Source organism: Cetorhinus maximus, chromosome 18 (assembly GCF_964194155.1).
Source record: "Cetorhinus maximus chromosome 18, sCetMax3.hap1.1, whole genome shotgun sequence".
Lineage (NCBI taxonomy): Eukaryota > Metazoa > Chordata > Chondrichthyes > Lamniformes > Cetorhinidae > Cetorhinus > Cetorhinus maximus.
This window is the reverse complement of record NC_135896.1, coordinates 94,913,424-95,490,139: the sequence shown is the minus strand read 5'-3', so window position 1 is coordinate 95,490,139 and position 576,716 is coordinate 94,913,424. Positions and strand designations below refer to the sequence as shown.

Genomic DNA, 576,716 nt, shown 5'->3' with positions numbered 1-576,716 from the left:
ATCTCATCTGATCTTGGTGCCTTATCAACTTTAAGTACACACAGCCTTTCCAATACCTCCTCCTTATTGATTTTAAATTCTTATAGTTCTTATTACCTCCTCTTTCCCAATCACCTGGATAGCATCTTATTCCTTGGTAAAGACAGGTGCAAAGTATGCATTTAATACCTCAGCCATGTCCCCTGCCTCCAAGAGTAAATCCCCTCTTTGGTCCCTAATCGCCCTACTCCTCCTTTTAGCACTCTTCTACTATTTATATGCCTATAGAAGACTTTGGGATTCCCTTTTATGTTAACTGCCCGTCTCTTTTCATACTCCCTCCTTGCCTCTCTTATTTACTATTCCACCTCTTCCCTGAACCTTCTATCTTCACCCCAGTTCTCAATTGTATTTTCTACCTGACACCTGTCATAAGCACACTTCCTCTTCTTTATCTATGCCTGAGCTCTCTCTTCTTTGAAGGTAGCCTATTGCTCAGCTCCATTTTTCCTGCTAACCTTTGACTCCAATTAATTCGACTCAGATCCATGCTTACCCTATTGAAGTTGGCTTTCCCCCAGTTAATTACTTTTACTCTGGATTGTTCTTTGCCCTTTTCCATAGTCAGCCTAAACCATACGATACAATGATCACAATCCCCTAAATGTTCTCCTACTGACACTTGATCCACTTGGCCCAACTCATTCCTAAGAACCAGGTCTATCAGTGCCTCTGCTGGACTGGAAACAAACAGCTGCAGAAAATTTTCTTGAACCCACTATTGGCCCTCTCTGCTTTACACTACTACTATCCCTGTCCATATTTGGATAATTAAAAGTCCCCCATTATAATTACTCTATAACTTTTGCACATCTCTAATTTCTTGCAAATTTGTTCCTCTACATCCTTACCACTAGTTGGTGACCTATTGGCTACACCAAGCAATGTAATTGTACTTGTTTTGCTCCTCAGCTGAAGCCAAATCAATTCTGTCCTTGACCTTTCTGTGACATCCTCTCTCTCCAGCACTGCAATGCCCTCAGTACTGCTGCCCCTCCTCCTTTTCTTCCTTTCCTATCTTTCCTGAGCACCTTGTATCCAGTCCTGTCCTTCTTTGAGCCAGGTCTCTGTTATAGCCACAACATTGTATTTCCACATGGCATTCTGTGCTTGCAACTCCCAATCTCATTAACCACAATCCATGCATTCACATACATGCACTGTAACACTGACTTAGACTTTATTAGTTTCTATTTCACTCTGGCCCTTGTTATTAGCTTACCATTCCTTATTTTAGTGCTATCTATCTCTCCCAGTATTCTATGCACCTTGGTATTCCTCTCTGATATTATCTCCTGGTCCCCACATGCCTACCAAGTTAGTTTAAACCCTCTCCATTAGCACTAGCAAATCACCTGCAAGGAACTGAGTCCTGGGTGTGTTTGCATACAACCTGCCTGGCCTGTACAGGTCCCATCTCCCCCAGAGCTGGTCCCAGTGTCCCAAGAATGTAAAGCCCTCCCTCCTGGACCATCTCTTCAGCCACGCATTCATCTGCTTTATCCTCCTGTTTCTATATTCACTTGCATGTGGTACTGGGAGTAATCCAGAAATTACTACTTTTGATGTATTTTGTCTGGCTGCTCACCCTCCCCCTTCAGGGCCCTCTGCCACTTTTCAGTGACATCCTTGATCCTGGCATCAAGGAGACAACACACCATCCTGAATTCACATCTGTTGCTAAAGAAATGCCTGTCTATCCCCCTAACTCTCAAATCCACTATCACTATTGCTCTTCCAGTCTTCTTTGTACCATCCCTGGACAACTGAGCCACCCTTGGTACTATGGCCTTCTGGCTGCACTCCCCAGGTGAACCATCACTCTCATCAGTATTCAGAGCTGACTACTGGTTGCAGAGTGGGATCCATTCAGGGGATCCCTACATTACCTGCTTGTTTCTACTTGACTGTCTGGTGGTCATCAATTCCCTCTCTCCCTGTGTACTCTCAGGGCAGGATTTTGCCCTTGGCGGGGGTGCTCGGCGGGGGTGGGTGGGGGCGGTCAGGAAGCCGACCGCCGCCTGTGATCGACTCCCCACCGCAATTTCATGCTGGAGGGCCAATTAAGGCCGGCCCAGTGTGGAACACGAGCCAGCAGCGCTCAGCACTACCTGTGTGGGCGAGAGGAGGAGGACGAGCAGGCCTAGCGCGATCTTCGCACATACACACAGAAGAGCGCTTCAATCTCCCTGAGGCAGCTCCGTGCCTCAGGGAGGTGAAGCGCTGTTTAAAAAAAGTAATGAACAAAATAAAAATGCCATGAAATATGTTCCCTCATGTGACTCTGTCACACGAGCTGGGGCATATTTTTAATTCAAAAATAAAACTTTTATTTGATATTTATTTGCTTTGGGAAACCTCATCCTGCCTATGGATGAGGTTGCCTAAAAAATGTAAAGGCCGCTTGGCCTTCTTGTCTGCCTGCCAGCCATTAGGTTGGGCAGGCAGTATAAATTTGAATTTAAATATCTTCTTAATAAGCCTTTTAATTGTCGGTGGGCGCGCAGCCGACTCCGGTGCATGCCCGCCAAACAAAATATCGCGAAACTGCGTGATGATGTCAGGACTGCTCGCCCGACATCATCGCGCATCATTTTACGTTCGGGCATGTCAGGCGTGCACCCACATGCCGAGTGTAATATTCTGCCCTTAAGCTGTGAGATGACCACATCTATAAACATTCCTTCAACAAGGCTTTCAACCTCGCGGATGCACTGCAGTGACGCTACCTGCTGCTCAAGTTCCAAAACCTGGAGCTCAAGCTGCTGCAACAAACAACGCTTCCTGCACAAATGTTTATCCAGAACACAGGAAGCATCCTGGAGTCTCCATATAGCACAGGATATGCGCTCTAGAGCTTGGAGCAGCCCTGCTATTTCTCTGTTAGCTAATAACCTTGCTACTCCTAAAAAAATCTTACAACTGCGAGTAAACCCTTATCAACACTCGTGAACCTTACTAAACCTCATAAATCACATAAAGCTTACCAGTACTAATAAACCTTACTAATGCTGATAAACTAATACTTAATGTACCTTATGAGTAGTAATAAGCCTTACTTTGAAAAAAAGATGCAACTCGTCAGTTTATTCCCCAGTTTAGATAAAATAAATAGGAAATACTCACCAGCCAATCACTTACCTGTTTCCCTCTGATATTACATGTCAGTTTTTCTTTTGAAATACGGGCTCTGATTGGCTTCTGTCAGCGGCAGAAGCTAGCTATTTATATCCCCGCTCTCTCCTCGGTTTTTGCAGCTGCCCACCGACTCGAATTATAAAAAATTATAAAGTACAAAATGGATGAAAAAAGCTCTAGCAATAACAACAACTTGAATTTGTATAGTGCCCTTAACATCCCAAAGCTCTTAGCAGGGATAGTCCAGAATGGATCGAAGGCAGATAATACCAGGAACCAGCACTGGAAAATATTTCATATGAAGCAAGTAAGTTATAGGCAAATAACACACTGGCCAAGAACAAAAGGAGCGGGTTCCTTCAATCAGAAATGGGACTAGACTAAAAAGAGAGGCTAAGGAGGAAAAAGATAAAACGCTAACTAACAATACACAAGAAAGGAACATGCTAAAGCAGGGGAGAAGCAAACAGAGGGATTAGTCAGGGATAACTGTCCGAAACGGGAATAGTGATCAGCATAAAGAGTAGGAGCAACATAGAGAATGAGAAATTACAGAGATGCTTAATAAATAGTTTGGGTCATTATTTATACTGCAGAGTATCAGAGTACGAAAGCAATATATTTGAATATTAAAAAGGCAAAAAGGTAAAAAGTTAATGGAACCATGAATTGGTCCAGAATTACCTGGCGACTTGTGTCATTGGAATAACACATCTTCAGTGTTAGGTTCATTTTACATCAAATGTTAACAGGAAGTTATGGCATAAGCATGTTTTGCAAGTAGCTATGCCACAATTTTCAGGGAGCTTAGCTCCAACAGCAGCTTGCATTTATAAAGCACTGTTAATGGAATGAAACATTCCAAGGCACTTCACATGTGCACTATAAGGTTAAAATTTGGCATTGTGTCACATAGGGCAATATTAAGGCAGATGACTAAAAGCTTGATCAAAGAGGTTTTATGGCCTGTCTGAAGGGAGGGAAGAGAAGTGCAGAGCCAGAGAGGTTCAGGGAAGGAATTCCAGGGTTCATGACCTAGGCAACTGAAAGCATGGCCACCAATGGTGGAGCAATCAAAGCCGGGGATTTTCAGGAGGCCAGAATTAGATGAGCGCAGATATCTTGACAGATGGTGGGGCTGAAGGAGATCAAAGAGAGAGGGGAGGAGGAAGGGGTGAAGCCAGGAAGGGTCTTAAAAGCAAGGAGGACAATTTTAAAACCAAGGCATCACTTGACTGGGATTTGGTGCAAGTAAGGGCACAGGCAGCAAAGTTTTGGATGACCTCAAGGTTATAGACGGTAGAATGTGGGGAACTGTTTGGGAATGCATTGGAATTGTCAAGTCTAGAGATGTGGTTGAGAGTTTCAGCAGTAGACAGGCTGAGTCAGAGATGGAGTTGGAGATAGGCAGTCTTAGTAATGACATAGTTCTGTTGTCAGAAGCTCATTTTGATGCCAAATAATGATGCCAGGGCTATGAACAGTCTGATTCAGCCTCAGACAGTAGCCAGGGTGGGGTTAAGGAATCGGTAGCTAGGGACCAGAATTTGTAGCAGGCACTAAAGATAATGGCTTTGGTCTGCTCCATTTTAATTGGAGGAAATTTCTTCTCGTCCAGCACCAAATGTGTAACAAAACAGTCTGATAATTTAGCAAGAGTGGAGGAGTTCGCCAACACCTTCACTGAAACAGTGCAAAATTAATCACCAAAGTTCTGCACTCACCCACCCACAGTCACACCAACCACCATAACCCCAGAAACTGCTCCTTTTTGCCATCACTTGGTGCTCAAGAAGTGGGTAAAGCATAGTCCAATTTTGCTCACTAGTTTAATCTGAGACATTTTTGTCAGCCTAAATTGATAATGCCATCCTCTAAATAATTAGAAGAAAAATTGCAATTAGAATGTTTTTGAAAAGTGAGTAAAGCAGCTGAATGTTCTCAACTTACTCAATTTTCTGCAGGTGATCAAGCTGAGAAAAGTGAAAGGAATTGAGTTACAGAATTTCTGTGACTCAGGTGAAGCCAATATTGATCTGCTTAATTGATGCAGTAAGAGGCAGCCATTGGCTGCACCAATTTGCCTTCATGTTCGTTGCAAGATAATCAAATGAGATAGGCAGATTTTTAATCAGTAAGAGAATCAAGAGTTATGGGGAAAAGGCAGGAAAGTGGATTTGAGGATTATCAGATCAGCCATTATCTCATTGAATGTTGGAGCAGACTCGATGGGCTGAATGGCCTACTTCTGCTCTTACGTCTTATGCTCCAATTGACTTTTCCAGGAAATTTTGAAGTAATATCACAACACAGAAAATGAGGCACTGAACTGCATGATTTTACTGATGGTCACTGATCACACTGGATTAAAGAATCACTTGGTAGCACAGAACTTGAATATTGCTGAAGAGCCATGCTGCCGAAACTTTTCATCTTGTACTCATCAGGACAAACACAAGAGTGCCAAATTTCAAACAATCGCATTGAATCACCTGGAAGTTTGGGAAGTCTATAGTTCCCCATTGCTTTCCCAATGCCAACGCCTCAGTCAATCACTCAGAGTCAACTTGCCAACCAATCAGCACTTTTTTGTCCCCTGTAGTATAGATTGTTTTGAGCGTTTGAAATTTGGCATTCTTGTATTTGTCCTGATGAGTGCAAGACAAAAAGCTTTGACAACATGTCTCCCTTTACAGAAAATTTGAAATAAAGATACTAATTCATAAGCCCAGATATCTACACACCACAATACAGAGGGAGGTTAATGATGAAAAGTAAAAATCATGACTATACAGAATTCTTTGGGAACAGAAATTGTATCGAAGGACTAAAGAGCAGTGAATGCTACATCTCCAATTCAAAAGCGGGGGGAAAAGGGATGATTGAGGTAATAATAGACCAGTTAGCCATTTTTTAGTCATTGTAAATGCCATAGTAAGAATTGTTATGAGCAAGCACTTAAAATGGTATTAGCTGGTCAGCCAACCCAGATTTTTCAGGGACAAGCTTTGGTTGACAAATTTAATCAAAATTGTCAGGGAAATTTCTGCAGGAATGAAACAGTTGTGGAAAATGTGGCCTTTGAATAAAATATTTGACAAGGCGCCAGAGAACTGTTGCAAAGATTCAACCCCGTGGTATTAAAGGTCAAATGATGACAAGGAGGAGAGTAAAAGAAAGCAAAAATACTGCAGATTACGGAAATGCAGGAAACACTCAAGTGGTCAGGTGCCTGTGGAAAGAGAAACAGAGTTCAAGTCTGAAACTGGAAGATGTTAGAGATTGACAGGCAGTAAGCAAGTGGACAGTCAGGGAAATGAGGATCATGGGATGGGGGAGGGGTGGGAAGAGGATGGAAGTAACAACTTTCAAACCTCGTGAAAGGTCATTAGCCTGACCATAAAAAATTGTTATAGCCCTGGCATGTAACAATCTCTGCAGTTATCAGGCTTACACTTGTATGTTTACATTTCTATGTGAGCTGATAATAACGCAGACAGAGGAAAACAGGGCGTCGGAGACCTGAGTGAACAGGACAAGCAACTGTGCATCTCCTTAACCAATCAGAGTGGAGGGTTGTGAAGTAAACTGCGCAGGGACTGAGGAGGAAGTGAATGGATGGATTAGATGTCAAATCAGGTACAGAAAGAGAAATAAAGAAAGGAAAAGAAAGACTGAATAGAGAGCAAGAGGAGAGAAGTGGGAGGAGAGAGAGCGGGAAAGAAAAGGGAAAAGGAACAGATTTTAATCAGGGATTTTAAATATCTCCAACAATTAAAACCAGAGTGAGATTCCACACTTGTAATGGTTGATTTTCAGTGTCAGTTAGGTTGAGTGGCAGTAATTAATACCAGGCCATTAAAAGGGTACTTAGACTGAAATGGACAAGATTTAACTTTCAGTGGCGAGTTTAGGTTGGTTGCACCATACAAGTACAGCAACTTGACATCATTCAATGCATTTCAATGACATGTCAAACAGTGAGTTGAAGGTTTTGCAATGCTAACAACAGAGTGCACAACTGGGAGAGCAACTTTTGGATATTAGAGTTTAACTGTCCATCTGCCCCTCAACTGAAGTTATTTTGACAGGACAATCTGGGCCTGTATCTCCACCAATGCTGCCTGGCCTGCTGCTCTTATTTACATAAGAATAAATGCATTGCCAGGATATGCTGAGGGGCATGCCTCAGTGATTAATAATTGGGCCCATCTTGTTCTCCGTATTCATAAATGATGTGCATATTGGCATAGAGGGGAAAATATCAATAATTCACTAATAAACCCAATCTTTCAGGGGCATTGCAAACGATGCCGAAGAAAGTGGGAGACTTCCAGAGACAAATCTGTGACATTTTGATGTAGATAAATGTGATGTTTGAGGAGAGGGAGGACAATGTATCAAAAATAGCCAAATTTTCAATGGAATAGAAGAATAATTGATGGAAGAATGCAGATATAGCACAATTTTACTTTTAATTTTTTAGCAAATACAAAAAGATGAAGAGAGAAAATGGGATTCTGGATTTGTGCATAGACACACTGAGTACAAAAACAAGCTGGTGATGATGAATCTGGGTAAGATGTAGTTGCTTCAGTTGAGCTCAAGTATAATATGCTGTCTGGACAGCCCGTAATAGTAAAGATACTGACATTGCAGAAATGGTGAAATGTCTAGCTAAGAGAATGATAACAGAGATGAGACAATATAGTTGTGAAAAGAGACTTAAAAAAACTAGGGGAGGAATGATTGGATAAGGCCTGAAAATGGGCAGAAGGATCATGATGCATCCTTCACCCACACCCATTCTTTCTGATGCAGGTAGTATGCAAACGTCATGTTGCCAGTTCATTATATTAATTGCTGCATCCAGACAGCACTAGGTACTCTGCTGAATGGCTGCATGACTGGTTAGGGGAATGCAAAGTCATAAAAGGCTAACACAAGCTCAACCTACTTGTGTTAATTAGAATAAGGCTGCAAACCTTAAAAGCAAAGTGCATTCTGGCTGCAGCAAATGATGGAAGTGGTTTGCAAAAGGAGCGTTTGCCTGGGAAAGACACAGGAATGGCACAACATGGCAGAGAACAGGCTCCAGAATTCTCTGATGCAGCACCAGAGGTCTTGGGGCTAGAGGAGGGATCCTCAATTCACAGGGGGCCAGGAAGCCTGCAAACTACTCTGATAAATCAAGGAGAGCAGATAGCCATGCAGCTCAATGTCACCCTGAGGACCCGGGAGCAGTGCTGCAAGAAGTCCAACGGTATCACATGTGTGGTCAAGGTAAGTGAATGCGTCTTCAAATGCCACATTCCACCAACTGCAGCACTAGCCTCACACACTGCCCAATGCACCACACCCCCATCTCTCACCCCCAACAACAATCGCCCGGATTCATAACTCTCCCACACAAAATTGAGTGAAGCCAAAGCAAATCGCCTCAAAAACTTCCTAAGCTTAAAAGAAGTTTCCATTATTTGGCATCGCTTTCAACAATGATCTCGAGGGAAGGGAAAATAGACATCTGCCCGGAGTTGTAGTGAAGGTGGAAAGAGTTAATAATCCGTGTCTTTTTCAGCACTGCAAGTTTTTTTAGGCCACGCTGACAGAGCCTCACACAAGGTCCATGGAGCGATTTTAAACGTAAAGGCATATGTAGTATATTAGGCCAAAAGCCTTTCCTACCTTTTGAGATATGAAAAGGTAGTAAGGGCTGTACATCTGGAAGTGAAATATTTGAGTGTGTGTACCCCTGCACTCTGCAAACAGAAACAGTTAACTATCCCTTTCCAGTGAGCTATTCATGCTGATTTTGTGACTTCAATCAGCAAAGTTAAAATCCTACAGATCTTTCCACCTGTGTAAATGATGGGGGTGGGTGGGGAATAACCATCTCTCTTATGTTTGTTCTGTCAGAAAGAGCTGGGTGAAAATCAAACGGAATGCACCCACTCAGATTGAGCTCCATTACCACTTGCACTGCAAACAGTATTTCTCCTGCTCTTGGCTCTGATGTGGGTAAAAACAGGTGTCCTTCAAGGAGCAAGGAGAACTTGGCACCAGACCCTATATTCACAATGCATCCTTTTTCCTCATTCAGATTTCATAAATATATTTGATCTGCTTTCTGTGCTGTACCTAATCTTAATGTTTAGAGTACGTACTTGAAAAATATAGGTCACCATAAAATCTGCAGAGGAATAGTCTTTTATTTTGAAGTCTTATACATGTGTTATCAATGAAGATAGTGTTCCTACCCTATTACTCAGAACATGGGCCTCAGGTTTGTGATTAGCATCATAAGGCATCATTAAAAGAGGAATGGCTGAAGAAAAGGGACACGCTTTCCATCTTGCACTTGTCAGGACAAATGCAAGTATGTCAAACTTTAGAGTGGACATGGGGAAGATGTTTCCATTAGTAGGAGAGACTAGGACCCGAGGGCACAGCCTCAGAGTATAGGGAAGACCTTTTAGAACAGAGATGAGGAGAAACTTCTTTAGCCAGAGAGTGGTGAATCTATGGAATTCATTGCCACAGAAGGCTGTGGAGGCCAGGTCATTGAGTGTATTTAAGACCATGATAGATAGGTTCTTGATTGGTAAGGGGATCAAGGGTTATGGGGAGAAGGCGGGAGAATGGGGTTGAGAAACTTATCAGCCTTGATTGACTAGCGGAGCAGACTCGATGGGCCGAATGGCCTAATTTCTGATCCTATGTCTTATGGTCTTAAACTTCAAATTGTTGCTCCCTTTGAAACTTGGTGTACTTGGGGGTGTCCTGATGAGTGCAAGATGAAAAACTTCGACAGTATGTTTTTTCCTTCAGCAACACAAAAGAGGCAGGAATGCGAATCAGCAAGGTTTTAAAAATGTAGAAAATGTTTAACTTTCTTGAAAATCAAAATCGTGAGCATCCCTCTTCTTTATCTCAGTAAGTATTGCAACATCGTCCAGGAGACAATTCCACCAACTAAATACCTGTGATGCCCCCAAAATCTTATTTCCTTGCTTTGAAGATCTTCTCCCTCTTCTCTCCACGCGTAAGAGGGTTATTCCCCATTTTCATGCCGGGGATACATTTGCACTGCAACATCTCATTCCTATATCTACTTCAGATCTTTCCACCCACTCCCCTTCCTGCATGTTTCCATTTCTTTATCCCACCTCTGCTGTAGCTGCCCTTCCAATGACTAACTCTTTTTCCATTGTTGCTTCCGCTTTTCGACAAGTTCTGTGGTGCCAGGATCAATGTCGGTAAATCACTCTGTGCATTTGTTGTATTTGCTTTAATAGGCGGTGAAAACTGTCAATATCCTTCAGGAATCACTGATGATTTGAAACACACAAACATATTATTTTGGGAAAAAAGACAATTGTTTGTTAGAAACTCTCTCCAATATCAGCGATCTCACTGGAGAGTTATTTAGAAGTAAACTTTATATTAGCGTAAAAAAAACTTGAAGAAAAAATTTGCAAAATTGCCCCCTTAAGAAAGCGAAGTGTTCACCTTTCATGCTTTGAAATGTGCAAATTACTCATGTTGATAAAACACAATGATTGAAGACTTACGGCAAGATTTTGGATTTGCGGTCAGGACACCACTGGGGGCCATAACTCTGCATTGTGAGGGAAACAGTCACCCCGGTGAGATTTTCCTGGAATTAAGCAATTAGTGGTCAGAAGACAGACTAACCACCCAACTAAGGATGGCGGGAGGGCTTTTATAGTGGGATGGCCAATAGGAGGCCATCCAGCACTTTAGAAACAGAAGCCTTGAGGCAGCCTCTCGCCAACCCTTTAAACTTTAAAATTAATAAATGCCCTCACAGCAGCTAAGCCACCATTGAGGAACCCCTCCATAGTGCGGCCTGTAGCCTGGTAGGGGGGGGAGAGCCTCAAAACCTGTCAGGAGCACTGGCCTGCTACCGGGAGGCTGCCTTCAGGCAGCTGGCCTAGTCCCTGACACATAGGCCGGAATCTTCCAGCTATCCCCACGGCAGATTCCCCTGCAGCCGGGCCAGTGAGTCATTGAAATCACCATTAACATCGACAGAACCGGAAGATCCCACCAGCATGAGGAGCTGGAAAATTCCGGCCTTAAGGAGGCCTGCAAGCCAACTGGAAAATTCCAGGCAGCCTGAGACAATGGGTCTGCATAGGCCATTTCAGCACCTTAATAGGCTACCCTCCGCTTTCAAGTGGGTAGTCCTAACTTTACCTCCGTCTCACCTCAGGGAAAATGATCCAGGGGTGCGATGGTGCTGGGAGCCCACCATGCCAGCCGGTGGTGTGAATTTTCCCACCTCCAGGGAGAACGTTCTGCCCTTGATCTTTGGTTGTGGAACTAGCAAGTGTTCAGCAATACCTGACCCAATTTCCTTCTGTGACGCTCCTCCCATTCATTTAGTTGACTCAGCTGTACTGTAATAGGCTCTTTGCAACTTTCCAGTTACATTTTGCCAAAAATTAAGAATAGGCGAATAAGTTCACTGGAGAACATCGTCAGGCAAACTTTGCCAGATGTCTATACAACAAAAGTAAATATACCTGTTTACTGACAGGATGATTTCAATAACAGGTGGCTGCCCATTAAATGCAATGATGTATCCAAACCAAAGCAAAACTTTTTTAAAATTATCGGATACATTCTAAATGCTAAAGAATGCAGTGAAGTACACAAAACATTGTGTTCCCATATTAACCAGCTGACCAGACTATAAAAATTAAATTTCCAGCTTTGTGCTGTCATTATCAGTTTTAAGCGGAATGGCAGATGTCAAAGCCACCTATTATTAAACCATCACATCGAGATGACAAAATCATTTCGGCTATTTGAGAGCAGGTCCAAAGGTTGCAGATAGTTCGATATTTCTGGTGTGTTAAAGGCCCAAACATCTGTATCCTGGCATCGCATCATGTGCCCATATCGGGTTTAGACTTGGCGCGATGATCTCTGAGTCAGAAGATGATGAGTGTTGAAACGTCACACTCCAGGCGCTTGGGAATATAATCTAGGCAGACCCTTTGGCACAGCACCGAAGGAGCAAATGTCATTTTGCACCCACAACTTGACTGCATTTTAAACTTTTTCGTTTTGATGGGTTTCAGCTCTAGCTTTGCTGGCACTGTCCCAAAAGATTCATTATTCTCAATCTTCACAAAATATTAAAATATTTATGCATCAAAGGACACCAAGGCATCAAATCTGCATTGAGACGGCTTTAAAAATGAATTACGAGAGACGATTATGTCTGGTTGCAGGGCTCGCTCTGATTTTTGAATACTTTGATTTCAAAATTGAGTGCAGATACCATCGCTGGCATTTTAAGAATAAAGAAGATACTAAACACAACAGTTGAAGCAAAGGACATCAGCACATATTGTTGCTGTTTAAGCAACCCATGTAAAGTGGATGTAGATGATCCAAGATGTTGGAAAGAATGGATAACAGATGTAAACAAGCTGTTTTGGTTTGGAGTAGAAAGTTGGATGCTTCAGGTTTAACAATTAACAAGCCTCAAGCAGCAAAACACCCTCTTCCAGGGCATATGGGAAAGGTTTTCAGCTAAAACATTTAAATGCTGAAACTATGCCACCTTCAAAAACCAACTGGATTAACATATAGTTAGGAATGGGACTGACTGGAGGATGGTTTCTGTGCTACTGGGACTCAGGGCAAGGCAATTGAGGTACATACGAACATATGAATTAGGAGCAGGAGTAGACCACTCGGCCCTTCAAGCCTGCTCTGCCATTCAATAAGATCGTGGCTGATCTGAATGTAACCTCAACTACACATTCCTGCCTACCCCTGATAACCTTTCACCCCCTTGTTAATCAAGAATCTATCTAGCTCTGCCTTAAAAATATTCAAAGACTCTGCTTCCACCGTCTTTTGAGGAAGAGAGCTCCAAAGACTCACGAATCTCTGAGAGAAAAAAAAATCTCCTCATCTCTGGCTTAAATGAGCGACCCCTTATTTTTAAACAGTGACTCCTAGTTCTAGTGTCTCCCACTAGAGGAAACATCCTCTCCACATCCACCCTGTCAAACCTAATGGATAGGTGCTTGATGGCTGGCACGTAAGCGATGGGCTGAAGGGTCTGTTTCTCTGCTGTATGACTCTATGACCCCTCAGAATCTTAAAGGTTTCAATCAAGTTGCCTTTTACTCTTCTAAACTCCAGTGGTTACAAGCCTAACCTGTCTAACCTTTCCTCATAAGACAACCTGACCATTCCTGGTATTAGCGTAGAGAACCTTCTCTGAACCGCTTCTAATGCATTTACGTTTTCCCTTAAATAAGGTGACCAAAGCTGTACACAGTACTCCAGCTGTGATCTTACCAGTGCCCTGTAAACTGAAGCACAACCTCCTTACTTTTCCATTCGCAATAAACGATAATATTCTATTGGCTTTCCTAATTACTCGCTGTGCCTGCAAACTAAACCTTTTGTGATTCATGCACTGGGACATCCAGATCCCTTTGAATCTGAGGGCTCTGCAATCTCTCACCATGTAGACGATAAGATTCTTTTTATTCTTCCTGCCAAAATTATGGGGGTGGATGGAGTAGTGGGTGGGTTGAGGCCCATGCTGTCCATTCTAGGGATTTGTTCTAAGATTTTTTCACAAAAAAGCTTAAATAGGTGCAGTTAAAAATTCAAGAGCTGTGGCGCATTGTCATGAAAAGAATGGGCTATGATGATTCAACAATCTTTTCTTTTTCCATGTTGTGGGTTCAGACGCCAAAGCGCAAATGCAAGGAAGCTAAGAGGTTCTCTAATTTCTTTAAACCACTGTTTCCCCTGACGATATTATCACTGACTAAAACAAGTACCCAAAATTGACAGGCATGGGACAAAAAAAAAATACTAAAATCAAAAGATTACACAATGTTTTAAAAATCCAATAGTGAGAGGCTCCTATGCTGTTGGAACGCTTAATGGATTTATATATTGCTTCCATATATTTCCATTTGCGTTCTCATAAATTAAAATAGAGTGACTTAATTTGAATTAAAGTCATTATTTTCTTCCCAATTATACAAGTCTGAGACATGAAACCAAAACTCCGCAGCACTTGTGTGTATTCAGATGCACAGAATCTGCGACTGAAAGGATTGCTTGGCCATGAATGAAATATTCTCATCCACAAAAAGAAACTAAATAAATCCTTTCAAACGAGACCCAAGATGGCAGAGGGAAATAGAGGAATTAAATCTAAGGCACAAGCTTCTCCATTTTAAAATGTACATGAGTAAATTCCATTTTACTCCTTTGCTCGAAGCATTCAGAGTAAGGACATTCTGTAGACACAAATGATTCAGGCTGTTGACATCTGGGTCCAGACATCCAGAAAGTTCCAAATTGTTCATCTGGACAGGGTTAAATGCAAGTTAACAATAAAAGCCCCACTGGCTGGTACGATGAAAGAAATTTACACATATCTGGCCCAAATTTACGACCCATCAGGTATGTGGAATGGCTGACATCACTGATAACAGTTGGAAGGTCATGAATGATTTTGTGTACAGGCTTCCCAGACAAACATTATCATGGCCCATTATTTCATGTGTGATCAAAAGGAAGCAGCTGGTGGCAAACTTGTTAGCACAATGAAATGATTATAATCATATTGCATGAATGCAAAAGCTTTTGTGCCGGAATGGAGGAGATGAGAGAGATAATTGAAACACAAAGCAATAGCCAAGTACTTTCTGTAATCTTCTTTGCAGCAGAGCCTACACATTTGCAGTCAAAAATATCACCTGGATAACTTGGCACATGTTCCTTTTAGGAATGTGATCAGTCCCATTTGCTGACCTGGGAACATCTTAGCTATGTAACAATTATTACGGAAATACAAATGTTAATAGATTGCAGTTCATCATACGATGCCCTGACATCTCTATAACCGAACCTAATCAGATCAACATGGTGATAAAAGCAAAAAAATGCGGATGCTGGAAATCCAAAACAAAAACAAAAATACCTGGAAAAACTCAGCAGGTCTGACAGCATCTGCGGAGAGGAACACAGTTAACGTTTCGAGTCCGTATGACTCTTCAACAGAACTAAGGAAAACTAGAAAAGGGGTGAAATATAAGCTGGTTTAAGGGCGGGGGGGGGGTAGAGCTGGATAGAGGGCCAGTGATAGGTGGAGATAACCAAAAGATGTCACAGACAAAAGGCCAAAGAGGTGTTGAAGGTGGTGATATTATCTAAGGAATGTGATAATAAAGGTACAGATAGCCCTAGTGGGGGTGGGGTGGGAGGGAGGGATCGAAATATGCTAAAAGGCAGAGATAAAACAATGGATGGAAATACATTCAAAAATAATGGAAATAGGTGGGAAAAGAAAAATCTATATAAATATTTGGAAAAAAGGGGGATCGGAAAAGGGGTGGGGATGGAGGAGAAAGTTCATGATCTAAAATTGTTGAACTCAATATTCAGTCCGGAAGGCTGTAAAGTGCCTAGTCGGAAGATGAGGTGCTGTTCCTCCAGTTTGCGTTGAGCTTCACTGGAACAATGCAGCAGGCCAAGGACGGACATGTGGGCATGAGAGCAGGGTGGAGTGTTGAAATGGCAAGCGACAGGGAGGTCTGGGTAATGCTTGCAGACAGACCGAAGGTGTTCTGCAAAGCGGTCACCCAGTCTGCGTTTGGTCTCTCCAATGTAGAGGAAACCGCATTGGGAGCAGCGAATGCAGTAGACTAAATTGAGGGAAGTGCAAGTGAAATGCTGCTTCACTTGAAAGGAGTGTTTGGGCCCTTGGACGGTGAGGAGAGGGGAAGTAAAGGGGCAGGTGTTGCACCTTCTGCGGTTGCATGGGAAGGTGCCGTGGGAGGGGGTTGAGGTGTAGGGGGTGATGGGGGAGTGGGCCAGGGTGTCCTGGAGGGAACGATCCCTGCGGAATGCCGCCGGGGGGGGGTGAAGGGAAGATGTGTTTGGTGGTGGCATCATGCTCAACATGATGCTTTGGTAACACTGCAGTAAATTAGCTCAAGCTTATGTGATGGAAACTGTTCCCAGAATCGTGTTCGAATGCTTCTATTTTCATTGGTTGGGATCCTGACAAAGTGGCCCAAAGTCAGAAATAACAAAAAACATCAGCATCAACTTACATTTGTATAACAACTTTAACACATTAAAACATTCCAAGGCATTTCACAGGAGCATTATCACACAAAATTGGATGCAAAGTCATAAAAGGAGGTATTAGGGCTGGAGACCAAAATCTTGGTCAAAAGGGATAGATTTAAAGGAGCATGTTAAAGGTGGAAAGCGAGGTAGAGAGAGAATGGCTTGGGGAGGGAATTCCAGAGGTTAGGGCCTTGACAGCTGGAGGCAGGGATGCCAATGCTGGAGCAGCTAGAATCAGGGATGGACGGGAGGTCAGAATTGGAGGAGCAAAGGGATTTTGTCCAGTTGTAGGGCTGGAGGAGATTACAGAGATAGGGAGGAGTGAGGCCATGGAGGAATTTGAAAACAAGGATTGGAATTTTAAAAATCAAGGTGCTACTGGACCTGGAGTTAGTGAAGGCCGGCGAACACAATGGGTGGAACAGGTGAGAAGGTTTCCCTTTCAATAGTGGAATTAGAAAATATCATCATGAAATAGTAACAGGCTAGCATCAAACATTTTTATTCAAAAATAACTTTTCTTCCTTCTTAAAATCTTGGCAGCGAAATTGAAACAGAAGCTGCTGTTTGCAGGAGGTGAGTACTTTATAGGATGCGTCTTTGAGTCAGGAGGAGTGGAATTGTCCCCTCCAGCCCCTCATGACAATCTTCTGGCATCCAAACTCCTCGCTGTTGTGTGATAGACTGACACCTAGCCCCCTGCCAATTACAATTCCGTGTCTTCCTCCCCACAATCTGCCAACCCTTCTCCAAACCTGCATTCCTAAGCCTCCCCTGCCTATAACCTGTCGATCCTTCCCCTCTCCATGATCCCATGTTTGGTTGACACCCTGCCCCCACGCCCCTGCACTCCACCAAATCCTTGTCCCTGAGCCTGCTTCACCATAATCTGCAGACACCTCACCTCCAACCTCCCCACATCCCCCCATACCCTGAACCTGCATTCCCAAGGCTCCACCACTGCAATCTCTTGCTCCCCCACGATTGCCGCATGAATTCCACATCCCCCTCCCGCCTCCACCACCCATCACCACCCCCCCGCCCACCCGCCTCCAACACAACCTGTTGCTCCGCCATGTTTCCTGTTTGCCGGGGATAATCACCAATAATCCCAGGTGGCAGCCTGCTGCTGCTGCTAATTTTTGACCTAAGGTCCAAGCATTATGCTGGGTGGGAAATGGAACACGTCAATGACAAAGAGGTCCACATCCCCAGGATTTCAGAGCTCCCCCCCACCCCACAAGAGTGTTCCCTGCTTCCTCCCCACAAGTATCAGGATGGTGGTGGTATGCGATCTCTCAGGTACAATTTGGGAAAGCAGCTAGAGTCCCTGAAATTAGCCCTCATTGCATCTGCTTTATTCTGGTACACAATGACATCAAAATTTATCATCCAACATATCTGCAGCCTCTGCTCAGTTTTTAGCACTGAAAAGAAAAGATTCCTGGGTTTGAACATGCAGCCTGCCCACAGCAACTGTTCAATTTACAAACTTCCATCATCCAATAGTTACCATAACCAAGACTGGTCTTCATGTGTTTACTTATCAGCAGTTGGACCTTAAGACTGTAAAGGGCATCTTAGGAGCACAATAACATATCAGGCATCACATGGTGTTTGTTGTACAAGGTCATGAAGGTTGTATCAACAGACTCACAAAAGCAGATCATAGGAGATCCACTCACTTATAGACTCGTTGTCTGGTGTGGTGTAGGTACACCCACAGTGCTGTTAGGGAGGGAGTTCCAGGATTTTGACCCTGCGACAGTGAAGGAGTGGCGATATATTTCCAAGTCAGGATGATGAGTAAACTTAGAGGGGAACTTCTAGGTAATGGTGTCCCCATGTATCTGCTGTCCTTGTCCTTCTGGATGGTAGTGGTCATGGGTTTGGAAGGTGCTGCTTAAGGAGCCTTGGTGAGTTTCTGCAGTGCATCTTGTAGATGGTACACACTGCTGTTACAGTGCGTCGCTGGTGGAGGGAATGAATGTTTGTGGGAGGGGTGCCAATCAAGCGTGCTGCTTTGGGCCTGGATGGTGTCAAGTTTCTTGAGTGTGCTGTGCTCCCCTATGTTGTATACCAGGAGTTATTGACGCAACTATCCAGACTATGGGCTGAAAGGGGTAGGGTCAGATTAGCAACTACGCATCACTGTCGCACTGAGGGTCAGACTATCTGCATGGTCCTGACATTTCATTGTCAATCTGTCTATGAGGGATCCGTATGTATACAGATCTCATGTAGCATTGCTCAAGTCAAAGGTTATTTCCACACTCTTGCAACAATGCAAAGAGAAATTAACATTTACAGTGAAAGCATCTTGAAAGGAGTTTGCAAGCAACCTCACCACTACTGGTAATGTAAGAACTTTTTAAATGTATTTTCTGCGGACAGGTAATTTCCTTACCCACTGTAAGGAGATAACTAAATACTGTAGTTACCTCAATAAATCCTGGTATGCAACATGGGGGAGCACAATAACACTCAAGAAGTTTGACACCATCCAGGACAAAGCAGCTCATTTGATTGGCATCCCTTCCACAAACATTCACTCCCTCCACCACTGACGCACAGTAGCAGCAGTGTGTACATACCATCCACAAGATGCACTGCAGAAACTCACCGAGGCTCCTTAGGCAGCACCTTCCAAACCCACGACCACTACCATCTAGAAGGACAAGGGCAGCGGGAACACCACCACCTGGAAGATCCCCTCCGGGTCACTCACCATCCCGACTTGGAAACATATCGCTGTTCCTTCACTGTCGCTGGGTCAAAGTCCTGGAACTCCCTCCCTAACAGCACTGTGGGTGTACCTACATCACATGAACTGCAAGAAGGCAGCTCACCACCACCTTCTCAAGGGCAGCTAGGGATGGGCAGTAAATGCTGACCTGGCCAGTGATGCCCACATCCCGTAAATGAATTTTTAAAAATTTTAAAAACACCTTAACTGTCCCATCTATTTCAGAGCGATTTAGAGTGTGGGTTTACATAGCAAACATGGAGCAATGCATCAAATTTCAGTCCAATCCAGTTCATATCCTAACAAAAATGTTGACGATAATGTCTGTGCCAACATAGTAAGCAAATCCAAAATATGCCAAAGGATTTTTTTTTATTTGTTCATGGGATGAGGGTGTCGCTAGCCCATTCCTAATTGCCCTAGTTCGGAGGGCATTTAAGAGTGTACCACATTGCTGTGGGTCTGGAATCACATGTAGGCCAGACCAGGTAAGGGCAGATGATTGGGTAATAATTTGTTAAAAAACTATAAAGCTAAATGTAGCTCTCAAAAGGGATGATTTCAAATTAAAAGCAGATGTGCAAAACGTAGATTTGGATTCAGCCAAGACATCTGAACCAGAGAGTTTTTTGCAATTAAAATAAGTTTATAAATTCCACTGAAGATTCACATCAATTGAGGTTTAGGATAGTTCTTTTCATGTGAGCCCAGTATGTGTGGTTTGGTTGACAGGTATCCTGGTGAATCCCTGAATAGGGAAGGAATTGGGAATCCTGCCATTCAACTTCCAGTGAATACTCAAGCACATAGGATAGAAGAAAAGGACATATGGAAAGTCAGTGAGATTTTAAAACAGAAGGGAGCAAGATATAGGCCTGGGCTGGAGGTCAAAGCTAAAATGCAAGAGGGCCGTTGTCTGGAAAGAAAAGGTAACATCAAAACCAAATAAGTCAAGTCACAAAAAGGACACACAGTTTATTATTTTTTCCCCCAGTTTTCGTTAAGGGAAATTGAGATCCAGCAAAGTGGAATTTGCTTCTTTTTTATTTATTATTTCACAGGAAGTGGGCGTCGCTTGCTAGGCCAGCATTTGTTATCCATCCCTAATTGCCCTTGAGAAGGTGGTGGTGAGCTGCCTTCTTGAACCGCTGCAGTTCATGTATTGCAAGTACACCCACAGTGCTGTTAGGGAGGGAGCTCCAGGATTTTGACCCAGCGGCAGTGTAGGAACGGCGATATATTTCCAAGCCAGGATGGTGAGTGGCTTGGAGGAGGACTTGCAGGCGGCGGTGTTCCCATGCATCTGCTGTCCTTGTCCTTCTAGGTGGTAGAGGTAACGGATTTGGAAGCTGCTGCTAAAGGAGCCTTGGTGAATTGCTTCGATAGAGCAGAGCTGGGGAATGTAGAACAAAATCTAGAACAGGAATGACCCTTCCATACATGTGGAGGGCACATGCATACATATGCAAACATGGTACAAAGCTCTCGTTCTACTGGACGCAATACAAACATACAAAAATGGAGCAGGAGTCAGCCATTTGGCCCTTGAGCTTGCTCCACCATTCAATAAGATCATGGCTGATCTGTTTGAGTTTCAAGTTCCACATTTCCACCCCCCGCCCAATAACCTTCGATTCCCTTGCCTAACAAGAATCTATCTACCTATGCCTTACAAATATTCAGTGACCCCGCCTCCACGACCTTCTGAGGCAGAGAGTTCCCAAGTCGCACAACCCTGTGAGAGAAAAAACTCTCATCTCGGTCCTAAAAGGGCGATCCCTAATTTTAAAGCAGTGCCCCCTAGTCCTGGACTCACCCACAAGAGGAAACATCCTTTCCATATCTACCTTGTCAAGACTATTCAATATCTTACACAAGTCAAGTCACCCCTCATTCTTCTAAACTCCAATGGAAACAAACCTAGTCTGTCCAATCTATCCTCATAAGACAACTCACTCAATCCAGGCATCAATCTAGTAAATCTTCTCTGAACCGCCTCCAGCGCATTTACATCCTTCCTTAAATAAGCAGGTCAAAGGGCAGCACCCCAAAAGGGAGCATCTGTCGTGTTTGAGGTGATACCCGATACCTAGCAGCTAGGTAACAAACAGTGCCTTTGAAAGTTAAGAAAAAAAATTATTATTCTTGTAGACAGGAGGGATCAGCAGTGTCGGCCACAGTTTTCAGCAGGAGGTACAGTTGCCTTGAAAGCAGAGCATTGCAGCTGGTAACCATGTGAGCATCGAGGCTCCTCAAATCAACCCAAGGCATACACGTCACCCTAGCGGGGTCTTATTTTTGTTCCACCAAGTGGCTGATCAGCTTGGTCACGCTGGACATACCAGTACTCACCACACGAGGGAATCTGATCAATAACAGGCAGCGAGGAGCTGCAGCCTCCCTGGAGTCCCCACCTACCCCCACGGTATACCCCTCCTAGTTCTTCAAGGAATCATTTCAAGTGTAAAAAGAAACTGAAATGATTTGATACATTTATCTGCAATGATACGAACGCTATTCATTTTCAGTATGTTGACAAAACCTCAGCGAGAGGGATGGGCCTTTGGGAATGTGAGCTTTTGATTGAAAATGTTCGTACGAATCCATGCAGTTCCACCGAATAAACTTGCAGAATAATTTTGTTTTCCATGGTTAGAAATAAAGCATTTTTCTACCTAATCCTTGTTCCTTAAAACCAATATTTAAACATTTACTAAAATGCGTATGCTCATTACAGAAATTACAGCCTATCTGCACATCAGCCTGTTTTAAGACATGTGCTGACCAGGTACTTTTTCACTTCAACAGAGGCTGTATTGTACACAGACAGGAGGTCAATCACTGATAGCACCACAACGAAACAAAGTATGGTCTGTCAAGACATTGCTGCACCGCTCAAAAATGTGACAAGCTGCTCGACAACATTGCAGGTATTTTTTCCAATCTTATTTTGCACGGGAGGCTGGCCAAATCTCAGAATGACATCCACACATTGGAGCCTCAAGATTGCTTGTATTCCACACACGGTAAGAACTCTGTCTCTCGCCAATTAGATCCTATTAAAGAGGGGCAAAGAAATGTCTTTCAGCCGTAGCCTGACTTCCTCTCTCGCACTCTCTCTCTCTCTCTAGCTGAGGAAAAGGTTAATTAATGTGATGTAACTCTAGTTAGGAGCTTATTAATTGTATTATTGATCATTAAAAGAATCTACAAGTTAATCACTTGCCCTATGCACTGCCTAAAATATAAAGAAAGTCCAAATTGAAAGGTTTCTCATTTGTCCAGTAATTGTGACTGTCAAACTCCCTATGTATGGTCAAACAACTACTTATTTAAGCCCCGATTTTAACTCATGGTATGATTGTGGTGTACAGTAAGTGGGGGAGGGATGGTGGAGGTGGAGGGGGGGGAAAAGAGATAAGCAGGGAGTGGCTACAATGCAACGAGTGAGAACCTCAGCACTATATTCAGCATGAACACAATGGGATGAATGGCCTTCTTCTGTACTGTAAATCTTTCTATGTTTAACTCCGGGGCTTAATTACCTTATCAGAGGAAGGACTTCTGCCCAGAGCTGGTGGGAATGATGAGGTGGCCAACGGGCAGGAGCAGGATTTCATATGGTAGGTAGCCTTCTGCCTGGGAAACAATTGGAAACCATCTCTGGTTAATGGTGAGGGCAGCTGCGGGGGGAGGGATTTGGTTGGGAGGGGGATGGAGAAGCAGAAACACAGACAATCACGGTCAGCAGGGAAGATGGAAGCTCACACAGGGAAGGCCCAAGGTTTCCCTTCGGAGCCTGGAAGAGCACCCCAACACCTCCCATCCACAAGGAAACCTTAAAAATAAATGCGAACTGTCAAATAACCAGGGCCACCCATTGGTCTGCCTTTGATTCTGTCCACTGCCGGCTTTCACTAGAGCATCTGACGGTGAATTGAAGATTGCAACCTGGGCTTAAAATCGCGAAGGTTCAAATTTTGTCCCAGTCTCAGGGTTCCAACGAGGCACCTGCCTATGGCGGCCAGCACCCTCCATCCGCCACACCTCCCCTCCCCCACCCCCCAGCCAAACATTGAACCTGATAAAGATGGGAGCACGAACAATGGTTCCAGAGGTCACCAGAGCAATATTGTGAGCCCTCCCGCAACCCGTACCCATCGGGGAAAAGTTAAAAATCAGGCCTAATCTGTCAACTCCCCAAAAACAATCAACTCTAACATTCACAACAATCTTTGATCGCGCACGACAGAAATAAGTAGCCATTTTACAGCCATCACTGTGTGAAAAACCAGTTTGATTTGGGCGACGAGATCTCTCCTGCCCAAAAGAACTTTGTAAACCATTTTTTTCTTGCATTGTATTACTGGACAAACTTTGTTAGAAGGTACAAGATAATCATGACAAGGTATATTTCGACTGGCTCTTACACCCCTGTGCCTCCAGCCTCTGTCCCTCAGAAATGAGCAGCTTATCTGTTCCTGAGACAATCAACTTGCCCTCCCTCAAAATAAGGATGGACGTTCTAGGCTACGGTATTTAGTGTCGCATCTTAAGACCACTTGAGACAAATTGAAGCCTAATTAAGCGTAAATCAAATGTATTTCTTCCTTTAAAATAAATGTTCTTACGTACATGTTTAAATGTTGACCTTTGTTTCCCTAAGTGGGACGTCTTACCAGCCTGCCTTTGGTTCCCGACACTCAGTTGGTGCTTGGCTGTAAATTATTTGTGTGGTAAATGAATTGTATTTACAGAAATCCTACATATTTCAAACAAGATACTTTTCGTGTTATTTTTATCTTTTAGATTAGAGACTTGCGAATATATTTGTATGCTTATGGATTTGATTGACTTGAATCAAGGGAAGTGTGATTTCTTTAACTTTATTTATTCGTAAGTTACAATGAAAGAATGACTTGTTAAATGTTGAAACTTTTCATCTTGCACTCATCAGGACTCTTCGCAAGAATCCAAGAATCGCAAGAATCCTGATGAGTGCAAGATGAAAATCTTCGACATGTCCCTTTCTTCAGCAATACTCAAATTCTGTACTACCAAGGACTGAGCCAAGTTTCTGCAGCAGTATCAGATGTTATAGGCAGGGAGGTCAAAGTCAGAGCGTGAGTGCCTCTCCTTGACAAGTTCCATTGTAACCATTGCTTACCTAAAGCTCATGTATTAACTGCACTCAAATGGAACCAGCTTCCCCTGGAGAAACTGTGCATTTCGCTTTATCAGAAAAATGTTATTTATTTTCTTGCGATATGTCATCTACGATGCTGAAAGCGTAACTCAAATTTGTAAGGAGAGAATAATCTTGCTTCAACTTCCATTTCAATTGGTCCTACACCAACTGGCTGGGGCATGCCCTGATTCAAACCTTCCTCACTTCCTTAAGGAGGAGGTAGACAGATTTTTTATTAGGAACGGTTTTAAAGGTTTTGGGGAGAGGGCGGGAAATTGGAGTTGAGGCCGAAATGAGATCAGCCATGATCGTATCGAATGGCGGGGCAGGCTCGAGGGGCTGAATTGCCTACTCCTGCTACTAGTTCTTATGTTCTATGTTCTCACCCCCACAACTCTCCCAAAGAGTTGCAAATAAACTCTTGAATAAGGATACAATTCCCGAAATCCTACAGCACAGAAGGCAGTTATTTGGTCTGTTGTTTCTGCTTTGGCTCCTTAAGAACTATACTGCAGCACATCCTAGCTGTATTGTCTTTGTGGGTCATTTTGTGCACACCACACAGGCTCTCGAGCTAAATTCAAAGTTGAAATAATTTTCCCTATGACCTCCATATATCTCACACTGCTAACGTGTGAACAGATCTAATTTAATGTTACGAGAGGTAGCAGTAAGAACAGCACTACCCAAATTGTTGTTCACAATTGAGAGGGATGACGTGGGAATGGAAATCAGGCAGAAGGACTGTGATATAATTAAGAAATTAGCATAGAAAGGGAAGAGGTTCTTAGTGGTCTGGCAGGTTTAAAAGTAGATAAATCTCCAGGCCCGGATGAAATGTATCCCAGGCTGTTGAATGAGGCAAGGGAGGAGATAGCAGGGGTGCTGGCAATAATTTTCAATACCTCTCTGGCCACCGGAAAGGTGCCAGAGGACTGGGGGACAGCCAATGTGGTACCGTTACTCAAGAAGGGAGGAAGGGATAAACCAGGGAACTACAGGCCAGTCAGTCTAACCTCAGTGGTGGGGAAACTATTGGAAGTACTTCTGAGGGACAGAATTGATTACATTTGGAGAGGCAGGGATTAATCAAGGTCAGTCAGCATGGTTTTGTTAAGGGGAGGTCATGTCTGACCAACTTAATTGAATTTTTTGAAGAGGTGACCAGGTGTGTAGATGAGGGCAATGCATTTGACGTAGTCTACTTGGACTTCAGCAAGGCTTTTGATAAGGTCCCGCATGGGAGACTGATAACGAAGGTAAGAGCCCATGGGATCCAAGGCAATTTGGCAAATTGGATCCAGAATTGGCTGAGTGGCAAGAAGCAGAGGGTGGTAGACGAGGGGTGTTTTGTGACTGGGTGCCTGTGTTCAGTGGGGTTCCACAGGGATCAGTGTTGGGTCCCTTGCTGTTTGTGATATATATAAATGATTTAGACTTGAATGTAGGAGGACTGATCAGTAAGTTCGCAGATGACACGAAAATTGGTGGGGTGGTAAATAGTGAGGAGGATAGCCTTAGATTACAGGAGGATATAGACGGGCTGGTCAGATGGGCTGATCAGTGGCAAATGGAATTTAATCCGGATAAGTGTGAGGTGATGCACTTGGGCAGAACAAGCAAGGCACGGGAATACATGATGAATGGTAGGACCCTGGGAAGTACCGAGGATCAGAGGAACCTCAGTGTGCCTGTCCACCTTAAGGTAGCGGGACAGGCAGATAAGGTGGTTAAGAAGACATTTGGGATACTTGCCTTTATTAGCCGAGGCATAGAATATAAGAGCAGGGAGGTTATGCTGGAACTGTATAAAACACTGGTTAGGCAACAGCTAGAGTATTGCGTGCAGTTCTGGAATCCGCATTATAGAAAGGATGTGATTGCACTCGAGAGAGTGCAGAGGAGATTTACCAGGATGTTGCCTGGGCTGGAGAGTTTTAGTTTTGAGAAGAGATTGGATAGACTGGGGTTATTTTCCCTGGAGCAGAGGAGATTGAGGAGGGACATGATTGAAGTGTATAAAATTATGAGGGGCATAGATAGGAAGGAATTTTTCCCCTTGGTGGAGGGATCAATAACCAGGGGGCATAGATTTAAATTAAGGGGCAGGAGGTTTAGAGGGGATGTGAGGAAGAATTTTTTCACCCAGAGGGTGGTGGGAATCTGGAACTCACTGCCTGAAAGGGTGGTAGAGGCAGAAGCCCTCATAACATTTAAGAAGTATTTGGATGTGCACTTGCGATGCCATGGCACACAAGGCTATGGGCCTAGTGCTGGAAAATGGGATTAGAATAGTTAGGTACTTGTTTGACGGAGCAGACTTGATGGGCCGAAGGACCTTTTTCTGTGCTGGAGACCTCTATGACCCTATGACTATGACAAATGAATGGAATTCAAACCATACAAATAAGGAAAAAAGATTTTAAAAATCAATAGGCTCGAATCACTTTATTCCAAAATAGACTTCACCACCACAGAAACAGAAAAAAAGGTCCCTTTAATCTCCAGATGCCATTTCTTCAAAGACCAGCTGACACCTGATCACAGTCAGATAGATAATGTAACACAATCAGATGATGCCTTGAGTTGTGATAATCGTATTTGTTCTTCCTCAAGATGGTCTTTCATATCCAAGCAGCTATAAATGGCAACCTAAATTATGGTGAAAAGAAAATCGAGAACGAGAGGGCACAGATTTAAAGTGATTTACAAAAGAAGCAAATGTGATGTGAGAGAAAACTTTTTCACACAGCGAGTGGTTTGGGTCTGGAATGCACTGCCTGGAAGGGTGGTGGAGGCAGGTTCATTCGAGGCATTCAAGAGGGCATTAGATGATTATTTTAATAGAAACAATGTGCAAGGGTGTGGGGAAAAGGCAGGAGAATGCCACTAAGTCATAATGCTCATTTGGAGAGCCGGTACAGACACGATGGACCGAATGGCCTCCTTTCTGCACTGTAAGCATTTTGTGATTCTGTGAAATTTGATGAAGTTGGATAAGGAACACCAATGACATCTCATTCATCAGTTACCCCAAGTCTTCGATCACCCTTCCAGAAACATTGATCAATTGGTTATGTTTACAATGATACAGAGGGTCTCCATACATCTTCAGTGGTTCTGGTCATATCATAACCCTGTTTTGTGAAATCAATTCATTCCTTTTTGTGTGATATTTTGGATCAAACATTTATTCCAAAAACTTTCTTGGTGAAAGCAAATTTGACATTTTTTTCTGCAATTTTACAACACCCTTTTGAGTATTGCCTTAAAGACGGAATTTCCCTTCCTCAATGAAGTCAGTTCTCAGTGTTGGCTAAAAAAAACCAGTTCCAGCCCATTTGCTTTGTCTTGCTCAACAGATGACGTTTAGTTTGAGCTGAAGGTATATGTGTAACTCAGACTTTGTGTGGACTTTGTATTAACACGTCTGATGCTGTTTAATTGATGGTGCAGTGTTGTTTCTTCATACCAAAAATCTTCATTTCCATGGTCAAGCTTAAAAAAAAATGCCCAATGCCCAAGGTCAACTTCAAAGAGGTCACCAATATAGCACAAGTGTTTGGTTTAACCCCTTGAGTGCCGGGGGGAATTTTCAGATTTCAAATATTTCTTTCTCGTGACATCTGCAAACAGTTTCTCGAAAGATGAATATTTTATCGCAGAATTGAAGCAACACAGGAAGGAAGGACATTGGTCAGTGCAAATAAACTGTTCCTGTTTTGGTCATCATCAAAATAAGACGCTCAAAGCACTAACCAACTCAATGCGTTGACTGTTTGATACTATTAGGCCAAAAACTTCATATGACTAGAGATTTTCACTTTAGTAATCAGTGTTGAATTTGAAATGTTGTACAAAAAAATATAAGGCTTATAATTCTTATTTGGTTCAAAAACATGCAGCTTTATTTTGCTTAAAATTCATGCAGCTACTGTACAGATGATACATTATTACTGCTGCTGCAAGTAGACTTCGCTATTGTCCTCCATTTCCAAATAAAAGCTGAAAATGCTGTAAACATTCAACAGGTCAGGCAGCATTTGTGGAGAGAGATAAGAGTTAACACTTCAGGTCAAGGTGGCTTTTCCTCAGAACTTCGGAGTTCTAACGAAAGGTTAACTCAACCTGAAAAGTTAAGTCCCTTTCTCCCCATAGATGCTGCCAGGTCAGGCTGAGTATTCCCAACATTTTCTGCTTTTATTTCAGATTTCCAGCATCCACAGTATTTCGCTTTCCTACATTTCCCGTGATTGCCAGGAGCCAAAATGAAGAAAATATTGCTAACGAAATATCCAAAAATAAGGCTTGGAAGCATTCCCAAAAAGACATTATGTTCTCGAATTTACCAGAATTTCTGACTTTTCCTGGTTCCAGCACTATGTGGTTCAAATACAGATGAGCGTTTTTGTTTTAAGTGTCAGAATCCAGACAGATTTAACGTAGCTTGGGTTTCTAGATACAATAGTTTAACAAGAATGCTTTCATATTCATTGTAAAGGGAAAAATATTCGTGGCAATTCCTTTGGTGAAAAATAGGAATTTTTGTGGAAAGAATGCATTGTACTGCTTGAAAGGAATGGAAAAAGGAAACATTCCTCCAATTACGAAAGAATGAATATGGGGACTGCTCACGAAAGCGTCATTTCCAACAAACCTAAGAACCCTGTGGAGAATCTATTTTTAGCCGTTTTGAAGGTATTTCTGCGCCTGTCGCAAAAAGCCTTAAACACGATCACAGTGCTATAAATCAGGGAGGAACATATGGTGAAGTTACGTATAGTGCGTCATTTAATAAGCCAGCAATTCTGGCACTTTTAACTGTCGGTTTTCACAATACCAAGAAAAGGTATTATGACAGCTGTTCAATTAATTTAACATATCCATGTGGTTGGTTGCATATAAAATAGCAAAGCTATTTTTTCCAAGGGGCTGTAAGTTTCAATTTTAAACGGACTGGGTACCGTTCCCAAGTGAAGCAGCAGGATGTTCCTCTTCATTCTATTTCTAACAACAGCCATTCTAGCTCGTCAACAATAACAGCGGATTGGCAACCTCCGTGTTACATATGCCATCTTGCAGGTGATTAACCAATTCTTAGCTACACCAAACAGAGAGCTGAGGAGGTGGGGAGAGAGACATGAAGTAAATTCTAGGTCCCCTTAAAGTTAACCAAGGGGAACATTTTCCCCCTGTAGTGGGGGTGGGAGTACGGGAACGGGCGCCAGTGGCCGGCCTTCCGGTCAGCGCCCCCGGTCGGGGGGGAGGGGGGGTGCCATTTTACATAGGCGGGCCAATTTCGCATGCACGTGAAACAGTGCACAGATCTCCCTGAGGCAAAGTGCTGCCTCAGGGAGATCGGCTCCAAATAAAAAGTTGACAGAAGGGTTATAAAAAAATTTCCCTGACATGTCCCCTCATGTGACACTGTCACACGAGTTGGGACATGCCCTTAGCTTTTACTTAAACATTTGATAAACATTTAAAAGCCCTCACGAAACCTCATCCCGCCCATGGACGAGATTTCATGCTTTCTCCGAAGACCGCCTGGGCTCCCGGCCTGCCCGCCAACCCTAACGCTGGACGGGAAGGTCCATTAATCATGTTAATGAACTTTTTAATGGCCTTAATGGGCCGTTGACAGTCCAGCGCACCCACCGACCAAAATATCGCGTGAGCACGGGATGACATCGGGATGCTTGTACCAACATCGTCACGCGTTATTTTATACTGGAGTGGGTCGGGTGCGCACCCACACGCAGAGCTAAAAATTCCGCCCTTTGACTATCTTGACTATAGGGTACAGTAGCATAGTGGTAATGTTACTGAACTAGTAAAGGCTTAGGCTAAAGCCTTGGAGACTTGAAATCATTCCCACCACAGCACTGGGAGAATTTAAATTCAATTAGTGAATGAATCTGGAGTAAAATGCTAGTGCCATTAATAATGATCATGAAACTACTGGTTTATCATAAAAATCCCATCTGGTTCACTAATGCCTTTCAAGGGGGGAAATCTGCCAGCCCGGCTGACATGTCACTCCAGACAGTGTGGTTGACTCTTAACTGCCCTCTGAAAAGGGCCAGCAAGTGATTCAGTGGTAGATGGCTCAGCACTACCTGCTCAAAGGCAATTAGGGGACGGGCAATAAACATTGGCCTTGCCAGCAATGCTCACATCCAAAGAATGATAAGACAACTCCAGCCAACACCGCTTTTTTGAATCAAGTGGCAATTTTAACATGAAGGTTGCTGATCATTGCTGCTTTGCTGAAAGGCCACTTTTCATGAGTAGCACAAGCCATTCATAGGAGCCAACAATACAGTTGTTCAGCTGAATTTTTACTTCAAGGATAGGAAACAGGAGCCATGACTTGTTCCCAGGTCCCAGAGCTGCCCCAGTGGTGGGGTTAGGGTGGAGGAGGTGGAAACAGTCACTCTTTGGGACTTTGACAGAGATGCCTCTTAATTGGCACGGAGATGGGTTCCCTGCCCAATTAAGGATAAAAGTTTCGCTCTTGAATCTGGGGGTCCAATCAAAGGCCTTCCATCTTGAGTGGAGCAGTAGGCTACAGTAAAGGGTAAACTGAGAGGGTGCTTAACATGAAGGTGCTGTCTCACCAACTTTGTCCATTTGACAACCAATCAGCACTCTCTTTTCATGCAGTATATATTGTTGTTCCCTTTTATTGTTGCTAATTTCTTGCAAGCTGTTCTGATGAGTGCAAGACAAAAAGTTTTGATAGCATTTCTCTTATCAGCAATACTAAATGTTAGCTTCTTATAAAGCATTGCTACAAGTTACCAAAGTAAAAGTAATAAAGTTATGAACTAAAATATAGATATTTTATAGATTAAATATAAAATATAGATTAAAATGCAAACAAAGGAATAAAAGATCATTAAAGATGAGGTTTCAAATCAATCCCTGTGAGATATCATAATGGGTTTGTTGCTTGAGTTCCTTCTTTCCAAAGTGAAGGGGTTGAAACTTGAGGTTTTGTTTAGCGGCTGCAATGGCTTCCATGGTTAAACATTCAGAGATTTGCCTTTTCACGTGGGACTGAGCAGGTTTTTGGGAGAAAAAGGTTTCCTGTTCCTCACTAATACTGTGGTTATGGCACCTGCAGATTGCCTGGACTCTCAGCAGAACAGCAGTTGCTTTCTTAATACCTTCCTCTTTTTCCTCCTTTGGCCAAGAACCCCTTCTGATGTGGTCTCTCAGAGTTCTTCCTGGGGGGTTCTGCACCCTGCTACTCAAAGGAGCCTTCTTACAGCCTCCTTTGTACAGTTCAAAAGCACAAAAATGGCTGCTATGTTAACTTTCAATAAGCCATTGTTTCAAAGAAGCAAGGAAAGTTAATCACACTCAGGTCCTTGAAGCCCCTTCCTGTCTCCTGTTCCCTTAGAAGTAAAAGGGTTTTCACGCCTTTCAGAAGATTTAATGGACATCCCTAGAAGAGCTGTACATTTTGATGACTCTGTAGCCAGCTCCTGAGATAAGAATCTCACGAGGTTTGAACAGACACAGAAAGGTGCCAGGTTGTCTGTCCATATTTCCATTTTGAAAAAGGCTTTTAAACTCAATGCAAGGATTTGCAAAACAGAAATGTACCTCTAAAACAATTGTCCTTCAAGTCTATAATACCATAATTACATGTTCGTGACAATGTCTATTTTCAATAATTAACCATACATCTGCAAACCCCAATTACTTTTCTCCTAAATTATTGCCTCCAAGTTTCCCCACCACTGACTTTAGGCTGAAGGCCCTGTGTTTGCTGAGTTTTTTTTTTGAACAGGTGTTATTCTTTGAAATAGTGCCATGGAATCTCTTATGCCAACCTGAGGGGGCGGGTGAGACTTCATTTTTATGTCTGTTGCAAAAGATGTCACCTCTGGAGGTGCAGCACTCCACTGGAGTGCCAGTCTAAATATCACGCTCAGGTGTTTGGAGTGGGGCTTGAGCTCACAACTTTCAGACTCAAATGCAAGAGCACTATCACCGCACCACAGCTGAGTTTTCTTTCTGTGTGTGTTTGTGTTAAATAGACAAAGAGAAGAGCAGGCCAACCCATTCAATGCCTGATGCATTCTCATTCATCATGCCGCTGCACCCACCTTTTACAATCACTCCCTTTCCCCAAGTGTAAAAAAGGAAACAGAATCATATGTTTTATACAGACAAAAAGATGCAAAAGTCACAATTATAAACCAAATTAAAATCAGGACAACGTGTACGCCTAATTAGCTGAACAATTGTGTAAGCTGGTATTTCTGCTTTGTCACACAGCAGCCACTCACTCAGCTGAGAAGTCAGACAGGAGATGGCAGCCCGAATGTCAGAGTCAAAAGCTAGAGAATTTCTTTGGCTGAAAACTCAGGCGTTCACTTTCGAGGGTAAAGTTTATACCCAAAGGTATTGTGATCCAGTAATTTATTGTGATAGCCATGACCCCCCCACCGAGAGTTAACAATTCTGTTAATTTACAGGTTCTGCCAAACTCACTGATCCCAACAGAGTGACTTTCCAAGTTGGCATTCCAAGAATGCAATTTACGAGCTGTTTATGTAAATTAATTATCCAGATATGGCCCTGCCAACTGAAAGGCTTTACAAGTAACTCTAGGATACTATTGCCTATTTAAAATGCCCAGTTATTGTATCTGGAAGTGTTGACAATATAAGCTTATTTGGATCCTCCAAGGTCAAAATGGGCATTCCAAACCTGAAGCCAAAATTATACCTTCGCTGGATTTGCAGGGATTAGATGTGTACTTAACACTACAGTACAAAAGGACTCAATTTAATCCCTCCCGACAGAGCAGCAGAGATGTAATTCTACCTGCATTTTGAATGAAAAACACTGCAAACTATCGAGGATGGTGATGTCGCCATAACTCAGTAGATTACCCATAATAATTTACTTTTTAAAATCCCAATCTCCAGTGGTGCAGTGGTATCAGATGTCAATCCTATTTTGTTCCAGACATGATGGTAAGATGTGCGAATCAAGAATTCTGAATTTAGAAACTCAACTTCATTTTTTGCTGTGCTTATTGCATCATCATAGGTATTTGAATATGGCTAAATAGTAGCACATTAGACTATTTTATATTAATTGCGACTCTTGTCTTAATAGTATATTTTTGAGGTTTACAAGGTAGAGCTCTTATGATAATTGATGAGTCCATAAACTAAGGAAAGTGGCTGTTTTCCTTATAGTCCTTTTCTCTTTAAGAAAAGCTGAATTTTCATACAAACATTTGAATTATGAGCAGGAGTAGGCCATGCATCCCCTCAAGCCTGCTTTGCCATTTGGTCAGATCATGGCTGATCTGACTGTGGCCTCTACTTTCCTGTCTACCCCCTATAACCTTTGACTCATTTGTCAGTCAAGAATCTAGCTAACTCAGCCTTAAAAACATTCAATGACCTAGCCTCCGCTGCTCTATGTCGAAGAGAATTCCACAGACTAATGACTCTCTGGGAGAAAAATCTCTCCTCATTTCCATCGTAAATGGGAGACCCCTTATTTTTAAACTGTGACCCCTAGTTCCAGTCTTTCCCATAAGGGGAAAAGCCCTTTCAGCATCCACCCTGTCAAGTCCCCTCAGGATCTTGTATGTTTCAATAAGATCACCTCTCATTCTCCTAAACTCCAATGGATACAGGCCAAACCTCTCCAACCTTTCCTCATTCACATTCCATAAAATGGGACCCTCAACCCCCTGGGAGCATGAAAGGCCCCACTCCCCTGTTGGCTTCACACTATCCTGAGACTTTTCAAATGTTTCTGAGATGCGACATCAAAATGCAATTAGCTGTTCTGAAACAATAACTGCAGCAGACCTGAGATAATAGAATTCTCTGGAATATATAGCCAGAAAAGGTACTTTTAAGGGCCCCTCACCAAGCGGAAGAGAGAACAAAAGACAATACTATACTGAACACAGGATCTCTGTGCCCTCTCAACCTCTCTCTCCCTCTCTGAAGTGCTGTGCCCAATTTGCAAAGCAAACATTCTGAGGCAGGAAACCTCTATCTTTTGGTCTTGCATCCGGGAAATTCTTCTACCAGCGCACAATCTATTTGCTCACTCTGCAATGTGCCTTGTGACATTTGATTGTGTCAAAAGAAAGCAATTCTTGGTGACGGTATAATCAAAACTTTTCATTGAAGACGGGGTGGGAAGGGCCCAGTGGTATTTTAAGGCATTTAACCGGCCTTCCCCGGAATTCAGGACCCAGGTGTTACATTACGCTTGTCATTTTAACATTTAAAATCAGCCCATGTGCAGGGGCTTGGTACTCATTTTCCAGTTTCGGTAAATGCAGCAGGAATCTGTGAAACTATTTGCTGCTTAACACCAGAATTCATATCAGCAACCCAAATCATAAGCTCGATAGGACCTCAGCAGTCCAGACTTTGGTTTCAATCACAAACACCCAAATTTAGCAAAATTCAGATTACTTTGGGTTTCAGTTTGTCCCATCCTTAAGAAATGTGAGCAGGAGTGGGCCATTCAGCCGATCAAGCCTGCTCCACAATTCAATAAGATCATGGCTGGTCTGCTTGTGGCCTGAATGCCACCTTCCTGCATGTTCACCATAACCCTTGGCACCCTTGTCAATCAAATATCTGTCTTACATCCAATGACCCGACCTCCACTGTTTTCTGTGGAAGAATAATAGCCCTTTGAGAGAAGAAATTCCTCCTCATCTCAGTCTTAAATGGATGGCCCCTTATCATCTATGTTCCCTGGTTCTGGTCAATTTTTTTTCTGATAAAGCACCTTGCCATGCAGGCCAAAGGCACTACAAAAACGCAAGTTGTTAGGGCAGGTAGCAGCAGGTACCTGGCATTTGCAATTCACACCCACAGTAACATGGATATTCCTCCCGGTTAAAAAGACAATATGTTTTGCAGAGCATCCAGTGGTTTTGCTGCAGGCAATATTTAATCCTTGGTGGGCAGTTGGTGGCCATTGAGTCTCCAGCAGGTCAGTGCCTGCACTCACTTCCTTGATTCCAGAAGCTATCAAATCAGAGACCATAAGACCATAAGACATAGGAGCAGAAATTAGGCCATTCGGCCCATCGAGTCTGCTCCGCCATTCAATCATGGCTGATAAGTTTTTCAACCCCATTCTCCCGCCTTCTCCCCGTAACCTTTGATCCCCTTACCAATCAAGAACCTATCTATCTCGGTCTTAAATACACTCAATGACCTGGCCTCCACAGCCTTCTGTGGCAATGAATTCCATTGATGGTTGGACAAGAGGCTGAACCCAATCCCTGGGTTCTCAGTATTCCAGGTAGCACTTCTCATATTTACAACAAATGGATTATAATTGACACCTAACGGACAGATCCATGAAGTTGCCCTCTCGCAAAGTTAAAGTGAGATGATGCCATGTATCTGACCAAAGAGGCTTATCCAGTATCACTACCAGGTGCCGGGAAGTACACCCAGCAGATAGAATTCTATGCCAATCAATGTAAACATCTGTAGAAATGCTGTCCAGCTCCTTACAACAGATTCTAGGAAGTTAAAGTTCAGCAATTACATTACAAAAATTAGAACAGAGGTCTTTTAGTCAGTGATAGACGCTGCAATAACAAGTCAGAAAAGCTCAAATAATCTACAACTGACTCAAATGTAACTGCTTTTCTTTATCTCCAGGTTGAAGTTTGCAAGCTCTTTCCTGTGACTGAAGTTATGACTAAACCTCAAATACCTCTTGCTCAATGGTTAGGAAGGGGCAGCCCGAGTCATGGTCACACAGAATCATACTTTAATCAGTTTCCACTTTGGTTTGATTTTACGGGCATTGGGGGACAAGCAGAAGAAACAAAATTCGTATGGACTTTCTTAAATAAACACAGCTTCTGTTTATCTGGTCCTTATCAGAGTGAAATGCAAGTCAGCGCACTAATTACTAAGAAATTTAGTATCATTATGTGGAAAGCAAAGTAACTGGAAAAACTGGACCAAAGAATTCTTGTAAACTGTAGCCACAGGATAGCGTTTACTTATTAAAAGTTGCTTTTATAATCGGAACAAGAGTAAACCGTTCAACCCTTTGGATTTACTCAACCATTCAATTAGATCACAGCTGATTTTGCACCTCAATTCCATGTGCCTGCCTTTGCACTATATTTGTTGATGCCCTCGCAAAGCTATCTACCTCAGTTTTGAAAGCTGCATTTTTTCTCTCTACAGCTTCTGGGAAGGTGCGTACTGGGATTGGGAGGGGTGGAGGTGGGGTCAGTTGGCATTGGTAGGGAAAAGAAAACTCCAAATTGCTACTACCCTTTGGATGAACCCATGTCAAACTATTAGGCAAGATCTAGTCCAGTAAACTATGATATACATCAACATAGACAAAAGGGAACATGGTGACAATAGGGATTACAAACTGCACGTATCCTCGCTAACAGTCTCACTGTGACTAAGCGCTGACTTGACATGGCCTTCCCTTCCCACCCCAGTTTCCACAAGTAACTTTCAACTGGACCACTTGGTGCTACAAGCAGGTCAATAATGGGGACACCGCTTCTATGTGAAAGGAACCAACACATTCCACATCTCATGCACAAAGTATGTATTAGTCAAAAAGTGAATCACAGCTCTAGAAAGGATTTCTGTAATGAAATCTATTCAATAGGTTTTATACCAAATCATTCCCACAGGACGTACAACACATTGCAGGCATCGTATCAATGATCTCATTCAGCCTATACATGGTCATTTGAGTCAGACAAATCTGGTTGGTTTCCCTGCGTAGAAAAGCAGCTGGTCAGAGTTGTTCCATGATAACATTCTGCTCCAAAATCCCCTCGATCCCCAGTTTTCTGGCCAATACTCAAATAGAGTACTTGCAGCTGGGGAACAAGGTCAGCATTTCTCTCAGCTTACCGCATTGTTTAATCTTTAGTACATTCTTATCTATTGAAGTGGATTCATTTATTGTTAAACGGGTGAAAGAAATATTTACATAAAATGAACAGATTCATCTATCATGCTGAGTTTATGTCTTCCAAGCTTCATCAGTGAATATGTCCAGTATTACAGGGTTGCTAGCTTTCTCAAGGCCTAAAGGTACAGCTAGATGTTGCTGTGCAAACACTGACTGAAGATCCCTTAACCATCTCAAGAAAGGGCTTCCATTGCCTTAACATGCAGGTTGTGTGGCATGTAAAGAAGCCTGCAAGTTAAAGGAAGATATGTTCATTCTTCAAAATTCAGCCCTCACTGACCTCTTCAGGGACAAACATCAGGTCAATGAATTGCTTCCAGAACAAAGTTTATCTCCTGCTCCCATGGCTAATGACTCCACAAACTGTGGACAAAGGCACAACGAAGAAGCATTGCAACAAAACAAACCTCTGCAAGATCGATCATTGGATCATCAAGAGGGTCTTAGGGCACACTTTTCACTGCCCAGACAGGGTCATGTTTCATGCTGTATCCTTTACAATTGGTTGGCTTATGATGATTTTGGACTTTATTGTAATAAAGTCAAAGTGCACTGATGTGCTTTTATTCATTAAAATCTGAGTCATACGGGAAAAGGTGTACATTTCATTTCAGTTAGATGATGATTAATGGGATCAACTGGGGAGATGGTGACACAGTGGTAATGCTACTGTATTCGTGATTCTGATGGGGGTTCTAGGTTCAAACCCCACCATGGCAGCTGGTAGAATTTTAATTAAATATGGAATTAAAAGCTAGTCTCCATAATGCTGATCATGATCCAGGTTAGAGGGTCAATTTCCCAACAGTGCTGTTTAAAAGGAGGAAGACAATTCTGCTGCCCAGAATGGCCAAGGAAGAAAAGGGAGTATATGGTCAGTGTATTACCATCCTACCTGCAATATTGAGGACGACAGTGTTGGTATCCACTGCTGACCTCCCTGCAAGTGGCAAAAGTGAATTTTCTGGCAAGTTCGCTGCTACACCCAGCAACCATCTGATATCAATTTCCTTGATGAGGATTTAGTGGATTTAGTCAGTGGAATTGCAACATCTTCTTTACTCTGCTGCATGGCCAGCTACTGCAGTATAGTCAGCATCCTTAAAAGGCAGCTGAACACAATTCGTGAGACATGCTGTTCAAGCGAGTGTAGCCCATGACTTGCTTGCTTGTCCCACCGTCTGCTGCTGCATCATTCACCCAGAAGTGTTACACTCTAATTTCCATGCTACTTAGCAGATTACACCTGTTTTACATTGGGTTCATGCCAAAGACTAAGATGATATAGGAAAATCACAAACAAGTCCCTCTCCAGACCACCAGTGGGCACAAATCTTTTCACATTGGTATAAAAGCAGTACAACTAACCAGGCAGAAAATACAGAAATTCCAGACCCCAATTCTATTTTGCTTTTAAGTTGACACTTTAAGTTATTACATCTGCATATGCAATTTATAGACAATAATTGCAGCAGTTTTCCTGAAATGCTATTCTGCTTGGGGAGACAGTCCTTGCTGAAGAGAGCACTTGACTAACAATAACCTGTGATCCAACAGTAAAAGTTAGTTTTAGTGAGTTCTAAAGAAAGGGCATAGACCTGACACATTAACTCTATTTCTCTCCCCACAGATGCTGCCAAACCTGCTGAGCATTCTCAGCATTTGGTGTGTTTATTTTAGTTATTGCAAGACCCTCAACCAATGTTGCCTGCCCTACAAACTACACACCTTTGCACACATTTCCCATTACATCTTTAAAAAAAAATCTTTCTAAGGTTTTCATTGAACTGATGGTAAACAATGGGCTGAAAGTTTCCAAATTTATGTCTTTAATTTTTTACAAATAATGGCATTGGGCAGGATTTTATGACCCGCTGGCGGGCGCGCGCCTGACCTGATCGGACATAAAATTATACGCGATGACGTCTGGAGTACAAGAATTTACATCAATTCCTTTTACAGCTTTAATCCTTTGGATCTTGGAAGAGGCTAAAGTTTGCAGATGACGAAAACGAATCAAATCTGTTTAGCCTTTGATATACAGAAGCAAAGATAATGGATAAACATGTAATCTAGGCTGACAAGTTGGTGCATCCCCTTCCATCCTTTCCCCTATATTCATCTGTAAGCACATTTTCCTAGTGCCAGGCATCTCCTTTACTTCCTTACCTGTCCACTGGAATTTTAATCTTGGTTGTAAGAAGAACTGATGCATTGCAGCATACAATGCATAAACGTATATTTGCATATTTATATTCAAGACGAAGTTTCTGATCTCAGCCAACATGTCAAAACAAAGGGCATTAAGAAAAACGTTGACTGCACAGTGGGTGAATGGGGAGTAATGGGAGGTAGCAGAGGAGGTAGCCTCCTGCAAATACAAATAACCAGAGAATGCTCACCTTGTTTGGCAACTGAAAAAAAACTCAGACATTGACTTCAGCCATACGCAAAAGTTCACTGTACAGGCATTCATCTGGCGTTGGGTCCAAACCACATTTGCATATGTAGAGCTGGCAATCTTACAGAACAATGGTCTTGGAAACAAGATCAAAGCCGCAGCCTACTTCCTCAAATAATTTTGCTGCCAATCTGAGCTAATTTTCAGAAATTCATTAGTTTATTGTGTTGGCGCAGTGAGGATTGGACCTCTTCAAGCTCTCATCACCCAAACTTCCAAAAAAAACAGTCAAAACATTACAGGTTTGGTAAATCACTGGTTCAAATCCTGAGTGATGGTGATTGCAAACAAAAGCCACAACTACCTGAATATTTTACTTTTAAGAAAGGAAGAAGATTTAATAATGTTAAACCAAAACTTTACATTTATTTTACTTTTGACCATTTCCTCAGGACGTCCCTGAAGAACACATAAAAGCACAAGAATTCGGAGCAGGAGTAGACCATTCATCCCCTCGATTCTTCAACATCATGGCTGATCTGATGGTGGCCTCAACTCCACTTTCCTGCCTGCCCCCCATAACCCTTGAGTCCCTTGGTCAATCAAAAATCTGTTTAACTCAGCCTTGAATATATTCAATGACCCTGCCTCCGCTGCTCTCTGGGGTCAAGAATTTCACGGACTAATGACCCTCAGAAAAAAAAAAATTCTCCTCATCCCTGTCTTAAGTGGGAGACCCCTAATTTTTAAACTGAAACTTTAGCATCTTATCATAAGCGCTGCTCACTGCAATCATCCTCCCATGCTGCATCAGCTGGGCATGTGGGCATGTTTGCACACCAACGTGTTTCACAACTGTACATAAGCGACATGCACCTGGCGAGATGCACTTCACCCGGGACTTTGAGGTTTGTTTACCTACCTTGCTTTGGGCAGCACTCACAGCCATCAGCGCCAGGCTTCACAGGCAGCACCACATCACTTTTAGTGGGGCTCTCGGGCAGGTCTCTACCTACCGGACCAGCCGTAAGGCGGGGGCAGCTTTTCAATGGCTGCAGGGCTAGGGCTCGCTTGGGGAAGGGGGAGAAGTGGCCTCAGGCAGGGGAAGAGGCTGCAGGGCGAGGGCTGAACTGGGGAAGGGGGGTATCCCAGGGTGCGTGTGGGGCACATACTGATCTGTGCAAGTGGCCTCAAGATGGTGAGGGCTGAGGGGGCAGTCTCCATAGGAGATGAGGCCAGATGGAGATACGAGGGTGTGTGTGATATAGTGGGTGGTGATGTCCCTTGAGCTGGCAGTGAGTGAGATGCCAGTGAATGTGTGATGGGCTTGTCAGTGTGTGAGTTTAGGGTGATGAGGTGGTTGCCTTACCCTAGTGGCATGGATGGGATCATTCATCTATTTTCTACACTGGATGGTTGACCTCTTCTGTGCATCATTGGCACTGACCACCACTGCCACTGCCTCCCAAGCCAGAGTAGTGAGACTGATAGGCCTCCTGCGGCCAGGCCGGGAGTAGAGGACATCATGGCGGGTCTTCACATCATCCAGAAGGCATCCCAGGGATACGTCACTGAATCGGGGGGCTGCACTCTTCTTGGCTTTTGGGACCATATCTTCACCGGAGCAGCCCTGGGCTGCAAGCATTGAGAAGTGTGCCCGCGACTGCAGTTCAAAACATGGCGCCCTACGTGAGGAAGCAGTGAGGTAACGGTATGGCTGGCAAATCGGAGGCTGCCCGCCAGCAAGGCGGCGTGTTTCCTGTGGCTGCATAATTAACGAGACAGGAAGTGGATGATATGGCGTGAAACCCGACGTTGCGGCCGATGGGTAAAGCCACTTTTTTTCTGCCAGCCACTGCACTTGGTGCAACTCTGGCATGATTCCGTCCCAAGAGTACTGCTCCTCAGGCACAACTGCATAAACAGGAGGACGTGGAGAACTCTAAAACAATTCTTGTTGCTTCACATTCAGCTGTCACAGTTCTGACGTGTTCCAAAAATGAGCAGGAGCATACAAACGTCAAGCGTGTGCCAAATTCTTAATTATACATGGCAGCCTTGACATCAACATTTTTTTGATGGAGTGCCTTGTGAAAGCACGTCTGAGAGAGTTTTAAATATCAAAATCGTGGAATTGGGCTTATGCCTATACAACTTTATACATAATAAAAGGAAAAGGGGATTTCAAGTTGGATTACGCTGGCTGACAAATATTGCACCATAGCCTCAAAGTGTCGAGATTTGCTTCTGTGCATGGAGGGCAGTATGGTTTTATCTAGAGAGGATGTCCTTTAAAGGAACATCAAGAAAGGTCTTGCATTTATAACTTCAGAGTGTGCCAAAGTGCCTCCCAGCCAATTAATTACTTCATAACAGGAGAACGAACATACAGTTATATAGTGCCTTTCGTAAACACAGGATGCCCCAGGTTATTATTCTCTTTTAATGTTAAGTCATTGCTGTAATTTAGGAAACACAGCAGCCTATTTGCACACAGCAAGCTCCCAACGATGTGATAAATGTCCAGATAATCTGTTGTTCTTTTCAATAATGTTTGTTGAGGAATAAATAAAGGCCAGGACACCAGGGAGAACCCCCTTGCTCTTCAAATCGTACTCTGGGATCTTTCATGTCCACCTAGGAGAGCAGATGGGGCCTCAGTTCAACATCTCATCTGAAAAAAGGCACCTCCAACACAGGAGAGCTGCCTCAGTACTGCACTGAACTGTCTGGAGTGGAACTTGAAACCACAGCCTTCTGATTCAGAAGCTAGAGGTCTACCACTAAGCCAAGTTTGACACCAATCTAGCTTTGGGTATGATGTGCCTCACAGTTAAGTGGCCTGCCTCAAATCTGAATAATGTCCACTGCACCAGAGCATGGTTTGACCCTGTGGAGATGGATCTTAATCAAGCAGTCAGTGCTTCCCAGAAGGGCAGGGGCAAAGTACTGACAGAAAGAGGAGGAAGAAAGAAAAGCACTTAAAGAATTTGAGTATAAGTTTAAGTGCTAGGGGAATGAATCATAATTTCAGCATGATCCTTGTAAAACAAGAGAAAATAAAAGAATGGGTCAAATAAAAAAGGAAAACTCGCTTTCATCTTTGATATAGCTGAAAGAAACAAATTACAGAGAAATAATGTAATCACTAAGCACAGTGCAAAATGATTTATTTGCAAACTTTATTGTCATGCTTTAAACCTGCAACAAAAAAGGCTTCCTTGACCAATAGAATAAGGAGAAACGTGTTGACAAATGTGTAAACTGGACAGGGCACGGTTTTGCCATGCATTAGGTGTCACACGCGGTCTGAACCCATCTTCCCTTTGATCTTGCTATAGTGAATCTTGTTGCCCATTAGAGCCAGCCCAAAGCAACCGTAGAGAACCGTAGTATATTTCAGTTCAGGAAATGTCCGCCACCCATCCCCCACAGCCCAACTCAGTGCAACTTTCCAAAAAGATATTCCACCTCGTACATATTTACTTGATGCACCCGGAGCCTGGATTTAATGGAAATATGATGATTTTTGTGTTACCCAGTATAGGATAAAAATGCTACAAACTTTAAAATGATACTGCCCAGAAGGAAAGAAAGAGTTTGGACCAGTATTCTTATTCCCCAGTTTTTACTGGTGTTCAATTTTAAAGTATACAAGGCCAGTTTGGACCAGTATTCTTATTCCCCAGTTTTTACTGGTGTTCCATTTTAAGGTATACAAGGCCAGTTCGGACCAGTATTCTTATTCCCCAGTTTTTACTGGTGTTCCATTTTAAAGTATACAAGGCCAGTTCGGACCAGTATTCTTATTTCCCAGTTTTTATTATTTTTTTTTCCCTTCCCAGTTTTACCACTTCTTAAGTGGATGGATTTTGAATAGGTTAAAATTGGTCCCAATGTAGCAAACGTGGTTAGTTTGGGGGGGATATGGGATGTGGCAGGAGGGTAGAATAGTTGTAGAGGAGGAAAATTCATAGTATTAGATCAATGAAACTCACTTCTAAATTATTTAGATAAAACAAATAAACTAAAATTGGCAAATCCCAATGGGGCAGAGCATGGGTTTTACTTTGATCAACTAAAACTGCTCCAAATGAACAAAAGCGGATGCCCCTGTCTGCCAGAAAGTTGTTTTACTATATAAGGAACACTGCAGACTGTTCAGCAGTTCCCACTTTTGGCCTGCTGATGTGCTACTGAGTATATATGCGTGACGCACATTCCTTATGCTCTCTGTCTGACCTCCAGTTCTCAGCAGCGGAAGCAACATATCATTCACAAAACATCAACATTTCTCATCCCAGATTAATCCATTTTACTGCACCTCCAAAATATGTGGAAAGGACTTAATGAATTAGAGGCCCAAATGGATAAGGCCTCACCTTGTTTTGCTCCAGTGTTTTAATACCACAAACTAGGCATTGTCTGCACAGATAAATATGAAGATATCTTTCTCGGTAGAAACAGTTTCTAAGTTATCCATGAACACCAATTGTAACTGTGGTAACTATGGTTTTATCTAATGTGTAGTCTACCTTTAACAAGAATGTTATAAAGGAAGACCACATGATCTTGTGAAGCCAATAGAGGGTTAACACGGGCCAGCTCTGTAGTTAGTTAATAGTTATTTGGAAGTCAATAGCTTGCAAGTGAGCAGCAGAAGTATGCAGATAGAGTTTGGTGTAGAAACACGCTTGTGTAGCTGCCGAGTACCTTGTAAATAAACAGAATATGTCCCACCTCAGAAGCATCTGCTGAACTATTCTATCTAAAGCACCAACTCGGTCACCCTGCAACAAGTGTGCAATGTGACTCACTAGTCAACATAAATTGGCGACGAGGATAAAACGAAGATAAAGCACAGACCCAACAAACTTGCGACGAGGACACAACAAACCGGTGATCAGGAGAAAGAAGGAAAAAGCGAGGAGAGGAAAAAGACACAAACGAACTAGCGTCGAGAGTAAAATCACTGAGGGAATCAAAAGAATCGAAATCGGGCTATACCTCACACACAGTCGGAGTAAGGAGAAGTTTCCGTTCAAATCTTCAAAGCAATACCCTCAAAGTATGCCACAATTCGGGAGAATTGATCCATTCGATCCAGCCACGGATGATTGGTCTCGTTACATTGCGTTCTATTTCCAAACGAACAACAATACAGAGGAAGAGAAAAGGCAGGAGGATCCTCTTATCGACACGTGGGAATAAAACCTACAGCTTAATTCAAAGTTTGACGGCACCCAGCGCCCCAGATTCAAAAAATGTTGATGAATCGGTGGACCTCGTGAAGGGTCATTACCAAAGCCAAAGCCCTGGGTAACGATGCAATGTTTCAGTTCAATTCAAGAAATCGAGCCCCGGGGGAGACAGTTGCTTGTCATGTGGCAAGTTTTAAACAGTTAACAGAACATTGTGAGTTTGGTACATCTTTAAATGACATGCTCGTTTCGTGTGCGGTGTGAATGAGGACATGATTCAGAAGAGATTACTGTCCGAAACAAATTTGGATTTTAAGAAGGCGCTAGAGATAGCACTGGCCATGGAAAGTGCACTAAGGGATTCAGAAGCCATACAGGGAGCGCAAAATATCGCCGTCCTCCACGTTGGGTGGGAAGCCCCAGCCAAAAGTGGCGCGAAAATGCAAGGAAATGGCACGAAAATGCAAGGCCCTGCAGAGAAGCGGGAAACAGCTACCAGTAACAGGAAAATAGAAAGAATTGACTCAGCAGCAAAAATATGGAATAAAGGCAACAGAGGTGGAAATAAGCAGATTAATAACGATCGGCTGTTTAAAAAAATTGAATGTTTTATTATCATCGAAATGGACACATAATGAGACCGTGCAAGAGAAGAATCAGGCAGCCTTTCAAACAAAAGAGGAAACCACGTGAGATTTACAGTGTAGAAGAGCCTGAAGCAACAAATTCAGATATTTATTCATTATTTAAATTTGAAGGTAGGGAAAACAGAACAAATTTATGTAGAAGTAAATGTGAATGGCAAACCTATTCATATGGAAATGAGGTTCCACTACAGTGATTGGTGAGCATACCTTCCGATATTTGAAGAATGGGGAATATGACCTAAATATAGAAGAAACTGATGCCAAATTAAGGACATACATGGGTGAAGATATCCAAGTCAAAGTCCTAAGTAGCATTACTGTCCATTACGGAAGCCAATCAGCAAAGCTACCCTTGATGGTGATAGCAGGTAAAGGGCCAAGTCTCCTGGGGCGAAACTGCCTAAAGGAGATTAAATTAGAATGAGCTGAAATTTTCTAGCTAAGAGCAAGTGGGTTACCAGAACTACTACAAAAATACACCTTAGTGTTTAAGGATGAACTTGGGAAGATCCAGGGGCTGCAAGCAAACATTCATGTGGACCCAGAGGCAACCCCCCAATTCACGAAGACAAGACCAGTACCTTATGCAATGCGGGATAAGGTCGACGCAGAACTAGGCAAATTAGAAAAATTGGGTGTTATACAACCTGTGCATCTGTCAGAATGGGCAGCACCAATAGTTCCCGTACTTAAACCCAACCAAAGATTCCGAATTAGTGGAGACTACAAATTGACAGTTAACAAAGTGATTAAGCTCGACAGACACTCCATACCAAAAATCGAAGACCAGTATGCCAAGCTGGCAGGTGGAACCGCCTACACCAAGTTTGATATAAGTCATGTTTATAAACAATTAGAGTTAAAGAAGGCTTTCCGGGAATTTGTCACAATTAATACCCACATAGGGTTGTACCAATATACTCGATTACCTTTTGGTGCCTCCTCAGCTAGCGCCATCTTCCAGTGAACAATGGAAAGTTTACTGCAGGGATTGCTCCACGTTGTAGTTTATAAGATGATGTTCTGGTGACAGGACTCACTGAAAAGGAACATTTGGCGAACTTAGAAGTCGTCTTAAAATGTTTCTTGCAGGCTGGAGTGAACTTTTTTAAAAAGCGCACGTTCCAAGCGAGGGAGGTAATCTATTTGGGTCACAGGGCAGATTCACAGGGCCTCCACCCGGTTGAGGAAAAAGTGAGAGTCATAAGAGAGATATTTGTGCCAAAGAAAGTCTCCAAGCTCAAATCGTTCTTGGGAATGATCAATTATTATGGGCAGTTCTTACCCAATCTGTCTACAGAACTGGCCCCCCTGTATTCTCTACTCAAGGAGAGCCAATGTTGGTCTTGGGAGGCACTGCAGAAAGAAGCTTTCATTAAGGTGAAACAATTGTTGCACTCATCCAACCTATTAGTACATTTTGACCAGAAGAAAGAATTGGTGTTGAAATGTGATTCATCCCCCTACGGAGTGGGAGCAGTGCTCTCCCACCGGATGGATGATGGCACGGAATGGCCTATAGGATATGTGTCAAGAACGCTCACCTCAGCAGAAAAGGGGTACTCAAAGATGGAAAAATAAGGTGTGTCAATCATCTTTGGTGTCAAGAAATTTCACCAGTACGTACACGGTCGTCATTTTACTATAGTTTCTGACCACAAACCATTGTGAGGATCGTTCAGTGAGGACAAGGCTATACCACCCATAGCCTCAGCAAGAAGACAACAATGGTCTTTAATTCTGTCGGCATACGAGGATACTTTTGTACATAGGCCTGGAAATCAAATTGCAAATGCTGATGCATTAGTCATTTGCCTTTACTAGAAAATGATTAAGGTGTCCCAGTCCCACAAGAACTCATGTTATTGTTAAATTTCTTAGATTCATCACTGGTATGTGCTAGTCAGATCAGAGACTGGACAAGTAGGGACCCAATCCTATCTCAAGTATGAGAACAAGTGCTTTATGGTTGGTCACAAGAACCTGTATCTGACGAAATGAAACCGTACTTTAACAGAAGACATGAAATAACCAGCCAGGATTGTATCTTATTGTGGGGAGCACGAGTGATAGTTCCTCCAAAGGGAAGAAAACCATTGTTGATTGAACAACATAGTGCACATCCAGGAATATCCCGAATGAAAATCATAGCACACAGCTATCTATGGTGGCCTGGGATGGATGGTGAAATAGAGAGTTTAGTGAAGAATTGTGCGCAATGTCAGCAATTGTAAAAGTTACCTTCAACAGCTCTGTTACACCCTTGGGAGTAGCCAGGAAGACCATGGGTGCAGTTACACATTGAATATATGGGACCTTTCAGGGGAACAATGTTTCTGCTCATTGTAGATGCCCACTCAAAATGGATGGACTGAATTTGCAAATTACTTATCAGTGCAAATAATTTGCTATTTTAGAAAGATTGTAATTGTAAATGTAAAAAATATGTTTCTGAGTAAAGGGGGAGAGATATGGTAACTATGGTTTTATCTAATGTGTAGTATACCTTTAAGAAGAATGTTATAAAGGAAGATCACATGATCTTGTGTAACCAATAGAGGAGTAGGGCGGGCTAACTCTGCAGTTAGTTAGCAGTTAGTTCGAAGTCAGTCATCTGCAAGTGAGCAGAAGTATGTAGATGGAGTTTGGTGTAGAAGTACAAAAGTGTAGCTGCTGAATACCTTGTAAATAAACAGAATGTGTTGTACCTAAGAAGGGTCTGCTGAATTACTCTACCTAAAGTACCAACTCGGTCACCCCACAATAAACATGCAAGTGTGACTCACAAGTCACCATAGTAACATTTCCTAAAAGGTTTACAAATCAGGATCAAGAAAAAGTATGCACAGCACTTTGAATCTTAACTGTAAACAATGTACCCAATAGCTATCGGACATGGGACACATATTGAAGATTCCTGTGATATTTGACAAACTATTTGGAGCTCCAGTGTAATCGTCCTTTCCCACCCCCCCATCCCCCCGCCACATTATTCCCCAGGGGTTCTTATCCTTTTGTTGAGTAACCAAATGAGAAGAATGATAGATTTAAAAATAAAAAGTTTTAAAAAGGAGTAAGAGCAAAAGTAAGAATAAATTCTGGGAAGACAAATACTCAGTAGAAATCTAGGAGTTTCTCTTGAAGAGTCAGCAGTGAGGTCAACCAACTGTTTGGTCAGAGGCGTGAAAAGGGCACAAATTCAAGCAGTTCCTGATGCCAGGAATCTTTGGCCTACTTCCAGTAAATTCAGTCATGCATAACTAAGCATAGAATCAGCTTCTTTGCCACCCCCAGCTCAAGTCAGGTTAATAGTTCGTTAGGAATCTCAAGAAGGATGGGTGTCTGCATCATGGCGAGGGAAAACAAATTGCTCAATTGGGCAGATCAGCATGTTAAATGCCACTATCTCTAAGCGTGCAGCAAAGAGAAACAAAAATGCTTTTTGTGAGTAAGAAACTCTGTAATTATTACTCTCCTAAACCTACAGTTCCTTGGTCATATTTACCAGCTCTTCAGTATAGACATTATGGGGTGAAATATTGCCAGTGGGGAAGGCGTGTGGGTGGGTTTGGTGTAGAGTACTGGTAGCTCATCAATTTTCTCTTCCAAGACAAATTTACCCCTATGGCATTAGACACACAGATTATGATAGGCATCAGCCAGAACAAAGACAACAATCTCCTTGAAGCTTCCTTGAGTTGGGACAATGCCTTAATCACTGACATATTATAGATTGGCCAAAAAATATACTGGTCATCAACTGAGAATTATTCCTTCACAATGATGATTCACTGCGAATGCCAACTCCCAGCCATGGCATGAAGAACCTACATAGTCAGCTGAAAGCAGGTACTGGCACACAAATAAACTCAACCTAAGTTAGACAACCCAGAAAAGTAATGCAGTCTAAAATTGTTTATCGACCCACATAAAATGTGTTTGAGAAATTGTCTATAGGGTACAGACAAATCTAAAAGGTGTAAAGTAACCTGGCTATCTCAAATATGAAATTCAGTAAAATTCACCAAGAATATCTAAAACCACCTTCTGCTAAATAAAGAATTCTTCCCAACATATCAATCGCTGAAAACTAGCCAATCAGAAAAAGGTATCGAAAAAAAAACCAACTTAATTCTTAACAATTTGCTCCAGTTTGGTTGGGTGGCCTGTCCTTTCTTAGCCTAGAAGATATCTTCAAAAGGAGTATAGGAAGAACATAGGAGCAGGAGTAGGCCATTCGGCCCATCAAGACTGTTCCACCATTCAAACAGATCATGGCTGATCATCTATCTCTACACCAATTTTCCCCATCATCCCCATATCCTTTGATGTCATTAGTATCCAGAAATCTATCGATTTCTGTCTTGAACATGCTCATTGTTTGAGCTTCCACCGCCCTCTGGGGTAGAGAATTCCAAAGATTCACCACCATCTGAGTGAAGAAATTCCTCATCGTCTCAGTCTTAAATGGCCTACCCCTTATCCTGAGACTGTGTCCCCTGGTCTAGACTCACCAGCCAGGGGAAACATCCTATCCACATCTACCCTGTCGCACCTTTAGGAATTTTGTAAATTTCAATGAGATCACCTCTCATTCTTCGAAACTCCAGAGAATGTAGGCCCAGTTTCCTCAAAGTGCCTCCATAAGATTAGACTGGTGAACCTCTGTTACACTCCCTTTATGGCAAGTATATCCTTCCTTAGGTAAGGAGACCAAAACTGTACACAATATTCCAGGTGCGGTCTCGCTAAGGCTCTGTACAATTGCAGCAAGACATCATTACTTCTGTACTCAAATCCCCTTGCGCTGAAGGTCAACATAGCATTTGCCTTAACTGTTTGCTGCATCTGCATGCGGGTTTGCAAACAAGGCCACCAAGGTCCCTTTGGACATCACTTGCCATCCTCTCGCCATTTAAAAAATACTCTGCCTTTCTGCTTTTTCCTACCAAAGTGGATAACATCACACTTATTCACAATATATTTCACCTGCCATGTTCTTGCCCATTCACTTAGCCTGTCCAAGTCCTCTTGAAGCCTCCTTGCTCCTCCTTGCAGCTTACATTCCCACCGAATTTTGTGTCATCAGCAAATTTTGAAATATTACTTTTGGCCCCCACATCCAAATCATTTATATAGTTTGAGAACAGCAGTGGCCCCAGCACTGGTCCTTGTTGTACCCCACTGGTAACAGCCTGCCATCCTTAGAATGACCCGTCTATCCCGACTCTCGGTTTCCAGTCCATTAACTATTTTGACTGGGATGGGAGCAGAGTGCAGTTTACCTAGCCCCACCACTCCACAGGTCGCACCACTAGTTTGAAAGTTTAATTCACTCACCAAAATGGCCAATTATTTACCTTCGCTACTGCTAGACCCAGAATAAGACACTTTAACCGGGCTCCTTTCATTAAACTCAGAACGATTGATTCATTATAAAACATAAAGTTGCAAGAACTGGTTAACACACAATTGTACTCTGGAAATATAACTAGCTATCCCTTTTAAAAAAACTCCAGCACGCACACACGCACACACAACGGACAAACAGATACAGTCTCTCTGCAGAGATGGGCTTTAAAGGATAGGTATTATGAAATAAAGGGTAAAGTTCACAGAGTCTCAACTCACTCGATCTGGAGTTCCTTCATGCTGGTCCCAGTAGACATCTGGAGGTTCTCACCAACAGAGCTTCAGTGTGGAGGGGAATATAGAGCTGGACCAGTTCCTTCTGTCTCAGCTTTGCAGCTCCAAAATGCAGACAAGTGACACTCAGATGATGATTCTCTGGCTACAGATTTATAACCACATGGAGGCCAGGATTTTATGTCCCACAGGTGGGCACCCGCCCAACCAGAACAGATGTGAAATAGCGCAAAATGACGTCAGGCGAGCGTCCCAACGTCATCGCACACTAGCGCGATTTTTCACTCGGCGGGCAGTTGGGAGCAAGTTTGCTGACAATTAAGCGGGCAATTAAGCCCATTAATGATGCAATTAACAGCGATTTTACCTGGCCCGTCCACATTTACGGTTGGTGAATGGGCCACTCTCCCAGGCGGCCTCCATATTGTGGCTCAAACCTCGATCCAGGGGCCGATGAAATCTCCGTGGGGAAATAAAATAAAAGGAGATATCCGGACACTTTTTTTGTGATGAGATATGCTTTCAGGTGCTCGATGGTGCTGCAAGGACATATTTTGCAGCATTTTTGATGTTTTGTTTATTCTCTGGAGGCCTGCAGCCTCCCTGGGGCAGCTGCCTGCCTTCAGGGAGCTCTCCCAAAGTGCTCACCCAGCACCCTCAGTTAGGTCGGCGCCCTCCCCCACCCCCCTCTTCCCACCCCCACCCTGGCAGCACTGAGCATTTCTCAGCCCACTTTTCATGCAGGATGGCTGTTAAATGGGCAGCCAGCATGAAATCGCGATTGGTGGGGGGGAGCCGATCGTGGCTGGAGGCGCATTTCCCATCCGCTTCCAGGCCCGCCGATCGCGTGCACCAGACGAATGAAAAATCCAGGCCAGAATTTCAGCCAAGGCAGAGAGAGAGCGCGAGTGAGAGAGTCAGTTAGGGTAGCCTTCCACACAGCTCATTCCCCAACAAGACTGAATCCATAAAACAACAGGTTCAAACTTAAAAGCTTGTCTCTGCTTTTCGTGAATCACTTGCCTGTGCACTTACCAGCTTTTTCCAGCCACCAATTAAAGTGATTGCAGTTCAAAACAAATAAACAACTCTTCCTCAAGGACCGTGCTGGTCAGGTGATTTCTTGGAAAAGGCATGCTTCTTGACAGTTCCAAGGTGAACTTATGACCCTTTAAAAAAAAACTCTGGGTCAGCATCCAAACGTTTAGATAATGCAATGTCTTCCCATATTTTAAAATAAAAATCTAGTTCACAAAGACACGTTTTCCCCAACATAACCAATTCTCAATCCATACCAGTATTCCCCCAATCCCATGTGCTCTCATTTTATTTATTAACCTGCTGTGTGGGACCTTATTGAAAGCCTTCTGAAAATCCAAATGCACTACATCTACTGGTTCTCCTTTATCTACGCTGCAAGTAACATCCTCAAAAAAAAATCCAACAGGTTTGTCAAACACTATTCCCCTTTCATAAATCCATGTTGACTGTGCCCAATCATATCGCAGGGATGCCAGGCATCTAAAAAGCACCAACTTTTCAACAGACCCAAGCAAGTGGAAACCTGCACCTTTTCCATGATCATCAATGTAGTGGGCCTTGAATGCAACCGTGAGACTCAGCTTTCTAACTTAGCATCTTAACTGAATGCCAGCTTCCTTGCAACACAGCTTTTAACAACACTCTCTGCCAAGGCGGAGAGAAGATTGTTAAAAATATATTCAAAAATATTAAACCTGTTACCTTTTGAATTGCATCACTGCATGGTGAGTCACTTCAATTGTCCCTTGTGGTCGTGAGTTCCGCATTCTAACCATTACTGGGTAAAGGTGTTTCCCCTGAATTATCTATTGGATTTATTAGTGACTATCTTATTCTTTTGGTCTCTAAGTCCTGGTCTGCCGCGCAAGTGGAAATGTTTTCTCTACACCAATCCTATCAAATTCTTTCATAATGTTCAGAACCTTTTAACACTTTGATCAGTAGAGAAAAGATCTCCTGCCTATTCAAACTATGCTGATAGGCATAACCTCTCATTTCTTGTATTCCAATTTTTTTTTTCCACAATGCCATATCTGTTTTATAATATGAAGACTAGAATTGTTCACAGTATTCCAAGTCTGGTCTAAAACAAGGTATGCAAGTTAACATAGCCATCAGTAAAAGCGCCAAAAAAATAACACATATTCACAAATAATCTGCTCATTTATATCCATCTTGAGATCTGCTAGAATCACTGGACTCCAGACTTGATCCAGCCATAGAGACTTGAACTGGATACAAGAGAAGAGGTCAGAATAGCAGCCTTTGACATCAAGGTCAACATTGGGAATCTCACGGCGCCAAACTGCCCTGGTAAAACCAAGATCAATGGAATCAAAGGGAAAACCTAGAGTCAAGGCAGACAAAGGAAGATGGGTTTGTATGTTGGAGGCCAGTCATCACAGTCACAGGATATTGTCACTGGATTTCCTCAGGATAGCGTCCTTGACTCAGCCATTTTCAACTGCTTCATCAATCACATTCCCTCTGTCATAAGGTCAGGAGTGGGACTGATAGCTGATGATTCCATTTGGTTCAATCATAACTCCTCATGATAACGAAAGAACTTGCATCAGGACTTTGGACAAGGCCCAGGCTTGGGCTACAAGTGGTAGGAACACTTATGCAACAGGAGAGTTATCTATTGTTTTCCAGGCAGGAGGTTTGATAGAGCTATTCAAAATCACAAGGGGTCTGGGCATAGTTGATAGGGAAATGAGAGCAAGAGGGCACAGGCTTAAGGTAATTGGAAAAAGAAGCAATGGCGACATGAGGAGAAACTATTTCATGCAACGAGTGGTTAGGGTCTGGAATGTACTGCCTGAGAGCGTGCTGGAGGCAGGTTCATTTGAGGCATTCAAGAGGGAATTGGATTATTATCTGAAACAGGAAGAATGTGCTGGGCTGCAGGAAGAAGGCAGGGCAGTGGTGCTAGGTGAATTGTTCCTTTGGAGAGCTGGCACAGGCATGATGGGCCAAATGGCCTCCGTCTGTGCTGCAGCCGTTCTGTGACCCCGATTCTGCACAGAATTTTACAATAGCGATGGAGCAATCTTAGTGGCCCTTTACGATTTACATATCCATAAATACCTGTTACTTGGGAACTATGGCCAGTATGTGAAGCATTGGGCTCAGAATGTGTTTCATATCAGTGTGCTGTTAAAAAAAAAACACAATCTGAACTGAAAATCTCAGTTTGTGACTAAAATAGGATATGAATTCTGGGCCAAATATCATTCCCTATCTCAATGACGCTACAGAGCATGTTGCAGTCCCAAATGACTTTTAATGCTGTTGTAGCCAAATTCAAAAGGAAAGAAACACCCTCAAGTTCCTCAAACTGGACATAAGCTGCTCTACAAGGTGACTGGCCAGACAAACATGTCTCAACCACAATACATGCACTTTTAATGACATAGTTGTGGGATTTTATATCATGACATTCAACCCGATGTAAATTAATCTCAGGTTGATGAAAAGTCTAACACTGCACTGCTGAATAGCTGATGTACCGCACCCGAAACATACTAATCCTTAAAACTGTGGGAAAGTTAGTTCTGCCTGAAGGAAAAGGACAACGTGAACAACTTGGAGTAAAGAGGCTGGAGACCTCGTTTGTCTGAGCGTCCAATGAACTGCAAAAAATAAGTTGGACAAGGTAAACTACAACTAAAAAATAGCTTTATGATATCAGGAGGGGCAATGTGATTCTATAGATTCAATTGAACAATTTACGGGTACTTGGAACAGATTTAAATTGTACAATTATGGAATGCCTTTCCCCGTTGTATGATGGAAAATTTCAAAACGTGCCAATTATATATTTTTTTAAAGTCTCAAAAACCCTTCCCATTCATACCAGTTGTCAACTTTGACACCATTCAAATGGCCATTATTCATGTGTGAAGCTTGAGTGTTATATGTTGTTCAACCACAGCTATGTTGGATTCAGTCTTATGGGAATCACTTTTTAATCTTGGGAGAAAGAACCCTGCCTAATTTCTCCCACTGAATCAGGCCTCATAATTCCAGGGTATAAAAACAGAAAATGCTGGAAAAGCTCAGCAGGTCTGGCAGCATCTGGGGAGGGAGAAACAGGGTTAACGTTTTGAGTCCGTATGACTCTTCCTCAGCGCTTTTATTTCAGATTTCCAGCACCTGCAGTATTTTGCTTTTACTTCACTTGTAATTCCATGAGTCCACCATGGTGGAGATCAACTAACACAACAAAGCCCAAGATAATAGCCTAGGGGTACTGTAGATAGTATAACTCTGATACTCATTGGTTCTGTACAGGCGAGGCCATTGTAAGAAATAGAGTTTATAATATGCTGTAGCTTTGTCAGTATTTTTAATATTGTTCCATGGAAAGAGATTATCTGCTTTGTTTTCTACTTGAGCGTCAAATATGATGACCAAAGAGTAATGCAAAATGGTCAGAGTGGATTATCGACCTCAATTTAACCAGTGTTGAATATGCAAAGGTAGGAAACTGTATTTTGAAGAAAGATGACGTTTGGGTCTTGGTGATTATCACTTTAGAAGATGCGAAGGTCAGAAGCTCCAAATTATCAGGCTGCTCACAATCTTTCAGATGATGACAAGGTGTTGTGGGGAGGCAGTAGCATAGTGGTATTGTCACTGTGCTAGTATTCCAGGGATCTAGGGTAATACTCTGGGGACCTGGGTTCGAATCCCACCACAGCAGATGGTGAAATTTGAGTTTAAAAAAAGTCTGGAATTAAAAGTCTGATGATGACTATGAAACCATTGCCAATTGTCATAAAAACCCACCTGGTTCACTAATGTCTTTTAGGGAAAGATGCTGTCCTTACCTAGTCTACATGTGACTCCAGACCCACAGTGATGTGGCTGGCTCTTAAGTGCCCTCTGAATGAGAGCAGTTAGGGACTGTCACTAAATACTGGTCTAGCCAGTGATGTCTGCATCCCATGAATGAATAAAAAAAAACAATTCTAGATCGGAGCTTGAAGCCATGATCTTTGATTCAGAGGCAACAGTGCTACCACTGAACCTAGCCTGATGAACACACCTCATTTGAGGAGGTCTTGCACCATAGTATTTGCATCCCTGTCCACGATTTAATGACCAAGGAAGGTGCATTAATAATGTGGCCAAAGAGTATCAACTTGCAAATCCTTCCAACAAGCACCCATGGAAGAGTGGGAGAGATTCCTGGTCAGCCATGTTCTGGAAAGAAAATTGGAGCCTCTACCATCACTATTCCAGACTACAACATGCATGTAAAAAAGTATATGTTGCCACAGCAACTCAGACTCCTTTAGGGGCTGGTTGGCTCACTTGGCTGGACAACCCATGTGGATCAGATTAGTGCCAACAGAATGAGGTTTGATCACGTGTTCCGGCTGCTGTGGATTTGGGACCTGCCTCCTTGTCCTAAACGTGGTGGAGATCACGGCGCTGTGAGTCGGAGCTGTATTTGGACAGAGAACTTGAGAAGAAATCAATCAAGTAAACAATTCACATTTTTTACAGAATGCATCCCAAGATAATCTGCTGGCACAGTCCACATCACATATGCTGCACATCACTCTGCACGCTATATTCTGAAACCTTGCTCCACTCATAATCAGGTGCCCCGACAGATAATGAGAAAAGGGTGTTGTAACCTGAGAGGGGGACACAGCTGTTTGTAAAAGGCCTTGAAGCCCAGAGATACAAACTTCTGCACACAGGGGTTCTGGGGAAATTATTCTTTAGATTCCCAAGCTTTAGAATCCATGAATATGCACTTTCAAAAAATAATTACGCAAGAAAGACTTACATTAACTGTCCTATGCCACTTACCATTGTTGGGAACACTTGTGGGATTTGTGGTGACTTTGGAGGGTGCACAGGAATCTTACTCTTGAATCAAAACTCCCTTCCATCAGTGACAATCTGTATGTCGAACAGGATTTTGACAGTGAAGGAATGGTGATATAGTACAAGTCAGATGGTGTGTAACTTGGAGGGGAACTTGCAAGTGGTGCTGTTCCCATGCATCTGCTGTCCTTGTTCTTCTAGGTGGTAGAGGTCACGGGTTTGGAAGGCACTGTCAAAGGAACCTTGGTGAATTGCTGTAGTGCGTCTTGTAGACAGTACACGCTGCTGCCACTATGGGCAGAATTTTGCCCTCGTTGGGCGGGCGCTGCAGGCAAGCCCGGGAATAGTTGCAAAGCCGACCACCACCCGCAATCGGGCCCTGAAATGGATTCCACTCTGGCTGGCCAATTAATGGCTAACCGGCATGAAATGTGCGCCACAGTGCTCAGCGTTGCCGGGGTGGGGGCAGGAGGAGTGCGAGCGCAGACGCGTACACATGCGCTGGGGTGCGCGCAGTAAAAGCTCCCTGAGGCACAGAGCTGCCTCAGGGAGCTGAAGATTTTTAACATTAAAAAAAAATTTTAAATAATGAAAACATATCTGCTCATATGACTCTGTCACATGGGCAGGGACACGTTAAATATGAGTGTTAAAAGCTTTTAATTTTTTTTAACGACTGGCTGAAACCTCGTCCTGCCCGTGGATGAGGTTTCGCCAAAAATGCAAAGGCTGCTTGGCCTTTTCGCCTGCCCGCCAATCCGAACGGCTGGACGGGCAGCGAAAAATTTGAGTCAATTAGTTCTTCAAAGGCCTTAACAGGTGGTTTAATTATTGGCGGGCCCGCTGCCAACTCCCACGTGCGCCCACCGGCCGAAATAACAAATGCGTAATGACATCGGGACGTTCGCCCGATGAAGACACGCGCCTGCCCAACAAGAGTAAAATCCTGCCCTTTGTGTCAATGTTGGAGGGAGTGGATGATTAGGCTAGTGGATGAGGCATTGATCAGTCAACTGAATGGTTTTGAGCTTCATGAATGTTGTTGCAGCTTCAGCTATCCAGGCGAATGTGGTATATCCATCACAATACTGACTCGTGCCTTGTAAATGGCATGGGGAGTCAAGAAATGATCCAGCTGCCAGGGGGGGATACCCGACATCTGACCTGCTCTAGTAGCCACAGCATTTATGTCGATGACCCAATTGAGTTTCTAACAAAAGGTGGCTGCTAGGATGTTGATGATGGGGGCCAGGGCAATGACAATGCTGTTGAGTGTCAAGCGAAGGTTGTTATGCTCTCTTATATTGGAGATGGTCATTGCCTGAAAGCTATGTGGCATTAATGTTACTTGCCACTAATCAGCCCAAGCCTTGTGTTGTCCAGGTCTTGCTACATGCGGGCACTGGCTGCTTCCTTACCTGAGAAATTGCAAATGGAGTTAAGCACTATGTAATCATTAGCAAACTCCCCCATTGCTGGCCTTATGATGAAGGGAAGCTCATTGATGTGGCAGCTGCAGATAGTTGAGCCTCTGGTGCTTCCCTGAGGAACTCCTGCAACAATGTCCTGGCATAAGATGATTGGCCTCCAACCATTTTCCATTGTGCAATGTCTGCCTCCATGTACTGGATAGATTTCCCCATGTTCCACACTGGCTTCAGTGTTGGAGCCGCACTTGATCAAATGCCAGATAGCCAGAGCAGTCACACTCACCACGCCTCACCTCTGGAATTCAGCTCATGTCCATGTTTAGACCGGGGATGTAATACAGCTTGGTGCTGAATGCAAATGAAGGAGGTTAATGGTATGCGCCATGATCACAGTGTTTCTTTCTATCACTTCCATGATGATCGGAAGTAGACTGATAGTGTGGTGATTGACTTTGCATTGTCCTGCCCTTTGAGAACAGGGTACACTTAGGAAATTACATTGTTGCTTGATGAAAAGATAAGAGCATAATCAGTAAGTTCAAATGTGAAACTATGTGACTGCCCTTCAATAATTTGTATTTGTCATTCAAATCACATCTTTATAGTCTTCGTATTGTTGGAAAACACACACACGTACATAGCATCGTTTAAATCTTCTTTCATTTAAGTGCATATTTGTGCCAACCATAAGTAAATCTGCAAGGATTATTGAGTGCTGTAATATAATCCCATAAATCATAGTCCAACATGTCATGAACGAGATCATTGCCAAGCAAATAAAAAGTGCAGGTGGCCTCCTGAACTTTGGCTTCTAAGGAATCCTCTAGGACTTTATTCAGTATTTCTAGACACACACAGATGGCTATACGAACTATTGCTGCTAAATCAGTTTTCAAGAAGAGCCAGGGAAAGGAAGATTGCTCATAAATTGTTTTTGGGAGAGGGTGGGAGGGGAAGGGAGCATCGTATCAAGTACTGTATTGTATACATTTCATTCAAAGAGGTAGTTTTCTCACACAGATAGTCATTGTAAAAGAACAAACTAGTGCTCAGACCACAAAATCCTGCAGCATTTCAGAAAATCGTCCATCAATTAGGTGGAGGTGTTGTTTGTTTCGAACTTGCATAACTACTGCAGCAAAGAAAAGGGAAGATGGTGGCGTCATTGAACTAGTAATCCAGAGGCCCAATTAGACTAATGCAAGGGTTCAAATCCCACCAAGGCGGCTAGGGGAATTTAAGTTCAATTAATTAATTAAATCTGGATTTGAAAGCTATTCTCGGTAATGGTGGCAATGAAACTGCTCATCAGTTGTTGTAAAAGCCCATCTAGTTCACAAATGCCCTTTACGGAATGAAATCTGCCGTCCTTACCTGGTCTGGCCTACGTGTGACTCCAGGCCCACAGCAATGTGGTTGACTCTTAACTGTCCTCTGCAGTAGTCCAGCAAGGCAATTAGTTCAAGGGCAATTATGGATGGGCAGCAAATGCTGATACCTGGAATGAGTGGGTTGTCTTATGAGGAAAGGTTGGACAGACTGGGCTTGTTTCCACTGGAGTTTAGAAGAGTGGGGGGTGATTTGATTGAAGTATATAAGATCCTGAACGGCATTGACAAGGTGGACATTGAAAGGATGTTTCCTCTTCTGGGTGAGTCCAGAACTAGGGGGCACTGTTTTAAAATTAGGGGTCACCCTTTTAGGACCAAGATGAGGAGAATTTTTTTTTCTCAGAGGTTTGTGTGACTTTGGGACTCTCTGCCTCAGTAGGCTATGGAAGCGGGATTACTGAACATTTTTAAGGCAGCGGTAGATAGATTCTAGTTAGGCAAGGGAATCAAAGATTATTGGGGATAGATGGGAATGTGGAAATCGAAACACAAACAGATCAGCCATGATCTTATTGAATGATGGAGCAGGCTCGAGGGGCCAAATGGTCAACTCCTGTTCCTATTTCTTATGTTCTTATGATGCCCACATCCCATGAAAGAATAAAGTAAAGGAAACCAATGTGCATCTCACTAACCTAAAAAAAAATCCTACCGAATGAAAATGCATAAATGCATTCCTCAGTTAAAGTTTTGGGAAATATGGATGCATGTAAAAGGAAAAAAAGTAAAAGCTTGTCTTTACACAACACCTTAACACATTTCACAGAAATGTCTCGAGGTACTTTAAGCACAATGGATCACATTTGAAATGCAGTGACCAAAGCAAAAAAACACAACAGCCATATTGAACACAGCATGATTTAAAGCAAAACAAAAACAGAATTACCTGGAAAAACTCAGCAGGTCCGGCAGCATCGGTGGAGAAGAAAAGAGTCGACGTTTCGAGTACACATGACCCTTCAACAGAACTGAGTATAGTCAGGAGAGGGGTGAAATATAAGCTGGTTTAAGGTGGGGGGCGGGGGGAGAGAAGTTGAGGGTGGGGTGGTTGTAGGGACAAGCAAGCAGTGATAGGAGCAGGTAATCAAAAGATGTCACAGACAAAAGGATCAAAGAGGTGTTGAAGGTGGTGATATTATATAAGAGAATGTGCTAATTAAGAATGGATGGCAGGGCACTCAAGGTACAGCTCTAGTGGGGGTGGGGTGGAAAGACTGACAAGGTATTAGTTGTAGATTTAAAAATAATGGAAATAGGTGGGAAAAGAAAAATCTATATAAATTATTGAAAAAAACAAAAGGGAGGGGGAAGAAACGGGGTGGGGATGGGGGGAGGGAGTTTAAGATCTAAAGTTGTTGAATTCAATATTCAGCCCGGAAGGCTGTAAAGTGCCTAGTCGGAAGATGAGGTGCTGTTCCTCCAGTTTGTGTTGGGCTTCACTGGAACAATGCAGCAAGCCAAGGACAGACATGTAGGCATGAGAGCAGGGTGGAGTGTTAAAATGGCAAGCGTCAGGGAGGTTTGGGTCTTTCTTGCGGACAGACCGCAGGTGTTCTGCAAAGCGATCGCCCAGTTTGCGTTTGGTCTCTCCAATGTAGAGGAGACCGCATTGGGAGCAACGAATGCAGTAGACTAAGTTAGGGGAAATGCAAGTGAATATGATTTAAAGCAAGCTGATTGAGAGAGCAATGATGACCAGGACAATGTTCTTCTTCAAACAGTGAAATAGGATCCATAACTGTCACGAGCTCATCTTTGGTGTGAACAGCACCGACAGCAGAACGAGACATGTCCATCCATCTTCACAAGCAGGAATCAAATAGAGGCCCACCACCAAAATCAGACAGCAGAGCTGGACGCCATCAGTAAATGTTAGCAATGGCCATCAGAAACCTTCAACACCAATCCCCTGCCCAAATACACATTTTCAAATGGTTCTGTTGAAGTGACTCCAATGTTAAGTAGCAACTTTATGTTTATTTGCCTCAACAGTGAGAAATGTATGCCACGAGGAATCAGGAAATATTGATGTGCAAGCACAGAGCAACATTTACCCCCATCTTCACCTCCATGCCCATTCTTCTAAAACTAAAAAACAACCATTCAACTCAACTCAAAATAGTCAATGCTATTCATTGGCTGTTGTGGCACCTCATCTGGAAACTAAAGAACTAAGGATCTCTGAGTACAACACTGCCTTTTTTGATATTTCACTGCCCATTTTCCCTTACCAAATTCACTTTTGAAAGTCACTATTATATCTGCTTCGACCACCCTTTTAGGCAGTGCATTTCAGGTCACAACAACTCCATGTAAAAACATGCTCTTCATCTCTGATTATTTGTTACCTATCTTCAGTCCCCCTCACCTGAAACCATTCTCTCTGGTAATATAAATCAGAATTAAATGTTCAGTCCATTAAATAACTTATTTTGCCTTTTTTAGAGAACGTAGGTACTGTATAGGAGCAAGTGGGACAAGGATGGAATGCATATATCCCTCCTTGTGCTACATTTTCAGCTGTAAAGACTTACATTGCAAATGTCCACACAGGAGGAGATTAAATGTAGTCATAACAGGATGCCGACACATAGCTCCACACTTCAGTATTGGCTTTTCTGGGGCTAGAACCTGCAGCTTCTGGTACACGCACACACACATATTTCGTAAAACAGACGATTTTTCCTGCTACTCTCGGAAGCAATAATCAGATAAGTGGGCAACTGCAGCCAACAATAGGAAAATTAAAGCTGAGATGACGCAGGGTATAGCATCCAAATGTTATGTGTCAAAAATCACTGCACACTTAGAAATGAATGTTTCCTTCTTCCATGGCAAACATTCAAATTCTTCAAGTTACCAGTGCATGCTGAAGACCTTAAGAAAAACAAGCTTATTCCAAATGTCACTGATTGTTGTTTTGGAGAAATCAACTAAGCTGCTTATCAAGTTTTCTAAAAAAAATACAATTACTATTTCTGGTGAAGCTTTTGGCCTTGTATTCATCAGGGCATTCACAGAAATACCAATTGTAAAGGGAGCAACAATTTATACTGCATGAGAAGAGATTGGTTGACAAGTGGGCTCTGACTGGTAGAGGCTTTGCCATGGCAAAAGCACGAGTGGACAGTTAACTGCGACTCTTTTGTTTAAATTAGACCAGGCAAGTTGACCCTGATTGGTCAAGGCATTGCCCTGGGGAATGAACCAGGGATCGGCTGTCCCCTAAGCTTTTGTTTAGTTGAATGAATGAACAGACGTACTCCTTCTGTCTGAAAAGCAGGGCCCTCTGTATGAACATATGTAGCTTCTAGCATGTAAGTGAGCCACACTGCAAGCCTGACTAATAATCCTAAATTGGTTGTCAGTGTAATTCATAGGACAATCAGGATTGTTTAGCAAACACTGTCCAATCACAGAATCACATCCAATGTTGGACACTGGTTTGAGTTTTGCAAGTACAGGCTGATTGGGTACGGTCAGTACTTTGTCTATTGCGAAGAGCCAAAGGGATGTGCTGTTTGATACGACCTGCCAGTCATTGGGGCGTACAGCCTATGTACCTGGCATCACACTGGCACTGAAACTCATATTCCACATTACTCATGTGTGATAGGAAGAATGTCTTTTTGGCTTGACAGCAGCATCCTATTAGTGGTGAATACCATTGCATAGTAGCAGCGTGAAACAGCTAGCTTCACCTGTGCTCAAATTTTTGAGACACCTTACCCTTCCAGGGTAATCTGAGGTAGACTGGGCACTTTTGAGGACCAAAATGAGCTCCTTTCCTCGACATGCTAGTTGAGAAATCTGCCAATGGGTTCTCTACTACTGTCTACCACAAGTCTACCTTCACTTGTCAATATACATGCTGGGATTCCAACAGTTCCACATGCTATAAGATTGGCCTTATCGACAACCTCGTAAATAGGGCCTGAGCTCTGAGGGAGGGTTGAAGAAAACCAGAGAAGAAGCAAGATGATGCCAATGGCCCCACTGAGACCATGGTGACAACTAATGAACAGTAGGCTTGGTTTGGTTTATTGTGACTTTCTATTGATGTTTTGGAAGATAATTGTTTACAAATATGTTTATTCTCTTAAGATTCTGAAGCATTTGTCAGCATTTTAGTCTACCGCAAGTTTCAATTTTTTTGTTACAGTTATGGTGTAATTATATTTATTGAAGTAAGCAGAACTTTGTAGATTGTTAACTTTGGTCAACTGTTGCATGTTTAATGCAGCCTTTCTCAGGAAAAGTAAACAGTTTTAACGTTTTAGTCTCTGATGCAATCTTGTCTTTTCTTTGATTTATAGACTAACACACATGTAAACAAGGAAGTCGAAACAAAGGTTAAGATTAAGGGCTGTTGCCTTCATGAAGGATCCATTTTCAAGCCAAACATTAATTACCCTTGTATCAGAAAAGTTAAACCGATTGTGGTTCTTTTTATGCTGGGTAAGCTACATTTTCTTAATGAGTGAAGTATGCGTCTCAGCGTGGACTCTCATAACATGCAAAGAACAACTGTTAGAAACACATCTGGAATTCAATGGAAGTGATTATGAAAACCATGTGTGTGTGAAGAGGAAGGGGTAAAATTCACCCTGGGTGAACATACCAACTACAGTTTATTCTGGAGTTGGGGCAGGATTAACATAAAACCAAGGATTAAATTCACAGTGAGACAAAGCAGATCAATGACATTGTGAATAAAGCTCAACTCAATAAACATCGATTATCTCACTCTAGGCATTTTGTCCCGAAAACACAATTGGACTTGCAAACTGTGCAGGGTCTAAAGCAGATTGTAGCTCATTGAGAGCAAACCTCAGAAATGCGCCAGTTTATGAATAGTGTTTTGAGTGGGTTTCAGTTAACCTTTCACGGATTGCAGGAACACAATCCCTAATGATTCCAACAATAAAGCTGGTGTAGATGTGATAGTGTAACAGCTATCGCTTTGACTGAAAGTACAATATTTGGCTTTGTTTCCATCTGATAGAATTCCTCTGTTATCACAGCTCATTCTTTTTTCTTATTGATGTTGAAAGAAACTTACAATGTCAGCCTTCTTCTCGAGTTATGGCATTTTGAGTACAGCTACTATTGTCCACTCACTCACTGATACGCCTCATCAATGAAAAGTTGGCAAGCATCTGAAGTGCTCAATTTTACCATATAATTAAAGTTCTGAAGGCAAGTACAATGCCGGGAAACCTGCACTAACACTCACCTTTCTGAAGTGATGACACTGCAATCCTAACCCACATCTAATAGACACAGAGAGGAGAGGCCAGCATGATTGAGTTAACAGAAAAACCAAACCCATCCATTTAATATCATTAATTACAGGAGAAGAGGCGAACAAGAAGAAAACCAAAGCGGGGAGAAGGTGAAGGTGCAAGAATTATTTTTTTTCAAAGTCAGTAAACCAGCCTGTGGGCGCTGTCCGTTACAGAACAATTGCCTTTGTATTGTGCCAGTCAATTCCACCTCAATGGAACAGCATCATTCAGAAATCAGAGGTTACAGAGCCAGGGCAATTATTAGTTGCTCTGCGGCAGGGCATTAAACACCAGAAGAAAGCATTCCTTCATAATAGGTTATCTGGGGGATAATGCAGCAATTTTGTCCCTATTCCAATTAATCAAATGCTCATTTCTGAACAAAAAACCTGCTCCACATCGTAATATATGGATAATAAGTGCTCCATTTCACAATATGTGGATAATAAGTGCTCCATGTCACAATATGTGGATAATAAGTGCTCCGTGTCACAATATATAAATAATAACCTACTCCACATCACAAAAATGGATAATGACCTGCTCCGCGTCACAATATAAGCCACTGTTACAGTTTTGGGATTTTCCTATCTTTCTTGTTTTAAATTAGATTAGCTTCTTGCATCTTATCTCACTTTCACAATCAAGTGAGTCCCAACTCTCCATATCTTTCAGATTGTCCACCTTTACCTGGATAAGCTTTTGATAATGATAATTGGAAAGTGAACACCAAACCCTGCATGGTAAATACTTTAGTTACTGGAGCTATTACATAGCTTCATTATAGCTCAATCAGGCTTATGAATGTGACAAAGCAGAATGTCAGACCATCCTTTAAGTAATTTTTTTTTTAATTAACAAGCATAAAAGATAGTTAAATATTTCCAATGGATCCTTCCACCTAGCCTGAATGGACAAAATTATAGGCAGGTTGCTATTCGAAGGAACCCCTTTGTTAATGGCTTCCGAATACTCAGTACAGATTCTATTCTTTAACTTTTTAAAATCACTATAGCAGCATAAATTGGTCGTGTTTCTTGCAAATTCAAACTGATTTCTGTCTCTCACTGTCATTTAAACCAACTGACTCTTCATTAACTGACTCCTCAAACAGTCTTCCTTATTTAGAACAAATTAATTCTATCTCAAAAGCAGGTTAGAGGCTGGCTATTCTGCAGCAAGTGGCTCTCCTCCTGATTCCCCAAATCCTCTCCATTGCCACAGGGAGATGGAGCAGAGGCTGCAGAGAGGGCAAGCTCTCTGCCCACATGGAGCTCCTTGGCACTGACAGGAAGTTGTGTGCCAGAGTATCTGAGTGTGCATACCCACCATCGTTATATTGTATGCTGCCCCATCAAAGTCCTCAGTTGAACCCATTGCAACAAAGCTTATTTGCTGCCTCACCTTCTGGTGAGCTGGCTAATGAACCATTTCATTACTTCTGCCCTGGTTAGGGCCTCTTCATCAATGCTCATTGGGTTGCTGTGGCTGGGCAGGCAGGACTTGTTTTTTTTTCATTCTTTCGTGAGATGTGGGTGCCGCTGGCTAGGCCAACATTTATTACCCATCCCTAATTGCCCTTGAGAAGGTGGTGGTGAGCTGCCTTCTTGAACCGCTGCAGTCCATGTGGTGTAGGTACACCCACAGTGCTGTTAGGGAGGGAGATCCAGGATTTTGACCCAGCGACAGTGAAGGAACGGCGATATATTTCCAAATCAGGATGGGTGAGTGGCTTGGAGGCCAACTTTCAGGTGGTGGTGTTCCCATGTGTCTGCTGCCCTTGTCCTATTAGATGGTAGAGTTCACAGATTTGGAAGGTTCTTTCGAAGGAGGCTTGGTGAGTTGCAGCAGTGCATCTTGTAGATGGTGCACGCCACTGACACATTTGCACCAGTGGTGGAGGCACTACGTGTTTAAGTTGGTGGATGGGATGCCAATAAAGCGGGCTGCTTTGTCCCGGATGGCATTGAGATTCTGGAGTGTTGTTGGAGCTGCACTCATCCAGGCAAGCAGAGAGTATTCCATCACATTCTTGGCTTGTGCCTTGTAGATGGTGGACAGGCTTTGGGGAGTCAGGAGGTGAGTTACTCGCTGCAGAATTCCCAGCCTCTCACCTGCTCTTGCAGCCACAGTATTTATATGGCTAGTCCAATTCAGTTTCTGGTCAATGGTAACCCCCAGGATGCTGATGGTGGGGTAGTCAGTGATGGTAATTAATACCATTGATTGTCAAGAGAAGGTGATTAGATTCTCTCTTTTTGCAGATGGTCATTGCCTGCCTTTGTGTGGCACGAATTTTACTTGCCACTTATCAGCCCAAGTCGGAATGTCATCCAGGTCTTCTGCTTAAGTATCTGAGGAGTGTTGAATGTTATTGAACATTAGCTGCCTGAACATCTGCGAACTGGCAACCCGAGTCGGATTGCTAATCCACTCCTACTTTCTTATGTTATGACCCATCAGTTGGTAAAGTGGAGTTATTTAAAAATCCCAGAGGGAAACTTTAAACAACTGTCATAACCTATATTTTTAAGTGGTGTGTTTGAGATGCAACTCTGGATTCAGGAATCAGACCACTAGTTCTCGAAAGGTTTTTATATTAAACTAAATGAAACATTTTATTAAGTTACAACACATTAAACACATACACATGGCTACAAAATACTACTATCATAACTTTTAACAAATTCCCAGGCTAATCTTCATTAAGGCATCAGCAACCCATAGATTTTTAAGCAGATACCAGACAAAGCATTTTCACCTCACAGATTAAAAATGAGGTTTCTTTTAAATTTGGTTCTTTGCAGATGGAGTGGTAGGCTTAAAGCTGCTTGATCTTACATTGACTCTGCCCTGCACACACAAAATCTGCTATCGGTTATACCCAGCACATCTCATTGAATGTGAATTCTCATTGTATCACCAGCCTCTTTGAACTCCACCTCTTCTAACAATAAAACCCCTTTCATAGTACCAATTTTATTAGTAATATAAACATTGCTTGGTCTCTGCTAGCTAGGTGCAAGATTTCACTCCCCTTCTTGAATGCTCTATTCAACAAAATGCAAATGTACTTTACCTCTCTTACATCTCAAAACTAGTACATATCAAAGCACCCAGACTAGCTGGGCTTTAATTCAATTAAGGCACACTCACAGACTAAGCCTCTACTTTAAAAGAAAAATATTTTCCAATAATATTGCATACATTAATAGCTTCATGACACTTACCTGAAAATTATTTTCGATCTTATCCCGCCCGACTTTCCAACTCAGGCTGAGCGAGATGCGGGCAGTGCAGCACATCCCCAGGATCTAGCGTTGAGTGCAGCTCAGTTGGATGTAAGGAAGCCACGCCCCCTTGCTAAACAGCACTAGCTGTAAACCAGGTAACTTAAATGTCCAGTCAAGTTTAAAGTTCCTTGACAGGTCAGGGAGGAGGTAAGTGTATCAGGTAAGTGGGTAGGGTTTTGGGGGTGGGGACAGTTTTGGTGGGGGAAATCAGTCCGGGTCTTGGGGGGAGGGGTTTGCCCCTCAGGGGGCGTCAGTTCAGGCCTCAGGAGTGGGCAGGGGTCGGGCTTTGGGGGAGGTCAAGACTTGGGGGTGGGGTGGGTTCAGTGAAAGTCAGGAGTCAGGTTTTGGGGGGAGTACCGATGAGGGGGGAGAGTCCCATGGCAGCGGGGGGAGTACCATGGGGGGAGTTCCATGGGGAGGGGGAGGGGGCGGGGGATATCCTGTACGGGTAGGGGCCCTGTGGAGGAAGGAAAATCTCATGGAAGAGGTGGAGTAGGACTGGAACAAGGAATGTTCCACATACCCTATAAAGAGACAGGCATAACTGGGGCCCATGCGGGTACCCATAGCCACACCTTTTATTTGGAGGAAGTGAGACGAGTTTAAGGAGAAATTGTTCAGTGAGAGAACAAGTTCAGCCAGACAGAGGAGAGTAATGGTGGATGGGGGTTGTTTGGGCCTCTGTTTGAGGAAGAAGCGGAGAGCCCTCAGACCATCCCGGTGGGGGATGGAGGTGTAGAGGGATTGGATGTCCATGGTGAAGAGGAGGCGGTTGGGGCCAGGGAACTGGAAATTGTTGATATGATGTAGGGCGTGAGAGGAATCGTGGATGTAGGTGGGAAGAGACTGGACAAGGGGAGGGAGAATGGAGTCACGATAGCAAGAAATGAGTTCCGTGGGGCAGGAACAGGCTAGATTTCCAGCATCCGGAGTATTTAGCTTTTATTTACTTGAAATATGTGGTAGATTGTCTTACTCAATTACTTGAGTATTTCAACATAATAAGCGTTGTGCATGCAGGAACTTTACTTTGAATAAAGCTGAAGACTAACCAGTCCTTTGCTAGATTATTGTTTCTAACTTTAATCCAGCACACTGTTTCAGCTGTGCAAACTCTCACCGGTTTGTCCTTCTTTCATCCAAGGTCTTGTCAAATTAATGATAGTATTATCTCTCTAAATATAAATAATGTTGGATAGATGTGCATTGCATGAGGTGGTTAAAAGCATTTCATTGAGATTGCAGTTACAAAGTTGGACAGGAAAAGGTGATGTTGTAATTGGAAAAATTGATAATTTGCCACTCGTTGTTAGTTAATTCAATAAAAAAATTCCACTGAAAATAAACAAGTCACAATAAATGATGCTGAAAATCGTGTGGCCCCAAAATAGACCCAAATCTTAAGGACTTTTGCAGGAAACTAGGTCAGTGGTGGGAAAGCTGAGATACAAGAATTCCCCTCTTGGTCCAGAGCGTTAATGTTTCCCATTTTATACACATGGAAAAGAATCATCAGAGTACAAGTTTCTCTGCATTTAGCACACCAGATTAGCCTGTCAGGGGGACTCCATGTGTTTCTCAATAAACCAATGCATTCCCTCTGGTACTCATGCCGTTGCATGGATTTGAGATGCAGGCAATGCACTCGAATGCCCAGTCGCATATTGAACATTTGAAAGTCATTGGATCAAAATGTTAGTCTCTCTCTTTAGATGCTCTCTCTTTAGTATGTCGAGCATTTTCTTTTTTTTAATTTCAGGTTTCCAGGGTGCAGAATTTTTTTTGATATTCATTCATGGGATGTGAGCGTCGCTGGCTAGGCCAGTATTTATTGCCAATCCCTACTTTAAGAGTCAACCTCATTGCTGTGGGTTCAGAGTCACATGTAGGCCAAACCAGGTAAGGGCAGCAGATTTCCCTTCCCTAAAGGACATTAGTGAACCAGGTGGGTTTTTACGACAATCGACAATGGTTTCATGGTCATCATCAGACTTTTAATTCCAGATATTTTTATTGGTGAGATGTTGTGTGAAGGTGCAATTCACTGACCTTGGTCGTCCACATGAAGTCATTAGGCTTCTTGATGCACTGCTGCCAGGTCCTCAGCGCAGACGTTAGGAACTGACCTCCGTACTCTGATTCCATTCTGAGGGTCATCATTGAGGACCTCCTGGCCCCTGTGGAATCGTGGCCTCTCTCTTTCTGTCCACCTCCATCACTCAGGCCTAAAGCACCACACCAGTGAGCCTAGGGAGCCTCTCTTTTCCCTGGTACCCCATTCGTGCAGCTCAGTGTCATTATAAGCAGCCAATGGAAGCTCCCTTCTACTAAGCCCAGCTCGTCTCTGAGAGAGACAGACTGCCATTAAGAGAAGCAGGCTGGCTGTGTTATCAGCACCCTACATCCCAACCCTCTCCTGAGTGTACAGACAGCCAGCTAAGGCCCCATTTGGACCAATGCTACAGTCAGCTAAGTAACAAGGCAGCAGCAATTTTACATGCTTCCTACACCACCGACCAAGAGTGCAAGCCAAGTCGCAAATCAAGACCCCCTATGCCCAAAATATGGTGTGGAGCATATTTTAGCCTTCAGTTTCTGCAGATCAACTTTAATTATTATATTTGTGTACGAGTAACAATGAAATATGACACAGGTCTTTCTGCTAAATTTCTGCCCTAAGAAGTTATAATCTTTTCAAACCAATGATAAGTCTCAGAATCAATGCTCATTTTACCAGATATCACAAGCTTAACATCAGGCTATTTATGAATACAGTAAAGCTGATGCCTCCTACAAGCATAAGACATGTACCAACTAGTTGTCTTCATTTCCCCAGTATCAAAGTTCTGGCATGTTATGTGTTAATTTTTTAATAATAATAAAAAAACATTGGGATCTTGCACCAGCTCCAATGCATTGACTTTTAGAGCTACCTATGAAGTCCTGAAGTACAGTTTAGCGAGGGTTGAGTTCACTTGCATTACATTTCTGTGTGTTCCGCAGTAATCAAATGCTTTCATTATGTTCACTGATATTAAAAACATTTTAAAACAGCTGGTTGTTTCCCTTTCCCTTGCTGGAGACTCACTGTTGTAATTCCTCAGTCTTGGGCTCAAATTGACTTACACAACAGGAGGTGCGGTGCCAAGTGCCAAACACGAGAGAGGGCCGGGAAAGTTAAAGAAGTTGAGGCAGGTCACTCCAACACATCTTTATTGGCCAGTTCAGAATGGAGTAAGCAAACTCCGGAGAATAGATCATTTGATTGCCCTATAGTTTGGAGAATAGTACATGAAATTGAAGGAACAGCAATAAATGTCCATGTCAAAATCTTCAGTGACTTGGAGGTGGTGGTGTTCCCATGTGACTAACGCCCTTGTTCTTCTTGGTGGCAGAGCTCAAGGTGCTGCCAAAGAAGCCTTGGTGAATTGCTACAGCGCAGATGGTACACACCTCAGCCGCAGTGCATCCAATGGCTCGGGCCTGACGTTGTGCAGATTTTCACTGAAGTTTTATCTGTGTGAGAAGTTCTGAGTAACTGTGGCGTGTTCTGCTATGAATATCATAATGTGGCAACTGTGATCAGCAAATTACCTGCTGCCTCCACCTTCCAACCCTTCAACTGCAGGCACTAAATTTCAAGAAAGCTTAAAGCCGGGTGGAATGCACAATGGGAAGAGAACAACTTATATCATCTGCTTTTGGATAAAGCAATCTCAGCAAGTGCAATTCAAACAGGAGCTTTTTGTTTTGTTGTTTATTCTAAGTACCTGGAAATGACACTCTGGCTGATGACATGTCTTTGAACACCTTCAGGAAGTGCAGATAACTACCATGAAAAAATATTCTCACAATGAATATGCAACTGCATTATTTCCAGGTTTCACCTTCCAGCCGATCAGTTCTTGGTCTTCTTGCTCTTAAGAAGAGTAATACAGACTCAAAATGTTAACTCTGTCTTTCTCTCCACAGATGCTGTCAGACCTGCTGAGTTTTTCCAGCATTTTTTGTTTTTGTTTCAGATTTCCAGCCGTTATCTTGGTCTTCTTTATCCCGGATCTCTGACATCCCATAACTCTGGTCACTTAGTAGCTCCGATCTCTTGTGCTTTTCTGATGCTGTCACAATGCTGTGAAACATGGCTGAGTTTCATTTTGGAGGCTCATTGGTTTCCTGCCCATGATTAAGTAACCAAGGAGCTGCACTCCCTTTTCAGCTTTGCCATAAAACCACGGCTGTCCCTCAGGGAGTGCAGGCCCCAGGATAAATCACACCGTGTGGGCTCCCATAACATGTTTGTACAAGTTTCCTCAAATGGTTGGGCCCCTGAATGTGTGCATGTGAAACACCAGCAGTGCCCCAGCCACTGAGCACTCAGTTACAAGCACGTACTACACTATTGACTGTGATTAACTATGTCGCACGTTAAACTACACCTTGCTTCCAAGGCTGAACATAATTGTCATCTCTCCTTTTGTCAAGGAGAAATCCATGATCTCTCTATACACTCCATTGTAACGCTTTTACTAACACACCCCACACCCTAACTGGAGGAAACTTTAAGGCTGGAATTTTCCAGCCCATCACGTCAGCAGGATCTGACGGTCCAGCCCATGTGAACGGAGATTTCAATGGCTCGCTGGCCCCGCCACAGGAGAATCCACTGTAGTGGAGGGGGGAGGGGGGGCTAGAAAATACCAGCCTAACCGTCGGAGTCAGGGCAATCACTGTGTTCAACTTTTCTTTAAAATTACAGACACGATGCAATAAATAATTCGACTTTTTTTAAAAATTGACTGCCCCATCTTCCAACATTAAGCAAATGTGAGTTGCAAACGCGTAGTGGAAGAAAAATACAATAAGAAGCGAAGGGTTTAAACTGCCCCGGACCAAAAATAAACACAGCAAGTGAGTGACTTATCCCATTGGCCGGACGCTATGCAATATATACCCGCTTTAAAGACGTTCACTAGTTCAGAATGGTATTGCATCTGACACCTTGATGTCGGACCCCCAAAGCGCGGGGGTCCAGGGCAGCCGACCCAATTTGCCATACCCTAGGACGGCTCTGCATACAGCTCTTTCAACAATACTAAAACTGAAACGGAAATTCAGCTTTGTGACAATGCGGACGGAGTTGCAATTAAGCTCGGGAAAGTAAGATCATTTGGGAATTCAACCCTCTCGGCGCAGAAACTGCCCGATAATCTGCTCTGTTCACTTGGCTTCAGCAATCTTTAGTAAAATCTGTCTGCTTCTCATCTGCTTCGTTCACTGGTTGTCACACTCACAGAAATTTCATCGGGGTGGGGGGAAATCAAGTTACACCGATGGGGTTCCCAAAGATGTCAATCTCATCCCAATCAGGCGAGCCATTTCTGGTAACCAGCACAGTATAGCTGCTACCATTAGCTCAGCTGACTGGAAGTTACAAATGCACGCCAGGTGCAGGTTAAGTTAACCCAACCAATAAGTCCTGGTAAAAACCATGTTGCCTTTAGCTGTGGACTTAAGGCTGCAACCTTTGAAATGAAAACAAATATTACCCACATCTTTTACCTGTTCAAAGAATAAATGCATATAGCAGTTGAGCAACTTGTCCTTTGGACATTGAAGGGGTTTGATTTTCATGAGTGCCTGGTAGTCTTGTGCAAAGTAGAAAAGTTGGTTTGTACCAACAGCAGCTGTTCTCAGGGAAACCCAGTCCCAGAAAGCAAGTGAAACGGTTAATGGTTCCAAGAAAAAGTAGAGATAATTAGAAATATGGGAGGAAAGTATGAATAAATATTCATACTTGAAGGTTAAATTGTTTCCCAGAAATATTTCAAATTGAAAATTATATCCCTCAACAACCTTATAATAAATTCCTCCAATATTTGCACAGGTTTCCATGATAAAGTGAAAATGCAGCCAAGAGGTCTGAACCTCAGCTGTGGATTTCAGCTACAGACCTTTTCAACTGGTTTCAGAAAATTCACGCTCCGTTTTCGCTCAGTACGCCCCAGTAATGTCAGGCACTTGCAGTCGCATTAAGTGGAAGGCAGGCCTGTGTACGTGTGTGCTTTGGAAGTTTGGCCAGAGGTCACAGTGAATCTTGCAAAAAGCATTTCTTCCCCATGGTATCATGAGCTTAATTCTATATTCCAAGCAAAGAACGAAAAACTTTCATCTATGTGGCACCATGATGACATCCCAAAGTACTTTACAGCTAATTAGCTACTTTTGAGGTATAGTCACTGTTGTAATGGAGGAAACACGACAGCCAGTTTACACACAGGAAAGTCCCACAAGCAGCAATGTGATAATGACTAGATGATCTGCTTTTTGTGACGTTGGTTAACAGATAAATATTAGCCAAAAACACTGGGATAACTCCCCTACTCTTCTTCGAAACAGAACCACGGGATCTTGTACATCCACCTGAGATTGCAGAGGGGAGCTCAGTTCAACATCTCACCCGAGAAATGGTGAAGCAAGGCAAGGATTTACAAATCAGCTTCCAAACCAGCTTCAGTCTATGTTTGTCCATCTACAGCTTATCAGCTGGGCTCAAAATGAAATAACCATGCTTACACACCTCTAGAGCATGAGAGAAGTTATAAAGATACATCTCACAGCCATTGTAACCCTATGAGCCCAAATTACATTTAGGCAGGGCCATAAATATGCACATTCTGACAAAAATCCAAACAGCTTATGGGGTCATTTTATTTTTTAAGTGAACACAAAACTGCCAAAGTCTGAAGCAAAATCGGAAAATGCTAGAAACACTGGGCAAGCCAGGCCCTATCTGCAAAGAGAAAAGGATGTTACAGTCACTCTTGAGGCTTACACTTAGAAATTTGTCATTGGAGGAGGTCCATGGACCTACATGGCTTCTTTGGCGAACAGAAACATGGAAGATACAGGAAGTAAACAATTTTTCTTGCTGCTTTATCACCGTTTTATATCTCAGGGATATATTTATATCTACTGTATTTTGCAGTTCACACCCTTGTGGTCAGGAATTCTAACATCATTCCATAGTGCAGAAAACTCCACAATCCAGAAATGACCTGGTGCCAACCATTCCGGACTGGAGAGGTTACAGCGTGTAATATTCAGAAATATATATACCTTTAAATGTAATGATGTTTTTCTGCCCAACATTCTATCAAAACCCCTTTCTTCCTTCGGATTTAAAATAGATGCAAGTAGCAAGTAGATAAATAGAGCATCTGGTGACGCACGGAATAATAGAGCCAGAACATTCCCAAGTTCAATCCTTGCATGGTGCTGAGTTAGTTAGTATCAGCCAAGGTAGCATCAGGGGAGCAATAACAGGTTAGAGTATTCTCCAGATGAGAGACAAGGAAAATTGGCTAAGGTTCCTGTCCAGTTACACCCCAGTGATCATTACTGGAAGTGCGCGTATTTTCTCATTAGTTCAGGCCCAGTTCCCAATCCACCCCTCAACCCTGCCCAAAAGTCACAGTTGAGGCTCCCAGATAAAGCATGGTCACTTGGCTAGCGTACCAGACAGTTGGAGACAGCTAGCGGGAAAACTGAGGGAAAATATCAAGCGGTCCGATAGATTCCCATCAGCAGTTGTTTTTCTACTTTTTCAGTATTAGATGCAACAAATTAGCACTTTTTAGCAACAATTCCCAATTAAAAAAGGAAAACTTGCAATTATATAGCGCTTTACACAACCACCGGATGTCTCAAAGTGTTTTAAAGCCAATGAAGTACTTTTTGAAGTGTAGTCCCTGTAGTGTACTGTAGGAAACACGGCAGCCAATTTACCCTCAGCAAACTCAAACAGCAATGTGATAAATGTCAGATGATCTGCTTTTTTTTTGTGTATGTGATGTTGATTGAGGGATAAATATCGATCGGGGCACTGGGGGGAACTCCCATGCTCTTCTTCAAAAGTGGCCATAGGATCTTTTACATCCACCTGAGCAGGCAGGTGAGGCCTCAGTTTAATGTCTTATCCAAAAGAGAGCACCTCCAACAGTGCAGCACTCCCTCAGTATTGCACTGGAGTAAGACAAGCAGGAACATGAATACAGGATAGCCTACCCCTTGCTATTCCCATCACATTTAAACTCAATAGTGGAGTTGGCTTGATGTCTATAATGGTATCTGCTTTCCATAGAGAGAGCACCGTTCAAAGGAATAAAGATATTTGATTTAATTCTAATTAATATAATTAATTGGTTAATATAAATGACAGTTGACCAAATCATTCAGTAACATTTGAATTATGGCTTTTCATCAGTTGGAGGCGCAATTTTTATTTATTTTTATTCTTTCATGGTATGTGGGAATCACTGGCTAGGCCAGCATTTATTGCCCATTGCTAATTGCCCTTAATTCCCACCCAGCCCCAATTTTTAGGCTGGCGGGAGGATTGAAGTTGCATAGGGGATGGTCAAAAATCAACAGATTAGATCCTGGGCAGCAGGATTGGGGGGGAGGTGTGGGGGGTAGTGGGGAAACACCTCCATCAGAGGCCCCCTTCTGAATTTGGGTGCCTCCCCCTCCACCTTAAAGTGCGATGGCCTTTGGGCCTCCCTCCCCACCTCTGGCCTCTCCCCCGAGACCCTGATCGCCCTCTTCGCACCCCCTACCAAGCCTTTCATACCCTCCCTGCCCTGGGGCCCCTTGAACTTACCCGGACCTCTGACTTAGTCTCGGGCATCCTCCTGCATTTAGTCTTCTGTCCACTGCAGCGCTGTCGCTGCAGGGACTGGAGTGGTGCCAGCCAAGCAGATTGGCTGGCAGCTTTCTAAGGCGGGATTTCCTCCCGAGTGAGGGGCGGAAGTCCTGTCTGCAGCCACTTAATACTCGTTCGAGTGGGAAATGGTTGCGGGGCACTTGGAGGTGGCGGGGATGTGTTCCCCGTCGACTTTTCGGGTGGCAGGAAGCGAGACCCTGCCATCCAAAAAATTCAGGCTCATATCTTCGAGGACTATATTTTATTTTAAAATTTGGAATGGCGTTGCATTATTTGGACATTTGAGAACTGGCCTGGGTTTAAAAGGGTCATAAGCTCACCCTGGATTGTGGCAAGCATGCCTTTTTCAAGAAATCACATGATGTCAGCTAAATGACCATCATGGCAGTTGTGGAGAAGAACTATTTGTTTATGTGAATCACAATCACTTTAATTTATGGGGAAAAATCTGATTTAAAGGCAAAGGCCCTAGTGATTTACTGGAAATCACCTGACAGAGGGGCTTTACGTTTTGAACTTCTTGTTTTGAATTCAGTTGGGAATGAATGAGAAGGGGAAAAGCTGCCCAGCTCAGGCTCTCCTTGCCTTGCTTGAAATACAGTGTGGTTATCAGTATCCAGCTAGGAATTCTCATTGCAGGGAAACTTGTCTGTATTTGGAAACCCAAGAGGCTGAGATGAGAAGGATTGGTCCAGCTCTATATTCCTACATGCTGAAGCTCCATTGGTGAGAACCTCCAGACATCTACTGGGACTAGAGACCCGTCCTTGCATGAGAGAGGACCAGATTGACAACGTCAAAGCCCCACGGACTTTATGCTTTTTATAAAGTTTTTCCATCAACCACCCATGTTTGCAGAGACCCTATTTATTTGTCCCTTGTGTGTGCGCGTGTGTCTGTGTGTGTGTGCGCCTGTGTCTGTGTGTGTGCATGTCTGTGTGTGTCTGTGCATGTGTGTATGTGTGTCTGTGTGTGTGCATGTGTATGCACACGTGTGTGTGTGTGTGTGTGTGTCTGTATGCGTGTGTGTGTGTGTGTGTGTGTACTGGGGAATTTTAAAAGGGTTAGATAGTTACACTTCCAGATTACAAATTGTATGTTAACAAGTTCTTGCAGCCTATTTTAAAAAAAAGTTGTGTTTTATAATAATTATAATAAATCAATCATTCTGAGCTTATTGAAAGAAGCCTGGTTAAAGTCTCTTTTATTCCTAAGCAGGCTGCTTTGTCCTGGATGGTGTGGAGCTTCTTGAGTGTTGTTGGAGCTGCACTCATCCATGCATGTGGAGAGTATTCCATCACACTCCTGACTCGTGCCATGTGGATGGTGGACAGGCTTTGAGAAGTCAGAAGGTGAGTTGCTCACCACAAAATTCCTAGCCTCTGACCAGATCTTGTAGGCACAGTATTTATATGGCTGGACCAGTTCAGTGTCTGGTCAGTGGTTGAATAGTGGGGGATTCAGTGATGCCATTGAATGTCAAGGAGAGATGGTCAGATTCTCTCTTGTTGGAGATGGTCATTGTCTGCAAAGAGGATTAGCGTCTGAGTGTAGATTGCTTAATTTTAAAAAAACATTTTTAATATTAGGAATTTCTAAACTTCCAACAGGTCTTTGTAAACTCAAACTAAACAAATAAATCCTTTTAAGTACAAGAAGCTCTGAAATGAAAAACAGATTGGGTAGGTTGCAAGTGGGTGAAAAACTTGGAAGGGTAATCCAAGTAGAAAATATAAAGAGGTCGATTTTCACCTTCACTTTAGACTGGACCTTTCACCCATGATAGAATGGATTCGCATTTCCACTGAAATTCATGGGGTTAAAATTAGGAAATGTTTGAGAGTAAGTCAACTGTGCTAATTTACCACCCAGTGAAAGTGAAATGACTCGCTAAGGGATGAAATTTTACTAACCTGACTATCTGGTAGTGGAAGGATCCAAAAGTCATGGGAAACCCGGAAGTCAGGATTTCCCCACACACTATGGAATGATTCATAGGCTTGGCTTTCAGTTGGTTAGGGAAGCAATTGATGAAGGCGGGAGGATCAGTAAGACTGTGCCCATGGAGAGTTGGGGAGGGTGGGGGGAGCGGGTGGTGGGTGCTGGGGCACAGAAGGGGCAGCCTCAGAAGTAGGGAAGGAAGCCATTCGGGGAGGAGGGGTCAATTCCAGGGAAGGGAGGAGAATCGATCCCGGGGAGGGGGAGGGGCATGCTTCAGGGGAGGGGGGATGTCGATTCCAGTGGGTAGAGAGGGTTTGATCCCTGGGGGCTGATTGAGTAGTTGCCAATCCTGACGATCCGTAGGAAGTGGCGCAGCAAATTCAGGGGCCTGAGGGGGGCGGGGGGGAGGTCAGAGATAAATGGAGGGGGGAGGCGTCAGATTTGTCATCGGGGTGGGGTCAGAGCCCTGGGAGGGTGGGGGACAGAATTGGAAGTCTTAGGTCGGGGGGGTGGGGGGTGTGGTGGCCATGGTGGGATCGGAACTCTCCTGGGGAAGATTGGGGGTGAGAGGGGGCTGTTGGTACATGATCACAGGGGTTCCTTACGGCAGGCATGCTAGACCCAGGAATAGATGAAAAGGCTCTCACCACCCTGGATCCACCAAGTCCCGATCTGCTTGCAGTTGCCAGCTTCCTAAAGGATCGGGAAATCCAGCCAACCGGAGTGGAAAAGCAGGGTGAGAATGAAGTTCGCAAACTCACTGTCATATTTCAAATATCAATCTGCCTCCTTGGGATGGATTCACTGCCCGTCCAAATCCCAGCTCAGTCAAAGCTCGAATTGGTGGGTTTGAGGCTGCCTTGGTCAGGAATCTCACTTCTAAGAGTTCAATCTCCTCCACCTGACCCAAACCTGCTGTTTTTTTTATGTTAAAATGCCCCTAAGTGTTTGACAAGAAGAAAGTCATGTATCAACTCAAACGTTAAAGATGAATTTCAAAATTACACAGCTAGAAAATGCTTTGAATTTCTGTCATATTTTCTCATTTCTTTGGAAAAGGATTAAATATTTCTAATATAGATTTTAACAGACCTCAGACAAGCCAGCAGGCAAGTACAATCGTGCAACAAGTAACTTAATCAGATTAGATTTTGTGAACTGAAATGACAGAAAACTGCCTGATTACAATGTGCCCAATGATCCTTTAAAACTTGACAAGCAGCTCAATAAGCCCTTTACCTGTATAAACGATGATGCATTCAGTAATCCAACTATTGAGTGCACAGATCTATGTAATCACTCAACAGAACTAATTAGAAAACACTGATAAATCCACAAAGCCCTCGATGGAAGATGAATGACAAAGAGATACTAAAAAGTGGTAACATCTAGGCAGGTTAATTCAATTTGAAACACAGCACCTGCCAAAGGAACATTACATTAGAGTGATTCTGTTGACTCATGTCAGAAGTGTACACTTAAAACTCCATCAATCATCAAAACATTACCACTAAAATTTAAAACCCTGTTTAAACTTTGGTGCCCAGTATATATCATTTCTATGTGGACTTAAATCTACAGTCTTGCATTCAGTGTAAACTGCATTTTAATGTTGTAATAAACTCACTGTCAAGGATGTACTCCTGCAAATCAGCAATATGATCACACAAGAAAGCAAAAATTCCCATTAAGGTTTTTTGTGTTTATAACAGTGTCAACTTGTGTAAAATTATTCTGCCTCGTTAATGTTTATGACTCTAACCTCTTGAAGATTTAATAATCATTATACCAGCAGCTCAGATTTACTGCAAATTAGTCACTTACAAAGGATGACAAAAAGTAAAACTAACTCAACTTTTACTGAAAGAAGTAGACCCAGAAAACAACGAGTGAAGGGAAGACTTCAGAAACAGAAACTCAACAGTCACTTTTGTTTTTTTTAATTCCCCCCCTCTATCTAAAACTATAATTGTCCTGTAACACACAAATTGTGCATTTTGTACTGTTAATTTCATTGAACGTTTTAAATAAGGACATCACTCAGTGTAACCACTCAAAGAGGCACTTTTTAATAGTCTTGCACTTGCCACGCTGAGAACGGGTGAAGAAAAGTCTTCAAGCTTTGTTTCTCTCCCATATCCTCTTGGTTAAAGATGGACAAAGGCTAACTCACCACCCTCCTGGAATGTGACACCCTTTGCATTGTATGAACATTCCAGCCATGCCAACACAAAGTCCTCGTTTTGTTTCACCTTAAAGGGTTTGCTGTGGGGTTATTTTTAACATTGGACACAATGAACTGGGGTTTGGTAAATACACTGCGGCCCATTTCAACAAGGGAAAGGATACTAAGGTAAACAAATTAAGTTACAAATTAAAACTACTGCTGTCACGGGCAGAAGAGGGGAACAGTAATAATAATTCAATTCACCTCGCCCTCGTGCCCATAACACACTTCTGTTAACTCATGCTTCCTTTTCCATAACAATGAAGAATCCAAAGAGGTCTTATGATACAGTGGACAATGTCCCTGCCTCTGAGCCAGATGCTCTGGGTTCAAGACCCACTCCAGGGCTTGCTGGCCATGGAAGGTGCCTTCATAATGTGGCAAAGAGTATCAACTTACTCAACAAAGAGTATCAACTTAATGAGTATCAACTTACAAATCCTTCCAACAGCGTGGGGGATTCTTGGTCAGCCATATGGAAAGGAAGTTGGAGCCTCGACCATCACTCTCACAGCTCCAGGCCACAATATGCATGTAAAAGTGTATGTTGCTGCAGCAACTTGGACTTGCCTGGGGGTCAGATTGGTGCCAACAGCAGGGGGGAGGTTTGATCCCTGTCCTGGCTGGGGTAGATTCAGGACCTGCTTCCTTGCCCTACCCGTTATGGCTCAGGCCAGCCTTTGGGCAGGGGACTGAAGAAGAACAAAAGAGATTGCAAAGGAAAGTCTAGCTCCTCGCTATTTACTGCTGATCAGTGACTTATAAAGGGCAAAATGAAAGTTAAACCAACTGCACCATTACTTTGTCAAACATAACCCAAAGAATGCAGCCATAGAAAGCTCCAGTAACAAAACTGAGAAACATAACCAAAGTTCATAAAATTAATTTACAAGCTGAACACAACATTGCATTAATTAAAAATAAAATAAGTCTTCTGAATTACTCATTATACTTAACCTACGGCTAAAAGTAGAGGCTGGTAATTTGCCATTTTATATTGTTTGTAAATTATTAATGTCCAAAAGCTATGGATCACTATGGACCTTTCAAACAATCATGCAAGCTGGCTGCTAAACTCCCACTTTAAGGTCCAAGGTCCTTGCAGGAAACAACAGCAAAGAAAGACTTGCATTTATATAGGGCCTTTCACGACCTCAGAACGCCCCAAAGCATTTTTCAGCCAATTAAGTGCTTTTGACATGGAGTTACTATTGTAATGCAATTTAACAGAACTGAGCTGCCAACATGGAAATTTCTTACTGTCATTTCCACAGCAGGATTTATTCGAACAAGTTTTCCCTTTGATTCTTCGTGGCCATATCACTTTCTCAAGCCAAGCATTGGATATAATTTACTGTATGTGATCCAGTGTCTGGAATCTCCCCAGAGCCTCTGTCAAAAGGCCGTATTAGTCCAACACTCAACTGGTGTTACCTTGAAGCAATTCATTGGGATTAAATAGATTTTGCTGAATTGCAGCTGGGGATGCTATATCGTGGATAGTGTGCTATCACAGTCACCTTGCTAAACCTGGGCCTCAAATGTATGACAAAAGCGTGGCAATGCTGTACATAAAAGATCCAAGAATATGATCGGCCAGATTTTGCTGGAGTGGGACATCTTGCAGAATAGCCGATTAGGCTCACAGCTGGATGGTAAGTTTCTGAAAGTGCGAGCTGATAATGGCACAATGAGAGCAACAAAGCATCTGGGTCTTTTGGTGAACAGCAGAACAAGTCGTAAATCTCCTTAACCAAAGAGATGGAAGGATTTGGTTATAAACAGAGGAAGCCTGAGAAGGAGGGTGGCTTAGAGTGGGCAAATTCAATGTCATATCTTGTACAGAAAGTGAAATTCAGAGAGGAAAGGAAAGATTGGAATAAAAGAGAAAAAGGAGACAGAAAGGAAAAGTAGGAAAAGAACATTTTAAATGTAAAATTTGCATTTTTAAAACCATTCAAAATTAAACGAAAACACCAAATGCTTACTTCCTGGGAAAGAAAGGTTGATTGAATGTCATTAACAATTATCGCATCATCAACAGTGTACTTATGCTGATAATTACCAGACTTAACTTTCTGTGGCATTTTTAATGAACAATTATTGTGTAAACACAGCAACTGGATGAACCTCATGGAGGGGTTAAGTGTGGGTTGCCATTTTTGCACAGCTAATAGCAGAGTGGTGCAAATTGTCCAGCGACTTGTGGCAATTTGCAATTCACAGGCTATCACTTCCTTGTTACGATTTGCTGACCAGTTTGCGCATTAATAACAGTGTGCATCATTCACACGCCGTTATTCTTGCAACAAAACCTGGTCTGACAGCTCCATAGCATCTAAATCTGCAACGTTAGATCATTCCATTCTCAGCGACTTGCCAAGAATCGCTTCAAAAACAGATGTAGTACACTCACCCCTAAATTGAAATGTCATTTATAAAATGTAAAATATATACTTTTCCAGTTATTTGCCAGAAGTTCAATTTCATTACAAATAAGTTGAAACCCATGACTTAAAACAGATCTCCTGCACAAAACTGCAACATTAAAATGCCCCTGAAGGAACGAAACGGTGAAGAAATATGTTTGGCAATGGGGTTGAAGACATTGGTAAGTCAGGAAGAAAACTCATTAGTCTTGTAATACCAGGAGCAGTGGGAGGCTGGGGTTGGGGTGGGGTGGGGGTTGCAGGAAGGATGCAGGGGAGCCTAGTACCCGGCAAAGAACCAGGCAAAGCGAGCCTAGCACCGAGGAGCCAGGCAAGGCCAGGGAAATAGAAATCCTGCTGATCTTAACAGCAGGGACTCCTTGAAATAAATCACTACGGACTCCCACTTAACTACTGCTCAGTGTGACCTCCTGGCTGGCTGGCAGCAGCCACAGCCAGGGACCTGTGGGGGCAGTCTCCCGCAGTCAGTAACAGGGCAAGAAGCTTTAGGTCGTGTTTGGGTTTGCCCCTTGTCGGGCTGGGTGTACTCCCTCTCCTCCTGACCTACAAGGAGCTTAAGAACAGGCAACATTGCAGAGATGGACGGGAATGTAATTGGAGATGATGGTTTTCCCATTCACCTGCTGTCCTTTTGCTTCTAGGTGGTAGAGGTTGTGGGTTTTGAAGGTGTTGCCAATGGACCAGAAAATCTTCTTCAGTTTGGCATTTTCCATATGCTTATATGTAAAATGCAGTTCATAAACCCGTCCACGGTGTTTAATAATTCCACGTGGTTCCAAACCTTAAAAGCTGTGACGTTTGCTGGAGTGGGAGCCGATGCTCTTTTTTTCCTTCTCATGTTGGCAAACAAATCGGCCAGCCCTTCGCTACAAGAAGAGACATTAGAAGGAATCAGAGGTTGGACCGCCTCCATTCACTGCCACAGGAAAGGACTGGAAAGAAACAGAGGAGGTAAGGTCGCAGAACTAAAAATATAGAAAATTGTTGTTGTACAGCAGCCTGAGCAGGAGGACAATGCTGAGGGTGGGCTCAGCGAGGGCAAGCGGGAGCGGTCGGGAAGCCGACCGTTGCCCACAATCGGCCCGCAGCCGCAATTTCACACTGGTGGGGCGGTGAGGAAAGGAGGGCGGGCGTGGGATTTTGCGCATGCACACAGGTGCATGCAGGAAAAGCCCTGTGTCTCAGGGAGGTGAAGATTTAAAAAGTTAAAAATAAAGAATTTTAAAACGTTTAAAAAAAACATATCACCTCATTTGACTCTATCACATGGGCAGGGGCGCGTTATTAATGAAAAGTCAACATTTTTATTTTATTTTTAATTGCTGACGGAAACCTCATCCCGCCCGTGGATGACGGTTCCTAAAAAATGCAAAGGCCGCTTGGCCTTTTCGCCTGCTCACCAACCATAAGGTTGGATGGGCAGCGAAAAATTACGTTTAATTGGTACTTTAAAATGGCCTTAAGAGGGCTGTTAATTGTTGGCGGGCTCGCTGCCGACTCCCTCCTGCGCACGCCTGCTGACCGAAATATCGCGCGTCATTTTACGCTTGTTTCAGTGGGGCGCGTGCCCACCCAACGAGGTAAAAATCAGAAGAGGAGTTGCTTGGTGCAGATCACTGGAGGTCAAAGTCAGCTGTTTAGCAACTGGAGCTTTCAAGGCCCTCAGGCAAACTACACTCACCCTGAGAACCAGACATTCTCATCACTGCGCATTCTCACGGAACATTTTGCATTCCAAATCTTAATGTGAAAAATGCCTTTTGCAATATGTTCCAAACCTCGAGGCTGAGGCCATAGAATGAATCTAAACATAACTGAAAAGTAAATATGTCAGAAAGAGGGAGATACAGAAAAGAATTGACTGATTTTTCAAGCTTAAATTGTTGCACGACCCCAAATTACTATCCTAAATATGATTGGTGAGTTTAAAAATGCAGTGTTCTGGTTTGATTGAATGGTGCACGTTCACTTGCTCTGAGAAGTGACCATCAGATTAGACCTCACAGGATGACAGTATAAAATTCTTCACAGCATTTGGAGCCCAGCTCTTCAGCTTGTATAAAGAATAAAGACAAGGAGCCAAAGATTTTAAAACTGTGACCAAAAGGACACTGCCGGTATTTGCCCAGGAAAGGTAACTTGAGGACAGCAAGCTAGCTGAAGTATCTTCTCTTCGTCCAGTAGAACAGAGTTATCATTCAGTTTTATCTAGAAAAATACTTTTGCAAGGGTTAAAATAAAACTGAATGGCATTTATTATCAGAGTACACAGAACAACTAGAGAATTTGTTATATTTTGTATCAGTAACAGAAGTGAAGGTAGAGGTCTTGTAGTGCAGTGGTAGCATTCCTGCATCTAAGCTAGAAGCTCTGGGTTCAGGTTCAAGTCCCACCCCAGGACTTGATGGCTAAGGAAGGTGTGTTTGTAATGCAGCTAAAGAGGTTGAGTTTTTAACTTGTAAATCTGTGCAATACACACCAATGGCAGGTGATGAAAGTGGGTGATCTAGACAGCATTGTGGATCAGATTGGTGCCAACAGCTATTGGGACTGTTAAGCCCCCAGCAGCAGGGGATCAACCCCCATTCTGACTGGGTGAATTTGGGACTGCCTCCTTGCCCTGCATGTGGTGAAGGTTGTGGCACTGCGGGTTGGGCAGGCAACTCAAGAAGGGGAATGCTATTGAACTGGCTACATTTTGAATTAGTTATATTTGAGTGACAGCGCTCCACAGCAAATTCAATAAACAGGGAAGAATATGTGATATCACAGCCGATTTAAAACATTGTTACAGATAGTGGGTGAATTTTTGCAGCAGATCTCCAGCTCATCTGTGCAATGTTTGATTAATTTTGTAAGTGAAGAATTGGGAGTTATATTAACATTTGACACTGAAGGAGAAATAAAATTTAATCCGAGTGACCATTCTCCATGTTGAAAGGTGAGCAGCAAGTACTGACAATAAGGTGACCAGGGAAACATCATTGCTGAATCCAACTGGGGAGCTGGTGGGGTAGTGATAATATCACTAGATTAAAAGCAACCCACATTAATGTGCTGCGGGCAGGTTCAAATCCACCAGGACAGCTGGTTGGATTTAAATTCAATTAATGAGATCTGGAATTGGAAGCCATTCTTACTAATGGTGACCATGAAGCTATCATTGATTGTTGTAAAAACCTATCTGGTCCACAAATGTCCTTTAGGGAAGGAAATCTGCCATCCTTGCCTGGCCTGACCTACATATAACTCCAGATCTGTAGCGATGTGGTTGACTTTTAACTGCCCCTGAAATGGCCTAGCAAGCCACTCAGTTCAAGGGCAATTAGGGATGGGCATCAAATGATGGTCTTGCCAGCAAGGTCCACATCCCATGAAAGAATAAGAAAAGTTCATACAACAGAGAAGGGGGCCATTCGGCCTATTGTGCTGTCTCTTGATAAGAGCTATCCAATCAATCTAACTCACCTGTTTTTTCATCCCCACAGTTCTGTAAACTTTTCAACTATATATCCAATTCCCTTTAGAAAGATATTATTGAGGCAGTGAGGTTCAGATCATAACAATCTTGTCCTTCTCCAACATTCATCTCTAAGTGAGTGGATCTTCATCAGGAACCAGTAACCAGATTCAATGTTTGCTCTTAGCCCAGGACAATTGTAGTGCTCCACTCTGTCCAAAAGCAATAATTCACTGTAGACCAGAGAGCAGACACAGGTTTGTTTATCTGCTTAACTCCATATGAGCAGCCCTGAACAATGAAGCATCAGGGAATCTATGAAACTCTTTGAAATATGTTTGGCGTGTGTTATTTTAATTCAGGTTGCCAACTGCGATTAAATGTATTCCTGGAGGTTTCATCACATGACTTGCCCCCATACTTCAGCCATTAGTCAACCAACACATCCATCCTTGTGATGCACTGCCTTCCTATGCCAATTGAAAGGCAAAAAGACTCATTGCTCAATTGTCAGCCAAACAGCCTTTATTTCCCATTTTCAATACTTTTATATTTGGTAAAGAGAGATGTTCAAAGAAAATGGTGAAAAAAAAACAATCTTTCTTAATGTCCCAATGATTTTTCTCCAGGATTTCACAAAGCAGTGCCCTGGGGACTGATATTCAATTCCTGGAGACTCCAGGCCAATCCTGGGGGGGGTTGGCAACCTTAATGCGTCTTTAAAGGGAGAGCTTTGGGTGGCCTGGTATCACAGATGTTGGGGGACTTGCCTCCAAGCTAAGTGCATGTAGGTTCATCCCAGTGCTGATTCCCTTTACTACCTCAGGCTTTATTTTTGAACTTTACAGACGCTATCATGTTACCTCAGCAGCTTTTTTTGAAACTTGCTAACATTTCTATTTTCTACTTTATGTGAAATACATAGTTTACATGATGAAACACAGATTAAAAATGACGATTAGAGCAACCAATCACTTGAGGGTTCATGGGGGCCATTGTTTGAGATGAAAATTCCACTAATCAGTGTTTTCAAATCCCTTTGAAAGCGTTCTTATGTTCTCAATTAAAAAGTGCAATGCTGAGCAGTTTCATGCTTCGTTGAATGTAGCACAAATTGCTGTGGACCCGGGGAGTTGTGGAGGCTAGATCGCTGAGGGTGTTTGGGGAGGAGGTAGATGGATTTTTGAAATATTGGGGAGTTGAGGGCTATGAGGAGCTGACACGAAAGAGGAGTTGAGGCCTGGGGCAGATCAGCCATGATCTTACTGAATGGCAGGGCAGGCTTGGAGGGCCAAATTGCTCCTATTTCTTATGTTCTTTTCTGTTTTTCCTACCAAAGTGGGTAACTTCACACTTATCCAAGTTATACTGCATCTGCCATGTATTTGCCCACTCATTCAACTTGTCTAAATCGCCTTGTAGCCTCTTAACATACTCCTCACCACTCACATTCCCACCTAATTTTGTATTATCAGCAAGCTTGGAAATATTACACTTGGTTCTCTCATCCAAATCATTGATATAGATATTGTGAACAGCATCCTCAGATACTGACCTCATTCAGGTACTGACCATCCTCAGATACTGACCATCCTTTGATACCAATCATCCAACATCACTCAGAAAGCTTGACACCAACCAGGGCAAAGCAGCCTGCTTGATTTGCACCCCATCCACAAAACATTCACTCCCTCCACTACCGACACACAGTGGCAGCAGTGTGTGCCATCTACAAGATGCACTGCAGGAACTCACCAAGGCTCCTTAGTCAGCACCTTCCAAACCCACGACCACTACCATCTAGAAGGACAAAGGCAGCAGACACATGGAAACACCACCACCTGGAAGTTCCCCTCCCAAGCCGCACACCATCCTGACTTAGAAATATATCGCCGTTCCTTCACTGTTGCTGGGGCAAAATCCTGGAACTCCCTCCTTAACAGCACTGTGAGTGTACCTACACCACAGGGACTGCAGCAGTTCAAGAAGGCAGCTCACCACCGCCTTCTCAAAGGTAACTAGGGATGGGAAATAAATGCTGGCCTAGCCAGCAACGCCCACATCCCATGAATGAATATGGGGTGATGTCCCACATTTTTTCCCTAAAAGATATTCAGTGCAACACCCCAAATCCAGCAATTTATTTTTATGCTTTCATGGGATATGGGCATCACTGGCAAGGCCAGTATTTGCAGCCCATCCCCAATTGCCCTTGAACTGAGTGGCTTGCTAAGCCATTTCAGAGGGCAGTTAAGAGTCACCCACATTACTGTGGATCTGGAGTCACATGTAGGCCAGACCAGGTAAGGATGGTAGATTTCCTTTCCTAAAGGATATTAGTGAATCAGATGGGTTTTTACAACAAGCAATGATAGCTTTCATATTCACCATTACTGAGACCAGCTTTCATCAATTGAACTTAAATTCTACTAGCTAGAATTGAACCCTTGACCCCAGGACATTAATTGGATTACCAGCCCAGTGACATTACCACTGCACCACCATCTTTCCCCTATGTAATGAAGTTCACCAATGTTCTAGTGGGTAAAGCACTGCTTGATTTGGGAATGAGCTGTACAGACCAGGATCAATTCTTGGAAGAACTTCCTTCAATCACCATTTGCAAAATCAAAATCAAGTTCTTTGTATTTACCTTGATCAGTTTGCTTGGAGCAGCAAACATAGAAAATCATTCAGCACCTGCTCCTCAGTCTAAGTTGGGTAAGCAGATCTCAGGCAGAAGGTAATTGCCATTCAGTGCTTCTGCTGGAAGGCAAGGGAGGAAATTTAGAGTGCGTGTGTGTGTGTGTGAATGTGTGCAGATTAGGCAAGTGCGGGATGAAACTCACTGCTTCACTCCATGAGCAAATAGTCTGTCAACACTCACTGTCTGGGCATTCCATGAGACAAGGTAAAGGTTGCCAGGACTTGTCTAGTCTAGCAAGAGCCAGTAACTTAGGCAGAGTTGCAAAAAAAATTGGCAGAATACATGAGAATGTGCACTCCCAAGTTTCCAGACACTGCACTGGAGGCCTTGGTGGACGAGGTAGAAAGAAGGAGAGATGTCCTGTATCCACAGAGGACCCACAAGACCTCCAGATGCATGCTCAGAGAGCCATGTGAGCAAGCTGCCATCATGAGATCAATGCTGGGAGCAAGCCCCAGGAACTTGAAGGTAGTCCTGAAAGAAGTTCAATGACCCCATACAAATAGACAAGGTCAGTGAATGTATCTTTAATTCTATCAACTTCAACACTAGCTTCAGGCAATTCTCAATGCACCATACCCCCATCGCTCACCTGCCAACAACTTCAATCAATTAGGATTCCTATCTGACATTCATATGCTTCACCTCATCCTCACACACTTAGCACTGTCACAAGCTTCAAACCCACATGTCACAGTTTGCACACACTGCCACCTATTCAACCATGACAGCCACATCAGCCAAACAGATTACGTGACACTCGCTGACACACTTTCCTATGACGTTAAGGACAAGGTGAGACACAACACGAGGCAGCAGGAGCTAACCGGAGAGGGAGAGATGCACCTGCAATCTTTAATTCCCCACGGAGAAGACAATCATAGCCATTATTAGAATGGCCATTGCTGAGGCCGTGCCCATTGAAGATGACGGTTTCCTCAGATCTAATCCTTCTTCTCACATCTCACTTCTCCCTCATCCCACAATCTCTTCTGATTTGCATGCGACACACGGTGAAAGCGTTTTACTTTCCCCCTCGCTCTCATCATACCACTTTTGCTTCTTTCCATTCAGATACCCGAGAAATGCAAGCTGGCCAGGTAGCAGACAGTGATGGTGAAGACACACCGTCACTCAATTTCACACTCGCAGCCACCCAGCTCAGATACAGACAACAGCACGGCATCGCATAGAGGCGAGATTTTCACATGGTGGGACATTGGGCATGAGTGACCTGCAGCCAGGATAAGGGGCAAGGATAGCACAGGTGCCAACTTGCTCCCACAGGAGAGTAGCCACTCCATCATTGTCCTTGCTGTTACCTGTCAGCCAGCCAACCCATACTGCTGCCCGTGTCATGGTGGTGCAGTCTGCAGCCGAACTTTCTCGACCTAGAGTTACTCAAGATCTTCCTCCAAGGCCATCAGCAGTCCCCTCCTCTGAAAGTCAGGAACCTTCCACATGCTGCAACTTTGAGGCTAATACCTTGTAGGAACATTAGGACAGGCCAAGGACACATAGCTGACTGGATGACCTGGACCATGATTGTTTCCTGTTGCCTTGCAGCATCATCCTCTTTGTCATGTAACCCCTCTTGTCCTCTACTCTATTACAGACCCCTCCTTTTTATTCTTTCCCTATCTACTTTTCCCTTGCTCTGTATTTTCTTAAAAGCCATTCATTTCTAACATCTTGCAGTCCTGATGAAATGTCGTTGATTTCAAACATCAACTCTTTTCTTCTCTCCACTGATGCTGCCTGACTTGCTGAGTGTTTTCCAGCATTTTCTGTTTCTCTGCTACTGCAAAGTAAGTTATGCGTTAAACATCACTAAATAGGATCCAACAACAGGCTTTGCACACCTCACACAGTGCTCTTATCAACATTATTGACCTGCGGAAGATGTACATGACCATCCAGTCCATGTTTCCCAGAACTGAGAGCCCAGGATTAGCCTGCTGAAAAAAGCTAGAAGTCACTTCACACTGAGGCTGCAGACTCTGCTGTTGAAACCAAGGAAATAATCAGTAAATAAAGTATTGAGGACATAACAAAGGAGGTCAACAATCCAATTATAGAAACTCCTGCAAATGACTATTTCTGATATAACCCAAGCTATAGCACAACACGCGCCCACTATTTTCCAAGCTGATAGAGAAAGAATTCAAAATTGTTTGTATACCATGATGCTTGGTATGACACACTTCTCATAAAGACTCCTTTATATAAAGAGGTTATTGTTCTGTATAAGTGCTTGACATTTTAACAATCTGCACTTCCATAACAAAATAAGAATGGTTATATAAATGGACAAAGAATTTCCAAACATACTTCATAAGCTTAAGTTCAATAAATTCACTCATTCCATAGAGTATGGCAATTTTATGAGGTCAACTCAAAACACAGAGTAGTTTTGAAAACCTTTGCTGTTAAATTGTGGAAACTCTGCTGCCCAACGCTAAGTTACGAGATTGTTCAAGGAAAGGAACATAGATCAGCACAAGCACAATCGTTCATCACTCAACCACATTACCATGGCAATGCTGTGAAATGCTAAACTGCACTAAACCAACAAGACCAGGCCATCTATTGTTAGACAGAACTCCGTGGAAAGTGAACTGCACTGCTTAATTTTGGTAGTTCTCCAATATTTAATTGTTGGTCGATGGCTGATAATTAACTCCTCAGATTCTAAATTGTCGTGTGATCTTGGCACCTCTCCTGCTGATACAGAAAATATACAGCCGATACTCAGCTGTAGGTAGATGCAATTAAATTTTCTGATGACAATTAAAGGTGGTGTTTGGAGTTATGGGAAGTAAATTGGTTTATGTCCATTTTCAGACACAGATAGGACCTGCACTTAGAGACCGGATCGTGTCAATCTAACAAAGGCTGCAATTTAAACGGTGTTCTTTTTTCTTTATTCTTTCATGGGATGCGTGGGTGTCACTGGCAAGACCAGTATTTGTTGCCCATCCCCAAATGCCCTTAAATTGATTGGCTTACTAGGCCATTACAGAGGGCAGTTAAGGGTCAATCATATTGCTGTGGATCTGGAGTTACATATAGACCAGACCAAGTAAGGATGGCAGATTTCCTTCCCTAAAGGGACCAGATGGGTTTTTCACAACAACTGATGGTAGTTGTCATGGTCACCATTACTGAGACTAGCTTTACAACTCTAGGGCCAGCTCCCCCCACGCCCACCCGACAGTTACTGAGGAGGAAGCAGGGAGCCTGAAATTGCATGGACGTGATTCCCTCCAGTATCCCAGCCACCCTGGCCTGGTCACAATTTTACAGTGGGGCAGGCAGAGCCTGCTGGGGAAGCCCACCCTTGCCCCAGTTATGGCCCTTAAATGTCCACTTAATAGCCTTTTCCTGCCCAGCCTCAATTTTTAGGCTGGCTGGCGGGCGGATGACAGTTTATGGGGTAAACCCAAAAACAAAGAGTTTAATCTTGGGTGGACAGCCATCTCCATTAGAAGCCCCCTCCCCTTAAGGCCTGGTGATCTCCAGACCTCCCTTCTCCCAGGACCCCAAACACCAACCCCTGCCCAGCTTTCCCTAACTACCCTGAAACCCCTACCACTTACCTCTCCTCCATTTCCCAGCACTTAGTTCTAGGTAGCTCCCTGCAGTGCCTCTTCCAGCTGTTCCTGGACTGGGTGGAATCCTGGTAACAAGTAGAAGTCCCATCTTATGCCAATCAATGCTCATTAAACCTGGAGTTGGCAGGTCATGTTCCCTGCCATCCTGAAAATTCAAGCCCTTTCATTAATGTAATTTATGCAGTGGGATTTGAACCCATATTTCTAGGCTTTGTAATTACTAGTCCAGTGACATTACCACTACACCATTTCTCCCCTGTAATAAGTAAGGGGCCATGCAACTGAACCAGACGTTTAGAGTTACGTAATGTATTTTGTGATCTTGCGTTTGGCTGTTTATTTAATTGGGAGTAGACTTTGACTTTGTGTGATATTTGACATTGTGACCTCTGAGACAGATGCCAAACAGGCTGCTGACTCACAATCACCTATTTTGCACTATCGCACAAGGTCAACATCTACCTCCCTATTGTTTTGAACTCAAACCATTGTATTTAATAAATACAGTGAGCAGCTCTTCTATGAATCATTCAGACTGCCTTCCCCAAATGGCCCTGAGCAATCCATTCTTTGGGACCCAGATATCTGTCAAAAGCACAAATTAAGTACCAGCAGCAGGGTATGGGGACATGTGTTAATGCTCACACTGGCAGGGTAATGCATATAGACGCAGCGCCAACCTCACAGGCAAAGAAACACGCATTCACATTTTACTTAGGAAATAAGGCTTGCAATGAAAAGGCATCCAATCTTAAAGGCCACTTGTACCTCCTGTTTTGGTCAAATTGGCTCTTGTTTATTAATCAGCACTATTTAGTTTCCCATCAATAATGCCTTTGGAATATGGGACAATGAGTAGGTTACAGGTTGAAAGTTGGAGAATCTGGCATGGTTATGTTCGGGGTATTGTAGACAAGTCTTTATGTTGGATGTAGATGTGATGAGGAAATACACCCTTACAAGGATGAGAGTGTTAGAAACATCAAGAACACAGAAGCACTACTAAGGTCAAATGTTTACTCCAACAATCAACCGCATCAGAGATGTTATTAAATTCATCGAATTTTAATTAAAACGCAATGTAAAGTGGAAGGTGATTTGCATCACTCTCTCCAGGTTGACATATTTACAACAGAAAATGCCGGAAACTCTCAGCAAGTTGATCAGCACCTGTGACGAGGGAAGCAGGGTTAAGGGGCTGAATTTTACCAGTCCCTGGGTGGTGGGAACAGAGGTGGGGTGGCCTGTAAAATAGCGGGCAGCTATGTCGGGCCAGCCTCCTGACAGTCCAGCTCCTAGCGAAATTTTCCAGCCATAGGCAGGAGGCAGGCAGGAGCTGGGCAGGGGGGAAACTAGAGGTGGACAAGAGGCTGGCTTGGGGTAGGCGTGAGGTGGGCAGGAGATGGGCAAGGGGCAGACAGGACGCAGGCAAGAAACGGCTATGAGGCGGGCTCGAGGTGGGCAGGGGAAGGGCTGGGGAATGGTTGGAGGCAGGCTGGGGACAGGCTGGGTACAGGCTAGTGGTTGGCTTGGCATGGGAAGGAGGCAAGCTGGGGTGGTCTCAGGGCTCGAAATGGGCAGGAGATGGTCTGGGGAAGGGCTGGAGGCTGACTGGGGACAGGCTGGGGGCAGGCAGGCTGGTGGAGGGTGGTCTGGAATGGGACTGGAGAGCGGATCTACTGCCCACTCCACAAGAGGTAGGCAAGCAATTTAAAGGCCACAGTTGGGGGCTATGAAGTAGGTTGCCAGCAGTGAGGCAGCACTTAGGCCCACCAAGTGGAGAGGCCACGAGCTTCATGGAGGCAGCATCCATGTCATCAGGGTCAGAGACTCCTTGACCCACAGGAAAGGTTGCGGCAGGAAAGCTAGTCCCCACTCAACGACCCCCTCCCCCCAAAGGGCTTTCCCATCTGATCTATAGGGTCTTCCACCCTTGGGCATCCTGAAACTTTTATGTGAACTTACCTGTCCGAGGCCACTTCCGTTTTGATACGTCCCCGAGGTCTCTGACCACCCTCAGCAGTGACCACTGAGGTGTTGCTGAGACTTCAAAGCTGTCGGCCCTCTCATTAGGCCAGCAACACGGAGAGCCTGCCCACCATCCTTAATTGGATAGTGGGGTTGGAGTACGCCAATTAAAGAGGCCACAAAATTGGCAATCCATCCCACTGCCAGGAGGTGTGGGCTCATAACTCCGATTTGGTCCCAGCATGGCACAGCACCATGAGGATAGCTTATATGAGACAATTACTTTGATCTGAGTGCATGCAAGGTGTTATTGGAGGAACAGCCATTGAGAAGGAGTGACATTACTTTGTGTACTCGGCATTATAACAAGATTATCATGTCCGTTGGCTGTGCCGTGCTTTTCATAACATGCAACGTCATTCAATCATAGCCTCTCTTGTGAAACATTGCCAATGCAGGCAGCCCTCCTTATAACACATTGAAAGAAGTGCACCTCACTCTGCAAGTACAATTTCAAGGGGTGTAGGGCACCCTAGATGCAATTCTCACCTGCCCTGTTTACATTTCCTCTTCTTCCTCTGAAAGAAAACACGGAGGGATTTCAATGAAGAAACTCATTGTGCTACTTCATTTCATGCAATAATGGCAGAGGTCCAACAGTTGGCACAAAGGCAGCTCAGGAGCTAAATGAAGAGGAGGAACGCACTAAAAAAGGTGTAAATTATCCTTTTTAAAAGCACTTGTGGCAACAGCTAAAGCGTAGCAGCCCTGAATGTAATTTGTACAGACAGGCCGATGATTCAGTGAGATAACTTGGAAGGAACAGTGGGTAAAGCATGAAAAACGTTTATGTGTCATTCTCATATTGAAATCATTAAACCAGAAGGAAATATTGCCAGAAAACGGAATGTGTTGCACAACAGGCAGCGAACTGGCATGGCAGTTGTCCATCCAAATTTCCAGTTGCTTTTTACCTGTTTTCCAAGTGAAGTAAGTTGGAGAATCAAGGATGAAATATCAAGTCTTAGCCTCAGACTCAGGGCATGAAATTGGGCTTGGCAAGGCCTGTTCCTGGCGTGCCACTCAGGAATCAAATTGGCACCCGACACACGCGTATACACTTGTGCGGTGAAAAGCACCAGATGCCATCTCGGTGAGGACATTAGCACAGCCGCCAGATCAAGATGTCAGTCACTGAATGAACACTGAATTAACACCAGTGGTACCATTTTGGAGCAAAAGATTCTGGATGCTTTGTGTATGGGTTAGGAGGTGGTCCTATTCACAGTCCTTCAAGGTACTTGTCTCTGATGGGGTTTTCTAGACAGGCTGACAGCATTTTAATGACTTTGAAATTTGTGAGGTGCAGTCATGCAAATATCCAGCCATCTTAGAAGCTGTCGTTTCAAGTTATCGGAATGCTGTTTCAGTCTTTTAAATCTCAATCAGTGGTTTTCAGGCAGGAAATAAATATGGTTATCTTTGATAACAATGTATACAATCTACATCAAACACATTATCTGGTCATTATCACATTGCTGTTTGCAGGAGCTTCCTATGCACAAATTGGCTGCCGCAATTTCTACATGACAGTACTTCATTGCTTGTAAAATGCTTTTGGACACTCTGCGGTCTTGAGGCCCCAAAATGTTTTACAGCCAATTAAGTGCTTTTGAAGTTTAGTCACCAATGTAATGTATGAAATATGGCAGCCAATTTATGCACAGCAAACTCCCACAAACAGCAATATGATAATGGCTAAATAATTTGTTATTGTGGTGTTTTCAATGACAGCCTGAAGAAATGAACCGCTTCTATCTCTCAATCTCACAGCGTTGAACACACATTAAACAGCAGCGAAGGAACACAATAAAGTTATTTTATGGGATCATTAGCCACTTACAGGTTGATTGCACATAGGAGACACAATCAACCTGCCTAGAAAACCCCATCAGAAACAATTACCTTGAAGAACTGTGAATGGGACCATCTCCTAACCCATACACAAAGCATCTAGACAATCACCTGGGTACTCAACTGGGTGGGGACTAAGCATTAGATGTAATCAACTCAGACAATAAGCTCTGGCTGAGAAAGAAATTCATCCATCCAAAATCTAATCATGTAAACCATGGACCTGGAATCCACTAGCCATGTCCATATTTGGGTAGCTGATCAGTTGGCAAGAGAAAGAGGGGGAGAATCATGCGACAAGCCAACTAACTCTCTTTTGTGTTTAAGAAACTGCTTTTCTCAAGGCCACAGAACAGGAGCAGAAGAGATTCTAAAGAAGCGGGGCCCCTGTGTGTGCCACTCTCTTTCTCTCTCTCTCTCTCTGCATTCAACCTGCAAGTTTGAGCCCTGCCTGTTGTCCACACGCTGCAGGCAGAGTTTTGAGAACCAACCCAGCAGCTGCTGACTCCGGTAGAACAGATATAAATCGTCTGTCAACATAGTTATACGTCTCAACACCAAATCCAGAGAGACCATTGAGTTCAGCCCGAAACCATCAGTCTACAAATCCTGTATACCTTTACCTTTTATTGGACTCTAAAAGGACTCCCACTCTGTAACTAACTTAAGTGTGTGGGTGTGTGTGTGTATGCGTGTGTGTGTGTATGTGTGTATGTGTATGCGTGTGTATGCGTGAACCTTGAGTGCATGTATGTGTGAAAGTCGGAGTGCTTTTATTATTTCTTTAGACCAACTTAAGTACAGTATTATTCTTTTTCCTCTTAACAAAAACTTACAAGGAAACCTTGTGTGTCTTTTACTGTCACAGCAAGTAAAGAGTTAAACACTCACTGAATTGGCAAGCACATCCTTTAAAAAAACTGTTGCCGTCAGACAAGGAGTGGGTAAAATAGTGGGACTGTTCCACCCCTTCTTACCTGACCATAAAAACATATTTACCAGGACAGCAGAAGGTAACTCCCCTGCTCATCTTCGAAACAGTGCCCTTGCAAGCACTAATTCAACAATGCAATAGTAGAAATAGTTTCCTACTACAGACACATACCTGAACTCAAAAAATAAGTCTCACACCTCTTAATTTGATTTCTGAACCAATTAGTCTTATTCTCCCTTTCTTTCTGACCTGGGTATATCTTTATTATTAACAACCATACATAGCCACATTGAATTTTTTGCCAATAGCATACTTTTCAAGTACAATCAGGAAACTAAGTTGTGAGCCTGTGCTTTCTTTGGAAATCCCTGAGAATCCTTGTCTTTCTTGTTTTCCAGGCAGAACAGAGGTTACTAAGTGATGGTAATTGCTACGCCACCAGCTGTCGCAGTTTAAGAAGGAACTATAAAATGGAGCGTGTTTAGTGTTCTCTAAGGACTGGGAAGATGTCCCAATAACAGCCTCAGTATCTCAGAGCCCCAAGTCTAAGGTATGGTCACTTAAGCTGACAGTCATTTTCTCATTGGTGACCTGATGTTAATTCCCCCGAAATCCCGATTTCTTTCAATGGATCCGACAACTGCAGCTGAACAATGGTTACTGGACAGTAAACACACACACACACCTACACTGATGTTGTATCATCTTCATGGAAAGACTGTGCTGGGCCTCTTCCTACAGAATGGGATACCGCCCCAACCTTTCAAACATCCAAATCTTTATCAGTACAGAGGACTGTAGACATGAAAAGAAGACTGACAAAAAAAAAGGCTTGGCATCATGGACAACATCCATAATCAAAGTGCCACACTATTTGATTTCTTTGCCTTTGACATGACTGCACTGGCTGCACCAACAGCCAATGTGGGAAATCTCTAGCCGCACATGGAGCTGCTCCGTGAGCTGAGCCTAGACGATGCAGGTATATCCATCACACTTGTTTGTCCAGACTTTCACTTTGCTGACAGCTGAAATGGAGAAGGCAAGCCTGTCATCCCGAGCAGTAAACAAGACACGCATCGACTTGAATTATTCATTTTGTTTGGATCGGGCAATATTTTGCCAGAGTTTGTTTCTCAGTAAAAGTTGCCGAACTCAGCATTGGATCCTTGCAACCTGTGACCTTCGTCGTAGACTCAAATCGGAGCTGCACAAAAAGCTATTCAAGCATTGACTTTTCACATTTCCATTTCCTTGCAATTTTTGTCCTTTTTTACCCTCAGCATTCTTTTCACTTTTGTTGACGTCAAACTCCCACTTTAGCTAGAAAGCTCCCTCGTAACCACAGTTTTAGGTTTTGCCCCTTTAACTCACAATGCGCCCAGACACTGCGATTTCCTTCTGTGTCTGTGTACTGAGAAACATCTTTTAAGCATTCAGTCAGTCAATTAGCATGTTCTCCCACAAGGATTCCACAACACCATCCAATGCCCGCAAGCACTTGTTCAGGGTTGTTTGTCGGATAACTCAAGTGCAGTGAATGGCAGAAACTAAAAATGACCATTGATTCCCATTCTTGAGCCATTATATACCCAAAATGAGTTTTAAAAATCAAGAATGAACAGCATCTCTGTGTGAAAAGTGCTAGAACATACTTTCTCATTCCGGCTTGTGGTGTTTCTTGGAACTTATTAAAACGTAACACACACACACAGGGACGCATGCACACACATACATACACAGACACACTCACACACACACACACACACACACACAGGCCCATATAAAGTTCACAGCCAACCTTTGACCTTACCATTGTACATGCCCGATTTCAATATTGTGGCCCACTGAGATGAAGTAGGGCCACTTATGCAGCCCCCTCACTAGCCTAGATTGCCCATCACTGCTCTACACGATCCTACACCTCTCTTCCTCTCCACTTCATTTTCCTCTTTTCGGACGCTCCTTGAAATTCACCTCTTTTACCAAGTGGTAAAGTGTCCTTCTCCAGCACAGTGATTTTTTTTTCTGATTAAAATTCTGTGAAGCACCTCAGAGGCATGTTTTGATGTTAAAGTTGCTGTATAAATGCAAGTTATTGCTTTAATTGATGTAGGACGATTGATTTAAGTTGTGCCTTTCAAGGATGGTATAACTCTCCATATGCATGCTTCCACATACACAGACCTCTGCTCACCAGTATCTGAATACTGGTTAAATTTTAATGCCAGCTGCCTAAATTTGGGTTAATACTGAGCTGTAGCTATACTGTACCAAATACAAAGTCCAATCTTTGTGACTTACTCCTGCAGGTGCCCCACGAGCAGACTAGAATTTAACCTGGAGCTGATTGCGATTGATCTCAGTAAACTATACCTATCAACATTTGTAAATTATTCTTCAGTCACCTATGTAAATTCTGATGTCAGGCATCTATTGTTCTGCATGAATGACATTGGAGGACTGATATTTGATAAATATATGAAAATGAGTCACAGAATGAATTACAGATTCTTGTCAGATTCAGGCTTACTTTGCCTTCACTAATAAGAACATATGATATAGGAGCAGGAGTAGACCATTTGGCCCATTGAGCCTGCTCTGCTATTCAATAAGATCATGGCTGATTTGATTGTAGCCTCAACTTCACGTTTCCCTCTATTCCCCCATAACCCTTGACTCCCCTGCAGATCAAGCTGCTCTCTGGGGTAGTGAATTCCACTGATTAATGACCCTCAGGGAGAAGAAATTCCTCTTCATCTCCATTTTAAATGGGAGAGACCTCATTTTGAAACTGTGCCCCCTAGTTTCAGATTCCCCCATGATGGGAAACATCCTCTCAGCATCTACACTGTCCAGCTCCCACTTGGGCCATGTGCCTAACTTCACCTCCATTCATCCGTTATCTCACAAACAAAATTTACAACACAAGGGATTTCTCAGTTCACTGCAAAACAGGGCTGTATCCTTTACTCAATCACTTTACAACATTGTTGCTAAAACCCCAGTCACTGGATGGCTTTTTTGATGGCTCCTCTTGCCTCCCCTCCTCATAAGCCCCAGTAGATCAAGAATTCTGCTACCTATATCCCCTCTTATAAACCAGCACCCACGTTCTTGCTGAGCTGTACTGGTTTCCTTCCCTTCAATATTTTGATTCCAAGTGTCCTTTCTAATGGCACAATTTTCTCAGACTGGATGTCTCTGTCCACACCCTCCATTCCTCCGACTTCAGGCTGCCCCTTATCCTCCATCTCACCATCAGGAACCAATACCTCAGCCACAACATATTTCATCTGAGGATCAATCAATGAACAAATCCCAGGCATGCAGCATCATTCCAGACCTGCAGTCAACAGTCCTATTTGGCTTCAGTGTATATGTGTTACCAAAGGCGACTCAGAATAATGTAGTGGTGTCAACTTGGCTCAGTGGTGGAACTCTCACATCTGAGTCAGAAGATCATGGGCAGAATTTTCTATCTGCCGGGCGGGTGGGCCCGACCCAATCACCAGCGAAGCGGGCCCCGCTGCCATTTTATGTGATGTCCACCAGGAAGTGCTATGCGTTCCCTGTGCGGGCGGGGGGGGGGATTCCCCAAAAGCGAGAGTACGCTCTTTCGCACATGCGCATATCTCCCTGAGGCTAAGTGCTGCCTCAGGGAGATTGCTTCCACTTTTTAAAATACTAAAAATAGAAAAAAAAATCCTTAACATGTCCCCCTCATGTGACAGTGTCACATGAGATGGGACATGTTCATAAATTACAGTAAAACTTCATTAAACTGTTTAAAACCTACATGAAACCTCATCCCGCCGGTGGATGAGGTTTCATGTTTTCTCTATTTGCTGCCGGGGTTTCTGGCCGACCCACCAACCTTAAGGTCGGACGGGCAGGTCCTTTAATTGTTTTAATGATCCTGTCAATGGCCTCAATTGGCCATTGACAGGTCGGCGGGCCCACAGCTGATTTTGCTGCGCCCCCGCCTTCCAGAAAATTTAAATGGGGCGGGGTGACGTCGGGGGTTCCGCCTGACATCATCCCACGTCATTTTATGCGTCGGCGAGCGGGCCCCGCCCCCTGCTCGCCGACAGCAATATTCTGTCCCATGAGTTTAAATCCCATTCCAGGATATAAATACATAATCTAGGTTTCATTGTCAGAGGTGCCATCTTTTTGAAGGAGGTGTTAAATTAAGATTCCGACCGAGTGTTCAGGCAGACGTAAATGATCTCATGGCCCAATTCAAAGATGCATTGTTTTCCTTAAACAGAGGAGGCGGATGGGTGACTTAATTGAGGTGTAAAAAATTATGAAGGGCCAAGATAGAGTAGACAGGAAAGACCTGTTTCCTCTCGCGGAGAGGTCAGTTACCAGGGAGCACAGATTTAAGGTGATTGGTTGGAGGATTAGAGGGCACATGAGGAAAAACTCCTTCAACCAGAGGGTGGTGGGTGTCTGGAATTCACTGCCTGATTTGGTGGTGGAGGCAGAAACCCCTCAACTCATTCAAAAGGTACCTGGATCAGCATCTGAAGTGCTGTAACCTGCAGGGCTACGGACCAGGTCCTGGAAGGTGGGAATAGAATGGGCTAGTTTTTTTCTCTCACGATGGACTGAATAGCCTCTTTCTGTGCCGTTACTTTTCTATGGTTCTAAGTAGAGGCAGTTTCGATTGACATCTAACCATCAACCACACTGTCAAAATAGACTTTGGCTCATTTGCCATTTAAGGGGCATTCCTGTGAACCAGTGGACATTTGCCATCAAGACAGCTGCAACCACAAAAGTAATTGGTTGCCATTGTAGTATTTAGAATGGCCAAAGATCAATTAGATAGGAAAATAATGAACAAATTTGGTATAGCAAACAAAAATAATCGCTTGGTACATTGAAAACATATTCGGGGGGTGGTAATTTACTTTTTCATTACAAGACAGGAGGCAGTTCCTGGTTTGTGGGAAGCCCAGATTCTAATTACTTCAGTGCGGGGGCAAAGTAAATGCATAAATGGTGGAATGATAGTGAGGATAAATGTCATAGTAACCAGGTGCTGACTCAAATTTAAACAGAAACTCATTGTTGCATGTGACAGGGTAGCTGCACCCATTCTAGAGAAGAGCAAACAAGCCCCCAGCAGAGATTTAACAGGGTGCCCAACCCAAAAGATGGAAACACACTCTTCTGCCTTGCAGAAAACTCTTGAATCATCTCCTGTGGCTTTTTGAAAATGGGTTCCCAGTAATTTATTGCCCGATAAAGGAATTCCTGCATTCTTTCCACTCGTCTCATTTTTGAACCTTGACATTTTTCACCACAACTCTCCCAGGGGACTTCGGTCCACAGGCATTCCTATCGATTGTTAATACTAATAAATGACAATGGAAAGCTTACTTTGACTTTTAAAAGGGGAAACAATTCATTGTTAATCCGAACAATAATTCATTGAATTCTTGAAAAATAACTTCATATTACGTTACTATAACAATGTAGGGATTGAATGATTTCTTTCAGATGATTGAAATCAAACTCCACTTGCCAGCATTTTTTAAGTGTTTGTGCAAATAACTGTAATCTTATATGACAATGTGCCGCACCAGTGTTCATTAATACACGTTATATCATTGTTCATGCTCTCCATGGGCCTCCTCCCACCTTACTTCAACTTACCCCAACAACATATCCCTCTATTCCTTTCTCCCACGTGTACTTATCTAGCTTCCCCTTAAATGCATCTGTGCTATTTAGCTCAACCAGCCAGCTGGAGATGTTATTGGGAAAACTATATCTTCGTGAACTGGATTTTTTTTTTAAAATATGGAAAGACATTGCGTTATCTGGACATTTGGATGCTGACTCAGAGTTTTTTTAAAAGGGTCATAAGTTTACCTTGGAACTGTCTTTTCCAAGAAATCACTTGACCAGCATGGTACTTGAGGAAGCCGTGTTTATTTGTTTTGAAGGCAATTAGTTTACTTGATGGAGGAAAATTACAGGTTAAGGCACAGGCAAGTGATTCACTGGAAATCAGATGGCAGAGACAAGCTTTACATTTTAAACCTGTTGTTTTGCGAATTCAGTCTTATTGGGAAATAACCTGAGCAGGAAGGCTACCCTAATTGACTCTCCCTCTCTGCCTTGGCTGAAATTCTGTGTGTAGTTTTAAATCTGTAGCCACAGAATCCTCATCTGAGTGTAACTTGTCTGTGTTTTGGAACTGCAAAACTGAGACAGGAAGAATTGGTCCAACTCTATATTCTCCTCCACACCGAAGCTCTGTTGGTAAGAACTTCCAGACGTCTACCAGGACCAGCAGCCCATCTTCACACAAGGGAGCTCCAGATTGACTGCGTTGAGATCCTGCGAACTTTATCCTTGATTTTTTAACACCTGTCCTCTTATGCCGATCTCTGCAGAGAAACCCTACCTTTGTTTGTCCTTTGTTTGTTTGTGTGTGTTTGTGTGTAGTCCTTCCAGAGCATAACTGTGTGTTAACCAGTTCTTGCAACTTGTTTAAAAAAAATTGTTTACAATAAATCAATCATTCTGAATTTATTGAAAGAAGCCTGATTAAATTCTCTATTATTCTGGGTCTAACAGTAGTGAAGGTAAATAATTGTCCATTTTGGTGAGTGAATTAAACTTGTCAACTAATGGTGTGACCTGCGGAGTAGTGGGGCTAGGTAAACTGTGCACTCCTCCCATCCCATTCGTAACAATGTTATCTGGACCTTTATGCATTGGAATCCTACAGCAGAATCTATTATTGAGCTCATTTCCCCCTACAATAGGAGGCTTCCAATTGCTGACCCCCGGATGTTTACCAAGTTGATTAATGAAAATTCCGCCATGAAACATTTAAGATCACAGGGGAATGAGAATACAGTGAGAATTTAACCTGCCAAGTTCCCAATCTTGACTGTCCCATTTAGAAAGCATTAAGCAGAAGAATGGTATTTCAACAGGGAGAGAGAGAGAGAGAGGAGGAGGGAAAATCAGTAGCACCCAAGTTACTTCAGGCTTTTGTGGTGCATCTCCAAGAGGCCTTTCTGCAGGTGAGATCACAGTCCTTTCCTCAGTGTGGAATGGAAGAACCAAAACAGAAGCAGGGGTCCATTGTTGGGTGAATGGGGGAAAGAGTGGAGGGATCCAAATCTAATCTTAATGCAAGGAAAGCAACAGTGAAATTTCTCACAACAAAAACAAAAATACCTGGAAAAACCCAGCAGGCCCGATAGCATCTGCAGAGAGGAACACAGCCAATGCCTCGACTCCGAACGACTCCCCATCATCATTCGGACTGGAGGCGTTGGCTGTGCTCCTCTCCACATGTGCTATTGGGCCTGCTGGGTTTTTCCAGGTATTTTTGTTTTTGTATCGGATTTCCAGCATCCGCAGTACTTTGCTTTTATCTTAATGAAATTTGTCTACACCTTTAATGTGACTAAACCGCTTTTTTACAGAGTAGAGAATGGACCACGTAGGAGTGGGAAAAAAAAGACTTGCATTTATATAGCGCCTGTCATGATGTCTCAAAGTGCTTTACGGCCACTGAGGTACTTCTGAAGTGTAACCACCACTGAAATGTAGGATACAATGCAGGCAATTTGAGCACAGCAAACTCCTACAAAAAGCACTGTGATATCAAAACTGTCTTTTTGAGATGAAGATTCAGGAATAAATTTTGACCAGGGAGAACACCCCTGTTACTCTTCAGAAGTCTGCATGGGATATTTTACCCCCACCCAAACAGGCAGTTGGGACCTGAGTTTAACATCTCATCCAACAGATGGCATCACCAACAGTGAGGCACTCCCTCAGTACTGCACCAGAGTATCAGCCTCGATTAAACATTTCAGGTGCTGCAACAAAATCTTAGATCAATACTGCCACCACCTCTAATTTTTCTCCTTCCTTATCTTTTCTAGATAGCCAGGAATATTAATTGCCCAACCTTTTCCATGTTATTGCTGTCACCACATCATAATCCCATGGGTCAATTTGTACCTGCTGCTCACCAAGCTTATTTACCACACTACATTTGACACACATGCATTCCAAAACCCATTCTAGTCAGCCTTGCAATTTCTCCCTTGCTGATGCCTCCTATTTCTGAATTACTTAATTTTAATGTTTTTCTCTCTCAGTTCACTGTGCACCTTGCTTCTCCTTCTAATATTCCATCCTGATAGCCCTCCCTTTGCCAAATCGGTTTAAACCCTGGCCCATGGCAACATTTAACCACCCGATCCGAACATTGGTTATAGGCTTGTTGAGGTGCAACCCATCCCTCCAGTACAGGTCTCAGAACTGGCCCCAGTGCCCAAGAAATCTGAAACCCTCCTCCCTGCACCATTTCTCCTGGAAACCTGTTTCATCTTGCTCCGGATCTACTCATGAGCAGGTAGCACTGAGAGCAATCCAGAGATCACTACCTTTGAGGTCTTGCTCATTAACTTCCTCCCGAGTTTCTGAAGCTCTGACCTTTTCCTTGCTGTGTCCTTGGGCCGTGACTTCTGTTTATTCCCCCTCCTCCAAAGTAAGTTTCGCAAATGCTCCATTAGATTCTTTAGCCTGGCACCTGGGAAGCAGCACAGCATGCGAGACTCCTGTCAGAAATGCCTATCTATCCCCCTGACTATTGAATCTCCCATCACAATTGCATTTCTGCACTTTGTTAGAAAGAGGTGGATATTTTTCTGTATCTGGTGCAGATTTGCCTATTAACAGGTGTAGTGGGCATGAATTTCAATAATAATCATCCACCTGAATTTTAGGTATTATTTAGGGGCTGGCTATGATGTCGCAATTCTCTACATTCTACATTTTACAAGAGAATTATAAAAATAAAAGAAACTGCACAGCTAACAATAAGAGTAGTCAACAATTGCTGCACTCTGAAAGTAATCCTTAGGCCATTGCAGAGAGATATAATGAGCTACTAAACAATGGAAGCATTTATTTTTAAGAAGGCCATGAAAGGTAACAGAATCTGAATCTCTGAGGCACTGACTGATCAGGAAGCAATCAGATCCAAGTTAATGGCCACAGGTTTAAAAAACATTGTTCAGCTGATGGCTGTGCTTTTCCTGAAGTCTTTTTCTCCTTAGGCAGTCCCTCAGGATCGAGGATGGCTTGCCCCCACTCCGGTTCGGTGGGTTCTGAGGTGGCTGATAAGCCCCATACGCGATCTGCAGACTCTGCCACATGTGGGGCAGGTGGTGATTGAAGGGTTGGGTAGATGGGGTTGTTTGGACGTTTGTGCGCTCCCTCAGATACTTCAACTTCGCCTCTGCACATTCCCAACAAAGTCTATCAATGTGTCGTTCAGTGCCTTCCTGAATTAGCCTTCTCCATTTTGGTCGGTCAGACAGGCCAGAGTCTCCCATGAGTCAGCGAGGACACTTGACCTCTTCAGGGATGCTTTGAGGACATCCCTAAAGCGTTTCCCTGATCCTCCCGGGAGACTCCTGCCGCGACCTCAACAAATCTTCAGTCCTAACTATCCCTTCCCACACGGCAGTTCCTACACTGTACCTCCCTGCCCTTCTTACACAATAAACACCTCAGATTCATTCCATCCATGAGGAGTGACAAATGGAATAAAATCAGAAGCTTCATTAACAAGAGGGTGTGCAAAACTGCTATAAATATTTTGCAGATACATAGGAGATAGAGGGGTGATCTATTTGAGATGTTTAAAACTTTAAAACTCTTTGATAGGGTAAACACAAAGCAACTATTTCCTCTAAATTTCTCTTTATGAATAATGGCACAAAATGATTTATATTATTTTATAATAGTTTATTTCATGTGAACATACCTCTTTGACCTCTGGTATGCCACTTCTTAGTCCCCTCCAGCACTTTCTCTTTGTAACAAATGTATTTGATATTTTTATTGTATGTATCAGTCTGGTTTACTCTTCAGTAAATTAAATTGAACCTTTTCATTAATACAATGACCTTGTGTTTGAGTTAAAATACATGTAAAACAGAGAAACAGAGAAAAGGGCATTAATGAACCAGATATTTCAAAGAGGAAGAAAGATGGTAAGAGGGGGGTAAAGGCATCCATGGCTAAGCAAGGAAGTTAAAGATAACATAAAGGCAAAAACTAAGGCATACCAAATTGCAAAGGTCAGTGGCAGGCTGGAAGATTGGGAAACTTTTGAAGTTCAACAAAGGGTTACTAAAAAAATAATAAAAAGAGCAAAGGCAAATTATGAAAGAAAATTAGCGCAAAATGTAAAAACTGATAGCAAAAGCTTCTACAAGTATATAAAAGGAAAGAATAGCTAAAGTGAATGTTGGTCCCTTGGAGGATGAGACTGGGGAGTTAATAGTGTGCAATGCAGAAATGGCAGAGACGCTTAATCAATATTTTGCCTGTTTTCACGGTGGAGGACACTAGTGCCACTCCAATAGTGACAGGTAGTGCAAAGGGTATAGAGAGGGAGGAACTTAGAACAATCATCATCACTAGAGAAAAAGTACTGAGCAAACTATTGAGATTAAAAGGTGACAAGTCCCCAGGACCTGAAGGCCTACATCCCAGGGTCTTAAAGGGAGTGGCAGTGGAGATAGTGGATGCATTGGCTATAATATTCCAAAATTCCCTGGATTCTGGAAAGGTTCCAGTGGATTGGAAAAATGCTAATATAACGCCCTTATTCAAAAAGGCGGAGAGGCAGAAAGTAGGAAACTATAGACCAGTTAGTTTAATGTCTGTCGTTGGGAAATTGTTGGAATCCATTATTAAGGAAGCAGTAATGGGGCATTTGGAAAGTCAAAATGCAATCCATCAGAGTCAGCATGGTTTTATGAAGAGTAAATCGTGTTTGACTAATTTGCTAGAGTTCTTTGAAGATGTGACAAGAAAAGTGGATAATGGGGATCCTGTAGATGTAGTATATCTGGACTTCCAGAAGGCCTTTGATAAGGTGCCGCACAAAAGATTAATACACAAGATAAGATCACACAGAGTTAGGGATAATATATTAGCTTGGATAGAGGATTGGCTAACCAACAGAAAGCAGAGAGCCGGGATAAATGGGTCTTTTTCTGGAAGGCAAGCTGTAACTAGTGGGGTGCCACATGGTTCGGTCCTTGGGCCCCAACTATTTACAATCTATATTAATGACTTGGATTCAGGGATAGAAGGTACTATAGCTAAATTTGCAGATGACACCAAAATAGATGGGAAAGTAAGTTTCAATGAAGAAATAAGAAATTTACAAATGGATATGGACAGGTTAGGTGAATGGGCCAAAATTTGGCAGATGGAGTTTAACGTGGATGAGTGTGAGGTTATCCACGACTTATTATTTAAATGGTGAGAAACTTCAGAATGCTTCAGTGCAGAGGGATCTGGGTGTCCTTGTGCATGAATCGCTAAAAGCAAATATGCAGGTACAGCAGGTAATAAGGAAGGCAAATGGAATTTTGGCATTTATTGCTAAAGGAATAGAGTATAAAAATAGGGAAATGTTGTTGCAACTACCCAAGGCATTGGTGAGACCGCACCTGGAGTACTGTGCACAGTTTTGGTCCCCTTACTTGAGGAAGGATGTAGTTGCACTGGAGGAGGTTCAGAGGAGGTTCACTAGATTGATTTCAGAGATATGGGGCTTGTCTTATGAGGAGGGATTGAGCAGTTTAGGCTTATACTCGTTAGGATGAGAGGAGATCTAATTGAGGTATGTAAGATGCTAAAGGGGATAGACAAAGTAGACTTGGAGCGGATGTTTCCCCTTGTGGGGCATTCTAGAACGAGAGGCCATAGTTTTAGGCTAAGGGGTGGTAGCTTTAAATCAGAGATTAGGAGGAATTACTTTTCTCAAAGGATCGTGAATCTGTGGAATTCACTACCTCAGAGTGCAGTGGGTGCCGGGAAGCTGAATAAATTTAAGGAGGAGATAGACAAATTTTTAATTAGTATTGGGTTGAAAGGTTATGGGGAGAGGGCGGGAAATTGGAGTTGAGGCCGAAATGAGATCAGCCATGATCATATTGAATGGCGGGGCAGGCTCGAGGGGCTAAATTGTCTACTCCTGCTCCTAGTTCTTATGTTCTTATAAGAATTTGGAGCAAAGAATAGGCCATTCGGCCCCTTGAGCCTGTTCACAATTTGATAGGATCAGGCCTGATCTGATTGTGGCCTCAATCTACTTTCCTGTCTACCCCCTAGATGCTTTGACCTTCTTGTCTAGAGAGTACCCTATCACACTCCTGACTTAATTATGCCTTGTAGATGGTGGACAGGTTTTCGGGAGTCAAGAGTTTAGGTTTCTACTCCAAAATAATGACTGTCTTTTCACTTTTAGATGCTCTGCATTCCTAGAAATTTCTGTTTTATTTCAGAATTACAACCTTTACAGTTTCCTGTTTCTTTCCTGAATTTTCCAGCCTCCGCTTCCAAAGACCTTAATTACAGTTGGGATATGATTCTACACATGACTTTTTTAGTCTTCCATGGGGATGTGGGTGTCACTGGCAAGACCAGCATTTGTTGCCCATCCCTAATTGCTCTTGCTAGGTCATTTCAGAGGGCAGTTAAGAGTCAACCACATCGCTGTGGGTCTGGATTCACATATAGGCTAGTCCAGGTAAGGATGGCAGATTTCCTTTCCTAAAGGGGATTAGTGAACCAGATGGATTTTTACTACAGTTTCACAGTCACCATCACTGAGACTAGCTTGATAATTGTAGATTTATTAACTGGATTTAAATTCCACCAGTTCTCATGGTGGATTACTAGCCCAGCGACATTACCACTACACCACCATCTCCCCTGAATGTCAGGCCACTCCTCATATAAGCCTCCACTGGAGAATGTGCAACTGCTGACAGAGAGCCAAATTCTTCACCCAGGATCTAACATCCAAACAAGAGGACTTCCAGAAGAGGTGACTGAAAGAGGTTAGAAGTTGGTTCTTGGAAGATTTTCCTCTCCCTAGCTCAGGAACACTGAGATCCAGTGTAATGCCACCGTCACTGCTGCTACTGAGGTCATCTAACTCAGCACAGAGATCAAACTTGCCATTGTTTTTGACAATATAGTCAACTGCTCACTTTGTCAAACTTGGAGAGACAGTGGCATAGTGGCAATGCCACTGGACTAGTAATCCCAGAGACCCAGGCTAATGCTCTGGGGATACAGATTAAAATTACACCATGGCAGCGGGTGAAATTTAAATTCAATTAATAATTATGTTCACATAATTACTTTCAGTAATGGTGACCACAAAACTATCATCGATTGTCATTAAAAATCCATCTGGTTCATTCACGCCCTTTAGGGAAGGAAATCTAGGCCCAGACTTGGTGCTATGCAAGCCACACACATCCAATCAGAGAGGCCCAAAGGTGGATGGAAATTAATCCTGAGGTCTCATCAACATACTCGGGGTGAGCTCCTTGGTGCTGGTCACAGCTACACTGGCAGCTCACCCGAGGGAGGGATTTAATGTCAGGTCACCTGCCTCACTGGCAGCAGCTCTGAGGTAAATCCCGGGAGAAGGATTAGAGCAGGTTGAAGGGAGGGAGTGATCATGATGCCTCTGGATCAGCAGAGCGCTCCTGTTCCTCTTGATTTTTCAATGAGAATGATTTTTTTTAAATGAAATTTCTCTTTGGTTATTGGGTGTAAGGATCACTGAAGAATCCTAAGCAGTGCAGCCCCCGTACCTGACATTGTTGACATCAGCAAGGGGTCCTTCAAGGGGATTTAGGTCCACAATTAACATTGACAAGGGGCTTAGGCCCTGTTTTAAGTATCCTCCCTAGAACACCTAAAAAATGCGACCGCACGAATTTAACAGTGGGCCCAACGCCTGAGCAGATTAGGAACCGGGCATCCCACTGCTAAATTGGTATGCTTCCCACACATTTTATGCCCAAAAGAAAGACTTCCCAATTTTTAACCTTTCACATTGTATTTAAACTACCTGGATTGGGATAAATGCAACTATTTAAAACAACACAATTTGTTGGGGAACAATTATAGTTAGTGTCATTTCCAAATTTATTTCAGCTTATTATTGAGTGACAAGGTTTAACAAAGGGTCTACCATAAAAATAAACACAGTAAGCTCTTACTCTGTCAGATAAAGCTGCCATCAGATTAGCAAGCAGCAACTTTTACACTTCATTTTTGATAAGCCCAAATTAAATATGTTGGGGACATTGTGTTAGTGTAGCGTGAAGGTAGGTTTTGTTAAATTAAGGCAATTACTAGCTGATATGCAAAATATGCACAATTGACAGCCACTGCCATGTGTGGCACATGAAAAGGAAACTGCAAATTCAGATTATAACCACAGAAATATAAAAGCAGCCTGGCTTAAAATTGTTTTTAACCCTTTTATGGTCTTCTCATATAACAAAAAACTTGTCTGACCACAAAAAGTACACTTTCATTTTAAGGGTGTATTTTTTTAAATTCACCCTCATGGTAAGGACATCACTAGCAACATAAGATAAGAAATAGAAGTAGGGGTACACCATTCAAGGGCAACATTTATTGCCCTTCCCTAATTGCCCTTGAGAAAGCAGTGGTGAGCTGCCTGTGTGGTGAAGGTGCTTCTGTGATGCTGTCAATTAGAGGGTTCGAGGGTTTTGATCCAGCAACAATGAAGGAATGTCGATATATATCCAAGAAAGGATGGTGTATGGGTTGGAGGAGGCGATGTTCCTGTGCACCTGTTGCCCTTGTTCTTCAAGGTGCTGGAGGTCGTGGCTTTGGGAGGTGCTGTCAAATTAAATATTGATTGTTCCTTTGTCTCAGGTTTCTTTGAACACTTGCAGCATCCCAAGGGCTGAAATGACATGCCGTAACACCGTTCTGAAGAGGCCCTGTTCAAAAGAATAAGTAACGTCTAATTTGTAACTAATAGCCACAAACATCAATCTCAAGGAGACGTGGACAGGACAACTCATTACCAGCTTCAAGGCTGGTGACCTGCAATAAGCAAACGTTACAGCCAGAGGCTGTATTTTTTCCCCTTTCCTAATTATAACGAAGAATAGGCATGAGTAAAATGTGTGTACGTTGGGAGAAAGCACTAAAGGATTTTGTCTATGTATAGTCCTCACCTGAAATACACCATCCAAAATGAATTCATGAAATGTAATGAAAATCGCTTGTTTGTTAAGGCATTCTGCACCTGCGCAGTCAGAGGGGTAAAGTTCACTTTGGGCGATGAATGTAAAACAAGCAATATTGGATCAGCATCTGTTATACACCTCTCTCGAGTTTCATTTTATTTGATATCAATGGAGACGAGGCTCTGCTGAGGTGGATGAGATGAGGCGCTGATCCGATATCACCTGTTTTAAACGATTGCTCAAAGATCAACCTTCAAATATCAAACAGAGTGGCCATTAGCCAGTTTAACAAAGGGATAGATTTCCAAGTGTTACCACAGCAATTAAAGAAATGGATAAAGTACAGAGGAGCATTCTGCCTGAGAGGATAGGTACAGTGCTCATTGGCAGGTAAGATGACAATGAGGAGGAGAAAGTCCAAGGTGTAGACAACATTACCAGTGTCCAGCCTGCTCAGTTACTAACTCCAAACCGAGTGAGACACCTAGGGTGTGGCAGATGAGGAGGTGAATGAGGAATCTCCAACACACCAGGAAGGCTGTGACTCAGGTATGACACCTGGTCTGTGTTTCTGCTTGTGGTCCACAAATGATCAATAATGATCAACATCTTTTCTTCCATGCGGAAAAAAAAAAGCTTCAGGAGTCAAACGCGTGCGGCAGGAATTAACACTCAGAAAGGCTGCAATGTGCCACCATCAAATATCTTAAAATGGTGACCCAAACCTGGCTGTTTACTGGAAACACAAGCCAGAAGCTGAGGAAGGTCATGCAGCAAGCTGAATGTGCTGGAAATATTCCTGCAAGATACTAAAGCCAGAAATGAATCAGCGCACACATTAGGAATCTTAAGGGGTAAGGTCACAAGTTCACACTTCCAGCAGCAAGCCTTGCCCACTGAAAGTACATGTTGGGCACTCAGACACCTACTGTCTAGGATTATAGACAGAAAATTGTGGACCACACACTCCCAAATTGCAGGCACGCACCAGCAGCAGGTGGGGCAGGTGTGTAACATCACTCCTCGATATTTCACTAGATGTATCATGGAGAGAATGGGAGAGAGGATAGGTGAGGGCTGGTGTCTCAAATGCTTCAAGTGCATGAAGGGGGTTCACCTGACATCACAAACAAGAGTGAAGCTTGAGCAATTTCTCAATGTCACCTGAGATGAGAATGTATGCAACACGCTGTGATGTACTGGTTACCCTTTATAAAATCTACCTGCCGTTGCAACATTTTAAAACACCCGATAAAGACATCTGAGGTAAAAGCTGAGTAGCATGTGTCAAAATAGCCCAATTCATGTTTATCTTACACCTGTGGGTGTACCATGTGACTCTAACTGCACCGATTACCTTTTTTATGGGCTGAATAGGTGAAATAATCTAAAGAAATAAGGATAAGTACATTGCTCGGGTGGGAAGGTAAACACTAACGTGGACTGGTTGGGCGAACTGTCCAGTTTTCATGTTGTAACCTCTGTGCAAATAGAGAATTATTCTCTCCAGGATATTCATGAGATGATTTATATTGTTTTTTTCCTCTCTCTCTTTCTCTGCGGAAATCTGTAAGTGCATACCATTGAATTATTATTTATAACAGCCGCAGTATAAGACTCCTTGGGTTTCTATTAGTACTTCCACAAAAGCCCTTCAAGTGTCTTTTTGTTGATTCCAAGTAAGCTCCTCGACATTTGCTGTAGTGTGCCAGCTAAAAACTTGCACAGGTTTTGTGAGCTGCCTATTACACAACCTATTCGTAGGTTGCAGAAATAAGCCTCTTTAACATAGTTGACTGTAAATAGTTCCCTTTGCCACAGGCCCCTCCTAGAGCTTAGCACTCTCCCTAAGGCAACAGTTCAAATTTATAATGATTATTTATAGAGGAAAAAATACTTCCTAAAGTAATGCAAGATCGACTAAAACAACTGTTTTCCAAACTGAGACACAAAGTGTCAGAACACATTAAGCTGTGATAAATGAATGCAATTTTACCCTAATCAAGTCTGACCTATTACCAAAATGAATCAGCAGCTCATGACTGTATGGGCACGCCTGGTGAAAAATAACTAAAATACGAAATTATTTGAGGATCTATTCTCCAGGTGAAAGATGAAAACTAAATTGAACTTTACTCACACATTCAATACATCAGAACTGAAAACTTTCTTTAACAACATTAAGTACAGTACACTTCTTATTTCTTTGAATCATTGGAATTCATTAAAAAGCGATTAAAATTTTGTTACTGGTGTTTATTATCATCAGATGAAAAACATTCAGGGGAAAATTATGGCATTCTGCCATTAACTTTTCAATTGCTTTAAGAACTTATAACGATGTTTAACTGCTCTGCATTTTAGTGATTGCTGGCAATTCTGTTTGATATGTAGATGGAAAGCCTTTAGTAAAGCAGGCTAGGGATTATTTTGCATGAACAGAAAAGAATTCCATGTTTACATTCATGCATACTTGCATTTAGGTTAAACAGATAATCACAGAGAAGAATCTAGAAGCCAAAGAAACAATTATACTTGTTTGTTCCCAAGAGGTAAAGGAAAGATCATAAAAATATTTGATGAAACATAGGAGGCAGCTTTCTAAAATTAAAATTATGTGAAGTTAGTGTATCAGATTCTCTTAGGCAGGTGTTTTAATCTATTTCATTTTCTGCCTGAATTAGATTAACTAATATCTGTTAGATTAAGTAATCTTCACAATATGTAAGCAAATTTAAGTCACTCAGGCAATACATTGTTTGGCCAAAATTTAAAGTAAATTTCCAACCTAAAATTACTAACAGAAGAGATATCAATTAAATTCATAAATATTCCACCATTTCAGATCCTGAATGCATCAGATTTATTGCCAAACATGTGTTGCTGTCCCTGTTCTCAATTCTCTAACCCATTGATTGTGTCATGGGTTGAAACACAGACGTATCCTTTATTTCTCTTCCGCCTAATGTTCTGTACACTGGCCAAAATTTATCTCTCATCCAACATCACTGAAACAGACCATCTGGTCATTATCACATTGTTGTTTGTGGGGCCTTGCTGTGCACAAATTGGCTGCCACGTTTCTTCAACAATGACTACACTTCAAGGGCACATAAGTGCTTTGGGATGTCATGAGCTTGTGCTAGGCCCAAATAAATGCAAGTTTTTTTTTCTATTCTTGGCTAGAATGTTGGATAGCAAAACAAAGAAGCAACATCATTTTGGAACGGAACTTTAAAGTATCAAATCAGGACTTAGGGCATTTGGTCTGATGGATCAAAAGATGCTAAAAATGTACAACTACGTATGCTTTAATTTTATAAATCTGCCATCGTGCTCGATCCTGTCATGTACATCAAATATATAAAAAACACAATGCTCTATTCCAATATGCCCAAGAAAGTTTGCAAAATTACAAGACCATATCACAAGCTATGTAATGTTACCTTGGACGTTGATCTGACAATAGTGCTTCAATAAGGAGCAAACAACAGCAGATTAGTCACTGCAGCCAGGAAGTCCCTTTGTTCAGTTCTTCCAGTCGCCTCTGCAATTGTCCACTATTATTTATTACAGGACAGATTTATAATAACAGATCCTATGTTTGTATTTCCTGTTTTGAATTTTTTTTTTGCACTTTGTTCTGTTAGATTTAGTCATGCATAGACAGAGCTGTCCTTAAAGAAGGACAGGCCTGCAAGATATACATATGAACATACATACCAACATGCAGTCAAACTGAACCGCTTTTATATGTTAAAGTGCATGCATTTTGCAGATGGCTTTTATTCTTGCCTGCCCTGAAATTCTGCACGCTGGCTCCTGAAATGCTGTGCTCCCTGGTTGAATGGGTAGCAGTGCTGGCCGTCTGCACAGAAGAGAATCTGTCAGTTACCCACATCTAGAACTAATTCTGATGCATCTGTATCAGTGGCAAGGATCTTTTATGCTGGAGTTGGTGTAGAATCAGCCAGGATGAAACACGCAATACTCCAGTTGAGGCCAAGCCAGTGTTTAAAAAGGTTCACCATAGCTTCATTCCTTTCTACTCTATGCCTCTATTCATAAAGCTAACCTCAATCTCATGATGCTCTAATCATTGTTCCCTAAATGCTCCCCTTCTGACACTGGATCCCCTGGACCCAACTTATTCCCCAGAACCAGCTGATCCAGCAATTCCACTCAAGTGCCTTGCCTCCAATCACTTTTCATAGATATCCACCTTCCCTGCCCTCAGATGTTGGTCTTCCTCCATTCTAAACATTTCTCTTTCAAGGTTATTCTGCTCAAGTTCACTAACAATATATACAGTGTGACTATGACCACAGCATATAATTTCTCCCTGAACTCTCTATGGTCTTTGTCATTGATGACCAGCCAATCCTCCAAAGTCAACCTACCTGGCACCATATTTTGAAGGCTGGATTCCTATATGAACCTTGTTACCAGATGGATTAGTTGAAGTGAATAACATAATGGATTTAAGGCAGCACTTCCCAAACTATTTTCCAATACAACCTCATTTTAACAATTGAAAATTAATGCAACCCCAGACACCAACAAAAACAAAACAGTGATAAAGCAGCACAGTAAAATTCAGTATATAATGATTAAAGTCTGTGTGTTATATAATAACACATCATAAAAATCTAAAAATCTGTGACTTTAGAAGTATTTTGTAAAAATGTTATTATTTTATGTACTCACCAGGCCGAATAAGACACACGGGAATGCATGTTGTGACACAGTTTCTCAAAATTTGGCAATGTGGTTGATACTGTACATCTAATCACTGATTGGACTGCAGACATAACCAGAAAAGAAACTGAAATCCCCAGAAATCAATGCATCAACTGTGTTTTCAGACCTGCTGAGTTTTTCCAGGTATTTTTGTTTTTGTTCTAGATCATCAACTGTATGGGTGTGATCTACCAGTAATAGGCATCACATGGAAATATGATTGGCGGGACTTGATTCCAACTCTAAAAGTAGTATGTATGTTGTCACATCTTGTGCTTCACCTTGCAATTTATTACTGTATTTTGAAGACTATATGAGATTAACATGATTTTGTTTCTCGCGACCCTATTCACTGTTTATGTGACCCCAATTGGGGTCACAACCCACAGTTTGGGAACCGCTGATTTAAGGGGAAGCAAATATTTGTTGAAGAAAGGACCAGAAGGATATTTTACTGGGTTACAGGCGAGGTATGAGGAGGCTTGTGTGGAGCGTAAACACTGACATTGTTAGACAGAATAACCTGTTTTATTGCAGTATATTCCATCTAATGGTTTCTGTTTGAATGTAGCCAGCCCATCTGGTGAAATGGCTTCTACTCCTGGAACGAAACAAGTCAACTCTAGTTCCATCCTTATTCTTTTTCTGCTCCTCATTAATATGCTGCCCGGGTGGCAATATTTGCCATGAGTCCAATTTCTGTTCGTAGGCTGCAAAACTCTAGGCTTACTTCTTCACAACTACCCTCAGCTCCGCAAGTGTTGCTCGAGCTGCCGACTGCCTCTCTCTGAAATAGTTGATATTGCACATCATTATATACTGAATTTTACATGTACAAACTAGAATCTTCTTCTGCAGATTCCACCACATCCCCCCCACCCCCCACCACCCCCATCCCCCCACCACCACTCCACAACGCCCCAACCCCGCCCTGGCTGCTCACCGAGAATGAATCGCAGAGACAGAGGTGCAAATGTTGCTTAAGGCCATCAAGCCAGATTTGACAGCTGAAGTCTTGGCCAATCATGTGCCATGCACATTCAACCAATGTCTCCAAGATAAAAGGCAGATTTGTACAAGGGGAAAGGCAGGGGCGAGGAGTTGGATTAGAACAAACACATTGACTACGGTGAGGGACAGGTCAGTGGAGGCAATGATGCCATGGTGGACGGAGAGCCATAGGAAGGTGGTTGGGAGTGATACTGGGAATGACAGAGGGGTGAACTGTATTGTCCAGGATTATAGAATGGGGGGGAGCGAAGTAGGAGGCAGGATGAGAGATGTGGCTGGAAATGTAACTGGTTTGACCGGAGATGACCTTACCTGTACAGGACCTTGGATCTGGCATGTTGGCTTTATGTGTATGGACGAGGTGAAGTGCAGGGCGAGGTTGAATGGGGGCTGGAGGGCCGGGCAAGAGACACACGGCAATAGCATTGGATTGGGCATCAGAAAAATCCCTATTCAATAAACCCAGGGAAATTCTGTTGTGAACAAATACTTATTTTCATGCCGGGGCGGCATTTTTGAGTTACTTGATCCGATTCCCGCATGAACTGGCCACTCGGGGAAGCATAGCCACTGGGGTTGACCAATATGTCAGTTGGAAGCCCAGAATGGGGAGGACATTACTGGGTGCTGGATTTGCACAGTTGTCTATCGCGTGATTTCTGTTGCTCACAGTTGCACGCCTCAGTACAATAAGTGTGAATGGTGAAGCAGGAGTGAGTGTGTGTGTGTGTGTGTGTGTGCGTGTTCATATCCAGCCCCGCCACTCCAGTGGCAGTAACCAGACGCTGATACTCCTGCTTCAGACACAACCGCCTCCTACAACATGCCCAAGAAATGAGTGTCTGGAGCAGTGAAGGTTTAATCGGCGGGAAGCCCCCAGTTGACATTTAGCTCATTTTTGTCAAACATGCAGTTGAAATTCTGCACTTTAGCAGCAATTAGCCAGAACTAGAACATCCAGAAACGGATTTGACATGATTTTTGTTATTTCCTGTTATGGAGATATTCAGAATACCAACCTGACACGATCTGTTGAGTGTGAAAGTCTCGAGCTGCTGGCCCCATGTTTTATAAGATGCATGTGCGAGACTGCACTCATTTTTTCAGATCTGTACCTGGGCAGCACAAGGTTCGCCTTGTTTTTTTTGAAACAACAGAAACGAGAGTGTATTGTAATCTCTTCCTAAACTGGAGACTCTGGGTTCGTGTCCTATCTGGGTCGCCCGTAGGAAGAGAATAGTAATTTTTTAAATATACATATATATGTTTAACAGCTTGTACAGTTCTAATTCTAAATGTCTCTGGCTGAATGAAAGTTACTGTCCCGGGAACTTCAAGGTTATAGGGGACGGATAGAGGGAGGAGGCAGGTAAGAATGGGGAGAGTAGGGAATGAGGTAGAGGGCAGAGCTGGGGTGGTGGGTGGGTGGGTTTAACAATATATCCTCTAAGCACTGAGCCTTCAGTGTTGATGTAGTTGCATATAAGCTCGGGTGACAGTCTCTCCCGAAGCCCAGACACTCATTCCCAGGAATGCCCGGAATCCTCTCCCCGGCATCACCTCTCTGCCCACCGAGGTGAGTGGGGGCTGCCCTCTGCTCCACTGCCAACCACTCCAGTGGCACTGGCTGGGCCCAGAGAGGCTCCAACATCAACCTCCCTCACCCCTAGGGTGGGCACACATCTAGTCACTGACCATCCCTCACCCGCCTTCCAAGTGTGATCCCCTTGCTGATGGACACAGCTTATTTTAAAGTTAATTCTTAAATTGGTTCCATGGACTGGAACCTGGGGGGTGGGGGGGAGGAAATGGTTAAATAACAAATGGGTGAAGGTGTCATTTTGAAGTGTGCGGTTTTGTTGTTTAAAGAAATTAGAGCCACTCTTGGTGAGTCAGAAATGCAATCTGTTGGGGTGGGATATATAGGGGTTTGTAAACAGGTGTTTAAAGCATTGGGTTTTAGACTCTCCCTTTTCGATTTTCTCCACCCTGTGTTATTTTGCAGAAGAATTTCATGATTTTTCTTTAAGAAAGCAACAGTTTTTATAACAAATATCATAAGATATGCAACAGGTCAGTTAAAATCCCACCCAGCCCTTCAGTTATTTCCTCTGACTGCAGACAATAGCTCGCACTGGTGCCTCTCAAATGAGAACCTTGGCAAAAGGAGTCAGCAAGCTAACTGGCACTTTGATGTATCGCAGTTAAAACTGATCCTACCTTCACCAGACACCTATCTGCACTTTACAGCTTGGGGCTTGGATAGGGAGCAGGATTAATGATGGCCTCAACAACCATCAAAACTGAAACTGGGTAATGCAGCAGAGATTAAAGAACTGAGCTGGGAGCCGTTCGGTCTGGGCGACTCAGCAGGATAATGAACATTGCATTAACTGTAATTTTTATATACTTATTCTCGGGATGTGAGCTTTGTAGCTTTTTAGTCTGCTTCAGAGGACAGTCAACAGTCAACCATATTGATGGGGGAACTGAAGTCACATATGGTGTAGATCAGGTAAGAACAGAAGGTTTTATACTCTAAAGGGCAATAGGGAGCCGGTTGGATTTTTAAAAAAACTTGATAAACTTACATTCATATAACACTTTTCCCAACCTCAGGATGTCCCGATGCACTTTACAGCCAATTAAGTATATTTACTGTTTGATTCTTCACTGTCTCTGAAGTGGCCTAAAAATCCACTTGGTTGTGCCAAACCACTACAAAGTGGACTGCAGTGGTTAGGAAGAAAGCCCATCACCACCTTCTCAGAAGGCTGTGCAATAAATGATGCCCGCATCTCAAGAATGAATATAGAAAAGAACATTTAATGCATCATGTGTTTTGAAGTGTAGTAACTTTGCAATGTAGGAATCATTCCAGCAACTTAATGGTCACTTTTACCGGTGTCCTGCCACGTGTGCTCTGCCCAAAGCAGATCCTCAGCCCATTGTTGGTTGATGCTTCATCCTGAGCCATTTTTCTTCACAGCATTTTTTGTCAGCGATAGGTTGCCATTGCCTTTTCACTCTCAGGGGCAGAGCCCAAGTCTACACCAGGTGGAACAGCAATCAAACCCACACTGTTGGCGTTATTCTGAACCACGCGCTAGTCAGCTGGCCAAAGCAGCCAACTGGCCCCCACTTTTACTGATACCAGCTCTTTATTTCCAGGCTCATTTTCAAATTACCATGGTGGGCGTATTGGAGGTAAGCGTCTCTGTATTTACGTAGGAATTGCAAGAGGAAAGAAGACCAAGATTCATGTATTTTGCCTTCTACCATCCTGGTAGTTACATGATACAACAACAGTGGAATTGTTGCTTAATCATGGCAATCATTCTGTTCAATGAGTCTGCAACAAACCCAGATATACAGTGAGGGAAACTCCAGTGGTGGAGAGGTTTGGGAACCATAAATCCAAAGTTACCTGTTCCTTCAGGCATATTAGACTCACCATATTGTGTCTCAAATTACTCATATCCTGTACAGTATCCCAAAATATTATTTCCTGAAAGAAATCAATGAAATTTGCAGTTGAATTAATCAACACTCTTTGCTTCTATCCATTGATTTGCAAAAAAAACCTTGCATTTATGTAGCACTTTTCATGACCACCAGATATCTCATAATACTTTACAATTAAATACTTTCCTGATGTTATGATCCTTGACCAGACCCCCATGTTGTTGGTAGAATCCAGTTAGAGACTGATAACATTTTGCTTAAAATGGACAAAGTTTGAGATTCCAGACATTTGCTAAGAGATTAAAGCATCATGATTCCACGGGGTTTTGAATAAACAAAAATAAATTTTACTACACAAAATCACAAAGATAAAACAATTTACAATATCTGTCTTATACTCTAACATTCAGGGGAAGGAGGAGGTACATGTGAATGAACAGGAAAACTCAGGTCAGACACACACAGTATCCAACAAATGACAGGTGCAACCAAAACAGATTCCATGGATTTCTCAACAACCCATCCAGGAGTTAGTCACACTGTGAATCAACCAATTTCACTGAAACTCCATCTCTCCCACGAGGGTTTCCAACCTTCACCTTCAAAGATCTCGCCTTGGAATCTCTTCAAAGGTCGCTCCAGCTCAGATGGCTTCGACCACGGCCCATCTCTCTGGGTTTCAATCTCACCTTCTGAGATCCCTTTCCCCTAGGTTCCTGAGTACACTCAAGCACCAAATCACAAGCAAAATTTCAGTTATTTGGCCATGCCAAGCAGAGCACTACTGCTCCAAAGGAGTACCTTTGCCCCAATGGCCCACAGCATGGAGTCACCAATGTTCGGCTGCCTTCTTGGATCTTCGGGGCTACTCCTGAGCCCTCTTCAATTACTAGGCTCAGTCGGCATCAACAGTGGCCCACCTGCAGGGGTTTCAATCTCACTTTCCGAGATTCCATCCCTGGGATTCCCAAGTATACACCCAAGCACCAAATTACAGGCAAAACTTCAGAGTTTTGGTGCACCGTAAGGTAAATTGGGTTTCATAACACTGAAGTGTAGTCACTGTTGTAATGTAGGGAACAGGACAGTTAATTTGCCTTCGGAAACCTTCCCACAACCAACAATATGATAATGATCAGATAATCTGTTTTTTGTGAAGTTGATTGATGAATAAATATTGGCCAGGACAAGGTGGGGGAGGTGGGGGCAGGGCAGGGGGGAATAACTTGCCTGCTCTTGTTCAAGATAATATATTGAGATCTTTTACATCCACCTGGGTGGAGATATGGAGCCTGAACTTAACATCTCATCTGAAAGGCAGCACCTCTGACAGTGCAGCACTCCCTCAGTTATTGTAGTGGAGTGTCAGCTTTGATTTCTGTGCTGAAGACCTGGATTGGCTCTTGAACCTGGAACCTTGTGACTCAAAGGCAAGAGAGCTACTGGCTGAATCATGGCTGGCATAATATTTGGGTTTGCTGAAATCATATTCCCATACATTAGATTAAAATTGACTCCCCACCCTTCCCTACCCACCACCCCCACCCCCTTCCTCCAAGCAAAGGTCATTTCCTCTGGTTCTACTGTTCTAGACAAGGTGAAATTGCTTCTCATGGCATATATCATCCAGTCCCATTAGAATGCTAAAAATAGAAACCTCTCAGCCCTTTCTTTCTTGGTGAGAATATGTCTAATTTACTCCTCATAATCCAACCTCTTCTTCCCCTCAATCTTGTTACTTGTTGTCTTCTGTATTCTTTCAAAACTGCAATATTTCTGCTGTGCAGCTGAAACTAGAATTGTACACACTACTCTTAAGTGCAATCACACCAATGATTTATAAAGTGACAGTTTTACCTCACTGGACCACTTCAATATTGACCTATCAATACATCCCAACATCTAATTTGGTTTAAGATAAAAAGCAAAACACTGCGGATGCTGGAAATCGGAAACAAAAACAGAAAATGCTGGAAAAACTCAGCAGGTCGGGCAGCATCTGTGGAGAGAGAAACAGAGTTAAGGTTTCGAGTCCGTATTGACCCTTCTTCAGAGCTGAAGGGAAACGTGATGAAATTTACACTGTTTAATGGGTGGGGGGCGGGGGAGGTGGAGCTGGTGAAGCTGGATAGAAGGCCAGCGATTGTTGGGGACAAAGGAGAGATTGACAGTGATGTTATGAACTAAAGGACAAAGGGACTGTTAATGGTAGTGGTAAGGGCTTAAAAAGGTGCAAAGGTAAGAAAGCAGAATGTGATAATAGCAGAACAAGGGCCAGCACTCTGAATAAAACAACATGAACAAGTGACTGATGGCCCTTTTGGGGGTGGGGTAGTGAGGGGGCAGTGCTGGGGGGGAAAAAAGGATAGAAAGGGGGATGAAAAAGGGGATAAAACCATGGATAAATGAATAAAAATAAAAGTAAAAATAAGTGGATAAAAAAATAAAAATGAATGTAGAGAAAAGGGGATTAAAAAGGGGTGAGGATGGAGGGCAGAGTTCATGGTCTGAAGTTGTTGAACTCAATGTTAAGTCCGGAAGGCTGTAAAGTGCCTAATCGGAAGATAAGGTCCTGTTCCTCCAGTTTGCGTTGGGCTTCACTGGAACGTTGCAGCAGGCAAAGGACGGACATGTGGGCATGAGAGCAGGGTGGTGTGCTGAAATGGCAAGCGACAGGGAGGTCTGGGTCAATTAGGTTTATTCACTGCAACTGAACAGTATTTCAATAGCTCCAATTTATTGTTAAACAGAAGATACCCACACCCTGCCAAAAATTATTTAATTTTCCATACAAATTATGTTCTTTCCATTTAGGTAATAGTCTCTTATTTCACCTACAATGGCAATTGGTGTGTTCTATCTCACTAATGTGTCTATCTGTCCCACTCGTGCTGCCTGTTACCCTTCACTAGTCAAAGTTATGGCCATACCTCATGACCAATTGTCTGTATCTTTTCCATCATTCCCTATGACCATCTGCTTAAAAAACCTCACAGATCCTTGGCAAGGTTGTTCCTTCCAGGAATAAGTCGATCAAGGCCAAAAATAGAGATGCTGAGAGAGAGAGAGAGAGAGGGAGAGAGAGGGAGAGAGCAACCTGGTTGACTTCAGGGTGGGGATCAATTCAGGGGTGTGTGCATTTAGAGGGGGCAACATTGCTCACCCCACGTTACCAACAGAGCCCTTCACCATCCACACATAGAGATCAGGGGCTATTCACTTCAGGATGCATCAAGCTCAGATGTGCACAGATCCAGAAGCTGTTGACCCCTGGGCAAGCCATGGTGGGGGGGGGGAGACATATGGAAGGGGATAGACTTCATCCTTGGTCAGCGTTAGTATGGAATATGCATCCAACCAGAGAGAAGGGCGTTATTTGAGAAGCGTATTGTTCACCATCAGCCCCACACCGAGTCACTGACCCCGACTCCCACGCAATCTGCCGGACAAACAGTTGGCTCGAAAGTGAAATCTCAGAGTTTCAATTGAGATTTTTAACCTTTCGACAAGGTTAAGTAGGACAAGACATTTGCAGACACTGTGCAGCGTGTGTTTGGATTTGGTAAATATTGTGTGTTGTTTGCTAATCCTTCTTTGAACTTATTTACGGCTGCATTCCGGCATTCAGATATAATTAAACCCTAGATACATTTGGTCATTTGTCAAAGGAAGCATTTACATTGGTAAAATATTTGTCTGTGCGGCAGACCTGGGGCGGGGGTGGGAGTGGGTGGGGGGAGGAGGATGGGGCAAAGATGCTGTTGTGTTCCACGAAATCTTGATGGAGCAGATTTCCTTTACAGTCAGTCAGGGAAAAAAATTCACCGACGTCAGAAAAACTATTTCAAGGATCAGAATTTTCTCCAATGACGTAAAGGACCAGTGGAAAAAAAAAATCAAATAAGCAGAATAACAAAGAAATTGAATTTTTTTTAGAGTTTTCGTTCTGTATAAGGAGATATCAAAGTGTCGCTTTGTTACACACTTGTTGAAATAAAGTATTTCCACCTTTAAAGCAAAGTCGCAGTAATTTAAAAAAAAAGTTAGTTCTGTGATTCGGAAATGCAGTAAATAACATGATTGCATTAAATAGAGGAAAGGATAGAATAGGAAAGAATAGAGGAAAGGATATTTCGATTTGCAGGAATAAATTATATCAAGCCCATGTATTCGGAAGACCCAAGTTCTGGTGGTGTGTGTGAGAGACTGATCAAGTGCAGGTTGGGTTTTGAGTGTGAAGCGTTCTCACCTGGTTCCAAGGTGACAGACATTGAGAGTCGAAACCGCACTTAGACTCGAAATGAAACGACACACTCCCCCCTAGTGGAGAATCCGACGACGTCCCGCAAACTCTGGAGCTCTTCTACATATCTGCTCGCAAACTAGATCCTTGCAAGTATTTAGATCAAGTCTTTCATTTACTAGAGGTAAATAATTTTGATCGAAATGTTTTCTTTAATAATTTTCCTAAGCACATTCCTGTCCCAGACAACTTTAAAAGGTACTTTAGCACGTGTTTCTAACATGTTGCTAAATGAAGTCTGTGTGTCTGCTTGGGTCAGGGCGAAAAACCTGGATCCATTGATTGGAGGTGGCGAGCCTGGTCAGTGCCCCTCGGTAATATTATTGAAGTATTTTGGCTGGAGTCCAGTGGAATCCGCCTAATTGCTTTCCCTCGCTGCCGTCTGACTACTTTGGAACTGTATCTCTCTTGTTGTGAGGTAACTGAATAAACACAATCCCCGCTTCCTCCCAGGCAGCCAGTGATTGGCAGAGACGGGAGGAGAGGAATGTGAGAGGGTATTTAAAGCAGGCACACTCCAGCTGCACGGTAGTATCGAACTCCGGCACCCATAGCTTCAAGAGGGGTTGCTCCTTCAGAGAGTTGGTGGGGGTGGAGAGAGAGGCAAAGAGAAGGAGAAAGAAGGAGAGAGAGAGAGAAACAAGTAACTTTTCGCATCTTTGGGAAGATCTGCAGAAGGACTCGCTTGCCTTTCGGATTTGTAACTTCCTTTCAGCTAAACGCGGAGCTATTACTGTTGCATTGTTCATTTGGAGATTGAAAGGGCTTCTGTGCCGGTCAGTGAAAGTGTATTTTCTGTCGCGACTGTAATAACACAGCAATTTGAATAATTGTATTGTTGGAAACTGTGTGCAGCTAAAACCAAAAGGCTATCTTATCATCATCCCTCTCAATCTCTCTCATCTTTCTTTTTATGTCAGGTTGTAAGTTCCTCTTCCAAAAACAATGAAGCCATTACAGGGACCCTTGCTGCTTCTCCTAATGGTTGTAGCTTGCTCGCCCAAGCAGATTCAAGGTGAGTTGGTGTTTCTTCCTCCCGCAGTTATTTGTCTGTCTGGTTGGGGCTCCCTGGAGCCCTCCTGCTATTGATTTGAAGAGTGATTCTGTGTGTTTCAAACCGGTGCCTTTCTCTCCTCTCCCCTCCTCTCTCCCTCTCCCTGACAGACGCCGGAGTGGATGGGGTCTTTGATTTGTTCGACATCACGGGGCTCACTCGTAAAAACGTCGGGGTGCACATGGTCAGGGGACCCGAGACCAGCAGCCCGGCTTACAGGATCGTGAACCCCGACACCATCGCCCCGGCTTCAGACAACAGCTTCAGTGACCTGATCGACCACATCCAACAGGAGAAAGGGTTCATCTTCCTGGCTACCCTGCGCCAGATAAAGAAAAGCCGGGGCACCTTGGTGGCCATCGATGCCCCCGGGGGGTCGCGGATCTTCGAGATCCTGTCCAACGGCAAAGCGAACACGCTGGACCTGACCATCACCGTGGCGGGCATGCAGAGCATGGTGTCCATCACTGACGCTCACCTGGCCAATGCCCGCTGGAAAAACCTCACCCTGTTCGTGCAGGAGGATGTGGCCACCCTCTATGTGGGATGTGAGAAGATCAACAGGGTGGAACTGGAGGAGGCGATTCACAAAGTGCTGAGGCATGGTGACTACAAAATGAGACTGGCAAAGGGAGGAACGGGTCTCAGGAACAACTTCCAGGTAAGTGTGTGTGTGTATGAGAGAGAGACAGAGAGAGAGAGAGACGCGGACGCACCCAGGACACACACACACACACACACACACTATACAAACCGAGGAGGGAGGAGCAGACAGACAGATAGCGGGACAGGCAGAGAGACTCATCTCTGCTGGGAGAGAGAGAGAAAAACAGCATTTGAATGGGTGTTTGTGTGTTAAAGCAAGTTAATAGAAACATCAGAAGGCTTTCATTGTACTGAAAGTTTGAAAATGTTCACCTGAATCCTTGTGCTTAAATGAATTAAGAGCAGAGAGAGAGAGAGGACTTCATATATCCAGAAGGGTGGCGAGAGTTCTTAGATTCAGCCAGATGAAGATGTTAAGTTGCTGAATTTTACATTGACATGTCAAATAAAGCTGAATACAGTGGAAAAAAAAAACTCGCGGGTAATTTATGGCTTACTTTCAAGTGGCTCCAATTGCGTTTGTCCCTTCTGTCTGACACAGGGAGTTCTGCAGAATGTGCGTTTTGTGTTTGGGACCAACATGGAAACCATCCTGATGAACAAGGGCTGCTACAGCTGTAAGTATTTCACACGGCTCTGTCCAGGGGAATACCCGAGCGCTGCTGACATCTCCGTAACCCACTGGACTATCGTGGCACGGTTTTAACCCCTGCGGTTTAACATGAGCTGGGATTCCGTAAATTTAATATTGACAAAAAGACTAGAGCGGCAAGTCAGCGAACCGCATCAAAGATTGTCCCAACCTGTCAGCTAAGAGCGATTGTGGATTTTACTCATGCACTGCACCCCCACCCCCCCCCGAGAATAGTCAGCTAGCTCTGTGTTTTATTTGGGAAGCTGGGTTTGGGGTTGTATCAGAACTAAACCAGTCTGAAATGCGTGGCTGAGGCACAGGTTTATTTTAGTTGTTGATGTATTTGGAGTGGGAAGGATTGCTGCTTGTTTCCCACTTCAGTCTTTCTGTTAAGAAGTTAAGAAAAACAATTAACCCTGTCCATTGAAGTAAATATAACTCCCATCCAGTTTACTTGCCGACCGGTCTTGCTGAAACGTTTGAGAATGTGTTGCATGGTGGCCTCATGAAGTTGCTCCTTTTTTTTTTGCAGCCTCTCGAGGGATTCTCTCTTTGCCTATTGGGGGCTCTGAAAGCCCAGCCATCAGAACCAATTTTTACGGTCACAAAACCAAAGATCTTCAGATGGTCTGTGGCATCTCCTGTGAGGAACTGTCCAACATGTTCTCCGAACTCCAGGCTCTCAGAACCATGGTCACTCAGTTGGTTGACAATGTCCAAAAAGTGGTAAGGAAATTAAAGGAATCATGTCTTCTGTAAGTTTCCTTCTCGAGTCTGCATGGGTTATAATCAACTGTCATTGCCTCCTCCTCCTAGACTGCAGAAAATGAACTAATTGCACACCGGATTGGAATCAAACCGATAGGAGGATGTATTCACAATGGCATGACCTACAAAGACAAGGACCAATGGAAAGTCGACAACTGCACAGAGTGCACTTGTCAGGTAAAAGCGTGCCCCAAACCGAAATTTAACTTGCTTTTCGAAACTCAGCTTTAGACAGTAACATTTGTAAGGGCTATTACTTGCATTCAGATTGAAATCTCTTTCCTGGTCTTAGCAGCAGACAAACTGCCACTCCAAAGCAGTAGCGAGAGCCACGGCCAATGCCGCAAAAAACAGTTTTTTTAAAAAAAATATCGATAGCTTTGGGTATTAGGACTACTTGTATGCAGCAGGCAGATTATTGTTAGTTTTTGAGTAGTATTTGAGTATCCGTACTGAAACACTGTCTCGGGCAGTGTTCTCAAGGGGAAAGGTCTGTGCCAAATATGAGCTGGACTAAACTTAAAGGAACTGACTGTTTGGAACCACATTAAAAGCTTTTTCCAAAAAAGAATGCGAAAGCCATAATATTTGTAACTCAATCAGGGAGTAAATTTGAGGATAATTGAAGGGTTCCTGTGTGTTGCCCAATAATGATGTAAATCAGCAAAATATGTCGGATGGACACAATAATATTTCATCCAGCGCATGCCTTCTGAGCAATCTATTACTAAATTCTGCACTTCCTGACTCCGAAATGTTTAAAAAGCGTTCCAATGCAGTTCCTAAAGTAATAAAGGGATATTTGGTTCCTCACCATCACATGACATTATTCAGCCTCCATCACTTTATAGCTGGGGGCCAAAGTGAACCAACAAACACGGCTTTGGAAAAATAAAAACTGATTTTAACCAGCTGCTGTTACTTTGCTTTTGCCAGAATGCTTTGCAAATAGCATCGTTGTCAGGCATACATTCAAAATTCATCCTATCCCTAAGGTTGCTTGCTCACTTTTTTTTTCCTTCCTCTTTTCAGTCATCGATCACCTTTTGCCAAAGGATTTCCTGCCCTACTGTGTCATGTGCTGTCACTGTAGTCCCAGATGGGGAATGTTGTGCCCGATGTCCATGTAAGTCCTGGTGAAACTAATTTAAATTCTAAGAAACGCAAAACTGAAGAACTGATAGGTACAAGTAGAAAAGGGATGGGATGGGATGGTGGTGGGGCAGGGAGGGAGGAGCAGACACCATCAATGGCAAACTATTGAGTAATGTTGGCACAGGCATACCACATTGCCAGCCAATGCATCCTGTGAATAGACTAGCCCTTTGTGGGGGAGACGAGCAGTTTAAAAAAGATGCAGAAGCTTTATAAACTGTCAGGCTAGGCAGCAAACAGCAGGCATTGAAATTCCCATTAAATAAAAGTCATTTTCGTTTTCGTGGTAAGGAATTTATTGGATTGAGTTGGCAACTGCTTATGAAATGCTGCCCATCAAGTATTTGTACAGAGGTATCTGCGGGTGGGAAACACCATAAGAAATCAGGTATAGAAGCTGCAGAGGTTTAAAACCTAGAAAGCAAAATAGCTAAGAGCTTTTGGCATATTATGCCCATTCTGCACAATGACACTAAGTCTGAATGATACCCTGCCCAGAAGGAAAAAAAAAACAGTAAAATCTGGGAACTAAGAATACTGGTTTTGTATACCTTAAAATGGAACACCAGTAACAACTGGGACATAAGAATACTGATCCAAACTGTTTTTTCCTTCTGGGTTACTTACCCAGCCAAGGTGATAAAGGGGATTGTCCATCGCTTGATGTTTTATGTGGATTGGTCTTTTGTCACAAACTAAGGACAATGTGGGTTGAAAGTCCAGATGTGAGTTAGAAAGATAGCAGGTTTCACCTAAGGACTGTCTGTGGGTGTTAGCAGTCGCCAGGATCAAGTGCATTTGACAAAAAAGAAAACATGTCCAGGCATTATAACATGGTTAGTTTACATTTTATAAATTGTCTGAGGACATTCCATAGTGCAAGGTGCAACAAACGCCTTTCATTTGGAGACTGCTGTTGACATGTGCTTAATTTTCCACAGCAATTCCAAGTGAATCCGAGGCTGGCTGGTCTCCGTGGTCTGAATGGACACATTGTTCTGTCACCTGTGGAATTGGAACCCAGCAGCGAGGCCGCTCCTGTGATCGGATTAACAGCGACTGTCATGGGACCTCTGTTCAGACTCGCAGCTGCCATTTAGAAGAATGTGACAAGAGATGTGAGTTTTGGTCCCCATCACTGCCCTGCCCGCCACCCTCCACCCACCAGCCCCCCCACCCTCGCCCAACCCTGTTGCCACTCAGCTGTATGTGCCAAGGCAATAAAATAGCAACATTTTAATTTTAAATATCAGCACACCTGTTCTTGTAGGTGCGTAGTTACATTTCTTGAATTTTGCACAAAAGCATGAACCCTAGCTAACCCAAGCTAAGGCAGTTTGGGTAAATTTACTGCTTCACAAAATCAGGTCTCCACCATGTAAAATGTTAACAGACAGTCTCAGTTCAAAAGAGCTGGAATAAAAATGACTGAAACCAATAAAAACACTGCAACGTAAAATTGATAGTTTAATTATTGCTACAGTGACATGCATTTAAGCTTGCACCTACTTAAAATGTTGGTTTAATTCTTGCTTTGTCCACTTACCGTTGAACTATGTAGAAGAGAGTAGCCTACTTGTCCTACAATGTTCAACAAAGCAGTGATTCTGAATGTGTTCCTCTTGTCATTCCAGTCAAACAGGATGGTGGCTGGAGTTATTGGTCCCCTTGGTCATCATGCTCAGTGAGCTGTGGAACCGGTGTGATCACTCGGATCCGCCTGTGTAACTCCCCAATGCCACAAATGGGTGGCAAAGAGTGTGTGGGACAGAAGAGAGAAACTGAAAAATGTGAACAGGTCCCATGCCCCAGTGAGTATTTGTTTAGGATACAGAATCTTGCAGCACATTCTTAATGGTGAAATCATATTTCCAGCAGTCACTGGAAACAAAATTGTAGAACATGTGCCTGGTGCAAGATCCTGAAAGCATTTCATTCTATTTTTCAGTTGATGGAAACTGGGGTGTCTGGTCACCATGGAACTCTTGCTCTCTCACCTGTGGGAGAGGAGTACAGAAACGTACACGTCTTTGCGACAGCCCAGCACCTAAATACGAAGGCAAAAACTGTGTGGGTGAATCGAGGGAGACTCAGCTATGCAACAAACTAGACTGCCCAATCGGTAAGCTTACGTTTCCATAATGTCTATATTTTAGTAACTGTTATAATGGAGCAGCTTATTTTTTGTTGTCACTGTCTTCCTGCGGTGTACGTCTTACATTTTAATCAGCACAAAGTCAATGGCTCACCCGTAAATCACCTGTATTACAGATGGATGTATATCAAATCCATGCTTTGCTGAAAGCAAATGTACCAGCTTTCCAGATGGCTCCTGGAAGTGTGGTCCCTGCCCTCGTGGTTACAAAGGAGATGGCATTCACTGTGAGGACATTAATGAGGTACTATCCTGTGGAATTAACTTTCTGCTTTGGGTGCATTGTAGATTCTAGTTCTGTATATCAATTCTTTTTAAAATCTCTTACAGTGCACTGAGGTGCCTGACACCTGCTTTCAAGTCAATGGAGAGCATAGGTGTGAAAACACAGAGCCAGGTTACAACTGTCTGCCCTGCCCACCACGATACACCGGTGCTCAACCATTTGGCAGAGGCATCGAGGAGGCTACGAAGAACAAGCAGGTGAGATTAAATCATTAACTGGTCCATGCTTTGGATATCAACTGTGGCTCAGTAGGTGGCACACTTGCCTCTGAATCACAAGGGACTGAGTTTAAGTCCCACTCCAGGGCTCAAGCACAAAAATCAAAGCTGACACTCCATTGTAGTACTGAGGGAGCAGCACTGGCAGAGGTGCTGCCTTTCAGATGAGACGTTAAAACGAGGCCCCAGCTGTCTGCTTGGGTGGATGTAAAGGATCCCATGGAGCTATTTAAGGAGAGTCAGTAGCGTCACTGCCAAGGCTTTGAGGATATGGGGTCAAATTACACCATGGCAGCTGGTGGTTTTAAATTCTGTAACTGAGAAAGCTATTTAGTGATTGTGCCCATTAAACTTATCATCAAAAATCTACCTGAGGTTAAACCCATTTGGTTCATTAATGTCCTTTAGGGAAGGAAGTCTGCTGTCCTGACCTGCTCTGGTCTACATGTGACTCTGGACCACAGTAAATATGGTTGACTCTTAACTGCCCTCTGAAATGGCCTAGCAAGCCACTCAATTCAAGGGCAATTAGGGATGGATAACAAATGCTGGCCTTGCCAGTGATGCCCTCATCCCATGAAAGAATAAGTTTAACAAAAACACTCTCCGTTGCCTATATAAGGTTTAATTACAATTAATCGGTGACCCATTTTTTTTGAGCTGGCTAAGTTGCACTGAAACATAAATCAGTCTGCAAGGCAAGATGCTGCCTAAAATACTGGACTGTAAAGCTGTGATTAATAGTTTACAAGAAATTCAAATGACTTGTTTTGTTTGTTTTAGGTCTGTGAGCCACGTAACCCCTGCAAAGAGGGAACACACAACTGCAACAAGCATGCCAGATGTATTTACCTTGGTATCTTCAGTGACCAGATGTTCCGCTGTGAATGCAAGCCTGGCTTTGCTGGCAATGGCATCATCTGTGGAGAAGATACTGACTTGGACGGTTGGCCAAATGAAGATCTCACCTGTGTAATCAATGCTACTTACCACTGTAAAAAGGTAAGCTCTCGTTGCTTTGAAATTAGGAGCTGACTCTTTTTTAACCACCTCAAATTCATTACCTAGTGAGCATAGTCTTAGGTTAATTATGGTGCTTCAGTTGAAATATGTGATGGGTTGCTGTCTTCTAATACAAGGCCTTTACAATAAAGACAACATTTTCATACCCTTGGGACAAATAGCATTGATGTACTAAATGTGTACTACAAACAGAAAGTTGAGTACTAAAATATCACACGGAATTAACTTGTCAGTTTCTGGTGTAATAAATCTATATTACGGCAGGAAAAAGACAGGGTGTGGATTGTATAAGAAATTTCTGTCAGCTTCTAGTTACCATTAGTTATAAAAGACTTATGCTTGGATGTGTGAACCTAACATTTTTTGTTAGACAGATGGTTTTTAAAGTGGAATCAAAGAGAAAATGTCTTAAAGCACAAATTCTTACAGCAGCTTCTTTCCAAGGTATTAAACTGACAGATCTTTGAACAGTGATTTAATACACATCTACAGTAAAAACCCCTTTCTGATTTACAGGACAATTGCCCATTCCTCCCCAACTCTGGACAAGAGGATCATGATAAGGATGGAACTGGTGATGCCTGTGATAACGATGATGATAATGATGGCATTCCAGATGAGAGGGTAAGTCGTGAGAGGAAGATATTCTACCCCGTGCCATTCTGCAAGTGCAGACAATACTAACAAAAAGCACATTCCGACCTATGACATTAATTCAGAGAAAACATCTCTCCTGCAGAATGAAGGCGAGATTCATTGGGAGTTATGCAACCTGTACACATAGCACGCAACTGGCAAAACTGTCTGGGCCTTGTCTTGGGTACCTGAGAAACTTACTAACAGAGTGCAATACCATTCAAAGGAAGCTTTCTTCTGACTTTACCCTTTGTGTTTTCTTACCCACATGCACATAAAAAGATTCTGTGAGACAAGAAAGAGCTTCAGCAAGCAAACACTAACCTTTGAGATTCTGTCCCAGCAATTTGACACCTAGGTGTCCATAACCGTCCCTCTAAGTTTCAGTTGAATAATAGGGGTCTTTGAAAGAACATCCTTCCAAATTAAATACAGTCCACTTTATAAATTTAAATGAACATTATCCTTTTTTTCATTTTATTTAAAAGTTGTATTTCCAGCTAATTGTATGACAACTTATTCTTCAGGATAACTGCGCATTCCTGTTTAATCCTCGCCAATATGACTATGATCGGGATGATGTTGGAGATCGTTGTGACAACTGCCCTTACGACCATAACCCTGACCAGGCAGACACTGATGCAAATGGAGAGGGAGATGCCTGTGCCATAGATATTGATGGAGATGGTAAGAATGCTCTATATAAATGAAGATTGCAAATTATCATATTTTGACATTAGTAATAAAGGCTTAGAATCATAGCAGAGAAAGAGGCTATTTGGCCCATTATGGTTGTGCTGGCTCTTTGAAAGAGTTATCTAATTAGTCCCATGCACCTTCCCTTGCCTCACAGACCCGCCAACATTTCCTTTTCAAATATTTATCCAATTACCTTTTGGAAGTTACTATTGAATCTGTTACCACAATCCTTTCAGGCAGCACATTCCAGATCATAGCAACTCGGTGCTCAAAACAAAAATACACATCTCTGGTTTCTTTTGCAAATTATATCAAATTTGTGCCCCCTGGTTACTGAGAATCCTGCCAGTGAAAACCTTTTCTCTTTATTTGCTCTAACAAAACACCTTAAATTTTTAACAGCTCTATTAAATATCTCATCAACCTTCTCTGCTCTAAGCAGAAAACTTTCAGTTTCTCTAGTCTCTTCACTTCATTTATTACCCTACCATTAATGTGTCAATGCAAAGCTCAGGAATCAAAGAATTGTTACAGTGCAGGAGGCCATTCGGCCCACTGTCTGTGCCTACACTCCAAATGAGCAATTCACCAAGTTCCATTCTCCCGCCTTCTCCCCGTAACCCAAACATTCTTCCTTTTCAGATAACAGTCTAAGTCCCCTTTTGAATGCTTTGATTGAACCTGCCTCCACCACACACTCAGTCAGTGGAAGTTCCTGGAAAATTGTCCTTTTTTTAATATAAATAATGGAAACTCAGTAAAAGGGGGTTAACTCAAAAGTTCCACATCTTTGTGAATAATATTGCTACTAATGTTTTCACTTTCCAGGCATTCTGAATGAGAAGGACAACTGCCCATATGTGTACAATGTTGACCAGAGGGATACAGATTTAGATGGTGTTGGTGATCAGTGTGATAATTGCCCACTAGAACACAATCCAGAACAAGTAAGTCTTCTTTATTTTTGAACTAATAGCCACCAAGAGGAATATCACTAAAATTAGATTGAGTAATTTTTTAAACAAACATGCCTTTCGAGTGTTTTTTATTACTTGGATATCTGAGGAAGCCCAGAAATTAATGTAAAAAATGAATATTTGAAAACTGCAGTGATTATGGTTAATGAGTTCTGCCTACAATCAGTGATGGTGTCTATGTAATCTTAATTAAAATTGTTAAAGGCAGGTATATATAAAAAAAAGTGGCTTTCAATTGCATGCATTGCTAATGAATATGTAATTATTGTATTCCTGCCACTTAACCTCCTTGGTTTTGCAGAGATGATTGTAGTTCTCCCTGTTGCTGGGAGACTTCTACTCTGTCAGTTAATAGTGGATAAACATGGCAATAAGATTTTTGATGAAAATGAATTCTGCTCCTGGGAATACAAGATTAAGCTGTAACAGAATGTCAGCCTCTGTAATTGAGAGTTTTGGAGTGCATCCATGTAATCACCACAAATCTGAGCTTTAAATTGTTTAGCTTTTGCATTGCAAACAATTATATTTTCCACCAGATCCCAGGGAAGCTAGTACTTCAACATTTTGTGTTGCAGAGTTCAAGATTTTTGTTTGACAGCTCACGTGATCCTTTTAATAGAAAGCTAGTTGTTATGAGGTGGCGTGTGGCACTTTTTATGGTAGTAGAGGCTATTCCGTTAAGGAGGGCGACAAAATCCTTTGCCTTACAAACAAAATCCTTTTTCGGAAGAATGCAGATAAATCATCTTCTGTTCTTGGTCCTAAGGCAGATCTGACTCAGTGCCACGATCTCCACTGCAGGCAGGGCAAGGAGTCAGGTCCCAAAATCACCCCATGCTGTTGGCATCAATCTGATTTTCCCCCCCACAAGGAGTCCAAGTTGCTGTGGCAACATGGACTTTTACATGCATGTTGAATAATGATGGTCGAGGCTTCAATTTCTTTCCATTACATGGTTGACCAGGAATCTCTCCCGCTCTTACCATTGCCACTGGCATATGTTGGAAGGATTTACAAGTTGATACTTATAAAGGCACATTCCTTGGCCATCAAGTCCTGGGGTGGGACTTGAACCCAGAGCTTCTGGCTCAAAGGCAGGGAGACTACCCACAAGACCTCCATCAGACAAATGTTTTCTGTTCAAACGTGCATTACTCTGGCCCACTGTAATAATTCATAATTTATTGCTCCAACCCACTTGATGTAACTGGAAGATGCAAAACTCCACACACCACACTGCAATCCACATTGTTATACAACATAAACTATAAAATAAGGAGCGGAAATGGTTGGTGTTTCAACTTTTACAGCACAATTATGTTGCTAGGAACATGAGCAGCACAAAAGGCAGAATCTAATGGGCTCCAGTCTATGTAATTGTAACAGCATAGTGACACCAGCTTGTAGAGGCAGGTGTCAGCCTAACATACCTATGTGTATCCAGCTGCACAGCAGTTGCTGCAAAATCAGAGCAGCACAATACGTGTACCGTTCCAAGGATACATGAATTTGGTTTGGGCTTGTAAAAATGAATGTTTCATCCTTGTCTTAGGTTATATCTATATTTGATTATTCAGAGCACTGGCACAGAATCTAGACTGTCAAATATGGACTAATATATTTTCTAATTTCAGACCGATTCAGACTCTGACCTGGTGGGCGATAAATGTGACACTAACCAGGATATCGATGAAGATGGTCACCAGAACAATCTGGATAACTGCCCCTACATCCCCAATTCCAACCAGGCGGATCACGACAAGGATGGAAAGGGTGATGCCTGTGATCATGATGATGATAATGATGGTATTCCTGATGAGAAGGACAACTGTAGGTTGAAAGCCAATCCTGACCAACTTGATTCTGATGGTAAGAAAATAAGTATTCTTTGTTAATAATGATTATTATCATTTTTATTAATAATATGATTAGTATCATTTTTATTAGAAACTGGAACCAAATGATAACTGGGACTAAGGGAGAAAAATATTCAGTTGAGTTTTGAGGATACTTTACTTTGACTGAAGAACATTACTTCACTTTTCATCAGGTGATGGCCGAGGAGATGCTTGTAAGGATGATTTTGATGGGGACAATATCCTGGATATCTATGATGTTTGTCCTGAGAACTTTGAGATCACTGAGACCGACTTCCGCAAATTCCAAATGGTACCACTGGATCCTAAAGGAACATCCCAAATTGACCCCAACTGGGTGGTCAGACATAAAGGCAAAGAGTTGGTACAGACTGTTAATTGTGATCCTGGCATTGCTGTAGGTGAGTGGGTGCATACCATACACACGTTTATATAAAAAAAAAGCAATGATAAATCATCAGATTAGGGCTGAGATATGCAGCTTGTGCCCAAAATGGATGCAACGTTGGCGGGGCTATGGCTCCTTGCACCAAACTGTGCCAGCCTGAGGCCCAAGCCAAATTCAGCTTTGGGCTTCATTTAAAATGCCACTGGCATGTGGCAGCTGCCAAGCGGATGCCCCCTGTGTAGCACCAGCAACCAGACAATCCAGAAAATCAGCCAGCTCTCTCCCAGAGTCAGTTGGTAGGTTGCATCTGGGGGCAGGAGTCCCGGGGCAGGTTTAGGGGGAGGCATGAACAATGGGCTCAAGTCTTTGTGGGCTCAGAATCCCACAAAGATTTAAAAGTAAACATTTCTTGGGCTTTCCTTTTTAAAGGACTGTGTTTAGCCATTGCACCTGCATTTTGAAACCAGCTTCATACAACTAGTATAAGATGTCTCTATGCATAAAGCATCCTTGCATCGGTTTCAGGTGGCCAGGCTGCTCAGTATTTTAGAGACCTTCCTGAACTAGCATCAGGTTGGGCTTTGGGTGTCAAAGGGCAGCTGAGTTCCACTCCCCATCCGCCCCCATCGCCCATTTCTCAAAATGGGTCATTGTGAGTTGAATTTCTCTCCTATAAGAGCTTCTCTTGTTAAGAATTGCAATCAGCCACCTTACTTTAGTGACATAGGAATAAAGTTTAAAAAAAAAACTGGCATTATTCTTGACTTGTTACTTATAGCACCAGTCAAATTTTCAACCCATGTCTATTGAAATCTGCAAATTATAGTTTTTAACCTAAAAGCTAAATACTGCGGATGCTGGGGATGTGACATAAAAACAGAGTGCTGGAACTCAGCAGGTCTGACAGCATCTGTGGAGAGAGAAACAGAATTAATGTTTCAAGTCCAATATGACTTCTTCGGCCCCAGTGTGAAATTGTATATTGCTCTTTATCAGTGCTTAGTATTTGATATTTTATGGCAGAAGTTAGCCTACATTAAACAGAAGTGATTTAAAAATCCTATTTATAAAAGTTCTTGTGTTGTTCATAAGTTCTACACAGACAATAGGATTCAGTGTTCACTTTCTTGATGTAGATGATTGACATTGTAAGCCAATTAAAAAGCAGTAAGATTGTGTGCTTAATTAGCTAAGACATTACTGAGGTAATTTGTGAAGTCTGAACAGCACTGTGGGTGTCCCTACAGCACATGGACTGCAGCGGTTCAAGAAGGCGGCTCACCACCACCTTCTCGAGTGCAATTAGGAATATGCAATAAATGCTGGCCCAGCCAGCAGTGCCCACATCCCATGAAAGAATAAATAGAAAAAAAACTGCTTGTTCCTGAATGAACCTAACGATCTTATATACACAATATAAATGTGGTTCGTACCATTCAAATTACTGATTGCTAGAGAAAATTATTTATTAATAAAGGTCCTTGACTTTTTTTGTTGATAGGTTATGATGAATTCAATGCTGTGGACTTCAGTGGTACTTTCTTCATTAATACTGAACGAGATGATGACTACGCCGGATTTGTATTTGGGTACCAGTCCAGCAGTCGCTTCTATGTGGTAATGTGGAAACAAATCACACAGACATACTGGCTTGATACACCAACCAAAGCACAGGGTTATGCTGGACTCTCTATCAAATTGGTGAACTCAACAACTGGCCCAGGAGAGCACTTGCGTAACGCACTCTGGCACACTGGGAATACAGCAGGACAAGTACGAGAACTTTCTGTGCAGAATATAAGTGTTATACTGAGACAAGGTGCATGCTTTGCACCTCACGTTATAGACAATTGAAGTGGCATTTAGGTCACATATTATGGACACAGCTGATAGTAAGGCTAGTGTGAAAATTGTTAATCCTGCCAGTTTTGAAACTGAAGCAGGGAAATGCAACACAATGAAACGATAAAGATAAATATGGTTATTATGAAGTATCTATCAATACAGAACAAATTATTTTTACCTGAGTAGGGAAAATATGTTGTTGGAACAGGCATAGGCTTTTCAGTCCATTGAGTCTATTCCACCATTCAGTTAGATCATGGAACAGCTAGACCAAAAAATGCCTGCAGTCCACCTATTTTCTTTCTACTATTATCATAGTCTCACGATAGTGGTTATGAAGTTGTTGATTAATAAGAGAAACCAATCTCTATAAATTAGTCTACACCAGACGCAGAAATACCATGAGGAAAATCCCTGTGGTAGAGAACTTTTGATCCATAGCTCCAAAGTCATCTTTTTCCTCCTAAGTATGTTACATTTAACAACCCTATAATGCTTGCTACTGATAAAGCAAACGCTAGATGACTTCTAAAATATATTGACATTTGCAGTTAGGAATGGCCTAAACAGAGTGCCAACTTTTTGAAGATTAAACCTCTGCGCACACCAGTACAAGTAAAACTGCTGTTACATCACCTGTTTGCATTTTGCCATTCCAACGGAACAATTAAGTGTTAAATTTATTGTCTCCCTCTGTTAGGTTCAAACTTTGTGGCATGATCCTCGTAACATTGGTTGGAAGGACAGGGCTGCTTACAGATGGCAATTAACCCACAGACCCAAGACTGGATTCATCAGGTAATTAGCTCAAAGCATGTACTTTGTTACTCTACCAAATCACTGACAATACCTAATTTTGCTTTAATCATATAAAGGGCTTGGGAACAGTTTGGTTATTGAATCACAACAATAGATTGTAGACTGAGTTGCTTCGGACTGTGAAGAGCTCTGCAGCTAAGGTTTCTGATATCAGCTGGCTGATTTGTTTGTTTGTTATTCTTACTACAGAGTTGTAATGTATGAGGGGAAAAAGATCATGGCAGACTCTGGGGCCATCTACGACAAAACTTATGCTGGTGGACGATTGGGTCTTTTTGTCTTCTCTCAAGAAATGGTTTACTTCTCTGATCTCAAATATGAGTGTAGAGGTAAGGGCTGCACGATTACCATGCGAGAAATAATTTTTTTTAATATTCGTTCATGGGGTGTGGGCATTGCTGGCTGGGCCAGCATTTATTGCCCATCCCTAATTGCCCTTGTTCAGAGGGCATTTAAGAGTCAACCACATTACTGTGGGTCTGGAGTCACATGTAGGCCAGACCAGTAAGGACAGCAGAATTCCTTCCCTAAAGGACATTCGTGAACTAGATGGGTTTTTTACGACAATCGACAATGGTTTCATGGTCATCATTAGACTTTTAATTACAGATTTTTTTTTATTGAATTCAAATTCCACCATCTGCTGTGGGGGGATTGGAACCCAGGTCCCCAGAGCATCACCCTGGGTCTCTGGATTACCAGTCCAGTGACAATACTGCCACCCCAGCTCAAATTCCAGCCCACTGCCAGATTTCATAAATATTAATCCTTAATATGCTAATTGTGTGTGGTGTATAAAGGTATTGCAATGGAGCCAGGGACCCCTGCTTTAGACTGTAACTGACTTTATTGTCATCTTTTCACAGATTCGTAATGTCAGCATTCCTGGATGTGGAAATGTTTAGAAGATGGTGTTGCACCTTTCTCTTTTCTTGGAACAAATCCTGGGACCATAGTTTCCTTCTTCCTTGTTTTCCCTTTTATTTGTGGAATCAAAAGCACACGGACCTTATCAGCTGATAGAACTCACTGGATCTTATCATCACAAAATACAGCAACAAGTCTGCAAAGGAATTGCTCCCCATGTCACAACTGACTTTTATAGTAACTTGTTTTTTGCTTCTGATGAGCGCAAATTTCAATCACATTAATAACACCTCTGAACCGTCTGGAATGAGCTTTACTCAGCAAGTCGTCAAGACATTCCAGTCCTACGGCATCTCATAGCTGGAGGTCCCATGGAAGGAGATTGCACGCTGTTAACGAGACTATCTCTGCTGTGGACAGTTATTTAATATTAAAAGAGGGCCATATATGGTGAAAAGATAAATGGGGTTTAAGTGAACAGTGTAAAAAGAATTTACAAAATGGTGGGGAGAAGAACTGTAGGATCTTTCCTGTTTGTGAAAAATGTTTGGAAGAAACCATGGAGGAACTGTTACATTTTCTTTTTGTACTGGACCTTATTTGTTTCTTTGTCAATAAATTGATATTACTCACATGGTGCAAATGCTAGCAGCGCTAGCTAGTCGATTCCATGAAAAGTGAAAATCTAATTTCCCATATCACTCCCCCAAAACAAGTCAGCCCTCTAGATACGTGATGACCAAAGTAAGCCAGAGGGTGGAGCATGTATCTTCAGGTCCTGTTGCCAAGAAGAAAAGTGGAAGATCAGACATAGCCATGGTTCCCACAGAATGGCACTGCCATCAGCTGGTGCTTTTATTCCAAGTAAAGCTAGTCTGATGGTATCAAGCAAGAGCAGTCCAAGAGCACTCTCTCCAGCACCTATGCTGGCCTCGTGGAAAGGGCATTTGCTTTGAATACTATGGTTAGAAAGGCACAAGCAGACAGTTGAAAGAGATTGTTCTTCTCTTTAACTAACGTTTGCCAAAATGGCAAATTGTTCTGCCTGTAGATAAAAAAAAAATACAATTGTTAATGTCGTCGATTATTTATTTTCTTATCCTGGATGAAATGAGATTGAAGGACACTTTAAAAAGAAAAAAGGCGGCAGACTATCCATGAGAGTTTATCACTAGTCTTTGTGTGCATTGTAAGATTGTAAATACAATTATTTATTAACGTTGTTCTATATTGATGCTAGCTAGTTTAGGATATTTTTGTTCGTTTGAAAGTTGTGTCCTACTTGTTGTTTGAAAAGGACAGCCCGTGGTGAGGCTGAAAATGGGAGACTCTTTGAGTCTGTAAGCAGTGTGTTTCTTGCGGGCTTTAGGATGCAGTTCTCTTCATTCTGCTTAACAACAGCGTAGCCCTCTTAAGAGCCTAGAAGCTGTTTTTTTTTCTCTCTCTCTTCAAACACTTGTGCCTTGGTACACGTGGATCGATATCTTTTCCAAAAAGTGAAAAAGGTGAAACTTCTCTATGTACAAATATTACCTCATTGTTGTATGATTGATAAGAACCTTTGGATCAAGCAGCAGAAAACCTTGCTCACGTGTCTAAAGTCTCTCGAAGCTACTGTAGTATAAAAAAAGGCTGTGTACATAGTCAAAAATTTATTTTTGCAGAAGAAAAATGTATTGCCCCAGTAAGGAAACAGCATCGAAAACAACAGATTTTTGTCATGCTGCGGGGTGTTGGTTAATTCTCCCCAAACGTCCTGTACGACATTGCTCTTTTTTAAAAACAAATGTTTGTATAAATTATTGAGTTTTTTCAGTTGCAACTTGTAACATTTAAGCAGGTAAACAAATCTCATTATTTTGTAGATAAGCTATTTAAAGTAATTTATCAGGAAATGTTACCTAGAGTTAGTGTTTCTGTCTGTATGACACCTTTTGCACACTGAATTGAAGATGTTGCTTTTTTACATACCTTTTTTTTTTAATCATTAGCAGTTGCTTCTTTTGTACACCCCTCTAACCATTTTACATTTAAAGCTGTTCAAGACATACAGTGCTGTTTGTGACAAATATGAAATGACAATAAAATGTATAAAAACCTATTCCAATCTGGCCTGTTTCCTTTGCTTCTGTAATGACTGACACACTATTCATGACTGAAGGTGCTTCATGAGTTAGCCACTTGCTAAACGTATTCCCAGCTTGACATCCAAGTTCCCATCACACCAGAATTCAATGTAATTATTTCAATGCCTCGTGGTAAATTTAAAAAATACAATTTTCACCTGGGACCGAGTTATTTACTTAATGAGATTGATCACATGTAATGGGTATGGAAATGGATGTTTAATTCCTTTTGTTAAGCCTCCAAGTACATAGATTTTGCTTTAAAACATTTTTTAAAATTATATATTCAGTCACTTCCCACCGCTTTAGTGTTCTCCCCATAACACTTAGTATTTTCCATCTCAAAGGGCTAGCTACTTAGCTCACATGCCTCAATCTAAACTACTTGAGCTGGCAGCTAGGAGGTGCACAAGAGAGGAAATATTAAACTCACTGACTTGTTCTTCTGCTGTCGCAAAGTGCATCAGGCAGGCAATCCAGTCGTAATCTGACTTTGTCATGTTGGAACTACAAGTTTGACCAACGTCCTATGACTGGTGAAAAATGCATTTATTAAGAGGCAACACTAATCTTGCATCTTTTCAGGTTTATGCATAATTTCTTTCCTCCCTCTCGACCACAATGTCTACAATAATGCTTCTATTTCAAGTTCTATCAATGAAATATATTTATTTACGAGACATGCGTTTAGACACCTTAATATCATTAGGGAGGGGCAATAAATGCTGGCCCAGCCAGCAACGCCTGTGAAAGACTAAAATAAAATACCTGGCTCTCACCTCCTGACCCTCAGCATTAGCACCAGAAATACCTTCAGGCATCAATCCCATCTTGCTCATTTGCCTTACAAATCAACTATATATCCCAGGTATCAAAATAGTTCTTCCACTGAAAAAGTAGATTAGATATTCTTCTAAACCTCTTCTTTTCGTTATGTTGATGAAGACTCCAATACTCATTTCAAGGCAAACAGCCAACACTTTAGTGCAAAATCATATATGCTCTCAGATCGCTCTAACTCTTTTATTTACATAACAGGAAGAATACCAGAATTCATGTGACAAGCCAAGGGCTCAAAGTGATTTATCATTTGCCCAGTAAAGACCCAAATCTCCAAGTGGCACAATTCAGCTTTATTTATAGACACTTATGCTTCATGCCGGAGTCACAGCATCTTGTCCAAAACTATGCCTGAATGTGTGGAATGCCCGCAGATGCAGCATGGTCATTATCACGCTCAGACCACCTCCTTAACTCCTTAGTGTTCGCACTTGACTCTATCTCAACTATTTTGAATTGCCTCACAAATCCTTTTCACAGGAACATATGTCTGACATGGAACCTCCAACTGAAAAGTTATCAGTAAAACAAACTGATTATGTAAATTACAAAATTATATTTACCTAAACTGCACAAAACTAATTATTCATTCTCAGGTCCACAATGTGCTCTTTACTGTTCCTTACCAAATCCTACATGATAATTCCTCTTTCACACTTCTAAGTCTCTCTTCCTCCTGCTTTCCATGCCTTATGTTGCATAGTTCAAATCCAGCCAAGAGCCTCCCACTCAATCCATACGCCACCTAAATCACTGCCAAATCAGTGTGACTAATTGAACAAGCAACAAATTTCAGTCCTATCACCAGACAACGTCAGACATGAGATATCAAATTCCGAATAGAAAGGTAGTCTGGCAAAAGCTACTTCAAGACAACCAGCTAGAAGTAACATACATGAGGTCTCACATTTGGCATAATTTGAATACTTCTTGTTAACCTCAAGACACATAAAATATTCCATTCTGGATCTGACCTGCTTGTCACATTGATCCTTTCCTTGAGGATTATGAATGAAAAATCATTTGTGCAATCCGCGGATGAGGAAACAATGTCCCTCAAGCAGGGGGCAGGGGCTGGAATTCATCAAGAATGATTTAATGCCTAGTTAACCGTCTACACAGGTAAGAACAGGCTTAATGGACTTTTTGTTTGAACCCTGTTGAACCCTATAAAAAGCTATAAAATCTATGGCCTGTAGTACATTTCCAACTACTCCCTACAAATACATGAAAGATTTGGAAGCAAATCAGTTCTCTAATTTCAGGATAATTGCTGGCCTAACCAGCAATACCCACATTCCATGAAAGAATAAATAAAAAAAGGTGGATCCAATGATTCAGTCTGAAATATCTAAGATAGGAAAGGTTAAAGTCTCTTCACAAAATCTCATAAAACCAGGGTAAGGAAGAACTGAAGATTGCTTTCTCCTCAATTCTAGTTCTGGCTTTGATCAGCGTCAAAGATTTCACCTTCAAAATCTACCCTAGAGAAACAGGCCATTTGGCCAACAGATCCATTTTGGTGTTAAAGCTCCACACGAACCTCCTCTTACACTTCTTCATCTAACCTCATCGACGTATTTTTCTATTCCTTTCTCCCTCATGTGTATATCTTCCCCATAACTGCATCTACGCTAATCACCTGAACTAGACATTTTGGTAGAAAGTTCCACATTCTAATCACTCTTTGGCTAAAATAATTTCTTCTGAATTCCCCATTGGATTCGTTAGTGACTATCTTATATTTACAGTCCCTAGTTCAGGTGTCATCTGCAAGTGAAAACATCTTCTTTACATATATCCACCAAACTCTTTCATAACCTTAGCAACTGCTATCAGTTTTCACTTTTCTAGAGGGAACTACCCCAGCCTGGTCAATCTTTCCAAGTCTGTAATGAAAGTAGTTACATCCATTGTGATGTTGTTGGATTTTACCTAGACTTTAACACAGCCTAAATGGTACAGACATGCTTGGCATTTGAAGCATTTTAGGGGACCATCCTTATAAGGTACCACTTTTGTAAAGCACTCAGAATATTTAAAACCAAGATACTCAAATGCTAACAAGTAATATAATATTCTTTATGGTTCATTTACCTGTGACCTTTTCTACTAACAGTTTAGCACTATATTCCTTCGTCTTTTAGAGAGTACAAAGATGGAATCACAAAAGACAAACCAGCAATAATAAAATGTAGAGATCAGCAAATCATTACACAGTCCAAATAGGAGTTCAAAATAATAATGCAACAATATAACACATTCCCAAGTCCAAATAGAACTACTGAAAATGTTAAAGACCAAAACGCTCTTCAGAATTAAATCTATAAAAATCATATTTTTATTTCCTTGAAAATACAAAGGGGAAAATGATAACCAAAGAAAAGAAAACACCAAAACACAGCAATTGCCACAGTTGGGACTCACTATTTTATAGCGTTCGCTAAAAACTTGAACTTTACTTATGCGTTTATTGTAATAACAGCCTGCATTGCAAATATTCAAATCTCATTTTATCTCCGCTGAATATCATAATTAAAGTGGGACAGTTATAAGGAAAATATTTAAAGATTTTCTGATGTAAATATTGAGATGAAAAGATTGCCAAAAGTATTTCCTCTTCTATTTAATCTCAGGTTCAACTATTGTGAGTGAAATTCAGTATGAATCATACAGCACATGCAACCAATCATGTCTGTGCCAGCACTTTAAAAGAGTTAGCAATTTAGTTCCACTCCCCTTCTCTTTCCCTATAGTTCTGCTAAACCATCCTTTTCTAGAATACATCTGATTGCCTTTTGAAAGCTACCATTCAGTCAGCTTCCATCACACCTCAAGCAATAGAGGGAGGTGGTAGGGTAGTAGTATTGTCACTGGAGTGGTATGCCAGAGACCCAGGGTGATGCTCTGGAGACTGGGGTTCAAATCTCACCATGGCAGATGGTGGAATTTAAATATGGTGGAGTTTGAATTCAATAAAAACCTGATGGTCGTTAAAAACCCATATGATTTGCTAATGCCAAGGAAATCTGCCCTTGCCAGACCCACAGAAATGTGGTTGACTCATAAATGCCCTTTGAACAAGGGCAATTAGTCAGTGATGCTGACATCCCATGAACAAATTTTTAAAAATGCACTATAACAACTGGCTGCATTAATTATTAATCTCCCCTCTGGTTCTAATGTCAATTATCTTACATCTATGTTCTCTTGTCAGTGAAACCAGTTTCTATTTACTTACTCTATCAAAACCCCTCATCGTCTTAAACACTCTATGAAATCACCCCATAATTTTCTTTGCTCTAAGAGGACAACCTGCATTTCTCTAGTACCCTGGCATAACTGAAGTCCCCTTATCCCTGGTGCCTTTCCAGTAAATCTCTTTTGCCCTGTCTCTAAGGCCTGGTACCCTTTCTGCACCATCCCCAATGGCAGAGTTCCCAATGCTCAAACACAACTCATAATTTCAGTACCAGAAGGTGCCTAATCAGGTGCATCATCTGAGTTGGTAACTTTCTAGCCAGTTTCTACCCAAAATGGCAGATCTCAATAAGGCTGTGTCTACCATGACACAATTAAGAATATCTCCTCTTGATTTCGTCTCCAGAATTTGTTGGAAGAATAGTCTGTTTTCGCGCTCTATTCAGCCAGGCTGGCCCTGCTCCGTGACAAAAGCAGGTTTCAATGCAAGGAAATGTAACTAAATTAAAGTGACTGCAAAATAAAATAAAAATCATAGAAAATGCTGGAAAAGCTCAGCAGGTCTAACAGCATCTGAGGAGGGGGAGAAAAAGAGTTAACAAGAGCACTGAAGAAGAGTCACACGGAGTCGAAACGTCTTTTTTATCTCTCCACAGATGCTGAGTTTTCCCAGCATTTTCTGTTTTTGTTTCAGATTTCCAGCATCCGCAGTATTTTGCTTTTAAAATAAAAATCAAGCCCCTTTCAAATTATTTGCTTTGTACAATGTCTGTGGATCAGTCAGCTATGGATATTAAACTGGGAAACTTAAATACTAAAGATCGGAATGCCACAGTGATTGGCACCAACAATGTTTTCTTTGGACCAGACTTGCCATTCTTTAATAAAGACTATTTCATAAATTTCTGACACTAAATTGACATTAAATTGCGTGGATCCCATAAAATGCAGTCACAAAATTTCTTCTACTTCTGTTCCAGCTCACTGTCAGCAACATTTTTATCATCTATAAAAAATAAAGGGACATTCAACAGTGTAAATCAAAGATCCAGCACTAGAATTTTTCAATAAACACTGAATCAATGAGCTCTCTTATTGAGATATGCAGACCAGGGAGGTCATAGGAACAGTCCCAGAAATGTTCTAAGGTGGTGGGAGCTACGATTTGCCTCAGCATTCCTGGATTAGGGACCACAAAATTCAGCCAGAGTTCCCATTGCTAATAATTTTCCAGTGACCATTGCCGGAAAGCAAACTTGCTAAAAAGTTGGGTAAAGAAAAGGCATATCTCAGGTCGCCTACTGACACAGTATTTTTAAACACATACTGACTACACTTTTAATATCGGTATATTTATAAAATATCTGTGTTTCCTTTCATGCTAGCCACTGATCTATTCTCATACTTTCTCTTTGCCCCTCTTATTCCAACATCCATCACTCCAATGTGGTAATTATGTCAAGATTGTATCTATATAAAAGCAAATTCTTTCTTCTTTCTTTTATTAGGATTATAACTTCTACTGTTTGTTTTCCTTGATATTTTCAGTTTTAATTGTACTTTGAGATGATACTTGTGCCGACTTTCTGGAAGGAATGCACAAGAGCATGGGCGGTTTAATTCATTGACAGGACTTGTTTGAAACTGCAATGCAGGTAAACACAGTGGCTGGGATTTTCCATGCCCGCTGGCGTCAGGCGTGTTTGGTAGCGTGAGCGGACAACATGGCGAGAAGGCCAAAAATCGGTTTCACGATGTCATGAAACCAGTTTGTGATCACTCGCTCTGCTCACCAATGGCAGGCCGCACTCCCCACCATCGGACATCAGGAACCTCATTGTAATACATCAGCATATCATTATAAGGCCAGCCCACCAGGCTTACACTGTCCCACCCCTGGATCGTCCGCCACATTGGTGGGAAAACACACTGGTGTAGAATGCATCTTGACAAGTGCGACATGCAGAAATTGGGACTTACCCGCTACATTCTCGCTCACATTGTGGATATCCGACAAGCAAAAGATGCTGGAGTCCGACAGCAATGACACACTGGAGGAATGTCCATGGCATGCTGGGCGGGTTCTCATGGACATGGCTCTGCTGAGAAGCAGCTCACGGAAGTTGGAAAGTCAGTATTGATGCTCAAAATGGATGATGGTTGAGGGGGTGGGAGAGGAGGGGCTAGGGTCGGCTGGGAGAGGAAGAGGTGTCGGGGTGGGGGGGGGGGGTGGTGAGGTTGGGAGGGCGGAATGAAGGTACCGGGAAGGTGAGGTTGGAGGGGGGGAACGAAGGTGTTGGGGGGTGAAGTTAGGAGGGAGGGATGAAGGTGTTGGAGGATGAGGTTGGGAGGGGGCGAATGAAGGTATCGGGGGGGGGAAGGTTGGGAGTGGGGGAAGGGAATAAAAAGGAGGAGGGGATAACGGGGGAGAAGAGAAGACAGCAACTGAGTAGGTAGGTGTAAATGGGAGTGGAAGGTGTAAGGGAAGGAGTGCAGAGAAGGGAAGGAGTGTGGAGAGGGGAGGAGGTCCAGGGGGAGGAAGGAGTGCGGAGAGAGGATGGATTCCAGGGGGAGGAGTGCAGAGAGGGGGAGGGAGTCCAGGGGGTAGGAAGGAGTGCCAGGAGAGAAGGGAGTAGGTTGGAGGAAGAAATAAGAATAGAGGAAGGAGTCAGGAAGGGTGGGGAGTAAAGCTGGAGGAAGAGGTAAAGCTGGAGGAAGGAGCTGGGAGGGGGGAAGGACTAAGGTTGGTGGAAGAAGTAAGGGTGGAGGAAAGAGTCAGAAAGGGGGAGGGACTAAGTGGGGGGGAGTCTGGGGGGGTAGAAGGAGTAAGTGGGGGGAAGGAGTTCCAGTGGGTGAACAGGTTCTGGGCGCGAAAGGGGTTCCAGGGAGAAGGGGTTCCAGAGAGGGAAGGGGTGCGGAGGGGGGAAAGGGGTCCGGGGGTGGGGGGGATGTGCAGGTGAATCTGCAAGGTAGGTCTGCCTCCTGGGGAGTGAACTGAGGGCGGTTGGTGGGGACTCTGAGGCAGGCATGGACACTGGGGGTGGGAAAGAGGAGGTCGGGCAGGTGAATGTGGATGGGGGTGGGGTTTTCAGGAAGGAAGGGAATGTGCACATTCACTTGGACATCCCTGAAGGGAAAGGGTTGTGGCTGGCAGGTCACAGAGGGGAGGTGGAAGGTGCTGCCGGTGGGGGAGGGTGGGCAGTAGCGATCCACTGTGATGGAGGAGAGGAAATGGGCGATGGGGAAGGGAAAAGATGGGGGAGCGCACGAAAAACTGAATCCGGACCAAGCTGTCCAAAATTGAAATTGAAATGACAATCGTGGTGGGCGAGATCAGGTGCTGCATGGGCGTCTGATCATTGGATGGGTGGAAATGTAGGTCAGCTCAGATAGACAACTGAAAGCAAACCCCAGCAGGCAGCATTGAAAATGCTCAGGGCATTGAGGTGAGTGTGATACGGGAAGGATCCACATATGTGGGAGAGAGGCTTGCACGAGGCTCCAAAAGGCCCTGCCCCAAACACACACACACTTTTCCCTCCAGAATCACTCATAGGCCGGCTACTCCCTCTGCACTGACAGAGGACAAGGTTGAGGGCTCACAGCAAACGGGACTTGGAGGGAGAGGACAGTCTCTGAGATTCCACAGTGGATGACCCAGGGGTGTCCAGCTGCCACTCCACCTTCCTTCGGGTGCCCGAGGGCCCCAGCCTGACTCCTTGAGAGGAAGGAGCACCTGAAGGGACATTGAGGTGCCCCATTTCCTTCTCGCATTGCCACTGCAGGAACTCACCCATGGCTACCGCGACGGAGTGCAGGTCTGCACACATCTCCCTGTTCTGCTGGACCAGGGTCTCCATGGCGTCCGCCATCCTTCCCATGGAGACCTCCATACACGCACATGTGGGCACCACTTCATCAGAGAGCAGGCGGACGCACTCCTCTGACTGGCATGCCACTCTGTTGAGCGCTTTCAACAGCGCTGAGTGATGTTCCCCCACCTTCTGCCTACTCTCCAGGATGAGTCGGAAGGCCAAATCCAGAGGCTCATCATCTGACTAGGACCTCACAGATGCCTCTTCCCCAGCAGCACTCCGAATGCTGGGGAGCTCGGCTGAACCTGCCTCCTCCTGCTGCGGATATATGTCTGTGTGGTGGCCACCAGACTGAATCTGAGCCTGCTCTGGACCTAGCTCCTACTGAGGTGTGTGTCTCTGCGTTGTGGAGCATGTGGGTAAGTGCTGTGACGGGTCTTCCGGGCTGCTTATTTCCACCTCTGCACTGGAGGAGGTGTCCTCTTAGCTGCAGATGAGGACCTGGATGGAGCTGAGGGACTATCTGGCTGAGGGTGTCGGTCCCTTGGCAGAGCTCCCTGTGAACCAAAGTAGAGATAATAGTGCAACACAGCAGAGTCAAAAGCAGGAGAGAGAGCACTCACAGTTGCGTTGAGAGAGGGGTGATATGGTGCAGGATCCTCAGGTGGGTGTTCACCGCCGACCTCGCCGTTGCTGCAGGCACCGTCCACGTCCTCACCAGTCAGAGCAATGGCTCACTCTTCAAAGTGAGTGAGGGGCCTAATGTGGGCCACTCCACTCCCGGTCTGGGACCTCTCCCTGCTGATGTGAGCAGGCTTCTCCTGCATGAAAACAGATTGACAGAGTGTGAGCAGGACACATGGCACTGCGTGGAATGTTCGTGTGCTGAGTGGAGCCATGGACAGGATGAGGACGTGAGCTTGAGAGGGTATGGGCCTGATGGAGATGTGAGGGTGTGTGTGAGAGTTAGTGGTGTTGTCCCTGGAGGTGTGAGATCCGTGTGGATGTGTGATGAGAGTGATGAGAAGATTGAGTTACCCTGGCGGAACAGATGAGACTATTCATCCTGGAGCGGTGCTGGGTCACTGTCCTCTTTTGCAGGGCATTGGTGCTGACCACCGCTGTCACCACCCGCCATGCTGGATTGGTGATGCCGCTGCCCGTCCTGTGGTCAGAGCGGTGGTAGAGGACAGCACGGTGGGCCTCCACGACATCCAAAAGGCATTCCAGTGACACGTCATTAAACCTGGGGCCTACAGTGTTATTGCTTTCAGGGCCATGTCTTCTTTGCAGCAGTCGTGGGCTGGAAGCACTGAGAGGTATATGTGCGGCTGGACTTTAAATATGATGCCAGGCGTGCTGAAGCGGCGAGGTGATGGCGTGTCGGGTGAATGAGATTCCGCCCGCCATGGAAATGGCGTGTTTCCCAGGAATGCATAATTATGTGGCGGGTTTGAGACAATACGGCGTGAAAAGCTGCCATTGCAGCCAGCGGGTAAGACATTGTTTTTCCCGCCCGCTGCCGCACTTAGTGCAAATCTGGGATGATTCCGCCCAGCGCGGAATCTACTAAGAGTACTCTTAGTACTCCTGGAACAGTGACAAGTAGTAAAACAGCGAGCGGAATAGCACAGTGGCATTTGGGATTGAGTTAAGATCTTAACAATCAGAAATCCAAAATGTAACATGTAACACAACATAATACTGTTGTGATGGTATGTAAATGTAAATGACAGATCAAACAATGGCCAGGAATGGATTATAGATAGATTTTTGGTCCCAAACTGGTTCTGTGTAAATATGCACAAGTGCAAGACAGCTGAAAAGAAGCTTAGTGACTTAAGGCAATTAAGGACACCAAACAGGTTGATCACAGAAGCCCTCTCTTAATATATGCCCTCCTATATGCGATGAAGAATGGCTGACAGCGAATGACAACATGCTGATTGGGTGGTTGAAGAGGTAATAGGTAATGAACATGAACTTAGCATAGCAATGACTGTAATAATTTGTATATTCAGCGGTAAGAGTGAGTAAAGGTTCCTTTTTGAAAGAAATGCAGAGCAATAAAGCAAATCACATTTGTTCTAAATAAATAAACGCCTGAATATCACCCGGTAAGGTTAACAATCCTGGCAAACTGAAATGTTCATTGCCTAAACTCGTATTGTTGGTTCTGGCCAAGCTGAGTGGTACAGCAGTGTTTCCCCGCCTGTTCGTGGCATGTCGCTATCAGAAATAACATATAAATGAGAATAAGCAGAAATCTATTTGAAACCTTTTAAAGTAATGAAAATTCTTGGAGGGAGCAGCAGCTCAATCGCTTGCTATAAATATTCATATCTGCTTATCTTCTGAGTCCCATTCAGCTTCATTAAAAGGTAGGTTGTCACAGGATACAAAATACTGAAAAGATTACTTTTGATTCAACACTTCAGTCAAAATGTAGTTTTAAGTGACAATGGCATGTAATAGTACCTCTGCGTTGTAACTGTGGAACGGTGGGACTGTTGTCGTCTGTTGAGAGCTCGTTGTCCGTGGATTCATCAAAGCTTGGGTCATCCAGGAACACTGGCTTTCTCACTCGTTTGATCTTCAGTGCCCTGGTCATGTAAGATTCTTCATTACTACTTGGCGTCCGCCTCCCCACTTCACTCTCTGATTTATCGTCACCTGCTGCTGAAACAGTCAGCTGTTTCTCTGCCAACCTGCTGATGTTAGCCATGACTTTGTTGCAATAGTAACTCGGGTCTTCGCTCTCAATTGCAGAGGTTGGTATTTTGCCACCTCCCTCGGCTCTACTAGTAGCTGGAGACAGGCCCGAGTTGTATGCGTCCTCCAAAAGCTGAGAAAGAACAGATTCCGACAGTTGTGGAGTATTGCAGACAGTCAGTGGCGGAGGCCTTAGGAAACATGAAGAGCCAGAAATGTCAGGACCAGCATCCAAAGCTTTATTTTCAGATATTCTTCCTAAACTTTGACACCGGATGCATTCATCGAGTAAGGAACTCAACTGGTCTTTTGATATGTACGGCACATCACCAGCCTGGAACCAAAAGATTAAGTGAGTCAGCAATAAAATGAATCACCCACAGGGACGACTGTTAATGTTAATTTGCATTCATCAATTTCAAACTTCTGAGCAATAATAAAAAAAATCAACAGGAAAGAAACAGGAAAAGGAATTCCCTTGCAATAAAGTGGTTTCAATCCACGAAACGCGCTGTGAAGGGGGCAAAATGTCAGCTGATGCCTGTTTCTTAAGATTTCCCCAATCATGCAATACAGCTGCATGTGTCACCTTAACATGTACAGTGTACGGTACAGGATATACGCAAAGAGTTGGATAGCCCCTGCCAGGACAGCGGCACAGAAAGATAAATCAGGTTTTATTTCTATTCAGCTAACTCAACAAGAGCGGCGACATCATCTTTCAGTTTTAAACGCACGAGTGTTATTCAGGTTGTCAACATTTTCTGGATATTTCCCAGCAGTTTATGTTACACCAAATTAGAACTGAGTCTTTTTAACAGGGCCATGAAACCAATGGAATTTTTTTTTTAAAAGTTGAACAAAAATCTCTCCATTGATTAAGTAATGATTTATTTGGCAAATGCTCGTTGCCCATTAGGAAAGAGCGCAGGATAAGGTCTTAGGATAGAAACTCTCAAACTGGGGAAACTTTATTACCTTGATGTTCATTCGGACATTTGAATTGCCCTAATGTGCTGACATTCGAGACTGTATTACCCTAACAATTATTGGAGAAATTAATGCGATTAAAATCTGATAAACCTTGGGTCTGATGGTCTGTATCCCGGGGCTCTAACAGAGATAGCAGGTGCAGTGGCTTTGATCTTTGAGAATTCCCCAGGCTCTAGGACAGTGCCCATGAATTGGAAGGAAGTAAATGTAACTGCACTCTTCAAGAAAGGAGGAGAGGGAGTTTAGGAGACAATAGGTCAGTTAACCTGACAACAGTATAGAGAAAATGCCAGAATCCATCATTAACGATGTGGTAAAAGGGCACATGGAAAATTTGATCAAGCAGAGTTACAATGGTTTAATGAAAGGGAAATTGTGTTTGAAAAATCTATTCACGTTTTTTGATGGTGTAACTATTAGGGTAGATAAGGGGAACCAGTGGATGCAATATATTTAGTTTTCAGATAAGGAGCCACAAAAGAGACTGTTGCCCCAATCCTGTGAGGTCTAACCTTATATAACATATTAGCATGGACAGAGGATTGGTTAACAGGCAGAAAACAAAGAGTAGCAATGAAGGGGTCTTTTTCGGGATGGCAAGGTGTAATTATTGGATGAAGAGAAATTTCTTCACTCGGGAGGTTGTGAATTCTTTGGAATTCTCTATTTCAAAGGGCTCTGGATGCTTAGTTAGTGGGTATATTCAAGACTGAGATCAATGGCTTTTTTGAGCATTAAGGGAATCAAGAGATATGAGAAAGTGGAGCTGAGGTAGAAGACTATCCATGATCGTATTGAATGGCAGAGCAGTCTTGAGGGGCTGGATGATCTGCTCCTGCTCCTAATTTTTATGGTTTTGTGTTTTTAATGCTTAATTGGAGAGTTAAGACTGTATCACGGGATATTTTGAAAGGTGGGAATGACAAATGTGGGTCCGGAGCCTGCGTGGGCGAATAGCGGGACAGTGGAGGGGATTTTACTGGATACGGGCCTCCTATTTTGCAGCCGCCGAGATCACTGTCACATTCAGAAGGGTAGTCAGTTTCACCAAGCTGATGGCCCAATCAGAAAGCTGGCAGCTCAGCAGTTTTGGCAGCACCACAATAAAGGTGGCCTCTGCTAAGACTGTAGGGAGAAGGTGAAGGCACCTGCAAGGTTGGGAGAGAAGTTTTATAATCTGCCGGGGCTGGCCTCCATGATCTGAGGGTATGAATCCTCCAGCAGCGATGTTGGAACTGCAGGGGTGACCATTGCCTCTGGTCAGCAGGCAGTCAATTGAGGTAATTAACTATTAGTTGCCATTTTACACCCCCAACAGCATTTTATCAGCATCAGAACAGCCCTCTGCTGTGTGGGGAGACTGCCAGACACATCAAGTGGCCTCTCAGAGGTTTTCCATGGGGGTCTTGGGAGTTGGGGGGAGGGGGGGGAGGGGAAGGGGAAGGTGTTAGCTTTCGTTCCCAGGAGCTCCATGTCCCACAAAAGGCACCCCCCCACCCCCCCCCCGCCCCCCACCACCCCACCAAGTGGAAATGGTCACCCCTGCAGTTCCAACATCGCTGCTGGAGGATTCATACCCTCAGATCATGGAGGCCAGGCCCGGCAGATTATAAAACTTCTCTCCCAACCTTGCAGGTGCCTTCACCTTCTCCTTACAGTCTTAGCAGAGGCCACCTTTATTGTGGTGCTGCCAAAGCTGCTGAGCTGCCAGCTTTCTGATTGGGCCATCAGTTTGGTGAGACTGACTACCCTTCTGAATGTGACAGTGATCTCGGCGGCTGCAAAATAGGAGGCTCGTATCCGGTAAAATCCCCTCCACTGTCCCGCTGTTCACTTACGCAGGCTCTGGACCCACATTTGGTCCCGGTGGTAGAACTCACAGCCTACTGGTGAAAATTTCAGTCGACTTTACTATTTCTGAAGGGATTGTTCATTATAGTGTTTTCCTCTTACAGCTGGCATAGTTTAAAACAGGCATTTTTTAAGCTTTCACATGACAATGCAGATGGATTCGTTTGGACAGGACTTAGCCACTTGCAAAATATATAGACTGATGTCTCCCGTTCTCCAGATGGTTGTACCCTGGTGGTATCCCAGAAGATGCGTTGTGGAACCCCTCGGAAGTCCCCACGTACTGGCTACATGGGAATTGCCAACTTCCACTGGGCAATTCCCCTGTATCTGGAACCCTCCAAAACTCTGAGTTAAAGTCAAAGATTTCAGATGGTTCAGGCTCACTAAGCAGAGTAGCTACTCAGGAAAAGTTAGGAATAAACCACTTCTAATTGCTGGGTAACTATACTAGTGACCCCCTCAGCTCCCCACTCGGCCTTCAACTACCCCACTTAACCCCCAAATACCCCCAAACCCCGAATACCACCCCTAACCCCACCCCCCCCGACTAACTTCCCAAAATGACTACTCCCCCGACCATCCGACTGCTCCCAACAACATACCCACCACCCGACTAACCCCCAGCCCCTGATCCACCAACTACTACCCCTGACTACCCCCACCCCAATTACCTCCCTTGCCCCCAACCAACCTTCCAACCCCCACCCCCAGCTATCCCTCACCAGCCCCCCCAACTAACACCATCCCCCCGACTTCCCATCCTCTGACTACCCCATCCCTCAACCCTGACTACCCCATCCCCCAACCCCCGACTACCTCCACCCACAGGCTACCCCATTCTCCCCACCTATACGGAAAAAGAAAATGTATTCAACGCACTCATGATTTTGCTGCACAATCAAATATAAATAAATATGATTCTAGTATGTGACTTGGGCTTGGGCTCTACATATTTGTGCACAAAAACCTGTACCTCATCAATATCCACGACGTGTGTTGATATGTTCTAGTTGGGCTAGGCAGTTGCTAAAAGTGACAAAATGCTGCTCCAAACGGTAGCCTTATTACATCGTGCCCTATTTTGCTGAACCTTTAGTCTTTCAAGTTAGAATTCTTTCTACTATTAAAGAAAAGTAACAGAATGATTTTTCTTGTTGAGACTATGTGACTTGCAATGTTTGTATGTATTGTGTGTTATTAGCAGCCATTATATGGATTGCACTTAATGAATTGCTTTGTGGATTCCAATGATTTTAGAGGAATTAAATAATCTGTATCATGTTTATATTATACATTCTTGGAGGATATTGGGGCAATTACAGCAATTAAGTGAAATTAAACACAGTTAAAGCGCAAGCTTTTGTAAAATTATCTTAGCAACAGAGAATAGCCCATTATCACCAGTTTAGTAACAGGGAATGACCTATAATGACATTATTGGCTTAGCACAAACACACATTGGTTTCCCACACCACTTCAACTGGTGTTTCATTGTCCACTGGCAGTAATACTATGTAAATAGCACAATGTGCTACACAATCGGGTCAAAAAACCTTTTACGTCTTGATGTATCGCTTGAGGAACTTCAGTTTTCTTAAGGATGAAGACAGATCTTTCACAGGTCCAATGATTTATTATCTTTGCTTTATTATGGAATAATCAATTGCATCAATTTTGTCCACCTTTCTCACAAAATCTTCTTCCTATTAATTTAGTGCATTTCCAGGTTTCCTCATGTTCCAAAACGTTTAAATCGCTCTCAATTTAAATCACTTGTCTTCTTCTAATTGCCTTTCAATCTAGTGCTTTTCAAACAAACAATTGACAAATTCAAAATTTCAGCATAAGACAATCCACTTATCTCTGCGTTGTGTTTAATATGAACATAAAAGTATTCTTCTCATATCTGGTGTTGCACTGAGTTGTAGTTGTTTGCAAAGTGGAACCACAGAGCATCATGGCACCCATGTAAATGCATGCACTACACATCTAAACCTAAGTGTATCTACTTGCTGGGCACCTGGATTAGATACACAGCACATACCCAGTCATCTGTGTATCTAAACAGTTGCTTGGTAGTACAGAACTTGAATATTGCTGTAAAGAGAGAGATGTTACCAAAGCTTTTCATCTTGCACTCATCAGGATAAGCACAAGAATGCCAAATTTCAAACGATCACAACAATTTATATCACAGGAGAAAAGGGTGCTGATTGGTTGGCAAGTTTACTTTGATTGGCTGGGGCATTGCCATGGAAAATGCAATGGGGAAGGCTTCCCAAGCTCCCGTGTAATTCAAAAAAGGTGCAAGGATTGAACATATTGAACATATACAAGGAATATGTTCAAACCTTGCGGCTTTTTGAATCACTCAGGAGTTTGGGAAGCCTATAGTTCCCTGTTGCTTTTTCCATGGCAATGCCTTGGTCAATCAAAGTGAACTTGCCAACCAACCAGCACCCTTTTCTTCTGTGGTATAATTTGTTGCGATCCCTTGAAATTTTGCATTCTTGCGTTTGTCCTGATGAGTGCAAGATGAAAACCTGTCTCTCTTTTTAGCAATGTATGTGTATCTACTTGCTGGTACTTGGATTGGGTGCTTGGTGTCTGCCCACTCATATGCATTTCCTTCTCCCTTAAAGAATTCCAATTTTGGGACTCAGCAGGTTCACCTCAAGAAAATGAATGTGTCAAACATTCAACTGCTGACTGGGTTTTTTAGAAAGGTTATTGGTGCACTTCAAATGCCAGACATGTTCAACAGAATTTGAGAATACTATAGACCTATACTTTGCTTCAATTAAAAAATATTCCCGATATATAAAGTTTCTTTTGTCAAAGAAATGCAACTCAAAGGGTTATTGTTAAGGAGGGTGAGATTAGCATAGGATTCCAATGGAATCTATGAAGCATCCTCAGTACATCACACTGGACCACTTAGCATTACATTCTTTTCAGAAAGCTGTTGACAGCCAATGATTTGTATTCACTCACTCCGTAAGCATCAGTTCTATAGGGTCATTCGACATTGTTCATTCCATTTCAGTTTTGAGCCTGCACTAATTTAAGTAAAAAAAAAAAATCAGATGAAAGGGTTGCTTAAGCACAGATTCATTTGTTGAGGAAGGCCCAAAAGCTGAAAAGCGGCAGCTGACAATGTCGGTGGAACAATCTTGCTGTCCCAGACAGCGCTCAGAAGGGTAAACAAGACCATAAAAGCTCTTTAATGACTGCATAAATGTGAAGTAGGCAGGGTCAATGCAGCCTGTCATTAAGAGGAGGCTATAATTACTCTGACGGCACGTTGATGGAAAGAGTTCAATCTCAAGTACCACAACTCTCACTGCAAGCATTGCTCAGAACAAAATTCAGAGGCTCTCTCGCGCGTCTCTGCAATGACCTTTCAGCAGGAATCCAATGCACGTTGTTATCAGTATATCCCCACACCCTGCTTCCTGCTGAACCAATTGACCCTTGTCCCCCTTTCCTCCAAAGGTTTTTGTTCTTAAATGCATTCCACATTCCACGCGGGACTATAGGATAGATCTTAAACCTCAGCTGGATGCAGCTGAAATTCCGAGTCCTCAATGTCTGGTATATTCCTGCTGCGAGTCCTGGCTTAGAGTTGAGACATTCAGGAAGTATCTGTCTATGAATTACAGCCACTTATTTTCTATTAAAATTGCATAGAATAGTTTGAAGATCCTGGCCTTATAGCTCCTTGTCACTACTTTGCATTTTCTTAAATTGTATTATAGGCTGGAAAACATCATGCGTTGCCTCCTTAGGACGCTATTGGACTCACTCCAACATTGTAGAAATGAGCCATAAGCAATACGCATATTTTGTATAACTGTCATGAATAAAAGTAACTACAATATCTTGGTTTCAAAGAGTCAACAAATTGAAGGAAAATAATTTAAGAAAAGGTTTCAATCCTAAATTTATGAATCATTATGGCACGACTTTTATATTCCCAGTGAGTAATTTAATATCTGTCTATCAATGCAAATTGCTTTGACAGATGTTAAAATATCAAAGGTATTTAGTGAATGTGATGTTAAAATGGTACAATCATCACGTCATTTATTGTTGTTTTGTCAAGGAGATTAAGTGAGATTCAATCCTGAAAAAACAGGTGTTTAGGATCAAAGGTAAAGTAAATGACAATTACTCAGGAGGTTTTATTCGTCAATTGCATTCTTACGACTCATATTAATATTTGAAGATTAACATAAAGCAAACATTTCCAACTGTGAATAGAATATCTGGGAGTGGGGTTTATGGTCGTGTGGATCACATCTCAAACATGTGCATTGATACAGAATATACTCTTTACATCATGTGTTGACCAAAATCTTCACAGGTATTTTACATATTACTTAATAAATCTCACTGTTGAAGAGGCTGGCCATAGCTTACTTGTCACATTCCTGGCTTTTGGGTTAGGATCACACTTTCATGTTAGTAACCAGCACATGAACACATTCCTGTTCAATTCTTTTGCCTGTTATTTTAACCAAAGTGAAAACCCACATTAAATCACAGCTCATAAACGGTACTAATATTGTACAGTGTGTTTTCAACCTATTTGCTGTTGGAGAGTTCACGAGCCAGTCACACTTACTCATAACTTTTTTCATCTCTGGCTGCAGCCTTTGGTATATTTCAATGGCATAGAGTTGAATATGTCTTTCTAAGGACAAACTTTTGAAACAACTTTACACACAAAATATTCCCTCGAATTCACCAGAAAAAGAAAGCAAGGACATGGATATATAAATAGTGTGTGTGTTCTCTTAGTAAAGGAAATACTTGCTGGTGTATTTCTCATGGACTGCAAAAGCACTTGAATTAAAAATTAACCATCTACAAATGCAACTATAAACTATTGTTGCGATCAACTGGAACAGCTATTACAGAGAATGCTTCAGCTTCATTTCATTTGCATTTTGAGTGCCACCCTTCTATTGGCCTTGATAAGACCTCCAATTCCAAGCTAGAGTCTGAGATTTTACTGAGATTACACTGGTACTGGGCTTTCAGTCTTGAATGAAATTGTAAATAATTAACCTAAGGCAGGAACTAAGGAGGAGCTATCTAATTACTTGGCTTTCAGGGAATCAAGTGGTCTGGGGATTGGGCAGGAAATTGGAGTTGAAACTCTTTCGAGTTATCAACAGTCACAGATTGCAACTCTTTCGAGTACAATCACAGTTCTTGGTTTCCGGGAGTGGGACATGAACCCACAACCCTCTGATTCAAAGGCGAGGGTGCTATGAACTGAGCCACATCTGACACCTCGTGAAATTGGAGTTGAAACTCTTTCGAGTTATCAACAGTCACAGATTGCAACTCTTTTGAGTACAATCACAGTTCTTGGTTTTCCGGGAGTGGAACATGAACCCACAACCCTCTGATTCAAAGGCGAGGGTGCTATGAACTGAGCCACAGCTGACACCTCCCCAAATTGGAGTTGAAGCTGAACATCAGCCATGATCGTATTGATTGGTGGAAGTGGTTTAAGGGACCATATGGTCTACTCCTGCTCCTGTTTGCTCTTATGTATTCCGGTGGGAAACTGATTAAAGTTCTAATTTTTTCGCATGGTGAAGTCCTTCCTGCTCGCGGAGCCAGTTTGCTGAGGGGGTGGGACATGCAAGGGGCAGGGGGGGAGGGGAGGAGGGAGGAGGGAAGGAGTGGGGAGTGGAGGCGGCTCAAATGAAGCTTGGAACTCATTTAGACTACCACAGCACCCATTGCTGAGCCTGCTAGCTATCCAGAGGGAGAGGTCCATGGTTTATGCCAAAGCATTCCGCTATAGCAGAGGGAAGCGAGATGTTACAGGTGAGCCAGAGGCCTGACACTCGGGGCAGGGCAGCCCCTTTCTTCATCGATGCTGACCTGGATCTAATGCCAGGGGGCTGTGAGGGAGAGGAGAAATGTCCTCTTCCTCTTCATACCACAGGGGTAGATCTCTGTTCAGCTTCATCTCCCTCCACCTCCTTGTCATCCTCTCTCACCTCCTCCTTCTCCCCCGATGAGTTGTCTCCTTCCAGGGCTTCAATATCTTCACATCCTCACCTCTCCGGAGGGCAGCTGTTTTTGAAATGCCACAATGGTCTGCAGCTGAACTTTGGAAAAAGCCAGAAGTGAAGCAGTTCAAGGTTACAGTGATTTTGATGTCCACTGGCAGGGCATGGTGACCAGTGCTGCAAGGTGCGATGTCTTTGACGGTTAGGGCACAGGTGTCTGTGACCATCTCCCTGGAGAGTCACCGTCTCAGCTGAAGCGTCATGTTCAAGTCTGGGCACCACACTTTGGGAAGGATGTCAAGGCTGTGGTGAGGATGCAGAAGAAATTTACTTGAATGGCACCAGGGATAAGGTACCTCGGTTATGGGGAGAGACTAGAGGTTATGGGGAGAGACTAGAGAAGCTGGGGTTACTCTCCTTAGAGCTGGGAAGATTAAGTGTAGATTTGATTGAGGTGTTCAAACTCATGAATAGTTTGAAAGAGTAAATAAGGAAAACCGGCTTCCAGTGGCAGAAGGGTCAGTGACCAGTGGATACAGATTTAAGGTGATGGGATAAAGAACCAGAAGCAACATGAGGAAAGTTTTTTTTAGACACAGTGAGTTGTTCTGATCTGGAGTGCAATGACTGAAGGGGTGGTGGTAGCAGATTCAATAGAAAAAAGTCAAAGGAGAATTGGATAAGTTCTTGAAGAAAAAATGATAATAGGGCTATGAGAAAGAGCATGGGAGTGGGATTAATTGGATATAGCTCTGCCAAAGAGGCAGCATTGGAATAGGAATAATGGGCCAAATGATCTCCTGGACTGTATCATTCTATGATTTGACTCAAAGACGAACTGAAGCTGACACCCAATTGCTGATGACATAATCAATCGAAACTGTATGGGATACATTACTTATTCTGATAGTGGGACTGAAGTGATTGTCAAAAGAGGTGTCATTAACCCAGGGCCTTGAATGATATATGTCAGTTCATCTGGGTCAGTTGATTTTCATAGCATTCCAACTCTCAATAACCCCACCTATCCAGCTCCCTTAGTAAAGTCAGGGGTGCTTACTGCTTAAATAAGAGTATTTTAAAAGAATAATTGATGAAAAGGTAAAAAAAAAGAGATGTTGATAACTATTTTGTAAGATTCTGTCCTATAAACAATTTATTTTTCAGAATTTGATTTGACCATTAACTCCGAGTTTCTTCCTCTAAATTATCTATAAATGTGAACTACATTTTATATCAGCGTGTTAATGATGTGTTGGCCACAAACAGTTATGCTTCCTGTACTTGAAAACAGATAAATAAATTTGATTTAACAGAGCAAAGAACCATTGTAGAACAGGGTTTAACTGACTTGGTCTGCAGTGATAACTCCTGCTAATAATCTGGCACCAAACAAGAAAAATCTTTCAGCACTAATAACCAAATGGCTGCTACCATATTGGTGAGTTGGTATTTCCACAGCTAGAACCCTAAAATCTCCATTTACCTGCTTTTTGATAAAACTAGCCAGATGAAATAAAGGGATCAAGGCTAAATAAAACAGAGACACAGTTAAACGAAGAAAACAAAAGCAAGTATCTGCAACTCTTAAACTTCTCACCACCTAGACACTGTGGAGTCGTTTGTGAAATATTTACACATACCAAAGTTTAGCTACCCTTTAATTAAAGGGTAGTTTACATTTTGCAAACATTTTGCTAAGTGTTAAAAACAAATCAGTGAACTATGTAATGCTGCAGTTTGGAATATGATGCCATCAAACAGAACTGTGAACTTCAGTGAATCCTGAAATACATTAACCAGCTGGTAGGTATATGAAACTTTAACCTGACCTCGAGCCTCTCAGCTTGGACACCTAGGGGCAGACTTTTGCCCTTGGCATGCGGGCTCGGTGGGGGTGGGCAGGGGCGGTTGGGAAACCAACCACCGCCCGTGATCGGCAGCGCTCCGCAATTTTACGCGGGTGGGCCAATTAAGGCCCATCCAGCGTGATACGCGAGCATGAAGAATATATTGAAAAAATTATTAAACAGCACAAAAAATGAATGAAACATGTTTTTAGTTAAAAATTAAAGATTTTATTTCATTTGTATTTGATTTTGGAAACCTCGTCCCGCCCTTGGATGAGGTTTCCAAAAAAACGCAAAGGCTGCTTGGCCTTTTAGCCTGCCCGTCAACGGTTATGTTGAATGGACTGTGAAAAATTCAGCACAGTTGATGACTTAATGGCCTTAATAAGCCTTTTAATTGTCAGCGGGTGCGCTGCTGGCTCCAGCATGCGACTGAACTATAACACCTTGACATCGGCATGCTCGGCCAATGTCATCGCGTGTTATTTCACGTCCAGTCGGGTCGGGCACGCGCCCACCCGCCTAGTTAAAGATCCTGTCCCTGATGTCCAGGTGAATTTGACTGCGTAGTGTTGGTCAAGATTAAAGCAACGATAGCAATTCAGGACATTCTGAGCAATGCTGTGAAGCAAGGGGCTACACTGGGGGAGAGGGGCTGAGGTTCAGGTAAACTGCAAGACTGGTCAAATTTTAGAATTTTAAGATTACGCAGACAGTGCTACGGACTGTAAAAAGATTGGAGAGCACAAAGAGGGATAATGCATCACAGTTGCAGTCGCAGAGAATATTATTTATGACTAGGGTTGCCATCCCTCTCGGCTCGGCCTGGAGTCTCCAGGAATGTAAGATCAATCTCCAGGTCATTGCTGTGGCAAAAGGGATCAAAGGATATGGGGAGAAAGCGGGAGCAACCTATTGACTTGGATGATCAGCCATGATCATAATGAATGGCGGAGCAGGCTCGAAGGGCCGAATGGTCTACTCCTGCTCCTAGTTTCTATGTAACCCTGGAGAAAAATCATCATGACATCAAAACATTTTTTTTTTTGAATATTTCACTTTTACCAGGCGCAAAAATATTGAAAATGGGGGAAAAAAGGCCGTTTGGCTGACAATTAAGCATCATCCAATTCGGTAAGAGTCTTTTTGCTTTCCAATTGGCGTAGGAAGACAGTGCTTCACAAGGATGGATGTGGCCAATGGTGGCTGGAGCGTGGGGCAAGTCATCATGAAATCTCCAGAAATAAATTTATTCACAACAAAAACAAAAATACCTGGAAAAACTCAGCAGGTCTGACAGCATCTGCGGAGTGGGATACAGTTGATGTTTCGAGTCCGTATGACCCTTCATCAGAACTAAGATATATAGAAATGAGATGAAATATAAGCTAGTAGATGGGGATGGGACAGGAGAGCTCGATAGGGGGCCAGTGATAGGTGGAGGCCAAGAAGAGACTGCCAAAGATGTCATAGACAAAAGGACAAAGGGATGTTGACGGTGGTGATACTATCTAAAAGATGTGCTAATGGGGACATTAAGGGAAGCAAGCTAGTGGCAGATGGCCCTAGTGCGGGTGGGGTGGGGAGAAGGAATCAAAATGGGCTAAAAGGTGGAGATGAAACAATAGATCGAAATAAATTTTAAAATAGGAGGGAAGAGAAAAAAATATAGTGTAAAAAAATTATAAATTATTGGAAAAAGGGGGATCGGCAGAAGGGTGGCTGTCAACTGCCCATCCACCTTCCTGATGGCAGGTCCCTCAATCAGGCACTGAGTGCCATTTAACAAAGGGACAACACCCACCACTGCCCTCCCACTGCACACCCCCGCCCCCCCCCGCCCCCCAGCAACTTGCAAGCAACCCTACATGGGTTTGATTGTCATGCTTCCCACATGGTGAGCCCCCCCCCCCCGCACCGATTGCCACAGATTAATACTATTGTCAGCAGTATGAGGCCCTCAAGTGGGCAGTAATTCCCCACTTAAGGGTCTCAGTTGGTGTCAGGTCAGGGAGGCCCATCTGTCATGTTATTGTATATAATGTTATTGGAAATAACATTATATACATTAACTTGTAGTAGGGTCTGTGTCTGTGGCTGTGAGTGTGTCTTAATTGGATTAAAGCCAGCTAGTCTGGGTGCTTTGATGTATAGTAGCTTTGAGATATAAACAGTCAGGTAGAGGGTACATTTGCATTATGTTGAATAAATCATTCAAAGACTGGGGGTGAAATCTTGCACCTAACTAGGAGACACCAAGCAATATGTTTATATTACTAATAAAACTGGTACTATGAAAGAGGTTTTATTGTTAGAAGAGGTGGAATTCAAAGGGCCTGGTGATACAATGAGAATTGAAAGGGAAGACTAGGTTTATACAGAAGAGATTTGTGTGTGGAAGTTAGAGGCATGTGAGATCTAAGCTGCCTATAAGCCTTCAACTGTTGCAAAGGAAACAAAATGAAAGGAACCTCATTTTGAATTTGTAAGATAAAATGTGCTTTGCCTGGTGTCTGTTTAAAGTCAATGGGTTAATGTTGCCTTGAGAAGATTTTAGGAGTGATTAATTTGAGGATTTGTTTAATAATTATTTTGGTAGTAATTTGTAGACATGTAAGTGTTTAATTTCTTATTAAAATTAATAAATGTTTAATTTAATTTATATAAAAAAAACCTCTGGAGCCTTGATGGTTTCATTTCTGAATTCAGAGTTGCATCTCAAACGTACCAATTGAAAATATAGGTTATGACAGTTGTTTAAAGTTTCCCTCTGGGATTTTAAATAACTCAGCCTTTACCAATTGCTGTGTCATAACACTGTCCATGATCCTTTCCACCACATGCTTAATCAGGATGAAGGGAGGAAGGTGGTTCCCAGACACCACCATCCCACCTGATTAAATGCCCTCCAGCCACCAGACCCGCCATGGAGGAGGGCATTAAATTCCACCCTCTGTTTCAGTTTACATCCACAAAAACTTTGAAAAAGTATACATAATCACAACCAATAAATGGAACATCCCAAAGGATTTTTACTCAGTCTATGGTGCAACTTTACCCAGGTAGATGCAGGAAACTAGGACTACAAGCGCAGAAAAAATATTTTCATAGTTCATGGGAAAAGTCTAAATCTGATCTAAAGATGCTGCTGTTGGCCATTCATAGTCCCAAATGACTCTGTGACTAGGAGGGAAAATAATAGGACGTTCAACTCTCCATTGACTTCAAGATGAGCATGAGGGGGAATCAGAGGATTAGACAAGAGCCTGCACATCCCACCTACTGAATATCCTGAATCATTGCGACAAAGTGTCATAGAATGCCAGAAATGCCTGTCCATCACTGGCATTGCTGTGGTGGCATAGTGGGGTTTAATTACCTAAATTTAGAAAGCAACCAATTCACCTTCAATGCCTGCTGCAGCAAGTCTCTGCATCCCACTTCCAGTAGCCTCGACAGAGGAAGGCAACAGCCCAACAAAAATACGTAAACGTTTCTTAGGCCGGAAGGTAAATCGGGGTCAGGGCGCATCTGTGTGGCAGATGGAAGTCCCAATATGTAGGCGATGGTCCCAATTCCACTACAGCAGAAAAACTGGTGCATCACATTCATATAACTGCTGCATGCCGTTAGATTCAGGGCTTCCTGGCAATATAAAAAGGGCAGCACCAGTAATTAGCCAGCAAATTGTAAGCGCTCAGTTTGGGTAACTGTAAAAGATCTCATTATAAACCACACCACTGCTGCAGCCTGACCTTGGCTTATATAGAAGAGGTAAAAGACTCCCACTGCAGCTTCAGCTTCTGGCCATTTATCCAACATGTGTTTGAACTCTACTTTTAATACAGACATGATGAGTAACTTGTTATTCTACTTCACCTCAACATTCCAATTTCCCCTCTATTTTATACACATTTGATTCCAAGTATCCAATACAGATGTGGAATTGATTTATCGCTAAAGAAGGGAATGACACTGCAAAGGTTTCATGGAATAAAATTGAAAGCCAAAAATAAGTTTGTGCTAATATGAAGGTCATACACTTAAAGTAGCATTGATGAAATTTTCATGCCACATAATTGCACTCAGGATAGGTACCCACTGGAACATATAAACAAGAGTTGGCCATTTAGCCCGTTGAGCCTGTTCTGACCATTCAATGAGATCATGGCTGATCTATGGCCTAATTCCATATGCCCACCTTTGCCTCATATCTCTTAATATCTTTGGTTAACAGAAATCTATCAATCTCAGTGTTAATTTTAACGATTGATCCAGCATCAATTACTATCTGCAGAAGGGAATTCAAAACTTCTAACATCTTTTGTGTGTATAAGTGTATCCTAATTTCACCCCTGAAATGTCTGCTTCTCATTTTTACACTATGCCTGCTATTCCTAGACTCCCCAACTAGCAGAAATAGTTTTCCTCTCTCTGCCCTATTTGTAGTAGAAGGATCCGATACACTAAAGGTTAAACCAGGGACTGAGTACAGTACTGCCCACCAATGATGTAAGAAGGCACCTGACCTAGAGCTTAGGTCAGTAGTGTAGAGCTAGGTAGCAACATGTAAGGACATGCCATGGGGTCCTCCCCAGACCTGTACCCTCCCTCTACTGTAAATAGTCCAGTCATGTTAATCAAGAATTCTTGCTAATTTCTACAAGACTGCTTGATGGTGTCTAAGCAGTACACACCAGCCACAGTCCAACAAAACGCTATCTGTTCCCCTTAATATTGTGAAAACTTTTGAGCAAGTCACCCCTTAACCTTCTAAATTTCTGTAATTGCCTGTAATCAGTGTTATCTGTTTCAGGTTTGAAGGATTTTCCTAGCTCTCCTCAATGGGCAGACAACTGTTGCCTTTTTAAAAGCAGAATTCCGTGAAATGACGTGAATCCAAACCTTGTTTGCAACAAAATGTGCCAACAAGTCTTTTCATTGACTAGACCTGGATAGAGGCAGATACCTTGGATTACTTTCAATGTAAACCTTTCTTTTGAGGGTGCCTTTGGTTTCAGCTTGATGAAAGTACATGTGGTGCAAACCTTTAGAGTTCTGCTTCAGGAGATTGGTATACTGTTTCTAGGTCAATTCAAGCTGCTGCTTTTGTATCAGAGAAAAATTCCAGCACTATTAGCAAGGGAGGCAGAACATTTAGCTTGGCTTTTGCATCTGCCCCCTCCACCTCTAACCCCCCTTAACCCCCAGTCTCTTTGTACACAGATGGATTATTCAGTTTTCAGTCATCTCACCTGTGAGATAAGTAAATGCAGCTCAACACAGTTGGTATAGCTTCCACTCTCAACTTTCCAAATAAATGTCATGCCTGTTGGTGATAAGCTGCAACGGTCGGTCAGATGGGCTGATCAGTGGCAAATGGAATTTAATCAGGATAAGTGTGAGATGATGCACTTGGGCAGGACAAACAAGGCACGGGAATACACGATGAATGGTAGGACCCTGGGAAGTACAGAGGATCAGAGGGACCTTGGTATGCATGTCCATCAGTCCCTTAAGGCAGCGGGGCAGGTAGATAAGGTGGTCAAGAAGGCATATGGGATACTTGCCTTTATTAGCCAAGGCATAGAATATAAGAGCAGGAAGGTTATGCTGGAACTGTATAAAATGCTGGTTAGGCCGCAGCTAGAGTATTGCGTGCAGTTCTGGAATCCGCATTATAGGAAGGATGTGATTGCACTAGAGAGTGCAGAGGAGATTTACCAGGATGTTGCCTGGGCTGGAGAGTTTTAGTTATGAGGAGAGATTGGATAGACTGGGGTTATTTTCCCTGGAGCAGAGGAGATTGAAGGGGAACATGATTAGGTGTATAAAATTATGAGGGGCATAGGTAGGGTAGACAGGAATGAACTTTTCCCCTTGGTGGAGGGATCAATAATCAGGGGGCATAGATTTAAGGTAAGGGGCAGGAGGTTTAGAGGGGATGTGAGGAAGAATTTTTTCACCCAGAGGGTGGTGGGAATCTGGGACTCACTGCCTGAAAGGGTGGTAGAGGCAGAAACCCTCATAACATTTAAGAAGTATTTGGATGTGCACTTGCGATGCCATGGCATACAAGGCTATGGGCCTAGTGCTGGAAAATGGGATTAGAATAGTTAGGTACTTGTTTGACCAGTGCAGACTTGATGGGCCGAAGGGCCTTTTTCTGTGCTGTTGACCTCTATGACTATGACTCTATGCACAGGCTAATTCTTTGTGCACCAACCTCTGTCTGACTCATTCAATCACCGACACTTCAAATTGACTGTATTTTCAGGGTCAATTCTAAGCTTCCCAGAATGATAACCAGGATTCAGAGGGTTAAATTACGAGGACAGATTGCATAAAGTTGACTTGTCTCTCCTTGAGTATATAGGTGTTCTAAGATAAAGGCAAAATACTGCAGATGCTGGAAATCTGAAACAAAAACAAAAAGTGCTGGAAAAACTCAGCAGGTTTGACAGCATCTGTGAAGAGAAAGACAGAGTTAACGTTTCAAGTCCTTATGACTCTTCTTCGGAACTAAAGACAAGTAAAAATATATACTGTTTAAGGGGAGTGGGACAGGTGAAGCTGGATAGAAGGCCAGTGATAGGTGGAGGCAAAGGAGAGATTGCAAAAGATGTCATAAACAAAAGGTCGAAGGGGTGTTGATGGTGGTGATACTGGCTAAAGGAGGTGCTAATGGCATTAAGAGTAAAAAGCAGAATGAGCAACTAACAGATGGCTCTAGTGGGGGTGGGGTGGGGGGAGGGGAAAGTGTGGGAAAAAAGATTGAAATAGGCTAAAAGGTGAAGATGAAACAATGAATAAAAATGGAAATACATTTTTAAAATAATAATAAAAATAGGTGGGAAAAAAGTATACATATATATATATATATAAAAATTTTAAAATAAATATTTGAAAAAAGGGGATCAAAAACGGGTGAGGGTGGAGGGGACAGTTCATGGTCTGAAGTTGAGCTCAATATTCAGTCCAGAAGGCTGTAAAGTGCCTAGTCTGAAGATGAGGTGCTGTTCCTCCAGTTTGCATTGAGCTTCACTGGAACATTGCAGCAGGCCAAGGATGGACATGTGGGCATGAGTGCAGGGTGGAGTGTTGAAATGGCGAGTGGCAGGGAGGTCTGGGCCATGCTTGCGGACAGACCGAAGGCGTTCCGCAAAGCAGTCACCCAGTCTGCGTTTGGTCTCTCCAGTGTAGAGGAGACCACATTGGGAGCGGCGAATGCAGTAGACTAAATTGAGGGAAGTGAAAGGACTGTTTGCGCTCATGGACGGTGAGAGAGGGGAAGTAAATGGGAAGGTGTTGCACCTTCTGCGATTGCATGGGAAGGTGCTGTGGGAGGGGGTTGAGGTGTTGGGGGTGATGGAGGAGTGGACCGGGGTGTCCCGGAGGGAATGGTCCCTGAGGAATGCCAACCGGAGGGTTGAAGGGACGATGTGTTTGGTGGTGGCATCTTGCTAGAGTTGGTGGAAATGGCGGAGGATGATCCTTTGAACGTGGAAGCTAGTGGGGTGATAAGTGAGGACAAGGGGGACCCTATCATGGTTCTGGGAGGGAGAGGAAGATGTGAGGAAAGAGGCGCGGGAGATGGGTCGGACACGGTTGAGGTGTCAACCATCGTGGGTGGGAAACCTTGGTTAAGGAAGAAGGAAGACATAAGAATATAAGAACATAAGAACTAGGAGCAGGAGTAGGTAATTCAGCCCCTCGAGCCTGCCCCATCATTCAAATTGATCATGGCTGATCTCATTTCGGCCTTAACTCCAATTTCCTGCCCTCTCCCCATAACCTTTCAACCCGTTACTAATTAAAAATCTGTCTATATCCTACTTAAATTTATTCAGCGTCCCGGCATCCACTGCACTTTGAGGTAGTGAATTCCACAGATTCACGACCCTTTGAGAAAAGTAATTCCTCCTCATCTCTGATTTAAATCTACCACCCCTTAGCCTAAAACTATGGCCTCTCGTTCTAGAATGTCCCACAAGGGGAAACATCCGCTCCGTGTCTACTTTGTCTATCCCCTTTAGCATCTTACATACCTCAATTAGATCTCCTCTCATCCTTCTAAACTCTAGCGAGTATAGGCCTAAACTGCTCAATCTCTCCTCATAAGGCATGCCCCACATCTCTGGAATGAATCTAGTGAACCTCCTCTGAACCGCCTCTAATGCAACGACATCCTTCCTCAAGTAAAGGGACCAAAACTGTGCACAGTACTCCAGATGCGGTCTCACCAATGCCTTGTACAGTTGCAACAACACTTCCCTATTTTTATACTCTATTCCTTTAGCAATAAATGCCAAAATTCCATTTGCCTTCCTTATTACCTGCTGTACCTGCACACTAGCTTTTAGCGATTCATGCAGGAGGACATGCAGATCCCTCTAAACTGAAGCTTTCTGAAGTTTCTCTCCATTTAAAATATGTCGCCTTTTTATTCTTCCAACCAAAATGGATAACCTCACACTTATCCATGTTAAACTCCATCTGCCAAATTTTGGCCCATTCACCTAACCTGTCCATATCCATTTGTAAATTTCTTATTTCTTCATTGCAACTTATTTTGGTGTCATCTGAAAATTTAGCTATAGTACCTTCTATCCCTGAATCCAAGACATTAATATAGATTGTAAATAGTTGGGGCCCAAGGAACCGAACCCTGTGGCACCCCACTAGTTACAGCTTGCCATCCAGAAAAAGACCCATTTATCCCGACTCTCTGCTTTCTGTTGGTTAGCCAATCCTCTATCCAAGCTAATATATTATCCCTAACTCCGTGTGATCTTATCTTGTGTATTAATCTTTTGTGCGGCACCTTATCAAAGGCCTTCTGGAAGTCCAGATATACTACATCTACAGGATCCCCATTATCCACTTTGCTTGTCACATCTTCAAAGAACTCTAGTAAATTAATCAAACACGATTTACTCTTCATAAAACCATGCTGACTCTGATGGATTGCATTTTGGCTTTCCAAATGCCCCATTACTACTTCCTTAATAATGTCAGAAGCACTGTTTTGGAAAGTGGCATCATCAGAACAGATGCAACGGGGGCGAAGGAAGGAACTGAGAGAATGGGATGGAGTCCTTACAGGAAGCGGGGTGTGAAGAGCTGTAGTCGAGGTAGCTGTGGGAGTCAGTGGGCTTGTAATGAGTATTGGTGGACAGTCTATCACCAGAAATTGAGACAGAGAGGTCAAGGAAGGGAAGGGAAGTGTCAGTGATGGACCATGTGAAAGTGATGGAGGGGTGGAAATTGGAAGCAAAATTCATAAATGTTTCCAGGTCCAGATGAGAGCATTAAGCAACACCGAAACAGTCATCAATGTACCAGAGAAAAAGTTGTGGGAGGGGGCCTGAGTAGGACTGGAACAAGGAATGTTCCACATACCCCATAAAGAGATAGGCATAACTGGGGCCCATTTGGACCCATAGCCACACCTTTTATTTGGATAAAGTGAGACGACTTTAAGGAGAAATTGTTCAATGAGAGAACAAGTTCAGCCAAGCGGATGAGAGTGGTGGTGGGTGGGGATTGTTTGGGCCTCTGTTCAAGGAAGAAGCGGAGATCCCTCAGACCATCCTGGTGGGGGATGGAGGTGTAGAGGGATTGGACATCCATGGTGAAGAGGAGACGGTTGGGGCCAGGGAACTGGAAATTGTTGATATGATGGGGCATCAGAGGAATCATGGATGTAGGTGGGAAGAGACTGGACAAGGGGAGAGAGAACAGAGTCAAGATAGGAAGAAATTAGTTCCGTGGGGCAGGAACAGGCTGACATGATCGGTCTACCGGGACAGTCCTGTTTGTGGGTTTTGGGGAGGAGTTAGAAGCGGGCTGTCTGAGGTTGGGAGACTATGAGGTTGGAAGCTGTGGAGGGAAGATCTCTAGAGGAGATGAGGTCAGTGACAATCCTGGAAACAACGGCTTGATGTTCGGTGGTGGGATCATGGTCCAGGGGAGGTAGGAGGAAGTGTCTGCGAGTTGGCGCTCAGCCACTGCGAGGTAGATGTCAGTATGCCAGACAACAACAGCACCACCCTTGTCAGCAGGTTTGATAACAAAGTCAGGGTTGGACCTGAGAGAACGGAAAGCAGCAAGTTCAGAAGGAGACATGCTAGAGTGGGTGAGAGGAGCAGAGAAATTGAGACGGCCGATGTCACGCCAACAGTTCTCAATGAAAAGATCAAGGGCAGGTAAGAGGCCAGAGGGAGGGGTCCAAGTGGAGGGAGAATACTGGAGGTGGGTGAAAGGCTGATATAGGTGATCTGATTGAGCTGTTTAAAATATTAAAAGGTTTTGATAGGATAGTTTCGGGGAAATTATTTCCTCTGGTGGGGGAATCAAAAACAAGGGGGCACCACCATAAAATTACAGCTAGTCCATTTGGGAGCCAATCAGAAGCACTTTTTTAGAAAGCATGGGGAAACCTGGAACTTTCTGTCGACGCTGGGACTATTGGAGCTTTTGAGACTGAAATGGATAGAATCTGCTGGGACAGAAAATGCTGGAAATGCTCAACAGGTAAGGAAACTTCTGGGAAGTTAACATTTCAAGTCAAATCAGAACTGACGAATCAAACTGAAATATCGGGCAGCATTTTTCCCTTGTCAGGCGGCCGGACGCCCAACCTGAACGAGAGTAAAATAATGCACGCTGACGTCGGGCAAGAGTCCTGACATCATCGCGCACGGGCAATATTTCGCTCGAGAGGTGGCAGTGCGCCCACCGACAATTAAGCGGCCTATTAAGGCCTTTAATCAATTAAGCAAATCAAATTTTTCACCGCCCGTCCAACCATTAGGTTGGCGAAACGGGCAAACAGGACAAGCGGCCTCTTTAGTGAAACCTCATCCACGGGCGGGATGAAGTTTCGACCAGTGACAAATTTTTAAAAATTTTTAAAACTCATGTTTAACATGTCCCTACTCATGTGACAGAGTCCTGGGTCCCACTCTCGAGCCCGCCCGACGAGGGCAAAATTCAGCCCATTAACTCTGCTTCCCTCTCCATGGATGTTGCTTAACCTGTTGAGTATTTCTAGCGTTTTCTGTTCTTATTTCAGATTTCCAGTATTTTGCTTTTGTTGTAGATTTTTGTTCTCAAGGGACATGGAGCAAAGGCAGGAATATAGAGTTGAGGTGCCAATCAGCTAATGGAGAGCTGGAGCAGGGTCAAAGAGCTGAATGGCTTATATCTTGAACCATTCCCTCATTGAAGCCCACCATGCACAATATGCATCCCTGATTTGCAAATACAAAATTATATTTCTGATCCAGCTCATTGTCAACAGTATAAACACTTTTCAAATGTCCTGAATATGATTTGGGAAAAGTGTTTTATAAGGTAGTGGTGATTGGAAAGTTGGTGAATGGAAAAATGGTGTTTAGAGAGTTGTGACATCTGAATCAGAGTACTCCAACTAAGTTAGTGACATATGAGATTTCAACAAAATCTGTCAGAATATAAGTTACTGCGAGAGCCTCAAATGTACTTGTGTCTAGACTTATCAAAATTTGTTGTACAGGTTCAAACTCATTTGCTACATCAAAGTAGCTTTCACAATGTACGGACAAAATATTTATACAATCTTCTCAGCTCTGACTTTATTCTCATCCTATAGTTATATAATTTACTGGGTGGTACCTCTTTGACTTTGAAATATTCTTTCAACAATATAACTTGCTCCATGGAAGAATTTATAATATGCATTGAATGCAAATGGGCAGAGTGTGCCCTTATCTGTAGGGGAAGCTTCGTTATAAGGGCCAGGATTTTATGACTCGCGGGCAGGCACACCTCTGACCCGGACAGACATGAAATAGCGCACGCAAGCAATCTTAAGATCTGTGGGCGCACACAGGTGTCGGAGCCGTGTCACCAACAATTAAAGGGCCACTTAAGGACTATTGAAAAGGCAACTGATCCCGATTTTACGTTGCCTGTGCGATTTCATGCTCGTCGCGCGGGCAAAACGGGCAGGAGGAAAGCCGACTTTTAACGCAACCTCATCCAAGGGCGGGATAAAAAGGGTCAGCAGCATTGTCAATGTGAGCAGTGAGGAGTTTAGGAGACAGTTTGCTGCTGGTTGCTTATTGGAACTTGACAGCTTCATCTCTGTTCTGAGCTTCAGTCTTAGCATTTCTAGGCTTCATTTCGGGACTCAGCGGTGTCTGCAAGGCCCCTGGAGGATTTTGACTGTGTGGACCCTTCCAGGCACCAGACAGCTTCTGTTACCCTGGTAATGGGGATTGTGGTCTCCACCGGTGGCACCTCCTCTGAGGAGAAAGAGAGAGGCAGAAGGGGGAGGAGGCCAGGTGTCCCAATGCAGCTTCCAGGGGAATGACCTGTGGGAGGAGAGGCGCAGGCACAAGGGGCGCAGGGCCAGCAGGTATTCCAAGGTGGAAAACACTACTATTATACTGTCAGGGTTTACAGGCCGTGGTGCAGCTACCTCAATATGTCTGAGCTGCAATGCCAAAGGAGGCTCCACCTCTCCAGGGAGATTGTGACCTCCATTTGTCAGATGATTGAGCCTGAGTTCAGCTCCGAATGTGTGGGTGGACACCCCATGCCAGTGGCTCCAAAGGTCACAGTGGCCCTCAACTTCTATGCCTCAGGGTCTTTCCAGGGGCCAGTGGAGAATCTTTGTGGAGTGTCCCATTCAGCTGTCCACAGTTGCATCAAGCTGGTGACAGAAGCTTTGTTCAGGTGAGAAACGACATTTATTCATTTCCTTATGGACGAGGCCAGCCAGGTTGAGTGAGCCAGAGGGTTTGCTGCGATTGCTGGGATCTCCTGCATCCAGGGTGCAATCGACTGCACACATGTGGCCATCAAGGCACCAGCGGGTCAGCCAGGTCCCTTTGTCAACAGGAGGGGCTTCCACTCGATGAATGTGCAGATAGTTTGTGACCACAAGACACAGATTCTGTAAGTCTGTGCAAGGTACCCTGGCAGCTCCCATGACACTTACGTCCTCAGGCACTCACAGGTGCCAAGGCTATTCACCGCTCCAGCTTGACTGGATGGATGGCTACTGGGTGACAAGGGCTATTCATTGAAAAGGTGGCTAATGACGTCTCTCCACCACCCATGGACAGAGGCAAAGCAGCATTATAATAGGAGTCATGGCTCCACCAGGGCAGTGATACAGAGGGCCATAGGTCTTCTGAAGATGCACTTCTGATGTCTGGACCATTCAAGGGAGCACTACAATACCCCCCAGAGAAGGTCTCACTGATAGAGGTTGCATGCTGCACTCTCCACAATCTTACACTGGCAAGGGGGGACCCACTGGGGAGGACCTTGAATGTGCTCCACAGGCCACAGATGTTGAGTCCCGTGGTGAGTCAGAAGAGGAGAACGGTGAGGATGTAGACTTCTGGATCCTTCAGCGAGGCAGGGATAAGAGGGACACCTTAATCCAACGCTCCTTCAGCTCGGCTGCCAAAGATCTGCTTCCACCTCATGCCAGGGGTGCCGCCTCCATCCTGGATGTTTGAAATGACCCATTCCATTGAACCCAAAGTCCACTCAGTGCCTGTGTAATAAAGCTTAGAGTCACTCATGTCCAGCATGAGATACTGGCGTGCCCTGCACCTACAAAACAAGTGAAGCATACTCAGGCCATTAAGACAAGAGCAAAATTTATATCATGCTGGCACTCACATCAAATGAACATAACAATATGTGGTGTTAATGGTCACACCAGTAAACATATTGACAAAATATGGCAGAACAGAAGATCACCCGTGAACAGTCCCTCTTGTGCTCACATGCCTTAAACCTACGTTTGCAAGTTCTGTGTCGCGTTGCCCCGCCCCCGTCCCTCGCTGGCAGCAGCATTGTGGAGACAGCCTGCTGACTGTGCTGTCCTGTTGGCCCTGATGACCTTGGTGGTCGTCCTCTGGCCAGTGGAGCCTGGCTGGCCCCGCCTGGGAGGGAGCAGCCAGTGCCACAGCTGGTCCCTCCACAGTCATCGCAGCCTCATTAGATGCCACGGTCACTGGCAGAGGGGCGGAGGAGCAGCTGCCATCATCCAGAGCACCCTGAAAGGAGCCAGCAGAGACGACAAGCAGCTCACGCAACAACATGAAGTGGCTCTGGACCTCCCTGCTTACCATTGATGGATAGGCACCTAGCTGGATTGCCTGTGTGAGACCTTGCAGGTCCGAGCGCAACCCCAGGGACCCCTGATTCTGTCCCTGGAGTTGCCTCTCCATGAGAGTCACCACTCTCTCAATGGGGGAGGCAGTGTGCTCGGCCATGAGCGTCAGCGCAGTGCTCATGCTCCACATGGACTCCTCCACAACAGATCATGGGAGGCAGGCCCTCAAGGATCTCTGCCAGATCCTCCCATACATCCAGCATCTGCCACCTAATGGACGACTCCAAAGGCTCATCATCTGCCTTCGAATTAGCATCGTCCTGGTCTCCAGCAGTCCTCCGACTGCCAGCACCCTGGGCACTCTCTGCCTCCACCTGCTCTTCAGGCGACTGTGAAGTGCCCTCACTGCTGTGCACCAACATTCAAGCTGATGATCTAAAGCCCACCGAGGTGCTGCTATCTGTGCTCGTGCTTGGTGGAGGGAGGGGTTGTGACACAGTGGCTCTCTGGCGTCAAGGGTGGCTCTTCAGGGTCCTGCTTTCGTGGCCAATCTGGTGCTTCTAGGGGAGAACAATGACATGTCATTAGTTTAAGTCATCACACTGTCACTCTGCATGGCAGGCATCCTGGTGAGATAATGGAGATCTGCATCATGGTACCATCATCTTTCAATGATCAATGGGGCCTCCAGGTTTGAGGTTCCCATTACTGATGAGACTACACAAGAATGTTTGCACAATCGGACACTCACCTCTGTGCACTACGCTCTGACCTTCGTCAGAGACCCCTGCCTCTCCACAACCAGCTGACCGAGGTGGGTGGCAGCACTCCAGTTCCAAGGCATCTATCTTGCACCTCATCAAAATGAGGAGGTTTGGGGGGCCTCCACCTGTCTTAGTCCTTTCGATGGTGTTAATGCCTCTCTTCTCCTGAAATGACACAGGAGCATTGTTTTGTCCACTCTCTACATGCAGTGCCATTACAGCCTGGCAAACCCCTCCCTCTGGGACACCTTGTAGGGCACATTGAAGTCGTGGCCCTCGATTTGCAAGGCGCTCAGGCCAAGTAGTCAGGGCTCACCCCCTTGGCCAACTCCGGTGTCAGTGATTGTTGGCACTCAGAGTCTAACACGCCTGAGCTCCACTCAGTGGGGACAGTCAACCTTAACATTTCTCTACACTGATCCATGCCAACTTGATACTCAACCTTGCCGAGCGCAGCAGATCGTTGAACCTTTTGCGGCTCTGCATCCAGGTGCACTGCACAACATTGTGGCCGCCGACCTCGGCTGCCACCTCCTCCCAGGCTTTTTTGGTCAAGTGTGGTGGCCTCCTCCTACCATCCCTGGGTACTAGAGTGTCCCACCTGACACCGACCTCCTCCACAAGGACCGCAAGGCACTCGGCCGAGGAAAAAGGCGGCCGAGTGCCCACCCAACTTGCCCTCCCGTCTGACATCTCCAGCCGCTGGTGAGGCCATTGTTCGAATGAAATGGTTTCCTGGACAAACTCCAAAGATTCTCCCCTGGCGGCCTTCAGGGAGCTGCCTCTGCCGGCTTTACAGCACCTGCAGGGTCGCCACTGGACCTGACGCCCGACAGGCTCCCACCCCCGCCCGGCCTTTCCCGATGGTTCACGCTGGGCGGACCTTAATTGGTCATCCAGTGTGAAATCGCACTTGCAATGCAACCGCGGCCGGGAGTGGATTCCACATCCGCTTCCGCTTCCACTCCTGCCAACTTGGCGTGCATGTCCAGCGTGAAATTCAGGCCAAGCAGATTGTGAAAGATTGGTGAGGTGTGGAGAAACAAAATATAAAATTAATACTTTTGAAGGATTCATATACACTGAAATTGGTTTCAAAGTCCTTTTGCTAGCAGCATTCCATGTGGAGTATAATTAGTTGTTGACCCTCTGAATTTAAGATTTCACTCACCTTTTAGTGTTCAATGACCCTATTTTTTGCCAGCGAGACAGCTAGCTGCCCTCTGCTAACATGACTACTGACCCGGGTGTAAGGAGCTGCACAAGTGTATCCTGAGGGAACTTATTAAGCTACTCCTTCTGCCATGTAGAAAAAATGGGTCACTCTAAGGCATATCTTGTGTGTATGCATGGAAAAAGAGACATACAAATTGCAACTGCCAAACAAATTAAGTACCCAACTGATTATCTTAGAATACTTCAATATAGTCAGCCTTTCTCACTTACAAAATAGAAATGTTAATAATTTATCAGAAGTTGTGTTTGGCAAATCATAAATACATGTGTGTGCATTTGCACTCGCGTATCACTGATTGCTAACCATATTGGCTCCATGGGCAGATAATGTGATATCCAGCATCCACAGCGCATCCATATTCAACCAACGGCAATTGGGATTGTCACCATGTGGCGTGTTGGACATGTAAAACTGTGCAGGCTGCTTGTGGCTCCTGGGATAGCGGGGTAGGGGGGAGGGGGAGGAGAGGAGGGGGGAGGGGAAGGGGAGGAGGAGGAGTCCCTTCTCAGTGCGTGATCAAGGGACCCAGCATCAGGAAGAGGGAGCCTGCTGCTGACAGCCAACCCCCTACCCCTGCTGGTGACTCCCATTCCCACCCACCCCCCCACCACAATCCCCACCCCGCAAAACCCTTCCCACTATTACTTACCTCTGGCCTGGGCCATTCTTCGGGCCTGGGCCTCCGGTGGCTGTCGTTGAGGCAGCAACCACTGCCTCCCTGAGCGCCGAGCAGAAGAGCTGCCGGCCTTTAATTGGCTGGCTTCTCTTTGGGCAGGACGACCGCCCGCGGGGTCCATGATCTCAGAGAAGGCCCACTTGTGGCCACTTGAGTGCCTGAGAGACACTTAGTTCCTCAGGCCTTCCCAGTGGAGGCAACAAGGGTCTCCCATTGGCTCTCCGGCCAGCAGACACGACCCCAGCGCCATCATAAAATCCAACCCATGATATCACACCTCACATTATCCAAAAAGAAAGGGCAGTAGAAAATCACAGAGGGGAAAACAATTTGAATTTGGTTGCATGAACAAGGAAGCAGTGAATTGGTTCCCACATTCTACCTTCTTTCTCTAAAATAGGCAAACTACACAGCACCACAAGGTATTTAGTTTTGTGGTATTAATCATTTATAAAAGGCTTAAACCCCCACCTGCCTCCACCCAATTTAATGTACTTCTTCACTCATTGGTTTACAAGCACGGTTCATGGCTTTTCTATTGTCTTAAATGTAGCCAGTCTTTGTGAAAAAATGGTCAGATTATACATTTATGATTACCCTAATGTTATTGCATAAAAAAGTGATAAATTTGTATACTTCTTATAATCAATGTTAATGACCCTATTCAAAAAAACGCATTCTGAGCAGTTACCAGTTCCTATTGTTTATAAGGCTGCTTCAATTTTAAATACAAGACCGAGTTAATCATATAAACTCTCACCTCAAGCCAAATGGATATCTCCAATTTGAGGTGGGCTATGGGCCATCCATCCTTTTGTTCTGTCTTTTGCGAAACAGGGATAAAATATTCTAAAATGTTTTTTAAACTTTTTACATATGCAGACAGTACACCACTACATTAATCACAGGGTAAAATCTGTACTCTGACTTGCAAAGCAGATGTGGATAGTGATCCTAGCTTTTGTTTTTAATTAAGCCCCTGCCAAACCGTTTCCTTGATTTTAGAACAATGGCTCAGATTTTCCCAATGAAGTAACCGTGAGGCTTAACTGCATTTGCTGTTATTAATGCGCAAATGGTACAGTGACTTCAGGCAAGGGCAAATACATGGTTAAAATCAAATATCAGACTTCCTGCCCGAGTTCACTATTAAAATGCATTGAATGGCATGAAGTTGGTGTTTTTGTGTGGCAGATAGAAACTAAGCTCATCACAGGAAGTTGTCTTGTTCATTCCAGCCTAAGTGCCCTTTTAACAATGTGATTAGTATTGGTTACTGCCAAGCAACCTCTCTGGCACTAAAAATGAACTGTTACAAATGTGAAGTTTCATTCCTTCAGTTCTTAATTGTTGTTAGAGAATTTAGGAACAGTTGCTCAAGTTCTAAATGCTCTGTTTCCCTCTCTGTACATTATCAGCTCACACACCCAGCAACTTGCCATGTTAAAATACTTAAAGCAAGTCTGACTAATGGCAGACACTGTTCATGACTGGCTTCAGAAAATTATGGCTCATTAACTCTGCAAATGAGATATCTAAAAAATGCCCTGAGGAACAGATGCAAAATCTGGTAAAATTAGCAGCGACCAAAGCTTTCCATTGAAGCTGAACATTTCAACAAATACGTTTCACCTCAGGGAAAAGCTATAAGTTTCAGCCATTCACAGTGTTCTCAACAAACAACCAACCATTGAGCCCTAAGGCCGCGAATTTCAGTCAAGTTAAGGAATAGTTAGTGAGCTGCTAAGCTATAATTGTGGCTTTGCTGATTTTTCACTTGACAAATGCTCAAAATAAGTTTTGCTGTACAACACTCCATTAACTCTTAGTCTGCAAAGAAAGGAGATTTTAACTTAAAAACAAACAAAAAAAAATTGTTAGAGTTTGGCTTTGGAGCATAAGTTGGCCAGAGCACCACCATCTTAGCCAGAATGCAATACAGGAAGATGAATGGCATCCATACGGTATGCAAGAATTAAGCCAGTACAAGCTACATTTCTTCACAATACTGAAGCATAACTCACATTAGACAGTAGCACCTCTTTGTGCCAGCTACTTAAAACTATCTTTGCCAAAAATATTTTTGAAAAATGAATGTAGTGTCCTCGCAGAGTAAAAAAATGACAACTGAGCGAGGAATATTAAAGAAGTCAACTTTCCACATCCAGAATTTATATTGAAAAATGAGATTACATCCTTGGCAAGGACTGCATTTTTTTTAAAAACTGCATTTATATATTATGTCCCTGAAAATCTATGGGGCTGGTTGCTCTGAAGATTAGGAGGGATATTATTCAACATTTTTCCACACAAAGGCTAATAGAAATCAGGACTTCTCCGCCACAGAAGGGTGTGGGTGCTGGGACAATTGAAGCTTTCCAGACTGAGATTACAAGATTTTTATTAGGTTGGAGCATCAAGGGGTATGAAGCTAAGGTGGGTAAATGGAGTTGAGGTGCAGATCAGCCACGATCTAACTGAATTGGGGTGGTGGGTTTGAGAGGCTGAACAGCTCCTATTCCTACGCTCCTAAGATATGCTCCTCAGTCAGGACTTCCTAAAGATGCAGTCCTGCATAGACCCTACCCTAAAACACATTGTCGAAGCACATCCGCTGTGTAATGCTGGGGTGTTGTGCTGGGTCGAGCCCTTAGAAATTTTGAGTACAGTCATCAAAAACCAGGATTTACTGAGCAGTACAGCAGCAAGCAAAAGGAGCAATAAGTTAAGTAGCCAACCTTCTAGTCAATGTCAGCCACCATTAGCAAATGACTCATTGAAGACCTTATAATATTATCAAAGAATGTCCTCGGTTGCAGGAGCAGACAGAGAGATCAAAAGATGAGAGCAATCCTTTGGAAACAGACAGAAAAGAGCAGCACAATCAATCAGCAGCTAAGCTGACAGTAGTTGATGATCCCTTTAAGTAGCGCTGGCAGAGGATCCTTCTTGCTGCTGAACCCATATTCAACGGTGCAAGGTTAAGAGTGTAGGTCTTCGTCTAGAGTGTTGATCTCCAAAATGGCAGCACTGACGTCAGTCGAATCAGCACTACATCCTGATTGACATTACAAACTGCTACATAAAGCCTCAGCGCTTCTCTAATTCAGGCACATTGCACATCCCCGATTCTAATTGTTCCACCATTGGCAGCCGTGCTTACAGCTGCACTGGCCCTAAGCCCTGGAATTCCCTCCCTACACCGCTCTTGCCTCGACTACCTCTTTCCTCATTTAACACACTCCTTAAAACCTATCTCTTTGATGTAGCTTTTAGTCATCTGTCCAACCATCTCCTTACATGGCCCAGTGTCAATGCATTTTAAAGGATGTTTCATTGTATTAAATGCATTGTATAAAAGTAAGTTGCCGTTTTATATGGGTCAGTGACAAACTTTATTTGATAACACTCTCCTGAAGTTTCATGGCCATTTTACTGTGTTCAACACGCTAGACGAATGCAAGTTGTTGCTCAAGTGCTTGATAATTTCTTTTTGAACATCAAAAAATTATTTCATATTGATACAAAAACAATTTAGGATATACTTTATTTGTGTCAATACTTTTAAATAAAATATGATGACCTATCTATTCAATCATTCAGGGTAGTATTGTCTGCATCGAAAAGAAAATTAAGAGTTGATTCCACAACCAGTAATTCCATGCACAGAGCCATAATCAGTTAAGCACAAATTGGCTATTGATATGACCACAGCATTGATAGCCCAATTGGCTGACTCCCCCTGTGAATGTTTGTGGAATTACCCCTTTGGTTTTCAAACTGCTGCTGGGATTACCATTAAATTTCTAACACGGTTAATTCTAGAACATTTTGACATGACACTCAGGGAAAACATACATTTTATCATCAGTTCTGTTTTATGTTAAAAATGTACCAAAATTATGGATTGCAACTATGCAACATTATAATTGGTGACAACTTTAAGCTGAGGATGTGCATTTTTGGAGTGAAATGTTACATTTGGGTGAATGAAATAAATAGCCCAATCTCTCAATTCAGAATGATTACTATTAATTTTGAACTTTGCTGGGGAACCATAATAACTCACTTGGTCAGATATTCCTCTCATGCTCAATACTGAAGACCATTCCCTTCAGGAAGTCTTTGCTTCCTACGAAGCATATCGCATCTTCTTACACCCTACATTTGTTAATGTAGCAAGCTCAGGGGTTAAACAGGAATCTTTATTGTGGTGTTTTGCTTGTTGAATTGTCACAATCTCTCTCCTAACCTCTTAATCTACAGAAAGCAGTAGAATAAACAGCGTCAAAGGTGCCTTAGGCAATAAACTACAGAAGAGGATTATGAGAAAATAACAGATATGCAGAGGCATTATAGCAGACTATATTATTCCAAAGACCATAGCTATTCCTCCTCAAATACAGAGAATAGTAGACACAATCCTTTCTTTCTGGATCAAAACATCCCTTAACAATAACATTTTATGAGGTTCTTTGCCTGTTCCTCTCAGTAGCCTCTTGACGGCCTCAGAAATGAGGAGCCAGGGCAAAACTTCAAGGTATCATTTCTACCCATTTGAAGTCCAACCAGGAACATACTTGATTGAGCTTTTTGATGAGGTAACAGACAGGGAGAATAATGAGGGTAATGCAGTTGATGTGGCCCATATGGATTTCCAAAAGGAAGTGCCTGATGGCAGGTTTGCCAGCATAAGTTAAAGCCCATGTAATAAAAGGGAAAGTGGCAGCATGGATATGAAGTTGGTGTCAGGAAACAGAGAATAATAGTGAATGATTGGTTTATGGACTGGAGGAAGGTATACAGTGGCATTCCCCAGGGGTTGATACTGGGGGCACCTTTATACGTAGTGATCACCAACCCTACCAGGTTCCCAGGTAGGGTTGTTGAGGTCAAGTCATTGGGCTCATTGAAGAACCAGAATAATGCTGGCCTATGAAGGTGGTTGGGTCAGTGACGTGGAAGGATGGGGTTAAATGGGCTGAAGGGCCTTCTTCTTCCAAACATATTTTGTGCTCTCTGCTGATAACACAACGCTCTTACAGACTGTTTAACTCCCATCTGAAAGACAAGTGGTGACTGATTTATTCCAGACAAGCGCACACAGATTTAGAACATGGATATTCAAATTGTATCATTTCCAGGAAGACCAAATTCATTACTAGCTCGGAAAAGATTGACCTTAATATTGGCCAACCATCCAAATGCATTAATGGTTCCAAACTCTCTTTGGTTACATTCACTTTCTCAGTTTGGAAATTATATCCAATTTTTATTAGGGTCAACTACAGAGTTTAACATCTCTTTTTGAACCAGCTTTTCGGAATCCTATCTTCCATTATGAGAAACAGGTGCCTTTTGGAAGCTCAGTACAATTTCCCAAGTCATTCTGCATTACTGCTAGGGTCAGTTTTATAAGGTAAGACTGACATGAAGATATTAACATATATAATGTTATTAGAAATTATTTTAAATAGGACTTGTAGCAGGGTCTGTGTCTGTGGGTGTGAGAGTGTGCGTCTTAAATGGATTAAAGCCAGCTAGACTGGATGCTTTGATGTATAGTAGTTTTGAGATGTTAAACAGTGAGGTAGAGGGTACATTTGCACCTAGCTAGCTAGGTGCAAGATTTCATCCCCATTCTTTCAATGGTTTATTCAACAAAATACAAATGTACCCTCTACCTTACTGTTTAACATCTCAAAACTACTATACATCAAAGTACCCAGACTAGCTGGCTTTAATCCAATTAAGACACACACACTTACACCCACAGACATGGACCCTACTACATGTCCAATTTAAAAGTTTCCAATAACATTATACACATTAATATCTTCATGACAAGACATGCCCTTATTACAGTTGTCACTGGCTGCACCCTGGCATCATGTCTTCAAATAAATACACCCTCAACAAAAAATAATAGTTATTTCACAGTTCTCATTATTTTCTTAAAGTAGACACATATACATTTTCCTGTTTGACAGAGAGATGATTGAGCATCACATTTTTTAGAGTGTTTGATCAGAAAGACATAGGGACGCCTCTCATAATTCCAGGCAATGTATTGCTGTAAACTGGCTAGGCTGCAGGATTAGAATAATCTAATGAACCATCTCAGTTTAAAGAGTTTCTGTGGGGAGTAATAGTTATCTAAGGTTAACTGAATGACATCTATCTAATCACAATAATTCAATTGTTGCCCTTAACCATAGAATGAATAACAACAGCCAAATTTAAATGCAGTTATATTGCTGCCTGAATACTTGCACTCTGCTCCTAGGCAGTGGTTTTATAAATTCAAAGTTTTATAAATTCGACGCATCACTGAAGTTCAAAGACCCATTACATCTTGTGCTTGTATACAATTAGATAACAAACTGCCATTGTTCTCTATTGCTCAACTTTCCATGTCACAATTATTCCACTAATTCAATATCACAAGAGGCCCAATTAATGAAATACTTTGACATGTTTTTCTGACTGTTGTCTTGAGATGGGCACCCAAATTTGTAAGCCATCTGTTGGAACAACTTCCACCCTTGTTCATGGCAGTGGGCCAGAGAAGGATTTGTTCTAGTTGAGTCGAATATAGCTCAGTATTGGAAACAAGAATGACTGGATCTGTACCTAGGGCCAGCACAAGATTATGTACCAATGAGCTGCACATTGGTGATTCTCATTAATTTCCTAGTCAAGGATCTAAAGAGGTTACAGGGTGTGTCCAATAGACAAAGGATTGACATAGATTGAAAATAACCTGATTGATTTTCTTCATCTTTGTTAGAATCTTCCTCCAAATAAAAGATATTTTAGGACAAATTAAGAATTTCTCTGTGTGAAGGGGAAGGGAAGAAGTCAGCCAGAATTGGAGCTTCTGATTGTTATCCATTGATCGTTAAATGTCAACATTTGTAAATGTTAGGCCAGGACTGGATTGGTCAAATGACCAAATTAGTCCTGTGGATAGTCACACGTGGAGAATGATCCCTTGGATGAGATGCCATGGTGCTGTCTGCACTTGTGCAACATTACTCAGCATGGGCAGAAATACTGAAAAATCAGCACACCTCAATTCTGAAACAAATGCTTACCCCATGGGTTGAAAGGGACACAGGCAGCATGAATACAAAATTGGTTAAGAAACAGAAGGCAGAGATTAGGGGTGAATGGTTGCCTTTTAAATAGGAGGGGAAAATACAGAAGCATTCCCTGGTATTAGAATAGCTGATCATTTTGATATGTATTAACGACCTGGACCTGAGTGTGCAGCACATCATTTCAAAGTTTGCGGATGACATGAAACTCAGGGATGAAAGGGACTGTGGGCGGGAGGTGGGGAGGTAAAATTTTTTAAATTCTCAAATTCCACCCACATTCAACCACTTCTGGTTTAAAGAGACAGTCAGCAGGCAGCCCACCAATCCACTTTTGGGAGGGAGGTTGGGGGTGGGTGGTAACACATTGTCAGGAGACAGATCGGGGGCATGGGTGATGAACCCATCATCAGGAGGCAGGTCCCACGGTGGGGTTGGTTATAAATCAATCCTTGGAAGGCAGGTCTTTCACCTGAATCTTTAAAGAAGGCTGTGTGCCTCCATTTTAATTGAATTTTTTTTAACATTTGCAGGCCAGGGTTTCCTGGGCCTTGAGAATCCCAGCAGGTAAAAGGAAGCGAGAAGCACTGGACTCGTGAGATAGCTGCCTTTATTTCACTGCTTATGGATGAAGAGGAGCAGGTGTGTTTCCTTTAGGTCCAACAAACTGAATAGCCTCCACTGTGATCAATCGACACATCCCATACCGACACCACCTCACCCCCATCCACAATATCCAACCCTCCTCGCAATGTCTTACACCCCAAACAATATCTGACATGATCCATGCAAAATCTGACTCCACCGTCGCAATGATTTATCTGACATATGTTTCCCAGCTGTTTTCCCACCTCAAAGATAGCCAGCCAAGCTGTTGGGCGGGGAATCTGTTAAAAAAGCTTAAATATGCCTTGTCGTTAAATTCAGTGGGACATGTGGGAACCCTTAATTCTATGTTTCCTGACTGAAGATCCTCCCCATCCCCACTTTCCTCATGGCCCCAACTAATTAACAGCACAGCAGTGAACATTGAGGAGAACAGTAACAGACTTCAGGTGGAGATAGATAGACTGGTGAAGTGGGCAGACGCCTGGCAAATGAAATTTAATGCAGGTTAGTATGAAGTGATCCATTTTAGTGGGAAGAATGAGGTGAGGCAATATAAACCAACTGGTACAAGTTTAAAGAGTCATGTAGGAACAGAGAGATCTGGGAATTATGTACACTAATCTTTGAAGGTGGCAGAACAAGTTAGGAAGGCTGTTTAAACAAGAATATGCGATCATTGGTTTTATTAATGGAGGAATAAAGTATAAAAACGAGGAAATTATACTAAACCTTTATAAAACACTGGGTAGGCTTTATAGAAACATAGGGCTGGATTTTGCGAGACACTGTCTTCCCACCAACCCCCGCTCCCCCCTGGGCTAACGAGACTGGGGGGAGCCCATCCATGATCCCGCACTGATTTATCACTGGGAAAAGTGCTAATTACTTTGAGGTGAGACTTCCACCCTTTTCTCAGGAGGAAATCCCGGCTTAGAGAGCCACCAGCCAATCTTTTGGCCGGCAGCTTTGTAGTTCTAGTAGCGTCAGCTGGGGTTTAAACCAGCTTATATTTCACCCCTCTCCTATTTTTACTTAGTTCTGTTGAAGGGTCATGAGGACTCGAAACGTCAACTGTACTCTTCTCCGCCGATGCTGCCAGACCTGCTGAGTTTTTCCAGGTATTTCTGTTTCTGTTTTTGTTTTGGATTTCCAGCATCTGCAGTTTTTTGTTTTTATTTTTTAAACATATTGCTTGTACTGTGCTAGCTAGGTGGTAGTTTTCACCCCACTTCTTGAATGGCCTATTCAAAAAATGCAAATACACTTTATCTATCTTACATTTCAAAACTAGTACACATCAAAGCACCCAGGCTAGCTGTCTTTAATCCAATTAAAACACACCCACAGACTAAACCTTTATTTTAAAAGAAAAATATTTCCCAATATTATATACATAAATAGCTTCATGACAAATGCATTGCCTTAAAAGGTGATGGAAGCAGATTCAAAAGTAACTTGAAGGGAAAAAATTTACAGTATTATAGTGAAAGAGTAGGTCAGTGGGATTAATTGGGTGGCTCTACCACAACATGATGGGCAATTGGCCTCCTTCTGTGCTGTATGATTCAAGTCCTTGTTACAGGGTATCTGCTATGAAGATATTTTAGTGTTTTAACTTTCAAGATAGATATTTGCATAATTAAAAATAAACCAAGATCCAGGCGGCTAGTCTAATTCAAGGATACCATTTAAAAAGTGTCATTAAAGTGTTTTTACTATCTTATTTCTTTTTATAGTGGTTGACATAAGGTTTTGTTCTTAGAGAAATGATGGGCCTTCATTTTCTCTGCAGAAACTGAAGCACAAGTGAAAGCTTGCAGCAAACTTGCATAGCTGTTTAAGCTGTTTGAAACCTGAAGTAAAGCAAAGCAACACCATATAAGTGTGCTGAATTAGCCACGTTCCTGCTTGTCTTTGGGAAAGGCAGGGCTAGAAGTTAAGTTGACTTCCTGAAGCTGAACATAAACATATTTTTTTTCATTCTCCTGTGCCTCGGCTCAAGTCCCACTCCACAGGCTTGAGCACAAAAAGCTCCAGTGCAGAACTGAGGGAGCGCTGCACTGCCGGTGGTGCTGTCTTTCAGATGAGCTGTTAAACCGAGGCCCCATTTGCCCTCTCAGGTGGACATAAGAGATCCCATGGGACTCTTTTGAATAAGAGAAGGGGAGTTATCCCTTGTGTCCTGGTCAGTATCTATCCCTCAGTCAACATAAAAGAAACAGATAATCTGGTCATTATCACATTGCTGTTGGTGAGGGCCTGCTGTGTGCAAATTGGCTGCCACCTTTTCTATATTAAAACAGTGACTGAATTTTAAATGTACTTAATTGGCTGTAAAGTCCATTGTGATATCATGGGGTCATAAAAGGCACTGTACAAGTGCTAATCTTTCTTTCTTGACGTGATGCATGGAACCTTAGCATACCATGAGTTAGCATTTTCAAGATGAGGGGAAGAAAAATGGGGTAAAAAAGAACAAGGAGCAGATTCTCAGCAGTAGTCTCACATTCATAAACTCTGAAAAATGGTATTGGAGAAATGAAAGTTCTTATCAAGGGTAACATAATGCTTGGTAAGTTTTACCATACCTGAACGAGGTGGTTAAGTCAGCAGCAGATAGAATGAGGTGAACTGCTAGTGAGTTCTTTTGAATTGCATCCTAGTCAAAACACAGTTGCTGTATCACTAGTTTGCTCCATTAAACATGATTTGAACAATGTGTAATTGATTCTGAACACTGTCTGCAGGACTGTTCATCGCTGGGTCAAAACCCTGGCACTCCCTCCCTAACAGCACTGTGGGTATACCTACACCACAGGGACTGCAGCGGTTCAAGAAGGCAGCTCACCACCACCTTCTCAAGGGCATTCAGGGATGGGCAATAAATGCTGGCCCAGCCAGTGATGCCCACACACCATAAATGAATACATTTTTAAAAATGAAAAGTTTGAAAATAACTCACATTGACCATGGAAGATTTAGGCCAACTGAACTTTTTTCTGCTAAGTTCTGCTCATTTAAAAACATGTTGAAGTTCTAAGTACTGGTGATCTCATCAATAACAGAGGCATTCAGTAGACAGAGTGGTTGTTTTATCTGACAACATGACAAAGCTGGGTGATCAGTGATCTTGCCATTCACTTCTGCGTTTTACTTTTTTTGTTATTTCAAACTTATGAGTTATTGTAGCTCTCTGACTTAAGCAGCAACTCCTTCAAGCATCAGTTCATGACATGACACCATCAAGACTTACCATTTAGACAGGTATTTTACAAAAGAAACACAAAAATGTCAGAAAACACACAATAGAATGTTTGAGGTAATTATACTTCTCGGTAAGTAATTTTTGAAAATATCAACCATGTATTCTATCAGATTCAAATCATTACTTTTTCAAAAGAGGCAAGAGGCAGGATGAAAGAAACACTACAATCAAACTAATTTTGTGTCTGGTACGAATCAGATTTCACCTCATATACTGTAAAAGCTACTGTATTGTGAGACTTTCTTTAGTGGTGTATGCATTGCTAATTGATAGCCTTCAAATGTAGCCAAGTTTGGCATTTTTAGTTTCCTTTATATGTAATTGAGTTAGTTTCCTTGATGCCGAATCCATTCAGTTTATATAGCTGGTTGGATTTGCCAATTATGAATCAAGTGAAACTTTAAAGCAGCTAGGATAAACGTGTGTTTGTGATTCTGTTATTTGAGCCAGGACTTGCACAGAATCACTATCTGGTCGGTGCGCAGTAGCAGAATTTCAGGAAGTAGGAAGCTATGCCTGGAATGCTCCCAAGCAGTCAAGTAACCCCAAGGGAGGGAAATCCTGATCAGGGGAAGATGGGTGGGGGGACATCTGGGGAAATAAAGTCCACATCTTCTTTGTGGGGCCTGGAGGAGCACCTGGCCCACAAGGAAACTTCAAAAAGTTTCTTAAAGAACTTAATTTTGTGGGCCTCTTCTGGTCCATAATCCAGTTCCAGGTAAGTTTGGTCTGGTGAGGAAGATACCACTGCACCATTGCTGAGGCTAAAATTGCAGGTGGGGCCCCAATGACATCATTTGAGTCTGATCTGCATGTTTAAATAATCCATTGTTGGCTTGGGACTCCAAAACCATTCTGAGGATTCTTTGTGAACCAGCAGGAATAAGACTGCTCCCCAGGTTTCACAAGAACTACCTAGTGTTGTGGATATCTAGTTTTATAATTTCCATGTTTCAGAAATAAAACTTTTAGTTTAGGATTGGGTTTTTTTAATGTAGATAGGTAGACACACCCGATTGAAACCAGTGAACACAACTCTGATGTAAATGCAAATCAAACAAGCCTGTGTTAATTACAGTTAAAAGGTACCCTGCATTTATTCAATAAGATCAGAGTTGATAGTGAGAAGCTAAAACAATGGATGACCCATTGTTGAGCTTTGGGTGGAGCTATGGCATTTATGATTATTCCAGTAATGGATTTAAATTATTCATGTAGTTTCCAGGTGAAAAGAAGTAGAAAGCAGCTTTGTAAATTAAGCAGTTTCTTCATGGACCCAGGGAGTCCTGACAGAGGGCAATTATGTCCATTAGAGATATAAGTTATTCATGTGGGTCACAAAATCAAAGACTTATATCGCAACCAACCAAGAGCTCTGACACCCACAAAAGGATTAACTTACTTTGTTGACACAGCTGTGGAGAAGATTGACAGCTTTACAGTGCTATAATAAGTGTTTTTTCTGTGATCTCTTTTGTCAATGGCTCAATGTTTATTTGTACAATATAAAGAGGTGTCAAATGATTGTAGCTTCTGATACTTATTGATACTTTAAAAGTCTGGTTGATTGACACTTCTATAGGGTTGAAGCAACACCAGTTTTTTTAAAGAAAATTATGATTGATTGTTTTTAAGCAGTTCCATACATGCCATTATTACTACAGGGTTCATTGGTTCTGTACAGTGTATACAGGTGAATGGGTGTGGAAGTGCCATGAATTGATATGTAGGGTCTGAGGGGCACAGGGGTGGGGGTCATGGGTTGGTATTGAGGGTATAAGAGGCCATTCGGAGCGGGTGGAGAGCATGATTTGGCATGGAGGGTATGAGGGGTCAGCGGGGGAGTGGGGGACATGAGTTAGCATAGAGGGTATGAGGGGTCCTGGCGGTAGCTGGGGAGCATGAGTTGATATGGATAGGGCATGGGGGGCATGGGTACAGCCTTTTGAAATTAGCTTTCAAAAGGTTCCTGAATCCAGACCATGGTTTACGAGTCCTCTGGGGGGCTGTGAACTACAAGGCATGGAGAAGCTGGCCCCATTCCACGAGATGCAATGGAGCCGGCCAGCTTTCAGGAAGACAGAGTGTGGGCTCTCCACCCACATTCTTATCCTGCGGCACCAAAAATTGGGAGCACCGGAAATGGGGACAGGAATCCCAGGATTGGTTCCTGAGCACCATTTTTAAAACCCTTCTAACTCCACAAAAATCCAGCCCTCTAAGTTTGGTGGCAGGCAATTTCAGAACCTAAAGTGGCTGCGTATCAGGGAATGTGAAGATGGACGGAAGAATTGGAGGGACCTTATACCTAATTTTGTTTCCAAATAATGTCGATATTTTAAATACAAATCTACAAATGATATGTTAAGTTATAGAGTGGTATTGCTGTAAACCAAAATGCAGGGGTGAGTCGGGGTGGGGGTTGGGGGGTGCAGGACGAGGGAATGTAAAAGTATTATACTGGCCATCAACTTATGTTTGTTCGTGGTTAATCTGATTGCAATAGAAATTCAGTCAATGGAATATTTAGTCTGCACAGTGATTCAGGTGTCTGAAAATAACAAAGTGGTGACAGAAAACTGTGAGGACAATCATCTTGAATTTCTCTGATATGATCCTATTTTCAAAAAGAGCATTAGCGATGCTGGGAGAACTTTCTTTATTAGACTTGATCCAAATTAAACGAAGCAACGCCAAACATTGGTGTTGAAAGCTTGACACCTCCATTCGTCTATGCTTCTGCAGCATGTGGGAAATTAAAACACCAGGTATCACTTCAAAGAAGGGTGTCAGGTTTAGACCAGTTTATACGATGCCTATCGTTATAAGATCTGAGGCTGGAGGTGCAGGTGGATTAGTGCACCGTCTGCTGGTTTTGACCTCTGAGGTTTAGAGTTCAAATGTCTAAAGGGCTTAGTAGTAAATAGACAGGGAGATCATGTTCAAACAGCCCTTTAGTAGCTGAGCCAAGATAATTTTTTGAAAAATATGGTTGAAATTGATCTGATTCAAAGTTTTTGTCTTTAATTTTTTCCCATACCTGAAATGGATGAGAACATTTGAAAAGAACTTGATAGATATCTTGGTTTGGTCTGACATTTAAATGTTGTGATCTTGATGTGGTTTGGTCACTGATGCAGCTGAAAGATCAATTCTCAGGCATTAAGGACAATAGAAAGTGTGTGAATCATCTGTAACTTTTATATTGTTAAAGAAAATCTAGCATTTTAGAGTGCATGTTCAAAACAATCAAAAGATACATTTAAGAATTTACATCAGGCACACGTTATTTGCTGCTCTCTATAACTGAGATGGGGTCATGCAGATACCAGTACCATAGTAATAAATTGGGTTATATTAAGCCATTTACAAGCAGTGCCTATTCTCTCATTGTTCAACAAGATGGCCTAAGACTTTAACCAAGTATCCTTTATTTCTAAAAGTTCAATGAATAAATCAGAAGTGATTAAAGGAGCACTATCTTCAAAAAAGAGCAACTGGCCTGCCAAATTAGGGAGGGAAGATATGTGCTATGTGCTCTTGCTGTCTTTTGGTTCCCAGTTGTTGATAATAATCCCACTTTAAGCTTGGAAAGATCAGGACTCTTTATGATTAACTTGTCATGCTGGCTCGTACCATAGAAGGACTGGTTTGAACTGGTTCTGTTACACATCACATCAGTCTCTAGTGCAGTCATGAAATATGTCCCCTGGAACACTTAGACACAACAGTTCATAGCTAACTAGTTCCTAGCTCTTTATAGGTATGTAAAGATAATACAGCAATATATAACAATGTTAGGTTGGTGAATCATGTTGCAGATGAGGAGGAAATGGCAAAAGTTGTTGTGGATTGGAAGGTCAGGACAATCGTCATAGAGTCATAGAGGTCTACAGCACAGAAAGAAGCCCTTCGGCCCATCCAGTCTGCGCTGGTCAAACAAGTACCTAACTTGAACTATTCTAATCCCATTTTCCAGCACTAGGCCCATAGCCTTGTATGCCATGGCATCGCAAGTGCACATCCAAATACTTCTTAAATGTTATGAGGGTTTCTGCCTCTACCATCCTTTCAGGCAGTGAGTTCCAGATTTCCATCACACCCACTGGGTGAAAAAATTCTTCCTCACATCCCCTCTAAACCTCCTGCCCCTTACCTTAAATCTATGCCCCCTGGTTAGTGATCCCTCCACCAAGGGGAAAAGTTCATTCCTGTCTATCCCATCTATGCCCCTCATAATTTTATACACCTCAATCATGTCCCCCCTCAATCTCCTCTGCTCCAGGGAAAATAACCCCAGTCTATCCAATCTCTCCTCATGACTAAAATTCTCCAGCCCAGGCAACATCCTGGTAAATCTCCTCTGCACTCTCTCTAGTGCAATCACATCCTTCCTATAATGTGGATTCCAGAACTGCATGCAATACTCTAGCTGTGGCCTAACCAGCGTTTTATACAGTTCCAGCATGACCTCCCTGCTCTTATATTCTATGCCTTGGCTAATAAAGGCAAGTATCCCATATGCCTTCTTAACCACCTTATCTACCTGTCCCGCTAACTTAAGGGACCGGTGGACATGCACACCAAGGTCCCTCTGCTCCTTGGTACTTCCCAGGGTCCTACCATTCATCGTGTATTCCCGTCATGTGAGAGGGGTGTGACTAGCAATATGGGAAAGGGACAGATAAGGGCAGGAATTTGGTTAAGCACTGTTGAGGGAAAACCTCAGCTGAGGATAAAAGAACTTTTCAAAAGCTCTGCTGGTGGAAAATTGAATCATCAGAGCAGATATATACCAATTAAATAGGTTTGGGAGGGCCAGGGGTCACACTCTTGAGTTGTATAAGACCAGATGTAGGTTCGATTTCAGGAGGTGGTTCCTTTCCCTGGGAATAGTACCTCTGGAACAGGCTGTTGGCTTTTGCAGCGGACACCGATTCAAAGAATTCCTTCAAGCGAGAGATGGACCGGATTCTGGCCAAGGTGGAGATCATCTATTACAAAAGGCTTATCCTACATAAAATTATCAGGGCCAGAACAATCTCCTGCATCAGTTTTTATTGCGCTTTGGACAGTTTAGAGAAGAATTTCTCAGATTTTGCTCCCCAAATTAGCCTATTTTATTTGCCTTTCTCAGGAGATTGCCTAGTTTGGTTAGGTGCAGAGTGTATATTGTGATATAACAGGTATCAGAATGGTGTGGTACAGGCTGCATGGATCAGCACGTTTTTTCCTGCCTGTCATTGTTCATATTCAATATGACCAAAATGGAGAAAGAGGAAGAATGAGGTGAAGTGTGTAAAGAAAGCAGGGTTGAAAGACACATAATTCAGGTAACTGTAGTAAGCCACACTACTGGAGATGGAGAGAGAAGCCCTAGAAAGAAAACAAAGAGTTAGAGATGGACTATGTAAGATGATTAAAGGATGGGAGCTGGAACTAGTGTGCTTGGTGATGTATGTTTGCATCACACTCCACCAACACTTTGACTTTAAAATCCTTATCCTTATGTTCGAATCCCTCAAAGGCCTCAACCATCTCTCCCTATAACTGTGACCCACTCTAACCCTACAACCTTCCAAAAACTCCACATTCTTCTATTCCTGGCTTCCTGTACATCCCCCCTCCTTCACCCTGCTGTTACAGTGCCTTCAGCCACCTCGGCCTCAGCTCTGCAATTCCTTCCCTAAGTCTGTCTGCCTCAATGTCCTTTAAGGCTCTGCTTCAAACTTATCTTTTTGACTAAGATTTTTGTCACCCATCCCTAATATATCCTTATGTGGCTCAGTGTCAAATTCTATTTGATAATGTTCTCGTGAAGCACCTTGGGACATTTTATTATCTTAAACACACTCTATAAATGCAAGTTGTTGTTCTTGGAGGCATAATTAATTATATTCTCTGGATTAGGAAAAGAACCAAGTCCCATTGAGTTTGTAAGTCGTTTAACCCATTTGTTTTCTCTGTGATTGAAATATCTGTTGTTTTTCTCCTCTCTCCTTTCCTATATTTATTAAAACACATGTTCAGTTTCCAAAACCCAATACAGTAAGCTATAATTTTTTCTGTCCAGAAATTGAGGGAATTGTATTTCCAGTCCTTTTTTCAGAGTCCTCTTTTCCCTGCTGAAGAGATGCAGGGAAGATACTTCCCTGGATCAGCAAATTAATCTTATTGTTACAATTTTAAAGACTTTATTAAATATTTATCTCATGCCCTTCATCAGACAGCACACTCACAAGTGAATATTCACACCCACCGAACTGCAGTAGTAAACTGAACTGTGTATGCAGTGTATGTGCTAATGTAACAATGACCAATCAGGTCGAACAGAACATCCTTCTCACTTCAGTCTGCTCACTGGAATTGACAGGACTCTTGTGCTGTTCTCCAAATCTTTGGAGAGTGGAAAAGTAAAGATTCCATCTGGCTGTGTGAATCAAGTAATTGAGGGTGAAGACTAAACAGCAGCAGAAACTTAACATGGTAGATATCGGTCCATGACAGGGGACCTGCATTTCCATGAATGCTTTTCAGGTGGCAAAGGTGCAAATATTCTGCCTTCTCTTTTATCCTGTCGTTGACCCCATCCAAAATTTCAGGGCAGAACTATTTACATGTTCAGGGCAGCGGCTGTAAAGATGCAATATATTTCTGATATTGCTGGAAAAAAGAGACATGCTGTTGAAACTTTTCATCTTGCACTCATCAGGACAGACGCAAGAATACCAGGTGTAAAGGGAACTACAATTTATACTGCATGAACTATAAATTGTTGTTTCCTTTACAATTTCCTGCCCTCTCCCCATAACCTTTCAACCCATTACTAATTAAAATCTGTCTATCTCCTCCTTAAATTTATTCAGCGTCCCGGCATCCACTGCACTCTGAGGTAGTGAATTCCACAGATTCACGACCCTTTTAGAAAAGTAATTCCTCCTCATCTCAGATTTAAATCTACCACCCCTTAGCCTAAAAGCTCATCTTGGTGTCAAATATGAGCCTTGAACGTACTCAATAACTGACCAGGCACAGCCTTCTGGGGCACAGAATTTCAAAGGTTCGTATACTTCTGAGTGAAGAAATAGCGCCTCATCTCAATCCAAAATAGTTGACCCCTTATCCTGAGACTATACGTCCTAAGTTCTAGACTCTTCAACCAGAGGAAACAGCCTCTCGACAGTTACTCTATCAAGCCCTCTCAGAAGCTTTTATATTTCAATGACATGAACTCTCATTTGACTAAATGCCAGAGAATATAGTCCCATTGTACTCGATTTTTCCTCATCGGTCAACCCTCATCATGGCACGGAAGAGAGGTTAAGCAGCAGATGAGCTAAGGCAGGGGTGGAGTTGGTGCAGGAATAGCTTGTACAGGACAGTTTGGATAGGGCACACAAAATTAGGTGAGTTGGCAGTCTTAAGGGGCTGCATCTTGCCACAGAGAGATTGTTTTGGCAAAGGAAAATGGATGGATTGTCTACAATGATGCAACTGAGACTTGTGTGCAACACTTCCTCCATCATGCTGAAGATTTAGAGATCCTGCTGAAGAAGGTGCATGCAAAGGAATGGGATTCTATTTAGAGCTGAAGGCAACCTTCACTAAAAGCATAGTGTGGAGGGATATCACAAATTCCCATCCGTCTCATTTTGAGGTATGATGATTGAGTGTGGTATTCTTGGAGTGTGATTTTTAAAAAATTCATTCATGGGATGTGGGCTTCACTGGCTGGGCCAGCATTTATTGCCCATCCTTAATTACCCTTGAGAAGGTGGTGGTGAGCTGCCTTCTTGAACTGCTGCAGTCCATGTGGTGTAGATACACCCACAGTGCTGTTAGGGAGGGAGTTACAGGATCTTGACCCAGCGACAGCGAAGGAACAGCAATATATTTCCAAGTCAGGGTGACGATGCTACACTTTCAGGTGTAATGCCCCTCGAAAGGTGTGACACCATGATTGCAAACTTTTAAATTACATAGTTATACGGACAATATTGAACAACTCCCACAGCTTTAATTAGAAGGAACACTGATACCAACAAGGTTTAGCAGGCACTTCTCTTTAGCCTGTGTGTAATAGATAAAAGCAATGCTACAAAATCAAGAGAAGCACTCACACAAAGGCAAAAATAAACTTTACAAGCCTCAAGTTAGGTCAGAGATGAGAAATAAAGTATTTTCCACAGTAACATGGACTGCTGATTGGAGTAAATCAACACCATTTAAAGGGAGCTGGATCAATTCCCACAAAGACAAGAATGAAGATGACAAAGATATAATAGTACTTCTCTGATTTTATTTTTAATAAGCAGAGGTAGATAGGGTAAACCCATAACACAGTGATCATATTATGAATGGTGTGGGCTTGTTGGGCCTAGGAGTGTTTGCTCACCCCTTGCTTCGTTTCCTTATTTAGTACAAGAAACCTAGATAAAGTTAATTTTTCGAAGAATTTAAGTAATAATCTCACCACCCAGACTAAGGTACACGTAAAATAGCACTTTGAAGAGAATTCAACTGATATAATTAAATATAGTGCTATTGCTCTTTCATTTATGTAAAGGGCTGATAGAATTCACTGGTGACTGGAGCTCATAAAATCCAGGTCTATCATGAAAGAATCATCAAATAAAACAATTTTACGGAGGTTATTTATAATCTAAATATAAAACTATTAAACAACAATTAGTTCTCATTTTTTATTTCTTAGAATAGCAGCCAAGGTCAGAAGTGAACTGAGGTTCATCCATTGCTGAAAAAAGCAAACACTTGATAGGAAGGTCTCTAACAACTGGAGAACACTCAAGTTTTAAGGTTGATGAAGGAACAAACACTTTCCAGATGTACTAATAGGTCAAAGGTGTCCAGATTTTTTAAAAAAGAGCCTGGTATTTGATGAACAGAAGACAAATGAGGGATTTGATTAAAGTGCAAAAGTGCATTATATTCATAAGGTGACTAAATGTTGTCTTTGAACAAAACAAATGGATAACAGATATTCCTCTCTTATTCGCACTTGGATTAAAGACATGCATTGTTCTAGAATTTCATTGGTTTCTTTATAAAGAGAGTTAGAAATTCCAAAGCGGGTCCAACACTGCGTTGTTAAAAGCAATAAGTACAGTTTTACATAGAAACATAGAAAATAGGAGCAGGAGGAGGCCATTCGGCCCTTCGAGCCCACTCCGCCATTCATTATGATCATGGCTGATCATCCAACTCAATAGCCTGCTCCTGCTTTCTCCCCATATCCTTTGATCCCTTTCACCCCAAGAGCTCTATCTAACTCCTTCTTGAAAACATACAATGTTTTGGCCTCAACTACTTTCTGTGGTAGCGAATTCCACAGGCTCACCACTCTCTGGGTGAAGAAATTTCTCCTCATCTCAGTCCTAAATGGTTTACCCCGTATCCTCAGACTGTGACCCTTGGTTCTGGACTCCCCCACCATCAGGAACATCCTTCCTGCATCTACCCTGTCTAGTCCTGTTAGAATATTACAGGTTTCTATGAGATCCCCCCTCATTCTTCTGAACTCCAGCAAATATAATCCTAACCGACTCAATCACTCCTCATATGTCAGTCCCGCCATCCCAGGAATCGGTCTGGTACACCTTTGCTGCACTCCCTCTATAGCAAGACCATCCTTCCTCAGATAAGGAGACCAAAACTGCACACAATATTCCAGGTGTGGTCTCACTAAGGTCCTGTATAATTGCAGCAAGACATCCCTGCTCCTGTACTCGAATCCTCTCGCTATGAAGGCCAACATACCATTTGCCTTCTTTACCGCCTGCTGCACCTGCATACTTACCTTCAGCGACTGGTGTACGAGGACACTCAGGTCTTGTTGCACATTCCCCTCTCTCAATTTATAGCCACTCAGATAATAATCTGCCTTCCTGTTTTTGCTACCAAAGTGGATAACCTCACATTTATCCACATTATACTGCAATTGCCATCCTTTTGCTCACTCAGTCAGCTTATCCAAATCACACTGAAGCATCTCTGCATCCTCCTCACAGCTCACCCTCCCATCCAGCTTTGTGTCATCTGCAAATCTGGAGATATTACATTTAGTTCCCTCATCTAAATCATTAATATATATTGTGAATAACTGGGGTCCCTGCACTGATCCCTGCGGTACCCCACTAGTCACTGCCTGCCATTTGGAAAAAGACCCGTTTATTCCTACTCTTTGTTTCTTGTCTGCCTACCAGTTTTCTATCCATCTCAATATACTACCCCCAATCCCATGCGTTTTACTGTTACACGCTAATCTCTTATGTGGGACTTTGTCGAAAACCTTCTGACAGTCCAAATAAACCACATCCACTGGCTCCCCCTCATCAACTCTACTAGTTACATTCTTGAAAAATTCCAGTAGATTTGTCAAGCATGATTTCCCTTTTGTAAATCCATGCTGACTCTGTCTGACTCTGACACTGTTTTCCAAGTGCTCAGCTATTAAATCTTTTATAATGGACTCTAGAATTTTCCCCACTACCGACGTCAGACTGACTGGTCTATAATTCCCTGTTTTCTCTCTACCTCCCTTTTTAAATAGTTTTGCAATGATAATATCACTGGGCAATGATAATTCTAAGAATAATAAAGATTAAACACATTGGGAGCAAAATTGGATAGCTGCCAAAAATGTCCAGGGGATCGTGATATGCAATTAACCCACAGCCGCTCCTTCCAATGCAGGCAGCATACAGACTTAGTCCTCCTGCTCATTACCATGACTATAGCAGGAACCCAGTGGTACATACACTGTCAAGTGGCTACATGCCTCAGCAGGAGCCCAAGTTCAAGCAAAACTAACACCACTTAAAGCTCGCCTGTAATACATAAAGTCAGCCTGCGCTGCTTAAAGGGGAAGTTGTTCATTCTGGTTGCAGGAGGTGCTGGAAGTGGCTGGGCAAGTGGATTGACCAATGGTGCAACTGAGCAGAAACTGTGTTCCAAGGTCGGAGACAAAGCATTAGCACCCCTCCGAACAACAAGGCAATAGGAATAGATAAAAGCAAAATACTGTGGATGCTGGAAATCTAGAACAAAAACAAAAATACCTGGAAAAACTCAGCAGGTCTGACAGCATCTGCGGAGAGGGATACAGTTGATGTTTCGAATCCGTATGACCCTTCATCAGAACTAAGACATATAGAAATGAGATGAAATATAAGCTGGTAGAAGGGGGTGGGACAGGATAGCTCGATAGGGGGCTAGTGATAGGTGGAGGCCAAGAAGAAACTGCCAAAGATGTCATAGACAAAAGGACAAAGGGGTGTTGACGGTGGTGATATTATCTAAAGGATGTGCTAATGGGGACATTAAGGGAAGCAAGCTAGTGGCAGATGGCCCTAGTGTGGGTGGGGTGGGGGGAAGGGATCGAAATGGGCTAAAAGGTGGAGATGAAACAATAGATCGAAATAAATTTAAAAATAGGAGGGAAAAGAAAAAAAAATAGTGTAAAAAAATTATAAATTATTGGAAAAAGGGGGATCGGAAAGGGGGTGGGGATGGAGGAGAGAGTTCATGATCCGAAATTGTTGAACTCAATATTAAGTCCGGAAGTGCTGCAAAGTGCCTAGTCGGAAGATGAGGTGCTGTTCCTCCAGTTTGCGTTGAGCTTCACTGGAACATTGCAACTGGCCAAGGATGGACATGTGGGCATGAGAGCAGGGTGGTGTGTTAAAATGGCAAGTGACAGGGAGGTCTGGGTCATGCTTGCGGACAGACCGAAGGTGTTCCGCAAAGCGGTCATCAGGTCTGCGTTTGGTCTCTTCAATGTAGAGGAGACCGCATTGGGAGCAGCGAATGCAGTAGGCTAAATTGAGGGAAGTGCAAGTGAAGTGCTGCTTCACTTGAAAGGAGTGTTTGGGCCCTTGGACGGTGAGGAGGGGGGAAGTAAAGGGGCAGGTGTTGCACCTTCTGCTGTTGCATGGGAAGGTGCCGTGGGAGGGGGTTGAGGTGTAGGGGGTGATGGAGGAGTGGACCAGGGTGTCCCGGAGGGAACGATCCCTGCAGAATGCCGCCGGTGGGGTGAAGGGACAATGTGTTTGGTAGTGACATCATGCTGGAGTTGGCAGAAATGGCGGAGGATGATCCTTTGAACGCGGAGGCTGGTGGGGTGATATGTGAGGACAAGGGGGACCCTATCGTGGTTCTGGGAGGGAGAGGAAGGTATGAGGGCGGATGCGTGGGAATGTGCGGGAATAGATATCCATCATGGTCAATGAAAGCTGCATAGCCTAAAGGACCTGGATGCACTGTAGTAAGAAGTTTAATGATCTCACACAACAGGTCAAGATCAGTGAATGCACCTTCAAATGACATATCCTTACATCTGAGCAACTAACCTCACACGCTGCTCAGTTCACACGCCCTTCACTCAACTACCAACAATTTTAATCGATCATGGCTCATACTTCACATTCATAGCTTCATCTCACCCTCACAATCTTCTCACTGTTGCCAGCCCACACCCACATCTCACAGCTTGAACACACTGCCAGCTATTTACCCATGACAATCACATCGCCCAAACACATTGCATCACATTCACTGACACTTTCCTCTCTCTTGCAAGACAAGATGGCGCATAAACACCGGCACCAGGAACTAACCAGTAAGGGACAAGCACGGGTGCATTTCCCTATCCCTAAGGAGAAGACATTCTCGCCATCACAACTAAGACTGTGGCCAGTGGAGGGGCTCATACTGAACCCTCCTCCTTAAATCCCATTTCCCATTGTCCCAATGGTTCCATGGATTCTGTGGTAAGGTGGGGAGCTGTTATCAAATGGGAAATTAGGGATTGTGTGCGCTGGTACTGTAGTCGGATGAATTGATCACAGACAGTCCAGCCAGAAAGGGAATGTGTTGGTTGCCTACTCCCTTCCTTGTGCTCCTCCTGCTCTGCTGTACACCTGGTGGCAAAGGCTGTTGCCTCATGAGAGTGAGGTTGTGCTGAATGCAACAGACCACCATGAATTGTGTGACACGTGCTTTAAAAAGTACTGCATGGCTCCCCTAGTGCAGTCCAGGCAGCAGAAGTGTTACTTAAGTATCCATGGTCTGCCCAATGACATTTTGTGTGGCAGCATTGCATTCATTACACGCATGATATCCACATGTGCATGAGTTGCCCACCGAAGTCATGAGCCAAGTGGGCAGTGGATAGCTCTCGTTACCCAGAAGCCACTCTTTTGTCTCTCATAGCTCAAATGCAGGAGCAAGATAGAGCAGAATGAGAGTGTCAAGACTGCTGCCAGGATACTTGACATAAGACTGCATGATGCTCTGAATATGGTTGAAGACCATCCACTCCTTGCATTCGCAGCACATCTCTCAATTTAAATGTGGAGTCCACAAAGCAAAGTGTGTGCAGCCAAACTCCCTACACCATGTGCAAGCCTGACTGCTTCTCTTCACTGACAGTGTGTCAGTCACCTTGCTTATACAACAGCGGATAGCGAACTTCAAGATGTTGGAGATGCCACTTGCTACCACCTGGAAGGAGCCTGCCGTGAAGAAGTTTATGGCCACTTTCACAGCCACTGGTTGTGTTATTGCCCTGCTCTGAGGCTGCAGGTCTGCCTACAAGAAGACTGCAGCAGCTCATGAAGGCAGATCCTCCCTTCTCAAGGGCATCTAGGGATGGGCAATAAATATTGGCCCAGCCAGCGAAGCCCACATCCCATGAATGAATGAAAAAAAGGTGGCAGATTTCAGGGAGCACGTCCTTCGTGAACTGGAGACATCACACATATTGGGCAGAATTTTGCCGTCGGCGAGCAGGGGGCTGGGGCCCGTTCGCCAACGCGTAAAATGATGCGCAGTGACGTCGGGCGGAACCCCAGACGTCATCCCACCCCATTTAAATTTTCAGGAAGGCGCGGGCGCAGCCAAATCAGCTGCGGGCTCACCGACCTGTCAATGGCCAATTGAGGCCATTGACAGGGTCATTTAAACAATTAAAGCACCTGCCCGTCCAATCTTAAGATTGGAGGACAGGCCGGGAGCCCCGGCGGCAAATAGAGAAAACATGAAACCTCATCCACTGGCTGGATCAGGTTTCATGCAGGGTATTAAAAATTTTAATAAAGTTATTCTGTAAATTATGAACATGTCCCATCTCATCTGACATTGTCACATGAGGGGTACATGTTAGCGAATTTTTTTTTCTATTTTTAATATTTTTCAAAGTGGAAGCGATCTCCCTGAGGCTGCACTTAGCCTCAGGGAGATGTGTGCTCTTTTGTGTGCATGCGCAAAAGAGTGCACTCTCGCTTTTAGGGAATCCCCTGCCCGCACAGCAAGTGCATAGCGTTTCCCGCCTGACGTCACGTGCCAATTAAGGCCCGCCCACGTAAAATGGCAGTGCAGCCCGCTTCGCTGGCGGGACAGCTCCCCGCCCACCGGAGATTGGGTCGGGCCCGACCTCCCGACAGGCAGAAAATTCTGCCCATTGTTACTGGCTAGGTTGGGGTAGGAGAAATGTTTCCTTAAGACCCTAGCTGGATTTGGTCACCTGCTGAAAACCTTTAACCCCTTCCTTCTCCTCCCTCTTCAAGCAGCTAGTCCTCCTCTGTGTTGCCTCAGTTCAGGCTGCAGGCCAAGGGGGATACAAACTACAGCACCCACGACTGGGAGAAAGTGGTCTGAGCAGAACCTTTGAAGTGAGAACCAAGGCCTTCAGCATGTACCACAACGCACCCTGGAGACTTCACCAACTTTAAATAGCAGTCAAAAGCTCCAAACGCTTGTACTAACTCACCAACAGCCAGTAGAAATCAATCAGTAACTAACCTGAAAGTAGTTGATGATCCTTTTAAATAGTGCTGGTGGGGTGTCTTTCCTGCTGCACGTTCAGCTGTGTGAGGCTAACAGGAGGCATTAACTGGAGCATTGATTTTGAAAATGGAACTATGAGAGTCAAATTAGAATTGCACACTGATTGATGTCATGACCTACCTAATCTGCATATTTCTGGCACACGATCCTATAGAGCGCACTAACAGCTTCAACAAAGTGGCATCCGATGCAGAAGTGTACATAGTGCTGAAAATACATAGTACACGTGGTGCTGAAAATACAGGTGCTACGCATCCAAACTTTGCAGCCATCTTCTTACGTTAAAACTACAAGTGCTAAATTCCTTTCATTATTTTGGGAGGAATTTTCAATTATATGAAAATTGGACTAATTGTATAAAAGACAGCATATCTGCAATGCCAATGTCACACATGGACAGCCAGTTGCAAATCTACCCCATAATTGGGTATTCGTCGCTGTGAAGAATGGGCAAAGCCAGTTGGAAGGATACTCACTTAATGAAATCCAAGGCAGTTCAAGTAGGAGTCACTGTGGGTAGCAGACAAATAAATTATGAACTATTTTCCTTGCACTAGAATTCACAGCAGGCACTATTGATAAGAAATGAATCTGGCATGCTATCCAGACATGACTCATGATCCAGAACACATTGCATACAGATCTGTCTTTACCTATAGCCACACATTTTGACCACACACAATTCATTCCACTGCAGTACCTATAAATCATTCTAAAGCAAAAACAATCAAAATGAACTGAATGTAAAACTAAGGTTTACTGATACTGCCTAATAATGTTGGATACGTGAAAATGACTTACAAAGAAAATGTGTGGCAAATCTGAGAGACCAAAGTCAACATCAATTGCATGTCAGAGATTTACACTGTCACAAAACTTTACAGTCCAGCGATTTGAATATAAAACTGCTGAGTGCCTGAGAAGAGACTTGCATGCTAGGATGTTAACACATTGTTATACCACTACTGTAGCCATGTATGAATTCTCAAATGTAAAATGGCTAAAATTAAGGGAAACAGCACATCAAGAAAATATCATGAAATGTTCAACCATATGGGCAAAATGATTCTCAGTAGGATAGCTAACAAAATTTAAAGTTCTTAAAAGATTACAGATAAATCTTATTTAAAATCTATGACAGTGCACTTAGTTTAAGTACTTTGTATAATGATGTGCAAGTATGCAAGAGCTTCATAACAAATTAATTTGTCAACAGGGTACGATGGATCCTTGCAGAGCCACCATTACTGTATCCAACTTTGTGCTACCTACCAGCTCAAAATTAAACGATGTGGTCCAAGTACATTTGAATGCAAAGAAGTGGTTCTTTAAGGTCAAGTCCAATCCCGTATTCACCCAAAGGAATACAATCACACATTTTAGCACTAGTCACTGGGTACCAATCAATTTTTTATCCCTTTCCAATATATAGATGTATAAATCTATTTAGTGCTATTTTCTTCAACCATTGAGCTTTTGCACTCCTGAGCATAGTTGGTATTCTAAGTTATAATAAAGATGAAGCTTCTAGGCCTCAACAAGAAAACTCTTGACCTGTTGACAACCATAATCTTACTGAATTGCAAAGCAAGCGCAAGGGACCATATGCCCTACTGTGGCTCCTATTTCTTACCTTCTTGTGTTCTAGCTGTTCTTCAGAATTACAGCAATTATTAATCTTTTGCTTAATCCTTTAAGGATTTAAGGATTAATCCTCTAAAGTCATAATGTATTAAACAAAGGGAATTTTTTTTATAAACATAGAGTTCTGTGCAAGCTGTGGCAAATTAGCTTCTGGCGTATTGGCAGAGATCCCAGTTATTCTGCCAAGGCAGTGTTCACAAATGGTAGCTTCAGCTGTCCTGAAGAAGTCATACAGGCTGGAAATGTTAACTCTGCTCCTCTCTCCACAGATACTACCAGATCTGCTGAGAATTTCCAGCATTTTCTGTTTTTATTTAATATTTCCAGCACCAACAGTATTCTGCTTTCAGCTTCAGCACATGTTGGCATTAATTTATTATTTGCAGATTGTGCTCATACAGAAGCATTAAAATATTAAAGAGAATATTCTAACTCTAGCCCAAACTCAAAGCAACCTACTGCCTATCAGTAAAATGTTTTGCCAGCAACAGCTGTGTTTTTTTGGGAATTTCCAGAGGAAAGCATTCACGTGGCAGATAAAGCCAGTCTTCAGGTGCAAAGCTGGGTTATGAATAGATTAGAATAAAAAGAACAATAGTTGTCAAACACATCATATCACACATCATGGCATCTTCTGTATTATTTTTCACTGGACAAAAGACCTTCGGCGCTAATCACCTGCTGTGGTTTTAAAACTGCTGCTCTCTGTGGTTCCTCTTATCCTAGCTTCAACTAATTTACAACTACAGACTATATAGTCAATAATACAAAGGCAAAATAAATTGATAAAGAAATTAGCAACATGATTTGAATTAACAGGTTAAATCCAAGGCCTGTTTGAGAAAGAAAGGTGAATCCGAGCTATAAAATGAGCAACACACAAGACAGCAAGTAGGGCCGATAATGTTCTTGCTCAGATTTCAAAACATGATCCAACATAATTGACCAATCTGACCTCACCAGTGAAACTTTTGCCACATCCATTCGTCTGACCTCTCCTCCCTCACCAAGGGCTGTGTGTGTGTGTTTTTTTTTGCAAAGAAACCCATGAATAACAACCTGAACACAAGGAATTGCATCAGGAGATTCATTATGTGATTAAGTACAATCGAAGACCCAACATTTGTAACTTGCAACAGGCAGGTGAAGGAAACCAACTGAGTCCTATTTAACTTTTTATTGTGTAAATGTTAATCTAGTGTTTCGGACGTTAATTAGCTTTAGCTAATGCCAATGTAATGATAGTACAGGAGGATAGATGCAGAGTTGATGACGTTATGGCCCGGATTTGATGGTTAACAACAAAGTGACAGTGTCCGTCACTGACCTCAAGAAAAGCTGCCTACAAAGATCTAGTGATCTCTGTGGCGTGGATTTTCCCTTTCCCATTGAATCTGGTGCCAGGTCAAGGAGATCTTCAGGCATCCAGCAACAGTGGTATCATCCAGCAGGGCAAGCAGCCAGTCACATTGCTGTACTCTCAAGCACAGCAAATCAGGAAATAACTGAATTTTTCACATTTAGTTAAAAATTTTACAGAGAATAAAATAAATGATAGAAACAAACACAGAAGATTAAGAAGCAAAAGAAGCTGAAATGTCAAAAACAATTTTTAAAAATATTTTAAAAATGTGATTTTAAAAAAAAATCAAAATGTAAAAATTTGACCTCCATAAATGTAAACTTAGTTTTTCAGGACTACCAAGGCTGTTGAGCAGTAATTATGAACATTACATGTTGTTAAAAATCCAGTTACACCGCTTACTACAAGGTGTAAACTTTTCAAGGACTTTTACAGCAAGATTAACTGCGTAAAAGAGCCAATTCTGGCCAGCTCAGTGATTTCTATTTGACTGCAATCTGGGGGAACTTCAACAGCTCACCCTATAGGGAAACGTAGAATCACTGACAGCAATTTACAGACTTCTGGAAGATGAGGGAACTAAATGTAAAATCTCCAAATTTGCAGGTGACACAAAGCTGGGTGGGAGGGTGAGCTCTGAGGAGGATGCAGAGATGCTTCAGTGTGATTTGGACAAGCTGACTGAGTGGGCAAATGCATGGCAATTGTGGTATAATGTGGGTAAATGTGAGGTTATCCACTTTGGTAGCAAAAATAGGAAGGCAGATTATTATCTGAATGGCTATAAATTGAGAGAGAGGAATGTGCAACGAGACCTGGGAGTCCTCGTACACCAGTCGCTGAAGGTAAGCATGCAGGTGCAGCAGGCGGTAAAGAAGGTAAATGGTATGTTGGCCTTCATAGCGAGAGGATTCGAGTACAGGAGCAGGGATGTCTTGCTGCAATTATACAGGACCTTGGTGAGACCACACCTGGAATATTGTGTGCAGTGTTGGTCTCCTTATCTGAGGAAGGATGGTCTTCCTATAGAGGGAGTGCAGCAAAGGTGTACCAGACCGATTCCTGGGATGGCGGGACTGACATATGAGGAGTGATTGAGTCGGTTAGGATTATATTTGCTGGAGTTCAGAAGAATGAGGGGGGATCTCATAGAAACCTGTAATATTCTAACAGGACTAGACAGGGTAGATGCAGGAAGGATGTTCCTGATGGTGGGGGAGTCCAGAACCAAGGGTCACAGTCTGAGGATACGGGGTAGACCATTTAGGACTGAGATGAGGAGAAATTTCTTCACCCAGAGAGTGGTGAGCCTGTGGAATTCGCTACCACAGAAAGTAGTTGAGGCCAAAACATTGTATGTTTTCAAGAAGGAGTTAGATATAGCTCTTGGGGTGAAAGGGATCAAAGGATATGGGGAGAAAGCAGGAGCAGGCTATTGAGTTGGTTGATCAGCCATGATCATAATGAATGGCGGAGCGGGCTCGAAGGGCCGAATGGCCTACTCTTGCTCCTATTTTCTATGTTTCTGTATGTAAATGTGCATGTGCAGACTCCAGGAGTTACTGTCAGTTTCAGGGGAGTAATGACAGTGAATACTGACAGTTTCACTGTCTTTACTGACATAAAATCTTGACCATTGTGATGTGGCAGCAGCAGACCTGCTGCAGGGCAACCTGACTTGTGAATGCGTGCAGTGCTGGTCCCCATGGAGTGTGTCTGTGCTACACCATTTTAGTTCAATTGGTTGATCAATGGTTATCTTGAAAGGATATTTGCTTCATGTTTGGTGTTTCTGAAAAGTATTACCAATGCAGGAACAAAAACGTTCTGAGTTTGCAGAATATAACTTTCTATTCATTCCTTTTAATGATGGTGGACTTTCGGTCAAACTACATTGAGATTCCTTGGATATCAATGAACCGCTTGAAAGTGTGGTTAGGACAAGAGTGGTCTCTGATAGGCAGACCTTTAATTGCCTAGTATTTGGCTTCCGTGTACTGGACTGAATTGATTAATAAAGAGGAAGAGAAATACAGACAAAACTTGCAGGAAGAAAGGAGAATGGGTTCACTGAGATGGCTTCAGGATTCTGCAGAAACCTGTTTAAAAAGATGATCAGAAGAGCAAAGCAAGACCTGGGAAAAAATGTAGCTGCAGATGGAGCATATAACAGCAAAAATAAAATACTGCGGATGTTGGAAATCTGAAATAAAACAGAAAATGCTGGAAATACTCAGCGGGTCTGGCAGCATCTGTAGAGAGAGAAACAGAGTTAACATTTCAGGCCAAGGACCTTTCTTCAGAACTGAAGGACGATAGAAATGTAATGGGTTTTGTGCAAGTGATGGGGACGGGGGTAGGAAGAACAAAGGGGAAGGTCTGTGATAGGGTAAATGGCAGAGTAGGTTATATGGCAAAAGTTTACATGGCTCAAAAGGCAAAGGGAATGGTAGTGGTTGTTGTAAAGAAAAAAAAGATTTTGCCAGAAGTGGGTGTGAATGGCAGAATAATGAACAACTGTGTCCAAGAGCAAAGATAAGATAAACAAGATTAAGACTGGCAAATGGGAAGAAACTCACAAAATGGGGGGACAGAGTTCATGGCATGAAATTGTTGAACTTCATGTTGAATCCAGAAGATGCCTAATCGAGAGATGAGGTGCTGTTCCTTGAGCTTGCGTTGAGCGTCACTGGAAAACTGCAGCAGGCTGGGGATGGAGATGTCAGCATGAGAGTAAGGTGAAGAATTAAAATGGCAGGCAATTGGATGCTCGGGGTCATGCTTTGTGGACTGAGCAAAAGTGTTCCATAAAGCATTTGGTCCCCCCAGTGTAGTGGAGACCACACTGTGAGCAGCGAATACAGTAGACTAAATTGAAAGAAGCACACATAGACCACTGCTTCAGCTGGTAGGAGGGTTTAAGGCCTTGGGCAGTAAGGGCAGAGGAGGTAAAAGGGCAGGTGTTCCATCTCTTGTATTTGCTTGGGAAGTCGCCATGGAAGGGGGACGAGGTGTTGGGGTGATTGAGGGGTTGACCAGGGTGCTGCAGAGGGACAGTCCCTTTGGAATGCTGACAGGGGAGGGGAGGGAAAGATGTGTTTGGTGGTGGCCGAACTGGTGGAGGATGATCTGTTGAATGCGGAGGCTGGTGGATGGAAGGTGAGGACAGGTGGTACCCTTTTGTGGTTTTGGTACAGAGGGGACCCGGTGAGAGCAGAAATTGAGGAAATGGTTCGGACACAGTCGAGAGTCCTGTCACAGTACAAGGGAATCCTCAGTTGAGGGAAAAGGGAGACATAACAGAAGCACTCTTGTGGAAGGTTGCATTATCAGGATATAATAAAAAAAAAGAGACTCTTTCAGTGCTTCATGTGTGAGGAGTAATCAGAGGAGAGGTGAAAATCATCAAAGTTGCAAATTGGCTAGAAACATAGGATGAGTAGGAGATATTTAATACTCTGAACAATTGTTTCCTCCATGTATTCACAAAGAAAGACATGCCCGCTCCAAGCAGAAATAACTAAGCAGAATTATGACTTGGATATGAATAGGAAGGGAGCGTTCCTGGGGAATTGTTTGTTTTGAGCTCTTTTAGCCTATCTCATAAATCCCCATTGATAGATGGCATTTACTGCAGAGTGCTAAACCACACAGCAAGAAGACTTTTAAAGCATGGAGCATTGACAATCATTATGAGTGAGTCACTGGGTTCTGGGAATGTACCAGTAGATTACCAACAGACCAACACAGTGCCCACATTAAAAAGGGTCACAAAGCAGACACAGACAACTACAGATCCATTGATCTTCAATCCTGTGTAAAATAATAAAAACAGTTGTCAGAAGTAAACTTGAGGAGTATCTGCACAATAATAATTTAGTAAACATGCATTCAGAATGGGATGATCTTGTTCATCCAGAATCTTTGGCTTTTTGAGAACATGGCATCCCAAATAGACTGATGAAAGTTTCACATGCAAGATGATTAGTTAAACACATGGAGCTTTGGATTAAATCTTGGGAATAATTCAGAAATTGGATAGTGGATAGCAAGCAATGGATACTTGTTAGAGGGATTATGCCTGGCTGCCATGGTTGAAGTATTACCAGGATGAGGAGAGGGAGAGGGTGTTCAGTACTTTGTGGGGTGCCTACATCAATGACTTGGATTCAAAAACACAATGCAACTAAATTGCATATAGTATCATATTAGAAAGGGCAATGCATTTGGAGGAAACAACTCAGACGTTACAAAAGCAGGTGGACAAATATGTTTAGGCCTAACATGGCAGGTGAAATTCAATATGGACAGTTGTAAAGTATGGTACGTAGAAAGAAAATAACGTGCAACAGACATATCCCAGAGATGAAGTTGAAAGAGACTGACAGTCTTGGACACAGCGCTGAAGATCTCTGACCAGTGCAGAACAGTAATTATCAAAACAAATAGAATATTCAACCATATAGCCAAAACAGTGGGCTACAAGTCATAGAGAGGCATGGTTAAACCATGTAGTGCTCTGGTCTGACCACAACTTGAGTGCTGTGTTCAGTCTGGTCACCATCACACAAGGAAGAGATCCAAGCATTGGTGGCAGGGCCAATAGAGCCATGAGGTGGAATAAAAACAGAAAGTGCTGGAAAAACGCAGCAGATCAGGCAGCATCTGTGGAGAGGGAAACAGTTAACATTTCAAGTTGAGTGTGAGCCATGAGGTGGATTGTTACCACCAGAGGTCTGAGATAATGAGGAAAGATTTGATTTTAAAATACTCATCCTTGTTTTTAAATCCCTCCAAAGTACTGTCCTCTACGTAACCTTCTCCAGTCCTAAAACCCTCTAAACTTTTCTTGATGCGGTTACACCTCAGTTTAAGAGTACGTAGGCAAAGAGGGTTGTCAGGCAGTAAAGGAGGAGCAGGCAAGTAGTGCAAGGGTCCTCTGAGTACACCTCACTCTCCAACTTGTGTCCAGTCCTGAATATTGGTGAGAGATACGGTTCATCTGAAAAGTGCATCCACAGTCAAGGCCACAGCACCAGGGGTGTCAATGTGGGACAGGAGGAAGTTTTAGAAATCAACAGTGATCGGGGATTTTATAGTTAGGGAATAGGTTTCTCGGCGGATGCATATGTGTTTCCAGGGTGGTATGTTGCCTCCTTGGTGCCAGGGTCAGGGTGAGACTGAGTGGATGCAGACCATTCTGAGGTGGGGGAGGGTGAACGGCCAGAGGTCGTGGTCCATATTGGTATCAACAACATAGGTAGAAAGAGGAATCTTATGGCTCATAGTCCCATCTTCCACTATATCTATCTACTTCTTTCACCTGTTCCAGTCATTCTTCCAGACAAGAGGCAGAGTATTCAGCTACCTGAAATATCGAGGCTGACCAGTCCTTCTAAGGAACTCTCTTAGGTAACAACTGTTCTTTTTAGAGCAAACTTTTCATGCTGTAACTGTAAAGCTGTCTTACTCAATGTTGCCGCTGTCACCACGAAAACCTTGAAACAACTTTGAACATGATACTTTTTGTGGATTGGTGTGGCTCAAGCAAGACAAATGATGATTTTGACTGATGTTTTGGCACTGAATTTATTGTTAATTAGCCACAGCCACACAACTGGCACTCACAGAGCCAAGGACTACAGTTGTCAGTTTGCTGGAACTTTTTCTCAGTTGATTTGCAGCAAGTATATTTCCGGCATTTGAACGAGTGGAACACTGCTTTCATTACGATTCTGATCGAAGTGTTTATACAGTGAACTGGTTATTTAAGCATTTTTTAGTGTGTTGCCAATTGTGGTTTTAAACATAATGGGTATTTTGTAAATTCCCCATTTTTTTCAACTTAAACTACATTGCTGTAGTCTTGACAAGTACACAGCCTGGTTTATAGTCCCTGTACCTGCTGTGGGCAAAGATACAATCATTTTCCAGCTTTTCCTTTGATTTATATATTTAAGGGTCAGGTCAGGTGCCCGCCAGGTTCTGTGCTCTCAACTCTCAAATCTTAGAAGTAGCAATAAAATTCACAAAAAGATTGCAAATTAAAACCTACATTAATAAATTTAACCAGGTAAAAGGGCGAAGAAAAGACGCTCCCGGGGAGGGAAAAGAAAACACTTCAAAGACACACCGAGGCTCTCCTTGAAACGTGGCAGCAGTGGCAGTAATGACTGGGAGGAGCTTGCTGCCAATCATTCTAAATGGCAATAACTTGTCCATCAAACTGCATCGGGTTTTGAGTCACAATGTCAATCACTCCAGATCCCACCACCTTGTGGCCCCATGTGCTCAAAAGATCTGTGGGTCAAGAATCGGCCTATCAGAAGACTCATGACAGAAATTTGTGACCCAGAGTAGATGTCATTCTTGAATTGAAGGGCAACCGATGACAATATTCAGGTATTTACCGTTAAAAAGAATCTTCCACAATTTCATGTATTACTATTTTCTTTGCCCTGTTACCCAGCTAAATTTATGTAGATTTTAAGTTGCGATCTTATTGTGAATTTTATTGCTACTTCTAAGATGTGAAGTGACACAACTAAATGAAGTAAGGTATAGGGTCTCAAATCCATTCTATGCTTTGTTACAAAATTCTAAGAATTTTCCATCTGATTCGAGAGAGGTGGAGAGTTCTGTTGCTGGCACATGAACATTTTATAATATTTTAAAACAAGTAAAGCTTGCAATTATGTTATATCTTATGTCAAAATATCTGAAATAGTTTCTGAAGTGTTATGATGGGAGCAAGAGCTGCAGCAAATTCGGTGCCAGAAAACTGCACGCAGGCAGCAGTGAGACTGTCTAGTGATCAATGATTTAAATAGTGCCACCTGAACCAGCTGAACAAAGCAGATCAAACGTCAGTTCAACCCCTCGACACTCCCCCCCCCCATCATCCAAAGGACGGCACTTGCAACAACCAGCCAGACCTGGCACAGAGCTCAAAGCCACAATCTTCTGATTTTACCAAGTGTGACAAGACGATACAGATTTCCTTCAGTGCTTTGATTGAATGCCCCAAAAGTGGTTTCTCATCTGGCTTTGTGTGTGTCCTCTCTTTCCGGTGCACAGGTTTTCTGTGTTATTTACTCCCTTCATCAGAGACACCTTAAACACATTTTCTGCATCTGCTTTAACTTTCAGGTGTACATTTTGGAGTTTCCTATTCAAACTGTTTGGCTTCCTTTTATGAAACGTAATGCATTATCCAAGTATTTTTTATTTATTTACAGGATGCGGGCATCGCTGGCTAGGCCAGCATTTATTACCCATCCCTAATTACCCTTGAGAAGGTGGCGGTGAGCTGCCTACTTGAACCGCAGCAGTCCCTGTGGAGTAGGTAAATCTACAAATGTGTTAGGGAGGGAGTTCCAAGATTTTGACCCAGCGACAGTGAAGGGACAGCGATATATTTCCAAGTCAGGGTGTTGAGTGGCTTTGAGGGGAACTTCCAAGTGGTGGTGTTTCCATGTATCTGCTGCCCTTGTCCTTCTAGTCATGGGTTTTGAAGGTGCTGCCTAAGGAGCCTTGGTGAGTTTCTTCAATATGCAGTGCATCTTGTAGATAGTACACACTGCTGCCATTGTTCATTATTGGTGGAGAGAGTAAATGTTTGTGGAAGGGGTGCCAATCAAGTGGGCTGCTTTGTCCTGGATGGTGAGAAGCTTCTTGAATGTTCTTGGAGCAGCACTCATTCAGGTAAGTGGAGAGTATTCCGTCACATTCCTGACTTGTGCCATCTAGATGGTGGACAGGCTTTGGGGAGTCAGGAGGTGAGTTACTTGCCACAGGATTCCTAGCCTCTGACCTGCTCTTGTAGCCACAGTATTTATATGGCTAGTCCAGTTCAGTTTCTGGCCAATGGTAACCCCAAGGACGTTGATAGTGGGGAATTCAGTGATGGTAATGCCATTGAATGTCAAGGGACGATAGTTAGATTCTCTTTTGTCGGAGATGATCATTGCCTGGCACTTGTGTGGTGTGAATGTTACTTGCCACTTGTCAGCCCAAGCCTAGATGTTGTCCAGGTCTTGCTGCATTTGGACATGGACTGCTTCAGTATCTGCGGAGTCGCGATTGGTGCTGAACATTGTGCAATCATCAGCAAAAATCCCCACTTCTGACCTTATGATGGAAGGAACATCATTGATGAAGCAGCTGAAGATGGTTCGATGAGGTTATTAGCCTGAGGAACTCCTGCAGTGATGTCCTGGAACTGAAATGATTGACCTCCAACAACCACAACCATCTTCCTTTGTGCTGGTTATGACTTCAACCACAGAGAGTTTTCCCCTTGATTCCCATTGACTCCGGTTTTGCTAGGGCTCCTTGGTGCCACACACGATCAAATGCTGCCTTGATGTCAAGAGCAATCACTCTCACCTCACCTCTGGAGTTCAGCTATTTTGTCCATGTTTGAACCAAGGCTATAATGAGGTCAGAAGCTGAGTAACCATGGCAGAATCGAAACTGAGCGTCAGTGAGCAGGTCATTGCTAAGCAAGTGCTGTTCGATAGCGCTGCTGATGACCCCTTCCATTACTTTACTGATGATCGAGAGTAGACTGATGGGGCGGTAATTGGCTGTGTTGGATTTGTCCTGCTTTTTGTGTACAGGACATACCTGGGAAAATTTCCACCTTGCCAGGTTGATACCAGTATTTTACTGTACTGGAACAGCTTGGCTAGGCGTGCAGTAAGTTCTGGAGCACAAGTCTCCAGTGCTATTGCTGGAATACTGTCAGGGCCCATAGCCTTTGCACTATCTAGTGCCTTCAGCCGTTTCTTGATATCGCGTGGAGTGAATCAAATTGGCTAAGGACTGGTATCTGGGATGCTGGGGACCTCCGGAGGAGGGTGAGATGGATCATCCACTCGGCAATTATGGCTGAGGATTGTTGCGAATGCTTCAGCCTCACCTTCTGCACTGATGTGCTGGGCACCCCCATCATTGAGGATGGGGATATTTGTGGAGCCTGCTCCTCCAGTGAGTTGCTTAATTGTCCACCGCCATTCACGACTGGATCTGGCAAGACTGCAGAGCTTAGATTTGTTAGTTGATGAATTGCATAGCTCAAAACTCATTTGCTGCTTATGCTGTTTGGCACGCAAGTAGTCCTGTGTTGTAGCTTTACCAGTTTGACAACCCATTTTTAGGTATGCCTGTTGCTGCTTATGGCATGCCCACCTGCACTCTTCATTGAACCAGGGTTGATCCCCTGGCTTGGTGGTAATGGTAAAGTGGGGTATATGCTGGTCCATGAGGTTACAGATTGTGGTTGCGTACAATTCTGCTGCTGATGGTGCACAGCGCCTCGTGTTTGCCCAGTCTTGTTCGAAATCTATCCCATTTAGCATGGTAGTGGTGCCACAAAACACGATGTAAGGTATCCTCAATGTGAAGACAGGACATTGTCTCCACAAGGACTGTGTGGTGGTCACTCCTACCAATACAGTCATGGACAGATGCATCTGTGGCACGCAGGTTGGTGAGGATGAGGTCAAGTATGTTTTTTTCCTTTCCCTCACCACCTGCCAGAGACCCAGTCTAGCAGCTATGTCCTTTAGGATTCAGCCAGCTCGATCTGTAGTGGTGGCATTGAAGTACCCCACCCAGACTACATTCTGCATCCTTGCCACCCTCAGTGCTTCTTCCAAGTGGTGTTCAACATGGAGGAGCACTGATTCATCAGCTGCGGGAGGGCAGTATGTGATAATCAGCAGGAGATTTCCTTGCCCCTATTTGACCTGATGCCATGAGACTTCATGGGGGCCAGAGCCAATGTTGAGGACTCCCAGGGCAACTCCCTTCCGACTATATACTATTATGCTGCCACCTTTGCTGGGTCTGTCCTGCCAGTGGAACAGGATATTCCCAGGGATGGTGTCTGAGTCTGATATGTAGGGTATGATTCCATGAGTATGACTATTTCAGGCTGTTGCTTGACTAGTCTGTGAGACATTTCTCCTAATTTTGGCATAAGCCTCCAGATGTTATTAAGGAGAACTTTGCTGTAAGGAGGACTTTGCAGGGCCGACAAGGCTGGGTTTGCCATTGTCGTTTCGGGATGCCGGCTGATCTGTCCGGTTTCATTCCTTTTTTTGGCTTTGTAATGGTTTGATACAACTGAGTAGCTTGCTAGGCTGCCACATTACTGTGAGTCTGGAGTCACATGTAAGCCAGGCCGGATGAGGATGGCAGATTTGCTTCCCTAATGGGCATTAGTGAACCAGATGGGTTTTAAATGACAATCGACAATGGTTTCACGATCATCATTAGACTTTTAAGTCCACCATCAGCCGTGGAACCTGGAGCATTACCCTGGGTCTCTTGATTACCAGTCCAGTGAAATTACCACTACGCCACTGCCTCCCCGTGATTAATCATGTCACTGTGTTTGTCCAGTAAACATTTTGATCCATATCTTTTATATTAACTCACATTCAGGTTGTTCACATGACTCTCTGTGCGGGTTGGGCGTTTTGTGGTTGTAATAGCTGTTGTCTATGAAACAAAGTGCTGCAGCACACTGTATGTGTGCATTAGAGTTCTGTCGGCCAGCTAGATGAATCTTGAGGTGCAAATTACTTTACTTGGCTATAAATAGTTCCAGCTTTATTGTTATTGAATACTGGTCACTCAGTGATTTCAACCATGCTCACTTGTTTGCCTTTTGCAGTTTCTTTCAAGGTAACATTATAGAATAGACAGGTTGATCAATAAAGGAAGAATAAATTATTTTGAAATGACCATAAGTGACCACAGATTCATGACTCCCTTTAAATGCCAAATAAAGAAATATATTTCTTGCCTTTTCATCATGGAACTAAATTTGAACTTATTATATTCTGTATATCCCCATTATCATCCCTATCCATTATAGGTGATAAGTGTTTTATTTTCCAATGTACCTGCTTTTATGCTAACTCTCTTGCAAGCAAAGCCAATCATAAATATTCTGAGATGAATGGTACCTGATGGTCCAACTTATGGGAAATACACTTTCCTACAAAACAGTTCAATATTATTCCCTTGAGGTGAGAAGCTCCATCTAGTGTTCTCTTGGAGAAATTATGAAAATCACCACCCATCTACAATGTGCAGGTTCCATAGACACCCTCAGGGATATCAATAGTTCTTGAAACAATTTATTCATTCACAGGATGCTGGTGTCGCTGGCAAAGCCAGCATTTATTACCTATCCTTAATTGCCCTTGAGAAGGTGGTGGTGAGCCGCCTTCTTGAACCATTGCAGTCATGTGGTGAAGGTACTCTCACAGTGCTGTTAGGTAGGGAGTTTCAGAATTTTGACCCAGCGACGATGAAGGAATGGCAATACATTTCCACGTCAGGATGGTGTATGACTTTGAAGGGAAAATTGTGGTGGTGTTCGGATGTGCTTGTGCCCTTGTCCTTCTCGCTGGTAGAGTTTGGGGTTTTGGGGGGTCCTATCAAAGAAGCCAAAGCACACTGCTATCGTACAGAAGTTAATTTTTCATTGCTTTTCTTAATGTAATATAGCAAATACTAATGGAAGTAAGCTCTTTCAGAGAGGCAGCATTGGCACAATGGAGCAAATGGACATCTTCTGTGTTGTAAGATCCTATGGCTCAACAAAATCCCTAAAATAGATTTACGCCCCATTGCTTTGCAACAATATAATTTTCCACCTCATTTCTTCAACACATTTAAAAGGATTAACTTTCCCTGTGGAAATTTCATTCAAGTGACTTAAGGAGTGATCAACATGATTTCACCAGGGAGAGCTAGCAGCAATGTCGGGAGATCAACATTTAATTCCTGAAGGTTCTAGAACAATCCTGGAGGATTGGCAACCCTAACTGAAGTATTTATCTAAGTTTGACATTTCAAGATTATCCAATCTTTTTAGGCTGCATGTATTCAAGAGTTTATTGAAATATTGAATATTTTAAACATTTCTTTGCATTTTCATTCATTTCTCAATTTTACTTTGACAAAGCTTTGTTATTGTGGTGGTGCTGATGTCTGCTGTTGAAATCAAAGTTGTTCCAAGCTGAACTTCATCGCTCATATTCAAAGTTCTGGTATCCTAATCCACATGTTATGCCAATACAGCTATATAACTGCCTGACCTAGTTCATGGCTGTGCCTGAATAGTCCCACTGATACAAAACAAAAGAAAAAGAAGCAAAGATTTGAGATAATAAAATTTCAACAGTCTCTTTTTAACCTTGTTCTATGATGAGAGGCTGGTAAATTGGGCTTATATTCTCTGGAGTTTAGAAGGTTAAGAGGCGATCTCATGGAAACCTACAAAATTCTGAAGGGGCTTGATAGGGTGGACGCTGAGCAAGAAATTGGGATCTTGAATAAACAGGTATTTTCTGCATAATACAGAAACTTGATAAGATTTGCTAACCAACATTGTTGTTCTGGAAAGTGGATTTCTAAACAGTTTGACCTCTAGACAGTCTTAGTTCATGCTGCCATGTTGACATTCCTAAGCTGTTAGGATGGTGTCTTGTGCACCTGCTTATCTATGCAATTGTTTAGAAAGGACCAGGGTATGACCCACAGTGTGATGTAAATTAAATAGCTGACTTTGAGCCTGATGACGAACAGGGAAGGTGGTAACCACCCTGACAGATTGGGTACATGTCCTATGTCCATGGGTCAGCAGGGTTTGGATAAGTGATTGACACTGTGTAAGCTACCAGCCCCCAGAAAAAGGGTATATTCACAAATGCTCGGGCACAGGGGCCATGTCCTGGTGAGGTCCTGCTGAGGTGCTGGTGAGGTGGCAGTGCTCGTTGGGAAAGAGGGACCAGTAGAGGGGGAGAAAGATTGAGGGAAAAGTTTCCTAACATTTCGTCTAGAGAACAGAATGCTGTTACCACAAGCTTCTGAGATCAACACACTCTGCCAACCATCCATTTATCCTCCGGGATCAGTAAACTGTTCTCAACAGTTAGGGGTCAGATACTTTTTTCTGTCTAATTAGTTAATGCATCATATCTAAACTGTTACTCCTTAATAAATGCAGTTTATTATCTTAAACTGCCTATCTTAGATATCTGTGGGCCCAAATCCTAAAATCTTACAGCTGAGAGATTGTTTCCTCTGGTCAGGGAATCTAAACCCTGAGGGCACAGTCTCAGGATAAGGGGCTGATCATTTAGGGCTGAGATGAGGAGAAGTTACTTCACTCAGAGGGTTGTGAATCTTTGGACTTCTCTACCCCGGTGGGTTGTGGGTGCTCCATCGTTGAATACATTTGAGGTGGGATAGTCAGACTTTTAGTCTCTTAGGGAATTATGGGATATGGGGAGTGAGTGGGAAAATGGAGTTGAAGCCCAAGATCAGCCATGATCGTACTGGGTGGTGGAGCAGGCTCAATGGGCCGTGTGGTCTACTCCTGCTCCTATTTCTTGAGTTCTTGCAGAGCCCATAACTCCTTCTGGTATCCTCTCTCGCACTTCAAGAGATATATTTAAACTGCAGTTTGTCTGCTTTTGCTGTGCATGCCTTACACTTCCATGACACTGATTAATAGCATTTACTTTATATCCAATTATTGTGTGTGTGCCTTAATATACCTGATGTACAACCTAACGTGGAGGTCTTGTGGCGCAGTGCCAGAAGATCCAGGCTCGAGTTCCACCTCAGGACTTGATGGCCAAAGAAGGTGTGTTCATAATGTGGCCAAACAGGTTGACTGAAAACCCTTCTGATACATGCCAGTGGCGGTAAGAGCGGGAGAGACTTCTGGTAACCCATGTGATGGAAAGAACTTTGGCGCCTCTACCATCACTATCCATAGCTCCAGACTACAATATGCATGTTAAAGTGCATATTGACACAGCAACTCAGGCTTCCCGAGTGACTGTATCACACCACCACAACCTAATATTTGTAGTCAACTACCTTTTCCTGGTTGATTTCCATTATAAAAGAGTCTAGAGGATAATGGCCCAGTTTACTCTCAGTGGGTACAAATGAGACAGGTGCAGTTACATTCAAAGCACTTGAAAGATGGTGCTGAATCAGGATACGTGGGGAAGGCAGGTTGTTACATGGATGCCCACATACCTCTAAGATGCCCTTGGTGCCAGCACTCACTAGCGAGTACGTGAGATAAAGCTCTGTTCCCTGTTCTATTCTAGGTGATAGAGGATGCAGGTTTATAGTTAACTTGGCCAAGGAGGATGGCAGGGTGAGGTCTACACCCCTGGAAGGTGCTGGCGGTCTGCTACTGGAGTAATGGTCATGTAGATGTGTAATTGTTGTATGGGTCAGATTGTCCCTGGCATCCCTTACACTGATCTCCATACCCCTGACATCCATGAAAGGCTCTTTTGGATTTATAGTCTCCTCCTCATGCTCTGACAAATCCTTGTCATCTGAGGAGGACTAATGTTCCTCACGTTCTTCCTCTTGCAACATCTGTTTACGTTGCAGCACCAGGTTGTGCAGTGCATAGCAGACCACTACTATTTGTGAAACTCTCTGGGGTGTGTATGGCAGAGCCCCTCCAGGTCAGTCCAGGCAACTGAAGCACATTTTAAGAAGCCCAATGGTATGCTCCATGAGATCTCTGGAGGATGCATGAGCTTGATTATGCGCCCCTCTGTCTCACTCCGGGGGTGCTTCACTGGCATCATCAGCCTTGACGAAGAGGATAGCCCATGACACCGAGGATCCATCCATCACCCTAGGCTGGGGTTTTCAAAAAGCTCTGGGAGCCATGTATGCGTCGTATTAGGTCCCTGGGAAACAAGCACAGACCTGCATTATTCTTCTCCTGTGGGCACACACTAGCTATACATTCATGGAGTGAAACTCTTTAGGATTTACAAATGCAGCCAGCTGTTCCCATGGAGCTGTTATAGCCACATGAATGTAGTCGATGACACCTTGCACTTCAGGAAACTGAGAGATGGCACAGAACATGGCTGACCTTGCACCTGGCTGTCTTATTTGGTGTTGAAGTGGGTAAAATTATTGGCACGACAAAATAGGGCATCGGTCATGTCCTTTATGCATCTATATGTGGCAGCCGGTGAGATGCTACATGTTGCCCGTCATGTCCTGGGGGCCACTGTTGGAGTAGAAATTGAGTGCCAATGTAACCTCGAGGGCCACTGGCATGGTGTTCCCACCAAATCCACATGACTACACATCTTGATGAACAATCCAACATATCTTGGTGACCATTTGCAGGACAACCTCAGACATCTCTGGCATTGCCCCTCTGACATCTGGAGGTAGTTTTCTCTTGTCCTCTAGATGCGTTGACGCATCCATGCCTGTCTTCACCGATGCCTTCTCTGGGTGCCTGCATCTGGACCAGCTCCCCCTTTGGTGCTGCCTGCTGTTGGCCTTGAGGCCTCTGTTGTTGGACAGCAAGAGCTCACTCTTGATCCCACAGATTTTCGCTCTCAGAATTGTCTTTACATTGACAATCATTCAGTGAAGGTTAACTGGTGGAAGGTGCAAGGCAATTTTTTTCTCTAAAATGCTTGCAGTGTCAAATATTTCCATGTTCACTTCTCTTAACTCACAAGGAACCTTGAATTTTGAAAATATGTAGCTATACTGGAGTCTACACACCCTGCTCCACTTCTCAATCACTCATAACACCCCTTCCCTCCCATGGCGCTTTGCCGTGCAAGTACAGCAAATGAAAAACCTGTCCTTTTGCCTCCGTGCTTTCAACAACCCAGAATCCCAGACATTCCCTTCAGGTGAAACAGCAAATTTATTTGTGCTTCTTTCAATTTAGTAAATAATATTTGCTGCTCCTCCACACTGAGACTAAACAGATTGGGTGGTCCCTTTTACAAAGCCTTCCATTCAGTCCCCAGGCTTGATGGAGAGCTTCTGGTGGGCCATTTTAATTTGCTGCCCCATTCCCTCTCTGGCCTTTCCTTCCTTGTGGCCTCCTATTCTGTTCAAATGAAGCTCGACATAAGCTGGAAGAACAGCACCCCATCTTCCGACTGGGCACTTTAGTCTTCCAGGCTCAACATTGAGTTCAACAATTTGAGGTCATAACCACAAGTCCCATTTTTCAGCCAGCTGCTGTTATAAATGATTGTGCTATTCCCATTTACAGCTTCTCTGGACCCACTTTTTGTTTCTTTACTTGTCCTGTTGCCATCCCTTATGGCCTTGAAGCCCCCACTTCTCTTGTCACTTAATCGCTCCTGTCTTCCACCCTATCACAGACCTTCCCTCTAGTACTCAGTCTCCCTCCTCTCCCCATCCCCTGCCTTTGTACTTGCTAAAACCTGTTAGTTCTCAAACATTTTCAGCTCCAAGGATATGTCATCAACCTGACGCATTAACTGCATTTCTTTATCCACATCTGCTGCCAGAACTGCTGAGTATTTCCAGCACTTTTTGTTTGTTCTTGCAGATATAATGACAAAGGGCAGAATTTTACATTCCCCCGTCAGCAGGATTGAAGACAGGGGGATTACCGTAAAATTCTTCAGATGGCCTTCCCACTTGGATTTTGCCGCCCAGACCTCTCCATGATTTTATGGTGGGAAAGGCAAGACCTAGGCCGGCCCCCCTTCCCTCACCCCAATTGAGGCCCTTAAGTGGCCAATCAATGACCACTTAGGGACCATTTCCTGCCTAGCTTCAATTTTAAGGCTGGCGGGAGGAGTTCAGGGAGGGCGAAAACCTGAAAAATGACCCTGCTCAGGCCTTTAGTGGGAAGTTGGGAAGGACGATGGGGGGAGCGCTGCATCAGCAGCCTTTCTTTCAACATCAGGCGCTCCCCCCCACCCCTCTAAAAGTTCTGGCCCCTGAGGGTGCTTCCTCACCACTTGGCCTATACACCAACACCCCCACACCGCCTCTGCCCACCCCTCCAGACCTCCCCTCCCCTCCCTGCCCTGGGACCCCCAAAACGTACTTGGTCCTGGGCCCTGGGATTTAGAATCTGGGGACTGCATGCAGTCCCAGTCCTGTCCTCTGCAGCTTCTGGCACTGTTGGAACTAGAGAGCTGCCGGCCAATCAGATTGCGTAGCCGCTCTCTGAGGCGGGACTTCCTCCCGAATGAGGGGAATAAGTCCCACCTTTAGCCAATTAACACTAGTTGGTGCGTGAAATGTCTGCGGAGCAGGGAAATTGCCACCGACTCCTCGGGTGGCGGGAAGGGACACTTCGCCATCTGAAAAACCCTGACAAAATTTTTACGGCTATCCCTTCAGCATCACAACTGCTTTAAAACAGATCTTCTCCCAGTGTTGTCATGCACAAGTTGAACATCACTGAGTGTTGTAAAGGATGATTTAAATGTGTGCACTTGCTTATTTTGTGTTCCATTAAAGAATCGCTGAATCACAGTGCAGAAGAGGCCCTTCGGCCCATTGAGTCTGCACCGACACGTGAGTAACACCTGACCTACCTACCTAATCCCATTTACCAGCACTTGGCCCATAGCCTTGAATGTTATGATGTGCCAAGTGCTCATCCAGGTACTTTTTAAAGGATGTGAGGCAACCCGCCTCCACCACCCTCCCAGGCAGCGCATTCCAGACCGTCACCACCCTCTGGGTAAAAACGTTTTTCCTCACATCCCCCCTGAACCTCCTGCCCCTCACCTTGAACTTATGCTCCCTTGTGACTGACCCTTCAACTAAGGGGAACAGCTGCTCCTTATCCACCCTGTCCATGCCCCTCATAAACTTGCGCACCCCGATCAGGTCACCCCTCAGTCTTCTCTGTTCCAACGAAAACAACCCAAGTCTATCCAACCTCTCTTCATAACTTAAATGTTTCATCCCAGGCAACATCCTGGTGAATCTCCTCTGCACCCCCTCCAGTGCAATCACATCCTTCCTATAATGTGGTGACCAGAGCTGCACACAGTACTCCAGCTGTGGCCTCACCAAGGTTCTATACAACTCCAACATGACCTCCCTACTTTTGTAATCTATGCCTCGATTGATAAAGGCAAGTGTCCCATATGCCTTTTTCACCATCCCACTAACATGCCTCTCTGCCTTCAGAGATCAATGGACACACACACCAAGGTCCCTTTGTTCCTCAGAACTTCCTAGTGCCATGCCGTTCATTGAACACTTCCTTGTCAAATTACTCCTTCCAAAGTGTATCACCTCACACTTTTCAGGGTTAAATTCCATCTGCCACTTATCTGCCCATTTGACCATCCCGTCTATATCTTCCTGTAGCCCAAGACACTCAATCTCACTGTTAATCACCCAGCCAATCTTTGTGTCATCCACAAACTTACTAATCCTACCCCCCACATAGTCATCTATGTCGTTTATATAAATGACAAATAATAGGGGACCGAGCACAGATCCCTGTGGTACACCACTGGACACTGGCTTCCAGTCACTAAAGCATCCTTCTGTCATCACCTTCTGTCTCCTACAACTAAGTCAATTTTGAATCCACCTTATCAAATTATCCTGTATCCCATGTGCCTTTGCCTTCTTTATAAGTCACCCATGTGGGACCTTGTCAAAGGCTTTGCTGAAATCCATATAAACTACATCAACTGCACTACCCTCATCTACACACCTGGTCACCTCCTCAAAAAATTCAATCAAATTTGTTAGTCATGACCTCCTTCTGACAAAGCCATGCTGACTATCCCTGATCAAACCTTGCCTCTCCAAGTGGAGATAGATACTCTCCTTCAGGAATTTCTCCAATAGTTTCCCTACCACTGACGTGAGACTCACTGGCCTGTAGTTCCCTGGCTTATCTCTACAACCCTTCTTAAATAGCGGAACCACATTAGCTGTTCTCCAGTCCTCTGGCACCTCCCCTGTGGCCAGAGAGGAATTAAAAATTCGGGTCAGAGCCCCCGCGATCTCCTCCCTTGCCTCCCTCAGCAGTCTGGGACACAAATCATCCGGACCTGGAGATTTGTCCACTTTTAAGCCTGCCAACACCTCCAATACCTTGTCACTCCCTATATCAATTTGCTCAAGAACCTCGCAGTCTCTCTCCCCGAGTTCGATACCTTCATCCTCATTCTCTTGGGTGAAGACGGACGTGAAGTATTTATTCAACACTCTAGCGATGTCCTCTAGCTCCACCCATAGATTGCCCCCTTGGTCCCTTATGGGCCCTACTCTTTCCCTGGTTATCCTCTTCCCATTGATATACTTATAGAATATCTTGGGGTTTTCCCTACTTTTACCACAGCTTTCTCATATCCCCTCTTTGCTCTCCTAATTGCTTTCTTAAGCTCCAACCTGCACTGTCTGTACTCCACTAATGCCTCTGCTGATTTGCTTCCCTTGTGCCTGCTAAAAGCCTCTCTTTTCCTTCTCATCGTAACCTGAATATCTCTGGTCATCCATGGTTCTCTGGGCTTGTTACTCCTTCCTATCACCCTAGAGGGAACATGTTGAGCCTGTACCGTCCCCATTTCCTTTTTGAACACCCCCCACTGTTCCTCTGTAGGTTTCCCCACAAGTAACTGTTCCCAGTCTACCTTGGCCAGATCTGCCTTATTTTACTAAAATCCACTCTCCCCCAATCCAAAATATTTTTTTGCAACTTGTCAATTTCTTTGTCCATAACAAACTTAAACTGTACCATGTTGTGATCGCTATCGCTAAAATGCTCACCCACCACCACCTCAGCCACCTGCCCGGCTTCATTCCTCAGAATTAGGTCCAGCAATGCACTGTCCCCTGTTGGACCCTCTACATATTGACCTAAAAAGTTCTCCTGTACACATTTCAAGAAATCCACTCCATCCAAGCCCTTAACGCTATGTCTATCCCAATTAATGTTGGGAAAGTTGAAATCACCTAATATGATTACCCTATTGTTATTGTTTTTACACACCTCCACAAATTGTGCACATATTTGCTCCTCAATTTCCTGCTGACTATCTGGGGGTCTATAATAAACACCTAATAATGTGGTTGCCCCTTTTTTATTCCTAAGCTCTACCCACAAAGCTTCATTCGATGCCCCCTCCAAGATATCATCTCTCCTTACTGCAGTAACTGACTCCTTAACCAATAATGCAACGCCTCTTCCTCTTTTACCCCCTCCCCTGTCTCGCCTGAAGATTCTATATCCCGGAATGTTGAGCTGCCAATCCTGCCCTTCCCTCAACCACATCTCAGTGATGGCTACTGTATCACAATTCCACATGTCAATCCTCACCCTTAACTCATCCGTTTTACCTATAATACTCCTGGCATTAAAGTAGAGGCCATCCAGCCTTGCCTTACTCCCTTGAAGCTTATTGCAGCTGTACTCCCTCTGACTTGATTGTTTTACTGTATTATGATGTGTCCCTATTCTGCTAACATTCTGTGTCCCCTCCCTCTGCCGAATTAGTTTAAACTCCTCCCAACAGCACTAGCAAACCCGCCCGCAAGGATGTTAGTCCCACTCTGGTTCAGATGTAGACCGTCCCGCTTGTACAGGACCCACCTTCCCCAGAAACGGTTTCAGTGATCCAGGAATCTAAAACCCTCCCTCCTGCACCAACTCTTAAGCCACATATTCATCTGTGCTATTCTCCTATTTCTGAGCTCGCTAGCACATGGTACTGGGAGTAATCCAGAGATTACAATCCGAGAGGTCTTGCTTTTTGGTCTACTGCCTAACTCCCTGAATTCTTGATGCAAGACCTCATCCCTCTTTCTATCTATGTCATTGGTACCAACATGTACCATGACCTCTGCTTTATTACCCTCCCCCTTCAGGATGCCCTGCAGCCATTCAGTGACATCCCGGACCCTGGCACCAGGGAGGCAACATACCATCTTGGAGTCACGTTGACGGCCACAGCAGCGCCTATCTGACTATAGAATCCCCTATTACTATTGCTCTTCCTCCCTTCCTCCCCTCCTGTACAGACAGGCTGCTTGTAGTGCCAGAAGCTTGGCTCTGTCCGCATTCCCTGGAGGAACCAGTGCCCTCATCAGCTTCCAAAATGGAATACCGATTTGTGAGCAGGACCCCAGGGGACTCTAAAGAACACTAAAGAACAGTTTTTTTTTTTGTCAAAGGATTACAGTTGTTGCACTGATTAATTGATGGAATTATGAATGGTGACTTTATCTCTGTAAGTGAGTTTCTGTGATGCTCCTACTGGATTCTGTGAATTTTGCTCAGCTCCACATAGAGTAGTTATTTGTATTTTTCAATGCAGCATTTTTCGTTTTGTATTTATATGCAGTATCAATTATTTTGTCTGAAAAATGCGTTAAAATAATTAGGGATGAAACATTTCCAATATTTATAATAAATTCCTAAATGGTCATTTTCATATGTTTATGATTTTGCAATAAATAGTGGGCAGTATAGCCCTCTCCCCCCGACTGAAATCTGGAATTGGTTAAAGTTTAGCAGTTCTATGGAATTCTAATATATTGTCAGATTACTTTATTTCCTTCCCTCCCTGTCAGTTATTATGCATTAAATTGCATAATGACACTCCGATACCGAAAGCCACATGTGAAGATGAATGGTTTGAATTTGCCATGCCTTTAAACAATATTTTGTCTTTTAGAACCAAAGTTTCCAGCAAATGTCCTGGCTTAAAAGGTTCTTAAAAAGAATAATTCACTGTTGTGAACTTCCTTTTCTGTACATCAAAAATATTGTACTTTCAGTATTTGTCTAACATCTGCACTTTAATAGGGGGGTGGGTGTGGGGAGAGGTGAGTAACCGCTGGAATTCTCCCATTTATCCACTGTAACTTTGACAGGAGAGCCAATGGAAACACAAGAAATTGGTGTATTCTTCCTGGGTAACTGCGGCTATTCCACTCATGTTACGGAGGATGAGCAGGAGAAACCCCTCTTGAAATTTGTTCCTACCCCCACTGCCGTATGCCTATTTAATAATTCTGCCATTCCAAGTAGTAGCTATGTTTAATCCAGTAAACAGATTACTATGGGGGAAATTTTGAAAGCAACTCAACAATCTGTTTCACACCCGGCTTGATTTTCTTTGCCATGGAATCAAAGGAATACAAAGTTAGACCAGGTGTAAATGGGTGGCCGATTCACTACAGCCTGTTTCTCACTGGGTGAGAAAAGTTAATCTGAGCCCTTACAAGCAGCATGATTGTTAATCCTCAAGGTTGGCACATCCACACAGAATTATTACAGAAAAGGCACAACTTCTGGGTTGGTAAACTACAAAATACGCTTATGGGAATTGCTGCCAAGCAATCAGGTGTGAAGACAGTTCTATAAAAAACCCAAATTGTAACAAAAGCTCACATTGTACCACTGCAAACCATAAGTGGAAGTGAAATGTCTGACTCATATAGTAACTTAAATCTTGGTAAAATTATCAGGTAGTTTAGAAAGTGACAAAATTAGAATGATAACGCCCAAATCAATATTAATTAACCTGGATGCAAATTTTACCATATTACTAAAGTATAATGTAAAACAAAAAGCATCAGAGTTAAGCATTCTACTGTACAATGGTAAATATTGCCCTAATTGCCCAGCCATCCAGCTGCCAGGAGCAGTTAAACTCTGTCTGGCTGGCAGCCAGCTCTCATTCCATACAGGACATCTGGTGAGCACAATCCACAATGGGACATAGGCAACTTTGTTCTGTGAATTACCGTCAATTTTAAGGTTGTTTTATAGTCATATTACTTTATCAGCAGTTGACTAGATAATGTATGTTTACACTGGATTCTAAGAAGATGAAAGCAGCAAATATTTCAACAATTTTTGACAGCAATTGCTGCAGTGAGATTATCGCAATATTGTGGTAGATATGGTGCTGTCCCCTATTTTATGAAACACATGGGTAGTTCTCATATTTATTGACAAACCACTATACTAACGATTAAGGAATGTTAAAGAGAAAAACAAGAATGTGCTGACACCTTTTTAGGCTTTCTGTTCATCTCTATTACCAAGCTCTCATTTTGTCAAACTTTTTATCAACTGTCTGAGCTAATAAAAATGAAATACAAATTTATTCTACCAAAGAAGATTAATAAAGTATAAAACATTAACAGTTTACCCCACAAGGGCAAGTTATCTTGTACAGCCTCTGAATACAGGCAGGGCAATTTGGTAGCCTTAAGTAAGACACAGTGGGCAGAATCGACCCAGATTGGCACTCAGTGTGTAGCAGGCAGGCAAAAGAACATTTTACCCGTCGGTCGCAATGGCGGCTTTTCACGCTGTATCATCCCAATTTCATCTCATTAATCATGCATTCCTGGGAAACACACTCTTATTTGCCCGCCACATCATCACCTCGCCGCTTCCTCACACGGAGCGCCATTTTTAGAGCGCAGCCACGTGCACACCTCTCAGTGCTTCCAGCCCAGGACTGCTGCACAGAAGACATGGCCCCGAAAGGCAAGAAGGTTGCAGCCCCCCGATTCAATGATGCGTCCCTGGAACACCTTTTGAATGCGGTGGAGACCTGTTGTGATGTCCTCCACTCTCGCTCTGGCCGCAGGAGGGGTTGCAATCTCACCACTCCAGCTTGGTAGGTGGTGGTAGTGGTGATCAATGCCAATGCTGCACAGAAGTGGTTGGCCATCCAGTGCAGAAAGAGGATGAATGATCTCATCCATGCCGCCAGGGTAAGGCAACCATCTCATTACTCTAAACTCACACACTCACAAGGCCAACACAGATTCACTGGCATCTCACTCACTGCCAGCTCAAGGGACATCACCACTCACTCTCTCACACACAGCCTCACATCTCCATCTGGCTTCATCTCCTCTGTAGACTGCCTCCTCAGCCCTCACCATCTTGAAGCCACTTGCACCGATCAACATGTGCCCCACACACACCCTGGGATAACCCTTTCCTAGTACAGCCCTCGCCTTGCAGCCTCTTCCCTTGCCTGAGGCCATTTCCCCCCAGTCCCCAAGCAAGACCTTGCCCTGCAGCCATTGAAAAGCCACCCCTGCCTTATGGCTGGTTTGGTAGGTAGAGACCTGCCCGTGAGCCCTCCAAAAGTGATGTGGTGCTGTCTGCGCAGCCTGATGCTGATGACCACAAGCCCTGCTCAAAGCAAGGTAGGCAAACAAGTCTCAAGGTCCCAAGCGAAGTGCAGCTTGCCAGGTGCCTGTCGCTTATGTACAGTTGTGAAACACATTGGCCTGTAATCACGCTGATGTGCTCAGATGATCCAGTGTGGGGAGATGATTCCGGCGAGCTGGGCTTATAACGATATGCAGATGTATTACAATAAAGTTCCCAACATCGACGGCGGGAAATGCAGATCACCATTGATGGGAAGAGCGGACAATTTCAAACTGGTTTCACAATGTCATGTAACCGATTTTTGGCCTCCTTTCTTGTCACATTGTCCACTCATGCCACCAAACATGCCCACCACCAATGGGCATGGAAAATTCCGCCCAGGATATCACTAAGCTGCATAAATATACAGAGAGCTTTGGCACACTGAGTCAGATCCAGGATTCTTCCTACATTTTTGTAATTTTGTCTGCTTCTCTCTGGAAGGCACCAATTATTTTGAGATTATAGTTCCACAAGCAGTTGCAGTACTTCAGTACTCTAAGAGGCATCCAATGGGAATAAATAGGAACAAAACACAGGTCTAGTTCATTGCTTGCTAAGATATGCAATGGCAATCCTTTATGATCCAGGGCATTGATCACCTCCTCCTTCAGATACCATGTCCTAAGGGGGCATTGGCAACCATGGACTTCCATTGGATTGGTCCATGATTATTCTTAGCAAAGCATAACCATTGCCTTCTGACCAGGAAACTCTTCAGCTCTTACCACCTGCTATCAGGCGTATTGGAAGGATTTACAGGCTGATAATTAACATTATGAATGCGCATTCTGTGGCCATTAAGTCCTGAGGTGGGAATTGACCCTAGAGATTCTAGACTAGAGGTAAGGACACTACCACTGCACCACAAGACCTCCTGTAGTTGATCTGTCTTGTTCAATAATACATCTCACTCATGCAACAACTTACCAGTTTCTTCTTCATTTCTTCTAGGCACAGCAGTTCAGTGATTCCGATGTCACAATATCAGACTAGCTACCTAGTGAATTTGAATCCCGGCATGACAGTTGGTGAAACTGAATTCAATGCATTTGTTAGCTTATGAGCTAGCACCAGGAAAAATGTTCGAACCACTGGATTGCCTCTCATCAATACAATATAGATGGCTATAAATGCCCTCTAAAGTATTAAGAAAAGCACTCAGTTGTAGAAGCCCACAACAGTGGCAGCTCAAGGCGGAACACCATTATCACTTGTCCAGGGAAAATAGGGAATGGAAAATCAATGTAACTCCGTCATCCCAAGAACAAACTTTAAAAATTGTTTAAGTACTTTTCTGAAGTTCAAATTTTCATGATAGATGATGTTGAAAAGGGTTTGCATTTTCCAAAATAAAATTCATACTTTCGGCCACAGTATTTAGAACTAATTAAACTTGTTAAACTGACTATTACCCTCAAAAGTGACTTGACATCTGTTTCAACATATACACTTAATAAACAGTGGATTCTGGTCAACAAACAGAGAGCTGCAGGTTCTGTTCAGGCTTGCATAAAGACTGTGATATTTCCTGTTTAATAACGGTGTGATAACTAAGTTGTGATAAAAGCAGTAAAGCACCAACTGAGATATTGGTTTGGTTGCAGTAGGAATAATGGCAAAGCTCTCTAAGGGGTTTGGTACAGCAACTTATGGGAATTAGAGAGCCTTTTCAGCATGGTGCCCTCTGCAGCAGATCTGGGGCTCTTTGTGAACAGGGCAAGCAACAGTTTGTGTCTTCAAACAATCAGGTTGAAGAATCCTTACTGAGTCATGCAGCGTACTAACCAGGAAGTATGACTGGAATCTTCACATCCTAGTCTATGCTGGAACAGCAGAACTATTTTTGGGTTGGGAGCCCAGACTACTTTTTTTTTCCTTTATTAAATTTTTCAGAACTTAAACCAATCTCCCTGTTGAGGGAGATTTCACATGCATGCATGAAAGAGCGTGGGCCCCGACTCAGGGAATCCCCAACCCCCCCCCCCCACCACCACCTGCACAGGGAGCGCACAACGCTTCTGTTCCGATCGGGTTTGCGCTCGCTCCCTCCCGCCTGTCCCCGCACAACCCTGCACCCCCCACCACCGCCAGAGAAAATCCAGCCTTATGTTTTCTTATTTTGGATTCATCTATTAGAAGGAAGATTCATTATAATGAACTCTGTCAATTCGCTCCATCATTTTAAATACTTCAGTCACATCACTTCGCATCTGTAGGACCACTCTTATTTCATACTCACCCAAGACAGCAACAAGTAAAACACTATTAGTCCTTTTCCAAGACATAACAATGTTCTTTCAAATCACAGCATCATAGTATTTTTGCAGTGCAGAAGGAGGCCATTCAGCCCATCGAGTCTGCACTGGCTCTCTGAAAGAGCATTCCACCTAGTCCCACTGTGCTGCCTTATCCCCATAACCTTGCACAGTCTCTCTTTTCAGGTAGCAATCCAATTCCTTTTGAACACCTCGATCAAACCTGCCTCCACCACCCTTTCAGGAAGTTTGTCCCAGACTCCAAACACCCTCTGGGTGAAAAAAATTTTCCTCACATCACATTTACTCCTTTTGCCAATTATTTTGAACCTGCAATTATTTAAATGCTGTAACTATTTAAAAAGATAATATTTTCTTATCAGTTGGAGAACATACACACTCAAAACTTTTACTCAGGTATAGTTTGATTAAGTTTTCTTCATATTACAAAAAACCTTCATTCCAGCATGGCACTATGCACTTTGGGAGTACAGGCAGTGTTAGGTACAGCTTACTGAGTTAAACAAATAACCAGATGTTGAAATTTTTAACGAAACTTCAGAATGTTTATGCTGTATTCGGCATAATTTCATTAACTGCTTTCTTAAGTCATAACTCTCCTATTTCTGGCTTGCTGTTCTTAATAGAGTCAGGAGTCCTGTACTTCTTTCATTCGTTTTACACTTGCCAATAGAGTTAGTCAGTGGCCCGAACAATTCACATGCTTGGAAAGCAAACAACATTGATCCAAAACTATAATAAATCTGCTGAGATTAAATTTCCACAACACAATAGTTTCCCAGACTCTCAAAGGAATTTCAGTTCCTCTCAACCAAAGTAATACTAATTAGCGTTTAAACCGTGTCTGAAGTTTTTTTTGACAGATACCATAAAATGCTTTGACTGAAACATCCACACACAGCTTCCGCTTGTATCTGGCAATAAACGATGCTAAAGTTACATTGCTATTGGCTAGTTGGAAAATTGCCATTTTCTTTTTGGTAAAGACTCAGCACAATACCTCAAACTGATGTCAGATAAGAAGAATTCTCCTCCCCTGGAGTCACACATTCTAATGTCCGTGGTAAAGATGCCCAGCTCAGAGAAGGCTCCCTGATTCATGCTGACATTAAATGAAGAGACAGCAGCAAATTACTTATTTCCTGTTTTCACTGCCAAATGATACCTGCAGTTATATTCATTCCGAGAATAATGACTATGTTCCTTGCTCACAATGCTCCCAACAACAAAGAGTTAAGACCATAGAGTAAGCCTCGTACATTCATGATGACTTGTGCAGAAGTAGCATTGTGTGATGGATTGAGTGAGGCTTATGTACAGCGTATGAGTAACTACATGAACGTGGGGCTGTCTAGGATCATGTAAATAATTCAATAAATCCCAGGAAGTGAAGGGTAAGAGTGCTTGTATAAAACCACCACACTTATTTTAAAGTGTAGTGTAAGCATCATTTATTTTCTAACAGTAGTGCACACTTCATTGTTAAAAATTTAACTTGAAAGTTAACAAGAACTCTATCAGCATACACTTTTAATATAGCTCCAGTTTTTCACAGATTTAATCCCAGGAGATTGGTGCGTAAGTGATTTTTTTTAAAGTTGCAAGCTTCTCTCAAAATCAACAGTGCTACCTAAATTTTAAAAGCCACCTTTATAGCATTGTGCATTTTAATTACAGGGTTTTATAGAAACCTTTGCATAGACTTTTTAGACTTCTCTATGTGGGAATTAAATAATTAGCATGTCAATCTGATTTATATCTGTCTATTCTATAACAATGCTGCATCAGAATAGCAATCAATAAGAATTTAAAAAGTAAATGATTCATTCTGCAGGTGTGTATGCTGCTGATAATGCTGGTATTTATTGTACCTGCTTACTTTCCCTGTTGGGTACAAATGTCCAGATGTACAACTGAAGTAGTAACTTGGATATTTTACATCTGAATATACAAAGAAGACAGAGAAAAAATAAGCTGTCCCATCCTGACATGGTGCAATGTAGAAGCACCAACAATTCCTTCAACCCCTTGTCACAAACCCCAGTCACAAAATCAGCTGGGAAAAGCAAAGAAAACAGAGGAATAGACCAATTCAGGAAACAACTCAGAAATCACTCTCCAACCACCGCCTCCCACCTTCCACCATCCTCAAAGGCAATTAAACAAGGTCCAGGAGACCTCAGACCCAGTCATCACTCATCTGAGCTGGCCCATCTGCCTTCTGTAACTCGAGATGTCCATCACTCTCAGGAACTTGTTGGGTTCCCTTTTGAAAGTTTGCAATAAGTGTACATTTACTACATGTACTGGCAACATATTCCAGCAGTTAACAACTCTGTGCCAAAAGAATTAGGTTTGATGCCAGGAAGTACTATGTTTTTGTAACTTGTACCGATGCCCCCTAGTCTTCCATTACCAATCAGACTCAATAGCCTGTCCTCTTGATTAACCCATTCATTATGTTAAAGATATCTCTTTAAAACTCTCAGCTTTCCAAGTCTATCCTGATACCTAGAAACATTAAACTAGATGGCAAGCGAATGGCACTCCCCCAGATTTTGCAGGTGAGCAGAATAAAATTGGGCAAGGTAATCTAGATGCAGTCAAAAAAGACACTTTTCCAAGATAAGAATTGTACTTCTAGTTTTATATTTAATTGTTCTGGCTATACACCCTAAATTATATGTGGACTAGTAGAGACCTGCAAAGCATTTGCAGTCAAATTAGTATCTTTATTGCAACAGTACTTCTTTAAATGCAAGATTTCTAGTTATTATTTCACCAAAGACTTTGACAGAATCAAACTTCTCACTCTGTAAAAAGCTACATAAAGCTCGCCATGAGTGAAAACAGGCCAAGGAATGTAAATACAAGTTCTCTCAAGAGTCCAGCCTTGTGAGTTGCTTAAACTCATAGGATATGAAAGTCTAACTGAAAACTGTTTTCTCCCAAGTTGAAATCTGCCTATTACATGCCTTTTATCATCAAAGAAAACAGCTCCCTAACCACTAAACTTGTTCATGACAAACTCCTTGTTTAGGATGGAAGCTTCAAAGCAACATTATAATGCTCCTTCTTGAGTCTAAGTTTCTGCAGTTGAATGCCCATTGGAGTTAACGACTGTGTAGAAACTCTGAAGAGTACAAACTGTTATCATCCTCTTCATGTATAGGATCAACGTTCATACATTCTTTTAATTCACCTGATAGCTTTTCTAATACTTTTTCATTCAAATCTAGTGAATCATCATTTTTATCTAAAAGAATAGCTTTCAAATAATAGATTGTATTAAATAAAATTGTCCCTGGCATTTTGCAATGCAAACAATTCCATTATCATCACCCCTCCAATATCACCCCTCCTCATAGAGAAGTGGTTCAAATAGACTAGATTGTTGTAGGTGATGATACACTCAATTAGTATCATAGAATCTTAGGGTGGAACCTTCTGCCCCTGCAGGAGTTGAGGAAGGAGGCAAGTAGGCCTGAAAATTTGGTATGTTCGCGTTGGGACCGATGCCCAATGCTTTCCTGCTTCCGCCAGAAGTAAGTTCTGGATGGGAAGACTCATGGTCGACAATGAAATTGACTGCCGCAGATAGGTGAGTCCTGGGGTCTTGGGGCAGGGAGGATACTGGAGCCCAGGGGAGAGGGGGGGTGTGGGGCTGGGTTTTGATAGCAGGGGGTACAGAAGGAAGAGGGGAGTGACATCAGGGGAGGTGTTCCCGGATGCACATTGGGCACCCCCTGAATGAGATGCGCCCACCCTCCTTCCAGTCTTTTTTCATTTAGGCCATAAAAAAACAGGCTGTTCATTGCCGCCTCCCCACCTGCCTACATCAGCTGTATTGGAGCATGGGCAGCATATTATCCAGGTCAATAGGCTTGCTAACAGGCGTAACTGACCTTTCATTTTTTTTATTTACATATGGTGGGCTGCTGATTTAGGCACCTGCCCACCTAGTGTATTATTGGGGTCAGCTTGGGGGTGGGTGGGAAGGTGATAGGCTAGCCACCCAACATATTTTATGTGCTCCCTCCCACCGCTCCTGCTGAAAACATGCCTGGCACATTAAATCTACCCCTTTGACTCAGATTCAAATTGATGTTGGGAAAGGGGAGAACCACACCACAGAGATCTCTAGATCTTTATAGGCAGCTTTTATCGAGATAAGCAGCGAGCGTTGACACTTCCCCCTGATCCCAAATTCTGGATCCATATTTTGGAAGCCTGATTGCTGGACTGCAGTGACATCTTGCACACTCCTTTGAATGCTGATATCTACAGCTGTGACAGCAGCAGTTGGAGCCTGGTTGGCAGCAAACTGAGCTGGTATGAGAGCCGTCTGAGCTTTCACTGTATTATCCAGACACTGAGGCAGTGGTCATCAGACACTGTATTATAGATGGGTCTGGTAATGGAGTTGGCCACCACTTCCACAGTGGAAATGATGGGCTCCAGGCTCTGTGCAAAACTCTGTGCCAAGTTGGTGGCGGACTCTTCCGTGGTCCCTGACATTGACGACAGACTTTCTGGTAGGCCTGCAAAAGCATCAAACATTTCTTCCTTCATCCAACTCATTGAAGTCTTTGTCTGAAGCAGAAATTGTGCGCAACCTTACCTTCCAGCAAGCTGGCACCTATCCTTATCCCCTTCTCTTGCTGCAGGTCATTTGTTCACTATGTCTCCCCAAGTACAGATTTTGCCTCTAAACTGTACTCTAAAGTACACACAGTGTTAGTATCTGAGTTAATGGCTGCAAGTGTGAGAGTGGGTGAGAGTGTTCCTTTTTCATCACTGTCTTTCTGCTCTTCCACCTCTTTTTCTTCCACCACTGCCAGGCCAGTTTGCAGTACTTGGGTATCTGGAAGGAGAAAGGCACAAGGCTCAAGTTGTGGTGAGGGGCTTGTAGGGTGGGGGGTGCAGTCGGGGAGTGATGGTGGGTTAAGTAGGAAAAACATGCTCACACCATCTGCAGCTTGTAAAGCAGAAGAGATTGTAAGATGAAGGAAATCGGAATGTGAGAAGGAGTATTAGGTATGAGCATGATTTCAGTCCTGCTTGACCTCAGCCTCAGTCATGGCCACTCCAATGATGGCAACCACCATCTCCTCCATTCGAGTAAGGATATGCAGCCATGCCTGTCATCTGCTGGTTAGCTGCTGTTTCCTCCGGATATGTACCACCTTGTACTGCAAAGACAGAAGGAATTGTGTCAATAAGTGCCGTGCAATGGGTTTGAGTGATGTGGTTGGCATGATCGAATAGCTGGTAGCATGTGCAAGTTGTGAGATATTGGTATGATGGTCCCAGCATTACTAACTGTGTGAGGGTGAGGTGAGCTATGAACATTTGGTATTAATTGAAACTGATAGAGATTATTGATAGGCAAGTAATGCAGACATAGTGCATTGAGCAGTGAGTGAGGCTATTGGTGCCCTAGTGAGATATAGCAGTTGAAGATACTTTCATTGATCTTGGCCACTCATATGAGGTCATTGAACTTGTTGTGACACTGCATCCCAGGTCCTCAGGCTAGATTCCTGGCATTGACCACCACAGCTATTTGATCACACTGGCTTTGCAAAGTTTGGCTACAGGGCAATATTCAATGGTTCAGTTGTGCTGTGTTTGATTATGAAAGTCTGGTAACTGATCGATGTTCACTGTGCTTGATTGATTAAGCCTGGGTGTTGACTCAGAGCAAAGTAAACAGAAAACACAGGAAGTCATAGAACCTCACCTGCGATAAGTATGATGCAGACATTTTGTGATTGCAGAAAGATTTTGAAACTCTTGCAAATAGACCTGTTGCACACTTAGAAAATAGTGTCACCTCAGCATTGCTCTTTGATACATAAAATGTATAACAACTCGGTGAAATACAAAGGCCTCCTGCCAACTCCATGACAAGTTGACATCGTTCCTCCTCTCTGCCCCCTGCACCAAAGCCTCCAAATGTTGCATCAGAAAATCTTGAAGCTACTCTGTCCCATGTTATACCATTCTCTGTCTTTCCCAGGTCAGAATCAGTTGTAAAATGTCAAACGCCATAATGCCCACACTGCACCCTCACATTTTAGGAAATACAAGCTGGTTTTAATTAGTGTAGGCTAGTTTGAACTCATGCTAACCTCTCTTGATTTTGAAACCCATGCTCAGGTGTGCAACAGAACGCTTAGAGTTAGCTGCTCGCTACAATCATTTAAACTAGCAGGCAGAATGAAGTTTGCATATAACCTGAAACATAAACAACAGACATGGGTAATCCTGAATCACAATCCCCAAGTTCATTTTCTGACCCTGTCAAATTTCATGGCCTACATATATATTTTGACTGGATGGAGTATTTTTGCATACATCTGTTATTGATTTTTTTGTACCTACTAAATGGTATCCCACTGCAGTGAAAACATAAACTGATCTTTGAATATTTTGTCCATAATCACTACCGTGTGCTACAAACCTCATAAACCTTAAATGTACCCATGGCACAGGAACACAGGAGAAAAAAGGTCCTAAACACCATTAGTATTGTTATAGTGTATTTACATAGTAGTTAAGGAAAATTTAACAATGCAAACCAATTACATTCGTTGCCCTTCACTTTCCAATAACACATTTGCAATAGGCATTCGTCATGTTCCGCACTCTCTTTCTCTGCATGCTGAACGGGCACAGCATAGTTTAATAAGCAGGACAGTAGTTTAGCAATGTTACAGAGGTCTGAGTCAATAATCCAGAGAATGCGGTTTTTTTTTATTCAGACACGGGACGTGGGCTTCACTGGCTGGGCCAACGTTTATTGCCCACCCGTAGTTGCCCTTGAGAAAGTGGTGGTGAGCTGCCTTCTTGAACCATTGCAGTCCATGCAGTGTATGTACACCCACAATGCTGTTAGGAAGGGAGTTCCAGGATTTTGACCCAGCGACAGTGAAGGAACAGCGATCTATTTCCAAGTCAGGATGGTGAGTGACTTGGAGGGGAACTTCCAGGTGGTGGTGTTCCCATCTACCTGCTGCCCTTGTCCTTCTAAACGGTAGTGGTCATGGGTTTGGAAGGTGCTGTCAAAGGAACCTTGATAAATTCCTGCAGTGCATCTTGTACATGGTAGACACCGTTGCTACTGTTTGTTGGTGGTGGAGGGAGTGAATGTTTGTGGATGTGGTGCCAATCAAGTGGGCTGCTTTGTCGTGGACGGTGTTAAGCTTCTTGAGTGTTGCAAGAGCTACACTCATCCGGGCAAGTGGGGAGTATTCCATCACACTCCTGACTTGTGCCTCGTAGATGGCGGACAGGCTTTGAGGAGTCAGGAGGAGAGTTACTCGCCACAGGGTTCCTAGCCTCTGACCTGCTCTTGTAGCCACAGTGTTTATATGGCTAGTCCACTTCAGTTTCTGGTCAATGGTAACCCCCAGGGTGTTGAAAGTGGGGGATTCAGTGATGGTAATGCCATTGAACATCAAGGGGCGATGGTTGGATTCTCTCTTGTTGGAGATGGTCATTGCCCAGCACTCGTGTGTTGTGCATGAAATCCAGTTTGAGAATTTGAATCCAGTTTTTAATAATCTGGAAATAAAAGAGGAAAAGTGACCATTAAATTGCCAGATTGTTGTAAAAAAAACTTGTTCACTAAAGTCCTGGTAATTTTGATCATATTCCACGAAGCACTGTAGGCATCTGTTATGACACAGCAATTTGTAAAGGCTGAGTTATTTAAAATCCCAGAGGGAAACTTTAAACAACTGTCATAACCTATATTTTCAATTGGTATGTTTTGAGTTGCAGCTCTAAATTCAGGAATAAGACCACCAGTTCTCGAGAGGTTTTTATATCAAACTAAATGAGACATTTATTAATTTACAACAAATTAAACACATACACATGGCTACAAATTACCACTATCTTAACTTTTAACAAGTTCCCAAATTAATCTCCACTAAGGCAATAATAACCAATAGACTTAAACAGACACCAGGCAAAGCATTTTTCACCTTACGAATTCAAAATGAGGTTCCTTTCAATTTGGTTCCTTTGCCGACAGTTGTAGGCTTACATGCTTAGATCTTACATGTCTCTGACCTGCACACACAAAACTCCTTTCCACCCTTCCCCTCTGAATGTAAATTTTCATTCTATCACCAGGCCTTCGAACCCCTTTCATAGCACCAATTTTATTAGTAATATAAACATTGCTTGGTGTCTCCTAGCTATGTGCAAGATTTCACCCCCAGTCTTTGAATGGTTTATTCAACAAAATGCAAATGCAACCTTTACCTTACTGTTTACATCTCAAAACTACTATATATCAAAGCACCCAGACTAACTGGCTTTAATCTAATTAACACACACACAGGCACAGGCACAGACTAAACATCTATTTAAAAAAAATATTTCCAATAACATTATATACATTAATAACTCTTCATGACAACAATTCTCTCCATCAGAGAGAGACAATTGGCTATTTACAGCTTGAGATGCACTACACCACAAGCATGGGGCTTGACGAGGAGGCAGGCCTCCATGAACTACCACAGCCAGTACAGGGATTGAACCAATGCTGTTGGCATCATTCTGCACTCTAGCCATCTAAGCTACCTGACCCCCACTAAAGTCCTATAGGAAAGGAAACCTGCCTACATGTGACCCCAGTCCCATGCTAATGTTTAACTGCTGACAGAAGTGGCCTAAGCCACTCAAGGGCAGCTAAGAATAAGCAATAAATGCAACAAGCAGCATCCACATCCCACGATATGAAAATAGGGGATAGCACCTCGTCAGACCACATATGAGAGATTGAGTAAAATGGGTTTATGCTCCTTGAAATTTAGAGAAATGAGAGGTGATCTCATTGAAACATAAGATTCTGAGAGGGCTTGATAGGTCGATGCTGAGAGGCTGTTTGCACCGGCTGGAGAGTCTAGGTCTAGGTCCATAGTCTCAGGCAGCCATTTCAAACTGAGATGAGGAGAAATTTCTTCACTCAGAAGATTGTTTGTGCATCTCAAGCTGTAAATAGCCAATTGTCTCTCTCTCTGATGGAGAGAATTGCTGTCATGAAGAGTTATTAATGTATATAATGTTATTGGAAATATTTTTTTTAAAATAGATGTTTAGTCTGTGTCTGTGCCTGTGTGCGTGTTAATTAGATTAAAGCCAGTCTGGGTGCTTTGATATATAGTAGTTTTGAGATGTAAACAGTAAGGTAACCCAGAGGCTGTGGATGGTCAGTCATTGAGTATATTCAAAACTGAGATTGATAGATTTTTAGACTCTAAGGGAATCAAGGTATATGAGGATCAGGTGGGAAAATGAAGTTGAGCTCAAGGATCAACCATGATCTTATTAAACAGCAAACAGGATCGAGGGGCCATATGGATTACTCCTGCTCCTATATATTGTTATAGATTTTCTGAATTTGCTAGGGAGGATCATTAGCTTGGTCTGATCACATCTCCAGCAGAGCTCAGCCCAGAAGAATCTTGTATCATGAGACAGGGATGGTAACAAGGGAGAGAATGGCTTTAGAGAACAGAAGCTTTCGGTCCTCCATTGTCTTGCTCTCTGGCCCCCTCAGGCTTTCCAATATGCACAAGGGCTACCAGCAGCTTCTTAAGGAGATCCTGAAATTAGCATCACTTTGTTGAAAGGAGAGAGTTAGGGTAGAAGATTGGGAACACTTTTTTCTACCATGTTCCCATGGAAACCTGCAGCCATTGCAGGTGCTGGCAGACAGCTTCTTGCACAATCCTGCCACACCCCACCACAGGGGAAATCCCAGAAACTGGTAGGGAAACTATTGGAAAAAATTTTGAAGGAGAGAATGTACCTCCACTTGGAGAGGCAAGGTTTGATCAGGGATAGCCAGCATGGCTTTGTCAGAGGGAGGTCATGCCTAACAAATTTGATTGAATTTTTTGAGGAGGTGACCAGGTGTGTAGATGAGGGTAGTGCAGTTGATGTAGTTTATATGGATTTCAGCAAAGCCTTTGACAAGGTCCCACATGGGAGACTTATAAAGAAGGCAAATGCACATGGGATACAGGGTAATTTGATAAGGTGGATTCAAAATTGGCTTAGTTGTAGGAGACAGAGGGGGATGACAGAAGGATGCTTTAGTGACTGGAAGCCAGTGTCCAGTGGCGTACCACAGGGATCTGTGCTTGCTTCCCTATTATTTGTCATTTATATAAACGACATAGATGACTATGTGGGGGGTAGGATTAGTAAGTTTGTGGATGACACAAAGATTGGCTGGGTGATTAACAGTGAGGTTGAGTGTCTTGGGCTACAGGAAGATATAGACGGGATGGTCAAATGGGCAAATAAGTGGCAGATGGAATTTAACCCTGAAAAGTGTGAGGTGATACACTTTGGAAGGAGTAATTTGACAAGGAAGTATTCAATGAATGGCATGACACTAAGAAGTTCTGAGGAACAAAGGGACCTTGGCATGTGTGTCCATAGATCTCTGAAGGCAGAGAGGCATGTTAGTGGGGTGGTGAAAAAGGCATACGGGGCACTTGCCTTTATCAATCGAGGCATAGATTACAAAAGTAGGGAGGTCATGTTGGAGTTGTATAGAACCTTGGTGAGGCCACAGCTGGAGTACTGTGTGCAGCTCTGGTCGCCACATTATAGGAAGGATGTGATTGCACTGGAGGGGTGCAGAGGAGATTCACCAGGACGTTGCCTGGGATGAAACATTTAAGTTATGAAGAGAGGTTGGATAGACTTGGGTTGTTTTCGTTGGAGCAGAGAAGACTGAGGGGCGACCTGATCGAGGTGTACAAGATTATGAGGGGCATGGACAGGGTGGATAGGGAGCAGCTGTTCCCCTTAGTTGAAGGGTCAGTCACAAGGGGACATAAGTTCAAGGTGAGGGGCAGGAGGTTTAGGGGGGATGTGAGGAAAAAACTCTTTTACCCAGAGGGTGGTGACGGTCTGGAATGCACTGTCCGGGAGGATGGTGGAGGCAGGTTGCCTCACATCCTTTAAAAAGTACCTGGATGAGCACTTGGCACGTCATAACATTCAAGGCTATGGGCCAAGTGCTGGTAAATGGGGTTAGGTAGGTAGGTCAGGTGTTTCTCACGTGTCGGTGCAGACTCGATGGGCCGAAGGGCCTCTTCTGCACTGTGTGATTCTGTGAATTCCAAGGTGGAGATATAACATGTTGTGTCTCAGTTCCCTTTTCCTCTCCTTTGTTGAAACATGCTTCTTGTACAGAACATAAATAAGGAACTTTCAAAAAAAAAGTAAAGGAAAAATAATAGCTACTCTACAAAGCAAATACTTCCTCTCTACAGGTCTTGAGTCATATACACAACAAGTGTCATTGGCATTTTTAATTACCTCAGATACAGAGATGAACCAGACCAGATTTCTACTACAGGCCCAGAAGGAAATCTGAGTTCCTTCAAGTTGCTGTGGACAGGACATAAAAATTATTATTCTAACTTGAGACAAATTTCAATGCATGTTCCAAAAGCCACTGCTTATCCGATGTCTCTGGCTGGGTAAGTTTCTGGCATTTCCTACATGCTAGCTCACAGGAAATACAAATAGTTTCATATTTAAGCAGGTAACGCCAAGCCCAGAATGTTCACCAGCAAAGGCTGTCAAGCAGAACACAGTGCACGTAATAGAGAAGGCCCTAGTAGTTCAGACATCAGTTGTTACATCCGGCTACAGCATAGAAATAGGTCATTTAGCCCAAAGGGCAGAATTCTCCCATACTGCCCGCATCAGGTTTCGTGGCAGGTGGGAGCGAAGAATCCAGTGAGAGGCAAAAGAATCAGAAACCCATCATCGTAAAAACATGGCCGCAATTCTCCTGACGGTGTTTTCATGGTGGATTGCCTATCCCGCTGACTAGTGCCGCAAACGCCATTTCCGTTCATTAGCATGTCATGAATGCTTATTAAAACAGCTGTTCCCCGGAATCTAGCCACGCCTTCCAATCTTCCAGTGGGGAAATTATCGGCGTCAAACCGGTTTGAAAAGGACTGACATGCACAAGTCGGGCCTCAGTTTGCTGGTAACTTCGATAAGTGGAACATATATATCTGCCATAGCGCTGCGCCGGTCTTGTTGCGATGAATGCCACTCTGCTGGGGCTGAAGGGTTGGACTACTCCTTCTTTTTGCTTTCATTGTCCCGAGGAACACCCCTGTGCTATGGTACTCATGCAGGCCTCCATTTTCAGAGACCAGCACTTCAACCGGGGTGGGCAGTGAGGTGAGGGGCCGGGCTGACAAACATGAGCGGGGCAACTGAGAGGGAAGGCTGTGGGATGGCAGTCGGGGGAAGGCAAACACGAGGGGAGCCATTATAGAGTCACCCTCTAACCTCTTGTTGCCACCGAAGTGAGCAAAAGTCTTCCTAGAAAGAAAGGAGGAAGACCTCCTTGCGATGAAAGCCGCTTAAAGCCAATGGCTTCATTAACACTGTTAAAGGGCTACTCAGAATTCAGTGGATACATATCACAGTCGCTACGTCTCAAGTGTAACACATAGGAATGTAGAATTTGAGAATGTAGGCAATAGTGAGGGAGACACAGCTGTACCATATATGGCATTCCATCAATGAAGGTCCGTCACATGTTTACCAGATGTCACACTCCTAATGGGCCAAAGGGCATCCACTCATTGACCATGAGCAACTGATTGATCATTAATTTGCCACATCAGAGATTGGAGCACAGAGCTAGGTTGGGTCAATCATCTCACTTAAACTTTAGCATCCCACGCAGGGCTCAAGATGTTACGTCTGCGATGCCATCTTGGTCACCTAGATGTGTGCGCTAGTGTCTCAGGGACAAGGCAGCATCAGCCACCATGCAAATAGGGCAGGAAAAACTATGGGCCCTTACAGTCTCCAAATGTGTCATCTTCTGAACTTAACTTTCTTGCCTCTTGAATCATTAATGTCTTCATTGTTTCCTTTCAAAGAGGAGGCAAAAGCAGATATGAATCCAGGGGTCAATGCTACCTTTCTCAGGGTCCTAATGCAATGGAGAAGGTGAAGAAGGGAGAGATGACTCTGTGTGCAGCTCTAGCAGGAGGGTCCTGGTCAAGCAAAGCCACAGCATGAACAGGAGGGTCAAGAGGAGAGGCCCAGACAACAGGGACGACTCACCAAACCTAAGGTTTATCATTCAAGAGTCTCCTATTTACAAATGAGCGAGAGGCAATGCCATACACGTCTGTGCTTGTCCTGATATCTGGTACATCACATATGCCACAAAATTTGTGAAGACCTGACGCCATGTGGAGTTGAATTGTACCTCCTGCCAGTGGCTTTGAAGGTGACTGCTGCACTCAATTTCTTGGCCTCTGGTTCTTTTCAAGGATCAACAGACACCTCTCAGTCTGCAATATGTCAATGCATAAAGGAGTCACAGATACCCCTTCATTATGTCACGTTTGCTCTGGATGAAGATAGCCAGGCTGCAAGATTCACTGGCTTCACTGCCATCTCAGGCTTCCCTAGGGTGCAGGGTGCAATAGACTGCACCTATGTGGCTGTACAGGCTCCATGGAAACAAGCCCTAATGTTTATAAATCACAAGGACTATCATTCCATCAATGTACAACTGGTGTGTGATCACCTGAAGCACATACTGCACGTTTGCGCACGGTACCCTGGGAGTTGCTATGACTCTTACATTGTGAGTCACTCCCAGGTGCCTGAGATTTTCAAGGGGCCATTACGTCTGCAAGGATGGCTGCTTGGGGATAACGGGTACCCACTGAAGCACTGGCTGGTGACATGAGTGCGTCGCCCTCAGAGTCGTTCCGAGGAGAGGTATAATGCTGTTTACAGCCCCACATGCTCCCTTGTAGAGCAGACCATAGAGCTTCTGAAGATGCACCTTCAGATGTTTGGACCGCTCAGGTGTCTCACTCCAATACAGTCCCGACAGGGTTTCCCGCATCATCGCAGCGTGTTGCGCCCATCACAATCTGGCTATGCAGAGAGGTGAACCCCTGCCATTACCTGAGGAGGATGGGAGCTCATCAGAGGATTAAAATCCAGAGGCCCAGGAACTTCAGAAGGCTGCTGAGGGTGTGTGAGGTCAGTATGAGTGTGATCACATCATGGAGGAAGGAGGACATGGGAGATGTGCCCATGGTACATTAATTGCTGACAGGTTCCAGGAAGAGTAAAGTCAAGTGAGGGAATACGGCCACATCATTCCTAGCCCTCAATGTCATCTTCTTTCAAATCAGGGGATGTCCACCCACTTACAGTGAGTACGAGTCCCACATTCACAATAGCCTTATGAATCGCCAGGCCATAATCTTTGCTTTGGTCCCTGGGGCCCTGTGAGCTGAGAGATGCGAGAGAAGACTTGAAGCCTTCGCTGTCATCTAATGATGCAAACACTGCTGCAACTAAGATGTGGATATGCCTAGGGATCTCCTCCCGTGCATGTCTTTTTTTCAGCCACTACCACAGAGGAGACACAAATGCCGCTAGATTATCAATGATGATGAGCTGCCCTCACTCAAAGGTGTTCTTTGAGGAAAAAGGGTGAGAAACGCTTACATCGCACACTTCCAGTAAAGATTTAAACACATCTCCCTGACATCACACAGGGTGCGGACACTAGTTCAGCTCCGGGTGACATCACAGGAATGTGAATCTCATAGTGGGGCACTATCACTGAGTGGGAGGAAGGCTCAACCTCGAGAAAAGAGGGTTCTAAAGTACAAAATCACAACGCCTTCAGATGACAGGAACATACACATAACCAACAAATGTACTAACAAAAGTGCAATTTAGCTACATGTCTAACACATCTGTGACCCAAAAGTGACATCAATTTTTCTTAACTTTCCTAACTCTAGCCCTCAGAGTCCACTGCGGATGTCAGGGCAAAGGTGGAGGCAGCCTGCTGACTGCTACGTCCTAATGTCTGCAATGACCTTGGCGGACATCCTCTGGTGGCTCGTGGCCTAGAGGACGCCAGCCTGGTAAGGATCACCTGCTCAGGGGCAGAAGCGCCCTTGGCGGTCTGAGAAGCTTGAGTGGATGGGGTCACAGGCAGAGGGGGTTGTGACACCCTTGGAGTGTCCTGAGACAAGGCCCCTGGGGTGTCCGGCTGACGCTCATCCTCCATGTGGGTGCCCGAGGGCCCCACCCTGACTCCTGCAGGAGATGGTGCACTCAAAGAGATGTCAAGGTGCCTCATCGCCATGTTGCCTACATCCTGATGGTGCCCACCAGGGTGTGTGGCCGTGGAGTGCAGGGCCGAGCGCAAATCCAGCAAGACCTGCTGAACCAAGGTCTTCATGGTGGTTGCCAACCTTCCCACGGTGACATTGAGGTGCTCGCATGTCGGAGCCATGACATCAGACAGAACACGGACAGACTCCTCCATCATTCATTCTAGTCTGCTGACTGACTGCCGAATCTCTGCCTGATGTTCCGCCACCTGTGTTGCATCACCAGCATAGAATTGATGGCAGCTTCCAGAGGCTCACTATTTGACTTGGGCTGAGAGGATGGCTGGTGTCCTGCAGCCCTCTGAGTGCCAGAGACCTAGGCTGTCCCTGCCTCCGACTGCTGCGGGGACGTGTCAGTGAGGTGTTTCCCAGAAAGTGAGCCCGAGCCTAATCTACAGCTGTTCCCCACCGACGTGTGTGTCTCAGAACTGGTGGAGGGTGCGTGTGAGGGCTGTGACAGTTCTTCTGGAAATTCGTCCTCGGATGAGGTCTAGGGTCTCGCACTGGGGGTGCTGGACTGGCATGGGGGCCTCAATGTGCTTGTGCGTAGAAAATAGAAAAGAGAGTTTCAGTTAATGAGCATGAGCTAGATTAAACTGCACATGACTCATTGTGAATGTCAGGGTTTGATGAGGTGATGGAGCTGTGATTCACACTAGGTTGGTTGGAGAGGCCAATCTCCCCTTCCCCAGAGGAGGGATCTTTGTCCTCCCCAGCCAGCTCAGCTGCAGCCTCCTCGGATTCACTGTGGGCGAGGATGTCGGGCGTCCCTCTCCTGTCTGCGCTCTCTCACGCCCATTGTACGCCAGCTTGGCCTTTATGAGGAAGAAAGAAAGGCATGTGATGAGAAGGGATGGAGCAGAGGTTGGGTGAGATGCATGTCCCCTGTGTGTGGTGAGCCCTCTCCAGAAGGGCCAGAGGATGGGGTGTGAGCAACATGATAGATGGGATGGTGGACCTGCTCCGCTTCTGTGTCCCAGGCCCAAGAGGTGAGGCTGCTGTGGTTCCTGCAGCTATCCGTGGGGTAGAGCACATGCCCTTGTTCCTGGACCCCTCTGACCAAGGCCTGGTGGTTGAAATAGGGTGTAGACTTCATCCTGATGCTCTCAACCTTTCTCTTATGGGTTGCAGACATCTCTGGTGGGCTGGTGGAGAGGTTGAGATTGGGTGTTGGACTGGCATTTAAATATGGCCCATGGTCCTTCGAACCCGTCAGCTGACAGAAGGCGGACGAATCAGCTCCCAACCCGGTAGGTGATTCGGAGCGAAACGCGCCTCTGTATAATTAATGAGGGTCCAAGCACAGAATCGGGTGTGAGTTGCCACAATTACAGACGGCGGACTGGGCACTGCCGAAACCGCCCACCACCGCACTTAGTTTTATTTTGGGAAAATTCCACCCAAAGTGTTTATAGTCCACACAAGCTTCCCCCACTCCTGTTCATCTAACCCAATTAACATACTCGTTTATTCCTTTCTCCCTCCTGTACCAACATTCATGATATTTGCTGCATCTAATCCCTGCAGTAGTGAGTTCCATATTCTTACCATACATTGGGTAAATAAGTTTCTCCTGAATCGCATATTGATGGAATAGTGACTATCTTATATTTATGGCCCCCAGTTTCTGAATCTCCTACAGATGGAAACATCTTCTCTATGTCTACCCTATCTAACCTCTTCTTCATTTTAAAGGCCTCTATCAGGCCACTTTTCAGTCTTCAGAGCCCAGTCTAGTTCCTTGTAGTTGTAATGTTTCAGTTCTGGTATCATTCTTGTAAATCAGTTTTGCATCATCTCCAATGCTTCCACATTTTTTTATAACATGAAGACTAGAACAGTGCATAATACTCCAAGTGTGGTCTAACCAGACGATTCTATACAAGTTTAATGTGTCTTCCCTAGTTTTCAATTCTAAACCTCTAGAAATAAAACCAAGTGCTTAGTCTGCTTTTTTTTAATGGCCTATTACCCTGCAGAGCTACCTTTGGCAATTTGGGTATCTATACTGCTAAATTCCTTTGCTCATTTATCTCATTTAGATATCTAGTCTGTCAGCTGTGGCTCAGTTGGTAACACTCTTGCCTCTGAATCAGAAGGTTCTAGGTTCAAGTCCCACTCCAGGGCTTGAGCACAAAAATCAAAGCTGACATTCCAGTACAGCACTGAGGGAGAACCACACTGTCAGGTGAGATGTTAAACCAAGGTTCCATCTACCTGCTTGGGTGCATCTAAAAGATCCCTTGGTATCTTTTGAAGAAAGGCAAGGAAGTTCTCCCTGGTGTCCTATCCCGTAATCAACATCACAAAAAACATTATCTAGCCATTATAATATTGCTGTTTGTTGGAGTGTGCTGAGCACATATGATCTGCCATGTTTCCTACAACAGTGACTAGACTTCAGCAATTGGCTCTAAAGCGCTTTGAGACATCTGGTGGGTGTGAAAAGTGCTATATAAGTGCATGTCTTTTTCTTTTTATTATTATCCACGTGCGTACGAGACCTCCTTATCCTTCAACAAAAGTACACCACCTCACTTAGCTATTCTGAAATTTAGTTGCCAATTAAAAGTCCATTTTACAACATCTTCTTTATTTAGAATATTAACGTCTTCCTTTATTTTGTCACAATCTTCCTACATCTCCAATTTGGTGTCATGCACAGATTTAGTAATCACGCTTCTGATTCCCAAGTCCAAATTGTTAATGTAAATTGTCAACAACAGCTGTTCCAAAATCGATTCCTGGGGAATACCACTTCCCGCCTGTTGCCAGTCTAAATAGCTGTCCTTAATACCTTCTCTAGGTTTTCTGTTTTATAGCCATCTGGCTATCAATTCTGGTAAACTCCATATGTTCTGACCTTAGTTATAAGCCAATGGAGGTGGTTGGCTAGCTCAGTTGGCTGGATGGCTGGTTTGTGGTGCAGAATGACACCAACACCACAGATTCAATTCCTGTTCCGGCTAAGGTCATCCATGAAAACCCCACCTTCTCAACCTCACCTGAGGTGTGGTGACCCTCAGGTTAAACTCACCACCAGTTGTCTCTCTCTACTGAAAGAGCAGCCTATGGTCCTCTGGGACTACAGCAACTTTCACATATGGTACCTTATTAAAAGCCTTCAGAAATCCAATTATATCACATCAGCTCCATCAACCTTTTCTATTTTTTCTGTTACCTCATCAAAGAATTCAATAAGACCGATCAAGTAGGAACTTCCCTTTTGAAATCCATGCTGACTACTGAGGTGTTTTTCTATTACATATTTGAGGAAAGATTTCATTAACTTTCCTGTTACCGAAGTTAAACTAACTGGTCTATAGATCCCTCAAATTGTTCTATTTTCCTTATTCAGTATAGAAAGAACATCAAATGTCCATTAGTCTTCTGGCACTAATCCCTTTTCCCTTCCATTATCACTTCCCTAGCCTTTAATATACTCAGATGCAATCTATCCCGGATCAGGAGTTCTATCCTCGCTAAGTTTGATTAGTTTATCAATTATCTCCACCCTCCTATCTCAAAAATCTTTATATCTTTTTTGATTTCTTCTTTTAATGTCCAAGCCACCTTGTTACTCTCCTGGGTAAATCCTGAGACAAAGCCATAAGTATTTCTGCCATTTCACTGTCTTAGCCTGTAAGTTTAGTTTGTGCATCCTTTATCACTAACCTGATTTTTCTTTTATTACTCATGTGTCTGTAGAATATTTTATTTCTTTTTACATCCCTTGATGAGTTAATTCCAACGCTCCACTTTGCTTTTCAAATTGATTTTCTTTTACTTTTTTCCCTCTGTATTCTTCATATTCCAAGCGTCATTCCATTTCTGCCCACTAAATCTACACACACTTGCTATCTCGCCCACCATTAAAAAATTTAATACAACCATTTTAAACAAGGGGGGAAATAGGTATGAGCTCTTAAGAACCATTAGATCACAACTTTTAACATGAGCAATGAACACTCAGTATATAGCTTCATTATTACTGAATTCAGTTGAATCCAAGTCTAAACCTTGAGTTCCATGTTTGCTTATTGCTATAAAGGTGAAGTTCATATCATAAAAATCTGATAAACCTCTGTAAATGTTGAAAGTTAAAATATTTGTCCTCAACAAACAATGCTAATTAATAGCCATGGCTGTTAGTTACATTTTATTGGAAATCTATCAGATTTTTGCATCATGTAACAGGAAATAAAATGCAGATACAAAGACTACTTGCCGTTCTTTTTAGTTGACGGCTTCGCTTGTACCAGTGAATTTTTATTCTACACAAGCGCAATATTCACATTGGGTAGCAGAGGCACATCACACTTCCAAACATAGACTGGAATTCAAAAGCTTCTGAAGGCACTCTGCTACTTCAGAAAGGGTTTGGTACCTATAATGCATTGTTAAAGAGAAAATGTGGACTCGTTCATTTATCAGCACTGAAAGGAATCTGTCCTTTTCCTGGTGTTTGTTCTGGATAAGCCTAAATCTCAGCTCAACATGTTTTGTTATTAATCAGCAGCATCGATTGCCATTATAGTGTGAAATATTCGCACATTCAATCCACTTCAGCGAACAAAGAAACGCCAGGCATGTCGAGAGAGAGAAAAAAATTTGGGAAGCTATGCTGAACTTCTGCTTGTATAATCACTCATACACAGCGAAGTCTCTGCCTTTCCATGAAATCTCTAATGGTGAAAAGAGGGAATGTGTTAGGCTATAGAATTAGCACCTGCAGTCCCCTCCTTACTCTCTCACGCAAACACATCTTGTTATGCATGTGAATTTATACATACTTAGAATCATCATCAAAATGTTCCACTCCCTAAAGTCTCCAACTACTTCATGATCAGTGGCCCATGAGACACTACGGAGAGGCAGGGGGTTATTCTGTCCCTTCCTCTTGTGCTCAGCATGGGAATGGTCAAGCTTTAATTCCTTTGCAGCAGTCTTTTAGTGTGTTGCCAGGCACTGCCTTTGGCAGCAGAAACAGATGTACAATTAGCTTTGTTATGTTTCTCACTCAAGAGCTGTCCTATATGAAAATGCTGTAACCAGTTATAAAGAAAAATCTATCTGGCACAAAACTCTTCTTGAACAACTCACTTCATTCATATAAGTTTACCATTTCGAGTAGGAAGCCTTCTACTAATTAGCATATTTATACTAGAACATTTTCTATTTATGTAACAGAAAATGCTCTTCAGCAAATATAATACATGGCAAATATGGGCAAGAAAACAGGTAATAAATTGTCCAAAATGCTGTGGCATTGATTTGGCCTCATGTTTAGAACCTAATTTGGATCTATGTGGGTTACTTGGGGTAACTCTCAAAGTTTTAATGATAAATATATCACGCTGCGAAACATTGGGAAAGCATAGCACCACATAGTGGTATCAGTTTTGAGGAACGTCCACAAACCCAGCCACAATCTGTGGGAAATAGAGAGAAGGTGACACATGGGCCAGATTTTTCTGGCCCCGTTGGCGTCAGGCATCATGGCGGGCGGGGGGAGCAACATGGCGAGAACGCAAAAAATCAATTTTATGCTGGTGTGAAAGCGCAGCGGGATCATCTGATAGTGTCCACTACGGCGGAATGTGAATCTCGCTGGAAGCCAGCGTGAACCCGATCTGCATCCAGGTAATGGGATGCAAAGTAAGACACAACCAGGATCATTGCCCCACGCCAGGTTTACTGTTATGCCAGGGGGAAAATGCAACAGCCCAGGACACGTCTGGACAAGTGTGACATGCAGGAGTCGGGACTTACCATTAGAGCCTTGCTCACATCACAGACACCTGTGGAAAAGAAGACACTGGAACCCTACAGCTATTGGACCCTGGGTGGATCCTCATGGTCATGGCTCCGCATCCGCCACAAAGCAGCTCACGGAGGGTGGAAGGTCTCCATTGATGTTTCGGGTCTGCTTGGGAACATTATGGTCTCGGCCATGGGTTGCTATGGATGATTGGCGAGGGGGTGGGAGAGAGGAAGGTCTAGCTGGGAGAGCAAGGTGTACCGGGGAGGAGCAGGTGGGAGATGAAAGTCTAGCTGTGACTGAGAAAGGGAGGTGTACCGGGGTGGGGGGAGGGGAGAGTTTCAATGGGGGGGAAAGTGTCCAGTGGGAGGAAGGTGTCTTGCGGGGGGAGGGCTTAGGAGTGGAGGGGGGAAGTAAAGGGTGGGTGGTGTCCAGGCGAATGTGCAAGGGAGGAAATCTGTGGGGTCAATGACTGTCTCCTGGGGAGCAAACTAAGGGTGGACGCGGTAGGAGCGAATGGTGAGTATGAGAAGAGGGAGCTGGAAGGGTGGGAGGGTAAGGGTGCAATGGTAGCAGTAGAAAGGAGACCGAGGGTGGTTGGTGGGGACTCGGAGACAGATACGGACCCTGGAGTTGGGAAAGAGCAGGTCAGGGAGGTCAATGTGAATGGGGTGGGATTTTCAGGAAGGTAAGGAATGTGCACATTCACCTGGACATCCTGGAAACACAAGGGTTCAGGTTGGTAGTTGACGGTGGGGAGATGGAAGATGATGCCAGGGGGTCAGCAGTGATGGGGGAAAGGACATGGGTAACTGGGGGCGGGGAAAGAACAGGTGAGCTTATGAGAAACTTGACTGTAAACCATGTTTTTCAAATGGAAAGTGAGCAGAGGCTCGTGTTGGACAGGCACAGGTGCTGCATGGGAGTGAGATCAGTGGGCGGACGGAGATGCAGGTCAGCTCAGATGGACAACTGAAAGAGAACCCTGGCAGGCAGCATTGAAAATGCTCAGGACACTGAGATGAGCGTGATGGATGAAGGCTCCGCATGCATGGGGGAGTGGTTGCACGAGGCTCCGAAAGGCCCTGGCACACACACTTACTTCTCCCTCCGGAACCACTTCTGGTCCAGCCGCATTCAGCTGAGCTGCTAGTCAGAGGTGGGGGGATGGGGGTAAGTATGCAGGGGTAGGACTCGCAAAGCCTGTCAATGAAGCTGAGAAACAACATTACACATTATTCAGTGAAAGTGAATATATTTTCAGTTTATAAAGTGACAAAATGTGTTCACCTATGCAACCAATTGTGATCAGAATTTCTTAACTTTTCTAGGTCTACCACTTTTTCTAGTTGCTGCCCTGACATCTGCAGCAGGGGTGGAGACAGCCTGTGCAATGGTTGGCCCTGTTGCCTCTGATGACTTTAGCATGTATCCTCTGGGGAGCCAAGGCCTTGAGTGCCCCACTTGCTTTGGCTGTCCTCCTGTGGGCCAGCGGCTCCCTCTGTGATGACAGAGAATGTCAGAGAATGAGGGAATCACAGGCAAAGGAAACTGCGAGGAAGCAGACAGCCTCTGAGATTCCTGAGTGGATGACCCAGAGGTGTCCAGCTGTTGCTCCTCCTCCCTTGGGGTACCCAAGGGTCCCAGCCTGACTCCCTGAGGGGAAAGAACGCCTGGAGGGGCGTCAAGGTGCCCTGTTTCCCTCTCGTGTTGCCACTGCAGGAACTCATCCATAGCTACCACAATAGAATGCAGGTCTGCGTGCATCTCCACGTTCTGCTAGACCAAGGTCTCCATGGCGTCCGCCATACTTCCCATGGTGACCTCCATGCGTTCACATGTGGGCCCACTTCATCAGAGAGCAGGCGGATGCACTCCTCCGATTCACGTGCCACTCCGTTGAGGGCTTCCAACAGCTCTGCGTGATGTTCTCCCGCCTTCTGCTGACTCTCCATGATGAGCTGGACGGCCGAATCCAGAGGCTCGTCATCTGACTTAGACCTCACAGATGCCTCTTCCCCAGCAGCCCTCCAAATGCTGGGGAGCTCAGCTGAACCTGCCTCCTCCTGCTGCGGACACATGTCCATGTGGTGACCACCAGATTGTGAACCCAAGCCTGCTCTAGATCTAGGTCCCACTGAGTTGTGTGTGTCTGTGCTAGCAGAGGGTGTGGGTAAGCGCTGCGATGGGTCTTCCAGGCTGCTTATTTCTAGCTCTTCAATGGAGGAGATGTCTCCTTGGCTGGAGGGATTTGCTGGCTGAGGGTGTTGGTCGCTTGGCAGAGCTCTCTGTGAACCAAAATAGAGATAATTAGTGAATGGCAGCAGAGTCAAAAGCAGGAGAGAGGGCACTCATAGTTGCATTGAGAGAGGGATGGTGTGGTGCAGGATCCTCAAGTGGGTGTTGGCCACCGACGTCACCTTCACTGCAGGTACTGTCCACGTCCCCACCAGTCAGCGCAATGGCATGCTCCTCAATGTGAGTGAAGGGCCTAATGTGAGCCACTCCACCCCCAGTCTGGGACCTCTCCCTGCTGTTGTGAGCAGGCTTCTCCTGCTTGAAAACAGATGGAAAGAGTGTGAGCAGGACGCATGGCACTGTGTGGAATGTTTGTTTGGTGAGTGGAGCCATGGACAGGATTAGATGTGAGTTCCAGGGGATATGAACCTGATGGAGTTCTGAGGGTGTGCGTGAATTAGTGGTGTTGTATCTTGCGGTGTGAGATCCCTGTGGATGTATGATGGGTTTTTGAGTGTATGAGTTGAGAGTGATGAGGTGGTTGACTTACCCTGGTGGAACAGATGAAAGCATTCATCCTCTTCCTGCACTGGATGGCTGACCTCCTCTGTGCGCCGGTGGTACTGACCGCTGCTGCCACTACCTGCCAGGCCAGATTGGTGACTCGGGTGGGCCTCCTACGGCCAGGGGTGCACTCACTGAAAGCCCCATGAAGGCACAGAGCTGCCTCAGGGAGCTGATGATTTTTAAAAAACAAAATTAAAGATGTTAAAAATCCATTTGTGCAACTCAAACAAAAACAGGGAGTTCTCACATAGTCTTGGTCAGCCATGTTGATTTCTGGGATGAAGGTGTTGTCATATGAGGAAAGGTTGAGCAGGTTGGGCCTGCACTCGTTGGAGTTTGGAAGACTGAGAAATGACCTTATTGAAAGATTGGGTTCTGAGGGGGTTTGACAGGGTAGATGCTGGGAGGATGTTTCCCCTTGTGGGGGGGGGGGGGGGGGTGCGTCTAGAAGTAGGGGACACAGTTTCAAAATAAGGGGTCTCCCATTTAAGATGGAAGTCAAGGAGGAATTTCTTTGCTCAGAGGGCCTTGAATCTTTGGCATTCTCTACCCTAGAGAACAGTGGAGGCTGAGCCATTGCATCCATTGAAGGTCGAGATAGACAGATTTTTGAACAATTGGGAAGTCAAGATTTCTGGAGAACAGGCAGGAAAGTGGAGTTGAGCCAAGATCAGGTCAGCCATGATCTTATTGAATGGCAGAGCAAGCTCAAGAGGACCGTATGGCCTACTCCTGCTCCTATTTCTTAAGTTCTTATGTTCTTCCTTCAGCTAACTCAAACCAAAACAAACTAATTGGTTAGTTCACCTCACTGCTGTTTGTTTAATCTTGTGTGTAAAATCCCTGTTGTGTTCAGCTCCATAATGACATTGACAGCCTTCAACATTATTCACTGGATAGGAATTACTTTGGGATGTTGCTGAGAGCTGCGCTAAGCTGGTATACAATTCTCCTTCACTAATCATATATGATGGTTTTCTGTACATATCAAACACAAGGGGCTGAATTTTTGTTCCAGAGTGTTGATCCCAAAGCCAGGATGAATTTAGGAGAAGGAACCCGGAGAAGCTGGCAGCAGGAAATGACTTTGAAGAAGGCAGCCAATTAGTAACTACTCAAAAATAATTCAACAATTTGTGCTAAATTTATTGACGGGGGGAGGATTTTATTTTCAGTTAATTGGTGAACTAAAGCCTAATACAATTCACTCAAGTTCTTTGTTGCATTTCATAAATCAATAATAATAACCACAGAGCAAAAATGCGATTGAAGTTCATTACCCCGTTGGTGAAATTCCACCTCATTCTTCAAAGAGTGGAAATGGAATATTTCAGCACATTTTAACTGTACATATTTGTAAGGTTGTTCACTGAGATCTCTGTGATAAAAATAAGTAATTGAATGGGTTACTGACCTTTGTATTTTCCAAATAATATCTGGTTTTAATTTCCTAACAATGCACAGCATTCAAGTTGTGAAGAGGGGAAAAATACTTTAATAGCCTGCACTGATTGTCATAGAGTCAGAGGTCTACAGCGCAGAAAAAAGCCCTTCGGCCCATCGAGTCTGCGCCAGTCAAACAGGTACCCAACTATTCTAATCCCATTTTCCAGCACTAGGCCCATAGCCTTGTATGCCACAGCAAGTGCAAGCGCACATCCAAATACTTCTTAAATGTTATGAGGGTTTCTGCCTCTACCACCCTTTCAGGCAGTGAGTCCCACCACCCTCTGGGTGAAAATATTCTTCCTCGCATCCCCTCTAAATCTTCTGCCCCTTACCTTAAATCTATGCCCCCTGGTTATTGATCCCTCCACAAAGGGGAAAAGTTCCTTCCTGTCTACCCTTTCTATGCCCCTCATAATTTTACACATCTCAATCATGTCCCCCCTCAATCTCCTCTGCTCCAGGGAAAATAACCCCAGTCTATCCAATCTCTCCTATTAACTAAAACTCTCCAGCCCAGGCAACATCCTGGTAAATCTCCTCTGCACTCTCTTTAGTGTAATCACATCCTTCCTATAATGCGGATTCCAGAATTGCACGCAATAATCTAGCTGTGGCCTAACCAGCATTTTATACAGTTCCAGCATAACCTCCCTGCTCTTATATTTTATGCCTCGGCTAATCAAGGCAAGTATCCCATATGCCTTCTTAACCACCTTATCTACCTGTCCCGCTACCTTAAGGTGGACATGCACACCGAGGTTCCTCTGATCCTCGGTACTTCCCAGGGTCCTACCATTCATCATGTATTCCCGTGCCTTGCTTGTTCTGCCCAAGGGCATCACCTCACACTTATCCGGATTAAATTCCATTTGCCACTGATCAGCCCATCTGACCAGTCCTTCTACATCCTCCTGTAATCTAAGGCTATCCTCCTCACTATTTACCACCCCACCAATTTTCGTGTCATCTGCGAACTTACTGATCAACCCTCCTACATTCAAGACTAAATAATTTATATATATACCACAAACAGCAAGGGGCCCAACACTGCTCCCTGTGGAACCCCACTAGACACAGGCATCCAGTCACAAAAACACCCCTTGACCATTACCCTCTGCTTCCTGCCATCCAGCCAATTCTGGATCCAATTTGCCAAATTGCGTTGGATCCCATAGGCTCTTACCTTCGTTATCAGTCTCCCAATGTGGGACCTTATCAAAAGCCTTGCTGAAGTCGAAAGTAGACTACGTCAAATGCATTGCCCTCATCTACACACCTGGTCACCTCTTCAAAAAATTCAATCAAATTGGTCAGGCATGACCTCCCCTTAACAAAACCATGCTGACTGTCCTTGATTAATCCCTGCCTGCCTCTCCAAGCATAGATTAATTCTGTCCCTCAGAATTGCTTCCAATAGTTTCCCCACCACTGAGGTTAGACTGACTGGCCTGTAGTTCCCTGGTTTATCCCTTCCTCCCTTCTTGAACAATGGTACCACATTGGCTGTCCTCCAGTCCTCTGGCACCTCTCCTGTGGCCAGAGAGATATTGAAAATTATTGCCAGTGCCCCTGCTATCTCCTCCCTTGCCTCACTCAACAGCCTGGGATACATTTCATTTGAGCCTGGAGATTTATCTACTTTTAAGCCTGCCAGACCACTTAGAGCCTCCTCCCTTTCTATGCTAATTTCTTAATTATATCACAGTCCTTCTGCCTTTTTTCCATACCCATGTCGTCCCTCTGACTTGTGAACACCGACACAAAGTGTTCATTTAGAACTCTACCTATGTCTTCCGGCTCCACTATGGTCCTTGATGGGCCCTACTCTTTCCATAGCTATCCTCTTATTCTTAATGTACTTGTAAAATAACTTTGGATTTTCCTTTATTTTACCTGCTAATGTTTTTTCATGCTCCCTTTTTGCTCTCCTAATTTCCTTTTTAAGTTCCCCCTCTATACTCCTCTAGGGCTTCCACTGTTCTGAGCCCTCGGTATCTGCCATAAGCCTCCCTTTTTCTCTTTATCCAATCCTGTATATCCCTCGACATCCAGGGTTCCCTGGATTTGTTGGTCCCACCCTTTGTCTTTACTGGAATATGCTGGCCCTGTACTCACCCTATTTCCTTCTTGAATGAGTCCCACTGCTCTGATGCAGATTTACCTAAAAGTAGCTGCTCCCAGTCCACTCAGGCCAAATCATATCTGATCTTATTAAAATCAGCCTTCCCCCAATTTAGAACTCTGATTACAGGCCCATCCTTGTCCTTGAATCTAACGGAGTATGGTCACTATCTGCAAAATGCTCCCCCACTGATACCTCTACCAACTGCCCGGCTTCATTCCCTAAAATTAAGTCCAATCCTCTCTTGTAGGACCTTCTACGTACTGGCCTCTGAAAAATTAGACTTTTAATTCCAGCTTTTTTATTGAATTGAAATTTCACCAGGTGGGATTTGAACCCAGGTCCCCAGAGCATTACGCTGAATCTTTGGCTTACTCATCCAATGACAATACCACTGCACCACCACATCCCCTTTAAACTAACCTGAAGATACATATGTATGTCAATAGTCCTGCATGTTGTCATGAACAGAAATTATGTGTTCCTTTTTACTGCTCTTGATCAATACTTTTTGTATGTAAGGAATGTGTGTTTTCTCACCCTCAGAGTGATTGTCCCAATTAAAAAATTCCAGCAGCAAGCCTTTTGTAAGTTTTAAAATAAAGAAGATTATTTATTACCTTACACTTACCCCGGATGTTTAAAACTTACTTGTTTCACACACACAAAGATTAGATACAGATGAAGGTAAAACACACAAGTTATGTTTGTATAATATTTGGGTAATTAAAAATCCCATATTATCATTGGATTTTTATTGAATTCAAATTCCACCATCTGCTGTGGTGGGATTTGAATCCAAGTCCCTGGGGCATTATCCTGGGTCGCTGGATTAGTCCTCCAGCAACAATACCACTGCACCATTACCTCAATAGTACATTATGTCAATATGAATTTTAATCTCGTGAAGTGATATTTGATTTTTCTGTTTTCATAGCTCAATTTCTCTTTTTCACTTTTTTCTACTGTCTAATGGGGAAACATTATTTAAACTACCCAAACTGATTCAATTAAAACCAAAGGCCATTGAATACATTTAGCTGACTGACATTATGATTGTGTTCATCATACAAATCTAAAGGTGATCGCCTTTGAAGAAATAGGAACTTGAAAAACAAAATATAAAATTTCAGACCATAATCTCGGCACCCATTTTGTTTCCTTTTCTTTGCATGTTTTGTTTTTTACTCATATTTTTTGCTTTCAATCAACAGCACACAAGCTCTACACACATCTTTTGTTTCTTTGACGTTTCGAGTCCGTATGACCCTTCATCAGAACTAAGACATATAGAAATGAGATGAAATATATGCTGGTAGAAGGGGGTGGGACAGGAGAGCTCAATAGAGGGCCAGTGATAGGTGGAGGCCAAGAAGAGACTGCCAAAGACGTCATAGACAAAAGGACAAAGGGGTGTTGGATGGTGGTGATATTATCTAAAAAATGTGCTAATGGGGACATTAAGGGAAGCAAGTTAGTGGCAGAAGGCCCTAGTGCGGGTGGGGTAGGGGGAGGGGATCTAAATGGGCTAAAAGGTGGAGCTGAAACAATAGATCAAAATAAATTTAAAAATAGGAGGGAAAAGAAAAAAATATAGCGTAAAAAAATATTATAAATTATTGGAAAAGGGGGGATCGGAAAGGGGGTGGGATGAAGGAGAGAGCTCATGTCTGAAATTGTTGAACTCAATATTAAGTCCGGAAGGCTGCAAAGTGCCTAGTTCGAAGATGAGGTGCTGTTCATCTATCCATCATAATTAATTATTGGGTCTTGGTGTACACTTTCTTGGCTCATTCAGTTTAATTTTAGATAGATAGCCTGAATGTTTTAGTGTTTATAAGAAACTTTGTGAGAAAGCCAATCACATTTTAGAGACAAGTACCAATGGCTTTCTTTGAAGTAACAGAAATGAAGTGTCATTTCCAGTGAAGCTCAACACAAACTGGAGGAACAGCACCTTATCTTCCGACTAGGCACTTTGCAGCCTTCCGGACTTAATATTGAGTTCAACAATTTCAGATCATGAACTCTCTCCTCCATCCCCACCCCTTTTCTGATCCCCCTTTTTCCAATAATTTATAATTATTTTTTACACTATATTTTTTTCTTTTCCCTCCTATTTTTAAATTTATTTCAATCTATTGTTTCATCTCCACCTTTTAGCCCATTTAGATTCCCTTTCCCCCACCCCACCCCCACTAGGGCCATCTGCCACTAACCTGCTTCCCTTAATGTCCCCATTAGCACATCTTTTAGCTAATATCACCACCGTCAACACCCCTTTGTCCTTATGTCTATGACATCTTCAGCAATCTCTTCTTGGCCTCCACCTATCACTGGCCCCCTATCAAGCTCTCCTGTCCCACCCCCTTCTACCAGCATATATTTCATCTCATTTCTATATGTCTTAGTTCTGATGAAGGGTCATACGGACTCGAAACGTCAACTGTATCCCTCTCCGCAGATGCTGTCAGACCTGCTGAGTTTTTCCAGGTATTTTTGTTTTTGTTCTAGATTTCCAGCATCCCCAGTATTTTGCTTTTATCTTTTGTTTCTTTGTTTCTTTTCTTGCCCCATCACTATTGTCTTTGGCCCGGGAAGGCTAACTCTTCTGTCATTCAATCTCTCCTGTCTTTCAACCCATCAAAGACCTTCCCTTTGCCTTGTCCCACCCACACCTTACACAAAACCTATAACATTTCTAACTTTCCCCAGTTTTGATGGAACAGGCCTGAAATATTAACTCTGTTTCTCTGTCCACAGATGCTGCCATAGCCTGCTGAGTATCTCCAGCATTTTCTATTTTTATTTATGATTTCCAGAATCCACAGTATCCTGCTTTTCAATATAAAATGGTTGCCTGTTATCCTAAGTACAGTACCATCTATCACTCAAGACTTTTATTCTAAGTCTAACATTAGTCCTTGGCCATCACCTGTCCCCAGCCTGAACAATACTCCAAATATAACCATATTCAATATCAACTAACAATATTTAAAATTGAAGCAATATATCACCATGCCTAACCTTTGACTATTTCTAAGACCTGAAGACGCATATGTATGTCAATAGTCATGCACGTTGTCATGAACAGAAATTTTGTGTTCCTTTTTACTGCTCTTGATCAATACTTTTTGTATGCAAGGAATGTGTGTTTTCTTACCCTCAGAGTGATTGTCCCAATTAAATAATTCCAGCAGCAAGCCTTTTGTGAGTTTTAAAATATAGAAGATTATTTATTATCAAACACTTATCCCGGATGTTTAAAACATGACATTTCACTTACTTGTCTCACACACACAAAGATTAGATACAGATGAAGGTAAAACACACAAGTTATGTTCATCTCAGTCTCTTTCATCATAGGCCTATAGTTCCTTAGATGAGCTGATGTTTTATTTGAAGTGACGGTCTTGTAAAACAGAGGATTCTCAGTAAGCATCGAGGCTTCTTATAGTCAAGGAGGTTGGTTGTCAGGTGAACTCGAAGTTGGAACAGGTTGTGGGGAGTTCCTTCTCCTACTTTCAAGGTATTGCCGTCTACTACTTCGGCTGCTTGGATTACTGGCAGTGGGTTCGATGGCTTTTAGTGGAATTCTATCTGCAGAACAGCTTCCTGCTGTTCTTTTTAAAAAGCAGAGACCAAAATTACTTCCTCATCAGGTGACTACCACAAGTTCAAAGCCCTTTACCAAATAAGGTGGGTGGTTAGGTCAATTATACATCCTGTGTCGTGGATTTCGCACCTTGAGAATTTGAGATGCTCGTGACTTTGTATTTGAATGACCCATTCAATTTGAAATTACCATTGTGAATTGTTTTCAGGAAAGGGCATTGAGTCAACACCAATCTGAAATATTCCTTTTGTTCTCCCTTGAGACAGGGGAGCAGTTTCAATCCACAAAAGAAATCAGGTGGCAATCTTTTATGAAGCCTTTTGTGGTCAGTTTTAAAATATAAAAATTAGTTTGAAGTTCAGAATATACTGGGACATGACAACAATTTACAACTTGAGATATTAGGAAAGCCCTAAAACTGATTTTAAAATATGAAAGTGCCTGTGATTGATAATGAAATTCCACAACTGTGAAAAGTTGCTGATTGTTCAGATATGGAACACAATCTCAATTGGCAGGACTTTAATAATCTTCATTCATTATTTAAGATTTATAACTAAAAGGGTAGTCAATGAACACTGTAAGCTCTAAACTTTTCAGGGCTTCCCCTCACACATTTACGCAACACATCATATTTAAAAACAATTTCTTTATATTGTAAACCCATCCACCACAATAAACATTCACTCGCTCCACCACCGAAGCACAGTGGCACCAGTGTGTACCATCTACAAGATGCACTGCAGCAACTCACCAAGGCTCCTTTGACAGAGCCTTCCAAATGGGCAACCTCTACCACCCAGAGGACAAGGGCAGCAGATGCATGGGAACACCACCACCTGCACGTTCCCCTTCAAGCCACTCACCATCCAGATTTGGAACTATATTGCCGTTCCTTCACTGTCGCTGGGTCAAAATCCTGGAAGTCCCTCCCAAACAGCACTGTGGGTGTTCCTACAACACATGGACTGCAGTAGTTCAAGAAGGTGGCTCACCACTACCTTCTCAAGGGTAATTAGGGTTGGAAATAAATGCTGGCCTAGCCAGCAATGCCCCATGTCCTATGAACGAATATAAAAACAATATATCTAAAGTGGATTCCAAAGCTTTGATAGCACTTTGCAAACGCAAGCTGCAATACACTTCAGTCACTGCAAACAGCTTCCTGGGATGGAATTTAAAACTCAGACCTGGTGCAAAATTAGATCACAGAAAAATCAAACCTGCAGATACAGTATACTAAAATAAGATATAAACTCAATAAGTCAAAAATAGCTTTGGTAAAAATGCTTCTCAGGCAGTGGTACACAACATTGTAGAAATGAACCTGACAATAGCAGAAAACAAAATGAGGATAGTCACTTGTGGAGATAGTCTAATAGACGATTGTTTTATGATCCAACTGAAAAGCATTCAAGTTCTAATGTCATTGGAGCACCAATTAGTTGCTGAAATTATAATAACTGAAGAATTAATATACTCTTTCTTGTCCATTCTGTAGAAATTTTCTTTTAAATATAAATGTCAATTCAAAATAATCCCAATTCTCCACTCCTGGTGCAACACAGATGCAAATTTCAGCACAGAATACTGGTCCAAGAAACAACCTCAGGTGCTAAACCTCCTGTTGCATCTTTTAATTTTAATGTTACTGTTGTTAATGTTGTTGCTGTTACTGGCACATTCACCAGAGCCATGTGGTGGTGCACACAAGGGAGAAGAGGAAGTCCCAATGTTCCTGCGTATTGAGTTTACTGAAGTTTTCAATGTTAAACAGGATACTTTTGTCTATTTTATGGAAATAGCTGGGCAATCATTTCTAAAGTGATTGAAAATGTACAGCTGCTACACCTACACTGAACTTTTATTGCCCTAGCATTTTTGCTTTCCTCACATAGGAAAATAATAAAGCTCATCAATCCATCTTTCAAAATTATGGAAGTGACAGGAACTCTTCCTGCTTCCTTTTGAAATCTCACTGGCCAATCAAGGTTAATTTCCCTCAACCACTTTCGACCTAGAAGGCTCAGTCCTCTACCTTCTAATACCATCACTGGTAGCTGATTGGTGATTGGTGTCCATAATGAACAGTTGCTCCGATGATACCTTTAACTTAGATTTCTTCGCCTGTGTATGTTTTCAACTTGGCAGATGTTTGTAAAAAATTGAATTGTTGATCACCTTTATTTAAATATCTGAAAGTGTGTTCTCCTATGGCATGAAGTTATTAATGTATATAATATTATTGGGAAATAGTTTTCTTTTAAAATAGAGGTTTAGTTTGTGAGTGTGTCTTAATTGGATTAAAGCCCAGCTAGTCTGGGTGCTTTGATGTGTACTGGTTTTGAGATGTAAACAAGAAGTAGGGGTGCATTTGCATTTTGTTGAATAGAGCATTAAAGAAGTGGGTTGAAATCTGACACCTAGCTAGCAGAGACCAAGCAATATGTTTATATTACTAATAAAATTGGTACTATGAAAGGGGTTTTATTGTTAGAAGGGGTGGAGTTAAAAGAGGCTGGTGATACAATGAGAATTTACATTCAATAAGATGTGCTGGATATAACTGATAGCAGTTTTTGTGTGTGCAGGGCACAGTCAATGTAAGATCTAGCAGCTGTAATCCTACAACTGTCTCCATAGGAACCAAAGTGAGAGAAACCTCATTTTGAATTTGTAAGGTGAAAATGCTTTGCCTGGTGTCTGGTTAAGTCTATGGGTGCTGTTGCCTTAATGGAGATTAGTTTGGGAATTTGTTGAAAGTTATGATAGTAGTAATTTGTAGCCATGGGCAACATTTTCCCCCTGTAGGGGGGAATGCGTGGTAGCGGACGCAGGCGGGTGGGTTCCCGATCGGTGCCCCCAATTGGGGGCGCGTCGCCATTTTATGCGGGTGGGCCAATTAAGGCCTGCCCAGCGTGACATCCACCAGGAAGCGCTATGCGTTCCCTGTGCAGGTGGGGGGGGATTCCCTCAGCCGGGCGTGCGCTCTTTCGTGCATGCGCATGAAAAAGCGCACAGATCTCCCTGAGGCAAAGTGCTGTCTCAGAGAGATTGGCTCAGATGTTAAATTTTAAATAAAGCTGAGAAAAAAATTTCGCTGCCATGTCCCCTCATGTGACATTGTCACATGAGTTGGGACATGTCCATATCTTTTATTTTGAAATATTCTTACATTTTTAAATCCCTCATGAAACCTCAACCCCACCCCGTGGATGAGGTTTCATGCTTTTTCTAAAGGCCACCTGGCCTCCTCGCCTGTCCACCAACCTTAAGGTTGGACGGGCAGGTCCATTAATGATCTTAATTACTTTTTTAAAGGCCTTAAGTGGCCGTTGACAGTTCAGCGGGCACGCAGCCGAGTTGGCTACATGCCCACCGAACTGACAATCTAAATGATGCGCAGTGACATCGGGACGCCCACCCGATGTCACCCCACGTCATTTTATGTGTCGCCGAACTGGCCCTACCCCTGCTTGCCGACCGGAAAATCCTGCCCCATGTGTATATATTTAACTTGTGTAAATTAATAAAATGTTTCATTTAGTTTAATATAACACCTCTCGAGAACTGGTTGTCTGATTCCTGAAATTAGATTTGCATCTCAAACTTAAAAATATAGGTTACGACAGTTGTTTAGAGTTTCCCTCTGGGATTTTTAAATGACTCAGCTTTACCAACTGCTGGGTCATAACATCCTATTAGTGGTAGAAGCACCCATGTCTATTTCCATTTTTAATGGTTTACCATTCCCTTGCACTGTAACAAATATTGGCTCTGTCTTCCCAACTTTCATGTTGAATAATGAATAAATGTCAGAATTGGTTGTTTCTGGCTCTTCCACACTATAGATTTCATTGGACTTTGTTTGTGGGCTTGTTTAAATCTCACTTTGCACTGTCTCATTATGTGTCCACTTCTGTGGCAAAAATAACATTCTATTTTTTAAAGTTGCCAATCGCTAGAAGAATGATTGTTTCCACGTTGCTGAAAGTTATTTTTCGATTTAATTGCTAAGCTGTTTCCTCTCATTTTTCAGTTAGCGGGGAATGTTTCCCATTTCGCAGCAGAGTCACAGCTTTTCCCATCACTTTCAGCTGACTGTTCCCGCCTGATTTGGAGCACATCACCATTTTGCACCCTTTGAATTGCTTGTGAATCCGTTACAGCGCTTTCTATCACCAGCGCTATTTCTAACGCTTACTTAAAGTCAAAATTCACTTGATTTTAAGAAAGCGTTAGAAATGTTTTCCTGCATGTACATTCACTTCCCTCATCTAAGTCATATATATTGTAAATAATTGTGGCCCCAGCATTGATCCCTGTGGCCCTCCACTAGTTATAGGTTGCCATCCTGAAAATGCCCCCCTTATCCCAACTCTCCGGGGAGAATTTTCTGAGTGTCGGGCAGGCCAGTCGGGGAATGGGCACAGGCGGGCACAGAGCCGATCACCGCCCGCAATCAGCTGCGCGTCACCATTTTATGTGGGTGGGCCAATTAAGGCCAATTAATTTCACACACACGTGAAAAATAGCGCAGAAATCTCCCTGAGGCACGGAGCTGCCTTAAGGAGATTAAGTTCATGTTGAAATTTTTAAATAAAGAAAGATAAAAATTATTTACACATGTCCCCTCGTGTGACAGTGTCACATGACCTGGGACATGTTTTGTCAATTTATCAGAATTTATTTATTGACGTTATTAAACCTTCAGGAATCCTCATCCCGCCCGTGGATGAGGTTTCCTGAAAAATACAAAGGCTGCTTGGGCTCTTTGCCTGCCCGCCGACCTTAAGATTGGACGGGCAGCGCTGTTAATTATCTTAATTACTTCCTTAATGGCCTCAACAGGCCTTTGACAGTTCAGCATGCGCGCGCCCACCAAACTAAAGATCTAAATGACGTGTGGTGATGTCAGGACGCACGCCCAACGTCACCGTGTGTCATTTATGTGTCGGCATGCCGGGCCCACCCCCGCATGCCGACATCAAAATTCTGACCCCTGTCTTCTATTAGTTAGCCAATCCTCTATCCATGCTAATATACTACCCCCAAAACCATGGGCTCATCTTATGTGCAGTACCTCATCGAACACCTTTTGGTGATCCAAATATATTATGTCTACTAGTTCCCCTTTATCTATCTTGCTTGTTACCTCCTCAAAGAATTCGAATAAATTTGTCAGGCATGATTTCCCCTTCATGAAGCCATGCTGACTCTGCTTGATTATATTATGCATTCCTCTATGCTCAGTTATTACATCCTTTATGATAGACTCTAATATTTTCCAATGATGGATGTTAAGCTATAGTTGTCTGTTTTTGTCTCCCCTCCCTTTTTGAATAAGGGCATTACATTGGCAGTTTTCCAATCTTCTGGGACTTTTCCAGAATAATCTAAGGATTCTTGGAAGATTACTACCAGTGCATCCACTATTTGTGTAGCTACTTCCTTTAATATCCTAGGATGCAACCCATCAGGTCCAGGGGGCTTATCAGCCTTTAGACCCATTAGTTTCCCTAGTGCTTTTTCTCTCGTGATAGTTATTTTATTTATTTCCTCCATCCCTTTTGCCCCTTGATTATTTATTATTTAGGAGCACTATTAGTGTCTTCTACCACGAAGACTGATGCAAAGTATTTATTCAACTCCTCTGCCATTTCCTGGTTCCCCATTATTATTTCCCCAGCCTCATTCTCTAATAGGCCTATGTTCACTTTGACCTGTCTCTTCCTTTTTATATATTTAAAGAAGCTCTTATATTTTTATATTACTTGTTAGTTTACCCTCAAAGTTTATTTTCTTCCTTTATTATCTTTTGGTCATCTTTTGTTGGTTTTTAAAACTTTCCCAATCCTCTGGCTTACCCCTAATCTTTGCCACATTGTACACTTTTTCTTTCAATTTGATACTATCCATAACTTCCTTGGTTAACCATGGTTGGTTTACCCCCTTTCTAGAATCCTTCTTTCTCACTGGGATATATCTTTGATATGAGTCATGAACTATTTTCTTAAACGTCTGCCATTGTTCATCAACCAGCTTTTCTGCTAAACTCCTTTCCCAGTCCACTACAGCCAACTCTGCCCTCATTCCTTTGTAATTACACTTATTTAAGTTTAGCACAGTTGTTTCCGACCCAAGTTTCTCACTCTCAAACTGAATGCTAAATTCTACCATGTTATGGTCATTGTTTCCTAGCGGATCTTTTAGAATTGTTACTATTTGTTGACAAGTTGCTTTAAATGGTGAAGAGTATGCTGGTGCCCAGCATGGGCAAGAAAGAAACAGGAGAGATGTGCAGTGTGTTACTTGGCCTGCCCTGCTGTGGAGGTGGGACTTTTTAGCACCACTGTTCTGCAGTCCTTGGGTGAGGTAGTTGGCATGCAAAACCATTGCCATGTACTTCCAGGTACCCAAGTGATAATTCTGGTTGAGTTGATGATACCCAAATGTAGAACTCTGTTCATCCGAACTTCGGTGCCCCCTAGGAAAATTTAGAAGACTGGATAAGTGAGAGTGGGCATTCTTCTTTGGACTGGGATCATGCCCTTCTAAACTCCGGAGATAAATAGTGCTCGAGTGTTCATAAGTCTGTTACATGTGTCATTAAGACATACAATGAAGTTCTTAGAGAGTGAAGTGAAAGAGCCAAACATTGTTCTTCTCTCACCTTTGTTCCTGAGTCTGTTGCTGGAGAGTGCAGGCTGAAATGTTTTTTTAAAGACTTTGCAGAGGTTTCCTTGTAGCTCAGCTTAGTCCCGTTTAAGCTGCACTGATGGGCATGCAAATAAGACCACCAAAGAAACTCAGGCGTGTCTTCCTCCAGAGGCTACTGACAGACCCAACATTTATCTTTACACAGTGCACACTACCAAAATTCCAGGCCTATGAAATAAAGTGGCCAGTGCAAAAGACCAGTTAATTAATTATGCGCAATAATATTTGTGATCACAGTTCTCCAATAAGGTGAAGAACATTGTGCACCTTACTCCAAGGTCTCCAGGCTGGGGTGGTGATAGAAAAAAGTCAACGGGCGGAATGGTCCCAGATTTGCACTAAGTGCAGTCGTGGGCAGGTAAAATGACGTTTAACCTGCCAGCTGCAATGGCAGCTTCTCACGCCATATCATCCCAAACACGCCACATTAATTATGCATTCAAGGGAAACACATCGTTTCCATAGCAGGTGGACTCTCATTTGCCCACCACGTCATCACCACGCCGTTTCATCATGCCGGGCGCCATATTTAAAGTGCAACCACATGCACATCTCTCAGTGCTTCCAGCCCATGATTGCTACATGGAAGGCATGGCCCCCAAAGACAAGAAGACTGCAGCCTTCAGGTTCAGCGATGTGTCCCTCGAACACCTTTTGGGCACTGTGGAGGCCCATTGAGATTTCCTGTACCCCTGCTCTGGCCGCAGGTTGGGCAGCAACATCACTAATCTGGCTTGGGAGATGGTGGCAGCAGTGGTCAGTGCCAAAACCCCGTGAAAGAGAAAAGCCACCCAGTGCCGATAGAGGGTGAATGATCTCCTCTGTTCCATTAGGAGAAGTCACTCTTCTCATCACTCTCAACTCACACACTCATAAACCCACAGGGCCCTCACTCATTGCCAGTTCAAGAGACATCACCATTCAGTCTCTCACACACACCTTCATTGCCCTCATCCCATCCATGGGACCACTCACCACCCACACATGCCAGGAGTACTTATCATCTAGCCTGGGAGTCTTCCTGCTTACACTTTCTCCATCTCCATTTGTGCACAACTAGCTTGCACAACACAAGAGGGAGAGGTTGCAGACTGGTGGAGGAATACCTGAAATCAAAGTCCTCACAGACTTTGAAAACAGAGCCATCCAGCTGGCCGGTGAAGATCTGGACCATTCCTGTGCTGACGGTGAGGTTGGTGGTGCTCTACCAAGTGAGGGTCCAGCAGTGCAACATCCATCAGACAACCATGCCGCGAGTGATGTGTCCTGTTTCCCAGGCCACTGCCATGTACTAATTATCTCTCCTTGCTTCCGCAGGCACATCTGGGAAACAGCCGATGGTGTCCACGACCCAGGGCCTCCAATCAAGCCCCAAGGGAAGCTCAGAAGAGGAATCCATTGAAACCCTCCCTGAAGTCCTATCACAGTGCTCACCCACACCCTCCTCCAGCAGAGACACACACCTCGGTGGGACCTAGATTTAGAGTAGCCTCGGGATTACTGTCTGGTGAGCACATCGCACTTTCTTATCCATAGCAGGCGTAGGCAGGGGCTTCCCAGGTCCCTGGCACTCAGAGGACTGCTGGAGGCCAGAAATTTGCTGAGTCCGAGTCAGATGATGAGCCTCTGGACTCGGTCATGTCACAGTTGCTGCAGCTGCAAAGTCAAGCTCAGGAACATCAGGAAGGGATGTCCGCTGCACTCCTCAGGTTGCAAGGCACGATGGAGGAGTCCGTCTGCCTTCAGGCTGAGGTGACAGCATCGGCATGCCAATGTACCGAGGTCAACACTGGTAGGATGGCAGGTGCCATGGTGACCTTGGTCCAGGATGTCACTCCTGTACTGCTGCATGAGCTGAAACAATGTATATGCAAGAGGAGTGCAGGGCAGACCAATCCCACTCCAGCTACCCCTTCTCCTCCAGGAGTCAGCCAGGGGCCTTCAGGCACCCATTGGGAGGAGGATCAGCAGGTGTACCCGCATGGCCATCCATCCAGGTGATTCCAGGAGTGTCTGGCCATCCGAATCCCCTCTTCCTGTGACCTCAGCAGCTTCAGCTCCACAGGCTGGGGAGGGTGCTCATGCCAAACAGCAGGACCCCAAAAGCAGGCCAGAGCCCTCCGGGTCTCAGTCCTCAAGCCAAGTCACACCTGCCAAGGTTATCACAGACAACAAGGCGTAGCAGTCAGCAGGCTGTCTTCACCTCCGCTGTGGATATCTGGGGAGCACCAAGACATAGCGGTAGAGTTAGGAAAGTTAAGATGATGTAGTTGCACAGCCTGGGAACAGGTGTTCACTATTGTCAATAAACTCCCAAGAATGTCTCCCTGCCTATGGCTCCTTGCTCTGATGAGCAGTGTTCATGTCACTCAGATGTGAAACCTTTCTGCACAAGATAAGGCAGGTATCTCAGTCCAGGGCCTCTTCCTTGTGCTTTGTGCTGACTTCAGACCAAAGTGATGGTCCGGCATCACACTCCCTGGACACATTAGTGATGCCTGCAACTCGACAGTGCTTGTCATTGCTGCCAGGATGTCATGGGCAGGCGTCACAGAGTTCCATGATTCTCTCTGTTTGCTCTCAACACCTTTACACTTTCATGGCCACTGGCAGTGGGTGCCTTCCATGTCCCCATGGCACCAAGTCCTGCAGCAGCTGGCAGATCTGACCGACCAGTTCCCTAGACATGCGCAGTCTTCAGTGACACTGGTTCTGAAGTTGTCTGCAAGGATGAAAGGTGGCATCTATGGACCCTGGGCCTAGCTAGGCATTAACCAATGACTGCTTGCTGTGGCTCTTCAGCAGCATATGCAGGAGCCCCAGCCGCCCTTTCTTCCTGAGGTGGCTGCTCCTCCCTCTGCGCAGCCAGGCACCTCTGTCGCTCTCTTCTCTGTTGTCTCCGCTCTCCATATACCACGAGGCATACAGCTAGGTCACCAGGCTCCATACTCCCAATGTACTCCTCCTGCAGGATGAAAGAGAGAGAGACACATGGGTTAGGTTGGGTGTACTAAGAACCTCTCTTGGTTAAGCCTGAAGGCCCCTTAACGCATCCCGGAGAGTGCTGGCCACCACTTGGATGGCCAGAGTTTAGCCGTGCTGCATGGCTGCCCAATACCCCACCCACCTCCGTCTCACTCCGCCTGACTGATTGGTGGCAGCCTTGCCCATTGGACTGCATGCTGTGCTCTCAGCTCAGGCATTCTCCTAACCCGCACTGCAAGGCTGCACTGTTAGCTTGAACCATGGGGGAGACTGGTCCAAACTGGGATGATGACATTGCAAGGGGCTGTGAGTGACTGCCAGTGACTGCTCCACGGCCAGCTTTAGCGAGGAGATTGTACAACGTGCGCAGTTGTTGAACTGTTCTGCAGTCCACTAAAATGCTCATTAGTTTGCAGTCTGTGCCCAAGGGTGAAAAGATCTGGAGCACTTTGTTGGCACTTTCATGCCTCTGGGTTGCTTGAGTGGGCAGATAAGCTAGAGGCCCGATTCCACACATGTCAATGTGGCTGCATCTGAACTGTCTCAACTGCAGAGGAATGGTTACTTTATACAAGGTTTCCCTAAAGCGTGGCTGCTTTCCTCCCCCTAAAACCCCGCATGTGCTTGTACGCTACCTTCAAAATCACAATTTCTTAAGTATATTGATCAAGCTGAATTTTTGTTATAAACAGCTACCAGAAATTAAAAAGTTAATGTACATTAGGAATAACCTGAGATTAATATGTCCAGAGAAATATGAAAGGGCAGCCCTTGCCTTGCCCCCGCCGCCACTCTCCTCCAAATGCATGTCAATCGCAGGGCAGCCCTTGCCTCTGACACACCTCAGCCTTGAAGTCCAACAGGACGAGCGCTGCGCAACGTTACTGTGTACTCACCTGAGTTCCCCTCAAAGTGCACGCCTTATATTTGCTGTTGTGAAACACTCCAGGAAACCTAATTTGATTCTGTGCAAAGGGATCCAAGCAGGGAGAGACGATTCCAGCGGGCTGGCCTTATAATGATATGCAGATGTATTACAATGAGGTTCCCAACGTCCAATGGCGGGAAACGAGGCTTGCCATTGACGGGCTGAGTGGGCGATTGCAAACTGGTTTCATGACATCGTGAAACAGATTTTTGGCCTTCCTGCCATATTGTCCACTCATAGCGCCAAGCACACCCGAAGCCAGCGGGCACAGACAATTCCGCCCAATACTTTTTATAATCAGAAGAAGAAAGAAAAACTTGCAACGACCCCCCATATGGTCTTTATCTGATTACTGTAGTTGATCATTGACTATGTACATGAGCAGTACAGTTTTCAACTTTTTTTACAGTAATAAGAACAGTTCAGAACAGAATTTTGTGTAGAAGAGAACAAAGACTGTCAGGAGCCATTCTTCTGCAATCAGGACTTAAGGTTCAAGTGAACAATTGAACTCTCATGGAATGTAACAGCAGGAGTAGCCCATTCAGTCGGCAATGCAATATTATTTTAGCTATGGTATGTTCTTCTTATCCTTCAATTCCCTTACTTGCTAAGTATTTACCTTCCTTTTAAATAACTCAATTGACTGATCATTGTGGTTTTCTGTGACAGTACATTTCACAGTCTTAGAACCCTTTGTGTGAACATGTTTCTCTTGGAGCCATTGTCAAGCAATTTAACTTGATTTACCTTAAAACATTTCTGTTATCCCAATTGAATTAAAATTTTTAGCAAGTAAGTTTTTTAAAAAGCAAACTAAATTCAAATGGCTGCATTTTCTGGTATTAAGGATAGCGCACTTTAGTCTGTGGTAAAAGACTCATCCATCATGCTTTTGTTTAATGCTTATCTTAACAACACTGATTTCAAGAAGTCAAACACTTCTTTCAGATAAGGATATTAACACAATAAAGTGAAGTTCAGGCTTTTAGAAAGCGCCATTTACAATTGATTAAAATAAAGACAAACCTAATTTGATTCGGTGCAAAGGGATCCATTTTGAAATTCAGTCTGTCATGGTAAATTAGACCTAGGTGGATTGAACTGCTTCCCAGAACGTAATTATGTAGAATGTCCCATCCAGCTAGAATGATCCTTCTGTTTGCACAACAGCTGTGCGGATTCATTTTAGTTTAAATCAATTGGAATAAAGCAAGACTAGTAGCCTAAGTACAGTCTCTTGAACGCAATCAGCCTGATTTATGCCTATTTCTCACTGCAGTACTTGCTACCTGGTTACAACATAGAGAGATCATACTGTGCTGGGCTGATTTCTATGGGTAAATTAGCGCGGAAATTAAGAGCTCTGACATCAGAATGTGAAGTTGCTGCCAAAATGAAGATTGTTGAAGGGATATTGAAACTCAGAAGCCTGGCAAAACAAGACTGCTGACTTGAGTTATTTCAGTGCCTCTTAAAAGTATTATGGTAGCATTCTTCCATGGAACGGTGTCACACTTTAGTTATCACATACAATAATTAAGATACCGCAGAGCTAAGAAGTGTAATTAAAGGGTAAATTGAGAGAGAAGTGCTTATTAGACAGGCACAGTATAGCTAGTGGTTCACATATTAACTGTTCTGTTGAAGGGTCATGAGGACTCGAAACGTCAACTGTGCTCTCCACCGCCGATGCTGTCAGACCTGCTGAGTTTTTCCAGGTATTTCTGTTTCTGTTTTTGTTCACATATTAACAATGTGGACAACAATGCAAATGTTTTGTCAGAAAATCTAAATTGATTACAAACAAAACTGCATCAGGTTACGTTGGGCTTCACCCACAGTTATAATGAAACGGTGCACAACTATAGTAGCTTTTTTCTTCTTTTTGATCTTAGATCCCACAGCAAACAGACCACAAAAAAAAAGCTGATTTAATTACATTAATTACATTAAATCAGGGATTTCCTTTAATATGCATTATTTACTCTATAATTGAAAGATCCACAAAATTGTCCAGCTACCTGCATACAGCATTGCAGAGCAAGGCACAGCACCGCTGACAAACGCCTTATGAAATGTCCGAATCAGCAACAACTTTGAATTTGCAATAAGTTAATTCTATTTCCCTCGATATTGTCGATTTAAAACAATTGTCATTCTCACTTTATGGCAACCTCTGTTGCCACATGACCAATTCCATGTGTAATCTCCCTCAAACTGCATCCAAATTCTGGTCCTCTGCCACAGGTGATTCTACACTGACTCTTGTGGTCACATTCTCTTTCTTTTTTCTCAGTATCAAAAGTAGTGACCCTTTCAAGTTTCTTCAGATATTATTGCTGAATATTAAAAATGTTTTTGCCACTTAGGCATGGCAGAAGTCTGACCATTCTATTGAACTCCGTGGTACACATGTAGATCTAGGAATATTTGATACCTAAGTCAGTTTACCGAGATGTCCTACATTTTAAATTTTAATTCAATCCTTCATTAGGATTCCTACATCATTCCAAGCAAATGAGTTACTCCTCTTCTTACTAAATCATCAAGGAAGAAGTCACGCCATCAGTCATGCACTATAAAACAACTGGTTACAAAATCACAACTTAAGGTTAAAGTTGGGTACAAGAAGCTGAATAGATAGGAATAGTTATATTGCTAAAAAAAGAGACATGATGCCAAAGCTTTTCGTCTTGCACTCATCAGGACAAATACAAGAATGTCAAATTTCAAATAATCACAGCAATTTATACTACAGGAGAAAAGGGTGCCGATTGGTTGGCAAGTCAACTCTGATTGGATGAGGCTTTGCCATGGAGAAAGCAATGGGGAACTATAGGCTCCCCAATCTCCCAGGTAATTATAGCTCTAGGCCGAGGAGACAATGGCCGATAACCTCCGTGCTGCCCAGTGTCGGATTTGGAGGGGATACCCCAAAGATGCAATGGGGAATCCCTCTGGCAAGTTCCCAGGTAAGAGTTTGTACGGCAATTGCCCAGAAATGCACACATCCTCTGGACAATCGTGCTGCTCTGGGAACCATCCGAAAATGCAATTTAAATCGCAAACTTCAGATGGTTCCGCCAGGGTTATACCAATAGTTATCCACAAAAAGTTAGAAGGATTAAAACCTCATCTAACTTCTGAGTAACTATTGTAAAGACCCAGACTGACTCCATGGGACTCCTCCACATCCCCGCCTCCATTGGACTTCACCCATCCCCCTCCCCCAACATTCAACACCCCCCCACCTCAGACCTCCCAACCACCCCCTCACCTCCCCCACGCCCGGCCTCAGAACCAGCCCCGACCTCGGCCACCTCCCAACACCACTGACCTCAGACACCCCTAACCCCACAACCTCAGACTGCTCCCCCGACCTCAGCAACTCCCTCCAACCCTGGACCCTCCACCGACATTGGAACTCCCAAACATTACCCTGAACTCAGACCCCCCAAACACCCCCTGCCCTGACCTCGCTTTTACCCAAATCCTATCTACTTACCTTAGGCACTTACCTTCCCCTGGCCTGTCAATTTCCCTGGGCCTTTAAACTTACCTGCTTTACAGCATCTAGAGCCGTAAAAAAGAGGTGTGGCCTCCTAGAATCACACAGTGCAGAAGAGGCCTTTTAGCCCATCAAGTCTGCACTGACACATGAGGCCTCCTTGAAAACGCTGGATCTGGACTTTGCTGGGGCCTGCAGGGGGTCTTTCAATACTGGCCCCAAGCAGCTGCAGCAAACGGAAGTGTCAATGTTATTTTCAAGGCAAGGTAAGTAGGTAGTTATTTCTCCTAATTTCTGTGGGCCAACATTTTCGGAAGCTAGTCAGAGGTAACGGCCCTATATTTCCAAAGAGTCATATTTGGACTCAAAACATTAACTCTGTTTCTCTCTCCACAGATACTGCCAGACCTGCTGAGTTTTTACAGCACTTCCTGTTTTTATTCCATTTTAATTGAGCAGCTGAGGCCCTCATGATTAGGCTTCTACAGTTCAAACACAATTATTTCACATCGGTTTTCCCTTTCTTCCTAAAGGTTTGTACATTAACATTGAAGCGACTGCCTTAGTAATCCATCCCTATTGAGTTGGCATCCTTATCCAATGATAAAGTAGTACTGTAATGGTATATGGACACTCAGCAAAATGAGCTGTCGATTTGCCAAGACCCAAAATGTGATGTGTTTCTAAGCACTCTAACAGCTCCAGGAACATTGTGGGTACTCTTCTATTTGATCTAAAAGGATCCAAAACCAAACCACAAAATAAAATCTGATCCCTGACACACTAGAAAAAGCACCCAAACCCACCAATCAAAATTAATCAGACTTTACTTCTGCCCTGTGGGCCTGACTGAAGCTATTAAAACCTCCATTATAACACAGTTGGCCTTTTGTATCAAATTATATATTATATATAGAATCAAGAGTAAATACTCATTTTATTTTGTGAAGCTAAAAGGCAGAGGGGAATGGTGCATTTTGTTGATTACAATGATGTAACCTACAAGCACATCCAAGTTTGCAAACATGAATGATTTAATAGTGGCACATGTTGATGAATATGAGAAAACCTTGCAAAAACAATATTCAGAGCAATAATAACTATTTCAAAAAAACTGGAACGCAAAACATAGGATCACATGAAGAACATAGGGTAATAGCCCTTCTCAGTTTGTTTGGCCCATAGAGTCATCTTCCATTCCTAAAGGAATGGGCATGTCTTACATGCCGCCATTGTTATATCTGTAAATGGAGAAGGCAATGAAAGCCACATCTTTGTTCTCCACTTTCTTTCGCAGAGAATGCAGCAACCTTAGAAGGACACTTAATACTTCAGGACACCTCAAGGATGATAAAGATAATCTCAAAATAAACAAAGAGTTGCCACAGCTTGTATGTTGAGGTCAGATCAGTGGAGCATTGGTAACTTGAAGGCTGAGGAATTCACCTTAATGCCACATAATAGAGGGCTTGAGGGACCCTAATTGTGGAAGACATTTTACAGATGGTTTAGTTCCTGCCATCCATGCAGAGCTAAGCTTCCACTTTCATCATGTATTCTCCACAATGTTCAGATTACCAAACAGCAACAACAACTTGCAATTATACAGTGCTACTCATGTGCGGGAAGAAATCTTAAAGTGCTCCACAATAAAGTGGAAAGGGATTTAGGGTACAATTATTCACAAATTACTAGGTCTGATAGTATGCATGTTTGGGAAATTCCTCCAACATCCTAAAGATGAACACTGTCTGTGTGTCCAACAAACCTTTACTAAGATTGAGATCGGCCCATAAACTTGAAGAAGCCAGGACGTTATGAGCCACAGTTTCTAGGCATTTACAAAGATAACAATTAGAAGTCAACTAAATGGTAATGCACTCAAAATATGCAGATACGTAGGTTTTCAAAAGGCCTTTGATTAGGTACCATATAATGGACTAATGAATAAGGTAGAGCATATGGAGTCAGGGAACAAGTAGTAAAATGGATAGCTGGTTGGCTGAAAGACAGAAAGCAGAGAGAGGGGAGTAAAGAGTAGCTACTCAGAGTGGCAGAAGCATTGTTCCACAAGGATCTGTGTTGGGACACTGTTCACAATTTATATTAACGATTTAGACTTTGGAATCAAAGATACAGGGCAGAATCTTCTGGTCCCGCCAGCAGTGGGTAGCTCGGCAGGTGGGGGGACTTAATTTGGTGTGAAGCCAAAAATCAGTTTCCTCACAGTGGGATGAACTTTAGCAATTATGTTCTTGGGACTTTAAAGGCGGGTTAAAGTTGGGTCGCGCTTCCCAATGAACAATGTCGAGAAGCCCTTTTGCATGCATTAGCGCATTATGCATGCACATTAAAAGGCCAACTTGCCAGAATTAAGACCCCCCCTCCAAATTAAGTTCCCTGCCAGCATGAAATTAGAATGTTCACTTTTCCGACTGCTCATAACCGGCGTGCAATTGGCGAGCTTGACTTCTTCAATGATGAACGGTGAGTTGCTGTTACTTTGTCCTCTTTGGGGAGCGCCTATATAAGCCAGCCTAGTCTTGAGACCAGGTCCTGGCAGTTTTTCTCAAACACATGGGGGATGGCCAAGGAAGGGAGGAAGGGTTAGTGGGGAAGGGTGGAGCAGTGGCCAGGCAAAGGTGGAAGGGACAGTGCAGGCTGTCCAATTGCCCCCGCTGCGGGAATTAGCGAGCTCCTTGCGGATGGATATTTAATGAGCTGAACAGTGCAAGATCAGGCAGGGTCAGCCATCCCGCTCCCCCCAACCCCACCTCCAGCGAAAATCAATCCCCCTTCTGCACCCGCCACCAAACTTAGACTCCATAATGGAAGATTCCAGCCACAATTTCTAAATTTGTGACTGACACCAAATCGTCAACACTGAGGAGGGCAGCAACAAATTACAAGGGGGAGAATTTTCTGGTCGGCGAGCGGGGGCGGGGCCCGCTCACCAACGCATAAAATGACGTGCGGTGACATCGGGCAGGCGTCCCGACATCACTGCGCATCATTTAGGTTTTCAGTTCGGAACAGTCAAAGGTCTATTAAGGCCTGTTTAAAACTAATTAAATCAATTAAATGAACTGCCCGTCCAACCTTAAGGTTGGCGGGCAGGCGAAGAGCCCAGGCAGCCTTCGCATCTTTCATGGAGCCTCATCCACAGGCGCGATGAGGTTTCATGAAGTGTTTATAAATTAAATTTTTTAATTAATGTCCCTTGACATGACCCAGCTCATGCGACACTGTCACGAGCGGACATGTCTTCAAATATTTTGAATTCTTTATTTAAATGTTTGAACCTTAAACAAATCTCCCTGAGGCACCTCTGTACGAAGGAGCGCAGGCCCGGGCTCAGGGAATCACCCCTCCCACCTGCACAAGGAGTGCCCAGTGCTTCTGCGCGAGTGTCACGCTGGGCGGGCCTTAATTGGCCCGGCTACGTAAAATGGCGGCGCGGACCCAATCGGGAGCGCCGATCGGGTTTGCACTCGCTCCCGCCCGCCCCTACACAACCCACCCCAACAGAGATGGGGAGGGGTGGAATTTCAGCCCAAGGAGACATTAATAAACTTACATATGTGGTTGACTCTTAACTTTCCTCTGAAATGGCCTAGCAAGCCCAAGTTGTATCAAACTACAAAAGGAAAAAAACACTGCGCCTACACCACTTGGACTGCAGTCGTTCAAGAAGGCAGATCACCATCACCTTTTCAAGGGCAATTAGGGGTGGGCAATAAATGCTGGCCTTGCCAGCAAAGCTCGCATCCCAAGAACAAATTACAAAAAATTACGCAATGCTACTATCTATAGTTGTGGCAAAAGAATTCATGTGCTCCAGGAAAATGAGAATGCCTTTTGCCTATAGAACAGATTTTAAAATACTACCTATCAAATGAAGAAAATAAATAGGGAACAAACACATCTGTGGTGAGCCGGAGAATTTTTATGGGACCAAGAGGGAAATTAAACTGAACTTTTAAAGAGCTGCTCATCTTTTACTTCAGAAAATGTATCAAACTGAGAGAGATAAAGAAAAGCTGAGAGAAAAAGGAAGTTAGTAGACCACTAGAAGACAGCGTAAACATTTGAATTAGTGCTAGATGTGGGAGAGAGAGGACAAAAAGAGAGACGGACAGAGAAAAAACAGAACCAATCGGAAAATATGGAGTTCAATCCTTTGCACTGGTCTTTCAGAAACTTACAAATCTGTGCTGCCCAACTCCAATTCTGTGCTGAGGAATCCATCTTAACCTCCCCCCAACCCCGCACCCCACCCCCCACCCAACCTGCTACTATTTTTGCCAAACCTTTTTCCATTTTACCAATGCTGCCCAACTTAAACACCCTCCCCTGACATCCCAGTTCTACCAAATCTCAGTATATCTCCCATGTGCTACTACAGCCCACAATTGCACTTTGTACCACCAAAACACAGGCCACTCCCTGCACAGCTGATCACCACCTCTTTCCCACTGTCACTAACTCTCGGATACCTACTATTAACTTGCATATCTTTCATGCAATCTTATAGTGTATTATCAACTTTAAAAATGCTAAGTGACAAAAAAATTTAAATGTGTAAGTAAAATAAATGTCTAAGCTTTCACAGAATAATGGGAAAATATGGAATTCAATATCCCAGAGTCCCAGTAAAAGTTCCAGCATACCTCGTAATTAAAATGGCAGCCAAATTATTCAGCCAATGAAATCAGTGTCCCTGACTTCATGTCACATCTGGCACTATAAATACTCTGATAGTTATAAAACAGTGTACCCCTAATTCACATTGAGAAAGGGATTGTGTAATCTGGCAGCAAGTTAAAATGAATGTCATTTTGGCTTCTTTGTTGAAGCAGCTTGGCGTAAAGTCTTATTTAAGTAGAATTTTCCATGTACTGAATACTGAAATCCACTCACTGAAGTCTACTGATGAACAATTCTCTTTGTACCTTTTTATCTCTGCAGAAGACTTATTACTTTCAGAAACACTTCTCTGACCTTAAACTATATAGACTTAAAGTTAATCCACTTGCTCACCGCATAAAGCAAATATTTAGCTAATGGGTTTCTAGTAAAAGCCAGAACACCTGAAATTTCAGTTTCAATCTCCCTTTCTTTTTGCATAAAATGTTTTACTGAATTCGATCATGAGTTGAAGGGACAATTTAAGAGGGACTGCTGAAATTCAAATGGTAACCTAATGGGAAACCTGGTAAAATTTGACATTGAGATTTTGAATAATATGGAATATACTTACTTCATTATTTTGAGAATTAGCGCATATATAGTGTGATGTTTGGATTAGACATTTTCTTTCAATCTGTTTCTGTGCTTTTAACCTTTCATCCTGACTTAACTGAAACCTGAGTGAACGCTCAGCGCTTTCCTTGACATCCTTAAAATTCCAAAATATAAACTGAATAAAAATGCATTAATCAGCGCCACTGATAATTAACTTTTTCTTAGGATTGACAGATCTACAGTAATGTTTCCTTTTTTTGTTTATTTTTAACATATATTTATTCTAATTTTTTCCAAAAAAGGCATGTCATTGTTATAGATTCTGGGCAATAGTTAAACTTCTGTAAAGAACAGTCCTCAAGATGTAACTGACCTCTGGCCCATATTGTTTTTAAAGTTTCCTATTGGAGCTGTAAAGTACCATGTTATGAACAACTTTGTGCCAGTTTTTTTAGTAAAAGAATGTAAGTGTCTGTCATTATTATTTTTCAGTCTGAGGAATGATCATTATCACATTATCTGCAGACAGACTACTAGCTGCACAGAATTTAAAACACAACATTTTCTTAATGCCTTTTTTGCACAATAGGATAATTAAAATTTTCCATTTTCTCTCTTAAAAGTATCCATGAAATTAATGGTGCATGAGGAAGACTGTTACTCACTCTTATCCAAATAATAAATGAAATCCTGATACAAGACTTACACAGTTGTTCAGAAAGCATATTGCAATAAACCCTGAATGTCAAGTCTTTATCATGTAGAATAATACCCTGTCTCTTTCCTCCCCTCCCCAATAGTCATTATGCTTATAGTTTTATAAATCTGCACTGTTCGGCACAGTGGTGATTGTTCCATAGATCTTAGTCAGTGAACTTTTGGAAGTTTTTGTTGCATACTTAATCTTTCTTGTTGCTCCAGTCTACTGGTTTAGACAGATTGCAGTTATCATTGCGGCACATCAGCAGAAGAAACAAGGCCAACAAAAACAGATGGTACACAAAGAATTTTGTGCCCTTGACAAACATAATGAGAGAAAAGACACCAAAGAGAAAAAGCATTTTTTTTCTCTGCCTGTTTAATACTTTACGCGTCCTAGGCGAGAACTCAGATGGCATCACAATGGAGTTTCTTTTTCTGATCTTGTGTTGCTAAGCTCATAGTTTCATAATTCAAGTCACTGACTGAATCTAAAGTGCTTAACATTCAGACAAAAAAATGCAGCAGGACTGTCCTGAGCTGGATGCATTTGCTATTTTTGTTTGATCCTAATAAAAAGATGTACTTAGCTTGTGTGAGTTAACTGAAACATGCTAATTGCTTGCTTGTGACGATTATGCATGCCATTGTCTCTTATGCCCTGCGCTCATTAGTTAGTAAAGTGTAAGATGGCAACAACTATAGAGGATTTTTTCTAAAAATGAATTGTTATAGAATACATATTCTGTGTGTTTCCGCTGTTGAAATGTTGCACAATACTCGCAATCATGAAATTTAATTTGACTCAGGCAGCTCATAAAATACATTTATTGATAAGACAGCATATCAGTTACTACAGTGCCTGGTTGAGAAAAATTCTCAACAGTCTTGTTATAAATTATTATACTTTTACATTTATTGAAATAAGTCAATTAAATGGCCTAGAAAAATGTGACTGAGAGATTATGCTCAGAATTCTCAAGGGACAGAGCTCTTCAAATATATGAATTAGTTTTCTAATTGAGCAAAGGGAACTTTTAACCTGAAAGAGGTTTTTAAATTTGATTTTTATTTCTGCGTTAAAATGACCAAAATAAACACTCCAACCCCTAGGGCTAGTGTATGTATTGGAGTAATTTGGAGAATGGCAACTCTCGCTTGTTATGCATCTTTTCAAATGATATTTCTTATAAACCTACAAATATATTAAAGATTATAGTTGCATTTTATTGCAAACTATTATCTACACATAAGATTAGAGGTCTTACATTTACACAGAATTTTTTTTTGTCTTGCTAATTCTTCATGACTTAGTTTTAAAACTTTTCAATGCTGCAAACTGCAAATTTGTTATTCAAAGGATTGGTCTCCAGGAGGGAGAGGCATTCAGTAGCACAATTGCACAACTTTCTTAAAATAGACACTTTGTTCCCCAGACTATACATTTTCAGAGGCAGTAACTGGCAGCAAGAATGTGAAATCTGGATTAGACACAGATGCTTTGCATCAAGCCTACAAATCCCCGAAAGCTTTATTTAAACCTGGTTCTTGCAGTTGGTGAAGTATTTATGTCTTGAGAAGTGCAACTGTATTGCATAACAACATTGGAGGAGAAAAACTCTGATTCTCTCAGGTTATTGCCATAAAATCAATGAAGTTTCAAGTAAAGTATTCATCTGATGGAAGTTATGTTTTTCATATTCAATTTCATGTGTAGTGTTTTACCTTGAATTAAAGGGCCAAGGACTTCCAGAAGAAATTGTAAACTTCAGAAGAAAATTCTTTGCATTGAATCCCATTACAGCTGTGATTTATATTTCCTGATGCTCGAACACCAGACTTGGGCCCCTGATATCATACCTGACATATAGCTAATGGTGTTAAGAATGGGGTGGCTGTTAGCCAAAGTTTGGTTATAGGATTTAGTTCATTCAGAACAGAATACCAGAACAGAATAAACCTATGAAACAAGTCAGATGTAAAACTGCGTGATAGTAACAAGACATATTCTACAGACATTGTGGTATCATTTAAGAAACAATGTAATGTTGAGATGTAGGGTTTTTCCAGCAATCGGGGATGGGGGGGGGGTTGGATTTTGATTAGGGCTCTTAGGGGGTGCACAGGATCTTGATGTGCGATTATTCTGTGCCCAATCGAGTTGAGATGGGCAGCATGCAAACTTTGTGCTGCCTGCTCATCAACATGATTGTAACTCGCATCTTTCTCTAGTTTCTCTTCGATCTCCCATCAAGCTCTTTCTGAGTTCATTTTGTCCGTGAGAACAACCTCCTGCTCTCTCAATCCTGTTTGCACTAAGCTGCTGATCACCCAACTTTCCCTCCAGGTCCCCATGTTAGCCAATATTGTAAACGGTTCTCTCTTTTCAGGTGTTGGCCCCTAGCCTTTAAATCTGCTGTCATCACCCCTCAAAAAAAATAAGCCTTGACACCCACCGTCATTGTAAACTACTGTCCGATCTCCAACCTCCCTTTCCTTTGCCTCCCAAATCCTTTCCCATCTTTCCAAGAATTCCATATTTGAATTCCTCCAGTCAGGTTTCTGCCCCTGCCAGAATATCAAACTAGCTTTTATCAAACATCCTATGTGATTGTGACAAAGGTAAAGTTCTCTCTCCTCATCCTTCTCGACCTGCCTGCAGCCTTTGGCATGGTTGACCACACCATCCTCCTCCAATACCTCTCCACTGCTGTCTAGCTGGGTGGGACTGCTCTCACCTGGTTCCATTCTTATCTATCTAATCGTAGCCAGAGGATCACCTGCAGTGGCTTCTCTTACTGTTCCTGCACTGTTACCTCTGGTGTCCCTCAAGGGTCGATCTTTGGCCCCCTCCTATTTCACATCTCCATTCTACCTCCCAGAGTTGTCATCCGATGACACAGTGTTAATTTTCACATGTATGCTGATGACGCCCAGCTCTACCTCACCGCCACCTCTCTCGACTCCTCCGCTGTTGCGAAATTATCAGGCTGCTTACCCGACAACCAGTAACTGGATGAGCAGAAATTTCTTCCAATTAAATTCCAAGGAAGACCGAAGCCATTGTTTTCAGTACCCACTCCAAACTTCATTCCCTAGCTACCAATTCCATCCCTCTCGTTGAGCAACAGTCTGAGATTAAACCAGTCTGCAACCTTGGTGTCACATATTTGACCCCCAGATGTCGTTCTGACTTTATATTTGCACCACCACTAAGAAATCTACTTCCACCTCCATAACATGCCCTACTTCACTCCTGTCTCAGCTCATTTGCTGCTGAAGCCCTCATTCAGGTCTTTGTTACCTCTGGGCGAGACTATTCCAACACACTCCTGGCTGGTCTCCCATCTTCTACACTCTGTAAACTTAAGGTTATCCAAAACTCTGCTACCCGTGTCTTAAGTCGCAGCAATTCCTGTTCCCCCACCACCCCAGTGCTTGCCAATCTACAATGACTCATTGTCAAGCAACAGCTTGATTTTAAAATTCTCATCCTTGCTTTTAATTCCACTATAGCCTCACCCATCCATATCTCTGTAATTTCCGCCAGCCCGGATATCTGAGTTCCTCTCATTCTGGCCTCTTGACCATCCCCAATTTTGATCACTCCATCCTTGGTGGCCATGCCTTCAGTTCCCTAAATCCCAAGCTCTGGAATTCCCTCCTTAAACCTTTCCCCACTTTCCTCCTTTAAGACACTCCTTAAAATCTACCTCTTTGGCCAACTTTTGGTCATCCGATCTAATATTGCCTTATGTGGCTCAGTATCATATTTTGTTTTATAATGCTCCTGTAGAGTGCCTTGCGATGGTTTAATACATTAAAGGCACTGTAGAAATATAAGTTTCTGTTCTTGGGTAATGACTGCATGCTCAGCAGGGGCCTAGCTGCATGTGTGCCTAGTGTGATGTGCAGCTAGCCTGCAATTTTTAAAGGCAGCCTGCCACTCTTAGAGGGCAGGTGCACTCAGGCTACTGCAGCTCAAAGAATAGTCTCAGAAGTTCTTTAAATGAAGGAGAAAGACCGTAAATAGAGCAACAGATCAGAGAGGGTAGTGGTGGTGCTTCTAGGTTCTCTTGTTCTCATTGGAGGTCTTAGTCCAGGAGGTCGAAAGCAAGAGAGACACCATGGGCAGAATTTATTGCTCAGCATGCGGGTGCATGCCTAACACTCGAGCATAAAATAGCACACGATGGCATCAGGTAAGCATCCCGACGTCATCGCGCACTCAAGCGATATTTCGGTCAGCAGCGGCGCGCTAAAGTTAGAAGCACACCTGCCAACATTTAAGAGGGCAATTGAGCCCAGTAACGGTCCAATTAACTGGGATTTTTCACTGTCTGTCCAACCTTATGGTTGGCGGGTGGGCGAATTGGCCAGGCAACCTTTTCATTTTTCAGGAAACCTCATCCAAGGGCGGGATGAAGTTTCCGTCATTACATTTTAAAAAATAAAAACGTTTGGACAGAATTTTCATGCTGCATATGTTGAGGTGACTGCTCCTGATGCGTGGGCATTTTTTTCCGGTTTTTAAAATCTTTATTTTTGTATTTAAATTCTTCAGCTCCCTGAGGCAGCTCTCTGCTTTCGGGGAGCTTTCATTCCACGCTCCTCCGTGCCCGCGCTGACTTCAGTAGACGCCTCCTCCTGCCCCCAACCCAGACAGCGCTGATCGTATGAGCGTGCACTACATGCTGGCTGGCCGTTAATTGGAAATCGCGGTTGGGAGCCAATCGTGGTCGGCGGTCCATTTCCCGACTGTTCCCGGACCCGGTGATCACGCCCGCCCACAAAGCTTAAAATTCAGGCCCGTTTATCCACAGAGGGCCAGGGGACCTTGCAAAAGGAATGGGAACAGTTGGCCAGGGAGGTGAATTCCTGGAGTCTGGCCCCGAGGACCTAGTTGCAGTGCCAGTAAAAGTGCAATGTTCTGACTTGTGTGGTCAAAGACAGTGAATAGATCTTCATATGGCATCTCATACCGAATGCACCACTGACCTTTTGCTCTGTTCAATGAACCACAGCCCCGTCACTCACTCATAAGCAATCAGGGATCATAACTAACACTTAACAATGCTGCCAGCCTCACACCTGCATATCGCAGTTTCTATATACTTCCAGCTATGCAGGCAGATCATTTCAAACACATTGCAACACATAGACTAACATTCTTCCCTCTTTTAGAGGACAAAGTTGCACATAACCCAGAGCAGCAGAGAACTAGCAGGGTACAGGCACCCATGACTCTCCTGAGCCCTGAGATGGTACTCCACATTATGGATCTGACAATGCCTGAGACCACTGCCTCCGGTGTCACCAAGAATATTCAGGCTGGCATATATTCCTGCCTTATGCATCTTCTCAATCCCACTTCACCCTCACCTTACTATCTGGCTTGAAGTGCAAGTTGCAGATGGTGTTACCATGGACCTCTTGCTTTCCAACCCACCCCCAACTCTCCACTCTGCCTTCTGCCACTAGTGGCATCATTCTGTGTAGAAAAATCAAGTTTCTGTTCATTTTAACGGAGTTATTATAAGTCACCAAAGCAATTTAATGAGTAAATCTAACTTCTTTTGGTGTTTTGTGCAAAGCCTTATTTTTGACATGAGAAATTGTAGTTGCCCAGAAAAATTATAGGCAAAATTTTAAAGATGTCTTTCAAGTTAACTAATTGGTTAATATGCTTATTATTATTGGTCTATTATCTTGACTGATCATTCAAGATTAGTTGTTGTCATAAGTCGTTAGCCATCTCTCACTGGCAATTTTCTACTTTCCTGTTTTCATTCATATTTTACCTACCTCTTTATTTCTGATTTGCTGTTGATTTACTTTGGACCAATTAACAAACTGATTGCAGAAGTGGGACCATAGGAAGTAAGTGTGACCGACGAGACATGCATGTTTGATATCATTGTGAGGGAATCGGTTTTTAAATTTAATTTGTAGTTTTTGAGGCAGACCCTAACTAAAACAGAAGCTGAACTGAAAAGGGAAACAGAACAGCTAAACATAAGACACTGATCCTCCCAGTTTCTAAGGAAACAAAAACAAACTGAGATTTGGAAGCCAAACCATCCTGGCAAACTGACCCTGGTTGAAAGATATAAAAGGGCACAGATCAGTCCAAGCTGAGCAGTAGCAGTTGATTACTTTGCAGGTGCAGTACAAGCAAGCTGAAGAAGACTGAAGAACACAGAGGCTAGATCCAGAAGCTGAAAATAAGCAAAGATATAGTTGCTGCAGCTCTTTCTATTACTTAAAGATAACATTGGTGGATCTACACCATCAGGCCGAGTTGAGCAGGCTCTCCAGGAATATGCCATTTGTGGTGAAGACCATGCCCGTCGAACTCGGGTTGGTTGTGTGATGCTGTCGGCTGGGGATCAGACTAGCTCCTAGGAGGAGAGGAGCTGAAATTCCTCATAAGAAAGACAGAGTTTAAAGGGCTTGGTGACTGAGAATGATTACTAAAATATGAGTGGACTGTTAAGCCAATTCTTAAGATCTGTCTTGATTGTATCTGCCATTTAAGGAGCAATTCAGGTTATATTCAACTACAATTTACCTGTTAATTCATGTTTAACTCATGTTAATTCTGGATGTTAGAGTATAGGATAGATAGTATTTAGCGTTTGCTTTTTTGACTCATGTATAGTTTTTTTTTTCCTGTTTTAAACCATGGAATCTTATGGCTTTACTCTTTTAGTAAATAACTGAGATTTCAAATTTCGTCTACTTTTGAAAAAAAGTTGCTGGTCTCTACCGAGATCGTAACACAATACTTTTAAATATATTATAGGTGGCTAATACAATGCAATGCAGAGGATCAACAACATTACAACAACGTTACATCGCTAGAAACAAATAAAAACTGATCATGGCATATTGCTACATAATGTTATAATAATTATAATTGAGCTTGTACAAATGACCCTTCAACAAACTAACAAGTTTTAGTACACTGCTTCTCATTTTTTGCCATCTCTTAAAATTCCATCCTTGAAAACAGCAGGGCCTTACCATCAAGCTTCCATAGTGCACAGGACCAATGGAATGGGCATGTGTGTTGTTCCATTGCTGCACTTTCTGGCTGCAAACCATATTTAATGTCATAATAGTTGTTTAAAAATTGTAGGGTTGCTGAGATTATTTTGACAGACAACAAGCTCAGATCCAAAGAAAAGCAATTACATTTGCATTGCAGTTCTTCATTTTATTTTTACATCAGGGTTGCATTGGTACCTTTTCTGATTTGAGCTAAAAAGCATAGTTTTTGAGTGGGTGGCCCAGAAAATTCTGTAATGTGAACCATGTGTCCATTAATCCTACAATAAGAAAGCAGCAACAGAGGGATCCTGTCTAGCAAAGAAGAATAATGTCTGTATGCAATTCATTCAAGAAATTAAGTCCAACTTAACACCAGAGTAATGGCTCTGAAAACTTCATATTAAACTATAAACTCCTGATGGTAATATCGGTGGAGAGAGAAACAGGGTTAATGTTTCTGGTCGATAATTTGATGAAAGGTTCCTCTGTTTCTCTCTCCACAAACGCCTGGCCTGCTGAGTATTTCCAGGATATTCAGTTCTTATTTTAGATTTACAGCATCCTCCATATTTTGCTTTTTTTCCAAATGCCTGATGCTAATATTAACACCTTGTTTACAATACATCCAATTGTGTTATAATGTTAGGCTGGAATTTTCCAGCCCTGTTGGTGTCAGGCGCCATGGCGGGTGGTGAGGGGGGACAATATGGCAAGACAGCCAAAAATCGGTTTCACGCCATCATGAAACCAGTTTGCGATCACCCACTCCACCCATCAATGGTGGGCCGCATGTTGGGAGCCTAATTTCAATATGTTAGCACCTTATTAGAAATTCTGCTTACCGGAATCATTCCCCCACACTGGGTTATCCGGGCACGTTGGCGGTGATGTGTTTCACAACTGTACATAAGCGACATGCGCCTGGTGAGCTGCACTTCACTTGGGACTTTGAGATTTGATCACCTACCTTGTTTCGGACAGGACTCGTGATGATCAGCTCCAGGCTTCGCAGACAGCACCACATCACTTTTAGGGGGGCTCACGGGCAGGTCTCTACCTACCACACCAGCCATAAGGCAGGGGTGGATTTTCAACGGCTGCAGGGCTAGGACTTGCTTGGGGGAGGGGGAGAAGTGGCCTCAGGCAAGAGAACAGGCTGCAGGGCGAGGGGTGTACTGGAGAAGGAGGGTCTCGCAGGGTGTGTGTGGAGGCACAAGTTGATCTGTGCAAATGGCCTCAAGATGGTGAAGGCTGAGGAGGCAGCCTCCAGAGGAGATAAGGCCAGATGGAGATGTGAGGGTATGTGTGAGAGAGTGAGTGGTGATGTTCCTTGAGCTGGCAGTGAGTGAGATGCCAGTGAATGTGTGATGGGCTTGTGAGTGTGTGAGTTTAGAGTGATGAGATGGTTGCCTTACCCTGGCGAGATCATTCATCCGTTTTTTGCACTGGATGACCGACCGCCTTCGTCCAGCATTGGCACTGACCACCATTGCCACTGCCTCCCAAGCCGGAGTGGTGAGACTGAGGGGTCTCCTGTGGCCAGAGCAGGGGTAGATGACATCGCAATGGCTTCCTGGCATCCAGAAGGCATCCCAGGAATGCATCACTGAATCGGGTCCTGCACTCTTCCTGGTCTTTGGGGCCATGTCTCCACCAGAGTAGTCCTCAGCTACAAGCATTGAGAAGTGTGCGCACGGCTGCAGTTTAAATATGTCACCCTGCAGGCAAATTGGAGGCCACCCGCCAGCCAGCAAGATGGCATGTTTCCTGCAGCTGCATAATTAATGAGGCGGGAAAGAGAAAATGCAGTGCAAAAACCCGCCATTGCGACCTCTCAAAATGCTGATGTATTTATCAAATTAAATTCAATGGATGCCTGCCCTTTGAGTGTAAAAAGCCTGATCAAAGACATTAAAATGTTAATAATGAATTATCAGGAATTAACAAGACTCTACAAAACAAGGTTACACATTATGACCAAGAGGGTCCCTTTTGAAACACTTTTTAAATCTAACGATTTGTTAGTTTTTCAGTCAAATAATTGTTTAAAAAATTATGTTAATTAATTATGTAAATGATCAAAATGGGATTTTATAACTAATCAACCATAAGCATAAAGTGAAGAAAAGTTGATCAAGGAAGGAAGAGTGTTCAGAGTATGGGGTTTGTTGGAATCTTTGAAATTGTGAGGTCAGTTCACTTATTATGTGGTACAAATGAAATTAAAATGAACTGCAAAAGAGATGATGTGTGTGGTCAATATTAAAGGCTGTTCTTCCAATCAGCTGCAGAATACTTGGGATGCTGGCAATATCAGTCTAAGGACTTAAATGTACTTGAAAAATAGCAATGTAATGTCAAGCTGGTAACGCGTTGTTAAAACATAGGGGCTGTTCTTGAGAGGTTTGATGCATTATCCATGAGATACTTAGGAATGTTGAAGCAGATGAGTATCTTTAATGTGGAAATAAGAAACAATACAGATCCAATGCCAAAGAATGTGAAGAGAAAAATCATCAGGCAAAGACAGAGTTACATTTCCTGATATGTCAATACTTTTGCAGTAATTATCGTTTTTAAAGCCTTGACCAAATGGGCAGAAAAAAATCAAAACCTCACAAGAAAACAACGGTGAACAAGGAGTTTAAAATCTATGGATTGGATGAAGTAAAACGAAGAACAATTTAGTTGGTTGACTGTGAGGACTGCTGTGTGCGCTATAATGATATAAAGGCACCAATCACTCAAAAAGGGTTGGGTAAACACATTGTGAGTTCATTTGTTAAGTCTATGTGAACATATGTACGTGGATAGAAAGCTTGAGGACATCAGAGCTGCAGAGCTGTGTGTCTGTGTTCTGCTTAAAAGCATCAATGAAACTAAAACTGGATCGCATGGCACACTTCCCCCCTAGTAATGTCATGCTCCAATCACTTAAAGGTATATTGCAACAAAGACTTGATGCATGACACATCATGGAAGTTTAAAGCACAAAAGAAAGCCATTTAGACCATCATGTCTGTGGTACCTCTTTACGAGAGCAATCCAAAACTCATTCCAGTGTCCTGCTATACATGTGGCCTAACTAATGCCCCCTCCAAATTACTTATCTATTCCTGCACACGATGGCACTATTTATAGAACCCAAAATGCTGTTGTTGTTTTTCTGGTTTTATCTGCCTGCACTTGCATGTGAAATGGAATTGTGTAATTGATCTCTAGGGGTCAGTTAATCTGCACCTCTCAGTGTTTTTTCATTGAATGTATACTTCCAATCCTTTTTTTTTTGTCGTACAATTTATTATCTCTGTTATGAGTCTTATTAATCTGTTTACACCTTCCTAAAGCTACAATCCTTCTCAATGTTCACCAATCACCTATTATTGAATTATAAAAGTCTGAGACTATGGCCGGGATTTTCCGGCCGCATCGCGGGTGGGACCCGCCACGGGCGAGGCGGCGCCCCAGCCAGAAGTCCATTGAATTGCGGCGGGACTAGAAGATGCCAGCGGCGGGCAAGTGCGGAAAATTCCACCCTGTACTTCTATGCCATATAGACTGAGAACAAAAGTGGACCCAAAACTGACTATGGCATTACACTGGTGCCCCAATCTGAGCAATACCAGTTTGCCCTAATTCTCACCGGACATAATACTGCCAATGATACCCCTGTCAACTGAGAGGTTGTGGGTGTGGGAACTCCTGGTGTTGTGTGTCCCTTTGTATTTAAGTGTCGCCGTGACCCTGGCCCTCCCTGTCTCTGCAACCTTCTCCAGTGCTATAACCTTGTTTCTCTGACTTCATCTTCATGCTCAGATGTTCTCCCATTTCTTTGCCTTTCTTCTCAGATACTACATTTTCACAAAACCATTCGGTTCTATTCACAAAGCAAACTTGAAGCCCATAGCTTCTCAAGCACGTGTGCTCAATTCAACTGTACACTTGCTTACTGTTAAAACATTAGGTTCTTTTTCTTATTCATGGCCAGATAGTTCATTTTATATAGCTATATTTGAACTCAGCTTATAATGTTTCCAATAGATTCAGAGCAAAAATTACAACATGAATCAATCAGTTTGAATGAATCAACAAACTGCTATGTTGCAGGACATCAAAATAGAAAATGCCAGAAATACTCAGCAGGTCAGGCAGCATCTGTGGAGAGAAACAGGGCTAAATTTTCAAAACACTAACTCTGTCTCTCTCCACAGATGCTGCCTGACCTGCTGAATATTTCCAGAATAATTTTTTATATTTTGGATTTCCAGAAACCCCAGTAGTTTGTTCTTGTACAAATGTTGCAGGACATATTGGAGCTGATATTAAGGAGAGGCACCAATTCTTATCAGGCATTGAAGCCTAGTTTACTTAATTCCCCAGAGTGATGACTGCAGAAAAATGCAGACGCAAAGGACCTAATGTATAAATAGCCTGTGCATCAACTACATGCAAGGTCCATCAAGGGTCTAAACATTAAACTAATTTAAAGACTTCCGCATAATTTGGTTAGAACATTACAGACAGCGCACTTTCAAATTTCCAAAATAAAGGCAAAATACTGCAGATCCGAATTTCCAAAATGCGTTGCTGACCAATACCACTTCTGTCAGCAGAGCAGCCTCACAAAATTGGACTTTACTTAATTACAAAGAGACACAGAAATTTATCTTCATCAGTTCTCTGTCCAAAAGAAGGTCCTTGGTGATTATTTGCTGAACCTTGGCAAAGTGCCATGATTTTTTTACTATGGGTAGGGCGAGGAGGCAGGGCCCGAGTCTACCTCAGCCAGGATAGGGATTGAACTCTGGGGCAGAATTTTCCCGTTGGCGTGCAAGGGCGGGCCCCACACGCCAACACGTAAAATGACGCGCGGTGACATTGGGGGTGTGTCCCGATGTCACCGTGCTCCATCGCGATATTTGGGAAGGCGGGTGCGCTATAAGTTCAGATGCGCGCCCGCCATCAATAAACAGGCCAGTTAAGGCCCTTGAGGCAGCAATTGAATACAATTTTTCGCAGCCCGTGCAATCTTCAGGACGTCGCACGGGCGCAATGGGCAGGCGGGTAGGAGACATTTGTATAGAATTCATCCATGGGCAGGATAAGAGGTGTGAGTGGGGTCGCGAGTGTGATCTTTCAGGTATTTAAGTGTGAAAGTTACTTATACTTGCCTGTATGAGGAGGAATACTTCAAAACTTATACCAGCTGCTTGGACAGGAGTAAAAGCCTTGGTCAGGACTCTACAGTAACGATCATTTTTGGGGCCTGCAGCTTTCAGGAAGCCTTCCCTTAGCCTGGGAATGGGAGTTGTGCTCTCCACTGGAGGCACCTCCTCTGGGGAGGAAGGGGCGGCCAGAAAGGTGAGGAGACAGGAGTCCACATTCAGCCTCCAGGGGAGCCACCTTTGGGAGGAGAGGCGCAGGCACATGGGGTGCAGGGCCAAGAGGTAGTCCAAGGTGGAAGGGGCCACAGAAAATGGCAATATACAGGGGGCAAAGCAGCTACTTCAATATGTCTGAAGTCCAGTGCCGAAGGAGGTTCCGTCTCTTAAGGGAGACAGTCACCTCCATCTGTCAAATGATAGGCCCTGAGATCTCCGCAAACTGTGTGGGTGGGCATCCCATGCCAGTGGCTCTAAATGTCACAGCTGTCCTCAACTTCTATGCCTCCGGCTCTTTCCAAGGGTCAGTGGTTGATCTCTGCGGACTCTCCCAATCAGCTGTCCACACTTGTGTCAAGCAGGTGAGAGACGCTCTATTCAGGCGTGCATTGACTTTCATCCACTACCGCTGGGATGATGCAAGCCAGACACAGCGAGCCAGAGGCTTCGCAGCCATTGCTGGCTTCCCCCGCATCCAGGGTGCAATAGACTGCACACAAGTGGCCATCAAAGCACCAGCTGGTGAGCCCGGTGCCTTTGTCAACAGAAAAGGATTCCACTCCTTCAACGTGCAGATAGTGTGTGATTCTACAAGTCTGTGCAAGGTACCCAGGCAGCTCCCACAACGCTTACATACTCAAACACTCCCAGGTGCCGGGGCTCTTCAGTGCTCCAGCCCGGCTGGATGGATGGCTGCTGGGTGACAAGGGCTATCCCCTCAGAAGGTGGCTCATGACGCCTCTCTGCCATCCAAGAACAGAAGCTGAGCAGCGCTACAATAGGAGCCACACCTCCACAAGGGCTGTAGTGGGGAAAACCATCGGTCTTCTCAAGATGCGCTTCCGATGCCTGGACCGCTCAGGGCGCACTCCAGTACACCCCAGGTCGTGTGTCGCTGATAGTAGTTGCATGCTGCGCTCTCCACAATCTGGCACTGGAAAGGGAGGATGCAGTGGACGAGGAAGATGTGGATGCAGTTGCTCCAGATGCACACGATGAGTCCAGCAGTGAGTCCGAGGATGAGCACGCACAGGAGAAGGCTGAGGGGGCAGACGCTGACCCGGGCATACTCCAGGGAGGCAGGGACACCCGGGAGGCTTTAATCCAATGAACCTTCAGCTAGCACAACACAGATGGACCTTCAACACATGCCAGGGCTGCAGGCTCCATACTTGATACCTGAGTACTAAATCTACCTGGATAATAACATTAACTAAGGCCTTTGTCAATAAAGCTCAATGTCAAACAACTCACTCATAACATCATGGCTTCCCGTACACATTCCCTCAGGAATCACCCTGAGGCATGGCAACATGTCAAAATTTATTGAGTAAACAAAAGTAAATTCATAAAGCAAAACAAAAACAGTGTTGGACATCACACCAAGTCTTCAACTAAGCACTATGGGCCAACATAAAAGTACCAGTGAGAAACCCGTGGTGTGCCTAAGGTGCCTTAAGTTTACGCTTACAGGTGCTACGTCGAGGTGCTGTCCCCTCACTGGCACTGGCATCTGAGACAGCCTGCTCACTCTGCTGTCCTGTTAGCCTCGATGACCTTGGCGGATGTCCTCTGGCCCGTGAAGCATTTGATGGCCTGGCCTGGGAGGGAGCGACCAGTTCTACAGCTGGCATCTCCCCAGTCACTGCACCTCACCAGATGCCACGGTCACTGGGAGAGGGGCGGAGGAGCTGCTGCCCTCATCCGGAGTGCCCTGAGAGGAGCCCGCAGAGACAACAGGCAGCTGCTGCACCGACATGAGGTCACTTCAGACCTCCCTGCTCACCGTAGATGGATGGGCACCAAGCTGGGATACTTGGTGCCCAAACCATCTCCCACACTGGCACTGACCAGCTGAGGTCAATGCTGTTGTTGCAGGTCAGAGCGCAACTCCAGGAGGCCCTGATTGGTCTCCTGGAGGAGCCTCTCCATGACAGTCACCACTCTCTCCATGGAGGAAGCATGGCGCTTGGCTATGAGGCTCATTGCATCGGTGATGTTCCGCATGAACTCCTCCAGCACGGGCACCATGCCACACATAGCCTCATGTATCTCTGCCAGATCATCCCACATACCCTGCTGCACTTCCACTGCAGCGTTCACTGCCTCATGGACGACTCCAGAGGCACATCATCAGCCACCGACCGAGCATGTACCTGGTCCCCTGCAGTCCTCTGACTGCCGGCGCTCTGAACATTCTCTGTCTCTGCCCGCACCTCAAGCGAGTGTAAAGTGCCCTCACCACTGTGCCCTCAGACACTAGCCGTAGATCTAATTCCCACCAAGGTGCTAGTATCTCCGCTGGTGGCTGCCTGGCTGAGGTGGTGTGACGCTGGTGAGTAGATTTGCTCTGGGGCTTCAGGGGTGAGAGGTGGGCCCTCTGCCTCCTCCTCCTGGCCCTGCCCCGGTGATGATGAAAGGAAGAAAAAGGACATTTGATTAGTTACAGTGCAGACAATGTCAACTTGCATGTCACTTCCTCAGATCATTATGCGCTCACCCTTCCACAATCAATGGTCAACCCATGTTGCTAACTTCAATCACTGAGCATTCAGCAGTGCAATGGCTTCTGGGACACACATGGTGACCTGAGTGCTCGCCAAACATACCTCCCCATGCCACCCCAGCCTCACTGCCACCAGTGGACTTGGGGGCATGGCACCTCTCCAGATCCATGGCCTGCTGCTTGTAAGCTGTTAGGATGGCCAACTGGGCCTGGCCTCCGCCAGTCCGTATTCGTTCAGAGGCATTGCGCGCAGTCTTCTCCTGAAAAGGAGAGAGGAGCATTGATTAGTCCAGCCTGTACCTGAATTCCCATCACATCCCTGCCAACCCAGCCAGAGTGGGACATTGCAGGACTCCAGTTCTTCGTCACCCCTCAGCTGCCGCACACTCACCCAAACAAGCCAGGGCTGACCCCGCCCCCACGCCCACCCCCATTGCCCAAATGCTGCCTCCTTCACATGTGGCATCACAAGGTGTCACTTTGCTAAACAAGGAGGCACAAGCACGTACAGCACAAAGACCAGCAGATGGATTGGTGCCCCGCCAACTGGAAGCTCCCCTCCCAGCATGTTAGCACCCTGACTTTAACATGCTTCCCAGTTCCAGCACTCTGCCTAGGTGCAGACCCTTAACTTTCAACCCCATTCTATATTCTGGGTGTCAGTGTCACACATGCTGCGGGTGTGGAACCCATCTCAGCACTACCCTCTCAGGGTGAACTAGGCATGGGCAATATCTGCTGGCACACCCAGTGAGGGGTACATGTCATAAGGGGCTCAGTGACGTTACTGTGCTCAGAGTTGTCGGGGGCGGGGGGTGGGGTGGGGAGGGGACAGGCTGATGGCTGCATTAAGCGACTTGAGGTGACATGGCACTCACCCTTCCCGAGCGCAGGAGATTGTTGAATCTTTTGCAGCACTGGGCCCATGTGCACCACACCACATCATGGGAGCGAACACTCTCGGTCACCTCCTCCCACGCACGTTTCATCAGGCGGGGAGGCCTCCATCTCCCCGTCCCTCGGAAGAATGATCTCCTGCTGCGCTGCCACCACCTCCAGAAGGGCAGCTAGGTACTCATCGGAGAAACGAGGGGCATACTACCCCGAGGGCCAACCTCCGGCCTGGCCTGCCCCGATGGCCTACCCTCTGGCCTGGCCTGCCCCAATGGCCTACCCTCCGGCCTTGCGTCAGGCACATTGCCCCTTTGATGTGCTCTTCTCCCAGCCATTGCGAGCAGCCTTGCAAAGGCTGTCAGGCCTTCATTTAAATAGGCCATTGGGTCGCCATTGGACTGGGCAGTCTGTGCATGCCCGCCCACTCCCACTATCCACGGGAGTCGTGAACTACGCTCGGCGGGCCTTAATTGGCCCACCTGCGTAAAATGGCGGCGTGGACCCGATTGCGGGCGGCGATTGGATCCACACCCGCCTGCACCCGCACGGCCCGCCCGACATGGATAAAATTCTCCCCTTGTGTTGGCATTAATCTGGTCCGTGTGCTAGCCTTCTAGCCAACTGAGCTAACCTTTTCCACCTGCTCCCCAAGAGATTAATACCTAGTTAAAATGATTTCATTAATTCATAAATCCTTTGAATGCACATTGTATGGTTATATATCGTCTCAACCCATGACTGTCAAGTGGTATATTTGTGGTCACACAGAAATGCAGGTGTGGATCTACACAATCCCTGGCCAGCTAATGGGAGGCAAAGTGCTGACACAGTAGTGGCAGTAAAAACCCATCCACCCAGGTATGCAGCTTACTCCTTAACATGGCTATTATGTACAAACTTTCGATTTTAAGATGAAAGATCTGAATTTTGGACATTGCCAATCAAAATCTAATCACATCCTAATCATAATGGTTTAATACACACACACGCAGAATAAATGTTGTATTATGCTCCAGCTTTGTAGGGCCTTTCTAGCAGCTTCATGCTGATGCTGGTGGTGGCTGATGCACAATGTTTGATTTCTTTTTCGAAAGTTTGCAGACTCAAAGCATTTCTTCCACAGCATACTAACAAATTAAGAAGGTGAAAAGGATTTCAGTGAACATACTAATTATAGGTACTTTTGTAATATAAGCTTATGGCGACTAGAAACTGGGTTGGGAACACCAAAACTCACTTCACTTACAGGAGGCAAAGGGTCTTTTATCAGTCCAGAATTAGACTTGATGATAGGTCCACGAAACAAAGGATAATATATTAATCCACTGCATTACCAAGTCCTTGGGGGTAGGTGGAAAGTGGGTAGGAAAGGGTCCGTCTAATGTCTGCTTATATGAAGATTTTCACAAAATGCATTCATAGGTGTCAAAATCTAGTATAAAAATTCCAATATAAAGCCATACGAATGTAAATCAGCTCAGAAGATAGTACCCTCACAAAGACCTGGATGGTAGTTTGGCACTGGAGAAAGAAAAACAGAATGATTTGCATACTATCGTGAGTAACACACTTCCTCTGATCACTTCCTAATCACTTCGTAATGTCGAGGTGTCAGCCATGTGAGTAATCCAGTAGCACCAGGAGCCCACTTGTCATCCTTAATTGAGCAGTGAGCTCAGAGGTGGAAAAGTAGGAGGCCATCTCCAAGAAAATAACATCCCCGTTCCAGCTTCTGGCAAATGCGGGCTTGGAAACCCCATTTGGTCCTGACCCCAGGGTCTTGAAGCCCTTGGGAAAATCCAGCCCGTATTCAGAGAAAATCACAGGCATGATATTTGAGAAATTTGCTAGTGATATTTAAGAATTTTTGTCAATAAGGAGGCTTCTTTTAAGCTCCAAATAGGCCACCCACATGTCCTTCTTCTCCTTGCATCCTTCCACCACACCAGGCTGAAGTTTACCGGGACGGCTAAAGTTCTACCGCGGGACCCAGAGCAGCATATTCCCAATGATGGCCAATAAAGTGGCTGCCGCTCCCATCGAGGATGGCTGTCCATGCCCAGGAGCTGCCAGCCCAATCAGAGGGCTGGCAGCTCAGCAGCACCACCACTGGTGGTGGCCATTGCTGAAGTTGCAGCTGAAGGATGAAGGCACCTCGATGGCCTGGCACCTTCAAAGAATGGTGAGTGGGATCTGTGGATGTCAGGTAACCACGGAGAACACCACCCCTCCACCCCCCACCCCACCCCCCAACTCCAGAGCACAGCTGGTTTCACTGGTCTTCCCATGTAACAACAGCAGCCCCCCCACCCAGCGCAGACAAAATGCCCGCAAAAATGGGAAGCGGTCCTTAACTGGCAACCTAAACGGTTCGATTAGGCTCCTGACACGTGGCTCCTCTGCCATTTAGCCGCCGTTGACAAAATTGCACAGTGGCAGGAAGATGTCAGGCAAGCCCCTGATGCCTTCCCGCCTCCCAGCCCATCGCCAAAGGTCTCCTAAAATTCAGGCCACTGTCTCCAAATCTAATTGTTATTTTATCAGAATTTGAAGCAACGGAACTGTTTACCCTGCTTCCTCAGTATTCCCTTCCTTCAACAATCTGCAAATTACCATGTGATTGAAAATATCTAACCACTGCTTCCTAGCCTTCTCCTGAATGCTTTCAAGTGCACTGCACTGTCTAACCTCTCAGATTGGTTTCTCATTAATGAAAAACAGTAAGAAGGGCAAAAACTTATGGATCAAGCAGAAACGTCTACAATCCTCACAACTCTCCCTTCCTGCTGCAAGAGATGCGGACAGGGAAGGTTCTGGAACTTTCCAAGTGGTGCAGGAAGAAATTATACGTAAAAGTACAAATGAAATGGCAAGTTAGTGTTAAATGCCAGCGAGCATACATAACTCTTGCTGCTTACAACAGAGACAGTTAGAAATGTTGCTCTTAAGTCAGATATGATATTTTATACTGCACTGAACACAAAAAATCTTCCTACAATGAAATGAATTGATCTTAAGCTTAATTCATTTTGATAAGCTCCATTGTACAGTTTTAGCTGTCTTATTATAAAGTAAAGAGGAACACTGTTGCCAACCTTGTATCTAAACTTCAGTACAGCACTTTCAGTCACATGAATGTCTGCAGTATCTGTAATGGGGGGAGACAGAAAGGAATGGAATGCACCTGCATATCTGAAAAGAAAACATTGCGGGCATATTTATATAAAGTACCAGCAGGGAACACTTTGATGATAAGAAGGCTGTCAGAGAAGAAAAATACCAGCTTTAATCTGCTTTATATCTAACTCTATTTTACATCTCAATTATTCCACAAGACACAAAAAAGTTGGAGTCCCAGGGGCCCCAATATCAGACCTTCCCCAAAATCCCTTCGTTGGCTATGCAGTTATTTCTGAGAAAAATCACAATTCTTTATTTTTAATCACATTTTGTATTTGTCAAACAGAAAAAAATTCTGCTACACACACACACACACTGCATTTGCACCAGACGTCTATTATTCACAGTGTTATAAGCAGAGGAGATGATACTGTGCAAGTGCAGTGCAACATTAAACACCTGTCTTGGAAGCTTTCTCTGAAACCAAAATTTGCTTTTGAAATGGCTTTCTGTTTACTTTGGGTGTTTACAAGGGAAATTGGTAGTGATTGAAGCCAGTCCATACAGCAAAATGATGGTCACATCCTTTACAATAGTTCTTAACTGCTGTTTTCACGTTACAAATTTTGTGAAACAATTTGTCGTTACAAATTCTGTGAAACTGCATCATCCCAGAAATGGTTTGCTTTAGTAATGAAAGGTGTAAAATCATGTAAGATGATACTAGTTAACTTCTGGTACTGTGAGAAAACTGGGTCTGATAATATTGCTAAATACGGCAAAGCTTTAACAATTTTTTTTTAAAATGCTCACTAGAGTTTTATAATATATTTGCAACTAAATGGCATTGAAACGATGGATGTAAAAGAAGGGAAAATGTATATTTAATCAGGTCCTTTTGTTCAAAAGTGTTAATGGAAGCAATTTAAACAATGACACAGCAAAATTCAGCAATTCAGTGCTTTGACTACCAACCATTACACCCCATTACAATCATCGAATTAAAGTCACAAAAGTTCATTGAGAATGAAACAACAAATTTGTCATCTTTTGTCCAAAAGATTCCTTCACATAGTGCTTAGCAACCATGCTATTAAAATCTGAATATATTTTTTAATTGTACCATCACTGAAGTATATCAAATGAGGGAGCACTGAATGGTTTCCAGGAGCTCAGGGTTGAAAGGAATGCAGAGAAGAATCACCCTTGCTTTGATCACAGTGAGCAATAGGTAACTGCAGGGCACAGAGGGAACCAGATGAAACATCATCTGAAGGGGATCCGAAAATTCATGGTCAAATAAACCACAAACAAAATAGGAGGCTACACAAAACTTTCACGGAAAGAAATCCACACTATTAATAGTTTATTGCTTTCTTCATATTCCCTTTTTGCGACTTAATTGTAAAGCTTGTATTTGATCTATATTGAACGCATATATTACCTATCATCGGGTTTTTAAAAAAGACAAAGCCTGTCATTCATATTGTAATTGACAGAGTAACACTTGTTGCTTAATTCCTGCAGAGAATTCTTTTATATTCCAATATAGTTATTTTGCATTTTCAACTCTTTTTTTCCTCTGGTGATGGTGAGGTGTTGAAACAAAGAGAGATTTATGCTCTGCAATAATGCCCTTTGATGCACAAAATGAAATGTGAGAAGATACTGTAAAGTGACAAACGACAAAGTTAATAGTTCTATCAAGAAAGTTTGACGAGAATGTTGCCCATTGACTTTCTTTTGTAAGGGGAGTCAAGGATTTTTCAATTCAGCTTCTTGGCTTAGAAATCATATCAATGGGACAAATTGATAGCAAAGTTTCCTAGAATTCCTGAAAATCCACAACAAATTGACAAAGCCTACATCTGCCCATTAACAAAATACTTTTATTTGTTGGCAGGGTCCGTAACTCACTATAGCATAACAGAATTAAGATCTTTTGGATGGATGAGACTGGCCTAGTCCATGATAGCTTGCATAATAATTTCCCATGGTTTCATTTACGTTCTTCGAGCTTTTCAATCTCTAAGTCAGTCAGAATTTTTTTTCAGTCTCAATGGGGGTGATTTTCACCTTCACTGCTTGGGACGTATTGTCATTCGATGTAGAATCTGCCTAATTTTCATTGAATCCAGCGGAAATCTGGAGAACGTAGCTGCCTCATGAATGCAACTGTACTTCAAATAGTTTTTGACACAATGCAAAAGACAACCCCACGACAAATAAGATAAATTTAACACGTTTAAACAGTTTTCAGAGCAAAATAAACAAAATCCAATACAGGAAAGAAGTAACATGGCTTTAGTCACAAGACCAGTTAATGCATGCTGTGCACCCCCTGCCTTATGTGCACTATGCATAAGCCTCCCAATACATCCTTTAACAGTACCATAAGCTGGATGGGAAACTGGTTGACGCTGGGTTGGCTGAGCCTCCTATTTTACCTTCATTTTTAAAGAAATCACTTGAACTTCACTCAAATGCTTCCATTAACAACCCAGCGAGACTGGGAGCCCGCTATTCATCTGCGTATAGCCTGAAGTCGCATTCCGCATTCCACTGCATTACAATGCATGTTTTTCTATATAAACACATTAAAATTAGGGGTCGCCCTTTTAGGACAGAGATGAGAAGAAATTTTTTTCTCTCAGAGCGTTGTGCAACTTTGGAACTCTCTGCCTCAGAAGGTGGTGGAGGTGGGGGTCATTGAATATTTTTAAGGCAGAGGTAGATAGATTCTTGTTAGGCAAGGGAACCAAAGGTTATCGGGCTTAGATGGGAATGTAGAAATCGAAACAGAAGAAGATCAGCCATTATCTTATTGAATGGTGGAGCAGGCTCAATGGGCTGAATGGTCTACTCCTGTTCCTCTTTCTTATGTTCTTATGCCTACTAACTAACTTTCCAAAATTGCCTATTTACTGTAAATAGTCCTTGGTCAGCCAACCGCACATATGCGTATACATAGCACAAATTATATGTTTGCTGCCATTGGCATTTTATAATGCCTTATGTTTTACAGTGAAACTCCCTTTATAAAAAAACTAACAGAACAGTTCACAGATATGTCTACATGTCATCTGACAATGCAGAAAACAGAATGCAAGTGATATTCAGTTAAAATTTCATGAATTTTATGAATGTGTGGCTAACAATCAAAGGTATAATGGTATCTCAGACTTTTTAGATAATGACATTGATTTTAGCCTGTTTTTAAAGTTAGCTGATTATCAATGGTGTGGCTCATGTTAAGAAAGAAAAAACTTGAATTCATACAGCACTTTTCACATCCTCAGGACATCCCAAAGCATGTCATAGTTATATAATCTGCACACAAACAGTAATACAATAGATAATCTGATTTGTTGAAGTTGGTTGAGGGATTAATGTTAGGCAGGACACTAGAAAATCTCCATGCTTTTATTCAAATAGTGTCATAGGGTCTTTTATAGTCAACAATGCAATATTCCATGAGTATTGCACTAGAATGTCAGCCTAGATGATGGGTCTGATTTTAACTCTGCACAAGTGGATGGGTTTTGAATGAGTTAAGACCTTGCCCCATTTGTCCATCTGCATTAGGGTTTGACTATGGAGGTCGTGTGGCGCACTGGGTAACGTCCCTGCTATTAATGTTATGTCAATTATATAGATCAGCTTAAAGGTAAACAGGTGGTGGGTATTGATTGATCCCTTGTCTTTGAGCACACGTAAAAAAGGGACTGCTGGGACACCGGGGAGTTTAGTCATTAGAAGGCTAGTAGTTATGCTAACTACTACATCCTTTGAATAAAGCTACAACCAAGGAAAAGATCTGAGCCTTTCTTTGTACTTCACCATCTGGCTTGGATCCACTTAACACCTCCCTCTGAGTCAGAAGCTCCATGTTTAATTCAACCCCAGATCAAGGAAGAGGTGTTACAGGTTAGGTATCAGCCTCCAAATCCTTCTAACACCCACCAATGGCAGGCAGTAAGAGCAGCATAGATTCCTGGTCAGCCATGTGATGGAAAGAAAGTTGGAGCTCCCACCATCACTAACCATAGCTCCAGATTACAACATGCATGTATAAGAGCATGTTGCCACAGCAACTCAGACTCCCTGAGTGGTCTGTAATACACCATCACATTAGGATTGGAAATTACTTTTTCTGCCTAAGGAATGAGAGCTACCATAGCATCAAGCTAACATGTGGCTATGTAGGATGACATGCTCTTTGAAAAGGAGTGTTATATAATCTAATGCACAACTTATTATTCTGATTCTAAGATAGAGATCTGTCCACGAGATTCAATGATCATTAACTAAACACAGGCTCAAACAAAATCTAATTGTTTTGTCCGGTAACTCTGCAGATTGACAAGTGATTTCAGAACGCAAGTCAGAAGCTCACTACATTACAGTCCCCACGACTTACAACGGGCATGTTCATATTAATGTGACTTGCCTGCTAGACACGTTGACCTATGTAATGTGATGTGATGACGTTAATAAAATTAGAAATTAGTTCAATTAGTTGTCCTTGAGTCACTGCTGAGCAGAATTTTATTTTATTTTACAGCTCACTGTAATTTATTATTTTCTGTGGAAAATTTCAACCCTTAGCTTTGTCCAGAATACTGGGAACATGCTACCATTCTTCCATCCCCAAACCCTTGCACCCTCAGAGATTATGGATGGAATTGAACCAAGGGACTCCAGTGATCAAGGAGCCACCAATTAAACCACCAGCTTCTTTTTTTTTAAATCTCACATTCACATAGTCTACTAAATCGTCGGCATTCGAAGATTCCTCCAGAATCAGCAATTTCTGACTAATCCACCACCTTAAAAAAAACGAAAGGGACTACTGATCTTTGTAATGATAGCTTCAGCCAGACATCTGGCACTATAAAAGGAATCTTTTGGTGAGGCATCGACTGCCAATGAGCTGCACTATTATATATGTGCTCATTGGCATCAGATTGCACTGCTAGCAGACAACTTACTGCAAATAAAAGATACAGCCAGATGTAAATTTTAAGCGATCCAAATAGAACTTAAACAGGGTGCAATGCAAAATGATTCTAATGAACACTGGTTAAGGTCACTTCAATTTGCATCCAACTAATATTGTTAATCAACAGTCTCACTGAGCTGCTGGCAGCAAGCAAACATGATGTGCAAAGATCATGGGAAGACTTTGGACGGAGTTTTCCTATCCCACCCACGGCAGGTTTTGTGGAGGGCGGGAGCAGAGAATCCAGCGGCAGGCAAAAAGTCACAAATTCGCCGTTGTAAAAATAGGTTGCAATTCTCCCAATGGTGCGTTTATGACGAGTTGGTTATCCTGCCGGCTTGTGACGTGAACGCCATCATTAACATGTCATGAATGCTCATTAAAACAGCTGCTCACCAGAATCTTATCAGGCCTTCCAGTCTTGCATCAGGTAGCGGGAAATTACATCGCTCTCAAATCCGTTCGAAAAGGAGCCGTGTGCACAAGTTGGACCTCAGCTCACAGGTAACTTTGAGGTGAGTGGAACATACATAGCCTACCTGTCATCTGGCTGCGCCGGTCTTGTTGCGATGAGCACCACTCCCTGGGGCTGCAGGGTTTGTCTGCTCCTGCTCTTTGCCTACATCGTCCCGAGGAGCACCACTGTGTTGTGGCACTCATGCCTCCACTTTCAGAAACTCGCATTTCAACTGGGGATGAGCTGTGAGGCGAGGGTGGGGCTGATGAACACAAGGGCGACAATGGGGAGGGAAGGCTGTGGAATGGCAGTGAAGGTGAAGGGCGAACACAAGGGGGGCTTTTCTGGGGTCGCCCTCTAACCTCTTGTTGCCACAGGAGTGAGCAGGAGTTTGCTTAGAAAGAAAGACGGCACCTTCAAACATGCTGATGGCAGCTGGACAAATCAACTCAAGGCGATTCGGACCGATACGTGCTTTTGCATAATTAATGAACCTCCAAGCGCAGAATCGGGCGCCAGTTCCTGTCATTCCAGACAGCAGGGGGCACTGCGGAAACCACCCACCACTACACTTAGTCTCATTTATGGAAAATTCTGCCCTTTGTATCAATGAATGAATATATTGAAGCATTTTGTGAGATCAAAGCAAATGCATTTCAGACATTTCAACTTGTGTACTGTTGACATAAAGGACTTTACAAGCTCCCGATGTTCTTGATCATAGTCCCCGTAACTAGGGCTCCAACATGTTCGTTGAAGTACCTGCTCAGGAGAATTGTTCCAATGTATAATTTAACAGAATAAACTTGTACAGGTAGTATTTCTCACCTTTAACTATACCTGGATCCAACAAAAGTCAGGGAAAACTGCCTGCAAAAATCATAATCAGGCCACGTCAGAGTAAGTGAGAATATAAATAGAAAGGGAAGTATGCAAAAGTATTCAGTTAGACAAAGAACTAGATCACAAATTATATGTTTGTAGAAACATTGTTTGGTCCAGAATTTTGTTGACAAAATAATGGCAAGTTCGGTGGTGGTCAGCGTAATTGTGTAAATCATCCAGAGATCTGTGATGATAGTCACAAGTTGGTGGATGATCCACTGTTAGTGCTACAAAAGAAAAACCTTTCTCTCGACTTCCTCTTTATTTTTAAAAACTTGCTAGACTTGCACCTTAAAATTAAACCAGCTACAGAAAGTTAGGGCTCACACCTAATAGCACAGGTGCAATGCCAATCAACCTCTCTGACCCAAAAAAGAAACAAAATAGCTTCTATTGGTCAGTCTCCTTTCTGCATGCAGTCAATTCGTCTTAGAAATTTAGAAAAAAATCAGATTTTAAATTTTTATTTTTTACTTTACCTTTCTGTCTATTTTCCCTACTTTCTTAATCTATCCTTTCTTTACCTCTGTTTCTCTTTCTGTACCTAATTTAACTTTTTGGTTCATCCTTCTCCTTCCTTGGTTTCTTTCTCAATTTTTAACTTTCATTGGTTAAAGAGATATACTCTTGATTCCCTCGTTCACCAAGTTCTCAGATGCCCTGTTGCCCTCGTCTGCCATTATCCGCTCGCCCTTCCAGCAACTCACAGACCAATAATCTTCTGAGCTGAAAGGTCAGGGATAACTATTTAGGTACACCGTGTGACACCTCAGTCCAGCAAAATCCCAGCCAACAAAGGCAGTATCAAGGCAAAAGCTCTTAAAACAACACCTCAATTACTTTACCAAGCCACTAGTGGAATACAATTTGCTTTGGCATGACTTGTGGTATCTCCTTCACTATATGGTTAATATATCAGATATCAATTATTCTATGCAGAGAGAAAGGGAGTTAACCTTTTGGGTCCAATATCACCCATCTTCGAAGAAGAGTCATATTGGACTCAAAACGTTGGCTGGAATTTTCCAGCCCCTCACACCGATAGGATCTTCCAGTCCCACCAATGTGAACGAAGATTTCAATGGTTTGCCAGCCCCACCGCAGGGGATGGGGGAGGGGGCTGGAAAATTACAGCTGTTAACTCTGCTTCTCTCTCCACATATGCTGCCAGGCCTGCTGAGTTTTTCCAGCACTTTCCATTTTCATTTCAGATCTCCAGCATCCACAGTATTTTGCTTTAATTGATTATTCAATGTTTAATTGTGCTTTGACTAAAATATTGCCTTACTTTGAATATTTCCTTACAAGTCTATGAAGGGAATTGAACTTTTATGGATTTGAAGAAACAATGAAGGAAAGTGAATTTTGAGTTAGTTTGAAAATGTATTTTAATCAGATACCTAGTTCTGTTTTTGAAGCATGGCATAGTGACACATGGAAACATCACAGGACATTTTACCACACCAAAATGAGTAGTTGTACCAAACCACAGAATATAAAATATATCTTGGGCAAAAATAGCAGGGGAGCAAAATAAAATTACATCCTGAGTCAAAAAGTTCCAGTTTCATGCACTGACAAACCAGTGCTAGACAGAAGTACAGCATTTTGACCATTCAATCCATCTGGAGGAATTCAAGTTGTTTCCATTTTGATTGATACACTGTCAAGAACTGTAACAATGCATTAAAGATATGACACTCTAAGCACCTAAAATGGCTGCAACACCCTCTATCTGACTTCCCAAAGATAAATGCACAAATACTCATAGTTTGAACAACCTTGTAGAAAAATAATTAAGCGTGAGCCTAGAAGCCTGGAATTGTCTCATAGCTTCTTTCTCTCGGTATGTGGCTCCTTAGAAATTAGAATGCCTTCATCAAAATATTTAATGATTTTATTAGTGCAGCACTGGGGAATTGGTACAGTGTTAGAGGCGCTGTCTTTCAGGTGAGATGTTAAAACAGGCCCTGTTGGCATTGGGCATCACGATGGATGGGCAGGGGGGGCACAATATGGCGAGAAGGCCAAAAATTGGTTTTACGCCATCGTGAAACCAGTTTGCGATCATCCGCTCCACCCATCAACGACAGGCCGTGTTTCCAACCGCCGCACGTTGGGAACGTCATTTTAATACATTGGCATCTAATTATAAGCCCTACTCGCCGGAATCATTCCCCCACGCTGGATCATCTGAGCACGTCAGCATGATTGCACGCTGGCATGTTTCACAACTGTATATTAGTAACGTGCATCTGGCGAGCTGAACTTCAAGGGGAACTCAGAGGTGAGAACACAGAAACTTGCGCAGCACTCACGAGCATCGCCCATGGGGCAACAAGGAAGAGGTGCCATGCATTGGGGGGGGCACAGGCAAGTCGCTTTTTTCAGGCTGGCTTTCGGTGCAGTGCCGGGGCAAGGGCTTCAGTGTGGATCGGGCCGGGGACAAAGCAGCACAGACTGAAGGAAGTACACAAGCACATGCTGGATAGGTAGGCGGGAGAGGGGGGGTCGGTGAGGGAAGTGGCTGTGCACTTGGAAAAGCTTGTCAAAAGTGAGCATTCTTCTGCCGCTGAGACGATTCAGCTGCAGCTCCATTGACCTGCTGCGAGTCGGGCATCTGAAACTTTTCTGCCCACTCAGGCAGTGCAAAAGCATGAAAGTGCCACTAAATGATCCAGAACTTTTCATCCCTTGGGTGCAGACTGCAAATTAATGTGCATTTTAGGGAGCAGCAGAACAATGGGCCGACTGGGCAAGTTGTAGAATCCCCTTGTGAAAGGGGCCATGGTGCAGTCACTGGTGGAGGTGCTCACAGCCCCTTGCAATGGTCTTTATTAAGGTTTGGACCATTGTCCATTATGGTTCAAGCTAACAGTGCAGCCCTGCAGTGCGGGTTAGGAGATGCCTGCGCCTGAGCTGAGAGCACAGCATGCAGTCCAGTGGCCGAAGCTGCCACCAATTGGTCAAGTGGAGTGGGGCGGAGGTGGGTGGGGTTTCGGACAGCCAATGAGCACACGGCACACTGGCCATCCAAGTGGTGGCCAGCACCCTTCTGCATGCTCATCTTTTGACTTATGTCACGAAACTATAATATTTTTCATAATATTACTGTGGTTTATTGTAAAGCAGGTTTATGGTTCTATCTGTGTCATTTAATTGAATGTCAGATAGGCTGCAAGCTTGAAATTATCAAGAGAAGTTAGGGGTAAAAGGCATCTGAAATGCTAATGAGTAAACATGGATGAAGTCCTTAGCATGTAGAGTGTGAAGGAAATTTTTAGATAAGTGAAGGAGTTATTTGGGTTTCGAAGGGATGGTAGGATGTTTACAACTAACAAGATTAAATAGGGCAAGGTTATTATGTTTATTTTTCCCAAAAGGTACTGTCCATATTGGCAACAAGAAAGATTTTGTATTATGGGAAAAGTACATTTCCAAAGATATATAGAGCAATGTAATTTGCAGATTAAAGGGAGAGAAACCTAGGTAAAGAAGGAAGGAAGGTGATGTTGTGGGGCTATATAAGAACTACAAGGAATATGTAAAACAGCCTTGGGAACTCTCCAGCCATATTTGCAAAAGTCTGCTGTATCCAGTAACTAAATTTGGAGAAAAGTCTTTGAAATTCCACTGTCAAGTTAGTGCTGTGGTAAATGTGCTGGCTTAAATTAAAAACCTATTTTGGACTGTTGCCTTAAAGGGGGTGTGTAGTTGGGAGTCAAGTTAATTATGAATTTTGGGATTTGTTACAGTATTAAGTAACTGTAATCTTATGTACGTGCTTGAAATCTTTTCTTTTGTTAATAAATGTTTTAATTTAAGTTTTGAAGTCTCTAAGGAGTATTAGTGGACTTGTTACTTCTGAATTCAGTGTCCAAATCTTCTTGTAATAAACACAAGTTGCAAAACTGATGTGATAGCGTGGCCAAGTTTCCTTTGTGTATTTGGTGCACCTCATACACATCACTTGCCATGTCATAACACTTAATCAAGAGAGGTTGTTAGGACACATATACTAACCCACGTGCCTCTGTCTTTGATCCTGCAGTAGGGGAATATCAGGATCATGGAGCCTGGTGATTTAGCGGTATGCCTCATGGCTTACAGAGAGCAGAGAAGAAGAAAAAGAGTGCATTGGAGGCACCTGGCTCTGCAAACGGAGGAGCACTCCCTCAAGACAAAAGGATAGCAGGGCCTGCTGTGCACTCAGCTGAAGATCCACAGAGAGCTGTTTCTCATAGGCACCTCAATAGACCCAGGCTCCATGGCTGGCACTAGTCATTCCTGCAGATGACTGAGAACCAGTGTCGCCAAAGACTGCGCATGTCTAGGGGACTGGTCAGTCACATCTGCCACCTGTGCAGGATTTGGCGCCACAGGAACTTGGAGGGCAACCACTGCCAGTGGTCGTGAAAGTTACTGAGGCGCTCAATTTTTACGCCAGTGGCTCCTTCCAGGGCTCCACAGGTCACCTGTACGGGATCTCACAAGCCTCCACCCACAAGTGTATCCAGGAAGTCACAGATGCCATCTTTGCGAAGGCACAGAACTTTGTGCAGTTCGCCTAGGATCAGGAAAGCCAGGAAGCAAGAGTGCTGGGATTTGCGCAGATCTCAGGTTTTCCACAGATGCAGTTTGCCATCAGCTGCACTCAAGTGGCACTTAGATCTCCGCTGTCATCAAGCAGTCAACTACATCAACCACAAGGACTTCCACTTGCTGAATGTTCAGCTGATGTGCAACCACCACAAATGCATCCTACAGGTCTGCACACGATTCCCAGGGAGTGTCCAAAATTCCTACAATCGTAGCAGGTCTCAGATCCCTGACATCTTCCAGGTCCACAGAAGCTGCAGGGTTGACTCCTCAGGGACAAGGGCTATCCACAGAGGATATGGCTGATGAAGCCCAGCGGCGGCCTCAGACATCAGCAGAGTGACGGTATAATAAGACTCATGCTGCAACCCAGACGTTGGTGGAACAAAAGATAAGCATCTTGAAAATGAGGTTCAGGTGCATCAACGGGTCCGGTGGAGCACTGCAATAGAGTCCACCGAAGGTGTCGGCATCATAATCGCTTGCTGTGTGTTACACAACCTGGTGCTGCAACAGGGCAGGGGGATCTGGCTGAGGAGGAGATGGAGGAGATGCATGTTTCCACCAATGAGGAGGACATCGAAGGGGTTGACTGTGATGAGGTCCTCAAAGACGAGGATGCTGGCAATGACGCCATTGCAGTGGCCAGGTGAGGTAGGCGCATTCGTTAGGCCCTCATAGTTGCAAAATTCCTGGAGGATAATGACAAGATGCAATGAGGACAGTCCTGACATCCTCACCTTGCATCTGTGAACGTTTGACGCTTGTGTGGCTGATGTCAGAGCACATACCCTCAGTGCTCAGGCTTATGTCATGGAGGCACAGCAGGGGCCCTAATTGTCACTAGATTCCAGGAGGATGATGATGAGATGCAGTGAGAACACTCCATAGATCTTCACATAGCCTCTGCGAACGTCTGGCCCCTGTCTGGCTGAGGGCAGCTCACTTGCACTCTGTGATCAGGATGATATCACGAGACGCAGTCGTGAAACTTTAAATGCACCTGATCCTTTGTCAGCCTTCAGCGCCTGTCCCCTTCAGAAGCACACTATCACTGGTTGCAGATGCTGAAGAGATGGGGAGCCAGCCCCACCTTAAAGATGCTGAGAGTACACAAACAGAATGATGGAACTCTGTGACGCCTGCCTACGATATTCTGGCAGCAATGACAAGCACCATCGAGGTGCAGGCATCACTAATGTGTCCAGTGGGTAGGAAGTTGGTCCATCACTTTGGCCTGAGTGTTACACATGAACAGGTAAGAGGCCCTAGACTGAGACACCTGGCTTTATCTTGAACAGGAACCAAGGTTTCACATCTGAGTGACACGAATACTGCACACCAAAACAAGGAGCCATAGGCAAGGAGACATTCCTGGGAGTTTTTTTTACAATAGTGAACACGAAGTACAAATGATTAATACCTTGCCCAGGCTGTGCAACTACATCTTCTTAACCTTCCTAACCTTGTCACTACACCTTGGTGCTCTCCCAACATCCACAGCGGAGGTGGAGACAGCCTGCTGACTTGACTGCTATGACCTGTTTGTGAAGCCCTTGGTGGGCGTCTCCGGAGGGCTGAGACCTGGTGGGCCCCAGCTTGCTTTTGGCATCCTGCTGTGTGGCATTGGCACCCTCTTTGGCCTGTGGAGCTGGAGCTGCTGCAGGTCACAGGAAGAGGGGATTCAGATGGGCCTGACACTCCAGGAGTTACCTAGGGGGATGGCCCCAGGGTGTGCATCTGCTCATCCTCCTCCCTATGGGTGCCCAAGGGCCCCTGGCTGACTCCTTCAGAAGGGGAAGCTGGAGTGAGATTGAGCTGCCTTGCACCCCTCTCACATACACACTGTTGGAGGCCAACTATGGCGTCAGCGATGGAGTTCAGCCTGTGCAGCAGTGCAGGACCGATGTCGTGGACCAAGGTCTCCATGGCAGCCACCAACCTACCAGGGTTGACCTTGGTGCATTGGCATGCCGGTGCTATCACCTCAGACTGAAGTCAGATGGACTCCTCCATTGTACCTTGCAATCTGAGGAGTGTGGTGGACATCCCTTCCTGATGTTCCTGAGCTTGCCTTTGCATCATCAGCAACTGAGGTATGACAAGTCCAGCTGCTCCTCATCTGACTCGGACTCAGCCTCCAGCAGTCCTCCGAGTACTGGAAACCTGGGAAGTCCCTGCCGCTGCCTGCTGTGGATCAGACAGTGCGATGTGCTCGCCAGATTATGACCCCAAGGCTACTCCAGAACTAGGTCCCAACAAGGTGTGTGTCTTTGTACAGGTGGAGGGTGTGGGTGAGCTTTGCCGGCCAGGACAGAGTTCTTCAATTAGGGTGTTATCAGAATCTTCTTCCAAGATGTCTTCAGGGCTTGAGTCAAGGTCCTGATTCGTGGAGCCCCCTCACCTAGCTTCCCAGATGTGTCTGCGAAAGCTACAAGAGTTGGTGCATGGCAGAGGACTGCGGAACAGGGGAACTCAGACACAGCATGGTTGTCTGATGGATGTTGCACTGCTGGGTCCTCACTTGTTTGAGCACCACTGACCTCACCATCAGCACAGAAATGACCCAGATCATCGCCGATCAGCTGGATGACTCTATTTTCAAAGTCCATGAGGACCTTGATGTCAGGCATTCCTCCACCAGTTTGTGACCTCTCCCTTTTGTTGTGTGCTAGCTTGTTCTGCATGAAGACAGATGGAGAGAGTGTAAGCAGGACGCCTGCCAGGCCAGGTGATAAGCATGCCTGCATGTGTGGGTGGTGAGTAGTGCCATGGACAGGATGAGGACAGGGCAGATCCACAGGGCAGATGAAGGTGCATGTGAGAGAGTGAGTGCTGATGGCCCTTGAACTGGCAGTGAGTGAGATCCCGGTGGATGTGTGATGGTTTTGTGAGTGTGTGAGTGGAGAGTGATGAGAAGAGTGACTTACCCTGTCAGAACAGAGGAGATCATTCATCCTCTATCGGCATTGGATGGCTATCCTCTTTTGCAGGGCATTGGCGCTGATCACCGCTGCCACCACCTCTCATGCTGGATTGGTAACCTTGTTTGCTGGTCTTTGCCCAGAATGGGGGTAGAGGACTTCACGGCCGGCCTCCACTGCATGCAGTCGGTGCCCAAGGGAGGCGTCACTAAATTTGGGGGCTGCATGTTTCCTCCCTTTGGCAGCCATGACTTTGTAGCAGCTTCCGATCTGGTAGAGAGTGCTAGCTCTGTGCAGGGGCGCCCTTTAAATATGGCACCTGGATTACTGACAGCCTGAGGTGATGGCACGGCGGGCGAATCAGAGGCCATCCCGCCACCAATCTGGCGTGTTTCCCGGGAATGCATTATTAATGAGGTAGGATATACCCGGAATGGTACGACACGGCGCGAAAAGCTGCCACTGCGGCCCAGTGGATGAAGCGTCCTTTCTCCTGCCCGCTACCACACTTAGTGCAAATCTGGGACGATTCCGTCCAAGGTCTCTTCAGCTCTCTCAGGCGGATGTAAAAGGTCACAAGGCAAAGAGCAGGGAAGTTTGCCCAGTGACCAGACCAACGTTTATCCCTTAGCTAAAAGAACTAAATCAATGTAATTGGTCACTTATTGCTGCTTGTGGGACCTTGTGTGCAAATTGGCTGCCGCATTTGCTGAAATCACAACAAAGACTGCACTTCAAAACTACCTCATTAACCATGAAGCACTTTGTGATATTTTGAGTTGGTCTTATAACTAGAAGTTCTATAAATCCACGTACTTATGATTCCAGCTTTAATTCCTCCCAAATATTTTCAAAGCTCTGTTTAAAATACCTAATAATTCGAATGCTGAATTCTGGGGCAGAATTTTCTCGTCGGCGTGTGTGGGCGGGCCGCACATGCCAACGCGTAAAATGACGCACAGTGACGTTGGGAGCGCGTCCCGACGTCACCACGCATCATTCCAATCTTCTGTTCGGCGGGCGCGCGCCGGAGGCAGCTGCGCACTCGCTGAACTGTCAAAGGCCAATTAAGGCCATTAACAAACTAATTAAACTAATTCTGAACGCTGCCCATTCAACCTTAAGGTTGGAGGGGCAGGCGAAGAGCCCAAACGGCCATCGCATTTTTCATGAAACCTCATCTATGGGCGGGATGAGGTTTCATGAAGGGTTTATTAAATTAATAAATATTTTTCAAACATTTGATAAACATGTCCCAGCTCATGTGATGCTGTCACATGAGGGGACATATGTAAATGATTTTTCATTTTCTTTATTTTGAATTTTGAAACTTACATTAATCTCCCTGGGGCAACTCTGTGCTTCAGGGAGATTTCTGCACTCCGACTCTCCCTCCTCCCCCCGCCCGCACAGGTAGCACTGAGCGCTACCGGCCGTGCGTCATGCACGTAAAATGGCGGCGCACAGCCAATCACGGGCGGCGATTGGCTCCATGCCCGTCCACACCTGCTCCCGAACAGCCCGCCGGACAGGCAGAAGATTCTGCCCCTGGTTACTTAGCTGACAGTATATTTGCACAAAAAATTACTCTATCAGACTTTAACTCTGAATATAGCATAAATCATGTGATTTAAGAATTTTTTGTTTCTTTATTGCTTGATGGGCTGTGGGTGTCATTGGCATGGCCAACCTTTGTTGCCAATTCCTAATTGCATTTGAACTGAGTGGCTTGCTAGGACATTGAAGAATCAACCACATTGCTGTGGATCTGGAGTCACGTGTAGGCAAGACCAGGTAAGGATGGCAGATTTCCTTCCCTAAAGGACATTAGTGAATGTTGGGTGGGTTTTAACAATAATTGACGATAGTTTCATGACCACCGTTATTGAGACTAGCTTTATATTCCAGATTTATTAATGGAATCCAAATCCCACCAGCTGCCCTGGTGTGATTTGAACCCATGTCTCCAGAGCATTAACCTGGGCCCTTGGATTACTACTGCAGTGACATTATCACTACGCCATCATTTTTCCATGCAATCAGCTGCAAATGTCTTGGGGTCAAAAACAGCCAGAGGCACCCAGAATTAAAACTGTATAAGCATGGTGTCTATTTTTATTAAAATTGCTTCTGCAGACTCTAGCATACTCTCTCTGCTGGTACAATGCATATGGTAGCTTCAAGTGAACAAAATTAACATTGCACTTTTCAAAACACTAATACACTACATCATCTGTAAGCATACAGTATCTTTAGGATTATGAACAAAAGCAACATATAGTCTTGAGATTATTTCCATTGGCTGTCAAGTAATAATGTTTTCGTGTCTATTGTCAGTTTTATGGAGTCATTTTACAATGACGTTTCATACCATGCAACTGAACAGATTCTAAAGTTTCAAAGAGATACTACCCTTTCCTAATTTCCTGCAAAGTATCAACATTCCTACCTGTCTCCACCAACCCCCCACACTTCGACTCTATTAAGCCATTTGAACATTTTCATGAAATAACGCACACACATACAGTACTTTGCAGTCAGGCTGCATAGTCATGTACAGTGAAGGACTGTCTAATTAAGTACATTTTTTCTGGAATTGTTCCCTGGAGAAAAGATAGCAGACAAGCGTAGTCTTGAAGTTCTCATTCATTCCATTTAATACTCCAGTGTTAAAAACTCATAGGAGACAAAAGGTCTTTTAACAGTTTCACCTTAAAGAGGCTTAAATTCCTACATTGACAACAATGGGTCCTCCCTCAGCCATAGGCTTATTGGAAAGTTAGTAAAGACTATATGATGCAAAAGTACATAAAGCAAGTGAAAACAAACTTCATGTGGATTACTAAGACCTTTTCAGAGGTCCAGGGTGTTTTTTAGGGGGAGGACTCCTTCAAAAGATGAAGAGAATTGTTGCAAAATCTTTGCAAGATGTGGTTCAATCTGATTTACCAGCAGATACCAAGATTAATTGTGGCTGTGATAAAGCAAAGAGTAATTGAAAATGTTAAGAAAACTCAATAATTTAATCAAATAAATGAGAAAAGCAAGGGTTTCAGCCTCAGCTCACCTTCTCTACCTCTACCATTCCATGTATATCTTTACTTACAGAAGACTCACTGAAGGCTGTCTCCAGACATTTCAGCTGTTGTTCTATCTCTTCCATTCGCAAGTGATGCTCCCGTTCATCCCGCAGTTGTACAAGGATCTCTTCGCCTGGCCCAATCTCTACATAACTGTTCACAGAGTCCTGGAAACAAACAGTGATTAAAACATATGGAACTAATTTATAACATAATTAAGATGATATTTAGAAGATTTGAGAGTCCAATCTGCAATAAATTACATACTTGATTTTTTTTGAATTGTTAACTTAATGCTTCTGTTCTACAATGTGAAGAACGGTAAACGATATTGTGCTTTTAATTGCAGCAACACCACTACAGTTTCATCTAATACTGGATTTCTGGACACTGTGATGGCTTCTCAAAATGCAATGGAGCCAATAAAACACTAATCTTCGATCAGAACTTCATTTACTGTAGTGATGGAATAGTGATGCTAATTTGTAATTAAATTTCTAAGTTTAAGATGTACCAGATAGGTCACTATTCTAGAAAGGGTTTGGTAAATGGATTCTATATTCTAATAAACTAGAATCTGCAGTAATATCTAATACATGCTATACTGTACCATTAATCATTTTAGCCAAATATAATAAGCAATGTTAATATATTATTACATTAAAATATAAATATAGGAAAGATATCATTCCAAAAGTAAAAATGTTTTAAATGTACAAAAGTGCTTCGCACTAGTTATGAAGGTAATGAATTTGCTTCATATTACAAAGCAAAAGGTACTCTATGCTAGTGCCAATTCTTAGCTTCTCCTGGATTCTTAAGAATAGGTTCAATGTAACATCTTAGATTACACAACACCTATAAATTGAAAGAGGAACCACATAGTGACAATTAATACCATGCACAAGGTAAATATTTAAGTAAATCTGTTTCTGTGCTTGTGCTTGTACTGACTTGCAGTAACATTCTTGTAACCTTATCTTCAACCTGCAGCAACTCAGTCTTACTCAATTTTACTTAGAAAATATGGGAATTAGTATGACCCCCTCCCCCCCGGGGTAAAACCAGGCATGTAAACATATGCCTAGAGTCCTGTCTGTGCACATCCATTGTGTGTGAAGCTTCAAAAACATTGTTATTTTGTTAAAAGAAAGTAATTTTGTACAAACTACACAAATCTTTGTACCACTTTGAAACGAATCAACAATATTGCCTCCTTAGTCCACGAACATATCAACAACTGATTATTAGAGGCCTGACTATTTTGTGACAAAAGGAACATGGATAGAATATATCCCTAAAACAGTTCAGAAGTGTAATTTTAACACATTTTGCTGTTTTCAGCTGTTTCAGATAGAATAACCGTTCCTCATGTAGAATTCCTTTATTTACCCAGGAATTTGAGCCAAAGTAAAGAACATTATCGTAATTAGCATTCACCTGCATCCAAGACAAGAAGTCCACCATTATACCCTCGCTGTTGCTGTCAGGTGGGTAGCTGCAGGGATTGATTAGCAGTATCTTACTTCTACTCTTTGGCTACAAATCTGTCTCTATCGGCCAGGGCAGAACTCTGCCATGCATGCTCAAACGCTAACCCGAAACTCCAGCATCAGTTGGGAAATCTTAAATGTGCTGAGAATACCAGAAGGAGTGCCGCTTTCCCCTCAGCATCAAAATAACAACAACTTATATTTATATGGTGCCTTTAACATCATAAAAATTCCCAAGGCACTTCACAGGAGCAGTATAAAATAAAATATGACATTGTGTCACATAAAGAGAGATTGGGTCAGATGATCAAAAGCTTGGTCAAAGAGGTAGGTTTTAAGGAGAATCTTACATGAATAAAGTGAGGGAAAGAGGTGGAGAGGTGTTGGAAGGGGAATTCCAGAGCTTTGGGTCTGGGCAGCTGAAGGTACAGCCACCAACGGTGGAGCAATTAAAATCAAGGATGCTCAAGAGGACAAAATTAGAGAAGTGCAGATATCTTGGAGAGTTGTGAGGCTGTAAGAAATTACAGAGTAGTTAGGGGCAAGGCCATGAAGGGATCTGAAATCAAGGATGAGAATTTTAAAATCAAGATTTTGCTTCATCAGGAGCCAATGCAAATCAGCAAGCACAGGAGTGATAGGATGAAAGACAAAGGCAGCAGGGTTTTGATAATTTCATGTTTACTGTGGGTAGAGCCAGGAATGCATTGGAATAGTCAAATTTATAGGTAACAAAGACAAGGATGAGGATTTCAGCAGCTGATGAGCTGGGACCTGGGCGAAGTCGGGCGACATTACGAAGGTGAAGATCAACAGTCTTAGTGATGCCACGAATATGTGTCAAATGTGACACCAAGGTTGCAAATAAACTGGTTTAATCTCAAGCTGTTGCCAGGGAGGGGGATGCTATTCACAGTTTATCAAGTGCCCAGGAGGTGCAATAAAGCCACTGAGGAATTTTCGCTTATTAGAGCCACATAGGAATGTACGAATTCAGGTTTCCTTTCTTTCCTTGGAGCTACATGCTTCCTGTAGGTAAGGATCTGTTATCAATTCTTCCATGCATAATTCCTTTAATGTAATCTGAACTCCAACCTCAGCTGAATAAGTACACATCACTTTATATTCTAGTCCCTTTCTCCACACGTCTGTGCTTTTAGCTCTGCTGCATTAAGATGTGACAGCTCCTGCATTAAGTGTGGTGAAATCTGGCAAATGACTAGAATGGAGCTTTCTGTGGGATGCAAACCCTCCATTTTGCAATTATTGCTATTGGTTTTGTCAAAAGCATTGTTCTCAGACTGAAGTACAATAAATTCATACGATATAAAATCCAATTCTTTCAAGTCTACTACTTAATTCTAGACTTTGGCTGCTAAGATCAATTTGTAGAAATTTAAATGAATTATACAAACAGTGTTGTAAGTGATCTGCGTTGCTATTTTAATAAGAAAGGGTTTGCATAGTTGCATTGTACTTGTATGTTGATCAAGAGTATAAAACAAATTTTCCCTCCGAGTCTGCCTGCTGTGCTCCCGGATGGACATGCTTATTGTTTCCACCTAGCAGCACAAATCTAAACCTCTGATTTATTTGGTCTGCAATTTAATCATAATTAAATTGAAACTTGGTTTTGTTTTACAAAGCTAAAACTGACTTCACCAACATATTTAATCTGAATGCTGCAAATAAAGGTGCAATAATTATCTTGTTTCTAGATCTTCTCCTAGGTTTAGACTCTGATTTATGCATTTTCAGTTGTGGTTAAAGCAGTCACAACAGTCTTGTCTATGAATGTTTGAGAAAAGAAAATAGCCGATTCTTATTGTCGTGTCAGACAGGGTTACATTTTTACTGCATTTTTAGGTGATATATAGCATACCATCCTCCCAGTAGGCTCATTTGGTTTCTAACTTTTCACGCATGATTTTGCAGTACCACCTAAGGTCAGACAAAATAGACCAAAACTTTTCTAAATAGCAGAAATGAAAATGGCTGAAACATAGCTACATGTGTTGGGATCATTAAATGGTGGGTAAATATAATTTAAATTCTTGTTATAGGTGTAATCAACCACTGTGGATCGATATTAGTGACACCGAGTCAGCATCCACACATTTGCATGGGAAGCTTAATTGTGTATGAAATAATTTAGTTTGGATTTGGGCACATAAGCAGGAGAGTAAAACGGAGCAAGACTGAAGGTATTTTTGTAAATTTTCATTCAAGTTTTGCAATTGAAATCACGTTGCGCAGCCTTAAAAATGAATTCAGTAGTAAACCGGTACTAAATTTGCTGGTTTATTTTAACAAAGATGTTAACATATTTATTTGAAGATGTTAATGTATCCGTTCCTAATATTGCAGTATGATTTCAATGTCATTGAATCCTGATATCATTAGGAGTTTTTAAGTCTGATAGTGTGTTAGAACTGAGATTGATCGGATCGTTAAGACAGATTTGAATGTTTGTATCTTCACTGATATCAGTAGTGTTTCCAATTCCCTTGTAATTCCAGTATTCACATTTAGACAAAACTATCTTTAAAAAAGTATGTCAAGCAGAATAAATTCCATGTTAACTGCAAATGTTTTAAAACCTTTTTCAGCAGGCAGCCTGATGGCAAGAATTTCTTTAACTGCACTTAACCAGTGTGCAATTTGGACCAAGCTTACAACCGGATGCCATTTTTATTTCCTATTGCAAGTCTAACCTATGTCTTCTGATAATGCAGCCAAATGTAATCCTCAGGAAGAAATGGGTAAAACAAAATGTGTCTTAACCATTTCACACAGCACATCTATATGTCTTACTGCTAAATAAGAGATGACTTTGTACAATATATCTTTGCAATTAATTTATCCCTTCTGACACTCAACCTTTTCAGAGGATTTATTCGTAGAAATGCATGTTAACTTTTCAAAGAACAAAACAAATAGCTTGACTTTTTTTTACAACCATCCAAATTCAAATGTATCCTTAGGGAAACAATGGTAGATAATGTTTTTTTATTACTTACACACCTGATGATAATTTACTGAAGAACTTTCAATAAAGAGGGTATTATCTTGTTATAAAAAATTGTGATTGATTTTTGCACAATAAAGCCTGCACATTAAAACATTAAAGAGGAAGATGAATTGAGAATAATTGTCATACATAACAATCATTGAACTTCAAAGTAATTTGTTACACCAGTATCGCAGTACAAATCCAAGCATGCTTCATTTTACAAAATGCTGCCAATGCTTTTAAAAAGTAAAGGGTGCAAACCTAGAAATAGTGATTTTATTATGCAGATTTTAAGGAGGAAAGAAAGAAAGAGGTCAAGAGTGCTGCAGTTTTGAGGTCCTCGAATAGAAGGATTTAGAATAGGAGATACTGTGATGAACTTTGATTTCAACAAAATAAGGAGCAACTATGTGTGGACTGGAATATTTGTAATTTAGGAGAACAAGATAGAAAGGATCAGTGAAACACTAACCATAGTGGTATCAGTAACTAAAATGGCAACTACCACTCCTGCCTATTTCAGAAATGCACAGGACATTTGCTAAGAACAAGCAACTGAACATATTTTACACTATTAAAAGGCACCTAATGTTCACAAATGTTACTAATGTTCACAAATAAATAGGGAAATGACTTTGTTTGAGATGAAGTAAAACACTTTTTTTTAAGAATGCGGGCAAGAGAGTGAACTCACAGATAGTTCCTATCAAGACCATTTTCAAAGTGACCCAGGGTTTTAATGGGAGTAGTCACTTGCCAAGCTTGATGAAACCTTATGATCATAAATTAGTTTTCATTTAGTTTTCACAGTTGGTTGCATAGACATCTTGTAGCATAAATTCATGCTTCAGTGTTATAGTTATGGATAACTATAGATTGAGGCAGGATAAATAAGTACTTTTACACTTTCAAACTTTCATAAGTGACATGTGATTCTGATATTCTGATGATGTATGAGCTTGGTTCTACAGGTAGCACTTTACCTGAGTCGAGCTAATAGAAGTTCCAGCATCAAACCAGAGTCTAGGATAACACACTAACACAGTACCTGAGGGCTGCATTGTCAGAGGTGCTATCTTCAAATGGCACATTAAACTGAGGTTCCTGCCTTGTATGGCATTCATCTTTTGAGAAACAAGAAGCTCTTCGCATTATCTTGGCCAACTTATAGCACCACCAAGTAAAACACATTAACTGATCATTCATCTCACTAATGTGCAGGGGGACATTGCTAATGCAAAATGCCTTTGTCTGCACAAAAGTTGCACTTCAAAAATAATTATTTGTAGGAACACCTTTGAGATCTTTTGATGTGATACCAAATATATAAGTGTTCTTTTTATGCCCCATACTTAATACAATTGGCTTTATCACCACTTAATTGGTCCACTGCAACTTTTCTAAAACTAGGCAGCGTAACTCCAGGGATCTGTAAACCATAGCGGAGAATGTGCTGTCTACAGACTTCTGCTCACAAAACAAAGGCTACAATTCTTGGCATTTTTTTCCCCTTAATTATTGGGTCTAAAGACATCTCCATGAGCCCACAATACAGGAATTGTGCTTCGTTGAGAATGAGAAACTAGTTAAGCTGCATAGTGCATCTGTATTCTGGTCCACCCACAAACCAAGTGCTGCATTTTTGGAAGAGCAAAACAGAAGACAGAGCCACATGGTTGAATTCCTTTGCTGTTATGCTGTCGGCTCTGCGGTTTTCTGCAAAGTGCGAACATTGCTTCACGAAGAAGCTTTATGAATATAAATTAGAGGGCCTGCCTACAAACATGTGCATGAGGCCACTCTTGACCTAACTTAAGTTTGGCAGATTTCTTATTGCCAGTGCACACTGCAGAACATAAGGAAATGCTTTCAAATAATCACTTAGTAAACAACTGTTTTGGGAATAATTGACCCAGCTCTTATGGAATGAAAAACTTGCCTGAAGGGTGTTGCTGTCTAGATCTATTAATATCCTAGAGGGAGTGAACCTTTAGCTTAGTGGTATAGTTTTCTCTTTTGTGCTAGAGCTCTGGCTCTAAATTCTGAATGATGTCCTGCAGAATATTCGAGTCCAGGAGGTGCGGGTGGCTCCATTTTTGTTGGAATCCATAAAACCTTCCTGCTGTCTAGGACTAACTACTGTACTGTTTCCTCCAAACCCCATATTGAAAGCATGTGGGCCATTGTTGGCCATCACTACCATCCCCCATCATTTTCGTTGCTATTTTTCTCCCGCACCCACAATCACAGCCTCAAGCATTTTCAATCACTGCTGTCCACTGCCCTCCTGGCCACAGCTACCATCTCAACCTAATTGTTTTCTTTCACAGTCCCCTTTAACCACAAAGCAGAGGGCTGCTGCTGGTATGTCATCTTCAATTCGTCTTCACTGACAAGCTGCCTGGGGTCACCTATTAACTCTCTAAGAAGGTTAGAGGTACATGTCACTAAATCCAAGTCCAAATCATTCACATGTACCAAGAACAGCAGTCGCTGCCAACCACTACTCCGCACTGAGCCCAGGCTCCTGCTTGACTGTCTTCTGTCCTTCAACTAATTTTCCATCCATACTGCTTTATGTCTTCTTATAGCATCTGTGTGAATTTTTCGAACAAGTTTCTTGTGAGCCATTTATCAAATGCCTTCTGAAAATCCATATACATCTACTGCATTTCCTTTATCTAACCAGTAAATCATTTCCTTAGAGGAAAATTTTTAAAATCATCAAGTATGACTTGCTTGTAACAAATTTGTGCTGGCTGACCTTGATTAAATCATTCACTCCTAAATGATCACTAATTTTATCTCCCATTTATTGAATGCTGCACATATTGTATTTAACAATTATAAAACTACATTCTTTGCAAGCATCCCTTGCAAACTTTCAAAAATAAATTAAAGTTGGTTATCTCTAAAGGGAACTGAAAATTCACATTTTTATTTTCAACAAATATATCAACTAAGTAAGTCAGAAATAAGTACTGACAGGTGACAAAGTTTAACTTTTGTTGATCAAAGAGGAAAGTTAATCTGGACATTGTTCAGGATCTTGTACTGAACCATTACATTTATTAATAGAACCTTAAATAAATTCACTGATGACACGAAAATGAAAGTAAATGACTTGTATTTATATAGCACCTCACATAACATCAGGATATTTTCAACCAATGAAGTATTATTACGTATGTAGGAAGTGCGGCAACCAATTTGCACGTAGCAAGCTCCCACAAACAGCTATGTGATAATGAGCAGATAATCTGTTTTTTTTTAAGTGATGCTGTTTGAGGAACAAATATTGGCCAAAACTCCTCCAGAGGTTACTCATTACTGCACTGAGGTGTCAGACTGCATGATGTGCTTGGGTCTCTGGAGCTAGACTTGAACTCATGACCTTCTGACTTAGAGAAGTAAGTGCTACCACTGAGCTAAGATTGCAATCAAAATTTAAACACCAACACGCTTTCTAAAGCAGTGAAGTAGAAATCCAGCCAAAGAGAACTAAGTTGTTGCCTGATCTGGTTCCGCTGCCAGAGTGTAAGAAACAAATGAGAGCCATTCTGTCCATCAAGTTCACACTCTCTCCACAAAACATGTACAATATAGCCATCTATTTCTTCTCGTTATTAAAAACTGCTACATATGTCCACTTACCTCTGAAGGTATTGAGCTAGAATTTGCTCTCAAAGAAATGGTGAGGCTAATAGCACCTCTACTATTTATGTGTAAATTGTACAGCTATTTCAGAAAAGGAATAAATGCACGGTTAAACATGAATATCCAAACGTAACAGTACATGTTGCATCACTCTACTGCAACTCGCTGTCGGGCTCATGCCCAATATTCATTGAGTGGTGTGAAACTGCTGTATTTGTGCAGTCATTACGAATTAAACCCGCCACCAGAAGTTAAGTCAAGTCTAAGCACCCTTTTAATAATATGTTAAATGTTAACTACTACCAATCTCTGGCACTGAAAATGAACTATTACAAGTGTGAGGTCTCATTCCTTTAGGTATTAATTATTGTTAGAAATTTTTAAAATGTCAAATTTAAAATTAAACCTTATATACTTTTCCTTCCAGTCTCTTTATTCACTTTCTCTTAATCTAATCTTTCTTTCCCTCATTTTATTTCTCTTTCTGCACCTGATTTGACATTGAATTTACCCATTCGAATTCAAACTTCCTTCTCAGTCCTTAATTTGCGCTGTTTATTTCACAATCCTTCAATTTGAGTGATTGAGGAGCTACTTAGTTGCTTGCCATGTTCATGCAGATCCCAGGTGTCCTTTCTCCCTCTCTACGATGTAATTAGCTCACTGGTCATGCGTCTACCTCAGCTGGAATGGGAATCAAACCTGTGCTGTTGGCATTATTCTGAACCACACACTAGCCATGCAGCCAACTGAATTAGTGGCCCTAAAAAGCCACTAGATGCAACCTAATAAAGTAGTTTATGCATATGATTAGTCTGTATTACAACATACATAGAGTCCAAGATTTCAGTATTAACCAGACCCATTACATTTTATGCTCTCACGCGGATGTTGTAGACTCCCTTCCAATATCTGCATACTAATAAATGGAACCTCCATCGTGCATGTGCAAACAAACTGAAAACAGCTTTCAAACTTATTGAACAGAGCCAGACACAACAAAAAGGCTAACAGCATATAGTGGTAAAACTATAAATAGTGGAATCTGCATTTTTTTTATATAAAAGTGAAACTCAAAGGCTTGGATTTGGTGGTGGTAAAGGTAGTTGAAACTGTTAACTTTTATCATCATTACTCCAGTGAAATTGTGCATGCACAGTTAAACACAGAAATCTAGAAGATGCAATCAATGATTCTCTGCTTCTCCAGAGAGTACATTGTGAGGCACACCCAGACTGCAATCAATGGAAATCAACTGAGTGGACAAGGATTGCCATTCTTAAGGCAGAATCATCTCAGATTTGCACTAAGTGCAGTAGTGGGTGTGAAAAAAGACATTTTACCCATGTCATGAAGCTATGAATGTATATAATATTATTGGAAAATGATTTTCTTTTAAAATAGAGGTTTAGTCTGTGAGTGTATCTTAATTGGATTAAAGCCCAGCTAGTCTGGGTGCTTTGATGTGTACTAGTTTTGAGATGTAAGAGAGATAGAGTGCATTTGCATTTTTTGAATGGACCATTCAAGAAGGCGAGTGAAATCTGGCACCTAGCTAGCAGAGACCAAGCAATATGTTTATATTACTAATAAAATTGGTACTATGAAAGAGGTTTTATTGTTAGAAGAGGCTGGTGATACAATGAGAATTTATATTCAATGAGCTGTGCTAGGTATAAGGAAAGCAGTTTTGTGTGTGCGGAGCAGAGGCAATGTAAGATCAAAGCAGCTGTAAGCCTACAACTGTCTTCACAGGAACCAAAGTGAAAGGAACCTCATTTTGAATTCATAAGGTGAAAATGCTTTGCCTGGTATCTGGTTAAGTCTATGGGTTGCTGTTGCCTTAATGGAGATTAATCTGGGAATTTGTTAAAAGTCATGATAGTAGTAATTTGTAGCCAAGTGTATGTGTTTAATGTGTTGTAACTTAATAAAATGTTTCATTTAGTTTAATATAAACACCTCTCGAGAAATGATGGTCTGATTCCTGAGCTTAGAGTTGCATCTCAAACATACCACTTAAAATATAGGTTATGACAGTTGTTTAAAGTCTCCCTCTGGGATTTTTAAATAACTCAGTTTTACCAAAAGGCTGTCTCATAACAACCCACCAGCCGCAATGGCGGGTTTTCGCGCCATATCTTCCCCTTCCCACCTCATAAATTATGCAGTCATGGGAAACGCACCAGGTCGCTGGCAGCAGGCCTCCAATTGGCCTGCCATGCCGGTACCTCACTGCTTCCTCACGCTGGGTGCTATATTTAAAATGCAACCGCACGCACACTTCTCAATGCTTGCAGCCAAGGACTGCTTCGCTGAAAACATGACCCTAAAAGACAGGACGATTGCAACCCCCAGTTCAGTGATGCATCCCTGGGACACCTGAGAGGCGTGGAGACCCGCCGCAAAGTGCTTGACCCCCACTCCGGCCACAGGAGGCCTATCAGTCTCACCACTCCGGCTTGGGAGGCGGTGGCAGGGGTGGCCAGTGCCAACGCTGCACACAAGAGGCCAGCCATCCGGTGCAGAAAGGATGAATGCTCTCATCCGTGCCACCGGGGTAAGTCAACCATCTCATCAATCTCAACTCACACACTCACAATCCCATTGCACATTCACTGGCATCTCACTCACTGCCAGCTCAAGAGACATCATCACTGTCTCAGACACACCCTCACATCTCCATGCGGCCTCATCTCCTCTGGAGATTGCCCCCTCATCCCATCCGTGGCTGCACTCAGCACACATGCACGCCTGGCATCCTTCACATCTGGCCAACATGCACCTTGCTCACACTCTCTCCATCTGTGTTTATGCAGGGCAAGTACATGCACAATCAGCAGGAGAGGTCCTGGACCGGGGGTGGAGTGTTGGACATCAAGGTGCTTATTCCATTCAAGAGTCAAGCATTGGAGTTGGCCGGAGAAGATGTCGACCGTTCCTGCAGCAATGGTGAGGTCAGCGGCGAACACCCGCATGAGGATTCTGCACCACGTGATCCCTCTCTCAACACTACTCTGAGTCCACTGTTCTGTGTTCAGCATGGCTGCCAAACATAAACAATCTCCACTTTCTGTCCTAGGCACATCTGATACATCGCCCTCAGGCAACTGTGACCCCGGCCCCAGCGCCAAGGGAACCTCGGATGAGGGCCCTGAAGGCAGCACCATTGAAGACCCATCACGGCATTCAACCACACCTTCCAACAGTGCAGAGACACACACCTCGGTGGGACCTAGATGTAGAGTAGCCTGGGGATCATAATCTGGTGAGCACAGCACACAATCTGTTCCACAGCAGCTGGAGGCAGGGACATCCTTCATCACTGGCACTCAGAGGACTGCTGGAGGCAAGGAATCTGCTGAGTCTGAGTCAGATGATGAGCCCCTGGACTTGGTCCTAAATCAGTTGGTGGAGCTGTAAAGACAATCACAGGAACATCAGGAAGGGATGTCTGGTGCACTCCTCAGATTGCAAGGGGCGATGGAGGGGTCCGTCCGCCTTCAGTCTGAGGTGATAGCGCCGGCATACCAAGGTCAACACTGGCAGGATGGCGGCTGCCATGGAAACCTTGGTCCAGGACATCGGTCTGCACTGCTGCGCGAACTGAACTCCATCACTGGCACCAATAGTTGGCCTCCAACAGTGTTAACGCGAAAGGGGTGCAGGGCAGCTCGATCTCACTCCAGCTTCCCTTCTCTTCAAGGAGTCAGCCAGGCACTCATAGGGAGAAGGATCAGCAGATGAATACCCAGGGGCCATCCACCCAGGTGAGTCTGGGAATGTCCAGCTGATCCAAATCCCCTCTTCCTGTGACCTCAGCAGCGCCAGCTCCACAGGCCGAAAAGGATGTAGTTGGCCCACAGCAGGACACTAAAAGCAGGCTGGGACCCTCCAGGTCTTGGCCCTCCAGAGAACGCCCGCCAAGGTCATAACAGAAAGGGCGTAGCAATAAGCAGGCCACCTCCACCTCCGCTGTGGATGTCGGGGGAGCACCAAGACAGGGTTAGGAAGGTTAAGAAGCTGTTGTTGCACAGCCTGGGCACAGGTGTTAAACAATTGGACATAATGTTCGCTATTGTAAATAAGCTCCCAAGAATGTCTCCTTGCCTATGGTTCCTTGTTCTGATGAGCAGTGTTCCTGTCACTCAGATGTGAAACCTTAATTCCTGCACAAGATAAAGGCAGGTGTCTCAGTCCAGGGCCTCTTCCCTGTGTGTAACCTTCAGATCAAAGTGATGGTCCGGCTTCACACTCACTGGACACATTACTGATGCCTGCACCGCGATGGTGCTTGTCATTGCTGCCAGAACATCGTGGGCAGGCATCACAGAGTTCTGTCATTCTCTCTGTGTGCTCTCAGTACCTTTGAGGTGGGGCTGGCCCCCCATCTGTTCAGCATCTGTGCTCCAGCTCCTGAAGGGAACATGTGCTGAAGGCTGACAAAGGTTCAGGTGCATTTAAAGTTTCACGGCTGCATGTCCATGATATGACCCAAATCACAGAGCGCAAGCGAGCTTCCGTCAGCCAGACAAGAGTTGGATATTCACAGGGGCTATGTGAAGATCTATGGAGTGTCCTCACTGCATGATATTATCATCCGCCTGGAATCTAGCGACTTTTAGGGCCTCCGCTGTGTCTCCATGACATAAGCCTGAGCATGTTTGACTCCTGTGCTGCCATCAGCCACGCAGGAGTCAAACGTTCACAGGCACAGGGTGAGGATGTCAGGACTGTCCTCACTGCATCTAGTCAACATCCTCCATGAAATTTGTGGCTTTGAGGGCCTCCTGAGCACACCTGCTGAGTCTGGCAAGTGCGATGGCCTCATCACCAGCATCCTCACCTTTGAGGACCTCATCACGGTCATCCCCTTCATTGTCCTCCTCATCGGAGCAGACGTGCAGCTCTTCCATTTCCTCCTCAGCCAGGTCCTCCCCCCATTGAAGTGTCAGGTTGTGTAGCGCTCAGCAAGCTACAATGATGCACAACCTCAGTGGACTGTATTGCAGTTCTCCACCGTACTTGTCGAGGCACCAGGACCTCATTTTCAAGATACCTATTGTTTGTTCCACCAAATTCTGGGTCGCAGCATGAGCCTCGTTATGCAGTCGCTCTGCTGCAGTCTGACGCCGCTGCACAAGCGTCATCAGCCACGCCCTTTGTGGGTAGCCCTTGTCCCAAAGAAGCCAACCCTGCAGCTTTTCTGGACTGTGGACCCTGTCAGGGATATGAGACCTACTGAGGATGTAGGAGTTGTGTACCCTCCCTGGGGATCATGTGCAGACCTGTAGGATGCGTTTGTGATGGTCACACACCAGCTGTACATTGAGCTAGTGGAAACCCTTGCAGTTGATGTAGTTGACTGCTTGCTGCCACGGAGATCTAAGCGCCACATGAATGCAGTCGATGGCAGCCTGCATCTGTGGAAAGCCAGAGATCTGCGCAAATCCCAGCGCTATTGCATCCTGGCTTTCCTGATCCCGGGCAAAATGTACAAAGTTCTGTGCCTTCGCGAAGATGGCATCTGTGACCTCTTGGATACACTTGTGCGTGGAGGTTTGCGAGATCCTGCACAGGTCACCTGTGGAGCCCTGGAGGGAGCCACTGGCGTAAAAATTGAGCGCCGGATCCCTGTAGCGCCAAATCCTGCAGCGCCAAATCCTGCAGCAGGTGGCATATGTGACCAAACAGTTCCCTAGACATGCACAGTCTTTGGAAACACTGGTTCTCAGTCATCTGCAGGAATGACAAGCGCCATCTATAGACCCTGGGTCTATCGAGGCATCTATGAGAAACGGCTCCCTGTGGATCTTCAGCTGCGTGCGCAGCAGGCCCTGCCGCCCCTTCATCTTGAGGTAGGTGCTCCTCCCTTTGCCGAGCCAGATGCCTCCATCACACTCTTCTTATTCTTCTCTGCTCCCTGTAAGCCATGAGGCATAGCGCTAAATCACCAGGCTCCATGGCCCTGATGTTCTCCTCCTGCAGGATCAAAGGGAGAGATGTGTGGGTTAGCATAGGTGTCCTCAGAATAACTCTTGGTTAAGTCTGAAGGCCCCTTCACACGTGCAGGAGAGCGCTGGCCACCACTTGGATGGCCAATGTGTAGAGTGCTCATGGCTCTCCGAAACCCCACTCCGCTCCGCCTGACCGATTGGTGGCAGCTTCGGTCACTGGACTGCATGCTGTGCTCTCAGCTCAGGCGCAGGCATCTCCTAACCCGCACTGCAAGGCTGCGCTGTTAGCTTGAACCATGAAGGATACTGGTCCAAACGTTAAAAAAGACATTGCAAGGGGCTGTGAACACCTCCACCAGTGACTGCACCATGGCCACCTTTTGTAAGGGGATTCTACAACTTGCCTAGTCGGCAGTCGGCTAATTGTTCTGCTGCCCCCAAAAACACACATTAATTTGCAGTCTGCACCTGAGGTTTGAAAAGTTCTGGAGCATTTGGTGGCACTTTCATGCTTTTGCATTGCTTGAGTGGGCAGAAAAGTTTCAGAGGCCTGACTCCCAGCAATGGCAATGGAGCTGCAGCTGAACCACTTCAGCTGTGGAAGAATGCTCACTTTTGACAAGCTTTTCCAAATGTGTGGCCACTTCCCTCACCGCCCCCACACTCCCCCGACACCCACAACTCCAACCCCCTGGACATGCACTTCTGTACATCCTATAGTCTGTGCTGCCTTGCCCCTGGCACCCCTGCACCACCCACCCCCCCGCCCACCACCACCCAACCAGGCCCTCATCCACACTGGAACCCTTGCCCCTGCATCACACTGAGACCCAGCTGGGAAAAAACAACTTGCCTGTCGACATGCAAGTCATTGGGGTATGGAAGTACTACTGTGGAACATTTATCCTGGCATCTTTAGTGTTGAATGAATCTACCTTAGGCCCAAACTCAAAAGAACATCCACTAATATATGAATTATTCAACGTCCCACACCATTCATCTGGTTCAATAATGTGCTTCAGGAAAGGAAATCTGCCGTCTTTACCCAGTTTTGCCTACATGTTATCCAGACCTACAGCAACGTGGTTGACTCTTAACTGCTCTGTGAAATGGCCTAGCAAGCCAGTTGCGTCAAACCATTACAGAAAAGTCAAAAAAAGAATAAAACCATTCGGACAACCTAGAATCAAACTAGACACCGGGGCAACAATGGCACACCCAGCCCTGTCAATCCTGCAAAGTTCTCTTTACTAACATCTGGGGGCTTGTACCAAAATATGAAGAGCTGTCTCAGAGACTAGTCAAGAAAGAGCCTGACATAGTCATAATCACCGAATCATACCTTACAGCTAATGCCCCAGACACCTCAAGCATCATTCCTGGCTATGTCCTATCGCATTGGCAGGAAAGACCCATCAGAGGTGGCAGTACAGTGGTATACAGTCATGAAGGAGTTGCTCTGGGAGTCCTCAACATTGACTCCAGATCCCATGAAATCTCATGGAATCAGGTCAAACATGGTAAAGGAAATCTCTGCTGATTACCTCCTAAGCACCTCCCTCAGCTGATGAATCAGTGCTCCTCAATGTTGAGCACCATTCAGTAGAAGCACTGAGATTAGCTAGGGCACAGAATATACTCTGGGCAGAGGACTTCAATGCCCATCACCAAGGGCTGTGCGTATCAGAGAGCAGATGAGGTCTCAGTTCAACGTCTCACCTGAAAGACAGCACCTCTGACAGTGCAGTCCTCCCTCAGTACCACACTGAATTCTCTGGAGTGGGACTTGAACTCATAACCTTCTGACTGCAGTAAGAATGCTACCACTGAGCCAACATTGACAGCCCTGTGCATGCAAATAGAGCTGGAAAAGAAGTAACTTAAAAGTCATGTGAATAAGGTCATAAGTGGCACACATTACTTGATGGAGTGAAATGAGTTACACACAAGGGACCATGACTCAAGGATATATATCCATCTATCAATATCCAGAGTTGGAAAGGGTCATGGGACTTGTCACAACTAGCCACTAAAGGTTTGAATTCAATTTGAGGCAGCTATAAGAAAGGAACATAGATTCTTGGAAGTATTGGTAAGCCAATAAAATACATCATTAAGAGCACCATGCATGTCCTATAAATGGTTCTGACTCATTTGCACTTGAAGTATCATGCTCCCAAAAGTATGGTGGCGAGGCTCTACAAATGATACCTAGATGCTCTTAGCCACAAGGATTGGCTTGGGAAATTAGGCTACTTTGGAGAAATGGAGGCTATAGTCAGATAAGACTGAATTTATTTTAGTTATAAAAAGATTGATGTCATGGATTTTCACAAGACATTCAAAATAAATCGTGATCTATGCCTCTAAACAAGCTGTAGGCATGATGTTAAGTTCTGAGTACATAACACTTCATTATAAAGAGATTTCACAAGTTCCTGAGTGAAGAGAATAATACAACATATGGAGTATGTGGATTAGTTAAGGTTGCCCAGTGATGTGTCACTGGTAATGCTGGTCTCTTGGAGAGTGTTTGATTGCCTTACAGAGTCTGGAAGGAATTTCTCAGTTTCTCTTGAAATTGGTTACAGGTTTTCTCCTCTGTGTTTTTACCTCTCCAAGGAGTTAGCATTGCTACCAGTTGGTGCATAATGTCCATTGGATAGGGAAAGCCTGTCTTTCCTCGCTCTCTTCATATATTCAATGTCGAGAATTGAAATATGTCATATCTATGTCTATGCATGTTCCAATTTTGGACTTCTGACATTCAAGACAACTGTGTGGAGCTGCTGCATAGTTCTAATTGGCCTCTGTTCAACAGACTAATAAATCTCTCAGCGGTTAAGCAATCACACACTGAAGCACATTTCGCCCTGAGTAAAATGAAAGAAATAATACTTTGTTAAAACATCAATGGTTTCTTATGGCAGTGCAGAAAAATAATTGTATTAAATATTGCATAGAGAAAATGCATCCCCTATATTTTCCCTGAAATTATCCTCTTCGAATCACTGAATTTTTTTTTCATAAAACACAAAAGCAGCACAACAAGAGCTATTTGGCTGTCCTATGAATTGCATAGGATAGAGCTGTCTTCAACAATTTCAGCATTGCAACTTATGGCACTGCAATTGCTTTGGCTGGGTGACAACATTCCACCACTCCCTTTCAATCTCAGCTGCACCAATTGACTTTGCCTTCATCCCCTTTTACAAACAAAATGCTCATATTGTAATTATACAAATTAACACAATCTACTCATCCTGCAGCATTTGAACCATTTCGTGAGGCAAGTGTGTAACATCCAAAGTGGATGATTTTCTGCCCTATGCACTAATTATGAACACTGCGAAATATGCCCTGAAGCTCCTGGAATTTATGGCTTTCTCAAACGGGCAAAAAATGAAAAAAAATCTTTCTAGAGTTAAGACTATGGAGTCAAGTAAAGAACAGCAAAGATATTGGTTTTGGACTAACAATTATGCACATCAGGAATAAATATACATAGTTCACAAAAAATTGTCCCACGTTTGAAACATAATTTACTCTAAACTTCCACATCTCTTCATGCTAACAAAATTATATATGCATTGCAAACTACCAGTCAACCTCCATAAATCAAAAGGTTTATGAAGTTGGGCTCGCCATTCCTAAAATAACACATCAACAGAATATTAAAGTGTGCACTATTGCTTTCTAATACATAACGTACGTGCTATTTCCAGATATATGATGCAAACTTTTTTATTGCGTCACTTCAATTTGATTCAGGTCAAAAGCATGCAAATTTATTTTGGACCCAAGTAGGAGAGTTGTCACACAGATTAATCAAGCAACACTCCCTAGTTCTACCCACAGATCCATTTCCCAGAGTCTTTCATTTTCCATCCTGTCCCACCAGCAATATAGACTAGCTAAGGTCAGGGTGCAGTTACATACAGGCGGGTGGGAGCAACCCTGGGCGTCTTCAATGTTGATTCTGGATTCCATGAAGTCTCATGGCTACAGATGAAATAAGATCAAGGAACCTCATGCTCATCACCACCTACCACATTCTCCCACCAACTGACAATTCGGCACTCTTCCATATTGAACATCTCTCGAACAAAGATCTGAGGGAAGCAAGGGTATTCTGGATGGGGTGCTTCAATGTTCACCATCAAGCTGGCGCAGTAGCCCCACCACCGACTGAGAGCCGAGTCATGTCAGAGTGGAGTTCCTGAAGTGGTGAAAAAACCAACATGAGGAAGTAACCTTCTTAATCTCATCCCAACCGACCTTTCAGACCTATGATAGAATTGGTAGATGTGACCACAGCTCAGCTCTTGTGAAGATAAAGTCTCCTCTCCAACATGAAAGAACCCTCCATTGCGCACTACAGTAGCACCACCAAGCTAAGTGAGATGGGGTGAGAACTCAACTAGCAGCCCAAAACTGGACATACGCCAGATGCTGTGATGGCCCTGAAAGAATGGCTCATCTCCTGACCCCTTAAAGCCTCTCCAACATCTACAAGGATCAGGGGTAAATGAAATATCCAACATTCACCTGGATGAGTACAACTACAAAAAGATTCAAGAACCTTGACAACATCCAGGACAGAGCAGCTCGGTTACTGATGTCCCTCACACTGACAGAACATTCATTGCTGTCTCACTATGGCTGCAGTATGTACGCTCTGCAGGGTGCACTGCAGTTACTTACTTAGGTTACTTTGACAGCATCTCCCTCCCCAGTGACATTTACCATCAAAGACAAGAACAGCTGTGTTATGGTAACACCATCATCTCCAAGTTCTTCCCTGAGTCACACATCACACAGCTTTGGGTATATATTGGAGTTCCTCATTATCCTGCAATCTCCATCTAACCTCATTGTGGGAACACCATCATCACAAATAGCTCAGGACCACAGCCCTTCTCAGAGTAAACAAGGATGGGAATAAATGCAGCCTTGCCAGTGTACCCCCACATCTTAAGAGTGAACAACTGAAAAAACAGAACAAAAATAAAGCATATTGAACTGCAGCTAGACTTTCACACTACTCCATTAACTTCTGAAAACTGTAATTTAAAAGTCAAATGTGCTCATATTACTTAAAATAAACAGGAATAAAAATTTGCTCTGGAGGCTTCTGTTACTTCAATTATGGTACATTTTTAATGTTTAACCTTTGAGCTCCATAAAGGTAGGTATGTTATTATTATTCCACAGCATAGAAAATTATATCCTACAATTTGTGAGTTCCGATAAAGAAAAGGAAAAGCAATGTTTCAAAGTTTTTGGCTTTCTTCATCCTTAGAAATATTTAGAAAACAGTCCTGCAAAATAGAATAAAAATCTTGTAAAGGACCGTCAAATTCACAAAGGGTTAAAAGATGATGATTTAAAAAACACTCATACTCGGGCCAATGACAGGCTGTCAGCAGACTGGCAGATGAATTCAATCCACCCACAGAGTTTGTAACTATACTTAAAGGGTAGGGATGTCTACATGATGTCCGTACATAAGCTTCTGCCATGGAAAAATGTGGCTCAACTGCCAGAATAATTATTAAAGACCTTACCAAAATAAAATGAACCGACTGTTGAATATCAACTTTCATATTTTTTCAGGAACTAAGACTAAAACATAGGCTAAAACTGTCAACAACAAAATGATTTTACAGCACAGTTGCCCAGCATAGGGCTGGATTTTACATTCCCAGTTGGTGGGTTTGAGTGTGGGGGAGGGGGCACGTAAAATCCAGTGGGTGACCTTCCCACCACCTACCCGACCGCTGCCACCTGTTTGAAATTTTACAGAGTGGTGTAGGCGTCAGGCAGCCTGCCCGGCACTGGGTCTATTGAGTCTCTTATGTGGCCACTCAAGGGTCTCATCCCACCCCCACCAATATTTTACCTGTGGAGGGGAGGCCCAAACCATGCAGGAAGCTCGGCAGCTTCAGACAGATGTCAGGCAAGGGTTGGGGGGGGGATCCTCCTTTGTGTGCCCCCAGGCTCATCAGAGGCACCGCTCCCCACACACAAGGTCAACTACCCCTTTAACCTTCCCCCTTGGCCTCTTGAACCCAACCCCTCACTGCTACCCAAGAAACCAAAACTTACCTGGGCTCTTCAGCATGGTGGAACTACTTGTAGCCCCAGCAGAGGATACCACTCCCAGCCAAACCAATTCAACAGCAGCTCTCTAAGGCGGGACTTCCTCCAGAGAAAGGGGCAGAAAGCTCACCTTAAAGTAATTAGCACCATCCCAGCATTAAATTTCTGTTTGGTAGTTGTCAGGGTCATGGGCGGGTTCCCCCTCTGGCTTTTTAGACAGTGGGGGTAGGGACCACGGTACCCCATAAAATCCAGCCCATAGAGTCATTAGGGCACAAGAGGAGCCATTCAGCCCATTAAGTATGTTCTTTGTAGAGCAATCCAGTCTGTCTCATTTCTCCACTCTATCTCCATAGCCCGACAAATTTATTTCCCTCAAATGCAATCCAATTTCCTTGGTATCTGCATGGGCCCCTGTTATGCCTATCTCTTTCTGGGGTATGTGGGACATTCCTTGTTCCAACTCTACTCAGGCCCCCTCCCACAACTCTTTTTTGGTACATCGATGACTGTTTCGGTGCCACTTCATGCTTTCATCTGGACCTGAAAAAATTTATCAATTTCTACCCCTCCATCACTTTCATGTGGTCCATCTCCGACACTTCCCTTCCCTCCCTTGACCTCTCTGTCTCCATTTCTGGTGATAGACAGTCCACCAATATTCATTACAAGCCCACCGACTCCCACAGCTACCTCGGCTACAGCTTCTCACACCCTGCTTCCTGTAAGGACTCTGTCCCATTTTCTTAGCTCCTTCACCTCCATCGCATCTATTCCGATGATGCCATTTTCCAAAACGGCGCTTCTGGCATGTCTTCCTTAACCAAGGTTTGCCACCCACTGTGGTTGACAGGGCCCTCAACTGTATCCGATACATCTCCCACTCCTCTGTCCTCAAACCTCCTTCTCCATCCCAGAACCATGATAGGATCCCCCTTGTCCTCACTTTTCACCCCACCAGCCTCCGCATTCACCCCCCTGTTGTCATTCCATAGGGACCGTTCCCTCTGGCACACCCTGGTCCACTCCTCCATCATCCGCAACACCTCATGCCCCTCCCATGGCACCTTCCCATGCAATCACAGAAGGTGCAACAACTGCCCCTTTACCTCCTCCCTCCTCACCGTCCAAAGGCCCAAACACTCCTTTCAGGTGAAGCAGCACTTAACTCACACTCCCTTCAATTTGGTCTACTGTATTCGCTGCTCCCAATGTGGTCTCCTCTGCATTGGAGAGTTCAAACGCAGACTGTGTGATCGCTTTACAGAACACCTTCGGTCTTCTGAAAGCATGACCCAGACCTTCCTGTCGCTTGCCATTTCAACACACCATCCTGCTCTCATGCCTACATGTCCGTCCTTGCCTTGCTGCAATATTGCAGTGAAGCTCAACACAAACTGGAGGAGCAGCACCTCATCTTCATAGGCACTTTACAGCCTTCCGGACTTAACATTGAGTTCAACAACTTCAGGTCATGAAATCTCTCCTCTATCTTCACCCCATTTTTACCCCCTTTTTTCAATATTCATTTTTTTTAATCCGCTTATTTTTATTTTTATTTATTTTCATTTTTATTCATTGTTTTATCCCCACCTTTTATCCTATTTTCAATCTTTTTTCCCCACCACCATCTCCTCCCCCACAAGGGCTGTCTGTCACTTGTTCATGTTGTTCTTTTCAGAGAGCTTGCCCTTGTCCTGCTATTATCACATTCTGCTTATTACCTTAATGCCACTATCAGCACCTCTTTTAGCCCTTACCACTACCATTATCCTTTGTCCTTTTGTTCATGACATCTTTGTCAATCTCTCCTTTGCCCCCGCCTATCACTGACCTTCTATCCAGCTTTACCTGCTCCACCCCCCTTAAACAGTATAAATTTCATCACATTTTTACTTCTCTTTAGCTCTGAAGAAGTGTCATACGGACTTGAAGCGTTAACTCTGTTTTTCTCTCCACAGATGCTGTTAGATCCGCTGGGTTTTTCCAGCATTTTCTGTTTTTGTTCCTCCCTTTACCATCCTTTTACTATTTATATGCCTATAGATTACTTTGGGATTCCCTTTTGTAGGAGCTAGCCGTCTTATTTCCTACTCCCTTTGCTTCTCTTATTTGCTTTTTCATGTACCCTCAGCCTTCTATACTCTGAACCTTCTTTATTCAACATGAATCAGCACTCCCATGACAGGAAGAGGAAAAAAATTGAAGGGCCAAACTCTGGCTTTCAACCAGCAGTTCTGTAATTCATTCCTTAATGATGTGTGTGGGGCAGAAAGAGAAGCCATTGCATAAGTAAGAGTGGAACTAAGCGAGGGCAGCCTCACTCAGCTGGGAAACAGGAGGTGTGTTGAAGGGGAAGGAGGAGATATGGTTGACCATCTCAGAGGACGTTAAGGAGAGTTTGAAGAGGGAATATACACCATGGTCACACTTCAGAGGGCATCATTTGTGATTTTGGTTACTTTATGGCCATTTCTTTAAGTGCAGACCTAGTGCTTCTACTGAGAAATGTTGTAGTTAAGCCTATATTGATTGATGTGGATATCCCACTTCATTATACAGCCTAATCACATTCCCTTTATTTAAAGACTTACATGGGTGTAATATGTAATGATCTAGCAGGAGATATACATAAGCAAATTTCTCACTGAACAAGGCTAAATGAACAATGAAGGCTGGCACATCCAAGTGTGACTTGGAAAATTCATTATAATTGCTAAACTGCTCAGAAGTTTTCATCACCAGTTTGGTTAGCTGCTCTGTAAGGATACAGACCCATGTACTAACCAATCTGTTGTCCGTATATGGTACTTGAAAAATCCAAATCTCAGATTTTCCACTGGGCCAGGTCAATCATTAAACAAAAAACTGGTAGCAGCTCCGGCAACTTTGGTATTGGCACGTCTAAATAAGCTGATATGGCTGCTTTTATCTGAGACTTTCTGGAATATTCTTTCAAAGGTAATAACAAGCAATATAAAAGGAAACCCTGGGGTGTAATTGCTGCAGTGTGCTTGTTCTCATCAGGAGACCTCCAGTGTTCAGTCACACAATATGCAAGTACAACACAGAACAGGCATTGTTTTCAGGAGCATCATCTAAAACAGGTTTCATTTAAATATGCATTAGAGGATGGGAATAATTCTGCACCACATTTGCTCATGTTCAGGCATACAGAACGTCAATTCCAATGGGCTGCTAGGAAATTAGCTGTTGAAGGAGCCAATTTAAAGGGCCAGATAGTTTTTTAAAAATGAAATGCAATAAGATTAAAGCTAAGTTTGATGGCTTTTTTTGTTTTTCCTTTGTTGGCAATCAGGCTGTAGTGAGCATTCAATCTCCCTCCATACCCTCCGACCCACAAACATCATTACAGAATAATGTGTTTCCCAAAGGGAATAATTGACTCAAGTGTTTAGAAGAAGAGAATGAGAACTTATGGAGTGACGCCAGGCAGGCCAAGCTCTGTGCAAGCCGGTGGTACTGCCACACCTGCTTCCATTGAAAGAGAATTTGTTTGGTGGACCTGTACAAACGGAAGCAGCTCTTACCAAAGGAAGCTGGGACCAAGGATTCAATGTCTAGCTAATTGTACTGTTCCATACTTCCCTGAAAGCACCTTAGCCACAGTATGTCATGCTTTCAGGGACACTATGCAAAAAAGACATAATAAAAGGGTGGCCAACAACAACAGTATCAGTACCTTCTTGTACATCTGTATCTTCGCCTAATTTCAATAAGTATAACCCTGGTAGTAAAGGTCTTTTCAAACAGCTGGTTTTTCATTTTTATCTGTTTTGATACTTGCAGAATATTCTTCCTTCAACACAGTTACATTATGTGATAGCATGCCAAGTATTTTGTCTGTTTTCAACTAAGATTTTGTCTTTGGCATCACTAACCAGCCCTACTTTTAGTGGTTTTGTTGGCGTAGTTAGGAATGTTTTTGTCTGTTCATAGAATTGTAACTGAATTGTCAGTCCTGTGCAAGGTAGTGCAGAATTAGCCATGGATTTCCAGTGTTCTTCAACAGATTGTTAGCACAGCCTTTTCAGGCATTCCATTTGCCTGAGGCAACAGTAGAATCCATATTCTTCAGCAAACTTCTTGAATTGCTTAATGCCAAACTGGTGTCTATTATCTAACATGGCCTCATCTTAAAATTATGCTAATACTACGTCTAACCATTTGTGGTCTGCATTGTGTTATGGTGGATGTATTCTTTTGCACGTTTCAATGTGGACAATTTTAAAAAGTCAGGTTTGTAAGCCACCATTAGGTAGTTCTCCGCAACTAACTTGAGATGGATCCACTCCATACTTTTGTTAAAGCTTCAGAGATTTTAATTGTCTCTTCAGGTTTGACTGACAACTGTATGCCAATTATTCTTTTATGAGTACATAAAGAGTGAAAAGGTAGTCATAAGAAGGACAGGGTCGATTTGGGACAAACAGAAGGTCTTCTTATGGAGAGAGAGGGAATGGCTGAGGTACTAAATAAATACTGTGCATCTGTCTTCATTTAAGAAGGGGGTGTTGCCAACATGGCAGAAAAGGAGGAGCAGTAGCAATATTGGATAGGATAAAATGGATGTGTTTCAAAGGTTTGCAATCCTCAAAATAGAAAAGTCACCTGGCCTGGATGGGATATATCCTAGTTACTGAGGGAAGGGTGGATATTTCTGAGGCTTTGGCCATTATCTTCAAATCCCCCTTGGATATCAGGGTTGTGCCATCGATTGCAGGAATACAAATGTTACACCACTCTTTTAAAAAAGGAGAGAGGAATAAAACAGCAACTTTAGGTCAATCAGCGTAACGTCGGTAGTGGTGAAACTTTTGGAGACAGTGATCCGGACAAAATTAATTGGTATTTGGAAAATCAAGGACTAATAAATGAAAGTTAGCATAGATTTGTTAAAGACACATGGTGTTTGACTAACTTGGTTGAGTTCTTTGATGAAGTAATGGAGTAGGTTTATGAGGGTAACTAATTCGAAGAGAAATTGGATAAATACATGAAGGAAAATAGTTACAGGGCTATGGGACAAGAACAGGGGAATGGGGAATGAGATTAATTGGACAGCTCTATCATTCTACGATTCTATGTATAGCCTGTGGAAAATATTGCATCATTGCCTTGCACGAGGTTTACATCTACATTCAAGGAAGGCATTTTCCAGCTCTTTCTTTATGATGTTCTCATCCTAGTATTCTATTGACTAGGGGCCCCTAATCATCTCCCCTTGACATTCAATGGTATTAAATCCCAAAGTCTTCCACCATCAACATCATGGGGGGTCACCATTGCTCAAAACTCGACTGGACAAGCACATACTGTAAATGTCACACCTCCTAGAGCTGATCAGAGGCTAAATATTCTATGGTATCTCACTCTCCACTTGCCTGGCTGAATGCAGCTACAACAACACTCAAGATCTCGACACCACCCAGAACAATGCAGTCTGCTTGATTGGCACCTTACCCACTAGCCTAAATATCTGCCCACTCCAACAACTGCCAACAATTTGTCACAGCTTTTTTAGCAGCACCTTCCAATAATGGAAATGTGAAGAATGAGGACAGTAGGTAACCTAAACACTATTAGCTCCAAGTCACACACTATTGTGACTTGGACATATATGCAATTCCTTCATTGCTGGGTCAAGATCCTGTCATGTCCTACTGTTATGATCCCAGTTGATGTTAATGCTGGACAAGTCAGATCCGTGAGTGAAATCTGGCTTGATAGATCCTAACATTTTTTTAGAAATGGTGGAGGAAAGTTACTGAACAAATTTGCAGAAGTCTGCTGATGGACTTTTAACACAAAGAATAAAATATTTATTAAATAAGAAAAATGAACTATCATACACCAGACGAAAAGGTTGGAAAGATATCAATACTAACACAAGAAAATGATTCAAATTCACACCATTCCATTATCCCAGCAATATATTTACAGACACATAAACCGGTGAAGGATTACCACTAGCTTGGCACAAAAGCTTCTAGCTTGGGACTGGCACAATAGCAAATGGTTTTCTTCAGGTGAATTCCTGAGCATTCACTCAATGCTTCTCACACAACTCGTATCTCTCTCCGAGACACCCAAAAACTGCACTCTAAACTCACTGTTTCTTCAATTGCAGAGAAAACAAACAAGTTCCCTAAACTCAGTCTTTCAGTAGCACCTCTGTTAAACTGATCACTTTACTATGGGCAGAATTTTCCCGTTGTCTTGCGGGGGCAGGCCCTGCAACTCCACGTGTAAAAAGACGTGCAGTGACGTCGGCAAGCGTCCCGACGTCACCACGCGCCATCACGATATTTGGCTGGGCGGGCGCGCAATGATGTCCGTCGCATGCCCGCCATTAATTAACGGGCCACTTAAGGGTCTTAAGTGTTCGATCAATGCCGGCTTTTTGGTGCCCATGCAATCTTCGAGTCGGCGCATGGGCGCTTCAGGAAGGCAGGTAGGACACATTTGTATTAACCTCATCCATGGGCGAGTTAAGAGGGCTCACTGGGGTCATGAAGGTGCACAGTCAAGTATTTATTTTTGAAAGTTTTACAAACTTGCCTGTGTGATTTGCAATGCTTCAGAATGCATACCAGCTGCTTTCTCTGGACTCTTAACCTTCAGATCAGCACTCTGCAGTGAGGAATCCTTTCTGGGCCTGCAGGTTTCAGGAAGCCTTCCCTTAGCCTGGGAATGGGAGCTGATCTCTCCACTGGAGGCAGCTCCTCTGAGGAGGAAGGGAGGGCTAGAAGGGGGAGGAGGCCAGGAATGTACATTCAACCTCCAGGGGAGCCACCTTTGGGAGGACAGGTGCAGGCACAAGGGGCGCACGGCAAACAGGAAGTCCAAGGTGGAAGGGGCCACAGAAGACGCCACTATCCTGCTGCCGGGGTATATAGACGGCGAAGCAGCTACCTCAATATGTCTGAGGTGCAGTGCCGAAGGAGGCTCCATCTCTCAAGGAAGACAGTCAGCTATATCTGTCAGATGATTGAGCCTGAGATCTCTCCTAACTGTGTGGGTGGACACCCCATGCCAGTGGCTCTAAAGGCCACAGCTGCCCTCAACTTCTATGCCTCTGGCTCCTTCCAGGGCTCGGTGGGTGATCTTTGCGATGTCTCCAATCAGCTGTTCACACTTGTGTCAAGCAGGTTACAGACGCTCTGTTCAGGCTTGCATTGACCTTCATCCACTACTGTTGGAACCAGGCAAGCCAGACAGAGCGAACCAGAGGCTTCACGGCCATTGCTGGCTTCCACCGCATCCAGGGTGCTATAGACTGTACACATGTGGCCATCAAGGTACCAGCAGGTGAGCCCGGTGCCTTCGTCAACAGGAAGGGCTTCCACTCCATGAACGTGCAGATAGTGTGTAATCACAGGATGGTGATTCTACAAGTCTGTGCAAGGTACCCAGGCAGCTCCCACGACACCTACATCCTCAGACACTCTCAGGTGCCGGGGCTCTTCAATGCTCCAGCCCGGCTGGATGGATAACTGCTGGGTGACAAGGGCTATCCCCTCAGAAGGTGGCTCATGACGCCTCTCCGCCATCCAAGAACTGAAGCTGAGCAGCGGTGCAGTAGGAGCCTCGCGTCCACAAGGGCTGTGGCGGAGAGAACCATTGGTCTTCTCAAGAAGCGCTTCTGATGCTTGGACCACTCAGGGGGCGCACTCCAGTACCCCCCAGATCGTGCCTGCACGCTGCACTCTCCACAATCTTGCACTGGAAAGGGGGGACACCGTGGACGATGAAGACGTCGATGCAGTGGCTGTGGCTGCACACGATGAGTCCAGCAGTGAGTCCGAGGATGAGCACACACAGGGAAATGCTGAGGGGGTAGACACTGACCCAGGCATACTCCAGGGAGGCAGGGACACCCGGGAGGCTTTAATCCAATGAACTTTCAGCTAGCACACCACAGATGGATCACCAGGACAAGCCAGGGCTGTTGGCTCGACACTCGACACTTAAGTGCAAAATCTGCCAGTTAGCAACAGTAACTAAGGGCATTGTTAATAAAGCTGAACATCTAAAAAAGCACTTATTACAGTTTTGGAAACCAAACACATGCAGAAGAAAAGAGGCACCCTCAGTCATGGTGACATATCTGAATTTAACATGTCAAACAAAGCAGCTTATTACAAAAAAAAACAAGAGTGTTACAAATCAAGTAAAATCACAAGGGCCTCATCTCGGGTCAACAGAACACCACCAGTAAAAAAACCCGTGGTGTGCCTAAGATGCCTTAAGCTTTAGTTTGTGGGTACTACATCTTGGTGCTGCCCCATCGCTCGGAGTGGCATCTGAGACAGCCTGCTGGCTCTGCTGTCCCGTTGGCCCTGATGGCCTTGGTGGTCGTCCTCTAGCCCATGGAGTCTGTGCTGGCCCCGTCTGGGAGGGAGCTGCCAGTTCCACAGCTGGCATTTCACCAGTCGTTGCAGCTTCACTGGATGATAGTCATTAAGAGAGGGGTAGGGCAGCTGCCACCCTCATCCGGAGCGCCCTCAGAGGAGCCCGCAGAGACGCCAGGCAGCAGCTGCGCCGATGTGAGGTTGCTTCAGACCTCCCTGCTCACCGTGGATGGATGGGCACTGAGCTGGGAAACATGATGCTCACACCATTTCCCACACTGGCACCGGCAATCTGAGGTCAATGCCAATATGAGGGCTTGTTGGTCAGAGCACATCCCCAGGAAGCCTTGATGTGTCTCCTGGAGTAGGCTCTCCACGAGAGTCTCCACTCTCTCCATGGAGGACGCTTGGCGCTCAGACATGTGGCTCATTGGTTCGGCGATCATCCGCGTGGACTCCTCCATCACCGACACCAAGTCAAGCATAGCCTCATGTATCTACCCTAGATGCTCCCGCACACCCGGCTGCATTGCCTGCACCTGCTGCATCGTGGACAACTCCCGAGGCACATCATCAGGCACCGACTGAGCATGTGCCTGGTCCCCTACAGTCCTCTGACTGCTGGCACCATGGGCACTCTCTGTGTTTGCCAGCTCCTCCAATGTCTGTGAAGTGCCCTCACCTCTGTGTCCAGGGACACTAGCTGTTGTTCGAATTCCCACCGAGGTGCTAGTATCTGCACTGGTTCCAGCCTGGCAGAGATGGTGTGACGCTGGTGAGACCTCAGGGCCCTCAGGTGTGAGAGGGGGCCTCTGCTGCTCCTCCTCCCGGCCCTGCTCCGCTGATGCTGAAAGGAAGAACAAGGACATTGGATCAGTTAACGTGGAGACAATGTCAATGTGCATCCCTCTCCCCCGGATCATTATGCGCTCATCCTTCCATAACCAATGGTCAAGCCATGTTGCAAAATTAAATCATTTAACATTCAGCACTGCCATGGCTATTGGGAGAACAATGCTGACCTCACTGTTGGGCATAAATACCTGGCCATAGCACCCCAGCCTCACCGGCACCAGTGGACCTGGGTGCATGGGGCCTCTCCAAATCCAGGGCCTCCTGCTTAGAATGGCGATCTGCGCCTGGCTTCCGCCAGTCCTCGCACGCTCTGCCGTGTTATGAGCATTCTTCTCCTGAAAATGAGAAACGAGCATTGATTGGTGCAAATTGCACATGGACTCTGTTCGCGCACGGCCCACCCCAACCAGAGTGGGGCATATCTGGGCTCTAGTGCCTCCCCACCCTGCTGATGCTAGGCCTGCTCCCCACCCCCCAGCACCCCCTTGGACACATGTTGCCTACATCACATTAGGCACCACACGGTATATACTTCCATAGCAAGGAGGTGCAAGCACGTGGAGCACTGAGCGCAGCAGATTGTTCGTTGCCACACCACTTTGAAGCTCCCCTCCCAGCATCTCATCACCCTGACTAGGACATGCCCTGCAGTTCTAACACAGCACCGAGGTGCAGATCCTCCAGGTTGCCCCCACACCAATCATGTGGGACTCAGTGTAACACATGCTGCGGAGGCAAAACACATCTCCTTATCACCCTCTCAGGCTGACCTCAGCATGGGCAATATCTGCTTGCCCACCCAGCAAAGGATAAATGCCGTCAATGATTCAGTGCAGTCACAATACTCGGGCTTGGTTGGGAGAGGGGGGGGCAGCAGGGGGGTTAAGCCGACCTGCTGGGTCAAATGCCCACTACCACCATGGTACTCACCCTGCCAGAGCGCAACAAATCGTTGAAGCGCTTGCGACACTGGATCCAGGTGCACCGCACCACATCGCGGGAGCTCACCACCTCCGCCACCTCCTCCCAGGCACGTTTCGTCATGTGTGGTGGGGGGGGCCTCCTCCTCCCAATCTGGGGACCCAGCACCTCCTGCCGTGCTGCCACCTCCTCGAGGAGGGCAACAAGGCAGTCATCCAAAAAACGAAGGGCACACTGGCCCCCCGCCCTACGCTCCGGACTGGCCTGCTGACCAGAAGCCCTCTGCCGTGGCCTTGCATTTGCCATTGTGAGCAGGTTAGAAAAGGCTGCCAGGCCTTCACTTAAACAGGCTGCCGGGTCGCTATTGGACCCGGCGGTCTGTCCATGCCCACCGCCGCCCGCCCTCTCCCGCTATCCTCGGGAGTCAAGAAATACACTGGGCGGGCCTTAATTGGCTCGCCCGCGTAAAATGGCGGCGCGGACCCGATTGCAGGCAGCGACTGGGTCTGTGCCCGCCCACGCCCGCTCTGCAACCCCCCCACCCCCCCGCCAACCAGAAAATTCAGGCCTATGATTTAAAGCTGACTATTAAGACAACTACTGTCCCCAGTAGCCTTGTAGTCTTTCTTATCAGACAGCTTAGAATTCTTGTCCTCTCTTTCTGACACACACTGAACTCTCTCCTCTGTCTTTCCTCTGTGTCTGTTTCACTTGACCACTGTCGTTAGGCAACAGTAAAGTTTTTTCCACATTGTGTTTTTCTCCCCACCATCAGTAAACTTTTAACCCCCTTTAACTTCAGGGGTTGTAACACCTGATTAAAAATGTATATATACAAACAAACCCAAAAGACTTGACCTTGTCAGGAGTCTATCCAGATTCCCAGGCACCAAGGTTCACAAAGAGCTTGAATGAAGCTGAAACCATTTTTCCTTTCCTAATACACAAATATATACATATTCAACTCAAAAACTAAACATTTTTCATAACACTACCACAATGACAGTAGCAGTTCAAGAAAAGCAGCTGACCCCTAGCTGCTCAAAGACAATTAGGAATGAGAAATAAATGCTGGCTTTGCCAGTGATGCTTACATCCCATGAATAATGAAAATGTCTAATTTATTCTCTGATCGTGTTGTTTGGCTGTGATATTAAACTGAGGCCCTGACTGCCTAGTCAGATGGGTGTAAGTGTCCTTCCTGTATTTTAAATAGAGCAAAAAGTTCTCCTAGACTAGAGGTCGATGTTCCTCCCTCAAATGACACCACAATAAACAGATTCACTGGCATTAATTTTGTTTGCAGGATATTGCTGTCAGAAATTAGCTGCTGTGTTTGCCTACATAATAACAGTGACTTGACTTCAAGAATAGTGATGCCTTAATAATGTGATAAGAACTTGCTTTTATAAAGTGCCTTAAGTTATCCTTCTTTTCTGATAACATCAATGAAGTCTTAAATTCAGGTCCACCTGTGACCGAATACTTGACCTTCCTTTCGGAACTTCTGTTTTCACCCTTTGCAACATACAATCACTTTGCGTTGTTTGCAGATCCTGAATCTTGCTACAAATCAGGGAACAGGCATCAGGATAGAGCGTCAATAATGTCCTATTTTCTAGAATAAGTGGGCATTATCAATAAGAAAATTTTGGAGGTATTCATCACCATTCTTTGCAGGGGTTCTGCTGATCATCTGCCATAACTTAACAGAAGATCCACAGAAACAAAAGTAACAACCTCAATTTCTTTGGGGTTTGCATAGGTTTGACAGATGCTACAGGAGATGTTCAGCGAAATCTTCAAGGAAACATAATCCCCTATACCAAATTCCCACCCAGTTTTGTTCCATCCAAATTTATGATGGAAATTGCAATAGGTCAAGGAGACATTCATTAGTTGGTGCACAGATGTATATAACACACTACAGGAGATTAATTATTTAACCAGTAATCTTTTCCCATTATCCCATGTACCCAAGGGTTTGGTATAGCTTTGAAACATCACCAAAGAAATGTGTATGATGGAACTTAAGTTTGGGGAATGGAGACCAAATTAAATAGATATTAGAAGTGAAGAATCTCCAGAATAAGGTACTGAAACACTCGAAGCTTCTGCACCTATGAAATTAATCTCCAAATGTGTCTGGGCAGTAGATGATCTCGATTCTGAGTGATACACTTGAACATGAATCAGAAGCGATATCAAATCTCTCTTCAATCCATGACAATGCTGGACACAATCACAAAGACAATATGCAGTATATTAGTCTTCAGATTTAAATAACGCCTGCTGAAAGAACAGCTGGTCACAATTTTACAATAATGAGAAATACATTTGTTTTCTTAAAACCGAGCTCTTTGATCAAGTTTCCAGTCAGCTGTGTTAATATCAACTTATGTGGCACAGTATCAAATTTTACTTGGTAATGTTGCTATGAAGTCTCTCGATAGAGCCATGCTCCAAGGATTTGTGGTGCCCAAAGTCTATCTAGTGTATCCACCAGTCTCTGTGACATGGATTCCACTTTCCCAAGTTAATTTGATTCTGGCGCTAACTATAGGGTATGTCCAGCATGCAGCAATACTCATGTCATCAAAGACTAAGCAGCCAATCACTCTGCTGAATTCTCACAGACAGCAAACCGGGAACTAAAATGCATTGATAATCCTTCTCTTTTGAATCATTTTACAGAAAGCGAAATAAAGATTGGGACATACTCATGGGATAATGGTAGAAGCTGAATATCATACACAATCTTTTTTTAAAAATTTTAAAACTACGGAATTTTTATCATGTTGGAGAAATTTGAAACCCCATAAATTTAAATAGGTTTTACAGAGCAAGAAAGGTTGTTCAGCTGTATTCATGACTTACTGCAACATTTGAAATGTCTTATTCAACAAGGCAAAACATTTTCAAGGATTAGAACAGCGAAACTAAAGTGGAAGTTCACATCAAACCAAGAAACTTCTTAAGATTTCTGTCTGAGTGGATGGGCTTCAACAGCGCACCATGTGGTGGAGCAGGTAATTACTGACAGCAACTAATAGATTTCCATGTTTGATTACACATGAGCAAGTGCCAGAAGTTGCCTTCAGTATCACAGTTGGAATGTTGGTGAATGCTAACAGTTTCACCATCAAGACTGGAAAGTCTCGGCCATTGGAGTGTACACAGCCATAAAACGCCCTTGCAGCCCTCATGGTTGGTCTGAAAGTTCAAACGATGCCATGACATCCTCTGTTGGGAATGTCCCTCAATCATTTCTTCATCTAAAAAAAACCTTAGCTCCCTCTTTTAACAGCATTATCCATCTCCCTGGACAGTTTGTTCCACACACCAACCCTCTGTGAAGAGCAGTTGAACATAAAATTCAATTTCCTTCTTCGGTGCTTGAGTCTGTGCTGCTTTAAGAGAGTATTGCCTCTAAACAGCTTCTCCCTCTTTAACAATTAAAGGATGCAAAATTAGACTCTGTGGCAGCCATAGCTTCAGCACTACGGGTACCGTTTTGGTACAAAAATGGCGTCTGCATCATGCAGTGCAGCCCGTGCCATCTTGGTGAGGGCATATTTATGGGTGTTAGGAGTGTGAAAATATGCAGAGTAGGCAGATTGTGGAAACATAGGGTTTAGGAGCAGGAGTAGGCCACTCGGCCCTTCGGGCCTGCTCCGCCATTCAGCAAGATCATGGCTGATCTGGTTGTGGTCTCAACTCCACTTTCCTGTCAGCCCACCACCCCCACCACCCAACCGCACCCCCCAGCCCCACCCTTATAACCCTCGATTCCCTTGTCTATCAAAAATCTAACTAACTCAGCCTTAAATAAATTGAATGACCCAGCCTCCACTGCTCGCTGGGGAAGAGGATTCCACAGATTACTGACCCTTTCAGAGAAAAAAAATTCTCATCTCCGTCTTAAAAGGGACACCACTTATTCTTAAACTGTGTCCCCTGGTTCAGGTGTCCCCCACAAGAGGAAACATCCTCCCAGTATCCACCCTATCAAGTCCCCTCAGGATCTTACATGTTCTGGTCATTCTTCTAAACACCAATGGACATAGGCCGAACCTGCTCAACCTTTCTTAATAAGATAAGCCCTTCATCCCAGGAATGAGTCCAGTGAACCTTCTCTGAACTGCTTTTAACGTAATTATATCAATTTTGAAACAAGGAGACCAAACAGTGCAAACTCCAAACCACATCAACAGACTGCAATAGATTTGGTAATCCAATACCTAAACCAAACAGGTTCATAGTATTTCAAGTCACTTAATAATTGACCAGCCAGCTTTGTGCATAAATGGAGACAGCATCCTTCCAGGCTGGAGCAGGTGACGCAAGTAACATCTTCCAGTTTACTGTCCATTGCAGCATCAGTGTGGTGGAAGATGGTCTTTATGCCAGAAGAACATAAGAACATAAGAAATAGGAGCAGGAGTAGGCCATTCGGCTCTCAAGCCTGTCCCGCCATTCAATAAGATCATGGCTGGTCTGCCCCAGGCCTCAACTCCTCTTTCGTACCAGCTCCTCATAGCCCTCAACTCCCCGATATTTCAAAAATCGATCTCTTCTTTAAATAGTCAGTGATCTAGCCTCCACAACTCTCTAGGGTAGAGAATTCCAGACATTCACTAGAAAGGAAGTTATTGTGTCCTCTCTTACCAGAAAGAAGTAGCTGGAGTCTGCACTTGGCTTTGCCAGGACTTGCCATGATGCAGTATGCCATCGACTGCACACATGACTTTACAGGTGATGCATCTCAATGCTGAAATATACCGCAACTGTAAAGGTTACCATTCAGTGAATGTGCAGACTGTGACCATCCTCAGCACATCATGCTGCTGAATGCCCAGTATCCTGGCAGCAGTCACCGTGCTTTCATTCTGCAACAGTCTGCTGTTCTGTTACCTCAATATGGGAGCTACCATATTAAGCCAGAGGATGGCTCCTGGGCACAAGGACTATCATCTTTACATCTAGTTCATGACTCTCCTCCACAACCCAACCATATGTGGCTAACATGCATACAATGAGAGCCATCCTGGTTGACAGAACATCATGGAGCAGATCATTGGGGCTGCTGAAGTAACGATCCTACTGACTGGAACATTCTGCAGGAGCCCTCCAGTGCATCCTGGTGGTATCCTGATTCGTGGTGGTCTGCTGCACTATCTGGCCATCAAGATATAGCCTTTGCCAACAGAGATGTGGCAAGCAGCTCCGGATGAGGAGGGGGATAAGGGAAAGGAGGATGGGGAAGAGAAGGGGCAGAAGGAGGAAGGGAGGAGGCAACCCAGCACGTCCTCTTTCCAGCCACACCCTCTCTGATTGCCTCATTTGACAATGAACACAACCCCAAGTCCCCATTTTACAGCTGTCCCAACCTTACCATCCCTCCAATACTGACCATCACAGCATCCTCTTGGCCTCAATGCTGAAATAAAAGCCACTACAAAACAACTATTCCAAACCAACTTTATCCAACAAACTATCCAATATTCCTAACTAAGTACCCTTCTGTATTCCTTTACTACCTGTACTTTGCCAGATCTAGTGTTCCAATGCAATACTACCCCAGAGGCTGCAATATGGCTGGGTGGAAGGGCATTGCCTTTCAGTGGGACAGATTACAGATGCCCTTAGAGGACACCCAAGCAGCTCTGGGCCATAATGGCTCAGCTTCAGACTGCACTATCTTGGTACAGGTGACTGGGCTGGCTGGCTGACAGGCAACAGCAGGGGGCCCTGGTGGAGTGGCAATATTTGGTGGAAATAACCAAAGCAGTCATCCTGAGAAAGGGCAGCAGATTCATGTCCCACTGTCACTCCCCCAGGAGAGGGCCACAGCTATACTAGTAATCTGCTGGAACATATATTTCTAGACTCCTGTGAGACCTTTCAAGCCCCTTTTGAGCAGTCACATCTGCAACCATGATGGCAGCAATCTGAGCACCTGCAATGCATCAAGCTAAGCTTGCATAGAAACAAGCATGGATCTCATGACGTTAATCTGAGCTTCCACTGCAGCATTCAGACATTGACTGACTTCGCTTGTACTACAATGGAAGTTGAACCCTCCAGACTCCCCAAAGCCTGTCCACCATTTACAAGGCACAAGTCAGGAGTGTGATGGAATACTCTCCACTTACCTGGATAAGTGCAGCTCCAACAGCACTCAAGAAGCTTAACACCATCCATGACAAAACAGCCTGCTTGATTGGCATCCCATCCACAGCATTCACTCCCTCTACCACTGACTCACAGTAGCAGCAGTGCGTGCCATCTACAAGATGCACAGCAGGAATACACCAAGGCTCCTTAGACAGAACCTTCCAAACCCATGAATACTGCCTCTAGAAGGACAAGGCCAGCAGACACATGGTATTATGACACAGCTGGTGGTAAAGGCTGAGTTGCTCAAATCCCAGAGGAAAACTTGAAACAACTGTCATTACCCATTTTTGCAATTTGTGCATTCCGTGATGCAGGCTTTGGATTCAGTGGTAATAAGGCCACCGAGTCTCAAGGGTTTTTTTTATAAAACTAAATTAAACATTTATTAATACAAGAAAAATTGTAAGCAAATACTTATGTCTACAAAATTACTATTTTGATAACTACAAAAATCCCGAAATTAATCTGACTCTCAGTTACACCCTCGTTAGGGCAACAGTAAAACTCATAGGTTTAAAGAGACACGTGGCAAAGCACATCCTGGACAGTCGCATTCAAAATGAGTTTCTTTCAGCTCTGGGTCCTTGCAGACAGACTTGAAGTTTACAGGCTAGAGGCTTTTCATACTTGATGGATCTTAAATTGCCTCTGTCTTGTGCACAATCACCTTTCTCCTTTATACATGTCTTTCTCTTTGAATGTAAATTTTCCATTGTATTACTAGGTTTTTAATTTTATCTCTTATAACAATAACATCCTTTGATTCCACCAATTTAATTAGTAAGCTGAAAAACTAAATATATTGCTTGGCATCTTCTAGCTAGGTGCAAGATTTCACCCGTTCCTTGAATAATTTATTTAAAAATGCAAATTTCCCCCTTGCTACCTATGTTTCTAAACTTCCCCATGTTTATCTAATTACCCAATTCAAACCTACTTCTTTCGATACATAAAAGCCTCTAGACCAGCTGGCTTTAATCCACACACACAGACATCACTAAACTCTATTTTTAAAAAATGATTTCCAGTAATATTATTGGCATTAATCTCTTCAGAACAATGGGAACGCCACCATCTGGAAGCTCCCCTCCAAGCCATACACCATCCTGACTTGGAAATAAATCACCATTCTTTCACTGCCGCCGAGTCAAAATCCTGGAACCCCCTCCCAAACAGCACTGTGTTAATACTTATAGCACATGGACTGCAGCGGTTCAAGAAGGCAGCTCACCACCACCTTCTCAAGGGCAATTAGGGATGGGCAATAAATGCTGGCCTAGCCAGTGATACCCATCATCCCATGAATGACCATTTGGCAGCTGTCTCATGGTCAGGTCCGCAAGTGCTCTCATGGAGTTGGCCACCAAACACACCAAAATGATGGCAAGACCTGAACAAATCCCTGTGCAAAGTTGGAGCCAAGTCTCCATGTTCTTTGACAGTCTCGGCAAGCTTTTGCAGGTCTGCCAATACATCAAGCCTTCAGCAGCATGCTTAGCGCTGGGCTGCAGCACATCACTATTGTTTAAATTAACAGGTAACATAAAGTTTGCTGCCTGTATCTTAACGTGCAGCAAGATTTTCAAATTCTCATCCTTGCTTTCAAATCCCTCCATGGCCTGCCCCTCCCTATCTCTGCAACCTCCTCCAGCCCCACAAACCTCTGAGATATCTGTACCCCTCTAATTCTAGTCACTTGTGCGTTCCCAATCATAATTGCATGTGGCCAAGACTTCAGTTCCCTATGACCCAAGCTCTGGAATTCCCTCCCTACACCTCTCTGCCTCGCTACTTCATGTTCCTCCTTTAAGATACTTCTTAAAACCTTCCTCTTTTACCAAGCTTTTGATCATTTGACTAACATCTCCTTATGTGGCTCGCCATCATACATGTTCCTGTGAAGCACCTTGGGACGTTTCATTACGTTAAAGACACTATTTGTTGTTAATTGTATCACAACAAACAGATACAGGTTAAACACATATCGCAATTCCTGCGTCTGATTACTAGCCTTATCCAATTTTTCCCTCATATTTTCTTTTAACAGTTTCCAATCTTGCCATGAAAGGTGGGTGGTGGCAAGTTGGCCACTTTTCTAAAAATAATTACTGTCTCTTTCCTCAATCATGCTACAAAGCTTTGTGGCAATTTAACACATTATTTGTGAAAACAAAGATTTCTTAAACAGAAATGTGCGTATAATCTATAAGACACCCGCCGAAACTTATCCTAATATTCAAATCAATGACAGGATAGTTATGGTTATATAAACTGTGTTATAAAAACCTTGATTCAGCATTATAGTGTATAATTATATGTACTTATAGTATGTCTACTGCCATAACCTTAACATATCAACAGGCTGCACAACTTAATAAATACCCTGAAGATCATAGGGTGTCTGAGTGGATTAGCACAATGTCCTTTCACTCTGCTTCTTTCAGCTTCTCCTATTTTACTTGGGGTCGCCACAGTCGATCCCCCTTCTCCATTTCCTCTTGTCAGACACCCATTCCTCTTCCAATCCCACCTCATTTAAGTCTCTCACCACTGCATCATTCCATCTGGTCTTAGGCCTTCCTCCTCTCCTTTTTCCCGGCAGTCCTATCTCCATCAATCACCTCTCCACATTTCCTCTCTCTCTCTCTCCGCAACAGATGACCGTACCGTTTCAATCTCTTCTCGGCTACTTTCTTCAATGATCCGACAATCTTCACCAATCATGTACTGGTTCCTGACTTTGTCCTTTCTCATTACTCCACAGCCTTTGGAGCTCTCTTCCTCAAAAGGTGGTGGAAGCAGAGTCTTTGAATATATTTAAGGCAGAGCTAGATACATTCTTGATTAACAAGGGGGTGAAAGGTTATTGGGGGTAGGCAGGAATGTGGAGTTGAGGTTACAATCAGATCAGCCATGATCTTATTAAATGGCGGAACAGGCTCAAGGGACAGAGTGGCCTACTCCTGCTCCTAATTTGTTTGTATCCATCTCAGCATCTGCGTTTCACTGGTATCCAGTCATTGTTCCTCTTTTCTTGATGTTGCCCAAGTTTCTGCACTATATAACAAGGCCGGTCTCACACTGTCTTTTAGATTTTTCCTTTCAGTTTCAGTAATACTTTTCTATCATAGAACACTCCATTGCACTTCTTCCAATTACTCCAACCAGAGCTAATCCGTTTCTTAACTTCCATTCCCATACTTGCATCCCCTGCCACCATTGACCCCAGGTACTCATTTTCTCTTCACCCATAATTTTACACCCCAACACTGTCCAATATTGGTTCAAAATCCTCGATTACCACCTCGTAATACCACGAGAAAAGTCCTCTTTTGATCTACACAGAACATTAACCAGCTATTAATGAGGTGGGTGTACAACATAAAACTGATCGTTGTTCAACACTAATTCACACTCTCATTGAGACGGTTGATAAGAATGGCCGGTGTAAGAAATTGAGGAGAAAGTCAAATTGGGTTCAATAGGAGATGCTAATCTGAGGTTGGATGGTGGTACATTATTCAGCAGAGGAAGAGGAGCTTCATTCTGTATCTGTCCCAAATTAACCCAGATTAGGGCATCCTGGGGGGAAACATAAATAGTAAGTTTTCTATTCAGGCAATATCCCACAACTTGAGGGGCTTGATCAGGTCTAAAAGTATTAAAAACACACATGCTAGCCAATTCAACTTAGTTCCAAGTAATGTAGTTCAATTCGCACCAAAATAAACCTTAGAGTTCCCAGAAATGCCACTATAGATATAAATGATCAACATTATACGTGGCATTTTTTTCATAAAATTCCAGTATGCACACCCGTTTTATATCATGTGCTTATTACATGACTAACAGCCCCCTCTTTAGACACAAGTTCTTCATTTCTACAGTTTCTGAAAACTTTTAAACCTGGATTGAGTTGACGAGTTGGCTGTTGGCTTGTTTCAGGCCCACTATCCAAACAAATCAAATTCTGTGTAATTATTTCAGATCACTGCATATCTTGAGCAAAAACATTGCTATATTGAAATAAAATGTTAAAATAAAGATAGTTTAATACTATGTACTGCATGACATATCACAGTACAAAATGTAATAGAACAAGGCAAAATGTGGGTGAAGTTCTCCAAAAATGTTGCTTTTTGTCTAGTTGCTGACTGTTGGTCAAACCCTAAAACGTTGATTGAACTGCACATAATTTTAAAGCTTTACTCTTGAGTTGAAAAGAAAGCAAGACGTAATAGGTTAGTGCTGCTTGGAATTTGCTTTATTAAATCCTGTATACTGTCCTGTTCCAGTATAAATGCTATGCCCCTTGCGGTCAGTTAAAGCAAACTATGCAAATGTACCAAATGCGAAATAAATTCTGAGCATTTTGATGGGAAAACTTACGATAATGTATTCTTTATTTTATACAAAAAGATTGATAGGTGTCAATATTTCATCTTTAAAACAAAATAATTTAGGTCTGCCCTCTCTCGTGCACATACTAGGAAGAAAAAGCTTAAAGTTTTGGTGAAGAGAGGGATTTCTTTGCAGAGTGTGATAACAAATGTTCCCTCTGCAGCGCTTGTCATTAAAGTACCATTTACTTCTGTGTGCAAAGTTCATTTTTTTCCTATACTGTTAGCGGTTTATAATGGCAGTTCAGTCACGAGTATTTCATGAACTTTACACACACAGGGAATTATACCATAGTATACCAAAATCCCAATAGCAATCATGTTGCAGCAGTGGGATTCTCCCATTTTCCAAACTGCAAAGTCTTTGGCCTCTCAGGCTGCTTAGAAGAATTTGAAGTCATATGCGAATAATTTGCAAGGTAAGGAATGACTGACTTAGCAGGGTATGAAGCAAAATAGAAAATGTTTAAGGTATTGCCAGAAATTGCCTGTGGTGCTCACACCAACAAGAATTAATTGATCTTTTATTTAAGTCTAATGCTTACATATGAAAAATGCTTCTTCACATTTGTGCAAAAAAACATATCCTTACATTTTTTAATGCTTGTGAATAATACAATGACTTCATTCATTAAAATGAGTAGAAGGACCTGAGGTTGCTTGCTTGATCGAGCCTTTGAAAATGAAAAATATGGTTGAATTTGGACAACAATTGGAACATAACCTTAAGGATAATTGAATGGCGGAGCGGACTCGATGGGCCGAATGGCCTAATTTCTGCTCCTATGTCTTATGATGTTAACATGTATCCTTTATAAAAGGAAATAATTTTCCCCTGATCATTGCTTGCTTGTCCCTACAACCACCCCACCCTCAACTTCTCTCCTCCCGCCCCCCACCTTAAACCAGCTTATATTTCACCCCTCTCCTAACTATACTTCAGATCTGTTGAAGGTTCGTGTGGACCCGAAACGTTAGCTCTTTTCTTCTCCGCCGATGCTGCCAGACCTGCTGAGTTTTTCCAGGTAATTCTGTTTTTGTTTTGGATTTCCATGGTCCGCAGTAGTTTTTTGTTTTTATTATTATAATAAATCAGTCTGCCCGGGATGTTATCAGTACTCGCTGATTAATGGCGACTTATTTTTAAGTACAAAATTGACTTTAAATAATTAATATTAATTTAAATGACTTGATTCATAAAGGATGAATGAACACGAAACACTGCAACGTTTTAACAGGAATCATAAATTCAAGAAGAAATCACTGCGTATTATATGGAGGTTCTGTGTGGAGCTAAATAAATATATTTTTTAAAAAGGCTGATGGTTCTGAGAATAGAGGAAGCTGAAAATAATATAAAGGGTCCTTACTTACCATGAAGTTAATTAGAAAAAATCAACAAGGACAGCAGCACTTTAAGCGTTTAGAGGCTAAAACTGCAATAAACAATATATTCACTATATTTATAGTTAATTATAGTCATTAAGAATAAATTACAATTATTGGATCTCAAAGTGATTGAAAATCACTTCCTTTAAGTCACATCTCTCAGGATAAAGCTTTTTGATGACATCACTCAGCTAGAATCTGGAGAGGCAAGTGAATGCTCAGCAGGAATCTCTCAGCCCTGAGACATGGCCTATGGACGTTTTAAAGTTATGTTCTTTCCCCCGACACCCCTCCCCCACAGTGAATGGAAGTGGGAGGGCACAGAACCCAGGAAATGCAATTCGAGAACTCATTTCAATTTCAGTGAAGGACTGAAACTTTTCAACCAGAGTGCCATGCAAATGAAGAATTTTTGTTTTTACAAGGAACAATTAAGGACAATTTCCTGGAATCTATTGAGCTGGCAGTACTGAAGTTCCTATTCTAGAGGACTGAAAGGCACAAAGATCAGGCTTTCTGCAACAATTACATCCCAAGATGCAAACTTTAACCTTTAAAAACCCTTGAGCTATGTGATATCATCTCGAGGTAGGATGTCTGGAGGTAGGCTTTCTACATTAGCAAAAACTGGTTTGTTTCTCTAATTGCATCAGAGACTGCCACTGAGGAATAATGTTCACAGTAAACTATTCTAAATGACTATTAACTAAAAATACAGATTGGAAATTTTGATGTTAGAAAACAGAAAAGCGATGAAGGACACGTGGCAACGGTGACCGATAAACTCATGAAGCACTGAGTAACAAAGCGTCAACCCAGAAAGGGAATGGCAACTCATAGCTGCATTGTATTGTAATTATAGTTGAATGTGCGAATAAATGAAAGTGATTTTGGAACTTAATTGCTTAATTTTTCATGTACAAATTGTGTCTTTACCTGAGGACTTCATTGATATAATAATTGCATTTTAGTTTAGTCCTATTAAATAAGCTGAACCAGAGAAAACTCCTCCCAACTCAGTTTTATGAGCACAGACATTAGATCTAACCATTCTGACTGTTACAATAATGTAATTACTTTGGCTTTAGTTTTAAGCAAAACTAACGGAATTCCAAATAGTCATTTGGTAGTACAGAACTTGAGTATTGCTGAAAAAAGAGACATGTCTAAGCTTTTCGTCTTGCACTCATCATGACCCTCGCAAGAATATTGGGGGGGAAACAACAATTTACACTGTATGTGAAGAGAGTGCTGATTGGTTGGCAAGTGGCATTACCATAGAGAATGCACCACAGATAGTGACTGACAGTTAACTGTCAAGCATTGTTTGAAATTTATACCAGGCAGCTTGACCCTGATTGGTCAAGGCATTGCCCTGAGGAATGAGTCAGCGAATGGCTGTCACTTATTTTGTTTAGTTGAAACAGGTGCAATGTATGTACATGTTCTTTCTGTATGCAAAGCACGGGGCCCTGTGTATTAATATATGTAGCTTCCAGTACACACAAATATGCCACATTGCAAGCCTGACTGACAATCTTAAATTGGTGGTCAGCATAACTCTTAGCACATTGAGGATTACTTAGCAAATGCTGTCCAATCGCGGAATCACATCTAATGTTGGACACCTTGTTTTGAGTTTTGCAGGCAAGGGCTGGTTGGTTACGGTCTGTACCCTGCCCATTGTGAACAGCAGCTGGCATGTGCTGTTTGATATGATCCACCAATCATGGCAAAAATGGCAGACATGCCCAGAAATTCTAAGTCCTGCCCATGAACATAGCAATTTCTATTTTCACAGGGGCAGGACTGGAGTAAGACTGGGGTTCGCACATGAGCAGTTTACAGAGGTAGCTGGCCATTTATAAGGCCCTGCATTCTCAACGTTGCGCAATTGCCTGAGGCGTGGTGACCCTCAGGTTAAACTCACCACTAGTCGTCTCTCTTTAATGAGAGAGCAGCCTATTATAATAAAACAGTCTGCCCGGGATGTTATCAGTACTCACTGATTAATGGTGACTTATTTTTAAGTACAAAATTGACTTTAAATAATTAGTATTAATTTAAATGACTTGATTCATAAAGGACGAATGAACGTGAAACACTGCAATGTCCTCTGGGACTTTGGTGGCTTTCACTTTCAAATCATCAGCTGCCTCCACTGAAGTGGGATTTCGGTAGGCCAGGGGAGGAATTTTACCACCCCGCTCCAGTGAGGCGAGAGTCAGAAAATGCGGCAAGCCATTCAAAAGTTCATTGACTTCCACGGGACTGGAAAATCTCAAATGCAGGAGGGGCCATAAAATCACAGACCAGGAGAATGAAACCCAGAATGTGGAGATTAGGCCAGGTAAGAGCTGGTCTGAACTTGGTGGATCCATTTGGATAGCCAGGGTACCCCTTTGGAGAGGTAAGGTACCCCTTTGGATAAGGTCCCCGGATACCTTTGGGGGAGGTAAAGCATCCTTTGGGAAAGGTAAGGCACCCTTTGGGAGAGGTAAAGAGCCATTAGGGAGACATTAGGTAAGGCACTCTTCAGAATTGTAAACATGATTTTGCGTAAGAAGTACGTAAACGCATTGGAACTGTCAAAGCTGTCAAAGAACTGTCAAAGAATACTAGGTGAGTTGGCATGAAGGGAGTAAGCGCAAAGGGTGGTTGGTGGGGGCATGCACTGGCATGAGATGGCATAGGTGCTATATAGGGCCATGGAGATATAGGAGATCATAGGGGATATGAGGGGCTATGGGGGGGTAGGCAGAGAGTCTTGGGTTGACATAAGGGTAGGAGGGGCCATGGGGGTGGGTAGAGAGGCATAGGTTGGCATGGATGGGGCATGGGGAGTGTATGGGAGGGTGAGGGGAGTGAGAGGTGAGGGTTGGAGGGCTGCTTTTGTTTTCATCTTTTTCTTTAATTTAATTCAACATAGTTCTGGAGCACAGAGGCAGGTCTTCTACCCAGCCCGCCTCCACATCCCACAGCATCTGCACTCGTTCCGGGGGTGGCAGGCCTGACTTCTAATCCAGACCACCACCCCAGGATGAAAATCTGACCCGCGACACCATTTTTAAAGGCCAGCGTTTGCAGAATTGGGAATTCTCTCATCTCTGCACACCTGACCCGGCAGCGAAATTTTGGGCAGGCCCCTTGAGTTTAAAGACTGGCACTACGCGGAGAAATTCCACTTTGTTTCTCCTACCTTTTGGGTGTAAAATGAACAAAAGGGGGGCCAATAGCTGTTCGCAATGTTCTGAGCCAGACCTTGCCTGCAAGAATGGCTGTTTGCTATGTTTAACCTGAAAGTCTTTAATTCCAGCACAAAGTGACAGAATTGGAAAAAGTATTCTAAAGTGGATGAACACAAATATTTAAAAGCAAATAAATTACCTAGTATGAAGGAGAGTTTGTTCTATACTGAATTTTTATGTCATTGAATTTTCTGAGCTGATGAAGCCCATAATAACTCAGCTGAGTGGCTCTCTGGATGGGTTTAAGACTTAATACATCAGCTGAAAGATTTTCATCTTTAGGTTTAAGCATCACCAGCGTGGAGCACAGTCAGAAAATCAGGCCGGGAAGATTGTACAATCTTTAGAGAGCCCAGCTGATTTTCTTCCCATTAAATGGAAGGAAATTGAGATGGGCTGTATTACCTAGGCCTGAATTTTACCTTTGGTAGGGGTGCCCAATTGGCAGGCCCAGAGCGGTTGGGAAATGGACCGCTGACTGCAATCGGCCCCCGACCACGAGTTCACGCTGGCTGGCCAGTTAACGGCCAGTCAATGTGAAACGCGTGCTGAGATGCTCAGCACCGCCGGGGTGGGGGCAGGAAGAGGGCGGGCGATGACGTTTCCGCGGTTACGGGGTGAGCGCTGTGAGAAAGCTCCCTGAAGCCAGGCAGCTGCCTCGAGGAGCTGGAGACCTGAAAAAGCTGAAATATAGGTTTTAAAAGCTGAAAAAGAGTTTCCATTCATTATAATCAATCACCTGAAAATAAAACTGATAAAAATGCGGTCCACAGAAATTTATTTTTATTTTATTCTATCACGGAAATTTCATCCCGCCCTCGGATGAGGTTTGATGAAAAATGCAAAGGTTGCCTGGCCGATTCACCCGTTCGCCAACCACAAGGTTGGACAGGCAATGAAAAATCGGAGTCAATTGCGCCATTAATGGGCTTAATTTGGCATCTTAATTGTCGGCAGGCGTGCTTCTGACTTTTGCACGTGCCCGCCAAGCGAAATATTGCGTGTGTGCAATGACATCGGAGCGCTCACCCGACATCTTCTCACACTTTTTTACGCATGATCGAGTCAGGTGTGCGCCCTCCCATGGGATGTAAGATTCTGCCTCCAGTGTGTGATTCCCTCATGACAGATTTTCTTCTCTGTTGTTTGCAGAGATGGTAAAGGTGAAAACCTACCTCCAAGTTACCAAAAGGCCGTTGAAATAAGTTTAGAAATCCAAGTTCTTCCCAGCCTCAAATACCTAGCAATGCCATTAAGAGAATGGGCAATACTGTTAAACATCCGAAATTCATATAACTTTACACGCATAGCTGTATATTTTTCTAGGCAGTGTAATGAATTACGTAATGATTATATGCACAACAACTTGGATTTATAAAGCTACTTTAATGTAGTAAAAATGTCCAAAGGCTCTTCACATGTGCATTATCAAACAATGTATGTGGTGCGTGGTTCATAATCTCAACAGAGCAACACAATTAAATCAGATTTCTGTAGCGTGCAATACAATGATGGCTTTGTGCCATGCATAGTATGCTGGAGCACTTAGTCAACTTGTTTCAGATCAATTTATTTCCGCTAAGCTTGAAATTGTACTACCTCTAAGCCTTGTTTATTCCTTTGTAACAAACTGCTGAATAAAAATGGCTGAAGAAAGATCATTCTAATTGATTACAATACAATTTTGCAAGGCCAGAATACCAAACATTTGTTTCCTTCTGTTAAGTCTCCAAGCATCTGAGGTTTATATAGAAATAGCGATGACAACTGAAGAAAAAAGCTATCAATTAACTCAGAGTCATAGTAAAAATGTTACAATTCAGAAGGCCATTCAGCCCATCACACTCTTTGAAAGAGCTATCCACTTGGTCTAATTCCCCTGGCCTTACCCCACTCCCTCACCCATATCCATTTGATTTTATTTTCAAATATTTATCCACTTCCCTTTAAGAGCGATTATGGATTCTGCTCCCACCATTGTTTCCTATCAGGCATTCCTTTTCCTAACAAGCCCCTATGTTTAAAAAAAAAATCACTCTCCTAATATCTTCTTTCATTTTGTGGCGATAATCTTCAATTTATGCTATCTAGTTACCAATTCACCAACCAGCAGATATAATTTTCCCCTGTTCATCTTATTAAGGCAGTAATACATGTGAAGCAGTAACTCAGGTAACAACATAAAAATAGTAGATTGTTGACCATCAATTTAAAAATGCTCTAAAAATACATAAATAATAATTTTACAAAACATGTAAATTCTAAGAGTTAGCTTTTAAAGCATCACTGAAGGAAAAAGACAATTGTGTTTGTTAAGTGATAAACACTGAAGTTTCAAAGAGAATTCCAGGAAAATCAAATAATCATAAGCACAATATTAAAGCAAAAAACTACTGCGGATGCTGGAAATCCAAAACAAAAACAGAATTACCTGGAAAAACTCAGCAGGTCTGGTAGCATCGGTGGAGAAGAAAAGAGTTGACGTTTCGAGTCCTCATGACCCTTCAGCAGAACTCAAATTCTGCTGAAGGGTCATGAGGACTCGAAACGTCAACTCTTTTCTTCTCCGCCGATGCTGCCAGACCTGCTGAGTTTTTCCAGGTAATTCTGTTTTTGTATAAGCACAATATTGCTTGTTTCACAATTTGCACCATATACATTAATAATATCCAACTTATATGTATTTATGCACAAGAAACTTTACTGCAAAAATCAATGACAATGAAAACTTGCTGTTAAATTTCTATTGTCTTATGCACTTGTCAGAAATGAAATATGATTCAGAATACACTTGCACACAATATGTAAACAACCCATCAATTATTTCATAAAAGTTACTTTTTATCACTGGCTTCTCATCATGAGGTCTGACCATCATAAGATCTCGCCATTGTTTAGACTCTGTCACAAGTCCTAGCCGACTAATTTCACCTTTAAGTTTCTCCTCCACATAAGCCAGCCAACTTTGCTATCCTGCATAACAAACAAATTGCTTTCCTTACTCCCACCATTTACACTGTATGCTTTAGGTAACTTATTCCGGGAGTCTATTATCCTTTATTATGGCCGTGTTTAGTGGAGGCCAATCATCTCACCCCCAGGGCATTGCTGCAGGAGTTCCTCAGGGTAGTGTCCTAGATCCAATCATCTTCAGCTTCTTCATCAATGACCTCCCCTCCATCATAAGATCAGAAGTGGGATATTCGCTGATGATTATGCAATGTTCAGTACCATTCACAGCCCCTCAGATAATGGGGCAGTCCTTTTCTGCATGGAACAAGATCTGGACAACATTCAGTCTTGGGTTGATAAGTGGCAAGTAAAATTCGCATAACACAAAAGCCAGGGAATGACCATCTCCAATAAGAGAGGATCAAAGCACCTCCCATTAATATTCAAGGGCATTACCACCGCTAAATACACCACAATCAATAGCCTGAGGGTCATGACTGACCAGAAACACAACTGGACTAATCACATAAATATTGAAACTACAAGGTCAGAGGCTGGAAATCCTGTGTTGAGTAACTCACCTGTAAACTCCTAAAGCCTCTCCATCATCTACAGGGCATTAGTCAGGAATGTGACGGAATACTTCCCACCTGCCTAGATGAGTGCAGCTTCAATAACACTCAAGAAACTTGACACTATCCAGGACAAAGTAGACAGCTCGAGTGGTACCCCATCTACCACCTTAAACATTCACTCCTTCCACCACCAGTGCACCATAGCTGCAGTGTGCACCATCTACAAGACGCACTGCAGCAACTCACCAAGGCTCCTTAGACAGCACCTTCCAAACCTGCAGCCTCTACCACCTGGAAGGACAAGGGCAGCAGGTCCATTGGAATGCTACCACCTACGAGTTCCTCTCCAAGTCATACCCCATCCTGACTTGGAAATGTATTATCATTACCATTCCTTCACTGTCACTGGGTCAAAATCTTAAAACTCCCTTCCTAACAGCACTGTGGGTGTACCAACATCACATGGATTGCAGCAGTTCAAGAAGGCAGTTTACCACCACTTTCACAAGGACAATAGGATGGACACTAATTGCTGGTCATGCCAGTGATGTCCACATCCCATGAATGAATAAGATAAGGTGTTCTCCTGGTCCCCACTTCTTCACTGACTGCAGTTTCATTGGTTATATGGGCACCCTTCATGAGTCCTGAATGATCCAATGACATTACACCAACCTGCAGGCCACTCAATCCGAAAAAAGCCACCATCAGCGAATATACAACAGTCACCAGATAATTGCCATTTTCCCCAGGTCAGTGGGTCTGATTCAACTCAAGAAAGGGCAAGCATAGGGCCAAAATGATGGGAATCAGTGAAGGTGCAAAAGCAAAGATATTTATTCAAATCTATTAATGGCTGCCATCATTTTTATGAGTGTGAGATAGCCGGGGAATACTTACACAGAAATGAATCCTTAAAGCCTTCTCCATTTAAGCATTAAAAAAAATCGAAACAACAACATTCCAAAAATTACTAGGCATCAGTAAAGATGGTAACACTGTATTTTCATAGTAAAATACACACACATTGAACTAAAATGATTCTGTTGAACTCTAAATACGTAGGTTGACCACCAGTTGCTTTAACACAATGCTGTTTTGTTGGATTAAGTTTTCCTAGATGGAATATAATTGCAAAGTGCCACCTGACATAATATTTCCATAAAACACTGTAAACACAGTATGCCAGCAACTTACACAAAAAAACTTAAGTCAGCAGTTGCAGCATGCCAAGTGAAGTCTGAAGCTGAAAGGTACTATAAGCTTTTTTGGTGAATGGGTTTCTTTGACGCCAGTCTAATATCTGCTGATTTGCAGCTGTTGCAGAGACTAATTTTCTTGGAAACTTGCTTGCAAGTATGCAATCCTTATTAAGAGACACAATTTATACTTGATGGTAATGGGTGAATGAAACAGAATTATTTGATCAATACACCACAGTATTCGTCTGGCAAGAAGAAATGGAACTATTAAGTGCAAGTCCAGGATAGTTTAAGCATCAATTGATGAATGTTCATATAAAGGGCATCTCATAATACCCTCACTCAGTTCAGAACAAACATGGCTCAGATCTTCTGATCAGGATCGGAAACCCTATTTCCGACCTGATCAGACAAAGAAATGCACTTACCTTCCTCCAATTTTTCCAAATGATCTTCCAATGGAGGATACTTCACAACCAATTCAGTGAAGCAAACCTCAGAGGGAGCACAGAGAATCAGTGCAGAAGCCACTCCCCCTTATTATGGCACTAGCTGCCAGTTTCTGGTAAGTTTAAAAGGTCCCAAAGCCACTTTGAGAAGCTACGAAGGGAAGGTAACTAGGTAAGGTAAGTGTGTAAGGGGGAAGGATGGGTGAGGGGGTAGGGCTCTGCTGCAGAAAACTCAGATGAGGACTTCAATGGGATGGCATACAGCAAAGGCTAATCGGCATACACACAGATACATGCATTGGCAATCCTGTCCTGTCACTGTTGCTGTCAAAGAGCATGGAGGAAATTGCCAGTAAATTAACACAGGGGCTTTGCGTAGACCTTGGAGCCCACTCTTTTCAGTATAGAAGTGGTGACCAACTCCATGAGAACACTGAGAGAGCCATCCATGCTGAAACGTCTGATAGCCAATGTTTCAGCTTCAATTGCAGCACAAGCGGAAGTCAGCTTACGTGTGACTGCTGCAGCAGAAATTCAGATTGAGGTTATACAAGTTCAGATTGTTGCCACGCAAGGGCAAACTGCTGTCATCGTGGCTGCAGATACCAGGGACTTGAAGGATCTCACAGAGTTCTTCAATCTGTCCACCCGCCAACAGATGAGCAGGATTGCTGATGGGTCACCTCAGGTCATTGGTAGTGGCTCTGTGGAGCAAGAACCTGATGTCTTCTCTCAGACTGACAGCATTCATCCTCCCATCAGTAAGTGCCCTTGCTGTTGCCTGTTCTAGATGTTTTCCTCATCTTTGATTAAGGACTTCATTATCTTTCCTACCACATAGGTTACATTAGTTGGACTATAATTCCCTGGGCTTGTTCTATTACCCTTTTTATATATAAGAAACACATTAGCTGGTCACCAGTCCTCTGGAACCATTTCCTTTTCTAATGAATTTATAGTATTTGTATATATAGTATTTCTATTATCTTGTCCCCAACTTCTTTTAATATGCACGAATGCAATTCCTCCAGACCATCACAATAAAACATTTAAACCATGCTTTACAAAAATAATCTAAGTTTGAAGGATCTTGAAATTATAAACTCATTAACCCTACCAAAGCGAAGTTGTAAAACAAAGTAGCAGTGCATTTCTGCAGTACTTTCCACTAATTTGTATTGGCAATCCCCTTCTTATTGTATCCAGATTTATATGGTATCAGCACTGCACGAACATATTCCTCCGACCACCAGCATAAACTTGGGGAATGCTCTGCAGCTTATAGGCAGGTTGAAAAATAAATTGGGCACAGTTCCTTTGACCTAGCACTGACCAGACACCAGGATATGGCAGTCAGTGCTTTGAGTTCTTTGCAGTGTGTCATTTGGTACAGTGGTTCTCCTTCACAAGCGGTATAAATCCATATTATTTTGTGTTTTCAAGTGCAGTGGTTTATTTAAGCAAATCTCATGTCCAATAATTGTATGGTGTAGCTTAAAATAAATGAGCAGGATATGGTAGCTTTTTTCGGTACATTGTGTGGTCACAACATCATTTGCTCTTTGGCCAATGATTCAGTGAAAGTCTGTGTAATGTTGGAGGGAGTTTTAGTTGCTTTCATTCTATATACATCATGTCTTTTAATTTGTTTCCAATGTTGATCAGTTGTGCTCAGTGATTATTTTTCCTGTGCTGTTGAACATCCAGAGCGTTTACCTCAATTAAGGCAGGAAGTTGTGGTTACATTTAATGTTCACTGATAGGGGTAAGTACAAGATTATTCTTTGAAACTGCCTTCAGCTAGTGGGAAAGTAATTTATTTTATTTATTTGTGTGAGAGAATAAACATTTCACTTGCTGCAATGGGCCACATATAATGGATAAGTATAATTTATAAATTATACTTATTTTTTTTCGGGTTAGAATTATCATAGTATCACATCAAATTGGTCTCAAATTATAGTGGGACCAGACTATAATTTCTAGTGTCAGTTCATGTGCGCTAGCTTATTGATTGAGAACAGGGTCACCAGGTCCTTTTAAAGCACCAAATACCATGGGTGAAATTCTGTCACCAGTGGAGAAGTCCTGGTGTCAGTTGGTGTGGCTGTGTGCGTGGGTGAGCGGCAGAAGATTAAACGGTACTTTCTCTGAGCTGCCCAAGTAATGGGGGAGACGGTGGCGTAGTTGGACCAGTAATCCAGAGTTCCAGACTAATGAGCTCAAGCCATGGGTTCAAATCCCACCAAGGCAGCTGGTGGAATTTAAATTCAATTAATTAATAAAGTTGGAATTGAAAGCTAGGGCTGAATTTTACCTCTGGTGGGTGGGGGCTGGCACGGAGCCCATCTTTGTCTGCGCACCACCATTTTACGTGGGCGGGCCAATTAAGGCCCACCCAGCATAACATGCAGCCTGTGCAGGCGGGGGTAAGGAGGGAGAGACAGAGCTGCCTCTGGGGGATTGAATAGACAATAAAAGTTTTTAAAAATTCAAGTAAAAAGTTATTTAAACATGTCCCCTCATGTGACAGTATCACATGAGCTGGGACATGTTTGTCAAGTTTACCAAACTTATTTATTAATTTTATAAAACCTTCAGGAAACCTCATTCCGCCTGTGGATGAGGTTTCTTGGAAAACGCGAAGGCCGCTTGGGCTCTTCGCCTGCCCCCCCCAACCTTAAGGTTGAACGGGCACACCCGCCGAACACAATACTGAGATGACGCGCGATGACTATGGGACACACCCCCGATGTCACCTCGCGTCATTTTATGCGTCGGCGTGTCGGGGCCGCCCCCTGCAATGTTCTGGCCCTAGTCTCAGTAATGAAACTATCATCGGTTGTCATAAAAACTCATCTGGGTCACTAATGTCATTTGGAGGAGGAAATCTGCCATCCTTACCCGGTCTGGCCTACGTATGACTCCAGATGCACAGTAATGTGATTGCCTCTTAACTGCCCTCTGAAATGGCCAAGCAAGCCACTCAGTTCAAGGACAAATTAGGGATGGGCAACAAATGCTGGCCTTGCCAGCGACGCCTGTCAAAGAATAAAATAAAGATGTGGGAGGTGGCCAATAACAGGCAGAAGGTAGGGGGGGAATGTTCCAGCTCCTGAGTAACAGGTGCTATATTTAATGGGGAGGCAGCACTCTGCAACAAAGCAGCACAAGCTAAAGAGACTGAAAGGGAGGCCAGACAAGGGTATTGGTAGCACACTAGCAACAGCTAGAGGACGGGTGGTGCCCAGGTTCAGTGATGCCTCCCTGGAGGTGCTCCTGCAGGCAGGAAGGGCACAGAGGAAAGTCTCCTTCCCTCGTGATGGCAGGAGGTCAGCAAGGCAGACTAATGGGGCATGGCTGGAGGTTGTAGAGGAGGTTAGCAGCCGTGGGGAACATGGTTACAGTGCAAGAAGAAATTATCGAATGATGCAGCCTGGCAAGATGAGTAAGAATCATAACACTAAGCTCACAACCTTGAATGTCACAAAAAGCACATATGAAATGTGAGAGTATGGTGCCCATCCAGGCATCGGCCATAAACAAGCACCCACTTTCACTGTCAGATGCATAGCAGCCTCTTAGTGGAGGACTCTGGTTAGTTAGACTTGTCTGCTGCATTGCCAATATAAATGGCCAAATGCAGCAGGTATCTCTGTGGTGCAATGTGGACACTGAGTTTACCACCAACACAGGCACCCAGTATGGCTGTGATAGAATGTGACAATGTGTATTTCTGTGTTTGCAGGAGGAGAGAGCTCAGAACGCTGAGAAAAGCGACAGAATGGAGGAGGCATGCCATTACTCACTGTACTGACTCCGGCAGAGAAGAGGTGATGGAGCTAGTCAGCTTGGAAGCAGGACAGCCTGTTGCTGATGGTGAGGCGGTTGTGGAGCCCTAAGCAAGCAAGTAACCTGATGGAAGAGGTCATTCGACCTTCTGACAAAGCCTAATAACTATAACCTACCTGTCCCCATCAGTGAATATTGGGAGCTCCAATTTAAAGGCCATTAGAAGGAGCTGATGAGACATGGAGTGCTCTCACATCACTCTTCTCTCTCACGAAAGTCAAGAAGATGATGTAGAAGCGCTTGACACCTCAGAAGGAGGAGGAGGAGGCAGCGTCACATCATTCCAGCACACCCTCCACCAGCACAGAAACTCTCACATCATGGGTGTTTCAGTGTGTCCAGGAATGGTAGCACCATCTAGTGAGCACAGCACAGAACTGAGCAGCTGAAGGAGGCAGTGACAGTTTGATTGGCACCCCATCTACCACTTTAAGCATTCACTCTCTCTACCACAGTGCACAGTGGCAGCAGTGTGTACCATCTACAAAATGCACTGCAGCAACTCACCAAGAGTCCTTCAACAGCACCTTCCAAACTTGCAAACTCTACCACCTAAAAGGTCAAGGGCAGCACTTGCATGGGAACACCACCACCTGCAAGTTCCCCTCCAAGCCGCACACCATCCTGACTTGGAAATATATCGCCGTTCCTTCACTGTCGCTGGGTCAAAATCCTGGAACTTCCTTCCTAACAGCTCTGTGGATGTACCTACACCACATGGACCGCAGCGGTTCAAGAAGGCAGCTCACCACTACCTTCTCAAGGGCAATGAGGGATGGGCAATAAATGCTGGCCTAGCCAGTGATGCCCACATCTTGTGAACAAATAAAAAAAAAGTTCCGGCACTGTCACTTGGAGAAATGTAAAGGGACACAGCGATGAGCACCTTCAGGCTGATGACATGCCCCAGGAGTAATCAACAAGGCAGCCAACGCTGGAGCAGCAGCATGAGGCATGTGGACATCTGTCAGAGATCCCAGAGGCCTTGGGTTCTGAAGTGTGGACAATGGAGGAGTCCAACTATGCTGTGAGTGAAGCCATGTCTCTGGCCTATGTGTGTGTAGGCTCCTCCATTGAGAGAGTGGCAATCCCCCACGTTCAGAGTATCACCCAGTGAATGCGGGAGATACGTGCTGGCTTGCATACCAGAGCACAGCACTTGACAATGATACGCAAGAGCCTTGATGGGTTACTGCTCCAAGGATGCTTTGTGCTGAGCAAGACTTTAAGAGTGGCCTCAACACTGATTGTGATTTCTTCATTTCTGGGCTGAATATCAGTTGGTCTCATTTTGTTCTGTCCCATATGGTATTTTCCCCACATGTTTTGTCTTGAATGTTGAACTTTACAAAATCGATTATATTTTAAAATGTCCCTGTTAGCTTAAAGTAAGACGGGACATTCCGAAAAGGAACGGCGAGGCATAGGGGAGGGGGGGGTTCCTGCTAAACACCTCAGTTTCGTTGCCATGGGAAGGGAAACTCAAATAGAAACCCATTCAGGTGTGATGGCATTTTTAACACTTTTCATAGTATCTCACAGTAAAAGGGCAGCTGCAGTCTGAATGCTGGAACAAAAAAGCTACTGCTGTGGAAAAGCAGGGAGAACTGTTTTGTGTTAACGCCCAAACAAGATGCTTTTAAGAGTTCCGTTTCTGTCCAAAAGAAAGGAAACAGAACAGACACGGCTCTTGAAGGTTTAAGGAATGAGGATTCGTCAAGGTGTGCCTTGCTGGTGTTAATCGTATCCGGTAAAACGTAGGCAGGGTGGAACAATTGTCAAAGCATACCAGAAGTTTCAGCCTGGCGTGGTAAGAAGAAATAAACCTCTGCTGGAGAGCTAGTGACTGTGGGACTGTTCCTTTAATGCTACATACGTGCCAGAAGTATGACACGCATTAAAAGGGGTTTGTAAGGTGTATTTTGGTTGTGTTAGTTAGTTAATGCAAAAGTATCTTTTCTTTAGTTTGATGTATTAGCTCCCTGTTGATTAATGTTTGATCTATGTTGATTTTAGTTTGTTACAGTAAAAGTCTTAAGACTTGAAATTTTGTTCTTTGTTTTTTTCCATTGGTCATTGGGAAATTCATCTTTTTTTTTAGAAATTATCGATCTCTACAGGAATCGTAACAGCTTGTTGTGGGAAGGTGGGAAGGGTTGTAATTTGCTTGTTCATTGTGGGAAACTTTGCTCCCGTGGGCAGCACCCAGCAATTGGGTCAAATGGGTTTGCGACTTCAGTCGTGGTGCTAGTGATGGTTTTTTCTAACCTTTTCTCAAGTTCAGATCATCACTTACCAATTTTTGTACTGAGAAGAAAACATCACCGTATGAAAAACATAAGTGTACTGCCATTGCCAATTATAATAATGCCTGCAACCTAAAGACACCAAGAGATTCTAAGAATGGTTATTTTTATACATCCTCATATGGCAGATAACAACAGACATTTAACGTCTACTTGTGCATCACATGAGAATGCCATGTGATTAAAGAGACATTGCATCAGGATTCATTTCATTGGTTGATACAAGGGAAATATACTTTCATAACCTCTATGTAGTGCAGGCTAAATAACCAGTTTCAGCAAACCCCCAGGCCCTGGCCATCACTTTTCACACACCATGACTGATCTGTTGCTATGGCGATGCTCTCGGATCTCAATTAGCTGGGAAACTGGGCATTGGTCAAACAGGAACAGAGCTCAAGAAACGTGGTCCGAGTTCTGGAAGTTGCAAATCGGAAGTTGCATTCAAAATTGTGGCTGGAACTACACCCAGTTTGCCGATATCAGACAACACCCAGGTATCCCCCACACCACATATTTTCTCTTCGAACTTTAAAATTTAAGTTTCAACTCATTTCACCATCGTTCATGCACACTTGGCACAGCATGTTTAGAAAGCTGCAATTGGAGAAGCTTTTAAGTTTTGGAGCTCTCTTGGAACTCTCTCCCTCAAAAGGCGGTGGAAACAGTCTTTTGAATATTTCTAAGGCAGATGTAGATAGATTCTTGATAAACAAGGGGGTGAAAGGTTATCGGGGATAGGCGAGATGATGGAATTGAGGTTACAATCAGAACAGCAATGATCTCATTGAATGGCAAAGCAGGCTCGAAGGGCTGAGTGGCCTACTCCTGCTTCTAATTCGTATGTTACGTATGTGCGTATGTTATTTTTTAATGCAACTTATACTGATGCCATAAGGGAGACAGAAATTACAGAGCAAGTCTCAATGAGGATAATTTATTTTTTTGAAATGCTCATGTACAATTTCAGTTTAAAGACAAGAAAAATGACTTGTTTCCTACTGTGCCTGAAAACCTGGTTGCAACGTTGAGACACCCCCAGGCTGGTACAATTGGAGAATATTCACATTTTGAGAAAATGTCCAATTTAGAGAGTAGAGATTTGCTTGGACGGTGGGTTTGATGGACGGAGGTAGAAGATGGAGGAGATTTAGGATTATTGCAGTTGTACACCTAATTCGCTTACGGCTAAAACTTTGAGAACTGTTAAGCCATGTAATTCGTATGCTTCCTGATTACTGATATACCCAGGTGCAAATGCAGAGGAGATTCAGAGCCATTATGTCATAACAGCCCAGAACTTCCGTACCCAGGGGCTCGTACCCCGGAGGTATCTCAAAAGATGTGCTGGGAAACACCCCCCCAGATATCACAGGTAAGGGTTGCACAGCTGCCTGGGAAGTTGAAACTCCCATCGGGCAATTACTCTGCATCTGGAACCATCTGAGACTCCGATTTAAATCGGAGACTTTGGATAGTTCGGAATCTCTTAGCAAAATAGCTACCCAGGAAAAGTTAGAACTCTAACTCCTGGGTAACTATGGTACTGACTGCCAGCACACCCGCCCTCCCCACCCCCCAGCCCCATCGGACCCCCCCAACTATCCTCCTGACCCCCAGACCACACCCCAACTCCCAAGTACCTGACCCACCCCCATTCCCCCAACTACCCTCCCAACCCACTGACTAACACCCACCCATGCCCGGTCATCTGCCTGTGCACACTGCCCCCACCCCCACCTCCCACTCTCTGCAGGCTTTCCATTTTCTTCACAAACTCTCAAACCAGGTGTGCTCTTAGTGGGCTTCCAAAACCCTGTACCATCAAACAAAAAATGGTGTGGGAGGAAATCCGATTTTCATCCCCCACTTAAAATGGGACAAGCAGTCTCAGGTCTCAGCGGGTGCGGGGGTGTGCTTTACACTAGACAAATAGGGTGGGGTCAGGAATGTGGATGAAAATTGGATTTTCTCCAACGAAGTGTGGTCAGTTGCGCACCAAGACGAGACTCCGCACCCAGATGAAAATTCAGCCCAAGGGGTACCAGCTGGATACCATTTCAGGCTTACTGCCGCTGTTATTTTATTACAAGCCTTCTTAAATAGCAGATAAGTAAAACGCTACAGCGCTATATAATTTTTACCCCACAACTGGATGTGACCAGCAAGTGATGAAGTCACAAGTTAGATAGCTGGCCAAAAATCAAATTCTGCTTATTCCCGTTCCCCATGTATCCTCCAGGCATAATGTTAATGGCATGGTTCAAACACTGAACAATTACTTTAAAAATATCAATCTTTTGAGGTTTTTTCTGGTTGGTGGAACAGCGTCTTATGAAGTATTGCAAAAATAAAGTGAACATTTGATGAACTGAAGTGAACTGAATATTCCTATGAACATAATAGTCTATACCACTCCAGAAACTGTGGAGAACTCTCTGAACAATATCCTAGAACCACAGAATCATACAGCACTGAAGGAAGTCATTTCGCCCATCATCCCTGTGCTAGCTCTTTGAAGGAGCTTCTCATTAGGCCCATTCTTCCATTTGTTCCCCATAGCTCGGTAAATTCTCCCCTTCCAAGTATATGCACATCTCTCTCATGAAAGTTATTATTGAATCTGCTGTCACCATCCTTTCATCATGTGCGTGCTACATGTTAGGAGCGGGTGGGTCCAATATCACATGGGAACCCAGACGTAACTTTCGCACATCTGTCTGTAGCGTGCACGTGCATCATTTTACTTCCAGGTTTGGTGTCCAATGCACGGCAGCAGGTGTGGTGCTGACCTGCATAACATGATCTCAACTCCGCAGTTTAAAAGATGGAATTTTGAGGAGTTGGAAGATTTGACACAGAGAGAGCAATTTCAGAATAGGGACTCAGGATACTCAAAGTCTGTGCTGCGCCTAATGAAACCTCCCTTTATGTACTACTGGGAGCAGTGTGAAGTCGGAGAGAAATACTCTTTCCCAGCAATGGCAGAAAGAAACCAGCTTTTGTCACAGAAAAGGCCTGGTTAAATGTGACCCAGTAAGAAAACTACATTTGAGTCAAAAAAGTTTACTTGTGATTTTAATTCCTGTTTCCAGAAACAAAGTTCTGATAGCTAATTGATCTAAACAGACACTCAAAATGGACACACAATTCCAGTTTACAGGAAATCTCTGCTAATCAATTCAAGCAGCCACAATAATGTCAATCAGCAACGAATTTGCTGAGTACATTCGTCTTGCTATTTGAAAAATGGAGCAAAGCAAAACTCAAAATGCATGACACGAAGCAGTCAATATTAGATTAAACAAAGTGCCAGCCCAAATCACATATATGTTATGTTACTGTTGCTAGGTAAAGTTTTCTTGATATTTCTGATGAAAGGAATTTTCCAAGTAGCTATATTAATGCTAATGACATGCAAATCACCTTATAGCTTCCCTGTCCACAAGCCCACAGGGTGAAAATAGTACCTAAGAATACAACTATGTCGATTTTCTAAAAGTGTTGCCATGAATTAGAATCTTTCTTCCATCAAATAATGTCCAAATCAAATGTTTCTTAATAGTACTTTGCCATATATTGCAGAACTAGATATTCACAGTAGGCTATTGCAACAGGCCAGTTTTACCAAGCTGTAATGTGATTTTATAACCTATATTTTAGAAATAGCTGTAGTCCTTTACATACTCCTATAATTTCTGTGCAATTGGCATATACAATATTCTCATTTATCATTTTCCCCTTGGTCCACAACCTATAAAATCCAAATTTATAAAGCCAACCTTTATGATCATAATTTTGAAACAAAACTGAAACCACTGCTGGTCGTGTCCTGCAGATGGAGAATGTGAAACAGATGTGACATATAACAGACTTAACACTTTGGTTAGATGGATTTACAAAGGGTTTTTTCTGGCTGCTCTGTTTTACATTGAACAAATCAGTTGGCCCTCCATTGGGCATAAAGGATGAAGGAAAAACACAACTGTGTATTTTCTTAACTTTTAGCCTTGTACAACATAGATAATGGGCCAGATTTTGCTGTCAAAAATAACAGTGAGACAATGGCACTCACCATTAGTTATGCATGTACAGTGACTTCAGGTGAGAGACAGAAACATACTTCAGTGCCAGCATACAAAAGCCGCTGTCCCAGTTGTGCCTCACTTGGCAATGAGCTTTGCACAAATGGTATTTCACTGTTTGCCTCACTGTTAACATGTACTGAGTGGCAGGAAGTTGCTGTGTTTGCATGGTTGATAAAAATTAATTCCCCACCGCAGTTATGTGTTGTCACTTCCAAGTACCTTAATAATGATCATTATTAATTACTGTCAATCAACCTCTCCAGCTTCGAAAATAATCTAACACATGTATGGAATTTCATTCTTTCACGTAGTAATTGTTGTTGGAGATTTTTAAAGGTGGCCATTTACCCTATGATTTTTTTTTGCCTTTCTGGCTCTTTTTAGTCTCTCTCTCTCTTAATCCAATATTTCTTCCCTTCCTTTTATTTTTCTTTCTGGACCTGATATATCTTACACTTCCACATTACATTTACGCCTCCTTCAGCTATTTTCTATGCTTCAATCAGATTGGTTAAGGAGGTACATAGTTGCCTTCCCTATTCACTCAGGTTCTATGCACAGAGGCAGAGGGCATAATTGATATACTAGATGAGAATCTTGCATCTGGTTTTACCAAAGAAGATGGTGCCAAAATCAGAATGAAAGAGGAAGTACTGTAGTAAAGATATTGGATGGGCTAAAAATTGATAAAGAGGTAGTAGAAAGGCTGTACTGGCTGTACTTAAAGTAAGTAAGTCACCAGGACTGGATAGGATGCATCCAAGAATGCGAGGAAAGTGAAGGTTGAAATTTTGGCCCTAAACTTCCAATTCTCCTTAGATATGGAGATGGTGTCAGAGGACTGGAATTTTTTTATTATTATACATTCACAGGATGTGTGCTTCGCTGGCTGGGCCAGGATTTATTGCCCATCCCTAGTTGCCCTTGAGAAGGTGGTGATGAGCTGCCTTCTTGAACCACTGCAGTCCATATGGTGTAGGTACACCCACAGTGCTGTTAAGAAGGGAGTTCCAGGATTTTGACCCAGCAACAGTGAAGGATGGTGAGTGACTTGGAGGGGAACTTCCAAGTGGTGGTGTTCCCATCTATCTGCTGCCCTTGTTCTTCTAGGTGGTAGTGGTCGTGGGTTTGGAAGGTGCTGTCTAAGGAGCCTTGGTGAATTCCTGCAGTGCATCTTGTAGATAGTACACACTGCTGCAACTGTGCGTCGGTGGTGGAGGGAGTGAATGTTTGTGGATGTGGTGCCAATCAAGAGGACCGCTTTGTCCTGGACGGTGTCAAGCTTCTTCAGTGCTGTAGGAGTTGCATTCATCCAGGCGTGGGGAGTATTCCATCACATTCCTGACTTGTGCCTTGTAAATGGTGAAGAGGCTTTGGGGAGTCAGGTGGTGAGTTACTCGTCGCACGATCCCTAGCCTCTGACCTACCCTTGTAGCCACGGTATTTATATGGCTAGTCCAGTTCAGTTTCTGGTCAATGGTAACCCCCAGGATCTTGATGGGGGGGATTCAGTGATGGTAATGCAATTGAATGTCAAGGGGCAATGGTTAGATTCTCTCTTGTTGGAGATGGTCATTGTCTGACACTTGTTTGCGCGAATGTTACTTGCTAATTGTCAGCCCAAGCCTAGATATTGTCCAGGTCTTGCTGCATTTGGACATGGATTGCTTCAGTATCTGAGGAGTCGCGTATGGTGCTGAACATTGTGCAACCATCAGCAAACATCCCCAATTCTGACCTTATGATGGAAGGACGGTCATTGATGAAGCAGCTGAAGATGGTTGGGCCGAGGACACTACCCTGACGAACTCCTGCGGTGATGTCCTGGAGCTGAGATGACTGACCTCCAACAACCACACCATCTTCCTTTATGCTAGGTATGACTCCAACCAGCAGAGAGTTCTCCCCCTGATTCCCATTGACTCCAATTTTGCTAGGGCTCCTTGATGCCACACTGGGTCAAATGCTGCCTTGATGTCAAGGACAGTCGCTCTCACCTCACCACGGGAGTTCAGCTCTTTTGTCCATGTTTGAACCAAGGCTGTAATGAGGTCAGGAGCTGAGTGGCCCTAGTGGAACCCAAACTGGGCATCAGTGAGCAGGTTATTGCTAAGCAAGTGTCGCTTGATAGCACTGTTGATGACCCCTTCCATTACTTTACTGATGATCGAGAGTAGACTGATGGGGCGGTATTTGGCCAGATTGGATTTGTCCTGCTTTTTGTGTACAGGACATACCTGGGCAATTTCCCACATAGCCAGGTAGTTGTCAGTGTCGCAGCTGTCCTAGAACAGCTCGCTAGAGGTGCGGGAAGTTCTGAAGCACAAGTCTTCCGTACTATTGCCGGAATATTGTCAGGGCCCATAGCCTTTGCAGTATCCAGTGCCTTCAGCCATTTCTTGATATCACGTGGAGTGAATCAAATTGGCTGAAGACTGGCATCTGTGATGGTGGGGACCTCCGGAGGAGGCCAAGATGGATCATCCACTCAGCACTTCTGGCAGAAGATTGTTGCGAATGCTTCAGCTTTATCTTTTGCACTGATGTGCTGGGCTCCTCCATCATTGAGGATGGGGATATTTGTGGAGCCTCCTCCTCCATTGAGTTGTTTAATTGTCCACCACCATTCACGACTGGATGTAGCAGGACTGCAGAGCTTAAATCAGATCAGTTGGTTGTGGGATCGCTTAGCTCTGTCTATCATTTGCTGCTTATGCTGTTTGGCACGCAAGTAGTCCTGTTTTATAGCTTCACCAAGTTGAAACCCCATTTTTAGGTATGCCTGGTGCTGCTCCTGGCATGCCCTCCTGCAATCTTCATTGAACCAGGGTTGATCTCCTGGTCTGATGGTAATGGTAGAGTGGGGGATATGTCGGGCCATCAGGTTACAGATTGTGTTTGAGTACAATTCTGTTGCTGCTGACGGCCCACAGCACCTCATGGATGCCAAGTCTTGAGTTGCTAGATCTGTTCGAAATCTATCCCAAATGTTACACCCTTGTTCAAAAAGGGTGTATGGATAAATCCAGAAACTACAGACCAGTCAGTTTATCCTCCCCTGCTCAGCTCCTTCCCAACCCCGCTGCCCTCTCAAACCTTCATTCATTGAAGATTTGCTTCTATGCTCTTAAGTTACATTTCTCCCAACCCTTTGTATTTCCTGTCACCCAGTGATCAAAGGAGATAAGAGGAAATAAAGTAGATTTCTTCCAGAAAATGAGAATTAGGGATGCAGGAGATGAGTTAATTGATACTTGAGATATTGGAACTGGAGTAGGTTTGATGGGTGCAACAAGTGAGGTTGGACCTATGGTTCCCAAAGCTTTCCACCACCGGGCATTTTCCCACCTCATGTCTAGCTGTATTGTGGACTAACTGACAGAGATTGTTTGCCTTGATTAGTTAACTATTATTTTTGCATCGTGTGACTATCAGGAAGACAAAAGGAAAACTAAATGGACTTTGGTCTTTTTTGTCTAACAATTCCTATGTTCCTATGCCCTCCTGTTGGGTCTGCTCCTGGGTTTCATCAAGTCCACTAGCCTACAAGTCCAGGATGCATACAAATGTACGAACAATAATCAACAGTAAAGACCCTCCGGTCCATCCAGTCTATCCCACACAATTGTGATGCCTTTTACATGACCAGTTATACTTTTTCCACCCCACACAAAACCATGAAATTGCCTAGGAAAGGCAAAAGAACAGGGAAAAACACACAGCAATGTGGGAGGAAAAAAATTGAAAAATTCCCCTCTGAGCGATTTAGTCAATCAAAACTAGTCCAGGAGATCACTCTATCCCTGATAATTCTATGCCAGAGATGTCTTTTGTCAGAGATGATCTCCGCCCAGCCAGCAACAGGGCCAGCTCCTGCTTGCAGGAATTCAGCAAATTGGCATCTATCGCCCAAGCCAACAGCTTGTTCCAGAGGTCCACTGCTCTATTGGAAAAGACCACCTCTGATATCTAACGCAGATCTGGTTTTATACAGTTTATCACTGTGACCTCTGCTCCTTCCAACCTATCTAATTGAAACAAATTGCTTATGAATCAGTTTGTCTGGCCATACCAGGCCTTGTCTGAAAAATATTGGTAGAGTCCCTACCCTATCCTGCAATGCCAGAGACAGCAGCCCCCTTCCATTAATTGAGATGGGTAACATTAAATTTTGGGTTACATTTGTCCTGACCGTTTATTTTTTGTCACCAAGCGAGCAGGATGAATAGATCACTGAGCCTAGTGTATTTTCTGGGCCAGGCCAAGGACAGGCCGAGCATCCAGATGGAGTATGCTTAAACCTTCTGGGAAGATGACCCTAACTCTTGCCCATGTTTTGAGCTATAATTTGTGTGCAGGTAATCCTTGAACACCAACAAGCTGTTGGTTTTGTTTGGATTACACTGACATTACCATTCTGATTTAATTTTGTTACTTATATCACCTTTTTATTGCTGAGTCACGGTCCTATTCTTCTCTTAGCCTTGAAAGGAGATATTGTAATCTTAGAAAATAAAGTTAGCCATATTGTCACCTAATCCCTGACTGTGTTGCAGCATTCAGCACGTTCCCAGTCAGATTCCAAATTATGTAATTTCTTGCTTAAAATGATAACTTATTATTATTCCTTTTGTAGTGCCGGTATCTACAAAGGCACCTTCACTACAGAGCAAAGGTCCCTTTGTACTGCCCAATAACAGGGTTTTGCCCTAATCTCAGAGGAGTAATCCTCCATTTGTAAATATGAGCTGGATTTTACAGGCGCCTTGTTTCTGCAACCCCCTGGCTAAAAAGTCAATAGCAAGCCTGCCCACAATCCTGATGGCTGCCCTGCAGCAATTTAGGGCTGGCAGTAGCGTTAATTGCTTTAAGGCAATACTTCCGCCCCTGCCTCAGAAGGAAATCCTGCCTTAGCGAACTGCTGGCCAATCGGACGACTGGCAGCTACTGGCAGTCATCAGAGCTACATCTGCTGGGGACTGACTTATTATTTGTCTACTGTTTTTATAATTCGTGGAACTAACGCCAAATATACATTGCAGAATATTCACAAAACCAGAGCAATTCTACCAGAAACTGAATGCCCTAAACTCAAGAGGTAGTAGTACAGTCAAAGAAGGAGGCCATCCAGCACATTGAGTCTGTTCTGGCTCTTTCGAGATGTAGGTGGGTCACCCGCCCATGGCCCAACTGAAGGCCTTAAGTGGACAATTAATGCCCAATTAAAGGCCTCAACCCACTGCAGCTCTGATATAATTAGCAACGGGAGAGGCCTACATCCAACGTGTAGCCCAGCAGGTTTAAACCTGCAGGCTGGTTGTCAGTGAAGGAGGTGTTGTGCCTCCTTCCCATCAGCGGCCTCCCTCCCACAGTTTGGCTTCCCTATGTCCATCCTGCCCCACTGCCCTGCCTATACATGTCCCCCACCGTCCCTCGCTGGGGCCTGCCAGCCTGACGCCAATGAGATCTCGGATTTAACCGAATGTCCGGGTCCATCGCTGAGAACCGCCTCCTTGGCCTGGTTGCAGCACCAACAGTTGCCACCACTCCTGCTTGGTGCTGCCGGTGTGAAGACCTGCCAACTTCCAATGGGCCGGCAGCTCTATGGGGCGGAATGTCCTCCTCGAGGCGGACAGAAGTCCCAGCTCATTCTAATTAAAGTGTGGTCGCCTGAAAAATTAAATCTGGGCAAGCCGGCTAAGCAGGGGCGGGCTCATCCCCGAAATTTATACTAGGGTGCAGGGAGCCTGCCCTCCCTCAGTGTATAATCCAGCACAACAACTCAGGTTTCTGCAATTGTTTGCTCTAGTTTCAAAGACAGCACATTAGCAGTTCACTCCGCTCACAAACCTGGCCACGCCCCTTAGGGTGAATTAATCACCATGGGGAATTTCTGCTGATTGCGCTCATTTGTGGACCTTCAAGGAAACTGTAAAAATTAAGCTGATTATTTTAGGCGCAAGGACACTAATAGAACCTTTTAAAAGCTTTTGAACGTAATTTTATTTTCTCATTTACTAAGAAGCTGACTACTGTACGTGAATCTGAGCAGCAAATGGGTGTTTTTTTTTAAAGTCATTTTCAGTTATTTAAAATCAGGATACTCATGGATGATGGATCGACACTGTGATTAAAAATGTTTATTTTTTGAGATAAACCTACTAATCAAACTGCGAATATATCAAGGAAAACATTTTAAAGAAAACATTTTTTATATTTATTTAAATTATTTTTAAAACGCTGCATAATTTCACTAGTTCATGGCAGTCTGTGCGTTTCGGTGATACGCAAATATGTTTAAGCAGACCCTGGACAGGTGAAACTTTGGGCAAAATGTGCGCCAAGATCGCCGATTGCGTTCCAAGCAGAAACTCAATCCGAGTCTCTGAATGAAATCAGATGAAAGCTGTATGAACATAATTTTTCTACAATACTTATCAAACTTCTATTTTTTTTCCCCAAATTATCAGACTCCTTATTCTGAGAGAACCTGTACTTGCCAATTTCAACATAATTAATATTTGGACCAATCTACTCAAAATAAACAAGAATTCTAACATTTGAGTAGAAAAGTTACGTTCTTCCAGCTGGGGATTTATTTATTTTTTTTAAATAAACTACTGCGTCTCTTCTGGGACTGACTGAAGTTTAACAATAAAAAGGTCAAGGTAATGAAACTTGCTGCATTTGCTGAACTTTGGGTTTTTTTGAAATCATACACTGGCAGCTAGACCGGTTCCCTCTCATATAAGTTAATAAAACAGGAACTAGAAATGAACAGCTGCAGAATCATCTTCATTCGTTTCAGCTTCTCAGCAGTCTAAAGGTAGTAGCCTGGCTCAGTGGTGGCACTTTTATCCCTGAGTCACACGGCCATCAGTTCTGCTCTGTTGAAGACTGCTCATCTTTCAGGTGAGATGGTAAACCAGAATCCCAACAGCCTTCTTAAAAGATCCCATGGCACTATTCAAAGCAGAGCAGGGGACCCACCAACAAACACCTTCAAGGAAGTCCTGTGACTCAGTGGATAGCGCCTCTGTCTCTGAACCAGCAGTTTCATGTTCAAGTCCCATTCCAGGATTTGTTGGCCGCAGAGGGAGAGTTCATGACACAGCCAAGTAGGTTGATAATCGACCTGCTCATCCTTCCAACATGCCCATGGCAGGTGGTAAGAGCAGGAGAGATTCCTAGTCAGCCATTACTTGCCTTGCCAGTGCGTCAGTAAATGGCAGAAATCCCTCATGAAAACATGAGGAGGGCTACATTCTACATTGGAAGAACACAGCCAAAGAACAGGAAACACTCTAAAACAGTTAAATTTGATCAATTATCTCATTGCTTTTGTGAAGCTTTGCTGTTGGCCGGCTAATGTAATTTTCTGCAATACAACAGTGGCATTTCAAAAGTAATTCATTGACTGTGAAGTGCTTTGAGATTGTGAAAATGCAAGTGTTTTCTTTAAAAATGTGCCTTGGAAGTGCCCTGCTCATCACATGAAAGAAAGATTGAGATACTAATGTTATCAGATTTAGTAATCTTTGTATCTTTGTCTCATTCCCAAGATGATTTCAGATGTCTAGATTCTGAAACACAATTCTAATCATGTTATTGTAATTGTTTATTTTACTTTATTAACAACAATAGCCCTTGATGTAACATTGTTTTGCATGATTATTTTGGCCCTAATACAAAATTTTACTTCTGAAGTAAGATGACGCAATCAAAGTCAATGAGGTTATCACAAATGCCCCTCAATGATTGAAATATGCTTTTAAAACAGTATTGAGATCCAAAAACAAAATAGCTACTGAAAATGTTGTCACCATTTCTCTCCATCTTATGCAAGGTCCAGAAAACTGCAGCTATGACAGGGCTTTCTCCATTAAACAGTGAAAAATCGGTGACCTTCATGGCTTGGATATTACAGAACATTTTTCTTGGTTAATACGTGGTGCATCAACATTCTTTTAAATCATGGAATAATCGATAAAAATCAAGGCCTTTTTGACATTTTATCTCAAAAATCTAGTACCGCCTTTCCAGCAAATAACAGCTCAAATCAATCGTTTTCAAAATATTTTATCGATATGAAGTATTTACAGTTTTACTTTTTACAACTAAGATTAGCTTTTCACAAATTAAAATAACTTGGGTTTAGAAACGGCATTTTGGTACTAAGATATATTGACCAAACATAATGGGGACCTTCCAGCAGCTAAAGATCCAAATCTGTCATTTTGGTTTACATTTTTCTAACTCTCCAGTTTAATTAATGTAATTCTGTTTATGATGAGTCATTCTAATTAATGGGGTTTTTGTCTCCACAAATTAGAGCTTTCTTTGTATATTGTATAAGTTAAGGAGTCAGGATACACTGTGGAAAGCAACTAGAGTATCAATGTTCATGCGGTGTTCATTCTAACTGGAAGCTGAATGGATTTTCCACACCCTAGTGATCACTGTTATTCCTCAGATTATTTTCAAACATGATTTTAACTGTTTTCAGCTAATCAAGAGCATATTACAAGAAAGGGCTGATCGAAAACGCCAGGATTTTGCTGTGGTTTATCAAATGATCTCTGCTGTACAGCCAAGCAACTGATTGCTCTGCAATAATTTCTATATTGAATGGTGGAAATAAACCTTAAAATGAGTACAGCTGAGAAATAGATGGAGTAATTGAAATCTTCACCACAAGATTAAACTACATGCCATTTTTATATATTGCTGACATATGGTTTATGAGGATGACTGCATGTCATAATGCTATAACTTGAAGTGCCAAGAAATTGCTATCTTGTCCCAGATGATCTGCAAGAGACCACTGCCCAGGTTTTATGAGATAAATTTTTGGATGCCAGCCTAATTATGCCCGCAGCACAGGCCTCAAGATGTGCCACGTTTCAAGCACTTTGCACAGCCATTTCCCTTCTGCACTCATTTTCAGTGTGCCTCAGCTATGGCATACTTTCTTCAGGCAATGAAGAACCAGGAATTGGGAAACCGAACATAGATGCTGAAATTTCCATGCAAAGGGGCTCCTCTGCTTTTAGGAAGGTTCTTAATGGGATTAGTGGGATTCGTAGCCATGGATGCAGAGAAGACTTTCCGAACACATATCCAGTACTTCTCCTTCAAATAATGTGGGCAATGTAGAATGTTTCACAATTAAGGTATCATAGTTACCTCTAAACAACAGCCACTGACATGCATCATGAAATTTGTGGTCAAGTATCACCGGAACCTTACTTAAATGTAAACCCACCACCACCACCCCCCAAACCCCAAGAAGCCTATGAAGTTGATATGAAGAGCTCTAATGCCCTCATAAGCAACTAATTGTACCTGACACAGCTAGTGGAAAGTGTTTCTCCAGTCTAGACATGCCTCCATTCCACAGGAAAAGGAACAAAGGTGTTCTCCTTATAAACATAACAGTTGGCATTTCCTGACACATGCCCACTGTGTGACATAGCAGCTGTCCCCTGTGGTGGTGTGAAAGGGTTTGGCAGCATCAAAACTTCCTGCTGTGGTAACCTTCACATCGACAGGAAAATAAATCTTTCATAAAAATGTTGCTTGCAAGTCAATGTACAACAGATAGCATAACTCTGTGGCAAGCCTATCCTGTATAGCAGAGATAGTGAGGGCAGATGTTCTCAGATATGTCCAAATGCAGCTATAGCTTAGTTGGTAGCACTTTTGCCCTGAGTCAGAAGCATGTGAGCTCATTCCCATTCATGAACTTGAGCACAAAAATCAAGGCTGACATTCCAATGCAGTACTGAGGGAGCACTGCGCTGTTGGAGGCACCATCTGTTGGATGACACGTCGAACCTAGGCCTTATTTGCTCTTTCAGGATAATGTAAAAGATCCCATGGTACTATTTCAAAGAAGAGCAGGGAAGTAATTCTTGGCATCCTGGCCAATATTTATCCCTTTTACAATGCCACAGAGACAGAATATCTTACCTTTACCACATTGTTGTTTGTTGGAGCTTGCTGTGTGCAAATTGGCACCTTTTTTTTCCAGTCGTTCATGGGATGTGAGCATCACTGGCTGGTCCAGCCCATTGCCCATCCCTAATTGGCCTTGAGAAGGTGGTGGTGAGCTGCCTTCTTAAACCACTGAAGTCCAAGTGATGTAGGTACACTCACAGTGCTGTTAGGGAGGGAGTTCCAGGATTTTGACCCAGCCACAGTGAAGGAACAGCAATATATTTCCAAGTCAGGATGGTGAGGGGCTTGGGGGGGAACTTCCAGATTGGTGTTCCCATGTGTCTGCTGCCCTTGTCCTTCTAGATGGTAATGTTTGTGGGCTTGGAACGTGCTGTCTAAGGAGGCTTAACGAGTTCCTGCAGTGCATCTTCTGGATAGTACACACTGCTGCCACTGTGTGTCAGTGGCAGAGGGAGTGAATGCTTGTGGATAGGGTGCCAATCAAGCGGGCTGCTTTGTCCTGGATGGTGCCAAGCTTCTTAAGTGTTGTTGGAGCTGCACTCATCCAGGCAAGTGGAGAGTATTCCATCACACTCCTGACTTGTGCCTTGTATATGGTGGAGAGGCTTTGGGGAGTCAGGAGGTGAGTTACTCATCACAGGATTTCTAGCCTCTGACCTGCTCTCGTAGCCACAGTATTTATATGGCTAGTCCAGTTCAGTTTCTGGTCAATGGTAGCCTCCAGGATGTTGATGGGGGGATTCAGTGATGGTAATGCAATTGAATGTCAAGGGGCAATGGTTAGATTCTTTCTTGTTAGAGATGGTCATTGCCTGGCACTTGTGTGGTATGAATGTTAATTGCCACTTGCCCAAGCCTGGATATTGTGCCGCTCTTGCTGCATTTGGACATGGACTGTTTCGTTATCTGAGGAGTCACGAATGGTGTTGAACATTGTGCAATCATCAGCCAACATCCCCACTTCTGACTTTATGATGGAAGGAAGGTCATTGCCAAAGCAGCTGAAGATGGCTGGGCCTAGGACACTACCCTGAGGAACTCCTGCAGCGATGTTCTGGAATTGAGATGGTTGACCTCCAACAACCACAACCATCCTCCTTTGTGCTAGGTATGACTCTAACCAGTGGACAGTTTTCTCCCTGATGTCCATTTACTCCAGTTTTGCTAGGGCTCATTGATGCCACACTCGGTCAAATGCTGCCTTGATGTCAAGGGCAGTCACTTTCACCACACCTACATTTCCTAATTATAAATGCAAGTCTTTTTACCGGTCTCACGATAGTCACAAGTGTAGCCAAACACCTTGGCCAATATTGAAACAGTGTTTGTTGGCTCTTCACAGAAACGTCTTCCTCATCTCCGTAATACAAGTACTGTCAGCACACATAAAGGAAACAACTTTTGTTCAGGTGTGAAGTCAAAGCCAGCCTCTATATAAAATCAAACCCTATGAATCAGGTGCATTCGGTGAGGCACACAGGACTCTCAATCACTGTATGCAAGGGTCTGCCATTGTTAACAACTACCTTTATAGTTAATCTCAGTTACAAGCCATTATTCTTGTGTCAACAAATAATCCACTAATAAGTAATCTAGCAGTATGGATTAACAGTATTTTTGTATGTTGCATGTTTCTTGTTAAAAGTGATTTATTACAAGTGTAATTTATTCTCAGAATGCTGAACCTTGGCATCTTCAGACTGAGCAGCAAAGCTAAGGGAAAGGGAAATATGTCAATCAATGCATGCTGTAGTCCAAGACTAGTTTGCCTTATAATTTTTCACTTGTCCTACTGAGTTGGAGGTAAATTTCTAAAATGCACCAATAGTTAGCAAGCTTTCTTGACAGTGGTACAGACAGGGGAGATTTAGACAAATGTCTACACAACAATGTGTAGAAATGTGTCAATTTTCAAATTGGGAGATTTTACCAACAGCTCGTATAGCCCAACTATTTATTAATTTTGCACCAATTAAAGATGCACAGCAAAATTTTCTGTCTTGATATAATATGGTAATAACAAGGACAAAATATCTTCTTTATAACTGGGAATAAAATACTGGTAGGATATTAATAAGCATATATGAAAATTCCTATTTAAGGCTAATTCACTGTGGTAAATTAGTATACATGAAATATCATCATCAATGGTAGGGAAACTATTGTTCAATAACTCAATTCAGGTGTATTTTTTCAGTAATCCCATTTTTAAAGAGTGAGTGACTGCAAAAAAAACACCAGTTTGAATTAAGAAATTATGTAGGTCTGCATGTATGCAAACTATCAAAACTCGCATTGGCAAATTGAAGTAAGTCCCATATTGGTTAGGAACTTAGGAAATAGGAGCAGGAGTAGACCATTTGGCCCCTCGGGCCTGCTCCATCATGGCTGATCTTCGACCTCAACTCCATTTTCCCGCACTATCCCCATATTCTTTGATATCTTTAATACTTAGAAATCTATTGATCTCTGGCTTGAATGTACTCAATGATTGAACCTCCACAGCCGTCTGGGGTGGAGAATCGATCCCGAGATGCCAAGAAAAATAACTTGGGTAACTCCTGCCAGCAAACCCAGATATATTGCACCACACTCACCGGCACAATTGCAGGATAACATTGTGTACAAGCAGAGTCATCAGGAGCAGGGGAAGCCATGACTGAATGTCTTACCTGAAGGAAGCCATGTGGCTCACCATCATTGGGCTGCCATGACGAAGGCCATGACCTTTGGCAAAGCTCAAACCATCAAAGATGAGAGATGTCAGTATCCTCATACTTAATATTCCTCCTCACATCCCATTTCACCCTCATCCCACAACCTCTTCTGATTGACCAGCTGCAGACAGTGTAAGCATGCACCTCCTGCTTTCTCCTCTCCCCTCAACACAAGCTAACTCTGGTGCCTTTCTTCATTCAGATGTCCAAGAACTGCAACATGACAAGGCAATGGAGGAAGAGTAACACGACACTGACGTTGAAAAAACATCAATTTCATACTTGCAGCCACCAGTTCAGATACAGACACCATGTGAACTTAAGAGGTGAGCCTAAAGACAAGATCTGCACATAATGAAACACTGGGCACATGTGGGCTGCAGCCAGCTCACTGGAGGATAAGGTTACACACACAAGTTCTGCTGCAGATGAGCACTTTGATGAGTTGGACTACAGAAGGCGGCTGATGGGCATACACAATGAAATGATTGGCAGACCTACCAGAAAGCCTGTGTGCAATGTCAAGGAGCATGGGGGAGTCTGACATCAACTTGGTAGAGAGTTTTGCGCAGAGCTTGGAGTCCACCCTTTTCAGCATGGAAGTGGTGGCCAATTCTATTTGCGCACTTGTGGATCCCAACCCTGATGCAGCATCTGATGACTTGTGTCTCAGCTTCCATTGCAGCACCAGCAGAAGCCACCTAATATCTGGGAGCTTCAATGGAAGCTCAGACCTTCTGTCATGCAAACTCAGCTTGTTACCATCATGGCTGCACATACCAGTGTGAAAGTGTCTTACAGGGTGTCACAACAGTCCAGCAATCTGCCCTCCCAACAGATTACTAGGGCTGCCGAAGCACCACCCCAGGGGAGAGGCAAGTGCAACCTGCTGTTCTCTCTCAAAATGATAACATTTGTCCTTTCACCACTTCCACTCAGCCCATGCTGAGGTGGTGCTGAAGTCTGAAGCTGGGCCTTCTAAGCCCAGAGCTGCATAAGGTTATCTTCAAGGGCCGCCTACTGTCTCCCCTATTGAAAGTCAGTGGTCTTCCATCAACCATGCTGTAGCTACTGGGGTAGCACTGCATAAGAGCATTAGGACAGGCAAAGGCACATGGGAACATGGAAAACAAGCATTTAGAAAATGAACAAGGGTGACTAGTTTATGTCAATATGCAATATAGTATGATTTGATTCATAAATTTGGTTTGCATCGTCTATTTTGTGGCAGCTTATGCTTTTGCAGCTGGATGGACAATGTGAAGGTCAGTGGCAGTGGGAATGTAAAGTGTGGGACTAGCTGATCCATTTAAAGGTTTGGCAGTAAAACGAGTTACTCACGGGCAGTCTGGCCAGCAGACTGTAGCAGAATGGAGACACCATGACTCCTTCCAGGATACTGGGCATTGACCTGCATAGTTCACTGCCTGTGGTCATATTACAGATGGACCATAAGTTAACTAGTGGATGAGAAAATGATGATACTGATAACAACCGTTGGCAGGAGGAAGTGGAATTTTTTTCAATTGCAGTGCATCTAAAAGTTGAAAGATGGCATCCATAGAGCGTGCCCATGCAGTCAATGGCACAGGGAAGAATACAATCACGCATTCGCTCTAACCGCTGCTCTCTGGCAAGAGAGAATGCAGTTCTCTTGGAAAATGGAGCACCCTTATTCAACTGCGAATGGCAAATTGAGACATTGCAAATATCTCTGGCACCAGACTGGAAGGAGACCATAAGACCATAAGACATAGGAGCAGAAATTAGGCCATTCGGCCCATCGAGTCTGCTCCGCCATTCAATCATGGCTGATAAGTTTCTCAACCCCATACTCCCGCCTCCTCCCCGTAACCTTTGATCCCCTTACCAATCAAGAACCTATCTATCTCAGTCTTAAATACACTCAATGACTTGGCCTCCACAGCCTTCTGTGGCAATGAATTCCATAGATTCACCACTCTCTGGCTAAAGAAGTTTCTCCTCATCTCTGTTCTAAAAGGTCTTCCCTTTACCCTGAGGTTGTGCCCTGGGGTCCTAGTCTCTCCTACTAATGGAAACATCTTCCCCACGTCCACTCTATCCAGGCCTTTCAGTATTCTGTAAGTTTCAATCAGATCCCCCCTCATCCTTCTAAACTCCATTGAGTATAGACCCAGAGTCCTCAAACGTTCCTCATATGTTAAGCCTTTCATTCCTGGGATCATTCTCGTAAACCTCCTCTGGACCCTCTCCAGGGCCAGAACATCCTTCCTGAGATATGGGGCCCAAAATTGCTCACAATATTCTAAATGTGGTCTGACCAGAGCCTTATAAAGCCTCAGCACCACATCCCTGCTTTTATATTCTAGTCCTCTCGAAATAAATGCCAACATTGCATTTGCCTTCCTAACTACCGACTCAACCTGCAAGTTAACCTTAAGAGAATCCTGGACTAGGACTTCCAAGTCCTTTTGCACTCCATATTTCTGAATTCTCTCCCCATTTAGAAAATAGTATATGCCTCTATTCTTCCTACCAAAGTGCACGACCTCACACTTCCCCACATTGTATTCCATCTGCCACTTCTTTGCCCATTCTCCTAACCTGTCCAAATCCTTCTGCAGCCTCCCCGCCTCCTCAATACTACCTGTCCCTCCTCCTATCTTTGTATCATCTGCAAACTTAGCCAGGATGCCCTCAGTTCCTTCATCTAGATCATTAATGTATAAAGTGAAAAGTTGTGGTCCCAACACTGACCCCTGCGGAACTCCACTAGTCACCGGCCGCCATCCTGAGAAGGACCCCCTCATCCCCACTCTCTGCCTCCTGCCAGACAGCCAAACTTCTACCATGCTAGTACCTTGCCTCTAACACCATGGGCTCTTATCTTACTGAGCGGCCTCCTGTGCGGCACCTTGTCAAAGGCCTTCTGGAAGTCCAAGTAGATAACATCCATTGGCTCTCCTTTGTCTAACCTACTCGTTACCTCCTCAAAGAATTCTAACAGATTTGTCAGGCATGACGTCCCCTTGATGAAACCATGCTGACTTTGCCCTATTTTACCAGGAGGCCCATACATAAATATTCATGACCATAGTGACCATGGTAGCGCCTAAAAAATGGGTGCTACCTGTGTGAATTTTGAGTCCATAAGCTTTTACATAGAGCAACAGTGAATTGATTCAATCTGGAGTTTTACCATAATGAAAAACATATGAGCAAAATCTCCCTATGGAAATGATCTCTGGTCAATTATAAAATCTAAATACTTCTGTAGCAAGCACATATTAAACACATGATTAAAAACCCAAATAATCATATTTGTGATTCCAATATGAGCCATTTGCAGAGTATTACAGTATTCCATAAACTCTTAACAGAAAAGATCACCCTTAAGATGGGAGTCCAATGAAATAATTATTTCACTGCAGTTGAAAGAATGAAATGCGAGTTAAATAGACATTTCACTGTGTCTCTGGTAAATGATGAGAGTCTTGTTTATTATACAAAAAAAACTTGAAAATATTTCCACTTTTTGATGTTGATTCCAGCATGACCACTTGTGAAAGGAATCCAGAGTGTGATGGCAACAATTAATGTATAAAATTTGAGTGAAACCTATACCAAGACAGATTAATGAAATTACCTCATTTTAAACTTATTCAAGAAAAAGTAGTTCCTCCGTTCAAGCAAGACAGCAAAGTCACACCTGGCAATGACAGGCCCATTAGCTTATCCTCAAGTACTTGGAACGCTAATGGGATCAAATGAAAAGCCAAATGGAAATATATCAACTTACTAATAGACTAATACATGACAGCCAATCTGGCTTCAGAATGGTGTGGATCTTGCCTGACCTATCCCAAAATGATAGGAAAAGTCATGTATCTTAAATTATGAAGGGAAGCTTGTCTGTGCCCAACTCAAGACGAGGTGTCAGCTGTGGCTCAGTTCATAGCACCCTCGCCTTTGAATCAGAGGGTCGTGGGTTCATGTCCCACTCCCGGAAACCAAGAACTGTGATTGTACTCGAAAGAGTTGCAATCTGTGACTGTTGATAACTCGAAAGAGTTTCCCCTAACTCAAGATCTAAATCAACTCTTTTCTCAAGCTATGATGAGGAAATGGGAAAAAAAAAAATCTTTTGGAAACTCCATGTAGAAACAAAATGAGCTCAATAGACTTCCTACTTCATTTAATAAAATCTAACTCAACGTCACTGCTAATGGAAGGATGTACCTGAAACAAGGGCAACTAGGGATGGGCAATAATTGCTGGGTCTGCCACCAAAGCCCACATCCCGTGAATGAAATTATATTGAAAAAAAACTGCCTTTTCCCCTTACGGATGCCCACTGACCTGCTGTGTATTATCTGCATTTGTTGCTCTTGTTTTCATGGTAAGGCATCTGGCTCCACTGTGGAACACTGATAACAGCTCATATCTCCTATACCAATAAATGACACTCATGAGGTTATACTTTGGCAAATGTCTCCACTGGCATCCATTCCTGCCGCTCGTTGTTATCAGCATCATCATTTTCTCAACTACTAGTTAAATCGTGGTGCCGGCAAAGCTATTGCACATTATAGCACAGGATAAAAGTATGATCTGTATTAGGACCGATGGGAATTCACCACTGTTGGAAGTATTAAACCAGCAAGAGCTGTGACATTTGATCAGCGGGAGTTTGAATGGCTTCAGGTTCTCCTATATGTCAGAACAGCTGAATCATATGTTTGAGAAGGTATCCTCCTGGAAAATTCCAGCTTTTCCTGTCATTAAGAAAATTGGCAGTGTTGACATCCAGTGGCAGGGAAGGAGTTTACCCTGTTGCCACATTTGATCCTAGGGAGTAGGGCAATTCTTGGTGTCTGACTTTTTGACAATTTAGGTAGTTTATTCTGAAAAGGAAGGTATAAATCTGAAAGTAGATCTTTTTCTAACCTTCAGCAGCTGAAACTGTGGGAAAATGGCCTGTCACTTGGCTAACTCTTCATTTTTCACATTGATTTGAAAACAGTGGTTTTCTGTTCAAGCATGTGTCACTTTCAATTGAATACGGGAATATAACTTCCACAACCTTTTCATTTTAGTCTTACTTGGAGACGGTTTACAAAATTCATATGAAGTGAAGTCATGGGTCACAATAAAGGCACCAGAGAAACTGTGTATATATAAGCTGTGATGCCAGAAGGAGACATTCACTGAAAGGAAAGTTTGAAATTAATATAAAATATTTTGCACTGTGCAACACTGACTGAGTTTACATGTGGAGAAAGAACAAATTTGAGTTACATCTCAAATTCTGCCAGTAAAGGCTCTTCACGTGACATGGAGATGATAGAAGAGATGAAGAAGACCATCTGAACGTTCATGAAAGGGCTTGATTTCCAACAATATTCTCAGCTGAGCTGATTATCTTTCCTGTGGTATATTGACAAATATACTAGATCCATTGATAGCCATAGAAATGTAGGAGGCCATTTGGCCCATTGTGCCTGTGCTCACTTATTGGAAAAGTTAACCAATTAGACCTCACTCTTTCCCCATAGCCCTGCCCTGCCTAACAAACATTTTTCAGCCAATAACTGATCTTATCATAAGCATACAGACACATCACTATTATATTGCGTTTGTTGCTTATTATCCTGAAGGGATTTTGCTCAGCTAGTCAGAAGTGTGTATGCAAACATATGGTAAAAGGCATTACTCATAAATTACACAAATAAAAACCACAAATCTGGCTCAGATAAACAATTAAGATGGTTTAACTATTCTGTCCTCAATCTTAACACTTGCATCTGTTACCAATTTTACTTGACTGTTGAACAGATGACATGCACACTGAATCATTTGAAAAAGGCGAAGTAATCCCAGTGCAGTTTCTTTATAACCACGCAGAAGTATTTATACCAGAGCAGTGAAGACAATAACATTAACTCTCTTTTATTAGGAAGAACTTGAACAAACCAGATCAGTCAGATTTTAACCTTGGAAAGCCCTCTAACTGGGCAGCATCAGGAGGCCGCTTGCTGTCCTTAATTGGACAGCAAATCAGTTAGGTGGCCACTTCTGGGAAAATAGCTCTTTCAGTCTGGCTCCCAGCAAATGCAGGCTCAGGACCCCCATTTGTTCCTGACATCCACAGGAAAATCCTACCCATTAACTCTGATTCTGTCTCCACAGATGCTGCGAGCCTGCTGAGTATTTCCGGCATTTTCCGTTCTTAGTTCATACTTCCAGCATCCACGGTATTTTGCTTTCAAAATTGGGAACGTTTATCTTCTAACAGAAAATCACAGCACCACTTCAGTAGACTCATCACCAGCAACCTCAGGTTACTGTATTGGAGAAAGTTCTGGTAGCCTACTCCAGTGGCTGTGTCAAATTATAGGTTGGTAGGTAGGTAATTAACCATAGTCCATGAGGGAGCATAGACATTTCTCTATTAGAGAGAGAAACTATTGGTTATACAGCTTGAGGGACAGCACTCTGCATCAAGCATGGGGCAGGTCCAACGCCTACTTCAACCAGAACAGGAATTAAACACCCACTGTTGCATTATTCTGAACTACACACTAGCCATCTAGCCAACTGAGCTAACCAGTCTCTCCATCAAAATATGCATCTAACTTAAAGTAGAAATAAGTTTTACAGGCTAGAAAGATAATTGATTCAATCTCGAATTGATGTTGAATAATCACACCTGGGCACTGGTGGGGTGGTAAAAATCGGTTTCAACGCCCCTGGCCGACAGGTTTTAAAGAAAAATCTAGGATTCCTCCTATTGATCATTATCCAGTGACGCACCTGGAGAATATGCCCATGTGGACATCGCAGATTGGCCAGTGTACTGCATCTCAGACAAATTGAAAATTATCTGGGGAACCAATAGAGATTAACATTGCTAATAGAACTGGTGGCCGTAAACCTCCAGAAAGTGGCCGCAAATGAGACAAGGAATTATTTAAATTTTGCAGTGATAGTCATTGGTGGCCAGAATGTTCTCATTCAGTAAAAGTTGTGAGAGAAGTTCAAAGAATTGGGGCACTATTTCGTTGAAGGAGCTGTGCTGCTATACTGCTTTTCTATTTTTGGAACTTACTTGTGCCTGAAGACTCAATAAAGATTGGAATTTTTACTGGTGCGAACAATATTAAGAACACTAAAAAATAGGATAGAAAATAAAAGGAAACTAAGGGCAGAATTTTACCCTTGGCGTGTGGGGCGCGCGCCCGACATGCCCGAGCATGAAATAAAGCACATTGACGTCAGCCGAGCGTGCCGACGTCAACGCACGCTCTCACGATATTTCGCTAGGTGGGCGCGCGATAAAGACAGAGGCATGTCTGCCATTAATTGTGGCCAGTTAAGGCCCTTGACAGACCAATTGTCTTGGACTTTATGTAGCCCGTGCGATTTTTAGGCCGTTGCATGGGCAAAATAGGCAGGTGGGCAGATCACAATTAGCAAAACCTCATCCACGGTCAGGATGAGTGAATAGTGAGGAGTTTTAGATATCAGTTGCTGCTGCTTGCTTCTGTGAACAGGAGAACGTTGAGGGCATAGATGCTGACCTGGGTAACCTCCAGGGAGTCAGGGACACCCAGGACACTTTGATCCAACCCTCCTTCAGCTAGCCTACCAAATAAGAACCACCACCACATGCCAGGGCTGCAGGCTCTATACTCGATCCCTGACAGGGCCAGTTCCTTGGTCAACAACATAAACTTTATTGCAATGGTACATAGTGTAAGGAGTCACACGTCCATCATAACATCATGACTTACCCTGCACCTACAGAACAGATGAAGCATCCAGAGGTCAGTTGCAAAAAAAAATCTCATTTACTGCTGACTGACAAACATTGCAGTAATTAACATTGACTGGTGTTTTACATCACACCATTAAAAAAAACAGAAAAATGGGGGAAACAAATATCACTCGTGATCAGGCCGTGTTGTGTTTAAGGTGCTTTAAGTTTTCGCTTGCAGGTGCTACGTCTAGGTACTCCCCCCTCGCAGGCATGGGCATTGGAAACAGCCGGCTCACTCTGCTGTCTTGTTGGCCTTGATGACCTTGGCGGATGTCCTCTGGCCCATGGAGCCTGTGCTGGCCCCGCCTGGGAAGGATTGTGTCCAGCTAGCATCTCCCCAGTTGCCACAGCCTCATCCGATGCCACGGTCACTGGTAGAGGGGCAAAGGAGCTGCTGCCATCATCCGGAGTGCCCTGAGAGGAGCCCGCAGAGACGACAGGCAGCTCATGCATCAACATCAGCTTGCTTTGGACCTCCCTGCTCACCACTGATGGACGGGCACCTAGCTCGGATACTGGGTGCCCAATCCATTGACCACACTGACACTAACCAGCTGAGGTCATTGCCAGTGTGAGGGCTTGCAGGTCCAAGCGCATCCCCAGGAACCCCTGACTGAGTCCTTGGAGCAGCCTTTCCATGAGAGTCGCCACTCTCTCCATGGAGGAGGCATTGCGCTCGGCCATGAGGGTCAACACAGTGCTTATGCTCCACAGGGGCTCCTCCACAACGGAGACCGTGGCAGGCATTTCCTCATTTATCTCCGCCAGATCCTCCCACACATCCCGCTGGACATCCAGCATCTGCTGCCTCATGGACAACTCCAGAGGCCCATCATCAGCCATGGACTGAGCATTGTCTTTGTCCCCAGCAGTCCTCTGACTGCCGGCATCCTGGCCACTCTCTGCTCTGCCTGCTCCTCTTGTGAGTGTAAAGTGCCCTCACCAAATGCACCGAGATACCAGACGGCGATCTTATGCCCAAGGTGCTGCTTTCTGCGCTGGTGCCTGCTTGACAGAGAGGCTGTGACGCTGGTGTGTGCTCCGCATGGTGATCCTCAGGGGTCAGGGGTGGGCTTTCAGGTTCCTCAGAACGAAGGGCTGCTGGTGAGCCTAATAGGGAGAAGAAGGACATGTCATTAGTTTAAGTCATTAGACTGTCAGTGTGCATGCCTGGCACCCTGATGAGACAGAGACCTGCATCATGTTGCCCTAGTCTTTCCATTATCAATGGGGATTCCAGGTTTGAGGCTCACATCAATATAGAGGCTACATTGGAATGGTTGCAAAGACCCACATTCTCACCTCAGTGCACTGCACTCTTACCTCCCTCTGGCACCCCAATCTCACTGCAACCGCTTGACCAAGGTGCATGGCTCGTCTCCAGCTCCAGGGCCTCCTGCTTGTATCGACTGAGGATTAGGAGGTGTGGCGACCCCGCCAGTCTGTGACCTCTCAGCATTGTTATGGGCTGTTTTCTCCTGAAAGGATAGAGGAGCGTTGATTAGTGTACCCTCTACCTGTAGTGCCATTGGAGCCTGGTCAATCCCACCTGAGGAACACCTAGCAGGGCTCAGCCGATTCGTGACCCTGAAGCCACAGGGCACTCAGTCCAAGCAGCCAGGGCTCACCCCCTTTGACAGGTCCTGCCTCATTGACATTTGCTCTATTGACTCATTGTGACTCATATGAGTCATTGACTCACGCTCTAACACCTCTGAGGTCCACAGGGGGATGGGCAACTCTTAAATGTTCTCCACACTGATCCATGCCATCATGGTACTCACCCTTCCCGATCGTAGGAGTTCATTAAAGCGCTTCCGGCATGGCACACATGTGCGCCTCACCACGTTGTGGCTGCTGACCCTGGATGCCACCTCCTCCCAGGCCTTTTTGGTGAGGTGGCGGGGGGGTGGGGGGCACCTCCTCCTATCCCAATGTTTCTCTTCTCGCTGCCACCAGGAGGGCAGTGAGGCACTCATCTTAGTGCCCCGCTAACCTGCCCTCCAACCTGCCATGTCCATCTGCTACAATCTCCATTCACAGGACTTCCACGTCCTCTGGTGGCAGCCTCCCAGGGGCTGCCGAGGCCGCATTTGAATCAGCCACTGGGTTGCTATTGGACCCGGTGGACATTAGGCCCCCACTCCCACCTGCCCCTTCGCGCTCATTCACAGGCCGTGTCTCACCTGGGTGGGCTTTAATTGGCCCATCCGTGTAAGATCGCAGTACACTGCCAATCACGGGAGGCAGTTGGCTTCCCACCACCCTCACCCATCCCTGCCGAGCACCCCCGCGAAGGGTAAAATTCTGCCCTAAGAGACTACTAAAGAAAACCTTTTATAAATACCAAGGATCAAACAAAGACAAGATATATATAAGAGCAAAAGAAATTGAATCAAAGAGGAATACTTGGAAAAATAAAAAAAGGAAAATAACACAAAAAGTTAGGAGACAAGTAAAAAGAGATGAGGAGGACGTGACATAGCGATATTGTCACTGGGCTAGTATTCCAGAGATCCTGGTTAATGCTCTGGAACCTGGGTTTGAATAATTTGAATTCAGTAAAATCTGGAATTAAAAGTCTGTTGCTGACCACGAAACCATTGTTGATTGTCGTAAAAACCCATCTGGTTCACTAATGTCCTTTAGGGAAGGAAATCTGCTGTCCTTACCCGGTCTGGCCTCCATGTGGCTCCAGACCCACAGCAATGTGTTAGGCTCTTAAATGCCCTCTGAACAAGGGCAGTTAATAGGCAATAGGCAATAAATGCTGGCCTAGCCAGCGGCACCCACATCCCATGAACAAAAAAAGAACACGACGTACGTGCAACCAAAGGAGACAGAAACAATTGGGAACACAATAAAGCAAGTTAAGGAAAACATGCAAAAGTGATGCATTTGCACTCAGGTTTTACCTCAACTATTCTTACAAAATCCGTTAATAGTATGTACTAGTTCACTGCAATCGATTTGAATTAGAAATACTCCATAATCTGCATTATAGTACAGCTGTCATCAATTCCCCTATCTACATTGGTGGTGACAATTTTAACTTCTTTATACAATATATAATATATATATTATAATATTCAAGCAATCCTCCACATGACATAATTCTAGTCACAACAGTCCAACTGAATGGGGCTCATTGCCAACCCTGTTAGTACAGTGTTAGCTCCTTTTGTGTAACAATGATAGCCAATCCAGAATTATACTAGCTCCATACATTACCTTTGATGGAAGACGGACATGCACACGCCAGACTCCTTTTTATTCAGTATTCAAACTACGTATCTATCCTGTCATCTCTTTTTGATCTGAGGATGTACCATTGAATCAGAGGAATATTGAATGGCAGCAATTGACACAACACTAGGTTTTCAAAAACGTATATAATTACTTGGGTGCAAGGCCAGATGTGGCTATATTTAAGTCACCACAAAGGGAAATATACCACATCTTGTAGATGCTTTTACTAACATTCACTGTCCCTCGATCTGAGGATGATGTCTACTCAGGGTCACGAGTTTCTGCCATGTGTCTTCATGTGACTGAACAGGCCACCGACCTTTAGGCACATGGGGCAGGATGTCCCAAGAGGTAGTGGGATCCAGAGTGCAGGATTTGCTTCATTTTCTTTCCTTCTCTGCCACCTGCTCTGTCTCATCATTAGGGCGTTGGGACTCAAAGTGTGAAGCAGCTTGACGGACAACTTGTCACCATTCTGAATGATTGGTAGCAAGGTATCCTAGTCATTGAGGTCAATGCCACCATGCTTCAAAGAGAGTTTCAGTGTGCCTTTGAAGCTTTTTCCTGGTCCTCCCCTGGGACATTAGCCTTTTAAGAGTTTAGAGAACAGGACCTGGTGGGGGGGGAGATGGTTTTCTGCCTTCGAACACAGCGTCCAGACCATCGAAGCTAATTTTGTGGGAGTTTTGTTTGATTTCTTGTGGATCTGGTTTTAAAGACACTAGCATTTGTTCGACAGTCCTCCCATTGAATCCAGAGGATGTGGCAAAGGCATTGCCAATGGAATTTCACTAGCCCTCTTATGTGTCGTTGATGCACAGTCCAGGTCTTATTGCAGTTCAGGAGTGTGCTGACGACAACTGCTCTGTACACTAGGACTTTTGCTGACTTATGGAGGTCTTTGTTGTCAAACACTTGCTGCTGTAGTTGGTAGAAGGCTGAGCTGACACAGCTGATCCGGTGTTGGATCTCCTCGTAAATGGTGGCCTTTTGAGAGAGTGGCTGCCAAGGTATGGGAAGTGCTAACATTATAGCAGGCAAGGTTAGCAGACAAAAGCAGCCTTATATTAGAGTTTTTGAGTCAGTATTAGCAATATCACAACAAAATACCACCTCCAGGCTTAAACCATTGTTACAAGTACATTTTCTATTTAAGCAATTAAATCTACTGCAAAGTACCGCTGGATAATAATATCCATTAATGCATTACAATATATCAAGATTAACTTTTTAGGATTTTAACACTGTTATTTATCAAGAACCTTTTGCACTAGATATCCTTTTAGGTTCGATGTTACCAGCCACTCACATAAGTGATCTCAGCCCCTATAACGTTGCTACCCAATACCCAGGTAAACAATAATATGGCTGCAGGATCATAAAATGAAACTATTGTAGCATATACCAGCTACTGTAATATCACACGTGCCGTTGTGTTGGTGAATTTTTTTTTTTACAAAAGTGACTAAAAAGCATTCCATAAAGATAAGGCATGACTGTAAACAAAAAAACAATTAGCTTAGTTTACATGAAATACAGGAATGAATAGAATACAGTTTTCACAGGGAGACCCAGCCTATTCTCCTTGGTAAGTAAAATTACAAAGGACAACCTAACTGGAACATTAGGCTAGGTGCGTCTTCAAGCTCCAAGGATAATTAGCCATTTTCAGCTAGAGTTGCTTAGGTTCAATCACCCATTCTGCTTTAGTGGTAGCGAGTGAGAAAAAGAGCCATCCCCTTTAAAACTGTGCGGTTGGGAATTTAGGTCACTACACTGTTAGACCCTGAGGCTTCCAAGTTGGAACTATGCTTAGAACTCTGGGGAAATAAAGTATTTCCCACTGTTTAGTCAAGGCAGGATTGCTTGTCATCAAACATTGCAAGAACACAACCTTACTTAAACCTAGGATACTTGTCAATGACCAGCCATTTTAACTAGTGTTTTCCAACACACAGTAAAATGTTTTATTGTATCTTTATTGTGAATAGCTGTTTCTTGGTAGCGTTTTGTTTTTAAAGTTGTATGCTTTGGTAAATCCAGGGTTTCAGTAGGCCCAAGCTCAGTACAGTTAAGTGCTAGCTTGCAATTCTGAAAGAACCAAATTTCCGCACTAACAAATGGGTCCTATTCTAGATTATTTCAGTGTGATGAGGTTTTACGGCAGATGGTCTATAATTTGTTTTTTGCGAATTTTAAAATCTGTCATATGATTGATTGTAATGCAAGAGGTGGAAAATTATACCGGAAGTCATAATTGCATCCAAAACTCCAATGGGCCTGCTCTTCCACAATCACCATCCTCTTGGGAAAGTAACATTAAATTAATCTGTCCTGTACTCACATTAGAGTATGTTTCGACAATGAATTATCTGCATTCAGCTTTGCTTTTCAAATAAGAATAGTTTACTCACTAGCTTCTTGTATTAAACATATGCAGAAGTACCCCTAAACTATGCTGCAAAAGTGATTCCAGCTGTACACTACATTCCAGGACAAACTTCAATGCATCTAGTCAAGAGCTCGCAACACCACATGTATGGTCTTCCAAAAACTTCAAAAACAAGGCACTACCAAGAAACAGATATGCACTCTAAATGCACGGTAAAATATATCACTGTTTGTTTCGAAGACATTGGTTTAAATGGCAGCAGTTGTGTTAAAGACAATGGTGTTCTTTGGAGTGCACTTTTACAACAGTAACTTGCATTCATGCAGTGATATTGATGTAGCTAAATGTCCCAAAGCCATTTACAGTGTACAATCAACACAAATGATTCACAGCAGTCAAGTATTCCATACTTGAAAAATAGGAGTGAAAGAGTGTAGCATAATAGAACAGTGTTTAGGTAGAATTTTTTGCCTGCATGTTCAAAATATAAAGAATTTTCACTGGAATCATTAATTCATCTATAGGGTATACTTAACCTTCTTGATTGTTTGCAACTATCAAGTGAGGATAGATTATTGCTTAGGAACACAACATCTGGAAGTTTTACAAGAATACCATATGTGGTTTGAGTTTTTTTATTAAGAAAATCTGAACACGCCAATTTTTTAATATAAGGAAATGAATCTCCAACTATTGGTTTCCTTTTATCTTACACCTATTGTTTCATAATTCTATAAAGTTTTTATGTTTTCAGGGTAGTGAAGTTTTCATGTGGCAATCCTTCATTCTCATAAATTTACTGTCAAAGGATTTTCAGTTACTGTGTTCCAACATATCCCTGAGGTATTTCCATATCATGTTTAATTGAACTGCATAGCTGAAGCAAGAGTAAAATCCAGTGCATCTGTAATATCATAAACTAAAACTAAAAAAAAATTTCCTGACTTCCCATTAAAATCATCCGAAGTTTGTTTTAAATTTTAAAAAAGTTAAGGTCAAGCCTGCATTGGAAACAAAATGCAATTTGCAAAGCAGAATTAAATAATAATGAAAATCCATTCCCCATTTATGTTTGCAGATATCAATGCATCAAAATTAGCACCAGACTGCCAACACTATATGTTTCTGATGTGGACTCCAACATTAGCCATAATAATTTTATGAACATTTTTTGTTCAAGCTGGAAAATTTCATCAACTTTGCTTCCAATTTCCACCCCTCCTCTGTCTTCATATGGCCAATCCTCGACTCTCCCCTTCCTTCCCTTCTCTATCTCCGTTTCTGAGGATAGGATGGAAACCAATGTATATTATTTGCCCATCGGCTTACTCAGTTACATGAATTACACTTCCTTCCAGTCCTGTTCTTGTAGGGAGGCTATTTCATTTTCCTATTTTCGCTGTCTCGATCGCATCTGTTCTGATGACACATCCTTCAACACCAGTGTTTCCAGTAGGTTTTCCTTTTTCCTCAGCTGAGGATTTACCTCGACTGCTGTGTACAGACCCTTCAACCAGGTCTGCCCCACATCTACCCCATCCTCCCAGAAGCACATTGGGTCCCCTTTGTCCTCACCTACCATCCTATTAGCCTCCACCATCTCGAGGGAGATGCCACCACCAAACACATCCCCTCACCTCCCATCTCAGTGCTCAGAATAGAGCGTTCGCTCCATGACACCATAGCCCATTCTCCAATCAGGTCCAAACACCCATTCCTCTTCCCACGGCACCTTTCCGAGCAAGAGCAAGCAATGCAACACCAGCCCTTTCACCTCTTCTTCCCCTATCCTCCAGGGCCCCCAAACACAGATTTACATGTACTCCTTTTAATTTAGTACACTATATTTGCTGCTCACAATGTGGTCTGCTGAACACAGGTTGCGTAACTGCTCTGCTGGGGTCCTTAATTCAGTCCACAAATGTGACTTTGAGCTTCTGGTCACTTGTCATTTTAACACTCTGTCCATCTCCCATTCTGACCTTGTACTACTCAGAGGTGAGTGCACACAACCTTGTGCAGCACTCATGAGCATCACCAGTAGGACATTCGCCGCACATTCAGGGGGGCACAGACAATGTTACTCACAATAAGAGGTTGTGGTGGAAGAATTAATCCAGGCTGGTCTTTTGGTTCAAGCCGGTTTATTTTCAAGACAACTCCTCAGTGCTACTGACTTGAGGTGTCAGCTGTGGCTCAGTTCATAGCACCCTCGCCTTTGAATCAGAGGGTCATGGGTTCATGTCCCACTCCCGGAAACCAAGAACTGTGATTGTACTCGAAAGAGTTGCAATCTGTGACTGTTGATAACTCGAAAGAGTTTCCAAGTAGCTTCCACACAAAGTGTTCCAGCTGTATCTTTTTATTCTATTTAGATGGGATAATCAATGCCCATCACTTGTTTAACTAGCAATTGTTTTAACAAGGTGGTTGCCATATTAACAGGCAAGAGGCTTTTTCCTGGCTGGCTTTCAGTGCAGTACCAGGGCAATGGCCGCGTTGGGGGGGGGGGGGAGAGACGTATCAGGGTGTGGGGGGGGGGGGAGACGTTTCGGGGGGGAGAGACGTTTCGGTGGGGGGGAGATGTATGGGTGGGGGGAGACGTATGGGGGGGGGGAGACATATGGTGGGGGAGACGTATGAGTGGGGGGAGGCGTATGGGAGGGAGATGTATGGTGGGGAGAGACGTATGAGGGGGGAGACGTATGGGGGGGGAGACATATAGGGGGGAGACGTATGGGGGAGAGACTTATTGGGGGGGAGACGTATGGGAGGGGAGATGTATGGGGGGGGAGACGTATGGGGGGGGAGACGTATGGGGGGGGAGACGTATGGGGGGGAGACGAATGGTGGGGGGGACGTATGGGGGGGAGACGTATGGGGGGGACATATGGGGGGGACATATGGGGGGGTCGTATGGGGGGGTCGTATGGGGGGGTCGTATGGGGGGGGCGCGTATGGGGGGGGATGGGGACGTATGGGAAGTATGGGGGGGGAGCGGTAAGGCATGCCGAGGTGGGGGGCGGGGAGGATGGTGTGAGGGAAGTGGCCACACACTTGGAAAAGCTTGTCAAAAGTGAGCATTCTTCTGCGGCTGAGAGCATTCAGCAGCAGCAGCTCCATTGACATGCTGGGAATCAGGCCTCTGAAGCTTTATTGCCCACAACACAAAAGCATGAATGTGCCACTAAATGCTCAGAACTCTCAACCCTCGGGCGCAGACTGCAAATTAATGCGCATTTTAGGGGTCAGCAGAACAATGGGCCGACTGGGCAAGTTGTAGAATCCCCTTGCGAAAGGTGGCCATGGTGCAGTCACTGGTGGAGGCGCTCACAGCCCCTTGCAATGTCTTTATTAAGGTTTGGACCAGAATCCCTCATGCTTCAAGCTAACAGCACAGCCTTGCAGTGCGGGTTAGGAGATGCCTGCGCCTGAGCTGAGAGCACAGCATGCAGTCCAGTGGGAAAAGCTGCTGCCAATCGGTCAGGCGGAGTGGGGCGGAGGTGGGTGGGGTTTCGGACAGCCATGAAGCGCGCTACACACTGGCCATCCAAGTGGTGGCCAGCACTCTCCTGCATGCGTGAAGGGGCCTTCAGACTTAACCAAGAGAGGCTCTTAGAACACATATGTTACCCACGTGTTTCTCCTTTTGATCCTGCAGGAGGAGAACATCAGGATCGTGGAGCCTGGTGATTTAGCGGTCTGCCTCATGGCTTACAGGGAGCAGAGAAGGAGAAGAGTGTGAAGGAAGCACCTGGCTTGGCAAAGGGAGGAGCAACTGAAGATCTACAGAGAGCCCGTTGCTCATAGGCACACACTAGACCCAGGGTCTACAGACGGCGCATGTCATTCCTGCAGGTGACTGAGAAACAGTGTCGCTGAAGACTGCGCATGTTTAGGGAACTGGTCAGTCACATATGCCACCTGCTGCAGGATTTGGCACCATGGAGACATGGAGGGCATCCACTGCCAGTGGCCGTGAAACTGCCTACGGCGCTCAATTTTTACGCCAGTGGCTCCTTCCAGTTTCCACAGCTGATCTGTGTGGGGTCTCACAAGTCTCCATACTCAAGTGCATCCCGGAGGTCACGGACGCCATTTTTGTGAAGGTACAGAACTTTGTGCATTTCACCCGGGACCAGGAAAGCCAGGGAGGAAGAGTGCTGGGATTTGCGCAGATTTCAGGTTTCTCACTGGTTCAAAGTGTCATAGACTGTACTCACGTGGTGCTTAGATCTCCATGGCAACAAGCGGTCAACTACGTCAATCACAAGGGCTTCCACTCGCTGAATGTTCAGCGACCACCACAAACACATCCTACAGGTCACCGCAAGATCGCCAGGGAGCATCCACGACTCCTACATCCTTTGCAGGTCTCAGATCCCTGGCATCTTCCAGAGCCCACAGAGAATGCAGGGTTGGCTCCTCGGGGTCAAGGGCTACCCACAGAGGACGTAGCTGATGATGCCCATGCGGTGGCCTCAGACTGTAGCGGAGCTCATGCCGCAACCCGGACTTTGGTGGAGCAAACGATAGGCATCTTGAAAATGAGGTTCCAGCGCCTCGACAGGTCCGGTGGAGCACCCCAGAGAGTGTCGCGCATCATCGTAGCTTGCTTCAAACTACACAATCTGGCGCTGTAATGAGGGCAGCAACTGGCTGAGGGGGAGATGGAAGAGCTGCACATTTCCTCCGATGAGGAGGACATTGAAGGGTATGATGGTGATGAGGTCCTTGGAGGCAAGGATGCCGGCAATGGGACTATCACACGGGCCAGACAAGACAGGCGTTCGAGAGGCCCCCATAGCCGCAAGGTTCATGGAGGATGATGACGAGATACAGTGAGGCCAGTCCTTACATCCTCACCTTGCATCTGTGAACGTATGGCTGATGGCAGCGCATATACCCTCAGTGCTCAGGTTCATGTCATGGAGACACAGCGGAGGCCCTAATAGTTGCTAGGTTCCAGGAGGATGATGACGACATGCAGTAAGGTCACTCCATAGATCTTTACATAGCCTCTGCAAATGTCTGACTCCTGTCTGGCTGAGGGCAGCTCAGGCGCTCTGTGATTAGTGTCATATCATGGAGATGCAGCCGTGAAACTTTAAATGCACCTGAATTGTTTGTCAGCCTTGAGCACCATGCCTTCAGGCGCACACCGTCACCAAACACAGACGCTGAAGAGATGGGGGGGCCAGCGCCACTTCAAAGGTGCTGAGAACACACAGAGAGAATGACAGAACTCTGTGACGCCTGCCCACGACATTCTGGCAGCAATGGCAAGCACCATCGAGATGCACACATCACTAATGTGCTCAGTGAGTGTGAAGCCGGACCATCACTTTGATCTGAAGGTTACACACTGCTCAGGGAAGAGGCCCTGGACTGAGACACCCGCCTTTATCTTGTGTAGGAACCAAAGTTTCACATCTGAGTGACATAAACACTGTTCAGCATAACAAGGAGCCATAGGCAAGGAGATATTCTTGGGAGTTTATTTACAGCGGAGATGGAGGCAGCCTGCTGACTGCTATGCCCTGTCTGTGATGACCTTGTCGGGTGTCCCCTGGAGGCCAAGACCTGGAAGGCCCCGGCCTGCTTCGGGTGCCCTGCTGTGGGCCAGCCTGTGGAGCTGGAGCTGTGGAGGACAAACGATCAGGTGCATTTAAAGTTTCACGGCTGCGTCTCCAGCATATGACCCTGATCACAGACCTCTACAGGAAGAGGGGATTTGGGTCGGCCGGACATTCCCAGGGTCACCTGGGTGGATGGCCCCGAGGTGTCGAGCTGCTGGTCCTCCTCCCTATGAGTGCCCGCAGGCCCCTGGTTGACTCCTTGAGGAGAAAGGGAAGCTGGAGTGAGTTCGAGCTGCTCTGCGCCCCTCTCACTTTGACACTGTTTGCCAACTATGGCGTCAGCGATGGAGTTCAGCACGTGCAGCAGTGCAGGACCAATGTCCTGGACCAAGGTCTCCATGGCGGCCACTATCCTGTCAGCATGACGGCACTATGACCTCAGACTAAAGGTGGACAGGCTCTTCCATCGTCCCGTGCAATCTGAGGAGTGGGCCAGACATCCTTTCCTGATGTTCCCGTGATTGTCCTTGCAGCTCCACCAACTGATCGAGGACCGAGTCCAGAGGCTCACCGTTTGACTTGGACTCAGCAGGTTCCTTGCCTGCAGCAGTCCTCCAAGTGCCGGCAACTAAGGATGTCCCTGCCTCTGCCTGCTACTCTCCATCTAGATCCCACCGAGGTGTGTGTCCCTGCGCTGGTGGAGGGTGTGGGTGAACGCCGTGGAGGGTCTTCAACGGTGTTGCCCTCAGGGTCCTCATCCAAGGTGCTCTCGGCACTGGGTTTGGGGTCAAGGTTGCCCAAGAGGGACGTGTCAGATGTGCCTAGGACAGAAAGTGAAGATTATTAGTGCTAGGCAGCTTCACTGAACACAGAAGAGTGGACTCAGAGTAGCATTGAAAGAGGGCTGATGTGGTGCTGAATCCTCATGTGGATGTTCACCGCCGACCTCACTGTTGCTGCAGGAACGGTCCAAATCCTCTCCGGTCAGCTCCAACACGCGATTCTCAAACGGAGTGAGGACCTTGATATCCGGAACTCCATCCCCGGTCTGGGTCCTCTCCCGTCGACTGTGCGCAATCTTGTCCTCGATAATGACAGATGGAGAGACTATGAGCAAGGCGCATGCCAGGCCAAATGAGAAGGGTGCCCGGCGTGCCTTTGTGCTGAGTGGAACCATGGACAGATGAGGAGGCAGTCTCCAGAGGAGATGAGGCCAGATGGAGATATGGGGGTGTGTGTGAGAGAGCGAGTGGTGATGTCCCTTGAGTTGGCAGTGAGTGAGATGCCAGTGATGTCTTCACTGGAGCAGACTTGGGCTGCAAGCATTAAGAAGCGTGCACGGCACTGCACATTAAGTTTGGTGCCCGTTGTGAGAAAGCAGCGAGGTAACGGTGTGGTGGGCCAGTCGCAGGCCATCCACCAGCGATCTGGCGTTTTATGAGATAATTTATGAGATGGGAAGGGGACCATACGGCGTGAAAACCCACCATTGCGACTGGCGGATAAAACATCTTTTTCACGCCCTCTACCGCACTTAGTGCAAATCTGGGTCGATTCCACCCTCAGAATTTTAAGTTCATTAAAATTGAACAAGTAAGTTTTGTGGATATTTATTAAAAGATATCTATGTCCATGAGTACTTAGGAAGGGATACATTTAATGTGTTTCGGTCTTCTTGTCCAACCTGAATTTTTTCAAAAGTGTATCATTCGATAAATGAAGTTTGCATACTGCAAAAACAGCAACTCTTCGTGATTTCACATTTTTTTGTGTAAAATTCAAGCCAAAAGATTAAAGTAGTCTATGAATTTCATGAATTCTTGACTAAACTAAATAACTGTTTCAATAAAATGATACATTCAATTCTGTTTTCATCTCCATTCCATGTGCTCAGTGTAATAACAACTTTGAAAAGTTTAGCTGTTAAGCACAGCCACCAACCAGATGATGTTAAGATCATTAAAGTCCCACTCACATTTTTCAAGGCTTATTCAAGCCTATTGTCAATCTTAACCTTCCAGGCTATAAAAATCTGGTCGTGATCTGTTTGTCAAAAAATATTATTTCTCACTATCATCTCTTTTGTTAGTTTCTCACTCCCTCCCTCACGTTCATCTACCTCTTCCTCCTTTTTCACATGTCTCTTGCTCTCTTCCACTTTAGATTTCTCCCTTTCTTCACTTGTTATAATCACTCCTCTGACTTTTCATTTTCCCACTTCTCCTCGCTCCCTTTTTGGTTTCAAGGATAGTTTCTTTCCCTTGTTCATTCAATATTTGAACTGCTACATGGTCAGAGGCACGAGATGGGGAACATGAAGGAGCCAAACAGATTTCTTTATCAACCAGTTACGTGAACATGAAAAGCTGCTTACAAATGGAGGTTTGACAGCAGTCACTGAGTGGGACTTTAAATTATCCAGAAATCAGGCTGCTGAAATAACAAGATGCTAACATCCAACTGAAACTGCCCGAAGACCTGGCTTTGGCTGAAATCAGCAGAGCCTTTTAAATTGGTAAGTCCAACGTCATAGAGCAGTTACAGATGAGCTACAGTGAATGTGTGAGGATGGTGCAAGACAGATGAGTGTGACATACCATGACAGCAGATTTCCTGGTAGGAGTAGCTACAAGCAGCAGCAACGGGGTAAGTAGTTATTGAACTGCCTGAATAGTCACAGTATTTAATGCATTGCAGCATAAACTCATCTTTTTAATTTTATTTTTTGGTAATGGCAAATGGTCAATGCCATTTTCCCAAATATGGTCATCGCTCATGATCCCAGCTGATGTTAACACTGGACAAGCCTGATCCTAGAGTGGAACCCAGCTTGATAGATCCTAACTTTTAATTTGTTTGTTTAGATACATGGACAGTGGCTACTGAACAGAGTCACCGGAGTCAGCTAATGAACTTTTAACAAAAGAATAAAACATTTATTTAACAAGGAAATATGAATTATATTACAATACTCCTTCAACCACAACTATACCTTTACAGATATATACAGAATTGTGAGGATAGCACAAGTTACAAAAACTATCTTATACTCTAATATTCACAGTAAGTACACAGTTCATGTAAACCATTAGGCACCCTGTGGTCAGACACACCACAGTCTGAAGCCAAGTGACAGATGCCACCCCAGACAGATGCTATGGATCTCTCCTCAACTCTCCCAGATGCTTGTTACACCATGAGCCAACCAGTCTCACTGAACTCCATTTTTCACATGAGGGTTTCCAATCTCCACTTTCCAAAAACTCACTTTGGAATCTTCTCCCTAACCAACGCTTTCTCTCAGATGCTTTTTGTAAGTGTTCACCTCCAGGGTTTTGACCTCTCCTTCCGATGCATTTAAGCTTTCTTCTGCGCACTCTCTCTGACTGACTTAGCTGTCAACAATACACCACTGCTTCACATGCCCATAGCAAAGGGTTACAGATCTTCAGCATTTCTTTGGACCTTTTGGCTCTCACAAGCCTTTGACTCTGATTCCTGCAGCTTGAAGCTTGGAGCTTTTCTCTGCCCATCACCCTTAAGTTCACTTAACAGGACCTTTTCCAGGAAACTTGTCGTTGCTTTGACTAGAAGGTCTGCTTGGGACTTTCTCCTGTTCTACTCCCCTGGATTCTTGGGGACTTTTTCCTTTAGCTTGGGACTGGCTATCTGAGCCTTCTAGGCTGCTTCTGCCTGGCAGCTGTCTTCAAAACTGAACCCAAAAACTGCTGTTTCTAGTTTCTTGCATGTGTGTCTGTGGGAGGGACCTGCCTCTCTGGTTGCCAGTTTTTCTACTCTTCTGTTTGCTTAACTTCTCTTACAGTCATAAACTCTCATTAGAAATGCAGGCACCTTTTAAAGTGAAACTAAAACTCAATTTGACCTCTTCTTAACACACAGATATAGAAATAAAAATCAAACTTAAACATTAAAGCTAAAACTCATTTCTAAGACCCACAAATACCAATACAACTTACTAAACTATCTCTATTTCCTAACACAAGGACAATACATGAATTCACTTATTGACACTATAATGCCCTAATATTCTCAAGTTAGGAAATTTCTCTTCCCAGCATCCTTGTAAACTGGGTAGGACTGCTCTCATCTGGTTCCATCATTATCTATCTAATTGTAATCAGAGATTCACCTGCACAGCCCCTCTTCCTGTTCCCACACCATTATTGTTTCATGCTTAAAGACAGCAGCGCTTCCTCAGTACTTTCTCAATGTAGGTCTGAACTGCTCTCAAGATGGCAGCCTCCAGCGAGACTGCCTCATGGCATAGGCACATGATTATGGCACGCCAAACAGGACATGTAAAGCTGATTGCATTTCAAACCCAAACATCCCCCTTTTCATACCAAACAAAGATACAAATAATTATCTCTGTTGCCTTCCAAGGATCTATACCTGGCTGCCTCCTATTTCTCATCTGCCGCTCAGCAACATCATCCTGCCACTGTGCCCTTACTCACACCAAATCCTGTTCACCCACCACCCCTGGGCCCGCTGACCTCCATGGTTCCAGTTAAGCATCTTCTCGATTTTAAAATTTTCATCCTTGTTTTCAAATCTCTCCATGGCCTCACCCTTCCCTATCTTTGTAATCTCCCCCAACTCCACAGCCCACTAAGGTATCTGTGCTCCTCTAATTCTGGCCTCTTGAGCATCCCTGATTTTAATTGCTCTATCACTAATGGCCGTGCCTTCAGCTGCCAATGCCCTAAACTCTGAAATTCACTGTTTAAAATTAAGGGATCACTCATTTAAGACAGAGATTAGGAGATTTTTTTTCTTTCAGAGCATCATGAGTATTTGGAACTCTCTTCCTCAAAAGGCGGTGGAAGCAGAGTCTTTGAATATTTCTAAGGTAGTTCTAGATAGATTCTTGTTAACCAAAAGGGTGAATGGCTATCGAGGATAGGTGGGAATTGAGGTTACAATCAGATCAGCCATGATCTTATTGAATGGTGGAGCAAACTCAAGGGACCGAGTGGCCTACTCCTGTTCCTAATTTGTATGTTTTCATGTATTCCCTCCTTAAAGTTATACACCTCTTTATTGTTCTTTCTTCCTTTAAGTTGCCCCTTAAAACCTACTACTTTGACCAAGCTTTTGGTAATCTGGTAGAATATCTTTATATTTCCAACTAATACAGTCAATGCCGTCCAGGACACTTGTATTTCTCTGGTCTGAGCCTTAACTATCTAGAAGCAGAAGGCTCCTCCTCCAAACAACAAAATGCACAATCATCTTCTCAATACTTAGAAAATTTCTGTACGGCAAAAAGTATTAATTAAGTGAACAGAAATTTTACTGCTGTCTCTAACATGAAGCATACAGGTGAATATCAGGTCTTCAGCTTGAAGAAATTAGGAAGTTTAATTGGGTATAGGTTGATTATATTGGTTTGATAAAAGTACCATTAAAATACAAATATTGAAGAGGGAACATGGAGAATAAAAAAAGAGGAAAGAGAAGACAAGCAGAAAGAGGTTATTAAAAATCTGCTTTTCGGATTGTGGTCCTTGTGATGACAGTATCCACAGTATTAGGTAGGAAATTCCAAGATATTGACCCAGCAATTATGAAAGTACAGCAATAGATATCCAAGTCAGGACAATGTGTGACTTGTACAGAAATTTGGGAAGACTAAGGTATTCCCACAACATTACTCCATGTTCTCTATGGAGAGAGGTGCTGTCAAAGTAACCTCGGTGACTTGTAACTCCACCAAGATGTTGATGATGCAGGACTCAGCAATGGTGGTGTTATTGGAGGTAAGGGACTGGACCTTGGCCTTGTTCAAGATGCTCAATACTGAGCACTTACATGGCTTTTAAATGTTACCTGTCATTTCTGAGCCTGTGCCTGGATTTTATCCTGATACTGTGTGGGCTGTAATGGGCTGCTTCATTATTTTGCAAGTTGCAAATGGAGTTAAACACTAGATCTGTCAGAAAACAACCCATCTCTTAACTTTATGTTAAAGGGAAGATAATTAATGAAGCAGCTGAAGAGGGTTGGGCTAAGGATGCTTCCCTGACTAAATCCTACAGGCAAGTCTTGGGGCTGCAGCAATTGATGTCTGACAACCACAACCATTCTCCTTTACATCAGGCATGACTTAAAAGGTTTTCCCTTTGAACCTCTTGGCCTCAGTTTTGTTAGGCTATTTTGTGCCTTACTCAGTTAAATACTGCCTTACCTCGAATAGCACCATCATTGCCAAGTCGTAGACCATCAACATCTTGGGGGTCACTACTGACCAGAAACTTTAACCAGACCACCTGCATCAACTGTCTGGCTGCAAAGACAGGGTAGAATGCTTCTTGACAACAGATTAAACCCCTACCTTCTCAAAGCCTCTCCAACATCCATAAAGCTCTGTTCTCACCTCTCACTGGCGTATGTCAATAGGACTTACCTAAGCAATTTTCCAAATTTTTATCTGGTTGAAAATCTCATAGCTTCACTTGAACACTTTCAATGGTGCAACTAGTTCTGCTCCACAGGTGTTTGACACTACAGCTGGAATGATGTCATGCCCCAATGCCTTTTCCATATCCGGTATACTCAGCTGCTTCTTAATGCCACACGGAATTAACTCAGTTTGCTGGACAATGGATATTTTCCCTTCTTCCCTCTTCTGAGCATGTTATAACCAATAATATTATATTCCTAGTCCTGTCAAAAGCCAAGTCATACCTCCGTATATGATATCCTTTCGTACTTATTCATGGATTTCAACCTCCAGTTTTGTTTTAAATACATTGTACATTCATATACATACCACTCAACTGTGACTCAATTTTTTTGGAATATTTATCTCTCTTCATTTTCCAAGATTTCTCTTTTTTATATCTCTTATATAGCATTCTTTTATTTGTTATCACGTCAAAGCCTTATTGTTCCTTTCTCTTCAGATAGAAACCTACATAGAACATTCTAATACTACAGTTGGTCTTGATTTCACATGTGCAACACCACACGAGACATTGATTGACTAGCAATAATATCTGATAACATGAAACAAATCTCAGAAATCAAAACCAATTGTACTGATACCCTCCAAAACTGTTTCATCAATAAACCGAGTGACCTTACAGATATGTGTCTCAACTTAAGTTACATTCAACCTCAAGTAAACTCTGAAAAAAATTATTTACTTTCACTGGTAACTCTCTTGGTCCATCTTAAGTATTAATAAATCAAATGGTTCAGATTGGAAGGCAAATACTATGGTTGGGCCAAATAGTCTTTTTGCCATGTTCTGACTTCAGCGTATTTCTACGACTAAATGAGGAAGCTTTTGCCATTGTGCTACAGTTATCAGAATGGGACATAAATCATGAACCTAATTACAGATTCAGCCATTATTTGATGTTCATCAATATTATTTGTTTTTGGTACTGCAATTAAGTGCTAATTTTGAGCTTATTTTGAAACAATGATTTGAAATATTTAAAATTTCAAGGAGCCCTGATAAAAGAACATTGGTATTTAATGTAGCTCATTACTTCAGCGGCTTGTTTGTATAAAAATAATCACTCATATTTCACTAAGCCTGCAGTTAAAGATGAAAGCTATTTCTGCATTAATTTCCTTCCTTGGCATTTTAATTCAAATGTGCTTCTCTCAGCTATTATAGGAATACCAACACATTCTGGACATCATGCTCCACCTGTTGGCAGCTCTTGGAGTGGCAACAACTTAATTTTGGAAAGGACCTTGTCCCAAAAGATGCTGTTCCTTATGACGGAGACAACATGATGGGGAGTTGCCCTTGCGTGCAAGACAATCTTTCTAAAATTTGTACTCTGAAATCACTCCAAGTACGCCAACATACTAAACAAATTTTTGAGATTGGCTCAGGCTTTTATTCACAAAGTACTTATAATAATGTGTTACAAAATAAATGCTCTAGAAGTCTAAGTCAACTGGCAGCAACAAAAGGTAATTGAGAAATAAATGAGAAGGAAAATTTATTACAATTTTAATTCGATGATAATAAAACGAAAAACCAAAAGGTTACAAAAATAGAAATTCAAATTATGGCAGTATCTCAAATTTCTATTTGGATAATAAATTGTCTGAAAATCAAGATTTTTTTTTAAACAATCTTTTTTGCAATCTGTCTAGTATCCCAAACCAATGCTTCATACCCAAATGCTCATCCTTATAGTTTTGGCTGTCACAGGTTTAAACACAGGACAAATTTCTACAATGTACCTCTTTCACTCTCAAACTACACATTGCCAAGTCTTATTCCTTTCATGCACAAGTTGTTTAAAACAATTAATCTCTGATGAGGCCGCTGTTTCCACATATTCCTGTTTGCATGGCCTTGTTTTTCCTTTTGAAACTCAACTGAGCAACATCCATGATATATACAGAGTTCACATAAAAAGTATATTAATTTAATAAAGCCAATGCAACCATGGCATTGTGGAAATAATTATGCATTGGCAGCAGATGATTTATATTTAAATATTTTAAAATGGCACTGAAAACTATCAGCTGCGATTCTAGATTCCTGTCTTAAATAGAACCAGCAACCTTAAGAATATAATTTGTTCATATGTACATTCCTAGTTTGGGAATCATTTCTCTTGTGGTGAAATTTAGCGATGCTATCTAACTGCTCATGAAGAAAACACATTTCTGCTTTGATCACCCAGCTCACAGCATGAAAGACCCCCTATGTCAGGCATAGCACAGAACCGCTATGCAGCATTAACCTTACCCTCAATCAAAGAATGCAACAACCAACTGTCCCAATGTGAATTTTTGACATTTCTCATACTTTTATGCATAGCATACAGCATATAAATCTGATAGAAAATGTAAATTTGCCTGGGATTAAAATGCCAAAAACACATTTCACAAAGGACCTTCACATTTAGCAGATGGAAGGGATTTTTACCTGGGCTGGTCCTGGAAAATTAAAACATTGGATTTTCTTCTAATAAGGCAAGTGAGACAGAGGTCTTGTAGCTCAGTACATAAATTACCCTGATTCTGAACCCGGGGTTCAAGTCCTACACCAGGACTTGTTGGCCATGGAAGGAGTGTTCATGACATGGCCAAACAGGTAGGTGATCAACCTGCCAACATGACAGAGGATGAGAGTGGGAGAGATTCTTGCACAGTCATACTTGATCCATAGTGGTGTCCCTCAAGTTATAACCACCTATAGTCCCTTGCGGACTATGGTTAATGATGGATGGAGAAAGGTGGGTAAGTAAATGTTACACTGTACAGATTTCTTCACATTTTATACAAGGGCCAGAGTAACTGATGTTTGATAGATTGTATAATCATACAGTACTATGTACAAAATTGCATAGAATATACAGCAAAGAAAAAGATCATTCAGCTCAACTAGTCTGGCATTTAAGAGCCGATAGCAATATATAAGGCTGGGAATAAACCTTTTTTGATTAAGGGTTGAAAGAAGTTCAAATGTCCTTAGATTTTGGGGGAAATGAAGGTACTGCAAAACTTTTTTTAACAGACAAAGAATAAACAGCAAAAAAATAGAAAATGCTGGATAAACTGATGGAAGGACATTGACATGAAACTCTGTTTCTCTCTCCACAGATATTGCCAGAATTGTATATTTACAATATTTTCTGATTTTAGTTCAGATGTTCAGCATTCAAAGTATTTTGCTTTAGTGAAAGGTGGTTTTAGCATGCCTTTACTGACATAAATAAATTGAAGGGAGCCAAAATTTTGATTTCATATCGGGCAGCAAAACTGCAACCAATCTTTTCCCTGATGGTGATCGGCATAGTGCTGGCTTCCTCAAAATGGAGAAGGTCAGTAGTTCCTTCACCTAGTCTGCATTGTTGGAATTAATTCATCAAGACCACTAGACTGATTTTCAAGATGATTTTAAACACCATTTTAATCTCTATAAAACAATAAGTTTCCTTTAAGTGCTTCCTTATCTTTTCTCTAGAGATTAAACTGTTCCATCTCCATTTCACATTTACAAAACAATAAGGTTCTGTTTAGCTCATTTTTTAATGGATTTTTACAAAAACAATAGTACTACTCAGACAGTGCTAGAAAATTCTACTGGCCAACTACCATGGTGGAAGGTACTTTCCAGCTTCATTATGTTAAATACGAAGCACAACTCACCAGATTGTTCATTCTTTTTGACAAGTGGAAAGATAGCCAGGTAAATACAACAAAAATCTGAACATGTCAAGTGAAGAATAAGTTCTCAGAAAAAATAAGCGGACCCAACCATTAAAAAAGGCATCTACAATATTAATTTACAAATGCCCATAACATAAAGTGTAGGGGACAGTTTTAACTAATCCACTGGTCTTGCACCTGGCTGTAAACTCAGGCCTATGTAGTTTCAGACAAACTCTGTCACTTAGGAATTATTATCATTGCATCATGTCTTGGTGAGATTTTAATGAAGATAATGTGGCTTACAACCTGCCTCACAGAATTACAACTTAGGGAGAAGCGGCCATTCCGAAAGTGTGTATGATGAAAGTGTGTACAAATCATCATTAGGCAGGCAGAAAAACCAGTGAGAGAGAGAGCAGGGTTACAGGCAGGGTGGCAACAGAATCTGGAAAATACTCATTACAGAAAGTTGCAGCCTGGTGTCCATTCTTAAAGTAGTGTCCTTGCACTCCACAACCATTTCTTCATGGAGAGATATCATTGAATCTGAGTGTTTCAGGTTAAAGGGTAGCTGGCCAAGGCGATGACCACCCTGGCACATCCACCGGGTAATTAGCTCCCAATTACAAAGCTTCAGCTGCTGTCACTGATCAGCTACTGTGTCATGGCATTTTACTTGTGCAAGCAACTGCACAGAAATACACATGCAGGAATCCGCAGCAAACAAGTCAGAAAGCTAACAAAGCATGAAGACCTGGGAGTGAAGACGAGGAAAAGTACTGTTCCTCTGTGTAGTGTGAACAACTGACCTCTCTTAGCTAAGCAGCCTATATGGATCCCAAGGCCTCAGTATTTAAAAGAGCTATAATTTTGAAGCATCAGTCTCATGTGGAAGCAGTAGAGACAGTTTTCCATGCTTATCGCTGAGGTCGTGAACAAAACAAAGATTCTGCAACCTTCAAAACTTTCAAAAGACATGTAGAGCTCTGAGAGAAGTCTGTGATGCCAGGAACAGCTCCTAAGAATATTTTTGGCTACCAGAGTGGCAGCCAACTGCACTGTCACTGATGCTTTGAACATGACACTTTCACAGGGCTTCCAAGAGCTGCTTGAGGCCATTCAGACTGTAATAACAATGATCTGAAGTTCCTCTGAGCCTGTGCCCAGCACACTTAACTATACAGATTGTCAACGGTCGCATCAGGCATACTGCCTTCAAGTTCCCTCCAATGGCTGTACATGAGGAAGCTTTGGGTATGAACCAGGCCTGCAACAGGAAGACCACCAGAGTCTGGTTTTCTGGGACAGGTGCCTTCCTCCTGTTCATAATCCACTCCAAGTCACTAGGTCCCGTACGGGAAATATTTCAGAGCAGGTGCTTGGCAGGGTAAGAATGAGTGACGGTGCATTTTGTGGAAAGTTCCCTCATTTCTATCCCTAGGCTCTAAGCCCCAATAATCTATCAGACTGAAGTCATTTACAAGCCTAGGGATTAAGAAGAGAAAAGGGTTAGGATGACAATTACATGTCAGATTATTTTGTGTGCAGTGCCAAAGTTTGGATATTCATTAGCTGGTGTTCTGCATTATCTCTTCAAGTTCCAAAGTAATTTTTATGTTCCAAGACCAATTGCTGAATGCAAAAACAAAAATCTTCTCAAGCTATAAAACCGTCATTGGTGCAAATCTCAAGTAATTTATTTTGATGGAAAAAGATCAAGAAACCCTACTCAACAGGCAATACCTTACTTTAGCTACACTATAGACAGTAACATGCAGATTGATTTATTTTAGATTACATTTACCAGTATCAAAATTAATCCTAAGACATTTCCATTCAACAAAATGATAGGACAAAAACAAAAATACCTGGAAAAACTCAGCAGGTCTGACAGCATCTGCGGAGAGGAATACAGTTGACATTTCGAGTCCGTATGACCCTTCATCAGAACTAAGGAAATAGAGAAATGAGGTGAAATATAAGCTGGTAGAGGGGGGTGAGACAGGTAGAGCTTGATAGGGGGCCAGTGATAGGTGAAGGCAAAGAAGAGATTGCCAAAGGTGTCATAGACAAAAGGACAAAGGGGTGTTGACGGTGGTGATATCATCTAAGGAATGTGCTAATGGGGACATTAAGGGTAGCAAGCAGGACAAGCTAGTGGCAGATGGCCCTAGTGGGGGTGGGGTGGGGGGAAGGGATCGAAATGGGCTAAAAGGTGGAGATGAAACAATAGATCGAAATAAATTTAAAAATAGGTGGGAAAAGAAAATTATATTTGTAAAAAAATTATAAATTATTGGAAAAAGGGGGATCGGGAAGGGGGTGGGGATGGAGGAGAAAGTTCATGATCTGAAATTGTTGAACTCAATTTTAAGTCCAGAAGGCTGTAAAATGCCTAGTCAGAAGATGAAGTGCTGTTCCTCCAGTTTGTGTTGAGCTTCACTGGAAATGATACTTCATTTTTGTTACTTCAAAGAAAGCCATTGGTACTTGTCTCTAAAATGTGATTGGCTTTCTCACAAAGTTTCTTATAAACACTAAAACATTCAGGCTATCTATCTAAAATTGAACTGAATGAGCCAAGAAAGTGTACACCGAGACCCAATAATTATTTATGATGGATTCTGTACGATAGCAATTGCAGGTAAGTCGAGCTACGTATTTTATTACTGGTACTCAGTTCAACTGAAATATTTACACATTGTACTCACCCAAGAGGCAGGTGCCAGTACAAACCAGACCTTCACCAACCTGAAACCATCAGATGATTAAGACAGATCTGTAACAAACTTTTAATGAAAATTTATAATGGCTCATGACATTTAATATTCTTGATAAATGGCAGCGCACAACTGTTCTGTGAAAAACAAGCAGCAATGAGATGGAACCTTGGCACATCTCTACACAATTTAGTCTTTCCAAGACAGTTCACCAAAAGAACTTTGCATTCAAAACATAAGGACGTAATTGTGTTTTCTACACAGACAAAATTTTAAATGATTAGTCATTTTGCAGATGGTACCAAATGAAAAGTCTTTTTTTAATATATTTAAGAGAAAAGTCAGAAATAATTCATACTACTAGATTTAAAAAAGAAATGTAGATTTGAAACCAAAATCAAGGAAGCCAATCTCGAGCCTGCAGAAACAAAGTAAGAATTTAAAAATTGCTGCAAATTGCAAGTGATACCTTTTTAGGATTACGGTGAATCATAAGCCTACTATGTGGTACCGTGTGATTATGAAACTGTCTTCCTTTTAATCTCTGGGAACTGGATGTGAATCTAGGCCAAATTGATGAATGAAATTCTCCTCTACCTGGTAAGTGTAATGCAACAGGGCAACAACAACAACAACAATGATATACCTTTAATGTAGAGATATATCCCAAGAAGCTTCCTGGAGGCATATCAGAAAAAGATGGCTGAAGAAGATATTTGGCAGGATGACCAAAACTTGGTTAAGAACATGTGTTTTAAGGGATTGTAAAGGGAGGTGGAGAGAGTTATAAGGTGGGGGGGGGGGGGGGGGGGGGGGGGGGGGGGGGGGGGGGGTGGCATTTAACTAATTAGCTCTAGCCCATAAAGACTCAGTGCTGCTTCATGTCTGGAACTTAAGGCAGAATTTTGCCCTTGACAGGCGGGCTCAGCGGGAGCGCTCAGGAAGCCGACCGCCACCACACCACGATTTCACGCTGGTGGGCTAATTAAGGCCTGCCCAGCGTGAAACGCGAGTGGCAGTGCTGAGCCCTGTCTGTGTGGGGGGATGGGGGAGGAGGGCAAGCGGGCCGAGGGCGAACTTCACCCATGCACAGAGCTGCCTTCAGGGAGATGAAGAGATTTAACAAAAAAAAATACAGAAAATAAAAATGTAACAAAACATGACTCTGTCACATGAGCAGGGACATGTTATTAATTCAATTGCAAAACTTTTATTTTATTTTTATTTTCTTTTCGAAACCTCATCTCGCCCGTGGATGAGTTTTCCAAAAAAATGCAAAGGCCGCTTGGCCTCTTCACCTGCCTGCCAACCGTAAGGTTGGGCGGGTACCGAAAAATTTACCTTAATTGACTATTTAATGGCCTTAACAGGCCTTTTAATTGTCAGTGGGCGTGCTGCCAGCTCCAGCGCGCGCCCGCTGACCGAACTATCGCGCGACTGTGTGTTGACATCGGCGCAAGCCCGCCGAGTGGAAATTTCTGCCCTTAGTTTCAAATTTAGCAAGAGGGGTGAGTCTTCTCTTTAACATCTGTTAAATGATCTCACTGAAACTAATTTATACTGATGGAATTTAGTTCCCTTAAGACACAGACTGCAACACTAAAGTGCTATGAAATTTAGCAGGTATTAGCAGTAACCCAAGAACTAATGGGAAGTTAAAAATTAGGATGGGCACATTATTGCACAATGTGAAGAGTATCCAATTTGCAGCTGTCAGTGACATGAAATGGAAAAAAAAAATGCCGTTCTCCATCTTTAAAATTAGGCTCCTGACAGGTCACAAAATTTAAAATGTTCCAAAATATAAAAGTGCATAATGAAAATGATTATGAATTATACATTGCAATTTTTTTAATACATATGAACGTAAGTTCATCACTCCTGTGCTTTCAGCAGGGAACCATTCTCTAATGGTTTAACAAGGTTGCGGCGCTCACCTCGAGTATGGTAACCCCACTGGGAGCACAGGACTGGTGCATTTATCCCACTGTCATCTCTGGCAGATCCAATACCTGCAGTGGGTTTTTCTGAGAGTTGATATGCAGAGTGCATCATATGAAACCACCTACAATTCTAGAAAAAAATTTAGAGAGCAAGGAAGTCTTGAGGTAATGGCATCCTGACAAACATGCTGTCACCAAGGTGCCATGCATGGGGTTTACCAATAACTAATCCAAAAAGTCATGCCTGGATTCTCCGTTGAACAAAAATTTTCAGATATGCACATCAATATCCCAAAAAATATAGTTGAGCAACAATGGAGTTAAAGCTTTCAGCTACATGCCAAGAATAGCATGAAAAAGATGCTGACAGCAGTGCCTGTGTTACCAGAACATGATCGATGAAGGTGGGACCATATCCAATCAAAAAGGCGCTAAGAGGGATGCTGATTGAAAGACATGTGAAACTTAACCACAATATCTCTGTTGACTTCCATTTCAAAATTCTGAAACAAGTTAAGTAATGTGATTACAAAGCTGGCTGCTTGGAGTTCAAAGAAAAAAATGTTTCTCCCAAATGGCTTTATTCAAGAAATGTGTTCACATTGAGGAGGCTTTGTACCTCAGTGCAAATTATTTATTCTCTGATTTATGGCAATGGCCTTGTAATCCAGAGAATGTGGGTTCAAAAACCTCCATGGTAGCTTGAAGATTTGAATTCAGTTTAAATAAATTCTGGGAATAAAAAGCTGGCAATAAAACGTGTTCATGAAACTGTGGTGGTGCTTCATAAAAACTCACCTGTTACTCATGCCCTTTTGGGCAGGAAACCTGCCATCTTTACCTGATCTGACCTGCGAGGGACTCGAGTCATGCTCCTATGTAATTGTTTCTCAACAACCTTCTGAAGTGGCCTAGGAAGGGACTCAGTTGAACATGGAATAGAATCATAGAATGATTTCAACTCATAAAGGAGGCCATTTGGAGTCCGTGGCAGTTCTCTGTAAGAGCAATCTAGTTAGTCACACTCATCTGCCCTTTCCCTCTAGCCCTGCAATTCTTTCCTTTCAAGTACTTATCTAACTCCCTTTTGAAAGATTGAATCTCCCTCTGCCACCTTCTTAGGCAGTGTGTAAAAAAGATTTTCTTCATGCTGCCTGGTTCTTTTGCCAATCATCTTAAATCTGTGCCCTCCGATTCTCGACCCACCCACCAGTGGGAAAAGTTTCTCTCTGTCCACTCTGTCTACGCCCGTCAAAATTTTGAACATCTCTATCAAATCTCCTCTCAACCTCTGATCTAAGGAGGGCAGCCCCAGCTTCTCCAAACTATCCACGCAACTGAAGTTCCTCAACCCTAGAACCATTCTAGTGAATCTTATCTGCACTCTCTCCAATGCCTTCACATCCTTCCTAAACTGAAGTGTTCAGAATTGAACACAATACTCCAGTTGTTGCCAAATCAGTGTTTTATAAAGTTTCATCATAACTTAATTTTGTACTCTATGCCTCTATTTATAAAGCCCAGCATTCTGTATGCCCCCTGTATGACCCTGTGTGTCCCGCGTCACCACGTCATTCAGATCTTCAGTTCAGCGGGTGCACACCGGAGTCGGCTGCGTGCCTGCCGAACTGTCAAAGGCCTATTAAGGCCACTTAAAAACTAATTAAAATAATTAATGGAGCTGCCCATCTGACCTTAAGGTTGGCGGGCAGGCAAAGAGCCCAGGTGGCATTTGCATTTATCTTGAAACCTCATCCACAGGCGGGATGAGGTTTCATGAAGGATTTATAAATCAAATAAATTTTTTTATTAAAATTCATTGACATGTCCCAGCTCATGTGACATTGTCACATGAGGGGACATGTCTGAAAAAAAAAATGTTCTCTTTATTTAAATTTTTCAAACTGAAATTAAACTCCCTGAAGCAGCTCTGTGCCTTAGGGAGATTTCTGCGCTCTTTCACCTGCATGCGCGAAAGAGCGTAGGCCCCAACTCTGCCTCCCCCACCTCGCCCGCACAGGGAGCGCTCAGCATTTTTTTAATATCAGTTTCCATTTTTCCTTTTTACTGAAATTGCATTCGGTACAATGACCACCTTGCAAAGTCCACAGCTTGTGCCTGTCCAGTCCTTACTGGCTGGGAAAGAGAAAGGCCCAATCTTACTGATGGGATGAAATAAATCCTAAAATAAATACATGCTAAGGACAGCAAATACAGTGCAGGAAATCAGACTTATAATTCTTCATGCTTCAATGTAATCCATTTCTGTAAAAGTCATTCCTGCATAGAGTTGCCAACTGTGATTAACTATATTCCTGGAGTTTTCCACACGCTCCAGCCATTAGTCAGCCAACACATCCATCCTTGTGATGTACTGCCTTACAACACCAATTGGAAAGCTAAAAGACTCATTGCCCAATTGGATGATGCTTAACTGTCAGCCAAACAGACTTTTTTTGTCCCATTTTCAATACCTTCACATCTGATAAAGAGAAATGTTCAAGGAGAATGAAAAAAAAACCTTTTTTAGTGTCCCTATGATTTTTCTTTATGGTTGCACACAGCAGTGTCCTGGAGATTGAGCTTCAGTTTCTGGAGACTCCAGGCCAATCCTGGAGGACTGGCACCCTATTCCTACAACGGGATTTTCCGCACCCGCCCACCGCCGGGATCTTCCGGTCCCGCCGCAAGTCAATGGGCTTCTGGTTGGGGCACCGCCTCGCCCGCGGCGGGTCCCACCCGCGATGGGGCCGGAAATTCCCGGCCCTACGGTGAAGGGTCTGAAGGCAAGAAAGGCTGCAATGCTGTCAGGATCAATGCTGCTAAAACTCCTTTGCAGATTTTTCAAAATTTATTAGGAAATCCTGCCTCTGGACCATATTGTGTTTGTCTGCTCCACAGGGTACCTAATCACAGTTAAATACATAGCTACTTGCATTATTGGTGAATGGTTAGGCTCATAGTTGAGCTGAGTACAGAGGGCTAGGTTAGGTTTCATCCCCAGGGTATGGGTTGGACGTGGTGTGGAGTTAAGATGCATTTATTTCATAGAGTTGCTATTTTATTGAAGGGAAGTGTTTATTTGGGGCAGAGTTAGAGAGTAAACTTCTGCCCTGAGTAATTCACTGAGGCAAAGGAGAGATCAATTACGTGGCCAATGCATTTTTTGACATAGGCCTCGATGCTATTCTTCTTGTTGTCTCTGTTTCCCATGGTATTCTGCCATGGTAGCTCCCTCTCTCCATTGAGCTGGTATTAAACCATGCTGCCAAATATCAAAAGGGACTTAAATTGTCAACTGGAGGTCAATATTAATTAGGGTCAATGGCTTAGAAGCATTTCATGAACAAACTTGTGTCAACAGGTGGATTTCCCAATGTTGCTCATGGTAAGGTATAGGGTATGCTGTTGTATAAGAACATCACCACCTGCAAGTTCCCCACCATGTCACACGCCAGCCTGACTTTGAAATATGTTGCAATTCTTTTCATCGTCACTGGGTCAAAATCCTGGAGCGCCCTGCCTGTGGGAGCACCTGCAGCACAGAAATGCAGCAGTTCAAGAAGACAGCTCGCTACCACCTTCGCAATTAGGCAATAAATCCTAGCCTTGCCAGCAATGCCCACAATTCGTGAATGAATTTAAAAAACGAACATGAATATTATATTATGGGCACAATTTTCTGGCTGGCGGGGGGGGTGGAGCGGGAGCTGTTCTGGGCGGGCGCAGTTGCTAATTAAGGCCCGCCCAGTGTGAATCACAGCTCCCGAGGACAGCAGAAGTGGGCGGGCAGTGGCGGGTCTGCAATGACCACCAGGTCCAATGGTGACCCGACGGCCTGTTTTAAAAAGTTGCTGAAGCCTTTCAGAGGCTGCGAATCACGGCCAGTGGAAGGGCTTAACATATGAGGAACGTTTGAGGACTCTGGGTCTATGCTCGATGGAGTTTAGAAGGATGAGGGGGGATCTGATTGAAACTTACAGAATATTGAGAAGCCTGGATAGAGTGGACGTGGGGAAGATGTTTCCATTAGTAGGAGAGACTAGGACGCGAGGGCACAGCCTCAGAGTAAAGGGAAGCCCTTTTAAAACATAGATGAGGAGAAACTTCTTTAGCCAGAGAGTGGTGAATCTATGGAATTCATTGCCACAGAAGGCTGTGGAGGCCAGGTCATTGAGTGTATTTAAGACCGAGATAGATAGTTTCTTGATTGGTAAGGGAATCAAAGGTTACGGGGAGAAGGCGGGAGAATGGGGTTGAGAAACTTATCAGCCATGATTGAATGGCGGAGCAGACTCGATGGGCCGAATGGCCTGATTTCTGCTCCTATGTCTTATGGTCTTATGGCTCCCCAGGGCGCTGCTGGTGAGCAGGCCAGGCAGGAGGATAGGGAAGGGGGGCACTGTGCCCCTCACTTTTTGGATGATTGCCTTGCTGCCCTCCTCGAGGTGGCAGCTTAGTGGGAGGTCCTCGTACCCCAGGATGGGAGGAGGAGGATCCCCCACATGACCAAACGTGCCTGGGAGGAGGTGGCAGAGGTGGTGAGCTCCCGCGACGTGGTGCGGCGCACCTGGATCCAGTGTCGCAAGCGCTTCAACAATTTGTTGTGCTCTGGAAGAGTGAGTACCATTTTGGCATTGGTCACTTAATCCAGCAGGTAGGCTTTCCCCCACGGTGCCCACCACTCACCCATCAAGTCTGAGTGTAGTGACTGCATTGAATCATTGAGAGGATGGTGAAGAAATGGATTCTGCCCCCACATCATGTCGTATATTGAGACCCACATTACTGTTTTGGGGACAACCTGGAGGAGCTGCAAAGTCAGGGTGATGACATACTGGGAGGGGAGCTTCAAGGTGGTGTGGCACCGATCAACCTGCTGTCCTCTGTGCTCCACGTGCTTGCGCCTCCTTGCTATGGAAGGTTAGACCACGTGGTGCCTAATGTGATGTAGGCAGCATATGGCCGAGGGGGTGGGGACAGGTCTAGCATCTTTGCGTGAGTGTTCGGCAGCAGCGGGGTGAGGAGGCACTGGAGCCCTGCAATGTCCCACTCTGGTTCGGGTGGGCCGTCCGCGAAGAGAGTCCAGGTACAAGTAGCACTAATCAATGCTCTTCTCTCCTTTTCAGGAGAAGAATGCACATAATGCCACCCAGCGGGTGAGCTCTGGAGGCGGCCCGGCACAGTTGGCGCTTCTCAGCCACTTCGAGCAGGAGGCCCTAGATTTGGAGAGGCGCCATGCGCCCAGGTCCACCGGTGTCGGTGAGGCTGGGGTGCCACAGGCAGATATGTGTGCACAGCAGTGAGGTCACCATTGTTCTTCCAACAGCCATGGCAGTGCTGAATGTTCAGTGATTGAAATTTGCAACATGGCTTGACCATTGCTTACGGAGGGATGAGCGCATAATGATCCGGGATGGCTCTCTCCACCACAGCCCTTGTGGTGCCGTGGCTCCTATTGTACCGCTGCTCAGCTTCTGTTCTTGAATGGCAGAGAGGCGTCATGAACCACCTTCTGAGGGGATAGCTCTTGTCACCCAGCAGCCATCCATCCAGCCGGGCTGGAGCACTGAAGAGCCCCGGCACCTGGGAGTGTCTGAGTATGTAAGCGTTGTGGGAGCTGCCAGGGTACCTTGCACAGACTTGTAGAATCAGCATCCTGTGGTCACACACTATCTGCACGTTCATGGAGTGGAAACTCTTCCTGTTGACGAAGGCACCGGGCTCATCTGCTGGCGCCTTGATGGCCACATGTGTACAGTCTATTGCACCCTGGATGCGGGGGAAGCCAGCAATGGCCGCGAAGCCTCTGGCTCATTGTGTCTGGCTTGCCTGGTCCCAACAGTAGTGGATGAAGGTCAATGCCTGTCTGAACAGAGCGTCTGCAACCTGCTTGACACAAGTGTGGACAGCTGATTGGGAGACACCGCAAAAATCACCCAAGGAAGGAGCCAGAGGTATAGAAGTTGAGGGCAGCTGTGACCTTCAGAGCCACTGGCATGGGGTGTCCACCTACACAGTTCGCAGAGATCTCAAGCCCAATCATCTGACAGATATAGTTGACTGTCTCCCTGGAGAGAGGAAGCCTCCTTCGGCACTGCACCTCAGACATATTGAGGTAGCTGCTTCGCCGCCTGTATACGCTGGCAGCAGGATAGTAGCCCCTTTAACCATGGACTACCTCTTGGCCCTGCACCCCTTGTGCCTGCGCCTGATCTCCCAAGGCTCCCCTGGAGGCTGAATGTGCACTCCTGGCCTCCTCCCCCTTCTGGCCTTCCCTTCCTCCTCAGTGGAGGTGCCTCCAGTGGAGAGTTCAGCTCCCATTCCCAGGCTATGGGAAGGCTTCCTGAAACCTGCAGGTCTGTAAAAGATTCTTCACTGCAGAGTGCTGACCTGAAGGTTGTGAATCCAGTCCAAGCATCTCGTGTGCGTTTTGAAGTATTGCAGATCACACAGGGAAGTATCAGTAACTTTGAAAAATCAATACTTGATAGAGCACACTCACGACCCCACTGAGCCCTCTTATCCCACCCGTGGATGAGGTTTATACAAATGTGTCCCACCTGCCTACCCATTGCACCCGTGCACCAACCCAAAGACTGCACAGGCGCCGAAAAATCATTGTTGATTGGCGCCTTCAGGGCCTTAAGTGGCCGGTTAATTAATGGCGGGCACTCATCGGAGATCAACGCACGCCCGCCCAACGAAATATCGCGATGACGCACGGTGACATCGGGATGCTCGCCCGATGTCACCGTGCGTCATTTTACGCCCGTGCGTGCGGGGTCCGCTCCCACACGCCAACGGGAAAATTCTGCCCTATATTATGTTATGTGAAACGTATTGTGCTGCATTTTTCGCTGCTTTGGAATTAAGCAAAGGTTGCTTGAAAGTAAATTAATTTATGTAAAATAAAATAAATTACATATAGAGATTGAAAATAATTAGAAACTTGGCATTTACCAAAAGGCTCATTTTTATAAAAATTTTTATATAGTAATATATAGAAAATTAATATTTTTTGTGAATTTTGTTATTTGCCATCTGTGCCCAAGATTATGGTATGCCTAACAATATGTAAGTAATATCTGGAAAGACACTGAAGTTCTCAAGACATGAGAGATAAGGACTGGGATGCACAGCTATGATCAACAATGGGACAAGAGTGGACAGATACCACAGCTATGTGTGCAGTCAAGCGGAGAAGGTCAAGAGAAGTAGCTAGCGGAAGCAAGGAAGGCAAGATACATGCTATGCGAGGGAGGATTGCAATTTAGGGTCCTGAGGCAGGTAGGGAAGGGGTGGAAGGTTAAATAGGAAAGCAGAGAAGCTAGGTCTGCAAAGGACTGCAGATAGGTGTGAATATTGAAATACCTGCACATGTCATATTTTATGAAAAATTAATGCAATGCTCTTGAACTATATTCAGCAAAAATGGCCAAGTACGTATAAAATCTTAGATTACAGAGTTGATCAAAGATTGTCGGCTGAATCCAACATAGCTGAAGTGGAGCAAAGGTTGGGGTGGCAAATGAAATATAATCTGGGCAAATGTGAAATTGTCCATTTTGGCAGGAAGAATAAAAGAGAAGCAAATTATCTAAATGGTGAGAGATTGCAGAGCTCTAAGGTGCAAAAGGATCTGGGTGTCCTAGTGCATGAGTCACAAAAGGTTAGTATGCAGGTACAGCAGGTAATTAGGAAAGCTAATAGAATGTTATCATTTATTGCGAGGGGAATTGAATACAAAAGTAGGAAGGTTATACTTCAGTTGTACAGGGCACTGGTGAGATCACATCTGGAGTACTGTGTTGCAGTGTTGGTCTCCTTATTTAAGGAAAGATATAAATGCATTAGAAGCAGTCCAGAGAAGGTTTACTGGACTAATACCAGGAATGGACGGGTTGTCTTATGAGAAAAGGCTGGACAGGTTAGGCTTGTATCCACTGGAGTTTAGAAGAGTAAGAGATGACTTGATCGAAACCTTTAACATCATGAGGGGTCTTGACAGGGTGGATGTGGAGAGGACGTTTCCTCTTGTGGGAGAATCTAGAACTAGGAGTCAGAGTTTAAAAATAAGGGGTTGCTCATTTAAGACAGAGATGAGGAGAAATTTCTTCTCTCAGAGGGTCGTGAGTCTTTGGAACTCTTCCTCAAAAGGCAGTGGAAGCAGGGTCTTTGAATATTTTTAAGGCAGAGCTAGATAGATTCTTGATTAACAAAGGGGTGAAAGGTTATCGGGGTAGGCGAGAGGTTACAGTCAGATCAACCATGATCTTATCGAATGGCAGAGAAGGCTTGAAGGGCCAAGTGGCCTACTCCTGCTTCTAGTTCGCATGTTCGTATAACAGGTCAGAAAACCGGAGATTTCCTCAGTATCCTGTATATGGTTCCATAGGGCTCTATGAAAATTGACCCCCTTTCTCTATGAGAATCCCAAAAAAACCCGCACCCTTCTGGGATGTCAGTTTTCCCCTGACCAAAGTGGGGGAGGGTGGGGGGGGGTGGGCAGGCGTGAAATGGAGTCAAATAGTTATCCAAATTTCATTTGACCCAATTATTAACACACATTAATGCCACGGTTTATTGGCGCTAGCTACCCTCAAGCCCATTATGTACTTTGGCCATAAAGATTGTTTCTGTATGGAATGATGTCACGGAATGTTCCTGTGCTAACTGCATGGGCAAGCCGAATCATGAGCTTAAGGAAGCCAGCGCTTGTTTCTGCTGTTTCAGTTGCAGACGGGATAATTGCTGGTATCTGTTTCATGACTGTTTGTTTTCTTTTTTCTCTTCTGTCTGTATGCATTTGCAAACACTTCAATTAAAAACTATTAGAACCTAGATTAGAAAATCTTCTCTCCCATTTAAAAAAAAACTATATTCTAAGAGCTTTAAGCAAGATAAGAGAGGCTGGTTTGCAAACAAGGTCACACAAAGAAGATACAGTCATACACTAGTGAGAGAAGCCAACAACTGGATTCTACTGGGGTGAGCTGGAAATTGGTCGAATGGGTTTTCTCTGCCTGGCTCCCCCAAGATCCGATTTGAAAAAGCACATCATTACAATTTTGATCTTGACAAACAGGAGGACGCTGTATCTTTAAACAGTGTCTTTGAAGAATCCATCTTTTACTGGCTTCAGAAATAAAGTTAACTTAAAAATTTGACACTTTGCCAGTGAAAGAGGTCAAAATACACAATCTCTTTTCAAAATGAGAAAATAAACAAGTCCTCTAGTTAACTAAGAGGGGATAAAACTGAATGTCTAGTTGGGAACCAGAGTTACGAAAAAACAGAGTGCAATACAATAATAATTACAAAAACCATGGTATAAAAATATCTACTTCCTCAATGTGTGTTATGACTAATAACCTGTCACATTCTCAAGAGCACAATAAATTTGTCTACGAGGCTGATCGGTTGTCATTTTAATCCTCCTTAAGTTTATACATTTGCTTTCCATATGTCCAAACAGAATTCAGACTATAGCTCATCATGAAGACAGGCAAAATAAAATAATTGGTTCACACCCATTTATTATTCACGCTGCATTCACTGACATTAGCTATGGTCTAAAACACAATTTGAGGTCAATCAGAATATTTCACAGGATCACCAAAATGTTAGGGCGCAGAAGGAGACCTTTTGGCTCAGCGTGTCTGCACCAGCTCTCCGAATCAGCAACACAGCTAGTACCATTCTCCCACCTTCTCCCTGTAACCCTGCACATCCTTCATTTTCAGATGACAGTCTAATTCCTTTTTGAATGCTTCAATTGAACCTGCCTCCACCACATCCTCAGGCAGAGTATTCCAGACATTAACCACTCGCTATATGAAGAAAATTTTCCTGCTTTCACAATAGCTTCTTTTACTAATTACTTTAAACCTGTGCCCTCTCACGAGTGGGAACAGTTTCTCCCTATCTATTCTGTCCAGACCCTTCATGATTTTGAATACCTCTATCAAATCTACTTTCAGCCTTTTCTTCTCTAAGGAAAACAGTCCTAACTTCTCCAATCTATCTTCATAACTGCAGTTCCTCATCCCAGGAACCATTCTTGTAAATCTTTTCTGCACTCTCTCCAATGCCTTCCACATCCTTCCTAAAGTGCATCACCCAGAAATGGACACAATACTCCAACTGAGGCCAAACTAGTGACTTATACAAGTTCAACATAACCTACTTGCTCTTGTACTCTACACCCCTATTAATAAAACCCAAAATACTGTACACTTTATTAACCACTTTATTTCATCAAGCAAAAACAATTTATCTGAAATGTAAGTTGTTACAAATATGAAGTTTGTGACATGGTTATGTTTTGGAGCTGTCTCTTTAATGCAGGATAAAATGGAGGAATGAAAGAGATCATGTGACCTGTTCTGAATTCTTCCCAACAACACTTTTGGGTGGCTTGGCTGTTAAAAGTTAAACAGGGGTTCAGGCTGTCTTACTGGGAAGAAGGTGCGAGATATTCACACCTATAAACAGTGACCAGAGCAGATGTGTAGATGGTGGGTAGACTTTTACAGCCAGATTTTCACGGAGATGGGGAGACTCCACAGACCTTTAAAAATGGCGGACAGGACCCAATTCCAGGATTTCAGTGCCAATTTTCACTGGCTTGACACCCCTAGTTTTTGCTGCAATCCCAACCTGACCAGCTCCACTGCAGCGGTAGGCATTTCATGCATCCCCATGCCAACTCATAGCATTTCCATACCCGTTCACCCAGTATACACTTTCTACAAAACCAATGAACCTTATGGTAACAATGGCATGTGTGGAAAAGTTAAAAAAAACAGCCATTCCTAACTTTCTGCAAAAATAACTGACACTTCTATAGGGCTGCAGTAACAGCAATCAGCCAGACTTTTAAAGTATCATTGACAGAAACTATAAGCACTTGACACCTCTTTATCTTATGGAAATAAACATTGAGCCAGTGACAAATTAGATTGAAAGAAAAAAAAGCCTGAGCTGTTAATCAACAATGTTTTCCCTTCTGTATACCTGTTTCAACAAACTAATGGAAGTCTGGGCTCTCAGCCAAACCTCATTATGCATGCTTGGCCGAGAGTCCAGACTTCCATTATTTTGAAAAGGGACAAGGCTCGAGTGGAGCATAAACACCGGCATGGGCTAGTTAGGCCAAATGGCCAGCTTCTTTGCTTTATATTTTCTGTAATCCTATGTATAAGTGTTTCAAGATTATGAATGCAGTTTCTCAGATCACATCACCATAGCAACATCTTCAGCTTTCAGTTCTTTTAATTGCTAATAAATGGTCTATGACCGAGTTAGCTCAACGTCAGTTTGTTATATTTATATTTCCCCATCGTCTCTTGCACCACAACCATCCCTTGCTGCCGCACCCCCCTTGCCCCCCTCCCCACCACCCTCTAAGAAATTATTTGAGATTCCACCAGTGCACACAGATAAGACTGTGCAGGGAATCCGCTCCCAGGTTTTAGGGGGTGCAGAAGAGTATACCATGTAAATACAGCTTACGATTTTCTCCACTAACTAGCAAAAAGCAGCTTTGTTCATTTTATACCAATGAAAAATAGTTGAACTAGAATCAGGAATTCAGCATCCAAAGAAACTAGGGACATCACAAATCAATTTGCCACTCTGTATGATAAGTCTACCTCACTTTCTTGTAACATTAATGGCGTACTCTAGAAAAACTTATGTGGCATTTTTAAAATACCTTGAGAGATTGTAACCTCATATTAAGGCTACCAACCTTCTGAGTACATGAAACTGATACAGTTCTGTAAAACTCTTTTAGACGCTTAGTCCAATTGACAAAAGTATACTTAAAATAAAACACAAGGCAGAATTAAATACTATAATAAAAGTGTTTCAATGAAATTTCTATCTTTTTATTAAAATTTCAAAGATGTGACAAAAGCAAAGTAGAAGTACAGAAATCAGCATTTTTTGTGAAAGGGAAAGGGAGACATGACATTTGTTTATGTGGAAGCGCATGTTGCAAATGACTAATATTTTCAGTCACTATTAAACGTATCTGGCAATTGGAGAAAAAGTTAGTATCAAATGGTGAAACAAAGAAAGACTTTGAAAACCCTCCATTCTTCCTTGCCGTCTCTTAAACCGGCTGTTTCTATTCATTGCTGTCCAGCTTCTATTGAGTACACCCTGGCAAGACTTACAGTAAATTTTCCTTGAGTTTGTGGTCAAAATTGGGCCTCATGGTCTTATAAAGGAAGCTCTCATGGCTGTGTGTGTGTACACATTCATTAACTGCCAGTTAGCTTTGAGGGAGACTTCAGTATGAATAACAGTTGAGGTCACATTAAATGTTTATGCCTCCAGACTTAGTATGCTTAGTGTCAAGCATTGGACTGTAAAACAACTAGTCAGGAACTTGCTAGCATACTCTAAATGTAACATATACCTCATGCTACTGGCAGGGGTGGCCACCATGCTGTTAAAAATGACAGTGGCACTTTTAGCAGATTCTCCCTTAAATAACTGTGCATTAAAATAAATATTGATAACAAACTTGATCCATAAGTGAACTAACATACATAAAAATACAGACAAAGCTAAAATATGTTTATATATCATGTGCCAAGTACTAAAGCAATTGTTGCCATTTGTTTCCAGGGCAAAAACAAAAGAAAATATACATGTGGTATATTTAAAAATATGAAAACTGTGGAATATTGTGCAATAATGAAGCACTTTGCCATTGCAAAGTACGGGTTATACTGAATGCTTCAAGAATTCTCATACTACTAATTGCACTTGACAAACTCAACATACTAAAGGACTTGGACAACTGAACTGAACCTCCAGGAGTTGGAGGTAGCCATCTCAAAGCAGACTTGTATTCACAGTATGGAAAATAATGTCCAATTCAGTGGAATTCACTTGGAAATGGATATCCTTGCATTTACCAGTCTACAGCAACATTTTAGAGATCACAGATGGTGCAAATTGGAGACATTGCTTTTCGTGTCCAGTTTGCACTCCAATGTATAGATTTTATGCCTAATTACCTTGGCCACTGCAAGAGTGAACGAGCTGACAAAGAATTACTTTACAGCAAAAGTTGGAAATAGTGTCAACAAGATATCGATAGTGCACACCAGCATTCTGATTTCCTTTCTTTTAGGAAAACTATTTTAAGCTATTTTAAGGAAATATTAAGGCATTTCCATCCAGCATCCAAGGTAATAAACAGAAAAAACTCATGCACAAAACTATAAGGTAGTTATTGAATGTCACAAAAGAGAAAGGAGTGTTGACCATTCTGTAAAAGAAGTGAGGATTATGAGTGAAGTCAGTGCATTTGTAGCCTGCAGCCAGTGAATATCTCAGCTCCCAGTTTGTTTGAATCTCAGACCTTAGTTGAAAAGAGCCTAAAACATTTCAAGAACAAGAAAAGGCCATTACACAAACAAACTTGTGACTTCTTGATCAATCTCAATCTCACCTCCCTGGCTTTTTCAATGCATGCCTCAATCTCTCTTCAGAAACAGATGCAGTTCCTGCTAAAATCACTTAGCCATTCAATTCAATTGCAATCCCTGTTTACATACCACACAATCTATTAACCTTCATGTAAAAAAAGAGTTACATCCAACTTTCTGGTAATACCTGGCATTTGAACTGCTTAACTAAGGAAGAATCTGCCCTGATCTACTTTGCCAGGCACTTTGTAATCTTAAAAAACTGTAAATAGATCAACCCAAAGTCTCCTCTTTTCCAACAAGAAAACATTCTTTCTTCATAAGTTAGATTTTCAGTTCCATGATCTTGATCTCTTACTTCTCGTTTCAAAGGGCAGGATCTCCCGGTCGGTGAGCGGGGTTGGTGGGGGGGGGGGGGGGTGGTGGTGCCAGGCGGCCTTTAGAAAAAGTATCAAACCTCATCCCACGGACGGGATGAGGTTTCATGAGGGATTTAAAAGTGTAAGAATATTTCAAAATAAAAGATATGGACATGTCCCAACTCATGTGACACTGTCACATGAGGGGACACGGCAGCAAAATTTTCTCAGCTTTACTTAAAGTCTAACATCGGAGCACTTTGCCTCAGGGAGATCTGTGCGCTCTTTCATGCGCATGCACAAAAGAGCACACTCCCAGCTGAGGGAATCCCCCCCTCGCCCGCACAGGGAGCGCAGCACTTTCTTGGTGGACGTCATGCTGGGCAGGCCTTAATTGGTCCGCCCACGTAAAATGGCAGTGCGCCCCCAATTGGTGATACCGATCAGAAACCCACCCACCCACGCCCGCACATCCCCCTCAATGGGGGGAAAATGTTGCCCAAAGAATATCAATGACAATTCCATTCATTGACAGGAACTACACATATTGGTCAAGTGGGAATTTGGATAAAGGGGATAAAGGGGAACCTGTGAATGTGGTGTACTTGGATTTCCTAAAGGCATTCGACAAGGTGCCACATCAAAGGTTACTACGCAAAATAAGATCTCATGGTGTGGGGGTAACGTATTAGCATGGGTAGAGGATTGGTTAGCTAACAGGAAACAGAGGCCAGAATTTTTAGCTCGGTGTGAGGGTGCAAACACGACACACCCGAGCGTGAAATAAAGCGTGTTGACGTTGGCCGACCGTGCCGACATCAACGTGCACTCTTGCAATATTTCGGTAGACCGACACGCAATGAAGACGGAGCACGCCTGCCATTAATTAAAAGTGGCCAGTTAAGGCCCTCGAGACACCGATTGTCTCGGACTTTACGTAGCCCATGCAATTTTCAGGCCATCGCACGGGCAAAATGGGCAGGCGGGCTGGCCACAATTTCAAAACCTCATCCACGGGTGAGACAAGAGGGGTCAGTGGGCTTGTAAATGTGAGTAGTTTGTGGTTTACTTGCTGCTGGCTACTTGTTTGAACAGGACATCTTCATTTCACTTCAGAGCTGAATTGTCAGCAATAAGAGGCTTCTGTTCAGGACTCAGTGTTGTTTTCCAGGCCCCCGGTGGATTCATACTACTTGGGGCCTTACAGGTATCAGACAACCTTCCCTTACCCTGGTATTGGGGATTGTGGTCTCTGCTGGAGGCACCTCCTCTGAAGAGGAAGAGAGGGCCAGAAGGGGGAGGAGGCCAGGTATCCCTATTAAGCCCCCAGGGGAGCTACCTGTGGAAGGAGAGTTGCAGGCACAAGGGGCACAGGGCCAATAGGAACTCCAAGGCGGAAGGGGCCGCAGAAGACGCCATTATCTTGTTGCCAGGGTTTACAGGTGGCTACCTCAATGTCTGAGGTGCAATGCCAAAGGAGGCTTCGCTTCTCAAGGGAGACAGTGACCTCCATTTGTCAGAGGATCAGCCCTAAGATAAGGTCTGACTGTGTGGGTGGACACCCCATGCCACTGGCACTGAAGGTCACGGTGGCCCTCAACTTCCAAGCCTCCTGTTCCTTCCAGGGCTCAAGTGGGGGGTCTGTGTGGAGTGCCCAATCAATCTCCCACACTGATGCTGACCACCTGAGATCATTGCTGGTGTGATGGCTTGCAGGTCCGAGCACATCCCCAGGAACATCTGATTCAGTTCCTGGAGGAGCCTTTTCATGAGAGTCGCTACTCTCTCCGTGGAGATATTGCGCTCGGCCATGAAAGTTAACGCATTGCTCACGCTCCGCATGGACTCCTCCACAATGGAGACCATGGCATGCATTCCCTCATGTATCTCCACGAGGTCCTCCTGCACACCCTGCTAGATGTCCAGCATCTGCTGCTTCATGGACAACTCCAGAGGCACATCATCAGCCATCGATGGAGCATTGTCCTGATCCCCAGCCGCCCTCCGACTGCCGGCGTCCTGGGCACTCTCTGCCTGCGCCTACACCTTAAGCAAGTGTGAAGTGCCCACCACCAATGTGCACCGAGATAGTAGCTGGCAATCTAATGCCCTCCAACGTGCTGGCATCCACACTGGTCCTGCTTGAGAGAGCGGGTGTGACGCAGGTGCGTTCCGATCAGTGTGGTCCTCGGAGGTTAGGGATGCGCCTTCAGGCTCCTCACCCCAAAGGAAGAACAAGGACATGTCATTAGTTGAAGTCATCGCACTGTTACCGTGGATGCCTGGCAGCTTCCTGAAACAGATATGCATCAGGGTGCCCTCGTCTTTCCATTATCAAAGAGGATTCCAGGTTCGAGGCTCACATTAATATGGAGACTACAGCGGAATGTTTGCAATTACCAACATTGTCACCTCAGTGCACTGCACTCTTACCTCCCAGTGGCACCCCAACCTCACCACGGCCACTTGACCTAGGCGCATGGCGCCTCTCCAGCTCCAGGGCCTCCTGCTCATAACAAGTGAGGATTAGTAGGTGTGGCAGTCCCCCACCAGTACACGACCTCTCTGCATTATTATGGGATGTTTTCTCCTGGAAGGATAGAGGAGCATTGATTAGTCCACTCACTACCTGCAGTGCCATTGCAGCCTGCCCAACCCCACACCTAAGGAAGACCTCACAGGACTCAGCCGATTCATGACTCTGGAGCCGCAAGGTACCAGTCCAAGCAGCCAGGGCTCACCCCTTTGCCCAGATGCTGCCTCATTGGCATTTGCCACTCACATTCTAACACCTCTGAGGTCCACAGAGTGGGGGATGGGCAGCTCTTAACTGCTCTGCAAAGCGACCCATGCCAACACAGTACTCACCCTTCCTGATCACAGGAGATCATTGAAGCGCTTCCCGCACTGCACCCATGTGCGCCTCACCGCACCGTGGCTGCTGACCCTGGATGCCACCCCTTCCCAGGCCTTTTTAGTTGGTTGTGGGGGGGCGGAGGGCCTCCTCCTCCTGTCCCTGGGGACAAGGGTTTGTCTCCGCACTGCCACCTCTTCCAGGAGGGCAGCGAGGCATTCATCGGAGAAACACGGGGCCGAATGCCCCACCGACCAGTCCTCCCGCCTGCCGTGTCCAGCCGCAACGCTCTCCATCACGACTTGGTGGCAGCCTTCCAAGGGCTGTGGAGGCCGCATTTGAATCGGTCGCCAGGTCGCCATTGGACCCAGCGTGCATTGAGCACTCGCCCCTTCACGTTCATTCTGCAGCCGCGTCTTACGCTGGGCAGGCCTTAATAGGCCCGCCCATGTAAAATCGAAGTGTGCTGCCGATCGCGGGCGGCGTTGGCTTCCTGACCGCCCCTACACGCCCCTGCTGATCCCGCACACTAAGGACAAAATTCTGCCCAGAGAGTAGGCATAAATGGGTCATTTCTGGATTGGCAAGATGGAACGAGTGGTGTGCCACAGAGATCAATGCCAGGGCCTCAACTATTACAAAATAACTTATATCAATGAGGGAACCAAATATATGGTCGCTAAATTTGCTGACGACACAAAGATGGGTAGGAAAGAAAGTTGTGAAGAAGACATATGGAGTCTGCGAAGGAATATATAGGTTAAATGAGTCGTTAAAAATTTGACAGATGGAGTATAATGTGGGAACATGTGAACTTGTCCACTTTGGCAGCAAGAATTAAAAGCAGCATATTACTTAAATAGAGAGAGATTGTAGAACTCTGAGGTACAGAGAGATCTGGGTATCCTGGTGCATGAATCACAAAAAGTTAGTAGGCAGGCACAGCAAGTGATTAGGAAGACGAATAGAATGTTGTCACTTATTGTAAGGGGAATGGAATTTAGAAGTAGGGATGTTTTGCTACAGTTGTACAGGGCATGATGAGACTGCATCTGGAGTACCGTGTACAGTTTTGGTTTCCTTATTTAAGAAAGGATATAAGTGCATTAGAAGCAGTTCAGAGAAGGTTCACTCAACTGATACCCAGGATGGAAAGGCTGGACAGGCTGGGCCTGTATCCATTGGAGTTCAGAAGAATGAGAGGTGCTCTTATTAAAACATATAAAATCCTGAAGAGACTTGACAGGGTGGATGCTAAAAGAATATTTCTCCTTGAAGGAGAGACTAGAACTAGGGGAGACAGTTTAAAAATAAGGGCTCTCCCCTTTAAGACAGAGATAAGGAGAATTTTTTTCTCTCAGAGGGTCACGAGCCTTTGGAACTCTCTTCCCCAGAGAGTGCTGGCGGCTGAGTCATTGAATATTTTTATCTAGAGGTAGATAGATTCTTGACTAACAAGTTGGAGGGAATGTGGGGTTGAGGCCACAATCAGATCAGCCATGATCTTATTGAACAGTGGAGCAGGCTCAAAGGGCTGATTAGCCCACTCCTGTTCCTAATTCATATGTTCGTATGTTGAGCAAAGCTTGACACAGCACTGTATCATTTCTTCATTTCTACACGAGTATTCTGCTAATGAAACCTAGTACGGTATTTCAATTACCTTTCTTACAGTAATGAAGCATTCAGCTGACAATTTCATAGCCTCACTGGCCCAGATTTTGCAGTCAGCAGCAAAGTGCTGGTGCACACCACTGACCTCGAAGAAAGCTGTTCAGCACAAAGATCTAGTGAAATCTGTGGCATGTATTTCATCTTTCCCAACATTAATTTAATTTTGGTGCCAGCTACAAGGGATCTCTGGCATTCAGCAATGGTGATGTCATCAGAGTAAGCAGCCAATCACATTGAAGAATTCTCACAGACAGCAAATCAGGAAGTAAAAAGAACTAACTACCCTTCACTTCCTAATCATTTTTATAGAGAGCACATAAAGATTGGGACATACACATGGGATTATGCTAGAAACTGAGATATCATAAATAAACTTCTAAAAAAACAAATAAACTTTATTTTAAGGATTATGGAATTTTTTTTATCACAATGGAGAAATTTAAAATTTCACAAGTATAAAATTAGTTTTTCAGTGCCAAAGAAATTCTTCAGCAGTAATTATGATGTAGTAATCCATTAAAAAGGGTTTTTACAGCAGGACTGCTTAGAAAATGGAAGTTCACATCAACATAAGTCATTTCAAGATTTCCATTTGTGAGTATCTCAAAAGCACACTCTATTCAGGAGTAGGGAATCACTGAAAGCAACTTCTGAATTTCCCCATTTAGCTGATTGAACGCAGATGCCAGATATTGAAAGCAAAAATACTGCAGATGGTAGAGATCTGAAATAAAAGCAGAAAATGCTCGAAAAACTCAGCAGGTCTGGCAACATCTATGGAGAGAGAAACAGTGTTCACATTTTGAGTCCAATATGACATTTCTTCAGAAATTGATATCAGTTTCACACGCTATAAAATTTCCATGAGCAATTCTGTTGGAAACTTTAATAAATATGAATTATGCCTTTATTTTAGAGAAAGGAGGAATGTCATCTCTAAGATTTTTGAAAACTGTTTTTCTTCATGCACTGCTTCTCCTGCTCAAGCTATTTCTCACCTTCAACCAGTGCATCCCCCACTGTATATTTCTTAATAAGTACATTCTATTTTTGAACAAACATACATGCAATGTCTCGTTGGCTCAAGTCTAAACTTGTGCTTATGTAAGGCAAAGGCATTTTATTTTACCTATCTCAGAAACAAACCTCCTTTCACAAACTCCAGCCAACACAAGTTCTAGCTCCTTGCACAAGGGCTTTTGATTTTAAACCATACAGATCATATTTTTTTCTTTCATTATTATATATATAAAATATATAATTAAAAAAATATATTATACATATATTTACAGTTGTTTTTCACTTCCAAGAAACAAAACGAGAGTCATGCAACCGAAAAGTCATGGAAGCATTTTTAACTATACTTTACGCAGGCCTATTAGGACTAGCATTGTATTAAGAATCACGGTCCAGATTGTATATTATTTACAGGCTAAACACATAGGGTGCAAAATTGAGCTCATTAACACCTGTATTTTGGGCATTAAGGGTGCCAGTCTCACCTGATGCCATATCTTGGTGAGGGTATTTGCACGTGCGTAGCTAATATCTACTAGAACAATGTACAGTAGGTATTAGAGGGTGGCTTTGTAGAATTACCTTGAACAGCTCTGAGCCTAGAAGGCTCAGTTGGAGATTGCACTACCCAGCATGGGCAGCAGCAGTCTATCCTGGCTGGCTGACAAGTAATAGCAAGGGCACTGGCAGAGTGGCATTGGTGGGAAGAGGATGAATGATGCCATCTTAAGAGAAAAGCAGGTTCGTGCTCCATGAAGAGCTACTGCTGCTCCCCCAGTGCGGCATCTCCACAATCCTGGTGATCCATTGGAGGACTGTCATGAAGCTATTAATGTATATAATGTTATTGGAACTTTTTTTTAAATAGGGGTTTAGTCTGTGGGTGTGTCTTAATTGGATTAAAGCCAGCTAGTCTGGGTGCTTTGATGTATAGTAGTTTTGAGATGTAAACAGTAAGGTAGAGTGCCTTTGCATTTTGTTGAATAGAGCATTCAAGAAGAGGAGCGAAATCTACCACCTAGCTAGCAGAGACCAAGCAATATTTATATAACTAATAAAATTGGTTCTATGAAAGGGGTTTTATTGTTAGAAGAGGTGGAGTTCAAAGGGGCTGGTAATACAATGAGAATTTACATTCAATGAGATGTGCTGGGTATAACAGACAGCAATTTTGTGTTAAAAACAAAAAACTAAAAAACTACTGCGGATGCTGGAAATCCAAAACAAAAACAGAATTACCTGGAAAAACTCAGCAGGTCTGGCAGCATCGGCGGAGAAGAAAAGAGTTGACGTTTCAAGTCCTCATGACCAGAGCAGAGGCATGTAACATCAAAGCCTGTAAACCTACAACTGTCTGCAAAGAAACCAAAGTGAAAGGAACCTCATTTTGAATTTGTAAGGTGAAAATGCTTTGCCTGGTGTCCTCGTAAAGTCTATGGGTTGTTGTTGCCTTAATGGAGATTAGTTTGGGAATTTGTTAAAAAGTTATGATAGTAGTAATTTACGGCCATGTGTATATGTTTAACTTGCATAAATTAATAAATGTCTCATGTAACTTGATATAAAAACCTCTTGAGAACTGGTGGTCTTATTCCTGAATTTAGGGTTGCAACTCAAAACATATCATTTGAAAATATTGGTTATGACAGTTGTTTAAAGTTTCCCTCTAGGATTTTAAATAACAGCCTTTACCAACTGCTGTGTCATAACAAGGACAGATGTTGGACTGCTGTGATATCCTGCAAGTCTCTTTGAATGCTGTACTCCACATCCATAACAGCAGCAATCTGAGCTTGCATGGCAGCATTGAACTTACATGACTTTAGTCTGACTTCCACTGCCTGTGGCTGCTCTTTGTGCTGCAATGAAAGTTGTAACATTGGTTAACAGACACTGCATCATGGTTGGGTTCACAAGTATATTGATGGAGTTGGTCATCACTTTCATCTGAGAAAGGAGGTGCTCTAAGCTTTGTGTAAAGCCCTGTGTCATGTTGATGCTGGACTCCTCCTTGACATTAAACTCTGGCTTTCTGTCAGGCTTCCCAATGCACCAAGCATTTCGTTGTTTATACCCATCCGCATTCTTCTGCAGGCTGCCCCATCAAAGTTCTCATCTGAGTTCTCTGCAGTGGGTCCTGTGTATAACCTGACCCTCCAGCAAGCTAGCACTGGCATTATTCTTGTCCCTTGCCATGGCTGCAGCCTACATGTGCCCAGTGTCAGTGAGTATTGTGCAATATGTTTGGGTGATGTGGCTGTCATAGTTGAACAGGTGGGAGTATGTGCACGACGTGAGATACAGGTTGAAGGCTTATAACAGTGGCTGAAGCTAGTGATGCAGTTAGTGGGGTATGACTTTTGAAAATGTAATCACTGACCTTGAACACTTGTTGAAGTTACTGAACTGCTTCTTGTACTGATCCTCACAGCTTGACCTCCTGGCATTGACCTTCATGGCTATCTGCTCCTACTGCCTTTTAACTGTGTGTCTAGAGGGCCTCCAGATCCCCTGTGGATAAAGGACATCTTTCCTGCTCACCAGCTCCTCCAAGAAGACCTCCAGTACAGCATCTGAAAACCTAGAAGTCTTCTCTCTCCCACGTTGTGCCATTCCTCATTTTTTACCAGGACAGATTTGCTTCCTGCACAACTCCCAGCACTACTCCAGCCACAATGCCCCCCTCTTTAAGAGGTGCAAGCTAGCTTTAAGTGGTACAGTACAAGCAGGTTACAATTTTGGGTCCCCTGCTCACGAATATGTCTTAAAAAACAGCCCAGTAAGAGTTGGTTGCAGGCAGAAATCATTCCACTAAGCGGACAGCACCAAGTTTGCATTCTGCCTGCACTTCAAAAGGCATAGGATAATGGATCACAATCCCTGTGCCCCCCTTAGGACTATCCAATTTAACTCCCATTGTTTAGTGAAGTATAGAACACCTCTAATTCTGGCCAAGAAACAAAAGCAAGGAAAATGCAATCACAGGCTATGGTGGCTAACTGTTAGAGATATGCTTTTAATTAAGCATTAAAAGCAGTGTGCAGCCAGTAATTCTCTCCATTACAGAGGCTACAAGGCAACATAATGGAATGGTTTATTGAGAGGCAGGCTAAGCAAATTAGCTTAATTAAATATATTGAACAACATAAATTGCACCTTCTGTAATTAAATTTATACCCCATGATTGTTAACCATTACTAATTAGATGAATTCTCATCCAGGAAATGAAAATTGGCTAGTTTCTACAATGGGTGGCCCATCCGCAACACCAGTTTTATATCAAGTTGAAAATCTGCCCCAATGTGTCTAAAACACATTTTTGTGCAAGTACAAGCCAGGTTTTCAAAGATGCCTCCATAAAATAATGGCAAAATCTCAGAAAAGCTGGAGTACAATCTTCAAAATTCTAAGCATAGTCTAAGAAAAAATGAATCACAACAAAATAAATTACATCTAACAATCCATTACAGAGGAAAACAGATAAAATAATACATAATTTTTTTTAAAGTTAGTAAATAGCAAATTTCTAAATACAACTGTTACTTTAATCAGAACCTTGTTGTTAAATTTATGAGGCCCTGGCTCCCAAAAATAGCTCAATTGTGCAATTTATCTAAGTGGCATGTCCTAGTGATTTTCACTAATACTGATGGCAGAGTTTAATACAGACATCAAGGAAGCATGTGCTCTCCAAATAAAGATATCAGTAACATTAATGACTTTGGAGTAAGCAAGGTAAAACGTTCAACCGATTAATTAGACCTCAAACAAATTAACCTCCAGGGATGGATGGTAGTTATCCCATGGTGCTGAAGGAGGAAATTTCTAAAGCATTGATAATCATCATAAGGGAACCATTGGCCACTGGGGCCACAAAGACTCCAACAGGAGTCAGCCAGACTCCAAGGACTGTTCCACTCATACAGTGAGGTCATGGTTGTTCTAAATTCTAACTCCAGCCACTCCCCTTGGCTTCATATCCCTTAGTACCTTTGGCTAACAATAATCTATCAATCTCAAATTAAAAACCATTAATTAAGCTAGCATTTGCTGCTTTTTGTGGAAGAGAATTCCATACCTATCACCCTTTGGGTGAAGAAGTGTTCCCTTACTGCTCCTGAATAGTCTTGCTCTTAAGGTTATGTCGCTCTTGCTTTAGATTATGTTCTCTTGTCCTAGATTCCCCCAACCAGCAGAAAAAAATTCTATCTATCCTATCACTTTCTTTTGAAAATCCTAAAAACTTCAATCAAATCATCCCAAAATAGCTGATATTCCAGAAAATAAATATTCCAGAAAATACAAGCCTAGTTGAAGCCCTGGGAGCATTCTGATGATTCTGCTTTGCACTCCTTCCAAGGCCAATATATGACATAAGCCACAAAACATTAACCTTCTCCTTGAAGCAAGAAGTACCTGCCAAAGTCTTCTTTTCAGTTGGATGAAATTTGTCTATTTTCAAACACTGCGGCCTACCATCACTTCAAATCGATGGCATTCAGAAATATCTTCAGCCACAAACCATAAATTCTCAGGTTCCTTGCCAGATGTTTACTTTTCTGAATTTAAACCATCAATATTCTATTTATAAGGGCAGGAAAGTTGGGTATGTACTATATATTTGAAATATTCCATAATTTAATTATAGATATAGATGGTGTTTTAAAGTCAGATATTTCTCTGTGCAATACCCAGCATGTTAGGTATTCTCACCCCTGTCAATGTTGTGATGAGCTGATTCCATTGAACACAATGGTGACTGTAACCTGAGACCAACATAAGGGTTAATGCTGAGGCTGCTCCACCCCAGATAAACATACTACCAGCAATTGTCTAGACCCTGTCATTTTATGACTAATTACAGTCGTGTGCTTACTAGAAAATGAATGATCTTCCTCCAGATCCCTTTTTGCAGGGTTGAGAAATTAAGGCACTTGTAATGATGGGTTAAGACTGCCTGAAGGATGCAGAATGTAGTAGGACTAAAACTAGATTAGCATATAGCACAATTGCAAACTGCAGTAAGATTGCCAGATAAAAGCAGAGCGAGCAACAGCAGAAACTCTAGGGTGTGGATTGTTCTAAGTATCTGCTGTCGTCATCAATGAAGTAAATGGAACAATCACATCACGATAACCAAGACAAGATTATGGCATAATTCTAACTACTGACCACACTTTCTCAGGTAGATGCTGTTCCAGATTCAGCGGTGTTAATCCCACTACTTTATTAATTTACTGAGCTCTATGTGAATGAAAGATTCAGCCATCATTCAGCAAACACTGCCTTTTTACTCAAAGACAGAGAACACTTTATCAGCTACATTTCTGAGAAAAAGTAAATGCATCATTTGCTGCAGGCAACTTAAATACTGCAATAAACAGGATGTGATCTTCAGATGAATAGTAAACATACTGTGACATGTGGTCTGAATTTTATTGACATTGATGCCAATTATATTGACCACAATGGCTCAAGTTAGCCATGTGGTATGAAGCTGATTAGACCAGGAGGGAGCTACTGTTAACAGACTGCTCCCATCAGTGTACTGTGCTTCGAAAACATACATTTCAGGAAGGCAAAAGGGCCAACATTCCGCAGTGGCGCCACTTTCCAGCAGTCTTGCCATGAACATTTCTGAAACAGAAAGTATGGCCTACTCCTGTTCCTATTTCTAATGTTTTTATGTTTATCAGAAGCTGGCCTAAGGATGCTAGGATTCATCATTAAACTGCAAGAAGAGAAAATACAAGGAAATTCTTCAACAAAAACGCTAAAAGATTAGAAAAACATGTTTCCTATGATTGCCATGCTTCACATAGATTTTAGAAGTTGCCACTTTTGTCATCTGAAAGTATTCCAGGAGCAAAAAACCCAGGATTACCTAGGGTGCCCTATGACTATGCCAACATTCCAGAGGGAAAAGATTTTCTGCAGCTGTGGAACACAGCTTAATCTAAGCCTTGTATACAAGTCGAACAATTTAATAGCAGTAGGAAAGATTTTAGTGCCAAGTTAGTACAAATGGAGGTCAAACTCATAACTGGATTTGTAAATTATAATTGAATATTAATTTAAGGACTAAGCAAGATTTTCATTTCAATGATTAGTTAACCCTTTCTGGCCAAGAAAGGTTAAACTGTCCACCACAAAAGTGGGCAAAATGGAGTTTTGTACTTTTTCAACTAATTTTCAGGATAATACTTAAACTATGGTAACTGCTATTTGGGGTTTTTAATGCAGCAGAGTGTCAGTTCAGGCTAGAGGCATTTAAAACAACTAAGTAATAAATAAAGTAAACTTCTCAGCTGAAAGTAAAAAGAAAGACTTGAAGCTATTTACCGCACCTTTCACAACCTCACGATGTCCTAAAGCTAAGTAGTTTTGAAATGGAGTCATGCTTATAAAGTAGGAAAAGCTGAGCAAGTTAACAAACTATTAGATTAGTCTTCTCTACCGATGCTGCCAGACCTGCTGAGTTTTTCCAGGTAATTCTGTTTTTGTTTTGTTATTAGTCTAGTGGACTTTTATTCAAAGAAACTGCTCAAGAAAAGGAATTAAAATATCTCAGGCTGATTTTCCTACATCTTAAATCTCTTTGAAGAGCAGTGAGTAAATAATTGTTGAGTTGAATCATTGAGCTGCTTTATCCTGCAGTGATGAATATGCAGAGCAATAGGCAACACCCATAATCAGATCCATTAGTCCAATTCCTAGTTTATTTTTATGTGATGATACAATTGAAAAAGCATATCATTCACATCAAGATAAGACTGAAGCATTTGCAACAATCTTCAGCCAGAAGGGTCAAGTGGGTGATCCTTCTCGGCCTCCTCCGGAGGTCCCCAGCATCACAGATGCCAATCTTCAGCCAATTCGATTCACTCCACAAGATATTAAGAAATGGCTAAAGGCACTGAATACTGCAAATGCTATGGGCCCTCACAACATTCTGATAATAGTACTGAACACTTGTGTTCCAGAACTTGCCGCGCCCCTAGCCAAGCTGTTGCGGTTTAGCTACAACACTGGCATCTACCCAGCAATGCTGAAAATTGCCCAGGTATGTCCTGTACACAAAAAACAGGACAAATCCAACTTGGCCAATTACTGCCCAATCAATCTAGTGATGGAAAGGATCATCAACAATGCTATCAAGTGGCACTTGCTTAGCAATAACCTGCTCACTGATGCTCAGTTTGGATTCTGCCAGGATCACTTATGTCCTGACCTCATTACAACCTTGGTTCAAACATAGACAAAAGAGCTGAACTCCAGAGGTGAGGTGAGAATGACTGCCCTTGACATCAAGGCAGCATTTGACTGAGTGTGGCATCAAGGAGCCCTAGCAAAACTGGAGTCAATGGGAATTGAGGAAAACGCTCCACTGCTTGGAGTCATACCTGGCGCAAAGGAAGATGGTTGTGGTTATTGGAGGTCAATCATCTCAGTTCCAGGCCATCACTGCAGGAGTTCCTCAGGGTACTATCCTAGGCCCAACCATCTTCAGCTGCTTCATTCATGACCTTCCTTCCATCATAAGGTCAGAATTGGGGACGTTCACTGATGATTACACAATGTTCAGCACCATGCTAAAGTATTGAAATTAGGCTCCCGATGTGCAGCGGTGGGAGATGTGGCCCGCCATTGATGGGTGGAGCATACCATTGCAAACTGATTTCACAATGGCGTGAAACCGATTTTTGGCCTTCTCACCGTATTGTCCATTCACACCACCAACAGGAGCAGAAAATTCCGCCCAATGGGTATGACTTGTCCTTAATCACCCCAATAAATGATTTATTGTTTAATCCCTGATGAAAATACATAATTTAGGATAATAACCATCTTGTGGCCAGGTGCCAAACTCATGAGATGATACCTTGCTTTTAAAAGCCAATAACAATAGTTTGCATTTGTATAGCAACTTTAATGCAGCAAAATGTCCCAAGACACTTTCGCCAGGAGTGTTATCAATAAAAATTTGACATCAAGGCTCAAGGAGATACCAGGATAAAGTGGTAGGTTTTTTTTAAAGTGCTTCCTAAAGGATGAAAGAGAGGGTCAGAGAGGCAGAAAAGCAAAGGAAGGGAATTATAGAGCTCAGGGCAAAGGCAGCTGAAAGCATGGCCACCAATGGTGCAGCAATCAAAATCAGGGATGCATAGGAGGAGCTGGGTATCAGGCAAACAGTGTGACAAATCAGAGAAAGTGAAAGGGTCAAGAGGGGTGATGGTGAGATAGAGCTAATAATCAATGCATACTTGGAACCTGATGTGTTTTCAGATGATGTCATCAAGGTGCAGTGTGTGGATGAGAAATATATGGGGAACAAGGATAGGTTCTTGGGGGACTCCGAGGGAACTGTGCTGGAGTGGGAAGAAAAGCCAATGCAGGTGATTCTCTAGGTACAATTCAATAGATAAGGATGGAATCAGGTAAGGGCAGTTCCACCCAGCTGAACAATGGAGGAGACACAAATTGGAGAAGGCTGCAAATAGGTCTAGACGAATTAGGAGGTAATTATTTTTTCAATTGTTGCCATAAATGGTAAAAAAAACTCTTGAAATTTCATACCACAATTTGTGCTTAATCATGAAACATCACCCCACACTTACATCAGTAACTCATGGCCCTCGCTTACTCACTGACATTACTTATTACAAGCAGCAACCAAACTTCATCCAGATATTGAAAAAGTGCCAGTTTCCAATTGTAGAATGTCATTAATGTGAACTAGAACTCATATCACTCCAAATGATCTTAGATATATTTTGACACCAACACACAGCTTAATGTCTAATGTAATTTGCCTGCTTTAAGCAGTGAACAGCAAAACCAAAAAGGTTTAAGTACAGATTTAAATGGGCAATTACAAGTTAAGTACTTAATGAACTACCCAAAATAGTTGGTGTGCTAACGTGATATAAACAACATTTTAATAATTGACACTATTTGAGGGACAACAGTTGTTCCTATGTTCTACCTAACATTCCTCCGAATACCAATACCATCAAAACAGATTAACAAGTCATTCAACTTGCTGCAGTTGTAGTAATTTGGGGTGTGATTGACCTGCATAATTTGAGCACAGCACTTCAAAATTAGTCATGGAATTTGACATTCTTTGGGACAGTTCTGAGCAATGTGATAAGGTACAATATAAACTCAAGTCATTTTTCTTGTTTATCTGTTTGAAACTTGATGATTGGTTCCTTGGCACTTAGAGAGCCTACTCATACTATAAAATAGTTTCACATGAGTAACATAAGACCCTATAGTAATACGTCTTACACCTATAATATTTCTTGTACACCTTAAAGTACTTTGGCACAAAACATAATCTACTGCAGGATTGTTGCCTCACATATGTTGAGTGTGGAATTCACCTGAGTAAAACTATCTTCCTACAAGCTACTGGCAAAGCAATCAGTTTGGGTTTATGCTCATGGTTAGCAAGTGGTGGCAATGAGCTCTCACAAGAATACCGCGACATCAATCTTATATAAATTTGAAGGGGACAGGGGGCACGCTCAACATATCCCTTGCTAAAACAAAATACACACAAAATCTCTCACAAAGAACAGGATTTCTATCCTCAACTCATTTTTGTTTGGTTAACATAAAATGATTGTTTATGTTTTAACAATATGGCAAGATATATTAACAATGTTTGCAAACATGTTTTCAAAGCTGCCATTGTATTCCTGAAACTACTGGTTTAAAACTACCTACTATATTGGCATTTATTGCTGATATTAATACCAACTACAATCATTTAACCAAAATAACAATTCACTTTGCCAAGGATACCAATAGCTTAAAAAACAGTCTTAATGGACTCCATATGAAGTTTGGGACATGATGTTCACACAATGTTCAATTTATTAACAGCAACTTTCCTTTACAAAGGGCATCAGATCTATAAATAATAAACACTACCACACATACCAGCTTTCTACTTTTAAAAAAAATCACCCAAATATTGATACTATTCATCAATGCTTTTCAGACAGCAAAGATATCAGTGTCAGGAACAAGTTCTCACATGTTATTAGTTTAAAGACTGAACATTTTCAGCTTTCCATCTTAAACTAATAGGTAAATTTCAAATAATGTACCAGCCATATCATGAGCAGAGACAACTGCGATAAAGTGAAAATAATGATCTCAATTCATTGTCTCTGAATTTTCAAAAAAAAAATTAATAGTGTTAAAATTGAGAAACAAATGTGCAAGTTAACTAATATAGACACAAGTGACAAATGGCCCTGTGGGGGTAGGCTGGAGTTGGGGAAAAAGGATTTTTAAAAATGAACAAATTAATAAAGGAATAAAATTAAAATAAATAAATACAAATTGGGTTAAAAAAGGGGTCAAGATGGAGGAGCGAGTTCATGGTCTGAAACTGTTGAACTCAATGTTAAGTCTGAAGTCTGTAAAATGCCTAATCATAAGATGAGGTGCTATACCCCACTTTGCATTGAGCTTCACTGGAATATTGCAGCAGGCTAAGGATGGACATGCGGGCATGAGATTGGGATGGTGTGTTGAAATGGAAAGCAACAGGAAGGTCTGGGTCATGCTTGCGGACAGAGTGGAGGTCTTCCACAAAGCGGTCACTCAGACTGCATTAAAGCTCCCCACGTAAAAGGTTATTGCACAGATAGGAGCTCATGGTATTGGGGGTAATGTATTTGCATGGATTGAGGATTGGTTAACACATAGGAGTCAGAGAGTCGGGATTAATGGGTCTTTTTCAGCTTGGAAAGACGCATCTAGTGGAGTGCCACAAGGATCAGTCCTGGGGCCTCAATTATTTACTATCTATGTTAATGACTAGGAGGAGGGGGCAGAGCGTAATTTATCCAAATTTGCTGATGATACAAAAATAGGTGGGAGGGCATGTTGTGATGAAGACATAAGAAATCTGCAAAGGGGTATAGGTAGGTTGAGAGTGGGCAAAAACTTGGCAGTTGGAGTTTAATATAGGAAATTATGAGGTCATGCACTTTGGTAGGAAGAATCAAAAGGCAGACTATTATTTAAACGGAGAAAGACTCCAAAAAAGTGCAGCACAGAGGGATGTGGGTGTTCTTGTGCATGAAACACAAAAAATTAGCATGTAAGTGCAGCAAGTAATTAAGAAGGCAAATGAAATTTTGGGCTGTATTGCAAGGGAGTTGGAGTTTAAAAATAGGGAAGTCTTGTTACAACTGTACAGAGTGTTGGTGAGGCCGCACCTGGAGTACTGTGTACAGTTTTGGTCCCCGTATTTAAGAAAGGACATACTAGTGTTGGAGGCAGTTCAAAAGAGGTTCACTAGGCTGATTCCTGGGATGAAGGGGTTGACTTATCAAGAATGGCTAAACAGATTAGGCTTTTAATCATTGGAGTTTAGAAGAATGAGGGGTGATCTTATTGAAGCGTACAAGATTCTGAGGGGGCTTGACAGGGTAGATAAAATCAAAATACTGCAGATGCTGGAAATCTGAAACAAAAACAAAAATAGCTGGAAAAACTCAACAGGTCTGACAGCATCTGTGGAGAGGAAGACACAGTTAACATTTCGAGTTCGTGTGACTCTTCATCAGAACTAAAGAGTAATAGAAATGAGGTGAAATATAAGCTGTTTAAGGGGGGTGGGACAGATGGAGCTGGATAGAGGACCAGTGATAGGTGGAGGCAAAGGAGAGATTGCCAAAGATGTCATAGACAAAAGGTTAAAGGGGTGTTGATGGTGGTGATATTAGCTAAAGGATGTGCTAATGGTGACATTAAGGATAGAAAGTAGGGTGAGCAAGTGACAGATGGCCCTAGTGGGGGTGGGGTGGGGGGAAGGGATCGAAATAGGCCAAAAGGTGGAGATAAAACAATAGATGGAAATAAATTTAAAAATAATAATAGAAATAGGTGAGAAAAGGAAAATATATAAAAAAATATAATAATTATTAGAAAAAAAGGGGATCGAAAAAGGGGAGAGAGTTCATGATCTGAAGTTGGTGAGCTCAATGTTAAGTCTGGAAGGCTGTAAAGTGCCTAATCGGAAGATGAGGTGCTGTTCCTCCTGTTTGCGTTGAGATTCACTGGGACATTGCAGCAGGCCAAGGACGGACATGTGGGCATGAGAGCAGGGTGGTGTGTTTAAACGGCAAGTGACAGGGAAGTCTGGGTCATGCTTGCGGACAGACCGAAGGTGTTCCGCAAAGCGGTCATCAAGTCTGTGTTTGGTCTCATCAATGTAGAGGAGACCGCATTGGGAGCAGTGAATGCAGTAGACTAAATTGACAGTTGCCAGGGTAGATGTTGAGAAGATGTTTCTACTAGTGGTGGAGTCTCGAACTAGGGGACATAGTTACAGAATAAGGGGGCACTCATTTAAAACTGAGATGTGAAGGAATTTCTTCTCTCAGAGGGTGGTGAATGTCTGGAATTCTCTACCTCAGAGAGTTGTGGAGGCTAGATCACTGAATGTATTTAAAGAGGCGGGAGATAGATTTTTGAAATATCGGGGAGTTGAGGGCTATGAGGAGCTGGCACGAAAAAGGAGTTGAGGCCTGGGACAGATCAGCCATGATCCTACTGAATTGCAGGGCAGGCTTGAGTGGCCGAATGCCCTACTCCTACTCCTATTTCTTATGTTCTCATGTTCTTATTAATGTAGAGGAGACCTCATTGGGAGCAGCGAATACAATAGACCAAATTGAAGGAGGTGCAAGTGAAGCGCTGCTTCACCTGAAAGGAGTGTTTGGGGCCTTGGACACTGAAGAGAGAGGAAGTAAAGGGGCAGGTGTTGCCCTTCTTCGATTGCATAAGATTGCATCTCTCCACAAATACTGCCAGACCTGCTGAGTTTTACCAGCATTTTCTGTTTTTATTCCATCTGCTTATCATTGTAGTTCAAGTGGACATTACAAAGCTCATAAAATTGGGCCTGCTGTCCAATACTGTATTAATTCAGTGTCCCTAGGTTGGTGGAGAAAATCAGCAAAGATACAGATTTGTGATGAATAATCAGAAAGTCTTGCTAGCGTGAGCATATTTGGGCATCAGCAAAGGACAGGAGGAGGCTCAGCTGAGGTACCTATAGAAAAGGGTGAGAGGAAAAGGAGAGAGAGTCGGGAACAAAAATAAAACACTTTGTCTGTCCACAGCGCAGCTAATGGTTTTCATATTAATAATATTAATAATCTTGCCCATGCCTAAAATAGCAAGTGGGGACAAGATAACATGTACTTTTTAAAAACAGTTTCATTGAATTACAGGCTACAAACCAAATTTTGGGGGCTCTATGGGCAACTTACAAAAGCAAAATATGGCAGATCCTGGAAATCTGAAGGAAAAACAGAAAATGCTGGAAATACTCAGCAGGCCAGACAGCATCTGTGGAGAGAGAAACAGAGTTAACATTTCAGATTGATAATCTTTGATCAGGACAGGAAAAAATTAAAGGTGCAACAGGTTTTAAGCAAGTACGGAGGCAGAGAAAGGGGACATTGCAGGGGGAGAACGAAAGGGAAGGTCTGTGTAGGATTAAGGCAGGATGGATTAAATGACAAAAGAGACCGTCATCACAGACCTTCCCTTTTGTTCTTCCCCTCCCTCCTCTCCCTGCCTCTGTACTTGCTTAAAACTTTGTTACACCTCAGTTTCCAATTCTAATGAAAGGTCATCATCATGAAACATCAACTCTTTTTCTCTTTCCACAAATGCTGTCTGACTGGCTGAATATTTCCAGAATTTGCTGTTTTTATCTACAGACAACTTATTATGTCATCAGTAAAAGGCGGTGGCAGATCAGCATTCATTTTGAAGGGCCATGTTACTACACTGAATCAAATATCACAGCATCTTCTGCCAACGCAAGGTGGCTGTGCAAGATGGCCACCGATACCTGTCTAAGCCAATGATGCCATTTGCAGGAGACACAGTTCCAGTTTGATCTTATTCAGATCTTGAAGGCATTCACCCAGTTTCAGAGCCCCACGGTGGGCAGGTAGTCGGGGCACAGCTTCCCCGCAATTTCCAGGGATCAAGGTGTGTGGTGGGGGGGGAGGCTTCTGATCACCCGGTGACAGCCGCAATTTCATTTGCAGCTCCGTGGCTTGTTCCCAACGAAAGGCCCAGATTAAAGGGAAGAGGCTCTGGAGCGGGAGATTCAGAAACTGCAGGGAGGCTGCAATTGCAAACACTGCTTCCCTTTGGTAAAAGGTGTTAACTTGATGCTGTCAACACTGTAATATTTGTGATGACCACACATGTGCCTTGCTACAAATTGCCCCCTATAAAGATGGCAGCCACACTTACAACTGCGAATGCAAGGTGTTGGCAGCAAATGCAGCCATCAAATATGCAGAGCAAGAGACTCTTTCAATCTTCTTTTTCAGTTCTCTGCCCAAAGGCAGGTCTGACCCACAGTGCCACAAATTCCACCACGGGTAGGGCAAGGAGACAGGTCCTGAATCCATCCCAGCTGGAACAGGGATCAAACTCCATGCTGTTGGTACCAATCTGATCCGTACCAGGTGCCAACAGGTCATCCAAGGAGTTTGAGTTGCTGCGGCAACATACACTTTTGCATGCATGTTGTAGTCTGGAGCAACGGATAGTGATGGTAGAGGCTCCAATTTCATTCCATCACATGGCTGACCAGGAATCTCCTCCGCTCTTACCGCCTTCCATTGACATATGTTGGAAGGACTTAAAAGTTGATACTCAACTTGCTTGGCCACATTACGAATGCGCTTTCCTTGGCCATAAGTCCTGGAGTGGTACTTGAGCGCAAAGCTTCTGGTTCAGAGGCAGGATGTTACCCACTGTGCCACAGGACCTCCTTTCTTTCAAAGTAAAAATTTAATAAAATTGCATTACCCGGTGAAGGCAAATATAAAAGGCCTTTTTACACAATTAATGAAAACCTCATTGATGTAAACAACCAACTATATTTTATATTTAAAAAAACTCTCAAAACATTGAGCAGAAGTGGACACTGCAAAAGATAAAAAGCCAGGACCGTTTTGAATTCTAGGTGGCAACGTCTGGATATATTTTAACAGTGGCAGAGTTATATGCTTTTCTGCAGCTTATTCATTTTATGCGTAATCCTGCCAATGGACATCATTTTCTCCAAACTCACAGCCACACTACTGGCCAATGACTCAAGAAAGGAATCTAGCTAGCTTTGATTCAAATGTTTATCTTGGCCAATATGTTTTGTCTCACAGTTTTTACTATTCACATTTAAAACACTGGCATTTCCCCTTGCCGCTACACAAACATGTGGCGTGGAGCAACGAGATAGATTTCTGCAACTTAAAGCTGGCACCCAAAAAAACCCTATGCACCATACAGAATCAGAAACTAGGCAATGTACCAATTACCTGCATATAGATTACAAATGTTATGCAAATGATTCTTTCTAATCATTATAAAGGTGTGGAGTATTTGCGTTTTTCACTTTTTAATAGGTTCTACATTAGAAACTACATAAACCATTAGTTCCATCTATTTATTTCAAGCTGAATGCTACATAAAGGTCTGAAGAGTCATACTGACTCGAAACGTTAACCCTGTTTCTCTCTCCGCAGGTGCTGCCAGACCTGCTGAGTTTTTCCAGCATCCACAATATTTTGCTTTTACCACAAAGTAGTTTACTCCTGATCCCCAATGAAGATAGCATGAACACAAAGCACATTCTTGATCATAACAGTTCCCTTGGATGCACTATAAACCAATTCTAATTTCTAATCAAGCAGAAAGTTGTACTTTAGCGTGCAGAAATCAAGCATATCCCACTAACTTAGACTTATTTGCGCACTTTTAAGTTATAACACTTAATTGGCCTTTTCGTAGAAACAAGATTTTGATTAGCAATCATAAATAATTATCATTACATTAAAGGGGTACTTATACTGTTAGTTACTAAACATAGCTTTTTGTAGCAAGTTTACTGGGCAATTAATCTGCAAATGCAGCAACTTCATAAAAGTCACAAAGCTAACAGCAGACCAACGCAAATTCGCTGGCAACTTATACCAATTCGCAATTTATGGTGTATCGTTTCCTTGCCACAAATTTCTGGCTGATCTTTACACCATGAAAAATGAACTAACCCAGGGTAAAAGCACCTGCAACACAAATAAAATTGCTCAAGTTACAACGGAAAAGTGGCATAATATGCTGAGGATGCCAACACACTGTCATTTAGTGTATGGAAATTTGTTCATACTTTTAGATTTGTGCAGCGTGAATTCCTGATTTCTGCCCCTCATCAGTGTGGAGATGTGACAAGGAGAGCCCAGGCATATTGTCACAGAGAAGAAGGAAAGTCCGATTCAATGCCAAGCTGATTCGCTCTCCCACCTTCTAATTGCAGTTTCATGCTGTAACTAAGGCCAGACTTTGCTCCCAGGCCGAGTTGGGACAGTTCCCCGCCCCGCAATCCCGACCTGGGAGGATGTAACCCCCGAAGTTTGGATTTTCATTCTAAGGTGGTGAGGTTCCCTGGGTAATGGGCCATGTGACCCCAGAATGAGTGCAGAAGCGGGTTGGGTGGAAGGCCTGTCTTGGTGCACCAACACTGTATGGAAGTTTAAAAAAAAGGAAAACATAAAACAGCTCTCACCCTCCTATACACTCCACTTGCCCCATCCATGCCACCTCATATCCTCCATCACCCCCACAACCTTCAGGCCAACCTATGCCCCACTGTCCACATGCATGGCCCCTCATACCCTCCATGTCAACCTATACCCCTCTGTCCACACCACCACGATCCCTCATACGCTCCATGCCAACCTATGTCCTGCTATCCACTCCCCCCATGGTCCCTCACAATCTTCAGGCCAACCTACGCCCCGCTGTCCACACCACCATGGCCCCTCATACCCTCCATGCCAACCTGTGCCCCTCTGTCCACCTCCCCATGGCCTCCATGCCCTCCATGCCAACTTATGCAACCCACTCACTCCCTGATGACCCTTTATAGCCCAAATGCCAACTTAATGCCACCTCATGCCCCCCACCCACCACCCTTTTCTCTTACACCTGCCATGCCAACTCATCCAGTATCCATCATGGGCAGGCCACAGGACTCATGATGAGATTAAATAAGATAAAGTTCCAAGTATCTAATGCAGACTGTATTTTTTAAAAAACACTCATATTCATAAAAGTCTATCTGCCACATTCACATTCTTTCAACTACACTATCCATTATAACAACGAACATTCCATTCAATTACATAATACCTTATAAAAACAAGCATTGGAATTCACTGTTCGACTTCAAAGAGTCTACAACCACTTTGAGCTGTCAGTCAAACTGTACAATGGCAGGTGCACTACTGTAATAATGGAGAGATGTGAAATCAGTCATGCAGCCCTAATCCAGTAATGGCTAGGAAAGGTTGATGTCAACAGACAGAGCGAAATAGCAACATTTTTTTAACACTACAGATAGTTTTTTTTCAAAGAATTTAAGGGCAGGAGTTTTAAATTCCTTGACAGCTCCCTTGGACAGTAAGCTAACACCTCTGACAGTTGTTTTTGACAGTTCCAGTGAGCTTCACAGTTCCAATGAGTTTATTCACTTTTGACACACATTCATGCCTACTTTTAGGACCCAAAGAATACCTTACTTCTGACAAACTGGCACCTGACCTCCCCAAAAAGTGAGCTGGGACTATATCCAAAGGGGTATTTTACCTCTCCAAAGGGTACACTGGCTATCCTAACAAAACCACAAAGTTCATACCTGCATCCACCAGGTCTAATCTGCGCACATCCGGTTTCAGACACCTCTCACATCAAAATTGTACAAGTGGAGGCAGCTACTGATTTCTATGGGCAGCTGCTTCTGCGAAATGCACAAACCGATGCGGGCCCATTCCCACCCCCGCGAAAATGATAGATGCCATGTTCAGGGATAGACTTCCAGATTTGGGCCTCTTCTGTCATCTCTACCAAGACAGAGAGGCTCTCGGTCGTGGTGAAAATCCAGGCCTAAGAGATAACCTTCCCAGCTATGTAGTGCATGATGTGGGTAGATCCAAGAATGGATAAGGGGAGAAAACATCATAAAGAGAATTGCTTCCTCAACTAAATAGGCAATACACCTATTCCCAGCAATTACACTGCCAAAAATTTAACTTCAATGCACACTGAATTCAACCCGTCAGTTATAGAGTTTACATCAGAAGCATAGAATCATAAAACCTTACAGCGCAGAAGGCAAAGATTCAGTCCGCATGCATGGCCCTGAGCTTCCAATCACCTGTCATTTTAATTCTCCACCTTGCTCCCACTTTAAACTTTCTGTCCTCGGGCTCCTGCAGTATCCTAACGAAGCTCCATGCGAGCTCGAGGAGCAGCATCCATCTTTCAACAGAGTGCTTTACAGTTTCTGGACTCGATCTTGAGTTCAATGATTTTAGATCGTAACCTCTGCTCCATTTTGTTTCCTTTCTCTTTGTCGGTTTGTTTTTTTCCCTCTCTTGTTTCTCTCATTTGTCTTTTACTTTGCTTTCATGTGGCAGTTATTCATCACCCTGCCACTCACAGCCCTTCAGTACGCATCTTTTGTTTCTGTACATGTCCCATTACCACTCACTTTGACCCTGCACCACCAAAACCCTTTTGTCATTTAATCTCTCCTGCCCTCCACCCATCACAGGCCTTCCCTTTTGTCCTTCACAGAATCTTTACACTGCAGGAGGCCATTCAGCCCATCAATTCTGCACTGGCTCTCCAAAAGAGCATTCTACCTAATCCCAGTCCACTACCTCATCCTGTTTGAATACCTTGATCGAACCTGCCTCCACCACCCTCTCAGGAAGTTCATTCCAGACTCCAACCCCCACCCTCCAGGTGAAAAAAAATCTCCTTACATCACTTATACTCCTTTTGCCAATTATTTTGAACCTGTGCCCTATAGTTCTTGATGCTCTCTTGAATGGGAACAGTTTCTCACTATTTACTCTGCCCATCCCTCTCAGGATCTTGAATACCTCTAGCAAGTCTCCTCTCAGCCATTCCTCCAAGGGAGACAGTCCCAACCTCTCCAATCTATCCTCATAGCTACAGTTCTTTATCCCTGGAATCATTCTTATGAATCTCCTCTGTACTCCCTCCAATGCCTTCACATCCTTCCTCAAGTTTGGTGCCCAGAACTGGACGCAGTAGTCCAGATGAGGCCTAACTAGTGTTATATACAAATTCAACATGACCGCCTTACTCTTGTACTCAATGCCCCTATTAATAAACCTAAGATACTACATGCTTTATTAATTGCTCTCTTCCCACCCTCTTCCCCTGTTCACTTGCTCAAAACCTATTACCTTTCTAACTTTTCCCAGTTCTGATGAAAGACCTGAAAGGTAACTCTGTTTCCCTCTCCACACATGCTGCTAGACCTGCTGAGTGTTTCCAGCATTTTTTGCTTTAACTTCAAAAGTGCTTTATTGGCTGTAAAACGCTTTGAGATGTCCTGAGGTTATGAAAGGCACTATAGAAATGCAACCATGCTCTCTTTCCTTCTTTCATTTCTTTTAAAATGTTATTAATTTCTCCTTAAGGAGAACAATCCCAGCATCTCTAGCCAAACCACATAGCTGAAGTCCCTCATCACTGGTATCTTTCCAAAAGGGCAGTACCCAAAATTAGACATGATACTCTAGTTAGAGCCTAACCAGTGATTTATTAAAGTTTTCCTATGACACACAAGCCTTTATCCTCTACGCTGCATTTAAAAAGCAAAGGATCCCATATGCTTTTTTAACAACTTGTCTTACCATCTTCAAACAATTATGTATTTAATTCTTGCACCCCCTTTAAAATGTACAGTTCAGTTAATATTTCCTCTTCTCATTCTTAATCACAATATGCATCAATTTTATTTTCCTTATCTACCCATTTCACCAGGCTTTGGGTGGAACCTTCCGTGCCCGCTGGCGTTGGGCGTGCTCAGTGGCATGAGTGGACATTATGACAAGAAGGCCAAAATCAGTTTCTTGACGTCATGAAACCAGTTTGCGATTATCCGCTCAGCCCGTCAAAGGCCTTCAGACGTCGGGAACCTCACTGTAACACATCAGCATATCATTATAAAACCAGTCCGGCAGACTCACTCCCCCGCAGCGGCCCCACCCCCCCACCAAACCACCCCTCCCTGCTGGATCGTCCACCCCCATCGGTGGGAAAACACGTCAACATGTTTCACGACAGCATATATAAGACGTGCACTTGGCGAGCTGCACTTTGCTCGGGGCTTTAGGGTTTGTTCGCCTACCTTGCTTCAGGCAGCACTCGCGTTCATCAGCGCCAGGCTTCACAGACAGCACCACATCACTTTTAGCGGGGCTCATGGGCAGGTCTCTACCTACCAGACCAGCCATATGTGGGTGGATTTTCAACAGCTGCAGGGCTAGAGCTTGCTTGGGGAAGGGGGAGAAGTGGCCTCAGGCAAGGGAAGAGGCTGCAGGATGAGGGCTGTACTGGGGATGGGGGGTATCCCAGGATGTGTGTGGGGGGCACATGTTGATCTGTGCAAATAACTTAGGGCTGAGGAGGCAGCCTCCAGAGGAGATGAGGCCAGATGGACATGTGAGGGTATGTGTGTGGGAAAGGGTGGTGATGTCCCTTGAGCTAGCGTTGAGTGAGATGCCAGTGAATGTGTGATGAGCTTGAGTGTGAGAGTTTGGAGTGATAAGATGGTTGCCATACCCTGGCTGCATGGATGAAATTGTTCATCCTCTATCTACATTGGATGGCCAATCTCTTCTGTGTGGCATTGGCACTGATCACCACTGCCATTGCCTACCAAGCTGGAGCGGTAATGCTGCTGCCCCTCCTGCAGCCAGAGCAGGGGTACAGGACATCACAGCGAGGCTCCACGGCGTCCAAAAGACACTCAAGGCTTCAGTCTTCTTGCCTTTCGGGGCCATGTCTTCTTTGCTGCAGTCCTGGGCTGGAAGCGCTGAGTGCAGCTGTACTTTAAATGTGGTGCCTGGTGTGATGAAGCAGCGAGGTGATGGCATGGCAGGCGAATCAAAGCCCGCCCACCATCGAAATGGCATGTATCCCAGGAATGCATAATTAATGCAGCGGGTTTGGGACGATATAGCATGAAAAACCACCATTGCGGCCGGCAAGAAAAACATCGTTTCACCCACCCGCCACTTAGGGCAAATCTGGGGCGATTCCGCCCTTTGTCATCCTGAAATCTACTAACATCCTCCTCACCGTTAGCTACATTTCCAACTTTTGTGCTATCTGCAAACTTTGAAAGCGTGTCCCCTATATGGATACAGATTATCAATACACATCAATAAGAAGAGTGGTCCTAATACTTCTCTGAATACATATTCCTTTATTTACTTTTAATTTACAAAAACCACAAATATAAGACAAATCAACATTCTCTTTAACATAACTAGAGCCCTTTCTCAATTTCAACAAAATGCAAACTTCAGATGTTAGATCATTCAGGGACCATGCAAGAGGAAATCATTCCAATTGAGGTAACACAGTTGTAAATATTTATCATGGACAATATTGCAGTTGGAGGGCCACTGCAAATGACTTTGCCAGAAAAAAACTACAATGGATCTCCTCCTCTCTGTGAATTAGCTGCCACTCGTTTTAGAGCTGTCTTTAACTTGTTTACTGTGAGTGCCACATGGGTGGTATGCAGTTACTTACAGCCAATCTATACATATTTAATGTTTATCATTCAAAAACATTAATCTCAACAGTTTCCCATACAGTTCTAGGTTACATTACTGCATTAGATTTATCTTCATTTCTTTTGTAGAACATGCAAGTTATGTGAATTGATTCTGATTACATCACATTTGTTGTGAATCTAATAATGACCATTTAACACATAAACCATGAAAACAGTTTCATTGGACATCACAGAAAAATCTACATATCTATATGATGACAGTCATGCTCGTTTGGTAAAGGAAACAGTTTTGCACATTATCTCCAAACGTATTTTGAAAACAAGAATAAGCTCTAGATTGAAATCTTCCCCATTATGACTACTGTTTGCTTAACACAACTATTTCATGGTACTGCAGAGGAAACAAAGCAGGAGAATTATATCAGAAAAACAAAGGTGAACTGCCCAAAAAAATGAGTAAAGGCATTTCCTGGTGTAGTACTAAGCCACGCAATCCATAAAATTCAAAATAAAATCATTGTTTTGTATTGAGACACTACTGGTGCGCATTTGGAGCACTGCAATTGGTCTATGCAGCCCTTAACTGGGAGTGAGAGTGCAAATTCCTGGAGTGAAGCATTAGCCAGCAAACACAAAACATTGCACATGTGTGAACACTGAGTAGAAATAGGATTCTGCATGGCTCTAATATCTCCCCTCCTTAGTTAATTGCACTGCTGACATGCATCATCAGACCTCCCATTTCATGGTCACTTCAGTGAGGTACCAGAGTACCAACGCTACCAGTGCAAATATAGCCAAGCAAGAGTTAATGTTTTCAGGAGAAACAAGAAAATGAAAACACAAAAAAGGCAAAGATTAGGAATGCAGTTAAGGCAAGAACCTTTAACACACATGTTATGACTCGTGCTTCAATGATGACAACATACAGTGACTCTTCACTAAATGTTTGTAATTGGCCAAATGATGTTGACCCTAGTATTAAAATCCCAATTAAGATGTTGTAAAATTACAAGGAGGGCCTGTAACCAGAGATCAGCTCCAGTAATCACTATTGCTTTACCACAAGACTAGAATTATGATCTCAATTTAATGTTAAAATGTAACTTATGTACTGGAATGCACAAAGCATGCAGAGTTCAAGAAAACCCTTGACAAAAGGTTTCAATTTCTTTGAAGATAAGCTTACATACCAAAGTAAGGCATTAATGTGAATCATAAAGGTTTCAAATACTTTTTATTACATTTGTGTTGTATGCAGTCATAAACATGCAATGTGCAAAACTTCTCCAAATCCAGACCGACAGATAAATGTTGACACAGGGACTGGCAGAACTATAAACGCAGGAATCATAACACTGATTTATATGATTTGCATAAGCCATGTATAACTAAATTTAATGTTTTCCTGCCGATGCCTTAAATTTCTAAAAGTGTTGTAACTAAGATTAATTATTTTTTAATAATTACAATACCATAATAAACAATCAGCTTTTATATAGAATGCATGGTTATGGACCTCCAGTCCAACAAGGCATTACACACAATTTCTAGATTTGTAAGCACTTGGCAATCACAAGTTGAGTGATATAACAGGAGACGGTGCCCTTGCCACATGGCAAAGTTACATTTGGACACAATCATAAGAATGCAAAGCTGAAACAATTCAGCCATTGCTACTGTCTAACCCATTAAACAGCAGATATTGAATCCTAAAGCCCCAATGTCCTTCTTGGCTCAAATGGTTGTGAAATGTTTTCTTTTACTGATCCATACAGATAACATCAAAGACAGATGAATTTAATTATTGTTGTGTTTAACTGAACTCTACCGCTCTCTTGGGTTAGTGGAAATTAACTGCTGAATCCAGAAATAGTTGCAAATTACTATCCATTGCCAAGTAAACTGAAATACAATATGCCTATGGTCAGGATAAGCCAACAATTCTTTCCCCAATACCAGCCTCTGTCACATCTATTTTGCAAGAATTCTCGGTGCTGCATAAATCGGTACACCACAACAGCCAGTTTGCTCCAATGTTCCCTACTACTATTAAAATACACAATTCACAAGATAAAAAGAAGAATTTGAGGGTCAGAGAACCCACAAGAAAAGCTCAACACTTAGAATTATTCATAAACAAAACAAACAGGATTTTTAAAAACTGTTTATGATTATTTCTTTTGCTGGAAAACCATCACAATGAAATTAAATAGTCTAAAAGCCTCGGGCCGTTCAGCACACATTAAGCTGAAGTTTCAACTTTGGCTCGGGGCCCTGATGTCAGAAGGGTTTCAGAGTCCTTATTCCACCCTGTGTCGGTGCCTGACACCCAAAGCAATTTTCAAGGAGATGGCCAATGATTGAAAAGATGGCATGTTCAACATCTAATTAAGGACAAGGAGTGGCCTCCCAAGGCTGAAGGGCCAATAGGTAGCCCTTCGGTACAGCAAAATCAGAGGTAAGCACTACTGATGTAAAGTAGGAGAAACACGGAAGTGCTCTCTGAAGTAACCTCAAAATGTTAAAATGAAAAGTGGCCACAGAACATCATTGTGCAAGGAGAGCCCCTCCACAGGGTGGCCTGAGGCTGCAGCCGGAGCCCCGAGATTGTTGTGACTGCTGAGGGGGGCTTAACTTTAACAATTGAACCCTGGCCCACCCGGCCTGCCACCAGAGTGTCGCCTCCATTGGTCAGATGGGTTTTGACCTGGGGGGGGGTGGGGGGGGGCCCTGCATGCAACTGGAAAATTCCAGTTGGTCTCAGGAGAGTGGCCTTAATAGGTGCTTTAATAATACCTCCGTTTCCCATCTGCAGCACACTTTGGAAAAATGCCAAAGGACGGAACATGCCAGCGAAATGACACATTGGCCAGTAGCAGAAAATATGCCGGACTGTCCTCCTCTAGTCCTGCCTCTGAACTGAATTAAAATTCAACCCATTATCTTCACTATTTGTATATGGTAACTACAGAACATTTCTTAATAACTTCTCAATGAAAATATTAGGAGGCATTGTTACCTTTTTGGAGCCACCACACACCAGAATATATGGAATACAGAGGCAGTTGCTCACAGCACCCCTTTAAGAAATATAGAAAACAACCCCTTTTCCCCATCAAAATATTTATGGCTATAAATGAAACTTGGGTTTCAAATTCTATTTGCATTGTTTATTTTTGTTGCATTATGTTTATTGAGTTAATATTTCACATCTTATAGCCTGTAAATACTCCAATTTGATTTTGAGAGATGTTAGAATTGGATAAGGTGTCAGTGTAAGGGGCTGGTAAACGCAGTAAACATTTGGGGAGATGGGTGGAACAGAACATTGAGTTCTACACTAGGGAGAACATGGTCACCGAGGAAGCTCTAGGCACCATAGAAAGCCTACCTGTCATGACAGAGCTGGATATCGAACCCACAGTGGAGGAGCTTAGCAAAGCTATTGACTCATTTGCCATGGGCAAAGCTCCAGGTGCTGATGCTATACTGCCTGAACTCATCAAGCATGGGAAACCAGCACTCCTGCAGCATCGGCACAAATTTTTCTGTCTCTGCTGGGGGAGGGGGCAGTGCCCCAGAATACACATGATGAAAAGATTGTGGCCACAGCAATTGCAACAAAAATTGAGGCATCTCCCTGCTGAGCATCATGGGAAAAGTATTTGCCCATGTTTCCCTTGTCAAACTGCAGATCCTGGCTGAATACATCTACCCCGAATCCAGGTGTGGTTTCAGAACTGGGAGATCTACAGATGACATCACCTTCTCAGTCCAGTAGCTGCAAGAGAAAATGCATGAACTGCATGTTGCCTTCATTGATCTCATCAAGACAACTGATCACGTGAGCAGAGGCAGTTTACTTAAGCTGCTGGAGAAAATAGGCTACCCATCAAAGCTGCTCAATGTGATCTCCTCTTTCCATGACAACATGATAGGTAAGGTCAGTTATAAAGGGGCAACTTCAGAACCCTTTGAGATCCAAACAGGGTTGTGTTCTGCGGCAGACATTCTTTGTCATATTCTCTTTGCTGCCATCTTGTGCCTTTGGATCATCTACTTACATAGCAGAACTGACAGAAGCTGTTCAGCCTTGCTCGCCTTAGATCCAAGACAAAGATGTCCTAAGTCTTCATCAGAGAATTGTTCTACGCTTATGACGCCACATAGCATTCCACCCAGGTGCACCTTCAGTGGCAAATGGACAGGCTTTCTCACGCCTGTTGAGAGTTTGGTTTGACCAGCCACCTCCCTGCACATTCTCAGAGGGCTGGTAAAATCAGTCCACAGTGAATCTATCACAGGTAGAAAGGTTCTTTCTCTATATTATAGCATTTGAGATAAATACTTCCATCTTTGTCATGATATGGACCATGAGAAAACACAACCAGGCACTAGCCCAGAAACCTAGTTAAAATGATACCACAGGAATGAGGTAAAGAAGCTGAGAAAATTGAAAACAAAGACAATTGAAGGATCAATGTAGATATGGTACTTTAGAGAGATAATTGATTGTCTTATAAGAGCATTTAGATTAGATATCTGTAGTCATGAAAGGTATATAAACCCAATGATTTATAATGGGTATTTGTATCCAATCCAGGAAAATTAAGCTCAGAGACTGTATACCCAATAGATCTCGGCTTCCTGGAGTCAAGTTCACTTGATTTGGATGTGTTTTGCCTTGTTCAGAGGATGAGAGTTTGAATAAGTAAAACTATGCTTATCTGCATTGTCTTACTGACATTAATTGAACTCACATAAATTTAACTGGATAGCTAACAAAAGCAGAATTTAAATAGGCTAAGAAGTTCACTCAAATCTCTCTACCATTTAGTATAATTTTATTTTGTTCCCCAGGTTCTATTGCAGTCCTCCAAAGTGTTAATTCAGGACACCAACTAATTCAGCAGCTGCTAATCATCAAAATGAAGTTGCATCACAACTAAGATTAAAGATCTTGGTAATGAATTATCATGTGATTTAAATGTGAATTATTGTGGAAACGTTTCTTCCATAAAACTGTACACAAAGATGATTGACAGCATCATGTCTTCATGAGAGGATTGCTGAGATTGTTTATCACTAACAGCTGCAGGAGAAATCCATAAACATTAATGGTATAATTCCTATCACTTGATACCCATAACCTAAGCAAAACCTGCAGATTATAGCAGACAAGTGTGCAGTGAATTTAGTATAACTGGATACTAGAAATCACAAGGCTCACTCAAAAGGTTCATTTGGCTTGAGCAGCACATTGGAGAGGTGAAATAAATCCCTGAAATATTCATATGTTAACTTAGCTAAAGAAATTTAATTGAATGATTTTGAAGTTGAAGTTTATTTAGTTCACTCAGTAATAAAGTACTTGAAGACTGTGATGGAGCTTCTACACAAAAATTACTACTGAAGTTTTTATTTCCTAATTAATACAAATTTTCCATTACTCTATTAATTTCTTCAATTCTATTATTCTCCAGCAGAGCCTTTCAGGGATTCTCTTTCTGCTAACCTTCATGTTGTATAGAGTTTCCAAGTCATACAGCAGAAATTGTGCACTCAGAGGGTTAACTTGTCCCATCTCCTGTTACAAAAATGGTCTAAATGTTTCAAATGTTAAAGAGATCTAGAAGAACAGAGCCATGTAGCCGTAGAAGTACTGTTAATGTCTCTAATGAAAAGATTGTGTTTACCGCAGTTAACTTTAAAGCTAACCATAGCTCTCTGCTCAAGCAACACTCAAAGCTCAATAGGCAAATTAATTTAATGACTCATAAAAACCATAGCAGAATGAAATATGTTTGCAACATGAAACATGTTTATGGGGACGGTGGCATGGTGGTAATGTTACTGGACTAATAATTCAGAGACCCAGGCTAATACCCAATGGACACAGGTTTACTAAATGTTCTTTAGAGAAGCAAACCTGCCAATCAGACCCACACAATGTGGTTGACTCTTTACTGTCCTCTGAAATGCCCGAGCAAGCCACTCAGTTGTATCAAACCGGTACAGGAAAGTCAAACAGAAACAAAATCGAACAGTCCGCCTTACATAGACCTAAGCACCAGAAATGGCAACAGCACAACACGTCCAATCAACCCTGAAAAATCCCCCCCTTCTAACATCTAGGCGCTTAAGCCAAAATTGGGAGAACTGTCCCACAGACCAGTCAAGCAACAGCCTGACGACATGGTCATACTCCCCGAATCATATCTTATAGCCAATGTCCCAGACACCTCTGTCACCATCCCCACAGCAGAACAGATCCACCAGAGGTGGCAACACAGTGGTATACAGTCAGAAGGGAGTTGCCCTGGGAGTCCTCAACAATGACTCTGGACCCCATGGAGATGAGGTGAAAGTGACTGCCTTTGACATAAAGGCAGCATTTGACCAAGTGTAGCATCAGGGAGCCTGAGCAAAATCGAAGTCAATGGGAATCAGGGGGAACACTTTCTGACACTCGGAGGACTGCTGGAAACCAGAAATCTGCTGAGTTCAAGTCAGATGAGGGGCTGCTGAACTCAGTCATACCTCAGTCGCTGCAGCTACAAAAGCAAGCTTGGGAACATCAGGAAGGGATGTCCACTACACTCCTCAGATTGCAAGACACAATGCAGGAGTCTGTCCACCTTCAGTCTGAGGTGATAGTGCCAGCATGCCAACGCACCGAGGTCATCACTGGTAGGATGGCAGCCACCATGGAGACCTTGGTCCAGGACATTGGTCCTGCACTGCTGCAGGAGCTGCAATCCATTGCTGAGGCACTTGCAGGCCTCCATCAGTGTCAACGCGAGGGGACGGGGCACTCTCCACTCGCTCACTCCAGTTGCTCCTTCCTCTCAAGCAGTCAGCCAGGGGCACACGGATGCCCAAAAAGAGGAGGACCAGCAGCTCGACACACCGGGGCCATCCAACGGTGACTCCATGAGTGTCCAGCCCATCCGAATCGCCTCTTCTTGTGACCCCAGCAGCTCCAGCTCCATAGGCCAAGGAGGGTGCCATTGCCACATAGCAGGACCCGGAAAGCAGGATGGGGCCCTCCAGGTCTCGGCCCTCCAGAGAACGTCTGCCTAGGTCATCACAATCAACAGGATGTAGAAGTCAGCAGGCGGCCTCCACCTAAGCTGTGGATGTAGGTGGAGCACCAAGCCATAGCAGCAGGGTTAGGAAGGTTAAGAAAATGTACTTGCACAGCCTGGGCACCTTTGAGGTGGGGCAGGCCACCATCTCTGCAGCATCTGTGACGTAAAGTTGAGGTGGGGGGGATGATTCCCCCCCCAGCAGGGCTTATAATGAAATTAGGTTCCCAACATGCAGCGGCAGGAAACTCAACCTGCCATTGACAGGTGGAACGGACAATCGCAAACTGGTTTCACGATGGCGTGCAACTGATTTTTGGCCTTCTCGCCATATTGTCCCCCCCACCTGCCATGACGCCCGCCGCCAATGGGACCAGACGATTCCACCCCTGGAATGGGTGGGTTGTCTTATGAGAAAAGATTGGACAGGATAGGTTGTATCCGCTGGAGTTTAAAAGAGGAAGAGGTGGCTTGATTGAAACATATAAGATGCTGAGGGGTCTTGTCAGGGTGGCTGTGGAAAGGATGTTTCCTCTTGTGGGAGAATCTAGAACTAGGGTCACTGTTTAAAAATAAGAGCTCGTCCATTTAAGACGGAGGTGAGGAGAATTTTATTCTCTCAGATGGTTGTAAGTCTTTGGAACTCCCTTCCTCAAAAGGTGATGGAAGCAGGGTCTTTGAATATTTTTAAGGCTGAGGTAGATAGATTCTTAATAAGCAAGGGGGCAAAAGGTTATCAGGGGTTGGCAGGAATGTGGAGTTGAGGTTGCAATCAGATCAGCCATGATCTTATTGAATGGCAGCGGATCAGGCTCGAGAGGCCAAGTGGCCGACTCCGGCTCCTAATTCGTGTGTTCATTTGACTCTTCTTCAGAGCTGAACAGAGGTAGGGATGTGATGGATTTTATGCTGTTGAAAAAGTAGGAGGGGCAGGTAGAGCAAATGAGCAGGTCAAGGATAGTTTAGAGGGCAGGAAGATTAAATGACAAAGATGACATGGAACATAAGGCAAAGGGAGTGATAATGATGGTATTAAAGACACAAAGCATTGGTCCAGAATGATGTTAATAGCAAAATAAAGGTCAGCACTGTCTGAAAGCAAAATAGAAAAACGTGTTAATAGCAGAATAACATTCAGCGCTGTCTAAAAGCAAAAACATGAGAACAAGATACACACTAGCACTTGGGAGAGAAATATTCAAAATAGAGCACAGAGGTCATGGTCTAAAATTGTTGAACTTACTGTTGAGTCCAGAAGACTGAAAAGTGCCTAAGATGAAGTTCTGTTCCTCCAGTTTGTGTTGGGCTTCACTGGAACATTGTTGCAGGCCGAGGACAGAAATGTGAGCTTGAAAGCAAGATGGTGAATTGAAATGGAATGCGACAGGAAGGCTGGGGTCATGCTAATGGGCTGAGCGAAGGTGTTCTGCAAAGCAGTCACCCAGTCTCTGCTTGGTCTCCCCAGTGTAGAGGAGACCGCATTGTGAGCAGTGAATACAGGAGACTAAATTGAAAGAAGCACAAGTAAATCGCTGCTTCACCTGGAAGGAGTGTCTGGGGCCTTGGACAGTGAAGATGGAGGAGATAAAAGGACAGGTATTACACCTCCTGCAATTGCATGGAAAGGGGATGAGGCATTGGGGGTGATAGAGGAGTGGAGCAGGGTGTTGCAGAGGGAACGGTCCCTTCCAAATGCTGACAGGGGAGGGGAGGGGAAGACGTGTTTGGTGGTGGCATCATTCTGGAGTTATCGGAAACGGTGGAGGATAATTCTTTGAATATGGAGACTGATGGAGTGGAAAGTGAGGATAAGGGGAATCCTATTGTGGTTCTGGGAGGGAGGGGAAGGGGTGAGGGAAATGTGTCAATACAGGTGAGGGCCCTGTCAACCACAGTGGGGGAGATGTCCTCTACTGAAGAAAAAGGAAGACGTCAGAAACGCCGTTGTGGAAGGTAGTATCATCAGAACAGATGCAACGAAGATGGAGAAAATGGGAGAATGAAATGGAGTCCTTACAGGAAGCAGGGTGTAAAGAGGTATAGACAAGCGAGCTGTGGCAGTCGGTGAGCTTGTAATGAATATTGTTAGACAATCTATCCCCAGGAATGGAGACAGTAAGTCAAGAAAGGGAGGAAAGTGTCAGAGACGGACCATGTGTAGGTGAGAGAATGGTGGAAATTGGAAGCAAAATTGAAGAATTTATCCAGATGAGGTGTTTTTTTATTGTTGGAGACCAATAATCTCGGTCTCAGGGAATCGCTGCAGGAGTTCCTCGAGGTACTGTCCTAGGTCCAACAATTTTCAGCTGTCTCATCAATGACCTTCCCTCCATCATAAGGTCAGAAGTGGGGATGTTCACTGATGATTGCACAATGTTCAGTACAATTCGTAACTTCTCAGACACTGAAGCAGTCCATGACTATATGCAGCAAGACAATATTCAGGCTTAAGATAAAAGAAAAATACTGCAGATGCTGGAAATCTGAAACAAAAACAGAAAATACTGGAAAAACTCAGCAGGTCTGACAGCATCTGTGGAGAGAGAAACAGAGTTTACATTTCGAGTCTTTATGACCCTTCTTCAGAGCTACAGAGAAGTAAAAATGTGATGAAATTTATACTGTTTAAGGGGGGTGGAGCAAGTGAAGCTGGATACAAGGCCAGCGATAGGTGGGGGTAAAGGAGAGGTCGATGATAACGTCATGAACAAAAGGACAAAGGAAGTGTTGATGGTAGTGGTAAGGGCTAAAAAAGATGCTGATAGTGCCATTAAGGTAAGAAAGCAGAATGTGATAATAGCAGGACAAGAGTAAGAACTCTGAAAAGATGAACAAGTAGCAGAAAGGCCCTTGTGGGGGTGGGGTGGGGGGGAGGGGGTAAAAAAAGGTTTTGAAAATGGGACAAGGGGGGATAAAAAGGGGGATAAAACAATGAATAAATCAATGGAAAAAAAATGAATAAAAATAAAAATAAGTGGATAAAAAATAAAAATGAATTTTGAAAAAAGGGATAAAAAAGCGGCATAGATAGAGGAGAGAGTTCATGGTCTGAAGTTGTTGAACTCAATGTTAAGTCCAAAAGGCTGTAAAGTGCCTAGTCGGAAGATGAGGTGCTGTTCCTCCAGTTTGCGCTGGGCTTCACTGGAACATTGCAGCAGGCAAAGGAAGGACATGTGGGCATGAGAGCAGGGTGGTGTGTTGAAATGGCAAGCGACAGGAAGGTCTGGGTCATGCTTGCGGACAGACCGAAGGTGTTCTGTAAAGCGGTCACCCAGTCTGCGCTTGGTCTCCCCAGTGTAGAGGAGAACACATTGGGAGCAGCAAATGCAGTAAACCAAATTGAAGGAGATGCAAGTGAAACGCTGCTTCACCTGAAAAGAGTGTTTGGGCCCTTGGCTGGTGTGGAGGGAGAAGGTAAAGGGGCAGGTGTTGCACCTTCTGCGATTGCATGGGAAGGTGCTGTGGGAGGGGGTTGAGGTGTAGGGGGTGATGGAGGAGTGGACCAGAGTGTCCCGGGAGAACAGTCCCGACGGAATGCCGACAGTGGGGGTGAGGGGAAGATGTGTTTGGTGGTGGTATCAAGCTGGAGTTGACAGAAAGAGCAGAGGATGATCCTTTGAACGCAGAGGCTGGTGGGGTGAAAAGTGAGGTCAAGGGGGACACTATCATGGTTCTGGGTGGGAGAGGAAGGGGTGAGGGCAAAGGCGCAGGAGATGGATCGGGCACAGTTGAGGGCCCTGTCAACCACAGTGGATGGGAAACCTCGGTTAAGGAAGAAGGAAGACATGTCCGAAGAACCGTTTTGCAAAGTTTTGCACATCGGGACAGATGTGACGGAAGCGAAGGAACTGAGAGAATGGGATGAAGTCCTTACAGGAAGCAGGGTGTGAGGAGCTGTAGTTGAAGTAGCTGTGGGAGTCAATGGGCTTGTAATGAAAATTGATGGACAGTCTATCACCAGAAATGTAGACAGAGAGGTCAAATGAGGAAATGGAAGGGAAGTGTCAGAGATGGACCACGCAAAGGTGATAGAGGGGTGGAAATTGGAAGCAAAATTGATAAATTTTTCCAGGTCTTATTATTAATATTCAGGCTTAGGTTGATAAGTGGCAAGTAACCTTCATACAAGTGCCAGGCAACGGTCTGCAACAAGAGAGGATCAAACCATCTCCCTTGACATTCATTGGCACTACCATCGCTGAAACCCACGCTATCAACATCCTGGGGCGGTTACCATTGACCAGAGACTTAACTGGACCAGCCACACAAATTCTGCTGTTACAAGAGTAGGCCAGAGGCTGGGAATCTGTGATGAATAATTCACTTCCTTACTGTCCAAAGCCTGTCCACCAACTACAAGGCATAAGCTGGGAGTGTGATTGGATATTCTCCACTTGCCTGGATGCCTGCAGTTTCAACAACTCTCAGGAAGCTCAATATCATCCAGGACAAAGCAGCCCACTTGATCAGCAGCCTATCCACCGCCTTAAACATTCGCTCCCTCACCACCGATGCACAATGGCAGCAGTGTGTACCATCTACAAGATGCACTGCAGTGACTCACCGAGGCTTCTTCAACAGCACCTAGAAGGACAAGGGCAGTGGATACATGGGGACAACGCCACCTGCAAGATCCCCTCCAAGCCACACACCATCCTGACTTGAAATTATATTGCCATTCCTTCACTGTCTCTGGGTTAAAATCTGTTAGTCCCTTCCTAACTGCACTGTGAGTGTACTTACGCCACATGGACTGCAGCGGTTCAAGAAGGCAGCTCATCACCCCCTTCTCAAAGGACAACTAGGGATGGGCAACAAATGCTGGCCTAGCCAGTCACACTCACATCCCATGAAAGAATTTTTAAAAACTGCATAACACAAAGGTGAATAATAGCTGTAAGAATGATGAATAAATTTGTGTGGGTGTGTATATACACACACTTTGTTCTTCAGATGAAAACATGCCATCTTAGAACTATGGTATCTTATGTATAAAATACTTCTCCATAAATTGGATAGATAATTCAACTAAGTGGAGCAGCATTGATTATATGAAACATAAGAATCAGCCCAGAATAAAATATGCATTTACATTCTGTTTATCATCAAGGCAAAGCAAAACTTGTGTAGTGTAAATTCAGATTTAAGGCTTGACTTAATTCTAGATAAAAGCACAATGCAACTCTCTGTTCTTTGCACTGATGGTACTTTTGTAGTCTAAATGTACCGTAAAACAGCAAATACACATGTTCTTGGAAGGAAGCACTTCTCACTGAAATGTGTACACAGTTTTTGAGTGATTCATATTTGTGCAGATTTTAACAATCATGTAGTGGACACTTCCAAAGCAAAATGGGTGAATATGAATTTAACATATATGGGGAATACAAGAAATTGACTCTTGAGTTAGGACACCACCAGAGTTAGAAAACAGAATGACCTTTCAATATATGTAATGCTTATGATAGACTAATTCTTCTTGCTATAGAGCAGATTGCATATGCACAAATTGTGCGAGCAATTATACAGTGCCAGCACACGCCGTGGCATTACAACTCATGACAGTCAATATTTAAAGAGCATCACATCAGCACTTCACAGTATATGGAGACAACAGACTAATCTAATGCAAGACAACATCTTAAAAAGGGTTCACGGGAAAGGTCACATCCAAGAAGAGGGAGCATAATGACAATGTAACAGAGTTGGCTTCATGGGTGGGAGAAGGTGAAATCAGCACGAAAATTATGGTAAGAGCATTACACTGACCAAATATTGCACACATTTATTGTTGAAAGCTAACAATTATTTTTTGTAGTTAGCTGAGATAACAAACCCATGAGTAAGTGATTTTTAGTTTATCCGACACACTGTAGGAAATAATTCCCAACCGGTAGCATGAACCGAATTTGTTCTCCCATGCAACAGCAGTCTGTAAGTTACATTTTACGATCATTATCCAGGGTAATAAACATCCTTTGGCAACTAAATTCACAACTACTTAATGCTAACATACATTAAATTTGTGCCTTTTTTATATTCTTTACCAGGTGGATGAAATATGCACTTTCTAAAATAAGTACCAAGCATCTATTTACATATATATACCTTGGTCTCATTTACCTGATAACTCTGGGTTTCTACGCTGGACAACGAGCTAGTAATCATAGGGATATCCTCATCCAAAATGAAAACCTGCAGTTTGGCATCTATCTCAGCCAACTGTTGTTGATCCATGGGTTCTGGAGTATATCCTTCCCTTTCCGCCACAGATAATGCCCAGGGAACTGAAATGTCCTATAGAAAAATAAAATTATCATTTTAAACTTGCAAGCAGGGATGAAAACTAATTTCTACAGCTGAAAGCCGGAGCAGAAGCAGCAACCAGATGGCAATAAAATCTATTCTATGCAGCAACGATATTAGAAAATTTAACGTTAAAATGTAGGAAAGCAGATAAGATGGTAATCAATCATGTGGAGGGTCAACAGATTAATAAGAAGAGAGTATTCAGGAAGCATCAGTAACAATATAACAGAGTTGGTTTCATGGGTGGGAGAAAAGATAGCATTGGAATTCTGTGTTAACTTTTTAGATTGCTAGTAAGGTACTATTGTCCCAACTGCAACAAATTCAACAACTGTCAAATTTCTTAACTTTGTTATAGATAATGTGCTTGTGTGAAAAAAAGGGAATTCAATATTCAGAAGATCGAGAACAATCACAAAACCTGGAAACAAAAGTTTCAGTAAATTCTTCAAGTAATAGGTATGTTTAAAGTGCATCTTTATCAGTGCCCATGTTTAAAGCACAATGAACGCATACAGTTCTGTGGCATGAGTTCAGCATTGGTGGAATAGTTTCCCTGTTACAATAGTGGGAGTTGAGAAGAATAACTGAAGAATTCACTTAAAATATTGTTTTTAAATAAACTACTAGCCAAAACTGATGATTATGTTACAGTGACATTGAAAGTTATGTTACGAGCTTCATTTTTGAGCTATTCCTTTTGTTACACACAGAAAAAGCAGCATACTTTGATTTTTAATTTTTTAACAATTGAATGATTGTGATGCACAGCCATTTCTCAGTCCTAATACGAGTTTATATATATCTTTATACATGTAGCTTTTTCCTCATTATTCCCTGAGCCAAAGCAGGGTGGGGACAGTACATAATAATTCCTAACTATTGGTACCTATTCCAACCCCTTTCAGGCTAATGCAAATAGTGCCTCGTTTGACCTAAAATTCATAGCTTATCCTTCACCAAGGCTGCATATATTCACCTTCACAATATTATCTACTTTCACCCCTACTTCAACACCATTACCATCAAAATCCTTCAAAAATTCCAGCTATTTCAAAATCGGTCTGCCCACATTAATTCTGTGCCCGACAGACTGAAACCTTCATTGACTTCCTGCTCTCTAATACATGAAATATCAGTCCCTTCTTCATCTACAAATCAAATTCATGGAATGGATTCACTTGCCTTGTCAACCTAACTCAGTCTAATGATCCTATGCCATGCCCTTCAACCCTCTGACTCTGGCCTCTTGTACATCCTCTTCACCTTCCATTGGTATCAAAGACTTCAGCCAACTCAGTCCGACACTATAGAACTTCACTGCCTGGTTACTTCTCATCAACCTTTAAAAGCCTCAGTAAAACCTTTCTGTTCAATCATGTTTTCAATCAGCTCTCCTAGCTGTCCCACTAATATTCAGTGTCTTCATTTTTGCACATTTAATTCCTTGGACCATTTTCCACATCTTTTGGGATAATTAAGTATTGTTGTTAATATTATTGTTGATATATTGCTGTTATAAATGAAATAAACAAAGAGAAAACTTAACCATATCTGTACAAATCAAGCTATTTAATGCAGCTGGATCTGTGAATCCAATGGAAAAGCCAGACATGAATTGGAGTTTGTGCCGTGGTGGTCAACTCTGGGTTAAGCATTGCCCTGTGTGGCTCAGGAGCCCCACTCTGGCATGGTAGTCTCTGCCACATTTGCTGCAGAGGAAGTCAGTGGGCTCAGAAGCGCAAGATTCACTGGCCTCTGTTTTCTGAGCCTTCTTCTCAGCCAGCTCAGTTTTTTGTTTCTGCTCGCCTCTTCCAATTCCCTTCCAAACAATCAGCCTCCAGAGGTCACGGCCTTCAGTGACTGCCTCCCAGTTGCCCGTGTCAATGTCCGCCATCTTCATCCCACTTTCAGGTGTCCTTGCAGCGGAGGGATGGGTGCCCAGGAGGTCATGACCCAGTGGCCAGTTCACCATGCAGAAGTTCTTTGGGTATACGGTCATCATTCATCCAACGAACATGGCCAAGCTATCGCAGACATCATTAGCTTAGCAATGAGTGTAAACTGAATGGAGTTAGCACACTCCAGGGTCTCTGAGCTTGTGACCTTGTCCTGCCCAGAAATGCCAAGGGTATGCCTGAGACAACCTATTCTCATGCCTAGCATTCTCACGCCTAGCATACATTGTCCAGGTTTCACTACTGTAGAAGAATGCTGAGGATGCAGGCTTGGTAGACTCACAGTTGCTGTTCTCAGTCAGGTTGCTGTTGTTCCACACTCTCTTACTCAGCTTGGACATAACAATTGCAGTTTTTGTGTGTGTCGATTTCAGCATGAAGTGACAGGTTGCTTGCGATTGTGGAGCCTAGATATGTGAAGATATCAAAAACCTCCAGCATCACATTGTCAATATTGATAGATGGCGGTGTGGCAACATCCTGGACCATGACATTTATCTTCCTGATGCTATCAAACCAAACTCTTTACAGGCGTGAGAGAGTCTGTCCATTTGCTGCAGAAGGTGGTCCTTGGTATGGAATGTTAGTGCGGCATCATCAGTGTAGAACACCTCTCTAATGAGGATTGACACACCTTTGTCTTGGATCTCAAGCAAGCAAGGTTGAACAGCTTTCCATCAGCTCTGGTATGTAAGTAAACACCCTTTGTAGATGACCTGAAGGCATATGACACCAGCAAAGAGATGAATATCCCAAAGGGTGTCGGTCCCAGAACACAACCTGCTTGACCCCACTATGGATCTCAAAGGGTTCCGATGTTGCCCTGTCACAGCTGACCTCGTCCATCATGTTGTCATGGAAAGGAGGTCACATTGAGCAGCTTCAGAGAGCAGCAGCTTAAACAAGCTGCACATGCTCACGTGGTTGAATGCCTTGTGTCAGGTTGATGATGGCAATATACAGTGGTCTCCTTTGTTCACTCTTACATTTCTCTTACAGCTGCTCGGTTGAATTGATCATGTTACTTGTAGATCTTCCAGTTCTGAAAAACACTGGGATTTGGGATAGATGCGTTCAGCCAGGGTCTGCAGACTGACATGGACAAATACTTTTCCCATGATGTTCAAAAGGGAGATGCCTCAATAGTAGTTGCAATCGCTGCGGTCACCCTTGTTCTTGTACAGGGTAAAAATCTTTGCATCATGCATATCCTGGGGCACTGCCCCCACCCTCCAGCAGAGACAGAGAAGTTTGTGCCAATGCTGTGGGAGTGCTGATTTCCCATGCTTGATGAGTTCAGGCAGTATAGCATCAGCACCTGGAGCTTTGCCCATGGCAAGCGAGTCAATAACTTTGCTAAGCTCCTCCACTGTGGGTTTGATATCCAGCTCTGTCATGCAAGCAGGCTTTCTATGGTGTCTAGAGCTTCCTCGGTGACCATGTTCTCCCTAGAATACAACTCAACGTAGTTTTCCACCCGTCTCTCCAACTGTTTATTGCAGTCAGTGATGACCATCCCATCTTTGCTTTCAATGGAGCGGTTTTCTTTGCTGTTAAGCCTGATGCTTTTTTGATCCCTTCATAAATGCCACGAATATTCTACATTGAAGGATATGTAGATATCTTGACAAAGCTGTAACCAGTAGTCATTGGCATACTGCCAAGCACTCTGTTGGCCTTTACCTCGAGCAGCACTTAGTGCATTCAGAGTCTTCTTGCTCAAATTCCTCTTGTAATAAATGAGAGTGGACTGTTTAGTTTCAACGAGTGATGTCAGCCTCGAAGCAGTCAGTATTTTTCCCCTCTTATTTCCAATATGTTCAGAGTGCGGTATTGTAGATGGAGTCTCAAAACATGTTTCATTTCACTTCTGCATTTTCTGTGGGGGAATGCTGGAGAGGAAGTGTTGGTTTTTATCTGGGTAGGCAGTATGGCTGACATTGATATGACGATGACATTTCTGCTTTGAATGAAAAAACTTCAAGCATGGTGCACCCCAGGGAATGATCTGTATCACAATCAGGGCTGTAGTTGCTGTGTGTGTTGAGAGTGCTGTTCAGAGAGTTACGTCTGATATGGTCAGATCCAGCTGATGCCAATGCCCCGATCTTGGATGTCTCCGAGCCACCTTGTGACATGCTTTGTTCTGAAAGATTATGTTAGTTATGCAAAGCTCGCGTTAGTAGTAAAGCTCAAGTAGTCTCTGTCCGTTCTCACTTATATTTCCCAGGCCATGAAGTCCAAGGCAGGAGGGCCATTCTTCATGTTCTGTGCCCGGTCATGCACTGAATTCCCCCAGTAGGTAAAGATGTTCTGACTTAGGGATTCTATTGATAACAGTGTCAAGTTCCTCACAGAACTGGTCTTCCACCTCAGTGGTGCAGCACAGTACTGGAGCATAGATGCATATGAGGTTATCGGGCCCTATTTGAGTTGAGAAACAGATGGATAGAATATGTTTTGAACAATTTGTGGGGTAGGGGGGTTCTAGCATCGAGATTAGCAAATTCCTAACTACACCTTGCTCACGTGTTTCCTCTGAATTCTTCTCCTACCGGATATACATGTAATGTTTTTCTTTCAGCGATCTGTTCTCAGCGAGCCTGGTCTCTTGTAGGGATGTTATGTCGATGTTCAGCCTATCAAGATCCATGTTGATCACAGCTGTCTTGCACATATTATCAACCAGCTGCAAGTTGTCTGTCAATCCTGTGCACGTAGTCCTGACATCCCAACTTGCCAATTAAAAAGTTGGCATCTCCTTTCTTTTCATCGTTTTGTATGTTTGCCTGATGCGATGGATTCCGTCCACTTGTTGAGCAGAGACTCTAACCCCCAAGCACCCATTGAAGCAAATGGACTGTGGCAGGTCAGCACCTTACTAGTTGGGGGCTGCCCAACTTGAGGTGGACAGTGGCTGACCAGTGGGACACAATGGTCCCTCCTACAATGGAGACAGCCCGTTGCACCCGTTCTCTACACCAAGTGAGTTGGGCTTATTACTCGTAACTGCTGTCTCCCTCATTGTGTTAACACTCTGCAGTGAAACGGGAGTGCCCTCTCCAGGATACGAGACAGGGCAAAATTTATGGAGACCCTGAGCTGCCCAAAAGTCTGCCTCTCGACCTCCCAAGTTGAATCCAATGGAATGCAAAGCATACGTTTGGCACCAGCTTGGTTACAGGGGTTGCCAGAAAGATATTTAGACATCAGTCTGTCTTTGGGCTCCACTCTTCCAAGGTATCCCAGTTTCCGTGTGTCATCACATGCAGCCACAGCTGAGGACTTGTCAATGGAGAGACTGTGCACTGACAGGGAGAGACTTAAACATTTGGTTGTCTTTTTTGCACTGCTGCTAACCAGTGGCGTAGGCTAAAAATAAGAAGCAACTCCCACACAAAAGCTGAAAGCATGCTAACTTTCTTCACCCACCACCAGATGCATCACAATGACTTGTTGAACACGCAGTCATGACTTAAGGACATAACAATGTTTAAAAATAAAACTCAGAAGAAATAATCCCTTGCTCTTCCATTTACAGCAGCTAATATAAAAATCATCTGCTATAAAATATATTATGTATGTGTACTCCTCTGACGCTGTGATAGAAGTAGTGATGTGTTCAATCCTCCATTCACCAACATAAGCAAAGATCTTGTCAGCCTTGTTAATGGTGAAGCCACTTGAGGGGACGTAATGTTAAGGTGTTTTGATGCAAAGGGTGACAACACTGAAGAATGTAGCTGCCAAGCAGAAAAAGAAAAACAACCAGCAAAAGATGTATTTGCTAATGAAGAGTCTTTGGTGAAATGCACCAACAAAAATAAATTTAGAAGCAGCTGAGTAAAACCACATCTGGTAAGATATGATCCTTCCTTATCCACCTGCTCTGGCTTAAGCAAATGAAGAGAAAAGCAGTGTCTGGAAGAAACATATCAGTAATGTTGGATTACATCCAAAACATGCTTCTTTGAAAGTTTCCCAGACCTAATTCTATTCCTTCACTGGCTAACTACTTTGATCAATTTTTCAATTTGCAATACTTCATCTTTGTTGTCATTAAATACCATTTGCAATTTATCTGCCAAGCTCAACAACAAACCTAAATGCTGGTAATAAAAATTGTGAGTGCATCTTTGGTCCTTCCTACCTTGAGGTTATCAGCAAATTTAACAAACTTAAAATGGGTTTCTGGGTCCGGGTCACTCATAATAGATAAGAAATACAGCCCAAGCCATGATCCATGCAGTCCACTGCTAAGCATCTTCATCAGTCTGATACCATGGCCTCCTCTCCATTTCCTATTTTTATAATCCAATTTCTTTTCAATCTTACGTTCTCATAGAATTATAGAACGATACAATGCAGAAAGATGCTATTCAGCCATTCTGCCTATGCCAACACTTTGAAAGAGATATCAAATTAGTCCAACTTTCCTGTTCTTTCCCCAAAATTTCAACTTCAAATATTTATCCATTGAATGTGTTTGACAGTACATTTGTCGAGGAAGACTATCACCATCCATGACATCAACAGAGTGCCTTGGTTTAAGAGAAGTGAGCAGGATGAAGGTGCACAGGAGGGGGGCCCAAAGAAAAACTGGCGCATTTCTGCTCCTGATTGTTATCAAAAAGACTGGCACAATGGGAAGTGTTCAGTGAAGACAGCATCCGACTTAGCTATGACGCCCTCCAATGGTTATGAATCCACCTAAAAATCACTTCTAATACTCACACGTAAAGAATGACTATTTTGCTTCGGTACCAGAGGACAACATTGAATCATCTCATTAAAAAAAATCAAGATTAGCTTTGCTACAGAGGAATGCAAAACTTTATTGTATTGAACAACTGGTCTTACTTCATTGCTCGCTGTCTCAACATCAACATTCTTCAATAGTTCTGCTAGTCTTTTTTTCTCGTCATCAGTCAGCAGCACTGGGTTCTTTGCTTCTTTTGCCAACTGCAAACATTCGTAATCAGTTATTAACAACCAAAAATGGAAAAATCCATTATCAACAGAAACCTGTTTACAAAGTACATAGGTAAGTCAAAGACAAATGTGTGATGAAAGTGAAATTGGGCACATGCAATGAGCCAACAATTGATCTAACACCTATATACATCAAGACAATGAGGTACTGTTGCAGTCAACAGGTTGTGGTGAGATCAAAATAATTCCACATACCTCAATGTTCTTCTTAATAAAATCTTTAACTTTGATCCTACTTTGGGGGAACATTTGGTTCCTTGCGTCTTTGCTTTGGACATTTTTAGTGTTGGCTTCTGAAGGCAATTTGCCTTCTGATGTCAACTTAACTCCTTCACCACTATCTTGGTAGTCTGACAAGAAAACAATACGGTTGTTAGAATTTATTGAACAGATTGCTGTCACATGCTGAACTGCTTCAACTCAATGAACAAAATAATATATCACATCCTTTTCCAACCCTGGCTGATAGATGAGTAACCAGTTTGCCAATAAATTTCAGGTTTTGAACCAGATGCTGTAAGCGGCAAGGAAACAAACTACTTAAAAAGGAAAAATGATTTGCTCCACAAAAAAGTCACTTGAAACATTATTTCTACAAAATGTGTTTTGCCTCAATAAATGCAAATTAAGCTCTGCAATTTCGGAATGGGGCACATGACTTTAGTGTGATGATAATTAAAAATTGACTGCATTTTAAATAGATCAGTTTTTATGTTTGGGTCAGAAACTCCACACAAAGTGGAGAGGCATATTAGTAAATGGAACTCCTTCTTTGCATCAAACACAGTAACAACTCTTCATAGTGTCTTTAAGGTAGAAAAATGTCTCAAGGCATTTGGCAGAGAGGTCATTTTAAAAAAAGGCTCAGACAAAGAAGGGGATATTGGTCAAAAATTTGATCATAGAGGTGGCTATTAAGAAGGTCATTAAAAGAACTGGAGATGTAGAGGTGGCAGGATTTAGGGAGGGAATTTCAGAAAGTGGATCTCGACAATTGAGGGCACACTGCCAACAGAAGAATGAAGGGGGGAGGATTGCAGAGGAGGCCAGAATTGGAGAGTTTGCAGGGGGAAGAAGTGGGAGCTAGAGATGGTAAGAAAGTGACAAGTAGTCGTGGTAAGGCCATGAAGAGGTTTAAACTTAATAGGGAGATCAGAAGCTAAAGACAAGAATGGTTGGTGAGTGGAAATTTAGCAATGAGTAATAAGCCAAATTTAGTTAATTTAGTTTAATGATGCATGAACGTTTATCTAATAACACCATAATATATTCAAGTTCAATGAAGTGTTTGACAAGAGAGAAACAGAAAACAAATTTGATGATTTAGGGAAGGCTAATGTCAATGAGACCATCCACAGTAAACTGGGCAACTCTGTTAATGGGTAAAATGAGCCAAATAAGATGATCATTGGGTGATGTTCAAAATAGAATTGAACATGATACGTAATCAGTTTATACCTCTAAAGGACAAGGGTTCAACTTGCCAAAAAAAGACAGTCATGGAAATTAAAGAGATAAGAAACAATCTAAAATTGAAAGAAAAAGCATACAAAAGTGCAAAAACTAGCACAGATCCTGGAAAATGCAAAAGATGCAAAGAACAGCAAAGGTAACAAAACAGATATTAAGAGATACTAAAAAGGAGTATGAAAGGAAACTTGCAGAGGATATCAAAATCAAAATCAAAGAGCTTTGTCAGGAAGACATAATAATTCTCAAAATGTTATTGTAATTTATTGTAAAATAGAATAATAGTGGGATGTTTCCATGTGTCTATATGTGTGTTTAAGTATGAGACTTAATTGAATTAGTCTGGGTGCTTTGATGTAAGAAGAGAAGTTAGGTTTGAAATGTTAATTAGGCAAACATGGGGAAGTTTAGAAACATAGGGGTCAAGGGAACATTTGCATTTTTAAATAAAACCAGACTAGATTGTTTTCAAAAGAGGGAGTGAAATGTGTCACCTAACCAGGTGAAGTTTAAAAACAGTGTTTTTACTTTTCCCAAATACTACTGGAAAAACTTAGTGCTATGAGAGGTTTTTATTATCAGGAAGATAAAGTGCAAAGACACAGTGAAATAATGGGTATTTGCATTCAAAGAGGGAAATATGTATAAAGGAGCGAAGGCTGTTTGTAAGGGAAGCCATTTTAATATCTTACAAGTGAAAATGCCTTCAGCATCAATACCTCAAGCTGCTGTCTTCAAAGTTAAGAAAAAACACTTTGAATTCGACTTGTTCAGGGTATCATGTTTCTTTGCCTGGGTCTTTTAAAATCTGTCTGTCATACTGTTGCCTTAATAAAAGTGTAACTGGGAGTTAGATTGATTAAGGGAATTTAGAGGCTATCATAGTAGTAATTTGCAGGTCTATGTATGTATTTAAAAATAATTTCTCTTATTAATAAATGTTTAATCTTGATTTGTAAAACCTATATGGCTTGATGCTCTTATTACTACTGAATTCAAGGTACGCATCTCAAAATTTATACAAATTGCAAAACAAGTTGTGGCATTTGTTTCAAGTTTTCCTTTGGGGTTTGAACAACTCAGCATTTACCTGGCTGTGTCATAACAAAGATTGGGGGCTCTTTGCGGGATATATTTGAAATTCCTTGATTGGATTGGAGTTGATGATTCTTGAGGTTATGAGTATGAAAAGCACTTTGAATTCAGGAGTTGGTGTGAGGTGGTGAGGCTGCAACATGGCTTTGGCAGTTGCTCAGACTTGTCAGGGAGTTGAAGTTATAACTTTGGTTGGTTTACAAAAGGTAACTAAAGTTAAGTTACTGGAATTGGTGGATAAACTACAATTGGGATCACTTGCATGGGCTAAGAAAGCAGGTATAATTGAAGGTATTGCACAGAATTTAAAGTTGGAAGTGATACCTGACATTAGTGAGTCACAGCTGGAGGTAGTGAAGCTTCAGTTAGAAATGAAGAGGCTTGAATTTGAACAAGCAAAGTAAATGATGAAAACTTGAGTTAGAGGCCTGAGAAAAAGAAAAAAGGAAGAGCATTTCAAAAGGAACAGGCAGAAAGGCAGGAGGGAAAAAGAAAACAAGAAAGGGAATTAGAAATAGTGACGTTAGAAAGGGAGGAAAGAGAAAAAGGGAGAGAGAGAGAGAATTCCAGCTTAAAATGCAGGCAGTTAAAAAAGAGACGCCAGTAGGTGAGGAAGGACTTATTTCCAGACCAGAACCCAGTGGGGAGATGTTTAAATTTGTACAAGCTCTTCCAAAGTTTGAGGAAAAAGATGTTGAAGCATTTTTTATTTCATTTGAGAAGATAGCTAAACAGATGAAATGGCCACAGGAAAACTGGACATTGTTGTTGTCACAATCCAGGTTGGTGGTTAGAGCACATGAGGTTTACACTTCACTGTCAAAAGAAATGTCAGTGAACTATGATGTGGTTAAAAGAAAAGGTTTTTTTGAGTGCATATAAGTTGGTTCCTGAGGCATATAGGTAGAAATTTAAGAATATGAGAAAACAGCCTGGGCAAACTTATATTGAATTTGAAAGAGTAAAACAGAGTAATTTTGACCGGTGGATACGGGCATTAAAGATACAGACAACATATGCAGCTCTTAGAGAAGTCATTCTTTTGGAAGAATTTGAAGTTTCTATTCCTTCAGTTGTAAGAACTCATGTGGAGGAACAGAGAATTGAAACGCTAAGTCAAGCAGCAGATGTATGTGATGATTATGAGTTAGTTCGAAGGACGAAACCTTTTTTTTGTCACTCTTTTAAATCAGAAAAGGATAGAAAGTGGGAAGGCGAAAGAAAGGTAGGTAGTCAGGGAAGAGGAGTAGGTGGAAATTTACAGGAAGTTTCCCCTAAGAATAAAAAGGAAGCTGCTGAGGGTAGAGGTGACATTTGAAAATTGAGGTGTTTTCATTGTAATGACGTTGGACACACAAAGTCAGTGTGCTGGAAATTACAGGGAAAATCTGTTGGAATTATAGGGGTGCAGAAAAGTTCTGGAAGTAAGAGTACTGTGGGTTCTGAGGTTCAGGTACAGGAAAAACTAGTGGTTTGTGTACAGGTAAAACAGGGAGAATCAGTGATAGGTGAAGAAGTGGGAATGTGTTCACAATATACCCAAGAGAATTCGGAGGAGCAGGTTGCAGAAATGTTTAGAGATTTTGCATGTGAAGGGAAAGTCTTTCCTTGTGTACAGGGTGGAGTAGGTAAATATGTTAAAATTTTAAGAGACACAGAGGCTAGTCAATCCTTAATGTTGGTGGGACAGTGACATTTGTTGTTCGAAGACATTATTGCAGGAACAGGTGATAATGGGCGGAATTTTCTGAGCCCGCTGACAGCGGGCGTGATAGATGGCGTGCGCAGAAAATATGCAGCCTGATTCACAACAGCACGAAGGCAGGTCACAATCGTCCGCTCAGCCCGCCAACGGCAGGCCACATTTCCCGCCAACGGTCGGCAAGGAGCTAATTGTAATACATCAGCATATAATTAAAAGGCCATCCTGCCAGGCTCTTGAAACCCCGCCAAATCATCTGTCCACGTTGGCGGGAAAGCACGCATGTTTTAAAACAGCATGCAGGTGACATGCACTCGGCGGCCTTCACTTTGGAGGAACTGAGATGATTGAGCAGCAGTGTTCTCCACAGTTTGCCTGTTGTTTACAGGCCTCAGGGGCACCGGGGTGGGGGTGGGGGGGGAGGGGGGCAGGAGCAAATGCTGGCCAGCTTCGGAGGCGACTGCTGATGGGGGTAGGGGGAAGTTAAGTGCTACCCTGGTGCTGCATCCCACGGACAGGCAATCGAGGTGGGGGGTAGGGTAAGTACCCATGCATTAGGGACACCTGTATAAACTGACTATGCCTCTGTAACTGAGACAGATCAGATGCAGCCACAGTGATGTGATTGGGGTCGGGCTCCTAGCCAGCCCACCCACGCAAGCCCCCCACCACCCCAGCACAGACTTCAAGTCCGCCACCACTTTATTGGACCGCGGAGCAGTTGGACTGCACACGTTGTACAATCACCTCGCCAACACTGGCCATGTAGCAGTCACTGCTGAAGGTGCTCACAGCCCCTTGCAATCTCAGCATCACGGTTGGGGCCTGTCTCCCCCATGTCGCAGGCTAACAGGGCAGCCATGCAGCACATGCATCTCTGGCCATCCGAGGGGTGACCAGCACTCTCGAAAACTGTTAAGAGGTGGTCACACAGGCCAGGAAAGGTGCTAAGTACAGCTATGATAACCACATCTCTCTCTCTTTCATGCTGCAGGAGGACCAGGTCAGGATCATGGATCCTGGTGACCTAGCTGTATGCCTGATGGCCTACAGGGACTGTAGAAGATGGAGGAGAGAGCGACTGAGGCACCTGGCCGTACAAAGGCAGGAGCAGCAACCTCAGGAAGAAGGGGCAGAAGCTCCCGCACATGCTACCCAGGAGCAACAGCGAGCTATGGCTGGTTGGCGCCTAGTGACACCCAGGGTCTATAGACGCCGCCTGCCATTCCTGCAGATGACTGAGAACCAGTGTCGCCGATGACTGCACATCTCTAGGGACCTGATGGCTCACATCTGCCACTTACTGCAGGACTTGGTGCCAAGGGGACATGGAGGGCATCCAATGCCAGTGTCTGTGAAAATGACTGTGGTGCTCAATTTCTATGCCAGTGGCTCCTTTCAGGGCTCCACAGGTGACCTCTGTGGGATTTCACAATCCGCCACCCACAAATGTATCCATGAGGTCACAGATGCCATCTTCTCTCTGGCACACAACTTTGTGCATTTCGCCCGGGACTGGGACAGCCAGGATGCAAGTGCCATTGGATTCACCCTGATCTCGGGATTCCCACAAGTGCAGGGTGCGATTGGCTGCACTCATGTGGTGCTCAGGTCTCCATCACTACATTTGGTGGACTTCATCAGCCGCAAGGGATTCCACTCAATGAACGTGCAGCTGATGTGCGACCACCAGAAATGCATGCTGCAGGTGTGCGCACCATTTCCTGAGTCGCTCGCAGATCTCTGCAGTCTTTCAGGCTCCACAGAGGCTGCAGGGTTGGCTCCTTGGGGACAAGGGCTACCCGCAGAGGCCGTGGCTGATGACACCCGTGCAGCGGCCTCAGACTGCAGCAGAGCGACACTATAACGAGGCTCATGCAGCGGTTTGCAACTTGGTGGAGCAGACCATCGGGATGCTGAAGATACGGTTCCGGTGCCTGGACCGGTCTGGTGGAGCCCTGCAACACAGTCCACAGAGGGTGCCACGCATTGTCGTCGCCTGCTGCGCCCTTTACAACCTGGAACTCCAATGGGGTGACGAGCTGGCTGAGGAGGAGATGGAGGAGCGGGAGGTCTCCTCGGATGTGGAGAACGCCAACGGAGATGAGGGTGAGGGGGTCCTCGGTGGTAACGATGATGGGGATAAGGCTCTCGCACTGGCTAAACGAGGCAGGCACACTCGGGAGGCCCTCATAGCTGCCTGATTTGTGGAGGATGATGACGACATGCAGTGAGGCGACCCCACAGATCCTCATATTGCAGTTGTGAATGTTTGAATCCAGTCTGGCTTCTGGCAGTGCCAATACCCTCTGTGAGAATGCTCCTGTCATGGAGATGCAGTGGAGGCACTAATAGTCACTCGATCGCAGGATGATGATGACAACATGCAGTGAGGACACTCAATAGATCTTCACACAGCCTCTCAGAATGCCTGACTCCTGTCTGGCCCAGGGCAGCTCACTTGCGTTCCATAATCAGGGCCATCTCAGAGACGCAGCCATGAAACTTTAGACACATCTGATGCTGTGTCCTCCTTCAGCATCTCAGCCTTTCAGGAGCTGGTGCACAGCATCACTGGTTGCAGATGCTGGTGTGATGGGGGCCAGCCCCACCTTAAAGGTGCTGAGAGCACACAGAGAGAATGGGAGAACTCTGTGGTACCTGCCCACTACATTCTGGCAGCAATGACCAGCACCGTCGAGGTGCAGGCATCAGTAATGTTTCCAGGGAGTGTGAGGCTGTACATCAATGTGGTCTGAAGGCTGCACAGAGCACAGGGAAGAGGCCCTGGACTGAGACAACTGCCTTTTATCTTGTGCAGCAAGGTTTCACATCTGAGTGACAAGAACACTGCTCATCAGAACAAAGAGCCATAGGCAGGGAGACATTCTTAGGAGTTTATTGACAATAGTGAACAGTATGTACAAATGATCAACACGTGTGCCCAGGCTGTGTAACTACTTTTACCTAACTTTCCTAACTCTGCCGCTACGTCTTGGTGCTCCCCGGACATCCACAGAAGTGGAGGCAGCCTGCTGACTTTGACGACTTTGACGGGCATCCTGTGGAGGGCCGAGACTTGGTGGGCCCCGGCCTTCTTTTGGGGTCCTGCTGTGTGGCAGTGGCACCCTCTTCAGCCTGCAAAGTTGGAGCTACGGAGGTCACAGGAAGAAGGGAGTCAGATGGGCCGGTCACTCCAAGAATCACCTGGGTGGATCGCCCTGGAGTGTGCACCTGCTGATCCTCCTCCCAATGGGTGCTCGAGGGCCCCTGGCTGACTCCATGAGCAGAAGGAGTAGCTGGAGTGAGATCGAGCTGCCCAGCACCCCTCTCGCCTACACACTGTTGGAGGCCAACAATGGCACCAACGATGGAGTTCAGCCCGTGCAGCAGTGCAGGAGTGATGTCCTGGACCAAGGTCTCCATGGCGGCTGCCATCCTGCTAGTGTTGACCTCGGTGCGTTGCAATGCCGGCGCTATCACCTCAGCCTGAAGACTGGCGGACTCCTCCATTATGCCTTGCAACCTGAGGAGGGCAGCGGACATCCCTTCCTGATGTTCCCGAGCTTGCCTTTGCAGCTCCAGCAGCTGTGACATGGCTGAGTTCAGAGGCTCATCATCTGACTCAGGCTCAGCAACGTTCTGGCTTCCTGCAGTCCCCCAAGTCCCTGCCGCCGCCTGCTAGAATTCAGAAAGTGCGATGTGCTCATCAGATTGTGATCCTGAGGCTACTCTAAAGCTAGGTCCCACTGAGGTGTATGTCTCCGCACTGGTGGAGGGTGTGGGTGAGCGCTGTGACGGGACTTCAGGGAGGGTGCCTTCAGATTCCTCTTCAGAGATTTCTTGATTGGAGGCCCTGGGTTATGGACTCTGTCGGCTGTTTGTCGGATGTGCCTGTGAAAGCAAGGGGGATAATTGGTGCATAGCAGTGGCCTGTGAAAGAGGACACATCACTCACGGCATGGTTGTCTGATAGATGTTGCACTGCTGGGTCCTCACTTGGTAGAGCAGCGCCAACTTCACCGTCAGCACAGGACCAGTGCAGGTCAACGCTGGCCAGCTGGATGGCTCTATTTTCAAATTCTGTCAGAGCTTTGATCTCTGCCATCCCTCCACCTGTCGGCAACCTTTCCCTCCTGTTGTGAGCCAGTTGTCCTGCATGGACAGAGATGGGGAGAGTGTCTCAGGACCAGATGATAAGTATGCCTGGCAAGTGTGGGTGGTGAGTGGTCCCATGGATGGGATGAGGACAATGACGGTGTGTGTGAGAGAGTGACTGGTGATGTCCCTTGCACTGGCAGTGAGTGAGGGCCCTGTGGACGTGTGATGGGTTTGTGAGTGTGTGAGTTGGGAGTGATGAAAAGAGTGACTTACCCTGGTGGAACAGAGGAGATCATTCATTCTTTTGCGGCACTGGATGGCTGTCCTCCTCTGCGCAGGGCATTCGCAGTGACCACCGCTGCCACCGCCTCCCGAGCTGGATTGGTGCCTTTGCTGCCCATCCTGCGGCCAGAGCTGGGGTAGAGCAAACCTCCACGGCATCCAGCAGTCGTTCGAGGGACCTGTCGTTGAAGTGGGGGGCTGCAATCTTATATCATTTGCTGGTCATGTCTCCCAGGCAGTGGTGATGAGCTGCCAGTGATGAGCACTGTGCTGGCAGCTGCCTTTTAAACATGTCGGCCAGCGTGATGCAACAGCGGGGTGATGGCGAGTGGACGAATGAGAGCCCACCCACCATGGAGACAGTGTGTTTCGCGGGGGTAAATAAATAATGAGGCGGGCTCGAGACGATACGCCGTGAAAACCCGCCATTTTCGTCGGCTGTTAGGGCTCCATTTTACCCACCACTACCGCACTTAGTGCAAATCTGGGAAAACTCCACCCATCCAGTCGGATTCATGGAGATGCTAAACCTATCCCTTGTGGAAGGTAAATTTAAAGAGTAAGTGGAAAACAGGTGAGGTGATTGTTGGAGTAGTGGAAAAATTGCCCATTGCAGGAGTTCAATTTATTCTGGGTAATAATATAGCTGGATCACAAATGTGGTAGTTGAGCAGCCTGTACAGCTGTCTTCATCAGAAGTGTTGCAGAGAGAGCATCCTGGCTTGTTTCCCGATTGTGTGATGATGAGATCACAGGCTCATAGGTTAAAACAAGTAAAACAGGAAGGACAGGGAGTTCAAAGGCAGGGAGAAGGTGTGGAAATCCAATTAGCTGACACTGTGTTTGATACCATTGTTCAGGAAGAAAGATTGGAAAACAATTCAGCTGAAGTGTTTAACTCAAGGCAGTTGGTGGAATTACAGAAAATGGATTTGCAAATACAACATTTACATCAGACAGCTTACTCAGAAACAGAGGCAAAATGTATTCCAAGGGTAATATCTTAAAATGTATTAAGGGTAATATCTTAATGAGAAAATGGAGGCCTATCATGTTTCGGTAAATGAAAGCTGGAGGGAGGTAATAATAAGCAAGCCAAGAACATAAATCTATGTCCAGCTGTTTGGGAGTCAAGAGCTAACTGCCTTATTATGTACAGTTCTGGGTGCCACACTTTAGGAAGGATGTGAACGCATTGGAGAGAGTGCAGAAGAGGTTTAAAAAATGGTTCCAGGGATGAGAAACTTCAGTTATGAAGATAGATGCGATACTGATACCCTCGGAGAGGAGAAGGCTAAGGGGAGATTTGATAGAGGTGTTCAAAATCATGAGGGGGCTGGACAGAATAGATAGGGACAAACTGTTCCCGCTCGTAAAAGGATTGAGAACGAGAGGGCACAGGTTTAAAGTGATTTGCAAAAGTAACAAATGCGATGTGAGAAAAAACTTTTTCACACAGCAAGTAGCTCGGGTCTGGAATGCACTGCCTGGAAGTGTGGTGGAGGCAGGTTCAATCGGGGAAAAGACAGGAGATTGGCACCAAACCATAATGCTCCTTTGGAGAGTCTGTGCAGACAAGATGGGCTGAATGGCCTCCTTCTGCACCATAATGATTCTGTGATCATCCGCTAAATTAATGCATAATTTCAGTGCTTGAAAAACATGACTTACTGGTCCAATGATTACTACTACTTTTTGGATCAATCTGAAGAAAAATAAGATGTGTAAAGGAGAAACAGAAACATTGCTCAATGGTTCTGCAATTTATTTTTCCATTGAATAAAAAAATGCTAATTCAGCAAACTAATCGAAAATAAACCTAGGGCAGAATTTTCTGCTTGCCGGGCGGGCGGGCCTGACCCAATCTCCGGCAGGGGGGGGAGCCGATCCCCACCGGAGAAGTGGGCCCCGCTGCCATTTTACGTGGGCTGGCCTTGACGTCCGCCGGGAAGCGCTATGCGCTTCCTGTGCAGGTGGGGGGAGGGGGGGGATTCCCCAAAAGCGAGAGTGCGCTCTTTCGCGCATGCGCACATCTCCCTGAGGCTAAGTGCTGCCTCAGGGAGATTGCTGACAGTTTTACTGTCATCTGACAGTTTCATCTGGCAATGTCACACGAGATGGGACATGTTCATAAATTACACTAAAACTTTATTAAACTTTTTAAATCCCTACATGAAACCTCACCCCGCCGGTGGATGAGGTTTCATGTTTTCTCTATTGCCCGCCAGGGCTCCTGGCCTGTCTACCAACCTTAATGTTAGACGGGCAGGTCCTTTAATTGTTTAAATAATTCTGTCAATGGCCTCAATTGGCCATTGACAGGTTGGCGAGTGGACAGCTGATTTTGCTGCGCCCCCGCCTTCCTGAAAATTTAAATGGGGCGGGATGACGTCGAGGGTTCCACCTGACATCATCCCGCGTCATTTTATGCGTCGGCGAGCAGGCCCCGCCCCCTGCTGGCCAACGGCAAAATTCAGCCCCTAGAGTGATTTTTTTTTTAAATCATGTGGTTAGATATGGTCTCTGTAATCAGTTCCTGGAGACAAAAATTTTATAATCTTACAACTTTATTACAAAATCAATCTGAAATGAATTTTGAAAGTAGCAGTTACTGATTATTTCAGTAAACAACAAGGGAGGGGAAAAAGAAGGGTTTAATCAGTGCTCTACTGCCATCTGCTGTTAAGGATATAAGGCACAACATGTCTCTGAGACAACCATCTATCTAATCAATTCTGGATTCTACTTTCTACGTAAGGTTGGGTAAATCACAAAGATAAACTTACATGATAACAAAAGTAGCTATGAAATTTTATTTATATTTGTTCACACAATGTGGACATTGCTGGCAAGGTCATTTTTATCATATATTATTGCTTTGTGGCACTGTTATTAGGCTGACATCTCAAACTGCTGCTGTGTGAATGACGGAGTTTCTATAATGATGTTAAGTGGGAAATTCCAGGACTTTGACCCAACAGTAATTTATATCCAAGTTAAGGTAGTATAAAATAACAGAAAAAAAAAGACATTTATATAATGCCTTTCAAAATGTCATGATGTTCCAAAGTGCTTTATAACCAACAAAGTCAGAAGTTCCAAGACTTTGACCCAGTGACAATAAAGCAACAGCAATACAGTTCCAAGTCAGGATGGTATCTGGCTTGGAGGGGAACATGCAGGTGGTGGTGTTCGCATGCATCTGCTGCCCTTGTCCTTCTTGGTCTTAGAGGTCGTAGTTTTGGAAGGTGCTGTCGAAGGAGCCTTGTTGATTTGCTGCAGAGCATCTTGTAGATGGTACACACTCTGCTGCCACCTTGTGTCAGTGGTGGAGGGTGCAAATGTTTCAGGTAGTGGATGAGGTGCCGATCAAGTGGGCTGCTTTGTCCTGGATGGTGTCGAGTTTCTTGAGTGTTGTTGGAGCTGCACTCATCCAGGCAAATGGAGAGTATTCCGTCACACTCCTGATTTGTGCCTTGTAGATGGTGAACAGCCCTTGAGTAGGAAGGAGGTGACTCACTCAACTACTGAATTCCAAGCCTCTGACCTGCTATTGTATCCACGTCATTTATTTGCATCCGCAGTAGTTTTTTGTTTTTATCATTTATTTGGCTGATCAGTTAAGTTTCCGATCAAAAGTAACCTCCAGAATGTTGATGGCAGATCAGGATACATGCTACAGGAGTGGGTAGTTTTAATATTTTATACATGAGGGGAATAAAACCATGAGACGCAGCATTGTCTAGAACATTTTTACTTCCATTCCATGCAGTGTTCTTAATTTAAAGGAAAGAATTAATTGTAGCATTTAGCTTTTTAAGGGCATCTTAGCAACTCTTCTGCTGCTGTAATCATCAGATCAGATTTTGCTGTCAAAAACAACATCGGGGTTTAATGGTCCTCACTATTATTTATGTGTAAATGGTACAACAGTTTGGGCAAGGAGCAGATACTTGGCTAAGCTCAAAAATCCAAAAGTTGCTTTTTGAGTTGTGCCATTCCACCATTAGCTTTGCGAAAACAGCATCTCAATAAACGGCCTCATCACTGAAATGCATTGAATGATTTGGAGTTACTGTATTTGCTCAATAAATGTGACCTAAACTTGCCACAGAAAATTAAGCCAAGCCAGTTAATGTTCAAGTAGCATTTTAATGATGTGATTAGTATTAATTTCTGCCAATCAATCTCTCTGGCACCAAAAATTAACTATTCTAAGAGTGGAGTCTCATTCCTTCAGTTTTTTTAATGATATTAGAGATTTTACATAATTCAAAGTCAATTTTTTTTAACTTTTCATTTCTATCCCTCTTTCTGTACCTGATTTATCACTGAATTCACCCACTCCAATCTGCATTTCCTTCTTAGTCCCTGTCATTGTTAAATTCATTATCCTTCAATCTGATTGGTTAAGGAGAGTCACAGTTACCTGCTTGGTTCACCAGATTCCAGATGCCTGGTTTACCTCTCTGCGTGTTATCAGCTCACACCTTCAGTAATTTGGCTCACAAATGTTTGAAAACCTAAACGTGCAAGGACAAGACTAACTAGTGACAGACACTGTTAGATGCTTTGCACCAGTGGACTTTGGTCATATTTCTTCATTGTTAAAGAGTAGCACAGAGTAGGTCATTCTTATTCAGAACAATGTTTTGCATGATTGCATGCCGTTTTAAGTCCTAGGTCAGTAAGATCTCAAAACCACTGTATTATAAAAAGAAAAACTTGCATTTACATGGTGCTTTTCATGACCACCAAACATCTCAAAATGCTTTGCAGCCAATGAATTGCTTTTGAAAGTGTAGTCAGTGTTGCAATAGGAAATGGGTCAGCCAACTGGTGCACGGCAAGATTCCACGACGTGATAGTGACCAGATAATCTGTTTTTGTCATGTTGATTGAGGGATAAATATTGGCCAGGATACTGGGGATAACTCCCCTGCTCTTCTTCGAAATAGTGCCATAGGATCTTTTCCGACCGCCTGAGAGGCTGGACAGGGCTGCAGTTTAACATTTAATCTGAAAAATGGTGCATCCAACAGTGCAGCACTCCCTTAGTACTGCACTGCAGTGTCAGCCTTTTCTTTATGCTGAAGCTCTGAAGGGGGACTTGACCCATGAACACTATGCTCCATTACTGGGGAGAGATACAATCTTGAAAAACAAGTCTTCTCGGGGATATACATTTTAAAATGACTATCCTTTCTGAAAAAGTTATGGACTTTATCCTTTTAACATCAAAAACAAAACATCTCTGACTTCAACTTGTGCAATTTTGATTTTCTACTCCAATGATGCAGTGACTGCTTGTACCTTAAAGTGCTGAATTACTCTGTTGAAGATAATGGCATTGCCAAGAAAACTTATACACTTCTGAATCAACTACCTTCCGGATCAGAACCAAGGGTGCTACCAACTGAGAACTGAGTTAAGCTTAGCAAAAGCGGAGTCTGGGGTCGGGGAGGCGGGTGGGTTGGCTAGAGTAAGCATGGCAGCAGGATGTAGAGAGTGTGGGCAACAAGAAAGAAGGCATGGCAGCAGACTAGAAATACAACAGGGATAAACCAAAAACAGTGCTGAAACACAAGCAAAATAATTGATGGAATGATAAGCACAGCAAAAAAAAAAATTCCTAGCCACTTATGGTAACTTGAGATTGCTGCTTTTTTACCTTTATTACAATTACTTTGTCAGCCAGGCAGCATTTAGTTATGTTCACATTTGTTCTAGAAAACCAGAGTTGACGCTGAAAGGATCCCATGTTATTAGGGGGTTTTGTACAATTGCTAAATTCTTACCTTGGTCTCTTTCATTGTTATCTCTTTCATATTCCTCAGTAGGGAGTTGTGTGTGGAATATAGATGTAACCATCAGATCGTCACCTGATGTATGCAAAACAAAAGGAAAGATCTTGTGATTGTGTTCAGAGCTGAATATTTTAGAATATGAAGAGCAAAGTTAGGAATTATACAGCAATAACCAGGGCGGTTTCACTTTGTTACAGTTTGCTCTTTGTTTGTGCATTTTTACTACAACGCAACCATGAGCCAAGAGATCAATCTTCATAACCCTTTCAACTACTGATCCATTCCAGGAAGATAGTGATTCAATGGACCTGCTTCAACCATGTTTGAACCACTATCAAGAATTCTAAAAATTTTGAAGAAAAGTAAATATTCACCATGTTCCCAAAAATTGTAACATAATTATATGTTGCAAAAGAACAAGTAACTAAACAAGGAGCATTAACACTGACACAGACCTGTTGAGCAAAACAGCTTGTTTCTGTAACATTAAATTCTGTGTAATTCCATGTAAAATCTTTGCAAAATGTGCTTGTATTTATACAAGTATTGTAGTCTCACTTCTGATTGGACTTCACCAATCATACTACATTAAGAAAATGCTGTGGCATACAGCTGCTCTGACATTCTCACCACCTATTCCACTTCATACCCTAATACAAACTATCACATAATCAACACACATTTTTGGCAAATGGGGGGAAAAAATTAAAACTTATCCGTAAACTCCCACTTCTGAGCTTCCAACTGCTCTGCTAATCGCCACACTCATGCAAAGTCAATTACCTTGTTTCCTGCTAGTAGAAAAATCTACACCCATTCATGGCCCTGCATCCCATGGACAATTCCAGGTCAGCATCACAAGAGAGAGTCCATGGACAACAGACCTGATATATGAACACTGGTATCTCTATTCCTTCCCACCTTCTGTTTTTAGACTCTGATCATTCCAGCTCTCCCATTCACTCTCTTCCATTGCTCTCCACAGTGCCAGCTTGGACCACTCCCTGCCCTTTAATGACTCTCAGTGTTCTGGTTCTAATGCCAGTTCAGCTTCCCTGGTAGAGATGGGCCAAGACTGAGGAAGGTGAGTCCAGGTCCATCAGAAATCAGAGACTTCAGATTGAGTGAGGCCCACTTCTAACCATCAAAGCTGCACGCATCTTGTCCTTCACAATTCTAGTCAGCAAAGTAGTACAATTAAGATATATGGAGATGGTCGGCTTCTCTGGAAAATTAAAATCAGGTAAAAAGGTAAACTACAAAGAAAAAGAAATAGCTTCGAGATCATTATAAACTGAAAAAAAAGAGAAAAAGCTGGGAAAAAAATCAGAAACTAGAAGAATTACCAGAACAAAAACACCATACAGTGTTGAAGGGACTTCATAATGAAATAAAAGCAAATTACTGTGAATGCTGGAGATCTGAAATAAAAACAGAAAGTGCTGTAAAGCTCGGCAGGTCTGGCAGCATCTGTGGAGACAGAAACAGAATTAACGTTTCGAGTCCAATATGACCCTTCTTCATTCCAAAAATGGTGAAGTGGCAATTGTAGGTTAGTCATTAAACTTTTCGCATCATGTTTATTCCTCTTATACTGCTCATTTGCAATTCCATTGATGCTACCTAAAAGTAACCAATGGCATAGAAGTCCTTTGCCATTGTGACATTCGCTACTCTGGCAGTGTCACAAGTAGAGGTGTGTTCCACCTCTTCAGCTTCCGAAGAAGTCATATTGGACTTGAAACATTAACTCTGTTTCTCTCTCCACAGATGCTGCCAGACCTGCTGAGTTTTTTCAGCATTTCCTGTTTTGGCTTCATAATGAAGATAGTTGGAGAAAATGGGAGCTGAATTATGAAGGAAGAGATTGGGAGGTCAAAAGAGATGGATTTTGAATGGTTTTTGGAAAACGTTGAAGGTATGAGAATGGATCTTTTTTTTACTATTTTGGGGAATATTGCGGTATTCTGTGTGATTTAGTTAAGCTGGGCAAGAGGTTGATAGGAGTCAGGTTGTCTGGGGTTTTGGAAATATGAAAACGATAAAGGTGTTAAGTTGAGGCACAAGTAAACAAGTTAGATACAACATTTGCATTTTTAGATAAGTTGGGAGGCTGTTCGAATATTAAAGGGGAGCCAGAGATACCAAGGAAAATGTTTGCATCTTGCAGGAGTCTATAAGTAAATAGTAGTGGGGATATTGTAATTTTTATTGGCCCAAAAGCAAAGGTAAGATGGAAACATGAAAGATCTTATATTTGGAAAGGTTTGAATTTCAAAGGGGTGTGAGAACAATGGGACTGAGATGAAAGGGGGAAAAAGGGTATATTAGAGTTACTGTGGATAGCTTTTTTTAAGCAATTGAGCTATTGAGCTAGAGAGATGGCTGTATAACTGTTAAGCTGGAGATAGGTGGAGCTGTCTGAGCTGTTGAGAAGTCTTGGACTGCAGCAAGCAGTTTTATTCTGAAGTGGATTCCATACCATAAAGTGGAAGAAGGTAAAGGTCATGTGGTACACCTTTACTGAAGCCACAGCAGTTTGCCTAATGTGATATTACTGGAACTTTCATATTTAAACATCTATAAGGGAGTGTTGCCTAGAAGGTGTTTACTTGTGGGTTTGACCAAGTAGAGAGTTCTGGGGGAACGTTATGTAAGACGAACTGTAATTGTGTAACTAATATTGTGTGCTAAGTTTTCTTTTCTTTCTTGTTAATAAAACTTTTACTTTTAATTTTTAAAAACCCAAAAATGTTACTGGACCTCTTACTGCTGAGATTGGTACGCTGTCTTCTCATTCTGAGAATACAAACAAAGGTTTTAGCCTGTAAGCCAAGTTTCCCTCAGGGATTTGATTTGTGTAGCAATTAACACCAGCTGTGGTCATAACAAAGGAGAAATGGGAAGTCCAAATTCCAAAGAATGGAGCCAAGGCTGCTGAAGGCTTTGCTATCAATGATGGGAAGAAAGAAGGATCCAGAAAAGACCAGTTGCAGAGAACTACTGGGTGTAAAAAGGAATAGAAGGCTTAAGGAGCTTACAAAGAAAGTATAAGGGCAGGTCATGGAGACAGTTGAAGGTGAGGACTTGAAATTTAATGCCCAAGGAGGTTTGTATCAAGCAAGGGCACGTTAATAGGTAAGTATGGCTTAGTGTGAGACAAGATACAAGGAAAGTTTAGAGGTTATGGAGGGTAGAGAAAGGGAAGCTGGCAAAGAGGGCGATAACCAAGAGAGGAGGGAATAGAAGCCTGAATAAGAGTTTCAATGGTATAAGGCTGGAGGCAAGATATGTCCTGGAATTGGAAAAAAGTCTTAATTGTGATGAACAGAATGTTGTGTTTGAAACTTAGCTCAGGGCCAAACATGAAACCAATGTTTCACATAGTCTGGCACAGCCTGGGCAAGTAACCAGGAAAGGGGATGGAGTTGGTGGCAACAGAATGCAGTTTATGGCTGAGGGTAATAATGATGCCTCAAGTCTTATTGATGTTTAGTTTTAGGAAGTTGTGACACATTGTAACAGGCAGTCTGACAGCACAGGGATGCTCATGGATTTGAACGTACAAATGGCCAGCATCCCAGGGGAGGACAAAGAAAACACTACAAAGACACTCTGTAACTCTCCTTGAAGCGGGGCAGCTTTGACATTAATGACTGTGAGGAGCTTGATACGAATCGTTCAAAATGGTGACAACTTGTCCATCAAACTGCATTATGCTTTGACTCCAAACACCTTAATGATGAGGCAGAATAGCGGCAGAGAAGGAAAGAAAAGGAAGCAAATCCTGCACTTCAGATCCCATTACCTCGTGGGACATCCTGCCCCACGTGCCCAAAGATTTGCAGGTCACGAATTGGCCTGTTCAATCACATGAAGACCCATGGTAGATACTCGCAACCCTGAGAAAATGTCATCTTCATATCAAGGGACAGTTGATGATGCTTATGGATACGAGAGCTGGTGGAAATGCAGTTCTGCATCATTAGAAGTTAATCCGAGGCACACAGATGATATTATCTAGTGCCTGCTTTCAGATGAAGTCAAGAGGGTCAAAGATAAATCCTTGGGGAGTCCAAATGTGACAGTGGAGGACAGAAAACAGAAATCCTTCATAGAATCATAAAGCCCAGAAGTAGGCCAGTCGTTCCACTGTGCCTGTTCCGGCTCTCAAAGATTTACCAGCAAGTAGTAATTAGCAGTAGTTCTTTCCCCATAGCTAGGCAACTTTTCATTTTCATATAGAGATCCAAATTCCTTTTGAACGTTACTATTGAATATGTGCCCATCACCCTTCCAGAAAATGTATTCCAGGTCATAGCAACTCACTGAGTAAAAAAAAACTCATCACCCCTACTGCATCGCAATGGCCCTCCATACCCGCCACCGCGTGCGCAACCCCCCACCCCGGTTTTTGGCGAATTGCTTTAAATCCATGTCTTCTGGTTACAGATGCTCCTGCCAATAGAAACAGTTCCTCCCCATGAACTGATGAACTCTATCCCTCATAATTTTAAATGCCTGTGTTAAATTTCCCTTTAACCTTCCCTGCTCTAAGGAGAACAATCCCATTTTCTACAGTCTCTCCAGATAACTGAAACTACTCATTCCTGGTACCACTCTCGTAAATCTCCTCAGCATATTCTCCAAGGCCTTGATGTCCTTTCTAAAGTCTGGTGCCCAGAGTCAGTTAGCTGAGGTCTAACCAGTGATTTATAAAGATTTAGCGTAACTTCCTTGCTTTTGTACTCTGTTCCTCTATTTATAGGCCATGTTCCCAAATTTTTTTGACAGCTTGGGTTTGGCTTAACTGCCTTGAAGTCAGGCATAAATTTTCTAGAATTTTGCATAAACTGGCTTCAGATTTCTTCCCTCGCCCAGAAGGTTGTGTACCCAAGGGGTGGTCAATGGTGTGCATGGCTGAACCATGTTTGGATGGGCAGTCCAGATGTGCTAGATGATATTTGGTGTTCTTCTCTGCATGAGATCATGAGGCCAGATGACCCAATTTGCTGAAATAAAGGTCAGCATTTCACTGTGCCTCACTGATCCCTATAAAGATTTTCAGATTACCAAGATTGCTTTAAACTATAATTTCAACTTAATTCATTTTAAACAATTATAAATACCTTATCCCCGATGCAGAAGAAGGTTTTGATGACTGGTTTGTGTTGAGTTAGCTGACCTCAGTGAGGGCAGCAATAGACATGCTTCAGTATTGTCTCCAACATCTTTGATTGAAAGCAGAAGAATGGAGAGAAAGAAATCAAGGGTTCTGACATATGATTACCATCCAGCAGCTTTTGATGGATGTACACATATGTAGGAACTCCTAGGTGAAAAAAGATTAAAATCCATCCCGTTCAGCTTCTACCATCCTGGTGCTCATGTGATACAATGAAAACGGAACTGTTGGTTAATCATAGCAATCAATCTCTATCAATTAGTCTACAAAAGACTAGGATGTGAGGAGAAGCTCAATAGTGGAGAGTTTTGGAAACCATAGGTCCCAAAGTCACCTGTTCCTCCCAAGCACACTACACTTAACCTTTGTCGAACCTCAAATGACTAATATAATGTATCCCAAAATGATATTCTCTGGAAGAAATGTATCTTATTTCCATTTGATGAATCAATACTAACTGCTTCCACCATCTCGCCAGGGAGTATTTTCTATAGATTGACCATTTGCAAACAAAAATAAGGGCCAGAATTTTACACTGGCTGTGCGGGCACACTGGCAGCACGTGAAATCGCGTGAGAAGGCACGCACGGCAGTCGGTAGCACGCCCGCTAACAATTAAGCGGGCAATTAAGCCTATTAAGGAAGCAATCGAAATCAATTTTACATAGCCTGTCACTTTTACGGTTGGCGGACAAGCCAATCGGCCAGGCAGCCTATACATTTTCGCTGAAACCTCAATCCAGGGCGGGATGAAATGTCCGGGGTGAAATATAATAAAGAAAGATATCTGGGGACTGATGTTTTTTGAGTTCTGCTGTCAGGTGCTTGAATGTGCTGCATAGACACAGTTTGGCGCATTTTTTTCTTGTCATTTAATCTGTCTAGGTCTGCAGCTCCTTGAGGCAGTTCTGCAGCAGCTGCCATGTCTACCTTCAGCGAGCTCGCTAGAAGTGTCCACCTGCACCCTCACTTTTGTCGGCACCCGCCCTCTCCCCTCTCCCTCCTCCCCCAACCGGCAGCACTGAGGTTTCCTCAGCGCATGTTTCACGCGCCAGCTGGCATGAAATTGCGTTCGGGGGCAGATAATGAGCAGAAGTGCATTTCACGTCCACTTCCGGGCCCGCCGATTGCGCGCAATCAACGAACGTAAGATTCAGGCCATGGTTTTTGCAGATTTGTTTTGAATTTACCCCCACTTTAAGCGCACTCTGTGTCCTCTGGCACTACTATCCTGGACGAGGTGAAATAATTAGCTGCGGAGTTTAGGCAAGACATGATTAGGCAGCACCGTGATGATTCTATGGAAAAACAGTTTGCCGATGCTCATTGTCAAGGTGCATATTAATAATGGATGCAACTGGAATCATCAAGCTGTCAACAATTTCAAGAGTGGAAGGGAAAAAATTGCCAGGTAGGAAAAAAACATATAAAATACCATAAGCAGCAAGATAACCCATGCCATAACAAATTCCCCAATTTATAAATTTGCTTCTAAATCTTCTTAACTGTAAGGTAGAATTTGGCTTAATCGTATATTTGTATTTAAAGGCTGATGTAAATGGATTTCACACAAGGATTCGGCTAATGTGATGTCAATTTGTCATCAGGTGCCAAGTTGTTCCAAATATGAGAAAGCATCAAAGAATTGTCAATGTGTGGGATTCCTGCTAACTTGCGCATTCAGGTCAAAGAACGCTTAGAGGTAGGAAGTGGTATGGTTAGAATATAATTCCACTGGTTTATTCACTTTATTTTGAACAATTAACCAGCATCAGGTTTTCTTCCCACTCACCGTTTCCAGTTGGTGTCAAAGCTAGAAATCTCTTTGTATTTTCAGCCACTTCAGGGCACTCCACCAATTCCTCACTCTGAAAAAAAACATAACTACTTAATTTTTCATCACACAGCTGCAGTTTTCCGATTTTTAACATTCAGTTTCACGGCTAAACATCACATTATGTGATTTAAAATGTAAATTAAGCGTTGTCATTTATCAGCTTTATCAATAGTAGCTCTTGTTTCCTACAAAATTCCACCATTCCAAGATCACAGGTCCTCAAAAAACATCTCACCAGCAAACACCTTTCAAAATTCAAACTGCTTCAAAGACACTATTAAGCTCTAATAGCCTTTTTCAGTACAGGCATCATTGTTAAAATTGCATCAAAAGAATCACGAAATTTGGTAACAATAAACTGCATTCGTATAAGGCATTCAACGTGGTAGAAGGTCCCAAGCCACTTCACAGAGATGTCATTATATATAAGCAAAAGGAAATATTTAGAAGGGTGACCAAAAACTTGGTCAAAAAAGTGGGGTTTAAACAGTAAAAACAGGAAACACTGGAAATAATCAGCAGGCACCTGTGGGAAGAGAGACAGAGTTAACGTTTCGGGTTGATGACCTTTCATCAGAATAGTGTCTGAGAGCGGGTGATGATGTTTCTTCCTCATCACTTTCTTCACGCTCGGCTATCTCTTGTTGCTGGACCACTGCCTGGCCAGGCTGCAGCTCTTGGGCACCTAAAAGGGAAAAGGCCCTCATGCTAGAATGTGGTGAGGGAAGAACAGGAAAGCAAATGATGCATGGTGACACCATCTACAGCCTGTAAATCAGAAAAGCGGGAATGTGGTATGTGAGAAAGAGTATTAAATATGAGTATACCATCATCTTCGATGGTTTCAGACCGAAGCATTGCTCGGAGGTTGCAGTTGTGGCTGCAGCAGGTGGTAGATTTCAGTGGGTCATCCTGAAGCATAGAGGTCTCACACTTGTCCTAATTTCGATGAGTCAGCTGGCTGGCCTGGCAGAAGTTGGGAATTTGGCGTGGGAAGGATGCGGCCGCCTGAACAAGCTCCTAAATATGTGCGACGTGGGTTTGCCGCCAGATCATTATACGGGGAGGTGGCTCTGACTTTGGGAGATCCACATCATGGGTGCCATACTTAAAGGGCAGAAAGCCCTGTTTAAAATCTGAAATTCTTCATGGAGTCTTTTTGAGGGAGGACTGCAATTGAACTGGCCAGCACCGTCAGATGTGTTTTGTAACAGGAAACTTTTGAGGGTCCAGATGGAAGAAATCTCCACCTTCGTAAATGTTCAGTCAGCATTATCAATGGATTCAGCTGTGTTTGGAGATGTCACAATCCATGCAGCGCATCACCCCATGATACAGTGAGAGCACGTTGCATGACTTCCTCCAGGCCATTCAAGAGGACAGAGAGGTTCCATTTCCAGCTGATGGCTGCAAAAGGCTATCATGACCAAGGCGGCCTGAACGGAGGTCGCTACAGAGGAGAGCAGCCGAGAGCTCCAAACGAAGTATTGGGTCCGGTGACAATAAAGGATGAATGACCACCTCTGCACAGTCAGCAAGTGGATGAAAGGTGGGTGGGAAAAGTAGGGACGCTGAATATTTAAGGACTAGGACGAGCATTGAATTGTAAAATGTTTCCCCTCACCAGCTTCCATATTTGCAAAGGTTGTATGTATGTATGTGCTTCACCGGAATCTGTATCTTCCTCTGCATCTTACCCAGATTTTCTGAGACCGTGAGAATTGGAAGGGCAAATAGGCAACCTGACACCTCATGGGATCAGGGGGCAATCCAGCAGTAAGGAAATTTTCTCAGCATCACTGGAAACCTCATTTTTTCTCCCCTTATGCATGCAGGACAAAAGGGCCCACAACACCAGGGAACGATCCAAGACCAGGGGTGGAGATTCATCCGCTGATAGAGGCAGAAATGGAAGCCCTGGAGCTGACAGGGGAGCAGCGCTGTCGGCCCATATCTGATGCTGAGTTTAGATTGGCAGGCATGGAGAGTGAGAAGGAATTGCATTTACCCATCATCTCTGGCTACCATGGTAACCTGCTGCACCCATGAATGGTAATAGCCCTTAACATCATCACTCCACTAATTGTTTTTACGCTTCATTTGCAGGGCTGACTGTCGCAGAGAGTCATGACCAGCCCCCATGTGTTCCTCCTGACACCTTCTCGGAGGATGACAGTCCGGTTGTCTCTGAGGGAGCACAGCATCACACCTGTTCCCTGAACCTAGCACCAGTGCAGATACACATACTTCAGTGGGGAGTCGATTGCATGCTGGCTTGGGTCACAATCTGATGAGCACTGCACAGTCACGCAGATGGAGGTGAGAGACAGTGACAGGTGAGGCCACTAGCAGTCAGAGGACAGATGAAGGGAAGCCCCTGCTGCACCCTCGGCTGATGAACGGACTCTGATGAGGGCCACTTTCAGCCTGCTGGAGTTGCAGAGGCAAACAGGTGAGAATTTGGCAGAGCTGCCTGGGGCATTCGGCAGGTATGCATGGGCAATGGAGGAGTCCATGGCATGACCTCTGCTATGTCCCAGGTAGGAAAGTGCATCACTTCTTCCATGGAGAAGTTGACGACCACCATGGAGAGGCAGACCCAGAAGATCACAATGTGGATGCCTGTTGTCAGCACGACTCTGCAGACCATTGCTGACACCATGAGCTCACGGCAGCAGTGAGCCAGCAAGAGGCTGTTGGTGTCCCTAGACACTCCTCCAGGTCCACCTCAGACAACAGGAAGCAGTGCAGTGCTATGTTGCATTGAGAGTATGGGAGAGATGCAGCCTGACACACTTGAGGGTTCCTCTCAGGGCACTCCAAGTGTTGTTAGGAACTCTTCAGCCCCTCTGCTAGTGATCCAAACTTCTCCAGTGGCAGTGGCCACAGAGGACTCTTCCTGCACTGGTGCAGGAGTGCATAATATGCCCTGGTCCATCTAAGCCAAGGGTTGCTAGAGGACGCCCACCACTGTCATCAAAGGCCATGGGGCAGAGGTAGCACTGGTGTTTATATTATTGTGTTAAGGAAGAAGTATTAGTGTCACGTTAAAATGTTGTTGTGTTTTATGCAGCGTGTGCTTTTCTCACATGCAGGCCTATGATGTTTCCCCTTCAGAGATGTAAGGTTTTTAATGTCATGTATTTAATGGGCTCGCTCGCAGATTGAGATGCGGACCTCTGTGTGATGGCAGGGGAAGAGTGTTGTGAATTCTTCAATGCAACATGTGCCATCCATGGAAAACGGGTGACGCTTTTGATTTTATGTCGCTTCATGGTGACCAGGCGATTGGAAATGAATCAGTATGAGGTGGTCTCTTACTTCCTATGCATTAACTCCAAGGCATGCACATTGACAGCTGTCCGCTGATGTAGAACCCCTTCCATTTCACTCTCTACTTCCTTGTCTTCCCCATCAGGTAAGGCTTCTGCCTCCTCTCTTCCTCTGAGCTAATGTTGTCACCCCTCTGCATGGTAATGTTATACCGTGCACAGCACACAACAACTATCTCTAACATTTGTACTGCGTCATACTGGAGAGCACCCCCACAGTGATTGAGTCAGTGGAGGCGCACCTTCAGCAGACCGATGGTTTGCTCTATGGCGTTCCTTGTTGTGCCATGACTGGCAACGAAGTTCTCTTCTGCCTTACTCCGAGGCTTTCTGTCATCAGCCAACTGAGAAGAAGGTAGCCCTTGTCACCCAGGATCCATCCCTTGATTTTTGGACTTGGCACAAACAAGTGCAGCGCCTGTCGAAACACATAGACATTGTGGCTGTTGCTGGGATAGCGAGCACACACCTGCGTGACTTCCTTCTTGTGGTCACAGATCAACTGTACATTGGGAGAACAGAATTCCTTTCTGTTAATAAAAGCGGCAGCTGCTCGGATGGTGCCTTGATGGGCACAGTCTATTACACCTTGAACACGCAAAAAAACAACAGTGGTTGCAGATCCCATTTCCCTCTCTGCCTGGCTGTCTTTGTCTGTCTGCAATATGATCGGCGCAGGCTTGTAGGGCTGAAGGGCCTGTTCCTGTGCTGTACTTTTCTTTGTTCTTTGTCCTTGAAATCTTATGAATTCTCCAGCCTTCTTGTACTGTGCATTTGTCACCTCCTTGATACCGTAGTGAGTTGCTGCTTAGGAGGTGCTGCAGATATCACCTGTAGGCTCCTGGAAGGAACCGGCTGCATACAAGTGTTAATTTTTGGAACCAACACTTTAGGCTTAGTCACTTCCTACTTAGGACTCTGCCCCTCAGAGTGCCAGGTTTTCAAGTTTAAACACAGAGAAGAAATCTCCAAAGACAATGCAGCTCCCTGTGACTCACTCTCCTGCAAGTCAAAGAGCTCTCACACTGAGTCAGGTAAACCACATTTAAGTCCCCAACATTCAGTGGGCGAGTTATTGAAGATAGAGGAAACTGGTGTCAGTTTCATTTAATCAGAAAGATGGCATTAAATCCCAGCGAATTACATTTAAATTGCGTGCAGGTGGTTGATTTTGAATATTTTATGAGGGTCCCACTGACAACAGGTGAAGTTACCCTCTTGCTGCTGACATAATCGGAAGCTATTTTCCTGCCGCTGGGGTTCTGACGCCAGGCCTCCCACACAGTTCTCTAAGCCCACCCGCCATCTTTCCCAGTTCAGCGGGCTCCACAAAATCCAGCCCATTATTCCTGGCTGAGGTTCAGGTAGGAGAATTGCTCTCCGAACACTCTGGTTAAACACGGCCTCCTGATCCAAGCTCATCTGCCACCCCCTCACCACCCCTCTCATCCTCCCACTTATAGCAGCTTGTCCTGCTCTGTGTCCCCTCTGCTCATTCTCCCTGTCATGCTGTTGTCCAAAGTGAATGCATTATAATATCCATGTCTGGGAGCATGTGGTTTGTACAGAATCCTTGAAATCAGGACAAAGCTCTTCAGCACCTACCACACCACTCCCTGTCAACTTTACATAGCTCTGGAAACCATCTTCTATAATTGCAGTGCGAGCCAGTAGAAATCAGTGACTAACTTGAATGTAGTTGATCATCCCTTTAGCCAATGCTGGTAGGGGTCCTCCATGCTGCTGAACACATGTTCAGATGTAGGAGGTTAAGAGAGGGTGTTAGCTGCCACATTGACCTCCAAAATGACACCACTGTCATCAAATCAGCGTTACACGCTGGCTGATGGCATGATTGTAATACAATGGTACAAACTTCTTAAAAATAACCTACCACCCTCAACACAAAATGGTGATATCCTAACTGTATCTCAAGGTTGAACAAGTGAAGAAGAATTAAAGATTAGATAATTAGTACTATATATCCTGTCTTTTAATTGTGTGTTATTTGTACTTAGCAACAGCAATTAAAACTTCACAAGAAATTGTTTTCCTAAAACTTACTTTTTCTGCAACAGAGATTCCAGTGTTCATATTCCTGCTGCTTGCTTTCTTCTGAGTATCTTTCTCACTCTTTTCCTACCAAATGATCAGGACTTATTGCTTAGTAAAATAGCACTATATATTTTCATAATCTGTATTAAATGAACAAGCCTGGCATTACACTACACTTTAATATATCTATTATGTGGGAATGAGAGTCCACAAGTACCTCAGTGTCTTTGGCAATCTGTGGGATCAACATAGGATGATGCCAAGCATGGAGTGTAAACTATATATTATGTAAAGGGGTTTAAGGCAAATGTATCTCCTGAGATGAGGAGGGTGATAGTATGTGTGAAAGTCACTTAGCCATATCTACGATGGTCTGGAATATGTTAGCCTGGCCACTTGTGTTTTATGAGGAATGGGGCTGAATTCAAGAGGGCAACTTAACTATGGTAACTATGGAAGAGATTAAGAAGGGTTAAGTCACGTTGATGGGTCTATGTCCATTATTCTGATATCACTTGCTTGTACCTTTGGTTCACTATGATTGATTAATAAAATGCATGGAATATAGAGATCAAAGGTAAAGATTGTATGCAAGTATGAATTAATCACTTTATAGTTACACTCAAAAAGGAGAACCGAGTATGGTGTCTCAATAAAGACCTGATCCTGCCTTGTTACAACTGTATATGCATGTGTAATCTGCTGATAACAATACAAATTCAAACAAGAAAGCAGTCCAACATATCCCTATTTTAGTCTTCTATTGTCTTTGGGTTTTTTCAGTTCCTTCACATAGTCTTGCTTTCTTACTTTTCTTCACTTTTTCTTCTTTGACTATTTTGTCATCACTTGTTTCCTTAATTCCACATCATGGGCTAAATTTACATCATCACCATTAGGTCAGTAAGCAGTTAGATCAAATTGCTCACTTGTGATAGAACCCATATGATTTTCGTTTCATAATGAAATGAAAATTAGGCAGGTTCTACAAAAGATGGAGGATCCAATCTGCCAAACCACTGACTAGATGGTGAAAGTGACAATTTACCCCTATATATTTTCTTGAATTGCGTTTCATTCTTATAGTGCGTGGCTTCTCATTACTATGTGAAACTCTGATACATTTTGTTGCTTAATTTCCAAGTTTGCATTTTGCTTTCATACCCTAATTCATTTTTTTGGCTTTCTTTAAGTTTTTCAAGTTTGTTCATTTCTTTCTACTTTTTATTTTTTTCAATTCAACTTCAGTTTTTTTTCCATTTACTTCAGTTTCATGCCAATTCTTTCAATTTTTTCCAAGCTTATCTCATAATTTTCTTGTTTAATACATTTTTTCTATGCTTTAATTACACAATAAGGAAATGGGAATGAAAGTTATTGCCCAGGTTTAGATTTATCTTTTCCAAATCTATGTTGAAACATTCTTTTCTTTTATTTATCCAATACTTTCCTGCCCTCATTATCACCTCACATCAACTGTCTCAAACTTACCAACCAAACAATTTCTCCTATTGAGGGAAATCACTCTAATTTTGTTTTAATTTCCATTTAAAAATCCAATTGTTATAACAATAGAGAGAACAGGCACACAAAACAACTGAGAGGTCAAATTTAGACAGAGGGAATAGAGATTAAAAGGAATAGTGATTGGTTCACTGGGAATATAGAGCAGTAATGGTAAAACTGAGAGAAAATAATTCACAGTCTACAATCTATAAAATTAAAACGAAGATATTACTATCTGGTAGTAAAATATGAGGCTTAATTGTACAATCACAGATCCCATCTGGGAAACAACATTCAAAAGCAGCACAGATTAAAAAGATACAGCTGCACTATTACAGTCCCAATTCTCATTTTAAAACAATGATAGGCCTGGCTTTTGTGACTTCTGCTGAAATACCTATAGTTTCAAGAACTATGTAACACCATATATAAGAGCAACAATATCACAGGAATACCATCACTGTTAATTGTATAAACAAAGGTTAAGTATATACAGGTGGCAGACATTCATTGGACAATTACTTGCGCACATATAAAGAGACACCCAATGACACAGGGGGCTGAATTTAATGACAACTCCAGGAGCAGGCGGGGTGCATTAATAATGTGGGAGCCAAAATTTCAAAACTATGACAGCAGGTTCAGACAGAAAAATGAAGTCAGCGGCATGGCAGTGACAGGTTAGGCCTTACTCCATCCCGTGGCATGTTCCTACTTGTAATATACTTGCATGTCATGAAAACGCATTATCTTAAAGCTTTTTAAAATTAAGTCCTACCTTCAAGATTAAGTTGGCGGCCCACGGGAACTTTTTTAAAGTTGGCGTGCACCAGTCGGCTTTGTGTAATTGTGTCTGGGATGAGTAGTTGTCTTTGTTGATTTCTGCAGCACAAGGGAGGGGAGCAGGAGAATGACAGCTTGGATGGAGGGTCGGGACTGGCAAGGGTGTAGTAGTGGAGCTGGGTATTTGGGCAGGGGCATGGAGAACCGAAAGGGGGCTTTGAGGGAGGACACTGGGTGGGGTCGGAGTGTGGAAATGTGCAATGGAAAGGGCCTGGTGTCTTGGGTGTGGATGGGAGGGTGGGGCAGTCAGTGAAGATAAACCGAATGGGGGGCTTAAAGGGCGAAGTCAGCGCTGTCCAAAGTTGGGTTCTGTGGGTCAAACTCAGGGTGCTGGCTGGCAGTGGGAATGTTCATAATCACAGTGGGGGGTTCAATTTGGTAGGGGTGGTCGGGGGGGTGGGGCATTGGGGGGGGGAGTGAGGGCAAGTCCTGTCTGAGGTAGGAATATTCAAAGGAATTGTAGGTGTGTCACAGGATCTAATGGAGACTCTAAGGACATTGCGGGGAGGGTCAGGGATCAGAGGAGGATCCCAACTGGGATGTTGTGAGGCTCAGAGTGAAGCAAGCCCACTTCCACAATGACAAGGTCCATGGTGATGGGGGGAGGTTCAAGGGTTACAGAGGGAAGGTGCACAGTGATGTTGGGAGAGTCAATGCTGACGGGAACAAAATCAAAGATAATAGAAGGAGGGTAGAGGATCATGAAGTACACCTTGAGGGTGACTTGCACACTGTTACTGGCCATGTCCAAAAACTTACTTGTAACTGCCAGGAGCACAGATCCAAGTGGGAGGAGGCCAGTGTGGGATGGGTAGAGTTTTGGGTACGAATAATGGGTGGAGTGGAAAATCTCACTATTCAGCAGCTGTACGGGTGAAACCCTGGAACACACAGGTTCTATCATTGTTTGCCTTTTTCACATAGTTCACCTATTGGAATACCTATGGTTCTCATACACCCATCATTCCTATAACCATGGGAGCAGGGAGAGAGGATATGACAATGGAGGGCTCTCAACAACTGAGGCTGCAAGGCCAGCAGTAGACAGCACTAGAAGAGGAGGGTGTTCAGGAGACAGCCACCCAGGAAGGCATCAGAGAAGATCATCAATGACACATCAGCTCGTCTTCAGCACATGGACAAACTACCTCCAGGTGTCCAACATGTAATACAAGGGACACCTCAGGCTGCCCCGGGAAGCAGTCACAAAAATTTGCTTGATCCTGCAGCAAGACCTGTAGCCATATGGACTTGGTGGCAACCCCGTGCCTGTGATCCTCAAAGTGACTGTGGCACTCAACCTTTTCACCACTGGCTGCTTCCAAGGCTCCACAGGCAACATGTGTGGCATTTTGCAGGCTGCCACACACAGGTGCATCAAAGAGGTGGGCAATGCCCTCTTCCATCATGCCAATGAGTTCATCAGGTTCACCACTGACGATGACAGCCAGGCGGCCAAGGCAACAGGCTTCACGTTTATTGTTGAATTCCCTAGAGAGCAAGGCATTTATGTTGCCATTAGAGCTCCATCGAAACAGCCAGCGACATATGTGAACCACAAGGGATTCCATTCTCTAAAATGTCTAACTGGTCTGCAATCACAGGCAAAGAATCATGCATGTCTGTGCTCCTTTTCCAGGGGGCTCTCATATATTTTGTGGAACTCTCAGCTTCCTGAGCTTTTCAAGGCCCCTGCCCAGATTGACAGCTGTATCCTCCAATGGAAACCCGCCTACACTTCGTGCCTGCCGCCAGCCCTTTAAATTTTCATACGAACCTCATGGGTGCCGTCTCCCAACACGAAAGCGGAAGTGATGTCCACTTCTGGTTCCACTGGCAGGGTTGGTGCTATGGATTAAATTCCACCCCAGGGGTGGGCTGCAGAGTTAGGAGTTATACATTTGCAATGTTTCCCTTTGTGAATAAATCTAAAACTGAGTACAGATTGACTTCTTATAGCAACAGTAGGTGCCTTGCAGTATACTACTGGATGTTTTATCGATTAAGAATGTAATGGGGCTATGGCCTGGAAAAGGGTGTTTATTTGTGAGTCTAGCTGAGTAGAAATCTTTTGGGAAATGTTATAAGACTAAATTTAACTGTATAACTATAATCTTACATGTTTAAGTTTTCATTTAATATTTAAAATCTCCAAAAGCGGTTTGGAATATTTACTTCTGACTCCATTACACATACCTTCTCATAATAAAATACAAATTGTAAATCATTGTGATAACTTGGCCAAGTTTCCCTTTGGGATTTGGTCAGCCCAGCAAATACCACCTGCCATATCATAACAGTAAGAATTACCATGGCAGAAGAGACAGCAATAATTGCTTTTCATTTGTCACAGCAACATTTTGAGGGAATCAGCTTAACAAAAGAAAACTACATAATTTGTAAAATTATTCCAATCAAAACTTAAATTGCATTAGCACGTTGCACCCATTGTTTAATACATGGCATTAAGTGAACAGGTAGAAAAGTACCAGAAATATTACAATCATTTCTTGATGCTGTTTTACCTCAAGTTCCTCCCAAAGCTTTTTCCTTAGCTCTTCTCCTTGTTTCTTCACTTGCCTTTCTTTTTCCTGCTTAATCACCAAAATCTTATCCAGTTTTTTCATTTTCGCGATCGCCTCTTCCAGTTGGGTGTCTTCAGCTTTATGATCCAAATCTTCTTGCGTAGAACAGTCTAGTTTTTATTAAAGAATAATCTTTATATCAATATCATTTCTTAGGACCTAAAATTAATATAATCTTATTTACTACCTGTGCAACATCTATTTATTTTAATAACAATTATCAAAGTAGGAGGTAAGTATAAACAACATATAGGGCTGAATATTATCACCATTGAAGAAGACCGAAAGTGGGAACCAACTCCATGCGAGCAGGAGGCGGGACTCTGGGGCAGCAATTTGCTGCCGGTGGACAATTAACAGGCCAATTCCAGGACTGCCATCCAATTGAGGAGGACAGCCCAATGCCTAGAGCTGCTGCCTCAATCGGGGAGCAGGCAGCTTGGCAGTGCCATTGCTAGCAGTGGCTGTTGTTAAAGCTGCAGGATGAGGAAGATAGTGCTTCAATGCCGAGACACCTTCAAAGATGAGGTAAGTGTTCTTCAGCTAGTTGAGGCTAGGCAGGCAGGAACACAGCAATCGGGGTTGGTGGGAGGGGGTGGTGGGATTATTCCTGCAGTGCACCTTAGCCATGAGGATAGCCATTGCCTTTGGACGGCTCCTCCATGAGTCATGGAGCAGTCTTTGAGGAGCGCTCCTTCCGACCCACTGGAAATTCACAGACAGGCCGTTCTATGAAGCAGCCCCTCCTGATGCTAGTAAAACGCTGGTGGGGGAAGAACATGGTTCTTAGTTAGGTACTTGACTGCCTCATTCAGCTGCGCTTCTGAGGTACCTGCCGCTGGTAATAAGTCAGTAATAAGAGGGAAGACGTTGGGCTCCCCTCGCCACTTCCTAACCTGTCTCCAAAGAATTGGTGAATCCAGCCCTTAGGATAAATAAAAACAAAACTTGATAAAGCGTGCTTATTGTATACTATTTACTAAAAACAAACCACTAGTCAATGCAGTGTACCTCATGGCGAAGTTATATTTTTTTCAATCGGAAGAATCCCTTTCAAAGTCAATAGAGATAGCAATGCCTAATTGGTGGAACGTTCTACAAGTGCTTCTAAGAGGGATACCCTTTTCATGGGGGAGTTCTGTCATGTTGCTCCTCTACATTGTGGAAGTGCAATGGGGCCCATCACAGCAAGTTACGAAGCGATGTAGGTGTGCAGTATCTGATTTAGCATGATCTTATATCTTCCACTTGAGTCCCTTTCTAGATAGCATATGCCTATTCTTCCTCAGATGGCAGGGAAAAGCAGAGAAAAAGTTTCAGTTTTATTTTTGTCTAATAGTCTAGACTGAGGTTCACAGTATTTCCTCTGAGATATTTATGTGGAGGGGTGGAAGAACGCTGTTGCATAATGGAAACAAAGAAAGGCCAGGGATGTGGAGGTCCGGCCTAATATAACAGCAAGGCATCATTAAAAAAATCTTCCATTTCCCATCCAATAGCCAGCCAAATTAACAGGCTACTTAGCTACCAGATGGAAAAAACAGCGCCTGGGAACTGGAACCGGGAACCGTTGGGGAGGTTCTCCAGCAATCAGAAAGGGGACAACCTGTAGATTAAGGTTTGGGAATGGAAACAGAATCTGCAATCATACAAGTGGCTAGACAGAGGTTGCAATCCACAGAAGAGGTTGAAGGCTCTTTGTTACTCAGATCCACGCCAGTTGGTAAAGTTAAAACAAAGACACAGCTGCTTTCTTAGCTGGAGAGATTTTATTGACTTAGTTCACAGTCAACACTACTTCCACCCCAGTGTCCCAGCTATCCCCATTTATATTCTTTTCTTTGATTAAACCGAATAAACTAAATTAATAAAATTAGAGGCAAATTAAGAAGCAGCCCTTTAAAGGGATAATGCAAAAACAAAGACAAACCTTAAAGGAAACTTACAAAACTCAACTTAAAACATGATTAAGGGATTCGACAAAGCACCCCAGGCACGGAAGGCCTCCATCATGCCGGTAGACACTGCGTGTTCCCTCTCCAAGGACACCCGGCCGCAAAAGTAGCCTCGGATGAGGGGCAGACAGTCAGGCCGGACGACCCCCTCGGTCGCCCGCTGCCTGGGCCTATTGATGGCCAACTTGACCAGGCCCAGGAGCAGATCCACAAGGAGGTCCTCCTCCCCCCCTGCCCCCCTCCGCACCGGGTACTCAGAGATTAGGAGCATGGGACTGAAGTGCAATCAAAAATTAAGAAACAACTTTTTCAAATAACTGAAAAGGGAGTGCAACCTATGACACCCTATATACATGTGGTCCACGGATTCCACAAGGCTGCAAAAAAAGCAGGTTTCTTGGGAGTCTGTGAGCCGACGCATTCTACAGTTGTATGGGACCGTTGCGTGCAACACCCTCTACCCCAGGTCCCCGATAAGTGGGAGGACTCCCACGTAGAGAGCCCTCCACTAGGGACCTCCACCGCTGGACAGTGTCACATGAGCTGGGACATATCAATGCATTTTAATAAAAATTTTTATTGAACTCATAAATCCTTCATGAAACCTCATCCCGCCTGTGGATGAGGTTCCATGAAAAATGCGAAGGCTGCCTGGGCTCTTTGCCTGCCTGCTCGGGACGGGCCGCCCTGACAAGTACCTCAATTAGTTTAATAATGGCCTTAACAGGCCTTTGACAACTCAGAGGGCGCGCAGCCGACTTCGATGCGTGCCCGCCGAACTGAAGATCGGAATGACGCGCATCATTTTACGCGTCGCCATGCAGGACCCGCCCCCGCACGCCGAACAGGAGATTCAGGCCTCTGTTTCTCTCTCCACAGATGCTGCTAGACCTGCTGAGCTTTTCTGTTTTTGAATCATCTGTATTTGCGGCAATAAGCTTACTCAGCTTGTTCATGGCGCTTTCTATGCGGAAACCTGATTCATACTGACATTTCTTCATCACGTATAGATGTTCAGAAGCTATCCTTGTGGCTCCAAAAACTGTACACGTAATATACAATTCATATAAAGTTTGATTTGCACTTGAGGCACTTTATTACTGTGGTACCAAGGACTCCCAACATGCCAGTCAACTACACCTTGGATGATAAATCCCCTGATTTGCCTAGTTCTAATGGAGTAGTGACACATTTCACTGTAGGTCTCCAGATCCACTGTCAGAGCTACTAATTCTGGGGATCTAAAAAGCCTGAGGTCTTCAAGTGCAAGGGTGGGGTTAAGCAGGAGCCTGGGAAATTTGTTCCTCATTTTCGTTTGAGGTGGTGCAATTAGTTATTAGTAATTAGTGACAACTTTGTGAATACACCACAAATTGAGTTTAGATTGCCTGAAGTAATTTCATGCAGGGCATTTTTAGCAGCCATAGATGAATATCAACCTAAATTAAGTTTCCTTACAACATAATAAAATTAGTCAAGCACCAAATTAGTCAATTTCCAATGTTGAAAAAAACCATTCCTACCAAACTCTGTCTTCAATGGTTTGATTTGATCTGGAGTAGACAAGTGATTGTCTGAGTCCTCTTCGTTTTCTGAACTAGAAAGAATTCCTGGGAGAAAGGAGAGTGGGGTAAAGACAATGTGGATGATTTTAATTGTTTTTCTTCTATTACTGTACCATATGAGTTCTGATAACCATATTTTTGTCTTCCATGTTTCAAATTACACTTGCTGTTGAGACCATGCTCCCCAGATCCCAGGGGAAGGGTACTGGCTTGCCTAAAAGTCAATTAAATTCATAGAGTGCCCAGGAATAAACAGGGAAATGTCTTTAGTTTATTTCAGTCACTGCTTTAATTATATGATCTTTCTCCTCTTTAGAAGGTGCAGTTTACCTTAACAGTTGCCATTACATTTTTTAACCCCATATATATTTATTAAATAGTAATGGAATTAGCAATGAGACCATGAAATGTCACAGCTGAGATGGTGGGCTAGATTTTCCCAAGGGCTTCAGAGCCCCGACGTCAGGACCAAATGGGAATCCTGAGTCCACATTGACTGCAGCGCACCTGATGGCGTAATCTTCCTGGAGGCAGCCTCCTAACTGCCCGCCTCGGCACTTGGCATTCTATTTGTTTTATGTTTAAGGACAGCTGTTCTTCTTCAGCGTGCACTCAGTGAGAGCCTTTATTAAACTGATCTTAAGATGCCTGCCTCCAAAGGCAGCCTCACGGCGTAGTCATATGACTACAGAAAGCCAGAGGTATCAATGAAAACCCAAACACTACTAAGGACGGCGGGCAGACTCTCGGTGCTGCCCAATAGAGGGCCAGAAGCTCTGGGGCCTTAACAGCCTCACCGGGACAAGTGGGTGCAGCTGACATAAGTCAGAGACCATAAGGGTGCCTCAACATGGAAGCACCCTCAGAGGCATGCATTGAAAGTTAAAATTATTAGGGACAAATATGTTAGGCTCCTTGAAGCAGAGGGGAAGCCCCTCCGGGTGCATTGTTTGGCCCATGGATAGGGTCTTTTCTGCCAACAGCATCCTCATTGGGGCCTGGTGCCTCTGGCTCTCATGGCCTCCGGATCTGCCGCAGGGAGGCTGCCTTCATTCAGATGGTGGCCTCCACAAAAGGTGAGGGTGGAGGGTCACTCCACCAGCAGCAAAATTCTGGTGCGCCCATAAAAACCGAAATGGATCTGTACTCAGGTTAATTGGATGCCTGCCTCTATAAAGCGGGCAGCCAATCGGGGCCCTGCCAGCCCATGAGAAACTTCCCTCACTACAGAAATGTGTCAAGGAGACATCCCCAGGGGTTCCCACTAACGTGCCCCCCTCCAAGCCCACCATCACGGGGCCAGTAAAATTCAGCCCGTAGCAAGATTTGAGATGAAGCATGAAAATGAGCAAACAACCACAAGAACTGTCAGAGTGAAAAGTGCTATGGTAGTTTTTCAGGCATTAATGCCTTCCCTGTTTGTGGTAGTCACCAATTAATTTAAGGAAAAATTATTCTATGATAGCATATGATTGCAACATATTAGTTCCTCTTCAAACTTACAATTAAGAAAGCTGCCCAGTATCAATGTGTGTCTGGTGAAAAAGTTAATTTCTCTAAACAAACTGTTACCAACCATGGGGCAGAGTCAAAGTAGACAGCAATTGTCTTTATTCCAAATATAAATAAAGATATATGGAAAGGTAAGGGAGGGGAAAACTATTTCTGAAAACTGATTATGAAAACTGCCAGTAGTGATTAATTTTTCACAAGATAGAGCCTTGTCCTAAAAAGAGCACTAAAATGTGAAACTTTTAATTCATTACTGCCATGACATTACGACTTTAGAAAATGTGTCTATGTTCAGTTGTCATCTCTAATATTCCTAAATTCACAATTGTAGTTTCGGATGCAGAGCAAGTAAACAAAAGGTTCCAAAAATTGAACATGTGGTAACATGGGCAAAGGCTTTGCCCATGTTACCACAAAGTTTCTCAGACAACCAGAAATCCTCCCTTTCTCCTCCTATGACACACTGTTCACTCATCCTTGTGTAGCTGAAAAAATACATATTTCACTTTTATCAGGCTTGGAAAAACCAGCATCATAGACAATTACTAAAGATATGTAATAAAGCCTATTTTCTGGAGCTGAATTACACATTTGACCTCCAGGACTTGAGCATATCATCTAGGCTGATAATTCAATATAGTTCCAGTTCAGAAATCCAGTCTTTTGCAAAGATATCATACAAAGGCTCCGATCGCCTGTTCAGTTGGACGTAGAAGCTAACATGCACTGTTCAAAAGGAAAACAAGGAGATCACCTAGTGTCCTGATAGCATTGAATGGATCAACCAATGTCACTTGGAGCAATTTAACTGGTTGTTCATCAGATCTGCTGTTTGTGGGACCTTCCTGTGTGCAAATTGGCTACTAATACACTTCGAAAAATTAATTCATTGGATGTGAAGTGCTTTAGGACTTCCTGAGGGTGTGGTAAGGCACAATATAACGGCAAGTGCTTTCCCTGCTCTTCCATTAAAATGGCAATTTTTTTTTTAAGAAACCCACATTTTCCTTAGAAACCGGCCAACAAAGGGTGAAGATGCAGCACAACTTTAAGCAGCCTTAACTGCGACTACTGTGTCTGTTCGGTTTAATCAGCAATAGAATGGAAACTTCAAGTCTTTTTTTTTTATTTTGAGAGTTCTATAAAGCAAATTATATTCCTCACGTAATACGCTGCTCAACCGTCCTTGTGTAACTGAAAAAAAAAATTTCATTTTTATCAGAAGGTTCTGAAAAACCAGCATCATATACTAACCAGCTTCAAGAATTCTCTAAAAACAAGTCCATTGTTAAGCTTTTGGCAGAGACTTAACAACTGTCACTTTTAATAACTCAAATCAGACACACAGTCTATGAGCTCAAACTCCTCAGCTACAACACTATTTAGAGACAAGTTAGTCTGACTGAACCCTTGCAAAGCCATGACAACCAGCAAGGTATTTCTCTTTAACAAGGCTTTCACTGTGTCAGAAGCTAACCTCCTGTGGGAACTATAACACAATTTTTATTAGGGTCAGGATAGAACGTTATTATATTAGGTGCTGGACATTGGGCTTAGCATTGTATCCTTTATCTCAGGGATTTCAACACAAACTACTATGTTCACTTTGCCCACTGACTGCATGAAGCCTATATGAAATTAGTTTGGCATTGATTTTTTTGCATCCAGTAGAATGAGCAGACTTATCTCAAACCCAGGTTAGACTGGATGTAGGCTTTTGGCACATCCTATCTCAGCTTTACATTGTCAATCTTACTCAAACACTTAAAAGAGAGAATGGAGGAGAAATAGAACACAAGTTCTGCAGGGGATAGACAGTCTTCTAAAATTAAGCCAGGGTGTTTTACTCTGTGGCTGGCCATACATTGCTTGATACGTTAGCCTTCATTGTCAGCACTAAGTACCTGAAATAGGAGATTATTCCATTCACCAATGTTAGCATCCTTTACCTTGGCAAGAAAAAAAATCAAAAGGTAACGCACGGCTCACCATCTTGGTGAAAATTATTTCTGTCCGAATAAAAGCCTATGGTGTTTCTCACTGATTTTTGATGTCAGGGCAGAGTGTACCTACCCTATTTGTTACATTAGCATGAATTTTGCTTGGACGATAGCACATTTTCTGTTTTGTCAGCAAGTGTTTGTAGGTTTTTGTAATCCGTGTGCTTGGGCATGAGAAATTGGCCCTCAAAATAAACAATATTTTCCTGTGAATTGCACTAACACTTTTCAAAATTTTACCACAATTCTCTTGAAATTTCCACTAGCTTTTAGTGAAACTGTTCATAAAATACTGTAATATTTGACCTGGGGCAGGATCTTCCATTCTGTAGCCTAGGTTCGGTGGCGGGAGTGGAAGTCGGAGTGTTTTCTGCTGGGGACAGGACGGTTGACCATGCGCGATCTTGTGCTGGTCAGCTCATTACTGATGCATCTATGCGGAGCACAGTAAATCTTGTGGCGGGGCAGGCAGGAAGTCACTCTCTTCACCATTACTTCATGGGGCTGAAGGTCCAGGTGCCATATTTAAAGGGCATCCAGACAACCTCTCTCCCTTCCCCCAATTCGCCTGCCTCCTATGTCCAGCCTCGGTGCAGCTTGTGCTCCCGGCAACTGATACGAATCAAGTTGTGAGCAGTCCACAAGAAGGCAAAAGCAGCATCCATTCACCTCAAAGCCATGGAAGAAGTCAAGCTCGCCAGGTACATGCCACTTACGTGCAGTCGTAAAAGTGAACTTTCTAATTTCTCACTGGTGGGGAACTTAATTTGGACAGGGGAACTTAATTTTGGCGAGGTGGTCTTTTAATGAGCATACATGACTTGCTAGCGCAAGCAAAAGCTTCCCGACGACTAATGTCAGGAAGCTCGACCCACCTTTAAAGTCCTGAGAATGGAATTCCTACAGTTCATCCTGATGTCGGGAAACTGATTTTTGGCCTCGCCAAATTAAGTTCCCCCGCCCGCCAAGCTTCCCACTGCTGGCGAGGCCGTAAGATTCCACCCCGGATTCTAAAGCAATTATCTGAATTGCATCATACTCTTGAGACCAAAGGTAGAAGCACATTGGGCAGCTTGACAAAGTTGGCATTCAAAATGAAACTTCTCATTACCACAAATATTGGGGTGAGGCAAGACGGAACTACACTGTCGTGAAAAAGGCCATGGATGGGAGAGCAAAGGGCTTTGAAGCAGCTGAAAATCAAAGGAAAAATAACTATAGGAGCACAGATCCACTGTTTTAGAGCAAAGCGGGGAGGGGAGGGGAATGTACAAAAGGTCAGAGGAACAAAAAGTTCTGAAGGGGGTCTTGGCAGGCTGGAGGTGGTTATAACAATAGCAAGGTGTGAGGCCTTGATGCCAATTAAATGCAAGGATGAGAATTTTAACCCTGAGGCATTGAGGGGCCAAGACCAAATATATGTCAACAAGGACAGGATTATTGGGTGAGCAAGGCTTATTTTAGGATGGAACACTGTTGTACTATTAGTAATAGAGTTGAACTGCAGATACTTCTTGGGTGGAAACATTAAGTTTATTTACAATATAATCAGCAGTAACTACACGCGTGCTTTCAACTCCAACTCTATCTCTACGCTGTCTGCTGAGATAGCCCGGGCTACTCTCCTATTGGTTACTACAAATCATGTGATCTTCCCTAACAAGTATTATTCTTAAAGGTACACTACACTAAATAAAACCATAATTACTACACTCCTCCCCCTTTAGCTTGACTATACATATATTTACAAGTACATAGTTTTCAAGACAACATAAGGTAAGGAATTTACAAGTTCAGTCTTTCAGGTGGTTTCCTGGTACGTGTGGAACGTCGCAGCTCCACAACTTCAGATTCTGTGTCGGGAACCTCCTTTTCCGGAGTTGCCTGAACATCAGGTGCTTCGGTGGACACTTGCAGTTCTGTATCCTCAACTCTTACAGAACATCAGACATGTCAATCCTCGGTTATGCATCCTCAACAGGAAACACAAACCCGGTCATAGTCACTGGTGGAACCATATCTTGAAGATTTGTCTCTCTCTTCCTTAAATGGTCCACATGTTTACAGATGATCTGGCCTTCCACCTCCACGTGGTAAGATAGATAAATAGATAGACCTTCCCCTCTAAATTCGGCATTATTAAGCTCAATCTCGACCTGAGACGGCGTTTCAACAATAACTCCGCAGGTGTGACACCTGTTGTTGTATGAGGGATAGTCCCATAATAAGAAAGAAAGCATGCTAGCTTGGTTGCCAAGGAAGCACCAGTTAGTTGCTTCGTGCCTGTCTTGAACGTTTGAACTGCTCTTTCAGCCAATCCGTTTGAGGAAGGGTGGTACGGTGCAGTTTTCACACGAGTGATACCGTTGAGGCTGATAAACCGTTGAAACTCAGCACTCGTAAATGCCATGCCGTTATCGGAAATAACTACTTCTGGTAATCTGTGAATGGCAAAACTCTGATGTAGTTTCTCAATTGTAACGCCCGACATTGGTGACTTCACCTCATATAATGTCCAATCATTTTGAATGAGCATCGACAATGAGCAGAAACATTGTTCCCAGGAAAGGTCCAACGTAGTCAATGTGTAACTGCACCCAGGGTCTACCTGGCCAGCCCCATAGGTGTAATGGAGCTGTCACTGGCAACTTTTCCAGTTGCTGACATTGCCCACAATGCTTTACCATACTTTCTATTTCACCATCCATCCCAGGCCACCATAGGTAGCTGCATGCTATGGTCTTCATTCGGGAAATTCCTGGATGGGCACTGTGTAGTTCAACTAAAAGAGGCTCCCTTCCCTTTGGAGGAACTATCACTCATGCACCCCACAATAAGGTGCCATCCTGACTGGTTATTTCATGTCTTCTGTTGAAGTATGGTTTCATTTCATCAGATACGGGCTCCTGTGACCAACAATGTAGCACTTGTTCTCGTACGTGAGATAGGACTGGATCCCGAGTCTCTGATCTGTCGAACACATACCAGCGAGGAATCTAAGAAACTTAACAGTAAAACCAGTTCCTGTGGAACTGGGATGTGTTCATCATTTACTTGTAAAAGCAAATGACTAAGGGCATCAGCGTTTGCGATTTGATTGCCAGGCCTATGTACAAAAGTGTATTCGTATGCTGCCAGAATTAAGACCCATCATTGTATTCTTGCTGAGGCTATGGGTGGTATAGTCTTTTCCTCACTAAAGAAACCTAGCAATGGTTTGTGGTCTGAAACGATTGTAAAATGGCAGCCGTGTATGTACTGGCGAAATTTCTTAACACCGAAGATGATGGACAGGCCTTTTTCTATCTGTGAGTATTCCTTTTCCGCTGTGATGAGCATTCTTGATACGCAACCTATTGGCCGTTCTGTGCCATCATCCATCCGATGAGAGAGCTCCCACCCCGTAGGGAGATGTGTCACATGTCAGCACCAATTTTTTCGTCTGGTCATAATGCACTAATAGATTGGACGGGTGCAACAATTGTTTCACCTTTATGAAAGCTTCTTTCAGTGCCACCTCCCAAGACCAACATTGGTTCCTTTTGAGTAGAGAATGCAGGATGGCCAGCACTGTAGATAAATTGGGTAAGAACGGCCCATAATAGTTGATCATTCCTAGGAATGATTTGAGCTCTAAGGTGTTCTTTGGTCAACTGGGTGGAGGCCCTGTGAATCTACCCAGTGACCCAAATAGATTACCCCCCTCGCTTGGAATGTGCACATTTCTTTTTGTTAGACACACTCCAGCTTGCAAAAAACGTTTTAAGCCTTCTTCTAAGTTTGCCAAATGCTCTTTTTCAGTGAATCCTGTCACCAATACACCATCTAAATAGACTACAACCTGGGGCAGTCCCTGCAGTAAGCTTTCCATGGTTTTCTGAAAGATGTCACAAGCTGAGGGGACACAAAAGGGCAATCATGTATATTGGTACAACCTTTTGTGGATATTAATTGTGACAAATTCCTGGGAGGCATTATCCAATTCTAGTTGTTGATAGGCATGACTCATGTCAACCTTTGTGTACACTGTCCCTCCTGCCAGCTCGGCATACAGGTCTTCAATTTTGGAATGGGGTGCCTGTCTAGTTTAGCTACTTTATTAACTGTCAGTTTGTAGTCTCCACAAATTTGGATGCTTTGGTCGGGTTTAAGGACGGGGACTATGGGTGCTGCCCATTCTGAGAACTGAATGGGTTGTATAACGCTCAGTTTCTCTAGCCTGTTCAGCTCAGTGTTGACTTTTTCTCGCAGGGCATATGGCACCAGTCTCGCCTTCATGAAGCGAGGGGTTACTTCTGGATCCACATAAATCTTGGCCTGCAGGCCCTGGATTTTCCCCAGTACGTCCTTGAAGACAGTGGTGGACTTTCTAAGTAGCTCTGGTAGCCCACTTGCTCTCAACTGGAAAATTTCAGACCATTCTAACTTAATCTCCTTTAACCAATTTCACCCCAGGAGGCTTGGCCCTTCACCTACTACCACCATCATGGGTAGCTGTGGCAATTGGCCTCCATAATGGACAGTCACTCTGCTTATGCCTTTTACTTGACTGTCTTCACCCATATGTGTTTTTAACTTGGCAGCTGTTTGTTCTAAACTTAATTGATGTGCACCATTATTCAAATATCTGAAGGTATGTTCCCCAATTACTGTAGTGGAAGCTCCCTTATCTACTTCCATTCTAATAGGTTTGTCATTTACTTTCATTGTGACAAATATTGGTTCTGTCTTTCCAACTTTCAGATTAAACAACGAGTAAATGTCAGAATGTTGTTGTTTTAGGCTCTCCTAAATTGTAGATTTCATTGGGCTCCTTCTTTTGTTTACAAGTCTGCTTGACTCTTTCCTTGCATTGCCTCATTATATGTCCACTTCTGTGACAATAGCAGCATTCGATTTTTTTAAACTGCCAATCGCTAAAAGACTTATTGTTTCATCTCTATTAAAATTATTCTTTGGTCTCATTGCCAAGTTATTTTTCCTTATTCTTCTTTATTCTTCCTGCTTCTCGGCAGCATCTCGCTTTTTCGGGAGAACGGCGCCATTTTGCACACCCCGTATTGCTTGTGAATCTCTTACAGCGCTCCCCATGGCCAGTGCTATCTCTAGCATCCTCTTGAAATCCAGATTCACTTCGGGCAATAATCTTTTCTGACTAGTGTCCTCTTTAACACCACACGCTAAACGATCTCTGAGCACGTCATTCAGCGTTGTACCGAACTCAATGTTCACTTAGCCGCTTCAAATTTGCCACGTAACTTGCAATTGTCTCACCTGGGGCTCTATTTCAAGAATTAAACCTGAACCTCTGCATCGTGACTGAGGGCTTGGGTTGAATGTGACCCTTCACAAGATCCACCAATTCATCGAAAGTCTTTGAATCTGAGGCGCCAGGTGCCTTCAAACTTTGAATCAAACCATAGGTTTTGCTCCCACAAATACTTAAGAGGATTGCTCGCCCCTTCTCTTCCCCGTAATCTCGTTTGCTTGAAAAAAGAACAAGGGGCGTTCTATGTATTGAGACCAATCATCTGTGGCTGGTTCAAAAGGATCAATTCTCCCAAATTGTGGCATTTTGAGAGAGGGTAACTTCTTCAATTCTAACGGAGCTTGCTACTTACAATCACTGGGCAAGGTACAGTGCCAATTTCTTTCTAACTTAATTTCTTCAGTCCAATCCTGTTTTATCCTCATCACCAGTTCGTTGTAGGGTGGCCAAGTTGTACTATTAGTAATAGAGTTGAACTGCAGACACTTTTTGGGTGGAAACAATAAGTTTATTCATAATATACTCAGCAGCAACTACACATGTGCTTTCAACTCCAACTCTATCTCTACACTGACTGCTGAGGTAGCCTGTGCTACTCTCCTATTAGTTACTACAAATCATGTGATCTTCTCTAACAAGTATTATTCTTAAAGGTAAATTACACACTAAATAAAACCATAATTACTACAAACACATGCAGAAGAGTTTTAGATGGCCTATCGTGGAGGATGCCAGGCTGGCCACTGCAGCATTGAAAATCTATCCTAAAGCACAAATGAGAATTTGAGCGGCAAAGCATGGAGACAGGCAATATTACAGAGATGAAAATATGTCAACTTGACGGTGGTGGGAATATGGGGACAGGGCCTCAGTTCAGGGACGAGCAAAATAAAGACATCCATTTCCATGGAAAATAATTGGAACTGAAGCATACAAATTTATTGGGAGATAAACAGAAGAGCAAATAGGCAGGAAAGAGAGGGACACTACAGCTCAAAGAAAGAATATGGGGAAAAAACAGACAGAAATAGCCACCACAATTAGAAAGAGCTATACACAGTAAAAAAACAATGGAATGCAAAATAGAACAAAGAAAGAGGCAAAGAAAGAGAAAGGAATAGAAAGAAAGGGAACTGAAAAGTATTAGGCAGTGAAAAAGAAACAAGAGTTAAAGCAGAAGAGATAATGGGCAAAACCTTCCCCCGTTGGGGGGGAAGAGCAGGAGCGGGCATGAGCAGGCGGGTTCCCGATCAGCACCCCTGGTTGGGGGTGCGCCACCATTTTATGTGGGCGGGCCAATTAAGGCCCATCATGTCCACCAGGGAGCACTATGCGTGATGTCCGCATAGCGCTCCCTGTGCGGGCGGGGGGCGGGGGGGTAATTCCCTTAGCCGGGAGTGCGCTCTTTAGCACATGCGCGCAAAATAGCGCACAGATTCCCCTGAGACTAAGTGCTGCCTCAGGGAAATCGGCTCAGATTTTCAACTTTTAATAAAGGAGTTTAAAAAATTTTCCCGGCCATGTCCCCTCATGTGACACTGCCACATGAGTTGGGACATGTCCATAACTTTGATTTAAACCTTTCATTAAAATTTAAATACCCTTATGAAACTTCATCCCACCAGTGGTTGAGGCTTCATATTTTTTCACAAGCCCGCCTGGACTCCCGGTCTGCCTGCCAACCTTAAGGTTGGGCGGGCAGGTCCATTAATGAGCTAAATTGGTTTTCTAATGGCCCTAATAGGCCGTTGACAGGTTGACAGACACACATCCAACTTGGCTGCACCCCCGCCGACCTGAAAATGGAAATGACGCAGGGTGACGTCGGGAGTTCCACCCGACATCATCCCACATCATTTTACACGTCGGTGAGCGGGCCCCGTCCCTGCTCGCTGACTGGAAGATCCTGCTCAACGTTTGCTCTCCATGACCAAGAGCAACAGACATCATTTAGAATACATTTGCTGTCTATAAGCTTCCTCTGTAGTAACTTAGCACCTTCTGTACACCACTGTACCTATAAAGCACCCCATGCTCCAATTCAATAAGCTTGTAGAATTACATCAAATAAATCCTAAAGTATAAAATAAGAAAAGATTGCTTGTTCCCTCAGTCTGAAAGATACAATGCTCACAATCATGGAATCTCCATAACCAGTTCACAAGGGAGGCAAATAGCCACAGTTAAAGATAATTCTGACACCTCTTTCTGATCCCTCCCTGCATTAAAATTAACGAAGCAAAATAGGCTGCAGTTCTATAAAAAAAAACTCAATAGGAATTGTGATAACATTCTAAAATATCACTGTATACAGTTATGGTACCTAATTTGTCTGAAATCTGCAGTTCCTGTATAATGGAATCCATATGTTCCTGTGGTGATATTTGAGATACGCACAGTCTTCCAGTATCTATGTTGCCAGTAGCCAAGGTGTTCACTCCACCTTGCTCACTAAAAATTTCACGCTCACTGTCCAAATTCTCAAAGCAAGAACTTGTTGTGGAATCCAGAGAGTTACTATGGTTGTCCAAAGGATCAGACCTTCCCTGCAATCAAAAGAGGTGCAATTAGAGTTTCTCCAAGTGAATGGATTTGAGTTACCCAATTAAACTATTTCTGATCTGCTACACAGAATGCAATACATTAACTACAAAGCCATTCATTAAATGATATGCTGGTAATCATTTCAATTCCTCTGTGAGTACAGGGGGTATCATCCTTACCCCACCTAGTCTAAAAAACAAAAATGGGCAAAATAGGGTAGGGCAGAAGGTGGAATGAAATTCTGAAGTTTTGTTGATGAAAATTAATTCTGAAATAATAGCCTGTTTTTTTTTAAATGTAAGGTCATCAACCTGAAGAGCTAACTCTGCTTCTCTCTACAGATGTTGCCAGTTCTGCTGAATATTCCCAGCATTTTCTGTTTTCATTTCAGATTTCCAGCATCTGCAGCATTCTGCTTTTGTATGAAGGAACATCAGAACTCTTGTGCATCTAAAAATCAAGGCCATCTGTGTTGTGGCCTCCTCTGGCAGCTCTCCAACCTAACTCTTATGTTTCCAAACTTCCATCTCCCTCCAGTGATCTTTTTACTCTCTGCAATTTTTCTTCGATCACTCCTTCAAGCTTTTGTCGTTGTCTTGTGATAGGACCACTTTAACATCTCATCCAAAAGACAGGACCTCCGACAGTGCAATCTTCCATCCGTGCAGCGCTATAATGTCAACGTCCAGAGTGGGGCTTGAACCCCCTATCTTCTGGCTCAGAGGGGAGAATGCTACCACTGAGTCGTGTCCCTTTCCTTGTTGTAAGCATGTTCAGAATGTGAGCATGCTATAAAAGTACAAGTTATTATTCTTATTCGACTGATATAAAGGATAATTGCTGCTCCTTTTTAAAGAGCATCATCGCTGTCATGACGGCATCACATGCAAGGAATAGTGAGATTTCCAAAATAAGATAACATTGTCATGATGTGAACTGTGTTATTGCATTTTATATTTATAAAGAGAGAAAACACTTACTAACTTTCTGGCAGGCAACAATACTATTTGATGCAAATCTTCATCAGTTCAAAAAGTGTTAAGATTTGAATTCCATCCACCAACATATTTTTTAAAAAAACAACAGTAATTCATATGTGTATTATTTTATTCTTTGACTTTTTTTAAATCAAAGGGCTAGGGACCCAAAGAGAGTCAGCTTTCATTATTATAGTCTGGTGAGGGGTTATTAAAATAGTTTCATTAGTATATTGAGCTAAAGTCTGAACTTCCATCAAGACAAATAGATATGTTTATTGCTATGACCATTTTCCAATAAAAGAAAGAAAATCCGCCAGAAGAACTATTTGCCAACATACGTCAAACATTCAAAGTCTATGGCCTGGGTCATCCAAGCTGCAATGATCGTCAGATTGCCACTGTGCTCGTAAATTCCCCTGACTTGTGCTGCCACGCATTTCTACCAGGCGCTTCCAAGCCCAGCTTTCACAGAAATATGGAGTGCAGCATCATTCAGGAAAACCCTGTCGGAGCAGATTAGAATCAGGGGAAGACAAGACGCTCCATCTTTTTTACGGCATCAGCTGCCGTATGGTAAGTTTAAAGGCCCAGTTTGAATGTTAGTGAATTGATGAGTGAATGAGAAAGTGGATGAATGGGTGAGTGGGTGTGTGAGTGAATGAATGGGTAGGTGAGTGAGGTGGGTAAGTGGGTGAGGTCGGTAATCAGGTAGGCGGGTGAGTTGGGTAGGCAGGTAGGGGATAGGTTGGTGAGGTATGTAGGTGGGTGAGTAAATAAATGGGTGAGTGGGTAGGCAGGGTAGGGACATGTGAATGAGGTGGATGAGGTAAGTGGGTGGGGCTAGGTGGGTGAGTGGTTGAGAGTAGTACGTAGGTGGGTGAGCGGGTAGTCGGGTCAAGGGTGTAATCAGGTTGGGAGGGGGGTTAGTCAGATCAGGAGGGTGTTCGGATTGGGAGGGTAGTCGGGTCAGGTCAGGGGGTGGTCAAATGGGTAGTCAGGTTGGTGGGTAGTCAGGTCGGTTGAAGTTAGTTGTGGAGGTCAGGGAAGTAGTTTGAGGGGGGGAGGGGTCAGTTGTGCAGTTATCCAGATGTTATATGAGGTTTTAATCTGTCTAAAATCTCCTGGATAACCATTCAGGTAAATCCTGCAGAAATGCCCGAAGTCTCCGACTCTAGCACAGAGTCTGAGTCATTCATGGAGGATCCATGGGAGCAGGGTAATTGTCCATCAGAAGTTGAAACTTCCCAGGCAATTCCCACGGAGGTCCATGCTTCAGGACTTCCACAGGGTCCCAACGTGCACCTTGGGTTGTACATCCGGTCTCCAATGATCCGGAGACTGGAAGATTTGGTCCTATGTGTATTTTAAACATTTACTGACAATTTCAACAAATACTTAGAAGTAACTTAATGTACATAACTTCTCTAAAAAATGAACAAATTCACCCAATATTTGAACACTAGCAGGAGGCCTGAGAAACCCTAAAAATTCGGTCAAAGGTGGCGTCTTGCAGCTTCAGAGGACCTTCCAACTTGGAATGAAAACTCTCTCCTCCAGCATTTTCACCTCACCCCACTCCATCGTCACCGCGCTCTCTTTTTATTCTGCTTTTGAAAATAATGGTGAGAGCAGCGGTCAAATAAATAACCAAATGTTTACAAATTCAGATGATGAGATTGCCTGGAAAAACACTCAGAAATAAAAAAAAATAGTTGGTTTTCAAATAGCATGCATTGTACCTGGGGTAAAATTGGTTCAGGAGTTAAAACCACCATAGCTCCTGAGGAATGCGCACTCAATCGTCGTCTGTCTGGCGATGGACCACTTGCCGCCCGGCTTCCAGGGCGAGTTCGAGAACCAGATGCTGGGCGTGAAATCTCGTCAAGCTGGCCTCTGACAATGTCCATTATCATCTAAAAGGATGCAACATTTTGATTACATTAGTTTTCATGAAGTGTAGTCACCATTTCAATGTTAAGAAACATTGCTGCCAATACGCACACAGTGATAATGACCAGATAATCTGTTGGTTGAGTGCCAAATATTTGCCATGCACTGGGATGAACTCCTCTGCTTTCCTTCAAAATAGTGTAATGAGATCTTTTACATCTATATGAGAGGGCTGACGGGCCCTCGGTTTAAATATCTCACCCGAAGGGCATCACCTCCAATACTGCAGCACTCCCTCAATGCTGCACTGGCACATCAACCAAAACAGTGACACACAGTCGGCTGCCATTTCTCTTGCAAGAGAAGTCTAGGCAGCATCTACAAGGCATAAGCCAAGAGTGTGATGGAATACTCTCCACTTGCAGCTCCAACAACACTCGAGAAGCTCGACACCATCCAAGAAAAAGCAGCCTGCTGGACGTCCCATCCACCACCTTCAACATCCATTCCCTGCAGCAGTATGTACCATCTACAAGTTGCACTGCAGAAATTCACAAAGCTTCCTTAGGCAGCGCCTTCCAAACCCATGACTGCCACCATCTAGAAGGACAAGGGCAGCAGATAGGTGGGAACACCACCACCTGGAAGTTCCCCTCCAAACCACTCACCATCCTGACTTGGAAATATATCGGCCGTTCCTTCACTGTCACTGGGTCAAAATCCTGGAACTCCCTCCCTAACAGCACAGTGGGTGTACCTACAACAAAGGGGCTGCAGCGGTTCAAAAAGGCAGTTGACCACCGCCTTCTCAAGGGCGATTAGGGATGGGTAATAAGTGCTAGACTAGCCAGTGATGCCCATACCCCATAAATGAAACAAAAACAGTTTACACAGAGTTCACACCGGGTGTGAGCGCAGTTCACACAAGGTTCACTCTGGGTTAACACCGGGTTCGAGCGCGATTCACACAAGGTTCACACCGGGTCCACTCTGGGTTCACACCGGGTCCGCACAGGGTTCACTCTGGGTTCGCACCGGGTCAACTCTGGGTTCACACCGGGTCCACTCTGGGTTCACACCGGGTGCGAGCGCGATTCACACAAGGTTCACACCGGGTCCACTCTGGGTTCACACCGGGTCCGCACAGGGTTCACTCTGGGTTCACACCGGGTCCGCACAGGGTTCACTCTGGGTTCGCACCGGGTCCACTCTGGGTTTACACCGGGTCCGCACCGGGTCCACTCTGGGTTTACACCGGGTCCGCACAGGGTTCACTCTGGGTTCACACCGGGTGCGAGCGCGGTAAACACCGGGTCCACTTTGGGTTCACACCGGGTGCGAGCGCTCCCATGGTAACGGCCGCTGTTGGGCTCCGGGTCTCCGGGTTATTTCCGCACCCGGAGCCGCTGGTGGATTTGCCGAAACCCCCGGGTCCGCGGCCGCTCCCTCACCGGCAGCTCCGGGTGTGAATCCGGAGTCTCGGACAATCCCCAATCCCGAGGCGCCGCTGCTGCTCGCGGAGTCGCTGCCAGGGACGCTCAGGTCCCGGATGTGTTGCTATTCAAAACAAATCCAACTTTATTTGTTGTTTCGGATTTTGGTCCAGACGGAATTCAGCCCCGCCCCCTCCCTTCCCGCTCCAATCTCTCTCCCCGCCCACTTCAATCCCCCTCCCTGCCCGCTCCAATCCCCCTCCCCACCCACTTCAATCCCCCTCCCCGCCCGCTCCCCGCCCGCTCCAATCCCCCTCCCCGCCCGCCCCAATCCCCCTCCCCGCCCACTTCAATCCCCCTCCCCGCCCGCTCCAATCCCCCTCCCTGCCCGCTCCAATCCCCCTCCCTGCCCGCTCCAATCCCCCTCCCCACCCACTTCAATCCCCCTCCCCGCCCGCTCCTCGCCCGCCCCAATCCCCCTCCCCGCCCGCCCCAATCCCCCTCCCCGCCCGCCCCAATCCCCCTCCCCGCCCGCCCCAATCCCCCTCCCCGCCCGCCCCAATCCCCCTCCCCGCCCGCCCCAATCCCCCTCCCCGCCCGCCCCAATCCCCCTCCCCGCCCGCCCCAATCCCCCTCCCCGCCCGCCCCAATCCCCCTCCCCGCCCGCCCCAATCCCCCTCCCCGCCCGCCCCAATCCCCCTCCCCGCCCGCTCCAATCCCCCCCCCCGCCCGCTCCAATCCCCCCCCCGCCCGCTCCAATCCCCCCCCCCGCCCGCTCCAATCCCCCCCCCCGCCCGCTCCAATCCCCCTCCCCGCCCGCTCCAATCCCTCTCCCCGCCCGCTCCAATCCACCTCCCCGCCCACCCCAATCCCCCTCCCCACCCGCTTCAATCCCCCTCCCCACCCGCTTCAATCCCCCTCCCCACCCGCTTCAATCCCCCTCCCCACCCGCTTCAATCCCCCTCCCCACCCGCTTCAATCCCCCTCCCCACCCGCTTCAATCCCCCTCCCCGCCTGCTTCAATTACCTTCAACACTGGCTGCTTCAATCATCCTCACATACAGCCTCAATCATCCTCAACACTGGATGTTTCTATCATCCTCATTGGCTGCTTCAATCATCCTTACTGACTGCTTCACTCACCCTCACTGGCTGCCTCAATCATCCTCAACACTGGCTGCTTCAATTATCCTCACTGGCTGCTTCAACCATCCTCACTGGCTGTTCATTCACCCTCACTGGCTGCTTCATTCATCCTTGCTGGCTGTTTCACATGCTCAGCACTGGCTACTTCAATCATCCTCACTGGCTGCCTCACCCTCACCACTGGCTGCTTCAATCACCCTCACTGACTGCTTCACATCCTTACTGTCCACTTCACATCCTCAGCACTGGCTGCTTTATCATCTTCACCGGCTACTTCAGTCATCACCAATGGCTGCTTCAATCATTCTCAATGGCTGCTTCAACCACACTCACTGGCTGCTTCAATCATCCTCACTGACTGCCTCAATCCTCCTCAACACTGGCTACTTCAATCATCCTTAATGGCTGCTTCAATCATCCTCACCTGCTGCCTCAATCATCTTTAACACTGGATGTTTCAATCATTCTCACTGGCTGCTTCAATCATCCTCATTGGCTGCTTCAATCATCCTCATCTGCTGCCTCAATCATCCTTAACACTGGATGTTTCAATCATTCTCACTGGCTGCTTCAATCATCCTTAGCACTGGCTGCTTCAATCATCCTCAGCACTGACTGCTTCAATCATTCTCACTGGCTAGTTCAATCATCCTCACCTGCTGTCTCAATCATCCTCAACACTGTATGTTTCAATCATCCTCACTGGCTGTTCATTCACCCTCACTGGCTGCTTCATTCATCCTTGCTGGCTGTTTCACATGCTCAGCACTGGCTGCTTCAATCATCCTCACTGACTGCTTCACATCCTTACTGTCCACTTCACATCCTCAGCACTGGCTGCTTTATCATCTTCACTGGCTACTTCAGTCATCACCAATGGCTGCTTCAATCATTCTCAATGGCTGCTTCAATCACACTCACTGGCTGCCTCAATCATCCTCAACACTGGCTACTTCAATCATCCTCAATGGCTGCTTCAATCATCCTCACCTGCTGCCTCAATCATCCTCAACACTGGATGTTTCAATCATCCTCACTGGCTGCTTCAATCATCCTCACTGACTGCTTCAATCATCCTCACTGACTGCTTCACTCACCCTCACTGGCTGCTTCAATCATCCTCACCTGCTGCCTCAATCATCCTCAACACTGGATGTTTCAATCATCCTCACTGGCTGCTTCAATCATCCCCTCACTGGCTGCTTCAATCATCCTCAGCACTGGCTGCTTCAATCATCCTCAGCACTGGCTTCTTCAATCATTCTCACTGGCTGTTTCAATCATCCTCACCTGCTGCCTCAATCATCCTCCACACTGGATGTTTCAATTATCCTCACTGGCTGCTTCAATCATCCCCACTGGCTGCTTCAATCATCCCCTCACTGGCTGCTTCAATCATCCCCTCACTGGCTGCTTCAATCATCCTCAGCACTGGCTGCTTCAATCATCCTCAGCACTGGCTGCTTCAATCATTCTCACTGGCTGTTTCAATCATCTTCAACATTGGCTGCTTCAGCCATCTGCACTGGCTGTTTCGTTCATCCTCACTGGCTGCTTTATTCATCCTCAGTGGCTGTTTCAATCGCCCTCATTGGCTGCTTCAACCATCCTCCCAGCCTGCCTCATTCATCCTCACTGGCTGCCTCAATCATCCTCACTGACTGCTTCAACCACACTCACTGGCTGCCTCAATCTATCCTCAACACTGGCTGTTTCAATCATCCTCACTAGCTTCTTCAATCATCCTCACCTGCTGCCTCAATCATCCTCAACACTGGATGTTTCAATCATCCTCACTGGCTGCTTCAATCATCCTCACTGGCTGTTTCGATCATCCTCAACACTGGCTGCTTCAATGATTCTCACTGACTGCTGAAATCATCTTCAACATTGGCTGCTTCAACCATCCTCACTGGCTGTTTCATTCATCCTCACTGGCTGCTTCATTCATCCTCACTGGCTGCTTCACATGCTCAGCACTGGCTACTTCAATCATCCTCACTGGCTGCCTCACCCTCACTGACTGCTTCACATCCTTACTGTCCACTTCACAGCCTCAGCACTGGCTGCTTTAATCGTCCTTACTGGTACTTCAATCATGCTCATTGGCTGCTTCAATCATCCTCACTGGCCGCTTTAATCATCCTCCCTGGTTGTTTTACTTCCTCAGCACTGGCTGCTTCAGTCATCCTCAGCACTGGCTACTTCACATCCTCACTGGCTGTTTCAATCATCCTTGTTGTCTGCTTCACATCCATTGCACTGGCTACTTCACAACCTGAGCACTGGCTGCTTTAACCACCCTTATTGTCTGCTTCACACCCTCAGCACTGGCTACTTCAATCACCCTCAGCACTGGCTGCTATAATCATCCTCATTGGCTGCTTCATTCATCCTCAATGGCTGCTTCAATTATCCTCTACATTGGCTGCTTCAATCATCCTCAACACTGGCTGCTTCAATCATCCTCAATGGTGTCTTCAATCATCCTCACTGGCTGCTTCAATCATCCTCACCAACTGCTTTAATCACCCTCAACACTGGCTGTTTGAATCATCTTCACTGGCTGTTTCAATCACTCTCACTGGCTACTTCAATCACCCTCACTGGCTGCTTCAATCATCCTCAATGGCTGCTTCAATCACCCTCACTGGCTGTTTCAATCACCCTCACTGGCTGTTTCAATCATCCTCACTTGCTGCTTCATTCATCCTCAGTGGCTGCTTTAATCGCCCTCGCTGGTTGCTTCACATCCTCAGCACTGGCTGCTTCACATCCTCATTGAATGCTTCATATCCTCAGCACTGGCTACTTCACATCCTCACTGGCTGCTTCACACCCTCAGCACTGGCTGCTTCCATCATCCTCACTGGTTGCTTCACATCCTCAGCACTGGCTGCTTCACATCTCCACTGGCTGCTTCAATCATCCTCACTGCCTCCCTCATATCCTCACTGGCTGCTTCAATCATCCTCACTGGCTGCTGCTTCAGACACAAAACACACATCTTGCATTCTGATTTATAATTCCCATTTATTTTGATGTATTTCGCTGTAAAAGAATAAACAGGACTGTACTTGTTTTGGTGAGTTTGTGAATATAAAACTCTTGTGATCAGTGGTGCTATGAACAGTTCCCAATATTGATCACTGACTTGGCATTTGCTGAAATTCTAATCCATATTTTTTACTCAATACATTTTCTGTTCTCAGCAACCCATTTTATCTTGTAAGGCATGTTTTCAGATACTTCCGTGATCTTGCCTCACCCCACCTATCACTACAACCAACACCACTTTATATCCGCTGCAGCAGCCTGCAGTCCTCTGCCTTTCATCCAATGAACTTTCCTTTGCTCTATCATCGATGGCAGAACACTAATGGAGAAACATCATGGCACTACTCTTGGGAACTCACTCGCCAATTTCTTTGATCTCTCCATGTCTTCAGCCACTTCTTAAAAACTTCTCAAAATCCCATCTTTTCAACCAAGCTTTGTGCACCCGTCTTAATATTCCCCTCAATGGCTTAGTTTCCTTTCTCAAGCTCAGTGTAAAACTCCTTCGGATATTTTCTATGTTAAAGGAGTTATGTAAATGTTTGTAGCTCAGTGATGTGAAAGGCCACAAGCTGTCTCTTGTACTGTTAACATGAGATATGTCAAAGTCAGGATGGTGCGTGACTTGCAAGGGAACTTGTGGCTAATGGTATTCCCATGCAAATGTTTCAGTTGTCCTTCTAGGTGGTGGAGGTCACTTGCTGATCAATGCTGGCTCCCAGTCCAACAAAGCCTCCATTTTGAAATTTTAAAACTCATCCTGGTTTTCAAATCCCGACATGGCATCGCCCCCCGCTATCTTGGTATCCTCCTCCAGCCCTACAAGCCTCTGAGATTTCTGCGCTCCTCCATTCCTGGTATCCAGCACATTCCCGATTTTAATCACTCCACCCCTGGTGACCTAGCTGTCAGCTGCCTTGTCCCTAAGGCCTGGAGTTAGCTCATCGAAGCCACCCCACTTCGCCACAACTCTCTGCTCTTTAAGATGCTCCTCAAACCTACCTCTTTGACCAAACGTTTGATCACCTGTCCCGTTATTTTGTTACGTGGCTCATTGTCAGAATTAAGAACCTTGGGGCATTTTGTTAAGTTAACATTGCTATATAAATATATACTGCCAGTGGAGAGGGTTCAGGAATTCAGGAATTCAGCCATTCACTGCCCAGCCTCAGACCTGCTCAAGTAGCGAGAATATTTATGTTCCAGTTGAATTTCTGATCAATGGTGACTCTCAAGATGTTGATAGCGGAGGACTTGCTGACTGTAATGCAAGTATATTTTTCAAAGGTGAGAAACTTGTAAGTGTTGATGCTCAAAGAAACTTGGGCGTGCTTATACAAGGTGCACTGAACGTTAGCAGGTGCAGCAAGCAATTAGGAAGGCAAATGATATGTCGGCTTTTATTGCAAGAGGATTGGGGTACAAGAATAAAGGGATCTTGTTACAATTATGCAGGGTTGTGGTCAGACCGCATCTGGAGTACTGTGTGCAGTTTTGGTCACCATGTTTACGAAAGGATATAATTGCATTGGAAGCGGTACAGCAAAGGTTCACTAAATTGTTCCCTGAGTTAACGGGGTTGTCCTATGATCAGAGGCTGAGTAAATTGTGCTTATATTCTCTGGAGTTTAGAAGAATGAGAGGCGATCTTATTGAAAGCTACAAAATTCTGAAAGGGCTTGATAGGGTGGATGCTGAGAGATTGTTTCTGATGGTCGGGGAATCTAAAACGCGTGGACACGCTCTCAAGATAAGGGGCCGATCATTTAGGACTGAAATGAGGAGAAATTACCTCATTGAATCTTTGGAATATTCCACCCCAGGTGTTGTGGATGCTCCATCGCTGAATGCATTCAAAGCTGGGATAGGCCAATTTTTGGTCTCTCGGGGAATTAAATGATATGGGGAGGGAGCAGGCAGGAAAATGGGACTGAAGCCCCCAAGATCAGCCATGATCATATTTGGGCCGTGTGGTCTACTCTTGCTCCTACTCCTTGTGTCCTTGTGAATGTCATGGGGAGGTAATTAGGCTTTCTCTTATTAGAGAGGGTCATTGCCAGGTGCTTGCATAGTATGAATGTTACTTGCCACAGCAACCAAAGCCAGAATGTCGTCCAGGTCTTGTTGCAGCTATGCTACATTTACCCATCGAGTTGTCCACTTAAATCATATTTTTTTTAAAATTGAGAACATTTTGCATGAATATGACTGTTTAAGCAATTTAGCTCAGTATAAGCCCGTGGAGTAATTTGCAGGTGCCTTGGGACATAGCATTAGGTTAAAGGCACTATATAAATACAAATTGTTGTTGTTTACATTCTTCTACCAACTTAGTCACCTGATCTGAATCTTGGCCAATTCCCAGTGCTCCTGAGCTCTTCAGAGATATTTCGAACTCAGTATCCTCCAATAGAGGGCGATAAATATCTCTCTATGAAGCTTGAGAATGTTATAAATGACGAGGTGATATGTTTTTCGAAGATCAGACAGGAAAAAGAGGACCATTGAGCTTCAGAGCAATAGAGTGAGAAAGACAAATTCAGCGAGAGATATGTGCAACATATTTTCAGAGATAGAACCAAAAGGGATACACACAGTGACAGAAACTGTACAGAGCATTATTGAGACCACATCCAGAGTACTGTGTACAGTTTCATGCTCTCTTTATTTAAGGAGGGATATATTTGCATTGGAACAGTTCAGAGAAGGTTCACTGGGTTGATTCCTAAGAGGAAGGGGTTGTCTTATGGTGAAAGGTTGAGCAAGTTGGGCCTATACTCGTTGGAGTTTAGAAGAATGAGTGGTAATCTTATTGAAACATACGATTCTGAGGGGACTTGATAGGGTAGACGCAGAGAGGATGTAGTGGGAGAATCTAGAACCAGGGGCCACAGTTTCAAAATAAGGAGTCTCCCATTCAAGGCAGAGATGAGGAGGAATCTCTTTTCTCAGAGGGTCGTTATTCTTTGGAATTTATCTTCTTCAGAGAGCAGTGGAGGGTTGGATAATTGAATATATTCAAGTCTGAGTTAGACAGATTTTTGATTGACAAGGGAGTCAAGGGTTATGGAAAAGGAAAATGGAGTTAAGGCCACAATCAGATTTTCCATGATCTTATTGAATGATGGAGCAGGCTTGGGAGGCTGAGTGGCCCACTCCTGCTCCTATTTCTTATGTTCTTATGTAAATAATGACAACACATAACTTTCTGTAACTGTCTCTCCTTGTGTGCTGTTCTTTCCATCTTTCCTTCACTGACTGGCATTTATACACTTACTCTCACACTCTTTCTTTTACTGATCCCTATAACTTTTCCCTCTTTCACTCTCTACTATATGTAGGGTTTTATGCGCACTTTGTTTCTCTAACTGTATGACTCTCACTCTCTGCTTTACCTCTCCCTACCAACTGAAGATCTCACTGCAGATAAAAAAGGCCTTTTGCAGCTTTTAACATCTAATTTAGTCAGCAGACAGCAGCTTTAACAATGAAGCATCTGATCAAACCCAACCTCCCACCTACATTTTATACAGAATGATATTGCAAAGAACTCGTCTAACTTCTATTTGAACAGTTGCCGTGAATCTGCACGCATTACATGGTCCGGTAACTTATTCTGAGGGCCAGATTTTGACTCACTCAAAACCCACTCACTTACACAAAAAATTGTAAAAGTTACTTAAAATCGTGCCCCAAGTGCCAATAACTGCGTAAAGAAAATCTTCCTGACATCTCTCCTAGTTTTATGCTTATGCAGCTTATATACGTGGTTAATCACTTTCCCTAACCTATGCCTAGTTCAAAGTTTCAGTCCACGAGCACAGACTGGTCCCATTATCATTCTTAAATACTTCAAATCACTCCAAGATCTGAACTTTTCTTGTATAAAAAGACCCTGAGCCCTAAGCCTAAAGCTAAAAGGGATTTGAAACTAGGAGGCATTCCAGTGCTCCTTCTTTGTGCCTTTTCCAGAGTCTCTACATCACCCGTTTGAGACAGAAACTGGATTCCAAATGAGGCCTAACCAAGGCCTATAGGACAAAAACACTATGGCTCTTTCTCTTTTATACTGGATGGTCCTTGTTAATCTGAGTGCTCTGTTTGCCTGTGGAATAGCCTATGGAACTGGCTGGGCACCTTCAAAGACACATTTACCATAACTCCTAGTTCACTTTCCCAACTTGATAGAATTCATTTCTGTCCAAATCATATTGCTTGATTTTAGCCCTATCCACATGCTTGATACTACATTAAAAAAATTACATTCATTAACTGATGGTGTAAGGTCATGGTTCATTTATATTACTATATAAGTATTTTTAGAATAGCAAATCATGGTGAAGTTTAAATATAGTGGTTATTTCTAAGTTGCTTTAAGCCTAAACTATTAAATTGGGACAAAAACAAAAATAGCTGGAAAACCTCAGCAGGTCTGACAGCATCTGCGGAAAGGAACACAGTTGACGTTTCAAGTCTGTATGACCCTTCATTAGAACTAAGGAAATAGAGAAATGAGGTGAAATATAAGCTGGTAGAGGGGGGTGGGACAGGTAGAGCTTGATAGGGAGCCAGTGATAGGTGGAGGCAAAGAGATTGCCAAGATGTCATTGGGACTCAGTAAGTATTTTCAGTTCAGTACTGACAGATTGCTGAATTGTCAGGGGACAAGTAATGCTAAAGCGTCATCTACCTGTTCAGATAGGTATTAAGGATCCCATGACACAATGGACAAAGACCAGGATGGTCTTTTTCTTATTATCTAAGCAAGCTGCTCCCCTCAATCAACACCATCAAAAACAGATTAACTGGTAATGTATTTAGTTGCTCTTTGGGGTGTGTGGAATATTGCTGTGTGCCAGATAACTGCCATATTTGCCAGCATAACAGTGCTTCAACACAATTCATTCTGTGTGACGTACTGGGACATGTACTGACAGAAGTGATGAAGTTATTACAGGACAAAAGCAAAATATTGCAGAGGCTGGAAATCTGAAATAAACACAGAAAATGCAAGAAATGCTCAGAAGGCCTGACAGCATCTGCGGAGAGAAAACAGAGTTGATGGCTGGAATTTTCCCCTCCCGCCATAAGTTCTGTGGTAGGAGAGGGAGGCTGGAGTGTTGCTTGCCGATGAAGGGGACAGGCTGTTACACGCGATCGTGTGCTTCCCACTGCATTCATTATGCATGCATGCAGTGCATGATGTGTCTCGTGGAGGAAGTCACATGACCCACCTTCCTGCCCGGGCACCATATTAAAAAGGCACCCAGACAGACAGTGATTCAACGCACCAGAACTTCAGGGCACCACAATGGCCTCGAGAAAGCATCGAGCACCGGCCCCACGGTTCATTGATGCCTCCCTGGTTACTCTCCTCCAGGCCATGGAGGACAGGAGGGACATCCTCTTTCTCAGAGATGGGAGCAGGAGGCCCACCTGACTCACCACAGCGGCCTGGGAGGAGGTCACCAGGGTGGTCAATGCCACAGGGATGCAGAGGAGGACCCCTCCCTGCAGTGCAGGAAACGGATGAAAGATTTAATCTGCGCTGCCAGGGTAAGTGAACCTCTCTTTACTCGCCTCACCATTTTCCTGCATCTGTCATGGGACACGGGCATCAATGGCAAGGCAAGCGTCTGTGTTGCCCATACCTAAAAGCACTCAAGAAGGTGCTGGGGAGCTGTCTCATTGACCCGCTGCAGCCCGTGTGGTCTGCTGGTAGGGAGGTAATTGCAGGTTGCTGACCCAGCCACACTGATGCTGTTGACCTCATGCCTCTGCTGCCCTTGTCCTTCTAGCTGCGAGAGCTCGTGGGCCTGGAGGGGGCTGCCGGGGTCACCTTGGGGTCTAGCAGCAGCGCATCGTTCACAGAGCACACACAGCTGCCAATGGGTCAGTGGTGGAGGGACTGAATGTTAAGGGTGCTGGATGGAGTGTCAATCAAGCAGCCTGCTGCATCCTGGATGGTGTGCAGCTTCCTGAGCGCTGTTGGTGCTACATTTGCCCAGTAAGTGGACAGTATTCCCTCAAACCCCTCACTTGTGCCTTGTAGATTGCAGACAGGCTTTGCGGAGTCGGGAGGTTTCTTAATAGCCACAGAATTAGCAGCATGCGACCTGTTCCTGCATCAGAAGCGCTCAGAATCCATCTATCTATCTTTATGCAGGAGAAGACAGTGCACAACAGGCGAGAGAGGGCGAAGACAGGAGGGGCATGCCCGGTATCTGGCCCCTCACACAATTTGAACAGCAGGCTGCCAAGTTGGGCAGGGGAGGACTGTGACCATGCCCATGCCGATGGCGAGGTTGGCGTCCCCCAACCACCTAGTGAGGAAGCATGCATAACCCCAAGAACCTCAGTAAATCAAGGTAACTAATGAGTGCCAACTCTGAGCCAGACTAGGCAGTCACTCATTCTCTCCTTTCTCCATTCTAGGTGCCAGCAGGAAGAGGGTGAGGCCAGCCCCCACACCTGAAGTCAGTCCCAGCCCACAGGAGGCCCCAGAAGTGGACGAGGATGACTTCTCACCTGTGGAGCCATCACAGCGTTCACCTGCATCCTCCACCAGCCCAGAGGCACACACCTCAGTGGCTCGTAGATCTAGTTTAGGCTCAGGATCACACTCTAGTGGTCACTACGAAGGTCCCTGGCACTTGGAGACTGCTAGAGAAGATACACCTGCTGAGTCAGATGATGATGAGCCTCTGGAATCGGTCATGAAGAAGATGCTGGAGTATCAGTGAGACCCAGAAGAACATCAGGCAGAGGTGTGAGAGGACCTCAACAGAGTGGCATGTGAGGTGGAGAAGTCTGTCCACATGCCGTCTGAAAATGTGACTGACACGTGAGCACATTGTAGCTTCCATGGGGAAGATGGCCAACACCTTGGAGATCCTGGTCCAGCAGAACGCCCAGTTTCTACCGAAGATGCACTGAGACCTGCGTTCCATCACTGTAGCTGTGGGTGAACTTTCGCAGTGGCCACACAATAAGGGGGTGGGACATCTTGACCTCCCTCCAGCTGCCCCTTCCCCTCAAGTAGTCAGGATGGGCCCTCAGGCAACCAAAGGGAGAAGGACCATCTGGCAGAGACCCCTAGGGTTTCCATCCAGGACTCTCCAAGGGTGTCCATGCGTTCCGAGTCCCCTCTGCCTGTGACCCCATCAGCTCCAGCCTCTGACCTGCTGAGGGTGCACCTGCCCCTGAGTAGGAGATCCAAAGAAGGCCAGGGCCTTCCAGGCCTCGGCTCTCCAGAGGACGCCTGCCAAAGTCATCACAGACAAGTGGACATAGCAGTCAGCAGGTTGTCTCCATCTCTGCTGCAGATGTCGGGGAAGCACCTGGATGTAGTGGTAGGGTAAGTAAAATTAAGAAGTATTATGTTCAATCTGGCAGCACAGATGTATTGCAAATAGTTATTGCACCTTTGTAAATATATGAAACCTTGCACTTTGCAGATGTCTCCTGGGTTTTTCTTGCTGCTGCTTGTGTTATTGCCTGTCTGCACTCCCCTCCCTTCCAAGGGGCCCAGGTTGGGCACATGTCCCCCAGAATTATGCCTGTGCATCGAGGCATCGCTCTTTGCCAAGGTTCACGTGAATCATGTGCGAGAAACCTCCCACTCACACTATTCCCCTTCCTTCCACTGCCCTTTGGAGTCTATAGAAAGTCCTTTGCCTTGTCAGGGTAGAGTATCAGGGTTCTCCTTCAGGTGGCTAGCTGAACTGACCTTCAGCTCCACCCGCCCAATGACCCCCCTCCCACCGAGAAGATTTTTTTTGTTGGACTTCGAAGGCGTTGACATCCTGATCTGCCTTTGCCTCAGGATGGTGCACATCACAGTGTCCAATACCTTTTACACTCCTCATGTAACCCACCCCCTACCCCCCATCACCATCAAGCCCACCACCCCCGCTGTTACCTTCACCCTCCCATCGGTTACCCTTCAACCACTCCCCGTCACCCATCACCATCACCATCTTCAAATGCCTCCCTCCCCACTGAGCCCACGCCTGTCACAGTCCCCATGCCCACCCTGATCCTGCCCACGCCCAAGATCCATGTGAAAATTCTTAAACTAGTCAATGACTCCCCAGACGAGAACTACTCGGACCCTCACTCTTCCACCCTATTGCATCCCACTACCCCCTCTCACAGCCACTGTACCATCCCACTACCAGTACCCTTTCGCACCCCCTCCCCCGCCGTGATTCCAACATCGACCCCTTCCTCTGAACAAATTCCCCCCCCGACTTCAAGCCTTCCTGGTTCTCGCCCGCCATGTCTTCCAGCACCCCACCCTGTGTGTTCTGATCCCAGCCCCCCACCGCTGCGTCTTCCAGCACCCCACCCCGGTCATCTCCTCGGCCCGCACCACACCTGGGGTCATGTTAGTCTGAATTCTCTCGCCATGTGCATGCCAGGTTTGCTGGGTCGTGAATCAGACCGGCGTGAATTCCCGCTGGCGGCGCAGAATATATGCTGGGCGGGGGGGGCGGAAACGATCCCTGTCTGTTGCCGTTTTAAATACCGACCTTCAGTGGGAAAAGCAACCCGCCATTAACCCACCATGACAGTCGGGACCACAATTTCCTGCTGTCATTTCTCACAGTCGGGAAACCGATTGTTTTCCTCCCGGCATATTCTTCGCATCCGCCCGCCACTGGCGGGAGGGGAAGATTCCACCCAATGTTTCAGGCCAATGTTTCTCTCTCCACAAATGCTGCCAAACCTGCTGAGTATTTCTAGCATTTTTATGTAGGCTCATACAAGATCTCTCTTTCTTTAAATCCGTGCAATAATATAATCATGGTGACAATCACACCTTTTTCTCTCCTGATGACCTAGGATCTCTCTCTAGTCATGTAGATTATTTTTCCCTCTTGGTCGTCAATATATACTTTTGCTTTTCTAGGCTGTCTCTCATGAGGGTCCGAAATGCAAGCCTAGCACAGTGCTGTACCAGGACTGTTGTCCATTAGGTGCTTTGTGTGTCTGCACAGGCAGGAGTAGCACAAGTTCAAGTAATTTAAATAATGTTCTCGTTTTTCACACGTAGCTCATGTTGCCTTGGGAGGATAGGGAGAGGGCGGGGATGGAGCTCTTAATGTCAGCGGCTATTGTCTGACCATGGGAGAGGGAATTGCAAGAAAAGATTGGTGAAAGGGGCAGAATCAGCAAATAAAACTCTTCCTATTTTTAAATATGTCATTTCCTGAAGCCTATTCCAAACATGCTGATGCAGAAGGATACAAGACTGAGGAAAATAATCAACACAGATGAGATGAAGTGAAGAACAATAGGGAACGGTTACTATGGCAATGTATCATCAGAAACCACCAAGAGAACTGATTGCCCCAATATAACCTCAAAAAACCCTTAACATGTAAACAAGAATAAGTATCTGATGTAGTGCTCATCATCTTACACGCGGGTATTCACATTAAATTGTATTTTAGATTGCTGTTTTAATTTTGGCTGAGTGTAGACAAGTTAAAAACCTGTCAACTAATCATTTTGACTCCAAGATTGGTTTTCTTTATGATAAATGATTGACCTTTTCTTTACATGTTCAGGAATAATCATCTAAGAAGCTGTGGCGCTGAATATTGCAGAACTTTGGAAACAAAAACAAAGGCACAGGAGATCATTCTTCCCAGCAAGTGATCTATTACAGCACACAGTCAAGAAATGCAATCCAGTTGTGCTTATATGTAAATATATTCAAGAAATGTTGTACAGCAATTCTGTATTATGCTAATAATGCAAAAGAGAAAGGTCAAAATATTTGGCTCCATAACACCCCCACTTTCAGGCTTGTGGGTAGCGTTTTGTTTGCGAAATGTCATCGGTGCCCACGCGCATGAACTTTCAGCGTGGCCCATGCCAGATGCCATTTTGGTGAGGGCCCTAGTGCAGGCATTAGTAGAATGAGCCAGAAGTAACATCGGCCAACATGTAACACTGATTTGACACCAGCGGCACCATTTACAATCTCAGCATCCCGGCTCATGCACAGCTCCACCCGATGTCCCAAAAAGCCGATTACAGCCAACAATTACTTACGGGCATTTGAACTTTTTACGGAAGACCTGTGGGTTTTTGAAGAAATATAAGCAAGGACCCTGAGCAAAAGGCGGCTGATAATGTAAAGTGACCACTTACTAGAAAATTCCTGTGTGGATTATACTGACAGACCTGTCCTGAGAGAACATGGAATGTTGCACCTGAAAAGGCGCCATGGCCTTCAAGCAGAGACACTTGAAAGGGAGATATGAAAGATGCAAAAGACTGAACTTTAATCTCTTGTGGCTGCGGAGACAAAAGACTGATTTGCACCTCTCAGCAGTCATCTAAAAATCCATCTCTTATAGATTTATATCTCAGAATGTAAATCGTTCTGATATGAATATAAGACGACTATTTCCTCTCCTGGAATAGACAGGGGAAAAGGGAAAAAAACTAGCTGCAGAGCAGCGCAGTGTGTGCAGCGATAGCACAAGAAGACCAACTAGTCACCCCTGCAGTTGCAGGCGAAGTCTCTCTCTCTCTCTCTCTCCCTCTGTTGCTGGAGGCAAAACTCAGCAGAAGTCACAATCAAAAAAGGAAATAGGATAGGCTCCTCAGCTGCCCTGCAGAACCAAGTATCTCCAAACCAACTGCGAAACCACCAAAGTCATCACTACCAGAATCACCCAACTTAACGGCTGCAACATACCTCCCTCTACGCCTCGCGGACAAGCCAAAGACTGATTCGTAAATTATTTTTAACTTTTATTTGGACTCATAATTTCTCATTTCTGATCTGTGTGTATGTGTGCTGCGTTTTATTTTTTTGTCAGGTTTAGTAACTAATAAACGTACTCTTTCTTTGATTTAAGGAAGCCTGGATAAATTGGCTCCTAAAAAAAAATACATTTGGACTGGGGAAAGACATCCATGGGCGAAAGTGATTCCTTTTAAACTAACCTTGTTGAGACCAAACAAGGGGGTTGAATAAAGGGAGCCAGCTCATTCCTCCTAACCTGGAAGCATAACAAAGTTGGGGTCCCATTCGGGAAGTTAACAAATTGTGGGATCTTGCCCGGGGACTGGTCATAACAGTGGCCACCATCTGGACAGATCCCCACCATTATAATTTAAAGGGATTTTCAACTGCTTTCAGGTTAGTAGCTGACTGAATTCTTCTGACTCTGTCTGAGTTTTTTGAAGCCCTGTGAGTTTTCTACTGCTGCTTAATGTCACTGAAGTCTGCAAGGAGTGATGTTGCACATGTTGAAGACCTTGGTTTTAACTTCAAGGGTTCCAGTCAGATCACTGCTCCCAGAGCTTGTGGCAACATTTGTCTGCTTCATTCCTACTCAGTTTTACTCTACGTGCCATACACTAAGAAGTCCTTTTTACCCAAGTGAAATAAGAGGAAAAAGTCACAGAAAAGCATACTCTTGCAATCCAATATCTTCACAATTTCCTGCACAGAGAACTCTTTCCTCTCAACCTTCAGTCTTCCCCTTTGACCTACTTCCGAAATAGGGTTGCCAACTGTGATTAAATATATTCCTGGAGGTTTCATCACATGACTTACCCCCACACTCCAGCCATTAGTCAGCCAACACATCCATCCTTGTGATGTACTGCCTTCCTACACCAATTGGAAAGCAAAAAGACTCATTACCCAATTGGATGATGCTTGATTGTCAGCCAAACAGCGCCTTCCCCCCATTTTCAATATTTTCATACCCAGTAATTTGAAATGTTCAAAGAAAATGACAAAAAAAAAATATTTTTTAATGTCCCGATGATTTTCCTCCAATGTTGCACACAGCATTGTCCTGGAGATTGATCTTCAATTACTGGAGACGCCAGGTCAAACTTGGAGGGTTGGAAACCCTAGAACCGTGACATTCATTGCTCATCTAAGGGCCATTAACTGGCCATTCACTGTTTGTGGGGATTAACTGTATAAATATTTTATCTGAAGTATTATTGCTGTCATAGCCAACCCAGTGCAAAATGGGTCACCAAATACACCAACTCCGTTTAGGTCGATCATTCTAAAGAGTAAAACAACACACATCAAGAAAGCCAGGATTAAAATGTGCTACTTAGCTGTGGGATGATAAAAAAAACTCTAATTTCAGGGACAGATACCTGTAAATTTACAAATCTATACAAGAAAGCATTGTGGCTGAATTTAGGATCAGATTGACAATTAGTTTTGCTATGAGCCTTCCTAGAATAGTCTCTTTGATGACTCAGAATTATCCTCCACACTTGGACTGAATATTTATTATACTGATAGGATTGATATGTTACTCAGTATTTCTATCTTCTATGGTTTACATGTAATAATATGTTCATTGTAGCAATGCTTTCCCCCAATCACTTAACTACAATAATTCAGTTTAAATAAAAGTTAGTTAATTTGTTCTGTTGTGAAGCAGAATATGGATGAATTAAACTAAGAAGGCCCAAATTATGCATGCAAATTATGTTAATTATAAAATGCTCATTAACTAACAAACTCTAAATACCTTTTAAGTTGGCAGAGTAGATTGGCATTGAAATGCATTTTTAACTTTCTACTCCATGTTTTGAATAGAAAGGTGAAAATATGCCAGTTCTGAGCACTGAGCTGATTAAATAAAAACAATTTCCACGAATCATTCTATGGTTTCAAGCTGTGCACTTTTAGGCAAATCAGCGTGTATTCTTCTACATTTAAAGTTGTCTCTCATTGAATAATCATGAATAAAAGTGATGGCAGCATCAACAAAATAGAATTGTACCCCAAATGCTACAGGTCAGTGAAGTTACATATAATTCGTCTGTGATTCATTCCTCTTGGTCACATATTTGGATTGCAACAAAAGTTTGTTAGCAACTCCCATTCATCTGCTCCAATAAGTCTTGTACAAGTTACACAGAGCCCTAGTTGATGGAGCAGGCTGACAAAGTGCCGCAGCTGTTTAATGTGCAGAATATGAGCTCACACAGTGGCCCAGCCAGGTGACCCAGTTGAGACATATAAATCAGGTAGGCATTGGATTTGATCACTAGTACATGTTGAGGGAATTGATCTTACTGGGCACAGAAAAACATTCATTACAATGGCTTCAGTGCCCCACAGCTTTAAGAGGAACAGTTTTTTTTTAAAAAAGGGTGCTGTTAAAGACAGGAGAGAGAGAGACAGGCAAACTACACTTATTTCCTCTCACCAACTGTCCGTAAGCAGAAGGTGTTTTGAATTATTTTTAAAGTATGTTTGGAGTGTTTTCCCAATTTACTAATAACTTGAAGCAAATTTATATTATGATTAATTCAGAAGGTTAGTTTATTTCACATTCAAAACCCGGGAGGGGGGTATTCACAACTTCCCACTCCACCACGCACACACACATTAAGGGAGGGATAGGAAATAAGAGTCTTACAGCTATGGATGGTAACAGCACAAGAACCATAGAAATTAATATTAGTTCACATGATTTCCAGAATCCAAGAAGTCAAAGCCCAGAGGGTGTTTCCTTTGTGACGGAGTTCTGTCCTGATGAGTTTCCAGTTGGAGATAAAAACATGAATGTCCTTGAAATGAATGGCACCACAACACGATGGACTTTCTGTGTTTAGATTGCTTGGCAGGCATTGATCAGAAACTTTTAAAATCAAGCCGGCTTCAAGGAATTGACAGATGGTAACCGGCTGCTTACTCAGCCAGGCTGTTGGAGTCCTTTCCAGTGGATGTTAAAACAGCAGTCTGTCTGTGAGGCCAAAGATGTAATGTTAGAACTGTCCAAAAGGCCAGAGGCTTGGGTAATGTGACATGGCCCAACACGAGTTAATTGCAGCTTAACAATCAGTTTCTGTGCCCCTGGCCAGAATTCCATTGTTTCCTCCTTAGGAGAGAGACAAGGCAGCTATTAGCATCTCTTCTGGTATAATGAGTTTTGATCTTCTTCTTTTGTGATACTTTAAGTTGGGGAGCTAGTTCATCTGCACTTCCTCTGCTTTCATTGATTACCAGGGATCTGTACAATAGGGTGTGAGGAATCCACAGGCTGAGGGTGGAATTCTTTTGTTCTTGTAACTCCTGGTAGTAGCTCCCATAACAAAAGACCAATCCCATGATCATGTGACATGTAGCAACCATCTTTTTTGGTTCAGCAGAAAGTCGATTTTTTAAACATGGCAAAAGAATAAAGTTTAGGATTTCTTATCATGTCATATGAACCCAACAATGGGTTTTCTGTTCCTCATCACAGATTTTGCTGGAAAGTGTGAGTGCATGGGCAGCAAACAAGATCAAGATTGAGCCCCACTGAAAATTCCACACGGTCGTCTGTCTCACTGACATTCACCATCGAAGCTCACACATAAATGACAGCCCAAAAGCAAAATTACTGCAAATGTCTGAAATTTGAAATAAAAGTAGAAATTACTGGAAAAGCTCAGCAGGTCAGGCAGCAACTGTGGAAGGGGATAGAGGGTCAACATTTCAGGCTGACAACCTTCCATCAGAATCGATGTGAAACATGGGGAGTAATTTTAATCTCCAAAAATGGGTGGGATTGGGTCAAGCGGCAAGTAACAATGTCAAAGATTTCTAACTGGACCCCAGGCTGCCGTGAAACTGCACACTTCCGGTTTAAACAGAGGCGGGATGAAATGCTGGTGATCATCCCCTGATAGGAAGCAAGTTGGACGTTGAAACCATTTAAGAAGGCCATGTGCCTCCATTTTAAGCAGGTTCTTCTTTGTTTTTACTGCTGTTGTTTGTAAGTTACCCTGGCCTTGGGAAACCCAGCAGGTAAAAAGTGGTAGAAGAGCTGGATCCATTACATAAGTTATTTTACAACATTGCTTGTGGGTTGTGAGGAGGGGGAGTGTTTCTACTCAGAACAACAAGGTGAACCTGTAAACCCACCTCCATGATCTTCCCCTGAACCCACCCCCTCGATCATCAGCCCCACTGATCATCGCCAAACCCTAAATTTCCCAATTCCTCCCCACCATCTCAACAACCAGACCGCGATCACCCCCCCACTCAACAAAGTTCCAACCCACCTTTGTGGTCCCTGCCCCAACACCACTGTACTCACCTGCCACACGGCTACAACCTTTTCTGGGATCTTTCTTTACCCACCATGTCACCAAGCGCGTCAATCAGAGTAGCTTTCTGGCATGAACATGAGAAAACACACACACATACACACACACATACCCACACAGACACTGGAGTTTAAACATCTCAGCATCCAGGGGAACTCATACAGGCAGGTTTCCCGACCTTAACTGCTTCCCACCCGACCCCACCCCAGTTCCAAACCACACACCAGTGAATATCGGTGCATAATCTCTTTTTGTCTCTCCGCAGATGCTAACTGACCTGCTGAGTATTTCCAGGACTTTATTTCATTGCTACTTGACACAGGTTCCCCAGCGTGCAATCAATGTACGAGAAGGGGGAGGGGAAGAATTGGAAAATTGCCTGGACAAAAGTGCATCAAAGAAGCCACTACTGCTTATTCAAAATACAAGGGGTGAAACGGTCCCCTAGTCAATCAGTGGTGGGTTTTCAATCTGATCTTCTTTCCACTGATCTTCTCAGAAGGATAGCTCTAGCTCTCTTTGGAAACCCCGTTTCCTAGTCTCATTGTTGCTTTTACTTGGTTTGAAATTAAAAATCTTGGCCATATTTTCCAAATCAATGGAAAATAATCACTGGTGCAGCGCTAACGGGCTGAAGGTTCACTGTGGCCGGGATTTTACAGCCCTGTGGGCAGCGGGGACAGGGCCGTGAAATGTGGCGAGCCATTCTAAACTCCATCGACTTCGGCAGGAATGTAAAGTCCGGCTGCCGTAAAATTCCGCCTCCGTGAGTCAATTTTGCGTTGCTGTCTTGGGTCCATTTCATCCCAATATTATTTGAGTCTCTGTCAGTGCTGTTCTGAATTGCCCACAAGGAAGTGTGAGGAAGAGACTCCTTGTTCTTTTTCTAAATTTGCAAAGCAACGTTTGTCAATATTTGTAAAATTTTAACAGCTGTCATTTATACGATGCTTATAACAGAAAAATGTCTCAAAACGTGGACTGGTTGGGTTGAATGGACTATTTCGTTGCTGCATGTCCTACTTAATCCTACGTATGCCAAGCACATCATAGTATCATCATGAAAACTATTAAAGAGAAGAACTTTTTAATCTTACAAAAGATGGCTGTATACAAATGATTCACTGTAGGGGATGGAAAATTTGTGCTACTCAGTGATAGTTAGAGTATCCCCACCTTTGTTTCTTATTAGGTTATATATCATTGATGGTAAAAGGTGGCCAAATGGATGGCTGCATCCCCAAAGCAAGCTCGCCACAATCAGCACGAGACCAACAGGTCATCCACATTTGCAATACGAGGATGTCTGCAAGCAAGGGTTCAAGTTAACCAGGAACAGAGTCAATGCATGGGGAATCCTGGCTGCTGATCGGAGTGCCTGGAGACAAGCAGTCATGGAAAAGCATGGAAAAAGCAGAGGGCTAAAGAAACGACCAAGTGGTGAAATAAAGAGCCCATTTGGAAGGAAACACGATGAGACCAACACTATTCATCTGTGCCAGCTGTGGAGGGGACTGCCACTCACGAATCGGCCTCCATAGCCACAACAGACAATGTCCAATCCAGAAGTGACATAAACCCTGAGTGCAGTCCATCATCTCCCGAGATGGACGGATGCCTAACTAACTAACTATAGGAAGTAATTCAGGCCTAACTCAGATTCTTTAGTAGCCCTGGCAATGTTGGACATTTGGTTCCTCATACCCTTTGTCCAATCTCAAACCCAAACTAGGAAGCAATGATAGAATAGACTGGCATATCTAATTTATCTCAAACCTCTTCAGATGTACACTTATAGGAAGGAAATTAGTATATGTGCTACAATATGGTGATGAAAACAGAACAGTTTGTTGGTAAGCAGAGCTTGCCTTGAGTACTCAAAATGTTAAAACTGCTTTTGTAGAGCATGATGAAGGGTTTTTAGAGACAGTTGTCAAGACTGCATCAGTGGACAATTAGGCATCAAAGAAGATGCAAAGAAGATGGTGCAAGAACCACCCCACCCCCCTCAAAAATAACTTTCAAAAATGAGTACTGTGCATTAGTATGAATAAAAATTCTGTACTTTTAATTACAGACATGAAAAAGGAGAATATTATGACACTGATTGTACACTTCCATTATTCCACACTTTTCACAGGATATGTACTAAAAGAAATGCACATTATATTGTAGTGTGTTCCTGCAAAGGTTACAAGATGATTTTATGCTCAGTTCACACAGCCAATAATCATTACAATTGAGTGGGCTGGATTTAATTATGTTCTTTGATATTATTTACTGGTTCATAGTTTTGGAAAAGTCATGTAGATATACAAATTTGTAAAACTGTCACACGAACAGAATGGGGAATATAATGAAATTTTGGGAAAGACTGCAAAGTAAATGTGTGGAAATCTACATGTATGTAGGTATATGTGGGTGTATATCAGTAGATCTAGACCTTTCATTCCCACTGCTTAAGCCTGTTTGTTTACTTATGTAGTTTAATGAATAGTTCATTCAGTTTTTGCCACCCCCCACCACCACCACCCTCAACACCCTCCAAATGTTACTGGCTAGTTTGCCTAGTGGTTGCACCAGTCTTGAGAAGATGATGTTTGACCTACATGTCTCCAAGTGGCAAACAACATTCGTACACACAAGTGCCAGATAATGACCATCTCCAACAAGAGAGAATCAAACAATCTCCCCTTGACGTTCAATGGCATTACCATCACTGAATCCCCCACTATCAACATCCTGAGAGTTACCATTGACCAGAAACTGAACTAGACTAGCCATATAAATACTGTGGCTACAAGAGCAGGTCAGAGGCTAGGAATCCTGTGGTGAGTAACTCACCTCCTGACTCCCCAAAGCCTGTCCACCATCTACAAGACACAGGTCAGGAGTGTGATGGATGAGTGCAGCTGCAAAAACACTCAAAAAGCTTGACACCATCCAGGACAAAACAGCCCGCTTGATTGGCACCCTTTCCATGAACATTCGCTCCCTCCAACATCAAAGCACAGTAGCAGCAGTTGTACCATCTACAAGAAGCACTGCAGAAACTCACCTAGGTTCCTCACCAAGGCACCTTTCAAACCCACAACTGCTGTCATGTAGAAGGAAAAAGGCAGCAGGCACATGGGAACAGCATCACCTGGAAGTTCCTCTCCAAGCCACTCACCATCCTGACTTGAAAATATATTACCGTTCCTTCACTGTCACTGGGTCAAAATCCTGGAACTCCCTCCCGAACAGTGGGAGTACCTACACCACATGGACTGCAACGGTTCAAGAAGGCAGCTCATCACCACCTTCTCTAGGGCAATTAAGGTGGGCAATAAATGCTGGGCTAGCCAGCGATACCTGCATCCCTGAAATGAATTTTAAAAATGAACATGAAAAGCACTATATAAAAGCAAGTTCTTCCTTTTATCACCAAAATCCCTAAGGGAGATAGTAGGAGGTTTGTTTTGTGCAAAAGATTAGCAGGGCATGGAACACCACCAAAAACTATGGCAGGAGCAGAATCCTAAATTAGTTCTAAAGTCGAAGTTCAGGAATATCTAATAAGAATATCTAACCTAGGGCAGATTTTTACGGCAGCGGGATTTTATGTTCCCGCTGAAGTCAATGAGGTTTAGAATGTCTCGCCGCATTTTACAGCCCCATCCCCACCAAAACGGGGCCGTAAAATTCTGCCCCTTGAAAAGATTATGTAAGAGACAGGGAAATGAAACAGGCTTTTCTTTCAGATAACTGGTCCAGGCACAGTTGGCTACACACAGGTGGTTAAAATGTCTCTCCTGTACCCGTCAAATCTTCTGTGGTTAGAAAGCAGAGGGTCTGGTGAAGGTACGCTGGATCTCTATTCTCTGGAAAATAAAGGCCAAGAGGTAACCTAATAGAGAACTTTAAAATTCTGAAAAATGTCGATGGGTGGAAATGGAGAGTGTTTCCCCTTATGTGGAAGACCAAAAAAAAAGGTAATCAATATAAGATAGTCATCCAGAAACCAAATAAAGAACTTAGAAGAAATTTCTATAGTCAGAGAGTGGGTGAGAATGTGGAACTCACCACCACAGGGAGTAGTTGAGTTGAATAGTAAAGGTGCATTTAAAGGGAAGCTAGATAAGCATAGAGAGGGAAGGAAATAGAGAGAGTGAGTCATGCCGATCAAATTAGATGAGGAAGCGGAGGAGGTTCAAGTGGAGCATGGATCGTTTAGACTGAAGCGTCAATTTCTATGCTCCATATTCTATGTAATTCTATGTGAGTACAATCCAGCACCAGCAAAAAAAATTCTCAGAAATCAGAATTCAGTTTCATATCAGGAAGAAATAAATGCTGAAAAGTTAATCAGCAACCTAAAAGATTAATCCAGCAACTGACCTGTATGTGGTGGATTAGCCCTTTAGATAGTGCAGCTAATGGGCCCTTGCTTCCAATAACATCATGAGTTGTTGAGTGAGTTTATCACATGGCCAGTGAGGTGACAATATTGGAAAAGGGTCCTACAATAGGCATAAAGCCCTTACTTAAATTGTTTTGATCATAGTTTAACAGGCTTCAATGCTGCAACTTGAATGCCTGCGGAGGAACCTGATTCAATATAGCGCCTGGTGCAGAATTGGGCAACTGTGTGTCATCTGCCATACTGGACGCTTGGTATCCATTTTGCATCTAAATAAACAGTGGAATGGCCATTGTCTTTTAATGAATGGCTTTGAGGAACTGATTAAAAATCAAAATTACTTGTATTAAATGTTAGAAAAAAACACAGGCAAATTAATAATCAGCTGTTATAAGCACAACATGGAGAATTTTATGAAATAAGCCACGAAAAGCATTTTTTGATTCCAATGAGTAGGATTGCCTTTCTTTCATTCTTAACAGAAGAGAAATTTAGAGTTTTCATTCAGCTGAATTTCCATCCAGTTAATGTAAAATTTTAATTAGCCCCTGGATATTCCATTTTGCGGGCTTTTGAAATTGCTCAGAGTTCTATTAGAAAACAAATGGTTCCTGGACTTGAGAGTATCTGATTTGAAAAACGGATCCAAGTATTTCCATCGCCCGAGGGATCCCCACTTAATGAAATAAAAATCCCCAGGATTTCAAGAAAGATTTGAAAATGATGGGCAAGTCAAAAGGGACAGCAAATGTTAATGAAACATTCTAAATCTGGTTTCATACGTTACACATATGATGGAAAGGATGATCTGGCATTGTATCAATCCAAAAATCCTTTAATCGGGTAGATAAAGGAAGTGGACTGCTGGACAGGAAAAAAGCTAATTCAAGGTTAGAAGAGGGAGTTGGAGACAGAAGTCATTGAAAATTCGCTTGCAACTTTGTGAATTCTGCCATCTCCTGCACTAATCAGATTAACAGGCAGCAGCACAAAGTACGAGAGCTTATTCTACCATCTTAAAAGTGACCACAAGAACACAAGAAAAGTGTAGACCATTTGGCCCATTGAGCCTGCTCCACCTTTCATTACGATCAGGGCTGATCTTAGGCTTCAACTCCATTTTTCCACCCACTGCCCATATCCCTTAATTCCCTGAGAGACCAAAATCTGTCTATCCCACCTTCAAATGTATTAAACAGTGGAGTATCCACAACTCCCTGGAGTAGAGAATTCCAAAGATTGACAACCCTTTGAGTGAAGTCATTTCTCCTCATCTCAGTCCTAAACGATCAGCCCCTTTTCCCGAGACTGTGCCCCCGTGTTTTAGATTCGCCGACCAGCGGAAACAGTCTCTCAGTGTCTATCCTTTCAAGCCCTTTCAGAATTTTGTAGGTTTCAATGCCTCTCATTCTTCTAAATTCCAGAGAATATAAGCCAAATTTACTTAGCCTCTCATCATAGGGCAACCCTGTCATCTCACCTCAAAGCACAAGTCAGAAGTGTGTTGGTGTACTCTCCACTTGCCTGAATGGCTGCAGCTACACTAACACTCAACAACGTCAGCACCAAGGTGGTTGCAGTGGTGTAACTTAAGGTTAATTGGAGTATTTGAACCATATTTTATGTTGTTGAATTGATATTCATGTGGTACAGACCTAGATTCTTTAAAGTGCTGAATGGAACGGACAATGCAGAATCAAGCAGGTTAATCACTTTGGATACAAACACAGGATTAAAAGACAGAAGCACAAAAGTCATAAACATCGAGCAAGATTTTGGGTTAAGAAAGGTTTTTCCCTCCCACAGAGCACTGGGATATGTTATCCAATTAAAGCAGGTAATGACCTGAATATTGACATCAAAAATCTGGACAAATATCTAGTTAGGAACAAGACCGAGAGTTACAAGATGATTGTGTGCAGTGTAGGGCCTGATGGCATCTGAACTGTAGTCATGCTGAGGAAGACAATAGATTAAGGATGGATGAGATAGAATGTTAGATTGGATATTCTGGTATTTGACTGATTTCCAGATTGGAACTTTGCAGAACCTTCAGCAAATAAACAAATAAATGCTTGGTCGAAACCATAACATAGCGATTAGATACATGGGGCGAAATATTATGGCAGCGGAATTTTACATTCCCGCCAAAGCCAATGAGGTTTAGAATGCCTCGCCGCATTTTATGGCCCTGTCCCCACCGAAACAGGGCCCTAAAATTCTGCTTATAGAGCTGAATTTTCACCTCAGGAGCGGTAAACAGAAAGGGGGACTGTTTCCAGGTCCCGAAATCCACCCCAGAGTTGAAGAGGTACTCACTGGGAATTTTGACCAGGCCGCCCCCTCAATTGCCAATAGAGACAAGTTCCCCGTCCAATTAAGGGCAGGTTCTCGAAGCTGCAGCTAAAGATAAGGACCTGAGAGGGGACTTCTCCAAGAAGGTGTCCTCTCAGCCACTTTGTGAAAGATTTAATTAAATAATACAGAAAACTGCCAGGCTACCATGCTGGCCGGAAAGCCCCTTTGCAGGGCAGCCTTTGGCTGACCCCCCACCCAAGCTGGCAGGGAGGGCCTGTAAACCTGCCTGGTGCACTGGCAAACCATCCTGTGGCTGTGTGCCTGCCTCCAGGCAGTAAACCACCACCTACCCCACCCCCCCCAATCATATCGGGAAACTGGAAGCCAACTGGAAAATCCCTTCATGCCTGTTTAACAAGGCTCTTAACGATCCTAATTGCTTGCCCACCTTGAGGGGGCACAGGGCCTTCCTGGACCCTGAACTTGCGACAGCCAAGATGGCGGGAATGGGGTCGGGAAGCTGAGAAGCCGGCTGGCCTCATCATTTTTGGGCCCAGTCCGCCTCCATTCCCAATGTCGGAGGGGTCCGATAATTCAGTCCAGCATGAGGAAAACATTCGGACTTCCAAATGATCTTCTGTCATTGCTTGCTTTTTTAAAAATCCTACGGCACCTGCATTTGCAGAGAAACTAAAGGAATCTATACATTTTGATGAAAGCTTCAATGCAGATAAACAGAATGAAAAGGCGCATGCAATGTGGAAAATATCAATATGGAGTGATTCAGATAAAAATAAACAAAGCATCGAATAATGACTGACAGTAAACTGGGATAGTTGTTGAAAAAAATCATTTTAGTTTTACAGATTTTTAAAAATGTATTTATTTCCTTTGATAGGATGTGGGTGTCGCTGGCAAGGTCAGTATTTGTCGCCCATTGTTCTTGAACTGAATGACTTGCTCGGCCATTTCAGTGGGCAGTTCAAAGTCAACAATGTTACTTTGGACCTGGGGTCACACGTAGGCCAGACCAGGTAAGAACAGCAGGTTTTGTTCCCTAAAGGCCGCTCATGAACCAGATGGGTTTTTACAGCAATCAATGATCATTTAAATATTCATTGAATTTAAATTCTATTACCTCCCAAGGTGGGATTTGAATCCAAATCCCCATGTTTCCTCACTCTGGATTACAAGGAGTCAGATTACAGTTATATTACCACCATAATGCCATTTAGCTTTAGTACTAATTAGAAAGGACTCCTAAGGGTAGAATTTCTGGTGTTAAGGCTAGGGGCAGAGGAACAGAATAAGCTGAGGATACTAAAACATCGGAATCTGCGGCACTTTCCCATCAAAATGAGATATAACTTTATTTACGTTTTAATATTCTTGAAACAAAGCCAATCATACACCTGCTATTGTTGAGAGTTTGCTTCGTGATCACTCTGCCTGTTTGGAATGAACCTGAGTGAGTGGCATGAAAATGCATCAGAGGCTTTTTAGCCCTTTTAAGTGTTTTGCGGCACATTTTTAGTCCCGCTAAACAATTCTGTTGAAATAATTATTTTTTTTTTAGTTTTGAGTTTCATTCTATTGCACTCCAATTACAGCATTTTAATGGCTGGTGTGAGTCAAGATGAATGAAGGCCTGTCAGGGAGATTAGCCAGCAGCAGAACCAGATTGCTTAGCATTATGCCACTCCATTATGCCATCAGGTAATGGCCTCACAGACACTGAATCGACGCAGAGTCAGTGGCTAAACTGAGCCATATGCTACAAGCTCATTTTCTGTCTTTTCAAGGGCAGTTAGCGATGGGCAATAAATGCTGTCCCAGCCATCCCGTAACAGAATAAATTAAAATAAAGTCACCTTGCACCTAAAAAGCCACATTACCAGTGACTTCCTCTTTAACTTTCATTTCCAACCGCCCTTGGATGAACCATGCTGAACTGCTGCCCTTAAATTTCTATTTCCCCTGGTTTTATGTTAATTCTAGAATCATACCACACAGTCATTCAGCCCATTGTGCCTGTGACATCTCTTTGAAAGAGCCTCCAATTACTCTCCCCAGCTCTTTCCTTAGAGCCCTGCAAAATTATAATTTTCAGGTAGTTATCCAGTTCCCTTTTGAAGGTTACTATTGAATCTGCTTCCATCGCCCTTTCAGGTGGTGCATTCCAATCATAATGGCTCGTTCCATTAAAAAATCTCCCCCCGTGGAATTTTTTGTTAATTATCTCAAGTCTGTGTCCTCCGGTTGCCAACAGTCTTGGTTGTAGACACAGTTTCTCCCTACTTATTCTGAAGGCGTCCCTTTAGCTTCCCAGCTTCTCCAGTCCTTCCACGTATCTGAAATCTCTCATTCATGGCACCATTCTGAACAATCTCCTCGATAATCTCTCCAAGGGCCTTGTCGTGCTTCCTAAAGTCTAAAGCAGGGCCCTTCACTCAAAGACAAAATCAGTTCGTGGGCCACACACATGTAAAAATCAACATCATTTCGTTTTTTTAGAGAGAAGGCAGAAACGTTCAACTCACCCGCTGTTTTAATGCAATGTCCGAATTCGAATACTATATTGCTAAATATTATCATAGCAATTTAGCTGACATTTTTACCTAAAGCAAATCCACAACAACAGCGTTAAATGCTATTTTGAAGGCGCTATTGTCATAGGTCTATATTTTTAGAAATCTTGCTGCAGGCCGGATGAAATTGAGCAACGGGCCGGATCCGGCCCATGGGCTGTAGTATCCCCACCCCTGCTCTAAAGCATGGATTTGAACGCAATACTCCAGCTGAGGCCTAACCAGTGTTTTGTAAAGGTTTACCATAACTTTCTTGCATTTTTAGTCTATTGGCTGGAAAATTGGCCCCCATTCCAGAGGCTTCGAGACCTCGAAGCCGGGGCCTGATGGGGGGGTCCCAAATCTGTACTTGCCGGCAGCAGGACCCTCTCAGCAATTCCGCCAGGACTGACAATTAAACAGTGCGGGAGGATTGTAGATGCTGCTAGCCCAGAGGGATGGCAGTTCTGAAGCCTCGGCTGGCCAAGCGGGAGAGGTGAGCACTGCTGAGGCAGGCTGGGCATCAAGAGGGCACCTAAAGACGGAGAAGTAAGTAAAAGATTTAAAACCAGAGGGGTCAGGTAGGTTGGTCCCTCCGGACCACCCACTGGGGCCGTTGGTAGTGGGGAGGGGGTGGGGGGTGACTTTCCTGCTCATTGCCCCTTCTTTGGAGCATGGAGCCTCTGACTCCGATGGCTCCACAGGGAGGCCACCTCCATGAAGATGGCAGCTTCCCCACGCCACATGGGGCCGCTCTGCCGCCGTAAAACGCCAGCAGCCCAGGAAAATAGCCCTTAATATAACTTAATTTGTATTGGCTGCCCACCTCCACTCAGCAGACAGCTGATCTGCATCCTGTCCCTACACTGGGAAACTTGGTTTGAATATCCTTTACCATTTACATGCTTATAAAATGCTTTAAACTTTCCGTAATAAAGCACCCATTGATCTTTTCACATACATTCTCTCTAATGCTGCTATTTGTAAAGCCCAGGATCCCATAAGCTTTATTAACCACTTTCTCAATGGCTCTGCCATCTTCAATGATTTGTGAACCTGTACCTGCAGGTCCCTCTGATCTGCAACCCCTTTACTCCTCATTCTTCCTACAAAAATGCACATGTCCTTTTTCTGCTTCATTCCAATTGAAATTTTATCCAGGGAGGCTCTAGCTTTGGAAGCCATTCTTTTCCCCTTACATGGGAACGTGCATCATCTGTATCTGAACTACCTCTCTGTGAAGGTCGACCATTGCTCTTATACAATTTTGGCGATCATTTTTTGATTCCAATCCACCCAGGGCAGATCCCTTTGCAATTCACTGAAATTAGCTCTCCCCCAGTTGAGTATCTTCAACTCTGATTGTTCCTTGTTCCTTTCCATTAACTACTCTAAACCTAATGATTTTGTCACCATTGTTTCTCAAGTGCTCTCCCACTAAAACACAATCTACTTGCCCCACTCCACTCTCCGAAATTAAATCCAACGCTGCTTCCCTCCTGATTGAATAGACCCGTTGGTTCCCCAGGAAATTTTTAGATTTACACGATCCTGTAGGTCATGTATAAAGGACAAGACCAAAAACTTCACCAACAGAGGAGACATGGAGGTAACGTCACTGGGCTAGTAAACCAAAGGTCCAGGCTAAGGCTCTGGGGACCTGTGTACAAATCCCACCACGGCAACTGGTGGAATTTGAAATCAATTAATAAATTTAATCAATTAATAAAAACCTGAAATTGAGAGCTGGTCTCAGTAATGGTGGTCATAAAACTATCAATGATTGTTGTAAAAACCCATCTGGTTTGCTGATGTCCTTTAGGGAAGGAAATCTGCCATCCTTACCTGGTCTGGCCTACATGTGACTCTAGACCCACAGCAATGGGGTTGACTCTTAACTGCCCTCTGAAATGGCCTAGCAAGCCACTCAGTTCAAGGGTAATTAGGGATGGGCAGCAAATTCTGACCTTGCCCAGTTCCCATGAAAGAATTTTTTAAATGAGCAAGTGTGGGTGTTTTTATGATGTAAAAAATAGCAGATCATTGTTCATATAGCATAAAATGTTTTAATTAGAATTATCTTCTTTAAAGTCCAGCTACACATATAACAACTTAATCAAAGATGGACAGTAAAAAAAAAATCCAAAATGGAGCGCAAGAACAAAGGAAGTCCTTTCGGTACAAACTTCAATGGTTTAAATAGGATTTAAATTAAAACAGAGGTTTTTTGGCAACAACATATTCACCGTTCTTGTGAATACTTTATTTACAAAAAGTAAATCTGCTATGTGTTCATAAACATATAAAAAGTTTGGCAACATGTGCATTATCTGAGGGAAAGTCACAACAGTCATAAGTACCGCTTCTACAATTTCTCCAAAATACAACTGGCAGATAACTGCATAACGGTGAGATTGGTTGCAGGTTTAGGTGGAGTGTGCCTTCACTTCTATACTCCTGTGTGACACATTCAGATAAGTAACAGTAACACCTTTCATAAAATAGATTACTGATTATTAATAAATGGTAATGCCAATACTGTGACCCAGATTTTCACGCAGTCGGAAAAATGGCAGGCGGGACTCGATTTCAGGATTCCTGACCCCATTCCCGGTACCTTAAGGTTGGACGGGCAGCCCATTTAATTATTTCAATTCGTTTTTAACAGGCCTTTGACAGTTCAGCGGGCGCGCAGCTGGCTAGGCTGTGTGCCCGCCGAACTGGAAATCTAAATGACGCGCGGTAACATCGGGACGTGCACCCGACGCCACCGTGCGTCATTTTAGGCGTCGGCAAGTCCCCGCTCGCCGGCCCGAAAATTCTGCCCATTGAGACATTAACAAAAGAGATCACAGAAAGAACAATTTATAATAACCACTTAAAGATGTCAATTGTGCAAAGTCCACAGTTCTCTC

General features: G+C 43.5%; 2 protein-coding genes and 1 long non-coding RNA gene across 4 annotated transcripts; 2 read left to right on the top strand and 1 right to left on the bottom strand.

Annotated features, from left to right (window-relative positions):
• Positions 1-127,520: 127,520 nt before the first annotated feature.
• thbs1b (thrombospondin 1b) lies at positions 127,521-145,101 on the top strand. The gene is made up of 22 exons (XM_078563235.1): positions 127,521-127,766; positions 127,911-128,005; positions 128,155-128,705; positions 129,192-129,267; positions 129,817-130,010; positions 130,101-130,229; positions 131,085-131,178; positions 132,149-132,325; positions 132,842-133,018; positions 133,156-133,329; positions 133,479-133,606; positions 133,693-133,845; positions 134,650-134,868; positions 135,406-135,513; positions 136,053-136,212; positions 137,053-137,171; positions 138,839-139,073; positions 139,255-139,482; positions 140,971-141,242; positions 142,015-142,112; positions 142,323-142,462; positions 143,000-145,101. Exons 2-22 carry the CDS (start codon positions 127,936-127,938, stop codon positions 143,005-143,007), a joined length of 3,510 nt encoding a protein of 1,169 aa, XP_078419361.1. The 5' UTR covers positions 127,521-127,766; positions 127,911-127,935; the 3' UTR covers positions 143,008-145,101.
• Positions 145,102-149,783: 4,682 nt separating this feature from the next.
• fsip1 (fibrous sheath interacting protein 1) lies at positions 149,784-545,327 on the bottom strand. Its single transcript, XM_078563243.1, has 13 exons — positions 545,245-545,327; positions 543,643-543,816; positions 540,703-540,925; positions 529,557-529,643; positions 526,019-526,188; positions 515,713-515,788; positions 508,727-508,810; positions 494,474-494,628; positions 494,147-494,248; positions 487,143-487,316; positions 325,382-325,522; positions 155,461-156,028; positions 149,784-150,173 (listed from the first exon to the last, which is right to left on the bottom strand). Exons 2-13 carry the CDS (start codon positions 543,814-543,816, stop codon positions 150,133-150,135), a joined length of 1,995 nt encoding a protein of 664 aa, XP_078419369.1. The 5' UTR covers positions 545,245-545,327; the 3' UTR covers positions 149,784-150,132.
• On the top strand, positions 328,949-335,421 carry LOC144693517 (uncharacterized). Of its 2 annotated transcripts, none has more exons than XR_013579556.1 (3): positions 328,949-329,052; positions 329,458-329,610; positions 334,728-335,421. It is a non-coding gene; the product is annotated as an uncharacterized LOC144693517 (long non-coding RNA). The 2 variants fall into 2 exon arrangements; XR_013579557.1 differs by having other exon boundaries at positions 334,659-335,421.
• Positions 545,328-576,716: the final 31,389 nt, after the last annotated feature.

What these genes read in the sequence shown, in the direction of transcription:
- fsip1 (XM_078563243.1), bottom strand. Translation starts at nt 543,816, where the DNA reads ATGATAATGGACATTGTCAGAGGCCAGCTTGACGAGATTTCACGCCCA. An exon ending in CTGAACCAATTTTACCCCAG is followed by an intron (nt 540,926 to 543,642) that starts GTACAATGCATG and finishes TTTTGATTGCAG; the next exon opens with GGAAGGTCTGATCCTTTGGA. An exon ending in TTGAGACAGCGAGCAATGAA is followed by an intron (nt 487,317 to 494,146) that starts GTAAGACCAGTT and finishes ATTTTTCTATAG; the next exon opens with GACATTTCAGTTCCCTGGGC.
- thbs1b (XM_078563235.1), top strand. Translation starts at nt 127,936, where the DNA reads ATGAAGCCATTACAGGGACCCTTGCTGCTTCTCCTAATGGTTGTAGCT. An exon ending in GAACAAGGGCTGCTACAGCT is followed by an intron (nt 129,268 to 129,816) that starts GTAAGTATTTCA and finishes TTTTTTTTGCAG; the next exon opens with CCTCTCGAGGGATTCTCTCT. An exon ending in TGACCAACTTGATTCTGATG is followed by an intron (nt 139,074 to 139,254) that starts GTAAGAAAATAA and finishes ACTTTTCATCAG; the next exon opens with GTGATGGCCGAGGAGATGCT.